Source organism: Triturus cristatus, chromosome 10, assembly GCF_964204655.1.
Source record: "Triturus cristatus chromosome 10, aTriCri1.1, whole genome shotgun sequence".
In the NCBI taxonomy this organism is placed as follows: Eukaryota; Metazoa; Chordata; class Amphibia; order Caudata; family Salamandridae; genus Triturus; species Triturus cristatus.
The window spans coordinates 560,950,461-561,527,176 of NC_140593.1; positions in this window are offsets into that span (position 1 = coordinate 560,950,461).

The window sequence follows — 576,716 nt, forward strand, 5'->3', positions numbered from 1 at the left end:
TTTACATGGCTGAGGACCTCTTTCCAAAAGATTTTCAGAAGTGGGCATGTCCACCAAATATGTATGAAGTCTCCCTGCGCCTGAGTACAGCGCCAGCACAGGGGAGAAGAATTAGGGAACATTTTGTGGAGTCTGGCGGGGGTGTAGTACCATTGGGTCATTACTTTGTAAGCCGATTCTTGTTGGGGAATGCTACGCAGGATTTTGGGGATGTCGCCCCAAAGCCGGGCCCATTGGGCAGGAGTGACGCCCGAGCCAGTAGAGGAATGCCATCTCGTCTGGTACGGGTGGGGGTCAAGCCGGTGCGAGCGCTGCAGCACTTTGTAGATGCGAGATATTAGCCCCTTGTAGTTGCCGAAGTCCCGCGCTAGCTGTTCGAACTGCGTGTAGGGTCGCGTGGCCGCCGGCATCAGGGACGAGCCCTGTATCCAGTGCCGCAGTTGTAGGTATTGGTATTTGTCACCGTCCAGAAGCCCAAACTCCTGCTTGCACTGTGCAAAAGTTTTGAGAGAGTCACCGAGGAACAGGTCCCGTATCGTCCTACAGCCCGACTCCGTCCAGTTCGCGAAGTGAGGCGTCCGACATGCCGGCGGAAATTGCGGGTTTCGCGCGATCGGGGTGTGCGGGGATGGAAAGGTGGTCAAGCCCCTACTCACCGCCACTTTATCCCAGATCTCCAGGACCGTTTTGGTAGGGACGGCCATGTAAGCGCTGCGATGTCGGGCTGCCCGGGGGAGCCAGGCATGGTCCCAAAGCGGCCGACAGGTGACTGCCCTGTCCATGTGGAACCACACCTTCTCACTCTCCCACGCCCCCCACTCCAGGATACAGCGAAGATGCGACGCCCAGTAATATTCGAGGAGGTTAGGGCAGGCCAGACCACCCCTGTCCCGGGGGAGACTCAGGATTTTATTCGAGAACCGTGGCTTTTTCCCCCCCCACACAAACGCGTTGAGCTCGCGTTGGAGCCCCTGTATTTGATGTTCCGGAATCGGAGTTGGCAGTGTTTGAAATAGATAGAGGACCTTCGGCAATATCGACATCTTCACTGTGTTAAGGCGGCCCAACCAGGAAAGCGGCAAGGCCCTCCACGCCCGCAGGTCAGCCAGGACAGAGGTTTTATACTCCTGCCAATTGGCCTGCGTCCAAGTGGCCAGGTCTGGGGTTAAGTTAAGACCCAGGTATCGCACTGACGCGTCCGCCCACTGATACGGAGCCGAAGCTCGGATCGCTGGGAGCTCCTCGGCCGGGATCGAGATATTAAGGGCCCAGGACTTGGCATGGTTAATTTTGAGCCCAGAGGCGCGTTCGTAGGTGCGGAGTAGCGAGTGTACCGCCGGCAGTGAGCGTAGGGGCTCGGAGAGGGTGAGCAGGAGATCATCCGCGAAGAGAGCGATCTTGTGCTGCACTCCGCGAAGGGATATACCACAGATATCAGGGGACCGCCGAATCATAATGGCCAGGGGCTCCACCACCAGGGCGAACAAGAGGGGCGATAGGGGACAGCCCTGTCGAGTGCCTCTGCAGATGGGAAAGGGTTGCGTGAGCTGTCCGTTAACCCGCACCCTGGCAACCGGCGAAATATACGGGGCCATAATGCGCGCCACCATCTTAGGACCCAGGCCTATTTTCCGCAGCACTGCTCGGAGAAAAGTCCAGTCAACCCGGTCGAACGCTTTTTCCGCGTCAAGCGACAACAGGCAGGCCGGGATCTTCCAGTGTTGGGCCTTCCCAACGATATGCGCAATACGCCGTACATTATCCGCGCCCTGGCGTTGCTGGATAAACCCCACCTGGTCGGGCTCGATGAGATTAGGTAGGTGAGGGCTAAGTCGTTTAGCTAGAATTTTGGTGTAGAGTTTTAAATCAGTGTTCAGCAAAGCAATGGGCCGGTAGGAGGAACACAGCGTATGGTCCTTCCCGGGTTTCGGGATGAGAGTTATGTCGGCCATTGCCATATCTGCTGAGGGCCCTGCCGACTCCTCGAAGGAATTAAAGAGGCGCAAAAGGTACGGCTGCAATTGCGGTAAAAAGGCGCGGAAGAACGACACCGGGAGCCCGTCCGGGCCGGGCGCTTTGCCAAGCGGGAGGTCGCGTAGGGCGCCAACCAGCTCTGCCGGGGTGATAGAGTCCTCTAGGAGCCCGGATTGATGCGCACTCAACGGGTCCCAGTGGCAAGAGTCTAAGGCCTCCGCAACCAGCTCCGCCGCAGGGGAGTCGCCAGCATAGAGAGCTGCATAGTAGTCGTGAAACGTTTGGAGCTTCGCCGATTCCGCAACGGCCCAGGACCCGTCCGCCTTCTGTAGTTTCGCGACATGCGCCGTGGCTGCCCGCGTCCGCAAGCGTCGCGCCAGAACAGCGCCCACCTTGTCGCCCCCCGCATAGTAGCGTTGCTTAAGTGCAAGCAGAGCGCGCTCAGCCTTGTTGACCCTGTGTGCGCGGAGCTGCCCACGAAGGACGGCCAACCGGCGCTTGTGCGTCGCCAGCGGGCGCTCTTTGTCCATCTGCTCAAGCACCTGTACTTCCCTCGAAAGTTTTGTCTCATAAAGCTGGGCCTCACGCGCTCGAGCGGCCGCCAGGGCTGTGAGAGTGCCCCGTATAGTGGCCTTGAAGGCGTCCCAAAGAAGGGGGAGAGGGGTCCCCGGCAGGTCGTTATCCTCAAAATATGCCAGGATGGCTGTCTGTATCTCCTCTCTATCCACTGGGTCCCGGAGGACGTGGTCCGGGAAACGCCAGCGGCGCGGCCGCAGCGGTTGAGGAGGACCCACCCGTAGAAGCAGCTCTACATGAGCGTGATCCGAGACCGAGATGGTGGAGTGGGACACCGAGACGGAGTCCTTGAGCAGTGAGTGCGATACGAGGAGGAGGTCAATGCGGGAGTAAGTGCGGTGGACATGGGAGTAGAAGGTGTAGTCGCGCAACCCCGGGGAGTGGTACCTCCAGACATCCACTAGGGTTAGAGCGGTTAGGGAGCGTTTCACCGCTGCAGACATGGCCCCCACCCCGTGGAACGTGCCCCCACATCGGTCAAGCTCCGCGTCCCACACCCAGTTGAAGTCCCCCCCGACTATGAGGTCTGTGGTCACCGGCTCAAGGTGTTCCCTGATGATCCTACGCAGGAAGAGATCTTGACCCTGGTTGGGGACATACAAATTACACAGTGTCAGAGCACGGGAGCCCCGCCTGATCTCCACCCGCAGGAACCGCCCCTCCGCATCCCTATGTACCTTGGCATCCCCCCAGGATATCCCCGCCCTGCACAGGATCGCCACCCCCGCCGTCTTCGAGGGAGCCGAGGACCAGAACTGAAGGGGGAAGCGCGGATGCGCCATCCGGCCCACGTCAGACTTGAGGAGGTGTGTCTCCTGGAGGAGGATGATGTCGGGGTTCTGCAGGAGCAGGTAGCGCCAGATGAGGCGTCGTTTGTTGGGAGAGTTGAGCCCTTTCACATTGAGAGAGAGAATCTTCCAGGGAGAGGTGGTAGTCATTGTCATAAAATCCCCAGTAGGGCACCTCCCGCCTGAGCATCCCACCCATGAACACGTCCCCCCCGCCAAGGGGAATGGATGAAAGAGGGTACTGAGGGAAACAAATAAGAACAAATACAACCATGTAAACCTGTAGTCGGCCAACAGGGCCGGAAGAACCTATTCCAGTCAAGAGAGTAGCCAGGCACCGCGGCACAGGCTGTCTCGGAGATGTCACTCTCCCAGAAATAGGAGGGGGGGTGCGCCATCGTTGAACCGCAGAGTTATGGTGTCGAGGGTCCATCCCGGGCCACCGCCCAAGCCTGGGAGACAGCGCCCCGTAAAGGAGACGGTGATGCGCCTCCGAGGGAGGTGTCCAAGGCGTCGAGCAATGGGGGAGAGATGCAGCCTACAGCCGGCCATACCTCCAGTCGTCTCAGCTGTCTCAGTTGTTAAGTTGCAGTCAGATGAGGTGTTCCACAGTGACGTCGGTCACTTAAGGGCAGAAGCCTGTGAGCCCAGCGGTGGGGATGAGCCCTCCAGGGATTTGATATGTTCGATAATGTCTTGCTTGTCCCGGGAGGTCCTACTGCCCTCCGGCGACGATGGGTGTCTAGAGCGTCGCACTGTGGACCACTGCGGCTTCACCGGGACTCTGACTTTGGGGGGGCGCCGCGCGGGGCTGGCTGGTGGTGAATCGGGAATCTGCAGAAGTTGGGCCGCTTCCCGGTATGAGCGCAGCACTCGCCGCCTGGACTCCCACTGAAACATGAGGGCGAAGGGATGGGCCCATTGGTAGCGGATGTTGAGCTCCCTCAATTTGTCAGTGATGGGTTTGAAGTCCCGACGGCGCCGGAGAGTGGTGGAGGCCAAGTCCTGAAACAGTTGGATGGGCTTTCCCCCGCAGAGAATTTCGGATTTGCCTCTGGCCGCCTTTAGGATGGCTTCCTTTTCAACAAAGAAATGAACCCGTGTCAAGATGTCAGGGACAAGCCCCGGCCTCCCCATCGGCCCCGAAACCCTATGGGCGCGGTCCAGGGTGGGCGGCGAAGTGTCGTCATCCCCTCGGATGTCATGAAGTAAGTCTGCCACAAAGGACATAATATCTGCCCCTTCCGCCCCAGGCGGCACCCCCCGGATGCGTATGTTGTTCCGGCGCCCCCTATTTTCCAAATCCTCCTGTTTAATCTGGAGCTCAACATGTTGTTCTTCCAAGGTCGCCAATCTTTGCCATAGATGTTCTTGGTCTTCCGTGCGTGCATCCAGGGTCTTTTCCAAGTCATCCACTCGGCCGCCCAGCTCTCCCACATCTTTCCGAAGGTCCTTCACGCATGCCTGGACTTCTGTGCGAAGGGACCCAATTTCCGACTTAAGTTCTTGCATGAACGCCGTCATGAAGGATTGCGTGACGGGGGCCGCCGAAACCCCTGCCCCCGATGGCTCTGCGCTCTGTGATGCTGTGGCCGGCTTATTCCACAAGTCCTTGACAGAGGCGTCTTTGGGGGTTGCCAGCGGTTCTTTCCCCGGCTTCGTACGGGTCATGTTGCGGCCGCGCTTAGGATCGGCCTCACAGTGAGTGGGGGTAGTAGCCCCAAGTAGCTCAAGGGCCCGCAGTCCTGTGGCGAGTGTTCAGCCCCAACCTTCCAGGCTCGGAACCTCAGGGGCGCCGGGGCGAGCGCAGACGACAGCGCCGTGGCGCAGGGTGCCGCAGTGCAGAAGGTTCTCAAGGCCCAGCTCTACGAGGCGATGTGGCCGCTAGACTGCCCCCGGCCACGGGATCCACCGCCAACTCCAGGCTCGCACTCCCACGCTGTCTAAGGCCCCGGCGAGGGCCGCGGTGCAACTCTAGAGAGGCCTTCCAGCGCTAGGGAGGGCCGTCGCGCCCGTAGCGAGCGCCACCAGCAGGCTCCCAGGCCAAGGCGCGGTAACAGACCTCACCCAGTCCCACGCCGGTCCACAGACCCCAGGTTTTGCGGGCACAAGCAGTAGGACACAGTCAGCAGGGCGTCGTGCGGGCCAGGCCCCTCCCGCGTGGTTAGTCGAGGTGGCGGCCGGCCTCTCACAGCGCCCGGCGCCCGCCAGGCCACAGCCACACGCACATCCCGCGTCGTTCGCCTTTACCTTCGGGCCCCCGCGTCTGATCCAATCCCCAACGGTCACCCAGGTCATCCGGGAGGTCCCGGCCTACCAGCTCTGGTCGTCGCAGGCGTCGTCCGCCGTGCCGCTCGTGGCTCCCACGCTCTACAGATGGCTGGCGCCCCCAGGCTCAACGTCCTCACGAGCCAGCAGGACGATGCTTCGGTCAAGGCCCGGCCGGGCCAGTCCAGGGGTCCCAGGCACCAGCAGCAGGGCCCGCGGCGCCGCCACGCGACAGCAGCTCCACGTGTGCAGTGGGGTGCAGATTATGGCGCCAGGTGTCCCCAGGGCAGCCCCAGCAGTCCGCTCCAAGTGCCCAGATCAAGGCCAAGGCTTCAGCACGGCCGCCTCCTCCGCGGCGCCACGAGGCGGGCAGCCGCAACCCCGGGCCAGGGCCAGCCGCAGACCACAAGATGGCGGCCGCCACCGCCCCCGAGCCCGATCTTCCTCAAAACCTCCTCGTCGTCAGCCCTGGCCGCCTCGATGCCGCCGCTGCACTGCCACACGGCCGCGCTGCTCCTCCAGCGGCACTCCCCCCGGGTCAGTCAGGCACAGTCCCACCGCAGCGCGGCGGGTCCGGGCGTCCAAGATGGCGGTCGCGGTCTCCTCCGCCGGCGCCCTGCCTCGTACGCTGCTCCTGTTCGCCACAGCCCAAGCCAGGAGTCTCCAAGGCACCCAGCAGCTGCCCGCTCACAATGTCCAGTCGGGCCCCCCCAGCTGAATCGTCTCCGTAGCTGCTGCCCTGCTTTACAGGCTGTTTTCCTCGGCGGCGGCCCGGAGCCTCAGCGATGTGCGACTCACATCGTCCGCGGCAAGACCACGCCCCCCAGCACTGTGTTTTTAAGACCCATCAAGGACTGTGTCCCCATCCTCGGCCCGGAGAGGTAGAAACATAGTAATAATAAGAGAAAACTATGGAAGTGTCTCATTATATATAAGGCGCCCTGTTTTCCCTTTTTACGGATTTTTACAGATAAATACAGACAGAAAACAATGTGCTTTCTGTCTGCATTTATTTTTTAAAGTGGATAAATACAGAAAATGGTGCTTCTTTTAAGGGACTCTTCGAGCTGTCTTTCATGAATTATAGCCCAACAGCTGAGCCAATGGACAGCATGGAAAATTAAAAAACAGGATGAAATTTCTTTAAATAACTGCATGTGTTAACATACATTTGTGGTATAGTGCTAATATTTACCAGTGGATGTGCTGTTATGTAATATTTGACAGCTTAAGTAGCTAAAACACGGCCGAGCTCAAAGTGTGAGTGCCCGTCTATCGGTTAAATAAATATGGAAATTTACAGTTCTACAACTTCATTAATACGCAAAACACAAAACAAATATGGGTAAATACAGATAAAATGGGCAATAAATAAATATGGATAAATACAGCCGGAAAGGTTAAAAAAAAAACAACCATAAAACCGGGAGCCCTAATTATATATAATACATTGCCTGCACACCAGGGGCCTAGCTATCAATAGTGCATCAGATTCAGTTGTACTGGGGCCCAGGGGTAAGAGGGGCCTTCTGGGCCCCAACTACTGGTCCAAAAAGACATGACTGTGTTTTAATGCTAATATGTGGGAAGAGACACTTATTCTCCTAGCTTGCATGGAGGTTCACCGCACGTTGCTGCATCACGGCTGTATGCAGTACCACACGAAATTCCTGCAGTGGATTAAACTGGTCATTTATTTCGAGCTAAATATCAGCAGAATAAGACGCTTTGTGATTATGGAGTCATTACAGTGCATTATGGTAAGGCAATCAAATAATCCCGAGCCGTTATCCTAATCCTTATTTAACACTAACATCTTCCACACGCTAACAGCCACGACTGTCTTTCAGAGAGCAATTACCACTGGGAAGAAAAACGACTGAATATGTCCTTTAGCCAAATTTAATTCTGGCTGTACAAAGAGAAGAACATTGAGAGAAGCAAAAGACAACTGAATGCCGACAGTCAGTAGTCAAAGCAGTATCATGGAGCACAACAAAACGCCCAGCTAAAGAACAGACTTTTTACATATTGCTGGACACAGCAAGTGAAACAAGCATTGACATCCCGTGCTCACTGTGCCACTGGACTCAAGCTAGTCTGGCTGATGAGGGGTGATACCCCGAAACTGGTCCCAGGATGCTTGTTTCTGGTCCATGGAAGACCTGGCCTGACAGTTCATGCTGGACTGTTCCCATGAGGAGCAGGGTCAAGACTGATTCGCGTATGCCTGTGTCCAAACTAGGGTGGCGTGGTGAGCCAAAGAACAATAGATTTAACCAAGATCTTTGTGACTGCAGGTGAATGTTTGTATTGTTGAACATTCCGTCCATCATTTGTTTTTTTGTTTTTTTATTTTGTACAAAGAGAAGAACATTGAGAGAAGCTACTGACAGTGACCACAACCCAGTGTGACTCTGGAGGCCTGTAACACTGCGAGCAGAAAACAAACACAACCGAATGCTGTCAATCAGTAGACAGAACAGCATTATGGAGCACAACAAACCGTGCAGCTAAAGAACAGGCTTTCTACATATTGCTGGACACAGCAAGTGAAAGAAGCATTGAACCTTTTGGACCTATTGGTTTTGATAATGGTCTTTAGCGATGCTATACCGCATCCCTGATGTTGTGCAGCATTCTTGGGGATTCCTCTTTTAAATTGGCAGCCACTGACCCTTCACTGTGACATACTCCTATTAAAATGTCATACTGTTTAATCAAGTTCAATAGAGAAAGCATGTGGCTGAAGAAGTGGTAGGGTGACCAACCGCCCTTTTTACTTTGAAGGTTTGTCCCACAGTGGGTTATTCTGCTTACATGGACGTCGATTCACCAAAATGCAAATGGTAGTGGAAGTGACATCACATACTCTTTAACTTTGATGACGTCACAGGAAAGGACTTCATATGACCTTTGTCCCTGAATCTTCCCAGGAAGGAATGCCACATGACCTTAACCTTGATGATATCACAATAATGTACACCACTGAAGTTCCATATTAACTGCATTTAATAAATAACATAACACAGACAATGTCTGTTTTGGAAATCTATATCATGATGCTGACATGATCTTTGAAGGCGGTGAGGCAAAATACTTGCTATAAACTGTAGTGAGCTCTAATTGGAGTGAGAAAGTGGGCCACTCCATTCCTCTGAGGCCTTGGGTGGGGTCAACAAACAAGAACATTTTGAAAAAAATGGGATTAAATAGTGCATTTTAAAGCACAATGTTTACATACATTTGCTACAAAACCATAGGCCCAGAAAGGACTATGACTTTAATAATCAAGTTCTTTCAAGGTGTGCCAAGCTAATGACACCTGATGCTCCCCAGGAGGCCTCATTGATTTAAAAATATTCTATTTGTGACCCCATATGCTGAATGTTACCTTCATCATGCCAGGGCCAACATTTTGTCATGGGTGCCCCATATATGTTGTAGTTGCCCTTTTCACAACAATTACACACAATATGCCAGGGCGAGAATATTGCAATGAATGCTTCCCATATACCATGGATTTCCCCTATGTCACAAATTACCTTTAGTAAGTCAGATCCAGCATTTTGCCATGGCTGCCTCCACCCATATGACATGGTTGTACAATCTTATGCCAAGAAGTACCTACAGTTTGCTAGTGCCAACATTTCACCATAAATGCTCCATGCAAAGAATTTCCTCAAGTATGCGAACACCAACGTGCTTCAGTGGGTGCCCCGTATGCCAAGAATTACCTCTAGTATGCAAGTGCCATGCTGTATACCATGTATGCTTATTATGCCAAGAATTACTTCCATTATGCCAGTGCCTGTATTTTGTCACAGGTGCCCGTCACACTAAGAATTGCCTCTAAATTATCAGCACCAATTTTGTGCCTCGATAAGCTGTGAATTACTTTCAGTTTGCCAGGGCCGGCTGCAGCGTCACAAGCATAATTTCACAATCCCATTCAGTCTTCATTACATTCAGTCAGTCACACGCATTCGCCATCATGCATGCCCATTCATTCATTTTCACACACTTGCACTCACTCACATTCATTACTATGCACTCACTCATTCTTGTTCACTTGCGCACACTCCCTCCTTACTTTGGCTCACTCATATTTTTTCATTCACTCACACCCATTTGCACTCCCTCTTCCTCTCACTCCCTCATTCTCACTCACTCTCACTTATTCACCCGATTCATTCCCACTTACGTTTACTCACATTCACTCTTACTCTCACTCGCTCATACTTACACTCACATACACTCCCTCTTATCTAACGAACTTAGTCTCATTTGTTCTCACTCTCTATGACTCACTTATACTTACACTCCCTCACTGTCACTTACTTACACACTTTCCACACTCCTTCACACTCATTCATTTTTACTCACTCACTCTGACTCACTTGCAGTGACATTTACGTATTCTCACTTACTCTAACTCACCCATACTTATGGACATTCAATTTCACTCAATATCACTGACATTTGTCACGTTCACTCACTAACATACATGCTCACACACATGTATACATGCTTCCACATCCTCGTGCTCTGTCGCACAAACACACTCCCACCGCAAGCCTACACACAGCATACGTAAAAAACATCTTTGACCTCATCTGCAAATGAAGGTCTGTTCCAGATCCTGTTGCTCCATTTGTATTACTCTATTAATGAATAATAAGGTATTATCCACTATTTGAATACAAAAAAGTGCGGAAAAAAGGAGAGTGTTGGCCTGAAGCCCATAAGGGCGAGTCATCCCTTTGTTTTTGGCACTGATTTTGCTACCTCTGAGTCCACGGGTTGCAAACACAGTGCCAGGGGTCGCAAGGGGCAGGCCAGGGGTTTCAGCTAAGAATTCTGGCGACTTGTATATGATTTCCATGTCTACCCAGTTGCCAGCACTCAGCTCGTGCAGGATACCCAATGTCCCCCTTTTTGATGCTCACAGGACAAGCGAACAGCTCATAAGGAGGAATCAAGCTGCTTGCCGCGACACCTGGACCTGCCTGTTAGGGTGTTCCCCTGTTACTACTGCAGTCCTATACGAAATGTGACAGAGGTGCCTTTCAGTGGCTGGGGGGCAGGAGATGCAGAACAGGAGGGGGCCTGCACAGTACAGCTTGAGGACCACATCCACCTTTTGAAATGCACCTGCTAGTAAACAACCCTGGCATGTGTGGGAGCATGTGCTGGGGATTTGCCTTTGCTGTTTATTTCTTCCTTTAGGCCTCTTTCAAAGTGCACATATGTTGACAAATCAAGAAACAAAGACACAGAGAGTACACTATGCCCAGGATAAAACATTTTGGTAATGTTTGCCACACCAGATTGTTAAGCAGAACTGCTCCAAAGGCCATTACTTTACTACCATATTACATTTTGGTGACTAGATCACAAGGGTGAGCGGTGTCCACCCACCCTGCCACAATGAAATTCCCAGTCCAATTTTTTTTTAATCACAAATTTACTAGAAGTTATTAGACCGATTCTGAATATTCTCAGTCTTGGAAAAACAATGCCAGGAAAGGAATAAGTTAAAAAGGTGATTTCTCAAGGGCACACATTTTTAGTCAAACGGGGAAGCGGGAATTAAAAAAAAACATGCCTCTTGGTTCCAAAGTTTCAAGGTAGACTACTAGAGGGGTGGCAGTGATTCTGAATTTCTGCTTAAAAGATCAAGGGAAGTGTCACTGTATTGTTTACCTTGCCCATGTTCATAATACAGTTTTCATTTCCAGCATATTAAGATAAAGTGGTAAAGTCAACATCAGATGCTAAGTCCAGTGAGGGTGTCTGCTAGCCTCAGTGAACTGCCCACTTTTCAACAGGTGCTGTTGGCCCTGGTTGCAGGTTACTTACTTTATTATACAGTTAATTAAAACCGTAACATGCAAACATATTAGTAAAATTCAAGGATTAAAATATAAAAGTTAATTAAAAGAAAAAATATATATATATATTTACATTTGTAAATCAGGTTGCAGGTTACGTCGAAGAGCAGGAGGAGCCTCCGGCTGCAACAGGGTCATCATAACCATCTCAAACAAGCATTTGCAATGCAATAGGTCTCGCATTTAGGAGAGTTTGAGCTATTGGCATTGTAAAGAACAATGCCTTTTATTTATGTGTTATTTTTAAAACAGATAAAAATAAGGCATGGTCATTTAGAATGCCCATAGCTTAAACTCTTGCAAATGCAAGACCTTTTGCATTGCAAATGCGTGTTATAAAAAAAAGTGTTGGGAGAGAGCGTGTCCTGCAGCAGGCAGGACAAAGCTATTTGAGAAAATAGTGCTCGGAGGCTGTAATTAAAGCCTACTGAGCAGCAACACACGTAACACGGGGTTTCGCTATGGGAGGTTGCAAAATGAGACAAGGCGGTACTAAGGAGGGGCTACTAAACCTTTTGACCAATGAACAGCCACAGTTTACAGTAAACAATGACACAAAGCAATGAAAAATATGGGTGGAGAGTGGGCGGAGCTTCAAGTCCCTACCTGAATACAGTATACATCGCAGAGCAGCGCATGCGCTGCCCAGGCTAGACCTAAAAAGTGTTACAGTTGTTGAAGTGTAACAACTCATGCAGCCATCCCTTTAGTTTCCGAATGGGTCTTTTTAGGTGGGGGCTTGGGGAGCCTTGAAGTGAGGCCAAACTCTTTGCGTCATTTGCATTTGAGCTTGCATGCAACTTTGACAACTTGGCTAGTTCTACTTCATGGCAAATTATTTCCCTCACTCTTTAACCTTCGATGCCAACTCCTCGTAAGAAAGCTAATCACCCTGGATGGCATTTGGTCCTGCTTCAACCTGCATGGAAGGCTCGGTGACATTGCATTGGAGGTTTGCTTTCTTCTGAAGAGAATTTGAAGGGAATTTTCTTCCTGGCTTGAATAAACCGCGGGTACCCTTGCTCCGTCGTCCCTTTCTTTGAAGGCTGTCCCAAAATGTAGTGCCGCCATTGCAGAGAGGCAAAGAAACAAATGGCAGCAGTGGGGCAAACAAAGCAGAAACAGAAGCGGCTCACACCAGACCGCGCCCAGCTATGAGCACCATCTCCACTCACACACATGTGTGCAATCAGTGTGCGCAAGGCCTGGCAGTGTCATTTCCCTCCCCTGCAAAGTGCGCGACCCTCCTCTTGTCTACTCACCTGGACTGGACAGAGTATTTTGCAATTTCCCGCACCTTCCACAACACACTTTCTATCTACACCGGTCAATCAAAACCAACCACAACAATTTTACTCCTTCAGCTACTTTCCCATCGACTCACCTCTGTAGGACTGTCTCATCCTCTCAATGTTGACCTCTGTGTTCCACTGAAATTACAACCCTTGGAAAAACCTAAGCATCATCTGTCTGATACAGCCAGGAAGCTCTCAACTCACAAACAGGCGACAGAAATGGTGCAAAACTCAATTTCAGACTGCTCTAACAGAACTAACAGCCTTAGCCGCTCGTGCACAAACCTCACACAGGAAAGAAACTTGGCAGAGTTTGGCTGTATCCAAAGCTGGGGAACGATCATGCACACATCTGCAGACTTTGATGTGTTTGGCAGATGCAAACTGAAGACAGCATGTTAGTAATGGATGGAAACATTTAAAGGTATGTTAGTTCAAGGGAGTCAATAGTATATGTTTGCTCACGGTTGAAACTGAAGTTGGTGGTAGTTTATGTGTTATACAAGAAACATATATTAAATTGAAAAAAAACCACAAAAAGGTGGGGTGTCAATACTTCTTTAAATAATTCTCTGTTCTATTGCTTTTATAGTGCTTTGTAGCTCCTAAACAAAGCTACTGTCTTAAACAGCGTCTGTCTCCATGAACAAGAGATTAGCTTGGTATGTTACTGATCTGGATAATTTGGTAACTATTGCAATTGGAAGGCTGTGTGGTACAATACTCCACTAAAGTGCCTGAGCACTTTAACAAAGTTGATAACAAAACGACTCTTGTTCCAACAAATCTGGTACTCGTCTACCTTAGAAGGATGAAAGACGGACGTCCTGTTAACATTTGAAACTATAACATTAAGATCACAAAGAGATATCTGAGGCACGTGCCTTAACTTTCTGCAAATTAGTTGAACTAACCACCCTGCTAAAGTTGTTGTGCAGCTGAAATATCTTGACATTGTTAAAAGTTCTCCTAAAGTGTAAATGCTTTCACTACCACGTGCAATGATGTTTTTGAAACCAGCTTCTCTGATCTCCCCAGAGGATATTTCCTAAACTTTTGTGTGCTCTCGTTGTGTGCACAGGAATGGAAAGATTGTATCAAGTTAGAAAAGAGAAGGAGGAATAGAAGAAAGGGATACACTTATGGGCGGGTGGAGAGTGGTGAGTTTTAGACAAGATTATCAAAGACTTGCTGAAGAAGTTGCAGCAAAAATGAGAATGTAACCGAGTTCAACTTTTTGAAAACCACAGATGATTGTTTTAATTCGAGTGCTGGGGTATCGGCAGAAATGTATGCCCTTTTCTTCCATACATTTATGGTGGAACCTAATCATTGCATCATTGTTGAAAAAGCTTGAGCTATATTTATATGGCTCACCACTCTATAGAAAGTTAAGCATGGGCACCAATATTATCTGCTTACAAAATAACATTATTTATATTTATATTAATTATTATCTGACGCGTTTCGGCCAGTCCTGGCCTTGATCACATACACGCTACGTTAGTTAAAGGAACAAATAAATATATATTCAGGCTCCGGCTCGACTCCCCCAAATGTTAACTGTTTGAGCCGGAAATATTTCTATGTGTTAGTTACGAGCCACAGTATGATCATTTGAAATGTCAACTTCAAGTTTCATCTTGATTATAAATATGCATCATCACAGTGGATATATCAATTCATATGCTTACCTTTTGATGTGGACCAAAAATAATAATAGCATTGGTTAAAAAAACGATCAGTCTGTGGAACCCTATCTCAGAGTATATGAGTTTTGGAAATTTAAGGTCAATTTCAGGATCAGAGCAACAGATGGCCGATGAGTGTGACGCTCGTTTGGAAGGTATGGCCAAAAGAGAGAAGGTAGATTGCAAATTGTTCATTCTCACATCTTTTCCGTCAACAGGGGCTGCAGATGAAGGCGCAACACAATTATGTAGTAATTTGTCCAGTGGGATGAGTGTTGTGACCACGCAAAGTGCGACTTTTCATGTTGCTTCTTAATTATAGAATGTGTTTAATTTGTGCCAGTGGTTGCAGTAAGTGGAACCAGCCCTCGGTGCCTGGGATTGACCCGGGACTATTTGTCATCCACAGACTTTTACTCGAAGAGAGGAAAACGCAAAAAAGGGAGAAAGAAAGAGAAAGATAGGAAACAGTGACAAGTGGAGAAAACAAAGAAAATAACCTGCAAGAGTGAGATTAAGAGTCATGAAATGTACAGTGGTTGAAGAATGGAGCATGAGGGGAAATAAAGGCAATGCACCCTTGGTACTCGGTAGCACCAGTTATAGGCAACTCTGGCAGTCGGCAGAGCCAGCGGTGGGATCTTAAGTAAACTTTGCGCCTCTACACTTATTTATTTGTTTACAAATTAAGCACTAGGATTCCCCCCCCCCCCCAATAATGATTGTAGAGGATGTCGGTATACAAATTCTTATTGGAAAACACCCACGTTTTTGCTTCATAATGTAGCATCAGCACATCCTTGATCGAGATTACAATCAACCACATGGGAAAGCACTGTTAATGGTGCCACCTTGGAAATCAAGTGCTGCCATCAGATAGTTGCCATGAACAGGTATTCAGGAGCCATCTTTGTCTAGACCGCCTGGGTAGGCTGACCAGGCATCCCAGATTTGCCAGGACAGTCCCAGTTTTTGATCATTTGTCCCAGGAGATTTCACTAAATCCGGCACTTGTCCCAGTTTATAGAGAGGGGTGAATGAGCACACTTGTATGTGTTTCAGTGCAGGATTAGGTACCAGGACTTTTCAGAAATCAATTTAATTAGCACTTACAATAGTCTGTGTAAAAGTTGTATTTAACTTATTTCCCTTAGTGCTTCAGTATCTGTGTTTCTACATTGGTAAGCGTTGCCTTTTAAGTCATTCTGCGCCTCTTGGTCGATGTGAAATTGTAGTCCTGCTTCTATTTTTGTGAAATGACCTGGTTTTGGTTTTACAAATCTGGTCTCCCTGTGCCTGGGCCCAAATTTGGTGCAGGACCTGTAGGCGTCGGATAGCTTTACAACCTTTGCAGTTTCTAACACACATGCCTTTGTATTTCTCGATCAAACCAAATAGACCCACAGTCCTTGCTAGAATTTGCAAATGTTTCATACTCAAACATCTGCTTTCATTCTGTACTGTAACATCTGGCAATTGTTATATATTTGAATAGCTTATTTGTATTTGACTTTGTGCAGTGCCAATGAGGAAACAATAAATCTGTGGCAGAGTGGTCTGGGGGCCTGGACTAGATAAAGTCAAATAAAAAGGCTTCCATGTTGCTCTGCCTGCATAGATATTGTACTGAACTCGGTGGATACATGCATCTCATTGCATTAGGGGGAATGCCAAACTTAGTCAAAATGTTCAAGTATAATGGTGATGCAAGGGAATGGTTGAATTATTCAAAAGCCCACGTTACTCCTCTGAGTAGCACTCGATTCCATCGTTTTTGAGTCCATTGCTTCATTTTCGCAGGGGATCAAACATATTCAAAACAGGTTGGCCAGGCCCCAAACTGGGCAGTGAATCCTGAGCTGTGAATTTCCTTTCTACAGGATTACAAGCCACCCCAGGTGTTTTATTTTGTTTTATCAGTATTGACCCCTCATCTGTGAGGGGCAACCTGATCACCTGTAGAGCAGTGAACTGGAGAATCAGATCAGGGCTTGCCACTGCAGAGGCAGGTTCAATCCGTAAATGTGGTGTAGACATATGCTTAATATAATCTTAGCCATTCAGAGTAAGTATTACAGACGAGATGGACCAAATGCAAATGAGTCTTGGACACACCCCAAACAGGCATTTGCAAGGCCAAGGGGGCTTGACCGTTTGTTAGCTGTAAATATTTGCTGCAACGTAATCTTAATTTACAAAGTGAGGATTTAGATAAGAGCAAAACCTTATAAAATAATTTAGTTCCCGTTAGACCTGGCATCTTTTGGTGTGGTTTTCCCTGTCTTTTTTTGTTTCTGACCCTCTGTTTTTGAGTGTGTGCTGAACTTCGTTTTTGCTGGATTTAGGACTCTGAGCTCTCTACCACTGCAGACCAGTGCTCAAGTGCATGTGATCTGTGTCTAAAATGTAATGGCATTTGGTTTCTCCAAGATTGGCATGTATGATTCACTAATAGGTCCCTGGTACGGCGCACTACATGTGCCCAGGGCCTGTAAATCAAATGCTACTAGTGGGACTGGAGCACTTATTGTGGCACCTACATGAGTAGCCATTCAAACATCTCAGGCCTGCCACTGCAGAGCCTATGTGTGCACTTTTCAAGGGCCTTGTCGACCTGGCAAGTTCAGCCACTTACCAGAGCCACAGCTAAGGTTGGCCTCGGTAGCCCCATGTGCAGGGTGCAGCGTCTTTAAAAGGTAGGACATGTGCTTTTAAGTTGTATATGTCCTGTTAGCCATCCCATAGATAACGTATGAGATAAATAGGCCTTGCTGTACTGAAAGGCCTATCTATCCCATAGGTTAACATTGGAGATGCCCTGTAACACTTTACAAGTGTAACTTCTAATAGGGGGCAGATAGAAAATTTGAGTTTGCTGTTTCTGGACTCAAAATTTAAAAACACATCTTTTAGTGATGTTGGTTTTTAAATTGCAGGTCTGAAAATGCCAGAAAGTGGGCATTTTCCTACTTCAACCATTCAGTGCATTTGCCTGTTCCTGGAATTCACGCCTGGGTTGGATGACAACTGGGCTTTGTGAATTCAGTAACACCATATACTCAGAACACTTCTGGACTGAGGACATTGTGCCAGGAAGAAGAGCTGTTGTGCTGCCATGAGGGACTGCCACTTTGCTGCTTACTTTAATGTGTTGGCCTGCTGCCAGCTGCTTCTTGCCTGGGAGTTGGAGGACTGAACTTGACTCTCTACATCCTGCTTTCTAAGGTTCTCCAAGGGCTTAACATAGCTTGCCTCCCGTTGGCACAAGTCTCAGGGACATCAAATACTTCACCTGCATCTTGCTGCCAGTACCTGGGCTCCTCTGCTGTGAGCCCTGCGCAGTCAAGTGATGCCAAATCCAGTTGGGGTCCTTGGAGTTGAATTTGGTGCTGCAACCAAGAAATCGACTCATCGACTCCAAAGTGTCAGTCAGGAACTGGCACAACCCTACGAAATCGACACATCACCGCAGCCCACACCGAAGCCGTGGTCTCTGCTCGCTGAGTGCCAGATGAATTGACCGCGACTTACAACGCAGCCCTGAATTTGCCGCTAAGCCTCCGAAGAACCGCCACTGCATGAATTTTGAACACCACCTTACCAAAGTCTGTGATGCCCCATTCCAACTCCGACACAGTCCCGGCCCTGCATGGCTTTCAACCACCACATCGCCTTCAGCCAAGCAGTTCGACATTGACGCTGTAGAATTGACGCATCATCGACGCCACGTTGCCTTCAGGAACTGAGGTCTCACACCAGCAACAAATGCATCACCTGCTCTGCACAACACATCATTGCCGGGTGTAAAAACTTAAATGAACTTGTACTGCCTTCAGCCACTGGCTCATCACCTACATCTGCGTTGCTTCACCTCCTCTGTGCCTCATGTCGTCTTTAATTTCCGACGCATCCAAGGTATTGTAAGGTGGTCTGCATGACTCCTCTATCCCGCCTATGCTCCATCGTGCTCCGCCTGACATTTTTGATTAGTCCCGGTCAAGCACAACCAGATAGCCCCAGTTCGAGCTATTGACGTCTTAGCACTGCATTTCGATTTAATCTTTCAAAATTCTTATCTTGACTTGTGTATTTTGGATTTTTGTCGTTTTGGTCTTGTTTTACTCAGATAAATATTGGCTATTTTTCTAAACTGGTGTGAAGCACTTTTGTGGTGTTATCACTGTGTTACTCTCAATGTGTGTGTGTGCGCACAAATACTTTACACATTGCCTCTGCAGTTTACCCTGACTGCTCTGTGCCAAGCTACCACAGGGATGAGAACAGGTAAACTTTTAGTGTGCACTACACTTACTGTGACTAGAGTGTGGGTCCCTACTTGGACAGGGTACATACCTCCGCCAACAACAGACGCCATTTCTAACAGTTTCCTAAAATCAAATCCGAAGAGTAAGAGAAAATTCGAAATAGTAAATAGGATGCAGTTAATGCTGTCAAATAACTCCTCCCAATTGTGATGTTATTTAATGCCAAGAAGCCATTTATAATGAATACTACTCTTGATTACTTTTCCAGAAATGTTATACCTTATACAGTATTTTATACTTTATTCACATTCCTGAGCAAACACAAGTCAATTCACTATATGCCAAAACATCACCAAATTATACCTTATTTTTAACCTGGCCTATGATTGCATTTTTATTGACAGTTTTATTGTACTAGGCATGCTACATTGTCATGTGTTATATTGTTGTGTTTACGTTGTTGACATGCTTTCACTTCCAACTATTTCTATTTTTTTGTGGTTCACAACTCTAGTTTATTATATGTGTGAATGACTGATTTATGATTCATTGACTATTTTAGTTTTAACTTGTTTTGTCAAGATTGAAATGTTTTCAGTGGCATTCCAGCATGACGTGCACTATATAAAAGCCTCCTCAATCAGTAAATCCATTGAGTAGGTACAGCATATAATGTTACATGATAAGCATTAGGTTTATAGTTGCCTAAAAGTGCAAATGTTTATTAATTAGTTTATGCTCTGTAGTAGGCCATGATTCATGAATGTCTGATTCCAAGTTGGCTTAAATGGTAGATTTTTTCAGGGAATTTACAGTTTTTTAGCTGATTGCTTTATTTAAAGGCATTACATTGCTAACAAGTATTGGCAAAGCCAATAGGTCTGGCATTAGATACCAGCATTTTGGCTTTGTCACTGCTTATTTTATTTGATAATGTTTTTGCAAACCTTTATTTGTGGAAGAAACACTCAAACTCCTCCTTTTGAGGTACTGTGCACCGTATAAATGTCCCATTCGGTCATTAATTTTTGAGGAAGCTGCTGGGACATCACCAATCAAAGCAAATTGGCCGAAAGCAAAACCTTTACTTAGTCTCAATAAGCATACATCGTCATAGTGGTCCCCACCATGTAAGGCAACTACTTTGTAAATGGATGTGTTGCTTGTGAAAGAGAAGAATACCGTCACTCACAGTGAAGTTAACCAATGGCTGAAGTGGACTTACCCATTGCCCTACGGGCTATGCTTTAGAGGGTGTAATTAAAATGTGACTCGCATAACAGACCAATGCATAAAGATAGCTGGATGAAAGCTTCTCAAAGTATATTGTAAGTATTGTTTAAGTTAAATCAAAAAGTCTTGGCTAGCTCAAGACCTAAAAGCAAATAGTGTTACCCTAGTTTGCACTGGTCTGAATTCATTATTAAAAGTCAGTATGTTTCTTGTGTTTAGTATGAGATCAGCATGAGTAGCACCAACGACAAATCTAGTTTTATGTGCTATTTAAAACGTGAGAATACAGAGCTACTCTCTTCACTTTTGGGTTTCTTCCTGAATCAAAGACCCTAATCAAAGACCCTGTTGCGAACCACAGGGATAATTCCTAATCTGCGGAGCATCTGCCCATGCTTTAGTTACACCTGTGTTATTGGTGCAGGTCAATGCTCACTTTGTAATAGAATAAGTGTCAGGGAACACCTAGTAGTTAGGTCTGTCAGAGGCATTGAACCATACCTGTCTTGCATAAACAGTGCACACGACAGATGTTTAATGACTCGTTTCAGGTTGAATCTCTTGCATCATGTGTTGGCGGAACCTACAGGGTTCACAACTTCCATAGAAATGAAGGGGCCCTGTGGCTGCGATCATAGATCTCCTCAAGACACCCTTCATTTCATTGTATTATGCCCTTTTTTCTCTTACCCTAGGAGATTCTTCCTGAAGGGAATTCTAAAGAAAGCCAGATTTAAACAGGCACGGGTGGCACTGTTATTTTTAAAACTGGCCCCAGATACTCTTACACTGTTTTGTATTGTAAACTTTTTAAGGGCTGCATTTAGACTAAGGAACACAAGGGGTAATGGTAACCTGTAGCTTCTCTGTTATAATTACCTATTGTTTTATGAATGATCTTCATAATTAGAGATGAATTGGTTGGATATGTGACAAGGGTTTTTTTTTTAACGTTCAGATGGAAATTGTATCACATGGTTTGGAAAAAGAGGGTATTTATTAATTTTTAACTTGTACCTGTAACCGGCCTTGATAAATTTGGTTGCTTTTATGGTATTTTTATATATCGAATAAAGTTCTATGAATGAAGTGCAGGGGCCTAAAGAGCCGCCCAGAAGCCTTCGATAGGGTCTATTGAATATCAGTGCGCTGAATACCAAGGCTGTGTAGTCTGGATTTCTCTCAAGCTTGTTTAATCCACTACCAGACACTCTTTGCCCCTTTATTTCACTCTTGCAGGTTCTTTTTCATCCCTGATTTCTCCATTTGTCAACTTTTAGCATCTTTCTCTTCCACCTTCTTTCCTCTTTGTGTGTTTTTAATCAGTGCCGGTCCCAAAAATGACTGCACCTGCAACCACCGACTGGAGACAGTGTGAACAAATGACTTGCTCACGTCTTTGGGAGGTAAAACCTAGTGAGAACCTCATAAGCAAGCAGCGTGAAACACCAATTATTGCACCCAGGAACAGGTACCAATGAGGGATGATCACAATGTCTCACCTAGGACTTTATAATGCGTCTCTGAAAGAACAAATCAGAATTTTACTCTTTACCTGCCATAAACGTGGAGGAAAATAGTCTGGGTGCATAGTTTGTTCATGAGCAAATTGCACATGTGCAATTGCGGGATGGCAATTACTGCAAAACTTGGAATTCTTTTTCAGGCACAAACAGCAATGTGGGCCCGACTTCAGCAGGGAGAAATTGGGTGAGATTTAAAGTGTCTATTGTGGGAACCCGCAGGGTATGATAAAGACAGTCTGGAAGCCTCCAGAGTGACAGGTGTTGGGGTGGATTGCTGGCTTGTGACTAGGCGACCCCAACTAGAGAGCGACCACCTATGGCGGCATGCCAGTGCCTGCCATAGGGCCGTGGGCGGTGGCGTATGACGCAGCCGGCACCAGATTGCAAGACACGCAGGCATTGGTCACCAGGTGTGTGGTTACCTGAAGGCGGTTAAACGCTTCCAGGTGGTCTGGGAACCAGTAAGCACTAGACTGCTCCTTTAAATGGGGAGGCAGAGTGGCGAAGCAGTCTCTTTCACCGTGCGCCGTTCCAGGACATAGAAGCTGCCAGCTGCCCTCATAGGGCAGCACTAACCAGATACTAGGTGAACTATGCTGGCCTGTGGCAGGTGAGGTCATGATTGGTGGAGCATTTACGGTCCATAGAAGGCATCCTTTTTACTTGGGATAGGTGGAGACAACGGTCTCTTAGGGCCCTCCAGAAGGTACTTGCAGCAAGTCGGCTAGATGGTGCGGAGGTTTGGGAGTGCACACTGCCAACAGGCCTTTACGTCCAATCCCCGCAAGGGCGCGTGGGCACTAAAACTTGTAGCACAGCCCCTTTGGGGGGTATTGAGGGTGTAGGTGGTACCTGAGGTAGGTAACCTTGCAGGCAGAAGGGCCTCCTGTGCAAGATCTCTCCGGGGTACCTCACAGGTGGCCCAGACATGATTTCACTTGTAGGCTCAATGCAGGATATGCAGGAACAAGACAAGATATAGTTACAAATGTCTATGTATTAGAGACTACGTTAAAGTTAGCCATCCATCAAATTGTAAATAATACTGTATGGGGTGTTATCTGGTTTCTGCATATTAATTTGTAAAAACATTTAGAAAGTTTTTTATATTCTATGTTTTTTGTTGTGTAAAAAATACGGCCAGAGGTTTTACGAACCCTAACCCAAAAATTTCAAAAATAAAGTGTTGTGTGTTGTCTGTGCCAAGAGGGGGTGATGTGGGGCCCCAGGGGGGGAAGGGGACCCTATGGTTAGGGGCGGGCACTCGGCAATACCTGACCATATGTAGACTGCCAGTCTCCACATATTCTCTCTGAGCTAAGGTGAAAGCAGAGGACACAGGGCTCTACGGGGTACCTCATAACCTCACACCATGGCTAAGAAGAGGTTTTGGCCCATGTTGTGATTTGCTATATACTCAAAATTCAAAGGTGTCCTGGCGCTAAACAGACAATCCAATTGTGGGTTAATCAGAGTTGAAATGTTGTCACTTTGTGGATCGAGTTCTTAACAACACTATTCTAACTCTTTTTTTCTATGATAATTAATTGATTTTCAATGTGAGAATTATACAGCACTGTGGTATCCATTTTTTCTAATAAAAAGTGTATTTATCAACTAAATGGTCTGCATTTTCATTTTATCAACCTAGAAAGTTTAAAAGTCTGAGTAGGTCTCCACAAGACCAATTCTTTTTATTTGCTGACTGCACACAGCCTTTGACAGCCTGCGCAGTAGCCAATTGAGAGACTTTACCAGTAGGTTACCTGCAAAATGGATTCAACAATAGTGTCACCCAGCCTGACCTGACCTATTTTGACAGTTGAATTTCTTTTAGGTACTCCAGTCCTTATGCAAGCTTCCCCCGTTGCTTATAAGAAGCCAAAAACGTAACCATTATAACCAAACCAAACACAGGACTTGTAGAGAGCCCCTGTTAGTTTCGAGAGCGTATTTTTTTTATATTTATTTGCCAAACTGATTAGTCCCTTACACGAGTGGTTTGCTGACATATCGAAACTTCTTGTTGCAAAGTAATCAGACTTCACATACGGTTATGAGCAGGTCTTGCCAGAGCTGTCCGTTGGCCCAGTGACAAGTGAGACACCTTCTGTCGTTCCTGAACTTTCAACATTCTAGTTCTCGTGAGCTTCTTTTAAGGTCAAGCCTGAGTCAGTGCGCATGCGCTGCTCTTGCGATCTGCTGTAGTGGAATATGGAAGTGAAGCCCCGCCCACTCTCCTCTTACATTTGTCATTGGCTTCTTTTTTTGTCCTTCGTAAATGCAGGCTTCTGATTCAGTAATCGGTTTGTTAGTCCCTCCTTAGTACCACCTTTTCTTCATTTGTAACCTCTCATGGTGACTGGCCCCTTTACTTCCATTGTTACACGTGTGTGTTTATTAGTCTACACTATTTTCCTTTCTCCTACTGCAGGCAGGATGACATGCGCTGCCAGGACAACAGTGCGTGTGTTTTTCTCGTTCTTTCCCTTGCTCGACACAGCACGGAAGGTGGGTCTGAGGCAGGCGTGTTATTTATGTTTTGGTTTTTTAGACATAAATAAAACGCATTGTCGTGTATAACAAATAATAGATTCAGATTTATATGTTTAATGCACTTATTGAAAGACAAGTTTGAATAAGAAATACGAGGAAGCATTGGGTTATTCTTAATAGCTTTTGTGGCCCTTTTAGTATCACTACGTCAGACATAAATATGCTTCTCATTTCAACGTGGCCACCACGTTTTATATAGTACATCACGACTGGCTTAACTCTTTGGCCCGAAATGGTTTGGTACACAAACCAGTAAACTTTTCAAGACAGTATTGAGGGAGGTGTTTTCATAACTTTGCGACGCTACTGATCATGGCAACGTGCGGTGTTTCCTAGCCCTAAGTGCTAATTGTCTCGTATTGGGGATTAGACTAACACATATAATTAATTAATATTTAGACTGTGGTATATGCTGTTTAAATTACCTCACTTATTCACGCATAACTTAGATATCTGCAGTGCTTTAATAGAAATATAGAAGGACAGATATGTACTATTTAGAGTACCTGTTTGCTGCTTAGACGTGCTGGTTAGTATTGTCCTATTATATCGCAGCAGTACTGAGAGGTGCAGGTACTCTCCCTATCACATTACTGAGTGCAGGTACTCAGTACCAGAGAGTGCCCATTTAAAGTACTGGATGTCTGCAAGTGCTTTACAAATCAGTTAACGGAAGAGCTACCGCCGGGAACACTTGCATTAAAGGAGATTTTGTGATGGGCTTGACAACACTGCTATCTTAGTATGTACTATTTGTGACATATTGAAGGGATTTCACTCTGCCGCAAGCACCACAGATCTTCCTCATTATGTAACACTTGTGCGTTGCTAAACAAGCTTTGCTCCAGGTAAATAGCAGAGCTGCCTCCCAATATCTTTTTAATCCCCTTGCCTGTCAATCTGCACAGCTATTGGCCTGGCAGTCATGATTGACAGCATTTAGAATCACTCAAAAACAACCCAATTTCCGTTTTTATACACATTTAAAAATAAATACAGACAGGAAAATAAAGGGTTTTCTGTCTGTATTTATCTGTAAAAATTAGTAAAAACGGAAAACAGGGAGCCTTAATTACAATACTAACAGCCTAAACTCTCACAAATGCAAGACCTATTGCACTGCAAATGCGTGTTATTTCCTATGTGAAAGGCAAACGTGCATGGATCAGAATGCAAAGAAAAAACATGGCCGGATAAGCTACCCACATCTGATATGGGGCGACTTGAGAATTATTGCTTATGCGGAATGTATCAGTGGTCTGCAATGCCCCAAACACATTAGTGGCCTGCTGGACCAACGATGTGACCGCAATAGCATAGCCAATGTGCCATGGATCCCAGTGTAAGAAAGTAAATCCCTCTCTGCCTGCTGCTTGAACTGTGAAATACACCATTAATCAGGCCTCTGGGTCCCGGTCAATGCTGTCTTAACGCATGGGCATGCTGGGCAGTTGCCCGAGGCCCCAATAGCATAGGGGCCCTATGCAGAGCAGAATTTAACACTAATTTTCTAACATATTTATTCCTGTAGGTGGTTGTGTAGGAAGGGCCCAGTGCACTGCTTTGCCCCAGTGCCTAAAATGCTGTTAAGATAGCCCTAATCCCGGTGGCACTGCACCTGCTGCCCCAATGGAAACTACGCCCCTTCAAGATAGGAGACACTTTGCTGGCCCACCCATGGCCGCCGGGAGCAGAGAGACAGCAGAAGATTTGCTGTGTGCAGTTGCAAGTGGCTGTCACGGTGGGATATCAGCACCTGAATCCCTTTACAGTGACCCTGGAGAGCAGATCACATTAAATCAGGGGTAAAAAGCAAGCCTGGTCCCCTTGGAGGAGGGACGAAGCAACAGAGTTTAATCCCATCAACCAAGACAAAGGCACTCCTGTTTTGGGGCAGTGGGCGGGAGCTACAGGGAAGCATCCCAGGCCTCCATCAGCTCTCAGGGAATGTCCTTGATGAACTTAGAAGTCCAGAATTCTACTGTCAGCGCCAGAAACCCTACCCAAATTTCAATGAAAACTGATACAATGACCCCCAAATTTCTTTCACACGAGTTTAAACATGGAAAATAGGAGCTTCATTTTAGAAATGTTTACTTACTGGAAATGGAGCACTTCTCTCCTGTCTTCTGACATACATCAAATTCTAAATTACATTATTTCTACCACCATTCGTTTTTTTAAAGTTTACTAGTTTGGTTTTCGTTATGCTAGCTGATTTTTGACCCATAGAGAGCACGCTGAATCACGCCAAAAAGGTCTCAAGCCGGAAGACAGTTTGTATTGTATTGTAGAACTTGTATGTTACTTACTACCCCAATGTGGAGCACTGTCCCGGAAAGTTTATCACACAGGACTCGTCACACTTTAAACACCTACCACTAAGTTTGTCAGCTCCTAAGGTAACATGAGTGAGGAGACCCTGCCTGAATGTTAAGATCAAGCATCTGAGCTTGTGTTATCAGTGCACGGTCAAGGTGCATCTCAACTACTTCATACTACCCGTTCTGGCAGACCAGTGCAAGCGCCTCGATGAGTCATTAAGGAAATATGATGCTAATGTTGTCTGTAGTTTTTATTTAACAAAGTGGGATATGTAGTGTCTTGGTATTATACACGTTAGGACCCTTGTGGTTCTGGGTGGATGCTAAACAAGAATTACGTAATCTGATGGGAGGTGTTAAATTGTGGTTATGAAAGTTGTGACGAAATGCATACAGAGTGTAGTTGTGCACTGAAGAATAAAGATGTCTGTTACAGAGTAAACGGCCTTAACAACACGGGCTGGGTCCCGTGTGCCGTTTCCCCGCAAACTGAACCACATGTTCCTTAACCACGCATATACCTTAACCACGCATATTCGTGGTTAAGGCAGTGCGTGGTCTAGATGCTGGAAAAGGCGGGCACACGAAGAGGAAGGCTCAGGAGAGGATATGGTCAGGTAAGTGGGGGTGGGGCTGGGTTTTGGGGGGGTAGTTTTCAGGATGGGGGTAGTTTTTAGGGCTCAGGGGGGTTTGGGTTCTTTATATAGCAGGGGGCAGGGTTTTAGGGGTCAGGGCAGAGAGGGTCGGTGTAGTTTTAAGGGTAGAGGTCAGTTTTTAGTGCTCAGGGCTGGGTCATTTTTAGGGCATGGGGTCAGTTTTTAGGGCTCAGCGCGTGGCAGGAAAGGGACAGTTTTCACGGCTGGGGGCAGTTTTAGGCCTCAGGGCGGTGGTCTGGGTTGGGAGAGTATACAGGAGTATGGTTCTGTTTTTAGGGCTCGGGTTGGGGGGGCTGGGGTCAGAGCAGTTTTTAGGGCATGGGACAGTTTTTAGGGCCCAGGGTGGGCTTTGGAAAATTGACAGTTTTCAGGACTTGGGCAGTTTTTGGTCTCTGGGTGGGGGGCTGGGTTGGGGTAGTTTTCAGGTGTGGGGGACTGTTTTTAGGGCGGTGGCTGGGGTCGGGGTAGTTTTTAGGGCATGGGGTCGATTTTTAGGGCACGGGGCAGGGGAAAAGAGACAGTTTACAGTGCTGGGGTCCGTTTTTAGCGCTTAGGGCAGGGGGGGATGGGTTGGGGTCGTTTTCAGGTGTAGGGGACTGCTTTAGGGCGGCGGCTGGGGTCGGGGTAGTTTTTAGGGCATGGGGTCGATTTTTAGGGCACGGGCAGGGGAAAAGAGACAGTTTACCGTGCCGGGGTCCGTTTTTAGCGCTCAGGGCAGGGGGAGCTGGGGTTGGCGTTGTTTTTAGGGCATGGGCACTGTTTTTAGGGCTCAGGCTGGGGCAGGGGAAAAGGGACAGTTGTCAGGGCTGGGGGCAGTTTTAGGCCTCAGGGCGGGGGGGTTGGGTAGGGGTAGTTTACAGGTGTAGGGGACAGATGTGTGATCTTTACCACACATGTCCCTTTATCAATCATGTCTTTAGCACGAAATTGCGTGGTAAAGGCATGCAAGGACAAAGACGAGGTCGTGGTAAGACCACGTGGTTCAGGCATGCATTGTACCATCATACAACCCTGTTACCGGGCTCCTTTGTGGCGTGTTCACTTGCATGCTCCCGGGCTGGGGAAGACGCTACAGTGGTGACATAAGCAGTACCGAAACAGCATTCAATTTTTTATTTATTTATTTTGTTTCTATAAACAGGGATACTGCCTACCTGCGAATAAATACACTCAATGAGGGAGGAAGGCAGTGGACCAGCAATCGAGGTTGGCAGCCTGAGCAGAAACTATACGAACTTTGAAAGGAATGGATTCCACCTAATCCTGGTAGGCTGAAAAATAACATTATTACATGATTTTATTTTATAAATACATAAAATAAAAAGTAGGTTTGGGCAGAATTTTAATTATGTTGTCATAATTCACATGATTTCAGAAACTTTGTGTTAATCTTGTTATGTGAAATTCCTGAAATTGCACCATTTTGCATAATTATACAAAATTATCGGTAAAAATGTGCTTTAAATTCACCGTTCGCAGTAAAATTTACCTCAGACAGGAGAATGTGAGCAGATGTTGTCGGTAGTGCTTTTGATTTTGCACTGTTTTTTAGCAAAAAGTAGCATCCTCACATCACATATTGACACAAGGACTCATTTCGCACTAAAATTAGCATGAAATGACGGATTTGCATTTTGCATAATTATTCGTAATTTTGCGTATTTATATGAAAGTAATAAAAAGTGCTGTTCTAGATGAAAATGTACACATTCCCACACTGTCTGTTTGAGTTCAATGCACATTATAGGAGATGGATTTACCCTTTTTTTTTTCTTTACCCATTGTTGTAATTGTTCGGTATTAGCAACCTGTCACACTTTTTTTTTATTCTTAGGGTCCATTATAAGTCAGGCGTTTGCCGACAATTGCCAATATTGGGGGCATTGGTAACTCTGAAGGGGGCAGAAATACTCCTCATTACAATAGTTTGGAGATTAACATGTGGCAACCATTGTTTCCACGCAAATTGCTACATGTTTTTCCCTGGTATTTTACCCAGAAATGTGTAAGTCTTTCGGGGAATCACCCTCTGGCTGAGAAGTTACCGAAGCTTTCGTAATTGTGGTGGGGTCGGTTACTCTTGTAGGCGGCGCCATCGGGTTTACTGTCGCACCTATGACAAGACCCTAAAGTGTAACATAGATATCAGATTTATCAGCTCAAAATACAGAGTATGCTTCTGTAACTTCATAAAATCTTTAAGAGATGTCACAATCTGTCTCTGGCTGGCAAAGTCGTGCTTCACTTTCTCAGTGTTTTGCTATTGAAAGCAGAAGTGGCTTATTCCACTGAAAATGGCATTCCCACAGCTAGTTTTGAAATTGGTTCTTTAGGGAAATCCACTGAAAGCCAACCGTCTGCGCTTCTCTTCTAGACACAGTGGTAATCTGCTTCCGCAGAAGCAAGAATGCTCAGGGCCTGCACTGGCCCTCGGGCTGACGCACCGTATGAACGCCATTGTCAGAACGTCACGTAAAATTAGGCTGCGTGCATCAAGTTGGTACCGAAATCTTACTGTGCTTGGGGTTATGTTTGTACATCAATTTCATGAATCTAGATTCCGCGCAGCTGAATTAAGAGCAGTGTTAGAAGTAACTCGTAGCAGACCTGTCAACCTGGCCTTTATGCACTACGGTATTTGATTCTGTGGCAGGCAAATTTTTTCACAGAATTATGGGTTTGCAATCCTTGCCACAGAATCGTCTGCTGCATAATTTGCAAGTTTTATAAAAAAAAGAAGTGTTTCTAACTCTAATGGATCAAATGTTTCTAAAAATGCTGACATACCTGTTGCTGCACTGTGGCAGGCCCTTTGCTGAGATTAACTAGTCACCTTTCATTTGCTGGTTTCTGTAGTTATGTGTTACATTCAGGGGCGGCTCTTCCGCTAAGGTGGATGAGCGTCGCCCCACTAGGTGTAAAAAGAAAAAGAAAAGGGTAATAACGCAATGTTAGTTATGTTACGTTATCATCATTTTCTATTTCTGTAAGCAGCAAGCCAGATTGGGGCGGGGCTGGGCTCGTCACAGGGAGAGGGACTGAGGGAGGAGGAGTGGTGGCTGCTGCAACATAAGTGCGCATGACGGTTTGGCCGGCCGTGTCAGACCAGCCAAACCGTTATGCGGACTTTGCATGTTCTCCACCGGCTGTACTGTACATCCTGGGTGGAGAACATGAACAGCCCCCCAGTCCACGTCAGAGCGCCGAACCACAGTGCTCAGACCAATCACGACGCTGCTGTCATGGTGACAGCAACGTAGTGATTAGCTTAGGGGAACCTGGAAGCCTGGGTGTTGCCGGGAGCCAGAACAGCCAGGATGGAGAAGAGGCTGCCGGCGAGGACAAGGTAACTCTTCTTTTTTTTCCAAACGACCCTCCTCCCCCCCCTCCGCCACCGTTCCTTACCAGCCGCCACTGGTTAAATCGACTCTAATGAGGTGAAATCTATGACCAGACAGTTTTAACATCAAAATAGTGAAGTAATACTGCCACAAAACATGCCACATTGCCCGTAGAAAATGCTTTTAATGTTGCTTTATTTAGTGAAACATGCTGCATATCTGGTCCTCCCCTGCTGTATAATCCAAGTGATCCTGGGTGTGGTGAAGAGTGCTGCGCCTAGGATCTCCATCAAGCCTCTTGCTGCAATCATTGTAACATTGGGATTGGAATGGTAATTTATCACATTTCACATACGAAAACCACCAAAGTATTAACACATGATATCACATAAGCGTATAATATAAGACAAAAGGGAACAAAGTGATGTCCTAAGTATCACCCAATTTCAGGCCCAGGGCTGAATCAAAGATTACAATATCGGCTTCCAGGATGGAAGACACGCAAATGAACCAGTAGACACCAACATTCCACGGCCAGACCTAAAATATCAAATGTATGTGAAAAGCAGTTCTGAACCAAGAAGGAAGTGTGGGCATTGAAAGAAAACTCATAGGACACATGCACTTGCAGCATATGACATTACTGGAAATAAAACAGGGACAGGGCAAACAAGACTGGGATGGCTGTATTTCAGAATATATAATATACGACGAGCACAAACATATTGTGCTGCAAAAATAGAGTAGCCGGAATATCAACTACAAGCATATTGTGAAGGTAAATATATATAGAGAAATTGAGATTTACTAATCTTAATTCCATATCTATGTACAATGATTGCCACTGGGTAGTTATAGCTAGGACCGCGTTTGCATAGGAAAAGCATTTTATGTTGTGCTAATTACTTTGTCTCCATACGACTCACTAAACTTTTTAAAAAGTGTTCATATATAGGGAAGTCTAGTTTTAGTATTCTTAATTCCACATCTATGTACATTGATCGCCACTGGGTAGTTATTCTAGTTAGAACCTCATTTCTATAGGAAAAGTATTTTTGAGTGTGCTAATAATTTTGGCACCTTTGACAAGTTTTTATGAAACTTTCTATAAAGAAGAGGTTTATTCACTTCAGCTCCTTCCTGGCAAGTTTCAGGATAATCCATCAAGCAGGGGCAGAGAAAAGGTGGGGGGGGCATCCAAAGTACATTTTTCACTTGCCATTTTCAATAGGAACATTGAACAGTGATACATTGAACAGTGATACTGCAAAAACAGCTCAAATGAATTACATCAAATGTGTCAGAGGGCTAGATCTTGGCACAGAAAGAATGCTTTTGGAGAATTGGTGTAAATTCATCCACTTGTTTTTTAATTAAAGTTTAAAATGTATGTGCATATTGTGCCACGAAGGATCCGTGGATCAAACAGAAAAAAAGTTAAGATCTGATTGACTACCACCACATCAACAAAGATCTGGCTGCAGCCATTTTAGGACTAGGGGACACAGTCCCCAGTCCTGAAAAAATAAGTAAATATAGGTAAAAAACATATAGTGGGACAGGGTAGGGATAAACTGCCCCCACACCAGGCCTGGTTGGGGAGGTAACTGAGTGACCTCCATGGCACCAAAACGTCTTTTTTAAAACCGAATTAGTGATCTGCGGAGCATCTGCAGATCTGTATTGCTGCTGAAAAAAACATGGGCTCCCACACACTTAAAATACAAGCTGCCCTAGGTGTGCTAAGGCCCTGGGGGAAGGGTCAGTGTAACATTCATTTTTGGGGGTGGGAACGTGTGGATTGGGAATGTTAACTTAATTTCCTGCCCACACTCTCCCGGGCAGGGAATACAACTGCTTTAGCAAAAGAGATTGGAGCCAGTTCCTGCCAGCACCCAGGAACGGGGCTGCCTGGGGAGCCGTCAGGGGCCGTGAAGGCCACGGGGCTCCAACCACGGCACCCAACTTATAAAAAACTGATGTTGGTGCCTCACATTTGCACATATATAAGGCAGCCTCTGTGTGCAAGCAATGCCCCATAATGCCTTGCAAGTGCTTTTTAAAAATATATTTTTTATTTCTGGTGGTGCTCCTAAAAGTTGCAGAAGCACTGCTAATCTTTTTATTAATGTTGTGGAGGGCAACAGAGAGCATTTTAGTCACTCAGGAACATTAAAAAAACACAGTAGGTCTTCTGGGTCATAGGAGAGAGTCCCATATGTTTTTTTAAAGCACTCAGAGCTGGGACTTAATGCTGGGATCACTTGTGGTGGTTCTATGATTTCACTAGGTGACCTAAACAATGTTTTAAAAAAAGACTCAAATGGGAACACGGTTGTACTATGCAGCCAGAACCATACAGTACATTTACAAAAAGGGCACCACAATGAACACGTCGCTACCATGCGTTCCTTTACCACGCAAATCGTTACAAAAACTTGCTTTAGGGAACGCTTTGTTGGACTGGTGTTGGATATTAAGTCCAATGCCTTCCCTACTGTTACACAGAGTGGAGTCGGAATAGTAAATTATACTATTCCTAAGTCGAGCACTTCCCTAAGGCAAGTCACTATAACGACTTGCTTGGCAAAGCAATGCGTGGTAACAATGCGTTCGTTGTGTTGCCCACATTGTAAAGAAATGCATGGTTCCATCATACAACTGACTCAAATACATGTTTAATGTTTTTTTTAATAATGTTTTATTGAAATAATTTTGTTACAATCACTATTTTTTAGCATTGCAATGTGTTAATTTAAGAATTTGATTATTACATTTGATTATAGTCATCAGTGACTTTTTGACAAAGCCACAAGATCTGTTTATATATGTTGATGTGCTGACCCCTTGATATAGCCAAGAGGCCTGACGCTTTTTATATTTTAACTCTTTGACAAAGTCAGTAGCTCTGCCTTATTTAAAATGCCACCCTTAATATTGTTGCGTGACAGTAAGTCAGGCACGCCATGGGGGTGAGCGCCCACAGGGTCTGAGTGCAGCACCTGGGCACTGACCAGGCCCTCTGCTCAACCCAGCACCACGCATGTCCTTCGGCTGTGAGCAGTATGGGGTAGGTGCCTGCGGGGGTGGGGTGAGACCTGGCTGCAGGCCAGGCTCTGCGTTCCACCCTCTGCCGTGCACAGAATAAGACCGTGCATGGCAGGGGGTTGGGCGCCCACAGGGGATTGGGCCTATGGCCTGGCCACAGGCCAAGCCTTGCACCCATCTGCTCACACCAATGGACATCTTACTTTACGTTAAAAAATACATAGAAATTCACGGAAAAAATCCAAAGGATACATTGATGTTATAGTTAAGAAATGTGATAATATCTTACTCTACATTTTTTTTTTAACTTAGAAATTCACTGAAAAAGTACAGTTAAACAGATGTTACAGTTAGGTGAAAATGGCCCTTAAACATACTAAACGCAGGAAGTGGTCATAATGGGGGCGTGGTGACCCCAAGGGTCAGTAGCCCATTGGCTACTACCCTACACTTCCCTAATGCCCCTAAAGTCAGTATTTAGGGGAATCCCTGGCACCAGAGAAGCAGATCCCGGTGACCTACGAAGAAGAAGGACATGAAGAGCCGCAAAAGCAGACGACTGAAGAGAGCACCTGACTCAGCCCCAGACCTAATGTCGTTCTCTTTCGAACCTGTGCCAAAGACAACTTGTCATGCAGCTGCGTGCCTCCCTAAACCCAGGAGGACTTCCTGCCCTCAATAAAGACTACGACCTCTCGAAGAACATCTTGCAGAAACTCCAAAGGAAAAGACTCTGAGTCCTCCGGAACTGCCAAAACCAGACACCCCAAGACACTACTGCACCGGTCACCTCAGGCCTGAGTTGAAGTGGGCCACCTGTGCCAAAAAGGTTCCCAAGCACTCTAGAGCTCAAGGCCAAAGTTGTTTCACCCTCCTGGACTCCCCAGCGTTGCCTACAGCCTCTGTACGCAGTATTCCTCAACTGCAACTACTCCGGTAAGGAAAAACCCAATGCCTAAGGACACCGCTGCACCTCTCATCCCTGGGCCTGAGAGAAGAGGACCCATCCCCAAGCATCTCAAGGCGTGAGCCCACTTGCTGGTTCAGCCCAACTGGCTTTCTAGCCAGAGCCTGTAGCTTCTTTTTACAGAGACCCATCCCCATTGAAACGCATTGGACCGCGACGCTGTTTTGCACCCGGCCGCCCTCGTGCCGCTGATGATGTACTGCTGATACTGCCTTGGACCTTGCCCACCACTCGCCTTAACTCCTGGAGATTGGTCCTGTAAGTCATTGTACAGTACCTATTTGCAGAACTTGTTCTTCCTTCCATAGGATAACATTGCAGGACTCAGAAATTGCAGTGTCCACTTTTTAAAGTGAAAAGAAGGTATATTTAGAAACATACTTACCTGAAAGATTATTCTCTGATGCCTAAACGTATGTAAAGATGTTTGCTATTTCTATAAATTGGTGTTGATCTCCTTCTTGAGTCGTGTTGTAATTTCTTGATCATTGCGTGTATTTGCAAATGTCTTGCACTCCTCTGTGTTAAGACTAAGGCTGCTCAACCACACTACCCCCTAATAGAGCATTTTGGATTGCATAGCAAGCCCCTGTCCTCTCATAAGGGAACCCCTGGACTCTTTACACGGTATATCAACTATTGATATATCACATAAAGAGCCAGCTTCCTACATCAAGTAACTATAATGCATGTCGTAAATTACTATAAGTTACTCCTCCCATGCACTGCTAACTACCACGAGTTATAGTTATTATAGTTATTTGAAAGTATAACTGTTGCATTTCAGTGGATTTATTTATTTAAATTGATGCCACCCTTGTTTGGAGCTCTAACGCTCTTATACACTGTAGAGCGTGTGGCTGGAAGGGTGTTGTCTTTGTTTTGATTGTATGCAGGAAGTGTCTCCATGTCATTCTTGATGACCACCAATGTGCTGTTATAGTGTTATGTGATACAGTGCTTGGCAGTGTGGTTGAGGAGGGAATGTGAGTGATGTGTATTTTATCATTTTGTGGAATGTGGGTAGCTCTGGTTAGCTCTACAGTTCCAGCAAAATCATTTACTATGAGATCTAAAGGATCTAAGGGCGGTAACAGGTGCAGAGAAGGAGTGGAGTGAGTCAGATCTGCCTGAAAGGAGTGTCTATCTATGCTCCTAACATGATTGCGGAAGTAGTTTTTACAGTACCTTGGCAAAATAATCACGGTTCAGAATGCAAGAGCATGATTTTTGTTGCAATTAAAATGGGGGGGTCATATTCACCTGCAATTTACTCTCTACTCTCTTCACGGTCACTACTTGTGCCAACTACAGCTTCTCGTGGCTCATGCAAAGAAGGATACATTGGCCACATTTATTAGTAAATGGGCATGTTGATCATCATGTTTCTCCTACACTCACGCGCACACGCTTGCAGTCTCCAAGATCCAATGAGATTAGACTAGGCTGAAGGGCATTTTCCCAGGAGTCCACACAGCTTTGGAAGCCATTCTGCAGCCTTGTTGAAAGGGGCGACACTAACATAGATTTCTGAAAACTAACACAATCTCCTTGTCTAGTCTATCATCCTCCAGCTGTAGCGTAGCCAAGGCTGCCTATAGAAACCCGAGATGGCCCCAGGGCAAACAAGCAGTAAATCCATATTCCAACATATTCCATAATGATAGTGCATTTCAATAATCACCAAGATTAATTCTGCTAGGGCTGTGCATTGTATAGAAGAAGAAGAACAATAGAATTCTCCAAATAAGATAATGCAAGTGTTCCTTAAATATTGGGTTTTTTTTCTTTTTAAAGTGGATTATGTTAACTTTACCCCAGTAGTGAGATAGATCCAGTCATTCTTTCTGACCCAAAATGTCCTGCTTGAAATTTAGCAGTGCTGGAATGTATGCTTGCCAGCGGATTCAGCTTCAAGTGCTGGAAACTTTAACAACCCTGTGAGGTAGCTGAGTGGCTTGATGAACCTGACGTAACATGCAGGGTTTTGTGGCGCAGCAGTTTTTCTTCAGGTAGCATATCAGCACCCTCAGTGCACACGCTTATTGTATTATAATTGCATGTATATAGAGTTCATTACCCCTGATGAGGCGTTGAATCACTTTATGGTGAGCAGCACGCTACTGTGGAACCCAGTATTAGTGGTTAATTTAGTGGTTTCTTGTTACTAAGATCCTGGAACACAAGGTTAGTGGTTAATTTAGTGTTTTTTTGTTATTAGATCCTGGAACACAAGGTTAGTGGTTAATCTAGTGGTTTCTTGTTATTAGATCCAGGAACACAAGGTTAGTGGTTAATTTAGTGGTTTCTTGTTACTATATCCAGGATACTCAAGGTTAGTGGTTAATTTAGTGGTTTCTTGTTACTAGATCCTGGAACACAAGGTTAGTGGTTAATCTAGTGGTTTCTTGTTATTAGATCCAGGAACACAAGGTTAGTGGTTAATTTAGTGGTTTCTTGTTACTAGATCCAGGAAACTCAAGGTTAGTGGTTAATTTAGTGGTTTCTTGTTACTAGATCCTGGAACACAAGGTTAGTGGTTAATCTAGTGTTTTTTTGTTATTAGATCCAGGAACACAAGGTTAGTGGTTAATCTAGTGGTTTCTTGTTACTAGATCCTGGAACACAAGGTTAGTGGTTAATCTAGTGTTTTTAGGTCTCGGCTAGCGATGGCTGCGCTTGCGCAGTCTCGCTCGCGAGACATAATGACTTGGGTGAAGAGGGGCTTGAACCCGCCCCTCTTTTTCCCTGTTCTCCATTGGCTGGCCTAGTAAATGCTGGCCAGCCATTGGAGAAGAGGTCCCGTCACTCTAATCCTGCCCCGTCCTTTTCGGATCGGGGGGCGTGTTTTTTGCGAGAAGTCTCAGGGAGGAGACAACAGCAAAACACGCCCCCGAATCCGAAAAGGACACTCCCTTTCTCCGAGGCATTTTCTGCTGTGCCTCGGAGAAAGGCGGTGGTGTCCCGGCGTTGCTCCCTCACCTGATCTCCTTCGTGCCAGATACAGTTAGTTGGACAAATAAACCTGCTTATTGTAATGCTGTCAAGAGGAAGATGACAGCTACGAGGGTCGCGTATGCTCAGCACGACTGGGAAGCCTGCTATTATGGCAGCAGAACATGGTCGTCCTCGCCCAGCCACGCAGGAAGCTTTCTTACGAGGGCAGTGGTGGATCACGGAACAGCACTGTGTCCCGATGAGCTGGAAACGGGAGCAGAGAGCGTGTTTACACTGAGGCGCCCTCCCGCCTCCTCCGTTACGCCATAGCCAGGAGTGCCCGTCTCACGTCACAAGCTGCCTCCCGCCTGCTGCACGTGACTACCACTAACCCCGCACCCCCTCCCCCCGGGCTCTAGTAACAACAAAGGGCACACAATACAGCAACACTGGTGTGCTGCTAGCTAAGCTTTACGGCCATGTGCTACGCTCCTTCACAGGCAGCTTTACACGCACGGGGCTGATGAGCACACTGCACGCCCCCTTAAACAGGCAGCGTGGAACGCGGAAGCACTCACGTGCTGCGCTGCCATCCTCCGCCTCACTCTGGTCTCGGGGCTCCGTACCCATCTGCAGTATAGCCTCCCTCTACCCGCGCGAGCAGATATCTGGCTCTTTGTTGCCGCCTCCGCCTCCTGTCATTGCACAAGTCCCTCCCCAAACCCTGCCCCGCTCTGGGTCAAGGTCTCGTCTAGCACATGCTGCACGGAAAGTCCCGGCGGCAGGTCGGTAGGCACATGAAGCCACATCCGGAAGTCAGATATTTGGAAATTGTTGCTTGGTCACCGGTGTCATGTGCCTTCACCGCTAATGCGTATGTATACCACTGTTACAGGGGCCTTTAAGTGGGCTGGGTCCTGCCGGTGCTGTTTTAAAAAGCAGTTGCTAAGAGCTCCCCGTTTACTTTATGCCCTTACCCTCGGGGTGGGAAACATTTTTTAACGGTTTTTAATATAACTTTTTTTTTAATTCTATACTGCGTGAACTTTACATGAATATATTGGAGCGTCTTACATTAGCACCAGTTAAATTGCACAAAGACAACGATCATGTTATTTTTAGTAGGCACGGGGATTGTCCAGAATCACGCCAGCTCCAAGGTCGGTAACTCTAGTCTTACGCCGCAACTTCGCCCACAAGAAATAAACAATTTTCAATGGTATATACAACGAAGCCATATTTGTTGCTTATTTATCTTATGCAATCAACAACCATTAACAAAGTCAACAATACTGTTTGTTGTAGGTGTAATGTTACTTGTTGTCTTGTAGATCTGCATGCAATGACAAGCAGCAAAATACCAGTTGCTAAGCAGCACAGATTTCTAGTTTAAAGTGTATAAGCGACGCCCTTAATTATGTTGGTCACGCCCCTTTGGGAGACACCCCCAACCTCCCCACCCCGTTTTTTCATCCCACTTAAAGCCCTGCCATTACTGTAAATATTTCTCTTCCAAAAACACAATAGAACCCTACAAGATACTTCTCAACCCCTTTTGGTGGTTATTAGCCGCTTTTAATTTTATGGTCTGGCTTGACAGGCAGCTGTCGCCTGACTGAGATAACTACCAAGAGAGGGGCATTGGCTCGGCCCACGTCGGGGTCGGGGGTCGTAGTACATGTTTTGATTGGGCAGAAGTTGCATGCTTCCAGAAAAATCAGTGCATGCCCTCCCCAAAGCTGTAAGCTGTGATACCTTTTAAGGTCTCGGCTAGCGATGGCTGCGCTTGCGCAGTCTCGCTCGCGAGACATAATGACTTGGGTGAAGAGGGGCTTGAACCCGCCCCTCTTCTTCCCTGTTCTCCATTGGCTGGCCTAGTAAATGCTGGCCAGCCATTGGAGAAGAGGTCCCGTCACTCTAATCCTGCCCCGTCCTTTTCGGATCGGGGGGCGTGTTTTTGGCGAGAAGTCTCAGGGAGGAGACAACAGCAAAACACGCCCCCAATCCGAAAAGGACACTCCCTTTCTCCGAGGCATTTTCTGCTGTGCCTCGGAGAAAGGCGGTGGTGTCCCGGCGTTGCTCCCTCACCTGATCTCCTTCGTACTCCCACGCTGGCTCCTGCGTGGTGTCTCCGGTCTTGCTGTTTAGGCCCAGCTCGCCCGTCAGCCTATTGCCTTCCACCGCCATCCTTACCGGAAGTAGATCTCGCCCGCCACCGGCTCCTAAGGCACCGGAAAACAGACAGCACAGACTGAGATGGTGGCCCTTTTCTGAAAACATAGACACCTCCCCATGAGGCCTTATAAGACTTCGGGATTTGCAAAAAAAAAACCTGTATTTTTGTCTCCTTTTCGTTTTTACCGTTATATAGCGCGAACTCAACCCGAAAGTATTTGAGCTCGTTACAAGAGCTCCGTTACACAACACATTTTTGTAGGTAGGAAAATTAAGTGCTTTGCCCAGAATCATAGGATTTTGAGCCCACGCTAAAACTCGAACCCGATTCCTCCGTTACAAAGTCGGCAACTCTGGCCATTACACCACATTATCTCCCGCTCTTACATTTTCCTTTGATTTAATTCAATATGCTTCGTAATGAATAAAAAATAGCATTGTGCATTCGAAAGTTGGGAGGTTTCCCCCCTGCGTAAGCAGGCACCTGGCTCCATTAAGTCATCTCTAAACAGAATTACTATCTCACAAAATCCAACATACTCCCATTCAAAGATGGCCGCCGTAAACCCGTCTGCCGTAAACCCGTCTGCCGTATTCAGCACGCTCATGCATTCGACTGTTTACCAATGCGGCAAACCGAGGGCTGTTCTGACTGCCTCCAGCTTTCCGGGCGGTGGCGGCTACTTGGTCACGTGAGTGGCTCGTCACGCAGGGCGGAGCTCCGCGGGCCCAGCCGCCGCCGAGGTCTCTGCGCTTCCGTCTGAAGCTGGGAAGGAGGAAGCACAGCCTGGACAAGATGGAGTCGGAGTCTGTGATCGAGGACAAGACTATCGAGCTGATGGTGAGTCAGTGGCTCAGACAACAGCTACCACTCAGGTCCTATGATCGCAGTCGGTTGCGTCTGTTAGGAGCTGGACATTAGTGACGCATGCTTTTGCCCGGTTGGAGGTTGACGGCCTTCTCTCTTACAGCTACTGAATCCGTCTCCAAGTCAGGGATCTTAGCCCCACTCCCACTACAGTGTGGATTGTCCTCTCTACTCATCCAGTGGGGTGTTCTTGTCCAGTCTGGGCCTTCCCTTCTTCTGCTGAGGAGTTATTTTTCTTCCCTTAGATGTTGGGTTTTCATTTTCCTCCTCTTCCAATAGAAAGAGGAGTGCAGTGGAGGCATATTTCCTAACTTGATCGAGGCAGCCCCCCCTGCCTCTCCGGTATGAGAGAGTCTTTCCATTTCCCGTTGGGGGATCGATTCCCTTCCTTATTTAGTGTGGGGGTGTCCTGTTATTCCATCTTCCTCTATGTGGAACCTTTCTTTTGCCCACCGGGGAAGGCCTCTTCCACCATAAATCGGTAGGTGTCTACCCATTATTTTAAAATTGTAGTTTCCTTCAAAAGCCAGTCGCTGGTCACACAAAGGTGGTTGTCTCTTTCCTTCAGAGGTGATGTTTGGGGTACGGTTTTGTACCTTGCTCTTTTCACCTTTATGTATTGGCAGCGACATTATATTGTACTACCTTGCCCATCCTTTACTCGGAAAACAAACGTGAGAGAGTGCATGGTGTTTGAAGGGACGGCACCCAAGTATATCCCTTGAACCCTGCATGGGAAATCTGACTGGTGGGGAACGTCTTTGAGAATCTGGGTCCTCTTCTATGACAGGCAAAGAAGCACAGTTTGACGCATGTCCAGCGGTTCTAGAGGGTGAGACAAATAATCTTCATCGTTTTCCTAGTGGCGGCCTAATTTAAGTTCTATTAAATAACAGGTGTTCAAACCCTTATTCAAAAATGTTTGGATTATGGTTTTTGTTTTAGAGCTTAAAAGGGCTCTGAAAAGCAAGCACACATTTAATAGACGGTTCCTTATATCACTATTTGTGTTGACTTATCGTAATCATTCTTCCTATTTGTCGATGCACTTTCTACTTATTATATCATGCGACTAAGTTCATAGGAGCAAACGCATTGACAACATTTACAACTAAATATGATGAACGCTTTACCCATCACTAATATTGTTTTAAACTGCTCTTATATGTATGGTTTCATGTTCATGTGCCTTTGTGTTTTTGTGCGCTGTCAACTGGTATATCTAGAATCCGATGACAAACTACATGTTTGTTGATTGTTAGGCTAATTTTTTTACCCCGCCCATTACGTAGAAAGCCACCTGCCATGCTAAATTTTGTCATTTGTTTGAAAGGCTAGTTACCAGATCGCTTGGAAACATATGTTCCATTGGTACACCTTCAAATGTTTTTGCGTGAAAGTTTTAACACCAACAGTTGGGTAGCTCTAGATGCTGTGGTCACACACCAATTTGTTAATGGGAAAAAAAACAGAGTATGCCGAATTTAGTTTTAAACAAACCGTCTTGTAAATAGATGGCCATTTTGACTCCCGTTTATTCCGAAGATTACACATCACATCAGTGCATGGATTTTTGTGCATCAATTCGGTAATTTCGCGCATGCGTTTTGTAGCCGCATATTTTTCTACTATCCTTCAACTTTATGGTTTGGATTTCTTAATGAAGTTAGTTTCGTTCTTGTGTATGGACGTCCCTGATATGTTCCTTTGAGATGCTAGAAGTCATCTTCTTTTTCGTGTGTTAACTATTACCAATGTGATATGTCCAAAACGCAATTGCAAGGATGAATGTTAAAATTAATGCAACTCTAAAAAGCATGTACCTCTTACCATGCACGGGCTTTCTAAGCACTAGATGTGGCTTATCAACAGCATGTTATAGAAAGTAAAGTTGCTTTGCGCCCTTGGGGTCGCAGCCCTGTAGTGCATGTTTCAGTATTTTGAAAATCAAGTATGATTTTGGGGCCCCGTGTCCATATTTCTTTCAAAGAGGTACAGAAATCAAAACTAAATGATTTTCCAATTTTTGAGAGTGCACATTTATAGTTACTTGTGTTGTTCAAAAACTCCTGTACCTCAAAAATGTTTTGGGTGAATTTACGGTTAATTTATAGAAATGCACAGTTGGTCAGATGTCCAACTATTTTTATCAAACCACTCCCTAACCTTGCCATTGTCCTTTGTTACGGATTGTCTGTTTACGGAATATTGCATCTTTATTTTCTCACAAGGCAGAATATTATCACTTTTAGGTGCTCTTTTGTTGGGTCTCTAGACCCGAAAAGTTGACCAACCCAGAATATATACAGACCAGTGGATTGACAGCAACCCAGCAAGTGTTTTGGTCTTACATGTGACTTTTCAGGATTACCTCTATTTTCTAGTTTAAAACAGTAGGTTTTATGAAATGATCAGTTTTCTAATAGTATTTGTTATGTCTCTTCTTAACCATTTTGTCTGTGTATTTACCCTCCTTTTCCTTTCTCCTCCTTATTCTTTCGTTTGCAGTCTCCCATTCTCTGAGCTTTCACTCCTTATGTCACCCAGACCACCTCTTCCTTTAGCTTGATGAGGTGTACATTCCACCCAACTGTCTGCCTTTTTGGGGAGATAATTAGATTTTTCCATGTATCTGTTATTGAAAGTGCTTATCTTTTTGAGTGATTAAACATTGTTTATGTGTAAGTAACACAAGGTTGTGTTGTATCAAATTTTTCCTGGTTTGGCAGTGCCATACTTGCATGCTTTTTCGGTCTCGGCTGCGAAAGGCTGCGCTTGCGCAGTCTCGCTCCGAGATTTAATGAGTTTGAGTGACTTTGAGAAGAGGGGCTTGCACCCGCCCCTCTTCTCTCCTGTTCTCCATTGGCTGGCCTCTTAAATGCTGGCCAGCCACTGGAGAAGAGGTCCAGTCACTCCGTTGAAGCCCCGTCCTTTTCGGATCGGGGGGCGTGTTTTTTGCGAGAAGTCTCAGGGAGGAGACAACAGCAAAACACGCCCCCAAATCCGAAAAGGACGTGGCGTTTCTCCGAGGCATTTTCTGCTGTGCCTCGGAGAAAGGCGGTGGTGTCCCGGCGTTGCTCCCTCACCTGATCTCCTTCGTACTCCCACGCTGGCTCCTGCGTGGTGTCTCCGGTCTTGCTGTTTAGGCCCAGCTCGCCCGGCAGCCTATTGCCTTCCTCCGCCATCCTTACCGGAAGTAGATCTCGCCCGCCACCGGCTCCTAAGGCACCGGAAAACAGACAGCACAGACTGAGATGGTGGCCCTTTTCTGAAAACATAGACACCTCCCCGTGATTCCTCCTGGTTACAAACGACGCCCATATGCGGGGTTGCACACTGAGGAGAGTGCGCGAGTTCCCGCGAGAACTGGCTGCCTCGCGAGAACTCAACGGTCGTTTCCCAATCGAGGTTCAGCAGCCGAAAGTACGAAGCGTCCGAAGTACCAGTGGAAAGAGACGGAGATACCGAGCCAACTGACGACGGCTGCTAACACGCTAAAAGCAAATCCTGACAGGAATAAATCTCGTTTCCATGGCCATAGAAACAAAAGGACAGTTTTTGTGTCACGCAGTCCTTTCAATGTAACGGGGCCTACCATCTTGGGATAGTGACGTGTTTCTTAATGACTCTCCCATCAATTACAGCATCTTGAATTACAAGTTGGAAGTGCTCCAAACATATGGCATTCTACCAGGCCAAACGAACATTTTTTGTATTTATATTCTTTAAAAATTGTGAAATGATTAACACTCGTGAGGATGATCAAAGTTAGACATGGAGTGTTTAAAAATTATTTGCGTCATGCCTCTCAGATTCACACTCGTTTCTCGTCAAAGTGCTTTTGATTGCCCGGCCTCTCTGGACGAGGCTTACAAGATGGCTGTTGTTCTTGCTATAATGTGCCCGTTTTTTGGGGCAGGTACAGGCAAAGTTCACATTGAGTTTTCTACGCGCATGTTCATCTGCATCTTTGCATGTCGCGTCGCGTAGCCATATTAAGGATGGGCAAAACGACCCTATACGAGTGGACTATTGAGTTGTTTTGTTTGGTCTCGGCATTGGTTAAGTTAGAGCTATTGGCATTGCTCATGACAATGCCGTTTCTTTACATGTTTTAAAAACAAAAACATAAACAAAAATAATGTCATGAGCAATGCCAATAGCTCTAACTTTACCAATGCCGAGACCATTGCATTGTAAATGCTTGTTTTTTTATTAGATCCAGGAACACAAGGTTAGTGGTTAATCTAGTGGTTTCTTGTTACTAGATCCTGGAACACAAGGTTAGTGGTTAATCTAGTGTTTTTTGTTATTAGATCCAGGAACACAAGGTTAGTGGTTAATTTAGTGGTTTCTTGTTACTATATCCAGGAAACTCAAGGTTAGTGGTTAATTTAGTGGTTTCTTCTTCCTAGATCCTGGAACACAAGGTTAGTGGTTAATCTAGTGTTTTTTTGTTATTAGATCCGGGAACACAAGGTTAGTGGTTAATCTAGTGGTTTCTTGTTACTAGATCCTGGAACACAAGGTTAGTGGTTAATCTAGTGTTTTTTTGTTATTAGATCCGGGAACACAAGGTTATTGGTTAATCTAGTGGTTTCTTGTTACTAGATCCTGGAACACAAGGTTAGTGGTTAATCTAGTGTTTTTTTGTTATTAGATCCAGGAACACAAGGTTAGTGGTTAATCTAGTGGTTTCTTGTTACTAGATCCAGGAAACTCAAGGTTAGTGGTTAATTTAGTGGTTTCTTCTTCCTAGATCCTGGAACACAAGGTTAGTGGTTAATCTAGTGTTTTTTTGTTATTAGATCCGGGAACAAAAGGTTAGTGGTTAATCTAGTGGTTTCTTGTTACTAGATCCTGGAACACAAGGTTAGTGGTTAATCTAGTGTTTTTTTGTTATTAGATCCGGGAACACAAGGTTATTGGTAATCTAGTGGTTTCTTGTTACTAGATCCTGGAACACAAGGTTAGTGGTTAATCTAGTGTTTTTTTGTTATTAGATCCAGGAACACAAGGTTAGTGGTTAATCTAGTGGTTTCTTGTTACTAGATCCAGGAAACTCAAGGTTAGTGGTTAATTTAGTGGTTTCTTGTTATTAAGATCCTGGTTAGTGGTCAATTTATTGGTTCCTGGTTAGTGAGCTTAATCTTGTTTTCTCAGAAGAAAATCTTACATGCCTAAATTGTCCATTATTTACTTCATGATTTATGGGGTTTTTTTCATAGTGTAAACATCTTCAAAATGCTTCACATCACTGGAAACGTGCACAAATTATGGAAAACACTGTAAGAATTTGTGGCATCTGAGTGAACTTTGCATGTTGTGTGTTGGTTGCTTCCTGCTCATCTAGAATGTATGCTGTGGGATTTTTAAGCACCCAAGAGGGCTCCGTTGACTGAGGGCTGTTGAAAGGAGTCAGATGGTATGGCCTGACAATGGGGGCACAATGGCACCTAGGTCCTAATGAAGGAACGAAAATGCTCCATGTGCTCTCCTGATGGGTGGCAAAATAAATCTGCAAATGCAGATAGACGGGCTCAGGGCTTTAAGTGGGATGAAAAAACTGGGGGTCTCTCAAAGGGGTGTGGCCAATGCAACTAAGGGCGTGGCTTAAAACACATAAGCTAAAAATCTGTGCTCAGCATAGTGTGCCGCACGACCTGTATTTTGCTGTTTCTGTCATTGCATCCAGATATATGATTCAACAAGTAACATCATACCTATAACACGTCAGGGCTATTGGCTTTGTCAATAGTTGCTAGTTGCATTAGATAAATAAGCAGCAACTATGGCTTGTGTATAATATTGAAAAAGCTTCCACTTAAAGCCCTGGTGACACCACGACAATGTTGCTGCTCCTGAGTTTCAAAAAGAGAAGCGGAATCCAGAGAGAAAATGACTCTCTTTAAAGAATTTCCTTTCCCCTACAACACTCATCTGGCATGACGTCATGCCCTAACTTCTCCATCAGTGAGAAGTGAGCGGGCCCACATCATGTGCCTGCTGTCAGTGCAGTCTGGAAAAAATACGGACACCTGTGCCAGGGCACAAAACAGAGCGGTGAGATCCGGTCCATTTAAAGCCCTGGACGGCCCCCATTATAGGCGTCAAGTTCGCTTCCCTGCTACTTTAGGATTGCTTCACTGCAGGTATAATTTACAGATCCTTCCTATTGGCAACAGGGAGGTTGAAAAGTTTCACAGCTGCCAGCACCTGTGCTGCAGTTACCCACTCTCCAGTGGCGTAGCAAATGCGTATGGGCCCCAGTGCACGCAAGAAAAATGGACATCCTAACCCCATGTTTAGTCCTAAAAAACAGTCATTATTGGGGTGAGTGGGCCCCTCATGTCCATACCTGGTGCAACTGCACCTGCTGCACCATTGTTAGCCACGCCCCTACTTCCCGTAAGCAGCTTCTCATAGCTCCTTCTGCACACGTCATGTCGACAATACACCCAGTTGCGTGAAGGAAATTCTACGCTTGACGCAACAAGCAACCCCTCAGCCCGGGCGCTTGAGTCAAGATAGCCCGCTCCTGTACACATGCACTTGCAACTAGAGTAGAGTAAAGAGTACTTTCCAGCGCGTGGACAGTCATTGGAAAAAAATCACAAAAATAACCGTTTCTTACTTCACAGTCATAGCTCAATGCTGGGACGTGATTTCGGTATTTTGTTTTAAGAAAAGACAGTGTTGCAAATAATTCCCACCGGGTGGGGGGAGGGGCGGCATTTGACAAAAAAAAGGTACATATGATGAAGTTATTGCTAATGATTCTTTTCAAAACCGTCTTCCAGGAAGAGCGTTGAGTAAACCCAGCCAGGCAGCACCCGGAAGTGCTCGGGGTCAGACAGGGTATTCCCAGACAGCGGCAGATGTCACAAGGCAGACATGTCTGAGCAGCGCTGGGTATATTAGGGGTGTCTGCTCTGGCGAAGCGGCGAGAGATATAAGGGCGGGGGCATCGCACGAAAACAAACACCGGTTCACCCAGGACACTTAAACTGTCAATAAGGGCGAGAGGCTGTGGAAGTAAAAGATGGCACTAGAGACTAGGAAAGTGAGAACGTCCGGCATAGCACTAACATTAAACCTAAACTCAGGGGCGTAACACGGGTCCCTGCAGCCTCGACTTCTAAAGGGAGCCTTCAACACATCGGGGGGCCCTCAACCCTTCAGGGGACCCCCATTAAGCTGTGAGATATCATGGGCTCTGCATCCCATTTTGCACGGGAGCCTCGCCATTTTGAGTTACGGCACTGCCATTTTGCGATACACCAGGCTCCATCTCATTACTGGGGTAAAGTTAACAGAATCCACTTTGAAATAAAGAAAGCAATATTTAAGGTACTCTTGCATCATCTGTAGGGGCCCAATTTGTAAATGCACACCTGTGCACATGTTTCTGCAAATAGCTGTACATATGCACGTTTGGGAATTCCCATACATTCCCAGTAGTACTCCTGGTAAGTTCTGACAGTTGTAGGAATGCCATGTGGCATTTTTTGGTGTTGCTATCTCCCCAATACATGGTTATATGCACAGTGCAAATCCTCACTCCTACACCTTTTTCATGTATTTCATTCCCACCCTCCTCGAAAGGGAATTGCTGCAGCATATGTCTACACATTTCCAGCATGGGGTGAGATTGGAGAGGAACATGAGAATGCCCAAAAGCACACAACTTTGCCGTCCTGTACGACTCCTCCCACACGTATCTTGCTATCATGGCAAACTCCCACTTCTCACTCCGTGCTTGAGTTCTACTACAGACTAATTGTCTGCAGTGCCGGCTTATGCCATGGGCGAGCTGGGCCCAGGGTGCCAATCACCAGAGGGGCTAAAAGAATTGTCTGCATAAAGGTGCTGCGAACAATGCCCCCTGCCTTGGCTCCAGTGGCTCTGTTCAAAGTGCTTTTAGTTGTTTTTAACGTTCTGCAGTGGCTGTTTTTTGGTCTCGCCTGACCCAGCGCATGCGCTGGCCTGGCGAGACTTTTTGTGAGGGCTCAAAAAAGTGCTACCATGGCCAGCCTAGAGCTACAGAGCATGTGAGCGGGCGCGTGCGCCGCGCTTGATCGCGATCACTTTCACGGCCGCTTTGATGTTTGATCACGATCACTTTCGCGGCTGCACGTCCGCGATGATGTTCTCTGTGAGCCAATGCTTTTTTTTTATGTTTATTACTTCTATGTAGTAATGGTGGCACCCGTGCTTAGGCTAAAGTCGGGTGCTGAGATTGCTTCAAAAGTAAAGAAATAGACAATTCTTTACTTTGGAAGCAATCTCGGCACCCGACTTTAGCTTAACATATTTAAGCTAAAGCACGGGTGCCGCCATTACTACAGAGCAGTAATAAACAGAAACAAGCATTGGCATAGCAAATAGGTCTCACTTTTGGAACCTTATAAGTATTTAGTTATGCAACTGTTGCATGGCTAAACACTTATAAGGTTCCAAAAGCGAGACCTATTGGCTATGCCAATGCTTGTTTTTTTAGCATCCTATTATCCCTTTATCTTGGTCTCCTAGCCACCTCTCACCCTTTGCCGCCACACATCAACATCCCCTCCCCAACAAACAACTTGGAACCAGTCTGAGAGCTAAGTTGTGGGTGATTCAGGTGAGCTGGTGAGGTGCTGAGATGTGTGTTCAGAGGCAAGTCGTTGATCTGATGTAGCCAGGGACTGGCCTGTAAAAAGGGGCTGCTGCTACATTGTATTCACCAGGAGCAGTAAGGGTGGCATATTTCTTTCCGCCCAGGGCACTATTGGAGCAAGGCCGGCCCTAATCATCGCCGTAGCGTGGGTTGCCAGCGCCTGGGACAAGGCAAGCATCCTTCCACTTTTCCTTTCAAATGTTACGTCCCTAAGATGGCCCTAAGAATTTTGCACCCGTGGCAACCGCCCCTGAGGCCCAGCGCACTCTACGTCACTGGCTCTGATTGTATGTAGTTGTGGTGTACAGTTACTCGTGAGTAAAAGCACTCATGCCTTTTAGGGGACCAGTGGGACTACCAGGCAGGTGTAAGTGAAGCTAAATTTTTATTACCACTGACATGGAAATGACGGTCCAGTTTACCCTTTTGTTTGATATACTTTAGGCAGGATAATTATTTAACAAATACATATATTTCAAGAGTACCGTAACAGAAGCAGGGCTGATGGAGAGCAGCGGGTCCATAGGATAATGGTGCGTGTAGTAGTTTCCCTTTAAGATTGTTCCACATGCTCTGTATTGCTATGATGTCATTGTCATGATAATGGAATGCTGTTGTTTGAATCCCAGGAGGATCAGTTCCTGGAAGCTGTGGAGATGAACAGTCAATAAAGTACGTGCTCTTACACCTACCTGGTCTGGGGTAATCACCACAGTGTGTTTACAAGGGCAGGGGTGATGCAAAGAACGAGCAGAGGAGACACTGGTTCATGGACAGCAAAGAGCCTGTGGCTTTAAAATAGCAGATCTGAAGGAGGGAGCCACGGAAAAGAGACACAGACAGCTGATGGAGGGGAAATACAGACAATTTATGCATTGCTGCCCTATAAATCAATCAAGGAGCTCTGGTGACATCATCATGAATAATACGTTCGAAGGAGTTTTTATATGTCACCAGAACCCAGAAATGGCCTTATTGTCCGGTAATAAGGTACGTCACTTGTTCGGGACTTTTATATTGCAGGTGAGTGTATTTTCAGGGTTCCTCATGATGGATATCACTAATCACTGAAATGATATAAAACGCTTGAACTGCAGGAAACAATTTATGGGCATGTAATAATTCATGTCCGAAGAAGTTATTGAAACCACGGCGGTTAGAGCAATAATAATAATAGCGAAATATGTTTATCATGTTTTATAGAGAGCCAAAGTGTCAATTTCAACATGAAGGACAAATAATTCTTCCTTGTCAGGGCCGACTGTGAACCAAAAGCAGCCCTGGCAATTTTCTCGGACCAGCCCCAGGGAAGCCATGTCAGGCCCCGGGATGCTGGAAATGCTTGCTTGCTGTTTAGGTCTCGCCTGACCCAGCGCAGGCGCTGGTCTGTCGAGACTTATTGAGAGGGCTCCAAAAAGTGCTACCAGGCCAGCCTAGAGCCACAGTGCAGGTGCGCGGGCGCGCGCGCTTTAGCGCGATTACTTTCACTTTCGCGGCCTCACGGCCACTTTGATATTTGATCGTGATCACGATAGCGATCACTTTCACTTTGCATAGACGGCCACTTTGCATAGACAATAGGTCTTGCTTTTGGCACCTTATAGGTATTTAGTTATGCAACTGTTGCATGGCTAAACACTTACAAGGTCCCAAAGGCGAGACCTATTGGCTATGCCAATGCTTGTTTTGTTACTGGAAGCCAATATTGCAGCACCACTACAACCCCCACCCCCCCAACAAAACCGGCCCCCACCTCTGTAAAACTGCCCCCCATCCGTTCAGCCTCCCGGGAAAACACCCGATGTCCGGTACTGCCAGTCCGGCCCTGTTCCTAGCTATGACAGATTAGCTCAAAGAGAAATGCCAGTGTGCTTGTAACGTAGCTCAGTGGATTGACACCCTGCTGCAGAGAAACTTGCTTAAACTATAGGCCACATGCTCTGAGCACAGCTTCCTCATTTTATTCGGTCAAATAGGTATCAATTTAAGTAGCATTAACCCAAGTTATTGAAGCATCGAGAGAATATTGGTAATCTAGAATTCAAAATTGTCCGTATAAATGGCCAGTAACAATATTTAGCGGTTTAGTTTAATCTAAAATGCAAGATGCTCGGGTAAATGCAAATCAGTTTTAATACAGAGAGTGATGTGTTCATGTAACCCCACACCTGTGTTCCAGTTTCAGACTAAAATAACCCAGTTAAATTTAAAATCTCCAAAACATTGCACAAAATACATACAAATAATCGAGTGGGTGTTCAAATTCTGCAGGAAAGTGAGACCCGTGAGCTTGTTGTGGCTACATATGCTCGTACAAAAACGTGGCTCCTTTCATGGTGACCTTCGGCCGTCTAATTCATTGACCTTTTCAGCAAGTTTCCAGAAATTCCACTTTTTCTGGTCAGACCTGTTGGATTTCAGGTCACAGCTGTCACATATTTAAGCCGATGAGCTTAATGGGTCCGGCTGGCCGCTCTCAGCTCAGATTACCATTCGGTTGGCTTCAGTGGGGCAAAAAGAGAAGATTTTAGAATTTTTCATGTAGCGCCCATCTACTGCATTTCCTTCACTTCTGAGCGCATTGAGGCATTGTGTGTATGCCGGAATACAATAAAATGATAGAAGAATTCTAAACTCACAAAGAGGCGATGATAAAAGAAAGGTGTGCAATTAAGGAGGTGCACCACTATGCTAACGCACACATTTAAAATTTCATTTCATATACTGTGACAAAAAAACCCTGTATACTCCCATTCAATCTGCAAGTTTGTGAATTTTACGCGTAGTGCATTGCATTCCACACTTAATACCTGCCTCCATGCCCAGGGGTGATCGATTTAGGTAAAGTTTCCGGGTTTGAGCGCTTCTCATTGTAAACCAGTGGCGCCTCAGGCTGACATTGCAAATTAGTGACAGCAGGCATCAGAGTGCAGCAGCAAGTGCATTTAATGGGGTTTAATAGGGATTGGAGGGTAAGATTTTAAAGGCCTGCAAACAGGAGGGAAATGTTGCTGGTGTATTTTTGTGTGTGTCTTAATTATTTATTAATGTTTTTTTTCAAAATCAAATATACAATGATCAACAATCAAATACCTTCATAAAAACAGAGAAAAAAATCTGAGCCACCAGTTATACAATATTAGATGTGAGCAATGACATTGATAACAAAAAAAACAAAAAAATCGAAAAAAGAAAGAACATAACTGTATAATGCATATTTACTATTCATAAGTTCTGGTGTTTTATTCTTGTTTCCTCAGGGTGGCTAAACAATGCTTCAATGTAGTGGGGGGAGCAAGACTGGGCTGCGTAAGTGGATGCATCCACTCTGAGGGGCCTAGGCTGTGTCAGACTGCACACTTACCACCCACTGTGATACAACCTACAACCACCAGAAGTAAGGAGCGTATGTTTTTCCGATAACTCTTGAATAACGCGCCATTAAGACTTTATCTGGATTATTTGCTCATTTATACAAGTTAAATCTTAAAGTAAGAATATTTAGTATCGTCTGTGACTGAAGGATCCTTCCGCTACTGCTTACAGACCACCAAATTGCCGTTGACCATGCAGTGGCCGATCATGTATCAACTACTGCAACGCATTCAGTGAGAGACTCCACTCTAAGATGATGCTCAAGCTCCAAGGAGTGCAAGGAGTTCGATTAACAAGTGCTGATCGCATCTCGCCTCATCCATAAGGCCCTGCACAGAGGCCCAGCAGGCTACCCGTCCAATAGCGCTCCTCCCATACCACCCCACCAGATGCCAAAGCAGGACTTCCAGAATCGTCTTCCCCTAGTCCTATCGAGACATTCATGGTTATGGGAAGCCCCTGCTCTCTCACGCTTCCACCTAGTGGAGTTTCTTACTTTTGCCTGGAGCCATACTCCAAGCAACCATTAGCAAAGCCAATACTTTTCTCCTTAAGGACATTTTAGCCGTACTGCATAGCATCCCCTATGTTGCGCTGTATAGCTGAAGAATTGAAAAAGAAAAGCTTTCGACGTGTCCGGACGTTCATTTTGTATGTATGCACACCGCAGGAATGCCCACCGCCAAAATGATGCAGCTGCTTTTCAGGTTTCACCTGCACCTGAGAAATCTGTTGTTTTTTTATATAAACTTAAAAGGGATTTCCATTCAGCCTCCTCTGTTTCCTGGCTTCTCATAGGTTCCTGTGCGTGACACTTACCTTTCCTCCATTTCTATTGGCTGTAGCATATTTTCCTGCACTTGCCAATGCTTGTTCCTCATCTGCTTCTCTTATCAGTTTCCTGACGCTGAAATACTGTTAACATCTGCTTTGGTGGAACTATATTTTCATAAACTTTTGCCTTTTACTATTACAGCATATTTATATAACAGTTTATCATCCGGAGGGATTATTAAGTGATTTGCATAGAATCACAGGGTGTTGCGCAGCACTGCAGAGACTCGAACTGGTATCACCAGCTCTCGAGTCAGAGGCTCTGGCCACTGCACCAGATCCTCTCCAATACTGTGTTATCTGTCAGGGAGCTCTTTTCTTCTCCCAGACGATTATTGATGAAAACAGCTCTTTTTGCATTAAACAGGCAAAACCGATGCATTACCAATGCTTGTTTTTCTTTTTATTTGCAATTCTGAGTTGGATCGGTAAAAAAAAAAAACACATTAAAGCGTTTTTTTCAAAAGTGGGTTTCGGGTAGAAGTAACAGTGGAAAGCAAGGCGGCGGAAGCAACATGAGTGGGTGGGTAAAAGCACACTGGGAGTGGAGGTTGGCAGAAGCAACATAGGGGGTGCACTGTAAAGTTTAAGTAATATGACACTGGTGGAGAGCAATGCTGCACTGGGTGATGTTCGGCCACGGGTGAGAAAGAAGTAAGCAAAATGGAGGGCGGTGGAAAGGTAGAGGGCTGAGAAAGACATGCACTCTCATAGATTATTTAACTAAAAAGAAAAAAGTAGTGCTTACAAAGTCAGCAGTGGAAGGATACAAGTAATGTGTCCTAGCTCCAGGAGCTAGTCAAATTTATGAGGAGGAAGTAAAGGCCACACAAGCCACCAAATAAGAAGCAAGTTAATGAGAGTGACAATGAAGCCAACCAATAGCAGTCAATAGGTGGGCTCTAAACCCACTTTAAGATGCCTTGAAACAGTCAGCTGACAAGAAAACCCGCTTCTCATCCATTCCTCTCATCAACCCTATTCCCATAAACATTTTGAAGTGACCTATCTCACTAGCACCATACACAAAATAATAAATAAACTAAGGTGGGTGAAGACAGACTGGAGACATTCCAGAGCCCAGTGACCACACTGATACATGGCTTGAGCTACAAGATGTAAGGAGATGACCAGAAACCTCATGGCTGTAGTTCAGTCCAGCTGTCTGCTAGCTGGTAATCGCTGTTGCAACTGCTGGGCATTTGGTGCATTCTTAATCTAATATTGTGCTAATTGCTTGTAATTTGTAGTTTGCATTCTGTTAGTACTGGATTAGTAAATTTGTATTTGTTTTTGCCCGCTTGTAGCTGTTCGTGCCCTTCTGCCAGCTCACGCTGGTTCCTGCTGTTTTCTGACTTCCGCTTGTTACCCTCCCACCTCCCTCCTAGCTCCTCCCACCTCCCAGTACTACTTATGGAGTCCACTGCAAAGCCTCCAGTGAGTAGCTTCTGACCCCGGGTCACTGCAGCTCTCCCCCACTGTCGCTGCATAGGTCCTTCTGAATGCGGCCAAGCCCACAACACTTGAGGCCGCCAGTTCCCTCCAGTGGTCCCCTAACTGGTAACCTCTGTCATACCTGCTCGGCTTCTGGTGCATTCTTAGTCTATTATTGTGCTATTTGCTTGTATATTGTAGTTGCATTCTGTTAGTACTAGATTAGTATATTTGTTTTTGCCTGTTTGTAGCTATTTGCATCTTTTTGCCCTCTGCCTCCAGCTCCAGCCATTTTCTGACTCCTGCTCACCACCCTCTCACCTCCCTCCCAGCCCCACCCACTTCCTAGGACTACTTACGGAGGCCACTGTGTGGCCACACCATAGATAGGTCCATCTTTGCCCATCCACACCTCGACTGCGGATAGCGCCATAGACCTTAGCCCTTCGCACTCCCACAGATACTCCACCACAGAACTCCATGCCTTGGATCCAGGACACAACAACAACTGCACTTGGGATCACCTCGTTTCACAGATGGACCTTTCACCTGCATTTGCTGCCAGTTCACCTCCACCCCAGTACAGACCACCACCACAGCAACCACACAGCAACCACTGGCATGCCAGCCTCGTCGCCCGAGACCTCCTCGGAACAACTCAGCTGCCTCCTTATCAACGCCAGATCACTCTGCAAACATGACACCAAAGTCTAGGACACCATCTCCTCCCTCGCCCCCGACATGACCTTCATTCCAGAGACTTGGCTGACCTGGACATCAGCCCCTGACATCGCCACCGCAACACCCATCGGCTACCAGATGAAACACCGCAACCTTACCAACAGACACAGAGGTGGCATCGCCATCGTACACAAGGAATCGATCACCTGCACAACCATCGACGATGAAACCACACCAATCATGGAACACATGAACTTTTAGCTCTGCACCGATGACAAAACCACCATCAAAGGCAGCCTCGCTTAGAGACCGCAGGACCACGAACCGGCCTCAGCAATGCCCTCTACGAATTCATCACCCCTCTTGCCTTTGAATCCAAACAATACATCTTCTTGGGAGACTTCAACTTCCACCTGAACAACACCACTAACACAAACTTCACCATCATATTGAAAAAATTAGACAACGTTAGTCTCGAGCAACTGGTCACAGACCCCGTTATGGATCCCATCTTCACGTCCAGCCACAGAATCAGATACAGCCACACCATGGAACTCACTTGGTCAGACCACTCCATTGTACACTTCACTCTAGCTGGACCCCCATGCACCACCCCCAACTGCCACGGTGCCCCACTCCACAGCTGGGCCAAAGTCACTCAGCACAAGTGGGCTGATGCCCTCAGCATTATACAGCCCAGCGACACCACCAACTCGAACCAAACAATAGAGAACTTCAATGCCTGGATCACCAGCTCAGCCAACCAAGTCGCTCCCATAAGAACAGCCAAAACGCACAGATCCAGAGAACTTAGCACGTCAACGCACAGATGCAAGCAACTGGAGGGAAAATGGCGTATAAGCAGGAGCCACACTGACTGAGCCACTTTCAGGTCCGCCCTCAACAACTACCACCGCCAGCTCACAGTCGCAAAAAAAGAGGCCTGACTCACCGGATAGAGACCAGGGCTAACCAAACCAAGGAACTCTTCACCATCGTCAGAAAGTTCACCTGTCTGCCTACCACCGAAAACTCATTCCCCTCCTCACAGCATCTCTGCAATGCCCTCGCCGACCTCTTCCACAACAAGATAGCAGCCATCTACACACACTTCGATCCCAAACCTACTGACCTCCTCAGCATCCCAACGATTACTACTGCCAACCACCTGCTCACCACATAGGAACAACTCAGTACACCGAACACAACTACTCTAATGAACTCCATCCACTAGAAAGCACCCACCGACCTTTTTCCCCACTGACTTTTTAACCTTGGAAGAGACGAGATTAGCCACCAGCTCACCACCATCCTCCATCACCACAGTCATCTTTCCCGATATCTGGAAACACGCAGTGGTGAGACCCCTCCTCAAGAAACCCTCTGCAGAACCCAGCGAGCTCCAGAACTACTGTCTCATCTCACTGCACCTATTTTCCGGCAAAGTCCTGGAGAAGGCCATCAACCGCCAACTCACCGAATACCTGGAAAGAACCTGCTGGACCCATCCCAATCAGGTTTCAGAGCCAATCCCTGAACCGAGCCGCCCTCATCACCACAACAGACGACATCCGCATCATACTCGACAGCCTTTGACACCAGTTTCCACCACACACTCATTGATCGACTGCTCCAGATTGGAATCACAGACAACGTGCTCAGATAGATGGCATCCTTTCTCACGGGTCTCACCCAGAGAAGCCATCTCTCCCCCTTCACCTCACAACCCATGCACACCATCTGCGGCGCCCCTCAAGGCTCATCACTCAGGCCATCCCTCTTCAACATCTACATGACACCACTGACAGACATCGTCAGATCTCACGACATAAGCGTCATCTTGTAAGCTGACGATACCCAATTGGTCCTCTCGCTCTCAGAGAACCACACCTCGACCAAGACCAACTTCCAAAACTGTAAGAAGAACATTGCAGCCTGGATGAAGAACAATTGCCTGAAGCTCAACACAGACAAAGCCTGATCTTCGGCAGGCACACCACACTCTGGAATGACTCCTGGTGGCCATCGGAACTCTGGTCCACCCCGCTCCGAAAGACAATGCCGGTATCTCCAGCATCATCCTGGATAGCAAATTTTCCATGAAACATCAGGGTAACTTTGTCTCCTCACCCTGTTTCCACACTCTCCACATGCTCTCTTTGCAAAGTCTTCAAGTGGCTCCCCAGCAGCACCAGGAAAACGGGGACACAGGCCCTCATCATCAGCGGGCTGGACTACGGCAAGGCACTGTATGAAGGCACCACCATAGAACTCATGAAAAGACTCCGGACAATCCAGAACACAGCAGCCAGACTGTTTGATCACCCAGCACCTGAAGGACCTCCCCAGGCTCCCTAGCCAGAAGAGATGCCAATTCATGCTTCTGGCCCATCCACGACCAAGGACCCACATACATGAACTACTGCCTGAATTTCCACCAACCTCCCAGTAACTGCAGCTCTGCCCACCTCACCCTTGGACAGATACCACGCATCTGCCACTGCCGCTACAGAGGATGCTTCTCTCACCTCTCCGCCAAGTCCTGGAACACCCTCCCTCTCCACCTCCGCACTTCACCCTCATTGACCAACTTCAGGAAGGGACTTAAGACCTGGCTATTTGGCTGAAGCCCGAAACACCACGCCTGGATATCCTCTCGGAGGATAAGCTGCTCTATATCACTACCCGTTGACTGACTGATTGATTTACGAGTTTGGGAATTCACATACATTCCCAGTAGTAGTTCTGGAAAGTTCTGACAGTTCTAGGACTTTCATGTTGCATTTTTTGATGTTGCTATTTCCCCAATACAGAGTTATATGCACAGTGCAAATCCGCACTGCTAAAACATATGTATGTATTTCATTCCCACCCTCCTTGAAAGGGAGTTGCTGCAGCATATGTCTACACATTTCCAGCATGGGGAGTGTTTGGAGAGGAACATGAGAATGCCCACAAGCCCACAACATTGTGTTCCTTTACAACTCCTTGGACGCTTCTCATACTATCAAGGCAAACCATGCCTTGATACTCCCACTTACCACCCTGAGCACGAGTTCCCCAATATAGACTAATTGTGAGCAAGGGCGGCTTTTGGCATTGGCGAGCTGGGCCCAGGGTACCAATCTTCAGAGGGGTGAAAAGAACTGTCTGCATAAAGGTCCTGCGAACAACAACGCCCCCGGACGATCATCCACTCAAAGGTCTTGTGGGGATTGTGTCATCTGTTGGAGGTTACAATGGATTCATTCACACAGGCCCACATCCAGGTATTTTGGCATTGCATACGTGACATACACATCGTAACAGTTCTGTATTCACAATCCTACATGATTTAAATGCTGTGGACGAGGCATGCGTTTTTCAATTGATGAACAATTCTAGAATTGAAGGTGACAAGAAGAGATGGAACCGGTTCGGGTAGCGCACCATAAGGGTTGAGAATTCTAAATTTCTCTCATTAGAAAAGAGAGTTGTAGTATCGAAGACATGGAATGGATCAGGAATGGACTGGCCGTAGCAAGCACCGGGCACTTCCCCAGTGGACCGCTAGGGTGAGGGTCGGTTTTGGGCCCCTGGGGGGCCGTTTTTGTTACAGGGACGATTTGCACCATAGCTGCAAAATTGGCCCCTGTAACAAAATTGGCCGAAACCGGCCCTGGCAAACATCTCGGCCTCACACCGAACCCCTTGGGGGGGCGGCCGAGCACTTTGCCAGGGCCAGTTTTGGTTCCCAGTCCGGCCCTGGAATGGATCAGGAAGGCCATGCAGAAGGTGGTAAGCATATGTAGCACTGCTCACGCTCTAGACATATAGGACATTTCCATCAGGGGTTCTACCCGAGCCAATGAGATAGCTCTGTGACTTAAATATTCACTGCTAGCTGTTACTGTGAACTGCAGGGCACGAGTTGAAATCCTGGCAAGGCCAACTCATCCTTGCATCAGTCTGAATTGAGTACTATTATATTGGGGAATTTTAATTCCTGCTATCTTTGTTTCTTAGAAACAGCAAAGCTGCTGTCTGAAATGCTCTATGAAAAACAAGTTATTAATGTATGCACTAACAAGATCTGCCAACATGTAGATTCCAAACACAAAATGCTACTCATCTTTACCCTGAGGAAAAATGCTCTGCATTCCCAACATGGCATTCAGTAATGAGCGGATCCTCTTCTATTTATGGATTATTTTTTTTGTGGAAAACTTATGATCTTACGGGAAGCATATGATTGCCCGTTAATGCTGACCATTTTGTTATGATGGGCCAACAAAAACACTTTAAGAACTTTTGCCACTGACAAGTTGTGCGGCTATGCTCGTCAGACCAAGCTGGGGAGCACAGACATGTTCTGAGTTATGTATTGTGATCTAGTGTTGTTATGTGACAAATACATTACGTGCAGACTTTAATGTGTCATCAATTCCATCTGAGCATCAAAATCTTCCCTCTGCACGACTTCTTTCCTAGTTTTGCCAGACAAGGGACCTGAAGCAGAGGCAGATACCTTGATTTACTGAGGATCACACCATTGGACTTAATGTTGAAGGTGACAGTATAACCCATGCCACAAAGAGCCTCAGCCCTACAATTTAGTCGCTAAACAAAATCTCATTGCACTTGGATGTTGTGGTGAGCAGCTCAGCTCTAGGCTGTTTTGTGTCTGTGTTCTGACTAATCACTCTGTAGTGCTTTGATCCCCTTAAAATGGGATTTACATGTATTCATCTACAGAGCCTTAGCATGGGTTTGGACCAATCGACTACTGAGGAGCAGAAAATTCTTCCCATTCTTGGTTCCCAGAAATCTGCATGGTCTCCAGTGTTTCGATCAGTATCAGAGCAAAACTGCATTGCTCCGCATGGCCTTCCCATACATCTATTATTCTTCCATAGCCTTTTGGGTGTGTTTTCGTGTATCCACCATGTTCCTACATGTTCTCTCAGCACACTTCTTCCCACCACTGACAATCTGTGTGAGCCATATTGAGGCAGGTCTGGTTGGAAATGTAATGATGCTGGTGTAATTCGACTATTTTGGGAAATTTCATGTTACGCTCGTTACAAATAATTCCTGAAATTATGCCATTACGCTGCTCATGTAATTACGCCACTATTTGTGGTGAAAGTAGCATAGGAACAACAAGACCAAAGATACCGTTGTTGTTTGTTGTAGTTGTATTTTCCATTTTTGCTTCAAGTTTCTATATAGGCAGAGCAATTAAAACAAAATAAGGGCACATTTTTGGTCCTTATGTGTGGCTATTACACTTCCCACATAGACCAATCCCGGACACTCTAATCTGTCTACAACATCCCCATGAAGTAGTGTGCTAGCCATCCTCAAAAGAGCTTTAGCGAGTCATCAGGGGTAGAAAGTGCTACATGAATCTAATTATGAAACAATACAACATTCCCAAATACCTAATCGGCTTGAAACCGTGAGAGAAGAAAATAGCTTCCTATTTCTAACCCGTTTTCCCGCAGTCATCTCAATGGTCATTGAAGCCTTAGCACGTATGTACCATTGCGGTTATGGAGTCTGTCACAAATGTAGCCCAAATGAACACTCTACCATTTCAGGGTTATCCCAGGTTGTCTGCGTCTTATGCAGGGTAACAGAACTTCACTGGCTACCCATAGAAGCATATATCTGAATTAAATGTCTGAATATCATATATTAATCAAATTTTAATTAAATCAAATTTGAGTTTCTCGCTAGGAGAAAGCAGTAGTGCAACGCTCTACTGAAAAAGTCATCGTACCTTATCAGGGGTGAAAAATATTTTTGAACGCAGTGGGAACACCATTGCAGTGTTGAAAAAAGTTTATAAAACATCCTCCTATTTAATGGCCCACAGTCAGTGGAAACCTGCCTTCAACGGCACTTAGCAATTATTCATTAAACACAAGTCTTGAAAGTGAGGTAACTCGCGCAACATGTGTCGGCTGCTTGAGGTGACTCCCGTACGGAGGGATCATCTCCGTGAAGGATCCATCAAAGATAATTTTTGATGATGAAGTGGATGAATAAAATGATTGGACATTCTTGACGATGAACACTGAATAACCAGTACATGGACTTCATGTGGCACGGATAATTTTATATTCTACAAAATTATCTGGATGCTACCTCAAATTTCATTTAAATGTATTTTAACTACTACACCAGAAGGGTAACTGATGCTGAGGGAACTACGCGCTGGGCAATTATTCCTCTATATCCTATAATTAAATCTAGTATGATTTATAAAGTAATCTACCTGGGGCTCCGACTGACATCAGGACTCATTCCGGGTTCACTAGAAAGCTAGTGCACATCGTGGTTTGTTAAATGAAATGAAATAATAGAAAGATTTGTAAAGCGCTACTAATACCCTGGGGTGTCTAGGCACTAGCTTCTGAGGACAGCATTAGAAATCAAAGACTAATAATAATGTGGGCTGCTGATTAAATAGCCAAGTTTTGAAGCCTTTCCTAAAACTAAGCAAATGTGATTCCTTCTTGAGAATTAGAAGAAAGGAGTTCCACAGCCTAACTGTACTTGTGACGGAACTCTTCCCGCCCCATCGAACCTTTATTGAATTTGAGGACGGCAAGGTTTCCACTAGTAGCAGACCGGAGCGCTCTTAAGGGATTGTAGGGTTTGGGATAATGAGTTAACTGAGTAGCAGCAGCGGCCCGTGCAGGTAAGAGCAGTGGGGGGTGGGGCAGGGTGGGGGGCATTTCAACAGACGACAACGAGGGAAAATGAATTATTTATTTAATTTTCCCTCGTGGTCGTCTGTCGAATCCCCCCACCCCAACCAGGCACCACCACTGTCACCAGCACGGGCCGCTGCTGCTGTAGCGCCCTGCCCGTGCAGGGACTTAAATGCTATGTACAAGGCTTTAAACTGAATAGGTTTTACTATGGGTAGCCACAGGGCCGTTTCTAGGTGTTTTGCCGCCCTAGGCGAGAATTGAAAAATGCCGCCCCCTCCCTTTTAATACCATCACTCTCTCCCCCTGTCATCCAGGCTAGAAGAATTAATGCATTAGATATTCCCAAACTCATGTTTTTTGCCGCCCTCCCCCCTTTTGCCGCCCTAGGCGGCCGCCTAATCTTGCCTAATGGTAGAAACAGCCCTGGGTAGCCAATGTAGTTGCACCAGAGCTTGGGATGCTGACTTTACGTAAATACTGCTGAGTCCTGGGGGTTTGTAGACCGAATTTCCTGCAGGTAATAGGTAAAACATGGGGATGGTAAATGAGATATCATGAGAATAAAGGGGATCTAGAGACTGTTTTTGTACATTATTCCTTTTTGCCTGTTGCACAGCAGGGAGTCGAGCACCACAGCTGCCCCGATGCCCTGTGCAAACGGTATTTCCGTGTGAAGTTTTTGTGCCAGTTTCTGCTTCAAAGTTGCATCTGCTGAGTCCCAGACTGTTCAAGGGCCAGCAATAACATGCCAGGGTGGGCGTGTAAGGCCAGACGACACCGCCACCGGCGGCCCGAAGAAGCCCATCTGTTCGCTCTATTTTTGACCTGCGACCTCACGAGGTCTCTGATTCCATGACCTCACTTTGAATGTATTGCTGTCCTCCTGTTGTGCTCTCTTCTCTGACATGGGTGCATACTTTCCCTCGGGTTGGCAAGGTTCCATCTGAAACTGTCATACTGTCTTCTTGTTCAAACCAAACTTTTGAGGCAGTTTGTGGTTCTGTTCTGTGCCCCTGCACAGGGAAAGAACGAGACCATGCATCCATTTTCGTGATTAACTTTTTATTCACTTTTCAAAAATAGAACACATTTAGGTGCATATTTACAAGGGCATTGCGCCACAGGAACGTCACTTTTGCGGACGTTCCTGTGGCACATTGCCACTTAACGTAGCTTAACATCACCTTTTAAATATGCCCCTGACCACAGCAAAGGGGTGGGCAATGGGTGTTGCTTTGGGTGTTCCACCGCAATACCCATTTCTTTTTGACGCCACCCCCTATTTACAAGGGTGCCTTGTAAATAAGCCCCGTAGCGTCAAACTTGTTAAGCCTCAGAAAAGTAGAAGTTCAAATTGGTGCAGTCAATCAGTTTACATCTCTGTGTTCTGCAAGGCACTATATGTGAAGTGCATCACCCCAACTAGTTCCCCCGCTGACCCCAAGCGTACAGTGTACATCAGCTGCTAACAACTGTAGCATCCCAATGTAATTTGACATCTATAAGGACATGTATCCGTTTACGGTGAAAATGTTCAGTCGACAACTCATGCACTTACTTGGGAACTCCTCAAGATTGCGCTTTGAGCTGCAGACAGCATAGCTCGAAAACACGGAGCTATGGCTTGCAGGCTGTGCTATCTGCAGCTCATGCAGTAACGCGCATAGTGTATCTGCTGTAGCATACTTGCCACCCTTTGAAAAACATTTCCAGGGATACTTTGCAGCACAGCTATCAATTACTTACTTGAAAATGTACCACACCCACTGCCCCAAAGCTCTGCCCACTCCGCACAATCCGCATAATTCGCATAATTTAACTCCGCCTACTGAACATAGTGCAGATTATAGGGTCTACTCAATAAAGAGAGAATTACAGGGAATTGAGACGGGAATTTCAGACTTAAAGCCAAAGCCGATGAGTTGGAAAAATTCTCCCATTCAGCTGCATTGGAGACATTTTTCAACTTGGCTACTATGGCCTAAAGTGTGAACTTCCCATTGCAATTCCCTGCAATTCTCGCTTCATTGAGTAGGCCCGTGACTTGGCAGCGCTGGAAGTTCAATTGCAGGGACTGTCACGGGATAGTGAATTACTTGGGACAGTCTCGAACTTGCCTGGACTGTCCCGGCAAAAGCGGGACACTTGGCCGCTATGCTGTAGGCAGTGTGATTTAATTGGAAACAGGCACATACAGCTCTTCATTGCCCCTGCATACCAGGGAAAGGGATAATGATACAGAATCAGCACCCCCTTGGTGCCACAAGCTAGCTCAGTGGACCTCTGCTGTTGTGATCTGCACCTCAGGAGTCTGAATCCAGGATTTGACTAGCCCCATCTTCCTCACCATTACTTAATTTGTGCTGGTGGCTTCAGGTGATAGGCACCGGAACTCATTTCTGTGGACCACAACTTATCTTTGATCATTAAACGTTCATCCAGAGCAATAGGGAGAAAGACAGAAAGGGGAGAAGGAGGGAGGAAAGAACAATAGGAAAACAGTAACAGAGGGCGAAAGCAAGGATGAAAAATAACTTTCAAGAATAATAGCGATAGTAAATGTAGGGTGGTAGAGAAAGAGGCATGGGGCTGAATCAAAGTCAGGCAGACTTGGTATTTGATACCCTTGGCATTCCGCAGTGCCAACGGCGGCCTAATGAGAAAATCATGGGTTCCATGCCCTAATTTTCTTTTTTTTACAAATCAAAGACTGAGCCTCATGAGGCCGGTAAAATGAGGGCTATTAAAGTTGCTGAAGGTGACGCCAGCTATTTACCGCACACATAGAAACCTCAGAAGTGCAGAGCAACACTAGCCAACCTTGGTTTTCTTCAAACCTGTCTTTTGGCAGTGATTGTGGTGGGGTCCTAAGAAAAACTTTGGGGCCTTGGACTTGTGTGTTTTTTTTTACCAAATCCGAATCATAAGCACACGGCTTCCAGGGATACTTCATTTCATGCCTTCAAGACGAAAGTAAGTCACAAGGAAATTCAAGACTTTTTACATACACACAATGGGAAATTCTCCCCTCTTGTGATGTACCCATAACCTTTAACCTCAAGACTGTAGCGTGGTTTAAACTTGCTATTCTCACATCCACTCACTCACCCATACAGCTACTCACACAGCAACTCGCTCACCTGTACAGCTACTCACACATCCACTTATTCACCCTTATACCTACTCACACACCCACTTATTCACCCATACACCCACTCACTCACACACCATTCAGCCACTCACACATCCGCTCACTCACCAATACAGCTATTCACACAGCCACTCACTCACCTATACAACTACATACACACCCACTTATGCACCCATACAGCTACTCACACACACACTTATTCACCCATACAACCACTCACACACCCTTACAGCCACTCACACAATCACTCAACCACAGATACACACAGTTACTCACATAATATATATTTGAAATAATGTCGCTCATTAGTAGTACACAAAGAATACTAATTTAACTTTTGTAGTACCTTACTATATATTTGAACACTCAAAAACTTTTACGAAACACTCACAATCACTGCATGATGTCATCAGTGATTTCATTTGCGATGTCATGGGTAATGTCATCAGTAATGTCACTGAGCATGTCATGTGTGAAGTAATATGTGAGGACATAAGCAGTGCATTGCGGGGGCATAAGTTATAGTTAGCTCAGGTAAGTATAACTGGTAAATTACTATGGTTTTGTACAAGTGAAATCTGAGCCTAACTATGACGTCCCTGTAATCTTTGGTTTTTGCAGTGAATTTCTAAGGTTTTTTTAAATTCTATTTCCTAACTATAACGTCCCTATAAGCTTTGGTTTTTCAGTGAATACATATATGTGTGTGTGTGTATACATGGAAACGTGCGTATACATGCATGCACGCTTTATACAATCAACCTTTGTGTATGACCCCATAATCTGTGGCCCAATGCATGATCCTCACTCCCCCCCAAAATAAACACCCCTAGAGATGTCACTGTCCAAATTCAGATTAGGAGAAACCTTCACACTTATGTGAATAGTGGCTTAGGGAAGAGTGGCAGGGCTTAATAGTCACAACTACTTGTTCAGGAAGTCCGTTGGCTAAAAATAGCGACTGGAACTTAAATATACATTTATTCTATAGCACAAACCTAACCAAAAGGCTGCAGAAGACTATTTGGTGCATATGAAGACCACTATGCCAATCTATTATTTCTGCACTATACATACAGGCTACCCCCATGAGCATTGATTTCATGTTTCCTGCCAAACTACCTTGTCTAAATGAGTAGTAACCTTCCCTGGGCCAAATCTATTATATCAACAGTTAGCCTTCTTTTAGCTGACAATTTCTTCAGAGGTTCAATGAATATCATAATTGTATTTAATCTGACACCCTACCCCCTAAATTCTATAAATCCCTGCTAGTTCTGCAGAGTTTGATAGAGAACAGTTGTGTCAGGTTGAGTCTATGTACGCAGCAGCCATTGTTAGGGCCACTCGGATTAAGGTGCAGGGGAACACCACATTATGCTTCAGGGTTGACTAAATATGTGGTAGAAAAAGGCAAATTATGCAGGATAATGCCGTACATTTTTTGATGGTGTTAATTCATTATTTTGTTATTTTAACACCTAATAATAATACTGTCTGTTCAAAGATTTCACCACTTTAGTATCAGTTTAACAGCCAGATACAGAGCTAAGCAACTGAAAGAGGACCAGTTAACCATTGCAAAGTGAAACATTCGTCACACCCGTCCCTCGCCTCCCAGCTGCTCCTCCCTCCCCACCTCCCCATATCTGGCGGCCGCGCGCAGCGGGCGCGCCACTGGTGCGCCGAAGGCGCGCCTAAGGCAAGCCCGCCTGCTCCCGTCCGCGCCTGGACCGCGCCCTGTGCCAGAACCCCTGGCCCCTGCACCAGCCAGGAAGACCGCCTCCGCTACGACGCCAACAGCATCATCGCTCTCAACCCAGGAAGAACCCACACCTGCTGCAAGGCCGCCCGAGGCGCACACACGGCCCCTTCACCTGCCGGAACTGCAGCTTCTCCTGCCTCGAAAGCGCCAAGATACCTGCCGCGACAGAACCCAACCAGCTTAGTTGCATCCTGCTCAACACCCGCTCCGCACACAAACACGCCGTCGAACTCTGGGACTTACTCGACACCACATCACCGGATGTCCTTTCTGACCAAAACTTGGATGAACGAAACCTCCTCACGAGACATCGCCATAGCCATCCCAGTCGGGTACAAGATCACCCGCAGAGACCGCACCAACAGGGCCGGAGGAGGAATCGCCATCGTCCACAAAAACACCATCAAGGTCTCAACTAACACCAACGACGCCCTCAGCACCGCTGAACACATGCACTTCCAGATCCACACGGACCCCAAGACCACCCTAAGAGGCACCCTCGTCTACAGACCACCAGGACCCCGGCCTCAATTCTGCAACTCCATCGCCGACCTCATCAGCATGCACGCGCTGACCTCCACCGACTACATCCTCCTCGGAGACCTGAACTATCACCTGGAGAACAACGACAGCAACTCCTCCACCCTGATCGACAATCTCGCCAACCTCGGACTGAAACAGCTCGTCACGACGCTGACCCACATCGCCGGCCACACACTAGATGCCATCTTCTCCTCAAGCCCTCACGTCACCTTCAGCCACGCCGCCGAACTCACCTGGACAGACCACCACTGCATCCACTTCTCCTTGTGGAAACCCCTCACACACCAACGCACTCTACAGACCCCCCGCCGCTGCTGGGGCAAAGTCTCCCAAGAACAACTACAGACAAACCTCGCACTCAACCCTCCGACTAACCCCAACAACCCCGATGAAGGTGCACTCACCTTCGAATGCTGGATGGACGACTGCACCAACACCGTCGCCCCGCTGAAAAACCCCATCAGCAGAGACACCAGCAGAAGAGTCAGCTGGTTCACCCCGGAACTCCTCAACTCAAAACGCACCTGCCGGAAACTGGAAAACACATGGCACAGCGACAAGACGCCGGACAGCCGCGCTGCCCACAAAGACGCCATCCGCACCCACCACCACCTCATCAGGACCGCCAAAAGGACCTCCTTCACAGACCGCCTTGACAACAATGCACACAACAGCAAGGAGCTCTTCAACATCGTGAAGGAACTCTCCAACCCCAGCTCCAACGCCAACGACATCCCACCCTCGCAAGCCTTGTGCGACTCCCTCGCCACCTTCTTCCACCGGAAAATCACCGACATCCATGACAGCTCAAGACCCCGGACGGCCCCTGCCGACCACACCGAACCTACCGCACCCCACCGTCCACGACACCCTGACAACCTGGGCCAATGTGAGCATCGAGGACACAATCAAGACCATGGGAACAATCCACTTCGGATCCCCCTCCAACCCTCTCCCGCACCACATTTTCAACAAAGCCAGCAACTCCATCGCACCCCACCTGCACAAAATCATCAACCTCTCCTTCGACAAGCACGCAGAGATCAACGCCCTACTGAAGAAACCCAAGGCGGATCCGAGCGACCTCAAGAACTTTCGGCCCATCTCCCTGCTTCTGTTCCCAGCAAAGGTCATCGAGAAGATAGTAAACACCCAGCTCACCCGTCACCTCGAAGACAACAACATCCTGGACCCGTCCCAATCAGGATTCCGCAGCAACTACAGCACCGAGACCGCCCTCATCGCTGCCACAGACGACATCAGGATCCTGCTAGACAACGGCAGCCCTCATCCTCCTGGACCTCTCCGCCGCCTTCGACACCGTCTGCCACCGCACTATACGCACACGCCTCCACGACGCCGGGATCCAAGAGAAGGCCCTGGACTGGACCTCCTTGTTCCTCTCCGGCAGAACTCAGAGTGTCTGCCTCCCCCCGTTCCGATCCGATGCCTCCAAGATCATCTGCGGCGTCCCTCAAGGATCTTCCCTCAGCCCGACGCTGTTCAACGTCTACATGGCTCCACTAGCAGGCATCGCCCGACAACACGACCTCAACATAATCTCTTACGCCGACGACACTCAGCTGATCCTCTCCGTCACCAAGGACCCCCTCACAGCCAAATCCAACCTCCACCAGGGATCGCAGACTGGATGGAGGACAGCCGCCTCAAACTGAACACAGACAAGACGGAAATCCTCATCCTCGGGTCCAACCCCTCCGCTTAGGATGACTCTTGGTGGCCCATGTCACTGGGGTCCCCCCAGCCCCCACCGACCACGCACGCACGCAACCTGGGAGTCATCCTCGACTCGAAACTCTCCATGGCCAAACAAGTCAACGCAGTCTCCTCCACCTGCTTCAACACACTCCGCATGCTCCGCAAGATCTACAGATGGATCCCGACAAACATGAGGAAAACAGTCACTCAGGCCCTAGTCAGCAGCAGGCTTGACTACAGAAACGCCCTCTACGCCGGAGCCTCGTCCAAGCTCATCAACAGACTACAAAGAATCCAGAACGCCTCTGCACGCTTGATTCTCGACGTCCCGCACCGCGACCACATCACCCCCCACCTGAGGAACCTGCACTGGCTCCCAGTCGACAGAAGAATCTCCTTCAAGCTCCTGCTCCACGCACACAAGGCACTCCACAACACTGGCCCAGCCTATCTCAACAGTCGACTCTCCTTCTACGTACTCAACAGGAGACTCCGCTCCGCTGACCACGCCCTGGCCACGGTCCCACGCATCCGGAGAACTACTTCCGGAGGCAGATCCTTCTCCCACCGCACTCCCAAGACCTGGAACTCCCTCCCCTCTACCTGCGACAAACCGAAGACCTACTGACCTTCAGGAGACAACTCAAGACCTGGCTCTTCGACCAATAGCAGCAGCTCCCCCCCCCCCCCCCCCCCCCCCAGCGCCTTGAAACCCTCACAGGTATGTAGTGCGCTTTACAAATTATTGATTGATTGATTGATTTCACTTTGCGCAAACGTGTGTTGCAACGTTTTTGTAACTTTTGATCCGTTTGACCTAAAACAAAACTTTTGGTTAAAATCTGCATATTATGCAGCAGATGGTGGATTATGTGGCAAATACACCAAAGTCATAATTATGTAAAAAAAAGTAACAGCTTAATTCCAGTGGCACTGATCATTGTATATACACACTCTGGCTACCAAAGCAAGGTAGAAGTGATGCCATTGCCTGAATAAAAGGTACACACATGTTTTCATTAATCAAGTATAAAGTATGAAACAGACGAGATGACTGCAAGAAACCCTTTATCTTTAAACCGTAAGTGGGAAAGAACAAAGAACCACAAAAACACACTCTTTAAAGATGTTTTATAAGTACACAGCTGCTCCCACGTGGTCTTGATTTTAAGACCTGCCAGCAATGCTGTTGATGCAAACTTGTTAGACGCGGTTGCACCGTATCTGCTCTTTTGGTTACCATGTTTCACTCCAAACAACAATATTCAGACTTCGGGCCTTGAAGGTGAACTAAAAATAGATCACATTCGGTGTCTTGCTTTTCGATGTGCTGAGCTTGCAGCTCTGCCTTTTTTTGTGACTCTTTGCTGTAATTGTTGCAGCTTCCTTCCCTGACCTTGGTCAGTTCTTTGATGTCAACTTTATGTGCTTAACACACCGATCCGTTTGGTTGTTAGCATTTATTTATTCATTTAAGAGCACGTGATGCTAATGGAATCTTTTTGTGATTCAGTGGTCTTTGTGCAACAGTCAGTCACTGGGATGTTAAATATGGCCAGTCACTGGGATGTTAAATATGGTCAGTCACTGTGATGTTGAATATGGCACTTAACACCAGCGTAAATTCTGTTGTGAAATTGAACTCTGCACTTTACACTAGTGCTCATGCCCTACGATAGTGAATGTAGTAACTAACACCAGTGTACACGACTCGATGATAGTGATTGTAGCATCCAAAACTAGTGCATATGACTCTAAGATCTTTGACTGTGAATATAGAATCTAACACAAACATACATTCTATTGTGATATTGTACTTTACACCTAAAACTGGTGCACATGCTAGTGTTGCATCTAACAGCAGTGTATATGCTCCTATGACTGCAAATGTAGCATCTAACACCAGTGAATATGCCCCTATGATGGTGAAGGCAGCATCGACTACCAGCATGCGCTCTGCTTTGGTACTGCGCTCACCATTTGGGCAGAGTGGCCCGACTAACTGGGCGTGACATTAGGGCCCGGCTCCCACCCCTCGCTCACGACCAGTGGTGGCTCCTCCGCTATGGCGGAGGAGCATCGCCTCACTGATTTTAAGCAGTGTGAAGAAGAAACATAAAAAGATAACTTTTGTTATGGCGCTCAGACCAATCACAACCCTGCATTGCAGCATTGTGATTTGCTTAGGGGAGGGAGTCTGGCTGCCTGCTTCCTGTTCCTGGAGTCGAAGACAGGAGAGCAGGACCAGAGACGAAGCACCCTGGCCTAAAAGTAAGTTTCAGGTTTTTATTTTTAATTCCCCCCACACGATACACCCCCAATGACCCCCCTGTAACTCCTCTCATCACACCCATGCCCTCCCCCCACCCACGAGCCATTCCGGCCGCCGCTGCTCACAACTATCTGCCCATAGGAGAGAGGGGGTGTAGGTTTGCTTTCAGGTTTGTCTTCGGGCGGCTACCAGTGGATTTGTGGGTTCTGCGATAGCAGAGAGTGGCACTTTCACTCCTGCCGTCACAATAGTTGGGCCTATTTAGGGCGTGACTGCCCTGGACCCCTCCTTTTACTATGGAGGCATCGCAACGGTGATAGTGGATCCGGCTGCAATCCTTGGGGTTCCAGTGCCTTCACTTACCAGCGCTTACCGTGGCACGGACATGGAAGCTGCTGTTAGCGCACAAAGCGGAGTCAGCTGAACAGCGCTTGCTGTGGCATGGATTTCAAAGCCACTGTGAATGCACAGGCGCTGTGTGAGCTCTCCGCTCTGCCCATAGTCGAAGAGGAGCCTCCTTAGCTATTCCACTTGACAGGTGTGAGAAAGTGGCTCTGTATATACTGTTCCCAAATAGGTACAGTGTGTACAGAGTCCACAGTCCCTAGAGGTTTGGCAGAGGCTATAGTTAGATATAACCTTACTCTCTAAAGTGGTAGCTTGGTCGAGCAGTAAGGCAGTATCAGAGGACAGTGTAAAGCATTTCTTGTACACACTCAGTCAGCAAAGGGTCTCACTCACTCAATAACTGAACTCTAGGCCAATGGTTTATGTAAAAAAATATATGTTTGTTTTATTTTAGAACCAACAATAGGTATTAAAATATACTTTCTCAGAATGAGAAGCTTTGGTTGAATACTTTTGCAATTTGCAATTGACTTTTGTAGATAGTTACAGATTGTTGCAATAGGTAACACAATTTCAAACACAATAATGCATTGAGCTCAATGGAAGTTTTAAGTTATTTGCAATAGATTACTTTCAGGATTACTTTTGTAACTCCAGGACTGGATCCTAGATTCAGTCCTGGGACAGTTCTTAGAAACAAGTGATAAAAATCGACTTAGTTACTGTTGTGATTGTTAGGCAACATTTTACTATTTTAAAAGTTGACACAAGTAATTTCATAGAAAAACAGTCAATGATTCCATATGGGAGAAAATTCAAGTTTCAAGTAAAGTAGGTTCACGTTACTTTTGTAATCCAGTACTGGGCTCCTAGACTCAGTACTGGGACCTCTATCCAAAACAAGTAAGTAATTACGTTTTCACAGTTGGTACGACACTTAGAAGAAATTTCACAGAAAAACAGTCAATGATTTCCTATGGAAGAAAATTGGGTTACTGGTAAGTACGGTTGTGAATATTTTTCAGGGTCAGTGCTGGGCACCAAGACCCAGCACTGGGATCTCTCCTAATAGCAGGTGAGTATTTTCGTTTTCGTTACTCGATTGATTTTTGGTGAATATTTTTAAGTTTTAGAAACTCCACACTTCAGAAGAAATTTCAGAAGAAACCAGTCAATGTTACCCTATGGAAGAAAATTGGGTTATCGGCTTTTGGGTAAGTACTCGACTTGTAGAGTTAAGGTTCTGGGCACAGACTCAGGGGTCTCCCAGGGTCAGGTAAGTACAGTTGTTACACCCTCAGCGGCACAGGGGCAGCCGGGTGCAGAGTGAGTTAGGCCCAATGTTATCCTATGGGAGGCAGGGGGGCCTTGGTTGGTGGCTGTTGACTAGCAGGCCACGCGGCTGTGGGAGCTGGGCTCCTGGTCACTTGCTCAGGGCAAATGGGGAAGTAGATAGGTGTAGAGGTTACACTGCCAGGGCCACTCAGGCCGGGTGCAGGGATGCCTTTTGGTGTCGGGAAATCTTACCCTCTGTTGATCGCGGTTGGGGAGGTACCTGGTTCTGAGGCTGCAGGCGTCGTCAGGAGCGTCGAGGTGAGTCCTTGGGTGCCGGAATCGGGGTCACAGTTGCCGGGGGGACGTCCTCGGGGTCTTGTTTACTCCGGCACAGGCCAGGCTTGGCGGGTGCAGAGTGTGCAGGGTTCGCGGTTCCGGGCTGATGCCAGGGGTTAGAAGCTGGTTTTGAGCAGAGCCTCTGCTCATGGGAGTCCCAGGTGCTTAGAGCCAAAAGGTAGCCAGGTCCTCCGGGGTTTATTAGGTTGCTGGCCACAAGAGGTGCCGGGATGTAGCAGAAGCAGGTTCGAGGGTCGACAGGCCTGTAGGGCTGGGGCCAAAGCAGTTGGTGTCTTCCTCTTCTTAGCAGCTGCACGGCAGGTCTTCTTTCTTCTTGATCTTCTTTGTTTTTCAGAATCTAGAATCTGAGGAAGGAAGGTTCAGGGTGCCCCTAAATACTAAATTTAGGGGCGTTACAGGTAGGTAAAGGGCAGGGACCACTGGGTCCCTGCCCTGGGGTGGCTACACCCCCTATCCTGCCACTCTCCTGTGGGAGGGGGGCAGTGGCCTAGTCCTGATTGAGCAGGGCTCTCCATCTTCAAGATGGCGAGAGCCCGGGGACGTGCTTCACCTCGCCTCCCCCACCTGAGGGGTGGGGTTGGCAGAGGCTGGCACACCCCCTGTCCTTCCTTGGGGTTTCCGGCCAGTCTTCCCACCAGAGAGTGGGTTGAGAACCGGTAGGGGTCAGTTGCTGGATACAGCAAGTGGCCTGGAGAAGCTCACAGAGGCGGAATGCCTTTGAAGCTTCCCCTGCCCATCCTGGGGGAGGAGACTTCGTACCTCACCCAGGATGTGCATTGTTGCAGGCCCAGGAGAGCAGATGGCTCTCTACCCAGGGGTCCAGCAACCTGTCTGCTGTTTGGCAGCCTAGGCAGCCCCTCAGACAAGACGTGGATTGTAGGTTAGGTTCAGGGGGCATCTCTAAGATGCCCTCTGTCCTGCATCTTACAGTAAATCCCACACTGGCATCAGTGTGGGTGTACTGTGCTGAGAAGTTTGATACCAAACTTCCCAGTCTTCAGTGTAGCCATCATGGTGCTGTGGAGTTCGTGTTGACAACCTCCCAGCACCATATACTCTTAATGGCAGCACAGCACTTACAGTTCCCAGGAATTGACCTGGCTACTGTAGGAGCACAGGGCTCATACACCTGTGCCCACACCTCTGGCATAGGGCACCCGGCTAGAGGGGTGACTGAGGGATGCCAGGGCAGTGTTTTGTGGGCATGGCACACAGGGATGTGTGCCATGTTGACTCTTTGTTTTGTTCTGCACCCAGACACTCAGCCTGCAAAGGCAGTGGGTGTGTGTCTGGGTACAAGGCCTCTAAGGGTGGCACAATAAGTGCTGCTGCCCTTAGGGGCCTTCTCTGGTCACAAGGACCTGGGCACCTAGGGTACCATTTACCAGGGGCTGACAGGTGACCAGAGATGCCAATTGGGTTTTGGCTGTTAGGCAGTTTTTAGGGAAGCAACACAGGCCCTGGGCACCTGATTGGCAGGAGCCCAGGGCACAACGAGGAAAAGTGCATCAGTTATCAGGCAAGAAAGGGGGGGGGGGTTACTGCATCAGAAACCCACTTTCTTACACAAGGGATTTAATTTAATAATTTGGGCCTCTGGATAACGGTAGCTGCTATTTTCTTTGTTCTCGCTGTGTTACGGCTCGGATTCGGATGCGCTGCAAGCCGCCCGGTCTCCTGCTCTGCCCATTACTTAGTATTGAGCAGTAGCTTTGTGTTGAAGCTGCTTGATAATCAGGAACTGTAGCTCAGAAGCAAGGGCCTCTGCATTTGGCATCACAGGCCCCTTTCAGGCAAGGGTTCAAGTCCCACCAAGGTGTTCGTTTCTTATTCTCTAAAGTCGATCTATTACTCTTGCCTTTATTATAAACCAATCTTTCTATTAGTTGGAGTCTTATGCCTGCTTTAGTCGGTTTTTGGGCTGGTAGTTAACCTCTGCATGGTATAGTGCCTTGTATTTTATCATGCACATATAGGGGTCCATAACTTGGGCTTGTGTTATTCCACATTCTTTCAGTATCTGGGGCCCCTTTTGTCTTATCAGTACGGGTGGTCAATTTTTCCTGCCTGGAAGTGTTTTTTGAGCTGCTGGCCTCGTTGGTGTGGGGAATTACGCTCCCTATTCCCCCTGCAGCGGCATTGGGCCGGGAACACGAACCAGAGGTGAATGGTCAGAAAGATTTCCTTGCTTTTGGTTGCTTTAGTGTGTGCACTATTTGCTGTGACTGGTGAGCCTTTGGGGACATGCCAGCCAAAGGGAGTAAGGTGGGAAAGCAGAAGGGACTTGACTCAGAATTAGCCAAACCATTACAAATGGTGCTCACCAAGTTAGTTGAAGCTGGGAAGCTCGGCAGCTCAGCCTCAGAGTCAGGGCCAGAGCAAGTCACAGCAGAGCACCCAAGGCAGTCTAATGTTCCTCCATGAGAAGCATTCCCTCCTGTCACAAAACAAACAGCAAATTCCTCTCCCCAAGTAGTTTTGGGAGCCGTGGGTCAGGGGGCTTTGGTGGTTGAGGGGCCAGGGTTCAATACTTTGGAAACTATCTGTGCCATCCGCCACCCTACCTCCGCCTACAGCATTTACTTCACTCATCACACCCCTTGAGTCACATCCAGCACCGTCAAGTTCCAGTGAGGTCTTGTCTGGACTGGCTGAAATCAGGCAGTCATTGAGAGCGCTTCCTGAGGGTAAAACTGGGTCCTCGACAGATCAGACTGGGGCAGTTTCTGGCTCGGTTGTTGGCCCGCCTATGGTGTCATTGAAACCCGTAGCGCAGGTTGGTGTTAAGGGACAGCCAAGGGCTCCCTCAGATGGTACGACAGGGGTGCTTTCCTCAGTCACATCTTTACTTTCTCAGTTGTCAGATCCTGCAGCGGGGGTACAAGGGGCACCCTCGCTTATGGCCCCTTGGGCCCCTTCGCCTACAATTTTGCCAGCCATCATGGATTTGCAAATGCAGGTTGAGATCATTGCGTAAGCAGGTGGTGGGTCAGGGACGTACTACGTGGCCTAGAAGGAGGGCACGAAGGCTCATTGGTAAGCAAGGATCCCGCCATGGCTGAATCAGATAGGCTGAAGGTGCTGGAAATGACTCTTCGTCTGCGCACAAAGTGATGCATGAGCAGGATACTTTACTATTCAAACCAGGGAAGTTAGCATCCCATGTCCCTGCTGAGGTAAAGGAAAACATATGTAAGGGTGCATTTGTGGATATCTTCTTGCTGTAGGCCCAAAAGACAGGAGTGTGAGGCAAAAGAAAAGGATGGGAAGGATGCCTCCTTTAAAGAGAAGAAGCTTAAGGCTGAGGAGTCATCACTAATTGGTTGTTTGGATTAAATGTCTTTATAGCTGTTATGCTGGAGAAGAAACCCAAAGTAGCCTCGGCCATGATTTTCTACTCTAACAAGATACTTAAAGCACATCATGTCTGTGGGGGGACAGCATGGTTAGAATATGATAGGGACTTTAGATGGGCTTAGTTGGAGGACCCAGATATTGGTTGGGACCAAACAGAGGTCAATGTATTGTTGGAGAGCATGAACAATAAAACACCTATTAAACAGCCTTTTTGCCACCAACAGAGCGGGGTCATGTTGTGCACTCGGCCCGCGGGTACCTGTAAATTCAAGCATGTCACCCTGAATTGAAATATATCAAGAAATCTAAGGAGAAGGGAAAGGATATCACTGAGGATATCACTAAGACAACCAGCCATCAAGGCCTTACTCACGCCGGTTCAGATTGACAAACTGCTCCCTTGGCCTAATTTATACCCTAATAAGAAGGCGGCTGTTATTATATGAAGGTTTTTGCCTGTGGCTTCTGAATACCTGCACATGGGGTCCTACCTATTCCACATTCAAGAACTTGCTGTTTGTGCATGCACACCCAAGGGTAGTGGCCAAGAAATTGGAAAAAGAGGGCTTGCTGGGCAGGATTTCAGGCCTTTTTTTGAGCCCCCTTTGTCTAACTTTGTTTGTTCTCCACTTGGTGAGATCCCGAAGAAAGAGCCCAACCAGTTCAGGTTAATCCATAACCTCCCAGCTCCTAAGGGCTTATCTGTCAATGATGTGATCAACCCTGATTTGTGCTCAGTAACATACTCATCCGTTGACATCGCATTGGATAAGTTGTACAGGCTGGGCCTTGGGGCACTTTTGGCAAAAACAGACATCGAGCCTGCATTCAGACTTCTTCCTGTACATCCAGATGATGATCACATGCTCGGGTTTCAATTCGGTGATCAGTACTTCTACGACAAATGTATGCCCATGGGTTGTGCCGTTTCTTGTAATTACTTTGAACAGTTCAGCTGGATGTTGCAATGGCTGATACCTTACAAAACCGGTCACCATGATATCATTCATTACCTTGATGATTCTCTGATCATGGGCCTGCCTGCCTCTGGGGTATGTTATTGAGCTCTGGGGGAGCTGTTTTCCTTATTCAGTGATTTAGGGGTTCTGTTTGCCCCAGATAAAACAGTGGGCCCTTCCCCCTGTATTTCCTTTTTGGGTATTGAGACTGACACCATTACCGGGGAATGCAGACTGGCTTGTGACAAGGTTCGGGCCTTTAGCCAGGCTATTGACTCCTCACTCTCAAAAAAGTAACTTTACATCAACTTCAGGTGTTGGTGGGTCAACACAGGGGCCTATTTATGAGATCTTCCCACCGCCATTGCATCACTTTTTGTGACGCTTCGGCGGCGTAAAAAATGTGCCACATTGCACCGTATTTACAAAGTGACGTATCTAGGCAGATGCGTCAATTTGTAAAGCCCTGCTCTACATTACACCTGCGACAGTTATAATTAGGGCTCCCGGTTTTATGGTGTTTATTTTTTTTACATTTCCGTCTGTAATTATCCATATGTATTTTTGGGGCATTTAACCTGTATTTATCCATATTTATTTCACGTTTTGCGTATAAATGTAGTTGTAAAACTGTACATTTCCATATTTATTTAATTGATAGACGCCTACTCATACTCATGTCTGTCGTGTTTTAGCTATTTAAGTTACTAAATATTACATCAGTACATCCTCTGGCTAATATTAGCATTATACCACAAATGTATGTTGATAGATGCAGTTATTTAAATAAATTTCATCCTGTTTTTTAATTTCCCATGCTGTTCATCTGCTCAGCTGTTGAGCCCTAATTCATGAAAGACAGCACGAAGAGTCACTTAAGGAAGCAAACTTTCTGTATTTATCCACTTTTAAAAATAAATGTGAACAGAAAACACTATCACCCTTATGCATCAAGCCAAAATTCAGTCGGTAAAATACCGATTCGTTAATAGCTCCCGGTATTGTGTGAAAAACACCCAATCCCAATGCATCAACCCAAAACCCGAGCAAATAACGAATCGCTAAATAAATAACCTCGGACATACCGAATCGCTAATACCCAAAATGCTAATTTACCGAATCGCTATATACCGAATTCGCAATTACCGAAATCACTATTAGCTCCCGGAAATTGCCAATAGCAAATAACGAATCGCACCCCAATGCAACAAAAATCGCTAATAACGAAAATCCCAAAAATCGCTATTTTGCCAGAGCTAAATAAGGGGAATCAAAACCTGGAGGTAAAGTTACAAAAAAAAAAAAAAAAAAATTGCAATTTTTTTCCCACATGTGCAAATGATTGAGGCAATCACTAATCCCTTAAAGGTGGCCCAGGAGACCCTGTTGGCTCCCACAAAATGGCTGCCCTCTACGTGCTTGCTAGGAGGATGCGGATCAATGCTGCCGGACAGCGCAGGAGAAGGGTCCAGGAGCGAGTGTTCAGACTGCGCATAACCTTGCTCGGCCAGAATGAGGACGAGGTGTACCAGAAGTATCGCCTCAATCGCGCTATGATCATGCGCCTGATTGCAGACCTGGAACCATTACTGCAGCACCAGACACACAGGACAAATGCTATCCCTGCGCACGTTCAGGTCCTATGCAGCCTGCACCTACTGGCCTCTGTGAGTTTCCAGGGGGTAATTGCGGTTGCCGGAGGTGTTTCGCAAAGCGCACTGTCACGCTTCTTCCAGAAATTCCTAGATGCCATGCTGACAATGCTCCACACACACATCAGCTTCCCCACAACCCCACAGCAGTTGGACCGCACCAAACAGGCATTCTACCAGGTGGCACAATTTCCACATGTGATTGGATGCATCGACTGCACGCATATCCCCATATGTCCTCCGTCAGCAAATGAGTACCTTTTCAGGAACCGCAAGTCATACCACTCGATCAACGTGCAGGTTGTGTGCGATGCCAACAACATCATAACGGACCTAGTGGCACAATTCCCAGGGAGCACACACGACTCATACATCTTCCGCAACAGTGGAATGCACAGGCGACTACTCAATGGAGAATTTGGAGAGGGACTCCTGTTAGGTACGTAGACCTACGCTTCCCCACACCAACACCACACATGTATGTACATCACCAATGCTAAGTCTATGCTTCTATCTTCTAGGTGACAGTGCTTACGCCCTGCGGGAATACATACTCACCCCATACCTAAATCCAGCAACCCCGCAGGAACATCGCTACAACGCTGCACACATCAGCACGAGGAATGTGATAGAGCGGACTTTTGGGATTCTCAAGAGCCGCTTCCGTATCCTCCACAAGACTGGCGGCGCCATGCTATACCAACCAGACACATGCTGTCGAATAATTGCTGTATGTGCAATGCTGCACATTGCCACCAGAAGGGGGATACCCATGGAGGTGGACAGGGATGACGACCCCCAGGCTGACCAACCACCCGCCCAACGACGGCCGGCACACATCCCAAACACAGCAGAGGGCCATAGGAGGCGGACAGACATAATGCAAAATCATTTTTGACCCCGGGTAAAATGAGACATTACAAGTTGGTGTTGGGTGCAACTGTTTAATGCACAGTAGCACTGAGGATTGTGCAACAGAACTAGCATTGGGAATCATGCTCCGATTGCATAAATGTAAATAAAAGGTTCCTTAAAGTCAGGCCTGTGCAAACACAATCATTGGATGGCCATGGTTGCTCCACCATGGACCTGCAGCATGTCAAAATTTCTAGTGGCGCTTGCCACGTACACCAAGCCTCCGCTCAGGTGCATCCAAAGCCTCACCACGGCCTGTCCCCGTGGAGGCACGCGAACTTCGGCGCCTGGTGCTGGCCTCTGCCAGTGACACGCTGCTGACACTGGAGGCAGCCTCACTGGTGTCATCCCCTCCCAATGCTGCAGCACTGCATGTGCTGCTCTGAAGTTGTTCCACAGCAGTGGTGATGTGTCCCAGTGACTTGGCCACATCACCGCAGAAGTGCCCAAGGTCCACCTGCAGGGAGACCGTGCGGCGTGCCAACACAGCGGTGCAGTTGCTGTGCCGTTGTATGGCCTTGGTAGCGGCGGCAGAACGCAACATTAGCTGCCGGTTACTCCTCCTCTGGGACTCATGGCCCTCCCTGATGGCACGGGTGAGCTCACGTACCTCCTCCCTGAGCTGAGCATTGCCATCAGCAACCGCAGTGGTCTGGTCCCTGACCGCCGTGCCCATGTCCCTGACCGCGGAGCCCATGTCGGTGACTGCAGCAGTCATGGCGCGCATCTCCCTTGCTAGGCGCACGATATTGCAGCTGATGCTAGCCACATGTCTTCCCTGCAGGTTCTGTGTACGCAGCATCCTCTCCTCAATTGCAGAGGTTGTTGGGACATCCTGGTCTGCTGAGGAGACGGAACTGCGACGGGCCCTGTGACGCCGTGCGTGTCTTGAGCCTCCAGGTGGTGCAGCAGGTGGTGTGGATGTGCGCTGCGTGGGTGCCAATTGCGGGGGGGGGGGGTTGCCATCTCCTGCAAGGGCGCAACTTGGTGCCTGTGCCTCTGCGGTATTGTGGCTGTACTAGCTGCAGCCTGTCTTGCTGGTGCCGTTGCTTGTGGCGCAGGTGCTGGTGCCTTGGCTAGTGGCGCAGGTGCTGGTGCCTTAGCTTGTTGCACTGGTGCTGGTGCCGTTGATTGTGGCGCTGGTGGAGGTGGTGCTGGTGGGGTGGCAGGTGTTGGCGGTGCGTGCGCATCCTGCGCAGTCTCCTGGTCTGACTCCACGGGTGTCTCAGATATGATCAGCTGGTCGCTGTCGTCAGAGTCCCCAGGTGATGCATCTGTGTGTGAAACAGTGCATGATTAGTGGGATGATTACACCTACATAGTGTTGTACCCCTTAATGTCCCTCTGTGGTCCAACAAATGAACAGTCTACAGCCATGTACAAAATATGTGGTGTGTGCTCAGAGGATTTACGCCTGTACCTGCACTCTGGCCTGACTAGACTACAACTCCCAAGATGCAGTAGTGTCATGTGTGGTGCTGTCTGTGCCAGAGCTGCAGACACAGTGAGATTGGGCTGGGGGCATGGGTATGGATTTACGCTATGCTGGGTGTGGCACAGGCATGCATCTTACCTTGGGCACTTGTGGCTGCGCCGGACGTGTCCATCTGGATCACCCCCACGACGGCTTCCCGCTCTATCGTCCCTTCCACAAGGTCCTCCAGCGCTGTGTTGGATGGTGCAGTGGTTGTTCCGCCTCCAGTCCTTCTTGCCTCCCGGAGCCTCTCAGCAATCCTCTCTTTTGCGCGCTTCCGCAGGTCATACCACCGTTTTTTTAGGTTGTCGATGCTGCGGCTAGTGACGCCAACCGCATTGACCCTCTCACGGATGCGCTGCCAGATGCGCCGCTTCTCGGTCTCAGGCACCTTGAGGGACAGCTTGCCAAAGAGGCGGTCGTGTTTGCTGGACACACCTTCGATGAGGTACTCCAGCTCCCTGTCCGAAAACTTCTTCTTGCGCTTGCGTGCAGATTCTGCGCTGGATGGCACTTCCTGCGACATGATGGATGTGTGATGTGAATGGCAGGATCTGTGTGGCCTCACTCTGCACAGCCTGTCCTTCTTTCCAGCTCCTGTCTGCTCCTCTGTCGAGGCTATGTGGGTGGGGCAGCAGTATTTCCTGGTTGGTGATGTCATCAGCCTGTTCCTGGAGCGACGCGGCAATTTGCGATTTCGCTATTACCGATTCGGTAATTGCTAATTCGGTATTACCGAAGTCGCAAATTGCCAAATCGGTATTACCAAAGTCGCTATTTGCTAGTGAGGCCGTTTGCGTGCCCCGCTATTACGGAATCGGTAAATTTAGCGATTTTTAAGGAATCGCTAAATTTCACCGAATCTGTTGATGCATGCCAATTACCGATTCCTTAATGGCGATTCCTTATTTTTCGCTATTAAGGAATCGGTATTAGTTTGGTTGATGCATATGCCCCATTGTTTTCTGTCAGTATTTATCTGTAAAAATCCGTAAAAACGGAAAACAGGGAGCCTTAGTTATAATGTATGCGGGGTGGGTGTTCCACCATAAAAAAGGGTCGTAGAAGTGGCGCAGTGAAATCTATGAGATTTCACAGCGACACTTTTAGGACGCCACTGGGTCAAAATCTTACAACTGCCTCACAGCAGGCATAAAACTGATGCAGGCCCTTTCACATGGGGCTTGCCCCATGTGAAAGGACACATTGCTAGAGTTGCATCTGTTTTCAGACACAACCCCAGCAATGCGTCATTACTGCGCCAATAGATACGTCAGGAATACTGACGTATCTGTTGACTCCTTGTAACATGGAGCGCCGTACAGTAAATACAGTGCATCCATGGTGTCGGAAGGAGGAGGCACTGAAAAGTGTTGCATCGCTGTTTTCACGCAGCTATGTGACACTTTTCATAAATAAGGCCCTCAATTTTGCTCTTCTCATCATTATCCCCATGCGTCGCCCATTTTCCAGGTCTATAGCCAGGACATTGGTGGGTCTCACTCAAAAACACCGTCATACCAGAAGTCAGGGTGAGGTGAAGGAGGACTTAAGGATCTGGTGGACATTTTTGCATAAGTTTAATGGGTATGTAGTTTGGCCTGCCCCGCCTGTGTCTAATCAGACTCTGGGACTTTTTAATGACTCCATTGGCAGTGTGGGTTTTGGGGCCATTCTGGGGCAGGAATGTTGCAGGGTCGACAGGCCATGATAGTGGGGTGACAAAAAACATTGGATTTCTAGAACTGTTCCCTATTGTTGATGGTGTCACCAGATGGTCTGCTGTGTTCCAGAACAGGACTGTGGTTTTCTAATTGACAATACGGCCGTGGTTGAGGCCATTAACAAACAGAGGGCCTCCTGTAGACAGGTTCTGAGGTTATTGAAACACCTTGTCTTACTTTTCCTGAAACTGAATGTTGTGTTTAGAGCCAAACTTCTCCCAGGTGTTCATATTAAGTCAGCTAATGCTTTAGCTCACTCCAAGGTGCAGGATTTGCGAGAGTGTCACCCACAAGCAGCTGAGTGGGTGACGGAGTTCCCGACATATCTGTGGAAGACTGGAGCTCTGCCTTATCGGATTTAGTTGCAACTTCCTTAGCCAAGAGCATGTGGGGGACCTATCAGAAATGCTTTAAGACATTTAGGGCCTTTTTGCAGGGGCAAGGCATGTCTGAGTTATTTTCGCCCGGTGCTGTTTACCTCTTCGTTGAGGTTTTGAGGTTTCAGGGTAAGCCAGTTTTTTCATGCAAGGGCCCATTTGGCACCCATCAGTTTTGTTGAAAAGCTAAAAGGCATGTGTGATGTGGGCAATTGCTTTCTGGTGGAGAAGGTCCAAGCGGTTTGGGCCAGATTGAAGGGCATGGTCAAAGATGGGAGGAGAACACTTGAAACACAGGTGCTGGACACTTTGGCGGCCAATCTCCATGAACCGCGCAGTTCCTCTTATCAGGTGACATTGTTTGCGGCTGCATTCACCTTCGCCTTATATGAGGAATTTTGTCAGGACTACCATTTAACCCGTCCCGATTGGCTTGTCAGCAAAGAAGTACCAAAATGGCGGCTGACGTAGAGCGCCTGCACGGAAGTCGGGCGTATGTTTAAACCCGACCTCCCGTAGCGGCAAGACGCTTCGCGCTCTTCCTGTTCCAGCGCTTCTGCGTCTTGAACAACTACATCCGTGGACTACTTACCTGTGAACTTTGACTCCTGAAGATCCCCTTCGGCGTCGCAGCTTCGTCTCTGGGTGGCCTTCCATTTAGGCGGGTACCTCGTGTTTTTTTGGCGTCTTCACTGGCAGTTTCTTCATCGTGGGGATTCCCTCGGCTCCCGTTGTTTCTCCTCGCGGTGTCTCTGTTGGTGGACTTCCTGGACCATGGAGCGACCATTGGAAGAGGACATGTTGTGAACAGCAGGGGAATTTGCCAAGAATAACACAGAAAAATAGAAAGTTATTACGGTACCAGCGCTTTGGCGCTGTTCTTACTTACATTACTTATTTTTTATTTAATATTTACTTACCTGTGTTGTTCTGCGATTGCGGAATCCGTCCTCCTTTTCTTTTGTTTCTTACTACATTTCTGGAAGACAAGTAAAAGAAGCACAAACCTGAAGTTAAGGTTTCGCCTTTTAGTTTACATTAGAAAAACTACAGACATCAGCAAAACATTCCTTAAGGTGGGTCCCAGTATCTATATATTTATTTTCCAAGATATTTTCCTTCACAGTTGACTAGAGATTTAGTTTTGCCGTTATTCTTGTGTTTCAGAGTACTATTAGAACCCTGAGACTGAACCCTAGAAGAAGGGAAAGCAAGCCTCTCTAATTTTTAGTGTGAGGTAAGAAGGTAGCTCATAAGGAAAGAGTCACATTAGGAAGATATAGGGTACTTGGTGCACTGTTATGTATTTGACCTGTTTTCTGTTTATTTTGTCCTAGCCTATTTTTTATCCTGACGGGTCCTGAGCTATCGAATATTCCAGTGAAGAAACATCCTCTATCCTTTGTTGTGTTTCCCTTCTTCCCCGAACCACCTTTGGCACTTTGACTGTCGTTGGGTGCGATGGATGGTTAAAGGAGGTAGTGGATATTGCTTCATTTCCTTGACGTTCCTGCAGGAAAAATAAAACTAATCTTGACAGAGCGTGAAGCCATACAAAAAGTTGTTCTCTTGCCTGAACGTCATGGAATTGAACCAGGTGACCCTTCAGGATTTCGCACACATGATAGGCAATTTACAGAAGGAAACGCAAGCCCTCTCAGCCAGAGTAGACACAATACAACAAGGATTAAGAGCAGAAGCATCAATGAGTAATCTGGGGGGAACTCTATTCACCCCAACTCAAATGTCAAGTGCAGGTCCTCCGGTAATTCAAGTCACCACCCCACAATCTATTCCATTAGCCTCACCTGAAAGGTTTTTAGGGGACGCAGAGAAGTTTGCAACTTTCATCAGCCAGTGCCAGTTACATTTTATGTGTAAGGCTTCCTGTTTTCCGTCGGATCAAGCTAAGGTGGCTTTTATTGTTTCCTATTTAGGAGGGCCAGCTGCTAACTGGGCCATGCCTTTGATTGAGAGAAATGATCCTTTGTTGCAGAAATATTCTGCCTTTATAACTGAGTTTAGAAAATTATTTGATAAACATTCATTTGTCCGTTCTGTTGATACTGATCTCCTGAATTTAAAACAGGGAAATAAAGACTTAGCTACCTATATTTCGAATTTTAATAGGTTAGTGGCAGAAGCAGGTTGGCCTACGGAGAAACGTAGTACGTTGTTTTATCGTGGGTTGAAAGATGAGTTGAAGGATATGTTAGCCCAGATGGTAGATCCACCTGAGTCCTGCTCCACTCTCATAGATCTCGTAGTTAGATTAGATCACCGACTCTCAGAAAGAAAAAGGGAACGAAGTAGGCCTGAGGGGCGAAGTATCTCTTTTAGGGAAAAGAAAGGAGAACCTGAAAAGAGTTTAGAAGACCCAGAACCTATGCAAATTGGGAGTTTGAGAGGGCCTCTTAGTGAGGAAGAGAAAAGGTGACGAAGAGAAAAGAAGTTATGTTTGTATTGTGGGAAGCAGGGACATTTCCTCAAGGAATGTCCTACAAAACCAAAGCAGACAAGGCAGTCGGAAAACTAAACGGCCCGAGGTCTTGCGAGACAAAGGCTTCGGGTACCTCAGGCATGATTGTCTCATTAATACCTTGTAAACCTAGTCATTTCTTTCTTACCTCACGTCTTATCTGGGGACAACAAGCCACTGATGTGCAAATAATGATTGATTCCGGTGCTTCAGGCAACTTTATGGACTCAGGGTGGGCTCAAGAGAGGAACATTCCGAGAATTTCTAAGGAGTCCTGGGAAGACGTTACCACCATAGATGGGTACGGCACATCTTCTTTCTGAATGCATTGGTACCCAGTCTGCTAATGCCCTTAGTCATAATACGGAATCAGAATTACCTTCGATTTATCAGGATTTAAAGGAAGTATTTGATAGTGAAAAGGCTACTAGTCTTCCACCTCATAGATCCTTTGATTGCAGAATAGACCTTTTACCTGGAGCCCGCATACCCTGTAGTAGGGTGTATACTTTAACAGAAAAAGAAAACATATATCTACGGGATTCTCTGGATGAAATGCTAAGAATAGGTTTTATTCGTCCCTCCAGCTCTCCGGCTTCATCGTCTCTTTTTTTTATACCCAAGAGAGAGGGAGGCCTGACATGCTGTATTAACTATAAAGATATATTTCCTTTGGTTTTGCTTTGTTCGCCATAAGTTGGCAGGGTATGCTCAGGCGTGAGTCCCTCGCTCACTTTGCCACTGGATTCAAGCAAGCCTGGCTGATGACTGCTGAAATGCCAGAAACCGGTCCTAGGAAGCTTGTTTCCGGTCCAGGGAAGACATGGCTTGGCAGTTCGGGCTGGACTGTTCCCATAAGGCACAGGGTCAGACTGATTTGCATATGGCCATGTCTGAACTGGGGTGGCAGAGTGGGCTAAAGAACGGTGATGGATTAAACCCAGATCAGTTGACTGGGGGTGAGTGCTTGCAATGTTCAACACTCCGTCCATCATTTCCTTTGGTTTTGCTTTGTTCACCATAAGTTGGCAGTGTATGCTCAGACGTGAGTCCCTTGCTCACTTTGCCACTGGACTCAAGCAAGCCTGGCTGAAGACGGCTGAAATGCCAGAAACCGGTCCTAGGAAGCTTGTTTCTGGTCCAGGGAAGACATGGCTTGGCAGTTCGGGCTGGACTGTTCCCATGAGGCACAGGGTTAGACTGATTTGCATATTGCCATGTCTGAACTGGGGTGGCAGAGTGGGCTAACGAACAGTGATGGATTAAACCCAGATCAGTTGACTGGGGGTGAGTGCTTGCAATGTTCATCACTCCGTCCATCATTTCCTTTGGTTTTGCTTTGTTCGCCATAAGTTGGCAGGGTATGCTCAGACGTGAGTCCCTTGCTCACTTTGCCACTGGACTCAAGCAAGCCTGGCTGAAGATGGCTGAAATGCCAGAAACTGGTCATAGGAAGCTTGTTTCCGGTCCAGGGAAGACATGGCTTGGCAGTTCGGGCTGGACTGTTCCCATGAGGCACAGGGTCAGACTGATTTGCATATGGCCATGTCTGAACTGGGGTGGCAGAGTGGGCTAAAGAACAGTGATGGATTAAACCTAGATCAGTTGACTGGGGGTGAGTGCTTGCAATGTTCAACACTCCGTCCATCATATTGGTTTTGCTTTGTTCGCCATAAGTTGGCAGGGTATGCTCAGGCGTGAGTCCCTTGCTCACTTTGCCACTGGATTCAAGCAAGCCTGGCTGATGACGGCTGAAATGCCAGAAACCGGTCCTAGGAAGCTTGTTTCCGGTCCAGGGAAGACATGGCTTGGCAGTTCGGGCTGGACTGTTCCCATGAGGCACAGGGTCAGACTGATTTGCATATGGCCATGTCTGAACTGGGGTGGCAGAGTGGGCTAAAGAACGGTGATGGATTAAACCCAGATCAGTTGACTGGGGGTGAGTGCTTGCAATGTTCAACACTCCGTCCATCATTTCCTTTGGTTTTGCTTTGTTCGCTATAAGTTGGCAGGGTATGCTCAGACGTGAGTCCTTTGCTCACTTTGCCACTGGACTCAAGCAAGCCTGGCTGAAGACGGCTGAAATGCCAGAAACCGGTCCTAGGAAGCTTGTTTCCGGTCCAGGGAAGACATGGCTTGGCAGTTCGGGCTGGACTGTTCCCATGAGGCACAGGGTCAGACTGATTTGCATATGGCCATGTCTGAACTGGGGTGGCAGAGTGGGCTAAAGAACGGTGATGGATTAAACCTAGATCAGTTGACTGGGGGTGAGTGCTTGCAATGTTCAACACTCCGTCCATCATTTCCTTTGGTTTTGCTTTGTTCGCCATAAGTTGGCAGGGCATGCTCAGACGTGAGTCCCTTGCTCACTTTGCCACTGGATTCAAGCAAGCCTGGCTGAAGACGGCTGAAATGCCAGAAACCGGTCCTAGGAAACTTGTTTCCGGTCCAGGGAAGACATGGCTTGGCAGTTCGGGCTGGACTGTTCCCATGAGGCACAGGGTCAGACTGATTTGCATATGGCCATGTCTGAACTGGGGTGGCAGAGTGGGCTAAAGAACGGTGATGGATTAAACCCAGATCAGTTGACTGGGGTTGAGTGCTTGCAATGTTCAACACTCCGTCCATCATATTGGTTTTGCTTTGTTCGCCATAAGTTGGCAAGGTATGCTCAGACGTGAGTCCCTTGCTCACTTTGCCACTGGATTCAAGCAAGCCTGGCTGAAGACGGCTGAAACGCCAGAAACCGGACCTAGGAAGCTTGTTTCCGGTCCAGGGAAGACATGGCTTGGCAGTTCGGGCTGGACTGTTCCCATGAGGCACAGGGTCAGACTGATTTGCATATGGCCATGTCTGAACTGGGGTGGCAGAGTGGGCTAAAGAACGGTGATGGATTAAACCCAGATCAGTTGACTGGGGGTGAGTGCTTGCAATGTTCAACACTCCGTCCATCATATCCTTTGGTTTTGCTTTGCTAATGCCCTTAGTCATAATACGGAATCAGAATTACCTTCGATTTATCAGGATTTAAAGGAAGTATTTGATAGTGAAAAGGCTACTAGTCTTCCACCTCATAGATCCTTTGATTGCAGAATAGACATTTCACCTGGAGCCCACATACCCTGTAGTAGGGTGTATACTTTAACAGAAAAAGAAAACGTATATCTACGGGATTATATGAATGAAATGCTAAGAATAGGTTTTATTCGTCCCACCAGATCTCCGGCTTCATCGTCTCTGTTTTTTTATACCCAAGAGAGAGGGAGGCCTGAGATGCTGTATTGACTATAGAGCTTTAAACGCTGTCACTATTAAAAACAGGTATTCTTTGCCATTAATCTCCTCCCTTCTTGATCAGATAAAAAGGGCTCAAATCTTCACCAAATTGGATTTAAGAGGGGCATACTACCTTGTAAGAATTAAGGAAGGAGACGAGTGGAAAACAGCCTTTTGTACCAAATATGGATTGTATGAATATTTGGTAATGCCTTTTGGGTTGTGTAATGCCCCTTCTGCTTTTCAGTTCTTCATAAATGAAGTCCTGAAGGACATGTTGGACTTATTTGTCATTGCTTATGTAGACGACCTGTTCATTTATTCCTCCTCACAGCAAGAACATGAGGTCCACGTTTGAAGAGTTCTTGAACGTCTGCGAGACAACCACCTTTATTGTAAATTAGAGAAGTGTAGTTTCCATACCCAGGAAGTGAGTTTTCTTGGCTTTGCACTAACGCCCCAGGGAATCAGAATGGATCCACAAAAAGTGGAAGCCATTATGCGTTGGCAGGCACCACAAAGTGTGAAAGAGATCCAAAGCTTTCTTGGTTTTGCCAATTTTTATAGGCGTTTTATCAATAACTTTTCCGAGGTGGTAACACCAATAACCAGTTTATTGAAAAAATGAGTGAAGTTTCATTGGACTACTGAGGCAGAAAAGGCTTTTGCGACATTGAAAGAAGCCTTTACTAAGGCACCAATTTTACGTCATCCAGACCCTTCTCGACCTTTTGTAGATGAGGCTGATGCTTCCCAAGTAGCTGTAGGAGGAGTCCTTTCTCAAACTAATCTTGAAACGGGACAACTGCATCCCGTTGTGTATTATTCTCGAAAATTATCACCAGCTGAACTAAATTATACCACGGGTGATAAGGAATTGCTAGCCATAAAAAGGGTGTTTGAGGAATGGAGGCAGTACCTACTAGGAGCAAACCACAGAATACTTGTTCTCACAGATCATCGTAACTTACAGTTTTTGAAATCCGCCAGAGCCTTGTCCATGAGACAACTGCGTTGGACACAATTCTTTAGTGATTACGATTTCTTAATTCAGTTTCCGGCAGGAAAAAGGAATGGCAAAGCAGATGCCTTGTCCCGCCTAGGTTATGACAATGCAGACATATTGAGTGACCCTCCTCTTATTATAGCAAAGGAGAAAATACTTGGAGCCCTAAGTTCCAAAGATGAGTTTTTGACAGCTCTCAGAGAACAACAATGTACCCCCATTATGAAACAAACAATAGAAGACTGTGAAGTCACTAGAAAACAGGGATTCGTGTATGTTCAAGGGGGTTTAGTCCTTCCCACCCAGGCTTTAAGGTCACAGGCCTTAGAGTGGAGCCATGCCCATCCACTAGCGGACATCAGGGTATAAGAAAACACTGGACTTATTAAAGAGACACTTTTGGTGGCCTGGCATGAGGAATGACACAAAACAATATGTTCAAAGTTGTCACATCTGTGCTCAAGGAAAATCTTTGCACCAGAGCCCTGTGGGATTGTTGCAACCGCTACCTACTCCACCTAGTCCCTGGCATACTGTGTCTTTGGATTTTATAGTGGATCTACCCAAAACTACCCTGGGAAATACAACACTTCTAGTAGTAGTAGATTTGCTGACCAAAATGGCACATTTTGTCCCTTTGAAGGCTCTTCCATCATCAAAGGTTTTAGCCTCTGTCTTTGTTCAACACATGGTCCGATTGCATGGCATTCCATCGGTGCTCGTTTCAGATAGGGGGGCCCAGTTCATCTCTAGATTTTGGAAGGGGCTGGGAGCTTTGTTACAGATAGATGTCAGGTTATCTTCTAGTCACCACCCTCAAACTGATGGCCAGACTGAGAGAGTAAACCAATGTTTTGAGCAATACATTAGATGTTACACCTTGTACTCTCCGGTAGATTGGGATGAATTGGTATGGGTAGCGGAGTTTTCTTACATCAATAGTTGTCACTCGTCTACATCCTATTCCCCTTTTTATTGCACTTACGGCTTTCACCCACGCACCTTACTAGCATCACAACCTGCTTCCTGTCCTGCCCCTGCAGCCATAGAGTTCATTAAGGGACTACAAGAAATAGACCAGATAGCTCGAAGTACACTAGAGGAAGCCAAGGCAAGGTATAAAAGAGGGGCGGATTCTCGCAGGCGCACAGAATCCAGGTATCAACAAGGTGATAAAGTTTGGCTGTCTACTAAATATCTTGCTTTGAAACGACATAGCAAATTCAACCCCAAGTTCATCTGTCCATATAAAATTAACAAAGTTGTAAATCCAGTTGCTATGAAGTTAGATCTTCCAGCTTCCTTGAGGATTCACACTGTATTTCATGTATCTCTCTTGAAAGAAGTAGAGCCCGGCACGCGTCTCCCCAAGAATTTACCTCCTATAATAGTGAATGGGGAACCGGATTATGAAGTTGGGGCAATCATAGACTCCCGTAGAATACGACGTCAACTCCAATATTTGATACATTGGAAAGGGTATGGTATTGAGGACCGTACATGGGAGCCAGCCAGCCAAGTACACGCGCCTCGACTAGTTCGTACGTTTCATAGGTTGCACCCCGATAAACCCAAACCGGTTGGAAGGATTGTAGAAGGGGGTGTACTGTTAGGACTACCATTTAGCCCGTCCCGATCGGCTTGTCAGCAAAGAACTACCAAAATGGCGGCTGATGTAGAGCGCCTGCGCGGAGGTCGGGCGTATGTTTAAACCTGACCTCCCGTAGCGGCAAGACGCTTCGCGCTCTTCCTGTTCCAGCGCTTCTGCGTCTTGAACAACTACATCCGTGGACTACTTACCTGTGAACTTTGACTCCTGAAGATCCCCGTTGGCGTCGCAGCTTCTTCTCTGGGTGGCCTTCCATTTAGGCGGGTGCCTCGTGTTTTTTTGGCGTCTTCACTGGCAGTTTTTTCATCGTGGGGATTTACTCGGCTCCCGTCGTTTCTCCTCGCGGTGTCTCTGTTGTTGGACTTCCTGGACCATGGAGCGACTATTGGAAGAGGACATGTTGTGAACAGCAGGAGAATTTGCCAAGAATAACACAAAAAAAGAGAAAGTTATTACGGTACCAGCGCTTTGGCGCTGTTCTTACTTACATTACTTATTTTTTATTTAATATTTACTTACCTGTGTTGTTCTGCGATTGCGTAATCCGTCCTCCTTTTCTTTTGTTTCTTACTACATTTCTGGAAGACAAGTAAAAGAAGCACAAACCTGAAGTTAAGGTTTTGCCTTTTAGTTTACATTAGAAAAACTACAGACATCAGCAAAACATTCCTTAAGGTGGGTCCCAGTATCTATATATTTATTTTCCAAGATATTTTCCTTCACAGTTGACTAGAGATTTAGTTTTGCCGTTATTCTTGTGTTTCAGAGTACTATTAGAACCCTGAGACTGAACCCTAGAAAAAGGGAAAGCAAGCCTCTCTAATTTTTAGCGTGAGTTAAGAAGGTAGCTCATAAGGAAAGAGTCACATTAGGAAGATATACTTGGTGCACTGTTATGTATTTGACCTGTTTTCTGTTTATTTTGTCCTAGCCTATTTTTTATCCTGACGGGTCCTGAGCTATCGAATATTCCAGTGAAGAAACATCCTCTATCCTTTGTTGTGTTTCCCTTCTTCCCCGAACCACCTTTGGCACTTTGACTGTCGTTGGGTGCGATGGATGGTTAAGGGAGGTAGTGGATATTGCTTCATGTCCTTGACGTTCCTGCAGGAAAAATAAAACGAATCTTGACACCTTTAGGGTGAGCAAGCTAGTTGGTGCATCTAAAACTGATTTCTTTGGGCAGCTTACAATGGGTAGATACTGATTTACATCCAGACAGATTTACCCTCAAGTTTAGGAAGTCCAAGACTGATCCATCAGGAAAAGGAGTTATAGTAGAGCTCAGGGCAGTTCAGGGGCCCATTATTTGCCCAGTTGCCTGTATGAGGGCATACATCTTTGTTCGGCCCAAGGTTGAATCCCTTGCACTGTTCATCCATTCTAATGGGGAGTGCCAGTCATGGTATCAGTTTTTGGCTGTGTTACACAGCACTCTGAGCTGTATTGGTATTGACCCGTCTGGTTGCCCATCACATTCTTTTTTGATCGGGATGGCAGATTTTGCCGCAGGAACGGGTTTGTCTTTAAACGAAATCAAGCAGATTGGCTAGTAGTCATCATCTTATTTTAAGCGCTACAAACGCTCTGAGTTGCTTTGAATCTTTGAGTTTCATGCCATAATCACTGTTGAATGCTGTTATCTCACTCTATTGGTTTTTCTTTTTAGTAGTATGACTTCCAAGGTTGTGCGAGTGATTGCTCATTCTTTTGTGCGGCAGGTGGCCTACCGTTTGCCACAGCATCATAAGTCAAAGTCTGCTGGATAACAGGATGTCTAATTCCGATGGTGTGAAGTTGGGGGTCTCTGTATTGCCCAGCTTCGCCAGCTAGTGGAGGAGACAAAGGGTTGCTTGGGACTGTAGTTCCTGCACTTGATCATTGATCACGTCGGCGGTAATGACTTGGTTAAACTGGGGTGCTGGGCAATCAGGGAGGCTCTTTTGTGTAAGTCTACCTGGTTAGGTAAGGCCTTCCCTGAGGCGGCCATAGCTTGGTCACACATGATCCCACATCGCAGGTGGGATCCAAACGTTAGAGCCAGGGCTCTGCATGTGTCAGTCAGGTGTCTCAATGCTGAAATGGGCAAGCTGTGCCCTAGACTGGGACGGCTGTGGAACATACCACCCAAGTTGATCTGGGGTGACCAAATGTTTCACAGAGCTAGCATCCACTTATCTGACTTGAGTACTGACTTGTTTATTGTTTATTGATGGCATCTGGGCTTTTACTCAAAACGTGTTCTTTGGTGGGCCCCCTTACCACACTCAAGACTCTGGCCATGGGGTGCAGGGGGTGTAGGTCTGCTTCCAGGTTGGTCTTGGGGCGGTTTCCGGTGAATTAATTGAGTCAGCAATGTCAAGGAGTGGCGCACGATTTGCGCATCACTTCCGCTCTCATCATCGTTGGGCCTATTTAGAGCGTGACTGCCCCTTCCCCTCCTTTTACTACGAAGGTATTGTGATGGCGGAACAGATTGGGGCTGCGCACCCACCCACCCGTCCCTTTATTGCAATGAAGGGCGAAACCGTGAACCCCAAGATTGCTTTACAACAGTGGGGAAGTACTCCAACTCATTTGATAGGGCAGCACTGAGGGGGGAGAAAGCGATCTGAATGCCGAAGAAAAATGTTCACATCGGCTTGGGGCAAGGGCCCATAGTTTGACACTGTGCAGGGCATGGGGCTCCAGCCCCTGGTCACACTCTAGGAGCTCTGCAGACAGCCATGTGTTGGAGGGGAGGGCTCCTGGGGTTGCAGACAGATGGAGTGGAGACTGCCCCTCAGCGATGCAGGTGGAGTCCACCTGTGTGGTTTTTCTTGGGATGAAGGTTGACTGGACCTTAGTGTAGAATGATTAAGTAATGGGAGCGCCACCAGCACTGTGCAACAACAATGGTGTTAGCATGATGATGCCAGATTGTAACAATTTGCTATACTATGTACATTCAATTGTAAATGTCTTTTTTCTTGACCCTACTGACAATTTTTCTTAGATGTGTGCTGAGTTTAGATTAAAATAATTATAAGAATGTTAGGGTGTCATTTTATTTGTGTTTTTCTGTAATAAACATGACCCTCTTCTTAAAGCCGTTAATTGTCTGTTGCTTCTATCTGTATTTGTTTGTTAAACTGGAACTAATGAGATGCAATATATACCCAGACAGTATTACCACGTGTAAAATCTACAAAATAATATAGTAATGCCATTACAAAATGTGCCGGATTATACTGCATAATTTGCCTTTTCTTGCCGCATAATTTAGTCAACCCTGCCACATAATGTGATGCCCTCCTGCCTCATAATTCCATTAGCCATAATGTAGCCTCTAGCACTGGTGGACAAGTCCCTTATGAATGCAAATGTAGCATCTAACTCCAGTGAGCATCCACAGTGACTTTTACCCTTGGCAGTGAGTAGTTGGTGTCGTGTCATTTATTTGGTTAAACTGAAAGGGGGCGTGGTCCAGACTAGGGGGGTCTGCAGTCACTATAACACTAGTGTACATGCCCCCTGATACTGGATGTGATAGTGCATGTAGTATCTAACCCCGGCGTACATGTCCCTGTGATAATGAATGAGGCGTAGAGCACCTGTGTACTTTCTAAAGTGATTAACACTGACAGGTTTTCTAACACCACTGCACACACCATCGCCATGGAAAACACCAACACCAGTGTATATGCTGCTGTGATGTTAAAAAAAGCGTGCATGCCTCTGTAATAGCAGAGTCAGTGTAAATGTGACGCAGTACACTATTGACAGCGTTCACGCAAGTGTGATGCATTCTAATAGCAGTGCACGTGTCAGTGCGCCACAATACAGCACCTATTGACACCATGCATGTGTGATATTCAGAACACCACCTAGTAGCCGCAGGCGTGTCAGTGTGATGCACTACACCACCTACGAATGGCAAACATGTCAGTTTAATAGTGAGTACAGCGCCGAATATTGTGACATTGAACGCACAATTAGGACGAGGACCTAATGGCAGCGTACTTATCAGTCTTATATTAAATACAGTACACACGCCACACCTAACGTATGTTTGCACTATCGCTTCTTTTATCCGTGTTACCGTATGCAGCTCGCGGACAATCTCAGAACATATTTGCAGGCGGAAGAAGCGCCGATATTTCTGACTACACCTGACGCGCGCGGCCGGAAATGGTCCGGGCAACCCTCGGAAGAAGACTCGCGCACGCTCTAGCAGCACTTGACACCCACCTCCACAGGGCCCTGACCTGATACAAAAAAAAAACGCGAGCATCCCTCGCGCTCAAGAGCAGTCAGTTTACAAGCCCGGGCGCAAGGCAGCTCATTAGTGACACACATAATGACACAGCCTGACAGAGAGACACTCACAAATATCCAGAGGCGCTGAAGGCGCAGACACCTCGTGCAGCGCTGACCTTCCCAGACAGGTTGCTGCACGACCACACCCACTATCCTACATACACACATGCCTAACAATTGCAGCCTTGTGGTTAGTAAATGTTACAAAAAACGGGGTAAGTGGGGCCTCCTCTTCAATAGTCACGGAAAGCTAGGCCTCAGAATGACACTACCAGGCTACAGCACAGCTGAATGCACACACACACACACATGCATACATACAAGCTCATGTGCATGCCAGTGTACTCATACTTACACACACACACGCGCACTCAGACACACCACTCACATTTTTACACAGACACATAGACACACTGGCATTATAATTTTCTGGCCAAGTCACAGATACAGATAACATTAGCAGGCCACCCAAGCACACACATGCGCATGAGCACATACACACACACACCCAGGCTACTACACACACACATCACCACATGTGCGTGCCGTTCGCACACACACACATGCACACAAGCATACCACACACACGTATATGCAGGAACATGCACACATTGGGATCAGAATTGCACTGGTGAAATTAATAGTCCGCCACACAAGCACACTCATGTAGATGAGCACATTCATCCACAAGAGCACATACACAGGGATGCTGCAAGCTAATGCCCACATACCAACACACATGCAAACACACAACATGCATGAACACAAATGTATTCGTTCATGCACACATATACACACAGATGTCATTGGAAAAATGGTTGCGGTGTCATCTCTTAATGCAAATGGAAGTCTGAAATCAACTAAAGCACAAATGATGGAGAGGTGTAGCGACTGTAGAGCCAAGGTTCTGGCAAAAGGCATTGATATGGCTCTGTGGGTAAAAGGATTCTCACTCTACCAGGTGTCTGGTTGATCTTAAGGGCCTCCTGAAAAAGAGCCCTCATGGACTAGGTCTTTAGAGAAACCACATCCAAATGACTGAAGGGTCCTCAAAACAACAGACAAATCCTAAGAGGGGCCATGGATGTGTCGTAGGGTGGGACAACAGTACAACTGTGCAGATTTGCACTCTTCATTGAGCTGGATTTGCTACTTTGGCTTCCTAAATGCTCTCACTCACACCGGTTGGCTGTTAACGTAGTTACTTCTGACCGTGTCGCATATCTCTCTGGCAGAAAATCAAGGAATTGTATTGGCTCACGGGAGGCGGTGGGAGCGTCAACCATACACTGTTTGAATTATGAGGATCACTGGTAGTCATATGACGGAAGTGTTGTATACTCGGCACACCAAATTACCTCAGCTGTCATCTCTGATAGACCCATGTTATTCGGTCTTACCACGTAGAATCTACAACAAACGGCACACACGAGGCGGGGAGAGGGAAGGAAGATCCGGCCAATAAGAAGGGGTGGACGGATCAGGAGAAGTCAATTGGGACCCGGCACTATCTGCAGAAATAGAGAAAACAGTGACTAACATGGGGAAAGAGTGTTTCACCGCTATCACCCGTGCTCACTCCTTGCAGATTTTGCACATGAGAGGTAGAAGACAGAAGGCAAAGAGGAGCACTCTGGACCATGAAATATAGGATCCTTCCACCTAGGGTCGTATCTCGGGACACAGCATCTATGTAGGACGTCAAAGAATCCAAACATGGATTGCCAAATTTACAACAGATTTGAATAACCTTATTTGACAATAAGAACCTCTGGAAAGAAGGAAAAACACAACTGATCTCTGTTCTCTTCCCCTTGTATGTAAGATGCTCTTATCAGCAGATAGTGGTTCTCTTTTCATAGGCCCAAGCTGTATGCTAGATCAGGTGGGGTGATCTACCCTCCCTGTTGATATATGTTTGCACAACCAAGCTGTCAATTTGACTAAGCACTGCTTACCCTGCCAGAACTAGATAGCAAGCTTCGTGGTCCGAGAGATGGTGGCAATTCCAGTTGGATGATGCTCTTCGACACTGTATTGAGAAAGGTTACATGACAGAAGAACACATGTCTGAACCACGAATGCCTCTTCAATGTGGGCCCAATAACGAATGAGTCAAACCACGCTTTCCTTTACCACGCATGCATTTACAATAAATTTCGTTCAGGGATATTGTGTGGTAAATTACCACTACCCTGACCGCTCCTCCCTGCCCTAAAATCCTATCCCCCTACCTCGGCCCCCCACTCTGAGCCCTAAAACTGACCCACTGTGCCCTTAAAACTATCCCTCTCCTCCTCCCGGCCTGTTGTCTAAAACCCTGCCCCCTACCAAAAACGACTAAAAACCCACCCCCACGCCTTGCCCTTAAAACTATCCCACCCCTTCCCCCTCCCTGAGGCCTAAAACACTGCTCACCCTATAAAAAAAATACTCTGCCCCCCCACCCTGAGCCCTAAAACCAACCCCCATCTCTAAACCGCCCCCCCCAAACCTGGCTCCAGCCATTAAAACTACCCTGACCCACTGGCCCTGTACCGTAAAACCCTGTCCTCCTTTAAAAAGACCACCCTGACCTCCCCCCCGCCCTGAACCCTAAAATTGACCCCCACCCCTAAAAACTACCCCCACCAACCTGATGAGAGTCGAACACTAGTCAAATAATATCCCGCCCTACCTGCCCTGAGCCCTAAAACTACCCCACCCACCACGCCCTGAGCCCTAACACTGACCCCCATCTATAAAAACTCCCACTCCAAACCCGGCCCCAACCCTTAAAACTACCCCAAACCCCCATCCTGAGCCCTAAAACCCTGCCCTCCTTTAAAGAGACTACCACAACCCCCCCTGCCTGGAACCCTAAAATCGACCCCACCCCTAAAAGCTACCCCTCCCCCCCCAACTCGATGAGAGTCGAACCAAGTCCGAACAAAGGGCCTGGCTTGGCTCTAAGAGCTGGTACCCAAGCTGAGCCCTAAAAAAATTGCCATATAAATCATGCAGCAAACGCCATGCAAAACTAAGATAAAGTTGCTTTAAATTATTTTTTAAAACGTGTATTTCTTTAACATATGGGAGCGATTCATGTAAGTACATCAGTTTATATCACACTGCATTGATGGGTATTTATTAACAGCAATAGTTTATAAACGTGAACTTAGAAACAATCATGCCCTGTCCCCACCCTGATGAAATTAGTGAGCTAAAATGAAAGAGAAAGAATACATTCACCCATTTGCCATTAATTATAACACATTTAAGTAGAATACACAAGAATTAGAATTAATGTGTATGAATAAGTTACTCTATATTGATCTATTTTTGTTACCTCTCATTACAGATGTGTTAATATTATAGTTTATTATTTCAAAACGCAAGAGGATTTAGTAGAGTATACATGCGGATCTCACATATTTGAAAGTGCTCTCTTATGTGATAATGAAAACATGAGGCTTGGTAAAATAAAATATTTGCCTAGGATCACATAATTTGGTCATGCAGGAAAGCCAGGATGGATCCCTGTTTTTCTAGTTTAACACTGTGTAATTCAGGCACTAGATGACTATCACGCTTTCCTGTTTTAAATCGCAGATTAATACTTTATCTTTTATTCTTGGCGCAGGACTTTACACCATGTTACACTATGGGTAGCAGACAGAAGCCCAATGAAGGCACAGCTCGTTATGGCAGTGGCGGTTGGTTGCAAATCACATTGGGGGACGCATAAAATATACAGATATCACATACACATATAAATACATAGACATATATGCAGGCGCGCAACACCCATTGGACTCAAAGGGCTTCAGCCCCCCCTGTCGTGTGTGTCAGCCCGGGATGAGACAGCTTCCCGGGCACACACACAGCCGCACCTGTGCACTTCACAGGTCTTTAAAAGACCATTTGCATGTTAATGAGGCCTCGCTGTTGTTTCATCCCTTCTAAGAGCCCCTGCAGCTCCACTCTGCCTATTGCTTAAAGATTCAGCCCCCCCCCCCATCGAAATCTTTTCTAAGCCCCCCCCCCCGAAATTTGGCTCTAGTTGCGCCTCTGCATATATGCATATACACATACACCGGGTCTGGTGGCTCAGTGGACTAATGCTTCCACTGCAGGGGCTTGTGTTCGACCTCATGGTCACAGGTTCAAATCCCGGCAGGTCCACTCAGCCTTTCATCCATCTGAGGTTGATAAAATGAGTACCATTGAGTTGGGTAGCACTAGACATCTGTTATTCAGCGCCAAGATACCTACGGGTGAACGTGCGCTTTACAAATACACGTTATTACACATAACAAATACACAATAATATACACATTAACATGAATATACACATTAAAAAAAACACTTACCTTACACTGCCGCTCAATGTTCTGCAGTGTGTCCTGCTTGTTCTGCAGCACGTCCTCCGAGTGCGTAGCCCACCGCCAGCTCTCTCAACCAATCAAGAGGCTGTTCTAAAGCGTCTCGATTGGCTGTAGCGGGCTGGATCCACGCTCTAAAAGGCACTGTAGGCCTGTGCCTGCCCTCCAACCCAGCTGTCCAAGACAGCTGAGTTGGAGAGGTTTGAATTGCGCATGTTGGTTTGGCCGTAGCAAGGTAGCCGGTCAAACCAATATGTGCAATGCAAACTTAAGTGGCCACTCCTCACTGCTGGCAACCATTGGCAACAGAGACGCGCTGGCTCCGCCCTGCCCTCGCACTCCGTTTGCTGGCAGAAAGCGTCAAAAATAAAATGGTAATACTATAATTTTACTACCATTTCATTTTTGACGCTTTCTGCCCAGCAGTGTGGGGGGATGGGGGGGGGACGCGCCTTCGCTCCCACGAAGGATCCGCCGCTGCGTTGTGGGCTCGAGGGTCCAAGTAGACATCGAGCCGAGTCAGAGCCAAGCATTTGACTTGAGCCTGACTGGAGCTTTCAGTGGCCCTCCCACCTCTAGATCTGAGTTTTCTGCCTTTGAACTGAATTCAGCACAAGAGGCCAGAACATGGAGGGGACAGGGAGGCAGGACATATACTCAACAACTTGTTTTCACACCAGTGTTCAGAATTGACTTTGCAGTTACCCAACCCAACTCAACTGTACTATTTCTTTCAACATGGAAGGATGAAAGTCTGTGTTCTCGCACAAAAGATTCAAATCTATGCCATTCTGGTTAGGCGGATTAAGCCTTTGAACTATCCTGGCAGGTTTTTACATGTTACGGTGTACACGGGTGCCTTTCCCATTCATTCTGGGGACACCAACGAGAAAAAACATTGATTTCCACGTCTTTATATAATGATGCAGTAGTGGAAAACTTTGGACCAGTAAGACAATTAGAATCAGAGGTTTGAAAACTTTGCCCAAAAACCTTTTTTTCAAATAGCATGTATAATATCCTGGAAAAAAAGGTTTTGTGGGGAAATTTCTAAAACTTTCTTTTTGTGGAGGATTTTGTTTTTCTTTATTTTCCACCGGAAATTTCACCCTGAGGCAAATTTTTGCAAAGAATACAATCTTTTCAACTTTGTGCCGGCCAAACCATCCTGCGCACTTTGTATGTTCTCCATGCAGGCTGCATTACAGCCTGCGTGGAGAACATGCCCAGGCCCCCAGTCCCCGTCTGAGCACCGAGCCATGGCACTCAGACCAATCAGAACGCTGCATTTCAGCGTTGTGATTGGTCAGGGGAGCCTGGCAGTGCTTCCTGGTTCAGCTGAGTCCAACGGAGAAGAAACGCGGCACCCGGCTATAAGGTATGTGGTTTTATTTATTTATTTTACATCCCCCTCCCCTGCCCTCCCACCACACCCCCACCCCTGCCAGCCGCCGCTGTGAATATAAGCAAAAATAGGTGGTCAAAAAATTCTTTACTTTGTTTCAATAGAATACGTGAACATGTAAGTGTTAAAATACAATTCTAATCCACAAGTTGAAGGAGACACAATAGGGTGCAAATATATATGGCTGTTTGCAGCAACCATGTTTCTCGCCATATCCTAAAACAAGCATTTGCAATGCAATAGGTGTCGCATTTACGCGAGTTTAAGCTATTGGCATTGTAAATAACAATGCTTTTTATTTATGTTTTAAAAACAAAAACAAAAATAAAAGGCATTGTCATTTGCGATGTCAATAGCTCAAACTAGTGTAAATGCAAGACCTATTGCATTGCAAATGCTTGTTTAGGTAAAAGTGCCTGCCTTTTATCACAACAGAACCAAGCCACCTGTGACTTGCCTGGCTCTAGCCCTGCCTATGCCACTCACGCAGAAGAAAACAGCAAGCTAATTAAATAACCAAGCGCGGGCGCTAAAGTGAGTGGACCGCGCTGCAAATTAATGCAATAAACAAGCGCAGCCACAAAAGTGAAAGCGGCCCGCGATGCAAATTAATTAGATAAATAAACAAGCGCGTCCACTAAAGTGAAAGCTGACCGTGCTACAAATAAATAAAAAATAAACAAAATTGTGCTCTTAACCATGATAAAGCAGACTGTGAAGCATGACCAGTAAAAGGTCCAGTCCTTATGGGTGGTAACAAATGGAGACAAGGCAATACCAAGGAGGGATTAAAAAGCCTATTTACCAATCAGAAGGCAGCATTTAAGAAGGACAATGACACACAGCCAATGACAGATAGAGTGGACGAGGCTTCCACAGCATAACCTACTACAGCATGGCTTGCAGAGCGAGCAGTGCATGCGCGCTGCCGCTAGGCTCGACCTAAAAATGTCAATAATGAGCAATTGTTTTTGGAAGTTTGTAGTTCGAGCTGATGCAATAACAATATTGGTCGGTCATCAGTCAGTTTATGGACAATATATTAAAAGGATAGTTGAAATTTTCTGTTCCATGTCTTACTGAGGACCCATGCCCAAATTCAATTCATCCAACGCACTGAACTTGGAACAATTCATGATTACCGGTTCTAACCTTGTTGGGAGTGGGAACTGGAATTTTTTTGCTAAAGAGCGTGTAATGTAGAACCTTTCACCACTGAAAATTCTACAGGCTTGGTTTCTTGAGCTATGTCTCAATAAGATATTCAAAATGTGTGTGTTTCACATATTTAAGACTATTGGCACGCACATGGATTTTATTGTATGACGCTTATCAGAACGTTTGATTTACGGGCTGTGATTTTAATATTTTTCTTATTAATGACTGACGCTGCTTTTTGATATAGCACAACTTGCTGTCTCTGCTTTTTGGAGCGTTGCACGTGTAATAACTTTTAAATGTTGTTTTTACATCTGCAACGAGGATCTAGAACCGGTTTAACTGTGCTGTTTGCATACAAAAATAGACAGGCTGTACACGTAGACTACAGTACAACACTAAGCTACTAAATAAACAATGAACATTTTATGTACACATTTTTGCATACTACAGTGTTCACCTGATTTCAGCTTCGTAAGAGAAAGAGGATTTAGGGGCCTGGATACTGGGTGGCTTGGGTTCACATTTCCTGCTGGTATCCTCACACCCTGATGTGGCTATTCTAAGCCATTGTCCTATGAATGGGGAATAACATGCAGACTTAGAATTTACTCATACAGGTTCTCCCTTCTAGGTACAATACAGCTCACATGTGCCACGTGCTCTGAACATGTGGTAAAGGGGAGCAGGGGTGATGGGTGAAGTGGTGGATATGAAGGGCAGCAGAGGGGGTGGGTAGGGTGACAAGAGGGCGTGTTCCATACTTCCTTCATGCAATAGAACGCGGTTGTGTGGGATTCAGGATGCTCACGACCCTTGCCAAATCCACACCCAATTTAACCGACTGGGTTTCCCTGCTTGTAAAATCGTGCCCGTTGTTCCCAAAACTGGAGAATCTGCATATTGGAACTAGGGGCATCCTGTGATGAGGCGAAGTGGAATACCACCTGGGGATTCAATTTTTTTGTTTTTGCAGTTTTAATATAGCGCGAATTCGACCCGAAGGTATTGTAGCGCTTCACATGATTACCCGTTACGTTACACAAGGACACATTCATTTTTGTTAGGCACGGGGAGATTAAGTGATTTGCCCAGAATCACAAGATGTTGAGCAGACGCTGAGGCTCGAACCTGGTTCCCAAGTCGGCAGCTCTGACAGTTACGCCACATCTGCCTAGCCATACGCCATTCTGCCTGACTCGTAACCATGCCATCAGCAATGCTGCGCTGTCAGCTGAAGAAATCCTTTGCAGTCTGTAGCTTTAATTTGGAACTAGGATCACAACGCAGTATTGGTTCAGCGGTCACAGGATAATAGTATGTCATTGGTGTGTGTGATGCAGGTGATCCCGATGAAGGTTGTTCAAGAAGTTATGGTTGCGCAATTATAACCCTCTACTGAACCAGATCACATGCAACGTTTGCAAGGGTTGAGCTTAGGACATTAGTTGGACTCTCATACGACCCTAGTATAAGAGTTTAGCAACTAATGCATGTTTTGTATAGTACCACTGTAGAAGGTCCAAAGGAGAGTGTGACATTGCAACCTTTCTCCAAGCTCAAGTTGTGGTCTATGAGTAATGTAAAAGTGAGAATATGTGAGGATTTATTGATTTATTTTGAAGTTTGTGTAGAGTTGACCATGATACTTTGCAGCCTCAACAGATTGAAGGCTGTAACATTCCTCCTGGTAAATTTATCAGGGGTGTTAGCTTCATACACATCCTGTTGAGTCACAGGGCCCGGTCTCTGCGTAAGGGGTGAGGGCCCCATTCAAGATATGGTTTGCTGAGGCCCTGTATGAAGGACAGTTTAAAGTCTTGCACATATGTGCATGTGTTCAGGGTCACGGGTGATTTGCTCTTCTGGTCTTCTGGTGTGGTCAGTGAAGCTTGGAAGTCAGTACTTACTTGAGATATCAAAGATACCTGTAGGCAGTGCCACTGGGGAAAAAAGTGTTTCCTGGACCCCAGGTTTTAGTATGAATTTATATAAGAGTTTTATATATAAATACCAATTTTTATTAAAAACAAATACAGCAGCAGCAAAGACAGTCCATAGGTGAGACAGCAGTAGATACAGGCATTCACGTACTAGCGAAAGGCGCATTATCGACATGGAGCATCAACTATGTCCCCAAGCAATAGGCAGGTCAGTACAGAGGACTACATTTCTTTCCACAGTTCTGGGAATCGTCACATCTGCTAATCTTTTGTTGGCGCAGGGAATTATGTCACCCCGTCTGCGTCTGCCCCCTCCAATAGTGCATTTCTCTCCCGTCGAAGTTCCACAGTGGGAGAGATACAGATGTCCTCCTTGTATTTATTCCAACGCCCCCACTTTTGATCCCATTTTCGAGGGCAGCCTCTACCTTTATATACAGTTTTCTCCGCCACCATAGCATGGTCCATATCCTTAGCCCAGTTTTATATAGAGGTGGGGGTCACCTTGTGATTACTTCAGACTGCTATTGGCAGAAGCAGTGGTTAATTTGAGACAGTGGTTGCCAATGGGGCCCACCACTTATTTTTCCTCAGCAGACATTGACCCGCAGTAAGAGAGAGAAAACATACAAGGGGGAAAGAAGGAGGAAAAAAAAGACGAAGAAAACATCACCAAGGGAGAAAGCAGGAACCTGCAAAAGGAAGATAAAGGGGCAGGGAGTGTCTGGCATTGGGTTAAAGTGGCGTGAGGTGGATTGAAGACTAAGCAGCTTTGTTATTTGGTACTTGAACATTTAACAGCACTGGTCTGGGGCTTCTGAGCAGCACATTGGGCACTGATACTTATTATTTTACAAATTAAGCACTAGCCGCAGAGGGTGACTTTAAAGGAGAGTCCAATCATATCGGGTGAGTGTCTTTTAGTTCTTCGGTTATGACCCCTGACCTGTGGAGAGTTCAATTAAAATGATTAAATCGATCAGATTTCAGAAGTCTCTTAGAAAGCTTGAATTCAGGTTCAGATCTCAAGGTGGGGTCGAAGGCATTCTACAGTATTGGGCCTTACATATGTAGAGTTATGCCTCTATGTTTCATTCTCTTTAGAGATCATCTTCCGATCAAGTGGGTGGATGATGACTGTAGGTTGCCTGCAGAAGTACATGGTTGTGTCACTTTCGGCAGGTAATTGTGGCCATTGACCTAATGTGCTATATGGAGTGTATAGAGAACCTCGCATGTGACTCTAGTTTTGAAAGGAAGCAGTGAGGAGCTTTCAACATGGGTTTGGTGTGGTCACATGTGTGAATGTTAAGTGACATTGTGCTTTGCATGTTGCTAAAGTCTTTGACTTGCTGCACTTGCCACAAACTACCCACCACATGCTGCATAATTTGCAGACTTTAGCATAAAAAACTATTTTAAATAGATCAAATGGTAATACAGTGACTGCACATGGAGGGCAATGCTGAGCCTGACATATCAAAAGTTAATGGGATACCTTTCACATGATCCTTAATCTATTCATGCATTTATATGGGTGAATATTTTGTCCACATAGTGTAAACATCCCCAATTGATGGACAGGGTGAAGCTCTTTTGTCTGCAGAAGGAGACAAACAATCATAAGCTTTTGCAGGTAATTCAGAGTGAATAATATGATTCTTTCTTTGACATGAAAGTGTTTATTTTAATGGTTCACAAAAAAATCCTGTATACATTGCATACATTCTTCTCAAAGTAGCAGTTACTTCAGGAGCAAACTGTGACTTTGGAAGAATCCCAAATATGGTTCACCTCTTTTTAAGGTCAAATGTCTTGAACCCTGAACTGTCTCCTAGTGAGAAGCATAATAAATAAGAAAGTTCTATACAATTTCGAAGGACTGTTTTTTTTTAATGGAAAGAGGTGCTTCCGCAAGCCTTACAGCGCGAACAGAAGTGTAAACACAACACTAAAGATACTTTTTAGAACATAACAAGGATGCACTAAATAAACCAGGCACGTCTTTCACAAGTGTTTACATGTCGCATGCTTTCTGTGACATAGTATATGTTTTACACACTCTGTATTACTCTTAGTGGTAGAAAAGACAATGTGACTTAAACAGACTTCTGTGCTTCCTTGCAAGGGAACATTTCATTTTTAAATATTACTGACTAACATTTTGGATAACATCCATTTAACTTTTCAAGCTTGTTTCCTTAACACATCTATCAATGCTTTTAGCGCTGTATCCATGTGTGTGAAAAATAGCACAATAAATGAATAATATATGCCAAAGAATGATTTGCTAAATTGTCTTTAATCACAATGAATGTTGCATAATTTGTATTTCTTTGTCACATCATTTACCTTCTCGTGTCATATAATTTAGTCAGCCCTGCCACATTATTATCCCCCTGCCAGAAAACGTAAGTGGCTAGTCTGGCCCTCAAATCAGATATTTTATGCGGTAATGTTACTGCACTGGGAGCATGCAATATTAATGTAAATGTAGCACTTTCCGTGTCTGACTGTGACTAACATCCTTAAACACTGTTTCTTCAAGTTTTTTTGCATATATTTGTGCAATTTCTGTTAAAAATCAGCCGGAAACAACAACGATTTTTCCATTTTGTGTTGCTGTTTTAACACATTTATAATATGACATAATTCTAGATCAGTTGAATACAATCGATGCGTCTTCGTCCTTTTACCCTACATTTGGCAGATATTTTTTACTGTAAAGTGAAGGTCGATTAATGTAATTGGTGCACAGAGAATTGAATTGTGAATATTATTTGCCACTTACACCCTGGATTTTTTTTTTTTTAAAACAATTGCTGCTAGCGAGCAAATTAAATTGGCTCATTAGGACTTCTTTCTGCCACTAAACAATGGTATTCATTTAATCAACCTCATAATGATGAAAGGCTGAGTCGAACACGTTAGTATATGCAGATCGCACATATCCGTGCACCGGCACTCACCCACTGAGCTACCTTGCAGATTCACACATGGACAAGTTCCTTTAAGAAATACATAATTGTGAGTAGCAGTGAAAGAACACAAATAAAAACCCAAGATTAGAATTGCAGAGGCTTATATGCGCACCTTGCTTGTGCGTTTTGTATAGTTATTTTAAAATAGAGTAATGGTGATCAAACATCACCTCAAGAAGCTTAAATAGCACCAATCAGCTTAAATACGCAGGGCAGGAATCCTTTCCGCAAGGGGTTATTTTCCCCGGCCTAGCATAAAACACATAATCAATCCCTTGATTGCATTTTCCTACAAGTCAAACACGTATTACTTTAAATTAAATCCACTTAGCATCCCATTGCATAGCAATTTCTGACAGCATAAATTGTGGCATGGTTGCTCCCGTGGAAGCTGCACAGGAGGACATTTCATCGGTGGTTGTGACGGCCAGGCCTTGGCGCACTTTGTCTCTAATCAATTAGATTAACAGGCCGTAATTCTCCTGTGGTAGCACTACACTGGCCCGCGTGTTACGAACATGGCCTCCGGCTCGGAGCGCGGGGGCTCGTCATCCCCCGGGGCCGCAATCTGTGAGACCCATTCTAGTGCCCCGCCCCTCCCTGTCCCCCGGGGGCGTCCTGCCCGAGCTCGCTCTGGCGTGGCTACCTACGCCTGCAGTTTCCCAGGCCGAGCAGGGGTGGGTGAAGCAGAGAAGAGAAGGCAGCTGTTCGAGACAGAATCAATACAGCCAGGGAGGCAAGCCATTCATCACCCGGGCCCGCAGACCTGCCGCAGCATCTGCAGCCGTTGCCTGTGCTCCCGGAGAGCCGTGCAGAGGGCATTGCGCTGCTTCTGGGACTGCGGAGCGGTGGTCACGTGAATGGCTGCGATGCCGCGCGCGCGAGTGCGAGGCTATTGCTAAGAGTTACATAGAAGAGGTCTTTGTGAGCCAGGTGCTGAGAGAACCCCAGGCCCTCGCGGGAGGAATGTGTCTGTGTGGGATGGGGGTGGGGATATTTGTTTTTTAAAAACCCTTGTGAAAGGCCAGAAGAGCTGGGACAGTCAGTCGCAAGTAAAATTGATGCCTCAGAGAGGTTGGTAATCAGTGCTTAATTTGTAATATAATAAGTGACTGCCAAGGTGCCAAATACAAAGCTTGCATTGTCTTTTATTCCTCCTCGTGCCTCTATATCCACCAGCAGGCACTCCCTGCCCCTTAATCTCACACTTGCAGGTTCTTTTTAGGTCTTGCGCCTAGTGTTGCAGTGCGCAGCCCTGCTTGCGCAGCGAGAGATCTCTTGTAGGGGGTTTCAAAATCGAGCCAGGAATCACACGCACTCGTGCGTGTGCTTTTACTTTTGGGCCACGCGCCTTTGCGCGCGTCCTTTTATGAAAGACAGCACACAATTGGCCAAAGGCGGCCGCATTGCTTCGCACATGGCCTATTGGTGTCTATTATGCGCACCGCCGGCCATGTGGTTTCAATTAACGTGCCCAGACACGGGCGCGATAATTGAGACCACATGGCCGGCGGTGGCGCGTGCGCACCACTCGCGAGTGAGTTTGTTTTACAATAGCGATCGCTTTCGCGATCGCTTTTACTGCCGCTTTTTATAAGGGTATTTTTTTCTCTGGCACGCGCGCGCACCACTCGCGGGCATGTTTGTTTTATAATAGCGATCGCTTTCGCGATCGCTTTCACTGCCTCTTTTTTGAAGGGTACTTTTTCTCTGGTTTCAAGAATGGCTGCTGCGCCTTTCATTTATCTGGCACGGCTTGCCAAACTCTATTTTTTCAATATTGTGTGCTTTTAGTAAGCAGCGCGGCATGCTGCGCTGCTTACAAAAAACGTACAATATTAAAAGCATAGACTTTAGTTACAGGCTGCAGTACTTCCACTGGTGAAGAGGTGAACCTGTCAGTCCATTCTAATCTGTGCCCCTGCAGATGTTTGCCCCTTGCTGGTGTACCCTGTGCTACATACTTCCCCCTGGTGCCTCTGCCACCATGCTTCCGTACACCCACTTATGTCCCAATTTCACTGTGCCACCATGACACTGCCCATGCCTCCTGTACCCTCAATGCCACCATGGCCCTGCACTCTCTAGCTTCTTCATAGGCCTTCACTACACCTTATTTGATTAATGTTTCCTCTGTGCCACCTTGACATTGCCCTTTCTGGCTGCTGTCCCCTCACAACACTGCCCAGCCTCGCTGCCTGCCACATGTCCACATTGTCACCATGCTCCTCGCTGTCCTGATCCCCGCCCCCTCTGTGTCGCCACCAAGCAATCTGCCTCGTTTCGCCTTCTGTGTCACTGCTGGCAGCCGCTGCCACTCGTCCTGTGCCACTGTGCTTCTACAAATTTCCTTACCTCTGATCCCATTGTGCCAGCTGGGCAGTGCCCACCCTCTCTGACGCCACCCCTCCTATGCTAGTCCCTTTCTACTCTCGTTGCAGTAGAGCACACTCACAACCTCCTGACATCGGCGTCTCATGTGCTGGCATTGACGTTACCCTGGCTGCACCTGGCTGCCCGTGCCATGCGCTCCGCACCTCCGGGGTGAAAAGAGGGAAAGACAGCGGCTATAACCTGCAGCACGCAAATGGTGTGGTACGGCCTACCGCCCCCTCCTCCCCTGACTGTGACACAAAACCAATATAACATTTTGTTTGGAATAGGGGGTCGTTGACCCCCGATCGTATTTATTAACAAACAAAACAAGTTATATTCATAATTACAATACGCAGAAATGACAAGACAGGATTCGGTACATTTGTTTCAATCCTAGCTTTAACAAAACTCTAATACATAAATGTTCCTATCCTAGTCTAAAACATTACTGATCATATTTCTGCGTATTCCGCTAGGCCTACGGCAAGGTCAAAACGCTGGCCCCTCCCTCCTTACACCGAATTGTCTCGCGCACCCCAACCGGGACGCGCATGCGCAGGAGGCCCAACTGACCCGGAAGTACTTACCCCCAGGCAACCCCCAAACGTACAGGACTTACTCCATAAAGGGGCCATGCAGACAGCGCAGCTTACTTACGCCCGCGTGCGGGGTGGCCAACCAGCCAATGGAAAGCGTAACCCCCCCTTTGCCCCCGCACCGTTCCAACCAACCGGTTGTAACTGCCCCTGGAGTCTGGTGAGAGCCAAATGTCCCTCCCCTCTGGGCGCCCCACGTAATAGGACGCCCCAAAAGATGAGTCAATTTAGTCTGTCCAACCTATGACCTTACCGCACAGGCCTGCATAGTAGACCGACTATCAGGCCCCCCCCCAAAACCCCAGATGATACTTACCAGCGAAAACCCTCTAGCCACGCTAAGATGTTACCCAGGAATAACTCATTACCCAAGCGTGACAGGTGCACCCCGTCTTGCACATAGCACGCGTCCCCCTTAATGCATCCATGCGCGATTACCTGCAATCTGGGAGTCCTAAACAGTTTGTCTATGCTGTTATTGATCCTTCGGGTAGAGTGATTGAGAGCCTTCACAGATACCCCCCCACGCCACTGCAGTCTCGGTATCATGTGTGACCACACAATAACCGTCTCAGGGCAGCTCTTGGCCAGCCATGCCGACTCTGACAGCACCGTTTCTAACTGGACCCTCCGATTGAGATGCACCAAGTCATTGCCCCCCAGATGCAAAATAATAGCGTCAGGAGCGGTGTCCAAAGATGAGAGCATGTGGCCTACCCGTTCTCTAAACCTGTCAAAGCGCAGGCCCCCATGGCCAAAAAAGGAAAGCCTCACACCTAATTGCTTTGCGCGCGCTGCCCCATTGCCGGCACTGAAAAACTTGCCTAACCGTGACACATAGGAATGACCAAAAACACATGCATGACGTTCCCGCTGTGCCTTCGGGGAAATCCTCGCCGTCTTGACTGTGCCATGCTCTTGGTGAGGTGTCGCCGTCTCTCTTCCTGCGTGACAGGCCGAGGGAACTGGTAATAGAACGGGAGAAAATTGCCATCAGTACCGTGAACCCAGGGGTCACAACATATCAACACGCACATAACGCTTAAAACAGTTGGAGGCCCATCGCCCAATCCTACGCACAGCCTCCTCCCCAAGACCTTGCGCAACCGCCTCGGTGGCGGCACCAATCCTGAAAGAATGTGTCCCAAAACTACCGTGGTCCAGTCCTGCCCTGACTATTGCCTTGTCTAAAACCCGTTTAAATTGGAATCTTGTCAATGGATCCCCTCCCGTGTGCATCAGTAAAGACCCCCCCCCCACTTGGCCTGTGGGGCAGGAAAGCCTCCACATGAAAAACCGGACAGCAGGGATTGCCCGGTGCCCGTCTGAGAAATACTACCTGGCCTTTCCCCTGCTGATCTGTCTTTGAACGGCGGATTGTGACCTGCAATGCCCCGTTATGAAAGTGAATGTCACCCAACTGTAATCCACCCCCCAGGTCCCTTTTGTTCCTAGCCACCAATTCCCCTATTCGAAAGGCCCCATAGAAAGCCAGAGTAAAGGCTGCCCTGAATAACAGGCATTCAGTGAAATCGTCGCAAGTCTGATCTAACGCCGCCATGACTGATGTCAAGGTAGTCAAGCCTATCGGGCGTCTAGTATCCGGCATAGACCCCTGTAACCGCTGCCAACCCTTCAATGCATTGTGCACAATGAATGACTGCGTAGGGTCCCGCATGCCGCCCATCTGTGCAAAAAATGAAATGGCTGCAACGTGTTTCCTGGCCACCCCTACCGACTTCCCCTCGTCCCGCAGGGCTTGCAAGTACCAGCACACCCCGGCCGAATCAGCCCAATGTGTCCCACCCTGATCTGTTAAGAAATTACAATATGCCCCAAACGCCCCTTCGTATGCTTTTCTTGTTCCTGGCGCTAGACTCGCTGCCACCAAGTCTGGTAAGTGTGGGCACCAATCTGCCAGAGCTGTTCGGGAAAAGGCGTTGGGTATGGCGCTGCTCCGGGGAGATGAGCTCTGAAAACCTGCATCTTGAAACGAGATAGAGCGTCAGCAGCATGGTTTAACACCCCCGGGACATGTTTCGCCCTAAACAACAGATTCAACTGGAGGCATCTCAATACTATCTCCTTGACCAAGCGCAAGATCATTTTACACTTTGCTGATTGTTTGTTGATGCACTCCACCACGGCCATGTTATCCGACCAGAACACTATTGCTTTGTTGCGTAGCTGCTCCGGCCAGACCCACAAAGCCACCCAAATGGGAAACAGTTCCAGAAAACCAATGTTAGCGGTGAGCCCATTGTCCACCCACCATGCTGGCCAACGCTGCGCCACTCACTGAACACCCAGAATGGCGCCAAAACCCTCACTGCCCGCAGAATCTGTCATTAAACCCAACTCCGCGGTAGAAGTGACCGGGCCGGGCCACAGGACAGAGCCATTGAAGTCCCGCAGGAATGCCAACCAAATCCACATGTCCTGCTTGACCTCACTGCTCAATCTGGTGTGGTGGTGCTTCTGATAAAGGCCTGACATCACCTGTGCTATGGACCTTGAAAAGGGGCGTGCCATAGGGATAATGCGTAGTGCAAAATTTAACTGCCCTACCATCTGTTGTAGCTGGTGCAACGTTACCCTTTTAGCTTCCAGACATTGCTTCAGTGTCTCCCCAAACCTAGCCACCTTGTCAGCAGGAAGCCGTGAGCACCCCGCGACTGAGTCCAGTTCAATCCCCAAGAACTCTATAACCGGGGAGGGCCCCACAGTTTTACCTTGCGCTAGGGGTACACCAAAGCTCTTCATCAATGCACAGAACTGCTCCAGCGCCTGCCCACACCCTGCGCCCCCCGGTGGCCCCAGGAAGAGAAAGTCATCAAGGTAATGCAGCACATGCCCATGGCCTGTCACCTGTCTGAAAGCCCACTCTAAGAACGTACTAAACATTTCAAAGTAGGCGCATGACACTGAACACCCCATCGGCATGCACATGTCCATGAAAAACTTGCCCCCAAACTGGAAGCCCAGGAGGTGAAAATCGCTCGGGTGTACGGGCAGGAGCCTGAAGGCAGACTCTATGTCTGATTTCGCCATCAGTGCCCCCGGCCCCAGACCCCTCAACATGTCAATAGCCTGGTCAATATATGCATAACGCACCGAGCAGCAATCATCTTCAATGGAGTCATTCACAGACTGTCCCCGTGGCGCAGATAAATTATGAATCAGCCTAAACTCGCCAGGTTCCTTCTTTGGGACCACCCCCAGGGGGGAAACAAACAAAGTTAGGCACAGGTATGCTGTCAAAGGGCCCTGCCACCCTACCCAGTCTACATTCCTTTCCAATCTTGGCCGCTGCCACCCCAGCATTCTGGGTGACCGATACCTGATTCCTGCAAAACGAGGGACCCACAAAATTCTCCACGGGAATTCTAAAACCGTCTCTGAAACCCCCAATTAAGGTTTTTGCTGAAGTCGCGCACCTATATCTATTTAACCAGGGCATCATGGCGTGGAGGAGGATGTGTGTCCTAGCTCTGATGGAAACCCCTTCCTTCTGGTTTCTTCCCCCCCTATCTTTCTGCTTCTTAAGGCACATTGCCTCGCCATGCCCTGCGTTGCCACAGAAACTGCACGCATGTCTAAATCTGCATGTCCCTGGTGCCCTAACGCAGGAGCGCCTGTTGTAATCCCAGCAACATCCCTTCTTTCCGCCCCCCCCGCCCTGTGCAGCTGGGGGGAACGCCCGAAAGGGCTGAGGTTTCGGCAGGTCACTGGCAGCCTCAGTTGAAAGGCCGCCCACATGATCCAACCATGAGATTCCCTCCACTGATTCCACTTTAACGTAGGATCAGATGCCCTGATGCGCCTAAACTTCTTGTCATACTCCAACCACCCCGAGCCCCCTTTTGTCGCCTGCGCCGTGCTGATCCTAGACATATAGCAAGCCATCGCAGGTGCCTCCTCAGGGAAACGCTCTGTCACCACTGCCATGTAAATGTTGTAGGCCAGCATCCAATGCCTAATGTTCTCCTCAACCCTGTATTTCAACATTTCATTCGCCCACTCACGCGCAGGCATATAATCCTTCTTCCTCTTCATTTCTTCCCTCTCAACCTCATCTATCAAAAGTGAAAAGATATCGATATATGTCCCTTTCCAAATTCTCTCCTTAACCTCCTGCGACAGGTGGCGTGAGAGAGACTCGTAGGATGTGCGTGCCTCACCCATGCCCAACATTGGCAACGTCTGTGGCTTACCCTGTGAAGGTCCCGGGGTTTCCTTGGGGGCCCCGACCGCCGGCGCGTCCTTCGGCTTGGCTAGATCGATCAGCTGCTTTGCCCTTTCCAATGCGTCTGCCCCAACAACACCCGCCGCACTCACGTTCAAACCCATGCCCCCCAGCCAGGGAAGCACAGCTGCTAAACTGGAAACAAAATCGGGAGGCAGCGTTGGCACCCCCCCCGGGTGCGGGGGGAAGAGGTACCGAAAGTGCAGGCACAGCCGGCGCTGGCATTGCTGGTGCGGGGGCAGGATTTGCAGGTGCGAGGGGAATAGGTAGCGAAAGATCAGGTACCGCTGGCACTGGAACAGCAGGTACCGGCACCGCTGGCACGGGGGCAGGGATAGGGTGCGCCGGTGCTGGTTGCGGGATAACGGGCGTCGCGGGGACCAAAGGAACAGGCCCACCCACTGGGTCGACAGGAGAAGGCTCGCCCCCCGGTGCACCAGGGAATGCAGGAAGTACAGGCAAAATTGGGCCCCCACCACTCCCCGGGACAACCTGCGGGACTTTCTTCGCCCTACTCTTCCTTGGCAAGGGGGGAAAAGCCTCCTTTGGTGGCAAAGCGTCCCTGCGCGACCTCCCAGATGGCCCTTCCTGCGCATCCAGCCTCTCTGCCAGCTGCGCCATGGTGCTATCCATCTCCCCAATCTTTCTCATGAGCGCGTCTAAAACAGTCGCTATACCCGGGCGCCGCTCACCACGCTTAGCCTTAGGTGGCATGACTAATTTTCCTGCTACCTGTACCAGCTTTTACCCAAGTTTTTGATGGAGGAAACACGCCGGCCACTTCACCCCCGCTACCGGAGCCTCACTACTGGCTAGCCCAGCAAGGCAGGTGAGCAATAGGCTCCAACCCGCTTGGCTCCCAGCAGCGCCGGGATGCAGACCCTAACCGTGTCCTCAGGCACCCTCTGCGCCGGTCCTCACGTCCTTGAACCGCCGCTAGTCACCGCCGCGTCACACCGGCGAGGAGGCACCTTTAAGCACTTGGAGCTGCTTTCCACGATCAGCGTAGACCCTTTACCAAAGCTGTGATACAGTCACCGCCTTCCTGTTATGAAGAACAACAAAATAGCGATCAATAAATGCTTATTCTGTGCAATCCAAAATATCAGGCGACCTGCAGAGACACCCCGCGCCCCAGCAGCTGAGAAAACCCGGAAGAGCAGTGAAAACAATATGCAAAGTAATCTGATTGGCAAAAATGCTGATAAAATATTGTGTCCCCACACGATGCCCCTACTATAGCCTCTAAAATTCACCCCACGTTGTAATTGAACTGCTTCACCAAACTGCTGGCACCAAACGCTCTCAATTCACACAGTCGCGCTGCCCCTAATGTCCGTTCTAGCCCTACTGCACCAACACGGTCCTCCGCGTTAGAACAAAGTCCTGTTCGGCATGTACGCGCACTCGTACCGCCTCGCTCCGCCCCCCGAAATAACAGAAACGCTGCACTGAGCGCTAAAACCTGTGGGGAAGCTGGGAGCGGCTCGTGGCAGACACCGGGGGCTAAGAACACTGCCCGCCCGAAATCCTGCTAGCGGCCGCACGCGTCGACCCTTGCAGGTCGCTGGAACACCGCCCACGCTCCCAACACCTTACCTCTGCCAAAGGAGAGCGCGAAACGCACAAGCACTGCCCGCGTCCCACACCACGGGTCTGTTCGCTTCACAAACCTGCACGGCAACGGCACGATCCAAAATCCACAACTCCTGCCTCGATGCCCGCAGCGTGACCAGGGAAAAAACCTTGACGTCGCGAGTACGAAAGCAGCAGCCGAAGGTCCCGGGACAAAACCTGCAGACAAGAGAAGAAAAAAGATTAAGGGACCTCCCGAGGGAGGATGTGGCACATACGACGGATGTGCTGCCGAGGGGAGGAAGAGATCGTCTCTTGCGCTCCCCCCGGCTTTAAGGTCTCCAAAGGGTCGCCCACGCCCCCGGGCACGGGGGAGCCTCCCCTGACCCGGAAGTGATGCAATCACTTCCGGGGCAGGTCCCCAACCGCAGGCAGGGACAGTGAAAGGGGCACAGGTTCCGGGGGCACGGCCGACCCCCATAATGGCGGCGGGCCTATGCTGGCCCCGCCTTCCTCTTTTGTGCTCCAATATCAAACCAGCTCCTGGGTTTATCTTCGGGTTTACCAGTTTTCATTAGGTGCACGTGTTTCTTTAAAAAGGAACCTGCGTTTGTTTATTTTCTCGGAGAAGATCGATTTGTTCCTTATGTTGTAATGACAGTAGTCAGCAAAAGCAGGTGGTTTGATTGGGGAGTCTTTCCGGTCAGGCACTCTTTCGTCTTCAGCCAACTCCCCATGTACCTTGTGAGGCCATTTGGCATGTTGACCGTCGTAAATATCGTAGGGTGTTGTCTGGCATTTGTCACGGTCCATTTAGAACGCTGGAGATATCCAGCGGGCCGGGGGCTCCCTCCAGGCTAAGGAACTCTCGGACGCCTGTGTTTGTAGCTGCTAGATGTGTATTTTTATTTTAATTAGGGTTATTATGTGTTTTCCGACCATGTGGGCAGCCTGTCTCTGCCTGCGCGCTCATGCCCACCTCCGTCCTTCCTGCCAGCAGACTTGTAACGTCTGTCCTGAGTCAGATGCGATGTGTGTTGAAGTGGGTGATGTCAGCGCTGCTGAGCTCACCACTGGGGGGAAGGTGGGGGCTGGCAGAGGGCCTGCCCTGCGCACTCCGCTGGGAGACTTCAGGGATCTGTTCAACAGGGCCCGATTGAGTGGTGCACGTTTTCAACTTGTTTCCTTATGAGTTTGAATTGTATTTTGCTGAAATCTAAGTTATGTTATACATGGTGGAATATGTGGCAAATGTGGTAAATCCATAAATATGCAGTTAATACCACAGAATCAGAGGCGCAACTAGAGCCAAATTTCGGGGGGGGGCTGAGCAAAAATTTCGGGGGGGGGGCTGAACTTTAAGCAATAGGCAGAGTGGAGCTGCAGGGGTGAAACAACAGCAAGGCCTCATTAACATGCAAATGGTCTTTTAAAGACCTGTGAAGTGCTCGGGTGCGGCTGCTTTTTTGCCCGGGAAGGTGTCTCATCCCGGGCTGCCACACACGAGGGGGGGGGGTGGGGGGGGGCTGAAGCCCTGTGAGTCCAATGGGTGTTGCGCGCCTGCACAGAATCACATATGTCTAGAGGTTCCGCCTCTAAACAGCCATTGCTTATAAACTCCAAAGCAGGCTAAAGATGCCCTAAAATGCAGAGCATGATTGTGTCTAAGGCAGCATAGAAGCATATCTACGAATTAGTAGCAACATGCGTTGTTTAAAAGAGGAAAGTATAATTAAAATTCTGTGTTTCTGCATCATTCACTAGCCACAACCATCTACTCACAGAGAAAAATCTCCAGAAACAAGGACCTGCAGAAGTCTGTTGAGCTAATATTGTGCTGCAGATTCAGGGCCGCAAATAAAACTCAAACCTTGGGGACAGGCACTTTGCCACACGAGGCCCCAAAGTGTGAAATGTCCTTTCCTCCACATCCAAGTTTCGAAAACCTGATACCTGAAATTCAGGGCCCTCACTGTGTGATGCTTTTTTCCTCCTCCTGGCCACTCCCCATTGCTCCACCCTACTTTCTCCTCCATTGTCCGCCTTCCCTTCACTGCTTTTAAAAAATATATATTTTCATTTTTTTGGGAAAGACAGAGCAAATTGCTGACGGCTGCTCAACCTTAAGAAAAGCACTTTCGCACAAGTGAAATTTCGATTCTTTTAACTTACCATTCTATCTGTAAATAAAAACAAGCATTTGCAATGCAATAGGTCTCTCATTACTAAAAGTTTGAGCTATTGGTGTTGCATTATTATTTGCAACGCCAATAGGTCAAACTTTCAGTAATGCGAGGCCTATTGCATTGCAAATGCTTGTTTCAATTCTTTCCTTCTCCCTTTTGTCACTAATTTCTGTGTTTCTCTACCTTTCGCGTTCCTGTTTTTGTGTATTTCTCTCTCGGTCTGGATCAAAGTCTGCTAAGGAAAAGTAAATGCTGTCCCCAAAAATAAGTGCCAGTGGGCTGCACCTGCAACCACCGGCTCAAATTAAGCAATGGCAGTAATGCTAATGTCGAGTTAGTCGTGGCAGGTCAAGACCTTTAAAAGACCTAGTAGGGCTGGGGAAGAGTCTGTCATATTTCAAATTGATGCCTTTAAAAGCTAAAAGAACAATTGATGGATAGAATGCAGAACAATGTCACACATTCACCCTAGTACAGAGATCTGGGCCTAAATCCATTGTTTCCCTGCACCCATTGGGAACAGTCCAGCCCGAACTGCCAGGCCAGGTCCTCCCTGGACTGGAAACAAGTATCCTAGGACATACCCGTCCCACTCTGGGTGACAAATGCAAAAAGAACAATTGATGGACAGAATGCAGAACAATGTCAAACATCCACCCCAGTACAGAGATCTGGGCCTAAATCCATCATTTTTTTGCTCACCATGCCATTCCAGTTCTCAGTTGTTCTTTTTGCCTTTAAAAGCTGGCAGCTCTGTGAATGAAAGGTCGAGTGAATTGGGATTGAGAAGTCTGGCCAGTGCCTCGGAAAGACAGATAAGGCTTGATCAGTCAGTTATGTGGCAGACACTATCTCATCTGTAACTCTGATAAGGTTGGGTACAGAGTCCCTTGCGAAGCTAATGCTTATGAATGGCTCGTAAGGCTAAAGGGAACTCATTCACATTCCAGACCAATGCATTATGCCTTGGCAAGTGCCCGCCACGGTGCCAAATCCAAAGTTTGCTCAGTCTTTTATTCCACCTCGTGCCTCTTTATCCACCAGCAGGCACTCTCTGCCTCTTTATCTCACTCTTGCAGGTTCTTTTTCATCCCATCTTTCCCCCTTTGTTACTATTTTCTGTCTTTCTCTACCTCCTGATTTCCCCTTTTTGTATGTTTCTCTTTCTGTCTGGATCAAAGTCTGCTGAGGTAAAGTAAATGCTGTCCCCATAAATAAGTGCCAGTGGACCGCACCTGCAACCACCGAAATTAAGCACTAGCGGTAATGCTGTTGTAGAGTAAGTCGTGTCTGGTCAAGGCCTTTAAAAGGCAGATAGGGCAGGGGAAGAGTCAGTCATATTTCAAATTGATTCCTTTTGATTTGATGCAGTGGGTGAAATGTCTAGTGAGTTGGGATTGACAAGTAAGGCCAGTGCCTCGGAAAGACAGATAAGGCTTGATCAGAGTCAGTTATGTGGCAGACACTCACTCATCAAGGTTGGGTACAGAGTCCTTTGCGAAGTTAATGCATATGGATGGCTGGTAAGGCTAAAGGGAACTCAGTCACATTCCAGTCCAATGCACTATGCCTTGGAAAGTGGGCCATGGACATAACGGAGCCAGTTATCTTGCTGGTGTTTCTGAAAGGCCAGTAGGGGCTGGGGCTGCCATACGTTATATAGGTGGTGTCTTGAAAATGCTGCTGTGCAGTGTGAGTCACGCACAGCACCTGGGTGGGGGAAGGAATTATCAAATTTGTAAATGCCACAGTTTATAATTTTAGGCTTGCCAATTGTGGACAGAAAAGAAAAACCCAATGTGGTTTCTAAAAGAGGTGCATGGAGACAGGCAGTGCACGTTGCATGGAGACAGATATATAGAAATATCGTGCCATAATTAACCAACCTTCTAATTAAACTGACCTAGCATAAATAATTTTAAACTAAAAACCAAATTGTAATGCATTGTTTCATGCAAATCTTCTAATGCGCCTGTGAAGCAATTCTGGAAAGCACCCTCTTTCAATAGCTGCTGCAGGTCATTTGTTCACGTTTTTGGATCCAATTTAGGATTTTAAAACATTGGCGGGAAAACCTGCGCAAAGTGCATCGATCAACTAACTTTCAGTTGCAAAAGGAATTTTTCTGCAGAGCGATGACCCCAGTTCATTGCTAAAACGCATTGAACCGAGTAGTGCAAAACACCTGGTAATTCATTCAAATTGGGCATGGCATTGTTGGAACAACAGCGCAAACAACTTTAGGCCTCGTTTATGAAAACTGTTACATTGCTACGTGAAAAGAGTGATGCAACAGTTTTCACTGCGCCCTCCTTCCGACACGAGGAATGCGCCGTATTTAATGTACGGCGCTCCATGTCGCAAGGAGTTACAGATATCGCAGTATTTCTGACGTTTCTGTAGCCCCAAAAGTGGCGCATTGCTGGGGTGTGTCTGAAAACAGATACAACTCCAGCAATGTGTCCTTTCACATGGGGCAAGCCCCATGTGAAAGGGCCTGCGTCAGTCTTATTTCTGCTGTGAGGCAGGTGTAATGTTTTGATGCAGTGGCGTCCTAGTAGTGGAGCAGTGAAATCTGATAGATTTCACTGCGCCACTTCTAGGAGGCCTTTTTGTGGGGGACCGTCTATCCTGCATAAATTAAACCTGATGCAGGTATAATGTAGCGCAGGGATTTACAAAGTGATGCATCTGCTTAGATGCACGTAACGCAACTGCTTAGATGCGTCACTTTGTAAATAGGGCACAACGTGGCACATTTTTTATGCCACCAGTGCATCACAAAAAGTGGAGCAACGGCAGCGCAAAAGTGTCACAAGGCCTCATAAATAGGACCCTATATATTTGGAAAAGCCAAGCAAGTGGCATCTGCGCAGACTGCATGGAAAATTAGTGATGAATGAAAACAGCTTCAACAAATGGCCGACAGTAGGGCAAGTCACTCTACCTAATTTTCCAAAGTGTGAAAGATGCCATGTTTTGGGAAAAATCATACATATGCCATGTGCCCTGAGTAGGTCATATGTGAGCCATTTGTACTCCAGGGCAAAACCCAAGTACTAAAGTTATGCAGTATATCGCTTGGTTTTACACAAAATGCAGTACGGCTACCTGGAGTTTGGTACATCTCCACTATGTATGTTTGGACCACCGTAGATTTTTTTTAATTTGCATTGTTTTATATAGCGCTAACTTGACCCGAATCCAATTAGGTATCAGAGCGCTTTACATAGAACCAGTTGTTACATGAGGACACACGTTCATTTTTTGTTAGGCACGGGGAGATTAAAGTGATTTGCCCAGAATCACAGGAAGTTCTGCGTCCTTGCCGAGACTCGAACCCAGTTCCCGAGGTCCGAGATTTGACACTGCACTGTATTTAGCCCTTCGCTCACACTTTTCGCACAGTGCTGCTTCGTAGGAAGATTAATTAATCTGGGTTTGGGTTTTTAAAGTGCTGTGGCATATGATTTTAACTTTGTCAACTCCACACTGCAAAGGGCCTTGCTGCCCTTCTGTGACCTTTTCTCACTGATGAGAAAAAAATGATAAAAAGCGACTTATGTTTCATGCTACGGCAAAATGCCCTAAGTAAATAAACAAACACCCCTATGATGGGATAAGTGGTAAACCTCACCGTGCTTGCAAACACGCTGACCACAAACCTACACCGCTGACAGAGATATAAATATTGTTTTTCCTTTCGTAAACAGCGAGTCGGGAGCAGAGGTTGTCGTTGGAGCGCACACAAGCTTTCTGGTGTCGCGAACCGGCGCGTCTCATAATGTGTGAGAAGCTATAAATTAGTCACGATATAATCCATGATGTTGCGTTACACGAGGTAATAGCTGTGGGAGCCGGGTTACATTTACCCAAGCAATGGTTTGACCCAGCGGACCGTTGAAATCACGTGACGTGAACTGTCGCTTCTAAGAATCAATCCAGGCTGCACGTGGGACGTGACGTGACGGCGTACAGAAGACAAGGGGCTAGCGTCAGAGCAGGATCCCAAGCAAATGGTCTACGCCGCACGTCAGTGGCAGTTTTAGGGCAGTGCGACCGGTGCAGCGGCACCTGGTGCTGACCTGCGGGGTGAATATGATTGCTGCTTGAAAGGGTGACGCTGCTTTTGTCACAGATACTCTTTTGTTACTTGCAGTTTGTAAGTTACAATACTAATATATCACAGTGACCTCATCAAAGAGCTATAAAGTATAGGTTAAACCTTTATATTTTTCGCCCCAGTTTTTCATTATCCAAATGCTCCTAAAGAGGGTTTGTTTGGGTAGAAATACATTCATGTTAGTAAAGCCAACTTCAACCACAGTGGTATGTTTTAAATTCCGAGTTTCTGTTTCTGCAAACCAAACACTTCTATAGACTGATTTATGCACTTAAAGATTCATTGTCTCTATATCATGTGTGTGCGATGTAAAGTGCTCTGACACCTACAGTAGTATGAGTAGCGCTATAAAACAAATGAAATGCAATTTAAGAGGGGGCAATGGAGGGATGAGAGGCACTGCTGGTGGATGGTAGAGCCAAGTCCCAAAAACAAACACAGAAAAAAACAAAAAGGAGCTGGGTACGAATACACAACCACCCATGGCAAAAATGCATTTTTTACAAATACATGGTAAAATTCGTGAATATTTGCAAATATCGCTACAAATAAAAATAAAAAAACACATGCGGTCTCCTGTGCTTGTTTTTTAAGAAGTCCCCGGGTGAGGCAGGTCCTGGGGGCATGCTACCTTTAATAAATATTGAGGGGTTGTACATGCCACCCCCCCAGGGCTTATTTATTCCTCAGGGACCACCCCCTCCCTTGGCCTAATACTAATATTGAGGGGGGGGGAGCGCATTTATGCTGGGTGTTTTGAAGGTAAACATACATGAAAAACGGACTATAGAGTGCTTACTGAGTGAACCGACATATAAATATCATTGATAACAGGTGCTACACAAAAGCCTGGATGACGTGCAGTGCTCAGGTGAATAAAACAACAAATGGGGTTAATCAAAAGCAGTGATGCAAGAAAGAGAAAAAAAGGGTTTGGCAAAAAAGTCTTTAGTTGTGTGACCAATGCAATCACAGAATGTAAATCAACAATCATTTTTTTTTTTCAGTATTACAGTCTAAACACAGATGTGCCGACATTTAGACACCTGATGTATGAAATGCTTGGATTTTATCAGGATATGAGAGCAAAGATCATTTGTGTAGTAACTGTTTAGCCGCGACCCAATTGTGCAACGCAGTTGAGTGGTATGGTGCCGAAGAACATCAGCGTTAGAAGTATTTCGTACTAACCCATGGTCTGAGTTATGCAGTATTGCACCTAGTTTTGAGCATAGCATTATAACCTGTTACTGAGAACTACTTCAGTACTTACAGGCCCACTACCTCAGTTATAGGCCTGAGTCATAGGCTGGGGCCTATGAGGGGTAGAGCTCCTTTAAATACCATTGCAGCCCTGACAGAAGGACTATAAGGCTATTAGAACATTCCACCCACAGAGAAGTTCTAAATTAAATAGGGAGAAACAAAATGAGAGAGATTGAAAGATGAAAGAGAAAATCTGTACCAGTCATTAATGGCCCTCTGCCGCTCTATTGCCTTAAATGGAGCGCCCAATATTTCAATGTTCTGGGTGCACCTGAATTATCAGGCCACTTGTAAGGGGGCCCTTGTTTTGTCCCGGTGCTATCATACACGGGGAACATAGCAGGAGGGTCTACCAGTGGGTTCACGTGTGAATGGGTCATGTTTTGACTTCTCCTCGAAATCAAAATTGTTACTCAGTTCTTGATATCGGGTGGAGGAATTCCAGAACCAAGGCACTCACACAGAAAGTACCTGGCCACAACTATAGCCTTATTACAGTAGTAGAATCCTAGCAGATTAGTCATTTTCTATATGGTGATGTGTACATGTGCATAGGACCTGCGCTTCACAGTCAAAGTGAAGTCCCTCCCCTGCTTGTGCCTGCAGGATGGATTGATTAGGTACAATGAGGCGGTTATATGTCAGAAAATTGTTCACAAAAATATCTGAGCCAAACTATCAACTAAAGTATGTGTATAGGTAAGTATATACACATAAGTACATATTTACTCTCCTTAACTCCACAACCATGTAACTTGAAGACATATGAATTGTAAAGGTGCATGGATGTAGAATTCAATTTAGTAAATCTATACTTTCCTCTATGTCCACACCAGTGGTGTAACAAAGGCCCCCGCAGCCCCTACGGGGCGCGGGGGCCCTCAGCACAGTACCCTGGTGGGACAGCTCCTGACTGAGTCCGAAGGCGGTGTGGGGGGCTTCTGTGTAGTTTGCAGGGGGTCTTCTCAAGTTTAGTTACACTAGTGGTACATACCTTCGTGATATTTTTGTAGTTACTATTCTGTCTACGATATTTTTGTAGCGCAATAGTTAAACCTCGATACTCTGGTACTATCCCTCGAGGGGCCGCACAAGCAGTTCCCAGCAGGGATACAATTCTTTTCAAGAGTTTGTTATGCTGGTTCTCGGTGGAATTGCTAAAATGGCACTTCTCAGCAGAGTTGCACCACTTTTAATGGGGCAGCAAAGGTACAGCTCAACAGAGGTGCTCTATATTTAATAGGGCAGTACTGGTATGTCTCAGCAGAGCTGACCCTCGTTTAATAGGACTGTACTGGTGATATACAACACACCTGCCCTACAGTTAAGGGGGCAGAATTCGCACTTCTCAGCAGAACTGCTGCACATTTATGAGGCAGTGCTGGCACCTCTCTCCATAGCTGCCATACATTTAAAGGGGCAGTGCTGGCACTTCTCTTCACAGCTGCCATACATTTAAAGGGGCAGTGCTGGCACTTCTCTTCACAGCTGCCATACATTTAAAGGGGCAGTGCTGGCACTTCTCTTCACAGCTGCCATACATTTAAAGGGGCCGTGCTGGCACTTCTCTTCACAGCTGCCATACATTTAAAGGGGCAGTGCTGGCACTTCTCAGCAAGATTGCTTCATGTAATGGGACAGTATCAGCACTTCCCAGCACGGATGCTCCATAGAGCTGCGCCACATTTAAAATGACAGCATGGGCACTTCTTTGCAGCGCCGCTCTACATTTCACAGCTCGAGCGCGCCTCAGCAGAGCTGCTCTATACATTTAATGGAGGAGTTCTGGTACTGTAAATCTACTCCATGTTTAATGGGGCAGCGCTCACACCTCTGGGCAGAGCTGTTCGAAATTTAATGGGGTCGCACTGGCAGCTCTCGGGCTAATTGCTAACCCTGTAAGGGGCTGTACCGGCAGTTTTCAGTGGACGTGATACACGAGTATCGGGGCAGTACTGGCAGGCCTCAGCCTAGCGGCTCAACATTTAATAGAGCAGCGATGGCGCCTCTCAATTGAGCTGCTCGACATTTAAAGTGGCAGTGCGAGCACTTCTCGGCTGATCTGCTCCACATTTAACACGGGTGTACTGGCAGGCATGTCGCAGCAGAACTATTCTCGATTGAACTGGTCAGTGCTGGTGCATCTCCCAGCGCTGTTCCGAGTCTAATGGAGGAGCTGGCGTCCTGGCATGGCTGCTCGAAGTGTAATTCGGCGGTGCTCATAGTTTTCGGTATGATTGCTGCGCTTTTAATGGGACTATACCGGCCCCTGCCAGCACAGCTGCTCCACGACGAACAGGGCAGTAATTCCACTCCTCAGCAGAGGCGCTCCGCATTTATGGCACAGAACTTGCACTTTTTAGCAGAGCTAATCAACATTTAATGGCACAGTGTTGGCCCTTCTCTACAGAGCTGATCAATATTTAATGGCATAGTTGTCACAAGACTGGCACTTCTCGGCAGAGCAGATCAACATTTAATGGCACAGTGTTGGCACTTCTCTGCAGAGCTGATCAACATTTAATCTCACAGTGTTGGCACTTCTCGGCAGAGCAGATCAACATTTAATGGCATAGTGTTGGCACTTCTCTAGAGAGCTGATCAACATTTAATGGCACAGTGTTGGCACTTCTCTAGAGAGCTAATCAACATTTAATGGCACAGTGTTGGCACTTCTCTGCAGAGCTGATCAACATTTAATGGCACAGTGTTGGCACTTCTCTACAGAGCCGATCAATATTTAATGGCATAGTTGTCACAGGACTGGCCCTTCTCGGCAGAGCGCATCAACATTTAATGGCACAGCGTTGGCACTTCTCTGCAGAGCTGATCAACATTTAATGGCATAGTTGTCACAGGACTGGCACTTCTCGGCAGAGCGGATCAACATTTAATGGCACAGTGTTGGCACTTCTCTGCAGAGCTGATCAACATTTAAGGCACAGTGTTGGCACTTCTCTAGAGAGCTGATCAACATTTAATGGCACAGTGTTGGCACTTCTCTGCAGAGCTGATCAACATTTAATGGCACAGTGTTGGCACTTCTCTACAGAGCCGATCAATATTTAATGGCATAGTTGTCACAGGACTGGCCCTTCTCGGCAGAGCGCATCAACATTTAATGGCACAGCGTTGGCACTTCTCTGCAGAGCTGATCAACATTTAATGGCATAGTTGTCACAGGACTGGCACTTCTCGGCAGAGCGGATCAACATTTAATGGCACAGTGTTGGCACTTCTCTGCAGAGCTGATCAACATTTAATGGCACAGTGTTGGCACTTCTCTACAGAGCTGATCAATATTTAATGGCATAGTGTTGGCACTTCTCTGCAGAGCTGATCAACATTTAATGGCACAGTGTTGGCACTTCTCTAGAGAGCTGATCAACATTTAATGGCACAGTGTTGGCACTTCTCTGCAGAGCTGATCAACATTTAATGGCACAGTGTTCGCACTTCTCTACAGAGCTGATCAACATTTAATGGCATAGTTGTCACAGGACTGGCACTTCTCGGCAGAGCGGATCAACATTTAATGGCACAGTGTTGGCACTTCTCTGCAGAGCTGATCAACATTTAATGGCACAGTGTTGGCACTTCTCTACAGAGCTGATCAATATTTAATGGCATAGTTGTCACAGGACTGGCACTTCTCGGCAGAGCGGATCAACATTTAATGGCACAGCGTTGGCACTTCTCTACAGAGCTGATCAACATTTAATGGCACAGTGTTGGCACTTCTCCGCAGAGCTGATCAACATTTAATGGCACAGTGTTGGCACTTCTCCGCAGAGCTGGTCAACATTTAATACCACGGTGTTGGCACTTCTCCGCAGAGCTGATCAACATTTAATGGCACAGTGTTGGCACTTCTCTGCAGAGCTGATCAACATTTAATGGCATGGTTGTCACAGGACTGGCACGTCTCGGCAGAGCGGATCAATATGTAATGGGATAGTACTGGCCCGTCTTGGCTGTGTTGCGCTCCATTGCCGTGGTAGTACCGACACCTCTCTGAAGCATCCGGGGAATGTGTCTACCTGCATGTCCACTTGTCTGCGTGCAGCCGGGAGCCCGATCTATCCGGCCGCGCACCCCGGCTTGTTCCGGTCTGCCTAGCACGAGGCGCCCCCGCACGTGCACGAGTGAATATCACTCCACGGCGGCGGCGCAGGATGAACCTCCGTGTTCTGCTGAGCTAAACAAATATTACAAAGTACAATCAGTGAAGGACGAGTCTGTGCTGGAAGCCCGGGAGCCACGCGCCAGCCAGCCAATTACAGCAGCTTCAGAGTGATGCCGGGCTGCCCGGGGCGTGTGTACACCCTACCTCATCCCGGTGCCTGCTGCGGGCTCTGTGCCAGCACCACGGGCTTTTAGGTAGGGATGGGGGTTGCAAAGCACTTACAGAGCTCCCTTTCCTCTCCCTCCTCATACCCAAAGGCCCACCTCCTCTCATTCCCATATTTCCCGTTTGCATGTCAATGCCCCCTTCTATGCTACTTATTACCCACGTCTTCCCTGCACTCTCCCTCCTGTCACCACCCTTCCCATGAGCCAGCGACCCTGCCTCTTCCTAGATCCCATCCCTGTGTCCCCACATCGCCCGTGCACCATCCCGCAATCACCCTTTCCAATGACCCTTCCCGATTGTACTGCTGAGTATTGAGGCTAAGAATATATAAAATAAGTCTATCCGGACAAAATATATCGAAGATCAAAATATTCAAATGCACGTGCATATAGAGGAAGAATGGGTTTACTTTTCGTAACTCCACATCCTTGTATGCTGAAGATATATGATTCGTGAAGGTACATATATGTGGAGTTTGGTATAGAAAATCTATGCTTACTTCCCTTTCCATATTTTGGATTTTATATTTTGTCCTAGGCATTTGTATACCTCAGTTTCGATATTTAGGGGGCATACCATATATCCCAATTTCCCCTCCAAAGTCCCAACTAACTCCCCCTGACCCTTTGCATGTCTTGTGCCCCTCTCCTTCATAAATTCTACGCCCCATTTTCTTCCATCCTCATTTACACCTCCTTTACTCACCATTCCCATATCCAGTGGTCCATCTGCATTTCTTTCCTTGTGGTCCAAGCCCCCTTAACCTTTCCTCCTATGCACACTCTCTTCCCTCATCTTTCCTCTACCCTATTCCCCCTTCCCTTCCCCTGTGCCCTTCCTTCCCTCACACAATGAACACCAATGCCTTCCCTTTTGGTAATGTTATGCCACATGCTCCTTCAGCACCCGTCCCACGTTCCCGCCCTTTTCCTCATCATGTCCAACGTGTTCTACGTCTGATGCCCTCCTGTGCCCCTCTTCTTCCTCCTTCTCAGGCACCCACCCAATTCTCAACATGACTCTTGCCTTCCAGGGAGAAGCCAGGGGTTTCTAGGAGAGGTTTTTGAGCATCAAAGGTGTGATATGTTTGCGCGATAAAACTTTATGGCCGTGGCCTCTCCAGTGAATGTGCAGATAATTGATGAAATATGGCAACAGAGGTTACAGGCTCAGGGATCCAATAGCTCTTCCTCGCCATGTACCCAGATACACAAGCTCTGACGTCAGACAGCAGAACTCTCCTTCAGGGAACCCAGAATTTACAGGACTCATCATCACACAGCAGAGCGATCGGTCAGATAATAGACTTGGCAGGTCTGGGCTTCACAAAGCAACCTTGGGCAACCAGATCTTATGGGCCTTGGCTTTGTACAGGCAAACTAAGCCATTCACTATATAGATCTTATAGGCGTTCGTTTTAAACAGAAGATCAATGTATCTGGTTTCCCAAACTTTGCAGAAGAGCTATTTCAACGCATCACAGTGTATGTATGTGCTTTGGCTTTAGACATCAGAGCTGCCTCTCATTTTCCAAAAATCTCACAGGTACTTAAATCAAGTCAAGTCAAGTCAAGTCAAAAAGGCTTTATTTCGATAAAAACATATCATAAAAGCTGAACATTAAAAACAATTTGCTTTAGAGAAAAAAAAAAAAACTTAAATAACTTTGTCAGGTCACATTGAACAACTACACATATAAAAACACTATTATTATAGATGTCATTCATAGCATCTCCCCAGACAGAAGCTAAAATCAAACAGAAGAGGCTCAGCACTTTCCTGATCCAACACAACAGATAAATAAATCAATTATAAAAGTAGTCTCCCCGAAATATATTACTAAATGTAATCAATCTGCTCAACCACTAAGGGTTGTAGTCTCACTTCCTCTATTGAGAAATCGGTTCCCAAATAATCTATGTTAAATCAAGGCTTAGCAGTTTTCTGTGTCCTACATCCAGACTCTGGTAACTGCTTCAAAGACGAGCAGAGGGCCTACTTTCATAGACGCAGTTGTAACATCGCTTCTAGCTCAATCTATAAATGTGCGTTTCATCACAAACAGTAATGACTACAACTTATAACATTACCTGGGACTTAAGTCGCCAGAATTATCCAGGTTTGGTTTTTAACAACAACACCCTTGAGGTCTTCAAATGACTTCAATTTGTACTTGGTTGGCATACATTTTTTTGGGAATATCTTGGGGGGGGGGGGGGGGGACAGGTTTCTGATCTTGATGTCAGTAGCCAGAATTATCCAGGTTTGGTTTTTAACAACAATGCCCTTGAGGTCTTCAAATGACTTCAGTTTGCCAAGCGCGACCATCCGGAAGCGCGCCCTTAGGACCCGGCTCCCCCCCGCGCGACACACCCCCTTGGGGGCGTCAGCTTGGCCGGCAGCCTAATTGGTTGCCGGGCAGCGGGTGTCCTTCCGGGTCAGAGCTACGTTGAGCGAACGCGAATTTCCGGTCGAGATGAGTGGAGGTGGGGCGTAGGGGCTATTTAGGCCCGCTTCTCACCTTCACTCATCCTCTCTTCCTGCGGGGACAACGACGACTTCGGAATCTTCGGGATCTATTTACTTGCAGCGGTGTAGGCGTTCGTTGGCGAGACGGTGGGGCTTGGTCTGAAACTTTGCCGGTCGTCGGGACTACTGTTCGTCGGTTGCCGTGCTGCTGGGTGCATGCTGGTTGGGACTCGGAGCTTCGACGGTGTCGGTGTTCGGCGTTCGGTTCGAGGGGCTGTTGCCAGGTAAGGTGCTTGGGGGGGTGAGGACTCGGGCTCGGCCGCTGGGGTTCTGCGGGTGGCAGTGTATATTTGTTTGCTGCTCCCACGGGGCTCTGGGCGTGTTGCGGGCCTGCTCCCCTGAGCATCTGTGTGCGGATCGAGGCGCGTGCGTTTGTTCAGCGTACGAGGAGAGGTTTGGGTTAACTGTGCAGTGAGGGGCAGCGTATCTTCCTGTCTCGATAAACGGCGGTAATTTGGGGCGCGAAGAATTCGCGGGCGATTCGTGTTGCTCATTGTGTGGTTAGGTCGGGAGTAGTGTTGACCGGCTTCCGCTTCTGACCGTGCTGTGGGGTATTACATTATTGCTGGCTGGGCGAGTGGGGGTATAGGTGGTGTTTTACCCGCGCCTGCTGTCTGACCGGGGGGGAGCTGCCTTTTTTAAACGCGTAAGGAAGGGCCTTTGGCGGTGCGTGGGCTGGTCACCTGGTGTGAAGGCAGGGAACGGGATACGTCTTTGGTGGGCGGACTCGTGAACTTGAGGGCCTGGTGATTTTAGACCTTGGTCGGCGTGCGCACGTGGAGCCTGAGGGTGGTATCAGCAAGGGGACTGTGAGATAAAGGGCACTGCGAGCTCGGGTGGCGTAGGCACGACACATTAAATTTGTTACAGGGTGCTGGGGGAGGACGGCTGTTGTGCATCCATATCCTCAGGGTCGTGTGAGGGGGCGAGCGACGTCGAGCTGCCAGGGGTTGAGCCAGCCAGATCCACTTGCTGCAATATGCCTCCCAAAAGGAACCAGAAGAGAAAAGGGGGGGATTCAGAAATAGCACAATTGTTGAAATTGGTGCTAGCGAAGATGAGTAGAGATGAGGACAGCGAGGCGGATGATGAAGGGGGTGTGGCTCCCGAGTCAGATAGCGAAGGGGAGGCAGCGCCGGTAGCGCCCGAGCGCCCACGAAGGGCGATAGTTCCACCGAAGGCGGCCTTTCCGCCATTGGTGAAGAAAGCGAAAGGGGGCAAGAGGAGGAAGGTGGCGAAAGGGAGTGAGGGGGCTGTTCCGGAGAGGATAGATTTGCAGCCAGATGTGCCGCAGCTGCCGGTAGAACCTGCGCCACCCGTGCTCCCTACTCCTTTAGCCCCCCTGCCTGCACCTGCGCCCCCCGCTCCGGTAGTACCCTCCCTGGCTCCTATACTACCACCTGCGCTACCTCCGGTCATTCCTGAGCCCATAGGGGCCACACAAGAGGGGGCAGGGCTAGCTAGGGATGATATTGGTTTGATTTTGGCGGAAATTAGGGGAGCTTTCAAGACCTTGGCGCCGCCCGCGAGTATCCCGGCCCCCCCCGTGCCGGAAGTTCCGGTGGTGTTTTCACCACCAGCAGTGATACCAGTTAGACAAGCTGAGGTAGTGGGGGCGCAAGTGCCTAGTGCGTTAGGGGGAGGCGGTCAGACTGCTCACTCCAGTATTCTGGCAACTGTGGCAACATTGTTGTCACAGCTGGGAGCCCCAGCAACAACCGATACAGCGACTGCGCCATGGGTTCCACAGGCGGGGGGGGCGGTCCTAGCAGAGCTGGGCAAACAGGTGGCGCTATTAAGTAAGGCACAAGAGACAGCGACGAATGCGCCTGGACCAGCGGTGGGTCAAGCGGACCCCGCGCATGCAGTGCCTGAGGTGACCTCTGCAGGTAAGGCAGGGGAAGGCTCAATTAGTGGGGGAGGCAATGACCCTAAAGTGCCAAGGGGTGTTGAAACGGTGCTGTCAAAGAGAGGGAACTTGGCGGCGCATGTGGCACAGGATGTGAAAGAAAAGATTTGGAAGGGTGACTTTGTGGACATATTTTCTCTGATCAGACCAAAGCGAAGGGATGAGGCCTCTGGAGAGAAAGACAAGAAGGAGGGGTCCTTTAAGGATAGAAAGCCAAAGGTGGAGGAATCCATCTCTAACTGGCTGTTTGGTTTTAACGTGTTTTCAATCATACTGCTTGAAAAAAGGCCAGAGTTGGCAGTGCCATTGATTTGTTATGCAAATAAAATCTTGAAGGTACAGGTGACATACGGGGGTGGCGCTTGGTTAGATTACGACAGGGACTTTAGGTGGGCGAAAGTTGAAGATCCGGATATGGGGTGGGACCAGACGGAGGTGAACGTGTGGCTAGAAAGTGTGAACAAATTGCATGTGAGGCAGCCCTTTCGGACTTCCCAAGGAGGCCCGGGTGAAAAGAAGGGCACATGTTGGGCGTTCAACAGGAAAACATGCTCATGGGCTCCAGGGACATGCAAGTTCAGGCATGCATGTGGTTACTGTGGCCACCCCTCCCATCCCGAGTTCAAATGTATCAAAAAGTCCAAGGAAAAAGGGAGAGAAGCTAAGCCCCCACCTGCACAATGAGTTACCGACGCCGGTCAACGTAGGGAAACTGATGCTCTGGCTAAATCGGTACCCTGACAGGAAGGCAGCCAGAATGTTGTTTGAGGGTTTTTCAGTGGGGTTCCGCATTCCTGCCGTTGGGGTCCCACCGGTGGGTTACTGTAAGAATCTAATGTCAGCACTAATGCACTCAGATGTGGTGACAAGTAAGGTGGGCAAGGAATTGGCACTGGGGCGGGTGGCAGGCCCCTTTGGATTGCCTCCTTTGCCCGGGTTTGTGTGCTCTCCCTTGGGGGTAGTACCTAAAAAAGAGCCTGGGCAGTTCAGGATGATTCATAATTTATCAGCCCCACAGGGGGCATCAGTGAACGATGCAATAGACCCAGCATTGTGCTCGGTGACATATGCTTCCTTTGATGCAGCATTACTGAAACTGCGGGCCCTGGGGCCACACACTTTGTTGGCAAAGACTGATATTGAGTCTGCATTCCGGCTCCTGCCGGTGCATCCGGAGGACTATCACCTATTGGGTTTTCAGGTTGACTCCCGCTATTACTTTGATAAATGCATGCCTATGGGGTGCGCTGTGTCTTGCAAATATTTTGAGACGTTCAGCACGATGCTACACTGGCTGTTTGTGGAAAAAACTGGGCATAGGGAGATAGTGCATTACTTAGACGATTTCATGATCATGGGCCCGCCTGGGTCTGAGAGTTGTGGGCGGGCTTTGGGTCAGCTGGTATCTTTGTTGACCGAAATGGGAGTGCCCTTGGCCCCGGGGAAGACTGTAGGTCCTGTGACTAGCCTGTCCTTTCTGGGGATCGAAATAGATACCGTGGTGGGGGAGTGCAGACTGCCATTGGACAAAGTGAGAGCATTCTCTCAGGCCATTGACACCGCCTTGGCAGGCCCCAAGGTAACCCTACATCAACTCCAGGTTTTGGTGGGTCAGTTGAATTTTGCTCTGCGTATTATTCCTATGGGCCGCCCATTCTCAAGGTCCATTGCTCGGGCCATGACTGGGCTCACGCAGAAGCACCATCATGTAAGATTACGGGCGGAGGTCAAGGAGGACCTGAGGGTATGGCGTGATTTCCTGAAGGGATTCAATGGTAAGGTAATATGGCCAGAACCGGCGCGGTCCTGCGCTGAATTGGGCTTAATTACGGACTCAGCGGGCAGCATTGGTTTTGGGGCGATCTTGGGGACCCAGTGGTGCAGAGGCGATTGGCCATTGGCATGGCATGAGAACGGGGTGGCCAGAAATATTGCCTTTTTGGAAATGTTCCCGATTGTGGTGGCGGTGGAGATTTGGGCCCCCTTTTTCAGGAACAAAACTGTGGTCTTCTGGTCTGACAATATGGCGGTGGTGGAAGCTATTAATAGGCAGGGGGCTTCATGTAAGCATGTGTTGCGACTATTGAAGCATCTGGTTTTGGCCTGTTTGAAATTGAATTTGGTGTTCAGGGCCGCACATATTCCTGGTGTACGTAATCAGGCCGCTGATGCTTTGTCTCGCCTCAAGTTGCAGGATTTCAGGAAGTACCATCCGCTGGCGGACGAGCAGATGACGGCTTTTCCAGCTTCGCTATGGAGGATTGGAGTGCCGGATTAGCAGGGCTGGTGGGAGCATCTCTGAGCAGAAACACGAGTCGAACTTATCAGCAGCATTTCAGGGATTACAGGAATTTTGTGGGGCATGCAAGCCCAAATCGCCCCCCCCTTTTTCAGCGGTGACGCTTTGTGAATATTTAATGGTATTGAGGAACCAGGGCAAAGCAGCGTCTTATGCCAGGGCGCGCGTAACAGCGATAGGCTTCTTTGCAAAGTTGGCAGGGATCCAAGACCCTGGGGCTAGCTTCATGGTAAGGAGGGCATTGTCAGGATGGGCCAGACTTGAGGGGTCTAGGAGGGATACACGCAGGCCTCTTAACGTGCAGTTGTTAAGGGACATCCTGGGAGTACTGCCGGCTGTTTGCACATCGCGGTATGAGTGCGCCTTGTTCAGGGCAGCTTTTTCTTTAGCCTTTTATGGGGCCTTCCGCTTAGGGGAGTTGGTGGGAGCCTCTAAGGAGGATCAGACAGGGGGACTGCAATGGCAGGACACAAAATTAGTCTCTGACAGGTTAGAGGTGGTCCTGAGGCGTTCAAAAACTGACCCTCTGGGGAAGGGATCCATTATTTATTTATCTCCAGCCTCAGGGGACGTGGCCTGTCCTGTAGCCAATATGGAAGCTTATCTGTCATTACGCCCCAGCAGGGTTGGGCAGGCGCTGTTTATTCATGAGCAGGGCGCCTGTTTGTCAAAATTTCAGTTCAAGGCAGTTTTTAAGCAGGCGTTGAGCGCTCTGGGGCGGGAACCCACAGGTTATTCATCACATTCTTTCAGGATAGGGGCAGCAACTCTCGCAGCGGGGGCTGGTCTAACGACTGAGGCAGTTAAGAAGGTGGGGCGCTGGTCTTCATCATGCTTCAAACGCTATGTGCGACCTGAGTTGCTGTGACGGACTGTTTTGATTCAGGATTGTCTTATGCTGACATGGCTTTCTTTCCCCTCATTTATTAGTATGTCGACGAAGGTAGTCTGGGTGCTGGGGCATTCATTCGTGCGGCGCGCCACGGTTCGGCTGCGGCAGAGGCGAGTGGTGAAACCAGCCGGTTTGAAGAGGGCATCCTTTTTGTGGCGAGGCGTCGGTGGCTTGAAGATCCGGCAGTTGCGCCAGTTGGTTTTGGAGACTCAAAAAAGCGAGGGACTTCCGTCCCCGGATTTGATCATTTTGCACGTGGGTGGCAACGACATGGTGGATTTGGGTCGCATGGCTGTCAGAGAGGACTTACTGACGGAATTTGCTTGGCTAGGGAGGACATTCCCACAGGCCAGGATTGCTTGGTCGTGCATGATCACCCGACGGGTATGGTCGGGAGGGGTCAGATCCCGTGCCCTGAACGTTTCGGTGAGACGCCTGAATGGGGAGTTGGCTAGGCTGTGCTCAGTATCGGGCCGTCTATGTCACATCCCTCATAGACTGATTTCTGGTGAGCAGATGTTTCACTCTGATGGGGTGCACTTATCGGACATCGGCACAGACTTATGGATCAAAGGGATTTGGTCTTTTGTGCAGAACCTTTTCTTTGGTGGGGAGGGTGAAGGACCTATGGCCCCTGGTCACCCTAGTGGCGGAATAGAGGTCACAGGGTTGTGATTTGAAGACAACGGGAGGCCTGTTGGCATACTCCTGAACCCAGCATTGAGGGGAGAGATGGTAAGCTCTCCGCAGGGAGAACAGGGACACCGGCTGTTGGGGAGGCAAGGGCGACAGGTCACACGGGCCTCCTTGAACAGCCTGGTGGCGAGGGGGTGGGCCCCCGGTAATACACGGACAAGGATCTAGGGCATTGGGGGCTCACCACTCATGGACGCAGGTGGGTTGCGCCTTGCGTGGTTCTCAATCGGCGGAGACGCGAGCCTGGAGGCCCCTTGGTGCTGGAGGGTATTAGTTAGGTTGTGAAATATGAACACTTGGTGTAATTGTGTGATGTTCTTAAACTTCATGACCTAAGAATTGTCAAATGATATTTTGATTGTCATGTTTGTGAAGATTTATTGTATTAAACATGGCCTGTTTTTCCCACATCAGGAGTGAGGTTACTTTGTGGGTACATGGGATGGGGGGGGAGCAGGGGCGAGATGGGGGGTGTCCGGGTTCTATGCCAAGCGCGACCATCCGGAAGCGCGCCCTTAGGACCCGGCTCCCCCCCGCCCCGTGCGACACACCCCCTTGGGGGCGTCAGCTTGGCCGGCAGCCTAATTGGTTGCCGGGCAGCGGGTGTCCTTCCGGGTCAGAGCTACGTTGAGCGAACGCGAATTTCCGGTCGAGATGAGTGGAGGTGGGGCGTAGGGGCTATTTAGGCCCGCTTCTCACCTTCACTCATCCTCTCTTCCTGCGGGGACAACGACGACTTCGGAATCTCCCACCCACCCGTCCCTTGAGTTAGGGCTTCAGCTGGTTGGTTGGGGCAAGTGGGTTGCGGAATAGAGGTCACAGGGTTGTGATTTGAAGACAACGGGAGGCCTGTTGGCATACTCCTGAACCCAGCATTGAGGGGAGAGATGGTAAGCTCTCCGCAGGGAGAACAGGGACACCGGCTGTTGGGGAGGCAAGGGCGACAGGTCACACGGGCCTCCTTGAACAGCCTGGTGGCGAGGGGGTGGGCCCCCGGTAATACACGGACAAGGATCTAGGGCATTGGGGGCTCACCACTCATGGACGCAGGTGGGTTGCGCCTTGCGTGGTTCTCAATCGGCGGAGACGCGAGCCTGGAGGCCCCTTGGTGCTGGAGGGTATTAGTTAGGTTGTGAAATATGAACACTTGGTGTAATTGTGTGATGTTCTTAAACTTCATGACCTAAGAATTGTCAAATGATATTTTGATTGTCATGTTTGTGAAGATTTATTGTATTAAACATGGCCTGTTTTTCCCACATCAGGAGTGAGGTTACTTTGTGGGTACATGGGATGGGGGGGGAGCAGGGGCGAGATGGGGGGTGTCCGGGTTCTATGTACTTGGTTGGCATACATTTTATTTTTGAATATCTTGGGGGGGGGGGCAGGTGTCTGAACTTGGTGTCAGTTTCAGAGATGTAGCCCAGCATCCAAGGACTTTGCCCAGGATCTCAGTAAAGAGCTGCAATCCCAATCATGAGCACAATCAGAGCGCTTTCAATGAGCCCAGAGCTGCCTCCTTTATGCTAAACCAAGTTCCCTCAGCATGAGATTGTTTTAAGAGGCAAATGCTAACTTATCTGCGCCTAAGCAGCGACATTAGAGCGACCGCCTATCATTCCAAACATAGGACATTAAGGCGAGGAGGCCACTGCCCGTAATGGAAGCTGGAATCAAGTTTGCATTGATGATTGTTGGAGTTGGTGGCCAGAAAAAAACATGGCATCTTAGTTGTCTGATTGAAAGCAAATCCAGGAATGTGGCGTTTGAATTTAAGGATCATAAATGCACATCAACGTCCTGGAGGAGTATAATCCGCAAAGATGGTGTCATCTGTGTATTGCAATAAAGCGACCGGTTCTGGAAATGCTTTTGCAGCGGCCTTTCCATGACTCTCGTATAAATACTAAGCCGCAGCGGACGCACCATTGGTTCAGTCCGTGGTTAGTTAGTATCATTTCACAGATAAAGGAGTCGCTTCCCAATTTAATTCATTTAATTTGTCTTTATCTCTAACAAGGTAACTAGGTGGTAACCAGAGGGGGTTGCAGGTGGCCTTTTTGGGAGATTGAATGCTGGATTGATCTCCTTGAATCGAGGGCCATCGATGACTGGAGGCAATGCTTGTATAAGGGACATTACCACTGTGATCATAGCCCTGTATCCCTCTTAATCGCTGAAGATATACAGGTCTTATTTGCTTTGTTGCCCTTTATAGGCATTAACTTCACTGTCCAAAGACCGTGTCCTGGTATTAAAATTAGAGGCTGGCCTCTTATCTCCTGAGCTGTTCCTCAGCAGACAAGGAACCTAATAGCTCAGGCTTCAGGCAGTAGAACCATCTAATAGGATCCGGTAGCAGAGGCATCTGTCATAGTACAAAAGTCTGATAGTCTCAGGCCTTAGACCGCAGAGATACCCCTCAAATTAGATTGCTTCCTTTGCATGATTGACATTAAATGTCTGATTAAACATAACCTAGATCAACACAAAGAGTTTCTGAGGATCACACAGTGAATCAGAACGGAGTTAGAAACTTGTCACTCAACAAAGGACCTATTGTGCACAGTACCAATACGTATAGGGGGCTGTAGGTCAGCCAATTGTTTAGCATTGGCTGACCTTCTTGTCAGTCTCATTCTTGTCAATCTAATTTGCTTACTTCTTATTCAAAGGCTTCACTTCCTCTTCTTCTGTTTGTCCCAACCCTAGAGCATATCTTTGCTACCTGTATTTTGACTGCATGACTTGTATCCTTCCACAGCTGACATTAGGGAACTACTTTTTCAGTTGTCTTTACTCATTCCATGTGAGTGCATGTGTTTTGTGACTATCTCTCCCCTTCATACTGCTTTCCTCTCATATCCTTGCTTCCCCCACTCTCTGTGTTGCTGCCCCCAGCTATAATTATCTTTAGCTTTGCCTGTCCTGGCCTATCCTGCTTGTTTTTTTTTCTAACCACTAGCACCACCGTTGCTCACCCCCATCCTGTTTTTTTTTAATTGTATATATATATTTTTTACTTTTCAGAGGTCCTGACAGCTGCAATCTGCAACCTGGCTGCTCATTTCTCTAATTTTTCTATATATTTTCATGTTTTATATTTTTTAATGTACCGCTCCAAGATGGTCTGGCTGTTTTTGTTTGTTTTGTTTTTGCCAATACTGTTTAGCATTGGCAACAGCCATTTTTAGGTCTCGCCTGCGAACGCAGCGCGAAGCGGTGCTGTCCGCAGCGAGATCTATTGTTGCTGACTTGCCTCGGAAGTGGGACAAGAGATGGGCACGCGCAAGGCTTTTGGCGGATTTGAGTTGGTGTACGCGCTTACAGCCACGCGGCGTGCACATCTCCTGTCCCCCTTCCGTCCTCCGCAGCCTCTCGCACTTTCACTTTCCATTTTCCTGTCGGCTCCACGGAGACAGCTTGTTAAAACTTTTCACCGCTTAGAAAGAATATGCTTACCCAGAATATGAGGCTGAGCAGAATGAGTCCGGTTTTGGAAGTGATCACCCCACAGTCCATATTTGAACTTAAGTTGTCTTCCGAGTCCTGCGTTGCTTGCTGCCTGTATATTTCCGAAACACCTTCCTCTTCTCTATGTAGCTCTTATCGTTTGCCTGATCGGAGATTGAGCTACCAGGCACATGACTCGCATTATCCCGCGGAGGTCACGTGGCTGCTGTCCCTGCACCACCACTCACCCGAGGGGAGGCGGGGGGGGAGCCACAATGATATGCTACTGGAGCCGCCATCTTTAAACGGAGTCCTTTCCACACCACTGCACCAGCTGGAGAGAATATTAGGATGTCATTTGTTAACAATGAATCTGTTTTTTATTAATTTACAAGAAGCATTTGTATATATATGGGAGGAATGTTGTGTACGCATCGTTTTTACTGAGGTATTTAAAGATGTCTCCTTAATTTTCTGCAATTAGACTTTTAGTTTTGCATCTTCCGCAAAGTTCCAACATGTCAGCAAATAGCAGGGTTACCATGTGGCCCATCAAGGTTCATTCTATTTGGTCTGTCCTGAGCTTTTTTCGATCCTATTATGGTCGCTCTAGCAGCATCTTGTTTTTGTTAGGCACGGAGAGATTAAACGATTTACCCAGAATCACAGGATGTCGCGCGTCCTTGCCGAGATTCGAGCCCGGTTCCCCCGACTTGACTTTAGGCCAACTTCTCTCCCCTCGGAGGAGACATTCATAGTCTGTCATCTGGTGACAGTATTTATTGAACTCATGATTGGCACGGAATGTTGTATCCCCTAGGGTGGAGATGGCGTCACTCACTATAGTGTCAGACTGCACATCTCCGATCCCGCCGCTTGCCCGTTCTGCACTGTGCTTTAGGTTTCACCTTGGTGATGTGACGGAAATGATAAATGAATAGGGGCGCGAGCTTTGCCACTTAAGATTTTATTACTGGGTGTTATGTCTGTGCAAGGTAAATTAAACGCATTAGCAGAAGGTAAAATAACACCATGAGTCAATGTACCAGTCGAAATGGCGCCGGCACCAAAGAGCAAGCCAGTGAATGAATGTGCAACATCTGATTGGCTGTTTGTTCACCAAGCTTGAAGTGACATGCAATGAAACTGTGCAACAATCCCCCGTGCTTAATTTTTATGAGAATAAGTGCCGGGGCCCAGCGTTTTCCTCAGAAGCCCGTGGCAGAAGCTATCAAATGTCAAGGGTGCCAAACACAGAGGCTGTGTAGTGTTAAAACCACCGTATGCCTCTTTCATCCACCACCATCCACCCCCTCCATTAGCTCCCTCTTTCAGATTCTTTTTCATCTCTGCTTTCTTTCTTTGTCACTGTTTTTCTGTCATTCATAGCCTACTTCTTCCCCTCTTTTGTGTTTTCTCTCTGCTGCTCTGGGCATATGTCTGATGAGGAAAAATAAGGGCAACTACCAGCTCAAATTAAGCACTGAACTAACCATGATAAAAACAAGCATTTGCAATGCAATAGTTCTCTCATTTAGGCGAGTTTAAGCTACTGGCATTGTAAATGACAATGCCTTTTATTTAGGTTTTAAAAACGAAAATAAAAATAAAAGGCAATGTCATTTACAATGTTAATAGCTCAAACTTGTGTAAATGCGAGACCTATTGCATTGCAAATGCTTGTTTTTTCTTTTTGCAGATGCTGTTCATCATTAGCAGCAAGATTGGCAAAGTTAAAAGGTCGGCTATCGCCTTTTAAAGGCCAGACCTGTATGCTTTGCCAATGCTTGTTCTAATTACTCTTGACTCCCACTTTTTCTGTCATGTTCTTTCTGTCTCTTCACTTTCTCTGTCTCTATTGAAGCCCCTCCCTCTTTGAATGTTTCACTAATGCTAGGATTTCAGTAAAAGGACGTTTCTTTGATACATGACACATTTCCTAAATATATGCCTTCCTTCTACCATCATTACCAGGCGCATCACATTTTATTTTCCCTTTCCAAAGTCCCTTCCGCTTAGCAAGGTGGCAAAGCCAGTAATTTATCAGTTTTTAAGGCTAAGGCCCTCTGAATTTCCTGATTAATCAGATCACCGTGGCCTTTCGATGCCCAAAGATGATCATTCTTAAGATTACCCGTTGTGCAAAATTACCACCCTCAAGCAATTTTTCCCATGCATATTTCACCAGTAAAAAAACACATGTTGAAATTGGCAGTTGAGCAAAAAAAAGTTAGAATGAGGGAAAATCGATGATTCTTATGTGCACAAACTCCAATACCGCAGATTATCCCCCATCCTGACTTGTGGAACTCATAATGGTGAGGTAAAAGCGCACTAGGAAAGTATTTGCCATTTGTCAGTATTTCCCAAGTGGTATTGCTGCAGCCAACAGCTGCACCACTCAAAATGAGTAGTGTGTAAACAATTTTTTTGACCTGGCTCGTGCAGGAGTTCTTAAAATAATGCAAAACTTTAACATACACTGCAGTGGGTTGTAGCATGATTGCTTACGTGTAATGGGTAATACAATTAATAAAGCATCAAGTGGCTTTAGAAAATTATGTTCTAGAGATTTTGGGCCCGATGTACAAAATATTTGTGACTCACAAATGAGTCACAAACTGGTTTGCGAAAGGAAAAAGGGCCGTACATTTGCAAACCAAAAATAGTGATGTGACCAATTTGTCCCTCGCAAATTTTAGCGAACGGAAATAGCGAGTCGGTATCAGGGAATTGCTAATACCGGCTCGCAAACGGGATGTGTGAGTGAGTCACAATTCGCGAATAGTCGCTATTTGGCCTGTTTGCACATGTAATTTACCAGCAATTGAAACCAGGTGGTAAATGGGTGCAAACTATAAAAGCAGGCCCAGAATGCACCAGGTCTGTCCACAATGGCTGCCCTGTACGTAATAGCGAGGAGGATGCGCATACTGGCTGCTCAGCAGAGGAGGTGGAGACAAGAGAGGATATCCAGAGGTAGGCTGACCATTTTTGACCAAACAGAGGAAGAGATATATGAAAAATACAGCCTAGGTAGCACTGTCATTTTGGATTTAATTTCCCTCTTAAAGCCACACCTTGAAAGCCGTACTCTGCGCAGCAATTCCGTCTCCACCCATGTCCAAGTTTTGCGCTCGTTACACCTATGAGCGACTAGTAGTTACCAGGATGTGGTAGCTATTGCAGGTAGAGTGTTGCAGAGTGTAATTTTGAGTTTCTTCCGCTCTTTCCTCGATGCCATGCTTCTCAATATCCACCACCACATAGACATGTCCAGGAATGAGGAGGAAATACAGATTACCAAATTACAATCTTACCCTATTGCTAAATTTCCCCAGGTCATAGGGTGCATAAATGGGACACATGTGCCCACATGTCCCTCATTCCATCAGGAATACCTCTTTAGGAACCATAAAAACAAGCATTCCCTCAACATACAAGTGGTTTGCAATGCCCACAACATAATCCTGCCAATCTGTTAGAACCAGGGCAAATGGGCTGTAGGCCTGCCCATGGAACAGAGACGGCACTGATCTTGGCCTCCATGAAATAAGAACGCAAGTTGATGGCGGTCAAACAACAGTACTGATTCTATTAGACCTATCCGCCGCATTTGACACGGTAAGTCACCAAATCTTGCTTGCACGCCTGAAGGAGATTGGTATGAGAGGCACAATGCTCAATTGGTTTGAGTCCTACCTTTCGGACAGACTACAAGCAATAACCCTCCCACCTTTTACATCAAAATACAAGAAAATCGATCATGAAGTCCCTCAAGGTTCTGCCCTAAGCCCTTTACTGTTCAATGTATACCTAAGGCCACTGATAACTCTGCCAAAATCCTTTGGGATAGCTTTCGTAAATTATGCAGACGACAGTCAATCAATAATATCCCTGAACAAATCTGACCCTAACCAACTAAACAACCTCCACTCCTGTTTGAAAGCGAGGACCCAATGGCTCATTCACTAAAATCCGACGGAGATAAGTCCGAATTCCTGTGCTGCTCACCAGCAAACCTACAACAGCAACGTCCTTCAAACTTCTGGCCATGGGCGAATAACTCGGATTTAGATACCTCAAAGCCAGTACGTAACTTGGGCATCCAAATTGACAATAAACTCTCAATGCAAGCCCACGTGAACAAAACAGTAGCAACCTGTCACGGACTCCTACAAAATTTGAAGAAAATAGTCCCATTGCTCCCTCAGCCCTATAGGAAACTTGTGGTACAGGCTTCAATTCTAAGCAGACTGGACTACTGTTAGTACTGTATCTCTTTGCTACTAGGCAGCCCTGAATATCTCTTAAAACGGCTCCAGAGGATCCAGGTGCTGGTAGCCAAAGTAGCGCTAAACAGGAAGAAGGGACTCAGCATCCAAAACACTACAAAAACTCCACTGGCTACCAATAAAGGAAAGAAGTATCTCCAAGGCACTATGCATTACTCAAATGGCAGGAAAGGGCACAGGACCTAAAGCTCTTCAGCAAATGATTGAGCTATATAAACCTACTCGAAGCTTAAAATCAACCCATGCTGCCTTCTTGTCCATACCCCTCAAAATAGAAGGCTAATAGAAAAGGCACCTTTACCGATAATCTACCAATTGCCAAGATGCCTGTTGGGTGGTAGCCACACTTTACAAATATAATAATAATATAATCTTATCTCAATATCCGGGGAGTACCCATGACTCCTACATGTTCAGGCACAGTGGAATATACAGATGACTGAAAAGTGGGGAGTTTGATGATGGATACATATTAGGCACTGACAAATAATGTAAATGCTGATATGTAAGTGCCTAATCCACACAAAATGTCTTGTGTTTAAGGTGACAGTGCATATGTCCTACGTCCTTGGATCCTCATACCCTACCTCTCTCCCACAACTCAAAATGAAGGGCGATACAACACTGCACATAGTTGGACCAGGACTGTGATCGAGCGAGCATTTGATCTTCTAAAATCTTGTTTTCGCCGCCTCCATAAGCGTCGGGGGGCCTGCAAAACAAACCAGAAACTGCTGGTATGATTGAAGCAACGTGTGCCACCCTACACAATATTGCCAGCAGGAGAGGCCTACACATTGCGGTGTCTGAATCTGAATCAGGGGAGGCGGATACTGGTCCATCTGTACATCAGCCACCAGAGGAGAACAGAGCAGTGGAGGGGAGAAGGCACAGGGATCACATTGCAACACATTTCTTCACAAGGTAAGACATTCTCCAATCCACAATACTATTAAATAATGCTACCACACCTGATTGAATGCTCAAAGTAAAGCTACCTTTAATGGCAGGTGGCACCAAACCATTGACAGACAAGCTGTCATTCTCAATAATTCTGAAACCATGTCGTCAACATGTAGGTTGGTTGCAGCATTGACAACATTAGGAAAACAAATATTTCCTCTGCCTGAGTGGCACACCGCCTTTAATTTCTGGGAGTGTTTTTGTTTTGTGAAGTTCCACCATGCTGTGGTGCAGGAATGCGACTGGTGCTGCATTGTAGCACACATGCCTCTGTGGCAGATATGCTGTTGACACTAAACACCTCACTGCCTCTGCGCCCACACCAGTAGCAATATGTACTGTGGATTGCCTCCACTGCAGCTGTGATCTGACCAAGGCCCCCCGAGACATCCCCACTGAAGTGGCCCATCTCCGCCTGTAGCGTCACAGAGTGCTTGGATAGTGCAGTGGTGCCCTGTGCAAGTCTCCCAATGGCCCTGATCATGGCATCCATTCGCACAGCGCTGCTCCTCTCCCTGCGCCTTTGAGTGCGCCTATCCTCCAACATCTCAGTGCAGAGTTTCTCAATTGCACCTGTTAGTTGGTACATTTTTGTGCCCATACGGGCCTGATTGTCTGCCAACTGCTTGGCCACTGTGCTGAACCCCACTATTATGGACTGTTGCATTACCTGCAATTTGCAGTTAACCATCCTAATTTGTTTGTGCTGCAGGCGCTGAACCTGCAGCATCAATGCCTGACGCCCACCAAACACCACCTATTGTTCGGCAGCCGTCTGAGACCCAGAAGCCTGCAACATGTTACCGTACCTGCGGCCATGCAGTTTGGGGTGCTGCTGTTGGGCCCTAATGACTGGCTGCAGGGTTGGAGCGGGTGGCTGTATGGTATCCTCACCCTCTACTGATGGTGGCTGTGGGGAGAAGGACCCACTTCTGGAGTGGCCATGAGATGTAGTGGGCACACTCTCAAGCACCACAGTTTCTTCTTTCTCCACCCGTGCCTGTTCTTCACCCTCATCTGTCCGGCCTTCAATGTCTTCCCCAGATGCATCTAATTGGATGATAGAGATACCATTAAAGATGTTATGTGTGAAACACATTCTCATTTGTCGTACAAAACGTATTCTACACATTTCGTACACGGATTACACTGTTTCTGTCTATGACTACAATTCCCATAATAAACCATGAGGAATATTTTGTACATGGAATAATCCCATCCAGATATGTCTGTCTGAGTTTGTTTTACATGCAGGTTAGCACAAGATTCAAGCCCAGAAATGTTGGCATAATTAAAGCTTTGCACTTCCTTTGCGAGGGTACAGGCGCAGACGTATCCAGGATGGCGAATCCTATGACAGCCTATGTCTCCAGGGTGGCCTCCACCATTGCCTCCAGTGTCATGAGTGGGGATGCAGTGGAGGGTCCGCCTCCCATGGCACAGGACCTGTTTGGCATGTTGTGACCTTTTCCTTTGTGCGGGAACGGAGGTCGTACCATCTCTTGTGAATCTCTTTGATAGAGCACTGTGCTACCCCCACAGCATTAATCTTCTGCTGAATCCCCTTCCATAGCTTGTCCTTCTGTGACCTCACTTCTGGCAACGGTGTTACTGTAGTGCTGGAATCGCCAGAATGGAACCAGGGGATTTTTATGTCTGGCCAGGGCTGTAATCACAGGAGCATACATGCCGGAGACTCACAAGTTTTCCAGCCAAAATTGTGTTTTTTTTAGCTATCTTCCACCTAAAATTGCCTCTGTTTCTATAAAAGGCAATGGAGCAAATAAATTCCCCCCATTGTTTTTTAAATCTTCCTTTTTGCAGTTTTAAAATGTTGGCATGTATGAAGGAGGAGATAAGTTTTAAAAGGCGAGGGAGAGTTGAACTTGGCCTTTCCTTCCTGTGATGCCACCCAAGCCCAGCGCGTTGTTCTTGGAAAATCCCTACCCTCCCAACCATAAAGCATGTGGAAGTGGAAGTAAAACAGTGCTATTTTGTTATAGGTGAGGGTGGTGAGAACGAACTGTCTTGTTGAAAAACATCCATTACAACGCAGTCATTACAACGCACTACCTTTACAAGGCAACTGTTACAACGCAACTGCCTTTACATTGCATGCCATTACAACGTATGTCACTACAACGCATGTCTCTACAACGCATGCCATTACAGCGCATACCATTATAACGCATGCCATTACAAAGCATTATAAGGTAAGTAATGGTGATTTTTTATTTTTAGGGTGGGTATGGGTTTTGGGGTACATGGGAATAGTAATTTTTACCCCTACACTATCCAACACTTTCCCTCCTGTGGCACTCACTGTAGTGGGAATAGTAATTTTTACACCTACACTATCCAACACTAACCCTACTGTTGCACTCACTGGAGTGGGAATAGTCATTTTTACCCCTACACTATCCAACACTTACCCCACTGTTGCCCTAAAAGTATCATGCGTTGTAATGGTATGCGTTGTAATAGTATGCATTGTAATGGAATGCGTTGTAATGATAGTTTTTTTAAAATGCGTTGTAATGGCATGCGTTGTAAAATCATGCGATGTAATGGTAGTTGCGATGTAGAAACTGCATTGTAAAAGCATGCGTTGTAATTGTTTGTGTTGTAACGTCATATATTCGTCTCGTCACATCGTCGCTTTTTTCTAGTCGCTAATGAAGTAGCATTTGTACGGCACTACACATTTTCATTCAACAACAGTTTAGTCACAGTGGAAGGGAGTGTAATAGATGTGAGTGTCAGTACAGCGGTGGGATACAGGGCTTTTGCCTCATTACTTGGGTAGGACCCTCAATATAGTGGTTGTGGGTGGTGGACCTGGGATCGCATGCCATGAATGTGGCCAGTTTCTCCTATGTGATTTTGAAAAGTGGCAATGCAGAGGCCCAGGACTGTGAAGTCTACCTGATAGTTAATTGGAACTCGAATTGATCTCATAGTTAAAGTAGTGGGATATGTGATGGAGATGTATGCATGACTAAACCTCTTCCGTGTTTTTGATGAGCAATTTTTATTGACTGTACCATGTACAATGTTTTTTTTAAGTGATGAATATTTCTTGTGCTGTGTTGTAATTAATACGACTTATTTTCAAACCAAAGAAGGTTGTAGGAATCTTGTAATTGCCATGTCCTGGTTAAGAGTGTGTGGGCCCATCTGGGCCTAAAAGAAGAATTGCAATAATGTACTACCTTAAATAGATTAGATAGTACCTAATAGGGGTCCACTTTTTTACTGGTTGGTTCGTAGAACACGTTGAATTGGTTTATGGGTGAGCTATTGATAAACGATAGAAGATCCTGGCAGCCATCTAATTTTCCATTTCAAGATTCAGTTGTGTATGAAGGCCACCAGAAGGCACCCAGCATGTTGGAAAAGGAGGTGCCAGACCTGTAAAAATAGACCTTCGCTGTAGAGATTTCAATGTCGTGCCTGATATAAAAATGAATCCGATCAGAGGTCGGCCATTTACTTAGAAATCTACTAGATTGACAAAGGCTCCCCCAACTCGGGAGAGCCGCACATATGTTGGTCTTGTCGGCCCTAGTGATGGGGATCAGTGGTGTAATGCGCCTCCATCTCCCAATAAGGCGGACGGTGACTGGCTATCTTTGGAGTTTGTGGCTCCAGAAGCACACTGGATCGCGGTGGGGTCCAACAATAAAGAGGGACACGAGGCTGTTAGTGGGTATCTGTTTCCTTCTTGCAGCCTTGCTGTGAGGACACCGTCCACTGCCTGGGGACCCCATTTCATATCCAACTGGAATTTTCTTTTCCCACCTACCATCCCTTAGCAGGCAACCCCTCCCCGTTTTAGTTTTCTGTGGTTCTAGCGAGGCTTTCTCTGGGTTGTCCACAAGTAGGGGTGGGGTAGTAGACAATTCTCTTGGCTCCAGAAGTTCTATCTGATGATGTGTCCTGGGGGAAAGTGTATTGTTGTTCATGGTTTGTCATGTTAACTAATTTTTTCTCTTGCAGCTTGGTCGCTATGTTGTATTTATTGTCATTTTGCGTAGCCTTGCTGGGTGAGGTCATGATTGGTGGGACAGTTCGGGTCTCTATAAGGCATCCTTTTCCTTTTAGATAAACATAACAGCCGTGTCCTGGGGCCCCTCCAAGTGGTGTGTGCAGCAAGTTGAATAGAGGTTGTAGGACTGTGGGGGGTTGGGAGTGATCGCTGCCATCAGGTCCTTCTGGCCAACACCCGCACAGGCATAATGAGTGCCAAGCTAGCACAGGCCTTTGGGGGGGATAATGAGGAGTGTAGGGGGTGCCTGAGGTAGGTATCCTGGTGGGCAGATGGGCCCCATGCACAAGTGTATCCCAGGAGGTGATGTAGGGGTGTGGGGTCCTCCCCTAAGGAGGGTGTGGTCCTCCCCTAAGGAGGGACCAATCTAGGTTCCTTTGGCAAGGAAGGGAGGTTTTCGGAGCAAGGTACTCTACTGGGACAGGTCATAATCTCACTCACTGGCCCAATCTGTGGATACGCAGTAACACGTCTAGATAAGGTTAGGAATGTATTGTATTAGCATCACTGTTAGGGCTAGTCATCAAACAAAGGTAAACAAATTGTAAAATATGATGGGTTACTGTGTATAATCATGGAAGTGTTGTGTGTTTTTTAACTGTGAATATTTGTGTTTAAATGAATACAGCCCGGGGTTCACGACCCCTACCCCAAAGAAGAATGGAGTTGTAGTGTCTACCTATGATGGCAAGGTGTTGGGGAGGGTCAGGTGTCCATTTATAGCTGTGTTTCCCAAACTGTCTGTAGTGGCCGACTGGTGAGCCACAAGCCAATTTTTGGTGGGTAGTGACAGTTCAAGCAATAAATAAAGATGTCTTTAAATTCTACACTTACCTTGTCATATTTGCTGTGTTTCAAAGACAGGGGTCAAATGTCAGGCAGTCTTCAACAAATTGCTGCTTAATTTTAAACATGGGGATTTGTATGTACAAACTCATTTCACTTTGCAGTCAGAGAAAGACAAGTGAAGTGAATGATTTGATAATCTTGCTGGGGTAACGGGAGTGTATAAAGAAAAGCTGTAGGAGGTCATTTTTTGTAACAGAATAAAATGTAAATACCTGTAAATTAACTGTAGACATTAAGCAGTTAGGAAAGCAAAAATGAAGCACATTTTTTGCAATTTTGTAGTGTGATGGAAACAAAGATTTTAATACCATCAAAACAAATCAAGACACTTTACTTGGTGATGCACAAATGATAAATATTCACGGAAATCCAATTTCCACACATTATCATTTGTATGCAATATAGTTTTATTAATAAAACTCTGCATATCTGTGCAACTTTAGTGTCCATTTCAATGGATAATGTGGTGTCTATAAAAGACAACGTGCTACCACATGCTGCTTTAGTTACATAAAAAAAATCGCCTGCCTCTTGTCCGTTAAAGCTAGTTAGGTCGCAGAAGTTTGTTGCTCTTAAAAGTGGGTCGTGGTTCTAGAAAGTTTGGGAAGCACTGGTTTATAGGGAGGCTTCGGCAATACCAGGCCATATGAGAGGAAGCCATGTGATGTAGCACAGTGGGGTAAAGCACCCATTACCAGTGGCGGCTCCTCCGCTAAGGCGGAGGAGCGTTGCCCCACTGCGCAAAAAGGAAAACTAAAATGACAATAACGTATCGTTATTTTCATTTTATTTTTCCTATTGCATGCAGCCTGTGTGCAGTGTGGGGCAGGGCGGGGCTGGCCAGGGGAGGAGTGGTTTTCACTCCCAAAGTGCGCATGAACTGTTTGGCCGGCCCTCTTGGGCCGACCAAACAGTTCATGTGCACTTTGCATGTTCCTACCAGGCTGCATTACACAGCCTGGTGAGGAACCTGCAGAGTCTCCCTGTTTGAGTCTGAGCGCCGATCCACAGCGCTCAGACCAATCACCACGCTGCGTTGCAGCGTTGTGATTGGCTCAGGGGAGCCTGTGTGCCGGGTGCTTCCTGCTGCTGGCCGGACTGCAGGGGAAGAAGGAAGAGGACGCCGGGGAGGCGACGGCAGGCCAGACGTTCTAAGGTAAGTGTTTAATTATTTATTAATTAACCTCCCCCGGCCACCACCCCATCCGGTAGCAGCCGCTACTGCCCATTGCAGACATTTATGTTCCCAGTTACCTGGATTATTTTGACATCCTGACAGAATGGTCTGCCTTTAAACAGTGAGAAATACATTCAGACGTATCTCATTGGACACACGTGCTGCTTGTCCTTGAGCAATGAAGCAATGAGCGAGGGGGCCACAAAATCTTATAATGTTCGCAAAGAAAGCAGTCTGGACCACACGAGTGTTCTGAAATTTGTCCATGTACATTTAACCTGTGTGCCCACCTCAGGTTGCTAAAAAAAAAGAGAGTCAACAGAGTAAAAACAAACCACATTCTCTGACCACAGGATGACGGGAAATGTCAGTGCTTGAACAAGACGGCCTTATGTTTCTCAATTAGCTTGTCTCTGCCTTACAGGCCCTCGGTGACAGAAGCACGGGCTCATCTGGGGTCATGGGAGCCTGACCTCGGAGTGCCCGCCTCTGTCCCTGCTGAATCTATCCTGTGCGCTGCCTCAGGGCTGTCAGGGCGGCCTGCGGCCTGCACCAGCCGCCCACAATAGGGCCACAATCTGCTAGAATGCGGCGACAAGTGTGTGGACACAGAAATAAATTCCTCCTACTTCGTAAAACCGTGAAAAGCCACCCCGTGTGCCCTTAAAGCAACGCAAAAGAGTTAGACATCTCTGTTAGGCTGTCAACATGGACACTCACATTGAGATGACTTCAAATGAAAATGGAAAGCCGCTGGTAGCTCAGTCGGTTATTGCTTTGTCTGCAAAAATTCTGCACGTACCTGTAATTTCGTTGGTTACAAGTTCCGCAAGGCCAACATGGGCTTTCCAGGATCGATAAAATGAATACCCTACATAATCAGAAGGTATACATTAATGTCAGCAAATGGTATATTTAAACAAAAACGAATGCATTATTAACACGTCAACCCCCCTGTTTAGGATGGTCTACAAAACAAAGGTGTATTCAGTAAAACCTTAAATGTATACATACATCATGGCAGGGACACAGATGTCAAGGAAAGTGAAATTCCTACAAGGTCTGTGCAAAAATATTTGACAAAGTGCTTGGGGTAGGAGCATGCAGACAAGGCACGTGTCTTGGAAATCAAGATGTTAATACAACAAAGTCTCATCGATAACCACTTCGGCATTGTATGCCCCTTGGATGAGATGAGACAGATTCTTAAATTAAAAGTCGATTCAAAAAGTGCTGATATGAAGCTAACACTAAATATAATATAATATCATTAAAATGCCCCCCGCACATTGTAAGAATATTGCAAGTCACTGTGGAGTTCCTGTATAGAGTCCTCTTTTATAGGTCAGGCCTACCAGCCAGCGGAAGCTAACAACGCATTGTCGGCTTTTCACGAACGTACAGCGGCTTACAGCTCACTGATTACTTATCATTGGTCGGATTTACTGTCACTCGCATGTCCTTGCTTCTTATCCAATGGCTTTCTTTGCCCTTTTGGTGATTGTCCTTCACCTGGAGCATTGCCTCTTTACCAGTGCCCTTCCACTGCTCCCTTTAAGGGAACTACTTTAGTCTTTTTCTTTTTTTTCTTTCATGTCTTTCCAGCTCTCTTCCTCGTCTCCTCACCCCCCAGATGTCTGCACCCGCACTCCATTGTTCTTTATTCTTGGCCGATTTCCTTATCTGACTTTAATTGGTCTGGTCACTGATCTGGAAATTAAATATGACTTATGTCAACCTAAGTGACGGTGTGTGCAGTTGTCATTGACTCGTTTTATTGGGAGGGGGAACCAGAAATGGTTGCAACCCAGCCTGTGATACAAGCACAATTACCCTCAAACTTTGGTGTGATTTTTAACCGTCCATGCATTTATAATCATTCATGACACAGAAGCCAGATAACAAGATTTGAACACATCCACGCACTACTCAAACATCCTCTTCCAGTAGCCTAGGCATGAATCAACTCACGTCTCCTAAGCAGAGGCTTATAAAAGAGCTCACCCTGCTTGGGGGTGAGCGGCAATAGCCCGAGGATCCTTGCCCCATCACCACTCTTGCAACCCTGTGGCCTTCTGGGAGTGAGTTGGTGATGACACAGGTAGCCGCTTACAACCTGCTTCCTGCACTCTGGCTCTCTTGCGCGGGTCTCCCAAGTCCCCTGGGAGCTGCGGGGCAGGAAGTGCATCACGAAAAGGTGACGCCACCTCAGATTGTACGTGGGTAGGATTAGGCTATTTTGGGTAGCGTCGGCCTTTTCCCTTCTGCGATCACAACCGTACAGGACCCTACAAGATCAAAACTCCCCCCCCCACCTGGTGCCGGTTAGTTCATGACTGGTTACTTGTGAGACTGGAGTGGTAGCTATAGACATCTGGTGAGGCTGTAAAGCAGGCCACATCAGCAGATTCTCCAAGTCGTGTCTGTCCTCCCCACAGTGTGGTTTGGGTGGCACTGAGGTGGGCAGATGACAATTATATTACATTCGAAGTCTAACACCAAGTTAGGGGGGAAGGTTAATGGTGTGGGCAACAGTGTAGGGCGCTGATGCATACAAAGATACACTCCCCCTGGACCTGGTTGTGGGCGGGTGCGGAACCATGACAGATGTCCGTGAGGTCAGAGGTCATGGATCACCCCTCAGAATGCAGGTGGTTTAATCTGTGGGGATGAAAGGAATGTGAATGGGTACCTAAGAGTTAAGGGAGCAAGCAGGCCACTAGCATGCCTGGTCTACTGGTATATAGGTAAACTAGAGCGTGTCTGGCATAGAGATAATGTTTGATCTAAAATTTGTGTGATAAAGATGTCAAGATTAATATTGATAGGAACAGTCAGAAATATTGTTTGTTTTGTTATTTTTTAAATAAATATGATCTGTGTGGTACACACTGTCAATTACAAGCCTCGGGTCCAGTCATTGTTTCCTTGGGTTGGGGTGGGCGGGATCCAACCTGGGTGCCTCCCTGGGCCTGGCCTACTGGTTGGTTTCACTCACTACAACTTTTCAACGCTATGCAAAATTACAAACTTTGCACATGGGCGTAGCTTCCATTGGTGCAGCAGGTGCAGTGGCACCGGAGCCCAGAAGTGGGAGGAGCCCACTGAACGCTGATTATTGCCATATTTCACTGTTCAAACAGCAGGCAAGGGCCCATTTCCTTCTTTTGCACTTGGGCCCGTGACACGTTAGCTATGTCACTGACATTGTCACAAGAACCCTGCAGCAACCCCTGCAGCAACTCCTGCAGTGCCCTAGTACCTCATCCCACCACCCAAAAGCAAGATCTGTATATATTGCTGGTCTATATATTTAAAACTATAAGGGCGCCTCCTGCGATCGTTTCTTCCAAGCTGTCTTCCCCTGGCCAGTCAAAACCACCATGATCCACACAAACTTTCAGCCAGTGCTTAATTTGAGCCGGTGCTTTCCGGTGCTGAGCCCCGGCACTAAATTGTCAACACCGGCACTAAGACAAACAGTGCCACCATGTGGCATACTTCCCTAAATTAGAGAACAGCACACCAACATTTGTTTGTTGATTCAATATACATTAAAAAGACTAATACCTGTGGCACAAGCCATTCTTATAGCTATGGGGGGCCTAGAATAGTCTTAATGGTCACACTGCTAAGTGTGTTTTGGATGGTAGCTGTGCTGAAACTGTTATTGGCAGCGTGATTAGGAGATATGAGTGGTGTAAGCTGCAGTGGCCTCCTGACTAGAGCCCTGGCACTTATTATTTTACAAATTAAGCACTGCTTTCAGCACAACATCAGGGTTCCGGGTCCTTCAACCAAACGTAGTATGTCCACTGGAACTCGCTTCTTGCTGAGCTCCAAGAAATCCCCTCCCACAATGAGGTTAAGAGGACACTCTAAACATGCCTCATTCGCAGTGCTGCCGGAACAATTCTCACATTAGGGGTGCTGCCATCAATTTTACATCACTGAAGTCATAGGGATTGTGAAAAATACAAAATTCACATAGAGAAGTGTAGCACATGAACCACACCCAGGGCCGGCTTTAGCGCTGGTGGAGCCCGGTGGGACAATATTTTTTAGCACCTCATCCCCCGCCCATGACCTGCTCCTCAGATTCCCTGACTACCACCTGGAAAAAGGGTCCCTTATTTCTCCATAGCCCCTCTCTCACATACATTTCATTTGTTTTAAAGCGCTGGTAAAGGCTGGCTTTACAAATCCACTCAGCTAACCGCTTCAAATACAGATCTGTTCTTTGCAGCAGGCATATCAACCCTCTGTGCTACTTTATGACCAGTCAAAACTGCTGCTAGACAAAACTCCAATCCCTCTCTTTAGCAGGGAACATTAATCACAAGAGTTATCTTGACATTTTTATTGCTGCCTAAAATCAGGACACAGGAACTCTGCATCAGCTGTTTTTAAATCTTAAGTTATTGGTAAACGAAACGTCCCCACCTAAGGTCAGGGACCCCCTACAGGTCAGCGCCCAGTGCAGCCGCACCAGTCATGCTACCCTGAAGCTGGCTCTGACCACACCAATTCAGCAGGAGAGTGCATTTTGGAGCACAGTGTCGCAGATATATTACCAAAGCATGCTATGGTAGCACACTGTCATTTACAGACAGCATCTTATTCCATTGAAATGACACCTACATTTGCAAAGACATGCAGTTTTACTGATAAAACTATATAGGGCACAAACAATAGCTAATGTCGGGGGTCTCAGTGAATATTTATCATCTGTACATCACAAAGTAAACTATCTTAATTTTAATAAAATCTTTGTTTCCATCACGCTTTGGAATTACAAAAAAAGTGCTTCATTTCTGGTTTCCAAACTGGTGATATATTTTTAAACATGTGTACAGTTAATTTCTAGGTATTTACATTTTGTTGCCTGTTAAATAAAAATAAACATCCTGCAGCCTAACCTTTACTGCTACCTGTATGCCAGCAAGATTGCCACATAGGTCTCTTTACCAAATCCTCTCAATTTGCATTCAGGGTTAGAAAAATAAACACCCACCTTCGTGTTGAAAGACCAAGCAGTAATTTTCAGAAGACAAGTTTTTTATTTTTTGGCATATTTATATAGCGCGAACTCGACCCGAAGGTATTAGAGCGCTTTACATGAGCACCGCATTTACATTACACATTCAGGCACGGGGAGATTAAGTGATTTGCCCAGAATCACAGGATGTGGACGCGACTCCGAGGCTCGAACCCTGGCTTCCAGCACCAAAGTCGTATTTGAACACACGTAAATGTGACAGGATCAACTCAACCTTAAAGGCATATTTACAACTCTTTTACCTTCTGAACTCCAGTCGGTTATTTTGGAGTTGTCGCACCCCCACACCTCTATTTGCAGCGCCTATGCTAATTCGGCTAGAGCGACGCTACGTAACCGTGCGTGCTTTCGGCAATGAAATGCAAAAATGATTCATATGGAAAATATTGGACGGAGAGGCGTTTCCTAGTAAGTAATTCAAGGAAAATTCAGAAGATTTGCTAGTCTCTTAAAATAAACACCATAATTCTCAGCACATTGAAGGAGAGAGCGCCCCCCACCCCTTCTGCGAATCAAGCAGTCACTCTCAGCACCCCTGATGCTGTTCACGTGCACTTAGCGACGAGCACACGTGCAGCCCAAGTGCAGACCGTTCCTTCTGACGCCAAGGTGCCCCTCCCGTGCACCCCCGGGGGATACACTGAGAATCAGGGCCGGTGACCTCCTTGACGGGGCTCCCTTTCGTCTGCCTCATGCTGCCCTGACCTCCCTGACCTCTAAACATCCCCTGAGCGTCGCGTAGGCAACAACATTCCCTGAATTGCGAACAGTGAAGAAGGCACCGGCAGAGGCACAAGAAGACACAAGCAAGGAAGCCCGCCCGCGCAAACACACGCGCGCGCAAAAACCACGCTTCTCACTCCGACCCGCATAAAACAAGCATCATCTCACGCACAACAGTTCATACCGCTATATTCATATGCACGTTGACAACAACACGGGCTCGCGGAGACGGGTATACACAAACAGACACAGGCGGACACATACACTTCAGGCACACACAGTCAAGCTAGCCATCAAAGCAGAGGGCCACGCCGAGACGTATGTGGCCGATTCCAGGCCACAAGGCCGCACGTACACACCACAGACAGTAACTTAACACCAGCCAGGTGCTCAAACACTTCATCACTCAGTGTCAACCGAGGAGTGTGAAAACACCTGTGGAGGAGGACTGGGGCGCAGTCACGTGACCGAGTTCACAGGGCCCCCGCTCTATGGTAAGGCGCGTGCAGGGCGGTGGGAAACCTCCGGCACACAGTTAGTTGCTAGGCCCAGGGCCGGTCCTAGGATATGTGGGGCCCTGGGCACAATAGGAACATGTGAGGCCCCAAAGCAGCGACGATCAGGCTGGCTAAGGAAAGGTTTTTTTGTATAATTAAAATTAAACCAATCCCCCGCGCCCCCCACACGCACGACTCATGCCGGCCGCGACTAGGTTTTGTCAATGGTTGTTAGCTGTTTAAGCTAAATGAGTAACAACAATAAATTATTTTCCTTTCCCCTTGTTGTTTTGACCAATAAGTAGCTCCTTCACACACATTTGCATAGAATCACAACTGGAATGAAGGATCATTTGTCTTTGTGCTCTGCAGAGAGGCCATATTTTGAATGATCATGTAATCTGAACACCTTTTTGACCCACAGACAGGCACAGTGCGAAAGTTGTACTGCCTGCAGCCTCAACTCCAAGGTGCTCAACTGTAGCCTGTTATAAACACCTGGAGGCAACTCAGTACAAAGGGCGCATCATCCAAGAGTAATCTGCTGTGAGATGAAATACAGAAACACACATGCTGGAAAAAGGTACCACTCTAGGGGAATGCAAGATTAAGTAAAGCATGTGAAATATAAACAGGAACAAAATCACTGCCATTGATTACCCTAACATCAGGACCACTGCAATTATGCGGCAGGAGAGGGCTAAATTATGTGGCTGGGTGAGTAAATTATGTGGCAAGAAAAGGCAAATTATGCGGCATAATCTCGCACATTTTGAAATAGTATTACTTCATTTTTTTGCCATTTTTAAACTTGGTAACACTGTTTGGGCACTGGTTGCACCCCATTAGTACCAATTTAACACCCAAATTTAGCAGTGGGAAACAGAAAGTTGACGATTCCAGATTTTCAAAGGGCCTTCCCACATGCAGCCAGACGTGTCGCTGCATTTTTAGTAACTTTTGAACCGTTTGAGATAGAAAGCAATATTTTTCTTAAAATCTGTAGATTATGCAGCAGATGATCGATTATGTGTCAAATGCGTCAAATGCATAATTCTGCAGAAATCACCGCTGCCGCACAATCGCATAATGCCAGTGGCCCTGCCAAACATGCAGCAGCAGACTGGGAAAGAAAATAAGCCCAGTACCAAAATAAAAGGAGCCCCCATTAGTGAGTTAATTAGCTAGAAAAGTGTTCCATGTTTGCAAACTGGGGCAGTTTTAAACTTGTAAGGATATGCTGTGTAAGTTTTTTGTAAGGTATGGAAGACTGCACTGATTTGAGTTTGGTGCAGAGAATATTTGCTTTAATATCATAAAAATCAATAGTAAAAACCGGCTCACCTGACCATAAATCAGGTCAACAACTAGCCAAAACAAGAATTGGCATAGCCAATAGGTCTTGCCTGTGGGACCTTATAAGTGTTTAGCCATGCAACAGTTGCATAACTAAATACTTATAAGGTCCCAAAAGCGAGACCTATTGGCTATGCAAAGCGGCCGTGCGGCCGCGATAGTAAAAGTGATCGCGATCACGATCAAACATCAAAGCGGCCGTGTGGCCGCTAAAGTGAAAGTAATCGCGGTAAAGTGCGGCGCGCGCGCCCGCGTACATACACTGTAGCTCCAGGCTGCATGCGCTGGGTCAGACGAGACCTAAAAATGGCCTATATACTGACCTGACAGCAGGGCTTTAAGTGGGATGAAAAAAACTGGGGGTGTCTTTCAAAGGGGCGTTGCTGATGTAATTAAGGGTGTGGCTTAAAAACATGTAAGCTATATAAATCTGTGCTTAGCATAGTCTGCCGCCTGACTGGTATTTTGCTGTCTGTGTCATTGCCTCCTGAAAAATATTGCAACAAGTAAAATTACACCTACAACAAGCCAGGACTATTGGCTTTGTCAGTGGTTATTAGTTGCATCAGATGAATAAGCACCATCTACGGCTTTCTTGTTTATAGTATTGAAAATGCTCCAGTTCTGACATGAGGAGACTGTGAAAGAATTATAACGAGGCTCTTTGACGGTTCATTGAAGGTAGCGAAGGGGGGCACTGCTGCAGAGGTAAGATTTGTTATTTCACTCTGAGGGTGAGGGGAAAAATGGAGAGCTGGCCCGTCTCATTACCTGCTTTTCAGAACTTTCATTCATTGTGCACATACTGGATCAATGTTTTTGCAGGCAAACTTAAGGACATGAAAATAGGGCTCCTTTTGAATGTCCATTTTAATTCACTACCGGGTCTGAGACTCGAGTGACCCAGCACACTTTAAACTTGCTTCATCCACTTTTACACGCTGATTCTGCTCCCCAACATGGAGATGCAGCTATTAGGCCCACAGAGACAGGCCTGCAGGGGAGATTGTTCAAACAAAGATAAAATATAAACTCTTAGGGGGCCCCCTGGGTTCAATAGTCTGGAATCTTTAAAGGTGCGAGACCCCATGGCTACGAGCAGGCGCGGGGCCCTATGCAGCTGCCCACGCTGCCCATGCCTAGCGCCGGCCCTGGCTAGGTCCTAGGTGGTTCTTTTGATTGCTTAATGAACTTCCCCTCAGCACAATCAATTAAATGCCTGTACGTGCGTGTAGTTTCTTGCCTGGTTTGCAGTTGACCGTCGCCCAGGGAATGGCCGCCCAAGAGCCCCCACCACGGAGGTGTGTTACATTGTCGCTGGTGGTATGCAGTACCCTCTCCGCCAAACTCTAATTCTGTATCCGTATGTTTTTGGGTCCCTATTGCCCTTTGGTGCGCATTATGGAAGTTTTGTAAAATGCATCAAAGGATAATAATTCGAGAACGTGTCTGTCTGTGTGTTCACCGTCCATTTGTGTTAAGTGTACTGGTTCCTTGTGTGTTTGTGCATGAGTGGGTCACTTGAATGCCTTTGCCATCATTGAGACTAGGCTTTCGACGGACAGTGACGTAACACGGAATGATGGGGTCCCCTGCAGAATTGGTGGGGGTCCCTTGAGACTCCCATATCGCAATATGTCAAAGAAATTCATAGGTCTTATGCTAGCCCCTTGAAGGGTATCTTTCCTCTTTGGAGGGTGGTCCCTGGATACCCTGCCCCTGCATGCAGGGGTCTGTGTTACTCCCCTGCCTATGGGTGCAGACAGCTCACCTCAGATTATATGGGGGATGATCTTATACAGGGCTTTAAATGGGATAAAAAAACTGGGGGGTCTCTCAAAGGGGCGTGGCCAATGTAATTAAGGGCGTGGCTTAAAAACACATAAGCCAAAAATCTGTGCTTAGCATAGCGTGCCACTCGACTTGTATTTTGCTGTTTATGTCATTGCATCCAGATATATATTACAACAAGTAACATCATACCTACAACAAGTCAGGACTATTGGCTTTGTCAATGGTTGTTAGTTGCATAAGATAAATAAGCAGTAACTATGGCTTGTATATAATATTAAAAAAGCTTCCACTTAAAGCCCTGGTGACACCAGGGCAATGTTGCTGCTCCTGAGTTTCAAAAAGAGAAGGGAAATCCAGAGAGAACATGACTCTCTTTAAAGGATTTCACTTCCCCTACAACGCTCACCTGGCATGACGTCATGCCCTAACTTCACTAGTGAGAAGTGAGCAGTGTGAGCAGGCGCAGATCAATGGGCCGGCTGTCACTGCAGTCCGGAAAAAAAACGGACCGCCTGTGCCAGGGCACAAAACAGAGCCCAATAGAGACCGGTTTCGAGGCCCCCTTTAAAAAACTGCCGCTGCTCAGCACCGGTGAGACCCGGCCCACTTAAAGCCCTTATCTTATGCACCATGTGGGCTTAAAACTTTAAGATAGTGTAAATCTTTATCTAACTACAGAGACTTTCAGCAGTTAATACTATGAATGATCAGATGCCATGAATGTGAATATTTACATACATCAATTCACCTTAGGAGAGCCACATTGTAGTTGCGCAACCCTAATCAGAATAGCAGAACTGACCACAGTTCCAATGCTTTTTTTTTGTTTTTCTCGGCAGGAGGACAAAATACAAACACAGCAGTCTATCCTGTTTTCTAATTGAAACCTAAACTTTGCCTAATTAGAGTCCTCTAGAGTCAAATTAAGGATTTCAGAGTGCAATAGAAATGTCCTTTCTCTATTGTCACTCAGAAGTCTGTATGCCCCAGTTTCACCCCTATCTTACCCCTAAATACATCGACCGGCAGACTGGGATTCACTTATGAAACTCTGGGACACACTGTCCTGAGTCACATTGGCTTCTAAAGAGTATGAGATTTGGGAGCGATTTGGATGGTATCCGAAGATAAACCGACTAGTCCATAGACTTGGTTTCTAAACATTTTATTGGTAACCAATTTTAAGGGGGCGTGAAAAGTTTTGAACAAGCACAATATAAGTGGGGGTGTACAAAAATATTACCATAGAAAGTCACTCTTGTGAAGCTCCAGATGTTTAGCCTATCTGTGGTTCACAGTTTTCCTACTTTTATTACAGCTATCTAGTTGCATACTTTTCTCTCGTGAGTGTTAGTTGGCACCGGTAACTCACGAGTATTTCTTTTGTGTGTGTGTGTGTGTGCACACCTTGCTTAGATTTTTCTACTGTGTACTCATCAACCATAAAACAGTAACTCACAAGCATTTTGTGTATGAGTGTATATATTTGTTAGCTCACCCACGCACACAAGGCACTCCACAACACCGGACCAGCGTTGTCCGGTTCTGGGTCCGACGACAGAGAATCCAATATCCACGGGAGCGAAGATAATGTCTTTACGCTCTCACAGGGTCCAGACCCCTATAGGTGTATACACACTAGAGGAAGACATGGACCCCCTAGAGGGCGAAGAGACCAGAAAGGACCACCAGGTCTTCTGTCGGGGATGTCAGGCAGGGAAGTAAGGATTCCTACAAGGAGACACAAACAACAAGGTAGCCGTAAGTCTTAATCCCTCGTGAGCTTCCCAGCTACTTTCTGTACATTCTATGCCTTCTCATACTCACACAATCAGACCTGGGGACGTGGCTTTAAGGACTCTTCTTAAAACAGGAAACGGTGCCTCTATACAACACCAGTGGAAAGAAGGCAGGCTTCACATAAGAAGGGGGGTTGTAGTGTATCCACATGTGTAGATGGGTTTCAGCAATAGTCCTTTCTTGATGCCGTTGATTTGACTGTACTGAATGTCGCTGTTAATGAAAGAAGACTGTTTGTCCCAATAAAGATTTGAGCCTTCAATCTCAAGCTCACTGACATTGTGAGGCACCAACGCGTCCCAGCGCTGGGGGGGGGAAGGAACAACTGGCAAGGGATCTAGCGCAATAACCGCACTAACCAAAAGGAGCAGGCAGGGATTACCACAGCGCTTCCTCGCGCTAGCTACACAGGTAATGTTCTCAAAAGTGCGCTTCCAGCGCTAAATAAACAAAAGCAGGCAAAAACCTCCACAGCGCTTCCTCGCGCTAGCGATACAGGTAATATTCTCAAAAGTGCGCTTCCAGCGCGAAATAAACAAAAGCAGGCAAAAACCTCCACAGCGCTTTATCGCACTAGCGATACAGGTAATGTTCTCAGAGCGCGCTTCCAACGCGCGAATCAATACAGAGGCTCGTAGTTAGAGACTTCAGCACACAACCCAACTCACGGTACCGTGGACTTGAAACGTGTTGTTCCGTTGGTTTTGTGGCTCCTCGAATACGCAGGAAACAGGGAAAAGACGAGGAACGGGTCCGGGTAGAATCCAAACAGTCAAAGGGGGCGTGGTCCTAAAACAGGAAGCAAGGCCAAGCACTCGTGGTTGTGAGCTGGCAGCCTATATGCCGGTAGCAGTCATGTGATCTATTGTGGTGCAGCATGGGAAGGCATACAAGATACTCCCTCTAGCAAGGCATTCTGGGAGTTGGAGTTTTCTACTGTAACATCCGCTTTACGGATAAATAGGGTACAGGAAGCACGACCCCTAACAAGCGTACCTCAACAGCCGACTCAGCCTCTACACCCCCACCCGCCAGCTCCGCTCCGCAGACCGCGCCCTCACCACCGTCCCCCGCATCCGAAGAGTCACCGCCGGCGGCAGATCATTCTCTCACCTCGCCGCCAAGACATGGAACACCCTCCCCATCTGCCTGCGGCAGACCCAAGACCTCCTAACCTTCAGGAGACTTCTCAAGACCTGGCTTTTCGAACAGTAGCAGCCTCCCCCCCAGTGCCTTGAGACCCTCACGGGTATGTAGTGCGCTTTATAAATACTATGATTGATTGATTGATAGCTATTTGTGCTGAGTACCCTAATACCGTGTGGCACTGATAACTCTCAGGTATTTCTTTATGTTTATGCATACCTAGCCTAGCTTTTTGTTGTATTTGGGAAAGACACGATTTTCATGTGAAAACTCAAATTGCATTGAACTACCCGACAAAATTCCACAAAAACACTTTGTAAAATTACTGGGCTATTTTACAGATATGTCGCTCTTTTCAATAATCATTTACAATTCTGACCATGTTGATTTGCCGCTTAATTTTAACTCCCACTTTCTGTGTATGTCTTAAATGAGAGGCGCTTCAAATTGAACAATTTGTCAGTAGTTGCTTTTATGACGCCACTAAATTCTGTTTATCTGTTTACGCTGCTTCAAGCACACAGTCCTGCACTCATTTCCTTGCATTAGAGCTGCCCAGACAGTAATGTATATCACCCCAAGACAGAACTAGCAGTGTTAACAAAAGAGCCACAATGAGGATGTAAAAACGAACTAGAGTAAACAGGTGCAGGCTCAGGGGTTCTGGCAGTAAATTCCCTTGGGCAACCTCCTTCCTTTCTTTTTTTAATTTTTTTTTTAAAGAAAATGAACTTGCCCCTAAAGTGTATACTTAGGAGCCAACGGCAAGGGACTGTATTTTTTAAAAACTCTGAAAAAGCGTGTAAGTTTGATCTAGGGAGAGGCTTGCATTTTATATTCAGTTTTTATATAAAATACCCCATTGCTTACATTATAAGGATTTGTAAGTCACCGAGGAGTACTGTGGCCATATAGGGACAGAAAGGCTGAATTCTGAGTTCCTTTTTAATGTGAAGGAATTCTGAGGTCTTTTTCAAAAACTGTATAATATGCAGAAGGGGGTATTTTATTCCATATAATACACGGTCGCACCTCTACCCTATCTTAAATATTTTTTCTCGTGCTTCTTGGCTGTAGTGGCTGTAGTTCAGACTGCTTGATCACATGAAGATATATTCACTCTTTTTTCCTGGTTTCTTGTATTTAACTCCTGCAAATACACTAACACAGACTTAAATTATGAATTAATTTGCAGGCCAGAAGTAGTGTAGAAGAGCTGAAAAGCGAGTACTGTCTTTCATAGTTTAAACACTAGTTGTAATGCTGCTCAGCGATCTTTTCGCAATTTTTTCTGGCTGTGACCGCTAGCATTCTGAAGTGAGAGATCAACTTTAATAACTTATTACACTAGTGTAGGCATGTCTTTTTTTAGGTCTTGTTTGACAGTGCACCTGTCGCCTGACCAGTACAATCAGCTGAAAAAGATCTTTAAAAAACACTGTGTGGCGGGCTTTAGCGCCACTCAAACATTGGTCACCATTAGTAAAGATTTTGATTGGGCAGACGTTGTGGGCGTCTGCTGAAAAAGAGAGCTTATAATGTACATTTTACCTGGAGAAAGCTTAAGCTCAACATAGCAGGACCATGTTGGTTATGATGACAAGCCAGTGATCAAGGCTATTGGCCTAATCTATTTATAATAAAAAGCATGAAAAATGGATTAGGCATGACTTGTCATTTATAGTGAAAAGCATGTTTTAAAGCCAATAGGTGCTTATGAGTGGAATGTAATTGCACTACATTAAACATTGTATGCAGGCCTTTTGTTACAAAAATGACACAGATAACCATTTTAGGCAAGGATTTGGTGTTAGTTACCCCCTCAGATAAAAAATTGGAATTTTAGAATTTGCAGTGTGATATTCCTTGGTAGGCACTTTTTTTCAGAGGACTTGTATATTGTTTTGATAACTATAATTATAGGACTGGGTGCCTGATGGTAGCCAGTTTATGTGAAAAACAGAAGCCTCAGGTGGTTGTGGCAAAAACTCAATGTTGAATGCTATACGTTTGATTGGTTCATTCGGGAATGTAAAGCCGGATGCCATAGGTTTGCTCTGTTTATTCTGAAAAAGTTAAGAGAAAGGTAGAAGATCTGACTTGCTTATTGTGACATGAATTTATTGAAGCCACTATTCAGGTCATGGTAGGTTGGTATTACACTGCGTTAAAGCCTGTAGATTGCTATTTTGTTACATGAACTCTCACAGATTAACTTTGTAAGCAAAGGTTTTGGTGTTGGTTTCCCCTCAGATAAGACCTTATAAGAGTTTCACTGTGATAATCCTTGAAAGACCTTCTTAAGAGGGGTTGGATATTGATTTGCCAAATGTAATTTAAAAATTAGCAATTTTGCTGACGGCTGCTTTGTGAGAAAGCTTATGCTCTCTACGGGAAACCTCGGTTGATGATGGTGACAAGCCAACAATAAAGGCAATAGGCCTGAATAGTTCATTAGAACATTATGTCAGATGTCATAGATCTGCTCTGTTCATTATGAAGAGTTATAACAAAAGCAGTAAGCCTGACTTAGTTGATATAAAAGCATATTTTAATGTCAATAGGGCTTTAAGGGTGGATTGCTATTACACTATCGTAAAGCTTGTAGACAAGTAATGTGGTACATGGATTCTGATAGGTTACTATAATAGGCAAGGGGTCTGGTAGAAGTACATAGTTCTAATTGTGTAACTATATACTGAATGGTTATCCTGTAGGAAAGCTAATGCTCAATTTAGTAGGCCTGAGCTGGTTAGGCTGATGAGGCAATGGTTAAGGGCGTCATTGGTTCATTAAGAAAAGTTCCGTCAGATATAGATTCAATCTGTTTATTCTTAAAATGTCCATCAAAGGCAATAGGCCTAACGCATTTCTTGTAAAAATAATATGCTAAAGCTAACATATCTTTTATTCTGGATTAATATTACTCTTTATTATTGCCTGTTGAAAGGCAATTTGTTACATGGAACCTCACAGGTTACTGTAGTAAGCAATGGTTTTGGCATTGGCTACATCTTTTGACAAACTCTGGGGGGATAGGAGATTTTCACTTTGATAATCCTTGATAGAACCTCATAGGATAGCTGTCAAGAGTTGCTGTTGTCCAGGCCCTAGTAATAAAAAAGTATCTACATAGAGATACATAATAGAGGATCATTAGTTCCGCTCACGTCTGTCTGTCCGAGCATCACCCAGAATCTGCTTCTCCCCATGATAGCCTTTGCAATGGGTTGGTCAATTTTTTATCAATGGCTCTTTTATCCTGTTAGTAACAGCATTTTCCCTGATCACAAATGCACATCCACCTGAAAATAAGTGGAATTCAGCCTTTTAGCTCTCCTTTTTTTCCTTTTCTAGGCTATTCAGGCACTGTAGTTCCAAACACTAAACAAACTACTCAATCTCCAGCCTTGAAATCAGCCACATGGTGCATGTCACCCAGAACACTTTCACCTGTGTTTTTTTATTTTTTCAAATCTAACCACATGTAATGTGGTGGTGAGTTGAAGTGGTGTTTAATGGAAGGAGAACCTGAGACACTAACACTAACAAACTTCATCACCATATTTTTATGTCAAGATTTCCTGCTAGCCTTCTAATGAATGCTGCAGCTACTATGTACCATCCAGCAGTCCACATCTGTATAATCCTACATCATGCAAGACAAGGGCACCATGCTTAAAGGGAGTGATGTCCCCCTACCAGCAGCACCCCAATATTATATTCCTCAGGGCGGTGGCAACATGAATAATGTGAACAGCGGCGGTTGCTCCATTAAGAGCGGAGGAGTGCCGCCCCCGCCACCGCCAGCAAAAAAAAGGATAATAAAACGGGTTTTAACCCTGTTTTATTATTGTTTTATTTTAATCCTCCTGGACCCACCCCCAGGACTCTGACGAGTCTTGGGAGCTGGTCCAGGGGATGACACTGCTGGGGAGGGAGGGAAGGGCACTCACTTCACTGTGCATGAGGGTTTGGTCGGCCATCTCCGACCGGCCAAACCCCTCATGCACAGTGAAGCTCTCTCCAGCCCCAGCTCCTTTGCTGGGGCTGGAGAGAGCAGGCACAGGCTCCCAGTCTGCCTGGGAGCACAAGTTGCCGGCGCTCAGGCCAATCCCAACTCTGCTTTCATGCAGCATCAGGATTGGCCACAGTGCAGCCTGAGCCAATCCCAACTCTGCTTTCATGCAGCGTCAGGATTGGCCGCAGTGCAGCCTGAGCCAATCCCAACTCTGCTTTCATGCAGCGTCAGGATTGGCCGCAGTGCAGCCTGGGAGCCAGTGCCCAGAGGAAGAATTGAAGAGCGCGATGCGGCAGGCGGTGGCGTTGTTCAGGTAAGTCTTTTTTAAATGTATCTTTTCTTTTTTTTGTCCCCTGAATACACCCCTCCGCTTGGTGATGTTTGTTTTCTGCACACTATCAAGGTTGGTAAAGCCTGTTTTCTGCACACTATCTTTGTCAGCTATGCTTATTTCCGCTCTACCCTTCCAAGACAAGCTTGTCTTCTGTGCGCTGTTCTGGTATCTTTGACTTTTCTAAGAGAGTAGAGAGAGATCCCTTGGAAGATCAAGGGAATAGGATACTTTTACAAGTGTCAACTAGCAGTCCCTTGACTGTATATTCAAACCGATGTAATTAAAAACATAATATTCACACTCTCACGTTTTAAAAATAAAATATAGTTACCATTTATTGTTTGTCAAGCATGTTATGCATCACCATTAAAAACTCAATCTATTCTAGTCCCTACTTAACATTGATCAAAGCAGAGGATATAATTCCAGCAATATATTCAATTTGAACAAGAACAAAGATAAAAAAGCTAAGATGTCATTTGATACTACAAATAATCAGAAAATACAAACAGAACAAATTGTTACATTACAAACGCCTCGTTATGAGCCAGCATAACTGAGAAAACACACCAACAAAAGACAATACACTTTGTCATGTATTCACACATCCAAAAACAATACTGGACTTTGACCGCTTGTGGGATGTTTTGGGTTCTTTATCCCTATAAGCATGTATCCGTTTCTGTGGATTGTGTGTTATAATCCACAGAAACGGATACATGCTTATAGGGATAAAGAACCCAAAACATCCCACAAGCGGTCAAAGTCCAGTATTGTTTTTGGATGTGTGAATACATGACAAAGTGTATTGTCTTTTGTTGGTGTGTTTTCTCAGTTATGCTGGCTCATAACGAGGCGTTTGTAATGTAACAATTTGTTCTGTTTGTATTTTCTGATTATTTGTAGTATCAAATGACATCTTAGCTTTTTTATCTTTGTTCTTGTTCAAATTGAATATATTGCTGGAATTATATCCTCTGCTTTGATCAATGTTAAGTAGGGACTAGAATAGATTGAGTTTTTAATGGTGATGCATAACATGCTTGACAAACAATAAATGGTAACTATATATTTTTTTAAAAACGTGAGAGTGTGAATATTATGTTTTTAATTACATCGGTTTGAATATACAGTCAAGGGACTGCTAGTTGACATCTTTGACTTTTCTCCTGCACACCTTCCATGAAGGGTACGTCTGTTTCTTCCACTCTTTTCAGGTCGGATATACCAGTCACATAAACATTATCCTGGTGTGAAATGCCTGCCTCCTTCAAACTATGCAAGTAGGATATGTCTGTCTAATACACACTATGCATTTGGGATATTCCTGGCTCGTACACTACCTGATTATATTGGTCTACTACATACTATCCTAGCAGTACCTGAACACTATCCAGGTGCTATATTCCTGTCTTATGCACTCTATGCAAGTGAGATATATCTGTCTCGTGCATATTACCCTGGTGAATTATGCCTCAGGGTCTCTTCTGCACACTTTCCAATCTGAATACATCTGTTTGCAACACACTCTCTTTCTGGGATATACCAGGACCAGCCTTAAGCGTTTTCTCTATGTGTATATGACTGTTTCCTGCAAATTGTCCTGATGAAACGTGTTTCTCTTGCAGCTGTCCTGACGCGATATGGCATTCTCCAGTGCACCGTTCTGGTCTTTCTCCTGTCCACCATCTTTCATAGATATATCTGCATCCCAGATGACGTCACTTCGTTATAATTACTTGGTGCCCGAATTACAAACACTATAACCAGACTCAATGTCACTCGTCTGCTTGACTGTGGAACAAATAAAGCTGTATTTGCCTTGCAATGGCTGCAACCTGTGACTTTAAGTTCTCTGCAGCACATATACAACCCACCAAGCTAACTTTCCTTATTATCTACCTTTCCCTGTGCCCTGGTTCTCTTGACTGAAAGCTGCAGATGAATCCTCCCAACACTGCCAAGTTGATTTTAGCTTTAAAATGAAATTAAACTGGTACATTGTTTTTGTTTTAATGTGCATGGCTTTGTAGCTTCCTGCAGCATCGTAAAACACAATACACTTTCATAAACAAGACAAATCCATTCAGGGAGTTTTACAATAAATCCACTCTCTGGTGACTCAGAGCCTAACATAACATGAGGTAATCGCATAAATCCTCCTCGCGGCAAAATGCCAGAGGCAGACTGGTCTGTGGGGAAATGTGTAGGTTGTTCCACAGTCATTGAACGGCCTCAGAGGCTGTGGAAAAGGATGTCCTGGAGCCTCGAGCTCAGTGGACTCAAGAATCCACTGGAGGGGCATGTTTGTGTTTGAGTGGCCCAGGTTAAAATCCTACTCAATCCACTCAGCAATTTGTTCTTCAAAATTAGCTCCAATGAGTTGGCTAACCATGAATTATTGTTATAATAATAAGTTTTATATACCACCCAATACAATGCTTCTCCGTTCCTTAAAAACAGATTTACTGTTAATCAGTGTATCGGCAATCACTTTATCTATCTCGTAATGATGGAAGGTTGAATTAGCCTCGATGGTATTTTATCTTGTGAACTGCAGGTGGGCCCATATATCGAAGGAGTGTGCAACTAACTCACTGAGCCATCCTGCCAGCTATCACTGCCAGTCCACCATTTTGATGGCAAAAGTGTGCTTTACAAATGGACGGAGGTGAAAAATATTAGCTACCAACTTGTAGGCTATTGGCTCATGTTTTAGACAGCCAAATTTCTTGTAATTGAAAACAAAAAACCTTAGAAAGGTCTTTGAGCCCACCCATTACTTACCATTACTTAACATTGGTTGGCTCCGACGTCCCTCTCGTTTCATTGCTTCTTATTGGTCAGAGCCTCCTCATTGCCTCTGCTACCTCATGGGGCTTCTCGGTGTCTCTTTTGCCATGGAGCATAGACTAAGTACAGCTTCCTGTCTGCGGCCTCTGTCCGTCCACGGGCCACAGGCTCCTGCAGGTATCTGCATGTACTTTTTAGAATTTTGCACAAAGCACTCTTATAGAGTGAATGTGTCTACAGTCCCACTCCATCCTCCCGCTATCCGTTGTGTCCCCACCCCCACCTTCCTCCCGCTGTTCATTGTCCCACACCCCACCCTTCCCCCTTGTGTTGCTTGCACCATCCTATCCTCCTCCCATGATGTATTTTTTTTTACATGTTGCACAGCAGTGTGGGCTGTTGTGCAACATTGATAAAAGAAAAAAAACGATATGATGTGTTCAACGCTGTTCACGTCGTAGCACTTTTTCTTTGCCAGTGCTGCGAGATATTGGTGGTTCACACCGCCACTGGCTACCGAATCCTTTGACTTTATTGAGGAGTCAGAGACTTGTCCAAGATCACAAGTGGTGTCAGCAAGAGCCACAGCAGAAGCACTCATTCTGAACATCTCAGGCACATGGCAAACAGGCATTGGCAAAGCCAATAGGTCTCACCTTTGGCAATGCCAATTGATTACACTGTACAGCATTGGCAAAGTGGTGTGCAGCATGGCCAGAAAAGAAAAGGGGCGATGACCCACCGGCTGCAGTAGTCATGTAATTTTGAAGGTGTGTGCATGCATGTGAGCATGAGTCTTTAAGCATGAGCACCTATAAAATGACGTGGGCACCATTTGTTCAATTTACCAATCCAAGATCAAGCTATAAAATAAACAAACTTGAAAAAGAAGTAGCACAAAAGCGTTTAAAAAAAAGAAATTATGGTGGAGGGGCTGGCAGCAATTTGCTGCATGGTGCCCCCCCCCCCCACCCCCCTGTAACCCCCCACAAAAAAATTAGATATTTCAAATAGACGGTGGGTGTGGGGGGGGGGCAACAGAGGAAGGGTGAGGGGGGCAAAAGCAGCACATGAGGGAAAGAAACAAGGGGAAACACATGAGCGAGCAAGCAGCATGGATCGCGGGAGAAGGAGGCAGTTTGGCGCGGGAGATGTACACAACTGAGTGCTTGCAACATGAAGCCCGTGGCAGTATTTGGTGTAGCTGTGGGTATTTGGTGGGTGGAGAGAAGCACACGAGGGAGAGAGCTGGATAATACATGTAGTCTCATGGAGTGCTTAAGCAAAATGAAACAAGCATTGGCATAGCCAATAGGTCTCGCTTTTGGGACCTTGAAAGTATTTAGTTATGCAGCACAATATCCTTGGTGCAACAACATCAACTGTTGCATGGCTAAACACTTATAAGGTCCGAAAGGTGAGACCAATTGAATATGCCAATGCTTGTTTTTTCTTTTCAGAGTTTTATTTAATGCAAACTTGACTCAAAGGTATCAGAGCGCTTTACATGATCACCAGCTACGTTACACGCGCAAGGACACATTCATTATTGTTGGGCACAGGGACATTAAGTGATTTGCCCAGAATCACAGGATGTTGAGCGTGATTGATGAGACTCAAATGCATAATGTACATATTTGGCCACCCAGTCTCAACGTGTTCTTTCATTTAGGAATTTCATTTTACGAGTGTTCATTAGAGCATTACATTAAACATCTAACTTTCCTAATTCCATTAGTAACCTAACCAAATATCATCTGGTGCACCGAGGTAGAAAACAACTCTAAAGAACCAGTAGCACAGACTTTTATTCCAGACCTCCACAATGAAAGTGTGTGATCTTGGGCAAATTCCTTTGCTTCCCTTGCCTTAAATTTTAGAGTGACTCCAAAATGACTACATTTTAATTTCTAAGCCTCCTTTTATCAAAGTTGGAATGGCATTCAATGCTTTCGATTGCCTGAGGGAATTACTTCTATTTCTGTGTTGTTGCTGTCCGAAAATAGATATCAGCAAATATATCATTTAAAAAAGAGATTTTAAAAACCTGTGTGAATAAAAGAGAATTGAAACAATTTGGTTAGCTACCTATTGCGTGTATTCATACAACTCCAATGTATTAAATTAGAAGTGTGTAATGCATCAGTTACTCAAAATGGCATGCCATAGTAGTAGTGCTGCAAATTGAATAATCGATTAAAAAAGAACTCTGCTGATACCAGGCTCATGCCAAGGGTATTGATTGATCTCTGCAGACTTCTGTTTACTCTAATCCGCTTAGCCCCATAATATAACAGCAATAACGCTTCTGGTAGTTTTTTTACCAGTACAAAAAAGCATTTGCATAGTCAGTAGGTCTTCCTGGCCTTGGCAGCATTTTGTAATGTTAAATGTATTTTTTGCTGCTGGCTAAGAAAAACATTGGTGATGGAGTACTGAATTAGTATCTGCATGATTTAACAGTGTGATGGTGTTAGAGTACCCAAGAGTTCACTTGTTAGTGTTACCTGCGAGGCCTTGAAGCATGGTGTGCTATTTTCTCTAAGAGCACACAAATGCATTTTGTCAAATAAGCCATGCATTAGTGCCATCAGCATGTAGGTATACTGTAGCTAATCTGTGCATAAACCAAATATACATACATCTGAAGTAACAAGACTTTTTCCTCAGGGAGTGATCAACGAAATCGTATAGACGTGGGTTGAACACCACATAATCTGTAAATATTCTCAACTTGTAACCTGCATTGAGTTATAAACCCACTATAAAACATTAAAGCTAGGGTTAACAAAGCTAAACAAAAGCACAGGGAACTGGCTAAATATGCATGACTCCGAAAAATGTCCTAGTGGAGCATTGTTGTATATTTAAGCAGAGCAGGGCAAACAAAACGTTACCTGAGGCGTATTGGTGCAAAAATTGACTAAGGGATGTTGAAAAAGAGATTCACACATATAGTTGGTATTATAAATACAGTAGAAAACAGTCACTTTGAGAATAACAATTAGCTGGGGGAAAGCATGCACATACATGAATCAGTTTATGTGTGACATATATAAATACATAGAATCTATACTATTTTGGAGCCTGGCTAGTAACAGTGCCAAGTCAATTAAATGCAAAAGGGAAAGACCTTAAAAGCCACCAGTTACGTGAATCCAAGTTAGTTAACATGAAGAAACAAGAAACACGAGTGGTGGGCGCGCGCGCGCGAAAAGTGAAAGTAGGCTGCGCGCGCAAGTTAAAGTGACCGCGGCTGGATGTACACATTGCAAAGCTGCCGGCTGCGCGCGTGCACGCTCACGTGAACGCAAGCGCTAGGCCAGCCAGCAGCACTTTGAAAACTCATCTACAAAAGTCTCTCTGAGCAGCGCATGCGCGCTGACTCAGCGAGACCTAAGAAGAGGTTCCCTAAAAGTGAGCAGTGGAAGGATAAAAAACAGCCAATCAGAGAGGTGGTAAAGAGGCTATGCAGGGGAGGGAGAAATGCAAAGTGGACTGACTGGAACAAGAAAGGACACTGAATGAGAAACAAGCAAATGATAGTGACAATAAAGCCAACCAGTTGGAAGCAATGGGCAGGCTGTACGTCTTTGTAAGTTCTTGGTAAGCCCAAAATAGGTCTTTTGCAACCAGATAGCCTGTGCTGCCTGGTAGGCTCAAACTTAACAGGATATTGTTCTTATTGCTGAGGGCACTCGTTTTGTGATGTTCTGTTATGTACAGTTCCTAGAAACCAAAGAAGTGTAGTTGAAGCGCTATATTAAAACAGGTTATCATTCTTCTGGCTCTTGTGCATCAATGTGTGGACAGTTAGAGGAGGCTGCACTCTGATATCCTGCATTTACAGTGTTTAGACACCACAAAAGCACAGGTGAAGTGCTATATTTATTTACTTGAAAGTTTTATATAGCGGGAACAAGACCCTCCTGGGTATCAGAGCGCTTCACACTTGTTAAAGAACAGTGACGTATACTATCAATATAATTATAATCGAGAAAAACATTATATGACGGAATCTCTGGGATGGCGGGATGAATACTTGTTATTATTATTGCTGAGGGCTGAGTGTGTCGATGTCTGGGCAGTGAGTGAGCTGATGATTTCCAAAATGTGCTGCTCCGAGGTCCATTTTCTGTTGCCTTGTACTGTCACTGTCTTTTCTACTAAGCACTACCCCAGTGAGCTCCTGCAGCTCTGAGTGCAGCGAGAGAGAGTCTACTTACAAGGGGAGGAAAGCACAACTCTCCCTGGAACCAGGAGGAACTGGGGAATGTGAGGTGGGGATTGTGTGAATCAAGGAGAGTAAATGAGTGACAACATGCAACAAACTTCACCAGTAGGCTGCATGCAGCCTGCAGCGGAGCTTCTGAGGGGGCAGTCTGCAATGACAAGCCAGGAGTGGGGCTGATAACCATTTAACTCCTAGTCTTGACCTATGAAGCAATCCATTGTTTAACAATCGCTTTGCTTGTGGACCTACTTTCAAAACTGGTGGCTTTACTTTGCACGTCTAAAAAGCGCGCTGAAACTGCCGTAATTGCTTAGATGAACAATTATGGCAACTCTACAGATTATTAGTGCAGTGAAAGTCGTCAGAGGCAGTGTCAATGTTTTACCGAGTACATAATCATATACCAGACACAATGCTGCCAGGGCCATACTGGTTACATAAGAAGGATCAGAGCAGACCATACACATATAGCAAATTTATCAAACTTTCACTCGGCACAACGCAACAAGCCACCTTGCTGCATGAAAGGGCAGGAATGTACAGTTGTTAACATTATACGGGGCATTCCTGTCCATTATTTGCACTGGCACACAAAATGCTGCCTAGCGCCAATGCAGGCACTCTTGCACCAGGGTGCAAGAGTGCCTGCATTGCAAGCAGGATTGTTTTTGTACAGGAAGGAACACCATCCTGCACAAAAACAATCTTCTGATTCATTTTCCTTTCTATGCAGAATGTAGCACTCATAGAAGGAGGAACAATTGTTATGCCTCACCTAGGGCAGTATACCGTTTTCATGCATTCCCAGGTCTATCACTAATGGTAAATCAGGGAATGCGCCTGCATCTATGGGTGGATTCATGAGAACAGCCACTCTCCCCCCCATGGCACAGTCACGCAACACAGCGATTTGTGCTGTGTTGCGTTACCCTCGATTTCTCAAGCCGTGCAGGGCCACGCAAGTTAGTCTTGCGTGGCTTGATAAATCTGACTTTGTTGTTGCATCACCATTGTGCTCCTTTGTGTGGCGCAAGGGCAATGCGCACAACGATAAATATGCCCCATATTGTTTATCAAAAGACCAGCCGCCCGTGCACTAAATGGGTTTAAAACAAAAAACGAAAAAATGTGCGACTACTTCCACAATGGTAAAACTCCATGGCGGATGACGGGGTTCGAGGGGGTGGAGAGAAGCACATGAGAGCTTGCAACACAGAGAGAAAGCAACATGGAACTCAGGGGGAGGATGCACAACAGAGCAGAAGTTGGAAAAAGCAAGTACTCCTTTGGAGTGCTTAAGCAAGAAGAAAAAAGAAGCAACATTACCTAAATTAAAAAACAAACAAGCATTAGCATACTCAATAGGTCTCGCTTTTGGGACCTTATAAGTATTTAATTATGCAGCTCAATATCCTTGGTGCAACAACAACTGTTGCATGGCAAAACACTTATAAGGTCCCAAAGGTGAGACCTATTGGTTATGCCAATGCTTGTTGCTGTTTTTGTGGTACTGCAATATATAGGGATGTTATTTGTCACATTTTACAGTTTGGATTAGATCATTGATGACACTATTGTTCATAGAATCACAATGTCTCCAGTGAAAACTTCTTGCTGCCCAGGTCGTGCCAAGGGGTTCCTTTTCCGGTGGTTCTGCTGTCCTGATCGAGCCGAAGGTCCTGCTGCAGTTGTCTCCTCCCTTTGTGTGTGTGGTTGTGTGTGTGGTTGTGTGTGTGGTTGTGTGTGTGTGTGTGGTTGTGGGTGTGGGTGTGGTTGTGGGTGTGGTTGGGTGTGGTTGTGTGTGTGGTTGTGTGTGGTTGGTTGTGTGTGTGTTGTGTGTGTGGTTGTGTGTGTATGTATTGTTGTGTGTCTGTGTGAGTGTGTGTGGTTGTGTGTGTGTGTGGTTGTGTGTGTGTGTGGTTGTGTGTGTGTGGTTGAGTGTGTGTGGTTGTGTGTATGTGTGGTTGTGTGTGTTTGTGTGTGTGGTTGTGTGTGTGTGGTTGTGTGTGGTTGTGTGTGTGTGGTTGTATGTGTAGTTGTGTGTGTGGTTGTGTGTGTGGTTTTGTGTGTGGTTGTGTGTGTAGTTGTGTGTGTGTGTGGTTGTGTGTGGTTGTGTGTGTGTGGTTGTGGTTGTGTGTTTGGTTGTGGTTGTGTGTGCTTGGTGTTGTGTGTGTGCTTGTGGTTGTGTATGTGGTTGTGTGTGTGGTTGTGTGTGTGTGTGTGGTTGTGTGTGTGTGGTTGTGTGTGGTTGTGTGTGTGTGGTTGTATGTGTAGTTGTGTGTGTGGTTGTGTGTGTGGTTTTGTGTGTGGTTGTGTGTGTGTGTGTGGTTGTGCGTGTGTGGTTGTGGTTGTGTGTGTGGTTGTGGTTGTGTGTGCTTGGTGTTGAGTGTGTGCTTGTGGTTGTGTATGTGGTTGTGTGTGTGGTTGTGTGTGGTTGTGTGTGTGGTTGTGTGTGGTTGTGTGTGTGGTTGTGTGTGGTTGTGTGTGTGTATGTGGTTGTGTGTGTTGTGTTTGTGGGTGTGTGTGGTTGTGTGTGTGTGGTTGTGTGTGTGTGGTTGTGTGTGTGCGGTTGTGTGTGTGTGGTTGTGTGTGTGGTTGTGTGTGTGGTTGTGGTTGTGTGTGTGGTTGTGGTTGTGTGTGTGACAGTAATACTAAAAACATCTCAAAATAAAGGAACACAAACATCGAGTTTGGAGAAAGAGAAAGCACATTGTAAGTCAAACGGGCGCAGCAAAGCATTGACACAACAACAAAAACAAAACAAGATCACTTAGCGAAGTGCTGATAATGGATACACACAGCCCATCATCTTAAGAGTTTGATTGCAACCAATGTGCACTCAAACCTGCCCCCTCCTTGTGAGTTGCACCCCATATTTCATGAGTTATAACTGCTGCACCCACCATAGCGCTTTGAGATCTAAAGCGCAACATAGGTCTAAACGACTAAGCAGTCGCCAACATGCTGTGCTTTTAAAGAGAATGTGCCAAAAGTTTCCAGCTTCCTCATCATGTCCTCATGCAAGCGCCAACGAAAGGACTCCCTGAATGGTGCAACGGACATGAAGCAGCCGCTGCGATCAGAAATAAACACTGTGAACGTTGTCCAGTTTCACGGTAACATTTCCTTAATGTTCCTTAAGTCACAAAACAGTAATACTGAAAGCATCTCAAAATAAAGGAACACAAACATCGAGTTTGTGGAAAGAGAAAGCACGTTGAGGCAGAGATGGAAGATACATTTAAGGTGGCGTGATATTGCCTGACAGAGATGCACCCACTGGGAGAATCCTTAACGCTTGTAAGTGTGAAGGCGGGGGAGGGGCAGAGGCAGGGAGCAAGCAAGAGGAAAGGCAGATGGCACTGAAGGCTGGCGGTTCGCGCGTGCACGCTCATGTGAACGCAAGCTTGTCGCCAGCCAGCAGCACTTTGAAAACTCACCTACTAAAGTCTCTCTGAGCAGCGCATGCGCGCTGACTCAGCGAGACCGAAAAAAGCACTTTGACACGGCTATGACCATGCCATAGCGCTTTTTTTAAGCCATGTTGCACAGCAGCCCGCGCTGCTGGGCAATAAATAGGCTTAAAAGAAGCAGGTAGTGTGGTTATAGTATAAACAAACTGAGGGATGTGCAGGGGGAGGAAGAAAGAACCAGAAGTGGGTATGGGAGGAGTATAAGAAAAGCCAGGGGAATTTGGGGGGGAGTAGAGGAAATAGTGCCTCAATCACATCCGGAGCAGTGTATGAGCACTGATCGCGTTTGCTCAATCTGTGCTTGGTCTGTGCTTCACAGAGACAAACGGAAATTACGTTTTTCCTGCGCTGGCCAAATAGGAGGCAGCAAAGAAGAGTGAAACTGAAACCAACAAATGGTAAGCAATGGGCTAGCTGCAAGCCCTTTATTGAAAACAATAGCCTCACCTAAGTAAATGCATATGCTAGCGCATGCTTTTGCAGGCTCGACCCTAAAGACACATGATCTCAGCCACTAGTGGTTGTCAACAGTCTACAGAGCAGCACCAAGGTGGCTGCCTGGAGTGGGCACGCGCAGACCCCTTGAATAACATTTGGATTATCTTGCAAAAGGGTTGGTGTGCATGTTTTAAAGAGATTTGTCCCAAGCTCTCAAACCACATTTTCCCAGACACTGTAACACCATCACTATAAAGTTTCCACACCATTTCCTTGACTTTCCCAGTGATATAGCTCAGTGCAGTGTGTGAGTGTGTACATGTGCGTCTATCTGTTTTTGTGTGGTCCTACTAAAGTATTTTTCACTTTTAAGTAGCTAGGATGTGGTGTTACAGCCATAGGGCTGACTTTGGAACTGGGGAACCAGGTTTGAGTCTCAGTGTCAGCTCAACATTAGGTGATTCTGGGCAAATCACCTAATCTCCCCATAACAAAACTGAATATGTCCTTGTGTAATGTAACTGGTGCTCATTTAAAGTGCTAAAATAGCTTCGGGTCGAATTTGCGCTATTTAAAACTTTGAAAAAAGTGTTCGGTACAAAACATCTCGGTATCATAGTGGACATATGTACGTCAGTGCTCTGTATAGCATACCTCAGTGTCACAGTAGACAAGGAGTTACGAATAGAGCAGAATTTGCAAAGAAAATGTATGTCCCCATCTGTTCATGGAGTCATGAATGTGTCATTGTCGGAGGATCTCCATTGGTAATCATATTAAGGATCTGAAAACTTGTGATATATAACTTTCCATAAAATAGGGTTGACTTTACTTTATTGTGAGTGGCTGGAATAAATATATTTTCCATATGTTAGGGAGATAAAATATAAGCCTGCCGGCTGATGTTATGTTTTAGTAAACAAAAGAACAATGTATTCAAACAATCACTGGTAAAACCAATAGGTTTTGCCAATGCGAAAGCTATTGACTTTGTCAATGTTTTTAGACATGTTGCACAGCAGCATGGGCTGCTGTGCAACATGGCTTAAAGTAAAGAAAATAAGCGCTGTGAAGCAGTCAATGCTAATCGCGTCATAGTGCTTTTTTATCATTGAGAGGAATTGGGTGTTACCAACTCAGCTGTGGCATGCCTGCTTTTAATAGACACATCAAAAATGTTTGCACTAGGTACAGTCTGTTCGCATATTGTTAAAAATATATATTAAAAAACCAAAGGATAAGGGTACATTATAGTTAGGCTCAGATTTCACACGCACAAAATCATAGAAATTTGAAAGAAATCATAATGGTGGTCAGAAGTATGATTGCATGGTGACAGCATTAATTGCAGGTGGTTATTTAGCCATTGAAATTGACTATTGATTGTTTGAATGATACCTACAAGTGCCATTGTTTTCTTTCAGCTTGTAAACCCAGGTCTCATTGGTTTATGGGAGCTCTTGTAATGTAGTACGAGACAGAGGATTGAAAGACTGAGATCTTCAGGAAAACAAAAAGGCAACTTCATATGTTTCAGTGTTGGGATCCTACTCCCAGAAACGGCAGATGGAAAACAAGTCGTTTTTTGGATCAATGTGTTTTATGCTATTTCTCACTACTTATATAGCTGTCTTCCTGCGAGCGAGTGTATGCCCTTTTGAGTTAATTTGTTGTTCTTCACCAGACTTTTAACTGGGATGCTGATCCAGGAAATATCCATTGAGATATTCCTGTGTTCAGGAATTTCTTGAGTTTATTAAAGGTGAACGTTTTGCATTCTTTATTCTTACTTTATTAAATAGCAGCAACAAGTATATTTCCAAAGAAAGATTGGGAAGAAAAAATATAACCAAAAGGGGCAAAGTCTCTGACAAAAGAAGCCGTAAGATCCTTCTTTGCAGTCAGCATGCCCCATACTGGTATCAAGGCTGAGTTGTTTTGTTAGTTACTATAGTTCGAAGTAAATTGGATGATGGTGACCTTGTTGGAATTCAAACTGTGGGGACCATTGCTATATTCTGTCATAAAAGTTGTCTTATCCTGATGATTTGCTTTAGTGCCAGTATCGTGACCAGGTAGGGTGCCCATTTACAAAACGGTGCAAAATCTAACTCAGCTGGATATACCAGCGAAACACGTTGTAGTGACACGTTGTAATGGCATACGATTTAAAGGCTGGTGCATTGTAATGACTGCATTGTAAATGTAGTGCGTTGTAATAACTGTGTTGTAATGGTTGTTTCCCATACGTATTCTACTTCACAGTGCAGAAACTTGCCAACTCAAAAGCACAATATGCCAACTAAAAACACATGCGTCCACCATTTAACAGGTTTCTTTCCCTTCAGTGCAACGAGGAAATGCAGTGGCATAGCAAGGAGGGAGGGATGGTTGGTCGGGGACGGCTGTTGCAGAAATCGCCAGCACCCCACCCCCCTGCTCTTACATCGGGCCACCGGTTGGCAAACACAGTGACAGCCACTGGAGGCACAACATCTAGCTACGCCACTGAGGAAATGGGATACAGTAGACTCTTCCCCCTCAGCTTTGTAGGTCTTGCCTAGCCACGTAGCGCATGCGCGTTACACGCCTTGGCGAGACCTATTGTTGTCGGTTTAGTGTGGGAAGGGAGACAAACCATGTGCGTGCACGGACAGGTGATGTGCAGGCGCATGGCGTCTCCTCTCTAGCGATGTAAGCTTTCACACGCTCCCACCTTGATTTAGGTTTCATTTCACTACGCGATGCAACTATATAAGGCAGACACATAAATTTCAGAGCTTCAGCACCTTTGTGCCGCATGGTATTTACTTTGCTTTTTTTCGCTTTTGTTGCCTCAACACACAACAGTACTGTTCTTGCCTCCCGTGCTTTTTATCTGCCCTGCAGTCTATCCTGCCACTTATCCTCAGGTTTTTAACTTGTGAGCGAACCAGGCCAGCAGAGCTGCTCTAGAGGCATAGAACCAGGTCAGCAGAGCTGCTGTAGAGCCAGAGAACCAGGTCATCAGAGCTGCTTTAGAGCCAGAGAACCAGGTCAGCAGAGCCGTTGTAGAGTCAGAGAACCAGGCCAGCAGAGCTTCTCTAGAGTCTAAGAACCAGGTCAGCAGAGCTGCTCTAGAGCCAGAGAACCAGGTCATCAGAGCTGCTTTAGAGCCAGAGAACCAGGTCAGCAGAGCCGTTGTAGAGTCAGAGAACCAGGCCAGCAGAGCTTCTCTAGAGTCTAAGAACCAGGTCAGCAGAGCTGCTCTAGAGCCAGAGAACTAGGTCAGCAGAGCCGTTATAGAGCCAGAGAACCCTGTCAGCAGAGCTGCTTTAGAGCCAGAGAACCAGGTCAGCAGAGCTGCTGAAGAGCCAGAGAACCAGGTCAGCAGAGCTGCTCTAGAGCCAGAGAAATAGGTCAGCAGAGCTGCTCTAGAGCCAGAGAACCAGGTCAGCAGAGCTGCTTTAGAGCCAGAGAACCAGGTCAGCAGAGCTGCTCTAGAGCCAGAGAACCAGGTCAGCAGAGCTGCATCAAAGCCAGAGAACCAGGTCAGCAGAGCTGCTTTAGAGCTATTGAACCAGGTCAGCAGAGCTGCTTCAAAGCCAGAGAACCAGGTCAGCAGAGCTGCTTCAAAGTCATAGAACCAGGTCAGCAGAGCTGCTTTAGAGGGAGAGAACCCGGTCAGCAGAGCTGCTTTAGAGCCAGAGAACCAGGTCAGCAGAGCTGCTTTAGAGCCAGAGAACCAGGTCAATAGAGCTGCTTTAGAGCCAGAGAACCAGATCAGCAGAGCTGCTCTAGAGCCTGAGAACCAGGTCAGCAGAGCTGCTCTAGAGCCTGAGAACCAGGTCAGCAGAGCTGCTCTAGAGCCTGAGAACCAGGTCAGCAGAGCTGCTCTAGAGCCTGAGAACCAGGTCAGCAGAGCTGCTGTAGAGCCAGAGAACCAGGTCAGCAGAGTCGCTCTAGAGCCACAAACCCAGGTCAGCAGAGCTGCTTTAGAGCCAGAGAACCAGGTTAACAGAGCAGTTGTAGAGCCAGAGAACCAGGTCAGCAAAGCCGCTTTAGAGCCAGAGAAACAGGACATTGGGGCTTATTTACAAGCCCCTTGCGCCGCGGCTGCGTCACTTTTTCCCGCACAAAAGTGAAGCACCGGCAGTGCAAGGGACTTGTAAATAAGCCCCAATGTGCCCATTCGAATGCAATAAAACAGTTACGTAACCTTCACACCACAGAAAAGGTGAAATAAAGCACCAGTTTCTAAAGTTATTGCTCTTTCCACAGTTACTGGTAACTCAAGTCTCCTGCCTGAGGTCTACTACATTTATTGTAATTTAAAACTTCAGGTATCAAAATGCAAAGTTGTGTGAGCTATTAGCCTTACACTGGCTGAACAACTGCCTCCTATCCTAGGACTGTTACGTGTGTCTACAAATCTAAGATTGTATTTTGGGAAGTAGATGATGCACCTGATGCCTGCAGCATAAAACAAGCACTTGCAATGCAATAGGGCTGGCATTATTAAAAGTTTGAGCTATTGGCGTTGCAAATGATGTCCGTTCGTTTTTGTATTTTTTTGTTAAAAAATATTACAGCAGTAGCATAAGTAATGAAATAAAATCCACGTAGACCACCAGTACCACCACCACTAACACCACCAGTACCACCACCACCAGTACCAATACCACCACCACTACCACCACTGCTACAACCACCACAAGTACCATAACCACCACTACAATTATTACTATTACTACTCTGTGGTGATAGTAATATTAATAGTACTAGTTATGGTATTGGTGGAAAATTAATATTATAAATTACAATACCTGTTAATTTTTCAAAAGGCATTGCCATTTACAATACCAACAGCTCTAAAACTCACAGTTGCGAGACCTATTGCATTGTAAATGCTTGTTTATATGGTTTGGAACTCTCCCTAAGTCTTATACAATATATAGCATGCCATTGCTTTCTAGCCATGTTTGAACTACATAAGTGCCAAACTATACATAATAATGCATACAACCCTGAAAGTGGGTGAAAAAAGAAAATGAAAGATCATGATTAAGCCAGGAGCAAAAAGAGAAAAGGGAAATGAAAACAAAGTTGAAAAGGTGGGGCACCTTAATTTATGCAAGAGTGGTCTGATAGAGGCAGATCCAAGCTTCCTATCCAAATCACGCTTATGACACGCTGCTGAATCATAGCTACGCACACCAGATTCGTCCAACAGTAAAGGTTGAAATGTTTCAAAATTTTGCAATTTCCCATAATGCAGGAACAGTCAATTACACAGAATTCAGGCTGCAAAGACCATTGCACATCTCAATGTTGTAATATAATCGCTGTCATTCACTAGTCTATTAATTTCATATGGGTTTATTGTTAGACGTTCACTGTATCCAGCCATCCATCTCTGCATTCAATATTCATCACTCGCAACTAAGTCATTCAGTGATCATCTGTTCATCGCATATCCATCACTCATGCAGGTCAGCGGGGAGGAGGGCAACATTACCCTTCAGCCATGAACACATTGCTAAATGAATGTCTGGATCACTAGTGCCCTCCTATCGCATTGTTAGAATAAAGCACAACTCGTCGAACCGCCTAAACGTGTAGCATGCCTTTGATGCAAAAATAGCAAGTGGCAAAGCAAATAATCATGTGACAATTGCAGTGGCGGCCCGTGCAGGTAAGCGGAGTGGGGATGCGGGCCGGGGCGGGGGTGTGTTGGTGGAAGTGACAAACTACGGAATAGTGAAAATAAAATAAATAAATAAAATCTCTTTAAAGTGCGCTCGCGTATCGCCAAATCGGCGATGCGGCGAGTGCAAGGTAGGTGGTTTTATTTATTTTATTTTCACTATTCCGTCGTTTGTCACTTACACCCCATCACCCCCGCCCTGCTGCGCTTAACTGCACGGTCTGCCACTGGACAATTGTAATTTCAACCGACTAGAGCTCTTGCTCAAGCCAGTTGGAGCGTGAAATGCTAAAATCCATGCAATTTTGAACAGTTCTTACACACTTTTCTCTCAGACAGGTCTATGCAGCATAAACATGTGACAGAAACTGTTATTGCGATGAAGCTGCCTAATAAGCAGGAGGCAGGATCTTCTGACAGAGAGACTGCGAGAGGTCCTTGAAATTGAGATAAAGATACAAGATAAAGTTCCTTGAAATTTAGATAAAGATGCATAAGCACAATGCTGATTTCGCTATCTTCCTAAAACACACTTCCGTTTGCCAACATTGAAATTGTGGCGAGGCTTCACTTCGAGAGGCGGGAAATGTGCAGATGTACAACCTAAAAACATCTTTTCTAGACCTACAGGAATCATGAAACCTGGCAAGATTGTGGACACTTCAGGTTAGTATAATAAATAAGAAATTTTCAAATTAGATTATTTTAATATATCAGTGCGCATTGTGATCTACATGTGGAAGGAAGAATTAATATTTAAATCAACAGTCATACATGGTTATGTTTTCTCAGCATCAACAATTATCATGTCGACAGCCATCAAAAAGCTTTTATCAGCGAATCTGCCAGGTTGCGGCCTGGAGGTAACGTCCATGTCGATGTAACAATTGTGTCAATGTGATAGTTGCTGATAGAGAGACAAAGAGCTGAATGAATGAGTTGGATTTGCATAATAGATCACTTTGCAGCTATTTGTGACCACTGTTCATGTGCTAATCTGCACACATTGCAACAACTACCAGTCCACATATGCACACTGCATGGTCCCTAGGATACAAAATTAATGCATCAACGTAGGCTTTTGCGATTCCTTAATTGCGATTATTAAGGAATCGCAATTAAGGAATTGCAAAAGCCTATGCATGTAAGAATCGCTATAAAAATAGCGATTCCTACACATTCCTTAATAGCGACTCGCAAATTGCGAGTCGCAATTAAGGAATGCCGTCCCATTCATTCCTATGGGCCTCCAGGCCCATAGGAATGAATAGGAGATTGCATGAGCGATTTGCGAGTACCAGTAGGTACTCGCAAATTGCTCATGCAATTTCAAGGGTGCAAGGGTGTCAAAATGACACCCTATTGCACCCCTGAAATTGATCTGTGCACATATGTTGCACACACACATGCCCTAAGGGCATGTGTGTGCGCAACATGAAACTTTGAAAAATGCACAAAAGTGCATTTTTCAAAGTTTTTGCAAATTACCATGAAGTTCAACTTCATGGTAATGTGCTCCCCCTATTAGCGAAATCGCTATTTTTTTTACTTTAATGCATTGCATTTAAGGAATCTCAATTTGGGATTCCTTAAATGCAATCGCAATTTAAGTAATCGCAATTTAGAGATTCCTCAAATTGCGATTTTTGCATTTGGGATGATGCATCCCAAATGCAAAAATACCGATCGCAAAGGGGCAGATTCTGAGAATCGGCCCGTTTGCGACCGGTTTTTCATTTGATGCATGTGCCTGTAAGTGTCTCACGAAATTTTAAGAAAAAAAATGAAATTCTTTGACTTTGATATCTTCTTGGCCCAAGTATTATGATAATCACTGATCGCATATGCACGATCTAATGATACCACATAGACCGCCCACGTGTTAGGATCAGTTTCAGGCAACCAAATCCTCAGCAGCCGTCTAGTGCTTCACCCAGCACAGCACCCGCTAATATTTGGTCAACTTACTGCAGGGAAACCATCAAAAAGTGGGATTCCCTACACCCTGTTTGAACAATGCATTTATTCTGGAAACAGAACTCTCCAGATCTCCATCCACTGAGATGCTATTCTGAAAAACATTAACATTTGGCTTGGAGTTACAAAACAGTCAGTAAATCTGGAAAAGCAGGGCGGAAAAATTACATGTATACTGATTGTGATCATTATTCAGAATATCGAGCAAAAAAATGTTGTGTTACCGAAATATCATAATGAGGACAAAACATTAATTTCTCAAGGACTCATTCATAGCTGGAGATTTGAAAATGGACAGTAATCACTTCATTATAAACAATTAACATTATATATGACCCATTATATATGAGCAGGACTTCTTTCTCGTGATCAGATCCCAGAGAAGGAAAAAGATAGAAAATGGAGGTGGCGGGTGGAAGAGAAACGTAGGAAATCAATGAATAAGGGAAAAAACAGAGATGAAAATTAACCTGCAGGTGTAGGATAGAGACACAGGAAGTATAGGATGGGGGACAAAAAAAGGCATGATGTGGAATGAGGACTTGGCGGGCTTGGTATTTGGCAATGCCGGCATTCAGCAGTTCCAGTGTCGGGATTCTAAGGAAAACTTTGGGTCCCTGCATGTATTTCTTTACACATTTAGCACATGTACTTGCTTGTTTCCTACATTTCAATTCCACCTACCATCTCCATTTTCTGTCCTTTTCCTTCTCTGGGATTTGCTGACAAAAATTAAGTCCTGGTTTCCACAAATGAGCACTGGTGCCCACCACCACAACCACCAGCACAAATTAAGCTCTGGGGTAACTTGAGCCCTTGGTTCCCCTCAGAACCTACTACAAAATCCAATAGTTTTGGATAAAACGTTAAGATTGCATTTAATAAGACAGTAAACATCAAGCACATATTCTTTGGGTCTAAACCACATTATATATTTTTTGTCAGAAGATATTTTTATAGTTGATATTCTGACCTACACAGTACACCGAATGGTTGTCAAATTTACTAAGCACACAGTGTAACATGATTTAATTTTGGTGGGCGGGATTAGTGTTTTCCTTTAACTCCTAAATACACTTTTTATCGGTCGGTTCCAGTGTGGTCCTGAGTCTGCGGTTGCACCTGTATCTGTGCCAAGTCAAACTAGGTGGGGGAGGCGGGCTTGGTGGGAAGCTGGAGCCACATTGCCTGGTGGTCTTTTCCTCTCGGGAAGCCTCTTTCGTTGCCAGCAGACGGGCCACCGTACTGACGCAATGGCGTGCATCCTGCAGCCTTGTGTGAAAGGCCCGGCGTTCCGGAAGCTTGAGAGCCAAGAGCATCCACGGCGCCAGTTCCCACAACTCCCGGATGGACGCGTGCCAGGGACGCGCAGCCCTGAATACGTTCACGGAGCGACGCAAAAACTACGTGTGCAACCTGAAAAAAAAGGAAATGGCCGCGTGTCTTTTCTGCTCGGGGTATATGACAGAAAAATCTATCTCATCTGTCACTGTGCATGCCGTTTTGCCCCTAAGGCATTTTTGCTGCCAGCCAGGCATATCATTTCTGAAAGCCCTGTGTCTGTGGAAAGGAAAATGACGGCGTCAAAAGCGCACAGATAGAGAGCCCTGGCCAGGACTTTGTGACGTTAAACTCAAAGGATTCAAGTGCTGTTACCTTAAAATCTTGTGTCCATGATTGAAGCGTGCCAGGTATTATGGCCGCGAATCCACAGTGACGGATTACATCCTATGGAGGCCCTTACGCAGTCAGGATATTTTTATACAAACTGACGGCTGCCAGAAGATGAGCTTTTAGGAGACGAACTGTTATGTGAATCTGATGTCTCTGGTTTATGTACTTTAAGTTGTTAATGGGTACATTACACGAATACAGTATTTTCTCTATAGAGTCTTTAATTTAAAGTTTTTGTTTCTTTGGGTTGATTCATTTTTTACTAACTTTTGCAAACCATATTTAAAAAAGCTTGATTGTAATTTTCTTTCAAGATCAAATCAATATTATTTTGATCCGTTGTTGCGGGGCCCCTAAAAGGAGTGTCACAGGACCCTAAAAGGAGTGGGGCCCATAGGCTGGTGCCTACCATGCCTTCTTGGTAATCTGGAACTGCGAGTCCAGGCACATTTTCTGTCTATGACATTATAGACATATAACTACGGTTTGCCATTACGGTTTGCTGATAATTTAATGGGCACCGTGGGCCGACTTTATTTTGACGTAGAATAGACCTGAGCGTTTTATGCGCTCACAGGTCGTGAAGAGAATTCTTTTAACCCGATATTCGTCACCGTTACATCTTTATTTTTGTTTTTCAGATAGCACGGCTCAGAAACAGAAAGAAGCAAACCTCATCCGCTGTTCCTGAGCCGTATTACCTGGAAATAAAATACTGACTCAGAGAAATAAAGGGTAAAATACATTAACTTTACACTATGCAAGTGTATAGAATAGGTGCTTGGCTCAGAATTGCGCTGCACAAGAAAACCCCATCATGATACATCATCCAGGTCTAATACAACATTGGCTCTGTCCCTGATAGAGCCATGGAGCACCTTTAAACAAGTGTGCCAGGCGCAAACAGAGATAGCGCGAGCCGTATTACACCTAATCTGGCCCACTGGAATTATGCAGCATAAAAAGGCAAATTATGCGGTGTAACGAAGCACATTTTGTGATAGTATTACTTAATTATTTTGTCATTTTTATGCTTGCTAACTCTAGGCATAGGTTGCAACTCATTAGTAGCAATTCAAAACAAATTTAGCAGTAAGCAACAGAAAGGTGACGAGTCAACCTTTGCAAAGGGCCGTCCACTGTGTGGCAACACGTTGCTTCATCTTTAGCAACTTTTGTGCCGTTTGAGCTAGGAACACAGTTTTCAAAATCTGCAAATAATGCAGGAGATGGTGGCTTATGTGGCAAATACGGCAAATCTAAAATTATGTGGAAAACACAGCAGCTGCACAATTGCACAATTGCATTGGCCCTTCACATAATGTGCTGCACCAAGGGCAGCATGGAACTTGCGCTTGCTCTGAGGGCAGAGCATTAGTGAAAGGAGGTACGAAACATCTGCTCCATCTTTCAGTGTGCAGGCTGCACCCATCTATACTTCAAAGGGGAGGCAGAGATCACCCTCCAGGCTGGCGCAGTGAGGGACTGCACCCGCCTGCACGGCCGCCTTACCTCCCTCCAGAGGGGCGACCTCAGGGGATGCATTGACTGTACACTCCCTTTTTGTGGCACACAATCTGTGCACCTCCTGATGGCCTTTGTATTTCTACGTCCACATCCATAAAATGGCGCAGGCACAGAGGCAAGTGTTTCCTTCATTTGCCTAGGACAGTGAACCCCTGTAAATGGGGAATACCCCTTGAGACATTATAAAAAGGGTGCACAAGCATCTGTGGCTCCTTCTGTAGTGCACCAGTGCCCATGGGCGCAGAAAATGGGTGCACACGCCTTTTGTGACCCCCCATGGCATTTTATATAATACAACCCCTGGTAAATGCCATTACTGTGGTGTATTTGTTCACCTTATACATAAATTCACATTTTGGAACCTCAGTGGGGCATAACATACTAATAGCTGCTGTTTTCCCCATCCCATACACAAACTCTTACTTTGGGCTGTTTGCATGCACCATTTGTGCCAATATTTTACCTGTTGCGAATCACGTATACAAACACCTGAGGGGTGTGCAGTTCATGCCCAATTAAAATCCTGATTCGGGCGCCAGTGGGAGTTTGCAGCTGTCTCTGAATTAGCATGGCTAGAATAATGAGCCACTGTGTATTTTACCTTTCAACACAATTCTTTGTCGCCTTGAAACGCAGTTTGTAGTGTTCTATTGCCCATCCAGCTTAATAATAATTATAGCGAAATAGCAGAGAGGGTGCACTGAAGGGCGCATGCTGCTTTGTACCTAAGTATGTTTGTATGTGTTGGTATTTATATAATGCAAGCATAGCTGGATAACAACGGTGCGCTTACATCAATTGAAAATGTGTCATTTCCAATTTCTTTTTTTTACATATGCAATTGCATTACATTTCTTGCATTTTTATCATTTTACGATCAGCTGTGCTGAACATTGTGAGTCAATCTGGGAGGAGTGGAAAACATAATGAAGGATTTAGGAAAACTGAAAAAGTGATCAGGCAGGGGACATACTTCGAATCAGTTCTGGGCAGTACATTTCTGAAAGCTTACCCAAGCCATTTCACCATATCTGACAGTCTGCAATAAAATGGAAGTTACAGCCAACTACTATTGTCATTTGTATAACATTATAATAGTCATCTATTAGTTGACTAGTTATTTAGAACAAAAGCAGCCAAACAGTGAAATTCCAGCAATTTATGTATTTAGACACTTATTTACCCATGTCTTCTTCCATTAATCTTTAGCTATACATATATTACAAATATTTATTTTTCATAAAGACACATATGTTATCAGTGATGTAATATCTGACGTCATCAGCAGAGGATTGCGGTCGCGTGAGTTGTAGTTGCCTGCACTAACTATAACGGGGGAATTTCATTGGTTTTCTACGAGGGAAATGTCCAGCTAACTATAACATGTGTGAAACCTATGGTTTTTTAAGTGAATTTGCAAGGTTTTTTAAATGCTAATTCGTAACTATAACGTGTGTGAAACCTATGGTTTTTTCAGTGAATTTGTACGGTTTTTTAAATGCATTTGGTACACAGCTTACATTTCTGTGCGATAGCACGCCATTTTACCAGCAACATGTTGGTCCTGATTTAGAGTTTGGAATACAGAGGCTAAACCATTGGTATGGCAGAGTACTTTACTCCCTCCCGCCCAGCGGTTAATTTGTAAAATAATAAGTGCCGGGGCTCGCCGCAGGAGGCAGCGCTAGCAGGAGAAATGTACTGGGGCAAACTGCCTTCTGACGAGAGCCCCGGCACTAATTTTTCTGGAGAGGACTTGGCCTAATGGCTACAGCTGCTGATTTCCGAGATGGGGAACCGGGTTCAAGTCTCTGCGTGGATCAACATCCTGTGATTCTGTGGAAGTTCACCTGCCTTCCAAAAGAGTGTTTCCTTAACTGGTGCTATAAGCACCGGTGCTGAGGATTAGCTGCCGGTGCTGAGTACCGGGAAGCACCTGCTCAAATTAAGCACTGCTCCGGCCAAACTGACGGGCCTCCGCTCGACAAAATTAGAGATGTCCGCCAGCCCTACGGACATATCTTAACATTGACACATGGCTTCTGTCAATTTATTAAAAGTTTGATGGACTGCTCCATCAACATGACCTTACTGTATCTCATACATTCAACATATTTTTGTATTTTCAAAAACATAATTCAACAGTGGGATTTTGTTTTTGAAAATAAAAAAAATGAATCACCCCGCACACCACACCATGGGAGCTGTCTTCCATAGTGTGAGGGTCATTTTACAGTTTTCACTCCTCCTAACTAGAGGTTTTACCAGCCATGACAGATAGTGAAAAATGTTCATTTGACCGTCCACTCTAATTTGGGTGGACGGCTGAATGGCCAAACCTCTGATGTCCCTTACTCTGTCGGGCCGGAGGTGGTGTATGTCAGTGACGAGACAAAGTAGTCTCCATCGCTGACATACTTAAAATCTGCTCATCTGTAAATCAGGTGAGCGGGCTTTCAGTTTGGCGTCTTTCAGTTGGCAAACGCTCTCATTTGCTTTTGTTCTGTGGTTGTGTAACGCCCTGAACGTCTCAGGATCGTTTAACAGACACGATAATGAGAACGCAACCACTTGTGAAGGTTTAGTTATTTTAATGAAGGCAAAAATAATACAAGGAATAAACAAAGGTTATAGTCACTGGAATCCTCCAGGCTAAGTACGTTACCAGCCCACAGCACGGATGGTCCTAACCGTCCTCTGCATATACGCCGATCCCGGCGTATGCCAACAGAGGGCAGAAATGAAATGGCCGACAATGCCAATCGGTAGGCTGCGAGGGGCACGAAGAGTGTTGGGGAGAATCGAGGAGTCAGGGAAACACCCAGCCGGGGTCTCTACCTGAAGGGAGCAGCCGCTCAACCTCTTCCTCAGACTGCACCGGGACGCGGAGTCACCTCCTGGTGATGCGTCACCGATACCCCAATCACAAGCAAAGAAGACTGAACCGAGAGCAGCCGCTCGATCGATCCTGTGGACTTCCGAGTCTGTAACACGGCAAACACCTCCTGGTGTGCGTTACAGCTGGCAGTCCCTGTATCTCTGGTCGGGCTGGGAGTTACGACTCCAACCAGCAAAAGCGCACTGCGCTTTGACTCAGCCGAGTCAAAAAGCGAAGCTCAATGGTTATCCGGTAGAGCTTCCGGGTCCTTCACAGGTGACGATGGGGCAAGACACGGCCCAGGGAGTAACGACTCGACCTACCTCCGTTCTTGCCTTACTGGAGCACCACTCCGGAACACTGCTCTTCACTAAGCAGGTACGTCGGTGTAAACACAATATCCGACAGCGTTGTACCTCCCGGTTCCTCCCTTTATAGGGCGTGTTTTCCTTGAGTTATGTAACAGCTCTCCTGTTTACATAAGGGCGTGTTTTCCTTGAGTTATGTAACAGCTCTCCTGTTTACATAAGGGCGTGTTTTCCTTGAGTTATGTAACAGCTCTCCTGTTTACATAAGGGCGTGTTTTCCTCCCCTCGCATGACAGGAATTCTTGACAGTACATCCTCCCTCTCAGCGGCTCCCCACGGGTCCAGCGCTGGCAGGAAAACGCCGATGGAACAAGGAGACCAAGCGCGGAGCATGAACCCCTTCAGCCGGTTCCCATGACTGCTCCTTTGGGCCATAGCCTTTCCACGCAACCAGGTACCACAGCTTCCCCCTGCGCCATTTGGACGCCCGTATGCTCGACACTTCATACTCCACCTCCGACTCCACGCATACCGGCCTAGGTGTCCCAGACGGCTTGGAGGGTGCTGGTTTGAGCAATGATACATGAAAGACAGGGTGTATCCGCAATGACTGGGGCAAGCACACCTTCACGTTCACGGGACCCATACACTTGGTAATTCGATAGGGGCCCATGTACTTGGGATGGAACACACTGTTCTTTCGAAACCTCATGTTTCTTGTGGATATCCAGACGTAGTCTCCAGTGCGGTACAGTGGCCCGGGCCTTCTCTTCCTGTCTGCCGCAGCCTTGTATCTTCTCTTGGCCTCTATTAGGACAGCCCTTGAGCGCATCAACGTGTCTTTTATGTGTGCCACCCTGTCCGCTGTGGCGGGAATCCTGTCCTCTCTGAACGGATGTAGAAATGGCAAGAACCTGGGATGTTGGCCATAGTTGCTATAGAACGGAGATGACTGTGTGGAGCTGTGAGTGGCGTTGTTATAGGCTATCTCTGCAACCCATAGCAAGTCGACCCATTCTTCCCTGCCCTGGTCCACAAAACATCGCAGATACTGTTTGAGCGTTTGGTTCAGGCGCTCGGTTTGGCCGTCCGTTTGAGGGTGGTAGCTGGTGGACAGGGCGGTCTTAACATGCAGCGCAGTGCACCAAGTCTTCCAGAATTGCGCAGTAAACTGCGACCCCCGGTCCGACACGATCACCCCAGGTAATCCATGCAGTCGTACCACATTCTTTAGGAGTAGTGACGCCAATTCCCCGGCCGTAGGGACTCTCTTGCAGGGGATGAAGTGCCCCATTTTCGTCAAGTAATCCACCACCACCAGTATTGCCGTCATCCCCTGGTCTACAGGTAGGCCCACCACGAAGTCCAGTGATATGCTATCCCATGGTCTATCCGGGGTCGGAAGTGGATGTAAGAGCCCTTGGGTTCGGCCATGGTCGGCCTTCATGGTAGCACACGTAGGACACTCCTGTCCCCACCTCCTGACATCCACTCTCATGGTTGGCCACCAGAAATGCCGTCCCATGCTAGCCACCGTTTTTTCAAAGCCCAAATGACCTGCGCATGGAGAGTCATGGCACCAGATGAATGCTTGTTTCCTTAGCCTAGGCGTGGGTATCAATAGGCACCTGCCCTTCAGGGGTATCCCGTCCTTCAGCTGCCATTCTCTGTGACTGAGGAGCCACCTCCGCCATGCGAATGACCTGATCCCTCTCTTTATTCCCCTCAGGAAAGTATCCGGTTGGATAACCCCCAATACCATCCTCGGGGAAATGATGGAATGCTCGGTCGCAGGCAATGGTTCCTTAACTGCAGATTGACGGGACAGGGCGTCCGCCTTACGGTTTTCCGTCCCCGGCCGATATGTGATGCGGAAGTTGAACCCCGCAAAGAAGATCATCCACCGCAGCTGTCTGGGAGAAAGGTGTCTTGTGGCCGTCATGAACTGTAGGTTCCGATGGTCCGTGTACACCGATACCACATGTCTTGCCCCCATCAACCAATGCCTCCATTCGGTGAAGGCGTCCTTGATTGCGAGAAGCTCCTTCTCCGCAATATGGTAGTTGCGTTCGGCGTCGTTGAGTTTGCGGGACATGTACGCAACGGGATGAAGCACCCCTGTGTCATGGTTGCGTTGGGACAAGATAGCCCCCAGCGCCACATCCGATGCGTCCGCTTCCACCACGTAGGGGAGATCCGGATCGGGGTGAGCCAACACCGGCGCCTTACCAAAGGCGCTTTTCAGGGCCTCAAAGGCTTTGTTCGCTTCAGGGGACCAGACAAACTCCTTGGACTTCCTCAGTAGCTGTGTGATTGGGGCCACCAATCCTGAAAATCCATCTATAAACCGCCTGTAAAAGTTGGCGAAGCCAATGAAACTTTGGACGTCCTTCACGCTTTGGGGCACCGGCCATTCTTTCACCGCCTTGATCTTTCGTTCTGCCATCTCCTGTCCCTCTGGACTCAGCATCACTCCGAGGAATTCCACGGATGTGACGTGGAAGTCACACTTGCTGAGTTTACAAAACAGCATGTTTTCCCTCAGCTTTTGGAGCACAGCTTTGACGTGGTGTATGTGCTCCTCCACACTGGACGAATAGATGAGGATGTCGTCGATATATACGACCACGTAGATATCCAACTCCTCTCTGAATACCTCATTCAAAAAGTACTGAAAGGCTGCGGGGGCGTTGCACAGACCGAACGGCATGACGAGGTACTCAAAAAGGCCGAACCTGGTCTTAAAGGCGGTCTTCCACTCGTCTCCGTCCCTCATGCGCACCAGATGGTATGCCCCTTTCAAATCCAACTTGGTGTAGATACGAGCTTTCTTGACCTGTTCCAGAAGTACACTGATGAGAGGCAAGGGGTACCGATTCTTTACGGTTATCGCATTCAATGCCCTAAAGTCCACACAGGCTCTCAGCTCCCCATTAGCCTTCGGGATGAAGAAGAGGGGCGAGGCGGCCGGAGACTTGGACGGGCGGATGAATCCTAGCTTGAGGAGTTTATCCAGGTACCCCCGGAGATGCACGTTTTCAGGCTCCGTCAGGGCATACAGCCTGCCGCTGGGAACGCTGGCCCCTGGTCGATCTGGCAGTCAAACTGTCTATGTGGTGGTGGTAGCACTTCCGCCTTCACCTCATCAAATACATCCTCAAAACTGTGATAAGCCTGGGGGAGAGCCACATCTTTTTCTGCCGCTGTAGCCACCGTCTGACTCCCGCTCTCATCTGCGTCAAGGGATTCCGTTCTTATTCCACAATGCAGGATGCAATACGGTGACGTCAGTTCGATGCGATGTGTTGGCCAATCCACAGAGGGGTTGTGTTTCTGTAGCCACGGCAATCCCAATATGACGCCATATTGGGGCGCTCGGATGATGTTAAAATCGATTTGTTCCAAATGGTTCCTCCCACATCTCATCAGAAGGAACCCCGTGTGCTGCCCGATGGGCCCCGTCACCAATCGCCTTCCGTCTACAGCATAGACGTCTTCGGGTTGGCAGGGCATTCACGTACGTAGTGGCCTTTTTTGCCACAATATAGGCACAATCCTTGTTTACGGCGTGACTCTTTCTCCGTGGCTGTGAGGCTCGCTCGTATTGCGCCGATGTCCATGGGTTCTCCCTTGGATGCGGTGGAAGTTTCAGGACTTCCCACTGTCACATAGGATGGAAGGGAGTTTCCTTTTCTCCCATGATCCCCCTTTCTTTCACTTAGCCTATGTTCCAGCCGTAATACCAGGTTGATAAGGCCCTCACATGTCTCGGGTTGTGGGTCAATATGAGCCACGGCGTCCTTGAGCTCATCGCACAGCCCGTGATGGAAAAGCGCCGTCTGTTTAGCAACAGGCCACTTGGTTTCCGCAACCAGCCTTCGGAACGCGTTGAGATACTGCACCAGGTCGTTGGATCCCTGTCTCAACTCAAGCATTTCACGGTCCGCCGTGTACGAGTCAGCCCTTCTGTCGAAGACTTTCAGGAATTCCTCGCGAAAAGCACCCCAATCACATAAGATGGGGTCGTCCCTGCTCACCAGAGGTACGGCCCATTGTGCCGCGTTTCCAGCCAAATAGGATATAAGGAAAGCCACACGAGCCTGACTCGTGGGGAACGCCCTTGGTTTGCACGATAAATGTAGCGCCACTTGTGTGAGGAATACCTGCACTGTGTTAGGATCCCCACTGTACCTCTCTGGTGTTGCCAAGGGGACGGCTACCGGCATTTCCACTACTACCGCAGGGGTCTGGTTCGTGAGGGAGGTGCTGGGCGTGAGCGGGTCCAATTGGATAGCATCCAGTCTGGCTTTTACATCGGCTGTTTCTTGCCTGGAGGCAGCCAATTCGATTTGCACGGTCGCTAAAGCAGCCAGCACATCATCAAGTGTTGCCATGTCTGTTATCGACCGGGAGACAGTTAGTGTTATTAAGGTCGGATATTTTGTAACGCCCTGAACGTCTCAGGATCGTTTAACAGACACGATAATGAGAACGCAACCACTTGTGAAGGTTTAGTTATTTTAATGAAGGCAAAAATAATACAAGGAATAAACAAAGGTTATAGTCACTGGAATCCTCCAGGCTAAGTACGTTACCAGCCCACAGCACGGATGGTCCTAACCGTCCTCTGCATATACGCCGATCCCGGCGTATGCCAACAGAGGGCAGAAATGAAATGGCCGACAATGCCAATCGGTAGGCTGCGAGGGGCACGAAGAGTGTTGGGGAGAATCGAGGAGTCAGGGAAACACCCAGCCGGGGTCTCTACCTGAAGGGAGCAGCCGCTCAACCTCTTCCTCAGACTGCACCGGGACGCAGAGTCACCTCCTGGTGATGCGTCACCGATACCCCAATCACAAGCAAAGAAGACTGAACCGAGAGCAGCCGCTCGATCGATCCTGTGGACTTCCGAGTCTGTAACGCGGCAAACACCTCCTGGTGTGCGTTACAGCTGGCAGTCCCTGTATCTCTGGTCGGGCTGGGAGTTACGACTCCAACCAGCAAAAGCGCACTGCGCTTTGACTCAGCCGAGTCAAAAAGCGAAGCTCAATGGTTATCCGGTAGAGCTTCCGGGTCCTTCACAGGTGACGATGGGGCAAGACACGGCCCAGGGAGTAACGACTCGACCTACCTCCGTTCTTGCCTTACTGGAGCACCACTCCGGAACACTGCTCTTCACTAAGCAGGTACGTCGGTGTAAACACAATATCCGACAGCGTTGTACCTCCCGGTTCCTCCCTTTATAGGGCGTGTTTTCCTTGAGTTATGTAACAGCTCTCCTGTTTACATAAGGGCGTGTTTTCCTTGAGTTATGTAACAGCTCTCCTGTTTACATAAGGGCGTGTTTTCCTTGAGTTATGTAACAGCTCTCCTGTTTACATAAGGGGGTGTTTTCCTCCCCTCGCATGACAGGAATTCTTGACAGGTTGGTACCCTCTCCAGCAAACTCTTAAAAGGCCCTCTTATAAAAGTAATTTTTTTTCTGGGTTTCATTGGTTCAGGGATGGGTGAAATTGCATATTTAGTTGTTTTTTTGTCACATTCATATACCTGTCCCCAAAACTGATGTTCTGTCTTGTGGCTCAGTGGACTAATGCATCCACTATAAGAGCTTGTATTTGAATTCATAGTCACAGGTTCAAATCCCGGTGGGTCTACTCAGCCTTTCTTTCTTCTGAGGCAGATAAAATGAGTATTATTGAGTTGGGTAACAATAAACGTTCAGCACCAAGACACCTTTCTGGGTGAACGTGTGCTTTACGAATACATGTTATATTAGTCAAAATGTTCCTGGCCAGTAATTGGCACGACAATTAAACACAAGGAAATAACTTGCCTACAAAAATCACACGAAATACCGACAATAGACTGTTTTGTACAGAAAATATTTATTAAATGTGGCAAACATCAGAGTTTCAGTTCCTGTGAGAATTATCTGCTTAAAAGTGTCTCCTGGAGGCAAAATATCTCAACTGAGAAATGGAAAAATGTTTGTGGAATTCAGGTAATGCAAAATAGGTGAATTTCGGGAGATTTCACCCACATGATAACAATTTCACTCAGTGTGGTTGTTAGCTGCAAAGTGATGGAACTTCCATTTTGTACGGAACGCCATTTGGAAACCGAAAACATAAAAATTAACACATGTATGCATTCATGTTAATTTTCTACAGAATACTACTACTGTTTGAAATCTTTTGTACATTCGTTTTAGCAGCCAAATGAGAGACCCACCTCTCTTAGGCCTAGCATGGACCATGTTTGCCCCCTAACTGATATAGTCTATTTATTTATTTATTTTCTGACGCCTACAAAATACTCCAAAGTGCACCAGAGAACTGTACAAAAAGACTAAAACAAATACAAGAAGAACAAAATCAGTGCAAACACTTCCACTCCACTTTATTTTGATAAAATACTTGGTATAAAACAACCCATAATAATAATAATAATAATACAGAAGCTTATAAAGCGCGACATCTACCCCGAGCAGGGGCGTCCCGGCGCTGAAAACATCAGGCAATAGCACAGGCAGAGAGAGATCGAGAGCCCCCCTGGTGTATTACTCTGACTTGAACAGCCAGGTCTTCAGGGCTTTCCGGAAACCAAGTTCTGTGTTAGCCAGGCGAAGGTGGCCTGGCAGGGAGTTCCACAATGTGGCTGCTCTAACCGAGAAGGTTCTACCACCCAGACGGGCTTTCCGAAAGTGGAAAGAGTGGAGCAGATTTTAGGCGTTAGAACGCAGTGCGCGGGACTGTTTGTAGGGGCGTAGCCTGTCTTCCAGATAGCTCAGACACTTGCCACTTAGAGCCCTGTAGATCAAGGTCATAGCCTTAAAAATGATTCTCCTCTCTACTGGCAGCCAGTGAAGTTTCAGAAGATGCGGAGAGACATGGTCTCGAAAAGGCAAGCGGCAGACCAGTCTCGCAGCCGCATTCTGTACTATCTGGAGTCGATGAATCGCATATTTGGGGAGGCCAAGGTACAGGGCATTTGCATAGTCCAACCTCGACCAGAGGAAAACCCGATTACAAAATCATATCAGTTTCTACCATCTTCCCCAATGCACCAAATTCAGGAATAACTTTTGTGAAACAAGGAAATAAATCCCAAATAGATACTGCATGATCTGATGATTAACAATGTAAAGTGGTAGGCTTGTGGAATCTAGGGCCTAGTACTTGTGTTCTGCTACTTGTTCGGATTTTGTAATAAGATTGTAGGACTTCATGTCCCAAAATGCAAAGATAAACACATGGCGGGATGGCTTACTCGCATGCACCTGCAGGGTTAGGGAAATTGATGCTTCAGTTTGGGCTGGAGGTTACTCCCGGCGTCTGTGTTGTGTATTCAAACTGATCTACCTGATGCGCAGTCTACACGTCAGCTGGCGGTTGTACTAAGCTGGATGGTCTTTCCATTGTGGTTACCAGAGCTGTTGTGTGACAGCAGTCAACCAGGCGCGTCCGGCACAGGTAAGAGCAGTGGGGCGGTGGGGCGGGGACATAGTCGAGTCAGCGTGTGCAAGGTAAGTGGTTTTATCCATTTATTTATTTTATTTTACCTATCTCATCATCTGTCGCCTTCCCTCAACTCTTACCTGTGTTGTCCACGCCAGCAGTCAACCCTGCTTAAACACTTGTGTTTGTGTAGAGGTGCTGTCCATCGAGCCCCATGTGATGGAGTTTCGAGTTCTCAGGCAATTGTAACGTGTCTATGGTGTCATCACTGGCCCATGTTAAATTGGGTGCATGCATACGAATAATGCTCAAATGCTGGCATACAAATACAGGCAATCCAATATTTCATTGCATTTAAAACAGAAATATTTTGTTTATGCCTTAAGTGATGTTTCCGTTAGTCTTTTTTCGCTTTTTATTGAAATCGCTGGGACTAAAGCATCATTGTCAATGTGTTGTAAGATTAGGGATGATATGATCTGTGATGGGGGTTACTGTTATAAGCTTAGTAGTAAATTAATGCGGTGGGCATCAATTTAACCCAGAATGCTGCCTTTAAATAAGGATGCCCCCCCCTTTTTTTTTTAAACAGGCTGATCTAGTTTCACTTTTTGTTTAGTATTTATTACCGCTGGCGAGGCACTGAAGTTCTTTCTGTACAGGTAGCATGCTACACCTTGGAAGCCTAATGTTAGTGATTGGACACACATGAAGTTTGTATCAACTGGATAATAGACAATCAGGCCATTTCATGAGCATTTCGCTGTTATTTTTGTGGTACAGATTAATTATATAGTGATATATGGTGCAGTTTGGGCCCAACAGTTCATTTTTTCTCCCCGTAACCCACCGCCCTTGTTTGTTTTTTCTCCAAGCACCCACCCTCTCCCATCCGTTTCTTCTCCCCCACACACCCTCTCCCATCCGTTTCTTCTCCCCCACCCACCCTCTCCCATCCGTTTCTTCTCCCACCCCCACCCTCTCCCATCCGTTTCTTCTCCCCCACCCAGCCTCCCCCATCCGTTTCTTCTCCCCCACCCAGCCTCCCCCATCCGTTTCTTCTCCCCCACTCAGCCTCCCCCATCCGCTTCTTCTCCCCCACCCATCATTTTCTTACATGGGTGGCTGGACAAAACCCAAAGGAACAAGGGTACATGAAAGATTAACAGTAATGGCCATCAAATGACTCCAAACCTAAGTAGAATACCCAACTATGAATCACAATACCACAGAGCCCACACAAAATGGTACTGACCTGCTGTCAGCAGTACAGGAAGAGCCTCTGTATGCTGGTTACTGGGGAGAAGCCTCACCGGTTTGTTACAGGCCATGTGTTTTAGTTTTGATTCCAAGGGATTCTGGGAGTCTAGTCTTTTGGATGATGTGTTTTGGAGCCTGCTGTTAGTAAAATAAAAGGAAGAGAAACATAAGTATTGTCTCTAGTCCCAACATAGAATCTCTGGGGATATCTGTGTGGCCCGCCGGCCCCTACCGCATGCCCCAGTCTCTACGATGCCCACTGGTCTCATCCTACTAAGTACGTATGTGCATCAATGGCTGGGGGCAATATTACCATATGAAGGGGGAGTCCTGTTCTTCCACCACAGAGTCTGGGCAACTCATGGCCTGGTATCCCACAGCCGACCCTGGTGAGTAAGGTATGCAGCTATCTAGCAGACAGCCACTGCCATCGGGCAAACTAATGTAGCATTACAATTTTCCTCTTGAAATGAAGCAGACTGTTTGAAAGGTTTGTCTGTAGTATATATGTTTACTCTTCGATTAGAATAAACCAGTGGTGGAACTGAAGAGACAAATAAGGAGAGTAAATGCCCAACACTTAGGTTGTGAAACCTTATTTAGGAACCAGTGTTGAAAATGTGCAAGAATATATGTCTATTTGGTTGTGTGATTAAGATTTAAAGTGGGTTAGAATTCATAGCGACTTTAAGGGTAAGTCCAGTCCTAACCAGGAGATGTGGGGTGACCAAGTCACTGCAGGTCATTACAGACACTGTCTGCAGTCCTGACATTTTAACGTAAGAATCATTGATTTCGGGTGCGTTGGTCTAAATAGTTCAATGGAAGAAAACCAAGACTACAGTACCCAGAATACTTTAGACTGTCACACTAACGCCCATCAATGGAAACTGCCCATAATGAGCTTGGGGTGGTGGTCACTGTACTGAGATGCATGAGGACCTGACTGAGGCTAACAATCGGTTAGTTACTGAAGTGCTTTGTGTAGACAGAGAACTTCTCAGTGACTTACAATGTCCTTGAAATTAGCCTACATGCATCATTATTCGGTATAATCCCAAAGAGATGATGGACATGTTTCTTTTGAAGCAGTCAATAGCAGCTTTGAAGTTAGGAAAATGTGACACAGCTTTAAAAGGTTATTTGTTATTGGAAACCGGAGATGGCCGCCAGTTAATATACGCTGATATGTCTTCTCTGTCTGGAAGATGGATCCTTGAGGACTGCACCCATCCCTGAGATCTGTACTCCCCATCTAAGCGTTCGCTCATAAATTATAAAATGACCAAGGAGCTGTACAATCATAACCACAGGATTAACAACAAATCCATTGTTAAAAATGATAATCGGTTTAGGATTATGTTGGCAGAATAAAGATACTAATATTAATACGAGTAATGCAAATAACACTATTGTAACTACTAATAATAACGTAATTATAGTATGACGAACATGTTTCAAATTACAAATATCAAATATAACAATATTACTATAATACGTTTATTCGTGCACTGTGGGAAAACCAATAACTGAACATCTGTGAGGAAATTGTACCCTGGTGGGAATGCGAACTCACATTGAGGTAGGATGTGGACTGGAAAACGTTAACTGTGAGATTTTTTGACCTCCCGCTCTGCCTCCTCGGCTTTGTTAAAATTCTGCCAGGATGCCTCCCGCCACCTAATCTCCATGCTGCTAGTCCTCGCACGGCGCAGACCTGCACCTAAATTTGCTCAATGGCTCGAGGATGCATCGCGCTGCCAGACCCTATTGTCTGAATTCTGGGACCTTATGCCAGCTAGATCTCGCCCACTCGACATATGGGGGCTCCTTGTGTCATACCTCCTTGCTCGTTCTCCCCAGCGCATGGCTTCCTCTCCCGCGCTCCCCGCCGGCACCCCGCCCGTGGCGGCCGCCAGTGTAGGATAGCAGTCGGCCTCCCTTCCCCGTCCCTTCTCCTGCCCAGCCGGGCTCGCCCCTCCTCCGAGACTTGTGTGCCTCACGCCACGCCACTGTTTATTGTTCAAAAGTGCCTGTATAACACTCGCTATGCTGTCGATTTATGATGTATCGAGCTATTGGTCCCCTTTGCAATTTCCAATTATGCTCTTGTGCAGGGTGCTTTGATTCAGTGCCTGAATGTAATTTGTCTATGCAACTTTGTCAATAAAGGTTTTTGATGTTTTTTTTTAACTGAGATATTTTTTAATTTTTATGCAAATTAGATGGCTTATGATCATTTGCTGTGTAATGGTAACTAGCAGTTGGTTATTTGAGGATGGTTATGATTTCTTACTTATTGATAAAAGAAGGCATTGCTTTTGAAGAAGGCATTGATCTGAAAAAGCATCGAGCTTCTATTGCCATTGTGTAACCAGTTTCGGCACAAAATTACATAATCAAAATAAACACAAATAATAGCACAAATAACACATTGAAACTTGGTCAGTGTTTCCACTGATAAGAGTAGGCTGGAATATAGTCAATATTACAGCTGAACAAAACAGTCCATGAGAAGTTGCTGCTGATTACATAACCAGGACAGGATTCTCCAACAGGCAATAGCATCCTCGTGTCTACTGCGATACAGTTTCAATAATTAAGTAAGTTTCAATCTACAAAGAAGGCAGATATGGAGCATATTCAGACTTGATTTTTAGTTTCTACTAGATGAACAAAAAGACCACTTAGGGGAAGCCAAACTTGATGCCCTCTTTCAGAATAAAAGAACATGTATATGACTGGAATGCATCTTTAATTGCTTCTGATTATTCCAGCCTCTTTAGTATAGACATACGAAGAAGGTGAAAGAAGGAATCTCAGCCAGAATTCCAGAGTTAGATGGCATTGAGCAGATTTTGGCAACTCTGAGAAATTTGCCTCCTACCAAAGGTGACCGTGAAACCAGGCCCAAATGCCCAAGTCTACAATTGTAACTGTAAGGACTGCTTGTGCCTAACCAGTTTCAGATTTTTTCTACTGTTTTGCAGAAGTTTAACCCTGACACCGCTGACTCCATTAAGGAAAAGCCCTGACAGAATGTGACAGCAATGGTGCCCGATTGTATCCTTCATTAAACAAACATTGGCAAAGTCAGTACGTTTGGCCTTGGCATACCTTCATTTTTTTTTTTTAACAGATGAAATAGGTATCAAAAGTGTAAAAGTAAGAAAACTGTAGTTAAATGGCAGTGTGCAGTCTGCAAAAACAATTAATACATCAAAAAAAATCCCATTGCAAAAGTACATTTTACAAAATTTGATGAAACTGGAGATTGGTTTACCAAACAGTTGATTGTTTACCGTTATCCAAGTATAGCCAACCTGTGTTTCGCCCCTCATTGCTGGTAAACCTGGGGCTTCCTCAAGATTTAGGTAATCCTGATTCTCACTTTTATTATATCTTATGTTGTCCATTGGTAGCCTTAGAATGGTGCGTCCTTAATCATTCAAGAATTGTAAGTTCTTCATGCTAACTGGTATCGGTATCTGAGGTAATGACCGAGCATTAGTTCCTTTTCTTACTGCGGTCCTTGGCTTCCAGTAGCCAGCAGCCATGAAGTGCGAAACGTGTTGGCTGAACCAGGATGATGGTAAACAGTACCACAAAGCCCTGCAGCTTGACATTTCCTTGGGATGTCATAAGGATTGGGCGATCATAGATGGACTGATGAAACACACACCTTAAGGAACTGCTTTTACCAATGTTAAAGTGGTTTATAGAGAGTCCACCTTACTAGGACTCATATGTATTAAATGAGAACGATGGACAGTATTAAATATAAATGGTCTTTTTGATTATTAATAACATTTCAATGGTTAATAGCTACAAAATTGCGCTACTAGTAATTTTACTATTGAGGTAAGGCATGGGAAAGTGATGACACTTCAGGAGAAAAAACTACATGTGGTCAAATTTAGCTCATTAGAAGGAGTAGTTGACCCAACCCTTACACAAGTGTAATCTTTTCCCAACACTACTTATGATACAGAAAGGGGTATTGGTGAATGGAACAGAGTGTGTTGGGCCTGCTAACAGTATTGTGTATTCTCCAACCCTGCTCAAGCACTCAACCAAAAGTATTTCCTTCACACACTCTGCCTGTGACACACACTCACTTATAACCTCATCAGCATTACCAACTACACATTCTTCTTCAGTCCTCACTCTCTTGATTCTCAGAGGCGGCAATTGCTATAAACATTCCGCTGTTGCATTTGGATTTAGCTGAGAAATCTGTAACTAGAGGATTTGTGGACACGCCTGGAGGGACTTTAGCTAGTGGGCACCAGAGAGGGATGTATGCAGAAAAAGATAAGAGAAGGAATGATATTTTGCAATTTCTAATGGGAATGATTGACAAGCACCGGTCAAAGTAAGGATCGTAGGACATTTAGCAGCCGTTTCATTTTGTGGAAAGTGTTTTTGAGGTAATGATCCTGCCGCAGGGGTGTGAGGGTGGGAATTTTGGTAGGATGGACTTGAGAAAGACGCTTTTATGTTATGTGAATCTTGATTTGTAGAGCGCGCGGCTACTCCAAAGAGTTTACTGACACTTGAAGCCCAATGAGTGTCACGCATGGGGATACATAGTAGGACGGCTGGACAAATTGAGTTATTCTGGGTGGGAGATAGCATTGTTGTCCATATATATATAGCATGATTGCTTTTTGGTGCATTCAGAATTTTAGAGTTATTGGGCGCAAAGAGTGTTATAGACGTGGATAAAATGTATGGGCAAGAAAATTGATAAAGATCTGATTGTACAGCTATGAAATAAATCAACTAGTGAATAGCGCCCGCGTGCTTTTATTTGCGAGTTAGTGTCCGGTTAGGCTTAAGCAGTGTTTGTAGAATTGTTTACTTAGGATTACCATCTGAGACGTTTGGGATGCTCTCTGCAAGAGAAGCTGACATGCTGGGGTTTTCAGGTTTTAACTGCTTTTGCCAATGATTTTTTTTACAGATCTGCTCCATTAAAGCAGCCTCTCATTCTGTAGACGAGTGGTCAGCGGTTATTTGCGCTATCTTGCCCGATACATGTAAAACACAAGATTCATGGCCCTCATAAAATCGAGGGAATGCGCGTGCTTCTCTCAAGCCCCCGAGGCATACCATTTTTCTGTACAAAGTCCCTGTGTTTGCTCTGCAGGTTTGAACTTTTGAGAACGTCTCTGCAATTCTTCCAGGCGGAAAATCAGAACAATGTGCTGGCAGCGGGGTCAAACTAGAGGCAGAGGGAAAAACAGACGAGCCTCTTTTCTGCTCCTAGCCAGGCCTCAGAAGAGGCGCTTGTAAGAGCTCACCCCCCAAACCCGAGCCCCAGTGGCGTCACCTGACCGCGCGCGCACCGACGAAGCCTTTCTCAGGAAAAACAAGGTTCGCGAGAGCAAGGGGCCTGCTCCTGACCGCGCGCGCACCGAGGAATCCCTTCTCAAGAAAAACAAGGTTCGCGAGAGCATGGGGCCTGCTCCTGACCGCACGCGCACCGAGGAGTCCCTTCTCAGGAAAAAACAAGGCTCGTGAGAGCAAGGGGGCTGCTCCTCCGAGTCCCGGAATAAGTCACCCACGGCGGAGGTAACAGCGACTTCGACACAAGCTGCTTTTGTTTTACCCAGAAGGGCAGCCTCCTTCTCAGAAGTTCCATTTCTCAGCTGCTCTGAAGTGTTTCATATGGGAACATTACCATGGGTGTTTCCTGGTAGCCCGAAACCGAGAATGCAGGAAACGTGTGATCAACAAGTGCGGCCTGTGTCAGAAGTGTATCACGTTTAGATAATTAATCACAGTAACTCGAGCGTGGCTGAAAAGCCGAAGTCATTAGCAACGGGTTCTCTGCATATATTGTTACATACATAATATTGTGGTTTTCTTTAATGGGGCGGGCATTCCAGTTTACTAAAGTTATTATTTACAAATGACAGGGCCGAGTCATTCGTGTCATAATAATATTATGTTCCGGGCTATTTTTATTTGGATTCTGGCACTTGTAGTTCTGAATTTAAAATAGACAAAACTACAATAGAAGAACCAGGATCAGGGGCGTAGCTTGGTCACTAAGATTTTGGGAGAGGAGGGGTCAGCCACAGATTTCCCAACACTCACGGAGTCACATAATGTTAAAATACATTATACGACAAACAGGGCACACAAGATGGGTTTAAGGGACAGCGGAAATAGAGAGGAAGGCCAGTGGCGTAGCTAGGTGCGGCCCCAGGCGGCACTCTTTTTAGGGGCGGCAGAGGTGAGCAAGTCTGATGGAGGCAGATTGGTATTGGTAGGAGTACCAAGTAAGACAAGCATTGCCATAGCCAATAGGTCTCGCCTTTGGGACCTTATAAGTGTTTAGCCATGCAACAGTTGCATAACTAAATACTTATAAGGTCCCAAAAGCGAGACCTATTGGCTATGCCAATACTTGTTCAGCAGTGGGGGCTGGGTTTGTTACTGGAGGCTGTTTTTGTAGCGGTGCTGTCAGTGGCAGCTCGCAGATGTAACTCTGTGGGGCGGTGAGGTGAGGCAGAGGGGGGGTAGTGGCCCCCCTCTCAGGGGCTGGTCGGATGAAATTGCCAGGACTGCTTTGGGTTCCCAGTCGAACCCTGGGTGGAGGAGTGCGTGCAATGTTACTAGCTGTATTATTTTTATTACATTCACCTTTATCATCCAATCCGCTGTAAATTGTTATAAAAATTGAGTATGCTTGAAAGCCTTCCTTACAAGGCTTTCTGATGCGCGCCCTGCTTCGCGTGCCCGCTGTTTACTGTGTGAGGCAGCGCCGTGCGTTTCGACATAACTAACACAAGAGTGCTGAAGTGTCCTGTGCCTCGGATTTACAGTAAATCAGTGTGAGGGACCCTCAGCCTAATTGCGATTTAGCATCTCCACGAAGTAGCTTTGAAGAGTGAGGAGAATTTCATGAGACTGTCCCACACTGGCTGCGGAAATATTTTGGCTGCACGTTACGACCGACCGACCGCCGCCAGCACTACTAATACGCAGGGTCCGCTGAAGCCGTAATATTATTTTTGCTGCAAACAAGAATTTGTGATTGCTTGGAAACACATAAAGCAACGGAATATTTTCTGGAAACAAGCTTCGAAACTGCAGCTACGTAGCAATATGGTGCAATATACGACATTTGTTCATTACGCAAGAAGAGTTACGATTTAAAGCGGAATGTTTATAAATATGGACATTTGTGCTTAATTCACAAAGTTGTTCCATTAAAGGAAGGATGGTCATTTTTTATTTATTGCAACCGATGCAGATGCAATAAATTCCAACTATTACGAGATTTGCCTTAAGAAGGGGCCGTAACACGCAATTGTGGGGCTTTCTGCACTATATTCTACATGTCCCAATATTTACCAGAACGTTTTTGACCAGTAAATTACAGCAGGCTTGACTTGTCGGTTACACTTGGTAACTACAGCATCCAGTAAACTTTACACCATTTCTAAACGTGTTCTCTGAACAAGCAGGTGTTGATTAATTCAGAGTATACTGTGCCACTCACAGTGCTCCTTATTTGTCAGAGGAGCTGTTGGCAAATGTGCCAGCTTGGTTTAGGGCAAGTGGAGCAGTTAGGGGTGTGACAGCCCCCAAATAAATGCATTCACGGCATGATAGGTGCGTCAGAGGGGCCTGAGTCTGGTTTGCTATATCTGTGACGTTTTCCTTGTCCTGAGCCAAGAATGGAAGACAAAAAAGTCACCTTTGATGTAAGCTGCCAAGTACACACAAGGGAAGGACTGTTTGCCGATTAAAGGCATTCAAGCAAATTTGTGACGCGGCGGAGCGTGGCGCGCGTGCTTGGCGGGGGAGCGCATTACAGGCAGGGGAGCGGAACCTTTGAAGTACGATGCCAAACGGATTGCATGGCGGCACGATGCACGTGATTGTGCGCGTGCTCGCCATGCAATCCGCTTTTGGGAGCACTTTTGGGAGCCCCTTACTAGAGTCTCGCATAGCGAATGCTATCGCAATAGCTAGGCGAGACCTAAAAAAGCACATTATTTTGTGAAATAACCAAAATTTTTAAAGTCTTTACAAACAGAGAGGGAGCGAGTGTGAGTGCGTTTTTGTCTGTGTGTAAAAATTCCTGGTGAAAACTGGCAGATGCTTCTAACCAACTATTTATCCCAAAATACATTTATTACAGGAGTGTAACACCCGAAACACCCACCTGAAGGTACGCCTGACCAGGATGTGAAGAAACAGGAGTAGGCAGGGGCGTAGCTTGGGTAAGATTTTTTTGGGGGGCTAAACCTCAGATTTTCCAACAATCACGCTGGCATATTATGTTAACAATACATTATACGACAAGCAGTGCGCATAAGAGGGGATAAAGAGGCAGTAGAATGGGCGACTAATGCGGAACAGAGATAGAGTGTATGTGTGTTTTTGTCTGTGTGTATGTTAAATTCTTGTGAAATCAGACAGACATTTATCATACCCCACTGAAAGCACCTGTACCCAACTATTTACCAGAAAAGAAATGTATTAAGGGGAGTGTAACACCCAAACACCCACCCCCCCACCCGCGATGCTACACCCCTGTGAGTAGGTGTCCTACTCAAGACTAGCATGGGACAACTTTCGTCCCTTTTAAAAGCAACATGGAGTTCTTTGAAATGGCATCATAATGTTTGTGTTTTAAGCATATCACATAACATATGTATGTCATATAAGTACCACCAGGTTCATTTGATCTTTTCTTCTTTGTGCCCCCTGCAAGGTCTGCGTCACAGCAGACTCCATGTAGCCTCCAGCTCTTGCACTATGAAAAGACCCCCTCTGTTGGTCCCGTGCCATTTTAGTCATAATAGCTCTTAAAATGAAAATAGTGTGCATTATATTTTATTGATGCAAAAACAACAATTGATGGACAGAATGCAGAACAATGTAGTACGTTCACCCCAGTACAGAGATGTGGGCCTAAATCCATTGTTTTTTTGCTCACCATGCCATTCCAGTTTGGACCCAGCCATATGCAAATCAGTCTTGACCCTGCGCCCAATGGGAACAGTGCAGCCCGAACTGCCAGGGCAGGTCCTCCCTGGACTGGAAACAAGCATCCTAGGACCGGTTTCGGGCTTTCAGCCCTCATCAGCCAGGATAGCTTGACTCCAGAGGCATGAAGAGCACGGGACCCACGTCTGAGCATACCCGTCCTACTCAGGGTGACAAATGCAAAAACAACAATTGATGGACAGAATGCAGAACAATGTCGTACATCCACCCCAGTACTGAGATCTGGGCCTAAATCCATCGTTTTTTTGCTCACCATGCCATTTCAGTTTGGACCCAGCCATATGCAAATCCGTCTTGACCCTGCACCCAGTGGGAACAGTCCAGCCCGAACTGCCAGGCCAGGTCCTCCCTGGACTGGAAACAAGCATCCTAGGACCGGATTCGGGCTTTCAGCCATTCATCAGCCAGGATAGCTTGACTCCAGTGGCATGGGGAGCACGAGACCCACGTCTGGGCATACCCGACCCACCCGGGCTGACAAATGCAAAAACAACAATTGATGGACAGATTGCAGAACAATGTCGCACATTCACCCCAGTACAGAGATCTGGGCCTAAATCCATTGTTTTTTTGCTCACCATGCCATTACAGTTTGGACCCAGCAATATGCATCTCTTGACTGGGGGTGATTGTAGGATTTATTCAGCATTCCGTCCATTAATTGTTTGCGTAGCACTTTTCACCCTAAGTGGGATGGGTATGCCCAGACGTGGGTCCCTTGTTCACTGTGCCACTGGATTCAAGCTAGCCTGGCTGATGAAGGGTAATACCAAGAAACCAGTCCTAGGATGCTTGTTTCCGGTCCAGGGAGGACCTGGCTTGGCAGTTCGGTCTGGACTGTTCCCATGAGGCACAGGGTCAAGACAGATTTGCATATGGCTGGGTCTAAACTGGGGTGGCATGGTGAGCAAAATAAGGATGGATTTAGCCCAGATCTCTTGACTGGGGGTGAATGTATGATTTATTCAGTATTCCGTCCATCATTTGTTTGCATCGCACTTATATTTTATTGAGGCACTTTATGATCACCTCAACTCTCCAAATTGTGGACAGTTGTTCACTGATGTCTATAAGCATATTAAGAATTCTTATATTTGCTAATAATTTATTTTTCATTTAGCGCTTACTGTTGGCACCTTGCGTTTCTGTAGCACTGTTAATACTTGTGTTGTTATTCCCCAAGTTACTGTTCTCGTTTTACAGACTCCAGAACGCTTAAAAATGTCACTCTACTTGGATTCAAAGAAGTGAAAGGTTGCACCCAGTTTTCTAGGTCGAGTTTGGGCAGTGCATGCGCTGCCCTGCGAGGCATGCGGTATTCAGGTATGGACTTGAAGTGACGCCCATTTTCCGCCCATCTTTTCAATTGGCTCCTGTTACTGTCCTTTCTACATGGTTCCTTTTGATTCATGAATAGGCGTAGTAGTCCCTCCTTAGTACAGTCTTGTCTGCATTTGTAACCTCCCATGAGGACTAGACTTTTTACTTGTATTGTTACACGGTCTGTTTTCTCTACAGTCTGTGAGAACTATTTTCTTTAATGTCTTTATTCTAGCTGCTGTTGCAGGCACGACAGGCTCTCCCTAACCCACCCTGTTTTTCTTACACCGCCGCGCCCGATCATGGACGCTGCGCTTCATCTCTGAAAAATGCTCCCTGCACAGCGCAGCACTTCTGCATGCGCAATGAAGTTTAACAAATCGTTTTTTTTGTTATTGTAAAAGCACCTCATACCGTGCTTTTACTTTAATGGCAGCCACACACCTTTCTTTAGACAAGCCGCATCGAAAGAAAGGGGCGTGGCCGACATTAAAATGAAAGCTCGACATGTGGCGCTTTTACAAATAAAAAACATTTGTTTGTCAACTTGACGAACAAATGCTTTTAAAAAAAAAAAAAAGCGCCCCATACCACACTTTCACTTTAATGACGGCCGCACACCTTTCTTTAGGCAAGCTGAGTCTAAAGAAAGGGGTGTGGCCGCCATTAAAGTCAAAACAAGGCATGGGGCGCTTTTACAAAAACAATTGTTTGTCAAATTGAAAAAAAATGCTTTTTTTTGGTAAATGCACCCCGTGCTGCACTTTCAATTTAATGGCGTCTGCGTACCTTTCTTTGGATGCGGGTCGTCTAAAGAAGGGGGCGTGGCCAGCATTAAAGTGAAAGCGCAGCATGGGGTGCTTTTTCAAACAAGCATTTGCAATGCAATAGGTCTCGCATTTGCGAGAGTTTAAGATATTGGCTTTCTAAATGACGATGCCTTTTATTTATGTTTTAAAAACCAACTCGTAACTAAAAGGCATTGTCATTTACAATGCCAATAGCTCAAACTCTTGCAAATGAGAGATCTATGGCATTGCAAATGCTTGTTTCATTTTTATTCTCAGTAGGAAAAAGTGACATTGCAGAGTATATTTAATTTATCAGAATAAGTAAGTTTCAGCGTTTTATTAGCACCCCCCCCCCCCTCTTATATCACAATCTGAACAATTCTTTAGACATGGCACTGTTGGGAAGTAACATGGTTGAAGGTTGTTAAGATCAAAGAGCAGCCTTCCTTAATGAAGATGTTTCTCCACATTATAACATACCATTAGTTTGTTCAGCCACTGGGTGAAATGAGGGTAAACCTCTTTAACCCACATTTTGGCTACACTTAAGCAGGGCCACTGGAATTAAGCAGTAGTAGACCATCAAATTATTCTGCAGGTGTGACCAAAGTATGCGTTAAGTAAAGTCAAATTATGTGGCATAATGCAGCACAGTTTGTCACAGTTTTATTTCACTGTTTTGCCATTTTAATACACATTAATTCTACCTGGGCAACTGTTTCACCTCATTGGTACCAGTTAAACATCTGAATACATTGATCAGCAATCTAAGAGGTGATCAGTTAACCTTTTCAAGAAAAGCACCGCGGATGCGGTGCCCAGTCTTTTCCACAGGCTTCCTGGCCACGCTTTATCCCACGCACCTTTGCGGGTTTTTTAAAGCCGTCATCAGCTGCCGGAATCCCAATCAGCCCCAGCCAAACAAGATATGGATCCACCCGGAGGATGCTCAAAGCTCAGGCTCCACCAAGAGGTGAGGTGTTGAGTATGGAAAGGGATTACAGTTGTCCCTTGAAGCCAGCACTCCAGCATCCCTGGAGACGCAGGGGCAAAGGCCACAGAGGAGTATTTTACAACACAGCACTCATAGAGTTGAGGAAACTGCTGGCTGCGATTTAAGTTTCAAAAGTTTGTTGAACTTTACAGGAGTTTCACAGAACCTGTGTGCTCAATGCAGGTTCCAAAGCCATGGGGCATCCTCGCACAGGGTCCTATTCAGCTGCTAGGAAATGTGAAGCACAGCTGGGGGATGCGTTCAATAGCTTCTGTACATATAGGCCACCCCATTGAACTTTTCCAGCCCCCCCCAAAAAAAATCTAAGTTAAATTTCAAGGCCCAGTTGGGGGCAACCACTTTGCACGCAGGGGTTCACTATGATTCCACATTGCACTGATCGCCCCTTAAGCTTTGCAGGCAGGGCAAGAAGATGTTGGTTCAGTTCTCCATCCGGTAAGCTTCTTTTCTTCTAGCAGCTGGGATGGGCTCTCCTTTGGCAGCTTCCTTCTGCTGCAGTATCCCAGGTACTTCCTTTCCTGTAGTACGGGGATGGTCCTCTTCTTAGGGCAGCCCTTAGCATTTTCTATAGGATCTATTCGCCTCTCAGTTATGTCGCCTAACATGGCCAGGAAGGAAGCTATTGGAAACATCAGATTTGAATCACAGGTTTGTTCTCCAGCACCCTGCAGGGTGTCTCCTTGGCACTGGCCAGTGAGAATCCCTCAAACACCGATCTGGAGTCTCAGCTCCGTGCTCATTCTCAGTTTTTTGGACAGAGTTCGTGGATTCTACTGACACAGTTCTGGGACTGGTTTCAGGCGGTTCCTGACATTTTGCATATTCCTCTCAGACTGGTGAAGCCAGTATTCATCCTTTAGTGTCAGCAGAAAGGAGGGGTGTGTCTGGGAGACCTGCCAGAGAAAACCAGAAGAAATTTGCAAACGAGGAAAAGTGCTTTCCACTCTGCTACGTCTCAGTCTGTTGGGGGTAACTCCTTTGGGAAACAACAGAGCTGGACAGCAGCAGAGACTAGCCTTGCACTGATAGGGGTCCCCTATATCCTGTCCTCCTACTCCTCGGAGTCTGGTTCAATACAAAAGCTTCATGAATGTTTAGGAAGATCCCCTACAGCTCATATAGCTGTCCACTAGGATCTCTCCACCCTCCTTTTAATACTCTATGCACACACAGGAGGTCCAAAATGGATTCAGCGGACAACAATCCCTAATAGCACGCACTCTCCATGCTCATCCTGCTAAACCTACACCTTGTAGCCATACATGTAAACTATTCACAGATAGGTGGCGCGAGGGGCCCAATTGATGGGGACTGGCAGCCTAGGTTTAGACGGGATAGGTCTATAGGTAGTTATAAAGGCCTACCCTGCCAACATAATCACTCGTTTCCACCACTGCCCAGACTGCTGACTGTAGTCGCGGTCGGTAAAGGAGGGGGAAAATGTATTAGTGCTCTTCTTTATGCAAATCTAGGGCCCATAAAGCGCTATCTGATAAACTTTAGTTCGCAATTGAGGCTGATCAACAAATCAATACATTCAAATAACATGAAGCACATTAGGCTCCGCACTAAAGACAGGGAATGATTACGTTTTCAAACCATAAAGTTTTATTAAAAGGTAATTATTTACAGAAGGCAAAAATCATTAGTATTGATTAATCAAATATGAATGCATCAGATAATATGTAGTTCGAATCAAAACAAAATGATAAAGAAGGAGGACAAGTCAGCATGGAGTTTCCTCAAAGTGAAGAGTTTAACAAGCATTGGCATAGCCAATAGGTCTCGCTTTTGGGACCTTATAAGTATTTAGTTATGCAACGGTAGTGTGTGTGTTTGTGGTTGTGCTTGTGTGTGATTGTGTGTGTGGTTGTGTGTGTGGCTGTGTGTGTGGTGGTTGTTTTGTGCTTGTGGTTGTGTGAGTGCTTGCGGTTGTGTGTGTAGTTGTGGTTGTGTGTGTGTGGTTGTGTGTGGGTGTGGTTGTGTGTGTGGTTGTGGTTGGGTGTGTGTGTGTGGTTGTGTGTGTGTGTGGTTGTGTGTGTGGTTTGTGTGTGTGTGTATAACTATAGCCAGAAACTGTAAACCCCAGCTGGTAGTACCTGTAAATCCCATCAGTTTCAGAACATGGATGAATGATCTGAAAGGTACAGTTGGGCAGGGAAAAAACAGAACGAGGCAGGGTAGAAAGAAAACATCTGCACCCTGGTTCGATCGAGATCTCAAAGATAAACAAGGGGAGCTTAGAAGAGCTGAACGAAGCTGGCGGAAATACTACTCTAGCCTAGAACGTAGCAAATACAAAAGGATAAAAAATGCCTATCATGCGCTAATTAAACAGGCTAAAAAAAGGTACTTCTCGTTGGCAATAGAAACAGCCAGCAGCAAACAAAAGGAAATATTTAAAATTGTAAACGGCTTTAATAAGCCTAAATGTTTAGCGCAGGATATCCCGCCCTCGCAGGCACTCTGTGACAAGATCGCAGATTTCTTTGAGGGAAAAGTACAGGGGCTGACAAAGGACTTCGATGTCCCTATATTAGAGCCAAGAACAGAGGATGATATAGTGAGGCAAGGAGCCACGCAGTTGACAACTTTCCTTCCAGTTAGCCTGGAGGATACCAAAAGAGGAATTCTGGCAACAAAATCCCGATCCCCCTTCGATCCATGCCCAGTTAGACTTTTACACCTCATTGTGGACATTGCCAATCCAATAATAAATGCCATTGTCAACACCTCACTGTCCACAGCCAAAGTCCCCCCAGAGTGGAAACTGGCAGCGGTGAAACCACTGCAAAAAAAACAACTCCCTGACCCCACCACATTGTCGAACCAACGACCCATCTCACTACTTCCGGCTCTGTGCAAAGTCACAGAGTCAATTGTAAATAAACAACTTACTCGTTTCTTGGAAGATAGTGATGTATGGCACCCCAACCAGGCAGGTTTCAGGGCCCAACATTCCACCGAATCGGCCCTCCTGTTCACTACAGAAACTATCCGCTCAGCCCTAGACCAAGGCAAGAAGGCCGTCCTGATTTTATTAGACCTATCGGCGGCCTTCGACACGGTCTCACATGCCATCCTATTAGACCGGTTAATAACATCTGGTGTCACAGGGACAGTGCTTGAGTGGATAAGAAACTTTTTAAGTGACAGGAGGCAAGTGGTGACCCTGGGAGAATTCTGCTCCAGTGAAAAAGCGCTGTTGACGGGAGTTCCGCAGGGTTCGAGCCTGAGCCCGACCCTGTTTAATGTTTATACTGCACCCCTGATAAAACTGATATCGTCATTTGGCATAGACGCTATAGCCTATGCCGATGACACACAACTTATCCTGGTAATGGATAAGGATAACCAAGCCTGGGAGGAAAAGCTCAAAGGTTGCCTAACGGCCACCTTTGAATGGATGCGCCTAAATCACCTGAAATGCAACACAGGTAAAACAGAGATCATGCCTATATGCCCAAAAAATGAGTTCACCCCACGATTATGGTGGCCAGAAAAAGCTGAAATACCACCTCATACAACCAACTCAGCCCGTAATCTGGGGGTGCATTTTGACTCTGACCTGTCTTTTAGACAACAAGCAGCTAGAGTGGCAGGCATGTGCTTTGGGGTAATAAAGGGACTGAGAAAGTTCTTTGATCTTTTGCCCCTTGAAGCAAGGAAAACAGTTACGGTTGCACTTGTAACATCGCGCATCGATTACTGCAACAGCCTCTATGCTGGTACAAATAAAGTTGTCACACACAAACTTCAGATGGTGCAACATGCAGCAGCGAGGCTGGTTCTAAAATGGCCGAAAAGATCATCTGCAACCAAAGCCCTCAAGGCATTACATTGGCTGCCCATTACAAAAAGGGTTTTGTTTAAAGTACTGTTAATTACTTTTAGAGCTGTTCACAACCTAGGCCCGTCCTATCTGAGGAAAAAATTCAGCAGATACTGTCCAACCAGAGCACTGCGTTCTTCAACGGCCAACCTGCTTACCGTCCCGAGTTTCAGACTCAAAACTCGAGGGGGCAAATCCCTGGCGGTACTGGGAGCAAAAGCATGGAATACTCTTCCCCCCCAGTTGAGATTACTGGATAAAGAAATAGACTTCCGTAAACATCTAAAAACCTGGATCTTTAATCTCCAAGATATAACTGCCAGAAGCCTAGTGTAATTTGGGTTCTCGGTCAAGTAAGCATAGGGACTACCTAACATCTGGTGGTCCTTTCTGGGCGCCTAGATGCTCCTTGGAGCGATTGCCGCGCGATACAAATTGGCACTTACATTACATTACATTGTGTGTGTGTGTGTGGGGGGGGTGGTGTGTGGTTGTGGTTGTGTGTGGTTGTGTGAGTGGTTGTGGTTTTGTGTGTTTGTGGTTGTGTATGTGTGGTTTTGTGTGTGTTTGTAGTTGTGGTTGTGTGTGATTGTGGTTGTGTGTGTGGTTGTGTGTGTGTGCTTGTGGTTGTGTGTGTGTGTGGTTCTGTGTGTGTAGTTGTGTGGTTGTTTGTGTGCTTGTGGTTGTGTGTGTGGTTGTTTGTGTGCTTGTGGTTGTGTGTGTGTGGTTGTGTGTTGTGTTTGTGTGGTTGTTTGGTTGTGTGTTGGTGTGTGTGTTTGAATGTTTGTGTGTTGGTGTGTGTGTGTGGTTGTGTGTGTGGCTGTGGTTGTGTGTGAGTGGTTGTGTTTGATTGTGGTTGTGTGTAGTTGTGTGTGGTTGTGGTTGTGTGTGTGTGGTTGTGGGTGTGGGAGTGTGTTTGTGTGTGTGTGTGTGTGTGTGTGGTTCTGGTTGTGTGTGATTGTAGTTATGTGTGTGTGGTTGTGTATGTGTGATTGTGTGTGTGGATGTGGTTGTGTGTGTGTAGTTGTGGGCGTGTGGGTGTGGTTGTGTGTGTGATTGTGGTTGTGTGTGTGTGGGTGTGGTTGTGTGTGTGGTTGTGTGTGTGTGTCTGTGTGGTTGTGTGTGTGTGGTTGTGGGTGTGGGTGTGGTGGGTGTATATGTGTGGTTGTGGGTGTGAGTGGTTGTGGGTGTGGTTGTGGTGTGTGTGTACGTGTGGTTGTGTGTGTGATTGTGGTTGTGTGTGGTTGTGTGTGTGGTTTGTGTCTGTGTGTGTCTGTGTGGTTGTGTGTGTCTGTGTGGTTGTGTATGTGTGTCTGTGTGGTTGTGTGTGTGTGGTGGTGTGGGTGTAGGTGTGGGTGTGTATGTGTGGGTGTGGTTGTGTGTTTGTGTGTGTGTGGTTGTGTGTGTGTGCTTGTGGTTGTGTGTGTGCTTGTGTGTGATTGTGTGGGGGTGTGGTTGTGTGTGGGTGTGTGCTTGTATGTGTGTGGTTTGTGTCTGTGTGTGTGTCTGTGTGGTTGTGTGTGTGTGTCTGTGTGGGTGTGGGTGTGTATGTGTGGTTGTGTGTTTGTGTGTGTGTTTGCTTGTGGTTGTGTGTGTATGCTTGTGTGTAGTTGTGTGGGGGTGTGGTTGTGTGGGGGTGTGGTTGTGTGTGTGTGGTTGTGTGTATGTGGTTGTGTGTGTGTGCTTGTGGTTGTGTGTTGTGTGTGTGTGTGGTTGTGTGTGTGTGGTTAAAGTTTTAGTCACTACTCAAAATGAAATCCATTTTATCAGCGTTGCCAGTGCTCCTTTATGTTTAATGCCCTAAATAAAACACAATGTTATAAGCATCAAAGGGCTGGCTGAGAAGGGAGGGGGGAATGCGAGGAACAGAGGGGAATGCGAGGAGCAGAGGAGCCAGAATGAAACTGACGAAAAGGAGACCGAATGAAAGTGACGAAAAGGGAGGAGGGAGATGCAAGCAGAGCATCAAAGGGCTGGGCGAAAAGGGAGAGGTGAATGCGGTAGCAGAGGAGCCACAATGAAACTGATGAAAAGGGAGGTGGGATATGCGAGCAGAGCATCAAAGTGCTGGGCGAGAAGGGAGGGGGGAATGCGGGGAGCAGCTGTGCATGTGCACGCCATCGTGCACTCAAGCTTGTAGCCAGCAAAACCATGTGGGTTGCACTTTGAAAACTCACCTACTAAAGTCTCTCGGAGCAGCGCATGCGCGCTGATTCAGCGAGACCTAAAAAGCCAGTTCTCTCCTAAAGAGAGTACCCTTAAATCTCCCGCTCTGCTCTAAGTTGCATCAAAGAGCAGACAAATCATTCTGCAATATACTGAACTAAAATCTACTCCGCACTTGCTTAAATCACACAGGGGCATATCAGCAAGGAACGGCGATGAATAACGCAAAGCGCGCTTAGCACTTTGTTATTCATCGCCGTCTATCTCTGGAATTTATCGCCCTGGTAGCGCGTTATCAACAACGCGTTGCTCTAGGGCGATAAAAATTCCAGAGATAGCGGGGGAAATCGCCGTTTGCAGGGAACATCGCTGGTTTTCCAGCGATGTTCCCTGCAAAAGGGCGATAACCTTTCTGATACGACCCTGTGGTCGTAGCAGCATAATCCACCCCCTATTTTAGGGATGGGTAAGTCAGGATTTTAGCAGACGTTATTTTTTGGAGAAAACAGCGGTTTTCTCCAAAAACTAACATCTGCTAAAATGCTGGGGCAGCCTTGTAAATATCGCAATGTGCACATCAGCGATATTTGTAAGGCTGTACTGCCCAGTGACGCCCACTTTGCATCTCATTAGAGATGCAAAGGGAGGCGTCGGGAAAAAGGGTGCTAACATGCGATTATGCATGTTAGCACCCTCTTGTAAATAGGGCGATAGTTTTATCTCCGCTTTTTTGACTTTGAAAGCCAAAAAAAGCAGAGATAAAGCAGTTGTTAATATGCCCCACAATTCCAAAATTTGCTACACCTGCACACAGTTCTCATGAAAATCTCCAGTCAGGTTGAAGTAAAATAAAATATGGTACGCATGATCTTCTCAAGTGTCATCACAATACAGCTTTTTTCTTTGTCCTCAAACTTACATTATGTGCAATAAAACCAAATACATGGACCAGTCTGTACTCTTCCGGTGCCTCCGTGAGTACTTTCCCTCCATGAATTTCACAGTAGAAAGAAAGCATTTCACATGGGAAAGAAAGCAAAAGAACATTGTGTTTGTTAACTAGAACTTTTGCTTCGCCTAAAAGTAAGATGTTTATGTGTCACAAAGTTAGATGTCGACCATAGTTAACCGTTTTAAAATACAGGCCTACGAGAGCTATTGTCAATCTAAACGTGAATAATGCACAGTTAATGACATTGCATGTTTACATATTAATGTCAATTAATTGCAAAGCATTTAATGGAAAAAAGTTCCCCTCAATCGGTGTGCCCCTCCAGGCCACAGCACTCTGCTCTGGGCCACAATCCTTGCTACAGTGCTCTGAGAATATGCATGATTGACATTTCCTTATACGCTCCAAACCGCACTGTTTAGAGGCATCTGAGCATTCAGGTGGCCACCAGTGGGAGGGCCCATGAAATAAAGTACAGCGGTGAGTATTCGACAGACCGTATGCTGCCTAGTAGTCGTACAAGTAAACAGACAAACCATGCACTCTGTAATAGTTGCACAATAAAATAAACACGGATGTCAAAGCCTTGGATTTGAGATAGTCCATACAGAGACTGGGAGGGGAGAACCTGTCATATTTGCTGAGCCTCAGCTTAGGACAGGGGTGCATGCTCTGTAGAGCGATGCAGGGGATGCTCCCATCCCAAAAACACTGTACGCGTTCATTTGATTTTCTACACAATGAACTGGCTAACTTACTCTATCGCTGGGACTGTCCACCTGCACTATGCTAATCTAGGTAGACCCTTTCCACTGGACATCAAGGTGAAATAGTAGGCATATGTAAAAGAGGAACATTAACCCTTTAAGAAACAGGCCCTCTCTCTTTTGAGGCAAACACTTTTCCAACCACACCCTCAAAAGCATTCCTTAAGACAGCTATGAAAGTAACATGTCAAGGATGCAAAAGGTCCTTAGCACTTTACAGCAGCTAATCCTACCATAGCAAGTACTTTCAGAGAAACAAGCCTCTCCTTAACGCTCCTATGTACTTTCTCCTTCCCGCGTTCTCTCATAATATCAACACCGCCTTTTTTGTTGACTTTTTTTTGTAACACATCTGCCATGCTGTCAAACTATTCCCACACAAAAACAAAGCAAGCTTCCTTCCCACCCCACATGACGTGAAATCCCACACGGCAAACTGCACTCAATGAGCAATCCGAAAAAAACCCCAAGCATTTGCAATGCAGTAGGTCTCGCATTCGTTAAATGCATAGCTATTGGCTTTGCAAATAGAAAAGTAATACAGCCTGCAAACGATTATATATCTTTTTTACTTTATTTTTTATTTATTGACTTTTGTAGTAAGGGCGGCACAGCGCACAGTGTGCCGCCATTGTTACAAAAGCAAATACATAGAACAACAAGTTGTTTGTCCGCCATGTTACTTTTACATTTGCAAAGCTAATAGCTCTACATCCAATTAATGCGAGACCTATTGCATTGCCAATGTGTGTTGTTTCGGTCACTGAATCCAAGTAAAGAACACATGAAAAGCAACCTCCAGGACTGGACGCACACTGATGCATGTTGCAAACCTTGTGCTGCTTTGCTCTGCAGTCTAGCGCCTCCTGACCCCTATCGCGGAAATGGCGCTTTGAGGAAAGGTGTCCAAAATTGGTCACCATACCTTAGCATATGTAAAAGGAGTGGCAACACCATTTGTCCAGTACACTGGAGGTCAAAGGTTATTCCGAATGAGGAAGAGAAAAAACTTCAAGATAAAATAAATGCACTGTGGCTCTAGGCTGGCCTGGTAGCACTTTTTGGAGCCCTCTCAAAAAGTCTCGCCAGACCAGCGCATGCGCTGGGTCAGGCGAGACCTAACAATCCCACTCCGTGACAGACACAGGAGAGCATGAAGGGATGTTCTGTAAGCACTAGCACACAGGAGCTTTGACATCTCTTGTGTAACATAGGAGCTAACACGGATCAGAAAAATCCAGCTTCAGAACATGATCGCCACCATTCTCAGAAAAACATACTGGCCATTTATGCATCGTTTGAGGTTTTAGATCTGCCAGGGGATGGCACTCACATAGCAGCAGTGTGAAAAATTCTGTATTCTTCTTCAACAACTCAGTTCTGCCTGACAGACCCCGTGAGAGGATTGATGCTTCTATAAAAGTGATCAGGAAGTGAGGGCCAAGGGTAAGTGGCGCGGAGAGTAAAGGGAGTCCCCTTTGTGGCCTCCCTGGCCTTGGTATTGTGTTGTTGGAGTCCTGATACAATAGTCAAATGCATGAGGTTTGTTGATTGGAGAACACCCCACGCCCCTCCCCCCCCATACACCATAGCTGGATGAACCACCCAAACTGTACTCAATTCTACTGGCCATGAGATATTTGAGTTAGTGACAAAGATGACACGCCACGATTAATGATTAAGTTGTTTCCTGTTTGACTGATACCTGCAGTAATATCTATTGTCTTTCAATGTACATGGTAACATTGTTGCGAAATAGTAAAATGTAAATAAAAAATAATAACATTCAATTCGCTTCTGGTTTGTTGTTTGTAAAACAACTTTTAGGAATAAACAACAATTAAGTTCGGTTGATGAGCTTTTATCTTGTGTTTTTTGATTTCAGTTTATACTACAAATTGGAACAAATAACAGATTTTGATTACTTTTCAGTTTTTTTTATGCCTATCTTGGCACAAAAAGACTGGCCCGGCCGGTAAAATAATGGTCAAGTGGCAAGCCTGTATTCACCATGACCACAGGAAGCCAGGCAGTGCATCATTTTCTACTATTAGAAGCATAGTATGGGGGAGGAAATTCCACCGGTGGATTCTCCTCCAGATTTACCCTTCTTTCAGAAATCAAAGGCTTTCACATGTATTTTATAGGCTGGTAAAACCATGGACAATAATGGTAGGGCATGATCGCAGTATTTCACAAGGCGGTTTCAGCTCAGGAGTCTGAGGTCTGCAGGTCACAATAGATAATAACCTACAGTTTCTGATTTACCTAATGGTAAAACTGCATATTTTTCCCTGTTCTGACATGTTTTCGAATCGCATTTTCCGCCAGGTAATAAATAGCATGTATACTGCACATGTCATGAACCGAGTTGCATTCTGCCACTGGAACAATGGATGTTACCACATAACTCAATGGTGCTCACTTTATTGACTTGAGAAGGAAATCAAATGTGTGACGTGCAACTCAGAGAGCCCTGCTGCAGGCACCGTCCGTGCACCAGAGGTAGTGGAAGTGGCATCAAGCAACCTTTGACCCTCAAAGACATGACAAGGGTTAATGCCTTGTCCACCCTTTACCCCTCAGCAGCCTTCTGTTTGCTCCTCGGGGGCTGTGGGAGGTCAAGTGGTGCTCTTGCAGCCCTGCTTAGTTCCTGTGTCAAAAGCTGCCTTCATGAACAATGAGACCCAGTGCTTAATTTGTAAAAAAAAAAAAAAGTGCCACGGCCGTTTGGAGGCCCATGTAGCTTGCACCACACATTGCCCCTGCAGCTGATTCCAATGGCAGTACCGACACAATTACTAACCACTACACTCTTAAACGTGTGACAATCCAGTCTACTCTAGAAAGGCTTGGGCGGCAGTCACTAGTCATTTCTATCAGCACCACCATGTGGCAGACTGGTACAAGCCCGGTGTTGACAACTAAGTGCAGGTGCTGAATACCGGAAACCACTGGCTCAAATTAAGCACTGTCATTGGTAGCCGTGGCAGTGCAAGAGGTACCACTGTGAAAACAAACTGCAGCACATGCTATCCGTGCCTATCCCTATTTGACGCCCCCCGACCGACACTCAACTCGCTGTGCTATATTTGTGCTTTATTTTATCACCTGTGGAAGTTTAGAAAACTACCTGGAATGGCTCGTCATTTAGTCATCAATACTTGGAGCAGATCACCATGTGCTTTGATATTTGTGAATCCCTGTGACTCTTTGGGCTTGTTTTTTTCCCCACTGTCTGGCACTAGACTCTCAAAGGCCAAGGAAATCCCCTCTTGATAGCTAAATCTCGCTGCTGTGAGTGAATGCCTGTTTGCAGACTTCTTAACCAGCTCGTGGACATACTTTTTAGTTTTCTGCGGCCCCCTGGGTTTAAGATTTTGATTTGCTACATTTTCTACCGCGAGTTTTTTTTACTCGTGCATATTTGCACTGGAGCCAGTGGTACCTTATTTTCTGTACAATGACTGCCGACATAAGGTGCGCGTTGCATGAGCAATTGTAGAGATTTATTAACTAAATCATAGTCCATATGTAACTCTTTGTTAAAAAAAAGTGGGAAAGACTAATTTTGCGCTTTTGTTGCTGTTTATGTAATAAAAACTGGAGCACCCTGATGTTTACATCGTCCTTAACTTTTGAAACGTGGAGACAATCTACTGTCTCCACTTTTTATATGTAAACTCGGGGACAATGATGCGAAATCAGCTTGCACCATGTTTGCTCTGGTGACAAGCTACACAAACAGAACAAATAGATGGTTGTGTGTCACAACGAGTGACAAAATATCGACCTACCAGAGTATTGTGACCAAAATATCGACTACCATAACAATGCGAAGGTAAGTGTGTGTGTGTATATGTGTGTGTGTATATATATATCTATATATATATACACACACACACACACACACACACATATATATATACTCACACACATGTATATATGTATGTATAGATAGATAGAAAAGCTAGATATCGATTTACTATTCTTAACATATCTGCGTACTTTTAAGATATATATATAAATTTATACATATACATAATATGTTTATGTTGTCAGGGTGGACGTGGAGGCAAGCATAATAAAACTATACTTATCTGTCTTTACTTACCTTCATGATATTCTGATAGTTATTTAGTCTCAATATTCTGACAGGATGCTTATTAAGCTCAATGTTGTGGGACAACACCAAATGGTTTTGCCCTATATTTCTGGCACATTTTCAAATTCCCCGTAAATACCAGCAATAAAGTGCAAAAGCAGGATTTTCTAAGCTAGTTCGAAACAACTTTGACTCCCCCAGGCTTAGTTACAGAGTCAAAGCATCTCCCTGCCAGGCAAGTTCTTCCATGGACATTTACAGTAATCTCCTATGGCTTCACCTGAAACTAACTCGTCTAGCTCCCAACTGCAAAAGGAAACTAGGACAAAGTATTTTTTACTAGATGGAGGCTCAGCTTCCAAGTCTAAGCGAGGGACTTGGAAACAGGAATCTCACTGTCAGGAAGAGCATGCTAAGGTTTGCCAATAAAGTGTCCATTGCTCGTCATACCAAGCTGGACCACGAGGCTCGCGAGAATCTTCTTTTTTTAGTAATACGAAATCCCCAGGGCCACAGATCAGCCAATGAAAACTCTGCAAACTGTTTGGGCTTCTTTGGTTCTTACTGTTTGATACCACATGGACATCCACTGGGGGTAGCTAATGGCAGTTAAGTAGCTGCTATCCCTAACTTCCCCTTAGTACTCTTATCACTCCCTGCCCTTCTCTTGAAGGCGATGAAGGCAGCAGCGAGAACAAAAGTCACCTTCAAGAACCCTACTAACGTTCTGCATTTTTCACTCTGTGCCTCCCCTTATCTCTTCAGCAGGAAACATGAGGTTGCCGAGCGGCTAAGGGTTTCAAGGGGGGTCAACCATTTGATGTTTTTGGTGGGGAGAGGTTGCACAGTTTCACTTCCACTGCTCGATTCATTTTGCTGAATGAACGTTCACCAGCATGGGGAGCTTTCTTACTCATTTTAGGAAGTATTCTGACCGAGTTCTAATTCATACTCTCTCCAAAATGAATCCAACTGCTTCCCTTTCAACAATATGATCATAGATTTCCTGTTATCGTCTAAGGGTGCAAGGTGGTGTCATGTTTCCAGTGACACTCCTCTTTTGTTGTTGTATTTTTTTTACAAATTGTCTTCATGTGTAATAATACACTTGAGTGAAAGGAGGGATCCACTGCTGTAGCCGTTTTCTTATCTTTTAACTGGTGGTGCAACTCTTGCTTATAAACCCGAAAATTACACAGATAACATTATATATGGGTACCTTAAAAGAGATGGTAAAAGCAATGCTCCATGGGAGGGACAAGCACAAGATTGGAAAGCTGAGAAATGAGTAAGAAGGATGCAAATGAGAGTGACAAGAAAGCCAACCAGTGGTAAGTAATGAGCTTGCTCTAAGCCCCTATATGTCCTTGATAAGCCCACAATATGTCTTTTGCAACCACACAGCTCGGCTGTCTGCTGCTCGACATAAAAAGGGTCAACAGTAGGAATTTTTTCTTCAACTCACGGATATCTGTTGTTGAGTTTGTTGTCCCTTTGGCAGGGAAATGCCCTCATTGGTTATCTCTCCTGTGAACATTAGTGAATTATATTTCCAGTTTAGAATCGCAATGTGTATTCTCTCTGCAACATCATTAAAGGTTTTGAAGTAGCAGACAGAGGCTGTAGCTGTTCTTTAGGTCTTCTATAAGTGCCATGATAATCTTTATTGACAAAGTTGCAGCATTTTGCGTGTGTTGGAATATGCTGGATTCTCTTCAATCAGACGGCTCATGGTCCGATGTGGACCATATAAAATTTGTTAATTGTGTTTACTTAATGCATGAAAGAAAAGTATGGGCAACTATCACGTCAGCAACTTAATCCAAATGGAAAATCTTCAAGATACATTTACCTGAGCATCCATGGTCAGGTTGAGCTCATAAAATGAAGCAAGATACAACTACTTCGTAGAGGGGCATCAGTGATCACAAGTACGTTTTCTATTAACAGGGATTCAGCTTCGGAAAGTCTGTTCGCATCACCGTATCAAGGGAACTGGTGGGTGGTGATTATTGAATGGGATCCTCCATCAGGCTCATTAGGATGTGTTGCCATTGATAATCCTAGAGGGAGAAATGGAAGCACCATAGAAAGATTTCAGAAGAATACTCTCACGCGGACATCATGGTGTCCACAAGTCAAAATTACTTACCGCTGTAAGTATGCAATGATATCAACGCACAGATATGTGTTGATTTAATTTCTGCAGGTGCATTCTTTACATCATCAGTGATGTCACTGATGTCATATGATAGCATGTGGATACTTATTAGCAATGCTTCGTAGGTGGATGTAAGTTTGTCTCGCATCCTAGCTGAATCTCACTTCACATTTTCCTTATTGTTACATTGTACCTTCTACTAATCTTTTTAATGTAAACATTGCATTTACTAAAGTTCATTTACTACAGTACGAGTTTTCTTTATTTGTCAGTTATGCACACTGACACTCGGGCATTCAAATTTAATGTCACCTTAAGAAAACTTTCTAGAACACATTTACTTGGGTGTGCCCTAAGAATAGCGGGATGGGAATCTCGATAGCACGAAATATTGTGGCCAGAATATCAAGGCTGAAATATTGAAAGGTAAGTAAGTCTAGATTTTCTATACCTAACTTCACATATAAGTACCTTGACTATATGTATATCTTCAAGGTGCTTAGAAGTGGATATATGCACTTACCATTAGAAATTTTGTCCCTCACTATTCCGTCCATGATATTCTGATACCACAATATCTCTATGCTAGATATTCCATAGTACTATCATTTATTTCGATACCTGCATAATCTTAATTTATAGTAGAACTGAGGCAGCGGAGTTCTCTCTTTGAAATCTTAACTTTCTACAGGTTCAAGCATGAAGAACAAGAGTTGGCAAGAGGAAGAAGCATTATTAGGTTGATTTTCTCCTTTGCAGCCTACCATGAGAAACTTAATTCTAAACATGGCCCTGCCAGGAGTTTCTCGATAACACATCAGGCTAAACTAGGCTAAGTGAGTACTGGGGCAAGCCCGCAGTACCCTTTAGAGGGCTTTTCTTCTAACTGTGATACTTGTCTATGCTATGTCCTTCCAGAAGGAAGTTCAAGCACATAGGGAAGGCAGGAGCCAGCAGGTTACCCCTCCCCCCAACTCCCCTTTCAATGATGGCCACTGGGGTAAATGTGTCAGTTAGGTAGAGTGTTCTGACTGTAGACCAGTGTTTCCCAAAATGTGGGTAATGACTGACTGGTGAGTTACAAGCCTATTTTTGGTGGGTCCCGATAGTTTAAGCAATAAATAAAGTTGTCTTCAAATTCTACATTCACCTTTTCACATTTGCTGTGTTTCAAAGACAGGGGTTAAATGTCAGGCAGCCTTCTAACAAATTGCTGCTCAATTTTTAACATGGGGATTAGTATGTACTCATTTTACTTTGCAGCCAGAGAAAGAAAAGTAAAGTGAATGATTTGATAATCTTGCTGGGTACAGGACGTTTATAAAGAAAAGCTGTAGGAGGTCATTTTTTGTAACAGAATTTAATGTAAATACCTGTAAATTAACTGTTGATATTCAGCAGTTGGGAAAGCAAAAATGAAGCACATTTGTTTGCAATTTTGTAGTGTGATGGAAACGAAGATTTTAATAGGATCAAAACAAATCAAGACACTTTACTTGGTGATGCACAGATGATAAATATTCACGGAAATTTGATTTCCACACATTATCATTTGTATGCAATATAGTTTTAACAATAAAACTCTGCATATCTGTGCGACTTTAGTGCCCATTTCAATGGAAAATATGGTGTCTGTAAATGACAACGTGCTACCACATGCTGCTTTAGTTACATTAAAAAAATCGCCTGCCTCTTGTCCATTAAAGCTAGGTAGGTCGCAGAAGTTTGTTTTTCAAAAAACTGGGTCGTGGTTCTACAAAGTTTGGGAAACCCTGTTGTAGACACTTCGGAGGCAGGGTGGAGACAGTATCCCAATACCCACGGCCTCACTCCTAGCTTGACTTGATATTTCTTGAGTTGCACACTATGATTTCTAATTCTGTGTAATGCCCTTATTCCTCTCAATATTACATACACTAGCACTGCCTCCCATCTGATTTCTACTCTCTTCTGTTTCCCACACCTCGCCACTCCCCACTCCCTAGTACCTCTCTTTCCTACCTGCTGGTCAGACTCATATGGTCTGCTGCTCACCAGGTACTATTGCTCTGTTTAGTGTGATGCTACTTGTTAGATATGGGATTTCCGGTCGGCTAAGGCTTGCGCCAAAGCCAGGCAGAAACCACCACTCTAGTCAGGGCAAGGGAGTTACACGCCAAAGATAACCCCTGCTCACCCCCTTGGTAGCTTGGCACGAGCAGTCAGGCTTATCCCGGAGGCAATGTGTAAAGCGTTTGCGCAACACCCACACAGCAGCAACACACTAGGCACACCACAAAGGGAACACAAGGTTCTATAAAAAATTGCCTTTGTATTGTCATAAACACATTAGAAACATAATCACATAATATACACTGTGCCAACTGGCACTAGGCAATATTCACGGGATTATATACAGGACCGGGCCAGTCGGCCACGGTCAGAACCATCAGAAAAGCACAAGTAGAAAAGAGTAAATGTACAACCAGTAACTACTGGTATAATACTGCACTGAGAACTAGATCCGGTAACATAAAACATGGGATGCACAAATCACCTTGCGCATGAATCACATTAGACAAACTACATTAGGCCCAAACCTCATTAGCATAATACATTATGCGATAGGCATCACAATAGGCATCACCAGCATTAGGACATTATGCCATACATGTAAGCATGAGCACCATCATATAAACACCTTGGGCATCACATTAGCATAAACACAGTGTGCCCCAATCGGGGGCACCACACACTGAAACTGGCCCCAGGCCAACTGGCCTCTCTCAGGGGCTCAAATGCCCTATGTCCAACAATGTCAGGGCCTAGCTTCAAATGCAGCAAAAACCAAAGTGTGCAAAGCGCTGGGGCGTAGGCAGGAGTATATCTCACTCCTGGCTCTCCTTATGAATACAACATGCCCCCAAACGTTGCAGCTACCTGCACTCTCGCAGGGCAGCTGGGAAAGACGCCAGCACCAACAAGGTGCACATTGGAGCCCCCCTCGGGGACTCTGGAGTTACACAATGACCAATAGGTGCAGCTGCCCGCTATCAGGTGGGGCAACTGAAAGAAACAAAATAAGCACTGGCACCGGGGGCGGGCACCGGCAATGTGCCCCAACACCCCCCGAACCACTGGAAGAATGAGCCCCACTCACCGGGCTCTCTGGACTCCTGGTGGCAATCTCCGGGCACCGGCAATGTGCCCCGCTAGGCCCCTTCCTGCTGGGACGTCTCTCCTGCTCCACCGCGACTCCTCTCCTTCTCGCTTCCTCCTGGCAGGCGATGGGGGCGGCTGGAATGGATCACACACTGCTTCAGCTTCTTCGGTGGCTGCAGGGCTCTCTCATCACATGGTGCCCTGCGTGCGTCGCGTTGCCTCCACTCGCGGGCCTCAGAGCTTCCTTACCGACGGCCAGGCACGGGCGAGTCTCCGGGGCTCCCCTTAGCTTCCCAGCAGCTTGCAGACGCGGGGCTTCCCTCACTCACGGGAGCCCCGCTTCACGATGCGCCTCGCTTCCGGGTAAGGCGTAGCTTCTGTCTCGTGGCCCCGCCCCAGGTCAGACTGGCTCTGCCTGGCTTCCGGGTCGGGCCGCGGTGCTTCCTCTCCGATCTCGGCAATGCGGGGTGGGCTCCCGCTTTAAAAATAAAGGCTATTGCGGGGTGGTCACCCACCAGCGGCGCACAGATGTGGGGTGGGCTCCCGCTTTAGAAAAAAGGTAATTGCGGGGTGGGCACCCGCCAGCGGAGCACAGATGCGGGGTGGGCTCCCGTTACAAAGGTGGGCTCCTGCTCTTCCACAAAGCACAGGGGAACCCCTACGCCGTGGATTCCCTCCCAATGAAGTGCAGCTCCACGCTGCAATGCCCCCACACGCTCCGTTTCTTCTGGGAGCAAGGAAATAGAGCGCTCTTCAAAATGAAAAAATAAAGCACTCTTCAAGCACTGGGGCAAAGTCTCCAGCACTCTCCCTAATACAGGAAATGCGCTCCCAGGCGTAAAAGTCAAAAGTCCAGGGGGTCAAAGGCTGGGCCCAGACAGGCCAGCACACAGGGACCTCCAGCAGGGAGGCAGTCCCTCATGGCGGTTCCTCCTGGAGCCCAGCAGCAGCAGCAGGCTCCCCCTAAGTCAGGAACAGCACAACATTTTCATGGGGTCACAGCCCCTACATTTATACCACTTTTTCTCTTTGTTCTGCAGAGCACATGGTTTGGGGAACCAGCAAAAACTGGTTCAGGGGGGAATTGGAGCACTTTGTTTACAAGGCTCCTCTTCCCTTTTGTCAGGTGGGGGCTCTTCATCAGACACACGACAGGGGGGCGGAGCCAGCATTCACTATGGCCGGCACATTCCTATTCAGGGACCAGGGACTTCTCCTCCCACTATTCAAAATGTAGATTTCCCTTTCAGCCTAGCGCTGACTCACCCTGCCCCTCCTGGAGCCACCCTCACCTCACCAGCCCCTGTCACTCAAAAGCCAGACATGCAATTCACATCAGGCAGGCAGACACATAGCACACAGAAATGCCAACTTGTAAAAGTGGAATTTCTAAAATAACCACAATAAATCTGCGCACACCATTGCGCAGCATTTATTAATACCATTTCACACATACCAGACTTGACCACGCTGCGCCTCTCGTATCTGGATTTACCACTAACACACATTCCATCAGGGAATCCCCCATGCATTCCTATGGGAGGGCAGGCCAATCACACTAAATGTAACACAGAGCGCACACACTTTACACTGGGCCACAGTGCTAAAGTGCCCAGAGGCCTAAAAACACTACCACCATGTCACAGTTTAAGGCAAAAAGCTCAGGGGTGAACCTGCCAAAAGGGCCAAATCCAAAACTACTATTTTGGGGAAGAAAACTCCATCCACAAGGATCTTTCTCACTCTCTCTATTGTGCCCCATCATTTCCTCTTGTTGACCCCTCTTTTCCATGTCTGCTGTCTGCTCCAGGCAGCCTTTGGAGGTGTTTGATATACAAATAAAAACACAACACAATGTAATATTAGTGAATGGAAAAACCTTTTGGAAAGGGAAGAGGCTAGTACTTAATTTGTAAAAAATAAAGTGCCAGGACCCTTCTTGGAAGGCCGCTGCAGCCTGTGCCATGCATTGCCTTTGCCAGCGCTTCCAATGACAGCACCAACATAACACCTAACCATCGCACTCCTACAAGTGCGGCAATTCAGACTCTTAAAGGCCACACAAGTCATAGTAATGGCGTGAGAGACTGGCATTATTCATTTTCAATGCAATTTGACTTAGTAAAGACGTGTTGTGCTTATCTCAAAGTTTAACAGACAGCTCTTGGCTGTCACTAGAGCCGGAGCTGACAATTAAGTGCCAGTGCCGAGCACCAGAAACCACCGGCTCAAATTAAGCACCGGATTAGGCTACTGCATGCCATGTGCTCCCTGTTGAGGGAAGTGCCTAGCACAAAACCACGTTTGTTTTCTGTTTGGTACAAAGCAATAGAAAAAATCATTGTCCGGTTTAATTATTGGTAATTCATCATTGCCATTGTTCACGTTGTTGATCTCAATTGCCTATTTTATGAGTCCGTAATTGATTGCAAACACAAAATACAAAGAACCATCTGAATTAAAAAAACACAAAAATTCACAGTAAACCGGTTAATATTTTTCAACAACTTTCTTTTACAAAAAAGGACACCTCAAAATGTTGAAGAAGTTAAGCCACTACCTGCACACCTGATGCATCTACCAAACAAGAAGATATCAAGGGGAATGTACAATTAGTGGAATAGCACTCTATAAAACAAATTAACATTTTATCTCTAGTGAATACCTTTTACTAGCCCCAATGTTGTGGACATAATATCTCACAGCTGCTAGTGGTAAAATATGGCTCTCTGTGTCAAATGTCATGAGAGTATGAGACAATAACTCTTAAAGTCGGCCAATGAATGAATTTATGTAAAGAACTATCAATTATCAAATACACAATTATCACAAATTACCATTATGACAAAAAACCCACTGTCAACCACTTAGGCCATATTTTACAGTTTACAGTGTCCACTCCGCTCTGCCTCTGGCCTTGGAAGGCTGTAATTAGAGAGCTCAGGCAGAGGATTCTTCACACTGAAGTGTCACTTGTTAAAGCTCTAAGAGAATAACCAACATGGGGGCCTGTTCTGTCTCTTACTCTTCATAGTAAACAACAGAATGGAGACTGCTTACATTTCTCTCAAAGGGTTCTTCAGTAGCTGTATTTAGCTGCCAAGTTGAGCAAATAAAAAATTCAAGATTCTCTCCGTCGTTCATTAGATTTCTGGACAAAAATCCCACATTATCTCAAGGAATTAGCCCTGTATTATGATCACACCAAGAACCTCCATTTTAGTTGAGCAGACCTTGCTCGCCTCCAGATGTTTCAATGAAGAAATGTGGAAGAAGGTCCCCTGTGTATTTCGGTAAATGCGCTGAAGCATCCTAGAATTGGTATTGAAACCCCAACCTAATTTTCTCCCATGCAAGATAATTCGGAAAACCTTCTTGTTCATTCTTGTAGCTGCTAAGCTTGATACCATTCTCCAATAACCTCTTAGCAAAGGATTGGCCGACACGCACATTTGCTCGCCTGTCCACGTATAGCAGCCCTCCTAATATGACCATGTCTGCCCGCAACGCAAGACAAATGACCCCAACAACAAGCATTGGCATAGCCAATAGGTCTCGCCTTTGGGACCTTATAAGTGTTTAGCCATGCAACAGTTGCATAACTAAATACTTTTAAGGTCCCAAAAGCGAGACCTATTGGCTATGCCAAGCGGCCGTGCAGCCGCGAAAGTGAAAGTGATCGCGATTGCGATCAAACATCAAAGTGAAAGTAATTGCGGTAAAGCGTGGCGCATGCGCCTGCGCACATGCACTGTAGCTCTAGGCTGGCCTGGTAGCACTTTTTGGAGCCCTCTCAATAAGTCTCGCCAGACCAGCGCATGCGCTGGGTCAGGCGAGACCTAAAAATGGCCACCTCACAGTACTTGAAGAAACTTTGAACACAGGGGACATGGTTCTGTCAATACCCCCTCTGACATTACTCATTAGTGTAAAAGCAAGCCGAAGGAATCGCGATTGCATGCATGTGCTGTACAAACACCCTAAGTAAACAGTACTGTTCTATTTCACAGATGTAGGGTCACACAGTAGCTCATATATTCTACTAGAATTCTTTCTGGGGGAAAAGGAGAAATGCAGTCTATTTTTGCAAGCGGTGATTACATTTTGATACATTGAAACATAACAATTTCACACTCTACTTCTATCTTACAGTGTTTGTTTCCTCTTGAAAATACTTAATAAGTGGCCATGGAGAGCAGCTTTGCAGTGGTCAGTCCAGAAGGAAAAAAGGCAAATTATGCAGCATATTCTCAGGAAGTATTACTTTATGGTGAAATCAGCAAATTATCCGGCAAACTATTTTGCAAATGTCGTAAATGGATAATTATGAGGGAAACTGTTGGAAAGGCGTTCGCCGGAGGGGGGTTCGATACACGTCCTGCCCACCCCTTTGACCCACCTCTCCCAAGTAGGCCGAACCAGGCGCGCACACCCTGAGATACACTACGAACAGAGTGACACCACACGTATTCTTTGTAAGACGATAGGTTCTTTTATCGATGATTTCAAGGGATCTTTATGATCCAAGATGCAAGCAGTACAGCAGTGGCACAACGTACCACCAATTGGTCGGGGGGAATGGGGGTAGCGGGACAGTCTTTCAAGATAGTGTCTCTGCGAAATACCCTGCGGAAAGCTCACAATCCTCGAGCTGGAGGGTGTCGTGTCTCTGGGCGATCTCTTACTGAGTCGTCCTCAAGGGGGAGCGCCGCGAGTCTCTCAGCAGGCACAGGTGGTCGGAGTTCGGGAGCCGCGATTCCGTCAGCAGGCTCAGATGGTTCAATAGCTGGGGGCCGCGAGTCACTCAGCAGGCCTAGGTGGTTCAATGTTCGGGAGCCGCGACCTCGTCCGCTGGGCTCAGATGGTTCAATAGCAAGAGGCCGCGAGTCACTCAGCAGGCCCAGGTAACTTCAGCATTTAGGAGCCGCGACAGCGTCTGCAGGCTCGGATGGTTCCAGGTCTTCTCTGCACTTGCTTCTCCGGCACCCCTTGTTATACTCCGCTGGTTCTTTGAAGTCCGGAGTGCTCGCAGAGGGGGGACTGGGGTGACGGAGGGGGTTCGGCGGGATTTCCTGCCGCTCACTTCTTTGGTCTTTTCAGGTGGGTCTGGGAGGGACCCCAGACGCTCGGCAGGGGAGGCGCCTGCTCCCCAGGGGCCTGGTGGCCGATCAAGTCCTCCCGGGGAAGGCGACCCGAGGTGTGACTGGGCTGGCGCCTCTGGGTCTGGCTCGAGGGTTCCCGCTCCCTCAGTTGGACATGCGTGGTAGGGTGTTGAGTCTGTCAGGCCTCTGGCCGGCCCGCGGATCGGGGGTGGCTGGGGCGGCCGGAGTCGGAGATGTCGTGTCTTGAGGGTGGTTGCAGGTTGGCTGGGTGATGGAGAGGGCAACGCCGTGAGGCTGGTCTCACACGCGTCCCCCCCAGCTGAAAGGCGTGGAGAACTACCCATCCACTGGGGGGTTCTCCTCGCCGAAGCGGAAGAACCGGGACAGGCCGTCGGCGTTGGCATGATCCGTCCCGGGGCGATGCTCGACAGTGAAATCCATCCCTTGGAGAGAGATGGACCATCGTAGTAGTTTGGGGTTCTCCCCCCTCATCTGCATTAGCCACCGCAAGGGCCGGTGGTCCGTCTGTACCCGGAAATGGGTTCCGAACAAGTAGGGCCGTAGTTTCTTGAGGGCCCAGACTACGGCAAAGGTCTCTCGTTCTATAGTACTCCAACGCTGCTCTCGCGGCAGCAGCCTTCGGCTGATGAAGGCTATGGGCTGATCAATGCCCTTGTCGTCGAACTGCGAGAGCACGGCCCCGATGCCGTGTTCGGAGGCGTCGGTCTGGACCACAAACTCTTGGGAGTAGTCGGGGGCCTTGAGTACGGGGGCGGTGCATATGGCGGTTTTCAAGGCGTCGAACGCCTGCTGGCACGGGGTGGTCCACTGCACCTTCTTTGGGAGCTTTTTGGAGGTCAACTCCGTGAGGGGCCCCGCGATACTACCATAATTTTTAATGAACCTCCGGTAGTACCCCGTAAGGCCCAGGAAGGCCCGGACCTCCGTCTGCGTGGTGGGTGGCTCCCAGGACTTGATGGCGTCGATCTTCGGTTGGAGGGGGGCGACCTGGCCGCTGCCCACCTGATGCCCCAGGTAGACCACGGAGCCTTGCCCGAGCTGGCATTTGCTGGCTTTCACTGTTAGGCCTGCTTGGCGCAGGGCCATTAGTACTTGTCGGAGGTGCTGGAGATGCTCGTGCCATTGAGAGCTGAATACGGCGATGTCGTCAAGGTACGCGGCGCTGAACTCCACGAGTCCGGCCAGGACCTTGTTCACCAACCGCTGGAATGTGGCTGGGGCGTTTTTCATCCCGAACGGCATGACCCTGAAGCGGTAGTGGCCATCTGGCGTGGAGAAGGCAGAGCGTTCTTTCGCTCCCTCCGTGAGAGCAATCTGCCAGTATCCGCAGGTCAGGTCGAAAGTGCTGAGGAACCGGGCGGCCCCCAGGCGGTCGATGAGCTCGTCGGCGCAGGGAATAGGGTGAGCGTCTGCTCGGGTGACCGCATTAAGCCCCCGATAGTCCACACAGAATCTTAGTTCGGGGGCGACCCCTGGGGAAGCCGCCTTCAGGACCAGAACCACCGGGCTGGCCCAGGGGCTGTCGGAGGGCTCGATTACTCCCAGGGTGAGCATCTTCTGTACCTCGGTCTTGATGCAGGTGCGGACCCGGTCAGGCACCCGGTAGGCTCGGTGTCTCACAGGCGGGCTGTCGCCGGTGTCCACGTCGTGGACACACCAGTCGGTGACCCTTGGAATGAGGGAGAAGAGGTCTGCGAATTGTCTGAGCAGCTGGCGGCAGTCGTCGGACTGCTGGGGGGTGAGGGTGGTCGAAAGTCTCACTCCCTCCACGGAACCATCCAGGTCTTTAGCGCATAGGGGGTCGGGCAGGGGCTCGGTGTCTTCTTCCGCCCCATCATCGGTGGCCAGTAGCAAACTTAATTCCGTCCTCACAAAGTGGGGCTTGAGACGGTTCACGTGGAGGACCCGGAGGGGGTTCCGTGGGGACTGTACGTCGACCAGATACGTGACCTGGCTCTTCCGCTCGACCACCTTGAAGGGACCAGTCCATTTGTCTTGTAGGGCGCAGGGTTTCACCGGGGCCATGACCCAAACCTGCTGGCCCGGCTGGAACTCGACCAGGGTTGCGTTCTGGTCATACCAGCGCTTCATTTCTTCTTGGCTGGCCTCGAGGTTAGCCTCTGCGAGTTCTCTGAACTTCCTTGTCTGGTTGCGGAGCGCCAGGATGTAGCGGAACACATCAGGGGGTGTCCCCCGGGGGCTTGTCTCCCAGCCCTCTTTGACTAGGCTCAGGGGCCCTCGGACGGGATGTCCGTACAGCAGTTCGAAGGGGCTGAACCCCAGAGACTTTTGGGGGACTTCTCGGTATGCGAACAGGAGGCAAGGGAGGAGGACGTCCCATTTCCGGCGCAGGGGCTCTTCGAGGCCCAGGATCATTCCCTTTAGGGTTCGGTTGAAGCGTTCCACTAGGCCGTTGCCCTGGGGGTGGTAGGGGGTCGTGAACTTATACGTGACTCCGCACTGCTGCCACAGGGACTTCATGTAGCGGGATATAAAGTTAGTGCCGCGATCACTCACAACCTCTCGGGGAAATCCGACACGGGAGAAGATCCCCATGAGAGCCCGGCCCACCACGGGAGCCGTCACGGTGCGGAGGGGGATGGCCTCGGGGTAGCGGGTGGCATGGTCCACCAGGACAAGGATGAATCTGTGGCCCTGGGCGGTCTTCGGATCCAGGGGTCCCACGATGTCGATGCCGACCCACTCGAACGGGGTACTCACAACGGGGAACGGTTGTAAGGGAGCTTTGCGTTTTCCGCCACTCTTCCCACTGCCCTGGCACGTGAGGCAGGATTTGCAGTGTACTTCTACATTCGCTCGCATCTTGGGCCAATAGAAGTGGGTAACCAATCGCTGATATGTCTTGTCTTGGCCTAAGTGTCCTGCCAGGGGTACATCGTGGGCCAGGCCCAGGAGGAGGCTCCGGAACCGCAGGGGTACCACCAGTACCCGTGCTGCGCCTAGCTCGGCGGACTTTTGCTCGCTGTATAAGAGGCCATTGTCCCAATAGATCCAATGGGTTCCGGTTCGGTCACCGGCGGCCTGGGCTTCGGCTTGTTGTCTGAGTCCCCCGAGGGAGGGGCAGGTGGCCTGTTCCTGGCAGAACCCCTCACAGCGCCACTGGGCCATCTCGGGCAGTTCTTCGAGCTCCGTCAGGGCCTCTGGGGCGGAAGGTTCCGGTCCTTCCCCCGGGTTAGTGTCTTCTTCTCCCTCTGAAGGAGGGTTGTCTGCTTCTGGTAGGGTGTCCCGGCTCTCAGGGATAGTGTTCGGTAAGGGGGCTTCACCGCCCTCGGAGAGAGGCAATCGTGCGGTCATGGAGCGCGTGGTGGCGCAGACCCATTCTGGTAGGCCCATCATCTCCAGGTGGGCCCTTCGTTCTACTTGCCCCCACGGGGAACTCTCCAGGTCGTTGCCCAGGAGGCAGTCTACGGGCTGCGATGTCCGGACCGCTACCTTCAGTTCTCCGGAGACCCCTCCCCACTCGAAGGGCACCAGCGCCATCTGGCAGAGGCTCTCAGAATTGTCGGAGGATACAACCGGACAGAGGGCCCCGGTTAGGATCTGGTCTTCTGAAATTAGGCTGCGGTGGACCGCGGTGACACTCGCCCCGGTGTCGCGAAGGCCCTCGACTCGGTGGCCGTTGATGGTCACCTGCTGTCGGTATTTTTCTGTGTTGGCGGGCAAGGGTGTCCCGGGGACCATTTCTCGATCACCAAGGGAGACCAGGGCCATGGCCGCCGGTTCCCATTCCTCGGAGTCTTCCATCTCTTCCCCCAGAGCCACGGAGGCCATCTGCCGGGCCGTGGGGTTGGTCGTTGTGGTTCGCTGATACTGGGGACACTGTGGGTCATTGGCGTAGTGTCCGGGCTGTTGGCAGCGGAAGCAGGTGATCCTAGCTCGTGGACCTGGTCGTCCTGGGGCTCCGGTGCTTGCTGGGGACGGTGCCGAACCCGCCGCTGTTGGGCTGCTGGGGGGGCTGGTTGAGGTCCCCCCCGGGAAGTCTCTTGGTCGGCCGTGGTTCCCTCCGCCCCTCTGGCGGGGGGGGCCTTGACTGTGGCGGCCGTAGTCCCCCACGGGGCCCCGGGTGGCCCAGGTGTTCACCCAACGATCAGCCTCAGCGGCCAGCTTCCGAGGGTCGGTGAGTTTACTGTCCAGGAGATGCTGGCGCAGTTCTATAAAGCAATTGGCCGCTAAATGTTCCCAGGCAATCAGATCGAACAGTTCTTCGAAGGTGGAGACCTTGCTGCCCTTGATCCACCCGTCCAAGGCTCGGCTGTAAAAGTTCACGTATTCTACCCACGTGGTGCCCGGTATCTTCTTGCAATCTCGGAACCGTTGTCGGTACATTTCGGGGGTGAGTCCGTACCGGCCCACGAGGGCTTCCTTCATGTGGCTGTAGGAGTTCATGACCGTGGAGGGCAGATCTAGCAGAGTGTCTCTTCCTTCGCTTAAGAACCGGCCCCATAGGCCAGCCCCCCAATCCTTCTGCGGGACTCGGTGAGAGGTCATGGCGACTTCGTAGGCCTTAAACCACTGCTGGATATCATCGTTCTTGTAATACTCTCTTACCACATCCTTGGGGATGTGAACTTTGGTTTCCCCGGTGGGAGCGGACGGTGGATTCCCGGGTGGCTGTGATTTTTCGTTTCTAGACCGCCACTCAATCTCCTTCAGGCCGCGTTCATTTTCTAGCTGGAGTTTCTTTTCGTCGTGCTCCCTTTGGAGTCTCTTCTCTTCGAGTTCCCCTTGTAGTCGTAGCTGCTCGACGGCCAACTTCTTTTCTGCCAGTTTTATTTCTCCCTCGATTTTTAGTTTTGCCAGTTCAAGTTCGTGGTTGCGGCTTCTCTCTCGGTCCGCTAGTTCCTCGGGGGACAGGTTCCCCTCTGGCCCGTTGTTTCTCGCCGGGATGCTTGGTGGTTCATGGGTCGAGTCTCCTTCCATTTGGGTCGGGGACGCCCCCGTCTCGACCCAGGTTTTCAGTACTTTCTGGAAGTCTTCCTTTGTGCTTAGTCCGGTGGTAGCGATGCCAAGGTCTTTGCAAAACTGTTTTAATTCTCTATGCGTGTAATAGTCCAATTGATCCTCTCGGAACGGTGAGCTTATTTCGGTACCTGCGGCACCCAGGGAGGTTTCTCCTTCCATCTCTGTTTGGTAGTGTGTCAGTCGTTCACTGCACGCTCTCTTTCGGTGTCGGCTCGGATCCCGTCGTCTGCCACCAAATGTTGGAAAGGCGTTCGCCGGAGGGGGGGTTCGATACACGTCCTGCCCACCCCTTTGACCCACCTCTCCCAAGTAGGCCGAACCAGGCGCGCACACCCTGAGATACACTACGAACAGAGTGACACCACACGTATTCTTTGTAAGACGATAGGTTCTTTTATCGATGATTTCAAGGGATCTTTATGATCCAAGATGCAAGCAGTACAGCAGTGGCACAACGTACCACCAAGTGGTCGGGGGGAATGGGGGTAGCGGGACAGTCTTTCAAGATAGTGTCTCTGCGAAATACCCTGCGGAAAGCTCACAATCCTCGAGCTGGAGGGTGTCGTGTCTCTGGGCGATCTCTTACTGAGTCGTCCTCAAGGGGGAGCGCCGCGAGTCTCTCAGCAGGCACAGGTGGTCGGAGTTCGGGAGCCGCGATTCCGTCAGCAGGCTCAGATGGTTCAATAGCTGGGGGCCGCGAGTCACTCAGCAGGCCTAGGTGGTTCAATGTTCGGGAGCCGCGACCTCGTCCGCTGGGCTCAGATGGTTCAATAGCAAGAGGCCGCGAGTCACTCAGCAGGCCCAGGTAACTTCAGCATTTAGGAGCCGCGACAGCGTCTGCAGGCTCGGATGGTTCCAGGTCTTCTTTGCACTTGCTTCTCCGGCACCCCTTGTTATACTCCGCTGGTTCTTTGAAGTCCGGAGTGCTCGCAGAGGGGGGACTGGGGTGACGGAGGGGGTTCGGCGGGATTTCCTGCCGCTCACTTCTTTGGTCTTTTTAGGTGGGTCTGGGAGGGACCCCAGACACTCGGCAGGGGAGGCGCCTGCTCCCCAGGGGCCTGGTGGCCGATCAAGTCCTACCGGGGAAGGCGACCCGAGGTGTGACTGGGCTGGCGCCTCTGGGTCTGGCTCGAGGGTTCCCGCTCCCTCAGTTGGACATGCGTGGTAGGGTGTTGAGTCTGTCAGGCCTCTGGCCGGCCAGCGGATCGGGGGTGGCTGGGGCGGCCGGAGTCGGAGATGTCGTGTCTTGAGGGTGGTTGCAGGTTGGCTGGGTGATGGAAAGGGCAACGCCGTGAGGCCGGTCTCACAGAAACACTGCAGTACCAGAAGTACATATATCACCTTTGTTCATTGTTAAATCAACAATATTCATTGAAAATAAACATGAATATTTTAATCCCAATCAGTGCGCATTACTAGCTGCACTTTAGAGAAAACAGCTTTTTCAACCTAAATACCCCAAAATTAGGCTGTGCATGAAATTCCAAACCATTTGCGGCGTTTTTATCACTCTGCGCTCCGGGTAGTGTTTTCCTCGCACGCCAACATTAAGTTGGTGAGCGAGAGCGTGAAAAATCTTTCTCCAGACCACCTCCCGTCTGGATTTCTCAAAGCGGATGGATGCGGCTGGCCGCGACCGCTCGCGTTGAGAAACAGTTCTTTCTATTTGAGGAAGCTGCCGCTCGAATCGAACTTCTACTAGAGCGGCAGAAAGAAGCAGCGCCCTTTTGTGCTGTGCATTGTGCCGTTAGCACTGATTTTCCAGCACGGGACAAACACCAGGTGCGCAAAATCAGTGTGAACAGCGTGGCCCAATGCACTCCACTGCTTGCGGAACTCTGTGTTGTGCGGCAGAGTTTTTTGGCACTTCACCGAGTTCCGTATAGCGGACCTCCGCAAAGTCTGTCCAGGCCTACCCAAAATAAACATGTAACATCTTCGGGTTCTTGTGACATTTACAAGCCACTCTGCCAAGCCCCATAGCCAACACTCAGCAGGTGGCCACCCACTGCTGCACATAACCTTCAACTGTGCACAATAGGGACTGGCTACAGAGCCTGACCAACAGCCAAGTCCCCAGCCCATCCATCCATATGTGGCCAATCCCTACCAGACACAGTGTTAAGCAAAGTGCAGTAAGAGCTGACTGTAGGGCCTGGCCTTCTACTAGGCCCTTTGCCCAAATCTCAGTAGGCAACGAATGCCCCTTTACACAGACTGGGTTGGCTGCAGGGACAGGCTGTGCACCCAACCCTCTACAAGTGGCCAATCCCTGCTGCGCGCAACCATCGACTGTGTGCAGGGGTGGTTGGCTGCATGATGGAGTCTTCAGCAAGACCGGAGTTGAATGTTTCAGTGCCCACTACACTTTGTCTCCAGCCTTGCAAAGCAGACACAGAGCCTTGTGGAAAGTGAAACCCTACTGCATCTTGCCTTCGGCTGTGTGCAGCAGGTTTTGCCTACAGGACCTAGCAACAGCAAGAAGGGCCCGGCCTGTGTGCCCATTCTTCCTAAGTCCACACCTGCAGAACACAGCCATATGTCCATTTTTTCTATTCTTTAATTTTTGTTTTTGTTTAGAGTCTAATGTCAACAGCACCTGAGATTATGTCATCAGTTATGTCATTTGAGATATTAGTGATGTCATCAAAAATGTTGTTTAACATGTCATGACTCGTGAGTGATATCATATGTAAGGTCATGAGCAGTTTGCCTAATCTTTAATTACAATTTCACTGGTTTTTAGGTTTTGTTTGGTAATCATAACTGCAGTTTAGCTTTTGTTTTTTCAGTGAATATCTTTTTTTTTTTATCACATACTACCAATCGTTCCTTCTGCCTACTTATGGACCTTTGGCTATGCACAGAGCGTTTGTCTGCGGTCCGTTCCACCCAACCCACCACATGCGCTCAACAACTGCTGATGTCTTTCCAGAGATTGCAAGTTGCCCAAAGTACAATAGATAATTAGTTCATCTAGTCCAGTTTTTTTTTTTATTCTTTGCCTTCTGGGACGTAGTGTCATAATTTTATAAAATGATAAATAGGACTACCAAACCCAGTATGCAAAAAGAAGGCAGAGGATGTAGCCTAACGGCTAGAGCAGTCGACCTTGATGCTGGAGAACTGGGTTCAAGTCGCGGCAGGGACGTTCAACATCCTGTGACTCTGGGCAAATCACTTAATCTCCCAATGCCTAACAAAATGAATGTGTCCATCTGTAATGCAACTGGTGCTCATGTAAAGTGCTCTGATACCTTGGGGTTGAGTTTCTGCTTATATAACCCCCCCCCCCCAAAAAAAAATAGAAAGAACCACTAGAACATTGAACTAGGAAGCGTGAGCCCTACATTCACTGGTACAAATTCACACCCTACTCTCCATAACGTTTCTCTTTCTGTGATCTGGCAGCAACCAAAGCTCCCACCAGGGCCAGCTTTTAACATGGGGGAGCTGGGCTGTTCGCATTAGGGTCATCCAAACACTAGCGTCCCTCTCACGTGCCTTCAGTGATATAGTTTAAACTGCTTTTAATCATTAATTAACATGCCGCAGGTTCTGTTTTTATCACTCCATCAGCCCCTTTCCTTGTTCATCCATCTCCCTCTCGCCCCTTGCTGCCACACACCAACAACTCCCCACAAACAAGTTGGCACCAGCATAACCGAGCTGATTTGAGTAAATTAGGTGAGTTCGAGGTAGTGCAGCAATATTTGTGTTCCAAGGCCAGTCAATGCTCAGAAGCAATCAGCCAGGGGCTGACCGGGTACACAAATGTGGCTTGCTGTCGCCTCACTTTACATACCAACAGCAGCAAGGACGCCATTTTTTTTTTGCCAATTGCTCTTGTCAAGGAACTAGGCCGTCTCTGCCTCACACACCATACAGCACACACTAGTTGGTCGAGCTCAAATACATTGACTGGGCGAGCCAAGCCAGAGCTGAGTCAAGGGTCTGGCTTGGCGCCTGTGCACACGCTGAGCCTTGAAGATGTTTGCCCTGTAAATCATACAACAAACATCCTGTAAAATAAGACAAAGTCTCTTTAAAACTCAGAACTGTACTTCTTTAACATGTGGAAGCTTTGGCATTAATATGTTACGTTATAGTACTGCACAGAGACGTATTTATTTTTAAAGTATTTATTAAAAGTAATCGTTTTTTAAACATGAACTTAAAACCATTCCTGCCCTCGCCCCCACGCTGGTAATAGTGCCATTAGTGAAATAAGAGGCACAACAGTAGACCCACGCTGGTAACAGTGCCATTAGTGAACTAAGAGGCACAACAGTAGTCATATGAACCCTGTATGTGGCCCACATTCTTATGAATATAGGAAAATTAGGTGCTTTTAAATCGAACGCAATAGGTTTTTGTACAAATGGTATGCTGCAGTAACCTATTTGAAGGAGAGACGGTGAAAAAAAGCAGGATGGTAAAATAATATTAGCCTAAAATCACCCAATTTGGTTAAACTGAGGAGCCGCAATTAATCCAGGTTTTCTGGTTTTATTTTGTGGAATTCAGCTACTAAATGTTATGTTAAATTAATTTCTAGAGTGCATGAATATCCAGGGGTGTCTTGGAGCTAGCTCATACTGAAACCATTACAACTTCATGCTCATGGACTTAAAAAAGATAAGTTTAAAGAGCTTTCCTGAAGAGGAGAAGATTCTTCATGGATTTTAAGTGCAGAGGTAATGCGTTCCAAGCTTGGGAGGCACTGTTCACAAAATGTCTTCCTCCACAGGAGGCAAGTTTGAATCTTGAGATCGAAAACGTTTTTAGCTGCCGAGGAGCTAAGGTCCTAGATGGAGAAAACCACTTGAAATTCTTCTACAAGTAGTCAGGCCCTATACCATGAGTATCTACGTTACAATCCTTTTTAATTAAAATGTTAATGCGTTGTTTTTACTTCTGTGTATATGGGGGGGGGGGGGGAGAGAGCAAGGGCAGAAGTCATATGAAAGCTCCGCTCGTTATTGTATTGAGGTTCTAACAAGACCTCAAGCTGAGTCAGAGCCGGGTTTGAGGCTCGAGCCTGGTTCGAGCTTTCAGAGGGTCAGTCGCCCCTACCGCACACCGTATAGAACTCTCACGTTTCCCAGGTCCATGCTTGTCCTTTCCAGGTTTTTCTTTTTTGCAGTTTTATAGCGCAAACTCGACCCGAAGGTATTGGAGCGCTTTACATGAGCACCAGTTACATTACACAAGGACACATGATGGAAATTGTAGTCCTGGTGTTATAAAGGGGTTCAGTGAACAAAAAATGCCAGAACGCAGAGGAAAACTGGGACTGAATAAGCTACTCACACACCCAACTGGGAGACTCGAGAGCTCTGACCATACTGATGCTTGCAGTGCAGCTCACGTTCAAGGTGTTCTGACTACACTTGTTCTCTGAGACCTGCTTCACTGCAATTAAATTCCTTTAATCAATAGGACATTGTTCGCTTCCAGATTGGAAATGCACTGAAAACGTTCCGTGAAATATTTCCCATTACATAATGTTTAGTACGCATTCTTGGTAGTAGATGAAATCTGTACCAGGCCGAAAGAGGAAGCTGTGACTGAGTTCGGAATATTCTTTTTTCCCCCTACAGCATGGTATTTACGCAGACGGTCCAGTTTTGGCAGGGTGTTTCCTTAGCAACCTGCATGACTCGCCTGGGTCCCTCCAGGACGTCACCAACTCAGCTTCCCCTCAGCTGACGCCTCTGGCCACGGCGCTTGCATCACACGCCAGTGATGCAAGTCAGCGTTACGCTCGCGGTGTAAGCCGAGCCGCCCGGCAGGCCTTACAAGGCGCACTCTCTCAACATGGGCGCGTCACGGAAACACGTGTCACAACAGCCTGCCCGGGGACGGGCGCCGACGTAGGGAGAGTAGGCGGCACGCTGGGAGGGGCGTGCCAAGGGAGAGGTGGAGGGGGCGGGGAGAGAGGGAAAGAGAAAGCGAGAGAGATGGAAGGATGCACGAGAGAGTAACGAAACCCGAGACCGAACACGAACCGCTCAGAACATGATACCGTTTCATGAGTAGAACCCGTTGAACTGAAAGCGTGAACAGGTGTTTTTGACGTCTCCGGCTCTGAGACGAAACAAAAATGAGTTTCCTGATTTAGTTGAATTGACCAGCGACACAATAAAAAAAACATACTGATGAAATAACTTATAGCAAAGTATTTAACTTATAAAACGATAGGACAAATGTACCATTTTACAGCCCGATGACGTCGTTCTTGGAGACTTCACATTCATAAGTGATGACTCCAATCTCTTCCCCGAAAACGTCAGTAAAGGTCTGTCATAATGTCGTAAACTCTTCCAGTAACTCATAATAGGGGCTCAAGGTGCACCAACAAAAAACAGAATGGAGTCTCGAGGCCGGGCTCATGAATAGCATTTTTTTGTAATCTCGGAAAATGTCAACAAAGGGTGACAGTAAATCTGTTCCAGGTTAATTGGCTGCAAAGGCTGTATTTTCAAATCTCTAGTGGGGTTAAGGCACCTGCTGTAGAGAGCTTTGTGTGCCTGCTGTATCTCTGGTAATAAATATGATAAGATAACTCTAGTGCAGAGGTCTTCAAACTGCGGTACGGCCCCCCTGGGGGGCTTAAGTCATCTCGGGTGGTGGGGGGTGCTAGTCTCTGGCCAAGAGAAGCATCATGCTTTGTTTTAAGTGTTAAAAACATGAGCAGTAGTTAGCCACCTTGTAATGGGCCACATACCCTGGAGTATGTGTAAAAAGGGATTACAGAGCTTAACTGCAATGTTTAAAAATGTTGAGACATATTTAAACATTGCCAATTTACCAGAATAATGTTGAAGAATTTGAGGGGGGGGGGCTTAAAGGGCGAAGTGCAGCATTAAGAAGTTTGAAGGCCACTGCTCTTGTGGTTAATGCACTTGCTGGAGAAGTCTGTCTTTTGTCTAGTCACAGTTTTGACTCATAAAGTAACATAAAGGGTTATTGTGTCTGCTGCGAACACTCTGTAACATGCAGATGACAGATTTTTATTTTATGTAGATAGGTAAGGGGGTTACTTCTTTTGATACAGAGATTCTTTTGTGCGTGCAGTTCATAATTTGCCATCTTTTTAATGTAGAGCAGTGAGCACTGACCCCAAGACCACCCTCAGAGGCACCCTCATCTACAGACCCCCGGGACCACACACACAATTCAGCGAAGACATCGCCGACTTCATCAGCCCGTACGCCCTCCCCTTCGCTGACTACATCCTACTAGGGGACCTCAACTTCCACCTGGAGAACAACAACGACGGCAACACCACCACCCTGCTGGACAACCTCGCCAACCTCGGACTCAAGCAACTGGTGACCACCCCCACCCACTACGCCGGCCACACGCTTGACCCCGTCTTCTCCTTCAGCCACGCCACCGGACTCCACAGGACAGACCACAGCTGCGTCCACTTCAGCTTCAGAAGGCCCACGACCCACCACCACCCGCAACAGGTTCCCCACAGAAGTTGGAACAAGATCACAGCCGAACAGCTCGCCACATCCCTGTGCCATCACCCTTCCGCCAGTTCAGCGAACCCCAACCAAGCCACCAACAACCTCACAAGGTGGATCAGCAACTGCGCAGACGACCTCGCTCCACTGAAGACCCCCCCGTCAGACTCAGCAACAAGAGAGCACCCTGGTTCACCGACGAACTCAAGAGCTCTAAGAAGAACTGCCGAGCCCTCGAGAAAACCTGGCGCAGAGACCCGACACCAGACAACATGACCACCCTCAAGCTCCCCACTCGAAAACACCACCAGCTGATCCACACCACCAAGAAAACCGCTTTGAAGGAACGACTAGACAACAACGCCCACAACAGCAAGGAACTCTTCAACATCGTCAAAGAGCTCTCGAACCCCAGCGCCGGAAGCAACGACATCACCCCATCGCAAGAACTCTGCAACTCGCTCGCCTCGTTCTTCCACAGCAAGATCGCAGACATACACAACGGTTTCAGCACACAGCCGACGCACCCTACTACCACACCAACGCCCCCTACCACCACCATCCGCGCCTGGACCCCGGTCAGCACCGAAGACACCATCCGCACGATGAACACCATTCACTCCGGATCACCAACCGACCCCTGCCCTCACCACGTCTTCAACAAGGCCGACTCCATCATCGCACCCCACTTCCGAGACATCATCAACACCTCCTTCGACACCGCCACCTTCCCAGAGAGCTGGAAGCACGCCGAACTCAGTGCCCTACTGAAGAAACCATCAGCGGACCCCACCGACCTCAAAAACTACCGTCCCATCTCGCTCCTCCCTTTCCCTGCCAAAGTCATCGAGAAGACCGTCAACAGACAGCTGGCCGCCTTCCTCGAGACGAATGGATCCCTCGACCACTCACAGTCCAGTTTCAGAGCCAACCACAGCACCGAGACCGCCCTCATCGCAGCCACTGACAACATCCGAGCCCTGCTCGACAACGGGGAAACAGCGGCACTCATCCTCCTGGACCTCTCCGCAGCATTTGACACTGTCTGCCACCGCACCCTAGTGCAGCGCCTCTTCGACATCGGAATCCAGGAGAAAGCATTGGAGTGGATCACCTCCTCCCTCGCCAGAAGAACACAGAGAGTCCGCCTCCCCCCGTTCAGATCCGAGGCCACCAAAGTCATCTGCAGCGTACCACAAGGATCATCGCTCAGCCCCACCCTCTTTAACGTCTACATGAGCCACCTCGCGGCTATCGCACGCCAACACAACCTCAACATCATCTCCTACGCCGATGACACTCAGCTGATCCTCTCCCTCACCAACGACCCCGCCACCGCCAGAACCAACCTACACGAAGGGATGAAAGACGTAGCCGAGTGGATGACGAACAGCCGCCTGAAACTGAACTCCGATAAGACGGAAGTCCTCATCCTGGGATCATCACCCTCCGCCTGGGACGACTCCTGGTGGCCCCCTGCCCTGGGCAGCGCACCCAAACCGACGGACCACGCACGCAACCTGGGCTTCATCCTAGACTCCTCCCTCTCGATGACCAGACAAGTCAACGCCGTCTCCTCGTCATGCTTCAACATTCTACGCATGCTCCGCAAGATCTTCCGGTGGCTCCCCACAGAAACCAGGAAGACGGTCACCCAGGCACTAGTCACCAGCCGTCTGGAATACGGAAACACCCTCTACGCCGGAACCACCACCAAACTTCAGAAAAGGCTCCAGCGCATTCAGAACGCCTCAGCACGACTCATCCTGGACATCCCCCGACACAGCCACACCTCCGGACACCTAAGAGACCTGCACTGGCTCCCCGTCAACAAGAGAATCACGTTCCGACTCCTCACCCACACACACAAAGCTCTCCACAACCAAGGCCCCAGATACCTCAACGACCGCCTGACCTTCTACACTCCCACCCGCCAGCTACGCTCTACCAGCCTCGCCCTCGCCGCCATTCCCCGCATCCGAAGAGCCACCATGGGAGGAAGATCCTTCTCCTACCTGGCTGCCAAAACATGGAACTCCCTCCCCATCCACCTCCGCCTGACCCAAGACCACCTCTCCTTCAGGAAGCAACTCAAGACCTAGCTGTTCGAACAGTAGCGGACCCCCCTCCCCCAAGCGCCTTGAGACCCTCCGGGTGAGTAGCGCGCTATACAAATGCTTTGATTGATTGATTGATTGAGCTATGAACCGGCATCAAGGACCTGCATGCAAACTGCAAGGCATAGGTTTAGGAAGTATTGTACGTTTTTTTCTCAATCTGTTGCTATTACGCTTCTTAAAAGTTTTTTTAAAGTAGTAATATAGTCATATTCACACAGGCTAGTCTCCCGCCTCCCGATTCCTGCATGCAGAAACTAGATTCCTCGGCTGGCTACAGCTGACAGGGAATGGTCTTGAATGGCTCAGAGTATTCACTGCCAGTAACCTGCTCCTGCAGGCCAGTGCACAACATTTCTGTCACTCTCTCTCTTTGCCTGCCACAGCGCTTTCTCCGTGCTGCTAACAGGTAAGAAAAACAAGTATATTTGCATTTCTAATATCTGATCCTGCAGCAGCACACTTGCAAGCCCCATACATGACAAAAACCTGATTCAAGCCTCAATAGAAGTCAATAGCGGAAATACAGTCTCCCAATTATTATTTAAAAATCTCTCACTTTTCTCTTCGAAAGTCTTGGCATTTATGGTCATATTAGTACAGCCAACTCCAAGCACTGTGTTGCTTTTTAAATCCTAACTGTGTTTCTCCCGGCCATGTATGCTTAAAATATAATGCCTACCAGTAAAGAATAGGTGTGACTCCTACACCTTGAAACTCTCATTGTCTTTATGTACATCGATTTACACAATTGGACGGTTTATTGTCAATATATAATGTGTGCTTTTGATGTAATGCACTTATATTCTACACAGGGATGAGTTGCGCTATACAAGAAAATATATTAGTAATCACTATTTAATTTGATGTTTGTGTAAATACTCCCATAGACCTATACATCTGCCTTTCTTACAGTGCATTCATTGATCTTATGTACAAGGATTGAACAAAGTCAAAATCATGCCTCCACAGCCTAGTTTCTTTTAGGTACAGGGCCGGACTGGCCGTAGCGGGCACCGGGAAATCCCCCGGTGAGCCGCAAGGGTGGGGGCCGGTTTTGGGTCCCTAGGGGCCGCTTTTGTTGCAAAATCGGCCCTGTAACAAAATCGGCTGAAAACCATCCCTGGCAAAGAGCTCGGCCGCCCCTCCCCAACCCTCCGGGGAGCGGGGGGGGGGCGGATGAGCACTTTGCCAGAGCCTGTTTTGGTTCCCTGTCCGGCCCTGTTTAGGTACTTGTGAAGTGCTAAGCTGTGTGCCTTTGTTTCCCCTCCACTGCATTGGCGTCTAGGTGCTAGACTTCAGATACCTTTCACTAAGGAGTATACTTTAAGAAAGGACGGCTGATGGCCATTTAACTTCTACCTTTGATTTCGGCCCAGAAGGAATTAAAAAGACGAAAGCCCCCCTCGCCACCTGAACGTTGCTCCTCTGACCAGAAAGCAGACAATGTGGACGTGCTGCTGAATTTTGTCCCGGTAAATTACACCTGGGCATATTCGCTGGGGCCAGATGGATCCCAGATCTGGATCAATAATGGCTGCCGGATCATGGGTTCGGCTGGTTCCCCCTTCATTCCAGCACTGACGCCCAAACAAAAATGAGTCATTTATAAAGTGGCTGCAGCTTCTGCAGAGTATAGTGCCCCTGATGTTCCATGTCAACAGGGGTGCCATGCTCCAGTTCTTGTCTTTCCTTTTTACACAGCATTGTTTACATGTGTGCCAGTTCACTTGGTTGAATGGAAGTCAACAACACTACAGCACCAGAAGAAGTGTGATATGTTGTCAAACGGAAGCCCATGAGTGGAAAACGGTGTCCTTGGTGATATGGAAACTCGGGTAACACTACTTCTGAAGAACCCTGCAATACTGTTGCCCAAAACCGTCAAACCAATATCAAATATACAAGTAAGCATGGCTTAGTGCAGAGTGTTAACTATGTCGATGCCATCTTTGAAACCGCCCTGAACATTTCAACTGATCATGTCACTTATTTAGTAAACAGTGATAATGCCAAACCCTGTGTTAGTACAAAACACAATGTTCCACTTGAACGTTTTAAGATTACCAGAAATACTATGTTCATCATTTTACACATGTCTTTAAGAGACTCCATTGAGCTCCTCGCATATCAGCAGCCATTGCTTGCTGCCTCGAATCCTGCGTCGCTCCCGTAAACGCCGTGCCCGGCTGGGCACACAGAACGTGATCGTATCCTCCCAGACCACGCTTAACATACCCTAATCCAAGGTGATCCAATACCTCCCTACATGCCATGTTTCCTGGGCTTGTCACACCACGAGCCCACTCATAAGGCGTCTAAATCAAATCAGGCAATTGTTTATTGTTTAGTCCTGATGATGATCCAATTGCATTAGGAGCTAGGGATCGAAACGTCGACTTTTCAAACAGTACCGCAATTTATCCACTGTGTAAATTGTATTGTGGTAACTGCTGGTTAGAGCTTACTTAAGATTGTACTGTATTGTAAGCTACCACTTGCTCCAAAGTTTTTGCCGGCTACTTTGTTTTCTTCTCATTTTTCATTTTTTCTTCTTGTAAGCTCGGTACAGGATTGTGCACGTGTTTCACCCTCTTTGTTGCTTTCACTTTGTTTAATTCCTTTTGCATCTGCTCTAAATAAATGTTCCTCTGTCCATCTGGACATTGGAAGACTATCCATAGTTCTTATTGAAGTCTATGTTGAAATGTTTTCATTATCTATCTTTAAGCTAAGGACCTTTGTTCTTTAAAATAAGTAATTACCAGAGGTCCAAAGCTACCTGATCTGGTCCCCTTGTTATTTATACTGCAGCATGCAAGCTGTCCTACTAAACACAGCTTTTTAAAGACATTTTTGGGTCTCGATAGGTGCAAGCATCTTGCGTATCATACCAAAACATACAGTGGGCTTAGAGCTGTCTATTGCTTCATTGTCACTCTCATTTGCGTCTTTCTTTTTCAATGGCTTATCTTCCTCTTCTTGTACTTGTCCTTCCCCTGGAGCATAGTCTCTTTATAATCCTTTTGATTGACAGACTCGTATCCTTCCTCAACTCACTTTTAGGGGACATTTTTCTTTTTCATTAATCACTCCATGAGAGGGCATGTGCTTTTTTGCTGTCTCTTGTATGCTTCACTTTCTCCACTCAATTACCCCTCCCTGGTTGCTTCCCCTTCCCCTGCCACACCCACTCTTCCATTGTTCCCATGCATTCCTCATGGGTCTTAAAAAATGGATCAGCAAAAAAAATTGGTGAAGCCAATATGTCAACAAGGCAAGACCTAATGGCTTTGCTAGTTTATGCTACCTTTAGAAATGCTGATAATGAGGTATGTGAACACCTACGGTGAAGCAGCGGTAAACCGGCGAGGGAGATACCCTGAACTAGTATGGAATTGCCTCAAAGCTTTAATGCAGCCTGACCCATCTTGTTTAACTTTGCATGAGTTAATGGTCAGTCTGTATCCTGCTTCCAGCCAAAAGCCCTCCCAGGCAGTACCAGCTCAAAAGCCTGCTTACGTGGCATCAATAGCAGTGAAATAAATAATGTATAGTTCAGATGTTGTATCAGGAACAGGAGCTAGCAGGCCACTGGGAGGACTGGACTGGAAAGTATCCTAGTCTGAAGCAGGAAGCGGGAGGTGTCATGGGAAGGAGCTGGCTGCTCTCCATGGCTCTTCAAGCAGGTGGTGCTCATCCTGCTGTCCTCACTGTGATCTGATTCTTGGCTTGCAGGCTCACATGTTTCATTTTTTTCTGGTTCATCCCTGGTAAAATATGCAGCCCCGCCGCGTGTGGGCTTGGAACTACTTTCATACGTTTACACTACAGCGACTCCGTAAGGAATGGCGGCGAACAAGGCGCATCTTACAAGTGATGCCAGTGAACTGAAATGCTTGCATGTCATGAGTAGAGCTGGACACAGCAAGCCACAGTATAGTAAAATCAACGCTGATTTTCAGGATACCCACAATGAATGCACGTGAGTCTCTGGGGGCAATTAATGAGTTTTAGTTGAGTTTTTTTGTTGAGATTTCACAAGTTTGTTGTTTTTTTCCGACAAACTGACCTCATGACTTCATGCCATCAAGGATGCAAAGCTCCAAGGCTGGTCTTTTCATTTACATATAATTGTTTTCAGGTGTGTTATTTCAGTTAAATCCATTGATGTGAACAAAGACAACGTGTCCCAAAAAAATCAATCAATCAATCAATCAATCAATCAATCAATCTATCTATCTATTTTATTTATACTCTTATATAGCGCAGGAACTCGACCCCCGAAGGGGTATCTCCGCGCTTATGGTTACCAAAGAGCACAGATCTTATCTTATGCAGGGAGAGTACCTAACAAGAGCCTAACAGCCGGCAAATAGGAACGTTTTCAAGGATTTTTTAAAGATTGGAAGATTAGTAACGTTTTTAAGAGCAGGGGGCAATGAGTTCCAAATGATTGGTCCTTTGTAGGACAAGGCACGTCCTCCCTGCCTGGTTTTTTTTATCCTAGGAACTATAAGTTGTTGCTGACTGCTGGAACGCAGGGTACGACTAGGCGTGTAAGGTTTGAAAAGTTCTTTTAGGTATTTTGGTCCATGGCAGAATAAACAACTGTGAATAATACAGCAGATTTTAAATTTTACCCGCTGTTTAATTGGTAGCCAGTGAAGTTTTGCCAGAAGGGGGATTGACGGAGATCTTGGCTGGGCGTTGAGAACTAGTCTCGCAGCCGTGTTTTGGACTACCTGTAGTCTTTGAAGCTGTTCTTCATTAGCCGCGACCAGCAAGCCGTTACAATAGTCAAGTCTACTGATAATCAAGGCTTGGACAAGAGTCTTCCTATAGGAGTCTGATAGAAATAGGAAGACTCGCCGGAGCAGCCCAATGGTCTGAAAGCATAAGCCTGCTACTTGATTTGTGTGCTCTTTAAACAGAAGGGATTTGTCTAGACGCACACCATGATTTTTAACAGTCTGTTTAGGAGTTGGAGTAGGTCCTAGATCAAGAGGCCTCCAGTCCGGAGACCACAGGAGTGTGGCATCCCCAAACAGCATTACCTCTGTCTTCCCAACATTACACTGGAGGCGATTGGCGGCCATCCAGTGGGATATTGCCCTCATTCCGTCCGCAAAAGATTTTTGGATTGCGGGCGTCAGGTTTTTAAAGGGGAACAGAAGCTGAGTGTCGTCAGCATACGAAACAGGAGTGAATCCATAAGATCTTACGATATCCGCCAGGGGGGCTACATACACATTAAACAGTGTGGGGCTTAGACATGAGCCTTGTGGTACTCCCTTGGTGAGCTCCCTTGAGATAGAATGGTGGGAGCCCAATCACACCTCTTGTTGGCGTTCTGAAAGAAAGCTTTCCAGCCAGGAGAGAGCCACACCCACTATACCTCTTTCCCTTAGACGATCAAGGAGTATCTCGTGAGACACAGTGTCGAAGGCCGCGGATAGATCTAACAGCACTAGAATCATTGAATTACCTCCATCCAGTGACATTTTGGTGTTGTTAGTCACTGAAAGGAGGGCAGATTCAGTGCTGTGATTGGGCCTGAATCCAGATTGAGAAAAGTCTAGGCCCTCCGTTTCCTCTATGTATTTAGACAAATTAATGTTTACGTGTCCCTCAGTCATCTTGCCGAGAAAGGGTAAGAGGGAGATAGGTCGAAGATTTGAAAGATCGGTCCATGGAGTCGCAGCATTCTTTCGAATAGGATTCACTACTGCTTTTTTCCATTCCGTGGGTACAAATCCTGTCCTAAGGGAGTGGTTAATCAATGATTGAATGTGGGGCCCGAGCAGAGGCTTCAGAGACGCAGTGATTGTAGCGGATAGGAAGTCATCTGGGGAGCCAGATTTAATATGGCTCATAAGGGAGGTGAGATCCGAGTCACTCACTGCTGGAAATGTCATAAATGTGGCTTGATTACGTGTGGGCACGGTAGAGGGGGAAGAGGGGCTAATATTATTTTGAGTGACAGCTGATAAAATTTTATCATATATCAGATTAATTTTGCTTTCGAAGAACAGGGAGATTTCATCACATAGTTGTTGAGAGAATTCATCAGGGCTTTTACATGCAATGGGTTTTACGAAGTCCTGAAGAATTTTAAATAACTCCTTGGAACGGTTTCCCGCTTCTTCCAGTTGTTGGGAGATACTGTTCTTCCGGGCAAGTTTAATGTTTTTATGATATTTAGTCTGTGCCTCCTGATGTGCTTTCTTATTTTCTTCAGTTCGTCTTTTCCTCCATTTTTTTTCCAACCTCCTACATTTTTGTTTTTCTGTTCTGAGCTCCTCAGTGTACCATGAGTCCTGTTTGGTGACAGGGTATTGCTTATGCAATTTTAGAGGTGCTATTTTATCAAAATCACCTGAAAGCCTCTGAGGCGGAAGCCGGAGGTGTTTGTAACTCGCTCGCTTTTTTAAAAATTGTCACTAAATAACTTGTATCACTGCTCTTTAAAAGCACACAAACGCTCTGTCTTACCTACTGGATGCGCTGCTGACACGCGCTAATCCAGCTCATCAGCCTCGGGGAATCGCCATTACCGAGAGCACGCCAAAGGCGAAGCCACGCCCCCTGCGAGGCCACGCCCACCGACCAAGCCTATAAACGCTCTTCTAGCGCATCGTCCCCATTCACCTGAAAGCCTCTGAGGCGGAAGCCGGAGGTGTTTGTAACTCGCTCGCTTTTTTAAAAATTGTCACTAAATAACTTGTATCACTGCTCTTTAAAAGCACACAAACGCTCTGTCTTACCTACTGGATGCGCTGCTGACACGCGCTAATCCAGCTCATCAGCCTCGGGGAATCGCCATTACCGAGAGCACGCCAAAGGCGAAGCCACGCCCCCTGCGAGGCCACGCCCACTAACTTCTAGCACAAATGTGTCGACCCCCCCAGCGCAGCGGACGAGCGCAGCGGGAGCGCCGTTTGCGCGCCGAAGGCGCGCCTAAGGCAAGCCCGTCTGCGCCCGTCCGCGCACGACCGGGCCTAGGGCCAGACCCCCTGGCTTGCAGAGCCTCCGCTAAAACCACATATTCCCGCCGTGACCTCTTAAGCCTCAGGTCTTCTCCCGCCCCCTCATGCAGATATATCCATGATATGGATGGACCCTTTGTCAGCTGCACGAACTGCCAGCCAGCCCAGCTCCAAATCCCGACACGAGTACTGAAGCCTGCAACCCTCAAACTTGCCTCACTGAACTGCCGCTCTCTCCCTAAACATACGACACCAATCCACCACCTTATAGAAGACTACGAGATTGATATTCTCTTCCTAACGGAAACATGGCTCACCCCACACTCTGACTCGGACATAGTGTTAGCCACACCTCAGGGATTCCTCATCCAGTCCCTCCCTCGACCACTAGGCAGAGGGGGAGGCATCGCTATTATTTACCGTGACTCCTTCACCTGCAACGCCAGCGACGCACAAATCCCAGACTCGGAAAGTCTTCAATTCTCAATTAAACTTGACCCTACGAACTCCCTTTCAGGGATTCTAGTCTACCGTCCCCCCGGCCACCCCGGCTCCTTTCCCAATGCCCTCCTAGACATGGTAGCAACACAGGCTCACTCCGTCACGAACTTCATCTTAGTGGGAGACCTGAACATCCACTTTGAAGACACTTCAGATTCTGGAGTAGTCGACCTGATCTCTGAACTAGCGGCCTCGGACCTCCGTCTCATTAACTCAGGAGCCACTCACATCAAAGGCCACCTGCTGGACCCAGTGTTCACCAGCACCCCCGCGATGCAAGAAATAGACTCCATTCCCCTTCCCTGGACGGACCACTTCTTGGTCCTATTCCAACTTCCAGGACCCCTCAAGAAACCTCAGAAACCTCCCTCCTTCACTAAAGGCAGGACTTGGTCCAAACTACCTATTGAAGAATGGGCCAACACCCTGATATCTACCACCCCGATTCACGACGATATCCCGGACAACGCCGATAGTAACTTCAGAAATTGGATCACGACCTCCCTTGACTCTGTGCTCCCACTCAGAATGCGCGAAGATAAGACCAACAACATCGGCTCTGCTCCGTGGTACACCCCAGAACTTCGCCAGCTCCGCAAAAACTGTAAAAGAGCTGAACGGCTTTGGAGAAAAGACTGGCACAACGCCAGCAAAGAGGCATACCACTCCTCAGTCAAAACCTATAAAACCGCAATCAAGCTCTCCAAAGCCTCTCACTATGACACCCGGATAAAGGAAGCCTCTAATTCCTCTAGGGAATCCTTTCTCATTGTGAAGGAGCTTCTGAAAGTTCCCATCTCTTCCTCGCCCATCACCCCTCAAGTAGATAGAAGTAATGACTTAGCCTCACACTTCAACAACAAAATCGCCTGCATCCTCACATCCCTCCCTCCCCCCAGCTCCCCTTCCCGCAGAAACACTATTCAGCCCCCCGATGAGACGGGAATACGTCCCCAACTCGAGACATTCGAGCCGGTAACGCCCAACGAGGTGGAAACGACACTGAATAAAATAAAAAGTGGATCTCCTTTAGACCCTGCACCTCTGAGATTCCTCAAAAACGTGGCCCCCGCTATCACCCCTACAATCACGGAGCTTATCAACTGCTCACTTGCTCAGGGATCAGTCCCCCACAGCTGGAAAAGTGCAGTGGTGAAGGCACTCCTTAAAAAACCTCAGCTCGACCCAACTGATATGGCAAACTACCGGCCCATATCACTCCTCCCGGGGATTAGCAAGATCACCGAGAAACTGGTGAATAGTCAACTTTCCCGATTTCTCGAGACTAATAACATCCTACGGCAATCCCAAACCGGGTTCCGTCCGGGACACGGCACAGACACCGCCCTGCTTGCCGTCATCGAGGAAGCAAGGCGCATTCTAGACTCAGGGGGATCAGTGGCAGTGATCCTCCTGGATCTGAGTGCCGCCTTCGACACGGTCAATCACCGTGTCCTTCTTCATCGATTGGCGACAGCAGGGCTCACCGGGATGGCACTCAGATGGATAGAGTCCTTTCTCACTGGACGCACGTTCCAGGTTTGGGACGGCGAATTCCACTCGTCCACACTCCCACTCACCAGCGGGGTTCCTCAGGGCTCCTCCCTGAGCCCCACACTTTTTAATGTGTACATGGCCCCCTTGGAAGATGTGGTAACACCATTCGGGATAAAAATCGTGAGCTACGCTGACGACACACAATTGGTCGTCTCCCTCTCCCAACTTGACGACCACCCAGACAAATTACCAAACTGTCTCACCGAAATTCACGGGTGGATGTGTGAATCGTCATTGAAACTCAACGGTTCCAAAACCGAGGTGATGCTCATGGGCAAACAATGGGCGACCATCCCCCCGGCAATTTGGCCAGACGTGTTCGGGGAAATCCCCACCCCGAAACACGAAATCAAGACCCTCGGAGTCTGGCTAGAACCCGCCCTCTCAATGAAGACCCAAGCGGCTAAAACCGCCGGAACCTGTCTTGGGCTTCTGCGAACTATTCGCAAAATTCTCCCCCTCCTACCGCCCGTGTCCAGGAAACTACTAGTACAGGGCCTCATATTGTCACGGCTAGACTACAGCAACTTGGTCTACCTAGGTGCGCCGGAAGCCACCTTAGCGAGACTGCAAAGAACCCAGAACGCTGCAGCCCGCCTAATCATGAGCGTACCTCCTAGAGTATCCGCCAAACCCGCCATTAAGGCGCTGCACTGGCTGCCAGTCCGCCAAAGGGTGGAGTTTAAGGCCATGTGCACGGCCCATAAACTAATCAACGGATCGGGACCTGCGATCCTTAGTGGTCTGGTCACCCCCTACATTGCACCAAGGGCCCTACGGTCGGAGAACGAGCACCTGGCCAACATCCCTAAATTCAAGAGAACACGCACTGGAGGCCGACGTTTCTCTGTCAAAGCATCCACTGGTTGGAACTCTCTCCCACGCTCCCTCAGACTGGAGCCCAACCACCTGACATTCAGGAAAAAACTTAAAACCCTCTTGTTCCCTAAATAAACCCTCCACCTCTCTCCCCCTCAGTAGGACTCAATGTTAACAGCGCGGGGATGCCCTCGGGTCACCAGGCGCTATACAAATTGCTAAATAAATAAATAAATAAATAAATAGCTTCTCTAAGAGAATTATTAAATTTAGTTAACATGGTTTCTGTACTGTCTGTCTCTGTGGGAATGGGCTGCCTCCATTCCTTTTGTAGTTCCTCTACGGTGACTTTATGCCATTGTCGGCGCCAAATGGGTGGAAGAGGGTTTTTATTGGAGGGTTTATCCGCCTTAGGTATTAAAAATTCCACCACAAAATGGTCGGACCAAGTTATTTGAGCCGGGGAGAGGCATTGTGTATTGGGAAAGTTGGTGAACACTAAATCAAGAAGGTGGCCACCTATATGGGTGAGCTCATGATTTTGCAGAGTCAAGCCAAGGGAGGATAGTTCAGAGACCAAGGAGATTGTTTCAGGGAGTGTGGGATTGTCAGCATGGACATTAAAGTCACCAAGAAGAAGGAAATCTTCTTTTGCTTTGAAATGTGGGGCCAGCATTTCTAATAAAGCCAGGGATAAGCCAGTAGAGGGCCCCGGGGGGACGATATTCTAGGGCACCTTTCCAGAATCTATTTGAGGCATATTGCATTTTAAAGATCAATATTTCAAAGAGGGGGCTATGCCTCTGCTCTAGTGTGGTAATTTTCAAATGTTCTTTATGCACAATGCTAGGCCACCACCTGTTTTTACTGGCCGATCGAAATGCACAAGCTTATAGCCAGAGGGAATCCCCACAGCAATAGCAGGAACAGTGTGGGGTTTCAGCCAAGTTTCCGTTAGGAAGCAGAGGTCGGGTTGGGCAGAATGTATTAAATCCCATACCTCTAATTGATGCTTAGGTAGGGAACGAACGTTTAAGAGGAGGCATTTAGTTCCCTCAGTCCCGATGGATGGACTATGTTCCCTATTGTTTGACTTCTCAGAACCGGGTGTTGTAAAAGAAGTTTGAAATTTGCAATTAACGCAGGAAAAAGGGGCCTCGGGGCAAGTCCAGGAGTTTCTGGAACAGTTCGGGGGAGGAATGGGTCTGAGTTGTAGTAGCATTTGCGCCGTGTACCTGACATGGGGAATATTTACAGATACGAATGGCGAAGGTATCCGGGTCAGGGTCCCTGGTCCCGTCCTGTCGCGGACGGGCGCAGACGGGCAGGACTCTGGCACGACTCCGGCGCTAATCCGGCGCGTCCGCTGTTCGCATCCGCTGCGCGGAGTCATGGCCGTACCTTTTTAAAGCGCTGCTAGAGCGCGTCACCCGCCTGACCCACACCCAATATGGCCGCCAAGAAACCGGGAAGCCAGCCTTTGGCGTCAATACTCGGCCGAGGGTGGTCCGGAGGCAGGGAAGGGGGAAAGGAGCACACAGCGCCTAGGAGCGCAAGGAAGTAACTAAATGCACAGCGCTATGTAAATACACACGATATGCAATATGAGAGATGCAAATACAGTCAAAATGTTAAAAAAGCGCTAGAGACACAAAGTAAAATGATACACCTCCCGGCTTCCGCCTCAGGAGTGGCAAGGTTGCTGCTGTTAGTAACCGCCGGAACAGATGCACAATTCCCTTTTTAAAGCGCTGCTAGAGCGTGTCACCCGCCTGACCCACACCCAATATGGCCGCCAAGAAACCGGGAAGCCAGCCCTCGGCGTCAATACTCGGCCGTGGGTGGTCCGGAGGCAGGGAAGGGGGAAAGGAGCACACAGCGCCTAGGAGCGCAAGGAAGTAACTAAATGCACACCGCTATGTAAATACACACGATATGCAATATGAGAGATGCAAATACAGTCAAAATGTTAAAAAAGCGCTAGAGACACAAAGTAAAATGATACACCTCCCGGCTTCCGCCTCAGGAGTGGCAAGGTTGCTATCTATCTATCTATCTATCTATCTATCTATCTATCTATCTATCTATCTATCTATCTATCTATCTATCTATCTATCTATCTATCTATCTATCTATCTATCTATCTATCTATCTATCTATCTATCTATCTATCTATCTATCTATCTATCTATCCCTATCATGCCCCCACCATGTTATGCTCTTCGTACACAGCCTTTTTTAACATGCCGTAGGATAAGGAGTGTACTTAGCATGATTAAGCAATTTTTAAATCTGTACATCCTGGTCACATGGATCACTTCATAGTGGCTAGACATAATTTACTCCTCGTTTTAAGAGCTCCAGTGTGAGGAGTTGCCTGGTGATTAGGAATTTGTTTTCGGCGAGTGAGGGTCTTTGTTCTTTTTTAGAAAAGGAATCAGTTGGTGTATCTCACCACCTCACCTTCCTTTGGATGAAGTGTCCCAGTATTCTTGTCACTTTTCTGCCAGGTACTTTATCCATGTGAAGCAGGGGTTGGTTGTAGGGCATGACCTATGACCATATCATGTGCCTACTCCTCTACTGGTGGCCAGCCTCTGATGTGCAGGGCCTTTGGGAGTTCCAAGACAGGACCAGCACCTATTGCCACAGGTTTGCGGACATGTGGCTAGGTTCTGCGGACCTTAGAGGCTGCTTGGGCCTGTGAATTTTGCTGCAGGCTCTGCAAACTGCATGAAAAAGTATACTTAAAAAATCTTTGTGGGGGCTTATTTCGTGACTTTCTCATATAAGCCATGGTGTCAGTGACATTTTTCAGGACTCCGGGTCCAAAGTAAAGCTTCAGCAGCCCGGCGGTACGCAACCTCGTCCTCCCTATGTACACACCACCCAGACAATAATACTTAACTGGTCTCAACCAATGTCGCCTTCCTGGGCCAGCCAAAAGGGGGGAGCCCCACCAACACCAGCCTACATGGGTGCCAACATACCCACAGAATGTCATATGTAATTGATAAGAAATGTAACTCTCCTTGCCTGTCTCCTACCTCTTCTTTCCCCCCTTGTTTCTAGGCCTTTTGTCTACTTGTCTCTTTCTCTTTTTCTCTAACTATCGTCAGGTGGGGTTAGCTAAACAAACGGGACAGAACGTCTCAATATACTGATGTACAAGCTGCACTTGATACCTTCTATGCTTACCCTGTAACAGAACTGCCAATATGTTCTTGTATAAAATTTAATAAAACATGTTGAAATAAAAAAAATAAAAAAATAGCGTCAGCAGCAGATTTGTCTCTGTGCAGCCACCAAGCAGAGACCTTCACGTCTGTAAACCTGGCATTGGATTTTACAGAACCAACATGGCCGTTGGGAAAAAACCTACCTCGCCCAATCAGGTTTGAACAGGTTTGTAGTTTTGGACTCATAGCAGGATGGAAACCGAGATCCGTGGAGCTTCCCAGATTAATGGTCCAGATATATTTATAATTTAACTTTTTCATGCCCAGTCTGAAACACTTTTTAAATGCTAATTTCGTGAAAAATACCGAAAGTATTTACAACAAACCAGGCAAAGGTGCTTCGATGAGTAAAGTTCTTCTGTGTTGTGTTTTTCGCATTTACGAGCAAAGTATCCTATTGGAAGTAAAAATGTTATTAGCTCCCCTATTTCCCTCCACCTGGCTTGACCACAAGTTCCACTTACACCCTCCATATGTTTATCAATCAATCTGCATATGTAGAGCACGGCACTGGCACCCCTGGAGGTATCTGGGCACTGGGGTGCGAGGTCTCCATCAAAAAGTCAGGTGTTGAGGAAATGGCTGAAAGAGGGAAGAAACAAGCTAAAAAGGCAAAACAATGGGCAGAAAACTAAGCAAGCAGAAAAGGCAGAACAGAGGGCAGAAAAACGAGCAGAGAAAGGCAAAACAAAAGGCAGAAAAACAATCAGAAAAAGGCAAAACAGAGGGTAGAAAAATGATCAGAAATAGCAAAATGGAGGAGAGAAAAAAACGAGCAGAAAAGGCAAAACAGAGAACAGAAAACGAGTAGAAAAGGCAAAACAGAGGGAAGAAAATCTAGCAGGAAAGGCAAAACAAATTGCAGAAAAGCGAGTAGTAAAGGCAAAACAGACAGCAGAAAAATGAGCAGAAAAGGCAGAGCAGAAGAGGGCAAAAAAGAGGGCAGAAAAACAAGCGGTGAAGGCAAAATGGAGGGCAGAAAAACGAGCTGAAAAGGCAAAACAGAGGTCAGAAAAACTAGCAGAAAAAGGCAAAACAGAGCAGTATTGGCCTGTCCCCGACCAAAGTGGCATGGCGGGCCGGAGGGGGGGTTGTTTGGGGACAAAAAAAAAAATCAAAAAAATAATTTACCTGAACGCCACCCGCCGCGTTGCGCTCTTTCAGTCTTCTTCTGGGCACAGGCCGCGCTGCGGCAATCCTGACGCTGCATGAAAGCAGTGTCAGGATTGGACTGAGCACCAGCAACTTGCACTCCCATGCAGACCAGGAGTTAGTGCCTGCTCTCCCCAGCCCCAGCAATGCAGCTGGGGCTGGAGAGAGCTTCAGTGCGCATAATGGTTTGGCTGGTCTGAGACGTCAAGCCAAACCGTCATACACACTGTAACAGTGCCCACCACTCCCCCACCAGCAGTGTCATCCCCCTGAACCTGCCCCCAAGACTCGCAGAGTCCTGGGGGCGGGTCCAGGGGTGATTAAAATAAAACGATAATATTACAGGTTTAAAACCTGTTTTAATATCGTTTTATTTAAGGGTGGTGGCAGGGGGGACTGCGCTCCTCCACCCTAATGGAGGGGCTGTCCCTGAAACAGACGACAGAACAAAAGGCAAAAATGGCAAAACAGAGCAAGAAACGAGCAGGGGAGGCACAAACAGAGGGAAGCAGGTAAACAGGCAGCAGAGGGTAGCGGACTGTGGGCAAGCTGGACAGGAGAACTGTCGAAGCAGGAGCTGGCACGAGGGCCTGCTCTCTGTTTACAGCTTCTAGTGGAACCTATCTTGTCTAAGACCCTAAAATCCAGTCCCCAACATTCAAAACGTGTTGATGTTATTTACAAGGAAGGCCAGAGACAGGAAACTCACATATTGTCATAGTTGTCGGGTCACATACCTGCAACCCGCTGTGGCTTCCCCCCGTCATTCCGACAACCGGTGAGCGAGTCCCGTTTGGCGCGCATGCGCAGGGTTAGGCAGATCAGTTAAAACACTGCATCTCCCGAAAGAGAACGCTTCGCGTTCTAGTGTTTTTGGATTGTTTCGTCACTTCCGGTGCGTCGCGGTCCTGCACTTCTGCGTCGTCGGCGTCCGGAGTTCTCGGTGGGGCGTTTGTTCCTGTTCTTCACCTCGCATCGGAGGGATCTGCACCCAGAAAGTGGTGAGGGTGCATAAGCAGCAAATAAACCGCAGTTACGGTATTCAGCGCGTTGCGCTGTCTTTGTATTTCGGGGCAAGCAACCAGTGCACTCGAAAGACTGTGAGGGTGCAGAAGCCGCATTCAAGCCACAGTTACGATACTCAGCGCTTTACGCTGCCTTTATGTTATGTGTGTTTTGGGTGCAAGCATTCATTGGTCATTTTAACCACGGTTACCAGTACCTTGATTGAGCACATTGGACTTCTACCTAGAGTGCTAACTTTGGCCTGCCATGATATTTCGTTTTAAGTAAAGAGGGTGCAAGCCGTATTGCAGGTAGGCATTTGACAAAAGGGGGCATATGGAAAACGTCTAATATTATATGTTACTAACAGATGGTACTTGCATTTACAGCCTAGTCAAGAATTGTTCTCCCTTTACACCTCCTCGGTAATGCTGGTCCACAAGGGGTACCTAGGTATATATCTTTCTATTGAGTGAGTTGCACACAGTAAGGAAGTTGATAAACTGTTGCCCCTTAATATATTTATTTTGCCTTTAGACTGTTTTCGCCTAGTGGATTACAGAACTTTCCTGATACTGAAGTTTCGTCGCAGCACCTGGGTTCACCGAGGAGTGTCTCCCCATCCTTCCCTTGTTTTGTTTCCCCTCTTCCCTAGATTACCTTGTGTGGCCTGTTCTCATACAGGCGCAGGAGGTGATTGGGGGAAGTGGCGGAGTTTATCTGCAGTTCCATGGCGTTCCTGTAGAAACACAGGTGAGATCGTGACACATATGGCGCGTTCAGTAGAAGAGTACTTTAGAGAAGTACCATATTATTATACAGCAGTAGCCTGACGTGACCTCCTTAACTGCACTGACATTCTAAAGTTCTCTTCTCGTTAACCAGACAGGACACAGGCCCCAAAATATATACGATCGCCTTGCTTCCTGCTGTATTTTATTGGTCCCTGATACATTTTAACACCCTCACTACGGCCTCACAAATGCACACTGTTCACGGTGAGGGAGTGTGAAGCACTACTTATACGTGTTTATTCAATGTTGTCTTGTCTAAACACAAATCTTCTCATCTATTGTTATTTTGTGACACAATATCTACATTTGTTGTCACCGTAGATTAGTGTGCTAGGTTGCAGTTGTGTATAAGAGAGAATTGTACATTAACCATTTTATTGAAAATATGACCGGGCCTTCGCAGACCACTACTGAACAGTATTGTGTTTCTCACTTTTTCAATAATATGCTTTGTTTTGTAGTCATTGAGGTGTTTGTAGGTTGTTACAGTAGGATCGATAGTAGGGTGCCTTGATGTTCAGCAACCCCCGGCATTTGACAGCACCTGGGGTAGGCTCATAAAATAAAAAACGTTGTTTCCCTGCAATTCTATTTTTTTTTAATAACTTAAGCACAGTCTTACAGTATCTTTCCATTCAGATAACATTCCTCGGTTGTATATCATTACAACGTATTCTGTTGCATCGCATGCCTTTACTATGCATGCGTTACAACGCGAATGCCGTTACCACGAATAACATTTACACGAAAATGCATTTACCACGCATATCAGTAAAGGCATTTTCGTGGTAAATGTTCATTTTTTTTTTTTAATAATACCCCTGTGCGACCCCCCCGCCCCTTTTTCTTCTAATAAATTCCCTTCCCCTCAACATTAAAAATGTTTCCCTGTGCGATTCCCCCACCCACAAACCCTTATATTACCCCTTCGCTACACGTCCCCCTCATTAATTCCTTAAACTAAATTCCCCCTTACCTCGCTACGTTCTCTCCTCTGGAAGCTCTTCTGATCTGCGTCGCACGTCGTAAAGAGGAGGCGGAAGTGTCTTTCCGTTTCCTCTAACGACGGTACGACGGTGATTGCCTCCACATCGATGGAATCAGGTTTGGGTTTTTTTGAGGGGGGAGACCCCCCCAACCCCCCCAACCCCACTTTATTAATACTACTTTTAGCACACATGCCTTTACTACGTATCTCGTAGTAAAGGTATGCGTGGTAAAGCCAATCGTGGTAACCACGCATGCGTTGTAATGCATGCGTGGTTACTGTTATGCGTGGAAACGGCCGCGTTGTAGTGGCCGTTTCCCACATTCCTCTGGCAAACCTGACCTGTGAAATGATCAGTGTACATCAAAATGTTTTTGTACCATGTGTTTTCAAAGGATCAGTTGTAGGTGAAAGGTTGCACGAGTGATTACTGTGACTCATTGTTTTTATGATAAGAATAAAATGTGGGGTAATGAATGATCGTATATAACGCAATGCAGTGTGTGACATTTTTTCGAGTTGAGAAATAAAACGGAGCAGGTCAGGTGACTCCCTATGGCAACAGTATTTTGAAATATGTAGTTCTCATTCAACTCTATTCAAAGTGTTACGTTTGCAAATAGATGTTACCCAATTTTAATGGCTCAGAACTGCCTTTGCTTTGCTTAGCTGTCACTAGTACATAATTTTCATTTGATTTTTGTGCATTATTTCCAAAATTCGACACTTGTAGTTATCTTTAAATTCACGTCATTGCCGGTTTGAATTATAGATATGTTGCAGAGATTGCTTACTTTGATTCATTGTCAGATTGTGTTTTCATGATTTTAGGAAGAGGTTGCTGACGTGGTGGTAAATGTCTTTCAACAGTGAGTGACCAGGGGGCATATGTATCAAGCGAATTTTTAATCGCAAACGCTGCGATTCGCAAAATACAGCGTTTGCGATTAAAAATTCGCAAAACGGGATGTATTAGGCAAATTCCCAACGCAAAATTAAGGAATTGCTAATTTAGCGATTTCTTAATTTTGCGTAAGCATTTAAGAAATCGCAAATTGCGATTTCTTAAATGACATGTAAAAAGCACCCAAGTTGTGCGAATTATCCTTAAGAAATCGCAAATTACCACCAACTTCCAGTTGGTGGTAATTTGCGATTTCCTTTCAAAAAGCACTTTTTTGAATTTTACAAAGTGCCACGTGGCGCTCATACATGCCCTTAGGGCATGTATGTGCGCCATATGCACACACATGCTAATTTCAGGGGTGCATCAGGGTGTCATCATGACACCCTTGCACCTTTGAAATTATTCTCAAATAGCGATTAGCAAATTGCGATTCGCTATTTGAGAATTACTTCCCATTCATTCCTATGGGTCTCCTGGCCCATAGAAATGAATGGGCAGGTATTCCTTAATTGCAATTTCGCAATTTGCTAATCGCAATTAAGGAATTTTAAGAAATCGCTAAAGTTTTGCGATTTTTTAAATACATCCCGTTTTGCAATTCTCAAATAGCGATTCTTTAAAAATCGCTATTTGAGAATCGCAAATGGTGATGTTGATACATATGCCCCAAGGAGGTCGAAATGACATATGTAAACACATTTCTACGTTTTTAATACTGTGTGGATAAGTGTGCTTTATTAAGAATCAGAGAGAAAGCTGAAAGAGTTGAAAATGTTCTTCTAGAAAATAAACAGCGAAGGGCAGGTCATAAGTGTGAATTCTGACAAAGTGGATTCAGCCATCCACCCTCCCGAAGTCTGGTCAATGGAGTAATCGTGACCAGGAGCGGCCCGTGCATGCTAGAGCGGTGAGGCGGGGTGGGAAGGGAGTCGACAGCCGACGACAAGGGAAAATAAAATTTAAAAAAGGAAAACGACTTACCTTGCTCTCGGGAATGAAGCGAGCACAAGATAGGTGTTTTTTTTTTTTTTAACAACAAATTTTATTTGGTAATTTTTCAATATATCGGGCTGAAGCCCCACATTGGCATAAACGGATAATTGGACGACGTTTGCAGCAAAATCTATTACCACTGATATAAACAGCTCCTGCCAAACATGCAGGTATACAAAAAATAAGAACATTATGCAGATGGTTTTCTTTTTTTTTTTAATTTGATTTTCCCTCATTGTCGTCTGTCGACTCCCCCCTCCACCCCGTCCCACCACCTCACCACTCTTACCTGCACGGGCTGCTCTTGATTGTAACACTTGTTCATTACAGTGCTTAGAAATGGCAAAAGTGTGGTATGAAGCTGCCCATAAAAGAAGCCACTGTTTTCCACCATGGACAGCTGCAGTTCGATAACACAAACTGCACTTGCAGTACAGTTTGCAAATGTGCCCATTCGTTGGTGAAATAGCACATCTGCGGTTGGAAGTATGTGTAGGGTGATTGCTGTTTGTCACGTGCTGGGGTGCCCATGTGTTGTGTTGTGTGTGTGTTATGCTCTGTAAGGGCACGAGTACTGCATCCGAAGTTGGAGGCTGTCCTCCATGTTACCTTTGTGGGATAACTCCTTTTATGTAGTTTCCACTGCAAAGCCCAGTTGTGTTTCTGGCTGAGTTGTATTTACCACCGGTCAGTCTATAGCTTTACAAAAGAGCAAAACATTTGGCGAACAGGGACTACTGTCCAATTTATAATAAATAGATAAGTAAATAAATAATAACAATAACGGAGACCCAGCTGGCCACCGACGCAACCTCAAATACTGAGGTTGGTGAACACCAAGGCTGCCTAGTCTTGATTCTATCTCATGCCTGTTTCTTTCGCCGCCATAAGTTTTATGTCTCTTTATGTATTTCTTACACTTTGTTTTAATCCCTGTATGCTCCCTTTGTCACTATTTTCCCAAGATTCTCTTCCCCCTCTCTGCCATTTTGCGCCCTGCATCGCAAAATGCGATGCAGCACGCCCTACGAAATTCGTTTTATTTATTTTATTGTTTTCTTACCTGCAATTATCCATATTCCGGTTTTTTGAACCCCCCACCCTGCCCCTCCCCCGCCCCACCTTTCCGCCCCACGGAACTCCCTCCACGGGCCGCGGCTGGTGCTAAATTTACATAATTCTGTCCCTGTGTCCCAGCTTTCCTTTGTAAAATCCAGTGCTGGGGAAAAGTTCCTTTAATAAAATATCAATTGAAAAAAATATGAGGATATGGGACTAGGCATGAGTTTTAAATCGGTCAGTAGAATGGAACTGTTATGTTTGTTAAATCAGGTTAACGTATCTTACGCTTGGAATGTCACTCTGTCATGTACCTATGGACATCATTGGTGCATCTCGTCATTCATGTGACACATGGTTCTCTCCTTCTTCCTCGAGTGTGATTTTCAGCTATTTGTCCACGTTGCGGCAATTGTGTATTATGCCCATTGTCTTAGGCAATTAAAAATGGAGTTCACACATGCTGCTTCCGTACACACAACCAAGATATAGCAATTGTGTAAATGCGCTGAATTACATAAATGCATAATAGACAAAAATCTAGCTGCATCTCTCCCTTCCCAACCCCATCCAACGGAATATTCATCGCCATCTTCTGAATTTTATTACAAGAGAGAAGTCTCTCCTTTGTCTTTAATAAAATCAGGACTCTCCTTCACCAACTGGCTAGGAAAAGGTGCAATTTGTGTGACTTCCATAGAATAAAAATGGAATGTTTTAGGCTAAGTAGGACAAGATCTCTCCAGAATGCACAGATAAACCAAGCAATCTGATTCATCAATGTCAAGTTAACAAGATGAGATCTGAGTTTCTCTTGGATCACAGACCCACTTAAAACAAATATATATATATATTTATTTTGTGCCAAGGGAGGCCAGTATATTGGCGGGAGCGGGCTGAAAAGTGGCACCGAAAGTTCATGCACCTACTGTACAGAATCAAGTGCAACTTGTTGTACACAGGTCCAAATTGCAGAGTTGCTGGACCAGCCTGTCATTCTTCTGACGTTGATCTGATTTGTACTTCTAAGCGGAGTAATACCAATGTCAGTTATTAGCTGGCTTGGGTAGCTCATAGGACTAATGATCAATTATCTTTGATGTCCTGGGCACACATTTGTTTCCTGGAGGTTGTCCTCAGCCTTTCATCCTTCCAAAGTCAATAAAAAGAGTATGGTTGGTAACTATAAACATCTGATGTCTATCATTAGCTATAAGACACCAGTTCTGGGCGGAACATGTGCACCAAATGCCCCAGTTATGTTAGCAGTGCTTTGTAACTATGATGATTTAGGGTCTGAATTACAGTTTGGCAGACAGTTTACTTCGTCACAAACGTAACAGGTATCCTTTCTGTCTTATTACAAGTGCATTATATCCTGTACCTATATCCTAAGGCTTGTAATAAGTTCAGGGAAGACCTGGCTTGGCAGTTCAGGCTGGACTGTTCCCATGAGGCACAGGGTCAAGACTGACTTGCATAGAGCTGGGTCTGAACTGAGGTGGCGAAGTGAGCTAAAGAATGATGATGGATTCAACCCAGATCTGTGACTGGGGGTGAGTGTCTGAAAAGTTATGCGCTCCGTCTATCATCTCCATGTGTTTGCTTTGTTCGCCCTAAGTTGGCAGGGTATGCCAAGACGTGGATCTCTTGCTCACTTTGCCACTGGATTCACGCCAGCCTGGCTGATGAAGGGTGTTACCCAGAAACCGGTGCCAGGATGCTTGTTTCCAGTTCAGGGAAGACCTGGCTTGGCAGTTTGCACTGGACTGTTCCCATGAGGCACAGGGTCAAGACTGATTTGCATATAGCTGGGTCTGAACTGAGGTGGCAAAGTGAGCTAAAGACTGATGATGGATTCAACCCAGATCTGTGACTGAGGGCGAGTGTCTGAAAAGTTTGGCGCTCCGTCCATCATCTCCTTGTGTTTGCTTTGTTATAAGATGTAGCTGTCCACCAAAACTAATTCAGGCACTTTGTGATATGTCAAAGATCTGATTACAAAAGACAATGCAATTTTGCACGACAAACCAGTGCAAAGACAACACTTCCCCTGACTGACTGTTGAAATAAAAATCACATTTACACTGGCCAGCAGGTACCACTGTCTTCTTGCACTACCGCTTAGTGCAAAATCGCACTGCTGCACCACGAATGTATGCTATATGTGCAATCTGTCCTATTTTCTCTTCCGAAGACAGTCTCTAGTAAGAGTACCTGATGGTTTAGTACAATAAAAAAGTTATATTAATTTTCTCTCTGGAACATTCTGCTGCAATTGTCCCTGTTCTGGAGGTCATGAGAGGAATACCAGTAAGGCAGACTCAGCCCTCCGTATAGCTGCCAAGGACTATGTGTGATATACTGCTTCAGTCCAGGGTTATTTTTTAATCTGAATTCTGGGAATTGTAGTTCTGTTTTATAATGGAAAAAACTACAAGTCACAGATTTTAAAATAAAAAAATCCGAATAGGAGGAGCACATCACACACGGGTTTGGGATCTTGGCATCTAAGTCCTTCAGAAGTGGGTAAATTGAGTACCATTAAAATGAGTCATAGTAAATTTGTTATTTCGAAGCTCGGAACTTAGTGCTGTACAAACAAGCATTTGCAATGCAAAAGGTTTTGCATTTGTGAGAGTTTAAGCTATTGGGATTGTAATTGACAATGCCTGTTATGTATCTGTTTTGATAATTAACACTTAAATAAAAGGCATTGTCATTTACAATGCCAATAGCTCATACTCTTAAATGCGAGACCTATTTCATTTCATATAAGCGGCCGCCATTGTCCCGGGCTACTTGGAAAGTGAAAGCACGCATGGCTCGCTGAATGTTGCAGGAAAGCATGTCCTGCCTGCAGTAGGAGAAACTGATTAAGGAAAATAGTGCACACAGACCAAATAAGAAACACTGTGTAATAACGGAAGTAAAAGGGCCAGTCCTCAAGGGAGGTTACAAACGAAGACAGGGCGGTACTAAGGAGGGACTACCAAGCCTATTAACGAATCAGAATCCAGCATTTACAACGGTCAATGTCACAAGCCAATGAAAGATATGGGCGGAGAGTGGGCGGAGCTTCAAGTCCATACTTGAATACAGCGTGCCTCGCACAGCAGCGCATACGCTGCCCAGGCTCGACCTAAAAAAAACAAGATACTACTTGTAGGCGTCTGTAGTGAAAAGTGAGCCATTCCATGCAGAAATCGTTCTTATTGTTTGCACCCTTTTCCAGAAGCCCGCGCAGCCCTGTCCATGAAGCCCCGGGTCTCCACGTGCCTTTCAGCCTACAGAGTGCATTCCTTCTGCAAGTGAAATGGATCAGTGAAGCAATGGAATAACCTGAAAGGAATGCACGCCTCGTGCCAGTGACATGCTGAACACATTAATAGCTGGAATGTAAAAACTCAAATTCGCAGCACTGCTGCTGCTCGGCCCACCCCGGAAAACATGCCTCATTGTCAAAAACTCCTTAAAAAGTCAGCCCTCCACAAGGAAGACTTGATTTTCGACTCTCGGATCAAATAGGGTTCAAAGGTCAGATGATTGTTAAACAAACAGGGATTGTTTGTTCAGCAGCTGAAGAGTGAAAAATAAGGTTATACTTAATTTTCATTTGGAAAAACACATTAATGCGGCAGTAAACAAGCACAGCAAAAGACAAGTAACACAGACAACGCCAAACTTCGACTGCCCCAAAAATCACCCCTGCGTCAACACCCAGCCCAAATTGAACTGTGGCACAATCCCTATTTAAATAAACAACCAAAAACAGACACAGTGTGCAAAAATACCAAGAAGACCATAGCTACGAATTTTGGTAGACACTAGAGGGAGAGACTATAGATATATGTCACCTACACATATATTTGAGTGAGCTAAGTTGGGGGGAGTGATAGGTTGTGACAGTCATAATAAAACAAGCATTGGAAAAACCAGTAGGTTAAACTTTGTTACGTCGAATGCTGACAAAAGCAATTTAAAACATCCTGATGTAGTACATGTGCAAGGCATAGATTAGATAAACAATCAAATGTTTGTCGACAGAGTCTACTTTTCAGATGTAAAGTAGTCCCTTGCTGTGGCTGCTGGTCCAATTTTGGGGCGGTGGGGCACGGCGAATGTGGGAATGGGGATGGGGGCATGTGTGAGGGGAAAATAATCAATAAAATATAAACTTACCAGCTCCTTTGTCCGCCGCCTATGTGCTCCTCTTCCGACACTGGTCACACTGCACAGGCTCCCAGGGGGCTATCACGACGCTGCTCTCATGCTGGTAATGCCAGCATGAGAGCAGCGCCGGGATTGGCCTAAGCGGGCTGACTTGATGCTCGCTCAGGCCCAGGGAACCTGGGGCTTTCTCCTACCCGGCAGTAGCAACAGACCTGGGTTGGAGAAACATGAGTGCGCATGTCTGTTTGGCTGGCATGAGACGGCCGGCAAAACAGACATGCGCACTCACTAGTGGGGGAGAGGAATTGGCCTAACGGCTAGGGCAGTCAACCTCAAATCTGGGGAATCGGGCTCGCGTCCCAGCAAGGACGCGCAACATCCTGTGATTCTGGGCAAATCACTTAATCTCCCTGTGCCTAATAAAAAGAAATGTGTCCTCATGTAACGCAACTGGTGCTCGTGTAAAGCGCTCTGATACCCGATACCTTCGGGTCAAGTTTGAACTATATAAAACTCGGTAAAAAAAAAATGCCCAACACTGTAGCGTGACACTCGCCAGGATGGCCCCGCCCTAACCTCAGCTGTGAGTAATGAAAAATAAAATGATAATAAAGTGGTTTTATTATCATTTTACTTTTTAGTGGGGCAACGCTCCTACACCATAACAGAGGCACCACCCCTGGTCCCTTGTGCCTTCCAGTGCGGGTAGAAGTATAGAGCCATGCAGGCAATACGTGAGACTGAACTTCTGGGGTTAATCAAGCTTGAGTGACAATATTGCAAGACAATGACTAAAGGTTTGTGAGCCGAAAAAGCAAATCCTTGAGAAGGCTGAACCAAAGCCACTCATAGCATTTCAGGATTGTGATGATTTACACAATGTGCACACACAACACAAAGAAGTGATCGCCGGCCATTTTTGATCACACCTGAAATTGACCTGTCTCAATAGGACCATCTGTCCTCATCGGGCTGCAAATTGGCAATATGAAGAGGCATTTAACGACCCCTCACTCTGGGCCAGGCACACACACAGGCGAATTAAAGCAAACACCCAGCCAATATGGATCAATCCTGCAATTGACCTGTATCTCAATAGATCTGTCTGTCTCAGTGCTTAACATGAGTTGGAGGTTTACTTTATTGTCAACACATGCACTTACAACAGCTGCCACACTGTGGCGCGGTGTGTGTAATTAAAAGATGAACAGAACAACAGTTGTTTATTAATTCAATATACATGAAAACAAACTAATACCAGCTGCCCAAGCCATTCTTATAGCTTTGGGGGCTTCGAACTGTCTGAAATGTCACACTTGTAGCAGTGTGATGGTCAGTAGTTGTGTAGGTACTGGCAGTGGCAATGGGTGGTGCAAGCTGTGGTGGCCTCCTGACAAGGGGCCCTGGCACTTATGTTTTTACAAATTAAGCACTGATGTCTATGCCGTGCATCCTATTGGACAGCATGCGCGTCACTGGAAGCAGAACAACAGCCAGGGAACAGGAATTCCCAGTGTCCCACAGTGTGGACACAGATGCAAGGCAGGCCTACCAAACCCTTCCCAGAAGAGTCACGGTGTGCCTCCTGATCAAACAAACATCAACTGTACCTCGATCCAGGGTGCACATTTGGAGGCAGGGGCGTCTCTGTTCAAGCCCCAGGAATGGCATCTTCCTATGCGCTGCTGAGCGCCCTGAAGCAGTCTAGCGCTGCATTTGGGGTGGTGCAATATTAGGACAATACTAGTAAAACTGCCATGAATGCTACTGTTTCTGCCATTAATAATCATAATAATAGGAGTATCATAAGTGTAAGTAATTGGATGCTTGTTGAGAAGAAAAGCAAAGGTATGGACTAAAATGCAAAGCCATAATTATGCTGCTCATGGGTGTCGCACTTTACTTTTTGCATGTGAAAGAATATTCTAGAACACAACCATGTTTGTTTAACAGCTCTCCAGAAAATAAGACAAAAGTAGCATCAAACAGCAAGGGACTGGTTAACAGGGGCACTGGTAGGCGCTGCACTATGCCACGGTATAACAGGTAACATTACACCAAACCGGAAGTCCTCGGATGTAGTAAAGGGTGTTGGGCCTTGCAATTGGTAGGGAAGCGCTGTACACATACTACCTCGGTGCAATACGAAGAAAGTCATTGGAGTGCCTGTGTGTCTGCATGTAAAAAGTGTTTTTGGTCAGGGCTACCCTGGTGCACTTTGAACATTGCTCCGCTTGGAAAGGGTTGTGATACTGTGGTGACAAGCGCGTGTACTATTCCCCTGGCCATACCTGTGCTGTCTGTAATTACATAGATGCCTTTATTTAACAGCCCTAATTCAACAGTTTCCCTCAAATTTCCAGATGTATAACACATGTAATACAAAATAATTATTACATGTGATAAATAATATATTTATAATAAAATAATAATAAAATAATATTATTCCAAATCAGCAAAAACTCTGGAATAAAAGTAGTTTTGAAAGTGTACTGTTGGGTAGCTGTCTGGTTGCCAATGTCATGCAATGGGCTTACCAAAAGCATAAAGGGACTTAGAGCTTGCCAATTGCTTACCTTTGGTGGGCTTTCCAGTCGTTCTCATTTGCTTGCTTCTTATTCATGTTCCAGCTTGTCAATTTTGTGTTTGTCCCTTCCATGGGGGTATGGCCTCTCTTTGATTGGCTGGCTTCTATGCCTCCACTGCTTTCTTTTAAATAACTGTTTTTTTCTTTTTGGTTAAGCATTTGACCAATGTGCATGTGTTTTCCAGCATCCTCACTTATGTACTTATCTCCCCTTGCACTCGTGTTGCTCTCTGTCACCAGTCTCACCAGTGTGTTTCTCCTCGCCCCCCCACATTGTGTTCACTCTCTTTTCCTCCCTGTTGCTTTGTTGCTCATGTGCTTCTCCCCCCACCTGCTTCACATGGCTCTCTCGTCCAATGCTTCTCCTCTCCAACCCCACTTTCTGTGTTGCTTCAGTCCTCCCTATGCCCATTTTGTTGCTTCGTCCAACCCACTCCCTCTTTTTCTGTTGCCCGCGTCTTCTCCTTCTCCTGAAGTCACAGCTGTCAGCTTTCATAACTGCCTGAAGAATATTATGAGCTGTATGAACCAAAACTTCCTCAAACTCAATACTGATAAAACTGAGGTTATGGAGTTTGGTAAGGGTCCAAGCATGGTGGCCAATCGAGGCAAGCGACTGTCCGCCTCTGGCAACCAAGGAGAGAAACTTGAGAGTGATTTTTGATAATCAGCGAAACTTTGCAGGTCAGATTAATTGCTTGACGTCCTCCAAGTTTCTTTTTATTAAAGATTCTACGTAAGATCATGCCTTTTATCCCAAAGGATCTCAGGAAAACAGCCATGGGTGCATTGATCCTCTCAAACATACACTACTGCAATGCACTATTTCTGGGCATTGACAAGGCTCAGATGGCCAAACTACAATCACTACAAAATTTAATTCCACCTCCGCTAGCATTAGGCTACTTCATTGGCTTCCAACACAACAGCGGGTGGAATTTAAGGCACTTTATCTGGTTCATAAGGTATAGCATGGAGGGGGTGCCTTGGACATGCAGAAACTGTTTCCCTGCTACTCCCCATCACGGAATCTTAGATCATCCAACACTGGGCTGCTTCAGATTCACAACATTGACAGGGCAAGATGGGGAGGCAGGAGCCTATCCCACCTTTGCTGCTAGACTGTGGAACAAGCTTCCGGCCACAATTAGGCTGCAGCCAAACAGGCTCCAGTTCAGGAAAATGATTAAGACCTGGCTGTTTCCCCCAAATAAGTTTTATGACCGGCCTGAACGGCACGCCTCACACTCCCTCAGCGCCAAGATGCCTCGTCATTCGAACGCTTTATAAAACACTTACTTACACTTACTTACTTACTTACTTCCCATCCCTGCCCTCTGTGTTGCTTCCAACCTCCAGCTTCACTGTTGCTTCTCAAAACCTGTGTCCTCCTTCTCTGTTGCCCATTGCTTCTCCTCCTCAACCCCCTGCACCACTCCCCTAACCCATGCCCTCTGTGTAGTTCACCCCACCTACGTCCTCTGTGTTTCTGCACCACATTCTAACTTCAAAAAGGTGCTTTCACTAATTTTTTCTTTTATTTGCCTATACAATTTGCATAGGCAAATAACAAGAAATAAATTGCCCAGGCCATTTCGTAAGTGCGCATGCGTGGTGCACAAACCTGCAAAATGATACAGCTATTCGCATAGACTGTTTTCTTATTTTCTTATTTAGCCATGCTGAACAGCATCAAGGAAGCTGTATAGCATGGCTGAAAACCATTAACAAAGTCAATCGTTCTCAAAAATAAAACCTATCGACTCTGGCAATGCTTGTTGGTGAAGAACTTCAAGGACCCTATTCCAGGGTGACAGAGTGCTTTACAGAGTAAGTGGATAAGTGGGTAGCAAGGAAATTGTGACTATCAGCTAGGGAACAGCAGACATATGTTTAATAACCAGTTTGAAGCAGAACAATTTGGTGACAGGGTATAAATTCAGCGTGCAAGCATATCTTATAGGTTGGAAAGTCAGAAAGGATTGAGAAGTCTTGTTTCGACTGTGGAGGACGGTATGAAGAGCAGAAGGAGCAGAAAAGCAGTCAAGAGAGAAGGGAGAGGCTGGAGATTCTTTAAAAAAGGTACTCCTAATGTCCCTCTTGAAGAAACTGGAACCTCTTGAAGAGGTCCTTCTTAGGTCCTTGTTGAATATTTGTGAGGATGTGAACTGGAAGTGCTTTTCCAATTTTTGGGGCTCTGCCCAAAAAGGACCTTATGAGGTCTTCATGGAATGTTTGGAAAAGTAGGGATGGGACATCCCTGAGATAACATACACTGTGGCGATGGCTACAAATGAAGATCATAAAATCTGGTTCTTCCTTCCCCAACCCACTCTGGTGCATGGTTTAATGGATCTAATTTCGTATTATGTGTAGAGTGATTGTACAGGAATCTCAGGCCCCATCCCAAGTTCCTTTTCGGTGTGATGCAGGAGCATGCTTTTTACAACCATTTTGCTAATTTCATAATTGTTGGACTCGGCCTTCTCTGCAGGGTCACCACCAAATGTTTTGTCTTTACCCTCCTGTTTTCCGAACGCATTTTTTGACCTTTAGGACTCTGCACACTTTTCCACTGCTAACTAGTGCTAAAGTGCTTGCGCTCGATCCTTTAAACATGGTAAAATTGGCTTACACCATTTGGCACACTTAAATTACTTGTAAGTCTCTTGTAAAGTCATACTACATGTTCCTAGGGCCTGTAAATGAAATGCAACAAGCGGTGCCACCCACTTCAGTAGCTCTTTAAACATGTCTCAGTCCTGCCTTTTTCCAGGCCTAAACCTTCCTTTTTAATACACATAAGACACCCCTTAGGTAGTCCCTGAACACCCCAGAGGACAGAGTGCATTGTATTCTAAAACGTTGGACATGTACTTTTAAGTTTTACATGTCCTGGTAGTGAAAAACTCTTAAATTCGTTTTTCACTATTGCAAGGCCTGCCACTCCCAGAGAATAACATTGAGTCACCTTCTTACATTTAATAAGTGCTAACTTTCAATTGGGGGCAGGCAGGATGTTGAGTTTGGTGTAGGATAAGGATTGTAATTTAACAATCTCCTTAATAAAAAGGTTGGATTTTACTCACACTTCTGAAAAGGCAGCTTTTAGAAAGTTGGCATTTTCTTGTCCTTACCATTTAGTGCCTGCATACTGTATCCAAGTCGTGTAGCTGTAGTTCGCCTTTGTGTATTGCGCCCAGACAGTGAGAAAAAGGAGGAATAGGTGTTGGCAGTATGGGCCATCTCTGACTTGATAGGAGGCAAAGCTGTCACCTACCACACTTGCACATCACAAACCTCTGCCTGAGCACACGCACAAAGGGTTTAACATTAGTCTTTTGTGACCCCACACAAGCTGGGTCCTGGGCAGGGAGGCAGTTAATTACAAGCACCCCTGGGGGTGGAAGCCTCTAGAAACTTCTCCTACTTCAAAGTGAGCACCAAGTATAAATAATGGACCCTCAGACCCATCTCTTCAGTACACCTCTGGACCTATTGAGGACTCAGAAAAACTGCTGAGCTACTCTGCAGGAAGAACTGCTACTCTGCTGCCTGAGCAAGAAGGACTGGACTAGGAGTGGGTGCAATTCGCAGAGTTTCATTCCACGGAAGTCTGTGAAATTCCATTAAAATTTAACGAGATTCAGCGGAATTCCGCAAAGAGGCAGAGTGAGCACTGTGCAGTGCATACTCCTCAGTGCCCTTACATAAGAATGTAAGGGCACCGAGGGATATCACTCCAGCGTCTACCGCTCAGAGCCCTTACATACTTATGTAAGGGTGCTGTGCAGTACAGTACAGCGCATATCCCTTGGTGCCCTTACATAAGTATGTAAGGGCACTCAGGGGGTATCTACTCCAGTGCGTTCATACCCCTCAGTGGACTTACATAATTATGTAAGGACAATGAGGGGTATGCACTGCAGTGCAGTGCTTACACCTCGATGGCCCTACATAAGTATGTAAGGGCACAGAGGTGTATCTACTCCAGTGCAGTATATACCCCTCAGTGCCGTTACCTACTTATGTAAGCGCACCGAGGGGTATGCACTGCAGTGGTTGAAACAGGGCTGGAAAAGAGAGCAGTCTCTGTATGTTTAAATCAATTCAGATTAAAGTTTAATCTGCAGTGGTTTTAAACATAGAAGGACTGCTCCCTATTCCTGTCCTGTTTAAAAAACAATTACAGTGCTGAAAGGAATTTATTAGTAATTCCACGTTACATGAGCAATGCAGAATTAGTAAATTCCTCCAATTCCAATGGCAGAATTAAAAATGTCATCCAACCCTAGACTGGACCTGCATCTTGAACCCAAGACTACCAGAGTCACTTCAAAGGCTAGATGGCTGGCCTCTTGTTCAGAACCTCAGGGACAGAAAAGGCTCCAATCACCTTGAACCCAGCACCAGGACTCTGGCTGCTGTGAATCCTACCTCTCAAGTGGTGCCACCCAAGTCTTGGACCCTTGGAAGTGAGCCTGAAGGTGCTCTACCCACTTAGCTGTGTTCCTGTGAGGAGAACTGACGCACCGTGACACATCTCTTCAGAGCCGCATCAGAACCGTCGCTGGGCAATGCATCCCCGACACAGGACCTTGCATCACATCCCCTGCCAGTTCGCTGCATCCTTAACACAGGCCTCTGCATCACAAGCCCCTTGTTGATGGCATTCTCTATGATGACGTAGGACTTGTCATCGTAGCACCGCATCTTCCTTGGAACTGGCGCTGCATGACACATTCTTGATGTGGGATCATGCACTGCTCCACAAACCAGGATGTAAGGTATTTTGTTTTTGTTCAGTGGCCTAACTTGGTCCCTGCATATGGCCCACAATCCATCGTGGTCATCCTGAGCTTGTGACTTTGTCCCGGTCCGGCGTGTCCAGGTGGCCACAGGTGGCACTTTGTGCTTCTATGCGCTATTTTTTCTTAAAAATGTGAAATTGCATACCATTGGTTCTTCTGATGGGATTGATGTCGTTTTGGTCTCAAATCATTTATTTAACTCTACCCTGTTTTATAATATGGGTGTGGGATTTTTCTTGTGTTGTGTTTTGGGATGTGGTTTCTGCTTGAGTAGGATTTCACCCCCTTCAACCATTAACCTAATTTCCTACAATAATATATCCATGAACGGAAACACTGTACAGTGTAAACATGTCATTTGAGTTGGTACACATCCAACTTAGTGAAACCAGCTTTCTTTATTTAAAACGTCCTAAATAATCACCATCATATCAGTCAAAACAACATACATGTAAGAAAACATAACATGATTACTGTAAAATAAAACAGATTTATTCAAGCATTCCAATCAATCAATTTTTGTATACTTCAATATGTCACCCTAACCTATACCCAGCTGGCGAGCCTAATAAAAGGGTGAAACCGGTCCTGGGTTGCTTGTGTTCTGGTTCAGGGAGGACCTGGCTTGGCAGTTCAGGCTGGGCCGCTCCCATTGGAGCAGGGTCAACACTGATTTGCATATAGCTGGGTTCAAACTGAGTTTGTATGGTGTGCAAAATAACAATGGATTGGGATATGGCTCGAGTAATTACCAATGGCTGAGATTAATTCAAGCATTCCATCCATCACTTTGTGAATTCTTCAGTATATTGCCTAAGTGTTATGGGTATGCCCAGATGTGGGTCCCTTTCACACTGTGTCTGTGGAACCAAGCTACAACCAGCTGATGAGCACATAAAAAGAGCAAAACTCGTCCTGGGTTGCTTGTGTTCCGGGTCAGGGAGGACCTGGCTTGGCAATTCGGGCTGGACTGTTCCCATTGGAGCAGGGTCAAGACTGACTTGCATATAGCTGGTCCCAAACTGAGGTGGCCTGGCGTGCAAAATAACGATGAATTGGGATGTGGCCTCGAGTAATTTCCAGTGGCTGAGATTAATTCAAGCATTCCAATCCATCACTTTTCGTATTCTTCAGGATGTCACCCTAAGTGGGACAAGTATGCCCAGATTTGGGTCCCGTGCACAATGTGTGACTGGATTCAAACTATTCCTGGCTGATGAGCCCATAAAAAGGGCAAAACTGGTCCTGGGTTGCATTTGTTTTGGTTCAGGACGGACCTGGCTTGGCAGTTCGGGCAGGACTGTTCCCATTGGAGTGACGCTATGACTGATGTGCATATAGCTGAATCCAAACTTAGGTGGCATGGTTTGGAAAATAAAGATGGATTGGGATACAGCCTGAGTAATTACCAGTGGCTGAGATTTATTCAAACATTCAATTCCATCACTTTTTTGTATACTTCAGTATGTCGCCCTGAGTGGGTATGCCCAAGGGGGAGCCTGAAAGCCCCCTCAGTCCCTGCCGGCTCCCCACATCCTGAAGGAGCAGGTATTGCTTTCAGACATATGTGTCGCCCTGTGTCTGAAAACAATTCTGCTCCACTTTCAGCAAGCGAGAGCATTTCTGAGCTCTCGCTTGCTGCAAGCAGAGTGTTTGCTGTGTCTCGGCGGGAGCGATAAAGCTGACCTACCCGGGTGGGCGATTACTAAGGAAGCGCGGGTCCAATGTGGCACCCGCCGAAAACTCAAGAAAAAAAGATTTTTTTTGCCTCCCCAAAAGACCTAGGGGTTCAGGGTATTCCTACCCTGCCCCCTTTTCTTTTTGTTTTAACGTTTTTTCAGGGACCCGGCTCAAGCCAGATCCCAAGATGGCTGCCAACATTCCCTGGTTTGAAGTGTTGGTATACAATCAGATTGCTGTGTCCCTATATATACAAATTTGAATTTCTTTAATAACTCCACACCTATTGAGCAGATTCACACCTAATCACAAAAAGGCACTTCCCTGGATCTACCGTTCTGCCAAATATGGTGTAATTCTGGTCAACAGTTTGGACTGTAGCTGTGTCTAAAGTTCCTATGAAAATTAACATGGGGAAAATGCTTTTTGCCCCCCCCCTTTTTCTCTGCTCCCACTTGATGGATCACACCGAAACTTTCAAGACAGCAGCTGATGTGAGTGCCAAACTAGTTTTGAAAATTTCATGAGAATTTGTCAAACGACGTCAAAGTTATTTGCTAAACAAAAAACACTTTTCCAATGGAAACTAGGTCCTAACTATAACTACCTACTGGCAACCGCCAGTTGGTAATCTATACACACACACACACACATTTACAAGGCTATGTTTACATAATATTATATATGACAAGATCTCCACCATGTGCCCCCTGCCCTTCTCCCTACTCTGTCTCTCTGCTGCTGGGAGCAGACAGCAGACCGCCTCCTGTGCTTCCGGGCAGAAACCAATAAAATACTTCAATTGCTTAAGACTTTAGATGTGCATACGAAAGGAGAGCATATCTATCACTACTGATTCGCAGGTTGACCTGACCTGTGTCCCAAAAACCAGGACATTTATTTAAAATGATCTATCAGAAGTGTCGGGACACCAGGAAAGTCCTCTGAAAACCAGAACTGTCCGGGGAAATGCGGGATCTCTGGTCACCCTACCAATGAATAATTCCTGACCTACTGCCCTCCATTACATTGTGTGTCATGGCGAACTGGTGCTGGGTCAGACTTGTTTTTCTGCCTGCTCGCCAGTCACGTTTTGGAACCATAATCCAGCAATGACACCGGAAGTCGTAACTGACAAGCGGTGCTATCAGTAGGGCAGTTGCTGATGTTTCCAATGATTGGGGATGTGGTGAACTCCTCTCCCCCGGTTGCAGCAACTGTTTACTTTTGTTGAAACATTTGATCAACACGAATTACAGGATTAAATCTAGTGTTCAATTTTCATTGCTGTTTAGAAAGAAATATTCTGAGTTAATATTCACAAACTATGCTGCAGGGAATTACCTCAAGGCAATTCAGAATGGAAAAAAGCATCATGCACTCTGTTTTTGAGTGTAAATCAGCCCCCAGGGTTCTCATATAAATGCAGATTTATGACACGTTGGGATTCACAAAGGTTTTCAAAAGTAGGTGCTCCTGGAAAATTCGATATCTGCTTTTGAATCAAATACACACATTTATATTTGCACATGCAAATATATGAACATTTTATTTAGTTTTTTTCATTTTCTCCTCAGACAAAATACCTTTCCCGCTGGGGAGCCCCTTCTCTTATATCACTACCAATTTTGGTGATGCTCTGATCCATTTCTGACTACTGAAAGGGATTTACTTCTGCCCTTGTCAGGAGTAAATTTCCACTTTTTGCAATGTGGGAGAAGAGAGGAATTTCTGATGCTGGGAAACTTCCAGGTTTGTGGGAGTGCACAAACTCACAGGCTTCTGCTGTCCTGGATGGCCACACCCAACCACTCTTCCACTGTGAGTAGATTTACAAGTACACAACAAACGTTTGTGAATTCATAAATTGGTTGTGCATCGGCAAAAGGCTTTTTATGCGTGTAAGCTAAATTTAATAGGTTGTAAATGAGACCCTTTGTTTCTAATATTAGGAGCAGAAACCGTGACAACTATGAACTGACTTCTTGATATTTACAGCTGTAAGTACAGCCTCTTCAAAATCAATTCCTGACAAATAAACCCTCAGGTTCACTCTCTGACATAAATATCCCTCCCTATAACATCCTAAGGCTCACTGCATGAGCCTAGCACCATTTTCTGGTAGTTTGTTGTCTTACACTGAACGTATGCCTACACAGTGTCCAGTTTTACCCACCGCCTGATATTAGAACATCTACTCTACAAGCTGACTACCTGCCATGGAAACCCGCATCTGTTACAGCTGTAAGCGGGGTATGGAGCATTGCCACTACAGCCACTTCAAAATGGCTGCCTGACCGTTCAAGGATTAATTGTAGCTGCTGCAGATTTGCTGCCTGTCACTTAGGGCAGCTTGAAGCTGGCTGTCTGACAGACACCAGTAATTGAAGCCTTTATTAGTGTCTTAAAAGTAGAGTAGGAACAGCCGCCTCTTATGGTTCACTGACTCCAAACACACAGAAGATTAACTACAGCCACTTTCAAGATAGTGGCCTCACAACTGAAGCAGTAACCTCATTCTCTAAAGCCCACTGCCTGATACCTTTTTTGTTTTTAGTAGTTTTATATAGCGCAAACTTGACCCGAACATATCAGGTATCAGAGCGCTTTACATGAGCACCAGTTGCGTTACACAAGGATACATTCATTTTTGTTAGGCACGGAGAGATTAAGTGATTTGCCCAGAATCACAGGATGTTGAACATCATTTCCGAGACTCCCCAGATTTGAGATCCACCACCCTAGCCGTTAGGCCACATCCTCTCCCCAATTGAAGCTGTAACTCTAGTACCTTGATCATGACTGGCAGACACTTGAAACTATAACCCCATTCTCTTGAAGGTGTCTGCCTCATGTCTACAGCAGTAATTCTGGAGTGGGAGGTGTTTTCGTGTTGTGTGTGTGTGAGGAGATAGTTTAGCCCATGTAGCAACAATAATTACTGTATACTCATCCTCACTGTGTGGCTGTCTGCAGCATGGACAGTCCTGTCATTAATACTGCGTGACCCTCTGCAATATGAGCCACCTCCTCATCTCACTGCATGACTCTACTCCCCATTATCTCTACAGTATGAATTGCCTCCTCATTCTCCCTTTATTAGTCTCTGCAGTATGGACAACGCCCACATTCTCACTCCATTAGTCTCTGCGGCGTGGACTGCCTCCTCATTCTCGCTGCATTACACTCTGCAGTATGCACTGCCTCCTCATTCTCACTGCATTGCACTCTGCAGTATGGATTGCCTCCTCATTCTCACTGCATTACACTCTGCAGTATGCACTGCCTCCTCATTCTCACTGCATTTCACTCTGCAGTATCTCACTGCCTCACACTCTGCAGTATGGACTGCCTCCTCCTTCTCACTGGCTTGGACTCTGAAGTATCTCACTGCATTTTACTCTGCAGTGTGGACTGTCTCCTTATTTCACTGCATTACACTCTGCATTATCTCACTGCACTACTCTTTGCAGTATGGACAACGCCCACATTCTCACTCCATTAGTCTCTGCGGTATGGACTGCCTCCTCATTCTCACTGCATTACACTCTGCAGTATGGACTGCCTCCTCATTCTCACTGCATTACACTCTGCAGTATGGACTGCCTCCTCATTCTCACTGCATTACTCTCTGCAGTATGGACTGCCTCCTCATTCTCACTGCATTGCTCTCTGCGGTATGGACTGCCTCCTCATTCTCACTGCATTGCTCTCTGCAGAATGAACTGCCTCCTCATTCTCACTGCATTACACTCTGCGGTGTGAACTGTCTCCTCACCCTCACTGCATACAGTGCGCATTACCATGGAACGAAACTGACCAGATCCTTACACTGGATCTGAGGCCGACCCATCAGGATTGCCTCAGCCCTCTTTAGAACTACAGGTCTCACTTGCAGAATTTCTCAGTCCTCCTTGTGCCCCGCCCTATTAATCAATGCCTTCAGATGTCTCCCCAGTCCTGGTCATGGAGTCACACGTACCCGCTGTGGGTGTTGTTCAGTGGCATAGCTAGGCCTTATTCCGCCCATGGCAGCCCCTGTGTTTTGCCACCCGCGGCGGCCGAATGTAAGAGGAGCGTGCTGTCGATTGCTGACTTTTCTGCCCCGCGACTCCCACTGGTGTTGTTTATTCCACACCCTCAGAGTTACTGATACCGGGAGTCCTTCTAACTCCAGAGGTGCAAAATTAGTGGTGGCTACAAGCTGAGCCCTCTTCATGCCCTGAGTAATGTGGAATTACTGTGGCCATTGGCAATTCCAGCTCCGATTCCCTTGGTAATTCCTCATTCTTCTCAGTAGATTCCCCTGGTAATTCCTCATTCTTCTCAGCAGATTCCCCTGGAGATTTTGGCTGCTAAAGGCTGCCCTGCCTGATAATGCTTTCAGCAGCTGAAATATTTGAGAGAAACGTGATAGGTCGAGGTATTTCTGCAGACCATATAATTCCTAATGGGACTCTTACTAGAACTACTACTAGTGGCCAGCCTATCGGAAATGAGAGGCCTCAGTTAATGAGTCTCCTACAGGTCCTGAGGTATACACTGCAGAGTAGGGGAGAGATTGGGACACATTTACATACCTGGGGCCCTATTACACATACGGTGCATTTTCCATGATTGCGTCGAGCATGCCTTTGAAAACGTGCACCCGGCGCAATCAAGGAAAATGTGCTGTATTAGGGTGAATGAGCTGCCCGCAGGGCAGCTGCAAACTCGCACTGCCCTGGGGGCAGCGCATTCCTGTGAAATACAGAGCAGCTGCTTTAAAGCAGCTCTGTTATTTCACAGTGCAGGCTGCAACCCACCTGCACTGTCAAAGGGGATGTCTGGGGGGGGCTCATGGGACCCCCCTCCAGAGGGCTACTATCTGGGGCGCACTGACAGTGCGCCTCCTGAGAACTTCTTTGCATCTGCGCCCTTATCTGTAATACGGCACGGGTGCAGAGGCAAAGGGATTCCCTCATTTGCATGGGGCACACCTCCATGCAAATGAGGGAATGCCCTCTTGAGCAAGCGCTGGTGCACATGTATGTGCATCAGAGCTTTCAGAATTACAGAAGGGAATGCACAAGCATCTGCTGCCCCATCTGTAATACCAAAGTGCCCCGAAGGTGTGCAAATCAGGTGAGAAAGTCAGTTGTTCCCCTGGAGCCCTTCTATAATACAGTCCCTGGAGCATAACACATCCACCAGTGGGTGAGGGAGAGCTGTCTGGTTCTCAGTGGTGCTCATACAGAAGATAAGGGGAAGCAATATCAGCATCTGCTTTACCTGCCAAGAGTTGATGGCAACACAGCCTGGAGCTATTCTGCTATTCTCAGAACAACCTGGTGGTTAAGGGCGCCAATCACCAACGGAACATGTTAACAGAAATGATTCTGTAATTGGGTCCAGCCACAGGTTGGAACTGGTCATTTCGCTGATCCCTTTTAGAGCGGACCATTGTAGCACCGCAGTGATGTAGCTTGCCCTTGTGCCGCCCATGGCGGTCTCTGCTTCTGCCGCCCGTGATGGCCGAATGTAAGAAGGGGGGCTGCTGGCGCTTCCCGCCTGACAGCCACAGGTAAGAGTGGGGCGGAGTCCGCCATCCCCAAAACTCGTGACGCCCCCACGTGCTACGCCACTGTAGCACTGTGCATCGGCATTTACACAACTCAAGGGAATAACAGCATCCTCGTGCGTGACCAAAAAAAGTCAAGTCCAAGATAAATAAGCACATATCATATTTCTCATTGCATTGCTCGATACTCAGAAGAGTAAGTATCGTCTGACTGTGCAGTAAGTACAGTCTCTTTGTCTGCAGTCTTGCTGTCTGACAGTGTGGTAAGTGCAGCCTTTTCATTCTCACTGTCTGACCATGCGGTGAGTAAAGCCTCTTAACTCTTCTGAATTAAGTCTCTTCACACTCACTGTCTGACTGTTTGGAAACTGCAACCACTTCTATCCTAATTAGGGCTCCCGGTTTTATGGTATTTATTTTGTTAACATTTCCGTCTGTATTTATCCATATTTATTTTTTGTCAACTTTATCTGTATTTATCCATATTTATTATGGGTTTTGTGAAACAAAAAAAGCTGAAACTGGTATATTTCCACATTTATTTAACTAATAAATATGCAGTCATGCTTCAGTGCCTGCCAGGTTTCAGTAATATGAGCAATAAGAAGATAAATCAATGCACTTATATGAAAATATACACATTTCAGTATCAGCCTTGTGCATATCTACTGCTGTTTAAGCTTCTTTACTAAAATTAATTTCTTTTTTAAACCCCTTACTTATCAATCCACAGAGACATTCCCTGGCAGTCATGGCAAAGTGTATTTAGAATCACTCAAAAAGCACCCAATTTCCATTTTTTCCCACAATTAAAAATAAATACAGACAGGAAAATAAATGGTTTCTGTCTGTATTTATCTGTAAAAATCAGTAAAACCGGAAAACAGGGAGCCTTAATCATATTGTCTGGAAGTGTGTAAGTAAAGCCTCTCCATTCTCGCTGTCTGCAGTGCAGTAAGCGCAACTTAGTCACTCGCTGTCTGATGGTGCCGTAAGTGCAGCCTCATCACTTGCTGTTTGACAGTGCCGTAAGCGCAGCCTCGTCACTTGCTGTTTGAGAGTGCCGTAAGTGCAGTCTCGTCATTTGCTGTTTGACAGTGCCTTAAGTGCTGCCTCATTACTCGCTGTTTGACAGTGCTGTAAGTGCAGCCTCATCACTTGCTGTCTGACAGTGCCGTAAGTGCAGCCTCGTCGCTAGCTGTCTGACAGTGCCTTAAGTGCAGCCTCATCACTCGCTGTTTGACAGTGCGGTAAGTGCAGCCTCCTCACTTGCTGTCTGACAGTGCCATAAGTGCAGCCTCGTCACCTGCTGTCTGACAGTGCCATAAGTGCAGCCTCTTCATTCTCGCTGTCTGACAGTGCGGAATTGCCGCCTCTTCATTCTCACTGTCTGAAAGTGCGGTAAGTGCAACTTCATTTTTGCTCTATGACAGTGCCATAAGTGCAGCCTCTTCATTTTAGCTGTGTGAAAGTGGGATATCTATAGCCTCTTCATTCTCGCTGTCTGACAGTGTGGTAGGTAAAGCAGTTTGATCCTTGCTGTCTGACAGTGTCATAGGTGCACTCTCCTCTTTTTTTCTGTCTGACAATGTGACAGGGGCGTAACACAGGCCCCCGCAGGCCCCACGGTGCAGGGGGCCCCAGGCTCCAGGGGGCCCCCTCCGCACTGCACTCTGGCCGGAGAGCTCCTGATTGAGCCTGGAGGGGGCCCCTCTTCATACCGTGCAGGGAGGCCCCCTCAATTTTCGTTACGCCAGTGCAATGTGGTAAGTGCAGCCACTTCATTCCCACTGACTGACAGTGGTAAATGATGTCCACTAATTAAAGTGGGCACCTTGCACCAGTCCAAACAACCCTTATAGTGATTTAAGAGGTCAAAGATAACCTTAGAAAGCTATCCAAGTGGTAGCTGTGGAGAGCAGCCTTCAGGCTAAGTCTTGAAGGAATGTTAAGCAGTTTGTTTTACCAGAATACAACCTCATTGTATTGGTTAAATGAAAGGAGAACCAGACAGTATTTATACAAATATTTATTTATTATTAAAACACACTCTAAATACCTTACAGTATCTGCTACACTCAGATAAACACAAAGCACACAATACTACAGCACAGAAACAGTCGTAAGTAGCACTAGTACACAGTGGGCTCCCGGGGGAGACCAAACCATATACTAAAATAGTGGTATAAGAACCATGACTCGAGTCAAGACAGTGTCTAGAGGATGTAGAATTGTTGGGACCCCAAGGAACCACCCAAGGTGAGTAAGTAGGGACCCCACGGCGGATGGGTACAGTGTGAGAACATGACTGTGTACTACGTACAATTCAATGGGAGAGTCGCGGTTGCAATTTTACAGTTTAAGGACCCTTTCCAGTGGATTACGAAGAAACCCTTTGGAAGCTAGAAGGTTGGAGAGTCACCCCACCCCTGGATACTGAAGTACCAGAGTTACCTATCCCAGGGAAGCCGAGTGCATAGGGTCGAAGTAGCGTCGGAAACCGCAGTCGATCTCAATGGGAGTCTTCAAAGAAATGCCACTGCTGGAAAGAAGAAAAGTGTCCGGTGGAACCCACAGGTGGATTCTTGCTGTAAGGAATCTGAAAGCAGAGGGGACAGAGTCTGGGCCACTCAGGAGTGACCAGGGGCTCGGTAGACAAATGTCCACCGGTGTCGGGTGCCTCAGGTGTGTTGATGGAGACATTGACTCTACAGCTGCAGGGGCCAGGAGACTTCGAGGACAACCAGGAGCTGTATACGAGCTGTCCCGGGGGAGGGTCAGGACAGTGGGGAGGTTACTCCCATGTCCTTTGCCCAGTTGCGTGCCAGAGCAGGAGTCAACGGCTCCCAGGACTGATTAGAACTGGACTATGCACAGGGGCACCAAATGTGCCCCTCGTGCAGACTTTCAGGCACTTTGGAAGTGCACCCACCCAGCCCCAATAAACTAAATCCTGTCTGGGAGGTGGTCACACCTCCCTGTGACAGGATACCTATTGTGCTGCCTTCCCCTGCTTGAGCTTGGCTCAGCAGCAGGAGGGCAGAAATGTGTCTCTGGTCGGCAGCAACCATTTTGTGCTGCCCGGGTCAAGAAGCCTGGTACAGGGAAGACCAGGGACCCCACAAAGCTCACTTCAGAAGGGTGGAATCATACATCCCACATCGGTTACCGGTGTGGAGGAATGATTCCAAGGTGTTTGATACCAAACACGATATGGTTTGTTGCAGAGATAGCATTTTACGCAAGCATATAATGCACCTCTACCTATATTTCTGGCTGCCTCACCGACAACCAGGGAGAATGGACTCCTACGGCTGCATGGGCACTCTGCTCATGCAGGGGCACCCTCTCACGTAAATCCCAGCACCCTGCCTTCAGGATTGTCAAGGCCTGCTCGAGGGGTGACTGATAGGTTTTAAGTGTAGTGACCTATAGATATAGTAAACCGATATCTATGGTAAGTGGTGCATGCACCATCTTACACAGGCTGCAATGGCAGGCCTGTAGTTCCATTTTGCATGGCCTCTCATGGGTGGCATAATACATGCTTCAGCCCATGGGAGGCCTCTGGGCTACCTATGCCCTGGGTACATGTGTGCCATATAATAGAGACTGACAAGGGTACCCCAGTATCCAATCTGGATTGTACCTAAGTACATGGCATAACCTTTTTAGGGCAAAAGCAGGACTGGGGTCCTGATTAGCAGGATCCCAGTCAGACTAGTCAAAAATAGTGTAACATCAAGCAAAAAGTGGGGGTAACCATAAGAAGCAGATCCTACTTTCCTACATGCTCTAAGTGCAGCCTCTTCAGCTTCTCAGTGTCTCACAGTGCAGTAATTATTTTAACTGTCTGACAGTGCACTAGGGACAGATTATATTTGCAATGTCTGAAAGTGCTGTAAGTGCACTCTTGTCACTTACTGAAAATGCTGTAAGTGCAGCCCCTTCAGTCTCACTGTCTGACTGTGCATTAGGTACAGATTATATTCACAATACCTGACAATGCCGTAAATTCAGCCTAGTACCTTACTCTCTGACAGTGCAGTAAGTGCAGCTACGTCGTTTGCTGTCTGGCAGTGCAGTAAATGCAACCAGGTCACTCGCTGTCTGACAGTGTGGTACGTGCAGCCTCCTAATACTTGCTGTCTGACAGTGCAGTAAGTGCAGCCTCGTCACTCCTTGACAGTGCGGTAAGTGTAGCCTCTTCATTCCCACTGTCTGACAGTGCCGTAAGTGTAGCCTCGTTGCGTGCTGTCTGACAGTGCCTTAAGTGCAGCCTCGTCGCTTGCTGTCTTACAGGGCCATAATTGCAGACTTGTCACTTGCTGTCTGACAGTGCCGTAAGTGCAAGCTCGTCACTCGCGTTCTGACGGTGCCGTATGTGCAGCCTCTTAATTCTCACTGTCTGACAGTGCCGTAAGTGCAGCCTCATCGCTTGCTGTCTGGCAGTGTGGTACGTGCAGCCTCTTAATTCTTGCTGTCTAACAGTGTTGTAAGTGCAGCCTCGTCATCCGCTGTCTAACAGTGCGGTAAGTGCAGCCTCTTAATTCTCACTGTCTGACAGTGCCGTAAGTGCAGACTCGTTGCGTGCTGTCTGACAGTGCTGTAAGTGCAGCCTCGTTGCGTTCTGTCTGACAGTGCCTTAAGTGCAGCCTCGTCTCTTGCTGTCTGACAGTGCCTTAAGTGCAGCCTCGTCGCTTGCTGTCTGACAGTGCCATAAGTACAGACTCGTCACTCGCTGTCTGACAGTGTCGTAAGTGCATCCTCGCCACTCACTGTCTGGCAGTGCTGTAAGAGTAGCCTCTTCTCACTCGCTGTTGGACTGGGTGGTAAGTTTAGCCCTTCCACTTTCAGTGTAAGTATAGCATCATTAGTTTTGATCTCTGACAGTGCAGTAAGTACAGTCTCCTCCCTCTCTGTCTTCTCAGTGTCTCACATTGCAGTATTTATTGTAAAATAAAGATTGTATTCACAGTGCCTCAGTGTGGTAGGTGTGTCTTCTGTAGTTTAAGTGGCTGTCAGTGCATTAAGCACACCCTCTTCGTTCTCACTGTCTGACCATGCGGTAAGGACAGTCTCTTCATTATTACCATGCTCTGTTACTTAGATCAAGAAGCTCTTATGTTCAGTCTAATTACGTGACAGTCAGATCAGTAGCTACAACTTCATCACATTTAATGGTTGACTTATGAGCAGGGATTTTAGACTTGTCTAACTCACTGCCTATAATTAATGATAAACAGAGCTGAATAGTCAGGAAAGACAATGCTGTCTCTTTTCAAACCCCAAACAGTACTAGTATGTGGGATTAGCTTAACCTGGAGATTTACAAGTCTTGCCGGATCTATAAGTATTGCACCACTTGTATTGTTATTATTACATGTTTGTGATTTTTGTGTTTTCCACAAAGAGCTGCTCCTAGTGTGATAACCCAAACGAGTTACAAGAACGTCGTGAGTGTGGGCATCTCACAAAAAGTTACGGACTGGTCTCACACACCACCTGGTGTCATGCTTCATCATTGACCAGTCCTCGCCCTCTAAAACCTTCGTTTGATAGAGGGCGGGCATACACTTGACGACAAGGATGCACTTCTAAATGACTAAGTGGGGGCCCGTGAGATTGTGAGTGAGGTTAAAAATCATTATAGTAATCAGAAGTGTATTTTAATGTGACTGAAAACTATATGATATTAAAATGTATGTGACGGTGATTGGGGTAATTAATGTCCCCTAACCGTCTTGTGAATGGTCCCCTAACCGTCTTGTGATTTTTGTGTCTCTGGCTCATAGGTTGACCAGCACTCAGCTCTCGGTTCCCTCACCTCTGGGATTTCACTTGACCCAGCAGTATGCAAATCATGTGCAGCGAGTTGTGCTCATCCTGAAGTCCTATGCTCTTTCTGGTGAGGTCCTCTCAGTAACATTACTTTGTCGCCTCATTTCTAGTGCAGAGTACAGCAACCCAGGCAATACTTAATTTGTAGGCATAAAACAGCTCAAAGGTAAGTGCAGGGGCCCAAATATTTTGGTGGTCGCCCACTGCAGATGCCAAATGCAGTAGTTACAGACTAGCAAGTCTGCCCAGTTTTGGTTCTGCCTCATGGCTCTTTGCTCAGTCACCCTACACTTCCTGTTAGTTGTATGTCAGAATATCAAAAACAAAGGTTTTGTCTGAGATAAATATTGTGGCCTAAGTATCAATTATAAAATTATCACTCTGTCTATAGATTGTCTACTATTTACATCAAGTGGGTAATATTTTTCTATACAATACTTAGGAAACAGTATTTTTGTCAGACGATAGTTGGGGCATGATATTCTGGTACAACACCCTTCCTGTCTCTTTATCTTACTCATGCGAGTTCTTTTCGATCTCGCCTTTCTCCTTAAATCACTTTTTGGGTCTTGCTTCCTAAACAGCGCATGTGCTGTCTTTTGCGAGATGTATGTTGGCTTACAGTGGGCATAGAGCCCGTCCTTTGCTTACCAGTGTTTTGCTTTATTGTCAATCTTATTTACTTAATTCTTATTCATTAGGTTGTGTGGGCATTCCTTCCTCTTTTTCTGTTTGTCCCTCCCCTGGAGCATGGGTGCATTACTTTCTTCCACCTCGCACTTTTCAGACACTACTTTTTTCTTTTTGGTTCCTTTTACTTAAACACTCCATAAAATTGCATGTGTTTTCCAGCTATATCCCTCGCATACCTCTCTCTTCCCCACTCGTTGGTATTCCTTCCTCTCTCACTCATGTGCTTCTCTCCCACTCTCTCTGTGTTGCTTTCTCGTCCCTATGCTTCTCACTGCCAGCTCCACATTGCTCTTTTTTGCCTGGTTCCTCCCCTTTTAGCGCTCCACTATGCTATCTCCGTCGTTTGATTTCCCCCCACCCATGCCTCTGTGTTGGTTCCACCCACTCGTGTCCCCTTGTTGCCCTCAGTCTGGTTGCTAAAGAGAAAAAGAAAAATCATTGTTTTGTAGGTGCATGCACCACACAAACTACTACTAAATGTCAAAGGCTTTTTTTCTTTATTATTTAGCCATGTTACATGGCATCATGGATGTTGTGCAGAATGGCTAAAAAACATTGGCAAATCAAATAGGTCCCGAAGGCAAAAACGATTGACTTTGCCAATGCCTGTTTCCTTCTACTTCTTCCTCCCATTTCCCTTCTCTACCTTTATCTCTCTTGAGCTGGATCAAGGTCTGATGAGGGAAATATGTCCTGGTCCCCAAAATGAGTGCTGGTGCCCACCACCTGTAACCACTGGCACAAAACAAGCATTTGCAATGCAATAGTTCTTGCATTTGCGAGAATTTGAGCTATTGGCATTGACAAGGCCTTTTATTTATGTGTTGGTTTTTATAACAGATAAATAAAAGGCATTGTCATTTACAATGCTAATAGTTTAAACTCTCGGAATGCGTGCCTTATTGCATTGCAAATTCTTATTTTTAATGTGCTGGAGATTGTTGAAGAGTGTTGGAGAAAATGCTGCAAGGCGGAAAGAGATCCAAACAGTGGCGTAACGAAAGTTTAAGGGCCCCCCCTGCAATGTACACGGAGGGGCCCTCTCTCCAGATTTAAAACGGAGCTCTCAGGTTTAAGTACTGTGCTGAGGGGGCCCCCTGCAGCTCGGGAGGCCCCCCGCACCGTGGGGAATGCGGTGGCCTGTGTTACGCCCCTGGATCCAAAAATTAGAAGTCAACCCGAAGGCCTCACGTAAGTGACAGCAGTTCCACCGTGGCCTCTTGCTTGATGAATCTGGCAACAGGTCGCATACTGTTCCAAATTCATTGACCATATCTTACATGGATTGGCGACATCAAGCGTGAGTTAGTCGTTTATAATGCTATGCATTTGTTGACAATTCCATGACACAGCATTCGCACCGCCATTTTTCGATCCTTAGTCACCGCTTCACTCGTATAGTATCACGCTCGTGGATAACACAAACTTTGATCTCTGTTAATAACCCACTACTTTTTCATTTCAAGTCACTTTTCGCAAGTCTCACCTCTGTGCTTTTCCTTGAATTTTGTATCACATCCTGTTTGCATTTACTGCATCTTTTTCACCCTACACCATATAATTTTCATAATTTGAGAAGCACTGCAAAAAGATAAAGCAAACTGGGTCTAAAGGTATTTTCTAATCAATGATGAATCAATATATCCACGTCATTGGCACATGAAACGATTGATTAATTAATCAATGCTGTGTGTTTATCTACAGAATATAATCCCCTGAAGAAGGGTGCGGCCCGAAATGCATTGGGTGAATCTTTTGAAACAATTGATGAATAAGAATCATTGTTGAAAATACTGCAATAAATGGAATTAATTAATTTCAAGATACATTTGTTCTGAACTTTATTGAAAATATTCATTCCAAGTGCATCCTGGGGACGTTTTCCACTAGACGGGACAACGCAAATCTAGTATTATTGATGAATCTGGCGCCATGTTACAGCCATGTAACCACTGCAGCCATCTGGCATCTATGTCACCAAACTTTAAATGAGGTCCTTAAACGGGTGTGTATATACTATAGCTGACATGATGGCTCACTGTACTCTCAGCACACATGTTCAAACAAACTCTGTGTAAAAAATCATTAAAATAAGCCTTTGCGTACAATTGTTTTCCAAATTAATTCATAAACCAGCATTTTTCTCTTTCAAAAACCCAAGTGTTGGTGCAAGCATGATTCGGATACATGTACGATATTTGACGGAAAAAGGTGTTTTGAGTCATTTATCTGTAAGGAATCTGAAGGCCGGCTCGGCTTCCGGCCCCAGAATCCTAATCTTGCTGAAGATGGGAAAGGTGGCCGTGTAGGTCACGGAGGCAAAAGCTGCGATCTGCTGGATCGAGGCTGGCTCTGACTTTCCAAAGGGATTGCAGGGAAAGGTCAGGATTGTAAAGAGCTCTCTGTGCAACTCTTGCAGTTCCCTGTAGTTCCTTTCTGTGCGCTGACATTTACTAGCCACGTTTACAACCAGGGCGGCCTGGAGGCAAAGAACAGGGTTAGTAACTCTAGGGAAGCACATGAACATACACCATCCCGGGCTGTGCAGCGAACAACATACACAGCTAAGCATAACTCAAAATGGACTTATAATGCCACCTTCAAAAATACGCTTAACGCTATGGGGGCAAAATGTTCTAATGAAGCGCTTTAATTTCTTGTCGGGAGTAGGGAAGCACTATATGAATGCGATTACAATACGATTCAGTCTTCACCGAGACAATGTCACCAGCGAGACATTATTTTTATTTGCATATACAGCCAGGCTAACTTTATAAAACCTACTGATATGACAGCATTGAAGAAAAGGTTTTTCAGCATTGTCCTAAGTGCATTTAATTAATTCCCTTTTGTTATTTGCGTTTAAAAGATGTTTAAGTATAAAAGGAATCACACATAGCCCCTGTCAGATGCAACCCTGTTTTCTCCCTCTCTGAAAGTGCTACGTGTCACATTTTTTGGGGAAGTAAACAACAACCACAGGAGAAATGTTTGCAGGGTCCACTTCATACATCTGATATTTATAACAAGAGGACTGCGAACAGCATGGAGCTTTGATGTCACTCATCCGCCACACCACATGATGCCGCTCTCTTCACACCTCAAATTAGCATTACCTGCCACCACCTCCTGGACGGTTTTGCCGCAGTCCTGGGCTCAACGCACCGTTGGGGCTCCCGGGCGGGAGTATCTCTGCTCCAGGCATGACTGGTTTTCGCCCGGGCAGGGCCTGCTGTGAGGGCGGCTTCATCATCATTATATCACTAGCGGAAATGGAAAGAAGACACACGAGACACCGTTCCAAGAATGGAGAGGGTTCGGCACTGAGAGCTTCGCGTAGAGGCGCTAAACCCAGTAATACACCACTGATACCTAGCGCACGCCCGCACCAGACAGAGGGTATAAACTACCGGAGAACAGGTAGGGGGGTTCCGTGCGCGCACACACTCTCTACAAGGGAAAGTAGAGCAATCAGCATACGGCAGCCGCAAAAAGTGCAACGCGCGTGCGTCCTCCCTTGAACAGTCCAGTGAGGCTGGCGGACAGCGGGAGGAAGGAAAACACGAACAACAGGAGGGGGGTGGGTACAAACTAAAGCGGAGGAAGGAGAACAGAACAACGGGAGGGGGGTGGGTACAAACTAAAGCGGAGGAAGGAGAACAGGAACAACGGAAGGGGGGTGGATACAAAGTAAAGACGAGAGGGAGGAAGAGTCCCGAGCGAGCAGGAGCTGTGATAACGGGCCGCAAGCCGTACGCGTGCATATCTCCTGTCCTCCGAGTTGTGCTAACGCCGCCGTATGCGTGCACAACTCCTGTACTTTCTACGCGTGCACATGTCCTTTCCCCCTTCGGCAACCAAGTCGACGACAATAGATCTCGCCAAGACGAGCAGCGCATGCGCTGCATCACTAGGCGGGACCTAAAAAACACTCATTCCAGGTCTATGGGGATATTAGTTTGTGGCTGCTGAGCCTGCACGCATACCTGTGTATGTGTGTGATTCTTCACTCTGGTTATGCATTCTACTGGCATTCTGTTGCTTTTCATTTTACTTTGTGTCAATCGTTATGTTGCCAAATGAGATGTTATTTTGTTTAGCTTTTTTTTCCTAGGTGGAATGTGTGATTCTCAGTTTCTATTGTTTGAGGGAGAAATGTGCATCTCAAACTGTGTGTTCAGGTGTTTTTCGACTGCAAAGGTTGTTTGATATTTATGTTTTTGCAAAGTTTGTGGAGATTTAAAATAAAGCAATGTGCTTCTTTTCTGGAGGTGTACCTGTAGTTTTGAAATCCATTTTTAGGTCTCGCCTGACCCAGCACATGCGCTGGTCTGGCGAGACTTATTGAGAGGGCTCCAAAAAGTGCTACCAGGCCAGCCTAGAGCTACAGTGCATGTGCGCGGGCACGCGCGCTGCGCTTGACAGCGATTACTGTCACTTTCGCGGCCGCACGGCCGCTCTGATGCTTGATCACGATCACTTTCGCGGCCGCATGGCCGCTTGGCATAGCCAATAGGTCTCGCTTTTGGGACCTATAAGTATTTAGTTATGCAACTGTTGCATGGCTAAGCACTTATAAGGTCCCAAAGGCGAGACCTACTGGCTATGCCAATGCTTGTTTATGTCTACTAGTGGGCGCCATCTTAGTTGTACCTGTTAGCAGACCAGCAGTTGCATACTTTTTCTTAGGCTAATGTACCAACTTCACTGTCTTCACCGAGGCACTTTTAGACACACTACCTCACGATTTGTAGGGTACATAAAGCTCCCCATGAACTAAAAGCAGTAAGTGTAGCCTTCTGATTCTATATTTCTCCTCTATTTAATACTAAATTCAGCATCTTCATCCCTAGCTCCTAAAGCTAGAAGGTTAAATGGCTTGAGCGCTCGCTGCTGACATCGGCTTTGAACTTCAGTTCACAGGCTGAATTCCTGTGAGGCCTGCTCAGCTTACCATCCTTCTGGGGTCAGCAAATTAGAACTACTAAATTGGGTACTTGAAACATCTGTTAGTTATACTGCTTAGAAACTGAAAATAATATAGAGAGTTTTATAAAAGCTATTATTATTATTATGGCCTGATAATCAGGGCATTCACTGCAAGCAACTCATTCTCACTGCCTACCACTAACTGTGCTGTACTGTGGAATTAATTTCTTATAATATGATTTTTATTTTTATTAATCGTTGCACTCGATGCTGTCAATTTTTGCGTATATAGACATTTGTGTGTGAATAAACTTACATTTAAATATATAGGTTGCCTGACGCTCAGACCTGTGAAAAATTGTACAGAAAAACACTTTTGAACCTATTAAGGTAGTGGACCGTCGAATATTCCTGGGAAAGTTATAAATGCAATCCAGATGATTTTTTTATCTTCAAAAACATGTATTAATACATAATTATTACAAATTGGTACTCAGGCACCTGTGAATACAGGTTCTCAGTCTCTCTGCCTGGCCCTCAGTGCATCCTGTACAGCTTCCCGATTCTCACAGCCTGACTCTCAGAGCTGTGACTGCAGCATTTATCTCTATTGCCTGACGCCCAGAACATAAACTGCAGCCCAGTGCCTGCTCGGAAAGAGTTCAGGATTTCACACACCCTTCTCTGTAATTGTTGCCAGCGCCCCCCCCCCCCCTCCCCCTCCCGTGCGTTCCGCCCGGGCCGCGCGCAGCATTTGTGAAGCTTTCTCCAGTGTGCTCCCAGAGGTCAGAAATAGACCTGAGCAGGAAATGCCATATACATTTCCATTCGCAGCCCCCGGTGGGGGCGGGGCAGAGGGGAAGGGCGGGCTTGTGAAAGGGAGAGGTGAGGAGGAGGGAGGGGTGGGCAGGAGGCGGTGAGCTGGGTCACAAAACATTTTTGAGTGGCGCTTTTTTCATATCCCTGGTAGTAACTTGAGTTAGAGCTTGCACCAAACACCCTTTACCACCCTATTACAAAAACAGTTTTCTGGAGGTGATAATGTGTGCCAATGAACGTCTGTGGTCTGTGCATATTTGTTGTGTAGTATTTTGTTGTTATGGTGATGTATCCTGTTGTTTTTTATACTTCTGGTTTTCAGATGGATTATTTCAGTGTGATTTTGTTGTATTTTACTGCAGTAGTTGTGTTGTGCTCTTATTTGATGGTTTTGTTATGAAGTGCCTGTTATGTTTTCAATGTGTTATGTTGCTTTGTGTATGTTATTGAGCTCTGTTCTATTGTTTAATTTATACCAGTGGCGTAGCTAGGAGCCACTGGGGGGCAGGGCGGTCCGCCAAAGGTGGCACTATTTTTGGGGGTGGCGTGAGTTGTGTCTGTCGGCTACCACCATACCCCCTGGCCCGGAGAAGAAGTCGTCCATCGACTGCCCCCCCCCGCTCTTACCTGCACCCGGGTGGCAAATTTAGGGGCCGCCCCGGGTGGCAGTACCTCTACCTACGCCACTGATTTATATGTCAAGAAGTGCTGCTTCATGTCCAGACAAAAGTGACACATTACTCTCAATTTCCCTTGGCAAGCAACAGCATATCAAATGTTACGAAGCAGGGCATTACCCTCCATGCCTCCCCCCCCCCCCCCCCCGTGGTCAATGCAACACATTGACCTTTGCGTACCATGCAGTGTTTTACAACGCATGCCTTATCCCCACAAAACTGTTGTAAAGTCTGATATTCATATATGTGTGCTTATGTATATAGGTGTATAGGTACATCTTTTTTTTCCCTACTTTTAATTTTTGTGAGTAACTTGCAACACCCCCTTGTTTAATCAACTAATCTTCTTTTACCTCTACCCTCCCCTGAACCCCCAAAAACCGTATCTCCCTTTACCTCTACCTGTCCTTGAACCCATAAAAACACTTACCTCCCTTTGATCTCTACCCACATCTAAACACTAATACATTACCTTCCTGTAACTCTGTCCTCCACATTATCAATCCCTTAACCCTTCAAATCTTTTTTTAAAAACTTTTAAATTACATTTATGTAATTAAAAAATATACTTATCTGCCTGTTAAAGTTCTGCAGTAGTTGCATTTAATTGAAATTTTTTCATTTCAATAATGCATTAAAAAGATGCTGAGGGGTCCTTCAGTTTACCCGACTGAGCATTGACTTCCTGCAGCCCTGTTCTAGGCCACAACCTCTGGAACGCACGGATCATAGCTATTTCACTTAACCGAACAAAGGAAGGAGTGCTGTAGAGAACTCCCGACTGGTGTAAATGAAAAGAAAAAAGAACTTTTCCGCAAACCGCTACAAAATATTTGTTAGTACTAAAAAACCCATTTAGCCAAGGTGACCGAATTGAGGACACTGTGAAAAGGGGTATTCTATTCAAGATACTTTGTGACTTCAGTAATGCACCTGCTCTGGGACAACCAAGGAACTACAACAGGCTTTAAGATACTCTAAAGGCCTTCTTAGGTACCCGTGATAAAAGTGTTAAAATGTTGATTTCCAAACATTGAATTCTTCTTTTCTAATTTCAAGAGAAATTTTAAGATTTACTTATTGTCAAATGATCAATTGGTCACAATTTCCTAATGAACAAACCTCTAACTGGGCGAACATAGAACTTTCGACTCAGCCAACACCTGGACAGAACTATGGAACTGATTAAGAGTTTGGCCAATGAGAGCTCCGTGACAAACATGACTGTGATCCTGTCTGCCTTTTTACAAGTGCATTTTACCCTCATGCAGTTGTTGCACTTGTAGTAAGATGACCACAGCATGTCCATCTCACGTATGATGGAATACCTGTCTGCCAAAATCTAAATCAGGCCCCAAATCTGATGCTCTCTGAAGAGGTACAAGGTCAACCCGTCAATCCTATTCATCTACTCTAGGCCCCATTAATGCCCCGGTTATTTACTGGTAATCTTCATTACTCGGAGTATAGTCTTCCTCGCCACATGAGTTCCCATCCCTCCCTCCCTGTCTGGCTATCGGCTTGATGGTTATGCTTGGTAGTTTCAGGCTGAAGGGTTGGACCGGCCCGCCTCTTAAAGAGGTCATGGGTGTAATGGGTCGGCCATATTGGGAAGGGATGGGAGGCATGGGAGGCTGACTTTTTGCTTTGGGGGGTTATAGTGTGGAGTTGAAGTTCACTTTGTTAGTCATGTGGCGAGGAAGACTTATGAGGAGGTAATGGCTAATCACTCTATCAGGGCAAACTGCAAATCCTTGTCATGAAAATCATGGCCAGGCAAAATATTTTATCCGTTTTGTCAGGTGTGAGATAATGGTAAAGCAAAAATTCTCAATTTCTTGACCTATGAATACAATCTAATAATTGATGTGGAAGATTAGTACAAGGAGCCTGTGACAATTCTATAAGGTCCAAATTTACCAGATTGATAGTAGAGGTAATTGGTAATTAGGCAACAGTGAGCCTGGGAGCTTCTTCAATCTCACAGAAGATGGCCTCAGTATTTTGCATGGAAATTATTTCATGTTTTGTAGGTTACTTTGATACAAGTCTCAATAGCTTGAAAATTAGTTTGTGATATTTATATTGAAAAATATTCTTGTGCACTGTTCTAGTCCCAGTTTACTCACATAGCTAAATTACTAATGACAAAGAATCACCCATCTGCTTGATCCCACCCAGCTCATCAAACCCGGTTCGCAAAGCTTTCCTTCATGACTCAGTGCAACTTAGTGGTAGAAAACTAAGGAGTTGTTCTAGAGAATTGGTACTCACAAACCTTCTCTCGGGGGCCAAATTTACAGTATGGTTTGTGGCGAGGCTGGCACCGGTGAGGGCGGGGCCAGTGGGGGGGGGCGGGGCTAGAGCAACAAAAAACAAACTGTGACCATGAGGTTGAACACAGGCCCCTGCAGCAGACACATTCATCCACTGACCCACCAGACCCGCATACACACGTCTGTCTGTCTGTCTGTCTGTCTGTCTGTCTGTCTGTCTGTCTGTCTGTCTGTCCGTCCGTCCGTCCGTCCGTCCGTCCGTCCGTCCGTCCGTCCTATCTATCTATCTATCTATCTATCTATCTATCTATCTATCTATCTATCTATCTATCTATCTATCTATCTATCTATCTATCTATCTATCTATCTATCTATCTATCTATCTATCTATCTATCTATCTATCTATCTATCTATCTATCTATCTATCTATCTGTCTGTCTGTCTGTCTGTCTGTCTCTCTCTATATATATATATCTCTTGCTCTCTCGCTATCTCTCTCTCTCTATCTATCTCTCTCTCTCTCTCTCTCTCTATCTCTCTCTCTATTTCTCTCTCTCTATTTCTCTCTCTCTCTCTCTGTCTCTATCTGTCTCTGTCCCTATCTGTCTCTATCCCACTCTCTGTCTCTGTATGTTTCTATCTCTCTCTCTCTGTCTGTCCCTGTCTCTATCTGTCTCTGTCTGTCTGTCTGTCTGTCTGTCTCTGTCTCTCTCTATTTCTATCTGTCTCTCTCCATCTCTATCTGCTTCTGTCTCTATCTGTCTCTGTCACTATCTGCATCTCTGTCTCTATCTGTCCCTGCCTCTATCTGTCTCTGCCTCTATCTTTCTCTGTCCAAACAGGAAGCTTCCCAAAAGGCCCTTTAAAAGTCAGCTGTGAAAGCGCTTACAGCTGACTTTTAAAGTGCCTTTTGAGAAGGAGGCCGGCAGTAAACACAGAAGATGGCTGCAGGAGCATACATAGTGAATACCCATTTAATACGTAATCACTACGTATGCTCCTGCGGTCATCTTCTGTGTTTACTGCTGGCCTCACTAGAAACGTAGTCACGGCAAGGCAAGTTCCGCGGTCGCCATTGAAGGCCTGCCGGGCCGTACTATGAGTGCCACGGTTCTAGAGTAAGTCACATTTACTCATTTAAGAATCAAAATGGAATCACATTAACTCAAAGTAAAGGTACACTATATCTAAATTATATGTCTATTATTTCAGGTACTGTTGTAAATGTGAAGCAGTCTATGTCATGTTCATTAGATGTGTCAAGATGTGGGACAGATGTGAGAGACATAATTTTTTTATTCACATACACCTTTAAATCTTCTTGATGCCAGACTTGTTTACGCTATTAGTAAGCCGGTTGGTAAAGAAACAAAATCCCTGGTGGATTGATGGATATTAGTGGCTAAGGAAGTCATTCTGCAGTTTAGTAAATTCCTAAGATTTCAAAAATCGAAGAATTCTTTTTTTATTGAGTATTATATAGCGCGAACTAGACCCAAAGGTATCAGAGCACTTTACATGAGCACCAGTTGTGTTACAGATGCACACATTCATTTTTGTTAGGCACGGGGAGATTACGTGATTTTCCCTGAATCACAGGATGTTGAGCGTACCTGCCGAGACTCGAACCCAGTTCCCCTGCTCCGAGGTCGACCGATCTAGCCGAAGATGGAAGATTGGATAAATATAATACGTCCATTACCAGCCTTTGGCCATAGGGTTTTCCATATAGGTGAGGAAGTAGAGCGGTGAGCACCTAAGAGAATCCCCGATAGTATTTTAGCAGTACTCTGCTTGAGCGATGCCTACAAGGAATGACTCCAGGGCTGGATCATTAGTGCAATTACCTTAATTTCAGTATAGACCCTTTGTCTTCCAACATTTTTATTTTCGTCTCCCATGCAATGCTGACTAAGGCTTGAGATGCCTTATAATTAAGCCTGGGCAAAGTGCTACGCTACGCTCGCGTAGTTTGCGAAGTTTGCGCTACTTCGCACTACGCGAATTGCACGTAGCACAGTGCAAACACGCGTAGCGTAGTGCAGCGGTCATTTTTTGCTAGCTCCAGGTCCTCAACGTCAAGTTGGCGACCGCGAGCAAGCAAAATGACATCCCGGCGAGACTTTTTCCTCGTTCACGATCAGCAACATCAAGTTGCCGATCGCGAGCGTGGAAAATAAACCTCCCGGCGAGATTCTCAACGTGGGGAGGTCAGGTTTTTCATTGCGAGTGGTGGCGTATGCTCGCGACCGCTCGCGATGAGAAACTACCAGTCCGCGTTGAGAAAGCTGCCGCTCGAGTAAAAATCTACTCGAGCGGCATAACAAATACAGCTCGCACTTTACAAGATGCCGTTTTCAATGATTGCACAGTGCCGGATGCTTGTCCGCACTGTGCAATCATTGAAAACGCCATCATGCACAGTGCGAACAGGGTACTACGCAGTTCGCGAAGTGCTACGCGTAGCTCGCGTAGTGCGAAGTGCACTTTGCGTAGCTACGCGTAGCGCTACTTCGCGAACTACGCCCAGGGTTACTTATAATCATGCTCACCTTTCATGATGAACCTCACCACAGTGTATTGTGTCTCCTTGACTTCCATAAAGTGCTTCTCTACCCACACTACCTGACATTTTATTTTTGGAGGAATGCCTATGTAGACCACAGTCGTCAGCCTGTTAGGGAATCTGTGGATCAGCTGTGCTGCAATAATTGTCCTACTGGGGCGCTCACCTGACTACACCCCAACCAGAACCCCCGTTCAGCGCTTGGTATCTAACTTTCCAGCAAACTCACAGAGGCAAAATCATGGATGCAGATTGTTGAGTGTACAAGGCACCAGATCATGGAACACCCTTCATCCAATCACAAGTAGTTTAGAAATTATCTATTTAGACGTCCTTTAAAATTTACACTGTGCAGAACCGAGGTTGTGAAGACAAATGTCAAACTCGATTACTCACCCTGGTTAATTATATACTAATTTCCCCTTCCGGTTAGGCTGTATTTTTGTCATCAGTGTCAGTACCCCAAAGAAACTAAAAGGCGAAGCTTATAAATGAATAAATGCCTCTCACTGTTAACTTAATTAAATGTATCTATCATATGCATATAATTGCAATCAATTAACTCCTGTACACCTACATGGACAACCACCTATATATTTCATAGGTCCACTGTTATACTATTCACTTAATTTTCTTGTCAAGTATACAATGTATTAGTCTCCCTTTTCACTGTCATTTGTGCATTTTCATGAAAATACTTCTATAATTATTTACTCTTATTTTATAGAAAGACTTGCATGCTCACCTGTACACCTGCCCTTCTTGACAACCTGGTGCAGTGCTCTGGTGCCCATTGAGACCTTGGTTGTGCTCTATAAAACCCTAAAATAAATACAGGAAATGCCTGGCAGTCCCATCTAGCACTATAGAGACTAAACCTCGAGCCGGAAGCTCTGGGAGAGCTTGGAGTAAGCATGATGTACTCTTGAAGTACTCCTGGAATACTCCTGGAATTCAGCTCTGAGCCAGCGGTGCGACAAGAGCAAGTTACAACACATTCTGTGTGAGTCAGACCCAGTGTATTTTAGCAGATATAATTATGTATGTGTGTTGGAATGACCAAATTCAGTGTTAATATCGATTGATAGCCACAGTGGGCTTTGGTAAACCAGTAAAGTGGCTCCTCCCTATAGTTTTTAAACCTTCACTTTCACCTGCATTTTCTTTCCTTTGTAGTTTTTTGTTCTATTGCAAACATTAGAAAAGTTATCAGCACAGTATATATTTAGCATCTGCTTTAGAAGCTATTTCATTAGGAAAAGTGTACTTCTTTGCTGGGGATTATGCTACATGGAGGGCCTCATTTATGAGGCCCTACCGGCACTTTTGTGCCGCTGGAACGTCCCTTTTTCTGACGTTCCAGTGGCGCAATATGCCACTAGCATATTTTTAAGGCCACGTAGAGCCACGTGGCTTTTCATGGCCTTATAAATATGTGCCCCTTTCACGCAGAAAACTGTGTGAAAGGGGTGTTACAAGAACTCATAAGTCTGAGGCAGCGCCAAAAATGTACGGAGGCACACCGAGGAGAAATATCTTTATTTCTCCTCATTTTTCCTATTTCTATGTGTGCTGCTTTCTGCAGGCCACAAAGAAAGAGAAAAAAACATCTTGTGATTGTTTATGTGGAGGAAGGTGAACCTTCCCTGCAACGCAGGCACCCTTCCACAATGGTGCAAAGGGGCCTGCGATGGCGCACGGCAGCCCATTGTGCGCCAGCACAGGGTAAAAGGACAGGAATACATCATATCTAATAGATACAGCGCAGTCCTGCCCTTTTTTTGCCGCAGGCCTTGTTGCTGCGCTGCCCTATGGCAAAAAATCCATTAATGAGGCCCACGGTGTTTAAAAAGGCATAAATCACAGTCTGAAAAAACAATGTCAGTTCCAAAACAAAGTGACCACATGCATAAAAAAACATCCTGGGAAGACAAGCACAATACTTTTATACATATTTGCATACACCATTGGTTAAACATCAAGGCTCTCTGAGAAAATGACTTGTGGGCCACCCACGGCACATAAAACTCGGTTGCCGTTGTAATAAACACTGTTGCACTGGAATGCAGCGACCTTGGTGTGTCTACGTAGTCGTAGTCGGTGAGTCAGCCTGAACTTAGTCAAGTAGGTCTCTCAGCTTCCAGACCTGGAGGAATGCAGGTGCAGCTAATGACTCACAGTGTCTGCTCTTCCCTTAAATTGACTCCTGCCAGTTGTGTGGCCAATAACATGTTGAATTGTTGCGGGATTGTACCAATAATGCGAGCTATTTTTTACCTCCGGGTTCCTTCTGAGTGACATAAGAGAGCAGGCTTAACGGCTAGAGCAGCTAACTTTGAAGCTATGGAGCCAGGTATGAGTCGAGCGGGAGGCTCAAACATCCTGTGATTCCGGGCAAATCACTTAATCTCCCCGTGCCTAGAAATGAATGTGTCCATCTGTAATGCAACTGGTGCTCATGTACAGAGCCATGATACCTTCGGGTCGAGTTTGCGCTATATGAAACATGCAAAAAAACAAAAACAAATGCAAAGTTTGTTTGGAACCAGATAGTATAAAAGATCTACTTTGCTGAACTCACTCATTCACCAATGGCGGGGGTCTCCAGGAGCGGCCCGTGCAGGTAAGAGTGGTAGGGCCGTGTGGGTGGAGGGATTCGACAGACGACCACAAGGGAAAATTAAATAAATAATTCATTTTCCCTCGTCGTTGTCTGTCAAAATCCCCCCCACCAGGCCCCACCGCCTCACCGCTCTTACCTGCATGAGCCGCGGCTGGGAGTCTCAGCAGAAACCCTTGGCCTGGTGGCTGGTCCGCCTCGGGGCATCACGTCACACTGATGGTCATCTTTCCCTGTTTAGGGTGGGACGACTGCCACAATATTCCCCTGCCACGGACCACCATGTGGGCATGGACAGGGGAAACAAGCAATTTATTTCAACCACAGGGAGAAAACTCCCAGTATGTTAGGGCCATTGATTTGTGGTTCAGCTTTGGGATTTTGTTTCCGCTTTTACTCAGTGAAATTTTCGGCTGGGGAAAATCGTGAATGAAGATTTCATGCATTTCTTGTATTTCCCGATTTACCCAGAAACACCTTTTATGGCTCAATCAGAAACGACACCTGATCGTGATGGAGCACTAGTGCTTGTCCCATGCTCTTGGCGGCCTCCCATGTGAGTTGGGTGAGAGAATGTTGCAGTATTAGAGTGGGTGCTTTAATGCCTTTGCTGATTTAACATGATCCCTGGTTGTTTTAATTAGAGTGGGTCACTGCTTCAACTTATTAGGTCTCGCATAGACAGCGCATGCACTGTCTCTTCGAGACATGCTGTTTTTCAATCAGTGGGTTTAAAGGCCGTCCATTACTTACCTATGGTTGGCTTTATTTTCACTCTTATTTTATGGATTCTTGTTGGTCAGCTGCCATTTTACTTCCTTCCTCTTCATGGATTCACCCCTCACCTGGAGAATGGACACATTACTTATGTCCTTCCACTGCTCACATTTTTAGGCGACACTTTTTTCTTTTGCTATAAGCAACCTATTAAAGTATGCCTTTTTCAGTAGGCCCCTTTGTGTACTTCTTGTTCCTCCATGCCATACTCTCGTTCGTACTGCGTGCTTCACCCACATCCTTCTGTTGATGTTCATGTTGTTGTTTGCCACTGCCCACCCTACGATGTTTGTCTCTATGCTTGCTTCAAGCATCTCCACCCACTGGCGGCTGTCAGAAGGAAAAAGTGATGGGGCAGCGTAGGGGACAATAAATAATAAAAATGAAAGCTTACCTGCCACCTCGCCTCCTTAGTGCTCTTCCGCTCCTGCACTATCAGAGGCGCTAATGTGCTGCATGAAAGGTTTCACCCGGCAATGGACAATGGTATGAAATGCAAACTGCCAGATTAGGGAGACTGGGCAGGAACAGGGCTAGTGAAGTCTTTCCCTAAAGGTCAAGCATGTGTTTATCACAATCACACAGTGGAACAGAAATCTGTGTGCCCAGAGACACAGTCATATGTCATTTATTTACATGTCTCGTAACAGAGCTGGTGTTTGCAGGCCATCCCTAGCCCCAGCTCAATCGTACATGTATAAACAATGAGCGGTCAGGAAGTCTCACAGCAATTCAGTTTGACAACGCATGGATGGGCATTTGACATAAAACATTTTTTGTGTCTGATGTGGAGAGGTGTGGCTCACTGGTTAGAGGCGGCAGATCCGCAAGCAGAGAATCGGCCAGGGACCAGGGTTCAATTCCCGACGCGGCAGGGTCGTGGACCAGGGTCAAAACTGACTCGATAATTCTCGCCTCGGTACCTACTCTAACCAGGAACACACTCGGCAACTCTGGGCATTAGCTTGCCTCATCTCCACAACGGCCCCCCACATTCGCCGGGGATGCCTGGTTTCACCTTGGAGACACCCAGGAGGGACCATCTCACAGGGATAGCCAGGACGGGTTCCCCAGCGGTCTACAGCGCCACGAGGCCTCAGGGTAGCAGTGCGCTTTACAAGACACATTTACATGCACCGGCACCTGTTCCCACAGCATTCCACCCAACAGCCAGGAGGCAAGATTAGCAGAGTCCCTTCCGCGACCTGGGGGTGGGAAGCACACCGCTGGTGCAGTGGGCCTCTCTGCTGAGAGCGGGGAGCATGCATGGTGATGGCCTCCAGATATGGCATTTCTCACTGGCTCCCAGACTCCCCTGTGCCAAACCAGATGCTGCTCTCATGGTGATAATACTAAAACCCAGCATGAGAGAAGCACTAGTATTTGGCAGAGCGGGCTGGTTTTACACTCTGTGACGGAGTCCTGACGAAGGCCATGCCGAAACGTGCGTAGTCTTTCAACATACCGCCAGTCTCTACACATCATTTGATCACTGTCATCTTGAATTATGGATCATATAATGTCTTTTGTGATTAATTTTTAGCAATACGTTTATGTATGTATTTTCTTATTTATCCAATGTGAAGTATGACAACAAAGACAGATGTGAAAAATGTAAATAGATGAATTATTCATCATATGTATCAAGTATATACACTTATTTATATAAAGTATCATTGACAAAAATTGATAAAATACAAAAAAAATGTTTTACCACTTCATGAAAAATAAACAAATGTAATTTTGATATTAGTTATGATAATCATTGTTTTCATTAATGTCTCAGTTCTAGCGTTTCTTTGCCCGCACCCACTGCATTTCATTGTGCCCAGGTGTGCCCTTACATGTTATTGTTTATTCCCTGTCAGGGTTAAGATATCCTATATACAGGGGCCCCAGTTCTTTTCCAGATTATGTTCTTGCAGCCTGTCTACGAGGGGTGTTTGCGTTTCATCTTGTTATCATATTCATGAACAGGTAACCTTATTATTCATTTCACATATTGTGTTCTCTCGTTGATGTGTTTTTTGCTCTATATTTATTTATAAAGTTTTATATAGCGCAAACTTGACCCAAGAGGCTATCAGAGCGCTTTACATTTAGGATCATTGCGTTATAAGTTACATCAGCTACAAGAGCATAGTAAGGTACAGTACACATCAACAATGTTGCAAGAATTCATAGGAGGGAGGGGAGGAAGGAGTAATAGCGGTGAGACGAGGAGGAACTGTGCCCAATGTCCGGCTGGGTAGGTGATGGCCAAGGGGGAAACCAGGGCCAATCTCCTCACTTACTATCTAGCAGCTCCACCGGGCATCAGCCATGTTGCTCAGGTCTCAACGTTCAGGAAAACCAGTTTTTAGGTTATTTGATTTGAGAAGTTTATATAGCGCTGGCTAGACCTATATATCACTTCACCTTCCTTTCTCTGTTGTCACTTTATTATTTCATGTATTCACTAATTAGAGTGGTTATTGCTTTTATTTCTTATCTAAGATTTAATCTCTGAGGAGACTTTTGTCATAATGGCCCATTTACAGACCTTCGGGTTTACAGATGAGGAGTTTGCCACCATGGTGGGGAGTACAGCTGGCTTTGGCCAGCAGATGGCCTCGCACCCAGATAAAAATGACGACACCACTGCCCTGCTATTACTCAGAAAATAGAAACCTAGTATTTACATATGTCACTTTAATACAAGAGATGGTCATGTGTGCTATTGAACTGGTTCCACGCGCGCTCCGTTTTAACCCCACATATTAGCAGAAACGGTCACACAAATTGATAATCTCTCAGCATCATGCTTTCGACATCAGTACCCTTGATGCTTATGCCTGTGTTCAGTCAGTCCACTTGGGGCCAGGCTCTATTGGACAGCATCCTTGGTACCCTTAATGATCATTATGCATTAAGAGCAGTGATAAACTTACAACCAGTTGTCTCAAAAGGCAAATAAAACAAATTTCAAAAGGTGTACATGTTCTCCAAATCAGCCGACCAACTTAAGACGCAGTATGACAAGGATAGAAAAGGCGATAAAGTAAAAGTAATACTTGTGCGTTTCTTTATTTCTGTGGGTGATGGGAGATCTTTATTGAGACAGTTGTTTAGACCAACGCCTTATCCAAATTTTGCCACGCATGCCACCTTACATTACATTCAAATTAATAAGCCTTGGGAAAGCCAAAAGGTGTCATCTACGCAACAGCTGTTGGCATTTTGAATGCCGTTAGCCATGTGGTACAGCAGGGCAGCTGTTTGGCAGCATGGCTGAAAGTAAAGAAAAAGGAGATGACACAGTCAGCACTGGCTGCATCATACCGCTTCCTTCTCTTTACTTTTAGCCATGCTGCAGTACTACATCGGTAGACATTGAAAAAGCCAATAACTTGTGCATAGGTGGTTCCCATTGGCTTTGCCAATGCTTGTTCATTTTTTCCTCAGTTCCTTAGATGGACCAAACAGCACTGAACGTTCTGGTGAGGAATTGTGTTTTAATAAGGGCAGGAATTGTACAATACCATCAGAAGCTCACCATGGGCCATAGCGCATTCATGTGGTACATGGTAATGGGGTGTTTCAGGGGCACCCTCATTACGTGCACAAGCCCTGGCCTAGACCATGACCATGTGGTGGGTTAAAAAATACAAAGCACTGCCCAGTGCAGATGTGAACTTGCTCCCTTACTCGGGACAGGGCAGCTGTGAATGGCTATCCAGCGGTTTCCAGTGCCGGACTGGGAACCGAAACTGGCCCTGGCAAACTGCTCAGCTGGGCCCAGGGGGGTGCAGGGGGTGCAGCCGAGCTGTTTGTTATAGGCCGGTTTAACAAAAACGCCCCCGAAGGGCTCAAAACCGGCCCCCACCCTGGCGGCCCAACGGGGAAATACCCGGTTCCCGCAACGGCCAGTATGGCCCTGGTGGTTTCCAACTGCCACCCTTTCCTTAACTTCTGGAAGCCTAGCCTGATTTTGAGGGGTGCAGGCTTCCCCCTACATATGGGTGCAGTGTATGACTCCACCTTCTTGCAGGCAAACACATATGGAGTCTATCTGTGTGACCTGAGTTCTCGTATCCATAAGGCACCCTCAGAGTAAATTCATTATGCACAATGACTGCACCTCATGAAAGTATGTTTGCTCATCCTCCTCACTAGTAATACAGTGTGGCAGAGCGGCAATGGAATCCACTCATCTGCATGGGGTTAGACCCTTATCCAAAAGAGTGCATCAAAAAACAAAGTGATGGATGGAATGCTTGACTTCATCTCAGCCACTGGCAATTGCTTGGGCTGCATCCAAATCCATCGGTTTTTGCAGACCATACCGCTACAGTTTGGACCCAGCCATATGCAAAGCAGCCTTGACCCTTCTCCTCGTGAGAACAGTCCAGCCCGAACTGCCAGGCAACATCCTCCCTGAACTGGAATACAAGTAGCCCAGGATGAGGGGGAAACCAATCCTGGGTTGCTTGTGTTCTGGTTCAGGGAGGAGCTGGCTCGGAAGTTCGGGCTGGACTGTTCCCATTGGAGCAGGGTTAAGACTGATTTGCATATAGCTAGGTCCAAACTGAGGTGGCCCGGTGTGAAAAATTATAATAAACTGGGATGCAGCCCAAGTAATTACCAGTGGCTGAGATTAATTCAAGCATTCCATCCATCACTTTTTGTATAGTCTAGTGTGCCATCATAAGTGGGAAGGTAATGACCAAATGTGGGTCCCATCACACTATGTCACTGGAACCAAGCTATACCCAGCTGAGGAGCCCATAACAAGGGGGAAACTAGTCCTGGTTTACTAGTGTTTCGGTTCAGGGAGGACCTGGCTTAATAGTTTGGGCTGGATTGTTCCCATTGGAGCAGGGTCAAGACTGAGTTGCATATAGCTGGGTCCAAACTGAGGTAGCACGATGGGCAAAATACAGTTGATTGGGATGCGGCCCGAGTAATTTTCAGAGGCTGAGATTAATTCAAGCTTTCCATCCATCAATTCTTCTGTACTTTAACCTATCCAAAAGAGGGGTTGTCCCCTTGAAATGTGTGTGCGCTAATTGTGCGCCTGCATGATCTGTATTACAGAAGGAGCTGGGCAAACATCTGTGGTACGGAAGTGCTTTAGGCGTGCAAAAAGATGACACAATTGGCCGTTGCTCCTATTGGGCACTTGCACTATGTGCCAAGTGTCTCTTTAACCCTTTCGATGCGTATGACGGAGCGGTTCCGTCATGCGCATTGGTCGCGCTGTGCGGATGATGGAACCGCTCCGTCATGGCCCCGCCCACGCACGAACCCTTCAGCATAGCGCGGTAATCCGCGCCGCGCTGAAGGGGTTAATTGAGAATGAAGTTTTGAAATGGAGTGCTTTCTGTGTGAGCAGGGGATGGCACGACAGCGGAACTACCTTACTACATTACAATCAGACAGTTGTTATGTCACAACTATGTTCTTATGGACAATTGAGATGACAAAGGGAAACAACTTGAAGGGTAAAATGATCAATACTTAACAGAATAATTTAACAATTGAGATTTCAGAACAATAAGCTGCTTCACTCATGCCTGGACTTTAAAGAGTGGCAAACAGCACCTACAAAGCTTGTCCTCAACAAACTTCGTTAACTTTTGCCAAACTTGCATGCTTGGTAAAGTTCAGTAAAAATTGCAAAAGTTACAAAGAATTATGGGGAAACATCAACAAAAAGTTTGATTTGTGGTAAAAAAAAAAACAACAGGACTATCTCATTATCTCGTTCTTGCAACATAAGTGTCCTGCAAAAGCAGTTTTTGTGGGAAAGTTTTGAAAAGGTTACAAAATTCGCATCTTTGTAAAATTGCAAATGTTGCCAACTTTGCAAAAGTTCACATGCAAATGTTTACTTTGGCACACCCTTGAAATGTCATTCAAGTGAATGAAGGAAGTTCTGTGCAAGAAAACATATCAAGAAAGCATTTTAAAGTGTTGTTTATTTTATTTTGCTTTAGGGAAAAGAAGTAAAAACACCTTGTTTTCAATGCCTGTATGAAACTCTTTTCAGCAAAGCCCTTTTAAGGCTGAGTTTCCGGGCAGGGGTAGATGCTGTGGGCACAGGCTGGTGACTTCATGTTTGGTTAGGAACATGTGATGCCAAGTCGGGGGCAGATGGTATTGGTGAGTTATGTCTGCCTGGCCCATTCCGGGTCATCTATATGCCAGGTCCAAATTACTCAGATTTTTGAACTCTGAAGAGACCAATGACATTTCCACAGCGTTCAGATAAAAGGGTGTTACAACCGCACAGCATCTGAGTGTGAGTCACCGCAATTCTTGTAAGTAAAAGAGTACATCTTAGCTCTGCTAGCGTGAAGAAGAAACTGTTTTTAAACAGATAAAGGTCTGTTGAAGACAGTAAGTGAAATGTTGGGTTTTACTCAACTGTATTTGATAGAAGAGAGTTTTTTTTAAATTTGTATTGTTTAGGATTTGTGTTTTCAATAAAAACATGTTTTGCTCTTCTAAGAAGCACATTATGTCGATAGATATGAGACATAAAGTTCTGTTCTGGCACATCGAACTGCTAGTTTTTTTTTTACTCTTGATAAAGAGGATTTAGAGTAAATAAAAAGCAATAGTGAAGCTTACCAGAGGGTTTAGTGTTTTCATTATCTACATACATTATCATGATTAGGGACTGGTTAGACCTTCCTAGAGATAAAATCAGCAATTCCCGGAAATTATGTCAGATCCGGAATTATGGAAAATAATTCATATGAAAGTTGAAAGAATTTGAAAGTTAGGTGGGACTTTACCACATACATACAATAAACAAGCATTGGCATAGCCAATAGGTCTCGCCTTTGGGACCTTATAAGTAAGCCTGGGCAAAGCACTACGCTACGCTCGCAGAGTTTGCGAAGTTCGCGCTACTTCGCACTACGCGAATTGCACGTAGCACAGTGCGAACACTCGTAGCGTAGTGTTGCGTAGTGCTGTGGTCATTTTTCGCTTGCTCGCGGTCCTTAACGTCAAGTTGGCGACCGCGAGCAAGCAAAATGACATCCCGGCGAGACTTTTTCCTTGTTCGCGATCAGCAACATCAAGTTGGCGATCGCAAGCATGGAAAATAAACCTCCTGGCGAGATTCCCAACGCGAGGAGGTCAGGTTTCTCATTGCGAGTGGTCGCGTATGCTCGCGACCGCTCGCGATGGGAAACTACCAGTTCGCGTTGAGAAAGCTGCCGCTCGACTAAAAATCTACTCGAGCAGCAGAAAACTACAGCTCGCACTGCACAAGATGCCATTTTCAATGATTGCACAGTGCCGGTTGCTTGTCCGCACTGTGCAATCATTGAAAACGACATCTGGCACAGTGCGAACACGGTGCTACGCAGTTCGCGAAGTGCTACGCGCAGCTCGTGTAGTGCGAAGTGCACTTTGCGTAGCTTCGCGAAGTGCTACTTCGAGAACTACGCCCAGGGTTACTTATAAGTGTTTAGCCATGCAACAGTTGCATAACTAAATACTTATAAGGTCCCAAAAGCGAGACCTATTGGCTATGCAAAGCGGCCGTGCGGCCGCGAAAGTGATCGCGATCACGATCACACATTAAAGCGGAAAGTGAAAGTAATTGCGGTAAAGCGAGGCGCGTGCGCCCGAGCACATGCACTGTAGCTCTAGGCTGGCCTGGTAGCACTTTTTGGAGCCCTCTCAATAAGTCTCGCCAGACCAGCGCATGCGCTGGGTCAGGCGAGACCTAAAAAAGGAACAAAATGGACCAGGGCTCAATGAATCAGCCCTGGTAAAGCAGCACACAAACATAATGTCATATCAGATACCAGGTTACACGTACTTTCTATATGTTTTATGTTTTCACCCGCTTATGCTCCGGGTGTCATTTTTGCTTGCAGGAGATTCATTCATGCAGTAATGATCTAGTGGGAATCTGTGAAACTGGATGTGTGCCCTAGATGCAAGCACTATGCCAGCGATGTCCTCCAGATGACTTTAGAAACTGTTGGGAAAATACACCGAGGACCTTATTACGATCTTGGCAGACAGGTTTACTCCATCACAAACGTGACGGATATCCCGTCCGCCGTATTACAATTCCATTATATCCTATCGAACTTGTAATATGGCGGACAGGACGTTTGTGACGGAGTATTCCATCCACCAAGATCGTAATCAGACTCTTCGTGACTATCCTGTCTGAATTTTGTTCAGGACGGCATTGCTCACATAAAATATTCCTGCAGACGCCTACCAAGTGGAATTAGCCTAATACGTGTAATTTTCACAGAACGTACGTGCATTACCCTTTAAATATTTTGTGTACTGAGTATGGAAAAAATTAAGGGATTTTGCCTTCTGCTAATACAAACTATTAGCAAAAGCTCAGATCATAGATTAATCCAAGGGGAGGGATGTAATGAAAGTTAAATCTACGTCATCATGTATAATATATGACGTACACTATTCCACATAGTATAGAACAACACTCGATGACTCTATCTTCTTGTGAAGCAAAACGTAAATACAAACTGCCCTGGTTCTGGCATCTGCTGAACCATAATGTAGAGGAAGCCTGGATAGACAATACTTAGGGACATATTATCAAGACACAGCGTTAAAATTATCGCCGCTTTAGCGGCAGAAAACTGCCGCTAAAGCGGCGATAATGGGCTTGATAATATGCCCGCGAGAATTCCCATAGAAGCCCATGTTCTGGTGTCAACATGGGCTTCTATTGGAATTCTCTGCGGCATATTATCAATCCCATTCTGCCGCTAAAGCGGCGATAATTTTAACACCGGGCTTGATAATATGCCCCTTCATTTGTGGAAGAATAAGTGATAGGGCCCAAAGTTTTGACCAGAAGACCGTAACCGGTGCCAGAGTCTGCCATTGCTTGGTAGCATCCTGGGTGGAAAGAAAAGAAATTTGAGGCACTTGTTGCTGCTGGTAAATAAAATTAGGAAGCAGGGCAACCATTTTGTGTGCACAGGTCAGTCATTGGGAATTTACAGCAGAGCAGTGACAGCCTCTGAGCATAAACCTCCCGGGACCTCCCCAACTGTCCTGGTTTACTCACAGCTTAGCTCCATCACTCTGGTGCCAAGGTGTTGGTGTGGCGGATGGGGTTGTTGGCGCATGTTGGCAGTGATAGGAGGGAGATGCAAGGAAAAAGAAGTGGGTTGATGGGGTGTATAAATGCACCTGCAGCAAATAAAAAAGTGATTAAAAGCAGTTTGATCTGAATCATTTGAGGCAAATAAGAGGGACGTTGATGTGTGCAGGACTTTTATGCCGGCATCTCAGTGCGCCCCTGTAAAGATTGGCACCCTTGCCCAGCTAGCCCATGCCATAAGTCGGCCCTGGCCTACAGGTTCGGACTGCGCCAGAAAATAGGCCCGAGCACCAAAATACAAGTAGCCCTATCAGTGAATAACCTAAAATAGTGGCCAATGTTTGCAAACTGAGGCAGTTTTGAAGTCAAGACACGCCGTTAAATACATGTTTTGCAAAATGGGGAGGACTGGATAGATTTGAGCTTGCTGTAGCCAATGGTTGTTTTAATATCAGGGAAACCAACAATAAAAAATGGCCCAGAAAATCGAAAACAGGACCACAAACAGGCAAAACAATGGCCCACACACTGACCTTTCAGACCAGCGGGTCAGGCATTGCCTGATGCCCCACAGGCCAGTCTGGCCCTGCTGGCCGGCGCCATTGAAGGTTGGGGTGCCAGTTACCCGAAATTAGTAGCCTTGATTCCACCTCATGTCTGCTTATTCCACCACCAGACACACTTACCTCTTTATCTCAGTCTTGCTGGTTCTTTTCATCCCAGCTTTCATCCTTTGGCATTATTTTTACGTCTTTTCATTCCTCCTCCGTTTCCCTTTCGCGTTTCTGTCACTCTTGCTCTGGATCGAAGTCTGTTGAGGAAAAATAAGTGCCAGTCCCCAAAAATGAGTGCCAGTGGGCCCCACCTGCAGCCGCCGGCTCAAATTAAGCACAGTGGATTTTCTATAGTCCTGCTCGTCCGAAGACCAGTGCATGGATAAAAAATCCGGGCTTTGCTAAGCTCTCGGGCCTTGATCAGTGAAGAAGACGTGATGAATTTGCAAAATTGTTTTATATTAGAAAATGTAAAGGATTTACCCAAATCACCTTAACACGTACAAATACTAAAGAAAACGTGAAGTAATTATTTCTTGTGCATTTTTTATGCACCTATTTTTGTGCATGTGATTTTGATTGAAATGGCACCTATTTAATGTTACTATTAACTGTATATTTTTTATATATGTTTGTTTACTACTGCCACGTTTTTTCTTCAACACGAATAACACATCTTTTAATGAGATTGCCAACTGCAGTGAGGTCAGAGCAATTCACAACAGGAGTCTGAGACGTGTACTTTGTACAATATACAAAGTTAGCCTCAGAACAATGCTAAGGGTGTGGCGTAACGGCCAGAGCGGCCAACTTTGGCTATGGGGAACCAGGTTCCAGTCTTGGCGTCTGCTCTACATCCTGTGATTCTGGGCAAATCACTTAATCTCCCCGTGCCTACTAAAAACGGATGTGTCCTTGTGAAACGTAACTTGTGCTCATGCAAAGCGCTTTGATACCTTAGGTTGGAGTTCGCGCTATATAAACATGCAAAAAGAAAAATACATAATTCCCACTGTGTATGTCGGAAATCAAATAAACACATGACGTTAGTGTTCCACGGCAGACGCAATGTGATGTGGGCTGGACACAGACCTAATTGCCATCGGGAAGGAACCTCGGTTGAAACGTTTCGCGTTGGCTGTCACGTTGTTAATGTTATTAATGTGCTTAATAATGTTTGGCGCGAGCACAGCGCGCGCGGCATCTGCTGAACAGAGATAACGGCGCGGACAACCGCCTGCGCCCCGGTGCGCCGTCAGAGTCCAGGGGCCGGAAGGAAATGGCAGAGCAGCACATTCCTGAAAAGCAATTTCAGATTTTCTCAGCGGAGCTGCAGCTTCTTTTTGTGTAGAGGTTGGTGGGCTTCGCACAGGTGGCTGGTGTGGTATGCATGCTTATGCCTTAGAGGGCCGCCTTCTCGCAAATACACTATGCATACGTCACTTCCCGAAAATGCACTGCCTGCCGTCTCACATCATGGTGCCGCTGTGTGACACAGCTTCGTGCCGGATCACGCGGGCACACCACGAAGAGGCCCGAGTTGCAAGTCTTTGCACTGAAGGGGTTTCCAGATCAGATGTGAATGCTTGAGAGCAGAACTCGTATTGAAATCTCCTCAGAAGAGGCGTCAGATGAGTTCCGTATTGCCAGGGCCACTGGAATTATGCGGCAGGAGAGGGTCAAATTATGTGGCAGGGTTGACTAGTTTATGTGGCAAGAAAATGCAAATTATGTGCCATAATGCGGCACCTTTTGTAATTGTGTTACTTCATTATTTCGCCATTTTTAAATTTGTAGCACTGTATGGTTAATCAGGTGCACCGCACTAGTACCAGTTTAACACCTAAATACAGCAATAAGTAACAGAAAGGTGACGAGTCCAGCTTTGCGAAGGGCCTTCAACTGCGCGGAAACACATGCTGCTGCTTTTTTAGTAAATTTTGAACCGTTTGTGCTAGGGACAATTTTTTTGCTAAAATCTGCAGATTATGCGTCAGATGATGGATTATATGGCAAATGCGGCAAATCTATAACTGGGCGAAAATCGCCATGGCCGCACAATCGCATAATTCCAGTGGCCCTGCTTTTTGCTGTGGGTGAGTGTAGCTGTTTAGAAAGAGCTGGGGGTCCAAAGCTGGCCATGGCCCTGCCTCCCCAGGGCCACACCCCCTTCTCCATGTACACTAATTCAGTGAAAAATATTCTTCGGTTGGCAGTTGTGACAATGTATGGTCTAATATTTCACTGTGGAGGCTGGGAGATACAAGGGCTGGTAGAGTTAAAATATAAATACTCGCCCCTCGTAAAGGGGTCCATCCAATCTATGGAAGGGCAGGATCGAGCCAATGGACTCTCAAGAATAAAAGCTGGAAGTTAAAACATCTCTCACCTGATCATACACTTCAGGTTTAGGCAGGATGACTTGAGTCTCAAGACCAGTTACTCTAGCAGCCGGAACAAGGGTGTAGGCAAGTAACTCCCGCTTTGAAATTAAAGCGCTGATGGCACAAAGCAAGTGAGACGATCGTTTCCTAGAAGACCTCCCCTGTCTCTTCCATCCAGACATCTATTTATTCATCCTTTCACCCTTCCATCCACCTGCTGATCTCCATTATTTTACATTTACATTCTTACATCCATTCATTTTTTTCATGCATCATTCCATCTTTTTCCATTCCATCAATCCATTCACTCTGCCATCCCCTGATCCATCATCCGCTCTGCCATCCATCCATCCATGATCCATCCATTTATTCAGTCTGCCACCAATCCATCCATCCATCCTTTCTCTCATTCGTCTACTCTGCCACCCATTTGCTCATTCTTCCATCCATCCATCCATCCATCCTTCCATCCATCCATCCATCCATCCATCCATCCATCCATCCATCCATCCATCCATCCATCCATCCATCCATCCATCCATCCATCCATCCATCCATCCATCCTTTCACATGTCCATCCACCTATCCATTCATTCACCCATCCATCCATTTACTGGAGCATCCTTTCACCTGTCTATCCCCCATCCATTCACTAATTCTTTCCCTTATTCGTCCATCTATGCACACATTCATCCACCCACTCAACCCTCATGCCTTTCACCCTTCTTTTAGTCAATATTCCGTCCTTCCCTTTTCATTTACCAATGTTTTGTCTCTCCTTGCGCCTGCGTGCTCTTCTATTGACGCTGTAATCCTTCATAGTGTTATTTATGAGTCTTTGCCTGCCGAGTTGTAGACCGAAGAGGCCCATAAAGAGCCCCTCCCCTGCCAAAGCGGGGGGTTCACTACGCCCCTAAGTTGGAATGAAGGAATCGATGAGGATGATATTAATACACCAAAACTTCACTAGCGTTCCCATAGAGGTCACCTGAGGCCATCAACATTGTTAGGTGTTGAGCTGTTTCATAAACGCGTTGGGGGTCTGAGGGCGTTCCCAGACACAAGCATTGCTACCCACCCGGGCCGCATACCAGACGAAACTCATACGCGGTTAAGACATTGATGTCGGGCCTATAGACCTGAGCCCCACCATGGAACTACTCCATAGTTGATTGTATCAACGTTGGTTCTCATATATGGAACCTTGGGGAGATAAAGCGAATCAGTTGTGCTATGACTCACTTTCATTTACGCTACGCCGTAATTGGCCTATTGATTCATTTAATATTTAAGCCCTGATGAAGTTCAATGTAAATTAAACAAAACGCGTTGACTGGAGCTTGTGCACTGATACCATTTGAATAAAGGAGAATATAAAATAAAGGAACTTCTGTCCATACATTATATCCTTTGGAAAAGAAAGCTCAGGGGTGCACCATTCCTAAATAATTCTTTGCTACTCAGAAACAGCTGTGGCACTGAGTAAGTTGTTATAGGCCCTGATCTATTTGCACTCCGCAACCCACTTCCTCCTCACAACCACTGAACTCCTCACTCGTTGTCAAGGGTGATCTCTTAACTTCATCAGGTGACTCACACGGAGAAGGTCACCCTCTATGAAGGTAGCCATGCCATTACAGCAAGCTGGTCCCCTAGAAACACACCCCGACAATGAATGAGTGTTGTCCTCTACTTAGGATAGACATTTGGAGCTAGGCCACTTGTAGACCATAACTCAACAAATAAAACAGAGTTCAAGGGATAGTTTGCTCTTTTTCTGACTTACTAGATGTAATTAGCCCAGCCTGAAAGGTATAAACACAAGAGAGGGGCCAAGGGTCTTAGTACACCAGTTAGTGTAAATAATGGACACCGGCTTCAAGTACCATTCAAGGAATGTTCCTTTTGTGTGCTACATAAAACACTAAAACACACAAGATGACGGACGGAATGTTGCACATTGGCAAAACATTCGCCCCCAGTCACAGATCTGGGTTTAATCCATCGTTATTTTGCTCACCACGCCACCCCAGTTCCGACATGGCCATATGCAAATCAGTCTTGACCCTGTGCCTCATGGGAACAGTCCAGCCCGAACTGCCAAGCCATGTCTTCCCTGGACCGGAATCAAGCATCCTAGGACCGGTTTCGGGGTTTCACCCCTCTTCAGCCAGAATAGCTTGACTCCAGTGGCGTACTGAGCACGGGACCCACGTCAGGGCATACCCTTCCCACATAGGGTGAACAGCAAAACACACAAGATGATGGACGGAATGTTGCACATTGGCAAAACATTCACCCCCAGTCACAGATCTGGGTTTAATCCATCATTATTTTGCTCCCACGCCACCCCAGTTCAGACATGGCCATATGCAAATCAGTCTTGACCCTGTGCCTCATGGGAAAAGTCCAGCCCGAACTGCCAAGCCATGTCTTCCCTGGACCGGAATCAAGCATCCTAGAACCGGTTTCGGGGTTTCACCCCTCTTCAGCCAGGATAGCTTGACTCCAGTGGCGTACTGAGCACGGGACCCACGTCTGGGCATGCCCTTCCCACATAGGGCGAACAGCAAAACACACAAGATGACGGACGGAATGTTGCACATTGGCAAAACATTCACCCCCAGTCACAGATCTGGGTTTAATCCATCGTTATTTTGCTCACCACACCACCCCAGTTCAGACATGGCCATATGCAAATCAGTCTTGACCCTGTGCCTCATGGGAACAGTCCAGCCCGAACTGCCAAGCCATGTCTTCCCTGGACCGGAATCAAGCATCCTAGGACCGGTTTCGGGGTTTCACCCCTCTTCAGCCAGGAAAGATTGACTCCAGTGGCATACTGAGCACGGGACCCACGTCTGGGCATGCCCTTCCCACATAGGGCGAACAGCAAAACACACAAGATGACGGACAGAATGTTGCACATTGGCAAAACATTCACCCCCAGTCACAGATCTGGGTTTAATCCATCGTTATTTTGCTCACCACGCCACCCCAGTTCAGACATGGCCATATGCAAATCAGTCTTGACCCTGTGCCTCATGGGAACAGTCCAGCCCGAACTGCCAAGCCATGTCTTCCCTGGACTGGAATCAAGCATCCTAGGACCGGTTTCGGGGTTTCACCCCTCTTCAGCCAGGATAGCATGACTCCAGTGGCGTACTGAGCACGGGACCCACGTCTGGGCATACCCTTCCCACATAGGGCGAACAGCAAAACACACAAGATGACGGACGGAATGTTGCACATTGGCAAAACATTCACCCCCAGTCACAGATCTGGGTTTAATCCATCGTTATTTTGCTCACCACTCCACCCCAGTTCAGACATGGCCATATGCAAATCAGTCTTGACCCTGTGCCTCATGGGAACAGTCCAGCCCGAACTACCAAGCCATGTCTTCCCTGGACCGGAATCAAGCATCCTAGGACCGGTTTCAGGGTTTCACACCTCTTCAGCCAGGATAGCTTGACTCCAGTGGCGTACTGAGCACGGGACCCACGTCTGGGCATACACTTCCCACATAGGGCGAACAGCAAAACACACAAGATGAGGGACGGAATGTTGCACATTGGCAAAACATTCACCCCCAGTCACCGCTTTGTTCGCCATAAGTTGGCAGGGTATGCTCAGACGTGAGTCCCTTGCTCACTTTGCCACTGGATTCAAGCAAGCCTGGCTGAAGACGGCTGAAGTGCCAGAAACCGGTCCTAGGAAGCTTGTTTCCGGTCCAGGGAAGGCATGGCTTGGCAGTTCGGGCTGGACTGTTCCCATGAGGTACAGGGTCAGACTGATTTGCATATGGCCATGTCTGAACTGGGGTGGCAGAGTGGGCTAAAGAATGGTGATGGATCAAACCCAGGTCTGTTGACTGGGTGTGAGTGTTTGATTGGTTCTGATGCTCCGTCCATCACCACCCCCTTTTGTACCGCTTTGTTCGCCATAAGTTGGCAGGGTATGCTCAGACGTGAGTCCCTTGCTCACTTTGCCACTGGATTCAAGTAAGCCTGGCTGAAGACGGCTGAAATGCCAGAAACCGGTCCTAGGAAGCTTGTTTCCGGTCCAGGGAAGGCATGGCTTGGCAGTTCGGGCTGGACTGTTCCCATGAGGCACAGGGTCAGACTGATTTGCATATGGCCATGTCTGAACTGGGGTGGCAGAGTGGGCTAAAGAACGGTGATGGATCAAACCCAGATCTGTTGACTGGGTGTGAGTGTTTTATTGGTTCTGATGTTCCGTCCATCACCACCCCCTTTTGTACCGCTTTGTTCGCCATAAGTTGGCAGGGTATGCTCAGACGTGAGTCCCTTGCTCACTTTGCCACTGGATTCAAGCAAGCCTGGCTGAAGACGGCTGAAATGCCAGAAACCGGTCCTAAGAAGCTTGTTTCCGGTCCAGGGAAGGCATGGCTTGGCAGTTCGGGCTGGACTGTTCCCATGAGTCACAGGGTCAGACTGATTTGCATATGGTCATGTCTGAACTGGGGTGGCCGAGTGGGCTAAAGAACGGTGATGGATCAAACCCAGATCTGTTGACTGGGTGTGAGTGTTTGATTGGTTCTGATGCTCCATCCATCACCACCCCCTTTTGTACCGCTTTGTTCGCCATAAGTTGGCAGGGTATGCTCAGACGTGAGTCCCTTGCTCACTTTGCCACTGGATTCAAGCAAGCCTGGCTGAAGACGGCTGAAATGCCAGAAACCGGTCCTAGGAAGCTTGTTTCCGGTCCAGGGAAGGCATGGCTTGGCAGTTCGGGCTGGACTGTTCCCATGAGTCACAGGGTCAGACTGATTTGCATATGGTCATGTCTGAACTGGGGTGGCCGAGTGGGCTAAAGAATGGTGATGGATCAAACCCAGATCTGTTGACTGGGTGCGAGTGTTTGATTGGTTCTGATGCTCCGTCCATCACCACCCCCTTTTGTACCGCTTTGTTCGCCATAAGTTGGCAGGGTATGCTCAGACGTGAGTCCCTTGCTCACTTTGCCACTGGATTCAAGCAAGCCTGGCTGAAGACGGCTGAAATGCCAGAAACCGGTCCTAGGAAGCTTGTTTCCGGTCCAGGGAAGGCATGGCTTGGCAGTTCGGGCTGGGCTGTTCCCATGAGGCACAGGGTCAGACTGATTTGCATATGGCCATGTCTGAACTGGGGTGGCAGAGTGGGCTAAAGAACGGTGATGGATCAAACCCAGATTTGTTGACTGGGTGTGAGTGTTTGATTGGTTCTGATGCTCCGTCCATCACCACCCCCTTTTGTACTACATAAAACACTCACAGGGTTACAGTAGTCAAATCCTACTCAGTCTAGTCCCAAAGGCCTTCTGACTCCCTGAAATTCCTCAAGGGAACAGAGGCCATCCCTCCGCTGTCCCAGTGGGTGGACGGACTGCCTGCCAAAACTCTAAAGTAGCCCTAAGGTCACAACTTCTATGGCGTGCACAGCTTCGAGAAGGCCTACTCCTTGAGACAGAGGAAAGGATGGGTCCGTGCAGCATACAAGATATGAAGCAGCCCGACCCCTTGTACAATGGAGTGCTGCCCAATCTAAGCCATTCTCACCCACTCAGTATGACCAGCCATGCAAGCCACACTCATTGCTTTCCCAGGAATCCAATCCATTTGTGCTGCAACTGTTCATTTCCATCTTCAGAAATGACTTCAACTACAAAGATTACAAGCAATCCATTTATCCTCTGGCAATCTTCCCACAGGGGCTGGAGTCAGCCGAAAGCTGCATTGAAAAGCTCTGCTCTGGTTCCTAGAATCATGGCAAGAGGACCAACAGAACCTGCCACCCATCTCCTTCACTTTCCAAGGTGCTGAGTCAGTTCCTCTAATACATGAGCCAGCTGCCACCCAGCAGGACCTCATCAATCAGTCACCAGCATTCACCATCAGGGACACCAGGCACCCCCCATGAAGAAAACAAGCCTTCCCTGTGACTCGGTTGTATACTGCAGCGACTCCTCCGCTATGGCGGAGGAGCGTCGCCCCCCTGCCCGCAGACCAGCTAATCGGAAAATATACTTAGCTTTGTCCTGAAATCTGCGAACGCTCCTCGAAAGGGGACGCCCATTTTCACGTCACCACCCTGTAGCCAAATCTTGGGGGTGGGGTCACAGCACTGCAGCTGCAGGAGGAGTGGTGGGCACTGCTGTCAATGGTCATGACGGTTTGGCCGGCCGTCTTAGGACGGCCAAACGGTCATGCGCAGTGACATCTCTTCAATCCAGCTGTGCTGTTGGGTGGAGAGAACAGCAGGCACAGGCTCCCAGCTCCCGATGGAGTGCAAAACAAGCCTGCTCTGCCCAATCTTGACTCTGCTCTCATGGGTATGAGAGTAGCATCTGGCTTGGCGTAGGGGAGTCTGGGAGCTTCAGCATGCGCCCAGAGGAGCAGAAGAGCGGTGAGCAGAGCGGCAACCAGAAGACCGGCAGGTATGTTTCTTTTATTGTTGTTTGTTCCGTTACAGCCCCTCCACCCCGCTCTGCTTCGCCACATTTTCCTGACACCAGCCGCTACTGGTTGAGTAATGTAAAGGATGTGGTAACTTATACTCAAAGGAGAAGGTGCCCACTTGGGACATCTACCTCTTTAAGAATGGTTTTGGCAACCTTGGGTGCTGCTCTCCCCAATGTTTCCCCAGATGGGAATCTTTTTTGTTTATAAATCAGCACCGGTTACTTCAAGGGTCACCTGCTGCCTTAAAAAACATTTCCCATTTCGGAATGTAAACACAAGGAAGGTGGGCTGCAGATCTTTGCAGGCCACGTCCAGTAGCGGCTCCTGGAGGGAGTGCTGCGGGCGGGGAAGGGGCAGGGGGGGGGGTAGTAAAATCCGGCATACGGCCGAACGGAGGTAAGTACATAAATAAATAAATAAAACGAATTACATTGCGCACGCTGCAATGCCAAATGGCGATGCAGCGTGCACAATGTAATTCATTTTATTTATTTATTTATGTATTTACCTCCGTTCGGCCGTCTGCCGGAGTTTACTACCCCCCACCCTACCCCTCCCCCTCCCCCACCCACCGCCCCGCAGCACTCCCTCTGGGATCCGCTACTGGCCACGTCACTGTGTTTATAGCGAATCACAGAGAGCAGCATGTTATCGACCTGCCTTATTGATATTCATTGGGCAAGCAGTTCTGCAACCCCCTGCCATTTGAGTTTGTGTGACTAGACATATTAGTACATAAACCACATTGAAAAGAGTTGTGCACTTTTTGCAACCTACGTTTTAGAACATCTGTCCCCAAGTTTTTTTTAAACAATACATTCATTTTTGCTGTTTCCTTGGAAATCACTTTTACTTAAGAATTGGGTTGATTTGCAACATTTGCGCCAAAATTAGTCCAAGTCCCTTTTAGGTTCATTTGATTAGTTCAGTCTGAAGATCTTCCCACGTCTTCCCAGATACTTCCAAGGTGCTTTGATGAATCAGATTGGGTAAATAAAAAGCAAGAGAAGCGACTCCATTTTACCAATGACAAAGTAGTGAATATCATCTGCCCATTAGGCTCCATCAGCTTGGCCTTTTAAGCTAATAAAAGAAACAAATCTAAGCCCTGCACATTTTCAGCCCAGTTTTCGGTGCCGTTTCTAGCGCCTTGACACCCTTGGGCTAAGTTAGCGCTCTATAAATCTTATATTCATTCATTCATTCATTCATTCATTCATTTCTATCGATGGTTCTGCAAGCAGAAGTAGCATACCTGCCAGCTTGAAGAACAATCTCACCATGTGAGAAGGGGGTGGGGCCTTGAAGGGGGCAGGTACTCATGCTGAGAAGCACCTATAAGCACTTTTAAACCCCACCTAGCCCCCCTTCAAAACAAAAGCTTGCTGAGGCCGGTGCCGATGTCCTTAGGTGTTTTTACGTCCCTTAATGGACGTGGAAAGATCAAAGCCTCGGAAAACAAACTGGAAAACCACGATTTGAAGTGGTTTTCAGCTTGTTTTCCTGCCACTGTGTGATATTGTCTCCTCACCGGGAGACCGTGTGATGGGAGCCGATATTGGGTGTCACACGGTGACAGGTATGAAGTAGTTGAGCAACTCCAGAATTATGTGGAAGCAGGCATTTTCCACCCTGATGCGCAGTCTCGCTTCTGCCCCATTAGAGATTCAGAAAGAAAGGTCCTGTGAAACTAGTCATATTTGATCTCTTGGTGGCACTTGATACAATGACCCACAAAACAGTTATAAAATTCATGAAAATGGTTTTACATCTCTGGTAAAGCATGGTATGGGATTGGTTTATTGCCTTTACCAAATGGTAGAGGGCAGCATCTCAAATTAAACCAATACACTTCAAGCCATATTATGACCCACTTTGCGTCGCTCTTGCACCATGCAACATGGTGCCAGAGCGATGCAAACCATAAGTCATATTTTTGGAGATTCGGCGGGTGCTGGACTGGATGTAGCCGGCACCACACATTTTACCGGTAGGCCGGAAGGGTGGGGCCTGTTTTGTTACTAGGGGCCTGTTTTGCCACAGTGCTGCAATTTCAGCCCCCTGTAAGGTGCCCCTTCCTGCACAAAAACAATCCTGTCTACAACACAGGCACCCTTGCACCCTGCATTGGTATTTGGCTGCCAAAACGGCGCAAGGGAAAAGGACAGTAATGCACTGTATTGGATAAATAAAGTGCATTCCTGGCCTTTCCCTAGGATGCGGGGCAGCGCAGCAAGGTGACTTGCTGCGCTGCCCTGTGCCACAAAAGTCATAAATATGCCCCTTCATGTTTTGCCACATGACTGAGGGTCCCCCAAGGGATCAAACTGTCTGGTCTCTTTTTGAACCTATTTATGTTACCCCTGCACCAGATACTAGATTCCGGGGCCCCCCAAGGAATTAAATTATATTATCTCTTATTGAACCTACATATGTTACACCAACACACCAGATTAACCCCTTCGCTGCTGGGGACATTCCGCTGCAGCCCTGGGGGGGGCAGGGGGGCAGCACGGTGGGCCGGTGCTCATGACGGAGCCGCTCCGTCATGAGCCACAGTTGAGCTGTGCTCATGACGGAACGGTTCCGTCATGACTCCGCCCAGTTGCGTTGTCCCCCCGCACAGGCGGGGAAACAGCGCCGCGTAGGCGGAGCGGCCGCCAACGGGCGTGTCATGACGGAACCGTTCCGTCATGAGCACACGGCAACCGTGGCTCATGACGGAACGGTTCCGTCATGAGCGGGGAAGGGGTTAAACCAGATTAAAGAGTCAGGAATCCATTGTGAGACATAGGCTGACAGTGCCTAGTTTCTGTATCTAAACATCAACACTCATAGATTACCACAATGAATAATTGACTTTAGCTATTAGAAACCGGATGGGAATGAATGCTCTATTCTTAAACAGTGACTAAACTGGGATATGTTTAGTGTATTTGAAAATAATAACTAGTAAAAGCCATATTAATAATGGGAATGGCTGATAAGTGATTGCTCTGGCAGGGTTCTGTGAGGACAGGAAGGAATGATTACCATCCAGTCTTTTTTGCATGACTAGAAAAGGTTGTATTCATCCTTTCATTCTTTTTTTCTTTTGGATAATTCACTTCACAAATATGCAGAAGGTGGGAGAAAATAAAACTTAAGGGACTCTTTGTTTTCGTTCAACATTACTGATGCTGTAAGTCTAGCACTAACTAGGGGGGTCTTTGGGATGGCGGGTGGATCACCACCGCCGGCTCGGCGGTGACGATCCTCCCGCCATCCCAACTACATCTACCCCCCGCCATATTACCATGGCGGGGGCTACCGCGGCAGATGGAAAGTCTGTCCGTCGCTTTTTCGCCGGTCGGCAATCATTTCGATTGCTGGCCGGGCGGACTCGGGCAACCATATTATGATGTTTGATTTTCAAGGCCTTTCCATGGCGGCAATGCCGCCATGGAATGGCCGGCGGGAATTGCTTTGGGGGCCCGTTGCGGGCCCCAGGGCGGGTGGGGGACTGCACTTGGGGGGTACCTATGGTAACCCCCTACATTGACATGCACAAAGTGGCAGGCACCGCGTGGTGCCTGCCACGTTGTGCATGGCAAAGTACAACATGCCATTTTGGCATTGCGGCGGGTGCTGCTGTAAGCAGCACCCTCCACAATGTTAAATATACAGAATGCAACCGCCAGGGTGGCGGTCGCATCCTAATCAGTAGTACGGGACCGCCGCACCGCTGGCGGTCGGTCCCAGAACCGCTAGGGTATCCGCCCGCCATGCTAATGGGGCCCTAGGTTATCCGGGCTCATATCATAACGTCTAGGGACTTATTCATGTAAAAGTAACTCAGTGCTGCCAGTCACCTTGCTGCGCTGCACTGCGTTACAGGGAAAGGGCAGGAATGTGCCGTATTCATTCCTTCCTGCACAAGAACAATCTTGAGAGGCTTATTCCTCTTTCTATGTGTGCTGCAGAATGCAACGAGGAATACTTTTAGCTTTTATGCAGATTTCAAGAGGCATTTTCCTGTGAGATTTGGAGTGCACACCCGGCTGGTGAGCTGGACACACCATTGGCTTGAAAGAGTGGACGTCACCTAAGGAAGTACAGCAATTTCTGAGCTACGATTCTTGTCTAATTTCCCAAACCCAAAAGAACCTGCGCTCGACTATGCATGTAGGCAGCGGCATATCAATGATAGCAAAGCACTGACTGAAACAATTCTTTACATTTAAACATTCAATTGTGGAGTAGTGTCAAGCTTTCAAAAGGAGCATCCATTGGATCGATTATGGCTAGGTGTCAAAGTTCAAGCAACCCGTAATGATTTTGCTGTGAGTATTTAATGAGAATATGCGGCAAATCATCGATGCGCTTCAAGAGATTGCTTCTCCAATATCCCATTAGATTCAACTATATCGCGAGGTACATCTGAACCTTCCAAGAAGGAAAAAAGAACCGCATATGTGGCTGTGATGGGAATGCTATGAGAAACATTCAATATTTCATCATCAGATACTAATAACTGCAAGACTCACCGAGGAACACAGCACTGTCTTTTATTGATTTATACACATATATATATATTTGTTCTTACTTTCGCTGCTTCCAGCCAGAGGCCTCCAGCAGTAAATTGACCAATATATTTGGCACCTATGTGATTTTGATAGCAAACAATGCAGCATGGACATGATTTAAGAGTAGAAAGGGGTGGCAATGACTTATCCAGGCTTCTCTCTCTCCTCTCTTCGCTCTGGTATAGCTCCCATTGCCTATTCCCTTAGTAACAGTTAGAAAAACATTGAGGGTTGTTGGGCGGGTCATTGTGTCAACTGCGGGAATCCATTGCACACTGTAGCGAGTGTGATGTCATTTTCTCTTCTGCAGGCATTTTGGTAAATCGAGATCATGCTTTGCGGGTGTGAGCAACATGAGGACATGGCCGAGTTCGTATGGCGGGCATACATCATCAGAAGGCAGAGTAGAGCAGGCAAGCCTTGTGCGTCTTTCTAAAGGTGAAGTGATCTAAGGTGGGACATAAGGAGAATTTTTTAGAGTTGCGCCAAGGAAATCGGGATCCCGCATTTTGTGAACATTCGTGGGTCAGCATCGAAGAGCTAGTAAAGGTACTCACCTTGGGAGCTGTGCCCATGTTTTCTAGAGGGTGCGTCGGGTTCTCTGAAGCACCAGGCATCGAGGCCAACCGCAACCAGGAATGCTTTTAACGCTTATGCAGATTTCAGGAGGCATTACATCTTTGATGAGCTTACTACCATGTAACATTGTGTATCACCTGCATAAGGTGGTATTCAAGACAGGGCTATGAATGACAGAAGAATTGGAGGATAAGCGTTTGTTATGGGTGTGTACAGACTCAGACTGACATTTCTTGACAAACAAAAGATCCCACAGCCGACTAGTGTTGAGCACATCAATTTCATAGTCTCATTTCTCCCTGTGCTTGGGAGCCATTGTTTCTGTTCCCAGCCGTGGCTTACTAAGTTGGCCAGTGGATCCATGCAGGTAAAATAAGCATTGGGAGTATTGTCCTAAATAGGCTGGGTGTTCCAGTGCATGAAAGACAGTAACACCGTGGCAGACAGCGGTCAATCAGCGATTCTCCTGCTCAAAATGTGGAAACAATATCTTTGGTGTGGTGGGCGAACTGCTCTTCCTCACAATTTAATTTTCTCTCTCTTCTGTGAGCATGTCTGATGTCTCACCCTGTTTTACATGATGCAGAACCTGTGAATGGAAGAGACCAATGTATATTCACCGCCAGCCCTGGAGGAGCAATCGAGTTGTTTAGATATGTAAGAGACAAAGGCCTCCAATGTGACTGCTCTTTTATTTACAGGGAGATTCAGAAGATGGAATAATTGATTCTGGCCAGTGTCTCCCCATGAGGCACTGGGATTACAGGTTAAAGTCCCCGGATTGGTTCTAACCTGCCGGGCCTAACATTCTCAGGCTCTTTTGTTGCAATTTTGGGGGATATTCACTACTTGCAATGAGTAGGTGGTAAATAACTGGCCAAGACTGATTTGCATATGGCCATGTCTGAACTGGGGTGGTGTGGTGAGCAAAATAACGATGGATTAAACCCAGATCTGTGACTGGGGGTGAATGTTTTGCCAATGTGCATCATTCCGTCCATCATCTTGTCTGTTTTGCTGTTCGCCCTATGTGGGAAGGGTATGCCCAGACGTGGGTCCCGTGCTCACTACGCCACTGGAGTCAAGCTATCCTGGCTGAAGAGGGGTGAAACCCCGAAACCGGTCCTAGGATGCTTGATTCCGGTCCAGGGAAGACATGGCTTGGCAGTTCGGGCTCAACTGATCCCATGAGGCACAGGGTCAAGACTGATTTGCATATGGCCATGTCTGAACTGGGGTGGTGTGGTGAGCAAAATAACGATGGATTAAACCCAGCTCTGTGACTGGGGGTGAATGTTTTGCCAATGTGCAACATTCCGTCCATCATTTTGTGTGTTTTGGTAAATAACTGTAAGCACAGCGATGAGGATTGGGGGTTTGGAGAAGGAGGCAGGGGTGTCTTGGGATGGGGTGGCTGTAATCTTTTGGGGGGGGAATTGCATGCTTCCTTGGGGTCATAGAAGGTGAGTAGGGGCCGGGCTGTACCTCTGCCCTACAGACCCAACCCCATTGTAACTGGCTGCGGGTTCGCACCTAGTAAATCCGTTCCAGTGCTTCCAGAATCCAACAAGCATTTACAATGCAACGGTCTCGGCATTGTTAAAGTTAGAGCTATTGGCATTGCTCATGACAATGCCGTTTCTTTAAATGTTTTAAAAACAAAAACATAAACAAAAATAATGTCATGAGCAATGCCAATAGCTCTAATTTTACCAATGCCGAGACCATTGCATTGTAAATGCTTGTTTTCTGTTTGACTGCTTCCGTTCACTAAATGCTGGCACTAGTCTGACCTTTCATCACACATTGGTTACAGATGGACTGCCCTTTGCACGCAGCCCTCGCCCTCAAGCGCGTCTTACAGGACCTATTCTGCAGGGGAGCAGGAGGGGCCGGTATGTGGCCCCGCTACATGCCCTGTAATCTTGGGGCGCCCCCACTCCAATGCAGCTCAGGGCTCGGCGGGGATACAAGGCCTGTGTGCGCACCCGCAGCCAAGAAACGGAGATCGCTTCAACAAAGCAGCATTACAAATCAAGCAGTCACGGCATTCACTCGGCGAAACTTTAATACTCAATTCTCCCAGCCAGTACCAAACCCCTTAAAATAAACGTCCTGATCCCCTGAAATCTACATTTTTAATCGGTAATCCACCGTGATGCCCAGTGTACACTGCTGTACCCCCCCCACACAGTTCACTAACTCAAGCCAATGTATAAGCGTAATACCATTCAACCTCTTTAACCGCTCCTTCACCTCCATAGAGGACTAACCCCAACTACCCCACTCTCCCTGTGCACCACCGCATAACTCGCGGTTCAACCGCCGGGCTAAAAGAAAAGTATCCAATGCAGGTTAAACGCTTTGTGTTATAAGAAATTCCCGGTCCGTGTATGCAACATCTCAGGGTGTCGGTCAAGTCTCCCTGGCCTTCATGCAGTGCATCAATCTTTTGGATAAAACAATAAGCCAGTTTACACCGACAGTTGTTCAGAGAGCGCCCCCACGACAACTTTTCCTCTCACTAGGAGGCACAACTTGCCCCGTTAAAGTAAGGAGTAAAGCAGTAACAAGTTACTTGTACTCAAAGAAAATAAACTTGGCGAGTCAGGCCCAACGTATTAATGTCCCGCTGACTCTCCGGCCTTAAGCACTATGTGGAAAAGTCCCGGTTAAACCGCAGTCAGTCCTTCATGCAACCCATCAAATCCGAGAATAACCCGCTCAGGCCCCAAGGCTAGTGCATCCGACCCCCGATCATACTGCAGAGTTCTCAGACCGACATACCCAAACCCCCACGGAAGGCGGGGTCCTTATCACAGTACATTAAAATGAGCGTTTAATCCGCTCAGTTCCAAACAGTTCGAAAAAAGGCAGTTAAACAACCCACTCCTACTTCCAATCTGGCAAAAGCATGCATGCATTACTATTTTCCCATAATTTGAGTACAAACTTAAGTTGCTCGCACAATCATGTGCACCCCAAACAAGACAGCACTTACCGGGGTGTCCGTGCAGGTTGAGCCCGGGGGAGAGGTACTTGTTGGGGGCCAGCTGTGCCGGCAGCCCCCCGGACAGGTGGGTGGAGGTGGGGGCCATCCTGCCGGCCCCCACCTGATGTCTGTCCATGGCCAGGAGCAGAGGGGGGGCCTTTCACGCACAGCACACCTACTTTTGGGGATATTATTATAACCGCTAATCGGCCACACAGACAGCCACGTTGTGTTTTTTTTTTTTTTATCTTTGGAAAGTAAAGAGGTTGAAACAGGATATAGGTGTTTATCGGTAACATGAGATCTTTCCTCCACCCCCCCCCCCCTGAAGTTCCAGGGGGAAGAGTCTCTACGTAGCCCCCCACCACCACAACATTAGTTCACGCATATTTGCCACGCCAGGGTCACAAAAGAGAGGGAGGGCAGGGGCGAGACACATGATTGAAAGCAGAGGCCGGCTTGAGTACCCTCCCTGCCGGCTCTTTCCCGGCTCCGCCGAGGCAGGGAAGAGGCCGAATTCCTGATTTTAATTGAAAGCAGGCCAGGGAGGGAGGGCCCTGCGTGGCTCTGACCCCCCTGTCAACCCCCTCCAGTTCCAGGCAGCAGCAAGAGCTTTTCAGGGAGGATGGAAAATTATTCTCAAAACAAACAAGGCAGAGCAAAAGGCAAGCACACCACTGCCTTTCTCCGAGGCAGAGCAGAAATGCCTCGGAGAAATGCAGCGGCGTTTTCGGATTCGGGGGCGTGTTTTGCTGTTATCTCCTCTTGCCATTGGCTGGAGGAGATAATTAGACTTTCTGCAAAAAACACGCCCCCCGATCCGAAAAGGACGGGGCCTGATCGGAGTGACGGGACCTCTTCTCCAATGGCTGGCCAGCATTGAAGAGGCCAGCCAATGGAGAACAGGGGAGAAGAGGGGCGGGTTCAAGCCCCTCTTCTCCAAGTCATTAAATCTCGGATCGAGACTGCGCAAGCGCAGCCTTCGAACCGAGACCTAAAAATGTTAGGTCTCGGATCGAGACTGCGCAAGCGCAGCCTTCGAGCCGAGACCTAAAAATGTTAGGTCTTGTAACACTGGACCACTCTGAGTTGCCTGGAGCAGTTACTCTCCAGAATCTGCTCCAGGCCACTTGTAAGGGAGGAAGTAGACTCTTTTAGAGTGACTAAAAAATGTGATAAATTTGCGGTAACTTGGCTTTTCGAAGTAGTCACACTCTCGGCGGCGCAAATGGTACAATATTACAGGGGCGGAGGAGTGTCGCCCCAGAGACGAAAAATAAAATGGTAATGAAGTTAATATATTACCATTTTATTTTCAACAACAGAGCGTCAGGATGGGGCAAGGCCTGTTGAGGCGCCGCAGTGGTGGGCTGCCTCACTGTGCACTGGTTTACAGTGCTCATGTCCCTTAGGCCAGCCGTCCTAGGCAGCCAGCCTCACATGTACACTATAAACATTTCAACCTGGTTGTCTAAGACAGCTGGGTTGAGAGCCTACACAAGCCTCTACTGTCCTTGCGAGCGGCTGGAGAAGCCGCTCTCTCCAATCCTGGCACTGCTCTAATGCAGCGCCAGGATTGGTTCAGCCCGGCTGAACGTGACGTCGGTGACGTCCGGAGAAGAAGACGACCGGAGCGAGGTGGACATGTGTCTGGAAAATGGTAAGAAAATTTTAATTTCTTTACTGTATTTAATTGTATTTATGTACTTTTTTTTAAATATATCAAATCCCTCCAATCCTGGCACTGTTCTCATGCAGGGTCAGGATTGGTTAAGCCCAGCTGGACATGAAGTGACATCGGTGATGTCAGAAGAAAACGGCGACCGGAGTGAGGTGGACGTGTGTCTGGAAAATGGTAAGTACACTTTTATTTCTTTGATGTATTTAATTGTACTTATGTACTTTTTTATGTATTAAATCTTTATTTTTGCCCCTCAAATCATTGGTATTTCCAGCCGCCACTGCAATATAACCCAATGCCAGCAAGAAAAATGTCCTCCTTGCATCCTTATTGGGCAGTAAAACCACCACAGGGTGAATAAACAGTTACCATAATGAGTGCAAGTGACCGCATCTATTGAGCGTTTCTTTTAAAGCGCTGCGCTAATCACATAGTGAACTTCTCGCTATATAAATACTTCAATAAATAATAAATAAATACAGCTATCTTCTTTTTATGTCAGATAAAGCCTAAATCAAGGGTACTAATGCAGTTATTAATCTTGATTTAGCACTCGTCACTTGGCAGAGAGTCTCTCTCAAACACAGAAGTTCACTAGATGAAAAAACTATAACCGGGAAAACAAATAGTACATTCATGCGACAGTGATCTAATTCCTATATAATTTTCCTAGCAAACTCAACCAAAGACAAGGAGGCAATCAGAGTGCAGCTGTGCATGAGAGATTTCATTTTCTTTCTTTCCAGTCCCCTTTTCTTGTAAGAAGGGCACAATGTTCAGAGCTTAATTTGTGCCAGTGGTTGCAGGTGATGGGCACCAGCACTCATATTTGGAGACCGAGACTCAGGGGCGGCTCCTCCTTTGGAGCAAAGGAGAGTCACCCGACTTAAAATCCCTTTAAAACCCCCAGAGATGAAAAATGCAATGGTAATTTATTACTATTTTATTTTTCATCCTCTATCCCGAAGAGAGCGTCAGGATGGGGGCGGGGCTGCCTCTGAGTGACAGCAGCAGGAAGGAGGGTGGGCTGGCTATTCACTGTTTAAAATGTGCATGTCTTTACAGCCAGTCATCTTGCGATGGCCAGCCAGACATGCACTCTTTAAACATCTCTAACCCAGCTGTCTTGAGACATCTGAGTTAGAGCAAGTGCAGGCCTCCAGAGAGATGTGGAGTGCTGAGTGAGGCTGCTCCCTCCAATCAGGGCACTGCCCTAACCAGCTTGAGAGCAGTACCAGGATTGGTCAAGGGAGGTGCTGCATCCAGTTCCTGTGGAAAGAAGAGGACCAGGGTGGAGGATGTAGCATTCAGGTAAGTTTCTACTTATTTTTATTTTAGTTTGCGTGTCCGTCCCACCCCTCATAGAGGCCAGCCACCGCTGCAGAGTCTTACTTTTCCTCATCTGACTTTGATCCGAAGCCAGAGAGATAATGGCATTAAACGAAGAAAGGCGAAAGCAGAGAAATTAAAACAATAACAAGGATGAAAGCATGGGTGAATAAAAGTCTGCAAGAGTTAGATAAAGAGACAGAAAGTGTAGAGTGGTGGAAGAAAACGACATGAAGGCCTTGATATCTAGCAACCCTGTTATTCGGCTGCAAAGTTGGTGGGCCCCTGAGAGAACATTTAGGGTACTGCAAGAAATATTTTTTCAAACTAAGCACTCATTTTTCAAATAAATATTGAGTCATACTTTTCTTTGCAAGTTCAGTAAACTGGTTCCATGTAATAGTTGATTAACATACGTTGGGTGACATGGATGAGGCATGGAAACAAGAAACATTACTTTGAATCATGTATGTTCCATGTGTGTTTTTCCACTTCTTATCAATACATATTGTTCTCTTTAGGAGTTACAGGGTTGAGGCAAGGCATATTAAGGTTATTAAAGAACTTCCATTAACTCCTTTAAAGGCACCCATGCCATAAGAGAAGAGTGTCTGTTTGCTTCTACGACATTGGCTGGACCCATGTTCCAGCATGGTGGCCTTGCAAACACATCTTGTCATAATCTGAAGGGGGACTGCTGACATAGCTAAGACGTTGCGGTACAAAAGGGGGTGGTGATGGACGGAGCATCAGAACCAATCAAACACTCACACCCAGTCAACAGATCTGGGTTTGATCCATCACCGTTCTTTAGCCCACTCTGCCACCCCAGTTCAGACATGGCCATGTGCAAATCAGTCTGACCCTGTGCCTCATGGGAACAGTCCAGCCCGAACTGCCAAGCCATGCCTTCCCTGGACCGGAAACAAGCTTCCTAGGACCGGTTTCTGGCTAGCTAAGACGTTGTCATACTTTTACCCACTATTGTGGAACGTCCTTTCCCTGCCTGGTTCTATGGCAGCCGTGAACATCTAAAGTTGAGGAAGCAACTCAACAAGTGGGAACTTCCTGTGGTTGGCAGGAACCATGTGGCTTTCTGGTATTGAAACCAGAGGCAGCTCCTTCTCAGGAGTGGATGGGCATTACCCCGCCTGCTGCGAGTGCAGCAAGTAAACACAAATAAATAAAATGCCATTTCAAGGCCATTTTATCTATTTGCCTTTGCACCGCTTGTGTCGTGTACAACTTGATGGTGGGGGCGGGGTTGAATCCTGCAAATGCTTGATTACAGCAAAGGGTCTACAGTGCGCATGACAGATTGGACGACTATCTACAGCTGTCCTATCAGACATGCACAGTGTAGACCCAGCAAACCAAAGGCTGTGAAACACCCCGAGGTTGCTAGCACAGGCCCCTAGCCTCACAATGAGCACTGGGTGAGCCTGCTCCTACCAATCCTGGAGCTGCTTTCACAGCATGAAAGCAGCTTCAGGATTGGTTGGAGGTCCCTGCTACAAGCAGGGGAGAAGTCCTTCCTTTTCCTGCTTGTGGAAGGGAGAAGTGCAATAGCCGTCGTGCTCCAGCTGGAATTTATGGTGTGTAGCGCCTCCGCACCCTACCTTTTTGTTTATTGAAGGCAGCCGCCACTGCTTGGAACAAGTTAGATGCTCTGAAGTGGCGTGGTGTGGAATGGGTGTGCCACAGAAACACTCCCATCCTTTGATTCTTGCCGTCGAGCTATGTCAGCCAGGAAGGATACATGCTGGGCTTGGTGACTCCATATGCAGTCCTCCCACCAGCTGCACCCTGAGCAGTCTTCCTTAGACTGAGTCCCTCCGGAAGGGGTGCTGGGCAGGGAAAGTATGGGAGTGGTGCAGTGAAACTGGATTTAATCAACCAGCTAGTCACCCCTGGAATCTGGATAGTCTACATTCCATCCAGGCAGTGGTAATAATGAGGGCAAGCACATGCCAGTGGGAGACTTTCAGTCGCTCTGGGCACAGGCAATAGAAGTAGTGGCGTAGCAAGGTCAGGTGGTACCCGGTGCGGAAAACTTCTTGTCACCTCAGGCTTGACAAAATTGCAAAAATATGTGTTTAAAGCACATATTTTTGCCATTTTGTCACCCCCCTCAGTGATGACACCAGGGGCGGCCCGCACCCACCGCACCCCCCTTTCCTACGCCACTGAATAGAAGTAAGGACCAAAGGGCCATGAGCATGATCTCTTTTCAAAGTAGGCGTCTGCCTTCGCACACTACCACACCTGAACATTCTCACAGATGTTGGCGCTTGATGTGACCTAGAAAGTGCATGCTGGGGCATATAGCCTTCAAAGTTGAGTTTTAGTTTTTCATAACAGTCATTGTGAGCAGTATATACATACCTTATCTCCTGACACGTGTTTCACAGTCTTTATACTCACAGATGCTGAAATTGACCTTTTTACTGTGTGTGGTCACGCTGTATCATAAGAAGTTTCAATACAACTAAGAAAAATAAAGCGAGTCAATCACCCCTGGGACAGCCAGTATTAGCAGCAAAGCCCTTTGGGTGTATACAGTTGAGTTCCACCCACTGTTTCTGAGTACAAGTAGTTCACAAAAGGAGATCTTGGAGCCAGAAACAGTTTTATTTCTGTGCAGTATGAGCTCATGATGGTGTAAATGCTACAAAGGAGTGCATCCCATGCAGGGGGTGGGGAGTGCTCTTTTCAAGCCATGGTTGGCTGCAAACATGTGAACAACATTCATTCCATGGAGTAAAAAATGTGTGCATTGCACAAAAGTGCTGTCTTTCCACTGGTTTTCTACACTATGGGCCATATGTAGGTAGCATCACATTTACCGATTCATAAATACCGAATTTTACCGATTCGGTATTTATGAATCAGTAAATGTGATGTAGGTAATGATTCGGTAAATTTTACTGAATCGGAAAAATTCGGTAAATATGAATCGGTATTTACCGATTCGGTAATGGGGCATACCTTCCCATTGATTCCTATGGGCCTGGAGGCCCATAGGAATCAATGGGAAGCCAGTCACCATTACCGATTCGGTAAATACCGATTCGGTAATGGGGGGAGCATATACAAGGGTGGCAGGGTGTCACATTGACACCCTGTTGCACCCCTGATTCTTGCATGTGTGCACATGTGGCGCACATACATGCCCTAAGGGCATGTATGTCTGCCACATGGCACTCTTACATCTGCAAAATATTGAGTTTTGCAAGGTATTCGTTATTTATCACGACCTGTATTTGGTGGTAAATAACAAATTCTTAATAGTAATTTGCACTCTTTAGAGTGCTCCCTACATTCAGGATTCGGTATTTACAGATTCGGTATTTTACCGATTCGGTAATTTACCGAATCCTGAATTATGCCTCCTACATCCCAAATAGCTAAATACCGGTCGGTAACGGGATATTTACCGAATTTCGGCCGTTACCGACCGGTATTTAGCTACCTACATGAGGCCCTCTATAACTACACAATGTGCACAGTTCCACAATGTGGAAACGCCACTACTCCCCACCAAAAATAAGCCTGTCCGTTTTTTCTTGTAGATGTAGCACCTTTCGAAAAGGAATATGACTCATTACATTGCAATGCAATACCACGCGTGCCATTACAAAGCAGGAATTACTACGCGATGTCAATTACAATGACATGCCATTACATCGCAAAATTTTACCACGACTATGCTTTTACCACGCATGCCATTACAACGCAAAGGCATGCGTGGTAAAGGTATACTCATGGTTAGCGTTTGCAAGGTAAGTGACTCTACCCTACCCTAAACCCTAATGTAGTACCCCTGCACGACCCTCCTCCGACCCCCAGTCCTCTCCCTACAATAACACTACACTACCCAGCACGACCCCCGATACTACCCTAAATCCTAAAACACTACCCTACACTACACAAACACTGCAACACTACCCTAAACCCTAAAACACTACCCCCAGCACGACTCTTCCCCTAGTACGGTCCCTACACCCAAATACTACCCTGCATGACCCCCCAACTTTACCCTAAATCCTAAAACACTACCCTACTCTACACAAACACCACAGCACTGCCCTTAACCCTAAAATACTACCCCCCAGCACGACCCTCCCCCTACCCCCAGTCCGGTCCCTACACTCAAACACTACCCTGCACGACCCCCCGACACTACCCTAAATCCTAAAACACAACCCTACAACACTACCCTAAACCCTAAAAAAGTAACCCCCACCCCTAGCCCAAACCCCCTTACCTCTCGCTCCTCGTGGTTCCTCTCTCGTGGTTCCTGCTTCACGTCGTCTGCACTCTGCATGTCGTTGTGAGGAAACGGAACAGCCTCAGTTTCCTCACAACGATGTGTGATATAAAAGCGCATGTGATGTAATGGCATGCGTAGTAATGGCTACGCGTTGTTTCCCTTCGAAAAGTTACATTTAACATGTAGATTTACTTACAAGTAAACTCAGTACTGCTCCTTGTGGTAAGTGTAGACTTTTTTGCTATTCACAATTTCAGAGTGTAAATTTACTACTGGATGTGGGCTTACATATCTCTACCAAATCAAAACAAAGGGTAGAGCCTGCTAGGATAGGATTTATGAGTGTAAAGTTGCTACTAGCAACTATTCACACATTTGCGGAAGGTCTCCCTATGGTAAAGTATAGGGAAAAATGTTAAAGTTTAAAAAGCATTAATTATTACTAACCTAGAACTAATAAACAAATGTAACATTACTGCATGTTAACTCATTAAATTAAATCTTTTATAAATAATTAAGAACAATATCTTAATCTATTTTAAAATTATTATTTTAAATGATTTTTTAAGTCCCAAACTCACTATTGTTTTTATATTACATTTTTATTTAGTAATTGTTTAAGACTTGTAAATTGTTTGACTTACTTTTGATTTTTAATTAAAATGCAAAGTTGTATTTATTAATGTATTTATTTATTCTAAAAAAATAAGTAATTTAATTTGAAATAAAATAATTGTAAGCTGTATACATTTACAATTCAAACATATCAAAATTAATATTCAAAATACATTATTTTATTTAACATTTTTTGTTATGGTGTGTTCTTTTAAGACCCTGGTTCTGTTATTTTCTATAGGAATATGTTGTAGGACATGTGAGTGGGCTTGTGTGGTGCTGGGCTTATTTTAGGGATGCGTTGGAGTACATTTACGACTGTTTTTGGTCTTTTTTTTAACTGTAAGCTTTAGAAGTGCATTCTGTAAAGAGCAATTGGCTTACTCTTTTGTGGGCGGGTGTTAGTATTTGCATGTCCCTACCGAACCCCTCCTTATCCCCACCCACGTAGTAATAAGTATCGCCCACACCCTCAAGTTCCTCCCACATTCACTACTAAAACTTAACCCTACCTGTGCGTAGATCGCAGCGGGTGCATCAGAGGACTCAGCGTGGAAAGCATAGGAGAAGCAGTGACAGGGGTCTCCGCACATAGGTCTGTGAAGAGCATTTTGTAGTAAATGTATTATAGTAGTATTACTAAGCGTATTACAATGTGGAGTGTGTGACTAGGCACCATAGTCTTAGATTGACTTTGAACACATGATGCTACATTAACCGCTGGAGGGGAAAATGGAGCATCAGAAAAACCTGCCTTTTCTTAGCTTCTCTGAGCTGGAAAAAGCCTCTTATTTTCATGACATTAGTATTTAATCTGTTTTATGGTAACTCAGTTGAACATGCATTTGTACTACAGGGAAAGTAACCTTTTTTGTAAGGACGAGAGCATGGCCCTTGCTCCTCGAATGTGTTTGGCCGGCTGGACCACAAGCTGTGTGACCACAGGATGCGGCGCGCTGTGCTCTCTTTTAGCGAAATGAAATGCTGCCTTCTAATTAGCTCCATGAAGCCCCGGGCGCCGTGATTGGAGTGACTCGCGCTTCCGACACACGGTGGCCCCACACACGCCGTGTGACAGAGGCGAAGACACCGAAAGCCAACGTGCTGCAGAGGCAGGCAGACACGTGATGGGCACCGGAGGGAAACCCGGCCCGTGCACATGGGAATTCTTGGCTTCCACTGGGCCTGCGTCACTCTGAAGGCACGTGTTCACGCGCAGGACACACCTGACAAACTAACTCAGCACGTGCACGTGACTATTGGATTTTACATAGCTATCTATAAAAGAATAACGCAGGTTATAGAGCGTTTGCGTTTTTTTTTTTAAGACTGAAGCATTTTAACCAAAAACAGTGCGGGTAAAACCACGGTCATGAACACAAAAGACGGAGAAGTGGTAATTTACATACGTGAAGATAACTGATGAGGGGTGTGGTGGTAAAGTCACAGCATGTGACCATACGTGCCAATAGTTCCAATTCCCGATTTTTCAAATGAAAAATGGCTATATTTTGGCTGCCTCCGTCTGATATTTCTCTCCTTCAATAGCGGTCAATGGGAGAACCACACTCTCCCGATGATGCTTTTTAAATCTTCCACTTTCTTCTTCTAACATGTTGCCATTTATGTGTAACATATAATCTTACAGATATATCTATAAACTTATATGCAACTTGCTGAAGACAGAAGTTGTGACAGTCCATTACATAGCAAAGCGGAAAAAGAGAGGCATAAAGTGAGTGAGCAGATAGAGGAAAAAAGAGATAATGTATGGGCAGAAAAGGAGCGACAAATGTATTTATATTTTTATATTTTTAGGCCTACCATAGAGGCAGCTTCAGCTGTCTTGCCAGACTCATGCAATTAAAAAAGGTTAAAAGTGGCATTATAGCTAGTCCTTAAAATAATAAAAACTATTATCTTAAAGCTAAAAACACTGAAAATGTCCAGTTATAATTTGCTGAGCTAACTATAATTTGTGGCCTCTATATGCACTGCTTATGAGCTCACGTATTACATCACTCATGATAGCCTCATTGATGACATCATTGATGACATCACTGATAACATTGTAAATTACATCACTGATAACACCATAGTCATATGCAATAAAGAGTATACATGTGTGGATCCATAATCATTGGAGCTGTCATGAGTTTTTGAAAGTTTCATGAAGATTTGTCAAACGGCGCCAAAGTTAATAGCAAAACAAAAACGCTCTTCCTATGGAACCTCTGGTCCAACTATAACTGTACAGCCACTGTCAATATATTATCAACTGCCCCCTATTGCAGAAGAAAGGGTGTCACTCCACTGTTTTCCATTGGTGAATGTTAATGAATTCACGAAAGTCAGAAAATGTCTCCAAGGTAGAGCTCTTTAATCTTCTGAGTTTCTTATGAATCTGGCCCTATGTTTTCAGATTACAGTAATTCAAAGCGAATATCTCTTTTCTTGTGCCAATTAGAAACTTATTTTCCTGTGATGTGCATTAAAACTAAATACGCTTTTATTATATGTTATATATTTTTGTAATACCCGTGTTAAATACACCTGCCTGCTGTGAAGCACCTGTACTGCTTTATTACAATTTGTATAACAAACATTTGGCCGCTACGTTCAGGCTGCAGCATGTTTTCTGTTTTTCCTTTTATATTTTTATTGCATTGCTTGCAATAATAAAATAGACTGTAATTGTTGCACCAGCTTGCAGTACCAGACCTATCAGCTTTGCAACTAGCATTTGTTTGAGATGAGTGACCTGACATTTCTAGGAGACAAGGCGTACGACAGGACACAAGTAGGGTGTAACATGAGAGGAATAACAACAGCCTGACTGGATAATTGAAATATGGTACAAAGATTCAGTTTTGTGGTTGGTAGTCACCCAACATGAAGAAACATATAGACAAAATATATGATGTATATAAAAGTATATTCTCTCTCTCTCTCAAATATATGATGTAGCATCACATTAGACCTAGTTACATTTTTGGTAAAATTAGCTCCTTTAGTTGTTATTTACATCCGACTGCATAAAATGAGTCTTCAGGCTGGATTTAAACTAGTTCAGTTTGGGGCAGGCTTAGATCTCAAGAGAAAGAGAGTTGCAGTAATGGAACCTAGAGGATGGCGTAGCAGGCATCAGGCATTTCCCCAGGAGGCTGGAAGGGTGGGGGCCAGATTTGTAGCAATGGGGGCTTTTTGTTGTTGCTGGGGGTTGGTTCTGCATCCTTTAGAAGTTCCATGAGCCCTTTTGTTAGCATGGGGCTGCTGATACGTCTTCCTTTAGCACTGTCATTTGGTTGAAGGTATGAGTGCGACTATGGTTCTGATGAGTAATGTGAGCACGTTTTTAGGCGAAACCTGCCCTTTCGTCTAACCCCGATTACTACGTCAGTTGTACAGATGACAGCTAGTTGCAGACACTTGACATAACATTAAGACTACGTTGTAAGTGCTCCAGTTTGAGACAACCCTGGTGTTACCTGCTGTGAGAAGCATCACTCTCTGCAGAGGTTGTGTCTTGAGAGCAGCCTGAAGAGTGCGCTTGAAAGAAGAATCACCCCGAACCGGGTCTGCAGTTTGAGGCGGGAGATCCACATCCCCTGTCTGGCAATGCTGTATAAAAGTAGGACCCAAATGACTCCTCTTGGTTCCAGTTCCAAGCCTTTCATTTCCAGAGAGGGGAGTGCTCTGCATCGTACTTGAAGCACTGCTGTGCAACCAGCACTGGTGTCTGCTTGAAAGCCAGTCTTCTAAGGGTGAGGGGGCATCACCTGAAGTCTGCACTTTCAGTTGGAGGCGCGAGGATCTGCCTGACAGGTCTGGAAACCAGTCTGGCTGCTGAGAGAGGGAAGGAGTCCGACTGGCCTTGAGCAGGAGAGACTGTCCAGTTGGAGAGAGAAGAGGCGTGTCCCTGTGGTCTGAGATTCATCCAGAGAGAGATGATTACCAAACAGCAAGCTAGGAGTGCTCTGCACTAAACAAAGTGTCCCTCGTTTCTCACCCCTGTTTCCTGGTGGGAACCGCATAAAGTTGCTGTGACTTTGGCCAAGTCAGGAGTGAATCTGCCATGATCATTGCTTTGGCCTGAGTCAGGCTGTCACTGTAGTTGGCCCATTCGAGGCTGCCCCTGCGTGCTCATGGCTTTTGCCCAATCAGGTCTGCAGCTGTTTTAGAACCTGTCAGGGTTTCGTCTTCTGTGATCTTCACTTGGGATCGATTTGTGCTGCAGCTGCATTTGGCCTGATTTGGACTGCAACTGCCCTTGGAATCATCGGTGCTGCATCTGTCTTTGGCCTGATTGAGGTCTCTTCCGCATTTGGCCTGATTGGAACCGCACCTGCCATGATCAGGCTGCACCTTTCGACGTTGGCCCAAGAGGGGCCTGCCTCATAGTCACTGTCCGAAAAAGTTGCAGCAGCTAGGACCATACCTGCACCATAGCTGAATCCCCACAAGATGAGGCCGGGTGAATGTGCCTCACAAGACGCAGACGTCACCTGACCTAACCATCAACCTTGGGACTGTCTTCTTTCAGAAAGGCCCCCGCCTATCTAAGTGTGGAGGAGCAGTCCAACATATTTGAAAGGAGCGAGATAAGACTAACACCCACCTGCTGGACAGCAAGGGGGGTAAGAATTGTGAGAAACTGTGAAGTGACTGCATCTTTGGCTAGTGGGGAAAACTAAAGGCAGCACCTGAGGCCTGATTTGTGTTTTACATCTATCTAAAGACCGGGACCGATAGAATGCATCACTCGGGTGCGACTCGCATGGGCACTGAGTGTGTGTATTGCCATAAGGAAAGATCATACCCAGGGTCACTTTCCTGGATACTGAGTTGAATTGTGTATTGTTTAAGGGTCCGATTAGGGTGGCGGAAGGCCCGCCACTGCCGAGCCGGCGGTGGTGGTCCTTCCGCCATCACTATGCAATGTACACACCGCCCACTTAGGATGGCGGTGGGTACCGTGGCAAACGTAAGGTCAGTCTGCCACTATACCGTCAAAGACAATTGTACCGATTGCCTGGCGGATGGTGCAGGGTGCCTAAAATGGTGGCAGTGCCTAGCAGGCACCCTCCACCAAATTAGGATGTTGTGAAGAAACAGCCTTTATGGAAAGGCTGGCGGGGAAGGGAATTGGGGGCCCGTTGCGGGTCCCCCTTGTTCTGGGGGGAGGTGTTGCTGCACTGGGGGGGGGGGCGGTACCCATGGTACCCCCTGCATTTCCTTGCACTGCTATACTTTTTTTAAAGAATGAATAAATGCTATTAATTTGCCTTATATTTTCCAAAAGGAGTTGACTGCCTTGGTGGTGGAGATCTCCACCTATTTGTGAACAGTTACAAGTAGTAACTTTACACTTGTAAATTGTTCCTTAGATGTCTCCACCCTTTGTTACAGAGATTTACACTTGTAAGTCTGTACTTAGGTGTAAATCTATACTTGGAAATGGTGAATAGAGAAAAAGTGCAGGCTTACATATGGGTGCAAGAGTAAATTTACATGTGAGTAAATTTACAAATGTAAATTTACCTTTGTAAATATGGTATCCCACTGTTTATCGATGCATATATAATGGAGGTATTTCTCACAATTTGTTGGTTCTAGCCACAGACATATTGCAAGACCCTCTATTCCACTCCATTGGACAACTGGAAACAGCCTTTACAACGTGGGTTGAGCCACCCATGATGTTTCTCCACAAGCGAAACCACGCGTGCCCTAACTTCATATATGCTTTAACCACGCATATGCGTGGTTAAGGCAGTGCATGTTCTAAATGCGTGGATGGGTGGGCACAGGAAGCGGAAGGATCGGGAGCTGGAAGGATCTGGTAAGTGGGGCTAGGGCTGGGGTTTGGGGGGTTAGTTTTTAGAGGTGTAGTAGTTTTTAGGGCTCAGGGGGGCCAGGGTTGTTTTTAGGACTTGGGGGTGGTTTGTATTCAGGGCTGGGGGGTCAAGGTTGTTTTCAGGGCTGGGGGGATCAAAGTTGTATTTAGGGCTGGGGGGTCCGGTTGTTTTAGGTCTCAGAGGGGTTCGGTTGTTTTTAGGGCTCGGGGTGTCGGGTTGTTGTTAGGGCTTGGATAGTTGTTAGGGCTCGGCGCGGGGTCAGGCATTTTTTATGGCTCAGGGCGTGGGGGCTGGGCTGTGATCTTTACCACACATATCCTTTTACCAGTCATGCCTTTACCACGAAACTGTATGGTAAAGGCATGCGCTGTAAAGGAATGCGTTGTTTAAACACATCCGTTGTTCGGGCAGCATTGTAGAGGCACGCGTGGTTTAGCCATGCATGCCTCTATCATACCAACTTAGAGAACCCTCTATTGGGACTACCCACAGAGTGATGGTTCACCCTAACATGAGTAAGGTGGAAAGTCGCAAGACATTCTGCCATTTAAAGGGTGCCCGCTCAAATTTTAAAACACCATATTCTAAATTTCACCATTCCGTAACTTCAAAAGTCTAGATTTTTTTTTTTTTGCATATTTATATAGTGCGAACTCGACCCGAAGGTATTGGAGCGCTTTACATAGCACCGTATTTACATTACACATTCAGGCACGGGGAGATTAAGTGATTTGCCCAGAATCACAGGATGTGGACGCGTCCTCGAGGCTCGAACCCTGGTTTCCTGCACCAGAGGCGGCAGCGCAGCCGACGGACCACATCCTCTCCCCTGACACTGAGCGGGTGGGAAATTGCGCTGATTGTTAGTCATATCTGATTGGTGCAACCTGGTCCCTCTCAGAGAGGGACAATGTGCACATATATGTCACGTAGATGGGTAAGGTTGTGTCTCTGGTCTGCCTTAAATCCTGGGAGGGCTTTAGAAGCAGGATATAAGCGGCCTTCAAGAAACCAGTCTATGTCCTACTTTCAGCAGCCATATTGGAGCAATGCCAGCCCTTGACTCCACAAGCCCTCAGTCAAGCCTGTTCTGGTGGGTGATTTTGATGTCAACTCACATCTTGTAATAAATTTGCTTTCTTTGTGCCACTTTGACTAAATGTCTTAATGTGCTTAGACAATGAAAACTTCAGGCCACATGGTGCACTACATCACATCATCTCATGTTTTGTGATACCATATCATGTTATGTCATAGTTTTACCGCACTCTGTAATATAGCGCCAAACACCAGTTCAGTGCGCTCTTGTGGATGTTTGCGGTTATTTGTGGGTGGGCGAGGAAGAGAGAGAGGGACTATAAGCTGCCTTCTGTAGGGTCCTGCTGGAATACTGTGGGGCAGATTTACAAGCCCCTTGCGCCACTTTTGCGTCACTTTTAACATGGGAAAAATGATGCAAAAGTGGTGCAAGGGGCTTGTAAATCTGCCCCTGTAATTGTGGCGGTGAGGACCCCTCATCTCCGAAACCACCCCGAAAATGCAGCAGCTGGCCGATATCTCTTTTCTCGTACGCACTTCCAACTGAGTGTAGGCGCTCAGCTTTAGTGCCTTTGAAATGATAGTGCGCATTAATTTCAGGTAATTACTGTCAGGAACATTACATTTGCCATTGGCAGAAGATCAGACCAGCTTGGAACAGGTTTGGTCGCCTTCCTGAGGAGGCTGCGTGTCTGCCAAGAAACGTGTCCGGATAGAAAGCTGCAGCTTGTGCTAACTCCACCTCAGGTGAAGTGACTTCTTGCAAACTGCTCCACCCGTCATCAATAAATATCACAGTTCTGTAGAATCGTTCTCAGAAAGCAAAGGATTATGCTGCATCCCACTAGGGAAGACAACTGAGTTGGTTGAGGTCGTGCAGTGATGCGACCCACTTTTCCCCAGTGGATAGTAAACAAGCATCTGCAATGCAATAGGTCTCGCATTTACACGTGTTTGAGCTATTGGCATTGTAAATGACAATGCCTTTTATTTATGTTTTGGTTTTTAAAACATAAATAAAAGGCATTCTCATTTACAATGCCAATAGCTGAAACCCTCGCAAATGCGAGACCCTCCTGCCCTCCTGCAGTAAGTGAGAAACTCATTAAAGAAAATAGTGCTTACAGAGTAAAAAAAGACGTACGTGTAACAACCGAAGTAAAAGGGCCAGTCCTCATGGGAGGTTACAAATGAAGACAAGGCGGTACTAAGAAGGGCCTAACAAGCCTAATATTGAATCAGAAGCCATCATTTACGAAGGACAATGACACAAGCCAATGATAAATATGGGTGCATAGTGGGCGGGGCTTCAAGTACATATTCAAATACAGCATGCCTTTCAGAGCAGCTCATGCGCTGCCCAGGCTCGACCTAAAAATAGCCATCAGCGGAATGCATCGGGTCCCTCACACCACTGGACTCTTTGACATCTGAATCTGCTGCACAAATGGTAGTCAGGCCTGTGGTGGGTTAATGCGTGTGCAACTGTGATTTCTCGTTCAGGTTTGCCCCCAGGTGGATTGAATCTAACTTTGCTTTCTTCTTTCGTCTATGGATGATACAATAGGCACTGCGTGTTCTGGAAGATAGTTGTATAAATGTCAGACTTGTGCATGGGCCTATTACAAGATGGCCGCAAATTAGACCCGTATTCTGCCTGGAGTTATTGATGTCAGATTTATAAGTAACTCCTGGGTGGGCGGTTGTTTCCAAATTCCACAGGACTATGAGTTGATCTCTGAGGGTCCCCTGAGGAATTGGGATTTACCAGAGGAATTGGGAATACTGCACCTGATTCTTGTGCTTATTTTCCGTTTTCACTTGAGTTTCACTGGGACATTTTGACTTTTCCAAGCAGCTGAAGTGCCCAGGTGAAAGACACTGGACACGCAGTATTCCAGCAGAATTTTTAATTCCATGTCTGGCCTCATCAGGAATACTGGCACTCTTATAAAGAGGCCACAAGGGAGTGTTGTAGATAGTAAAGTGATTTTTTGCTGATGTTGCCACCTTCACCACAATCTTCCCTAGCCATTCTATTTAGAGATATGGGGGCAGATTTACAAGTCCCTTGCAACACTTTTGCACGTCGTTGCGTCACTTTTTGTGATGCGTAAACAATCAACCACATTGTTGCCCATTTACAACGTGACGCATCTAGGGAGAGTGTCATGTTGTAAAACCCGGCACCACATTACACCTGCGTCAGGTATATTGTATGCAGGGGCGTTCCCATGCATAAAGCCATGTAGAACTGATGCAGTGAAATTTACAACACTGCACTGCGTCACTCTACGCCTTATCTGCGTCAAAATCCCTACGCTTGCTAAGACCAGGTGTAAGAAACAACGTAGGGCTTTTTGAATGGGACTCACCTAACAGTGCTGAAGCTGTGTCACTTTCATGAGCAACTCCAGCAATGCGTCACTTTTGTGCCAATAGATGCGTCAGAATTTCTGACACATCTGTCAATCCCTGCGCCATGGAGCACTGTATTGTAAACACAGCGCATCCATGGTCGCGCAAGGACATTTGGCGCTGGCGCATGAAAACTGACACATCTATGCAGATGCGTCAGTTCCTTGTAAATGAGGCCCTGAGAACCGAAGAAATGGTAAAACTGTCATTGTCTCTCATAAGGAAAGAGAAAGTTGGTACCTCACTGTAAATTAGTATCTGGGTCAACGCTACGGTTAATGAAGTATGCCTCTGCTGGCACGTGGAAAGTTCTACGGTTGGGTGACTGGATATCATGGATGTTTGTCTGAGAAGAGCAGCTCTTTAGGGTCACAAGAGCACACCTTGCCCTTGGGCCATCCTACACTAAGGGAAGAAGCATGAATAACCACGCCTTGGCCTGGAAACAGAACCACAAAACAACTGTTTATTTACAGAGCTAGGGAAATAAAGGCTTAGGAGGCAAAATATGGACACAAGTTACGAACCCTGGTTGGAAATAACCTGCACTCTTTTATTATTGACTAGGTTCACTCAGAAAAGAGGTAGAGTCACCATTTTACTAGTCACATCTCTCATTCATCTGCATATTTTACACTCACCTGTAAGCACTGCTTTTCTTTACTTTCACCTTGTCAATATTTTGACAACTGTGTACCTCCTTCACACACATCTGCACAGAATCACATTTGCAAATGGAATACGTGACCATTCCTGTGTGCACTCTGCAAAGAGGCCAATGATTGGATGTACATGTATTCAGAACACCTTTTTAATCCACTGACAGGCACAGTGATAAACTAGCACTCAACTCCAGAGTCCTCAATCGTGACTCCTTATGAGCACCTGGAGGCGACTCAGATCAAAGTATGCACTTACATTACAAGAGTGATATGCCGCACGAAAAAATGAACACACTCAATATCCTGGAAATAACTAATACTCTTAGGGAATGCAGGATTAACTAAAACATGTGGAACAAAAATTTGGGCAAAAGTGGATTTTCCTTAACATTTTTATTTTACATTTATGGTTCAGAAATCGATCAGTGTTTCTGCCAGTGCAGTTAAGGAAAAACAAATAGTACTGTTTCAATGTCCGTTTTTATTTACTACCGGGTCTGAGCCCTGGAGGGACCCGGCCCAGTTAAAGTCCTGTGTTTATCCGAAGCTCTGTGGAGCATGGTGTCCCGCGTAATTGGCCCTCGTCCTCCTCTGGCGCTCACCCTTGGCGGCCTATCCTTCTCTGGTACTCGAGACTCGAGTAAAGCAGTGGAGAAAAGCGCCAAGAGAACTGAATGAGACGTGAAAGCGACATAAAAAGGAACTGATGTGACTGAGAGCCAACTGGTGGGAGGGGGGGGGGGAGAGGGAGGATAGGGGAGAGAGGAGGAAGCATGTTAGCTTGTTAGGAGTGTGGCAGATAGATGAGAGGTGAGGAGGAAGAGATGTGGACAGCGGCGGGTGTTCCAATTTTGTGGTGGTGAGCAACGCAGGGGGACGAGCGGAGGGGCAAATCATTTTTTTTTTTATTACGTGCTTCTGCGCCCGACTTCTCGGTGCTCCTCTTCCAACGCTGGTCACGCTGCATGTGCTCCCAGGCAGTAATAACGGCGCTGCTCTCATGCTGGCAATAGCCGCATGAGAGCAGCGCAGTGATTGGGCTGGGCGGGCTGACTTAACGCTGGCTGAGGCCCATGGAACCTTGGGCTTTTCTCTAACCAGGCTGTTGCAACACAGCTGGGTTGGAAAAACATGAGTACCCATGTCTGTTTGCCCAGTCTGAGACGGCCAGCCAAACAGACATGCGCACTTACAAGTTCCCCAACACTCCTCCTGTAGAGCGACGCTCGACAGGATTGCCCCGCGCCCCTCCCTAACCCTGACTGAGAGTAATGAAAATTAAAAGAATAATAAAGTGGTTTTATTTTAATTTTGTCAGTGGGGTGAGGAGCCTCTGGAAGTGGACTAGGGTTATTAGCAGAAGTGGGGTCACTATTCATTGCAATGTGCACTCCTGACAGGCTTGTCTACCTTTTCAACTCCTGCTAGTGCAGTCATATTGGAGAGGGGTGGGGGAGAAGGGAGAGAAGTGAATAGGTAAACTGGGCAAGCAGGGGACAACAGGCGAGAAAGAAGGGAATGCATATAATAAGACCAGGAGGCGGATGGAGGAAAGGGGAGAATGTAGTAAAGTCCATGGGGAAAGGAGAAGGAGGGAAAGAAAGGGGGAGAGGAAGAATAAATGCATGTGCTCATGAATTATGCTGAAACAGCTTAATTCAGATTAAATATACCACACACATTATTTCTATTTTATAGAAAGTAACATTTGCTGGTTAGGTAGATTAGTGAGGGGGCAGGTGATGCTGTGATCTGGGCCTACCCTTCAAGTACCTGGATCCCTCTGCAGGGGTCAATGTTGTTATAAATTAATTCCCAAACACCCATTTCAGTTTGTTCAGTAGGACAAAAGAGAAAAAAAGTTCAAATTGCAAGCTGAAAAGAGTTGTCCAGAGTGGATTTTTAGATGTGAAAGAGGTAACATTGACAACAATATGCCAGCGGTAGGGTTACATTCTTACAGAAATATATGTCGTTACTACGCATTCCGTTGCAACGCATGCCTTTACCACGCATGCGTTAAAACGAAATGTTTTTTCTTTGCATTGCCCTTACCTCGATCTTGCCTTTACCCCGCTTTTTCGTTCTTGGGGGGGAGACCCCCCCAAGCCCCCTTTCTTCTTTTTTTTTCCTTTTTCTTAGGTCTTCGCTGACTCTAACGAAGGACTGACGCTTTTTTTCCGACCAGGAAGACGTTTTTCCGTGATGATGTTGCTTGCGTGCTAAAGACGTCGCTGAAGCAATACGCGTTGTGAAGACGTTTACGAGGTAAGTGTACCATTGTAAACGTAACGCGTAGAAAATGCTTCGTGGTAAAGGCTGTTTCCCTTCTTACAGTTGTCAGTGTAGTGAATGGTCGAAGGTGAAGAAGTTCACAGGGTTGACAGGGGCTACCAGGCCTCCACTGTGGCTTGCTACTGGCGTCCTGGGGCCCATCCTTTTATGGCTCTGTAAACTGGGCAGAGTACACCCTTCCCTATTTGACTCTGAGGGTAGAAAGGGTAATCAGTCCAAGGTGTCTCAGGGAGGTAGAGTGAAGGTAGAGACCAAACCTCAGTCACACTAAGGTGCAGTAACGCAATGCCCAGCTGAATCCTTGTCTTTTTGAGAAAGATAAGTATTTTAATCACAACAGAACTTAAAACATTACATACTGAATACGCAAATCTACACGGATGCACCCAGGAGTCTAAGGAGGTCTCTCCAGAATGGAAACCTGGAAGCAATCATGATTACAGCTCATGTGCAGGCTTATTATTTTACAGCAAGCAGCTTCTTAGTTTGCTGTGACCTGTAGATTCCTCTCCAGGGATAGCAAGGTTTGATAAAGTGTCCTGCCACATTTTGTCAGTATCTCTGAAGTGCATGGAACTACCAGATGTGATGTGCACTCAGAATTACCAAACGCGGATGTGGTGGTGGACGGGCAAAGGGGCGAGCTGTTGTGCTCACTGGGGCTCTGTCGTCAACCCCACCTCCTTCACTCTGCGGTGAGCTGGCTGGCACAACAGCAGCTCTCAGAAGATACTACTAGCAGGGATACTGTGGAAGAAATCTCCGTCCTTCAGTACGGGGCACTGGTATAGTCAAGGAAGTGCAAAAAAGATAAAGTCAGTACAGGACGTCTGTGTCTTTCTCTGCAGTGGTCTTCAAATTGGGCAGTCTTTATTTTTCTTTTGCCATTGGCAATTTAGACATGACCTTTAATCAGTTGGACTTGACAGTTGGGTAGGGAGACCAGGGGTCCTTGGAAACTTCACGTCTTCTCGGTAGTCTCCCACATTCACTCTGCTCCTTCTGGGGTTTTCCTCATAGCGGGCTCAACACCTGGGTTCTCCTTCACATGCATGCCGACGTCTGCGGGATAAGGCTCTCTCCCATAGGTGGTGAAAGCAGGGGTTTGGGGGGGTGCTGAAGAACCCAAAAATGATCATGTTGGAGTTCAGAAGATGAAAAAGCAATAAGGACCCCTTTAAATGTTGTCTCATTTTCTGTGCATCAAAGACAGAGGTAAGGTTACGTCTTCTGACAAATTGAAGCTTATTCTTTTAACATGGAGATTGGTGTTTACCTTCTCTGACTGCAAAGTAAGAGGATTTTGTAAAGTTAACTATGTGACTAAATTGCTGGGATACAGGGAGTATGAAAGGAAAGGCTGTAGGAAGTCATTTATTTCTAACACACAACAAGATTTGAATACCTGTAAATGAACCTCTACAAATATTTCAGAATAGATCAGCAGTTAAGAAAGCATAAATGAAGATTTGTTTTTGTAATTCTGAAGATAGATGGAAACAAATATTTTAATAGGGTCAAAACAAATCAAGATAATTTACTTGATGATGGGCAAATTGTAGAAATTTGCTGAACCACGATTTCTGTACATCACTGTTTATGGGCAGTATCATCTAATCAGTAAAACTGTACATCTGTGCAAATGTAGAGCCATTTCATTGGAAAGTGTGCTAACATTGTGCTCCAATTTGCACTACCAGCTACATACTGCACCCTTACCACTATGTTGCTGAATGCATTTGATACACTTGTTCTTTGTGTAACCTTTGAATTTTTCGCTGTTCATATAAAATCATTGATCCTAACAACCCCGCTCTGAAAATTGTTCCAGCACCACTGCTCTCTCCGCTCACATCTCAACAGACAGGTAGCCCTCGTGGCCACTAGCAGATTCTCAGCCCTCCCCTGGATTATCAGCAATACCAGTATGGGAATGCAAAGGCTCTTCTTTTCAGACAGTGAAGCAGCTCGAACTGGAACAAAGTGGGGATGTTTGGCGCCCCTATTTGCAGACAGGGGATGTGGATTCACTATCTGTGTTTAGAGACCAGTTTCGGCCTGGTTTCCGTACTTAGTTTTTTTCCCTCTGAAGCGCAGACAGGTTCTTTGTGCAAGGTGAAAGGCGATAGCAAGGTGAGGATGCAGGCTCCAACCAGGATTACCCACAACAGGAGCACAATAAGTTTGAAGATCTGGATCTCATCAGCCTTCCAGGATGGACCATTCAAAGGAAAACAAAGGACTCAGGCTCTTTACCAAGCAATTTCTCTTTCACTAGCAACTGTTTCTACTGACTGACATCAGTCCCCCACTATTAACCAAATGGCACTGCTCAGGCAGGACTTATCAGCAATCTCATGCAAAAAATGCTACATAGAGTTTTTAATGGCGGTCCGGTCTCCATCGCTCCACACGTCTGTGTCTAGAATAGCACCCTCCTCCTCAGGAATGCCCACAGTACACTCTTCCAAGGTTCTGGAGTCTGTTTCACAGCCTCCATCTTGTAATAGGTCAGACCATGGGTATTCCAGAAAGTATCCTGCTTGTAACAGCATACATACACACTTATAAACAATACAGACTCCTGCTACCATACATCAGGGCCACTGGGTTATGCAATTCTGCCGCTGAGGCATTTTCTGCATAATTATAGATTTACAGCCTTTGATAAATAATCCATCATCTGCTGTCTAATTTGCAGATTTTAATAAAAATTATTTGTTTCTAGCCCAAATTGATCAAAAGTTACTAAAAAGACATTGACGTGTTGCCACATAGTGGAATGCCCTTTGTAAAGGTTAACATCTCCCTTTCAGTTGCTTACTTCTATATTTGGGTGTTAAACTAGTGCTAATGAGGTAAAACCTTTGCCTAACGTTTATTAACATGTGTAAAAATGACAAAATGATGAAGTAATACTAACACAAAATGTTCTGCATAATTCTCCTTTTCTTACCGCATAATTTTGTCAACCTTGCTGCATAAGTTGGTCCTCCCTCATTGCATTAATTACACTGGCCATGCCATACATCACCTGAGTGGTCCTTTGGCTATTGTGCTCATCCTTGAACAGGTACAGAGGCTTGTTCAGCTACAGGTCTCTAAAACATGGTACATTCCCACTAACACTTACTGGAAGTGGCCAGGAACAGAGACTGTAGTCCCATGCCTAGCCAATGGTACTCATTTCACATCCCTCCATTTACAGTAAGAGACAGGATTTCATGTGTGCTGTGACAAAAATAAAGTCCCTATACTAAATTCACTTGCAGTTGGGTTGCTCAGTACAGAAGTACATGTCCTTTACCATGCAGGGGGACATTGTCATCCAAACATGAACACTTTGCCTATTCTAGGACTTCCTACTCATATTGTACCTCTGTGTGTCCCACAATACTGTCTCTCTTTGCACAGTTTCCGGGTGAAGATTAAATATCGCACAATGTGTACGAGGAGAGCTGAAACCACTGCACTGGTGATGTGTAGATTCTCTGCAGTACTGATGTCCATTAAGGGTTTTGTTACCTTGCCAGGATATCTGCCACAGCCTTAGAAACTTTTATGTTTTTGGGAGAAATCTGGAGGGCCTTGTTAAGCCATGCAATGCTCTAAACCCCAGCCCCTCTCCTTGACCCACCCTTCCATCACTGGAAGAGCAGTGATGGGCTCAAGGCGTGCACCCTGCAAGGTCCCTTGTCCTCCTTTAACAAACTGAAAATATTTTTATGGTAGGCAAATCTGTTATTCACAGACCGAAATGAGATCCGCACCTTGGAAGAAGAGCCCTGGGGAGCAAGAGCAGCGGTGTCTGACATCCAACCTCACCATCGTGGACACCCTGATGTGTCATCTTCATAAAGGCTAGGGGTGGGTAGAAAGTTCCGCTCCGCGGGCGGAGTTCGTAAAATTTTGCCAGCTTTGCTCGGAGTTCCACATAACTCCGTGAAGTGACGCGGAGCACAGGGCTTTCTCTCGAGCGGCTCACCAAAGTCAAATTGGCATGCTCTCGTGAGAAACAATTGTGTGCTGGACTTCCTCCTGGTGAGATTTATCAACGTAGGTGGTTGCGGCAGGTCTCCTTTCGCCAAAACCCAATACCCAGTCTCTGCCAGCTCTTCTGCTCTTCCCACCAATCGCTTTTATGATGCCATAAAGCCCCTACTAATGATGCCATCTAACTCTTTTTCATTCATTTTAATTTACCACAAAGATAGCCAAGTAAATGCATTGAATGTTTTCCTTGAATGCAGAAGAATAAACCTAATAACAAATAATTCTCTGGACTAACCACTAATCTTGGGTTTCGGAGTTGTAAATTTCCCACCGTAAAGCGCTTCAATGTCATGCCATAGGTAGTAAGCACTATACTAACCATGGCAAGAGATTGAAGCACTTTACTGTGCATATATATACACACACACACACACACACACACACACATATATATATATATATATACAATTATAATACAATACACATTAGAGATTATCCTGTCAGTGGCACGAGGATCCACCCTGCACCTTACACATTATTACTACCTCTGAGGAACTGTGAGTGCTGTGCCTGCTCAACAATAATAGACAGGAGCCCCACCTTGCATCGCACACACCCATCATTACAGGCCTTTCTCGGTGCGATATCACCCACGCTGCATGGCGTATGTTGTAGAACACTCTGCCACACCGGGACTGTGGGGTGTGCACAGATACTAGTTCAGGATATATATCTCTAATATTAATAACTCATTTTATGTAACACCTGGTGCTGCTTTGAACCACACAAGTGTTATTTAACTCAGATGCTTTTAGTGACACCCCAGCAAGAAAGCCTGAAACTGCCTTCCTGGGAAGGGGACCTGTGACCGCAGATCTTAGCATTAACTCACTGATTTAGTTTTGTGGATTGATCTCACACAAAAGCATATATTCAGGGCTTACCTTCAATAGAGGTGTTTGGGGCGAAAGACCCCAGAATATTTTTTTGAGTTGGGTCATGGTCTACAGGCACAGGTGAATCTGATCCTGACTGTCACGTTGCTGCCTGGAGACGGAGAATATTTACTGCTGTGCAGGCTGGGCCTGGAATGTGACTGAGATTTCAAATTGTGTGCCAGCACTGAGGGCCCCTGACTCACTCACACTGCATACCAGGCTCGATGCAGGGGAGGCTCCTTCGTTTTTTGATTACCATTTTATTTTTTATCCCCTGACCCGAGCCAAGTGTCAGGATGGGGGTGGGTCGCTGCTAATTGACAGCAGGAGGGAGGAAGATGGGCTGGTATTCCACTGTTTAAAATGTATTTTTGGCCGGCCACACATGCGCACTTTAAACATCTCTAACCCAGATGTTAAGTCAGCTGGGTTAGAGCAAACCAAAAGCCTCATGAGCGATGTGGAGCGCCGAGACCGCCCCCACCAATCCTAGCACTGCTTGCATGCTGGTGAGAGTAGCGTCAGAATTGGCCAAAGGAGTTCCAGAATCCGGTTCCTGAGTAAGTGAAAGAAGAGGTCTGGAGCGAGGACATTACCGAGTTCGGTACGTTTTATTCTATTTTTTATATTATTTTACACACACTCGTGCGCCCGCCCCCTTATAGAAGCCGCTCTCCACTGGCTTGATGACCCCAATAACATGAAATGCATAGTAGGCGTACACATGCCAGCGCTGCACATAGCACTCTAGACCAGTCTTCGCTGTGAAAGACTCACCCAGCCAGACGTGGAGGCTTCTAAATACATATTTTCTCCGGCATAGCAGCACCAACTTCCTGCAATCCCCTCCCATGTGTTTAATGGAGAGCGCGTCAAAGCTACGCCCCATTAACTGATTTTTGATGATACACAGGTCGAGGCACAAATGAATCCTTCACCTTTAGAAATGTTATGGGTGGTGTTAGATCCTCCTCTTGCTAAGACTAGATATTCTGACTCACTGAAGCAACACACCGCCCACCTATCCCCAGGCCTTCCCTTGGCATGGCAGTGTCATCAATTCCCTCATGCACTGTGTGACAGTGAGCCCTGGGCCCAGTGTGGTGGTAACATGGTTGTGAGAAGTTGGCCTGGTATATGCTGACCACTAATTATAGTGGGCACCTTGTACCAGTCCAAACAACCCTTATTGATGATTAGGTTAAAGACAACTTTTATTGAAAGCTATCCTAGTGGTGGCTATGGAGAGCAGCCTCCAGGCTAAGTCTCGAAGGAATGTAAAGCAGCTTGGTTTACAAGATTATAATCTCCTGAATGACCAAACGAAAGGAGAACCACACAAGGTATATATAAAATATATGTATTTATTACTAAACACTCTCTACTAACCTCTTTATGAGATTAGAGAACAAAGCACACAATATTAAATCACTAGAACGACAGTAAATAGCACAATACACAGTGGGCTCCAGGGGGAGACCAAACCATATACTAACAAAGTGGTATAACAACCCCTACTTGACTAGACACAGTGCTTAGAGCACGCAGAATTGCTGTGACCCCAAGGAACCACCCAAGGTAGTGACACAGGCGACCCACGGAGGATGGGTGCAGTGTGAGAACACAGACGCGAGCTCCGTACAAATCTATGGGAAAGTTGCGGTTGGAATTCTAAAGATTACGGACACTTAGGAGAGGACTCCAAGCAAACCCTTTGGAACATAGAAGGTGCTAAGGCCAGCACCCTTGAGAGCACTGAGGTACCCGTGTTACCTATCCCAGAGGAGCCGGGTGCATAGGGGTCAAGTGGTGTCGGAAACGCTCGTTGAATTCAATGGCGTGATGCGAAGAAGTGCTGCTGCTGGGAAGATGAAAGTGTCCGGTGTGATCCAAGCCTGGATCGGAGCTGAGAAGAACCTAATAGCAGAGGGGACAGAGTCTGGGTCACTTCACAGTGACCAGGGGTACGGTGGACAAATGCCCACTGATGTCGGGTGTTTCAGGACAGAAGAGGTGAAGCTTGACTCTGCAGCCACGGGACCAGGAGTCATCGACGATGACCAAAGTCTGGAGGTGAGTTGTCCCACAAAGGATGTCGAGTGCTGGGAGGTCAGTGTACGGATTGAATACCAACAAGCCTTGGCAACTGCAACCCACGCGAGCAGAGGAAAGATGCTTCAATGAGGACCAGCAAGGTCCTGGGGACTCTCCAAGCTATGGAGAGTCAGGGCACGTCTGGAGCAACCAGAAAAGACCACGGAAAGTCAAAACCTTCACAGGGACCCACAGGTCGACAGACCAGGGATCGCGAAGGGACCTCGAGCTGAATCACAAAATACCAGCCCACGGAACACTGCCGGAAATCTTCAGTGGAATTACTGCTCGGAGTCAGGTCTACAAGTAGTCCAAAGCACAGCCTCAGGGGTTGTCAAAAAGCATATGCTGCTGCAAATGTACACAGTGCACAGGGGTTCGGGTTGCAAGGTCCCAACGAGGGATACGGGCCTCAGAATAGAGGAGAGTGCAGATCAACCTCAGAGACCACGGGAACCCACCTCCTGTGTTGCAGAAATCTTCGGAGTGCTCAGGAGCTCTGGAGATGCAAACCGGTCAGATGCGTTTAGGTGCCTGCCTTGCAGGGGAGTAACTCCTTTACTCCAAGGGAGATTTTTCAGTCATCCAGCGTCGTGCAGATCGTCGAAGTACTTGATTTCTGTAGCAGAGTTTAGTCCAGGTAAAATCTAAAGTCATGTAGTCAGGGGTTCCTACTTTATACCCAAGGAAGTGGTGGGACAAACTCTGGGGACCCACCTATGGGAGGGCCAGGACAGAGGGGTGGCTACACCCATGTCCTTTGTCAAGTTTCGCGCCAGAGCAGGAGCAAATGGCTCCTGCAACCCGTTTGAGCTGGACTATGCACAGGGACACCAAATGTGCCCACAGTAAAGCTATCAAAGACCTGTGAAGTACTCGGGTGCGGCTGTGTGTGTGCCCGGGAAGCTGTTTCAGCCCGAGGCAAACTACAGCTGACAATATATTATCTTAAAGAACATTTATTTGGCATATAGTTTAAGGTGTATTAAAATGTGACAGTAGTGTTAAAACTAATACATCCCTTATGCATTGTATTTTTAAGGATTACTGGAAAAGTTATTTTCATCCTCAGACATGCAGATAAGAATGGTCAATTTTACTTTTATTCCAGGAATCGAGCAACACAAGCAGATTGATACAAGTTCAGAGAAGAAAACACACGTGTTCTGCTTTAACAGAACCGATGACAGTCACCTTTAAATCTAGCACCGCTGGCAATTTTAACAAGGTCATATCAGCCCAAACTACTATTAATACGAAGCTCAGATTAACAAATTAGAAGCTGATTTAGAGTCAGGTGTGACTTCACCGAGGTTCATCAACCACGTTCTGGGTTGTGATTTCTTTTAAATTACAGAATAAAAGGACAATCTAATAAGTTAAGTGGTAGGGGGCCCCATTTACAAGAAGAAGATGCGAGATAATTCAAGTAAAACACCTTGCGTCGATCAGTGCCATAGATTTAAACTGTCTCCAGTCCGCCATCTTCTTCAGAGGCAGCACGTGTTCTATTGGGCTGAGTTCTGTTGTGGCTGGCGGAAGTGGCGCATTTTTAGGTCTCGCCTGAGACAGCGCTTTAGCGCTGCACTCGCGAGAGCTTTTGTAAATGGGGGATCTGGAAGTGCAAACGAGTGCTTTCAGGCCTCCAAATACAGTGCATGTGCGCCGTGCGCGCGCACCATTTGGCAGCCTGCACACCGTTTGCTTTCACTTTCGCGGCTGCACGGCCGCTTTGATGTGTGATCGCGATCACTTTCACACAGTGCATGTGCGCCGGGCGCGCGCACCATTTGGCAGCCTGCGTGTACATTTCGCGGGCGTTTTGATGTTCTCAGTGAGCCGCGCGGCCACTGCAAACATTAAAGCGCCCGCGAAATGTACACGCCATTTGCCACCCCCTCCCTTATCCCACTTCCTGCTTGTCTTGTTTTTTTTCTTTCCACTGCTTGTCTTGGGGCCACTTGCAGATCTGTAATTGAGCGAGTACTTTAAAGTTAACTTCTGACACCAAAAAAACGCTTTAAAAATAATATGATTTTGGCAATGTATGCTGCCACTGTGAGGTCTCACTGTACTCCATGCTTTCCGCACTCCCTGTCCCCCCCGGCGCTCGCACGCTTCTGCTTCGCTGCTCTCCCCTCCTCTACCCAGCCCACCCTTGGTTTCAAGCGCAGCGCCCGTGTTTATCAGGAAAAGCACGAACGTCAGTGGCTGCGCAGGCGCTCTCCTCCAATATTTTCACAACACCACTAAGGCACTATGGGACATGTAGTCCCGGCCTGCAGAACTGGAGACTGTTAGTAGTATCAATATGACCCAAATTGCTTATGTAGGGCGTTGTCAATATGCGAGCCCTGTCACGTTTATTTGCTGCAGCTCAAATGCGGCGCGCAATTAGTCTTGTTTGCTGTTCCAGGTATGTTGCTAATCCCGACAGTGCATATGAGCACATTATACTTTTGCCCTCTAACATGAGCCATACGTGATTTCACAAGTATTCCCCATGGTGCTTTCAAAGGAGATATATTAACAACGTAACACAGCGTGTCTCCTTTGCCTTTCATTTTTTCAAGCAGCACGTTTCCAATAGATGTTTTTTACCACTGTTCTGTGCTGCCTGGCTGCCGTGCACACCACACGTGAGGCACTGTTCTCATAGCCATAGGATGACAGCACTGCACTCGCTGCAACACATGCCTGCACAACTCACAATGACTGGCCTCTCTGAGATCCAGTGACATCTACACCACCCTGTACATATGGAGGAAGGTGCCACTCGCAGGTCCAGCTAAGATTTCATGACTGCATGCACTCCACTGTACACCCGAAGTAGCACTGGTCTCACCATGTCACGTAAAAGGCAAGCCCTAATCTTAAACAGAAACACACTGACACATACTTTGGGGCATGCACTTCGATCACCAGCACATCGAATTAATGGTTGCTGGCTATACCACTACCATGCAGACTCTGGAGGGACGGCTTTTGAACAACAAGCATTTGCAATGCAATAGGTCTCACATTTACGCTTGTTTGAGCTATTGACATTGCAAATAATAATGCCTTTTATTTTAGTTTTAAAAACATAAATACAAGGCATTGCTATTTACAATGCCAATAGCTGTAACTCTCGTAACTGCGAGACCTATTGCATTGCAAATGCTTGTTAGAGTGGTTCTGAAAACAGGAAACATAGCCAAAGAATAACCTCATCCAACTTCGCTGATGCAGAGATCTCTCCGAAGGTTTCATATAGCTACTGTTTAATGGAAACAGCAAACATGAAAAAGCTATTTTGCCTGTGTCAATGTAAGAGATAATGGACTTTATTAATTACATCTGCAAGAAGTCTCCAGGCATATACCGGGCTACAGGTTTATTATGTGTTTCAAACATACACAACGCGATAAATGTGGAGTGGTTGTAAACGAAAATTGTGTTATATTTCAAACACATCAAATGAAGATTATTCCATTTAATATGTGACAGAATGAAAAAAATCTAAAGAGTACAAGTTAAGGAATGGGAATTCAAGGAACTGAAAAAGGGCATTGCAAATATGTTTTATATACAGAATGACTGTCAGACCATGAACAGGAGCAGGCGCGCAACACCCATTGGACTCAAAGGGTTTCAGCCCCCCCCCCCGTCGTGTGTGGCAGCCCGGGTTGAGACAGCTTCCCGGGCACACACACAACCGCACCCGAGCACTTCACAGGTCTTTAAAAGACCTTTTGCATGTTAATGAGGCCTTGCTGTTGTTTCATCCCTTCTAAGAGCCCCTGCAGCTCCACTCTGCCTATTGCTTAAAGATTCAGCCCCCCCCGAAATTTTTTCTTAGCCCCCCCCCGAAATTTGGGTCTAGTTGCGCCTCTTAACAGGAGCAAGAAGCTAGCATCCATAACCTTTAGAAACATATTGTTGAAAAATGTTTATTTTTTGGGTGTAATAGATAGAATGAACGAAAAAGGAACTTGTGTTGTGTGCAGGAGGGCTTGGAAATCAACGGAGTGTTGACCTTGCGATCAGCGAAATGCTATACACAGTTAAAGACCATGCATGCGAGGGATTGGGCGGTTCGTGATGTGGGTGGAGGGCGGGTTGGGCAGTGGGGGGATTGAGCTCAGTGCTTGGCCAGAGGTCAGGTCCAGTGGCCAAATCCACAGTGCACTCAGCCTTTGACTATTTGAAGTAGGGGTTTGGCACCCAAACGTGGTGGGGGTGCCTGTACGCCTGCCAACAAGCTAGGCCCTGCGGTCAAACCCCTGCTGCATGGAGCTTCTGGCTATGGGCACACTGTGGTGTTGGGAGGAGGCCTTGCGCCCAACCCCCTACTGCACACGGCCAAAGGCAATGAAATCAGGGGGAATTGGCTTTAGGTTACCCTTGTGAATTGTGCATATGTGCAACTTTGAATTTGATTTTTTTACACACGCATTCACTGAAAGAAACAAAGGAAAAAGTAAGGTTAAAGTAAGGTTTGCTTTTAAAGATATTAGCTTAAATAAAAAACAATACATTCACTGAAAGAACCAAAGATTAAAGTGAAGTTATAGTTAGGCGTTGAAGTGTTATTAGTACTAATGTTTAAAAACTGTAAAGGCACTAATATTAGCCAGTTATACTTTAAAGAACTAGCCATAACTTGCACACCAGTCATGCACTGCTTTTGACCATTATTCCCAGTAAGCTGTGCGGACGCGCACATGGTCTTTTTCAAGCACGCAGACAGTCTTCCAAATCACGCACGTCTCTGCTTAGCAAGAGATTTAGACCATTCACTAGCCACGGCATTTTAATTGGGAACGCCGTGAAAAGTACGGTCTTCTAGCAATGTGGAGATGCAGGTGCTCTAAGATGGGGTGAAACAACAACAAAGTCTCATTAACAAGCAAATGGTCTTTTAAAGACCTGTGAAGTACTCGGGTGCGGCCGTGTGTGTGCCCGGGAAGCTGTCTCAGCCTGAGCTGACACACATGACAGGGGGGTGGGGGGTGAGGGTTGGGGTTGGGGGCTGAAGCCCTTTGAGCCCAACGGGCGTTGCGCACCTGACGTACATGTTCCAAGTAAGAATAATTTGTTGTTTCTTATCAAACTACAGCTGTTCGCACTGTAGAATCAAAACTGCTTTGCACTAGCATTTTTATAGCATGCACTGTAAACATGCCGGTCCCTATAGTGCAGGCCATGTTTTCTCTCTCCCCGTGACCCCCTCCCCACCTTCCACACCCGCTATACATTCAGGTATGGAACGTCCACTGTTCGAGGTTGCTATAATTAAATACTGAAACTGCAGGGTTTTAGGATCAGACTTGAATTTAGGTTAAATAATGCTGTTTTTTACTGCTTTTTAAAAAAAATGTGTTTCAAATGATGACTTATGGTGCATATGTAGGATTTTTTTATGGTATTGCTCTGCTGCTGTGCGGCTTTAGCACTTGGTGCAGTCATTCCTGGCAATGACCTTGTGGGGTGGGGGGGTGCTGTGCTCAAAATAACTTTTCGTTGTATAGCAGGCGCTACAGATTTCCTTGGGTGTCCAGCAGTGTCATGCAACAATAAAAGTATCAATATAACTCTGGTTATTAATGCTCTTGCTGGACAGAGAGTGGAGTTTTGTCTAGTGGCAGTTTCAGCTCACCCTAAAGTAGAGCAAAGGGTTAATGTGCCTGCTACAAAGACGTGTAACACTCAGATCACAGAACTGAGTGTGAGTGAACAATGAGGAGGGTAGAGTTAGTTTCCTTCCAAACTTCTCTGTCAGTTTTAAAATGACCATTACAAAAGCCTGCCCCAGTTTAGGTGGGTGTCAACAGTTACTGTTGGAAAATCTAAAATGTATTCAACTAACATCAAGTAGCATATCACCACAAATAGTGTAATTCCCTTAAAATAGTTTTCCATTTTATTAGACAAATGCAGGAATTAAGACCTGCTTTACTTTGAAAGGCCTACTGAATGCTATGAATGTGGATCTAACATTGGGCCAGGGGCAGGCTAACGACATGTAAGCAATGGACCAACCCTTGAGTAGGTGATGTGTGCTCCCTGCTTGAATCAGAAGGGGTGCATTCTGCGCCTGCTGCAGGAGTCTGGATTTTAACAGAAGCATGCACAGATAGCAACTATGCAAGTCTGACTTTAACACTACAAGTCTCAATGTAGCTCTTTCAATTTGTGTCGCTTTCGCAGAGTCTAAGATCGAAGAGACAGCGGCTGCTAACACATTCGAGCACCAAGATGACTGACCTTAGATACTTTGCTAGGATCCACAAACTGATGGAGGCTTCAGACCATCACTCAAAGAACAGGAACCTCCACTAAACTACTGGAAATAGTTGACCTGTTTTCACCAGGATACTTTGAACAAGATGAGTAATGGGTAGCTTGAACATGATAAATAGACTAATATATAATACATCCCAGAGATTTTTGAAGCAGCCACAAGACAAAGTAAATAAAAACATATAAGGATGTCCTAGAGTAAGGGATCGTGCAAGGCCCCTTCTAAAGAGACATGCATCCGTATCCAAATGACATGGTGCTCTACTTGCCTGGTGGTAACTCTTGATGCTAATATCACAAATTCAGAGAGAGGGGCCCTATACCACAAACGGGGTAGAGCACCAAACGGACAGTAGTCAAACCAAAATTCCCCCTTTCTGCAAATATTCAATACCACATAGTGGCTTTCATCAAACACAATCAGTCACCAGAGCAAGACACCAATACCTAAACAAGATCAAGTGTACTCAAAATTAGATATTTATTTCAATGAAACAGGAATTTCATCACAATTACAGTGAATAATCACATACACTTACAAAGATAAAAATGTAAAAAAATAAAAAGTTAAAAACCAAAATTTCATTATGTGTACAAATTACAAGCTGGGGAGAACATGTAAGAAAGTTGCTTTCTTATCAACAAAGGAAGACAAAAGGACATTAGATCCGGATCAATTGTTTTCCTTGAACTTTAAGTTCAGATACTTCATTATTCGGAAAACAAATGTCTCCACAATCTATAGTCTGCCTTCTAAATCATGCGTCGACGCGTTTCGGTGGAAGTCACGAATAAAATACCACCTTCCTCAGGACAAATGTTAAAATCTCCCATGGAATGTACCTTCAATCTAAATCAGATAATAAGACATCAACATACAAAAGAAGAAAGCAGTTAACCTGTAGGTAATATACAAATCCCAAGACAAAATAGTACAGCCCATATTACATAATTATTTATCTTTGTAAATACAATTCTACCCAAATGTTATCAATTCCACATGACAGTTGATAAATGAGAGGCATTGCCCCATACTGGGGAACATTTAATTTATTAACAGTGTTGTTGTCCTGGTGAACTTTCAAACAGCGCATTCATACCCATTGGATCATTTATACAAAGTAATGGCCCTTGAAGATATTCAATCCTGCAGCCATGCTTCTCTTATCGTTTATCCACCATTCGATGTTTCTATTCGTAAAGTTTTGAAATACGGCCTTACGGAGTGATCCCCGCCCTGTGATACAATTGTGCAAAGGTTTTATAGCCTCTACAGAAGTGTGTGTGCTCCTCAATAATACAGATATTGATATAGATATAACGAATAGAAACATCGAATGGTGGATAAACGATAAGAGAAGCATGGCTGCATGATTGAATATCTTCAAGGGCCATTAATTTGTATAAATGATCCAATGGGTATGAATGCGCTGTTTGAAAGTTCACCAGGACAACAACACTGTTAATAAATGAAATTTTCCCCAGTATGGGGCAATGCCTCTCATTTATCAACTGTCATGTGGAATTGATAAAATTTGGGTAGAATTGTATTTACAAAGATAAATAATTATTTAATATAGGCTGTAGTATTTTGTCTTGGGATTTGTATATTACCTACATGTTAACTGCTTTCTTCTTTTGTATGTTGATGTCTTATTATCTGATTTAGATGAAAGGTACATTCCATGGGAGATTTTAACATTTGTCCTGAGGAAGGTGGTCTTTTATTCGTAACTTCCACAGAAACGCGTTGTCGCATGATTTAGAAGGCAGACTATAGATTGTGGAGACTTTTGTTTTCCGAATAATGAAGTATGTGAACATAAATTTCAAGGAGAACAATTGATCCGGATCTAATGTCCTTTTGTCTTTCTTTGTTGATAAGAAAGCAACTTTCTTACATGTTCTCCCCAGCTTGTAATTTGTACACATAATGAAAATTTGGTTTTTAACTTTTTATTTTTTTACATTTTTATCTTTGTACGTGGATATGATTTTTCACTGTAATTATGATGAAATTCCTGTTTAATTGAAATAAATATCAAATTTTGAGTACACTTGATCTTGTTTAGGTATTGGTGTATTGCTCTGGTGACTGATTGTGTTTGATGAAAGCCACTATGTGGTATTGAATATTTGCCGAAAGGGGGAATTTTGGTTTGACTACTCTTGATGCTAAAACAAAGACAGGATGTTATGGTAGAGATTGAAATTACACCTCTCACAACTAACATCAGCAAGCACACAAATTGCTCATTAATGTTTGTTCAGTATGCAACTCAGCAGTAATCATTAGTTTTCTACAGCACTATACGTCATCTTTCTGTCTTCTTAGAGGGTGGCAGCAGGGACATCATACAAATTCTGAGGGCCCTGGCCCAAACGTATTTTGTGGGCCGCTGTCCAGAATAACTTTGAATTTATGATCCATTTTCAGCACTTTCATGCCCTCTTTGGCCAGGCCACTGACAGTGGACAGACTCACTGGTCCATATTCTAAATGTGTTTACATCTAATATTTAGGGATAGTGAGGTGCGTTTTCAATATTGTAACACAGCAGCAGTTCACTAATAGTACTGCAAATAATATCTGTGACATATGAATATGTGAGGTTCTGCTTTGATCTGAAAGAATTAAACGTAAACGCATAATTTCTCTGCAAAATGTCTGTTTCAAATACCTTTTTCCTGTCATTTATTTTGAATAGGGGTGATGTGTGAAGAGTCCATTTCACTCTGTTTAAGAATTATTCAGGGTCACTAGAGCAAGACTCTCTGCAGAACCAAGATGGCTCTCTCAGGGGGCCCCCTGAAAAGCTGGGGTCCTGGGCAAGAGTCCACTTTGCCTATGGGTTAAAACGTCTCTGAGTAGATCTATATAAAATGAAATGGATGTGAGATAATGCTCAATATTTTTTCACTGGGGATCCTGATAAATGTATACAAGAACTACATTTTATCTTTCCTTTCTCAGGTTTGCTGAGTGATATTGACACATACCACCTGCCTTTCTTGAATGCCCAACCAATAGCATGCTTTGCATTATGTGGCTTGTCAGCCATGTTCCAACATTTCAGTCATCAAGTGCAGACTGTGAACCAGGATTCAGTACTTGAACTCTATCAAGTCTAAATCAAGAACTAGACTGGAGGAGAATCACTTGGTTATGCTGATAATGACAAAGGCCTATTTCCTAAATAGCAAAGTTGACCTTGATATAATTTATCAGCACTAGAAGAATGGCATGGATCAACAAAAGAAGCAAATGTGTCACACATCTAGCGATGGCACTTGACTTGTCTGAGCCACCCTTTCCCACAGTCTATGTTTGGCCTATATGGGCACATTTCACACACTTCCTCTTAGCAAAGACATTAATCATTACGTTGTACATCAAAATGTAACTGTGTTATGTAATTGTCAACTTGCTAAATATATATTCTCTTGTATAGTCTTCCAGCAAACCCCACCAAATGATCAGTGCCCCAATCAAGAATATTCAGTAAAATCTTATATGGGGCTCCCTTCTGAGTCTTGTCCTTTTCTAAGCCTGGGGTATAGGTGCAATTAGAATAAACAATTAATGTCATGATGATCTGTCTCCACAGTGCAAAACTGTCACAAGACCCTGTTAATTAGAGCTATATGTGTGAAATGCACTTGTTCTTTATCTCATTGCAAACAAAAGTTCTGAGTGGTAATTGTCATGGATTTATATACTCGCAGGCTGCACTCACATACTTGGCGCACACAGCCTTGGCTGCAGCGCACAGAGATCTTGCACTACTGCACACAGAGGAAAAAAATTAGAGGGAACATTGGTCCCGATTAGCAGGGTCCCAGTCAGACTAAGTCAAAAACCAGCAAAACACCAGGAAAAAAGTGGGGGTAACCATGCAGTCAGATTCAACCTTCCTACAATGGGGATGATACATTCAGTGCAGATTTGATGTACCTTTTCCAGAGCACTGCATGTAAGCTCATAGTTTCTAAGCAAGATTGCTCTGTTGGTTAATTCTTTTGTTGCAGAGATCCTTGTGTAAAGTGTGGGTCACAAGTTACATTTAGGGGTGTGCAAAATTCACTTAAATTGTTTTTGCATAAGTTTGTGAAATTACATGAAATGCAAAACTGACATTTATTGTGAAATGACGTGAGGAAGCGTTTCATACTAAAAAATAGGGTAAAAAACACAAATGTCGCAAACAACAGCCACGCGAGTTCTGGCCATTTCCGCGCTCCCACGCTGAAATTTTGCAGTAAAACAGCGAAATTATGCCACATGACGTAAAGGCATAGGTTCAGGTATTTCAAGGATAAATTGAAATTTGCATCCTTACGCCAGCATAACAGAGATTTCACCCAGACCTAGTTACAATCCTGGTAAACTATTTATTTTGGTATGCATCCACTGCAAACAGATGCTTGAAACGAGTAAGTCATATGTTTGGGATCCAAATATAAGTATACATTATATAAACGTATGCTGAGCTTTAAGGCTCTATGCATATTTTTATGCTGATTTATAGACGTAGGAGGTGCCCGGTTGGATCCCCACTCCACCCCATTTCGGCAGAGACGAAGAAAACATACTCGCCCCTGCTTGGGTTACACACTGGTTGAATTTAATTAAAAAAATACAGAATAAAAATCAAACACTTCTCAAGAATAACAGATTACAAACAATATGCATATAGTTGTTTGATTGATTCAAACTAAGGTATCACAATTCCAACTAACCTACAACATTAGGCAAACCAGGTACACACCTCCTATGTCTCTGAAAAGTCTATAAATACATGTATAAGAATTTGCCTTTGGAAAGTGCATGTAAAATCTGTGTAACATAAATAATAAAAAGAGTGAAAATGAGCAGAATCTTTAGTGGTGCCCAGGTCTCTTTTTGATCCAAGAATAAAATGAATTCTCCCTGCTTAATGACAACACTTGACATCCGGCAGAACATCTCCTGGCTTGAAGCTCGTGAATGGGAGGGTGGGTGTTTGCTGGGGCTGGCTGCTGGCATGAAGTCCAAGACACATTGCTGAAGAAACATGGAAAAAACTTCAGTCAGACAATTTGAAATTTACCATCTCAACAATCACATCTGGACCTGACCTCATCTTCACATGAAGAAATTCCATTGCATCTCTTCCCCGAGGCCGGAACCGGAAGAGGCGCCCGACCAGGAGGGAGAGACATCCCGGTGCTGCAAAAGCGCATGGTAACTGTGGGGGGGGGGGGGGGGGGGGGGGGGGTGTCTCTATTTCCAGTTTACACTACATTGTTCCAAATAACTCCAAACTAATACCCCTAACCCTGCTGACTGCCTCATTCTCACCGCCCCGGTCATTTTATTTAGGGAATCTCAAACTCACACCACCCCTCACTCCCCTACATTATTGACTAATCTATGCCCCAGCATGTTTCAGCCACAGTCAAGGCTGGGATTAACACATGTTTTCACGGGACATGTTTACATTCCATGCTTGCTTGGACTTTGCAATTTCCGTAGAAATAACGTGTGTGTTGACAGGAAGAAGCTGGCCGGTCACGGACTCGCGCCCACTTACTCATAGTGCCCACCTTCTGAGTCCCAGAAGCTTGAGTCATACTGACGTCAGACAGGAAACCAGCCGCACGCTGTCCTCCAGCTGCAGCACTGCTGCTACCAGCCCCGTGGCACAGCACTCACCTGCCCACCTCACCGCAGAGACCTTTGGTATGTCACGTCAGGCAGACGAGTCTTTGTCGCAGTGCTGTTTTTGTCTGTGCATTCCGGCACACGTAGTTTTACATTTGCCATCATAAACAGTACAGGAAAGCAGTACAAGCAAAACAAGCATTGGCATGGCCAATAATAGGTCTCGCCTTAGGAACTTTATAAGTGTTTAGCCAGAGCTATGGGCTTTGCCAATGTCTTTAAGCTATGTTGTAGAGCAGCGTGGCTTCTGTGTAGCATGTTGAAAAGGTATAATAATAAAGAGTTATAAGCATTTGTGTTACCCTTTATATAACCAAGAAGACATTATGTACAAATGAACCACCCTGTAAAAAACAGAATTAACATAAAAATGTGTTCTAGTTTTTTTGTCCTTGCAATGCTGGCAACGTCTTCCTGCCTGTTCTAATGCTTGTTTGTTATAGCTATTTGTTGTTATGGGGGAGGGACATAAACAAGTGGAGTGAAGAGGTTAAGAAATATTACCTGGATTCCAACACAAGCAGCTAATGCACACTAGGGGAAAACAACAGATGCCAGATTCCGAGGGCAAACTGAGGTGAGGTGGTGGCGTGCTGGTGCGGAGGTGATGCTCAGGTGATGCTGAATGATACTCAGATGGTGCTGAGTGATGCTCAGTTGGTGCTGAGGTGGTGATGTGCTGGTGTGGAGGTGATGCTCAGGTGATGCTGAATAATACTCAGATGGTGCTGATTGACGCTGAGGTGGTGTTGAGATGGTGGTGTGCTGGTGCAGAGGTGATTCTCAGGTGAAGTTGAGTGATACTGAGGTAGTGCTGAGTGAGGCTGAGGTGATGTTGAGGTTGTGGTGTGCTGGTGCGGAGGTGATTCTCAGGCGATGCTGAATGATACTCAGATGGTGCTGAGTGATGCTGAGGTGGTGCTGAGGTTGTGGTGTGCTGGTGCAGAGGTGATTCTCAGGTGCTGTTGAGTGATACTGAGGTGGTGCTGAGTCATGCTGAGTTGGTGGTGCTGCAATGGTGCTCAGGTGGTGCTGCTGAGCTAGTGCTCAAGTGGTGCTGAGTGATGCTGAGGTGGTGCTGTGCTGAGGTGATGCTGCACTGATGCTGACGTGGTGCTGTGCTGATGCTGAAGTGGTGCTGTGTTGGTGCTTATTTGCTGATGAGGTTGGGCTACGCTGGTGCTGAAGTAGGGCTGCGCTGATGCAGAGGTGGGGATGTGCTGGTAGTGGTGAGCTGATATGGAGGTGTTGCTGCGCTGGTGCTGAGGTGCTGCTGTGCTGATGCTGAGTTGGTGTTGCACTGGTAGTGGCTCACTGATGAGGAGGTGATGCTGTGCTGATGCTGAGATGGTGCTGTGCGGTGATGGTGCTGAGGTGATGCTGAGTGATACTGAGGTGTTGCTGAGTCATGCTGAGTTGGTGGTGCTGCGCTGGTGCTCAGGTGGTGCTGAGCTGGTTCTCAGGTGGTGCTGAGTGATGCTGTGTTGGTGCTGTGCAGGTGATGCTGCACTGATGCTGAGGGGGATTTGAAGTGATGCATTGGTGCTGAGTTGCTGCTGAGGTGGGGCTGCACTGGTACTAAAGCGGGGCTACGCTGGTGGTGCACTGATGTGGAAGTGGTGCTGTGCTGATGCTGAGATAGTGCAGTGCTGATGTTGAGGTGCTGGTGTGCTAGTGGTGGAGTGCTAGTACTCAAGTGATGCTGCACAGATGCTGATTTAGTACTGCACTGGTGGTGGTGCACTGAAGGGGAGGTGGTGCTGTGCTGATGCTGAGGTGGTGCTCAGGTGGTGCTGTGCTTATGCTGAGATGGTGCTGCACTGATCCTGTGCTGGTGCTGAGGTGGTGCTGTGCTGGGTGATACTGAGGTGGTGCTGAGGTACTGGTGTGCTTGTGCGAAGGTGGTGCTCATATGGTGCTGAGTGATACTGAGGTGATGCTGAGTGATGCTTTGGTGGTGCTCAGGTAATGACATGCTGGTGTGCAGGTGGTCCAGAGTGATGCTGAGTTGGTGATGTGCTGGTGCTGAGGTGATGCTGCACTGGTGCTTAGGTGGTGTTGTGTTAATGCTGAAGTGGTGCTGTGTTGGTGCTGAGTTGCTGCTGAGATGGTGCTGAGGTGGTGCTGCTGTGATGCTGTTGTGAGGCTGTGCTGGTACTGAGTTGGTGCTGCGCTGGGGGTGGTGCACTGATGCGGAGGTGGTGCTGTGCTGATGTTGAGGTGGTGCTGTGGTGGTGTTGAGTGATGCTGAGGAGATGCTGCCCTAATGCTGAGCTGGTGGTGCTGCACTAATGCTGAGATAGTGCTGCACTGGTAGTGGTATAGAGGTGGTGGTGTGCTGGTGCTGAGGTCATGCTGTGCTGGTGCTGAAGTGGTGCTGCACTGAGGCTAAGGTGGTGCTGCGCAGGGACTCAGTGATGCTGAGGTGGTGCTGTGCTCGTGCTGTGGTGGTGTCCAGGTTCTGCTGAATGATGCTCAGGTGGTGCTGCGGGAGTGCTGAGGTGATGCTGAGTAGTATTGCACTGCCTACTTGCAGGATATATTGTTAAGTAACCTCACGTTTTGGGGGAGCTCAAGGAGACATCTCTTGATATTGGTTTTATTTCACCAACTGTTGAAGCCTAAAAGAAAGCATCAAAGGTTAAAAGCACGCAACTTAAAGCTCCTTCCATTTTCATAAAAAGGAGCAAAAACAGCATGTTTACCTCTTTAATCATATCCAAATAATCATGATGTCAAAAGCACAATGTAAAGAGGTTGATACTAAAGTCAGCCGTCTTCTTAAACTACACTTCCATTAAATAAGTATATTATATAAGGTTTGGAAATCTGAGCTAATGAAACCAAAAATGTTATAGGATGAAAAACAAGATAGCCTCCAGCTGAAAAAGTGCTTGTGAAACTAAAGACAGTAGAAAACAAGATAAGGAAATGATTTGCAGCCCTCAGATGAGTGCGTTTGGAAAGCCAAACAAGCTGAGGCAAAAGAAAAACTAGTGCACCAACACTAACATATATGGTCAATAGTGAAGTGATCCATGTAACAGGGCCTGTCTCCAGGGCATAACCAAAACAGCAAAAGGAGGGACAAATGTAAACCATTCACTAACGAAAACAAAGGAATTTTGAAAGGTACATGTAGGAACGAATGAAAACGGATGGGCGTGCTCAAAGCCCACACAGTAGATACAGTATGTCTCAAAAGACAGAGCATGCGCTGCCTAGGTGAGACCTAAAAACTCCGGATGAGCTGTTTACACTAACATGGAAATCTTAAAATGAACTCTTCTGGTTGGTGACCAAGGTTGGCACATAATTTAGTCCTAATTTACTGCATAACTCCACTGGCCCTTGGAATAAATAGGCACCCACTTTTTGATTGTAACTGATTGTAACTCTTACATAGAGACCGAAAACAATGTATTTCCTTTTCAGTATACATTTCTTCAAATAAAAAAATACTGAAATTCTATATTGTATTGACTGTCTCACCATGCTGTCTTACATTATCAATTCTCCAATAACTGTGCATATTGACAGCATAAGTAATTTAAAAAGCAGAAGCTTAATTGGCTACATACCTGCTTAATTGGCTGCATACATACTAGACTGACAATGTTTCCCTATGAATGTATTTTTTTTACTCGATGACAGTTTTGGGCCCTAAAACTATCGAAGTGTAAGTGTGCAGTTATCAGTTAAACAAATGTGCAAAAGTACTAGTTGCAATTTCATTTTTCATCCACTAAAAATAAATATGGATAAAATTAAATAAGAATAAATACATATGGAAACCAAGAGCCCTAATAATTCAGACTGGACTAATGTGCCCAAGGGAAATTTCTCAATGGACACATGCAACAGTTGAACTATCTGCACAAATGACCTTTCACTCTCCACACTGTAGATCAGTTCAAATACATAGCTGACAATGGTCACCATATCATGAGTAGGTCAGTCCACATTTGTGATGCGTCTTTACAGACAACCTTTAGCCTCATTTAGGCCTGGGCAGTGGACCTACCAGTGGGGCGAAGGTCATGACCTCAGCCACTCTGGAGGAGGATCTCAGACTATATTTAGAGATCACTGCCTGTTTGGTAGAGATCATTCTGCCCTTCACAGAAGTGAAGTTTGCTGAGTGGGTGCCATATTTAAAGCACCCGCTCTGCAGTCGGTTTTTGCTCAGAGAAAACAGACGCCTGATTTATTTTTTTTATATATATTTTTTATTAGTTTTAAAACAAACGTATTCTGGCATGTTCAGGATACAAAGTCTAACAGGTGCCTGATGCAGATGTTTTTTTTCCTGACTAAAAGGTAAATGACCCAACATGCATGGAGATTTCTCCTGAATGTGGGAGCAATATAATATTTTCCCTGATAATGTATGTCCTTTCTCACATGGCTGAGACAGACAGAAAAAAATTGTGATGGTAACCCTGCCCTCAGTGAGTTGGGATGACTTTCACTGAGGCCCAGTGGTCCGGTGACAGACAGACCCCTGAGACAGGGGGAACTGCTGATGGAGCCAGTAGAGGCTCCACCAATGGTAACTCAGAGACTATAAATACAATAGGTAATCCATGGGTTTGGCAGGGCCTTACGACTGTATCTTCCCCTCGCCCAAACCTCAAACAAAGCCGTGAAAGCCTGTAGATTTTGGTCATCTTAGACATTTCCTGCACATTTTTCATCTTCAGGGGGTCCTGAAGAATTTCACATAGACTACTCTATCCCAGGAAGTAGCATAGTGCCAGGGGATTTTGTGTGGACAGTACAAGTTGGTGGCTGCAGCCTTAGCACACAAGCGTAAATGCAGGCATCAAGGAATTAGCAGCAGCAGATCAAAGAGGTGGCAAAGATGCCTGATTGAATAAGATCAAGAAGCAAGGATAGAGTGCTAGTTTTCAACATAGGCTGACAGCACTGCTGGCACAGACTGAGTATTGATTGTTTAGTGATAGATCAGAAAATTGTAGCCTGGGGTTAGCAGAGATACCAGCATAGTCAGTCTTTGCAGGGAAGTTGCAGTGGCCGGCATGGCTCGCGGGTGGGGAGGCGGGCACGGGGCTGTGCCGGGAGGGGTCAAAAATAATAAAAAACCTCCCTTTTTGCCGGCCCGGGTCCCGCATCTTCACTGCTCCTGCTCTCCTGTCTCCGACAGGAACAGGAAGCAGGCAGCCTCCCTCCCCTCCCCTGAGCCAATCACAATGCTCCAGTGGAGCACTGTGATTGGTCAGGATGCCGCCTAGCCAGGGGATGTAGGGGATGGCATGCAGTCCATGTAGGCTGCATGGAGAAGTGCAGACTTTGTGCACTCAGGAGTGGGCAAACCACTCCTGCCCTGCCCTGCCCGGGCAGCTCCACCTACCCGCCCGCCCGCAATGCACAAAGAAACATAAAATGGTGATACCCAAAACCTTTATGTTTTGGCTTTCTCGCAGTGGGGCGACGCTCCTCCACCCTAGTGGAGGAGCCGCCAGAGACTCTCTCACTAAACGGAGGATCTGACGATCTGTTCTGCCACCTAGAATTGAATGTGGCAAGTGCATATGTGCCCTTAGAGGCATAAAGAATCAAAGAGTGCTAAGACAAGTTATGTGTGAGGGCAGAGAACCTGTTAACATGAGACAGGGAGGCAGAGAAGAGATGTTTGCACAATGAAGAGCTAAGCAGAGCTGAGTACAAGGAAGACAGAGTTCAATTTGTTTGTTATCTCAACATTCAGGAATTATGAAGATAAAGATAGTAAGTGCCTCTTAATTTACCTTTCTCATTGTTTTATGGCGTTAAATTGAAAAACATTATCAACCATTTTAATTGTATTCTCAAGATCTTTCACGTTTTACCTGACTTTGTTCCCCCCCCCACAGCATTTTTACAATATGTCTGCATCATTTCACATATTTTCACAAACATGTGGGCTGTTCCTGCCAGAGTATGACTTGGGCTAACCCTCTTTTTCCAGCCACAAAAGCCATCGTCCTGGCACATGTAGATCCACTTCCCCATTCTAAGAATGGGCCTACCATTGCCGGCATATTCCGGGCACCATTTAAGAGTCCTCAGGGGCTTCCGTAAATCATTTGTGTAAAGTTAACCGGGGATTTTATGCAGAACCCTTAAGTTCTCCTTAGAAATGAGAGTAATAGGAGAACCTTTCAAGCGAACCCTATGGTAATTCCTCATTTTGCCCTGGCATTTCACCCTGAGACTCCACTTGCCCTCACCTTAGGGCTGTATAGTTAGTCTGGAGCTTGTAATCCTGATTCATGTCATATGCGGATCAGGATCACTGGGAACCTTGGCAGGAGGCCCTTAGTGCTACTGGCTAAAAAACACAGAAATGGCTGAAAATGACATAGAACAAGTTGACATTTTATAGGAGCTAGGGGTTCTATCAATTCTGATGCAAATAGAATGCATTTCTTCCTGTGCCTACATGTGCATCTTTTGGACTTGCTTTGGGTATTTATGTCTTCTCTTGCCAAATGCTTAATTGATGGAAAAATGCGCCTTTGATTTGAGGGTGAATGGTGAGGGTAGTTTATTTGGGCCTACACCAATTGTTTATAAATAGGGCTCCCGGTTTCATGGTATTTATTTTTTTGTCATTTCTGTTTGTATTTATCCACATTTATTTTTTGACACCTTTATCTGTATTTATCCAGATTTATTATGGGCATTGAGAAAAAAATAGAGCTGAAACTGGTATATTTCCACATTTATTTACCCAATAAATATGCAGTCATGCTTGAATGCCTGCCAGGTTTTAGTGATATAAACACCCACAGAAAATAAATTAATGCACTTATATGAAAATATGCACATTTCAGTATCAGCCTTGTGCATATCTCCTGCTGCTTAAGCTTCTTTACTAAAAGTGATGGAACATGAGTGTGATGATAGCAGTTTGTTAAGAAGAAAACATTCAATACCTCTATAGCCTTCACATTGAAGTAGAAACAACAGTAACGGCTGGCTTGTACTGAGGGTGGTGAAGGTGCGCAAAACATTTTTTTTTTTTTAAATTAACTTACCTTTTTTTCTAGCAGCGCGACGTCCTCCTCCCTTGGGTGTGTTCTCTCCTCATGGAAGCTCCTGATGCAGGAAACTGCACTACCCAATCCTGGTGCTGCTTTAACAGGATGAAAGCAGCACCAGGATTGGATAGAGCAGGCTCTCTCGGTGCTCCTAAGAGCATTGGAGGCCTGTGCTTTCTCAAGCCTAGCTGTCTAATACAGCTAGATTAGAGAACTTTAAAATGTGCATTTCTGGCTGGCCGGCCCGCCCAAGACAGCCAGTCAAAAAGACATGCGCATTTTTAAGCGCACGCCTCCCTGCTGCTGCCACTCGGCAGCGCTGACCTTGGCCCATCCTGACACTTAGTTCAGGACGGGTCGCTGAAAAATAAAATGGTAATAAACTAACTTTATTACCGTTTTATTTTTAAGCTGCGGGGCTAGTGGGGCGACGCTCTTACGTTCAAATGGAGGAGCCGCCCCTGAGAAACAATCTCATACTTGGCACGTATCAACCGATCAATTAAGTATAAGACTGTAGTGCTAGTTCTGCCTGTGCTGTTATAGTCAACAACCTGCTTCATTTGCTTCACCCATTGCTCATGGTACAGTGACAGAGAAATTATTGCAGTATAGGAAGGAATGTTCATGCAATTGGGGCAAAATTGCCACCATCTTGGATGTCTCTGCAGAGAGGACACACATTACAGATATGTGCACTAGCCTTAGTTCAAATTCACATTCCTTGGAGGACCTTCTGCTCCAGAGCTCTGAGTCTGAACCATTTCTGATCACTAGCACTGCACCCTAAGCCTCGGACAACACAAAAATGCCTCACTCGCGACGTCACATTTGTGTGGGCGAGAAGTTGGGTCCGGGTTAGACAGGTGAGGGATCAGGTTAAGTGTTATTTACATTTTTAGAATTTATGCAACTTCATAGTTTTAAGGAAGATGCTAGTGCAAATAATGAATTATACACTTCTTTCAGAAAACAGTAGATGTTAAATTGATTCTAAAGCATCACAAATGGAAAAATCACTGTTTGAACCTTTTCCAAAGGAACACATATTAGCTAATCACAAACTCTTGTGACACCCTCTCTAGAGCTGTGCCTGCCACAGCAATTCACTTCTAAGACCTTGGGGCATATTTTTAAGAAAGTCATGCAGTGCAGCCTAGCGCCAATGCAGGCACCCTTGCACCATGGTGTAAGGGTGCCTGCGTAGTAAAAGTGGTTGTTTTTGTGCAGGAAGGGGAATCTGCATAGACAAAAACAATCCCCTGAGGCAGTTTACCCTGACGTAGTATCATGGAGACATAAAGATATTTCTTCACGTTACACCTCATCTGGGAAGGAGTAGCATTTTGGCGCATTCCCAGGTCTACCACTTTTGGTAAATCTGGAATTGTGTCAAAATCCATGGCTGTTGCGTAGAAACACCCACGCAACACCCATGGAACACCTACCAGGCGCAGAGTAAGGCAACGCAGCGATTTGCACTGTGTCGTGTTACTCTAGATCTATGAAGCCACTCAGGACCATGCAAGTTGGCCTTGCGTGGCTTCATAAATTGCATTTTGGGTTTGTATTGCGCATGCACCACATTGCAGAATGCAAGCGCTACGCAACCCCACTCATAAATACGCCCCCAAACCTTCAACTAATCCCATTAAAAAATTCAACTAAATAACTGATTTACACTACAAAGCCAAGTGTAACCCTACCAATACCCCTGCCACCCCACTAAAACCTCACCTAGAGGTATCTCTACCTGGGGCTTGTACGCCTAATAACTTGCATTGAGGAATCCTCCCTCATGCATCTTGAACTATCGATACCAATGCCATGTTTCTCTATGAAGTAACCAAACTATGTTTACCAACGACTTGCACTAATAAAGACTCATTTTGAGCTAACCCTACCAATGTCAGGCGCAACGAATTTACCTTGAATTATCCTTACCAATGGCATGCATTTTAAAAAAGGCTTCCGAGGTATCAGATTATTTTAGCACATTTAAGAAATTCTATTGCGCAGCAAAAAAGAAGTTGGGCAAGGCCCACTTGCCCCGCCTACAAAAGACTTAACATAGCAGGTGATTGAGTGACAACAACTGAACAAATATATGCAGTATCATGCCAACCTACATGGTGATATTCAACTCCAGCCAAACAAACAGTGACAAACCTTAAATACGCCCAAGTACAGCACTAATGATCCACTGATTGATTGTCCTGACTCATTTGTGCCCTGGAGAATATCTCAGTGAATTTATGTCCCAGATATAGGAGATCGAAACGTGTAGGCATGCTTGAGGAGTGAAGAAGTGCCGCATGGACACTAGGGTACTCTGTACCTAACTAAATAAGGAGACTTGCATTACATCTAGGCACCATGCTATGGCCTTCATACCAGATTGTGCTGCATGATGTATAGGTGTTATCAATTAATGCGATGATTAAGCAACCCAAACAGCCTACATACAACTCAGGAGTCTGATGCTTGTCAAATCTAGAGTATGAATCTGTACGTGTTTTGTGTTATCATGTGTCTGAATACACAAATGTTACATGTTGTACGTTTTAGTGATGGTAATTATGAGGCTCATCTTGATGCTGCTAGAATAGGAATGATTATTTTTTTTGCTAAAGTAATTACATATCAACATGGAGAATAAAGTCCCATTGTTTAGAGCACAAATAATTTTGGAGTATAACGTGGAGTTGGGACATCTTTATGTAATGTCATTTCTACCGCAAACATGACTGCAACTGCCATTATGGAGACACATCATTACTGTTAGCCCTGGCATCTTTTGGTGTGATTTCTGCTGTCTTTTTGCTTCTGACCTCCTGTTTTTGGCTGTGTGCTGCATTTAGTTTTTGCAGGTTTGAAGGCTCTTTGCACTTTACCACTGTTGACCAGTGCTAAGGTGCAAGTGCTCCCTATGAAAATGTAGAGGTGACTGGTTTGTCCACGATTGTTATATTTGATTTACTAGTAAGTCCCAGCAAAGTGCACGAGGTGTGCCCAGGGCCTGAAAATCAAATACTACTAGTGGGCCTGCAGCACTGATTGTGCCCCCACATGAGTAGCCCTGCACACATGCCTCAGACCTGCCACTGCAGCGTCTGGGTGTGCAGGTTTAAACTGGTATTTCGACCTGGCATGTGACCCACTTGCCAGGCCCAAACCTTCCGTTTTACTACATGTAAGTCACCCCTAAGGTAGGCACAAGGTAGCCCAATGGGCAGGGTGCAGTGTATTTAAAAGGCAGGACATGTACTGGAGTGTTTTACATGTCCTAATAGTGAAATACCGCTAATTTCCTTTTTCACAAATACACGGACTATCTCACACATAGAGTAACATGGGTTTTACCTTGAAATATCCTTTAAGTGTAATTTCCCATTGGGAGCAGATAGAGATTTGGAGTTTGGGGTCTCTGAGCTCACAATTAAAAAATACATCTTTTGGTGAAGTTGGTTTTTAAATTGTGCGTTTGAAAAGGCATCTTTTAGAAAGTGGGCATTTTCTTGTTTAACCATTCTGTGTCTCTGCCTGTCTGTAGAATACACGTCTGGATTGGCTGACATTTGGGCTGTCATGCATTCATTCTAGATAGTCAAACAAAGGGAGCTGAGGTGTGCCTTTCATATCCTGGTGGCCCATCACCAGGCTGATGGGCCTTCCTGAACTAAAGTGGTGGGAGGAATTGTCATTGACACCTGAATATGGCTGTGCCTGTCCTTTCACAAAGCTGTCTCCAACCCCCTGTAGTATGTCTGGAGCCAGGTCAGGGAAAGGCAGGGTCTTGTGCACTACAAAAACTTTCCTTTGAGGTTTGCCTACTTCAAAGGCAGAAAGGGATATAAGAAAGTATAAGTATAAGTATTGGTGCTCTGACACCCCAAAATTAGAACACTTCTGGACTGAGGACATTCTGCCAGGAAAAAGAGCTGGATGCTGTAGCAGGGACTGCCACTCTGCCTGTTGCTTTGTTGTGCTGGCCTGCTGCTTGCTGCATCTGTCCTGGGAGTGAAAGGACTGGACTTTGCTTTTTACATCCTGCTTCCAAGGTTCTCCAAGGGCTTGTGCATGCTTGCCTCCTGTTACGAAGTCTCAGGGATATCAAAGACTTCACCTGCCCTTGCCTGGGCTCTTTTGCTAAGAGTCCCGACTTGCAAAGTGGTGCTACATCCAGTTCCTGGGCCCTTGGAAGTGTAACCTTGTGAACTTAAGGAGAAAATCCACGCATTGACTCCCAGTGCCTGTTTTCTCGACACAACGCTGTAAAAGTTCAACACATTGCTGCTGCCTGACCCGAAGTGTTGTGCCTGCTCTACAAATTGACCACGGCTTTCACCAAAGGCCCCAGCTTGCCATCACAGCGCATCAGAAAAATCACCACAGTGTGAGTTTCGAACACTGTGTCGTCGACGTCCGTGGCACTTGCTCCGACTCAGACGTAGCCCCTTCTTTACAGCTGAGGAATTTATACAGCGCCTGTTTCACAGCTGTGAAATTGACTCAGCGCCTGCTTCACAGCTATCGCATCGACACAGCGTGTTTGGATTTTAGACGCATCTTCCCTAGGCGCTGATTCATAATCGACACTGCTCCTTAGTAAGGAACCATGGCTGCGTGTCCAGAAACAGACATATTACCTCCCCTCCGAGTAAGGAATCGACGCATCACCTCCCCTGCCAGTAAGGAAGCGATGCATAGCCTCCCCTGTATAGAAATAAGGAACCGGCGAATCACCTCCCTTGCCAGTAAGGTACCAACACATCACCTTCCCTGTGTAGTAAGGAACCGACACATGGCTTTGCTTTTCTGGTGCCTCACCTTCCTTGCCCCATACACTGTCTTTCATTTTTGTTGCATCTAAGTTACTTTGTAGTAAAACGAACGCATCCATTGATGTCTATAGTCTAAACTTGCTTAATCTTTTAAAAGTGATATTTTGACTTCTGTATGGTGGATGTTTGTTGTTTAGGTCTTCTTTATTCAAATAAATATTGTCTATTCTTCTAAACTGGTGTGGACTCATTTTGTAGTATTTTCACTGTCTTACTGTGTGTGTGTGTACAAATACTTTACACATTGCCTCTGAGATAAGTCTGCTTACTCATGCCAAGCTACCAAGGTGGTGAGCAGGGGTTATCTTAGCTGTGTGCCTCCCTTACCCCGACTAGAGAGAGGGTCCCTACTTAGGATGCAAACCACTGCCAACTAGAGACCCCATTGCTTTGACCACTGCATCTTGACTTTGACCTTAAAGATAAGTACTTTAAAATGAACTAATGATTTCAATTAATTTACAGTGATGGTACACAAATTTCCATTAATTTAAATGCATGCTGTTAATTTATATAATATTAATGTAATTAAATATTTAACTTTTGCTTGGTGTAGAGTTAGGCCTAGGATTAATGTTCCTTCTTTTATTTGAATTTAATTCATATTAATATAATGTATTATTTTAAATTGTTAAATACTGGGGCTTTCTACTGGGGCTTTCTACTTTTCCCTTACAGTTGTATTTTCATTACATTGATTACTATTTATGTTATAGAATTTTTAATGAGGTTCCTTATTTTAATGTAGTTATAATTAATGTAAGTCAATGTGTTTACTTTAATTAACAAAGTGGCAAAGGTCTTTCACATTCACAAATTCTACCGTTGGAGATCCAGGATATTCAGACGGTCTCCACGACATACTGGATATGCGCAAGATGTGACGATTGTTAGGTGGTGGTCCTCTCTATTTGGACTCCCTTCCCCTTCGAGACAAACCATGGCTCCCGCTGACACTTGGGCGATACTCTCTGTCCACCATGGGCGGCTTGTTCCCCAACGGCCATGTTTTACACTTGACAGATTTTACGCCAGCATGTGATATCCCTTATATGGACCTTTTTATCTTTAAGAGATTACAGAACACTCTATGATCCCTTTTGCCCTCCTAACCCCTCTCACCCGACCACTTCCCACCCTTGACAATGGTGGCTACCGACATAGATGGAAGTCACATGACATCCAGACTTTACCATTTATGCACGACCCTGAGACAGGACACAACTACACGGGTGCGGGAACGCAGGAGGAAGAGTTGGGGATACCACTTACAGACCAGATATGGAGCTACTGCTGTGCACAAATAAAAAGCATCTCTATTAATCAGAGACACAAGCTCTTACACTTCAAATATTTACAGCAACATTATCTTTCCCCAGTAGATATTGCCAAATTTGATCATACCAGATCAGATCATTGTTTAAAATTCCATGCCCCTCTTCCGGGATATGATGGGTACCGCCATCACTAATTATTGTACAGAGAATGCCAACTCTGCAAACTCCTGTTTAATTGAATGGGATGCCTTCAAATCTATTATTAGGGGAATGGCCATCGGGGCTGCTGTGGGAGCTCGTCAAGAAACACATAAGAATCTCACTGTATTGGAGGCTTCTCTTAATGAGCTCGAAAACGCAGCTATCACCCACCCGTCTCAGCAATTACAGCTCCAGGAGGCCCGAATCAAGCATGCTTAATTGCTCGAAAAACTTTGCCTATTAGATTACAATGCCTACACTCAATATAATCACAAAAATGCAGATAAATCCGGGACCCTGTTAGCACGTCTTATACGTGATACTCCCTCCCGTCCCGATAACAGAAATAGTTCTTCCAGATGGTTCTGTTGTTTCTACTCAAGCTGACATTCACCATGCATTCTGTACCTACTATCAAACCCTGTATAATTCTCCAGATACTGCTTCACCTGACCACATAACAGCCTTCTTCCGTGACCTCACATTCCCTAAGTTCACAGCGGATGCTCAGTCTGAACTAGATGCCCCTATAACTAAAACTGACATTAAAGAAGCCATCCATGATTTGCCTAGAAACAAGACCCCAGGCCTTGATGGTTTACCGTCTGAATTCTACTCGCTCTACGCAGAGAAATTATCCCCGCGTCTGGAGAGCCTTTCCAGGGATGCCCTGGAGAAGCGCACTCTCCCATTGACGACCATGCAGGCGCTTGTTACTTCTCTCCCCAAACCTAATCGAGACCCCCGTGATATGTCAGGGTACCGGCCCCTCTCACTGTTGTCTACCGAATATAAAATACTCAGTAAAATATTAGCCAAACGTCTTCAACCCTACCTCCCGAAGTTGATCCATATAGACCAGAGGTCTTCAAACTTTTGGGTGCCGAGACCCCCTGTCAACATTTTCGGTCGTAAGGACCCCCTCCTGACAAACATTTCTAAACCTGTAGGCAGGGCTTCTGGAATTACGAGGCAGGTGAGGACCAAATTACACCACAGGCTTGACTAAATTGTGTGGGAAGAAAATTTAAATAATGTTATGTGATGCAGCGTTATTTTGGGATAGAATTGCTTCATTATTTTGACATTTTTTGCACACAGTAACACTGAGGAAAGATTCCACCTCATCAGTACCAGTTTATAACCAAATACAGCAATTAACATCAGAAAGATGTCTAGTCAACCTTTGTGATGGGCCTTCCACTCCGCAGGAATACGTGCTGCCACATTAGAAGCTCACCTGGCCCTGGCCTGGAGCAGTAGGGGTCCCTTAAAACCCTGGCGGTCTTGTGCAGAGTTAAGCAATTTACCCATGCCGCTTTCCTCTCACCCCTCCCTTCCATCCCTCTCTCCTCTCCTCTCCCAATCCCGGATCCCTCTCTCACTTTGCATGCCATTTTCTTTCACCCCTTTTTCCAACTTCTGAACTCTCCCCATTCAACTTCTCACTTCACCCTTAATCACCTCTTGCCATTCTGTTTTTTCACTGCCCTCATCTCTAACAGTTTCTCGCATTTATCTCATGGCCTCTCTGGCTCCGTCACCTCCCGTGCCCATCTGCACTTCTCCTTCACCTCAAGTCTCTCCATTCAAATTGTTGTCTATTTGTATCTTACACCTCTCCAGTCCCCCCATTCATCTTTCACATCTCTCCTTTGTTTTTTCACACCTTCTTGAACCAATGTCCCTCTCCCCTGTTACCTCAGCACCAGTGCTTAATTTGAGCAGGTGGTTTCCGGTGCTCCGCACTGGCACCTAATTGTGCACACTGGCACTATGACCGTCTGCCATATGGTGGCTCTGTCTGTGTAATTTAGAGATGAGCAGAACAGCTGTTTATTAATTCAATATACTTTAAAAACGATAAATTCCTGACATCCATGCCATTCTTATAGCTTTGGGGGCTTGAAATAGTCACACTTGTGCAGTGTTATGGTTGGTAGTTGCATAGGTATGGTCATTGGCCGCACAGGCAAGGCAATGGGTGGCTGGTTAAAGTTGCAGTGGCCTACTGGTGAGGTCCCTGGCACATGTTTTATTACAAATTAATCACTGCTCAGCACCCACCCCAGTACTCCCTCTCTTCCCCTATCGCTGCTATCCCTCACCACTGTCGCATCAAATTACTTTTTAGGTCACAGATCATCTCTCAGCTATCTTCTCTCACAGTTTGACAACAGCCCTCCTCTGTGCCCTCAACTTTCCCTCACACTCACTTCTTGCGTGTCCGCACTTCCCTTCGGCACTTCACATTTCTCCTCATCCCTGACCTCTTCAATCAAATTCTCTCACTCCCTTGCTGTCCTTTCTCATCCTCTCATCTCTCCACACCGAGCATACGGGTTGGACCCGTATGCTCCTCTTGGCCTGTGCCACTTTGCTTATTGTTTCCTAATTCAGGAAGGCATGAATTGTCTGTCTTGCTGTTTAGGTGCAGGCCACACAGTTATGGAACGTGCACCCTCCTTTGCATCGCTCCACCAAGAAACTATTATCCTTTAGGAAGATATAAAAACCTGGCTCTATGCTCTGTAGGTCACCCCATTTTGCTGGTTCTCCTTCCCCTTCTGTATGTTTCTCATTTGCCTTCAGGCAGCAGATGGCTATTAGCCCCAGCACACCTTTTGGTAACAGTAGCGCACTACAAATGTAAATAATAGTATTAATAGGCAGAAGCATGGGAGCCACTAGACCCAACCTTCGCGCGGGGGCCTACACTTCCAGGCAGGGCTGGCCATAGCACTGGTCACACATGGCGCAACAGTCTTTTTTGGTGCCCCATCCCCGTTTCCTCCTTCTCCATAAATTCCCTCACTACCACTCACCAACAAAGCACCTCATCTCTCTGTAGCACCTTTCTGACAAACATTTCATTTTATTATAGCGCTACTCATAGGTTACTCACACTCATTTCTGTGATCTGCATGGTACATATTCTTTGTAGCAGGCACATTAACCCTCTGCACTCTGTGGATGAGAAGAGTGCCCATGTGAGTGCACGGTGAGCGATGCAACAGTGTGAGAGTAGGGAAAGAGGAGTGACTGCAGGGTGAGTGAGGTGACCATATGAATTTGGGTGCGGATGTAAGTGCAGAGTGGGACTAATGAATGCATGGTTAATTATGGGCTTGTTTGAGCGAGTTGCAGAGTGAGCAGTGAGGGGGCAGGTGAATGAGGTGTCAGATGCAGAGGAGTAGTGTGACTGCAGGCTGAGGTACAGGGTGAACAACGCAAGTGCATTGTGATTGCAGAGTGATCACTGTGAGTGCAGGGTGAGAGGGTGAATGATGTGAGTGCATGGGTGAGCATGAAAGTGAAGTGTGAGAATGTGAAGTGAGTTCTCTGAATGCACGGTGCATTCCCAGATACTTGAAGTAACTCAGCATATTATTGACGGCAGCGTAGGGTTTAAAGATATAAGTTAAACTATTGCTATTATTACATTAATCAGGGATCGAGGGTGGAGGAAATAAATTATATGCCTATCCTGCAACACACTTCCAGTCCTATGGTTAGGGTTGCCTGCTCATTATTTTGATGTCCCAGACGGTACAAAAATAAGCAGTCACCTAAAGCTGTATATTTCAGCACTCATCTGTGCGTACTTGGAACAGCAAATATAAATAGAAAGCACTTTTAATTGTGTTCTAGGGCTGCCTCAATGATCCATGACTGATAATTAAAGGGAACAAAGACAGAAAAGTCACATTACGAATGAATGCATATGATTTTATTTACAATCCCATTTAGTGTCTAAAGGAGGCCTTTGCAGGCTCTTTAAACATCAAATGGCTGGTATTTTCTTTCTTGCAATCCTACTTTATATTTCTTTTCATGAAATGCATTCTAACACACTACTGCAGTAAATGTAAAATAAAAATGTAAGGAAAAGGCAGAGTTGGGTCCAGGGGACACTGGAACTAGAAAACAAAACTAAGCCTCAGTAACCAGTTTACAAAAGTTATGTAAACATGCAAATGGTCTTTAACGACCTGTGAAAAACTCAGGCGTGCCGGGCTGTGCTGGAGATAAGACTGCAGACACAGCCCAGCGGAGCCGACAGCAGCTCGAGATGAGACACACTACAGGGGAGGAGGGGGGCTGAATCCCTTGTTGTCCGATGGGCCTGGGCAGAAGTGTGATTGGGAATGCGCGACCCCCTTTCCATCACTTCACGGCCCCCCTGGGGGTCGCGCCCCACACTTTGAAGACCCCTGATATAGACCAATGTGGTTTTATACCGGGTCGTAATACCTCCTTAAACATTAGACGGTTTCATTACATTTTGGAGATGGCAGCGACTCTTTCCCGTACAACTGGGTGTATCTCTCTTGATATGCAGCAGGCGTTTGACACCCTTGACTGGAATTACATGCTGGCCTCTATGTAGAAATTTGGCGTTCCTAAGGGCTACCTACAGTGGGTTAAGTTATTGTATACTGCCCCTACGGCACGGGCCAGAACTGGATCACATAGCTCCGCGGCTTATTCCATAACCAGGGGCACCCGCCAGGGATGCCCCCTGTCACCTCTGTTGTTTGTTCTGGCGCTAGAGCCCTTACTTATTAAACTATGAAAGGAAGCTATGGATTTGGGTATAGTGATCAACCATATAACGCATATAGTGTCCGCTTCTGCGGATGACCTTATTCTCTTTTTTAATGACCTAACTATGAATCTTGAACCGATTCCGTCTATTTTTAAACAATTCAAGCGGATATCGGGTCTGGCTATTAATGCTACTAAATCCTATGCTTTTTACATGCAACGCAATGATACCCTAGACCTCGTGCTGTTCTGTGACCTGATCATTAAGATGGCTCCTGACACGTTTAAATATTTAAGTATACAAATTTATAGAACCCCTCAAGATCTCATAGACGGCAACTTAATGAAGGCCATAGGATCGCTCCATATGCATGTCTCCTTTTGGACTTCGCTGCCACTATCTGTGATGGGCAGAGTTGCCCTCTCTAAAATGGTGATGCTCCCCGACTCCTCTATTTTTTTTACCAATATCCCTGTTTTGATTCCGGCTAAAATTTTCAACGCGCTTAACGCCCTTCTAACGGAACTTATCTGGGGTAAAGGGTGAAGGAGGGTGAGCCTTGCAAAACTACAGCTAAGACCTGGCGCTCCAGACTTTCGAACTTACTGCATGTCCAGTCAATTACAATGGCTGTGTTATTGGCTCGTGGGACGACATACCCAGGAAATAGACTACACACCCCAGCTTCTTAACCATGCACCCTACATAATCTACTTCTACCAACTGTTAAGATCCCCCCTGCGGTTCCCCCGCTGCTTAGAACTGCACTGCTATATTGGAGAATATATACTAGGCGGGTACCCCCATACTCTCCCAACATTCCCTTACTTGGCATCCCTACAGCATCTAGCTTAATCTCCAGAAGAATGATAGCCTCATGGACACGGAAGGGGGTGTCAACTCTTGGGGCACTGTTTGTAGAGGGCACACTAGCTGATCATGATAACTTTCTCCGGGCACAGGGGGTTCCAATGACGTTATTTCTTCTCCACGCAACTCTCACTCATTACATTAAGCTTCATTGGGCTCCGGATGGGATTGAACCCCCCGTACATGAATTAGTCCATGCTATGCATTTAATGGGAGAGGGACGTCACCTTTTTTGTTGGCTATATAAGGGTATTCGGGCACATGCTGGCATACAATTAGCTTCACTTTGAACTAAGTGGTCATTGGAGATGGAAAGGGAGCTTACTGATAAAGAGTGGGCCACGATTTTAGAATTTCCCAAAAATGTTTCCCGCAGTGCCAAATTCAAATACATACAATACATGATTTTACACAGAGTCTATCTCACACCCCATCGTCTTAACAACATATACCCTGATGCGCGGCTCACTTGTCCCAGATGTCGGGAGGTGGATGCGGACCTACTCCATGCTGTGGGGCTGCCCGCGTCTCTGAGTGTTCTGGCAAACAGTTGGCTACATTGTGCAGAAGGTCACCAACACGTCTGGGTGGTCAGTTCCAGACAGCTGCTTGCTGGGTTTGTACAGACCCCCGAAGACACAGAAGGTCCAATACAGATTTGCTGACCTGGCTATGGTCATAGCTGAGCATGCAATTACAATAAGGTGGAAATCCACTTCCCCCCTACACCACTTACATGGCAGACAGAGACGATTAGATGGGGCACTGGGGAGAGTGTAATAATTAGACAAGAGGAACTCTGGGGTCTGCGCAGAATTCCTATTTCAATGGAATGGGATCAATTGTTAGAGGCCTTTAAAGCCCTGGAGTCCTTGACTCCCCCGACATCTCAAGCTGGGCCTGAGCTACCCATTTCTCCTATACCTTTGCGGATCCACCCGACCGTAACTGTATAGTATTATATTATTACACCTGTTTTAATGTCAAAGGGAAACATAACTATAAATATGTACCATTATACATGTATATATGGATGCATATGCTTGATACTTTTTCCTGTTGCTTATGGGACTGCATTCTCTTCATCAGTTATTGTGTACACAATGGACCAACGACCAGGGGGGTGGGAGGGAGTTTTTAGTTGAGTTATAAAATAGTAATTAGAAGTAAAATAAATAATCAGGAGTTTTACTGTTGTTTGTACTTTACGACTGTATGCCTATGTCACTTAACCAATTTGTTATCATTATTATTGTTGCTATCACTTTTGGCTCCTGTTACAGGCCAGTCATTATATGCAATATATGTACATGTACAGATCTCTGTACTTCGATACCGGTTGAGATGTTACTTTGGCAAGAATACTATTTTGATCCTTTATGTTCTCATGCTAATATACACATTGAAATATGTACAATGTCAATGTAATAACTCAATAAAAGTATGTTTAAAAATAAAAATTCCATGCCCCCGGAGCGGACTTTGTGCATCTAACCTGCACTAGCCCAGCAGCGGCTTCTTACTGGGTGGCCATATATACACACTTATCTGCCATGGCTGAACACGCTATGACCCCAGACCCTCTAGTGGCCCTGTTGGGCTACACACGAAATGTGCCTCACGCTTCTCGTCGCCTGGGGTCTATGGCTCTGCTGTTGTGCAAGAGGGAGATAGCATCGTGCTGGGGAAGTGCTAGATAACCCACTCCTTCCGATTGGCTGGAGAGTATGGGCCACTGCAAGAGTATGGGTGGAGATTACGCTAACCTACAACCCCCTACATCCCACCCCAGGGATGTTTGGGCGCCCTTCCGCACATATCTTCATACCCTAACACATGATTCCACAATCCCCGACCTCTGGGTCATCCACAGTTGGCCAGCCCCCCTCCATTTAATTTGTCTGTGGTGTCAGACTCATACCCACTGGTCCAGCTATATTGATAATGTGTGGAATGGCTCGAATACCATGTATTGATAATAAGTTTATGAAGCTTAGTGTTGTCAATAATTTGCAACTGTCTAATGTCTCTTTGTTTGCATTTAAAAACTCAATAAAGACAATTCATCATCATAGTATCTTTATTTCGACAATACATATGTCATAAAAGAATTGAATACAGTCTAACACAAATCACTAACAAATTCATAGTATAATATACATTAAATAGCAGAATTAACCACAATAGTAAGATCATCGTCGTTGCCTGTGGAGAATACTACTCCATCATTTGTTATCATGTACAATGGAAATAATGTCATTACGAAATAAAACTTCTTCTAATGTTCCACATTGCAACTAAAAATTTGCTGACAGCAAAAACAGTTAATGGAGATAAGTCAGATTTTAGAATACGATATGCATCCAAGTATTTCCTAAACCCCCATTTTTGCATATGGGAACAATCCATTTTTTCCTATGCTTCGTCTAAGAGGGACAGAAAAACATTACATGAATGTCGTTCTCCAACTTTTCTGAACAGGCAGGACAATTTATAGTAGTTGGTGGGTGCCATCTACTCGTAAGAGCTCTGATTGGTAGGGAGTTATGTCTCCATTGTCTCCATTGAAGAAACAATTTGCTGAGACCAATGGGATTGATGTCATCTAACACTGTCTCCAACTTGTAGTAATCTTTCATCAATAAGAATGAGCTTGTCATTGAGCCCACTTTGACGCTTAATAGGTGAGCAGACAGATTACATTCATAATAGATGGTGGCCAGGTGTTTGCGAGATATATTCATACAGGCCTCTTCGGGATTAGACCATAGAAGAGGACACCCCAATCTCTGAAACTCATTCTTTATGTAATTTAGCCATGGGAGTTTCTGAATAATTGGATATTTTAATAATTCCGCAAATTCTTGCCTGTAGATAGTAAGTTCTGGGGTTACCCATAAACGCCTCCAAAAAGTTAGAGGCTTTAAACCTAGTACCTCCTTTATCGATCTAATTCTCAAGTCGAGCCTGAGAGGGAGAAGTGCGGAACTAGTGGGAAGGGACAGTAAATTCCTAAGGAACTTATTTTCCGTTGCAACAATTGCAGGAGCACAATCGTGTCCCCACAACTCGCCGCCATAGGTTACTGCCCCACAAGCCTGGATTTTATAAATCTCAAGTGGGGGTCCAATAGGTTTTATCTGGGATTGATTCCAGAGTTTAATAATCCCCCCTGCCTTTTGCGATAACTTTAAATGAGATTTAATCTGATATTGGGTCCAGGCCAGATTTTCATTTAGGGTCAATCCTAGATACTCAAACATCTGGACTCTTTCCAGGCTTACACCGTTTATAATCGGGTTTGGGCGAGAGGTCTTGGGAGGATTAAAGATCATAAACTTTGTTTTGGCTGTATTTATTTCCAGCCCCCTATCATGACAGAATGAGACAAAGCCATCCAAGACTCGCTGTATACCCATTGGTGACTTAGCAAGTAACAGGGTATCGTCAGCAAACATAATCGCTGAGATCCCTGTACCAGCGAGCCTTGGTGCATCTCTGTTGGTGACCTTATTCAAGTGGAAGATGACTCCATTTACATAGAGACAAAACAGGGTTGGCACCAGGACACAACCCTGTCTGACCCCCCTTTCAACGGGGAAACTAGATGATAAATTGCCTTCTCTTCCGCATCTGACCCCTGCAAAATTATTAGTATGAAGTCGTATTATAATATCCAAGAGTTGGGGTGGGATTCCTAGGTCCCGTAATACGATCCAGAGCTTCGTGCGTGGGACCAAGTCAAAGGCCGCACGGATATCTACAAAGACGGTATATAGGGAACCACTCTCCACCTTAACCGTCTTCCAAAAAAGCATCATTAGTCTGAAGATTTGATCAGTGGTTGAGACACTCTTTCTAAAACCCGCCTGATAGTGGCTCAGAATCTCAAATTCCTCCACCCAATCCAAGAGACGATCTAAAATCAGCCTTGCAAAAAGATTCTGGCCGACATCTATTAGACTTATAGGCCTATAATTGGCCGGGAGCAGAGGTGACCCCTTCTTAAAGATAGGGACTACCTCCGCTCCGAGCCAGGTAGAGGGGACCGACATACCCGCAGTAATTGCGTTGAATATTGTTAAAAGATAGGGCGCCCATACCCTGGGCTGATGCTTATATAGGTCTCCAGGTACCCTATCGAACCCAGGAGCTTTGCCCGCAGGAAGCCTAGATATAGCAGTCAGAACCTCACCCAAGGTAAAACTAATCACTGGAGTGTCGGCAACATCACTCGTCAACAATCGGGCCGATGAAACCTCCCTACAGGAGCAGTCCACCCTATACAGCATGCTAAAATGGTCTTCCCATACTTCTGGAGCAATATTCGGGTTAGTTGCTGGATCCGGTTCAACTGAGCCAGTAGTCACGATCTGCCAAAACCTCCTCGAGTCCCTGTCAACTAAGGCATTTGTTAGAGTAGCCCAATTCTCATTGCCCCATTCAAGCTTAGCGTGGTGAATTAGGTGTCGGTAGGCACGTCTCTTAAGTTGGATGACATCCTTATTTAAGTTCTCTTTTAGTGCATCCAACAATTCACTCTTCGCTAGTCTACATGCCTGGTTATACCAGGAATGCTTTCTTCGTACAATTCTTCTACTAGGAGCTACGGGGTTTAGAATCTCTATTAGGCTAAGAAATAATGCCTCATTAAGTTCACCCATTTTTCCATAGGAATCAGACTGGGGTTGTTCCTCAATAAGAGCAGCCATATCTTCCAGAGCTAAACTAACCCTAGCATATATTTTTGCCAATTCATCTTGGTTGCTCTCCAATTTTTCCCATCTTACCCTACGTCTATTATTAGAAAGAGTAAGGCTGTTAGTTTTATTAGGTTGGAATGGGGCTTCACCCTTACACAAGCCTGGTAGTAGAAAGTCCAGGATTAGGGGATTATGGTTGCTCTCTCCCCTAGGGAGCACCCTGAAGTCCTGGACTCGTTTCCATTCCTTACATTGGACAAAAATGTAATCAAGGCGAGCCTCCCTGCCAAATTTATTAAATGTAGGCCTAGAGGGATTGTCAGATTTTGTTCGTCCATTGCATGCTCTGATCGAATGAGCCAATACTAGGGAAGTAACTTGGACAGCCAAAGGTGCCCAAGATCTTACTATAGGCCCTGACACAGGTGGGATTTTCCATAAGTCATCTTCCTCCTGGTTTATGGCGTCCAGCAACCCTTCGAGTGGTTCAAAGTGAGAATTAAAATCTCCACCCACCACTATCAGAGTATAATCAGGAATTTTGATCAATACCGCATATAGCTCTTCAATAGTCCTTGATTCAGCGGAGAGACTGACCGGTCTTGAATAAACATTAATCAAGGCCATTCGTAAGCCGGACCGCAAGTCCAAGAGTACACACTGGACGTCCTCAGACCCTGTAATTGAAACAGTAACACTACAGCCCAAATGGATAGCGACCCAGATTGTTAGACCCCCGGATGGTCGACCCCTTCCTCCCTACCTAGCGGGGACTGAAAATGAGGCAAACCCCGAACGATGATGCTCTTCCCTGGCCCATGTTTCCTGGAAACAGCATATATCTTGAAGGTCTATAAATGAGCCCCAATCGGGACAATTAAGCTTGTTAGAGAGACCAGCTATATTCCAGGAAAGGATTTTAAGTAAAGGTGGGCAACTATGGACAACAGGGGACTTTTCAGAAAGAACTTCAATAATTGGGTACGGGGTTGGTCTGTAATCCCTCGTATCAAGAGGAGAGACCACCAGATGCGATTGTACACAATCAGGCTCAACTCTCCCACTCCCGTTGAATTGAAGTCAATCAACCTCCTCAAGGCAACTAAACCTGTTATAACCAGAGAGGTCATCCCAAGTAGGGGCGTTGTACCTAATATGCCTATGCCTTCTACTTTGGGATGTGGATCCCACCCTTATCCATTCTTCAGTATTCCCTGAGTGGGCATCTATATTTCGTAGTGGGTAAAAGAAGGATAGCGGGAGTGGTTGGATAACTGAGGCTCCTGTGTTCCCCACCAGTTAGAAATATATGACACAATCTGAGGATTTCTGAAATTCACCAAAACACAGTCCCCCTTAATTTTCTTCGGGGTATTTCCCAACCAGGTAATCCTCCTAACCATCAGGACATCAGCTCTCATGGTCGGAGGGAGTGGCCTGTGAATATTCAGCCAACTGGTCACTTTATTTTTAAGGGAATCATGGGTATCAAGATCCGGTTTGGCAATCTCAGGAACTCCACTCAGGACTATCACATAGGGAGCTGCCTCAGGGGAAAGGTTCACAACATTTTTCCAAATTGGTCTACCTAAGTCTTGGTTGGTGATGCCGCAATTCTCATTAGAGACTTTCCCTGGTTCAATTAAATTTAATTTGGATAAAGAAATAGAAGACCTTGCAGTGGATATTAATTGGTTGTGTGGGGGTGGCGGCATAACAACAGTAGAAGATGGTTTGTTTAGGGAGGATGGGGGTATATCTATTGGAGTCATTTGGGTAGCTATTGTAGGTTTTAACAGCCCCGCTGAGTTGGTAGGAATAGGGAATGGAGGTTCAGCCATATTCACTCGTGGGACGCTATGTGTACCATTGTTCCTTGAACAATTATCAATAACCCCAAAAGCCATTGCAACTTCTTTCAATCTAGCCTCAATAGTGTCTAATCTAGACATCAGAGGGTCAAAGAAGGGTTTCAGGGCATTTATGAGAGCATTAATTATACGATCCTCAGCTACGCCAGTTCCCATGCCCGATAAGAGGGAGGGAGATTGCAATCGAGGAAGGATATGAGTAGGAGTTGGGGTAGGTATTACATTAGAATTACCAGTCGGTCTTGCATCCACTAAGGATGCAATTTGCGTTGTAGCGTCAGAAGTGCAATCTATTCTAGGCTTTTTCCCACCCTTAAACTTCCTTACACATTTCATTTTAGGTACAGCTCCCTCCCGATTCCCTCGTACACATACTGAATTAGGTTCACTCTCCACACTTGGAACAACTTCAGGTAAGGGGACAGATGGACACTCGAGTATCGGTTGGAGTGACTCTCGTCGTGAAGTTGTACTGGTCCTAAGTTCCTGCAAGACCGATTCAATCGTTTGGTCAATACTGTCCATTAAGGCAGTGTGTGAATCAACAAAGCCACCCGGCGATCTAACAGTTGCAAGTAAACCCAGGGAGGATCTTCTAGTACTTTCAATGCCCTCTGAAAGACGTCTTTCTAAGATATTTAACTCATTATTCATTACTGAGTTAGCCCTTATGAGAAAACTATCCAGAGTGCCTGGTACCAATGGTGTTAGGGGCACGGTTTTCTTCCGCATACTTTTGGTTGTCATTAGCACGTACCTGCACCGGTGTGCCGCAGACAACCAAGAGGGGGGGCCCGGTCCGGTGTTGACCGTGCTTGAACGGGCTTAAACGGGCCCGCCCTTTGCCCGGGCTTCGCCCCAGTCTGCGCCCCGCACGCGTCCCGCTCACGCGAGACTGGGTGTGGCTAAAATAGGCAGAGGGAGGAGTCGGGAAGAGGAACCAGGTGCAACAGGTGAGTAATGCGCAAGGCGCCCTGGTCCTTGCAGTCCCAAATATAAAAAGTTCAAACTAAAAGCGACGTTTCCTCTAAAAACGACGTTTCCTCCTCAGCAGCCGATCAGGTCCTCCATAGCAAGCCCAGTAGGTGAAGAACAATGTCGCAGCCTGCGAGCGGCTCCCGCAAAGCGGGGGCCGCGAGGCGTTAAGTAGTTGACAGGGGAGGAGTCGGGAAGAGGAACCAGGTGCAACAGGTGAGTAATGCGCAAGGCGCCCTGGTCCTCGCAGTTCCAAATATAAAAAGTTCAAACTAAAAACGACGTTTCCTCTAAAAGCGACGTTTCCTCCTCAGCAGCCGATCAGGTCCTCCGTAGCAAGCCCAGTAGGTGAAGAACAATGTCGCAGCCTGCGAGCGGCACCCTCTCTGCTTTCAACTCAGTCAAGTTTGACACCCTTTTCAAATCCCGACAGCCCCTCCCCGTCTGTGGCTACTTTCAACTACCAAGACAATTAAAAAAATATGAAAGTGGCAAATGACCCATAAATGTCACCTTTTCTTCCATCTCATACTCCCATAACAAGATGTATCCACTTTGGTAAGCCAGTGAAATATTGTTTTAAAAATATTGATTGACACAAATATTGTGTTAAAAAAATATTGAGATTTCAAAAATATTGTGGGACAGAATATTTATGGTAAGATTATAATTTTGTCAGTATTTTTACCATTTTTTAAATAGTTGTACATAGTTAGTTTTAGATGTATTTTCTTAGTTGTATTTGTTTTTTTGTTGTAAGTTGTTATTATTTTAATGTTAGCCATTAATTATGTTACTGTAGTTTTGTTTTTTGTGATTTGGTTTTATGTTTTTAAAAAAATGTATTTTATTTTATTAGTTTATTTCAAAGTTTTTTGGCTGACTGCAAGGCCTTTAGGGGGCTAGGATGAGACAGTTTTAAATATTTATTTTTTAATTGATTAGGCATTTTCCAAGTTTTAATTTCTTGATTTCATTATTGGTAATGTATTTTTTAAATATATTTAATATATCATTTTAAACATATGTAACTATTTTTTGTGTTTATTTCTTAATTTGATACCTGATTTTGCTAAATGATGTTAATAGTTTGGATATTAATTTCATTATGTTTTATTCTTTTTTGTGTATAATTAATTTTATAGTGGTGTAATGTTTTCAAAAAATGTGTATTGTATTTTTTTCTATTATCAATTTAATTAGTATTTGTGTTATTTTATATTTCAGGGTAATAGGGTAGGGAGTGAACTATTTTTAATTGATATCATTTTTTAATATATTTATAAATATATTATTTTATATGTTAATTGAGTCTTATTACCTTGTAATTATTTACAGAATTTATATAATCTTAAAAATTGCCAGAATCTTCAGTGGACAGACTTATTTTCCTGGTCTTGGTGCCAAGGGGAGGTTCATGATTCCGGGTCTTGATGGTTCTTGTCTTCCAAGGTAGGGGTGACCCTTTCTGGTAGCCAGGGTGCTGGCCAGGGTGCAGCTGACAATGGAATGCCTAAGAGGACAGTGCCCTCCAGAAGGATTCCCCAAGAGGAAAAAAACCCCGAAAGGAAAAAACCTCTGATGGCAACCGGAGACTCCCAGGAGGCGGAAGAAGATTGGAACCGATGAGGAATCCAAGGCTTGTAGCAGAGCTCAGGTGTTGCAGACAAGGAAAATATCCAGAAGGTAAAAAGAAGGATCGGGACAGAATAACAGGAGCCAGAATCACCAGCTGAAGAAAACACCAACAGGAACGAAGAATCTGCGATGAATCAGCAATAGGAGTGAAGACATAACAGTAGGAGCGGAGAGTGTTGCAACCTCAAAGAGAAAGACAGTTCTCTTCTGACCCTTAAATACCCAAGGACAGGAAGTGATGAAAGAGGAAGTAGAAAGCCACCATATTAGATAGAGAAAGATTAACAGAAAAAGCATGGCAGTGTCTCCATGATGGATAGGTGTAACAAAACGCTTCCTGAGGAATTCTGGGAGATAGAACTACAGAGGCCAAGAATATGGCCGCCAATGAGAAGAATGCCTCTAGCCCACCTGACCAACAAAACTAAGAATGACCATCTGTGGCCATCTGTAAGATTCTCCAGGTTTCAGATGAGTGTTAAGGGCGTCCCGCCGTACAACACGGGACACTAAGGTGGTAATGGCGGCTCGCCGAGGGGTTCGTGGACCACCAGGGAGGTAGAGGGTCAACCGTGGATCGATAAGCGACATAACAAAAAATATTATTTTGTATAGGTTTGTGGAAATATATTTTAGGTTACTTTATTTTACTTATTTTTATTTTATTTGTTATTCTTTTAGGAGTGGGAATAGTTAATCTGAGTTTTGCAAAGTTCAACATTTTCCCTAGTTACTTACACTGGAGTGAGAATAGGAGTTCTTACTCCTCCAAGGTGCAACACATTGCCTACTGTTGCTTATGTTGGAGTAGGATAGTAAATCTAACCCCTTCAAAGTCCAGTCCCTTACTGTTGCTTGCATTTGAGTTGGAATAGTAAATCTGACCTCTCCAAAGTCCAATACTTTATCTGTGGTGCTTAGGATGGAGTGGGAATAGTAAATCTGGCCCCACCAAAGTCCAGCACTTTCCCTATTTTTGCTTACGTTGGAGTGAGAAAGAAGAGATAGTAAATCTGACCCCTCCAAAGTCCAACACATGGATTTCGTTATGTGTTATATGATGTGTTATAGTGTGATGTGGTATGATGTGGTATGATGTAAGGCAGAGTAGCATTAAAACGTTTAGTATAGAGTTGTTGGATGCAATGTCATGCAGTGCTATATCATCTGGTAGTGTCTATTCTGTTTTAGCATGGTACAATATGGTGTAATGTGTTGTAGTTTGGTGTCTGGTGGTCCTTTGTGGCATGTGTGATGTAGTGAAGTATGATGCCTTATGGGACTGTAGATGATGATCCTGTGCGGTGTGGTGTAAAGTGGCTTGGCATGACTTATTATCAGAGGTTAAATATGGCTTGATGTAATGTGGTTTAGTATGGAGTGGTGGAGTATTGGAAGGTGTGGAGTAGAAACATATGAGAAGTACTGATTTTGTGTTTGTGCTGCTGTATTGTGTCATATAATCTGGTAGGGTGTCATGTGGCATGATATGGTAAAGGTATGCTATTGAGCAGTGTAGTATGCAGTGGTGCAATACTGAGTGGTCTGATCTGGTGCTATGTGGTATTGTGTGGTGTGGTGATGTGATGTGGTACTGTGTGATGAGTTATATGCTAGCCTAGTATGTTGCAGTATAGACAGGTGTGGTGTCCCTCGTTGTAATGCAATGTAATGTAATGTAATGTAAGGTGGCTCTTGTATTGCGCGGTCTGTCACTCCGTAAGGAGCATCCTGGCGCTGGGTGATTGGAGGTAAGGAGGTAGGAGGGTCCCTAGGGTTCCTAAATAAGGGAGAGACACAGCTCATCAGGGGCCGCGAATACCCAAGACTTCAGAGCTTTCCTGAATAGTGTCTCTGTGTCCAGCGATCGCAAGTGGAGTGGTAGTAGGTTCCAGGCTTTGGATCCTAAAACAGCCACTCTGCTACCTCCCCTAATTCTGTATTTGAAGGTGGGTGGCTTGAGGAGGTTGGCAGCGGAGGACCTGAGCGTTCTAGTGGTGGTATAGGGAGTGAATCTCGCAGAGAGATACTTGGGACCAAGTTTATGTTTGGCTCTAAAGGTAATTAGAAGGATTTTAAAAATAATTATTTTGTGCACGGAGAGCCAATGAAGGGCTTGTAAGGCTGCGGATGCTGAGAATCTTCTCGGGAGTTTGAGAACAAGTCGAGCCGTGGCGTGTTGGACAACTTGCAGCTTCTTTAAGGTAGATTTGTTGGATCCTGCCAATAAATGGTATAGTGAGATGTACTGTGGTCTGGAGGTAAGTGCAATGATATTGATTTTTGTGGAACAGTGATGTGTATGATGTGGTAGGTTGTGATGTCATGTAGAATTGTGTGTTGTGACGCCATGCCACCATACGGGTAGCACAGTCTGGTACGTTATTTATTTATTTATTTAATTGAGAGGGTATATATGGGATTGGTTTTTAGGGATGTGGTATGTTGTGTTTCGAAGAAGTCTAATGTGGTGGTGTGTTGTGGTCTAGAGTTAAGGGGGATGAAGTGATGTTTTGAGTTGTAGTGCAGGATGGCAAACCTGATATGGTGTGTCTGTAACTTCTTGGCAGGTCACCAAATGGAGAAGTTCCTCCTATGTGTCTTCAGCAGGCGCGCAACGACCATTGGGCTAAAAAAGCTTCAGCCCCCCCCCCCCCAATCCCCCCCCCCCCCGTCGTTAGTCATAGCTCGGGCTAGTATCTTCGAGGGTACTTGCCTCCGGTAAAGCCCGGCAGCGCAGAGCACTGCTTGGGAAGCCGCATCAGAGAAGGCACTTAATTTCTTTAAAACGACAGTTTCAGTGTCTCCTGCTGCCTCAGGTTGTTTTCTCAGGAAGGGGTGGAGGTAACTGGTGATTCACAACATCCTACTGTTCAGACTTTATGGTGGGGGCTCTCGCTGTGCAGGGCAATGTTTTTGAGCCTTCATTATTGTTTTAAAGGAGAGCTAATGATTGCCCGCCAGCACTGGGCTGAGGGAGAGACAATCTGCACTTAAAATGTGATCTCAGCCCCCTCCCCATCTTAAATGATAGATTCCCTTTGAATGTCTAAGAAAACAAGGCAGAAAATAACAAATTGTATTGCAAGCAATTGCATTTACTTACAGTGCTTATGAGGAGCGGTAGCCAGCATTATATGAATGCAATAAAGGGGAGAATGTGTTTTTTCTTTTTAAATAGGTTTGCAGACAATGACAAATTGGCACAAATGGGCAGCCAATGCAGATGTCATTGTATGCAATGGAATTTATATATAGCGATTATTCCCCATAAGGAGCGATAGCAAGCACTATATAAACGCAATAAAGGGGAGAGTTTGTTTTCTTTTTTTCTTTTTAAATGGGTTTGCAGTGGTTCAGTGTCCACCAGACAGTCCAGACTTTTCTATCAATGGCATCACATCTTCCATTCTGATGGGGTGGTGGGGGATTACGGTTTTTCTTCTAAAAAATCTAAGTTGTGGCAAAAAAAAATAATAACCTGAAAAGTGGTTTTGGCAAATAGGGTTATGGGCAGTACTTTGTTTTGGTGGTTGCTGGTGGATGGCAGCAGCTCTCATAAACAGGGTGTTGTACTCTCACATGAAGTAGACGCTGTTAGCCATGTAAGATCTTTTAGTACCTTTATTCCAGTTGTACAGCAAGTAGGTTCACAGGTACATCAACCAGGTAAATCAGGTAACAGGATAAGGTAATGTAGGTTAGCCCAGTGGTCAGTCCTTGGTACTATGTCACAGCAAACACCTTTGTAGTATCAAACTCCCTTGGTAGTATCTAACCCCACCAGGAGCAGCCTGCCTGCTGCTCAGCCCATCTGTAACTGTCATCTCTCACCCAGTCAGACTCCCAACGTTCTATGCATCACAGCATTCTCAACATTCTACTCCAAACACACACTGTGGCTGAACAGCAGGAGAACTGGGAAACTGCAAGATATGAAATTACTATGCAGGGCATAACATATCCCCCTTCTTTTAAAATGAAAAACAAAAGTGACATTTGTACTATGGAAATGCAACAATGCAATATGAGCAAGCCATACACAAAAGAAAATACACTTGTAATTAAATAAATACAATAGATTGAGACAATAGGTAGCGTATAGCAAAAGGGGAACAAACCCGCATAAAGCACATATTGCCAAGTCTCAAAGATAGCAAAATTACCCAAGAAAAGAATGAATCAAAACCAGGGATGTGCAAATAAGAACATCACGAGAGATAATGAACCATTCAAAGTAGAGAACGGATAAAATACAACAATTCTGGAAATTGAGTACAACAACCCATCCTCTCCCAAAAACAAAAATGAGAAAGTGTCATCGCGTTAGACAAAAGGTAACCACCTTTCCACTGTATTCGAGTCTAACTCCCATGCATGCACATCCTGAGTAGGATTGACCTAGAAAAACATGGGACCCATCCGACACATACCAACTCTATAGTACAATCCCAAAAGAAAGGGAACAAAAGAAAAACACAGTTCCTAGAATAAGGAAACTCACCTATGTTGTGAAGATGACAAAAAGCAAACCTTCACTCCTCTTGTGAGGTACAAAAACTCGGGATTATAACCCTAAAAACCACCCTAATGAAAGCGTCTCAGACTATAACAATGAATATGGGACCACATAACTAAAAGATACACCCTGTGTAGGGGAACCGTACCCATAAATCTAAACCAACCCAGAGAGGGTAAAATGTTATGTTAACTGGTGGAAACCAAGAAAACATGACCCGCGTCCGGGTTACCATAAGAAACTAATCTCTAAACCTTTAATGGGAACAACACCCATAACTCACCTTAGTAAAGGCTGCGTGTTACGCACTATGGAAAGGGGCTCGTACCCAGACCATGACCATCCCTATAAAAAGGGACCTGTGAGTAGAAATCTCACTCACCAACTCGCCTCAATAAACAGGCCGCGTGTACCGCTTAATGTGTAACATGACCACATACCCACCCCAGAGCAGGGGTTCCAATAACTCTAAATGGGAAGGAACTAGAACCAAACCCATACCCATCCCTAAAATAGGGAACGTGTAAACACAGCCCCATAAAGACACTAAGAGGGCAACCTGTGGAATTAGAACCACTGAGGAGTAGGAGTAGACACCTCAACTTTACACTTACAAACAAAATCAGGCATACGTGTAGCCTCTGCCCAACAACACTAATAGGGCATCCCTTGCCTAAGGGTACCGTAACTATACGATGAGCGTTAACTGAACCACACCCCTGAAACTAGAGATGAACCTGTGATTACCACCCCGACATTATATGTCCTACCCATATGAAGGGAAACAAATACTGTGGAAAATCACACTCCAAAAACACTTTACATAAAAAATTTGCAAACATTTTACATGCAAAACATCTTAAAACTGTATGCACCGGTGAGCGATTTCTCACCCGAAAACATTTCCACCGTTAGAGTAGAAAAATCACCAACGCTCCAAATAGTCATTGCATAATGTTCAGCCCCGATGTTCAGAAACAGGAACATTCTCTGAATTTAACATTCCAGAAGTCCAGCGCCAAAAAGTAGATCCAAGAACTTTTTTTTTTGCCACCGGATACTCTTAAAACTGAAGGAACCATAAACTTCCACTCACCGCTGGTGTAGCAATCAAACACCTGGACCATCAGCAGCCCGCTCAGACACCAGTTGAGAAGACCTTCTCGATCATCTTCGTGCTTCAGAAAAAGATTATAGAGGACACAGCGCAAAATGTTACAGTTACGTGGTTGGCCGAATCTGCTGAACAACAAAACTTATGGGCGATCGCCAACCTCAAAATGGCGCCACGCTTCATCACGCCGTGTCGAGTGGCTCACGGCACGCTCTGAGCGCCAAGCGTCGCATAACAATCAGTGCAGACTCCGGAGGACGTCATAGAGGACCACACGAAGCCACGAGCGTCTTCATGGAGGTAAGATTTCACGAGCCATACAGAGCTCGTGCCACGTTTGAATTTGAAAAACAAATAGGCGGTTGAGAAACACCGCGACTCTAAGGTCTCAGAATGGACTAAAAACCCAAGACAAACACAAAAATAAGTCTAACCTGCCACTCCGAAGAGAGGCTCGTACTCATCCACAACTTGCCAGTGTCACTGCACATCACACACTTTCCTTCGTGTGAATTCTCCACGCTGAGAATGGCCCACAATGCTCATATTTCTTTAAAACCACATCGTTGTGAGAAGAAACAACCAACAGATCCATCAAAAACATTGTAGATCCTTGTACCAAAACCACGTAAAATCATGAGGTAAAATCGTTTTTTCAAGCACATGAAAACCACCTCCAGATGTCAGACTTGACGTGTGCTGTAACCCTCATGCACCTCCAAAGTAACGCCAACACCAGGCATCATCAAAATATGTGTCAAGAATTCCTGTCATACAAGGGAAACACGCCCTTATGTAAACAGGAGAGCTGTTACATAACTCAAGGGAAACACGCCCTTATGTAAACAGGAGAGCTGTTACATAACTCAAGGGAAACACGCCCTTATGTAAACAGGAGAGCTGTTACATAACTCAAGGAAAATACGCCCTATAAAGGGAGGAACCGGGAGGTACAAGGCTGTCGGATATTGTGTTTACACCGACGTACCTGCTTCATGAAGAGCAGTGTTCCGGAGTGGTGCTCCAGTAAGGCAAGAACGGAGGTAGGTCGAGTCGTTACTCCCTGGGCCGTGTCTTGCCCCATCGTCACCTGTGAAGGACCCGGAAGCTCTACCGGTCAACCATTGAGCTTCGCTTTTTGACTCGGCTGAGTCCAAGCGCAGTGGCGCTTTTGCTGGTTGGAGTCGTAACTCCCAGCCCGACCAGAGACACAGGGACTGCCAGCTGTAACGCACACCAGGAGGTGTTTGCCGCGTTACAGACTCGGAAGTCCACAGGATCGATCGAGCGGCTGCTCTCGGTTCAGTCTTCTTGCTTGTGATTGGGGTATCGGTGACGCATCACCAGGAGGTGACTCCGCGTCCCGGTGCAGTCTGAGGAAGAGGTTGAGCGGCTGCTCCCTTCAGGTAGAGACCCCGGCTGGGTGTTTCCCTGACTCCTCGATTCTCCCCAACACTCTTCGTGCCCCTCACAGCCTACCGATTGGCATTGTCGGCCATTTCATTTCTGCCCTCTGTTGGCATACGCCGGGATCGGCGTATATGCAGAGGACGGTTAGGACCATCCGTGCTGTGGGCTGGTAACGTACTTAGCCTGGAGGATTCCAGTGACTATAACTTTTGTTTGTTCTTTGTATTTTATTTGCCTTCATTAAAAGAACTAACCCTTCACAAGTGGTTGCGTCCTCATTGTCGTGTCTGTTAAACGATCCTGAGACGTTCAGGGCGTTACAAAATATCCGACCTTAATAACACTAACTGTCTCCCGGTCGATAACAGACATGGCAACACTTGATGATGTGCTGGCTGCTTTAGCGGCCATGCAAGTTGAAGTGGCTGCCTCTAGGCAAGAAACAGCCGATGTAAAAGCCAGACTGGATGCTATCCAATTGGACCCGCTCACGCCCAGCACCTCCCTCACGAACCAGACCCCTGCGGTAGTAGTGGAAATGCCGGTAGCCATCCCCTTGGCAACACCAGAGAGGTACAGTGGGGATCCTAACACAGTGCAGGTATTCCTCACACAAGTGGCGCTACATTTATCGTGCAAACCAAAGGCGTTCCCCACGAGTCAGGCTCGTGTGGCTTTCCTTATATCCTATTTGGCTGGAAACGCAGCACAATGGGCCGTACCTCTGGTGAGCAGGGACGACCCCCTCTTATGTGATTGGGGTGCTTTTCGCGAGGAATTCCTGAAGGTATTCGACAGAAGGGCTGACTCGTACACGGCGGACCGTGAAATGCTTGAGTTGAGACAGGGATCCAACGACCTGGTGCAGTATCTCAACGCGTTCCGAAGGCTGGTTGCGGAAACCAAGTGGCCTGTTGCTAAACAGACGGCGCTCTTCCATCACGGGCTGTGCGATGAGCTCAAGGACGCCGTGGCTCATATTGACCCTCAACCCAAGACATGTGAGGGCCTTATCAACCTGGTATTACGGCTGGAACATAAGCTCAGTGAAAGAAAGGGGGATCATGGGAGAAAAGGAAAATCCCTTCCATCCTATGTGACGGTGGGAAGTCCTGAAACTTCCACCGCATCCAAGGGAGAACCCATGGACATCAGCGCAATACGAGCGAGCCTCACAGCCACGGAGAAAGAGTCACGCCGTAAACAAGGATTGTGCCTATATTGTGGCAAAAAAGGCCACTACGTACGTGAATGCCCTGCCAAACCGAAGACGTCACGTTATCGGGCCAACCGGTCGGTAACAGCCGTGGTGGACATACCGGCGGAAAACTAGAGGACTCCAAGACCAGAGAAGGGGCATCTCGGAGTCACTCATCCATCCCTTCACTTTCCAACTCGGTCACTAAGGGACAACGACACCTGTTTATCACGGTGCACGTGGGAGTGCATGACCAGTGGATACCCGTTGTGGCCATGGTGGATTCAGGGGCCACTGGCATGTTTATGGACCACAACGAGGCATGCAGGCTAGGGCTAGTGCTTCTTCCCAAAGCAGTACCCGAAGACGTCTATGCGGTAGACGGAAGGCGATTGGTGACGGGGCCCATCGGACAGCACACGGGGGTCCTTCCGATGAGATATGGGAGGAACCATTTGGAACAAATCGATTTTAACATCATCCGAGCGCCCCAATATGGCGTCATATTGGGATTGCCGTGGCTACAGAAACACAACCCCTTTGTGGATTGGCCAACACATCGCATCGAAATGACGTCACCGTATTGCATCCTGCATTGTGGAATAAGAACGGAATCCCTTGACGCAGATGAGAGCGGGAGTCAGACGGTGGCTACAGCGGCAGAAAAAGATGTGGCTCTCCCCCAGGCTTATCACAGTTTTGAGGATGTATTTGATGAGGTGAAGGCGGAAGTGCTACCACCACATAGACAGTTTGACTGCCAGATCGACCTGGTGCCAGGGGCCAGCGTTCCCAGCGGCAGGCTGTATGCCCTGACGGAGCCTGAAAACGTGCATCTCCGGGGGTACCTGGATAAACTCCTCAAGCTAGGATTCATCCGCCCGTCCAAGTCTCCGGCCGCCTCGCCACTCTTCTTCATCCCGAAGGCTAATGGGGAGCTGAGAGCCTGTGTGGACTTTAGGGCATTGAATGCGATAACCATAAAAAATCGGTACCCCTTGCCTCTCATCAGTGTACTTCTGGAACAGGTCAAGAAACCTCGTATCTACACCAAGTTGGATTTGAAAGGGGCATACCATCTGGTGCGCATGAGGGACGGAGACGAGTGGAAGACCGCCTTTAAGACCAGGTTCGGCCTTTTTGAGTACCTCGTCATGCCGTTCGGTCTGTGCAACGCCCCGGCAGCCTTTCAGTACTTTTTGAATGAGGTATTCAGAGAGGAGTTGGATATCTACGTGGTCGTATATATCGACGACATCCTCATCTATTCGTCCAGTGTGGAGGAGCACTTACACCACGTCAAAGCTGTGCTCCAAAAGCTGAGGGAAAACATGCTGTTTTGTAAACTCAGCAAGTGTGACTTCCACGTCACATCCGTGGAATTCCTCGGAGTGATGCTGAGTCCAGAGGGACAGGAGATGGCAGAACGAAAGATCAAGGCGGTGAAAGAATGGCCGGTGCCCCAAAGCGTGAAGGACGTCCAAAGTTTCATTGGCTTCGCCAACTTTTACAGGCGGTTTATAGATGGATTTTCAGGAGTGGTGGCCCCAATCACACAGCTACTGAGGAAGTCCAAGGAGTTTGTCTGGTCCCCTGAAGCGAACAAAGCCTTTGAGGCCCTGAAAAGCGCCTTTGGTAAGGCGCCGGTGTTGGCTCACCCCGATCCGGATCTCCCCTACGTGGTGGAAGCGGACGCGTCGGATGTGGCGCTGGGGGCTATCTTGTCCCAACGCAACCACGACACAGGGGTGCTTCATCCCGTTGCGTACATGTCCCGCAAACTCAACGACGCCGAAAGCAACTACCATATTGCGGAGAAGGAGCTTCTCGCAATCAAGGACTCCTTCACCGAATGGAGGCATTGGTTGATGGGGGCAAGACATGTGGTATCGGTGTACACGGACCATCGGAACCTACAGTTCATGACGGCCACTAGACACCTTTCTCCCAGGCAGCTGCGGTGGATGATCTTCTTTGCGGGGTTCAACTTCCGCATCACATATCGGCCGGGGACGGAAAACCGGAAGGCGGACGCCCTGTCCCGTCAATCTGCAGTTAAGGAACCATTGCCTGCAACCGAGCGTTCCATCATTTCCCCGAGGATGGTATTGGGGGTTATCCAACCGGATACTTTCCTGAGGGGAATAAAGAGAGGGATCAGGTCATTCGCATGGCGGAGGTGGCTCCTCAGTCACAGAGAATGGCAGCTGAAGGACGGGATACCCCTGAAGGGCAGGTGCCTATTGATACCCACGCCTAGGCTAAGGAAACAAGCATTCATCTGGTGCCATGACTCTCCATGCGCAGGTCATTTGGGCTTTGAAAAAACGGTGGCTAGCATGGGACGGCATTTCTGGTGGCCAACCATGAGAGTGGATGTCAGGAGGTGGGGACAGGAGTGTCCTACGTGTGCTACCATGAAGGCCGACCATGGCCGAACCCAAGGGCTCTTACATCCACTTCCGACCCCGGATAGACCATGGGATAGCATATCACTGGACTTCGTGGTGGGCCTACCGGTAGACCAGGGGATGACGGCAATACTGGTGGTGGTGGATTACTTGACGAAAATGGGGCACTTCATCCCCTGCAAGAGAGTCCCTACGGCTGGGGAATTGGCGTCACTACTCCTAAAGAATGTGGTACGACTGCATGGATTACCTGGGGTGATCGTGTCGGACCGGGGGTCGCAGTTTACTGCGCAATTCTGGAAGACTTGGTGCACTGCGCTGCATGTTAAGACCGCCCTGTCCACCAGCTACCACCCTCAAACGGACGGCCAAACCGAGCGCCTGAACCAAACGCTCAAACAGTATCTGCGATGTTTTGTGGACCAGGGCAGGGAAGAATGGGTCGACTTGCTATGGGTTGCAGAGATAGCCTATAACAACGCCACTCACAGCTCCACACAGTCATCTCCGTTCTATAGCAACTATGGCCAACATCCCAGGTTCTTGCCATTTCTACATCCGTTCAGAGAGGACAGGATTCCCGCCACAGCGGACAGGGTGGCACACATAAAAGACACGTTGATGTGTTCAAGGGCTGTCCTAATAGAGGCCAAGAGAAGATACAAGGCTGCGGCAGATAGGAAGAGAAGGCCCGGGCCACTGTACCGCACTGGAGACTACGTCCGGATATCCACAAGAAACATGAGGTTTCGAAAGAACAGTGTGTTCCATCCCAAGTACATGGGCCCCTATCGAATTACCAAGTGTATGGGTCCCGTGAACGTGAAGGTGTGCTTGCCCCAGTCATTGCGGATACACCCTGTCTTTCATGTATCATTGCTCAAACCAGCACCCTCCAAGCCGTCTGGGACACCTAGGCCGGTATGCGTGGAGTCGGAGGTGGAGTATGAAGTGTCGGGCATACGGGCGTCCAAATGGCGCAGGGGGAAGCTGTGGTACCTGGTTGCGTGGAAAGGCTATGGCCCGGAGGAGCATTCATGGGAACCGGCTGAAGGGGTTCATGCTCCGCGCTTGGTCTCCTTGTTCCATCGGCGTTTTCCTGCCAGCGCTGGACCCGTGGGGCGCCGCTGAGAGGGAGGATGTACTGTCAAGAATTCCTGTCATACAAGGGAAACACGCCCTTATGTAAACAGGAGAGCTGTTACATAACTCAAGGGAAACACGCCCTTATGTAAACAGGAGAGCTGTTACATAACTCAAGGGAAACACGCCCTTATGTAAACAGGAGAGCTGTTACATAACTCAAGGAAAACACGCCCTATAAAGGGAGGAACCGGGAGGTACAAGGCTGTCGGATATTGTGTTTACACCGACGTACCTGCTTCGTGAAGAGCAGTGTTCCGGAGTGGTGCTCCAGTAAGGCAAGAACGGAGGTAGGTCGAGTCGTTACTCCCTGGGCCGTGTCTTGCCCCATCGTCACCTGTGAAGGACCCGGAAGCTCTACCGGTCAACCATTGAGCTTCGCTTTTTGACTCGGCTGAGTCCAAGCGCAGTGGCGCTTTTGCTGGTTGGAGTCGTAACTCCCAGCCCGACCAGAGACACAGGGACTGCCAGCTGTAACGCACACCAGGAGGTGTTTGCCGCGTTACAGACTCGGAAGTCCACAGGATCGATCGAGCGGCTGCTCTCGGTTCAGTCTTCTTGCTTGTGATTGGGGTATCGGTGACGCATCACCAGGAGGTGACTCCGCGTCCCGGTGCAGTCTGAGGAAGAGGTTGAGCAGCTGCTCCCTTCAGGTAGAGACCCCGGCTGGGTGTTTCCCTGACTCCTCGATTCTCCCCAACACTCTTCGTGCCCCTCACAGCCTACCGATTGGCATTGTCGGCCATTTCATTTCTGCCCTCTGTTGGCATACGCCGGGATCGGCGTATATGCAGAGGACGGTTAGGACCATCCGTGCTGTGGGCTGGTAACGTACTTAGCCTGGAGGATTCCAGTGACTATAACTTTTGTTTGTTCTTTGTATTTTATTTGCCTTCATTAAAAGAACTAACCCTTCACAAGTGGTTGCGTCCTCATTGTCGTGTCTGTTAAACGATCCTGAGACGTTCAGGGCGTTACAATATGGCGTTAAACAGCAGTCCACGTTTGTCTTGATCTTTGCTGCGCCAAAGTACTTGTAGACATATACTTCCAAGCCATTAACTTTCCCTTTAGGCGCAGAACTTGTGGGTGTACGCACAACCACACTGTACAGCACTCTGTTGCTTGGGCTGTCGGATGTACAGGACACTGGTGGGGTTGCGAAGAGTGCTGTGCCACTTTCTTCTGTTGCTAGTGACATCTTAAGTTACTTCTTTAGTTGTGTTGTATGAAATTTCTTCTTCTTTCTTCTTCTTGTTACTGTACCATCTTCCAGGGCAGTGAGTACGTCTCCAACTCTCGCTCGTCGCCAAAATATGTTGTACTCTCACATGAAGTAGACGCTGTTAGCCATGTAAGATCTTTTAGTACCTTTATTCCAGTTGTACAGCAAGTAGGTTCACAGGTACATCAAACAGGTAAAACAAGTAACAGGATAAGGTAATGTAGGTTAGCCCAGTGGTCAGTCCTTGGTACTATGTCACAGCAAACACCTTTGTAGTATCAAACTCCATTGGTAGTATCTAACCCCACCAGGAGCAGCCTGCCTGCTGCTCAGCCCATCTGTAACTGTCATCTCTCACCCAGTCAGACTCCCAACGTTCTATGCATCACAGCATTCTCAACATTCTACTCCAAACACACACTGTGGCTGAACAGCAGGAGAACTGGGAAACTGCAAGATATGAAATTACTATGCAGGGCATAACACAGGGCCAAAGAAATTATGTGACATGGGGTGACCAAATTATGTGGCAGGAATGACTAAATTATTTGCGGGGAATAGGGATACTATGCAGCATAATGTGGCACATTTTATGATAGTATTACTTCATTGTTCGTGATTTTTATGCATCTGGGTCAAAGTTTGATTTCACTAGTGCTGATTTAACACCCAAATACAAGAAAAAGCAACTAATGGTGGGCAGTCAACCTTTTGCTTAAACCCTTCTACTGTGCATCAACACATGTTGCTGCATTTTCAGTATCTTTTGATCCATTCGAGCTGGAAACATATTTTTCTGATAAAATCTGCAATATGTGGCAAATGTAGATCCATAATTTGATCCATTCGAGCTGGAGACATGTTTTTCTGATAAAATCTGCAATATGTGGCAAATGTAGATCCATAATGATGCAAAAAAGGCTGTGGCCGCACACTTACGTAATTCCAGTTGCAGTACTCATTATTGGAGACAGGGTCTTTTAAAAAACGGTCCAGCAGGCACCAGCCCAGATCCTCTGAGTGAAGTATCCCCGGCTTCCTGACCTGTCTCAGAAGGAAGGTGAGCTAAGGCCCAAGCGCTGATGTTACTTGTGAGCCTGTCATTCAGTATTGGCTTCAGGGTGATGGCTTGACGATAACATCATGTCACACAGTTACTCAAACAGTCAATAGTCAGGTAGTGGTGCAGAGCAGCCTGTCATTGTGCACCTCTACCTCATACTTGCTCTGTGGCTAAGTTAGGCTAGAGCAGGATATGCATGCTACAAATCGGACACAAATGAGGTGCAATATTCCCTATGCATTTGTCGCGGACTGCTGGGTGCTAACCTCTCATAGTCTACTTCACAGAAGGCCCTTTTGTGCCTGTCGCCTACTATTTTTAGTGGACAGGCACATAATAGACCAAAGAGGTGGATCAGATTGGCACTGTGCATGGGCAGAACCTGGCACTGCACCTACTGAAGCTTTCTGCCTCAGCAGCATGGTATGCCCCAGACAGCTCAGCAATTTGTAGGGTCTACCTCGTGGTTATCTTTCCCATCTCTGTGAGTGACAGATTGTGCTTGGAAATCCTTGAAATGGAGGGAGAAAGAGGACTGACACACATACATTTCACATGGTCATTTGAAATGCAGCTTGGGTTCTCAGCCTTGCCGCTGTTCATCAAGCTGATCCATTTTTGCAATCAGGTGCTGTCCGCTTCACCTTCTACAACTCTATGCCAATTTCAAATCAGCAAGTGCTGTCCTGTGGGTTAACACACCTGCTGCTCTGACACAGTCCCGGTACCCTGCATTTTTAGGTCTCGCCTGACCCAGCGCATGCGCTGGTCTGGCGAGACTTATTGAGAGGGCTCCAAAAATTGCTACCAGGCCAGCCTAGAGATACAGTGCATGTGCGCGGGGGCGCGCGCCGCGCTTTACCGCGATTACTTTCACTTTCGCGGCCGCACGGCTGCTTTGATGTTTGATCGCGCTCACTTTCGCGGCCTCACGGCCGCTTTGCATACCCAATAGGTCTCGCTTTTGGGACCTTTTAAGTATTTAGTTATGCAACTGTTGCATAGCTAAACACTTATAGGGTCCCAAAGGCGAGACCTATTGGCTATGCCAATGCTTGTTTAATGTCGGCATGAAGAGTGGATTTTAAAGTTCAAGCTTGGTGCCAAGAAATAAACACTTGAAAGGTAACACATTTAAAAGTAGCCTTTTGCTTTTCTTCCCATGTGCTGCAGTGTATTTTGACTACTATTGCATCATCTATAGGCCATCACCTCAGCCCTAGCAATGTTCATCCTACCCTTTATCCTGCCCTCTATCCTATCCCACTAGCCACTCTTCTCTGTCCCTGTGCCATGCCCTCCTCTCCCGCTTCGTCTTCTCCCTTTTAATTTTTACAGCATCTGCCACTTCCCACTCCTCACATTTCACTTTTGTCTTCATTTTTATTTACCGTTGTCTCCATCTCACTACCTCTAATTTCCTGCTCTTTCTAAATGTCCTCACTACAAATACAGGCCCAAATGAACATCAAATTGACCTAAAAGCAATTACTGTCAAGACGGCACTCACAGCAACGCCTGGATGGTAAAGAAGGTGGAGTAAGAAGAGAGTGTGCAGTAGAGAGTGGAATAAAAGATGAGGTAAATATAGCTGAGAAGCTCAACTTCAACGCAACCCTTCACATGTCTAGTGTGTTGCTGCACAGTGTACCTACCATTCGAAGGGTTAGAACTGTTTGGGTTTGAGAAGCACATTTTAGGGCCTGTTTTATTAAGGAGAGGAACCTAACACTAAAGTTGATTACACATCTCAAAATAGGGATGAACATCTAGTAGGCATAAATGAGTTTGTGCACTGATAAAACTAGTTTCTGCTCACCCGGAAAGAGTAAGACTTGATCATAAACAGGTCCCATTTTCTTGTAGAGCTGATCTGGAACACAGGTACAGCGGAGTCCCCGCATAGATAGTGATGAACCCCTGTCTAGATAGAGCAAAGTCCAAGCACAGATGGAGCAGTGGTCAGATAGATATCTTGATCTCACTTACAGACAGTTGATTTCTTGCACAGAACTAGAGCTGATTCCCTGGCAGACACAGAGATTCAGTTCACAGGCCGAGTTGACTCTATGATAGGAAGGGAGGAGAGGGTGGGAATGAGGATGAGAGTGAGAGAGAAAGGATTGATGGAAAAATTGTGAAACAAGAAAGAGAGAAGAGATACAGAACAGTGAAAAAGAAGAAAGTGAATATTTGAAAGAATATGGAGGGAAGAGAGAAGAAAGAAATGAGAGGAGAATGTGACTGAGACATCAAAGAAACGAGGAGTGTGAAATGGAATAAGGCAGAGTGAGTGATGTGTGAACAAGCAGCATGACAATTGACGCTAAGGCAAATTATACAGCGCATTTCACCAATGCCTTTTGCTCCCTTCTTTACCAGACGTCTGGATGTCACCTTGTCCGTGGCTGATGCCAGTGCTGGCAGTGGGTGCCGCAGGAACCAATCTCCAAATTAACATTTTGAACACCAGTACCTTGACACCTGGGGATATGGGTCTGAATCCAGATTGACACTTGACTGAAAATTGTGCAGTTCTGGGAAAATCACTTAATTTCACTGTGCCTAAACATTAAATGTATTTATTTATTTGAGCGTTTTATATAGTGCTGACTAGACCCGAGGATATCAGAGCACTTTACAAGATTTAGGATTAAAAGAAGGATTCACCGCTGACATAGTATCACAATGGTATAATAAGAACAGTGCAACATAAAATACATATCATAATAATAATAATCCACATTTGTAAAGCGCAAACAATCACCCGTAAGGCTCTCTAGGCGCTGGGGGCCGTCGGGAAAATTAAGCAAGCTATTGCCCAGAGTCGCATCGTGCTGGGCTAATCTGCCGCCGGCGATCGAACCGTGATCCCCAGATTCCGGAGTCAGTCACCCTGGCCGCGGTGCCACACCTCTTCCGATCACAAGGGTCACAAATAATCCAGCATTGTCCGCCCAAGGCATATACGCTGAATTGGGTCAGATGACCGTATTGGAGGGTCCTATTGGTTTTGAAATTCTGGTTGAAGCAGGTATGGGATGGGTTGCAGCAAAGGTTTTTAGGAAGTGAGATGCAAATTGATGGGGCTTTACCTGAGAAAGAGCGCACTGGGATGATTTTGTTTTCAATTTGGGCGGAATGAGAAGGAGTGAGTCAGAGCTTCTTAGAGCCCGAGTTTTTCCTGATCTAAATAGTTTGTTTTCTAACTATTTAGTGTTTGCGGTTTGAAGGGCTTAGTGGGTGATACAGGCTGACTTGAAGATGCATCTTCCTTCTATTGGGAGCCAATTGAGATTCTTGAGAGCCAGTGAGATGTGGTCAAATCTTTTGGTACCTGTGAGGTGTCTAGTGGCTGCATTAAGTGTTGTTCTAAGAGGTACAACATGGCTTTTGGGGGTCCCAGTGATCATAGCATTGCCATAATCAAGTTTTGAGAGGACATGTGATTGTACTACGGTCTTTAGTTCTTCCAGTGGGATAAACGGTGTGAGTTTCTTGAGATGTTTTTGGCTGAATTGTTGATGGGTTTTTTCATTGACATACTTTTGTCTAGGGTGATTCCTAGGGGCTCCACAGAGTTGGAGAGTGTGAAAGAACAGTTTAGAGCCTCCATGCTCTTGAGCCATTTATGGCTTCACAGTTCACAATGTCTTGTCATTTGGGGAAAAGTTTGGTTTTATTGAGGTTTGGTTTTAGATGATTGCTGTTTAGTCAGTTTTGTATCTTGTTTAGTGTGGTATTCAGATGATGGATGGTGCTGTGGGAAGATATTTCACCCCTACTTGTTTTAGGGCAATGGTGACGAGTCTCATGAAGAGGTTGAAAAGAGCTGGGGAGAGGATGGAGCCTTGCAGAACTCTTTGTGGAAATGGTGTAGGTTGAGAGAGACAACTGCCGATTTTTATTTGTTATGAGCAATGTTGAAGATAGGACGTAAACCATCTTATGATTGTGCCATTGATACCAGTGTGATTTTTGAGGGTCACAAGTAAAGCTTGGTGGTAGACTCTATCAAATGCTGCTGATAGGTTGAGTAGGATTCGGAGGCAAGAGTTGTCTTCATCGAAAGTTCTGAGAAGGTCATCCTCTATATTGAGCATATCAGTTTCCATGCTACACCCTTTTCTGAATCCTCATTGGAAGGTGTCATGTAGGTTGAATTTCTCGATGTGTTGGTTGAGTTGGATCAGGATGCATTTTGTGAGTGATTTTGCGGGTCAAGGAAGGTTAGTGACAGGTCTAAAGTTGTTGAGGTGATTAGGATCCGCTTAAGGTTTTTTGAGAATGGGAGTGACTTGGTCTATTTGGAGGGAGTCAGGCACACAGTCTGACGAGAGGGAAGCATTGATGATGTTGGTCCAGAATGGCGAGATGATGTGATTCAGGTTCTGTACTAAGGAGGATAGGAAGGTATTAGTGGTATGAGATGTGGGTTTCAAGTTTGCAATTATCTTGTGGACTTCGCCCTCTGTCAACAATTTGCACTCTGACCCACTGGCATTGTTCTTTAGTGAGTAAAGCTGCTCAATGATGTTAGATGTTTGTGTGTTCCTCAGGTCCGAGGTGGGGCCTGTAGAGGGAGTTACCGTGGAGAAGGATATGTAATCTGAGCAGGGGAGCTGAGTTGTAATTTGTGAGATGCTAGTGCAAATGTGTACAACTCAAAGATATAAGCCCCCACTTGAGATCACTTCCCATAATGTATAGTGCTCCGGTGCTAACCAGCTAGGTCTGTGCAATTTAAATATCAACAAATACTTGTTTTTACAATTGTGAACAGGTATTCCATTCATTCAAGTTTGTGAATGTCCTACCATTTGAGCTCTTGGTGACCCATCCTGATTTTGTGACAGGCAGATATAAGCCCCCCTATCATTTTATTAATCACAGTACATGCTCCACATCATTAACAGGATTTATATAAATTTGCCGCAGTGCTCATTGGGAAATTCTCCCACCAAAATCGTGTTCCTTAGAAGTATTTGTTTATTATGTGGCTTATGTTGCTTTTAGTAAGAAAAGGTAAATTTCCAAAAAGGCTGCAGTGTTTTAATTTCTGTGTGTCAGACATGAAGACCAGACACAGGACTCACTTGGTACCATCTTGCAGACATCTGATGATTGCAGGTCTGGTGGACACTCTTGAAGATCCAGTGGTGCTAAATGTCTCAGTGGAAAGCACAGGCAAAGCCAATAGATCTGGTTATAAAGAAAAAGCAGGCATGCATAAATTCTGTTTGCATGCGTTAGCACATGAAAGGCAAACCTGTTGACTTTGCTAATGTGTGTTCTCATACTGGCTCTGAGGATGCCTCCGCCCCTGTTGCGTGAAGCGGTAGCCCCACCATCGTGGCTTGAACTATTAACCCCCCTCCCGAAGTTCAAGTCTAATTGCGCCCCTGGTCTTCAGTATTTTCTGTAGGTGTTAGTAAAGGTCTAGTTGCGTTTGGTTTCTCCTTATCCCAACGTTCCCCTCTGATGGTATATGCAAAGCAACCCATGAATGTGAAAAACCCTTGGTCATTCAGGTATGTCAATGCCCTAGTGCTTCTAGGGATATATTTACAAGCCCCTATTGCCAATGGAGCATCACTTATTTTGATGCTCTGGTGGCGAAGCGCCATTTTCTATATTTCCAAGGTGGCGCTAAGCCACTTAGCATGGCTTAACGCCGCCTTGTAAATATGCCCCTTTCCACCTCAGTACTCTGTGGCAAAGCGGCATGCAATGGTTGTTGCTGTGGGAGTTCCCATTGCTTTTTGACGCTGCCCCAGATTTACACGGCTGAGGCAGCGCCAAAAACTAACGCCATGGAATACCAGGCATTAGAATGGCGATATGAGGAGGAATTATTAATTTCTCCTCGTTTTTTACTCTTTCAATATGTGTTGCATTCTGCAGTACACATAGAAAGAGCCAATCACCATTATAAATCGTTTATGTGCAGGAAGGTGCCCCTTCCTACACATAAACAATTGTCCCTACAGAGTTGGCATTCTTGCAACATCGCAGCAGGGTGCCTGCACTGGCGCTAGGCAGATTGTTTTGCTCCAGCACTAGGGGAAACACAGGGGTGCGCCGTATTCTTGTGAATTCGGTGCATCCCTGCATTTTCAAAATGTTGGCGGGTGGCGCTGCCAAATTTGGCACAGCTCCTCGCTTTAACATTTTTTTTTGTAAATATGCCCCCTAGTCTCTTGACACAATTAATTTGGCATGCATAGAGATCTTAGGGTTGCAGATAGGGTAGAGGTGGATTTGTTAGGGGTCTGAAGAACAAGAGTTCGGATCCAGGACCGCAGACGGCAAACCGGTGGCATGTTTTTTGCTTATTTGATACACTGCTTAAAGCCCAGGATGAGGAGGCCTTGTGGTTACTGGTTAATTAAATGTAGGGCGATGGAAGACTTAGGTCATGTGACTGTTCATCCAATCAGGAAGCCAGGGCAGAAGGTGCTTGCAATCACCTTCCCAGCCTCAGAGAGAGGAGGGCACTGAGGCATCCAGATGGGCAGGGGGTGTCAGCAGGAGGGTCGGAGGCATGCAGGACCCTTAAGGTTTTAGCACTGAAACAAAATAAACAAATACATATATAGACGTGATTTAGAAACCCAGAGGAAGTTAAACATTCACTTGAGGAGTTTTTGGAATTCACACACTGTGTGTCTCGTCTGCTAGGCAATGTCTTGGGGAAAGCAAGGTGCACTTTCTGTCAATATTTGCTTCAGTCTCCCCGCTGAATATATTTGTCAGAGATATTTTTAGCTGCAATTTCTGCCTGTGCATAAATTATGTGTTTTTCTAAAGTTTGACTCCTTCATTACCCGAGTTTATGCGTGTATTTGACTCGATTGCCAGGCCCAGGCCTGTGGCAGTAAATGCATGCATCACTGGCGGACAGAGTGGTGGAAACGTGTTGAAAAGAGAAGTAAATGACGTCTTCCAAGGACACAGTTAAGCCATCATAAATGTTAAATTGTAGAAGCCTGGACACAGTGTTCTGCTGTTACAGGGCTTTGTTGTCCCCTGAACTTGCCCCTCCCTCTTTAGAGTTTCCTCCAGTGAGTGAAGGATTTTCAGTTCCCTCCAAACGGTAAGTGAGGCCCAGAATTCTTGGAATAGTGACCTAGTATGGCCGCGGAGGGGCTGGGGTTTGGTAGGGGGGAGGGGGGTCGTGCTGGAGCCAGGAAGGTGGGGGGGGGAGGGGGTTCCCAGCCTTGGCGTTTAAAGGCGGCTGGTCGCACAAAGAGAAGATGTGTGCTCACATTTTACTGCAGATTGTCTAAAGTCTTTAAATAAAAATACAGACTTCATTTCCAAGAACCAGTAAAAGTAGGACACTCTCTTTGCTCACACGGTGTTCCTTCCCTGTCTGCCGCCGCGGTCCCCCCGGGGGATGCTGGGAAGTTTGTGGGCATCCCAGCCTTCAGCAAGACAAACAAACCAGCTCTGTGTTCTGCTGTCCGAGTTTATACATGTTCTTATTACAAAGACTGTAGTCAAACTTCAGGGGTGGAATATTCTTCCAAAGACTTCATGGGAGGTTGTGACGTGTACTTACTTCAGCACACCTTGGCAGGACTCATTTTTCACAGGCGGCTTCACTATCAACCAACAGAGCCATATATTTTTATTTCCGTAAGTGCCCGGAGGCAGGCAGAGCGGGGAGGGTTTTGGAACCCGCTGTATGGATATTGACTAATCTTTTAGAACCCACCGTTATTACATGGGGCAAATAACATTTTTGGCAAGTGTTTTTTTTTATTGATTTGAAGTTAACGAATGTCCAGTGATGGTTTTGTACACATTTTGCTTGTTTTATTACTAGTCCTGGGGAAAATGATGCGTCTTTTCCATGAGAAATACACGTAATTTTGTAGAAAATGATGAGCAATATGCATGAAAATTGTACGCCAAGTATGCCTTTGCAAATAAAAGTCATGACAACCCAGGCGGCTGCATTGACTTTTGTTTGCAAATGTTTTTCCTCCTTACAGCTTTCTAAAGTAACATGGGAATATTGTTCTCGCAGGGTACACGTCCATTTTCAGTTTGTAAAAGACATTTCCGGCTCGACCCAGCCTTCGAAGGATGAAAATTATGTGAAAAGGCATAAGAGCGAGGAAACACGGAATTATACAAAATATGGGAAACAACAAATAATCGTGACAACAAATAATGCATTAATCAATAAATCATCAATATAATTATTTGTTGACTCCAATTATTATGATTGAATTCAGCGGTGCACAAAGCTTCCTTGACACTTCCATGCGTGGTGCCCAGTACGGCTTTGGATGTTTAATCACTTTACAGGAACCTTGGATCAAAGCCTTCTTTGACCTCATGTCCCTTGCCTGGGAGGTGCCTTGATTCAATGAGTGTGCCTTGGGTCACAGAAGGATACGAACCACTGCCCTCACTTGTGTTTCATACAGCACTGCCGGGGGTCATAGGAATGGTCCCGCGTCACTGACGTCAGTTATTGCACCAGTCACAGCAGCGTTTTTACTTCCGTTTCCCACTGCTTTCCTAATTTGTCTTGTCTGGGGCTTAAGTAACTGACCTTCTGCCCAGCCAGTGTCTCCTTCCTCCCACACGGTTAAGGTTAGCTTCTTCCTGAAATAAAACCACAGCGACTGTGTAAACATGGGGCACTGGGTGACTCAACGGTGTGTTACTAAGCCTTACACTTTGAAGCTGGCGATTTACATTTGACTGGGCCTTTGTCGAGCGGCATGAACATTCTTTACATCTGCCTGTTTTGTCGGTAACATCTGTGAAATGAACTTGTGAGCCAAGTTCAGTTCCCTTTTGGTAACTGTCTACATCTGTCCACTTCAAATTGGCGCCATTGTTGGCACTGTTTTATGATACCCTACATTATCTGGGTAGCACTTTATGCCACTTTTAGATTGCATCAACATGCCAAGAGGCGAACAGGAAGGAGAAAAACGATGGACCAAGAGAGAGGAAAGGAGGGGGAAGAGTGAGTGTTAATCTGTAAAAAGAATATGTACAGGGGTCCAAAGTTTTTCTTAGGTCCTATGAAATGCTGGGGTTGTCGAATATGTGATACCTGTCTCTTTCATCACTTTTCATTTCCTGCCTCTTAATCTCTTGCAAGTTCTTTCTCATCCCTGCTTTCTTCCTTTGTCATGATTTTCCTGTTTTTATTCTCCTTTTCCCCTTTCTTTTTTACCCTGGGCCAAAGTAAGATAATTAAAAAGAACTGGTGCCACCACCTGCAACAGCAGCTGCAAATTAAGCACTGAGAGATAATAAGGAAGGAACTATGTGGATGGAATGTTGAAATAGAAGAAGAGCCACCCTATAAACCACGAAGAACCTTCTGTAATCATTATGTTTAATTAATGGTGGTACACTTAGGTATATTTTCTAGAGTAATCAAAGATTTGTGAGCCAAATCGCTTATATTTGCATCGCAACCATACATCAAATATAATACATTTATGAGTAAACAAAATTCCAGCAGAAGCTCTATAGAGAAGACGAAAACTAAATTATTGTTTAAAATTGAGTTCAGCGTTTCATTTGCAAGGCAGTGCTTTTGTGATCACCCAGTGGCAAAGTGAAATAATAAAATGATGTGTATATATAAAAAGGGCAAAAGACCAATCTTTTGCAATCAATATTGTTGGAGCCACACATTCCGCAGTTCTAATTTAAACACAAATTCTTCTGGTCTAAGTGCATGTTGTGTCAACGGCGTTTCGACCCATTTGTGGATGGTCGGTCATCATCAGGACATTGGTAGTTATTAGATCAAGGACAAGCAGTATTGTAATTTATTTATGGGACTCCGGAGGACCGATATTGGACCCTGTATCCTTGCTAGCATGAAACTCTGTTCACTAATAGAGTTGGTGCATGTGGTATGGAGGTCTGATAGTGTTTTGGAACTAGAGAATAGAGCTATTGATGTTTTGTTTTTACTCACATTGAATTTTAGAATGTGTTAGAAATTTGCCATCACAACCATCAGTGTCCATGTTGTCTGTCTAGATGACACTGAAATGAGGCCATCATTCTATATGACTTCCGTCTTAAGTATAGTAACTCTATGAACTGAGACCAGGAGAATTTTTGCCTAAATGAGCGCACCTGGATGCATATCATTTGTTTGACTCCAACACTATTTTTCATCAAAGACAAATCTTTCGACCGTTCTGCACATGTGCATACCCTTTGATTTCTTCATTTTGTCACGGCGTGATGACAAGACCAAGCACCATCTTGCACAAAAAAAATGAACAATCTATGGGGCATATTATCAAGGACGGGATTAAAATTATCGCCGCTTTAGTGGCAGAAAACTGCCGCTATAAGCGGCGATAATGGGCTTGATAATATGCCGCAGAGAATTCCAATAGAAGCCCAATATCTGGTGCTAAAGCGGCGATAATTTCAATGCCGCCCTTGATAATATGCCCCCAAGAAACAATAATTCATTTTCTCATCTCATGTCTAGAGTTTCTGTGTGGCATTTTTGCTTATTTATTAATGTATTACATTTGATATAGGGTTACAATGTGAATGTAACAGATTTAAATCTCAAATCCTTGTTGTTCAAGTGGGCATCACTGGCACCTCACTTGGTATACAACATCGCGCATGACAGGTTATGAGTATGAAAGATTAGAATGCCAGAATGGAAAAGGAGCGAAGAGAAGCATGAAGCCATAGGTAAAGGTGATGGTGAGAAGAACCACACCATGTCTAGAAGCAAACATGCATTGGCAAAGCCAACAGGTAGGGATTTGGCTAGTGACTTTTTGGCTTTGCCAATGCTTATTTTCTTTGTCAATGTTTTTGTATAAAGGTACACATTGTATGAAGATATGCATTGTCTAAAAGCCACCATGTATATACTTTTTCACTGTGAAAGCACACGTTGCCCTAATAACCCCCAGCTTTGAATCGGACTACTTATTGTGCAGATGTGCACATTGTGCAAGAGCGGTATGCTGTCTCTCACAGTCTGGTAAGCCAATGGTTCAAGTGGGCTGACCCTGCACCCCATGCTGTGTGCTGTGGTGAGCAGAAGCAAAGTATGAATGGCACTCCAGCAGACCAATCGATGAAGAGGGCTGACTGTCAGACCCTCTAAGTAAGTATTTATAACGTATATATTGTTATTAAAAACATAGAGTCTTTGCTAATGCCAAACCTAAAAATTAGGGTTCACTTTTTCATGACAGTGTACATTATTCTGTGTGCTCGGAGTTGAAGAAGGAGTTTTAAGGAGGGTGAGCTGAGGGCTTCTCATATTCATACTTCTGGAGTACCAGAGCGTGAATGTGAGAGTCAAAGAGCGCTGAGAATGGGACTCAATAGCAAACCCGGCAAATACGTTTTCTAATTGGCCTGGGAAATGGAAATTAGTGGCTTTAGGAAAAGCTAAGGCCAAATGATATATTTCACAGCACAGTTTGTAGGTCTCGCCTAGCGAATGCAGCGCATGCGCTGCTTCGTCTTGGCGAGACTATTGTTGTCGGTTTGGTGCGAGAAGCGAGACAAAACATGTGCGCGCCCTCACAGCCGATATGCACGTGCACGCTGTCTCTTCTCTGGTGCATGCGCACCGCACGGCGTCTCTTTTGCTCGCGGGCTTGTTATTTTACTATTCCCAGATGAGAAGGCAGTTGTGTCCAGGCACTAAGCCGGGGCACGTAAAAAAAAACAATGCAATGGGAAATAGATGAGGTCTTTAAAAACCATCCAAGCCTTTGCCAAGATGGCAGTGTTGTGTAAGAAAGAATATTAAATAAACATAAAGGCCGTCAAGCAGACAATGGCCAGGTGCAGCATGGTACATGTGTATCTCTGCTTTATTGCATTATGATGGTGACTCATTGGTGCGGATCCAAGTGTACATGTTAGTCGTACTATAGGAAGAACATCCCGTTGGAAATAAATACCGCCTCTACCCACGACGCGTGATGTCACGTGTTCTATTACTACTTGGCAAACAAGGAGATCAACTTAAGACGCGTTCAGCAGCAAATCTTTTCTTTGAGAATGTGTGTCCGAATATCTGCAGCTTGTTAAACTTTGGGCCGTGGCCCGCAACTTCAATAATAAGCTTTGCTAACCCAAATCCAGAAACATATGATGCAAGGTGATGTTCTGTTCACATACCTCCTGGCATCCAACAGTCCCATCATCTTGCATCTCCTCAGCTTTCCTAGCATTCCAACATGCGCCACCAAACTATCCAAAGTACAACAGCACTCCAAAAAGTCCAATCTGTTTGAGATAGGCCAGCGTTTCTTGTTTCTTTAATATATATGTCAGTTCCACAAGTCCGACTCTAAATAACGACTCTGAAAGGGTTTTAACAGCAGTGGAACTGATCTCCAGTTATTCAGATAAAAACAGCGCTATAGTGGTTGATAAATAAGAGTATATCCGTTTATGTTTGTCCACTTGAGCGTCAAACTACACACCTCTTTGTTCATTTTAGAGGCTAAAAGTGGTATTAGAGTGTTCAACAAAGCTTTTACTTGTAAAAAGATTAATATTTTAACGACACGACAACCAATAAAGTTTACTTGAAGGTCTAACAGTACTTCATAGAAGACAGCAAATCACCCTAGGCAAAGCCAAGCAAAGTCTTCTTGCCATCTACCAAGTCTACATTAGCCCATGTAGAGGTATGAGTAACCCAACGAGAGCTCTTTCAATGCTGAAATGCTAACGTTACCTATTGTTAGCCATCAGAGTACCAGTAATTGTCCAATCAGTGTTCTCACAAAAGTTCTGCACTTGCAGTCCTAATAGGCCCTCACAGCATCAATACAACCCCCTTCATTGCCCACCTAGTGACTCTGCACAGTTACTTGTAGTTATGGTAGCTGAACTCGAATGCGATGCTATTTCTGGTGAACCAAATACAGAATTCCAACTACACTAAGCAGCCACTGGGGTTAAGCTGTCTTTAGGTTACCAGCTTTTAGAACCAACAGTGAAACGGACAAGGACCAACCCCAAGAGCCAGCATGACCTGCTGATCCCTGAATAGCTACTGGTCATCTGGCCCGTCCAACTTGTGTTGATTCACTGGCAACTGCATGATGGTCACTTTTGTGAAATCAGTGTGGCTTATGGAGCGAGGAAGTGTGTTATAAGTGCAAGACCGTGTGAACACTATGCACAAACTACCGCTAAAAGTATCTGACTTAAGGAGCTCTACGCAGCCATTAGCGAGTTTGCAAGAAATACTACACAGCTGTTTAACAAAAGCCTGCGGTGAGAATGGAAAAATGACAGTACTAGTAAGCCTCGATTTACTTATACAGTTTTCTTTCATGCTAGGCCTGCAAAAAAATCTGCAATATCTCTGTAAATGCTCGTGCCTTTGAAGAGCCTTTTACTTTCTCTGTGAAAGCAAGTAGCTGAGAGGAGGGCAACAGTTGGGGGAATGTGCCCTCAGGGTCGCCCTTGTATCTTAGGTGAAGATTCTCATGTTCACAGTGGGATTAAGGGGTTGCAGTCTGTAGAACCTTGTAGCACTTGCCCTGCACTAGCAGTTTGCATGGCCTTCTTTGCCCACAAAAAACAGGATGCAACATCCGCACAGAGGCTTCCCCAGAATGGGGAACTGCACAGTCTCTTGGAACTATTTTGTTCAGCACATATAGTGCAATGTGCATGTTATTTAGAATAGCAAGCACAACAAGATGATGGACGGAGTGCTAAAACTTTTCAACCACTCACTCCCAATCACAAATCTGGGTTTAATACATCATTCTTTTGCTCACTATGCCACCCCAGTTTGGACCCGGCCATATGCAAATCAGTCTTGACCCTGTGCCTTATGGGAACAGTCCACCCCAAACTGCCAGGCCAGGTCTTCCCTAGACCGGAAACAAGCATCCTGGGACAAGTTTCAGGGTTTCATCAGTCAGGCTAGCTTGAATCGAGTGGCACAGTGAGCAACTGACCCACGTCTCGGTTTACCCTTGGCCACAAGGGCAAACATAGAATAGGCTGTGCTGTTCAAAACATTGCTTAAATAAGCAGTCAATTAGCATGTGGGTAGTGAAGAATTATGAAATATAATGCATTTGTTTTTTACTTCACTGCAGGCCTGGCCTCTACTATACCGTTTTATGGATGATATATTTAGGTCGAGCCTGGGCAGCGCATGCGCTGCTCTGCGAGGCATGCTGTATTCAGGTATAACTTGAAGCTCCACCCACTCTGCTCATATTTTTCATTGGCTTGTGTCAATTTCCACTGTAAACCGTGGCTTTTCATTGGTCAATAGGCTCATTAGTCCCTCCTTAGTACTGCCTTGTCTCATTTTGTAACCTCCCATGAGGAAACCCCGTTACATGTGTTGTTACTCAGTAGGCTTTAATTACATGCTCCGAGCATTATTTTTTTAAATAGCTTTGTCCAGCCTGCTGTTCCAGGCAGGACACACTCTCCAACACTTTTCAAATCTTTATAGCACAGGCGCTGAACGCATCTGCTAGAGTTTATGCTATTGGCATTGTAAATGACAATGCCTTTTATTTAGCTGTTTTGAAAACACACAAATAAAAGGCATTGTCATTTACAATGCCAATAGCTCAAACTCTCGTAAATGCGAGACCTATTGCATTGCAAATGCTTGTTCAAATATGTTGGCTAAAATGTCACAGGTAATACAGACACTTCTGATGGGGAACTAATCAAGTATTCCAGTCGTCCCTGGTTTACCACTGTTCTCAGTAGCACTATTTCCACATAATAGCAAATCATTGACAAGAGTGCTGTCTGATTGTCCAGCACGTCCACCCAGGCTTGGGAGCTCTCTACATTCTGCTCAGTGCTGTGGTACTTTTTTGCTGAAGATCATACTCCGGGTTATAAAACCAGCTTCTTCATGAAGCCCTCATGCTTTTAACCTTGTCATGGCTTGATTTTGGCAAAGACTGGAGCCTGCATTTATGACTTGCTAAGATGCAAAGCCTTTTACATTTTTTTTGCCATGATCTGCGGGTTAGCATTGGGGAGAAGGCAGGTTTGTGGAACCTCAGCCTTATTACTTGTGGCCGGCTAGCAAAATACTGGGATGCAGCTTAGCTTTGCAATACAGTGCAATATAATACAAAATACTTTATCAGCATGAAGTGTCAAACATGTTCTGTGAATGTGGGTACATGGGGTAACAGAAATGTGGCACAAATTGTGTGTGTTAGTTACATTTGCATAATTAATTTCTGCAAAATTGTTCTTCTGGTGTAGTCAAAAAATATATAATGCCACGCTATCCTTACAATTTCAAGTTTTTGAGTTTTATTTTATTTATGATTACGGAACTCCGAAGACGTCCACATAAAATCTCAAAATTACATGTATATAAATGAGATCAGATTCTAATTTACAATTAAATACTCATAGTAAAATATTCTACCCCAACACGAGATCTGAAAATCACAGAAGCTATCCAATTCTAAAAAAAACTATCATTTAACAAAATTCCAACACGTAGCAGCATGTTGTACAGAACAAAGTATAAAATGTCTTTCATGCCAGCAGTGCAAGAATGTAAGAAATATATATTAAATTGAAAAAAAAAATGTACATGCTTACCTTACAGGCATAAAGTCTTCCATGACCAGCACAGCACGCTAAGGAACTTGTAAATGAGTGCCCCGCTGTGGTGTATGGTGGGTCAGCAACCCTGGAGTTTATAAAACAGAGGAAACTTTTAACTCAGGGAGTTCAGAATTAACCAGGCTTATGGGTTGAAGCCAAAGCTATTGTGGTGCATGTAAAGTATTACTACTTTACGGATTCCAAAATGCAATTAGTAAATCTCCCGCTGGAGATCACCACCTCCATCTCCTTTCATTTCTGTATGGAGATCTCCACCCAGGTGGCGAAGATCTCACCACCCGCAGCCACAGGGGTGGTGGTGGGGGGAAAAAGTCAAAAAATTTCTACAAAATGAGTGAGGTTAAGGCAAGTTGGAGGGGGGGCCAAGGGAGGGACCTAAGACAATTGCAATTCACCAAAATTTGCAATTAAATTTACTACAGTAGTCCTAATGACACAACTTAAATGTACTCCAGCTCAACCTTGGAGCCAGTCAAGTACCCCACATGACCAAGCATTAATACTGCATCACACTCCCATAGAAATCAACGGAGAAGGGCAATAACACTAACAGGTAGAGAAACTTATACATTCAATTAAATCACAGTTTACATAAAATTGTATTTAAATTAATTTAATTTTTATTATTAAATAATATTTTCAAATGAAAAATCTCCGAATGTTTTTTTCAAGATATATAAAAACATTTTAAAACAATGATTGCAAATTATAATTTATATTTTAAAGAAATCATATCACAATTAAAATTGTACATAACTTGCACCCACACTTGTGGCAGATTCAATACACATGATACAGTAATGGGAGGAACAACCAACATTTTAATAAATTTTATTTATTAAAAAATAATGAAATAAAAAAAAAGTTTTAATATATGACATTTTAATGGAGGCGTGTTTTCCCTTGTTACTGTGATAGTCCTAGGTGAATTAGAATAGACTCAAATAGTCTTATTGTGTTCAACTTGATGCTCCCAAAAAGTGTGAATCGTTCAAGAGAGATTATTGGGGCTTGAGTCTATAATACAAAATATTTAGTCTTAGCAGCCATAGGGCGCAATGTTACATGTGGCACCTTCAGCTGGTTTGGTTGAAGATCAGCAGTGGCCACCATAATCGAAGGGTGGTGGGCGGGTGGGGTCGCGAGCGAGGCATTGTGCAGGGGGAGGGTGGAAATACAATAATAAAAAATACTTTTTGCGGCCAGCTGCTCAAGCATCGCGTCTCGTCGCGCCTTCTGTCCTTTTCCTGCCTGCTGGTCCCAGCAGCCTCTGCGGCAGACTCCCTGTCCGATCCCCACCCTACAGAGCAGCGCAGTGATTGGTCTGAGCAGGCAGGAAAAGTGCCGTGCTCAGACCAGGGAGTCTGTGGGGGTTTTCAGCCATCAGCTCAATGCAGCTGGGCTGGAGAAAACCTAAGTGCGCATGTGTGTTTTGGTTGGCCTGAGATAGCCGGCCAAACACACATGAGCTGTGTTTCCAGCTACTGCGGCCAATGAGCATCTAGCTCTGACATTTTAAGCCATCACACCCACTTATGTCCGTTGATGCACACGCGAGCTGGAAGAAGGCGGAATGCCGAAACGCGTCCTCGCGATTGTTGGTGTGCCAGAATAAAGGGATTCAATACACCCCGTGAGTGCAGTGTGTTTTTGCACCCGAGCCAGATATTCAAGAATGGACCCACCTCCATCTTTACGTGCACCCGTCAGAAGAGTGCAGTAGGCGAAAATGGTGGGAGAAGAGCCAGAATTTATAGCGTCTTGCACCACCCCTGGGCGTCGGAAACACAGCGTTGCGAAAGCGCCAGTCATACAGACCGGAGGACATCGGATATACGCTGATCCCTGCGCTGCTTTGTGACATAACCCGGAGGTTGACGAGGGGTGCCCTGGAGACCATGATTGACATTTGGGGATGAAGCCAGCGGTAATGGGGAGATGTACGAACAGAGGGGCCCACGACATTGGCTATTGAGCGGCCAATCCCCATCTCCCTACCAGCTACTGCGGCCAATGAGCATCTAGCTCTGACATTTTAAGCCATCACACCCACTTATGTCCGTTGATGCACACGCGAGCTGGAAGAAGGCGGAATGCCGAAACGCGTCCTCGCGATTGTTGGTGTGCCAGAATAAAGGGATTCAATACACCCCGTGAGTGCAGTGTGTTTTTGCACCCGAGCCAGATATTCAAGAATGGACCCACCTCCATCTTTACGTGCACCCGTCAGAAGAGTGCAGTAGGCGAAAATGGTGGGAGAAGAGCCAGAATTTATAGCGTCTTGCACCACCCCTGGGCGTCGGAAACACAGCGTTGCGAAAGCGCCAGTCATACAGACCGGAGGACATCGGATATACGCTGATCCCTGCGCTGCTTTGTGACATAACCCGGAGGTTGACGAGGGGTGCCCTGGAGACCATGATTGACATTTGGGGATGAAGCCAGCGGTAATGGGGAGATGTACGAACAGAGGGGCCCACGACATTGGCTATTGAGCGGCCAATCCCCATCTCCCTACCAGCTACTGCGGCCAATGAGCATCTAGCTCTGACATTTTAAGCCATCACACCCACTTATGTCCGTTGATGCACACGCGAGCTGGAAGAAGGCGGAATGCCGAAACGCGTCCTCGCGATTGTTGGTGTGCCAGAATAAAGGGATTCAATACACCCCGTGAGTGCAGTGTGTTTTTGCACCCGAGCCAGATATTCAAGAATGGACCCACCTCCATCTTTACGTGCACCCGTCAGAAGAGTGCAGTAGGCGAAAATGGTGGGAGAAGAGCCAGAATTTATAGCGTCTTGCACCACCCCTGGGCGTCGGAAACACAGCGTTGCGAAAGCGCCAGTCATACAGACCGGAGGACATCGGATATACGCTGATCCCTGCGCTGCTTTGTGACATAACCCGGAGGTTGACGAGGGGTGCCCTGGAGACCATGATTGACATTTGGGGATGAAGCCAGCGGTAATGGGGAGATGTACGAACAGAGGGGCCCACGACATTGGCTATTGAGCGGCCAATCCCCATCTCCCTACCAGCTACTGCGGCCAATGAGCATCTAGCTCTGACATTTTAAGCCATCACACCCACTTATGTCCGTTGATGCACACGCGAGCTGGAAGAAGGCGGAATGCCGAAACGCGTCCTCGCGATTGTTGGTGTGCCAGAATAAAGGGATTCAATACACCCCGTGAGTGCAGTGTGTTTTTGCACCCGAGCCAGATATTCAAGAATGGACCCACCTCCATCTTTACGTGCACCCGTCAGAAGAGTGCAGTAGGCGAAAATGGTGGGAGAAGAGCCAGAATATATATATATATATATATATATATATATATATATATATATATATATATATATATATATATATAACCCTGGGACTCGGGGTGAAGCCTGAGAGAAGTTTTGTTCCATATATATATGTATATATATATGTATATATATCAGTCACTTTTCATAAATTGTTACCCTTATAGGTATCTTCATTTACTGCAACTCACTCATTCACTTATACTTTATGTAAAGTATTAAAATGCATTTATTATGTACTATAACATACACATATGTATATATGTAAGACAAAAAACATGAATGATTATATAGATTCATTTTTAAAATTAATTGTAGTCGAATTCTTGTTTTTATTTTTATCCATTTTTATTATAACTGAATAAAAAACATATATACATTTGTATGGGCATATGCACACATCTAGATTTAACTGTGCATACAAATATGGGCATGCTCATTAGGCCTGTCCTTGCTATTATGCTGTTTCCATGTACTGTCGAGCACGAATGACAGAATCCTTTTCTTAAATATGCTCAGATGAGTGAATTCACCTCAAAGGGCCTCCTCGCTCACCGCAGGCACCATTCCCAAAATAGTGTGTGATCATTTGCATTTTATAATTTACTTATCAGGCTGCTTCTTTTGCATCGCTGAGGAGCCTGTTCAGGTATATAAATACACGTGTTTTCCCCCAGCATTTTGAGGCGGCCGTTACTAATAGGTTTCAAGTGGTTTTTCTGCTCCATTTTGTGGTGCTGTACACGTGTCTACCGTGTTCACAGTGGCAATTCAAAAAAATGTTTAGGTCTCGGCTAGGCAGCACTTGCGCTGTCTCTTCAAGGCATGCTGTATTCAGGATATGGGCATAATGCTCCAACCACTTTCCCCCCATATTTTCAATTGGCTCCTGTCCCTGTCCTTTGTAAATGGTGTTTTTTTATTGGTCAATGGGCTTAACAGTCCCTCCTTAATACCGCCTTGTCTCTTCTTGTAACCTCCCATGAGAACAACCCTTGTTACATGTGTTGTTACTCCCCTGGTTTTAATTACAGCCTCAAAGCACTATTTTCTTCAGGTAGGACACATGCTTGGTTCTAAGCAAGACTGGCAGTAGTTACTTTACTCACTAGCACATCTCACAGTTATATGAGACCTTCTATAAATTTCCCTTCATCAGCTCCACACAGAGTACAACCTAATCCAGAATGTATATAATAATTCTTTTGTCACATTTCAAAGCTACTAATTTTAAATATGGAAATAGCTATTTGAATGTACTTGTGATACTTTCGTGCTTGCAGTGCATTATGGGTGTGGTCTGTGCTTAATTTGTAAAATATTAAGTGCAGGCCTCTGACCAGGAGGCCACTGCAGCTTGCACCACCCATCGCCCTTGTCATCACTGGCAAAACAACTACAAATCATCTCTCTCGCATGTAAATGAGACAGCTCTGATTATTCCAGGTCCCCAAAGCTAAAGAAATGGCAGGGGAGTCAGGTATTAGCACTATTGTATTGTGTATTGTATTCGTAAACAACCGTTCTGCTCATCTCTAAATTAGATGAGCAGAGCCACCATGTGGTAGGCTGTTTTACATATAGTGTTGACGATTAGGTGTCGGTGCCGAGCACCGGAAACCAATTAAGTGCCGGTGCTGAGCACCAGAAAGCACCGGCTCAAATTAAGCAATGGGTAGGGTGGATTTACCATATCTTCTACAGGTTGCAGTACCATATGTACATGGACCTCTTTTGGCCACACCAATAACTCCAAATTTGCAGGGTGGAGTACTATATGTGGCCAAAAAAAGTCCCATGGCACCTCTTTTGGATACATATGGTACTGCACCCTGCAACATGGCTAGGTAACAAATATTGCCATTTATAATGCCAATAACTCCAACTTTGCAGGGTGCAGTACTATATGTGGCCAAAAGAGGTCTCATGGGCCTCTTTTGGCCAGATAGGGTACTGCACCCTGCAACATTGCTAGGTAAAAAACATTGACATTTATAATGCCAACAACTCCAACTCCAACAAATGCGAGACCGATTGCATATCCAATGTAATAGGTCTCGCATTACTTAAAGTTAGAGCTTTTGACATTGAAATTGACAATGTTTTTTACTTTTGCTTTTTTATATTATTGGCAATAGTGCCATGCAAATATAATAACTCCACTGCAAATAAAAAAACAAAAGTAAAAAACATTGTTATTTTCAACGCCAGCAGCCCTAACTCTAAAAAATGCTAGACCTATTGCATTGCAAATGCTTGTTTTAATTTGTGACTGAGTTTGTTTGGAGGTCAAAAATCACATTTCCCCTTGTGGGCCCCAATAGGTTGATCTTTTAACATTAAATTAATTGAATTGACCCTTTGGATAATCGTCTTGGGCGTTTCTGTAAAATGGGTCTTGTTAAGCTACTTCCTACTTTACATTCTGATACCTGTAGTTTAGCTTCTCCAATTATAACATCATGACTCCACTCCCAGATGTAAAAAAAGTTTGGGACTTCATCATAGAGTGCAATTCACTAAGGTGCCAGGAGGGTGGCAGAAGTGACATCATGCATTACAAGGGACCACAAACCTGCATCTAGCATTCCCAAATCGAAAACAATTTTTCAGCAGCCGGTGTTCCTTAAGGGCATAAGAGCTGCTTTTAAAAACATGTTTATGATTTGGGAAGACATCCCTTGGACCTCTGCCTGCTCCTCAAAGGTCCCACTACGGAATTCCCAAAGAGGAGGCTGCCATTTTGAGACAGCTTCCCATTTACGACACAGTTACCGCCCTGTTTGAGGTGTCGGTAATTTTTCAGTGGTTTGCACCACTATTGCAGTCACAAACTATTGACTCATACTATCACCATTAGAAGGTGATGTTTCCTCCATACCCCCTACTAGTTGCCGTAATGAGTCTCAAAAACCTGTTTTGTGAATTGGAAAGGATTTTTTGGCTCGCAAAAGGATTTTAGTACATGGCCAAACACCATTCTGCAATCACAAAGCGTGTGGCTTTGCTAATGGCATGGTTTGCGGCCCCAAAATGGTTTCACACATCTGATCCTAAATAGACTTTTTGTTCTTTTTACTCCAAACCTGGCTCCTGAGACTGGGGGCACAAAGTGAGCTGTCAGAGGTCCTGAAAGGAAGGCATAGATAGCAGCTGCGGTTCCAGTGTTCCCTTGTTGTCCAGGGACTTAAAAGGATACTCACATCGTGTATATAGGACAACGCAAGAGCGCTGTAACACATCAAAAATGACTACAAATGGAGCATGACGCATCATTGCTTCTCATTAACTGTAGGCCATAGTAGAGTTGCAAGTTAATCCCAAGGGAAGATGGGAATGTAGGCTAACCCATCCATCCATGTAATTTTTCTTGGGCCCCACTAAGGAGGTGTGGGATCCGGGATTGCCACTAGTAGAAGCGGGTTATGGGTATCTGACTGGCGGGTACCTGAATCCAGCAGATCTGGTGCCTGAAGAGGTAATTCTGTCAGAACAGATGGAGCATCCTCTTCAGGCCATGTGGCAGATCTTTAAAGGACCAGGACCAGGTAAGGGCTGAAGGCATTTTGATTAGGTTTGTTCCTGGTACCACGGCTGATCGTGGGCTCCCAAGCCACTGTCTAATGTGTTAGCGTCCCATTATGGTTCTTGGCCTTCGTCTGGTGCTCCTCAGAATAAGGTATAAAAATCCAGTAGTTCTTTAATTTCCTGCAACATTTCTGTGAAGGTGACAACATCAGGGGAATCTCCAAGTAAAAGCCCTACAACTGACTGCCCTTTAGCAAGGCGTGATTGCCCACAATGGAAACCAAATTTTATCAAACAGAATGAGGCTTCATGGTTCAGCGGACTATTCGCCAGTGTTATAGTTTTGGTGCCACCATCACTACACATGGCACTTACACTCTTGTTTCCGTATGTTGTAAATGGTACTCTGCCCAGGGGCGCAGCTTCCATTGGAGCAGCAGGCGCTGTGCCACTGTGGTCCAGAGCCCAGAGGGACCCACTAAACCCTGATTATTGCTGCATTTCACAGTTCAAGCATGGGCGAAGGGGCTTATTTCCTTCCTTGCACTTGGGCCCAAGACACACCGCCTGCACCACTGACACTGTCCTGGTCCGCGCCAGGTGCTCTCGTGTTAGGTACACTCGGCACGACTTGGGACAACGGGCCCTATTACATCTCAAAAGCCCTTTTCCAGTGCAGGTGCAGAATGTTGGCTGCACTGTTGAGACGGAAGCATTGAAAGACAGACCCAACTGTTGCTTTGTCTTTCCCCACACAAGATCTGGGCAAAGTGGTTAATTTGTAAAACAATAAGTGCTAGGGCTGTCTTAGGAGGCAACTTGCACATGCCCATTTCTTCCGGTTAGCGCCTCCTAAAACAGAACCAACTAAGTTGGGAGAGGTTGTGGCGTAATGGCCAGAGCTGCTGACTTGAAAGCTGGGGAACGAGGTTCGAGTCTCCGCGTCAGCTCAACATCCTCCCAACATTCTAGGCAAATCATTTAATCTCCCCGTAAATGAATGTGTCCTTGACTGATACTCATGAAAAGCGCTGGTGTCGATGATTAAGTGCTGGTGCTGAGCACAGGAAAACACAGACCTCAAATTAAGCACTGTCTGGGCACGACTTTAAAGAGGGGACATGCATGCCCTGGAAGCAGGTACAGTGTATGGCTACACTAGCCAGTGTAGAGGCTCCTGGGTGGGTCATTGGTGCCCCTATCTCCCATCACAAGTGAAACCCTTGTGAGTGTGAGGGGTGTGCAAAATCTGTATCACTTTCTATATTGTGCACATATAGTTCACTTCCTGCCTCCCTGCTTGCTGGTAACACATGCAGGAGCAGGAACATAGGCGTTAGAGTTGCTGAATGTTCACACTCACAATGCAAATTACAGGCTGCGCCTCACAAGAATCTGCTGTCTGTTCTGTAATATGGAAGCACACCCGTTGCATCCTGGGTCACTTCCATAACACAACCGGTGCAGTCCAAATAGATGTCATTGCTAGGCTGTCACTCTGTGTGAAGTTTAACTACACTGTACCATACCATACTATACTATACTATACTATACTATACTATACTATACTATACTATACTATACTATACTATACTATACTATACTATACTATACTATTCAACAGAGTCAATGAATATTCTGAAAAAATTAAGGTCATTTATTTATCCCTCTTTAAAACTTACTTGTATTTCTGGGAGTGAGAACGATCGTGTCCCACTGTATTTTGGAATCAGTTGGTGGAAATGTAGCTGCTCTGGTGGAAAAGTGGTTGATCTTCTCTTCGCTGCTGTGAGTTGGTGTTTGCGCACTTTGAGCTGATATACCCCCAGGCGACGGTATGAATTTCCAAATACGATTATAATGGTGAGCATGTGCATAGGACACCCTGTTGGTGCTGGTAACAAGTGCCAGAAATATATCAAATCAGTGTCTTATTTTATCACCTGGCTTCAGCTTAGCCCTGCAGCAGGTGGGTTGACTGATCCACTTCTAGTTTTATTCTTATTCTGGTATTTGTAGTTTTGATTTTCAGCCATTAATCCAAGCCTTCAATTCTCATTGTACAGAAATAAACTAGGCAACTTGAGATCTTTGCAAACCACTGATCTAACTCGCAAGCTCTGAGCTGCAATGATATAGTCTGTAGTTGCAAGTGATGGACTTATTGGGATATGTGCGAATTTGAGCACTTTTATAGAAATGGGCAGAATCATAATTGCTGCATACCTTTATCCCACCCATGACTTTTAAACTGTGGAAGTACAAGATGTAGTAGAGTGCAGTAAATCCTGCCAATTTTAAGGCCCTCTGGAAATCCTGAAACAACCACTGCGCTTATAAATGCTGCCACCACAAACAATAGTATAGAAAAAAAGTGATGGATGTAATGCTCAAATTAATCTCAGCCACTGGTTACTCGGTCCACAACCCGATCCATTGTTATTGTGCACACCATGTCACCTCAGTGTGGACCCAGCTATATGCAAATCAGTTTTGACCCAGCTCCAATTGGAACAGTTCAGCCCGAACTACCAATCCAGGTCCTCTCTGAACCGAAATACAGGCAACCCAGGACCGGTTTTGCCCTTTTTGTGAGCTCATCAGCTGGGTATGGCTTGGTTCTAGTAATACAGTGTGCATGAAAACTACATCTAGGCATACCCATCCCCCTTGGGGTGCCCCAATAAAGTATACAAAAAAGTGATGGATGGAATGCTTGAATTAATCGCAGCCACCGGTAATAACTCGGGCCTCATCCCAATCCCTCCTTATTTTGCACACCATGTCAGTTCAGTTCCGTTCACAAACTTTATTCGGATAAACATAGTATCCATAAAAGTGCAACAATGGTTAAAAATGACAAAAAAAAGTAGTAATACATAATAGTAGGAATTACAGTTGTATAAGCACAATATCGTAAAATTTAGATTACAAAATAAGACAAAAATCATCAATAATAAATATATCACTAATATATAAAACCAATCATTTCGATGGCTATGAACTGTCATTGCGTGAATAAAACTCAGTGATTAGACATTGTCTTACGTGCCCTGGTGGCAATTCTCAAAAATGTGCTTAGGCGGAAAACCAGCTCTTCATCAGCCAAGGCAAGCATACATGAATAAGCAGAAACCAAACTCATAGGCCTGCTCTTATTGAAAAATGGGAGAAGAAGCCACTTGATATATTTCATGTAATATTTGCAGAAAAACAAAAAGTGTTGAATTGATTGGCCACTCACCCCGTCACATGGGCAGGGTAGTGAATCAAGTTTCGGGTGATAACCCAGAGGAAAACACAATGCAAATCTAACTGTCCCAGCCCTCAGGCGGAATAAGAGGCTCCTTTCCCACCGACTCATGGGTAGAGTGAGATAATTTGGTAGGGGGTGTCAGTGCCGTTCATAAGCCGTATAGCTAGAAACAGTAGGTTTATTTGATTCCAACACAGTTCTTACGGTGCTATATGACAAATAATGAGCGCTTCTAAGTTCTCTTTTATTTACAGTTTCGGCTTCGCTAGGATTTAAGAAAATGCAGCCCTTATTGACGCTGCATAAGCTTTGATACACTCCAGATAACCAGGGAATGTCCATCCCCTTCTCACACTTCAAACAGTCTGTTATAATGTTTTTTGTTAAGGTAGCTGCCTGATTCTTCCACACCATGTCAACTCACGTATGAAAAAAACACAAAGTCATGGCATCTTGCTTGATTTCATTCTCTCTTCATGTTCTTCAATCTCCCATTCACTGCATATTGCAACCATTGCTATGATTTCTGCATTTGATCTCTATCTCTCGGTGGCAATCACAATATCCTCTCTTCTTGAACACACATAACCTGCAGATAGTTTACTCGTATACACTTGAGAGTATGTGGAGGAACAGGTCAAGTCCTGTGGACAAGCATCTTCAACTGCAAAGTGTGAATGGTATACAGATTAGCCATAGAGAGAGGAAGGATGTTACCACAACTAAGCAGCGGCTTGGGTGCACTCTATTCAAGTCACTACAATGTCTCCTAGAATATTAAGGATATATACTGATATTTTTTACAAAAGTATTTGGTAAAAAACCCAAATTCTTTAAAGAACAAAGAATAAAACTATTTTCATTTTGCAAAATACTTGAAAATCGAAATTAGGTTATCGTGATAATTGTCATCACATCCAACATGTTTGTTTTTAGGTCATGGCCCTGGTTTGCTAAATACATCTTGGGGGCATTCAGAAAGCTTCCATGGGAATACATTCCACCCGTTGCTTACTATTGGCTTTGTGGTTTATAACTAGGGCTCCCGGTTTTATGGTATTTATTTTTTGAACATTTCCGTCTTTATTTATCCATCTTTATTTTAGGCCATTTTTTCTGTATTTATCCATATTTCTTTTGAGTTTTGCATAGAAATGTGTTGTAAAACTGTTCATTTCCATATTTATTTAAATGATAGACACGCACTCATACTTTGAGGTCTGTCGTGTTTTAGCTATTTAAGTTGCCAAATACTGTATGGCAGTACATCCACTGGCAAATATTAGCATTATACAACAAATGTGTGTTGACACATGCAGTTATTTAAAGAAAATTCATTCCGATTTTTAAGTTTCCATGCTGTCCATCTGCTCAGTTGTTGGGCTATAATTCATGAAAAACAGCACGAAGAGTCACTTAAAAGAAGCACATTTTCTGTACTTATCCACTTTTAAAAATAAATGCAGACAGAAAACCCATTGTTTTCTGTCTGTATTTATCTGTAAAGATCCGTAAAAACGGAAAACAGGGAGCCTTATTTATAACTCACATTTCCTGGCCTTCTATTTGCTGACATTATTTCTTTTAGGCTGTCCAAAATGAGTTTGTCCCTCCCAAGGGGCAAAGCCTTTGCACACCAACTCCCCTCGTATTCTTCCAGGAGTGCGCCTTTCTGTAAACAGGCCTGTAAATCTTGTTCTTATCTTGTCACATTTGCTGTGCATTCAAACACTGAGGTCACATGTCAGCCTCTGTGTACCGAGGGAGTTTGGTGTGTACTTTTCTTTCTCTGACTTAAAGTAAGAGAATTTATGTGACAATCTTGCAGCATTCTGGTGGTAGGAAAGGGTTTGGTTTTTTTCTTGCACACAACACTTAAATTAACTATGCAAGTATTTCAGAATATATCAGAATTAGGAATACAAATGAAGCACATTTTAGTTATTTCTGTAGTGTGTTCGTTCGAATCAAATATTTTAATATGACCAAAACAAATCATTACATTAGGTGATGCAATTTCCACACATTATCGTTTGTGCGCTCTATAGTTTTATTAGTAAAACTGTAAGTCTGTACAAATGTAATTGTCATTTCAATTAAAATTGTATGATCTGTAATGACAGTGTGCTACCACACCATGCATACTCCATTCTAAACTATCCACTATCCATGCCACTGCACGTCAATCTGTACCACTCCACTTAACACAACTCCACACCACTGCACTCAGTGCCATGGCCTTCTGATCCACTCTGCACCACTGCACTCTACGCCACTTCCCTCTATGCCTCTCTACTCTACTCTGAACCACTGTACTCTATGCCAATGCACTCTACGCCACTCTACTGTAAACCACTGCACTCTCTGCCACTGCACTCTACAGCACACCAGTTTAAGTCACTCCAATCTACTCTGCACAACTCAACTGTACACCATTCTACTGTACACTACTCTGCAGCACTGCACTCTGAGCCGCTGCACCCTATGCCAATACACTCTATGCCAAAGCACTTTTCTCTGTATCACTCAGCGCTATGATCCTGCAGTCTATGTGAATCCACTGTACGTCATTCTATTCTACTTAGCACCACTGAACTCTATGCCACTTTACCCTAAGCCACTCTCCTGTACACCTCTGACCTCTACCCTGCTCCACTCCACTCTACAGCACTTAACTCTAATCTGAAACAATCTACTTTACGCCACTGCACTCTACGCCACTCTACTCCACTCTGCGACACTCCACTCTATCCCACTGACCTGTATGCCACTCTACTGTAAACCACTGCACTCCACGCCAATGCTCTCTACGCAACTGCACTCTACTATGAACTACTGTACTCTATGCCACTGCTCTCTATGCCACTCTACTGTATGCCACTGCACTTTATGCCACGCTACACTACTTCACTCAATGACACTCTACTCTGCAACACTACACTCTACACCACTGAACTCTATGCCACTCTACTCTGCACTACTGCACTCTATGCTCCTGCACTCTTTGCCACTCCACTCTGCACCACTGTACACAAATGCATTCTACACAACTGCACTGTATGTCACTGCACTCTACTCTTCACCATTATACTCTATGCCACTGCTCTCAATCCACTTTACTCTACTGGTACTGTACTTTCTGCCACCCTACAAAACTGCACTCTATAACACTCTACTCTGCAACACGGCAGTCCAAGCCACTGCGCTCTGCATTTCTCCACTCTATGCCACTGCACTTTACGCTGCTCCACTCTGCACCACTACACTCTTTGTGACTCCACTCTGCACCACTCTACACCAATGCACTCTACACAACTACACTGTATGTCATTGCACTTTACTCTGCACCAATGTACTCTGTGCCACTGCTCTCTATGCCACTCTACTCTGTGCCACTGCACTTTACACCATTCTACACCACTGCACTCTATGACACTTTACTCTGCAAAACTGCACCCTCGGCCACTGAACTCTACACCACTCTACTCTGCACTTCTACACTTTATGGCAATGCACTCTACGTCACTCTACTCTGTATCACTGCACTCTATGCCACTGCACTCTGCATCACTCCACTATACACTATTGCAGTCTACATCACTCCACTCTGCACCACTCAATGCTACTGCACTTTCTGTCATTCTACTCTATATCACTCTACTCTACACCACTGCACTCTACGCCACTGTATTCTACGCCACTTTACTCTATGCCACTGCACTCTATGCCTCTCTACTCTGCACAACTGCACTCTCCTATGCATCATGCTAATCTAGGCCACTGCATTCTACAACGCTGCATTGTACGCTGCTAAATTCTATGCTGCAGCACTTTACTACACTGCACTCTATGTCACTATACTCTGCAACACCCTACATCAATACACTTCGTCTTAGTCCACCCTACTCTACACCACTCAAAACCAATGCATTCTACTCTGCAGCCCTCTTCTCTGTGCCACTGCACATTACACCTCTCTACTCTCCACCACTGCACTCTGTCACTCTATTCTTCACTTTTTTTTAAAACACATTTTATTGGTTTTGTCAAATTTATTTGAGCTTTGTATGAACATGAGCACATTTGTTACACTATTGCATTGGAATGCAGTTTGTCATATATTTTACAATTGCCAATGTTTTACAGCAAGCAAGATAGCGTAACTTGCAGTGTATTACACAGTTCATAAGTGTTCTATTAATATTGGCAGGAAGATAACTAGGTATGATTGCAAGTGCATTAACTTAACTCCTAAACTTTCCCACCCCCCACCGGCATCTACTGGCTCTTCCCTGGCTTGTAGTGTTGCAACGTGGTTTTGCCTCGGTTACCCTGCTATTGCGCGTAAGGGCATGATTGGTATGTACGATGGTGTTATGCGTCTAGTCTGTTCCTGGGTCGGGCCTTGTTGTGCAGGGACTGGTTAACAGGTCTTCACTATGGGTCACTTACTACAGGGACGGGTGGAGGTTCGAGGGCCTTGAAGGCCTCCAATAAGAGGCCCCAATCCATCAATATCAGGTTCTTACGCAAACCTCAGGCCTCCTCTCGTCTGATGGCATCGCTCTCTGCACTCCCCCATCGCACCACCTCCCCGTGCCAAATATAAACTCTTGGGGGTCTGATTTCCACCGCATTGTTATGGAGCGTTTAGCTATAAGTAATGCTAGGTCTGTGAAAGGTAGTTGCACTTTTTGTGATTGTGAGCGCCGGTGCAGATGTTTCTCCTACAGTTGTCATTTTATTCTTCACTGCTGCACTCTGTCACTCTACTCTGCACCACTGCACTCTACACCACTGTACTCTACTCTGTACCACAACACTCTGCACCATCACACTCTATGCCTCTGCACTCTATTATGCAACACTCTAATCTGCGTCACTTCATTCTATGATGCTGTATTGTGTGCCACTAATTTCTATGCTGCTGCCCTCTACCATACTGCACTCTATGCCACTGCACTCTATGCACTATACTCTGCAACACTCAACACTAATGCACTTTATGCTAGTCCACTCTACTCTACTCTATGCCACTCCATTGCATGTCACTCTACATGATTACCCTCTAGGCAACTTCATTCTACGCCACTCCACTCTAGGCCACTCCAATGCACAATGCTCTCTGCCACTCCACTCTACAATACTTTACTCCACTCTTCGCCATTCCACTCTACGAAACGCCCTGCCACTCTTCTCTACGTCATTAACTTTAAGCCATGCTGAACTGCAGCCACGCTGGTGTAAAACATGGCTCAAACACATTGGCAAAGCCAATAGCTCTTGCAGAGGCAAGATCTATTGGTTTGCCAATGCTTGTTACTCATCTATGAACAAGTCCCACCATAATATCAGGTGCAAGTGGAGCAGCGAAGGAGTGGGTTTGCCTGTGGAACTATGGTTTACAGAACAAAACATTTATTAAACAAACTTGATGATTTACTTAAATATGTACATTTCATATCCATAGTGGATCCTGCAATAAGTTCTATGCTAATTTAGTGAGTGTTTGTTTATTGTGTGTATCTGTTCTAAGCAATACATTGTTTATACTTTATTATTTTAATTAAATATAGAGTTTTAAATGAATGCTTGTACATGTATGTATTCCTTAATAATATTTATGTTATTCATGACTATTTATTTTAAGTGGTTTTATTTACATTTTATGTATTACAATAAGTTAGTGTTGATATATAGCGATATACTTAAATTAATCTCTCAAATACAGGATACAAGAACTCAGGTTGATTTGCCCTTCGGAAACTAATCATTTTATTCCACTCACAGAACTATATTGTTGTTGATGTAAAGGACAAAAGGGAAAAGCTTAGGCCAATCACTCACAGTGAGTGGGTGTGGGAGCGCCTGTGTGTGTCTGTGAGTGGGTGTGTGAGTGGTGCTATGGGTCTCTGAGTGGGTTTGTGAATGCCTATGTGGGTCTAGGAGTGGGTGTGTGAGTGGTGCTATGGGTCTCTGAGTGGGTTTGTGAGTGCCTATGTGGGTCTAGGAGTGGGTGTATGAGTGCCTGTGTGGGTCTGTGACTGGGTGTGTAAGTGCCTGTATTGGTCTGTGACCGGGTCTGTGAGTGGTGTTATTGGTCTGTGAGTGGGTGTGGGAGTGGGAGTGGCTGTGTGGCTCTGTGAGTGCCTGTGTGTGTCTGTGAAAGGGTGAGTCAGTGGTGTTATCGGTCTGTTAGTGGGTGAGTGAGTGCATGTGTGGGTCCTAAAGCATCTTCATTCATAAATCTGTGATAACTCGAACTCTCGGCACGAGAAGATGACAAGACTACAGAGGTGAAGCTTCACCAAACAGGGGTACCTCCTCTAGACTAAATGAATTAGGTGTTTCTTTATTTGGTGGAGATGTCCACGTATTCCTCTGCATCAACAAGGTGTCACCGAAATCGGCTGGAAAAATGCTTGGGTGCCTTTTGTTAAGCTGTCCATTAACGTGGGAAAAGGTGGGAAGACCATTGCATACTACTAAGTAAAAAACATGGAGAGGGGCCACATATCCCCTCTCCCTTGGCCTTTTTAGGCCCAGGGACCTGATCACCTGGGGCCTTGCCAAGTCTCCCTGGGTGACCTGGTTCCACGCATGGCACCCATTGTGCGTGCTGGGGACCGCGGTTGAAGCCTCAAGGCCCCGCAGTCGCAGCTGGCTCCCCGTCTACTGCGGGAGCTAGCATTGCTCTCACACACAGGAAGCTGCTGGAAATGCAGCTCCATGCGTGAAAGAGCAATAATTGTGTCTCTTTCCCTGCCTGCATGTCTGCAGGCAGGAAAACAGATAAGAAGTCAGCTTCCAGCAAGGGGGAACATTTTAACAGCTCTCGTTTGATTTTGATCGGCGGGAGCTGTCATAGCTCCTGTTGAGCAAAAGCAAATAGCTATCTCCTGAGGGTGGGTACCTCAGGAGATAGCAGGAGCAGGTCCTGTGGGGTGGCAGTCCCCAGGGCCATATATGGCTCCAGGAGAGTGAAAGTGCCCCCCCTCCTTTGTTCTACACAGGCCGTAGAGACAACCAGGTCGTATATGGCACAGGAGGGTGGCTGTATGGCCCCCTTCCTCTGTTTAAAAATGTAATTAGCCCAAGGGAGGTCGCAGTCCCCGGGGCCTACACGGACACCCTCTTTAATGTTCATTTTAGGTGGTGGTCCTTGCGGCCGGGGAGGTGTCCACGTGGCCCTCCCTTATCATTTTTATAGCCCCGGGGAGGTGGTGATCCCCAGGGCATAAATAAGCCCTTGGAGGGGGGCCCCTTGCACCCCCTCCATTTTATTTATTAAAATCTGCATGCTCCCGGAACCTGGCCTACCAGGGGGCTTGATTGAAAACAAGCACGGGAGACTGCGCTTATTTTGTTTTCAATTCACAGCGATATTTGTGAATATTCGAAAATTTTGCAGTGAATAAAAAAAAATGATTTTTGCCTTGCTGGGGTCTTTGTGAGACCCAGGGACCAAGGCTAGGGAGTTAGGATATTCATACCCTGCCCTCTTTTCTATTTTTGTGTGTCTTTTGGAACGCCACTGAAACTGAGACCCATGGTGACTGCGAACACTTCCTGGTTGAAATGTTGGCAGGCAATCAGACCTCTGCAGATCTCTGCAGAAGCTCCTCATTATTTGTGAAGGCAAATTTGGATTTACTTTAATTTCTCGAAAACTACTGAGGGGATTTACACCAAATAACAAAAAGTATGATCTCTGAAAAAAATCTACCTTTCTGCCAAATTTGGTATCATTCCGTCCAGTGGTTTAGGCGGTAGGCATGTCTAAAAACTCTATTGAAATTACTGTGGGAAATGCACCTTTTCTGACCACCCTTTTTCTTAAACTTTCCATGCACAACAAGACCCAATGTGACACTTTCTTTGAAAGATTTCATGAAGATTCATCAAATTGTGCCAAAGTTATAGGCAGGTCAACAAATGCTTTTCCTATAGAAACATGGTCCTAACTATAAATACCTACTGGGGACCGCCAATAGGATATATATTATCCTTCAATATTGTTGTAACAAGATTCTGTACCCTTGGTATTCAGTATCCGATATTCCTAGCCTACACCGGATTTACTATGTGTGATTAACACCCACTAGATTACCTGTACCTCATAGATCAACATGACCCAGTCCATAAAGTATGTCCAGTGGTATATTCCTTTTACTAAGACTCTTTTTGTTGTGTTTTAAAGCATAAGGTGAATGTACCATGCTCAAAAGTCTCCTGTTCAAGATAGGTGGATAACAATGACTAGCAAAAAAAATATTAAACGTGTTTGTGAAATCAGAAACAAAAGTCTTTTATGCCCTGAAGCATCATACAGGTGGTGTGTATCTCTTTCATACATGACAAACAAATAAGCATATCATCCTACCATCTCGATTAGGCCGTCTCTCTCAAACAATATGGACCATTACTGGACTAGAAGTATTTTATCCTTACCATCTTCAAATGTGGAGCCAACATTCAAAAGGTAGGAACAGCAAATAATGAACTCCAATAGGGGAATATTGGATCCAGCTTCATAGGTTTAGAGCTAAATATGGTGATTGGTGGAACTATGATGGGAATTAGGTGGGAAAAGGTGAAATTTGTGGTGAGAGGGAACACTACCCTTTCAATCCTTCATCCTGGCTAGTGAGACCTCTAACCTGGTTCAGGAGGGGAGAGTGAGTATAAACAGAAACTTAGTTTAGCTGTAGCCAACATCTCTGTGCCCAAAAGAGGCAGCAGGTGAAAAATATGAGTGGTTGGATCAGGATTGGTCTGGGAAACGAGAGCTTAAAGAAACCTGCAAATAAAAAAAAAAGCCCAGACTGGCAACACTGTCCGTGTTGGAGTGGGAGGGCTGCATGCTGGCACTTCAGAGGGCATGAAAGTGTGGGGTGCTGCTTTGAGGTGCTAGAGGCCAATGTTTGTCAGAATAAGCAGTGAAATGAGAAAAGAATATGAGGTCATATGTCTGAAGAAATGTTCCCATCGCAAATGGGTCAAATCACAAAATCGGTCCGTTTGCAACCGGAAAAATGCATTTGTAAATGTACAAAGCCCAAATTGCAATTCGGTAAATTTAGAAGGAGCGTGTTTAAGGCATACATTCCAAATGGCGAATTGCATTAGCATGTGCAAATGTTTTGTTACCGGAATGTGGTTGCAAAACATTTGCGCTTTACCACCAACTCAAAGTTATTATTTTTTCTAGTATCATCGGAGGGGTCAGTATGATGCGCATGACACATCACTTTTTTATCTACCATCTAAATACACTGTGTTCTTGGTCTTTTTAAGGGCAGAACTTTAGTAGATTGGTTGATTATTTTATAAAACTTTATGTATATGACTAAATTTTTTATATTTTTTATATCTACAGCCCTGAGGAAACCTTTTTAGACAAAACACGTGTAGGCTGTGCTTATCTCTTCCAAATACACTATTGCTTCTATATTGAATACATCTTGTGGATGAATAGTAACCTTAAAGGCCTGTGTTATCAATCAGGTTTTTGTCGAATATATAGCTTTAAGCATAATCGTGACATTGCTAGAAGCCAATCTATTCTATTAGTATTACGAATAAATGTATTTTTCATTGTCTTAAACTATAATTGACTACATCTCTTTTTAAATGTTTCTGTGCTCCAGATGTCAATAATATGATTCAATGTGCTCTTTAGAAGTCAAAAGGTTACACACCACTAGACTAGATCTTTATATATATTTTTTAATTATAGAGTCTCTAGACCCTGATGCTCATTAGTTTACCTAACCCATCGATCATCGTTAAACACCTTTAAACACAGCGGATGCCATTGTCACACGCAGTATTGATTGCTTCAGGTGCAATAGAATCCAATGTGTTTGCTCTAATGCCAGTGGGTCGCTGTTGTCAACTGGGTGGTTAAACTTTGGGAGAGCAAAGCTTAGGGCTTGATCAGAGCTATGGCTGAGCTCAAACAAAGTCAAAAGCAATCTAGTCCCTATTAAGAAAACCCGTTTGTGGGAGGAACCCTTAGTTTCCCCTTGACAGCTTGGAACAAGCAACAAAGCCTACCTCTGAGAAAACTGCAATATGGTGCCCAAACTACAACATACAAAATAACAGCACTGTTAAGAAATAAACATCTGATTCAGGCGATCACAAGGTAATTAAAACCAAATTAGAATATTTTTTAAATCCAAAAGCAGAAGTGAAAATGTAAACACAGCGGTGTGGAATCAATCCCGTGTTCTCAGAAATGGATTAGGGCATTAGTCCATTTGTGTTGGCACTGAAACAAAGCAACGTGCCCCTGTTCAAAATAGTGTTTGAAAGATGCTGTCCTAAAACCACAGTTTTGCACACCGCAGCAGCCAATATTATCCTTTTCAAGTAGTCTACATCTTCATAAGTGGTTCGACACCTCTTTGCTGATGTCTCAAAAATTCACAAATTGCCAAAGAAGGCTTCTTGAAAATCTGGGCTCATGTTATACATTGTGCCCCGGGGGGCGTAACAGGTGTGTGTGCCCGCTTTGAGTACCCCTGGGACTCAATGGAATTACAGAAGGTGTTGCTGGCACTTGTGCATCCTCTTCTGTAATGCAGATAGTGCTGGTGCACGTATTGCGCCTGCTCTATCATGAATGGGCGTTCCCTCATTTGAATGGGGGCATGGCCCCATGCAAATGAGGGAATTACTTTGTCTCTGCTCCAGCTCCGTACTACCTACATGGGTGCAGAGGCAAACACGCCTTTAAGAGGAGTAGTGAAAGTGCACCACAAAAAACTCGATGTTTATGTTCCTTTATTTTGAGATGCTTTTAGTATTACTGTTTTGGGACTTAAAGAACATTAAGGAAATGTTACTGTGAAACTGGACAACGTTCACAGTGTTTATTTCTGATCGCAGCGGCTGCTTCATGTCCGTTGCACCATTCAGGGAGTCCTTTCGTTGGCGCTCTCATGAGGACATGATGAGGAAGGTGGAAACTTTTGGCACATTCTCTTTAAAAGCACAGCATGGTGGCGACTGGTTAATCGATTAGACCTATGTAGCGCTTTAGATCTCAAAGCGCTATGGTGGGTGCAGCAGTTACAACTCATGAAATATGGGGTGCAATCCACAAGGAGGGGGCAGGTTTGAGTGCACATTGGCTGCAATTGAACTCTTAAGATGATGGGCTGTGTGTATCCATTATCAGCACTCAGTCTTCGCTAAGTGATCTTGTTTGTTTTGTTGTTGTATTAATGCTTTGCTGCGCCCGTTTGACTTACAAAGTGCTTTCTCTTTCCACAAACTCGATGTTTGTGTTCCTTTATTTTGAGATGCTTTTAGTATTACTGTCACACACACAACCACAACCACGCACACAACCACAACCACATGCACAACCACACACAAAACCACATAACCACACACACACACACAGAAAACGACAACCACACACACAACCACAACCACACATACAACCACACACACATACAACCACACACACACACACAACCACACACACACACACAACAACCACACACACAACCACACACACACAACCCCAAACACAACCACACACACACACAACCACACACACACACACAACCACATGTACAACCACACAACCACACACACAACCACACATACAACCACACACACAACCACACACACACAACCACACACACACACACACAGCCACACACACAACCACACAACCACACCCACCACACACACAACACACACAACCACACACACACACAACCACACACACAACCACAACCACACACACAACCACACACACACACAACCACACACACAACCACAACCACACACACAACCACACAAACAACCACCCACACACACCCACAACCACAACCACACACACACAACCACAACCACACCCAACCACACCCACAACCACACACACACACAACCACAACCACACACACACACACACACACACACAACCACACACACACAACCACAGCCACACACACACACAACCACACACACAACCACACACAACCACACACACAACCACACACACAACCACACACACACAACCACACACACACAACCACACACACACAACCACACACACAACCACACACATACAACCACAACCACACACACAACCACAACCACACACACAACCACACACACAACCACACACACACAACCACACACACAACCACACACACACACAACCACACACACAACCACACACACACAACCACACACACACAATCACACACAAAACCACACACACAACCACACACACAACCACCCACATAACCACACACACACAACCACACAACCACACACACAACCACACACACCACACAAAACCACACACACACACATAACCACACACACACATAACCCCACACACACACACAACCACACACACACACACACAACCACAAACACACAACCACACACACACACACAACTACACACGACCACACCAAGCATTGGCATAGCCAATAGGTCTCGCCTTTGGGACCTTATAAGTATTTAGCCATGCAACATTTGATGTGGTTGCACCAAGGATATTGTGCTGCATAACTAAATACTTAGAAGGTCCCAAAAGCGAGACCTATTGGCTATGCCAATGCTTTTTCTAAATAGATGTGGTATTTTTTGTGTATGATGTTTTCACTGTTTTATTGTTTGAAGTGTTGCACAAATACATTACAAATTGCCTCTTATCTTAAGCCTGACTGCTCTGTGCCAAGCTACCAAAAGGGGAGCACAGGTTAATTTAGAGTGTGTATCTGACTTACCCTGACTAGAATTGTGGTTCCTGCTTAGACAGGCTGCAAACTTCTGCCAACCAGAAACCCAACCTCTAACACCCTGGGTCACACAGTTTGGTCTAGCTGGGAGGTTTTGATTGGAACCAGGGTCTCTGGGTTAGGACCCTGCAATTAATTTTGCCCAGGGTCCAACAAAAGTTTCTGACTGGTCTGGGTATAATAAGGACAGGTCCAGCTAGGGTAAAGTCAACATAAGCAAGTACAAATTGGGCAACAGCAGTGCAAGCTTTAGTTCATCAAGGAACAGGGACAGCATGGCTATAGCAAAGCAAGCTTCCCTCTCTCATAGAAGGCAACAAATGCAACCTTTAATTTCTTTAGAAAAGGTCCACCATTGCAGATTTATACAAACTTTCATCGCTGACAGAACATGAACGGTTAAGACATGAGTGATATGTAAATTACAGTCGTATGTCTGGAAAAGATGCTTCATGCACTGAGAGTAATATATAGGTTAATGAGTGAGCGAATAGGTGATTTCGGACACCATTCTTACTTAGGTGATATTCAATGTTGGCACTATGAAAATCCTGCTGCTGTCACTCTGAGGCCTGTTTTTATTAATTATTTTTTTTTCCATGTATTGAGAAATTGCAGCAACTCAGCTTTTTGTAAAAACCTCATCACAGCCTAAGTAACTATACTATAGACAGATACACAGATGTTGACCTCTTCCAAAAGGTTTTGAATGTGTATGCATCAGGCTGTGTGCAATCCAGAGTCTGGTGCTGCACCTGTTCAAAATGTTGCATAGAGCTGCTTTCACAGTGTAAAGGTTGAATACAAAGAAAACAATGCCTTGCTTCTCCAGTGCACAGATGTGATTTTCACAACACAAAGGGGCATATGTAAAAGCCCCTATCGCCACCACAACGTCACCTATATTTATGTTGTGGTGGCGATAGGGGCTGCGACTTTAACGCTGCCTTGTACATAAGGCCCCATTTGTCTCTATGGTTAGCATGAAAGAGGTGGGCAGTGGGTGTTGCGGTGGGCGTTCCACTGCAACACCCATTCATTTTGACGCTGCCCCCTAAGTACAAGGGTGGCGTACATAGGAGGCAGCGCCAAGATTAAGACCAGGTAAAAACTGGTCTTAAGTTGGCGAAACAAGGGGAGATGCATTATTTCGCCTCGTTTTTGCTTTTTCCATATGTGTTGCCTTGTGCAGCACACATGGAAAAAGCAAAATGCCATGGTTTGCTTATGTACAGGAATGTGTCCCTTCCTGTACATAAATACACTTTTTTTTAAATGCAATTTTGTCACTTTCATGTATGCTGCATGAAGCAGCACACATGAAAGTGACAGAATGGCATTTCTAGGATTGTTTATGTGCAGGAAGGGACACCTTCCTACCCATAAACAATCCTCCCCTGCACGCGGATACCCTTTTAGTCTGGTACAAGGTTGCCTGCGTTGGCGCTAAGTTGCTAAACTTAGCACCATCGCAGAGGGAAACGCAAGGCTGCACCACTTTCTTGTAAATATGGTGCAGCCTTGCGTTTCAAAAGTGGGGGAGAGAGGCGTTAAGCCAGGAAGGCTAACACCTCTCTCCTTCACTTCCTTGTACATATCCCCCAAAGTATTGCTTTCACTGCGCGCCGTAGAAAGCACAGAGGGAAAACCTCTGGTAAGGCACAGGATAGAAAGACTTCCTTCTAGGGTGAAAGACTTGAATACGCAGCAAACGATGCCCTGCTTCCACAGTGCACACATGTGATATTCAAACACGAATGATTGCTTTCACAGTGCACAGTAGTAGAATGCACACGTTACAAATCACTATTTCTCGGCACAGCTAGCCGGCGCAGGATACAAAGACCTGCTTCCACAATGGAAGTGCTGAATACGCACGAAACGATGCCCGGCTTCCACACTGCACAGAGGCGATAGTCACAAATTACCAAGCATGGCTTTCACAGTGCCCTGGAGACTGCCCGGGACACAAACCTCTGCTTTCTCTGCGCACGGGCACACTGTTCAGAAAATAAGCCTTGGCTTCGACAGTGCAATGATAAGCGCGTGAAGCGCTGCCGTCAGCGCACGCAGGTGGCGCGTGCAGTGCCCGACGTACGTCAGTCCCTGACGGGCTGACTCACGCGCTCTGTTGCCGTTGTTTAAAAGAGCTCCGCCGAGGATTCTCTTCCTGGAAATGTGCGCTTTAAACGACAATTGCTGCATTAAGACTCGCGTGTGTGCCGAGCCGGCTTTTGGTCCTTTCTTTCGTTTTTTCCAAACCGTGGTAGTAGTTTAGTTTATGATTTAGTGTTTGTGTGACTTTGAGTCGATGCATTCATGGGGCTCGCGCTTGGAACCAATAATCACCACCAGAAGCTGTGCCATGCTGTTCTTTTACACTAGTGGCAGAATTCTGTCTGTGGTGGTCTCGAAAAGTCGTCTAAATAATACAGATGTGTAGTGGGAATGGGTAGGCCAACCCAGCAAAGCCCTGTCCTCTACCATTCCTTGCCTTCCTAATTTAAAGGGGAAGTGCCTCCCAACAACCGCTTTTAGGAACTCATCCTCCCACAACATTAAATGCTAGAACCACCTATGTTTGTTTACAATGCAATTTCTATCACCATTATCCCAACTATAAAAGCTGAATATTAACACTTGGCAGGCATCATCTTTCTTCCCGAGTCTGTTCTGTTCTTTGTCAATTGACTTTGGTGTGGAGAGGGGCACGTGTGACGTTGGTACTTTATGTGACTGCGCTGCCCGAGTTTCCACGTGAAGAAAGAAAGTATCGCGTTTCTCTCTTCCACCTCTAGTGTGTCAGAGAATGAGAAAGATGATAGCTACTAAGTGTTTCCTTTCACCTGTTGTCGGAAAAAGTTGACAAAAGTTTCATTGGAAAAAAAAACATTAAATCACTGGGTGATTCTAGGATTTTGCATTATGGCTATTCAGTGCCCAAAAAACATATTGAGTTGAACGTCCTCTTTAATAACTTTCGTCTTTCAGTGCATACACTCCCTTGTTGTTTCTTGGAGGGTAAAATTAATGTATGCCAGACATTGTGGTAACAAAGTTCTCCTGCGGTGCCTGGGAGAAGAGCGGTACATAAGTACATAGCCCCACGAGAAGCTAACAGCTTCACCCCGGTAGGATCTGAGCACCATTTAACTGACACATGTAGAATGCAGATATCAAACATAGACAACATAACAGAGTACACAGCCACAGGACAACACTTTCACATGGAAATGGAACCGACAAGAAATAAAAAAATCAACATACAATATTTCAACAAAATCTACCTGCACATAATACAGACAGAAAAGGTGACCTATTTTGTCATAAAATCCATGATCAAAACCTCACTATACCAAAAAACCATCAACAGTAACAATCACATGCAAGCCATAATGTAATAACACCCGCATAAAACCTCAACTGTCCATTAGAATTAGACTCTAGTAAAGGACAGCAAACTACTCCACAGGTAACCACTGCTGCACTGAAGGAACAGTACCACCATAGTGTGCAAGGTACCCTCATCTGTCATGGCCCATGACCTGGCCTCACGATGGAAGCGTCACTCAGTGGAACTGCTTGCGTGCATGCACACCTATGTGTCAAATAAACTCACACCAGGGGTGCAAATAGACCCGAACTCCTGGAGGGGGCTAACAGGCCAACCAACTGAGGTGGGGCTAACACTTCAAAAATGGGGTGAAGCTATTCATACAGCAAATACAAAAAATAGAGTGATAAATTGTGCATTTTAAACATATTGGTCAAATCTGATATGATTACACCAAAACATTTTAGTGAATTTGACAATGTTTTAAAGCTACTGACAGAGATATTTAAGAAGTGAGTGATTTGATAACTAAAAAGCAGCTTCTACTGATTTCAATACAACAAACTGTAGAACTAATTTTCAGTAAGTTAGTTAGAGATGCCAACCCTTTTTGACAATTCTCCGAAAATTCCTTTTATAAAATGAAAATGAGTTAATGAAATATTTTTAATTAAATCTCCAGAAAGACGCTCCTTCTTGACTGTTAACCAAAGGGTTGTTTTCAGTCTGCTCATCAGGATGCTGTAGCATATGCTTGTTTGAGGCCGCAGACACAAACTTGTCTCAGAATAATGAGCTTACTGATTTTGGAATGTGTGATTGCCAAGTCTCGAGTTTGATTCCTAATGTATCTTCCAATCCTCCGGAGAATGAATGAGTGAGTACCAATCTGTTGGCACTATTACTATCTGTTAATTACGGAGCCAGGAATCTGGGCTATTCTAAAACAAAATAAAATAGTTGTTAGCATCCGACATTAAGCAGTTCTCATATGAGATGAGTGAGCTACATACATGAAGGAAACCGCCAGACCTGAACTGATAAAAAAGGTAGATGCTTTGATATAACTTTGTTCTAGCGTGCAAAGAATACAAGTATTTCTTCAAGCTCTTGAACGCATATCATGTGTGGCTGATTGGCAATGCCCTGCAAAGAGATCCCTGCAACAGAAACAGAAATAGTGTCTTATAATAGAATATGTTGTGAATACAGCTGCGCTTTCAATTCTGTTTTGAAGCCACCAGCATAAGGTGTCAAATTCACTAAGATATCAATGTTGTTTTTAAATCCTGCAAGGCAATGTGCATTATAAAAAACAATGTTTGTAATTAAGTTTTTTCAACATTCCTTCCTTTGAGAAGAAAGGCCATATACTTCATAATGGTTGTTCCTAATTGTATGTACTGATTATAGCAATTTACCTGGCCTGGATAGAGAATGGGGCAACCTTAAATGGGGCACAAGAGGGACACTAGGCATACAACATTGATACCAGTTTGTCATTGTCACCCTGGATAAGGAGTCACAAAGTAGTGTTTTCATTGTGCAATTATTTTACATTGGTAAACTATTATATGCAATGTAAGTGTATTGCTGCTTTTGAGAGCCCCAGGCTTAGCTTGGCAGCAGAATAAGGTTTCACAAGCATTTTGATGCCAAGCTTCACTAGTTCAAAGGGGTAGCACACAGCCATTCAATGCTTACACAATAGGAGTGCAGGTGTGCTGCCTCTCTACAGACACCATTCTGAGAAAAGCCACATAAGGCATGTGTTAAAGCAAATTCTACATCCGCCTCGCTATGCATTCTGAGAAACTGATCTTAAGGATGATTGTGTGTGGTGGAAGAGGAATGACACTGGTTAAAAATAAATTATATGTTTAGGCTTCACATAGCTGATCTACATACAGCTCAGTCTGCCTTTAGGTCAGGCATCAGACATCTGGGCTATCCCTCAGCTGACAATTCTGCATCATCAAAGGAGAGAAGTCAAAACCTATCCTTTCTGTTCGATTTCTTCTAAAAGTCCCAGTGATTTGTCCCTTAGAACATTCACAAAATATATTAAAAACCTGTACATGCAAGATATGAGATGAGTAGTTACTTATAAAGTACAATGAACATCCTAAGGCATCTTGATGGTGAACTAACAACATGAGAAAAGATATTGTAAGAAAATGGAAGATTACTTGAAGGAGGTAAGTAATGGTCTCAAGTAATAATCACAGTCCTTGTCACGGTGAACCCTGGTGGTAAATGTGTGCAGGGGTCTGTGGTAAAAGTGTGCAGGGGGTTCTTGAAAGGCAGGGACAGCGAAGGGGGTGGAAAGGTTGAAAGAAGGAGTGGACAGTGTTGGCTAGAAGTAATTAAAAAGGGCAGGAGCAGTGGGCAAACGCCAGTAGCAGTAGCACTGCCAGCAGCACTGGGGTGAGAGCCAGGGCCAGACTGACTACCGGGCGTTTTGGAATTCTGCCAAGCAGGGGGCTGATTTCACTGTGGTGGGGGCTGATTTCGTTCATGGAGACCTACGTGTACTTCAAAATAACTAAAGCAAAACGAATATCGTTCAGTACACGCAGGTCCCCATCAACTAAATCAGCCCCCAGCTCAGCAGCATTCCAAAACGCCCAGTAGTCAGTCCGGCCCTGGTGAGAGCCACGTGCAGCGGGTCCGCAGGACTCCAATCCCCAGGCTCCCCCGCACCGCATTGTCACACCGGCAGCGCCCTGAGGTGCATTAATGCACCAGCGGGCTCCCGCAGTGCGGGACCGCACAGGCGTGCACGGGCAAAGGGCGGGCCCGTCTGCGCCCGTCCGAGACCGGTCGAGGCTGGGCTGAGCCACCCGTCTAACATCTGACACTTGTTATCTGTAATCCGGCTGATAGTGCACAAGTTCAAGAACAGCGCCCGATTTCCTGCTCTCGCTTCCATGAATCAAAGCAGAATTGCGTTTGGGCAAGGGGAGTTGCTGGGAGCTGCATGTTAGCAGCTCCACTTGTCCAAAAGCAATGCCGTCTCCCGCAGGATGCAGGGAGCCAGCTGGGACTGTGGGGGCATTGGGGCTCACCCCGGGGTCCCAAACGTGAGGTCTGTCCCCGGGGGATGGGGTCCCTGGGGTCAAAAGTGACCCGGGAGGGGAGCCACTCGGCCCCCTCCCATAAAATTTCTTTTAAAAAAGAAGACTGGCCAGGCCCCGGGGGATGGGGTCTCCAGGGCCATAATTAGCCTCAGGAGGGGGGCTACACGGCCCTTCTCCAAAAAAAACCAACAAGGCTGGCCAGGCCCTGGGGGATGGGATCCCCGGGGCCATAAGTGGCCCAGAGAAGGGAGGGCACGCGGCCCCCCTCCCAGAAGTCAGTCACGCACCTACTAAATCATCCATTCAGACACTTATACACCCACTCATTCTTCAATACACCTTGGCGCTTATATATATATATATATATATATATATATATATATATATATATATATATATATATATATATATATATATATATATAAAACATATTTCAACTTTACAGAAACACACAGTCACTGTATGATGTCATCAGTGCTGTCATTTAAGATGTCATCAGTGATGTCGTCGGTGATGTCACTGACCATGTCATGAAAGTTGTAATATGTGACATCATCAGCAGTGCATTGCGGGGTCGCGAGTAATAGTTAGCTCAACTAACTATAACGGCCGAATTTCTCTGGTTTTGTATGAGTGAAATGTCCAACTAACTGTAACGTTCCTGAAACCTGTGTTTTTTTCAGTGAATTTCTAAGGTTTTTTAAAATTCTAATTTCTAACTTTAATGTCCCTGAAACCTATGTTTTTTTCAGTGAATATATATATATATATATATATATATATATATATATATAGGCACAATATTTTGGAATGTATATATGTATAGGTATGCAAGTCTGTACTTTGTAGAGGTATTGCACTGTTCTCTAGATTTAGATGAAAATACATACTACATATGTATGTATATAAAATATAAACACATCATGAACTCATAATAATAAAAAACAGGATATTATATAAATATATATATATTTACGTTTATATGTAGGTAGACAGATCTAGATTAAATATATTTAGATGTAGACTTATATATAGATATATAGATGTTGTAACATGCATGTGTGAATCAATATGGATATGTATTAATGATATAAATATGTTAATCTATATTCAATCAATCAACAGTCTATATTTGATTGTTTAAGAAAAATCATAAAATAACAATAAATAACTACCAAAACCTACCAGTCTACTCAATAAATATAATCTCATGTTACATTAAAATAGAATTAAAATCACATATGGAAAACGTATTAAAAGCTTTATAAAGAAAAATTCCCTCTGACTTTGGACATGTTTCTGAGAAGATTTAAAAACATTTATCATTGTAAATTGATAACACGTGAAGATGAGTGTCTGCATATAGATGTGTGCACATTTCTTTGATAATGCATATATGTCTGAGTAAGTGAATATGATCATAGGTAAGGTAACTGTAAGGATTTAACAGCACATTTGAGATATTTACAAAAATAATAAATACATACATTTAAAACATACACATAAATAAATGGTGTCTATGTATAATTATGCACACCATACATGTGCTGTATGACAAAGAAAATATCATTACATGTTTGTACATATAGCTGTACATATATATGGACCAATTCAATGTATCAACAAATGCATATATGTATACATATTATATGTATATATATTTAGATATGCGGATTGTCTGTATACATGCATACACTTATTTGTTATACATATGTATATATGATAAAAGGCAGTACTTTAGATATATGTTTCTACTTAAAATATTTATGCTTTGTGGGGAAAGGATGTGGTACGGAGTCAGAGTTGCTGACTTTGAAATGGGGGAACCAGGTTCAACTTTTGGATTCGGCTCAACATCCTGCGTTTCTGAGCAAATCACTTAATTTTCCAGCACCTACAAATTAATGTGACCTTGAATAACATAACTGGTGCTCACTCATCTAAAGCACTCCAATACCTTTGAGTTGAGTTCACACTATATAACAAATGCAAATATGTATGCATATTATATTGATAAGATGTACATAGATGAATGTGTGCTTATGGGTTTTTTGTTTTCTATGATAATACATATAAACCACAGTATGTAAATATGAAAACATGATTATAGGGATGGCACGTGTAAGTGTTTAACAATTTATTTAGATTTAAAAAATGTATATTTATGCACAATACACACGGGAATGTCTGTGCATGCAAATATTGCTAGATGTATAAACTTATCGGTGTTTAACTAGTGGGATTTCTGCCTGCTACATAAAATTGCATAATTATATGTGTGTATGTATGTTTACGTATTGCTGTATATTTAGATGTGTGGGTATGTCTCTATATGTGAATATATTCATTTTTACGCACAGTGGGAAGGGAATCTCCATCACCCTCTGCCCATACCTCCACTCTCGGACTCATCCCAAGCCTCTCTGACTACTCTGAACTCTCAAACACCCTTTCCAAACCCCTTCCTCCTTTATCCAATTCATCCAGCTAACAGGCATACTTGTCCGGCACTCCCAGTAACAACTCACATCTTCCCTTTACCAATCCACTCCACTTAATCCATCCTTTTCAAAACAATACAGTACATGCATGAGATCTCAGTGAGTACTAACGTATCACATTTACCACAATTAAATCAGCAAGGAAACAAAAAAAATACTTGTGTCCTAACTTCTTATCTCTAACTTTGGGTTCAGAGTAACATTTTACTCACAGCAAATCGCTTAAATGCCTCCTGAGGGGTAGTAAGTGCTACATGAAGGCAATTTACAATTGCAAAACTGGCACCTTGCTGCAAAGCTGAAACAGATACACTAATGCAGTCAACACAGCATATGCTCATCAGCTATGCAAATACAAGTAACCACAATAAGACATGTTATGTTTCAAACTGGCAGCATGCACAGACCTACAACACTGAACAGAAAGATTAAAAAAACCTTTAAACAATATGTTAGGATCCCTTCACAGGAGCAAATGCAGAACAGGCCGCACATCACTACAACATAATGAGGGAACATGTTACACATGAATGAAGGAAGTGACTGTTACATCTACATCTTCGAAATGCTCTTGTCACAAAAGCATGCACAACATCATCCATTTTTCTCTGGAAAACACATCAAAATTTAATGTAGAGCTGAGAAACTTCAGTCTGGTTTAACAATCAGACCGGAAAACCCTGAGAAACAAATAGTGAGCACATGAAACACAGAAGCTGGTATGTAAATCGTATTTAATGGAGCATTTTTTACAAACAAGTTAGAAAATACACCATTCGAACTATTGATAAATATCCCCTGCATGCAGCATCGTACATTCTTCAAATTCAATTATTTTTTTCCAGGTGTAGGAAGCTGACTCTCTATATAGTGTACCAAAAGGAGGTACACTGTGCAGAGAGTACAGGCGGCCCTTACTGGTTTACAGAGGCACAAGTAAGAAACCCAAATGCTATCTTTTGTGGTAGCGCCGGCGAGCAGTTTAGGCTTATCAGAGGGTAGTGCTAAGCAATTGTTGTACTCATAGAGGCAATAAATGAGACACACACTCAAGAAAAAATCTGAGACCAATTTAGAAAAATAACACACATTTTTATATAACTTCCAACACCAAGAATGTCAGTATGAAGTAAGTACTTTTTGAGATATACATTTTTACAGGTAACTAAAATGCTCGCTTAAATGTGTCTTTATGCTCTAATGCTTTCCTATGGGAAAAAAGTCATATACTGCATTAAGATACTTGCAATAGGTTTACAGGGGTCCCTTTCAGGACATAAGGTGGTAGGGGCCCAAGGTCCAAAGAAACACCAGCAGCTAGTCTTTACCTGCACAGAGGTGCTGGTTGGGTTGGCAGCTTTGCTTTCCACACCAAAAGATGGTGGCGGGGGCACCTAGAAACAGGCTGCAGAAGAGGACTTAGGGACAAGTCTGGGAGCTCCCAAAGGGGGGAGATTGTTTGTGAGGGCCTTGGACACAAGGAATCACAGTTGGTTCTTGGGAACCTGGGCTGGGGCATTTAGGTGCAGAGTGGTTGGGTCGGCTGGGCATGTGCGTCACAGACGCTCACAGTTGTGAGTCTCGCCGGTTGCGGGGACAAAAAAAGGACAGCCGAGCCACTCTTGAAGTGGGTTTCTGTGGTGCTGATGTCCCTCGACAATTGCTCAGTCTTGGAGTCTGGATTGAAATTAAACAGGCTTTGGTTGCTGCAAGGGGTCCGTTACCCCGGTTATTGGTATTGTGCTGCTCCAGTTGGTCCTGGCGTCTTCTTACTTAGTGGGGAGACGGATCTGACCTCCTGGAGCATGGCTACCTCTTCCTGGGTGGCTTCTGCATTGGTGAGACTGGGAATGAAGCAGAATGGTGCACCAGACCTTGCTGTTTGGTGTCTACAAACTGCAGGTGAGTAGCTGCTGTGCTCCAAGGGAAATTGCTGGCAATTTACAAAGAGCAGGCAGTCCACTGGCCTTCTTGGCAGATGCACAGCAGTAGGACGAGTTGGTTTGTCGCAGTGGTCGGGCCAGGTGCAGGCATTCAGGGTTTGGCACCAAAAAGTTCACAGCTGATCCTCTGGTCTTGCTTCTTCACCCTTCTTTGTCCTCTTCTTCTTGTGTCCAGCAAATCTGAGTTCCTGGTATCAGAGGTGCCACCTAAATACCCAATTTACCGATGTTAAAGGGAGTGTAAGGTATTAGTCAATGGGCTACTTTCCTTTGGGGTACCTACACCCCCTATATGGCCACTTCCTGTGGGAAGTGCTCATAACCCTGACCCAGTGTATCTAATTTCACCAAAAACCAAGATGGTGGAATTGTACTTTTCGTGTTCACTCCAGGTAGCCCAGAATAGGGGTGTAACTAGTCTGATAGTGAACATGCCTCCTGAGTAGCTAATATTCCTGCCTGTCCTGGTGCCAAAGGGGCCTTGGGCAGGGGGTGGCATTTCACCTGACCCGGGGAAGCCAGGGTTCCATATAGAAGGTGGCAGAGACCTTGGAAGCCTCCTGCCTTGATATGCTGATTACTAGCTATCCTGCTTGGAGGAGATGACAGGACCTCCAGCCAAAGCAGGCATTGTTTCTGACCTCAGACAGCATGGGCTCTCACCTCCGGGGGGTCAGAAATGTGTCTATGGTGGCAGACTGATCAATACCAGTCAGCCAGCAGACTAGAGGTTGGTAGGTTTTCAGATGGCACCTCTAAGGTGCCCTCTGAGTGCATGTCTTAATACATTTACTACTGCCTTCAGTATGAATTTATTAAGACAAGGTATTTGATATCAAACACCATAGGTTTCAGTGAAGTCATCATGTATCTGGGGAACTCATAGTGACCAGTGCCCATTACATATACTTAAGATGGTTTTCCTGTTCACTTGTGCTATCTAGCAATTGCATTAGACAGCACCTGGGCATATTGGCTCATGTAGATATGTCCTCACATGTAATATAATTAGGGCTCCCGGTTTTCCGTTTTTACGGATTTATACATATAAATACAGACGGAAATCTATATTTCCTTTGTCTGTATTTATATTTATAAACGGTAAAATACTAGCAAATTTGGCCACGGTGCCGTCGGGTATTTTGCTACCGACGGGGCACTTCGAATGCCATCCACCAAACAACGAGCATGCCTCTGATGTATGCACAAAAGTCAGCAACTGACTGCACAAACGTGAAGGTCAGTCAGCCATTGTGCCTCGTACTTTTTGAAGAGATTTCTTTAAAGACGACAAGGTGATAGTGCACTTATAGATCCAGGAAATCGACAGTTCGTTTTATAAAATTCTGGAGATTGTATGTGTTTGTAGCGTTTCTTCCTCTATTGGAGAAAGCAATTGTTTGTGGATTTCGCTCCTCAAAAGTTCAAGGCGCCATTATTTGTATAACAAATCGTGTAAACTCTTATTTAATGTTACGCATGGATATTGTTGCCCTGTAGTATTTTCTCTTTCAAGTTTTGATTTTAAACGGAAATTACATTTAACTGGTGCTGATAACACCGTAGAGTATTAGAAATGGCCTTCAAATAGGCTGCCGCCCATTCTAACGTTCACATTATTTTAACTTGTTCGTGATTTTGCGCTCCCTCTCGGTAATTATCATCAGTGCGACTGGTGCAAAACACATCTCTAGAATTGTAGGGGTTTCATGAGCGTGCTTGCTTTTCTTCATTCGTAGCTACAAAGTTATTCACATTAACGTCTAAAAATATGGTGATAGCAGCTCAAACTGTTGCAATTTTGACTTTAAATTTAATACTATGTTTTATTATATTGCACTTGCATTTATTTAGCTCGTCATACCCTTTCTGTGGTCGTGTAGCATGCTACTTATTATGGGCATGTAGCTCCCACTTGTGTCCCATGTAAAAGGCAACTCTCACAGGGGGTAGACACTGCCCGCAGTCTGGTAAAAAGGGGTGAAATAAACAACAAAGCCTCGTTAACATGTGAATGGTCTTTTTAAAGACCTGTGAAGTACTCGGGTGCGGCTTGTCAGCTTTGTTATCTCGCACAGCAAGAAACTCCATCTGATTTGAAGCACAATCTTTAGGAGCTGTTGCATCGCCTTTAGGAGTAAGGGATACATAGTCAAGCAGGAAGGAGAGCGAGAACGACAAAGCAGCACAGCCCACTAATTAGCCATCCAAGATCTATCATTTTTTTGTCCTACATTTTTTATTTGTTTTCTAGTACAATATAGACTATATTGTACTAGAAAACAAATAAAATTGTCAATTTAAATAAATGTGAAAATACTAGCTGTAGCGTCGTCTTTTGCTTGTGGCAAAAATAAATGTGGATAAATACAGAAAAAATGCCCCAAAAATAAATATGGATAAATACAGACGGAAATGGCAAAAAAATAAATACCATAAAACCGGGAGCCCTAAATATAATGCACCCTGCCTAAAGGCTGGAAGGCCTGCTGTAGGGGTGACTTTTAAATATAGCATGCAGTGTCAGTGGGCTTGGCACACAGGGTGTGTGCCATGTTATGTTTTCACTTTTGTCTGCACGATTTCATGCAGCCTGCAATGGCAGTCTGCATGAGTTTGGTGGTGGGTCCCTTAGAGTGGTACAATACATGCTTCAGCCCTTAGGGACCCTAAATAGTACCCAAACCCTAGGTACAAGGTCTACCATTTACTAGGGATTAACAGGGGTCATAAAGGACTTGCCAAGTGAGGAACATTTGCACAGTTACTTGTTTTTGGGAAAGAACACTAGCATTGGGGACCTGGTTAGCAAGAACCCAGTGCACTTCCGTCAAATTGCATCAAATATCAAAAGAAAATGGGGATGACCATCTCCAAAAGGGGCACTTTCCTACACAAGGTACATGAATCATCAGAATAGTCAGTCAATTATTCAGCGTATTATGACAATCTTTATTTGTTTTTTGCACAAACATCAGAAAATACTGTGTTCTATCCCTACTTCAAGCAGCTGAAAAACGGTCCAGCTAGTCTTCCCATTCTTGGTACTTCTGAGTTGGCAATGTGTGAGCGACAAGTGATCTCAGGCTATGTGTCTTGGGGATAGGGAGACAAGATGTCCCAGCTTTGCCTGGACAGACCTGGTTTTTGGACTTATCATGTCCCAGTGTCCCGAAAACCTGCTCCAAATAAAACGCATGTCCCAGTTCTAAGAGGGGGATCATATGAGCCAGTACTCAGTACCCTGTGGTGCGGGGGGCCCAAGCTCCAGGGGGCCCCCACAGCCCAGTACCCTGGCTGGAGAGCTCCTGCTTGAGTCCAGAGGGGACCCCTTCATGTACCTTGCAGGGGAACCCCCTCAAGTTTCCTTATGCCACTGCCAGCACTCTGTACTTGAAATTGTCCTGAAGCATCTGACACCCTTTTGTAATTATGCTTTCAGTGCCTTCGACAGATGGGCATCTCTTTACCAAAAACACCTGATCCATTTTCTCACCTTCCTTTGGAGAAAGGGTGGCAGCTGTGCTAGATTTGTACCTGTGAAAACCAAGTGCGATGATAGAAACAAACGCTTGAAGGAGTTTGCACGGAGCACTTCAGATCACTGGCACCACCGTTTCAGCAGTTCCCAATGGCCATGGTTCAAAATCTTAGCCCTGACTTGGCTTGGTCAGTCATAGCCATATGTTAAAGCATTTATATGGAAATGTAATACATATATCAGAATATTTGCATTTAATATCCTCTATGATTGCCACAAAAAATACATGTATAATATTGTGCAATGGGTGTCATGTCAGATGTTTATAACAATGCCTTTGCCTTTTTGGGTTATTTTAGTCTAAATCGTAGAGGGCTATGATTATAGTCCTACTTTTATGTTGGTGGAATGCCCCTGTTTTCGGTCTTGAAAATCTGGTCACCCTACCTGAGGAGCAAAGCAGGAAGGCATATTCAGAATTTGTTTGCAACTCAGGGTACAACTCAGCCTTATACTCAGGAAGTGCACTGGGTCAGAGAAAAAGGGAGACCTGGTGAGAGAAAACAGCAGTCACAGCTGTGGAGGAGATGGGCAGTAAAAAGCTCAAATGAATATGATAGTAGGAAGAGTGACAGGAGGAAAAGAAGAGAGAGAAAAGCTGAGATGGTGATAAGTGAGAGGCAATGAAGTAAGAAAAAGAATAGAAAAAAGTCTAGCAAAAGTAGCTATTTTTCTATATTGCAATTTTAACACAAATTTTACCGAAAGTTAATACATACCTTTCAAAGTGTGAAACCCTTTTTTTTTAAAAGCGTTTCAGTCTTCTAAATTTAGAGGGAAAGCTGACTCTCAAGTGATGAAGATTGATGCAGTTAAATACATTCAAGTGAGATCTCAGTACTAATCTGTTTAAACATTAAAACATTAAATCTCCTAGTTTGGGGATTGCCCAACCATCAAGATTGTATTTATACATTTTTTTTTTCTCTTGCTTATTTGTCGGTTCTTCCTGCCCAAATAAATGCACCCATCACGTGATTCAATTTCTGAAACCAGACAGGAGGTCAGTAAACTGGAAGTGTCTGAAAAAAAGAATAAGCATTGTGGCAGAACGGGAATCTTGAGATAAATTTGTGGAGAGGATGTAGCCTAACGGTTCGGGTGGTGGACATCAAATCTAGGGAACCGGGTTCAAGTCTCGGCAACGACGCCCAACATCCTGTGATTCTGGGCAAATGACTTAATGTCCCTGTGCCAAACAACAATGAATGTGTCCTCATGTAACGCAACTGGTGCTCATGTGAAGCACTCTGATACCTGATTTCGGGTCAAGTTTGCGCTATAGAAAAACTTAGAGAATCCAATGGATGAAGGACAAAGTGATGAGTCATCACTTCTCAAACTCTTTCTTATACTAAACCAGCAATGTTTCAAAACCGAGGTTATAGAGATCACTACCTATTATTTACCCAAACCCCCTAAGTACCTAATCAGTCCTGTATTGTCACAGCCCTGAAGAAGCTCTGGGAGTGCTGAGTCTTCTGAGTTAAGCAGGATAAATTCATTTTTCTTTTGTGAATTCATCAGTTCCCTGTTTGTCCTGACAACTCATCTAGAACAATGAATACTTGAATAATATTTTCTCTAGAAAGAAGTGACATCTAAAGCTGAACAAGGCTTCTTGTCAGGATGCCTGGTCCTAATCGTTCATGGAACATAACCAATTTACCGAAAACATTTTCACGGTTTGCCCCCACCCCCCAAAATGCCAAACATATTGTTCACACCTATTGTATGAGATGGTAATACTACAAACTGAGCTAATGAATTTTAGTGGCCATTAGAACACGCCTTGCACTGATACTGGCAAAATGGATATTAAATGGTGCTTTTCATGGTACCACAAAAAATATATGCAGTATAAAACATTGCAAGTAAGCCAAACTGTTCAAGTGTTATTGTGAGGTAGAGTGGTATCTATAAAGAATAGTTTTACAATAGTCCCATATGTGACATTAAAAATATATTGTAAGCAAAGGGCGTGTGAGGAATTTTAGAGGTCAAAAATTGCTGTTTATGTTCAACGTTCAATTTTTCACAATACTATGTCTAGATGACAATTTGCCCCATGTCATGTGTGACACTTTCAGCCAGGCTTGACTTTTATAAAAAAAACACTTTGCATGCTGGGTTGCTGTGCCCATATATCCAATGTTTGAAGTGAAACTTCAAGTCTCAAAGTCCTGTGTACCATGACCGACTGGCAGTGGCGGGCTTCTAAGAGACACTTTGGGCCGTGTCCTACACAAGTTACCAGATGCATTGCAGCACATGCCTCTGCCACTCTTTGTCTTTATTTACTGGCAAATGAGAGGTGGAGTTCCGCATATGTAGGAAATTTCTAACTATGGTTGTATGTGACTTGAGTAGTGTAAAGCTACCAAACAGGTCTCTAAACAACATTAGAGGTTTTACAGTGGATGTAATAGAAGGAGGGGGAATGAGTAGACGCAGCAAGGCTGGTGTATTATACCCAAATGGAAGGAGCAAAGGCTGCGCTTATGGAGAGGTGAGCCAGGAACGAGAGCCTAAGATCGTACGGGAGCTCTGGGATGTGTGGGTGATGGAACTCCACGGGAATAGTCCAGAAACCCCCTCGTTACACAGTGTTTAAATGTTGTTCGAAGAAGTGGGGACGGGATGCATTCTGGCGGATCTGGACTGGGGTGGTGTTAGTGGTCCTGGAACTTGGGGTGCAATAGGGCCTTTAGCATCTACAGATTACCTTATAGTATCTAAGATTGAAAATCAGCAACTAAAAGTCCTGTGCATTTGTGTCTTCCAATTTTTACACTATTGCAAAGATGGACCATCAAATGTCAGACTACTTCTTCCTATTGTTGATGTCTTTTAACATATATGCCCATGCTAGCTTTCTCTTTCTCTGGATACAAAGTGAGGATATTTTGTAAGCTGACTACAGAAATACTCTTGCATGGGTACATGATTGTGTGAAAGTAGAATATCACAGGATGTGAAAGCTTTTTATAATATACTTTTTGACTTTTGCCCAGTCTACCCCGCCATTGTATTTTCTTTGAAGCTTAGAAGGTTAAGCATGCAAGGACATGTATCCTCCATCTTACATATTGGCTCCTGAAAACATGAATTCATATTTATTTGGGTTGTTTAATTTTTTGTGTGTAAAACCTGAGATAGTGATGTTTCCTGCATACGTGTCTTAATGTTTTTGTGTTTACTATGAACATACTAATACCAATGTGTACTTTAACATGTACTGTTACATTTTATTAATCAATTCCAATGTTGTTTTGTACCTATGTGAAGACCACTAAAGCCTTAGTATTGTCGCACATTCGCAGGCATTTTAAATTAACTTCAGTTCTGGGAATCCTTGTTGTACATTGTACATTTCTTCTGAAACGTGTTAGCAAAATGTAGCCTTATTCTGAGGTTGGCACAACAAAGCAAGGACTTCTGAAAGGAATAGAGTCAGCTCCTATCAGTGTTAAATGTTTCACTTTTTCTAAGACTTATACATTTCTTCCCACAAGATGTTATTAGCACCTGCTCATTAGTACTTATCTACACATTTCTATCTTATCACATGTTCCTGCCTTCATTTACTTGCACAAAAGAAACTGTATAAAAATAATCAGAATATGTATGGATTTTAGCATTATATACACCAACTGTTCAAGGACAAAGCACTGGTCAGTTCAATGTGCAGTTGCCTTGCTTTATTTTGGGCTATTTTGTTTTAATCAAATGTTAGATTTATATGCTATCTCAGATGTTGTGTTTTTCATTTACAAACAGCTTATTTGATACATATTTACAGCACCAATTACAAGGCACAATACCTTCAAAGCGCACAGACTTATTACCAACAGCCAGGTGCTGGTGTTAAATGTACAGACAAAGCAAGCGCATGGACACAGTAACTCTGTTGGTCCACGACCACGACTTACATAATTTTTGAGGAAAACACAGCATAAATACTATTTCTACTCTTGGGTTTTACCTTCTGACTTGACCCTGTGCTCTATATGAATGCTGCTGTGCTTTTTTTTAACTGGGTGATATTGAATGTTTAAAAAAAAACAAATCAGTGTCAAATGTTATATTCGCAATGTACTGTTATTCCAAAATGTGCTTTACCATATCGAGCTCTGAAATCATTAAGTGGCATGGTAATTGTTTTATATTTGGTTGTAGATGTGAATATTTTCCACTGGTGAAGTTAAGTGACTCTAGAGTGGGAAGGCGTAGGTGACTAGGAATTGAGAGGGAGAGTTGGTATGTAAATGTAAATTGATACTTGTATAGCGCACTACTCACCCGCAAGGGTCTCAAGGCGCTTGTACGAATACCGCTGTGGAACCCATCCTGGCTTTCCCTGTGAGGCATCTACTCCTGGGCACCCCCAAGGTGGAGGCCAGGCATCCTTAGCGTTGTGGGGGCCGTTGTGGAGATTAAGCAAGCTATTGCCCAGAGTTGCAGAGTGGGACTCCATGATTGGAATGGCACCGAGGCGAGAATTATCAGGTCCGTGGAATTTTTTGAGCCCAAGACCCGCCGAGGCGGGGAATTGAACCCTGGTCCCGGGCTAGATCTCTGCATCAGGGTCTGCCGCTCTAATCATTGAGCCACACTTCTCCACCATCTGCTGTCTCTCAAGTGCATTTGACCGTTATCTTAGGCTTTAAGAGGACACACATAGGAATGCATACCCATCTTCTATTCTGACAATCTGGGGCTTTGAAGTGGTGGTACTTCTTCCTGTAAAGTGCTTCTCTGCACTAGTTCTACAGACACTCCTGCCTACATTTTTTGTCCCTACGATACCCACATTCACAGACAAACTGCACTTCACATATTTGTTTATTTAGGTCTCTCGTTTCTCCAATCATAGAGGAGCTCAAGAGGGTGGAGAAACGTCTCGAAACCATTGAGAGTGCTATTAGGAGCAAGGATGTTGCAACAAGGGACGTTGCGAATATGGTGCTGCCCTCTTCACATCTGGGCGTACAATCGACTAGTCAAGCCCCCAAAGCTGCATCAGTACCTTCTAATCTAGGAGAACCCAATCAACTGAGGCTACCTCCCCCTGCAGTGGCAAACAAACCATCAGTAATATCTGCTAATGAATCGAAGAGAGGAATGGATAATGTATTTGCAAGAAATCTACAGGAGGGGGTGGGGAGCTCCAGATATAATAGGATACCATTGAACAAAGGTCCAATGGTTGAACTTCCCCCTGAAGCCGTGCCTTATGTGGTCGTTTTGACGGGGGTTCCCATATTGACAGATAACAAAAGGGAAGGGTTCGTCCAATTAAAAAATAAAATCATGCACTGGCTTAGCATTTTTAGACCTATCACAAGTAATATTAACGGAGAAATAGTGCATGTTAGACGACTCTCATGGCTGGGTGGTAGAAGCAAAGATCTCGAGGGTGATGTAGTTGTAGTAAACTTTAGAGACCCTCGAGTGGTGGACCATATTCTTAACTGGCCTTCGGGCAATGGAATGAATTCCATCATACCCCGTGCACTGACATACTTCTATCCAAGATCATTGGTGTTCCCTACAACCCATGTAAGTGGCCAAGGACCTATTTATCAGAATTATTTAGCTTCTCTTGATATGGGACGCCCCGCACAGTTACAACATCTAGCATCTGTTGCCGATCCCTCAGGGTGGAATATTGTTCCCCCTAGATTCAATCTAAATATTAAAAGGGGAATGGAGTATCTAAGACAATTTACACCCTTGGAGTCTGTAAATAGGTTCGATGTGTTAACAGACATGGAAGGGTGCGACTGAAGTTTACAGCAGTTGAGGGGTTCGAGGTCTTTCCAGGCTGGGGGTGTGTTCAGTGTGAAGCCACAATGTATTGACTCTTCTAGCAAACAAGTAGTTGGGTTTGCTCCTCCTATTGAACGAGATACCTTCACTGCTCATGATAATGTTGATGCTAAGAGAGATCAAGGTGAATTGCTGGTGATGCCTATCGAAGGTCTAGCTTCCTTGGAAGTAGAAGCCAATCACGTTAATTTTAATGGTTCTATGCGGGATGCTTGCACTGAACCCTTAGCTCTGAGGGGTGTTTTTGAGACACAACCAATTTTTACAGCCCCCCCACCTGTCTACCCTAATCTTGTAGAGACTGTTCCAAATATCGAAAATCATTTGAAAGTTCTTAGTTGGAACATTGCGGGTCTAGCTACTAACATTGGTAACCCAGAATGGTGCTCCTTTATTGACCCCTTTGGAATCTGTCTCTTCCAGGAAACTTGGTCAACTGAACCTATCCATCGATTAGGTTATATTACATATATGCTTCCTGCTATAAAGGGACATCGAGGGAGGCCCTCGGGGGGCCTATGTGTCTGGGTAGGCACCCATCTTGGCTTTAATATCAAGAGGGTTGATACGATAAGCACCGATATACTTATTAATATCTATTCGCGATGTACTCAAGGAGGTGGTCGTTCCACCACCCTAGATTCTCTATCATTACTTCTGGAATCACTCCGAGACGAGGTAATGTTGATGATAGGCGGGGATTTTAATTGTCACTTTGAGCCTTTGTCTGGACTGACTACACTCACTTACGAAGAAGATGAGGCTAGATTCATACCTCCTATTAATATGTATCCAGTCAAAAACTGGACTCCGAAGGCTCTTCAGCTAACCTCCCTTACCTATGCCTTCTCTATGAGAGCATGTAACGGTCGATTTAGCGGTGATACTCCAGGACAACCAACCTATAGGGGAATGGGACATGAATCTGTGATTGATTATGTCTTGGTGAGCTTAGATTTATGGCCCAATATCCTGGATTTTAAAATAACTAGACGCACTGAGAGTGATCATGATCCCCTGACAGTTGTTTTAAACTTCTATTTACTGAACACAGGGTTAGATACAGCTACTTCTCCAGTGGGTAATTTAAAAATTATACAAGGGGGGAAGAGGATTCGCTGGCAAACTATAAAACAGTCCGAAACAGCAATAGCCAGCTTGTACTCTAATATTCTCCCCCTACTTGATAAGGTGTTTAAGGCAGAGACCAATAGCAGTGCAGTGGATGAAATCTTAGACATGGACATAATTCATAAAGATCTAGTAGCTATATTGGGCGGTTCCTTTTACATCTTAGGTCCGCACAATATAAAGACGTCAGGCAAGTCTAACTCCTGGTTTACCAAGAAATGTAGGCTAGCCAAACAGGAACTTCTTCAGGCCATTAGAGGAGGTAACCCCCTACTTATTAGGGAAGCCAGGCGAGCTTATAAAAAGCTAATTCTTGCAGCTAAGTCTGAGTGGGAAGAGCAAAGATGGGTCGCTATGAGACAAGCCCTCGTGGCAAAAGATCCAAGAACATTCTGGAATCTTGTCCACTCTGGAAGCTCTGAGGGCAATATCACGATCGACCCAAATGTTTCCGAAGACGCTTGGGCTTCTCATTTCGAAAAACTATATTCGATTAACACCAGTAGGTGCATCGATCCCCCAGCTATCATAATGTCCAAGGATTCTTCCTGGCTGGCACCCCCCTGGACCTTATCAGAAGTGGACTTGGCCTTGGACCAGCTTCAAGCCAATAAAGCCCCGGGGTTGGATCACATTCCAGGGGACCTTTACAAAGATGAACCAAAGGTTTGGGCCCCTTATTTCCAAATTCTCTTCAATACCATCCTACAAGGCTCACCGGTTCCATCTACCTGGATGGGTGCGGAAATTATCCCTATTTATAAAAAGGGATCCCCCCTTGATCCAGGTAATTATAGGCCTATAAGCCTTATAGATGTGAGCCAAAAAATCTATTCGAGGCTTCTTCTCCATCGCCTACAGAGTTGGATAGAAGAGAATAATATACTAACCACACTTCAAGCTGGATTCAGGGCCAAAACGTCCACTATGGACCAACTATTCAGGCTCCAGTTGCTCCATTGGAAACATGTTATACTGGACGGGGGTAGCCTATATATGACCTTCGTGGACTTGAAATCCGCCTTTGATATGGTGGATCGTAACCAGCTATGGCACCTACTGCTGGATATGGGTGTCCCGCCCTATTTATGTCATCAATTGAAGATTCTCCATGACGGGACCTACGCTAGAGTCCGCTACGGAAAAGATGGCAATTTGACCGGCCCTTTCCCTGTTGCTAAGGGAGTTCGACAGGGCTGTGTACTTGCCCCAACTTTGTTTTCCCTCTTCCTTAATGGCCTTATTGCCGATCTTTTAGATGCCATTGACATTGATGCACCGAAATTGGCCTCCAGAAAATTCCCTGCCCTTATGTTTGCTGACGACACCCTGCTGCTGTCCAAATCCCCAATGGGCATGCAGCGGGTGTTGGATCAGTTTACAAGTTTTTGTAATAAAAGGAATTTGGTGGTCAACATTGGTAAAACAAAGTATATGGCCTTCAATGTAAAATCCTCTAATTATCAACATCCTAAAATGGAAGGAGTCGCTTTGGATCGGGTTTCTATCTTTGAGTATTTAGGCTTGACCCTAAATGACAAGATGGGTTGGACCCCACAAATTTCTAAAGCTAATTTAAAACTCAACCAGGCTGTGGGGGGCATCCTTAAAGTCCATAAGAACTGTTGCTCAAAAATTATAAGTGCCCCTCTAGAAATCTACTGTGTTCAATCTAGATCCTCTACACTGTACGGGGCTGAGCTATGGGGTTTCAGTAACACAAATGACCTGACCATTACTGAAAATAATTTTTTGCGGAAACTTTTATCACTTCCAATTAATACTCCGCTTATGCCATTGAGGATGGATCTTAATATTCGTCCCATTTCTGAGGTCATTGTCATGCGTCCGGTGATGTACTGGAAAAGGCTTTGGAGTACACCAGAGTTGGCTTGTTACAGAGACGAATTGAAAGTAATCTTGGGTTTACTTGGGGCTGACAAGATTCCTTGGCTCCAGTATGTTAGGCAGACATTATTCAACATTGGCCTTGCCCATCTCTGGACTAATCCAGAGAATTCTATCTTAGGCACTTCCAAAAAAAGTCTTGCCCTTACACTCAAAGACTACTTTCTCACAAAAGCTTACCGCTTAGTTAGGCCTTCTAGCCTGACTGATCAGTTTTTGGACGTTAAGTGTTATTACGCCTTTGTACCTGACCTCGATGTTATTCAGCCCACTCTAGCAAAGAAGCTGTTTCTACAGTTCAGATATGGGACACTCCCTTTATATTCTTTCACTGATAAATGGGTGGGTGTCCTTGAGCACAATTGTCCGGGGTGCTCATCTGAACAGGAAACTATGATACATGTTGTGCTTTTTTGCCCAGCATACGCCAGTATTCGGAAGAAATGGATTATTCAGCTTTGCTTGAATCTGGGTATTAGGAGCTACCTTGACTTTTTTAGGGTTCTGCGAAGTGATTTAAATCCACTTGTCGTGGTAACAGTTTCTAGGTTTTTACTTGCAATGTGGTTAATCCGTAGGAAATTGGTATGCAACAATACAGATTGATTGATTGTTATAAATAAAATGGGGGGCCTTATTTGTTGATAAAACAGTATGTCACTTTTATTCCTATTATGGTTATTGTATCGATTGAATACATCATTATGAATTGTTTTATTTATGTACTTTTATGATTTTAAACAATCGAAATAAAGGTTTTTTTGATTTTTTTTTGATTTGTTTATTCATTCACTCAAGTCACACTCAGTCACTCAGCCACAAGCATGCTCTAAAAGGCTAATGTGCCCATACCTGCACACATTCATGTAATCCTGTCCTCTCTCTCAGACAATCTATACTGCACTGCACAGCTGTCACTTGAAAACATGGAAGAACCTTGGTTTCAATGATTACAGTCTATCTTCCCACCTTAAAATCACCCGGGCCCTCAGATCAAGGAACACATTCCTTATGACATAAACCAGCAACAATTCTAGAACCATGGCAGGAGTTCAATCAGGGTGTTTTGCTCTGATCTCTGGAACTCGCTGAGTCACTACTATCCAACCTCAGGCAGTGTCCTAAACTGATCTTGTTTAAAATAAAATGGCCCTGAAGAGTGCATATCAACCACATAGGAAGACCGCAACTGAGTAACTGGACAGGGATTTCACACACACTTCCTTATGGCGCAAAGTCACAAAAAAACACTTTTCCTCTCAAGGCTGTGTTTTTAAAGAACGTTTACCTAACTAATTAACTAAAATCATTGTTCTCTTGCAGTACAAGATTCTGAAGTTCTAGTTCCCCTTGCCTTATGTCCCTTTTCAGGCCATTACCTTCATTGGACCAAGAACATAGAGTCTTCGCTAGATCACGCCCTAGACAATGTAGGGTGAGGCACTATACCATCAGTTATTAATTATCTAAGCTAGTACTAACACAGTGGATCAGAGACAACATCCTCCCCTTCCGTCTAGGCAAAGCTATGGCCATATTCTTCTGAAGATACTTGCTCGACCTTTCCTGACAACTCACTTCTCCCACACATCCTATTGAAGACACTCATACCCCTCATCAAGCAGCTTGTGCTAATCTCAGCTTTGACTCACAATTAAAAAATGCAGAGTTTTCTGCCAGGTGAGAATTCAAGAAATCCCCAGCACCTTCCTCTATTACATGCTTCATCCACCCTCACCTTCCATGCCTCACCTTCTTACCTTACTAAAGTCATTATCAATCGTAAGCCAACGACATTTGTTGCAATACAAATGAGCCGAGACATTGACCCACAATGGATCTCCACAACATGAACAGGTTAGGCAAACACTTGATTAAAAAAAATGACCATAAACCACCAAATTCTCCTATTCACCCAATTTTCTGAAAATTGACACAAAAACATTCAGACACAAGATTATGAAAGAATTCCCAGTGAAAGTCCCTGAGACCAAGGATATTCCACATGGAAAAATATTGATCATTAACGTCTCACCAAATCCACATAGAAATCTGACAAGCTCAACCCACACCAATGGGAATATGAGGATTCAAGACTCAGACAATGTACTATCTCAGTTCAATGAACACTTCACGAACGTCCTACAAGCACAGAAGTGGACTCTCAACACAACAATTCCCTATCATTACAACCACATCTCACCCCTACCATTAATTAGAACCCAACCACTGTCTTTCCCGTGTTTTCTCCAAGCATACATTCAAACTCCCTCTATCACATCTCAACCCTCCCAATCATCCTCATGGTCCTTGCTACTCCTAGGAAATATGAAAACTCTGTCTTCCTGCCTTCCCCCACACATATAAACTATTGACCCACACAAACCTCAACTATTCTATCAGTCTGAAGTTAGACCACACTCCACCCACAACTCCATGCTATCCTTTTTGTTGTGATTTTCTCCTTATGACAACACACCAGTCTTCATGCTAGCCACCAAGGTTCACTCTGCTCTGAAATCATGCATGAGTATAACCCCATCCCGGTGGTATCCACTAAACTCTCAACTAAGCAAGGGACACCATACTCTAAAGTCACACATATCTATATACCCCTCCTGGAACATTGCTGCCCAATCAAAATCTGTGACTCAAACCTCAGACCTCACACAAACCTTCCTTCCGCTCCCCACTTGATGAACTCCTAATACCTGATGGAAAAACTTGACTCTCCCCATACTGAACTCAGCTCCCTCTCCAACACTAGCTAAACGGCTGGTGAACAACTTCTCTTCCTTTGAACTAGTAATATTTTCTCTCCTCGAAACCAGAGCACAGTCCCACATAGAAAGCCATAATCCTAGTCAAATTCCCCCTCATGCTAACTACATTCCCCACAACAATAATGATCTTCACCCCAATAAAGCCACACCAGATCTCTCAATGGAATCCACTGTTGATCTGATACTCTCCTACAACACAGACTCTCACTTCCCCTTACCTTTAGCCAAGATCCACTCCATCTTAAGAAACAGACACTATTTTCATCGATCCCTTCCCAACTCTGTGAATCACAAAAAACAATTTCAATCCCAATACAAATTACTACTGTGTACAAGATTGAGAACTATTATCTCTAATGCCTATTCCTCAACTGCAGACCAGCATCCAAACACATCCATGAAATTGTGAAAATGATCATAGCAGAAAACCTAAATCCATTATTTCTTACAGAAACTTGGTTCATGCCATCATCTCAATCCGACCACATCCTTCTCATCCTTCCCTGTATCCATTGCTAGCTTAGATCGAGAAGGAAAACCTGAAAGAGGTATGGCCACCATTCACAAAACCTGTATTTAGGAGAATACTCTAAAAACAATCCAACCATCAACCTACTAATGCCTGTCCATAGAAATTAAATCTTCAGCATCAAAGCCACAGTAATGCGGAGCATACTATCCCCCAAGTGATGATACACTCTTCATAGAAGAACTGATTGAATGTAGCACAGAAAATTCCAGCTCTTCATCCCACATTGTTGCACTTTAATATCCACTGGAGAAACAGTATAGATCCTGCGTAACTAAACTTGAACCCTTCCTACCAGTGCTTAATTTGTAAAAGAATAAATGCTAATGCTCAATGTTTTAGTCAGAATGTTGTGAGTGCCGAATACTATAACTGCATAGTCTTGATTCCATTTCATTCATCTTTCATCCACCACAAACCCTCCCTAACCCTATATTTCACTCTGTCAGATTCTTTCTCATGCTTGTTTTCTTTATTTGTCTCTTTTTTCATCTTTCTCTTCCTCCTTCGTTCCCCCTGTGGTGTTTTGCTCAAATTCTGATGAGGGACAATAAGTGCTTGTTTAAAATAAATGAGTGCCAGTGGGCCATATCTGCAACCCCTCATTCATATTAAGCATTGCTTGCTACGCAACTATGACCCCGAACAATAATGCCCTTGCCTTCTTAATTAAAATGGAAACATCCCGACGTAATCATTTCAAAAGAGGAATAGTTGAAACCAAATCTCCCATTACCGTTAATTGTCCGACCACTTCTTGATGCCCTTCAAGTTATTCATGCACTTCATTCAGAATCCTAGCGTCATCCTAAAAATCCAATTGGCTGGATCAGAAACTTTAATGACATTGACGTGCCACCGCTGAAATAAGATTGCCATGAAGCGGACAACAATCTGGCCAACAATAAGCTATACTCCTCCCTATACTTAGTCATGCTAAAGGTGGCAGATAAAATGGCCCTTCTGAAATAAAAAAAAGTTGAAAACAAGTAAAGCCAAAAACTGTTTCTTTATAGATCACTTGAAAGAGAGAAAAACCCTCAAACTAACGGAGAACGTATGGAGCAATCAGAAAACAAACTACTGACTCTATGAACAAACACCAACTATACAAAAAACATATCATCAACACCAAAGCCATCTATATCAAATCAAAACCAGATGCCTCAAAAAATCGTTCAAGAAAACTGTTTGACTGCATCAAGAATCTTACGAGCCCTTACGTTGACCAGAGCATCCAAATTATCAAAGAGGACAGCAATACATTCTCCAAAATAAAATACATTGTGCACTCTCTGGATCCCACAGCTGCTCCATTCCCAACAGAGCAACTGACCTGCAAACCCCCAAAGAGATGATTGACATTCTAAGAAACTCTGATGTTATATCAACAATAGCCAAACTGAAGCCCTCCAACCATTTTCTAGTCCTTAAAAAGCCTAATGATGACTCTGAGCATTTGAGCAAATACTGTCCAGTTTCAAACCTCACATTCAAAGTCTTGGAAAGCTGTGTGGGGACACAACTGTGAATCATCATCAAAGAAAAATACCTACTCAATCCCCACCAATCTGAATTCAAATCAGGATGTACAGAATCAGCAATGCTGCATCTGATTTATGATGCAGGTACATTCTTAGACAGAGGTGAATCCTGTCTGCTTGTTCTCCTGGACGTCTCTGCAGTATTTGATATCATCCACCACATCTCGCTGCTTACAATTCTGAAGGAATGAATAGCTTCGATGACTCTGTTATATCCTGGCTTAAATCACACCTCTCAAACTGTCCCCAACATGTATAATTGGCAAACATCATCTCTATCCCTTCCCCCAACGAATAAGGAGTTCACCATAGCTCTATCGTCTCATTCACCCTTTTCAACGTATACATGGAACCCCTGACCACTCTCTTAAGCACATCTAACATATTATTCTACGTATATGCAGGAAGCGCTCAAACTAAACCTGGCGATCTCTTCCCCTGGTGACATAGGGACACTGAGAAGAATGATGAAGAAGTTCCAATCTTGGATAGACTTAAAACACCTCAAATAGAACCCCATAAAATGTATTTACTTCTGATCTCTTGGTCATACTGCTATACACACTTTTTTAGATGCTTCAAACAACCTCAACTGTAAACCAACCTTTGTTAAAACAACCAAGTCCCTAGGTTTCACCCTGGACCTGCATGCACACATCAATGCCTTTTGCAAGGAGCACACAACATCAAATCAACATCAATCGCCTCATTCTTGTCGCAGATTTCAAGACTATAGTCCAATCCATAGTCCCCACATAACCTGACAATGGAAATGCACTTCAGACCATCATCTCCAAAATTCACCTAACACCACTAAGGGCAGCATTCAATTCGGCCACATGCCTGGTATAATTCTTAAGAAAGTTTAACCACATCTCACCCATGCTGAACTCCCTCAATTGGCTTCCCATTGAAGAAAGAAGCCAATTCAAAAAGGCTTGCATCATCCACAAGGCTCTTCACAGTGAGACGCCAAGCTACCTAGCTCACATACTAACAGTCTCGGTGGATTCAGAAAACTCAGAAATTCAGACACTCTTTGGGCCTCATTTACAAGCTCATTGCGCCACCGGTGTGTCACTTTTTTCAATGCGCCGATGGCCCAGTGGGCTTGCCTATGTTTACAAGGCCATGTAAAGTCACCCTGTGTGATTTTTCATGGCCTTGTAAATATAGGTCCCTTTCATGTATTACTCTGCATGAAAGGGACGTTCTATGGGTGTTGCTGTGGGTGTTCCCATGCAACAACCATGGAACTTGACACATTCCCAGATTCACAACATTTTGTAGAGCCACAAATGTGACAGAATCCTATGCCTCCCTGGGCGAGTCATTGGAGAGGAGAAATACTTTTATTTCCCCTCGTTTTTTCCTCTTTCTATGTGTGCTGCATTCCGGCAGAAAGCGTATTTCGACACCAGGTTACAGAAAAAGCAGAATAGACTTTGTTCGCCGTGCTGCCTGAGTGATGGCAACACAAAATGGCGGCGGAGCACAAAATAGCGGGTCGATCGCGATCAGAAATCGAAGTTCCTCAGACCCTCTTTTTGCCAGAACTCAGGCAAGATAGACTCATGCTAATCTGAGTCAATATCTATAGTCATGAGGTCATCAAGTTGTTGCTGTAACATCATCCTTATGTTTTCTGTTACTTGTGGTTTGGGTTTTGGGATGCACATAGTAGCACAGAGGTCACAGATAGCGGGACCACAGTGCATACAAAGGCAGCAGGAGAAAATAATGGTCAGAATTATTCCTAGAAACGTCAATGCTTTCCAACCCCATTTGGACAGTAGTCCCCAAAACCATTCTGTAAAAGACCAATCTCCTTCGTCCTGGTGAATAGACTCAGAGATTATGTGCAACTTGGAGATAGCTTGGTATACTGTCGGAGCGTCATTAGGTATGAAAATACAGCAACTTGACCCGATCAGTTTGCACACTCCACCACGATCGGCAAGAACAAAATCTAAGGCAACTCGATTTTGTAATGTCATAAGACGATCCGCCTGTAGTTCTGCCGTGATGTTATTTAAGGCTCCTACAGTGATGTCTATTGTAGTCTCTACGACATTCTACTAAACCTGCTGACTGTGGGTGATTTGCCGCATGGAACTTTTGCTTGATACCAAGACCTGCACAAACTTTCTGCATGACTTGGCCAACAAATTCACTCCCATTGTCACTCCAAACAATGCGCGGCAAACCAAACCTGGGGAAGAATTCTTTCAGTAGAATTTTAGCTGTGGATAAGGCTGTGTTATCTTTTAAAGGGTATGCTTCTATCCATCTTGAGAAGGCGCATACTACCACCAGAACATATTTGAGGTTGTTGCATCGTTCCATATGAATATAATCGATTTGCAACACCTCAAATGGATATGTTGGGGGAGCAAAGTGACCTGTTGGAGTTGGGGTTCCTTTTCCCGGGTTGTACATTAAACAAATAATACAATGCTTCACTACATTGTCTGCGCATTTTGGGATTTGTTCGTTTCTCCACACTGGAGCCAGAAGTTTGCATATACCTTTTGCACTTAAGTGGGCTGGACCATGTGCCATAGTAACCACTGGGAGTACATAGGCATCTGGCAACAGCCAACGTTGATATTCAGATAGTTCTATCCAGCAACCCATCTCATCTAACATTCCGGTACTTTCTTTCCATTTATTTAACTCCCTCTCTGAAGCCTCCTTCTGAATCGCTTTCACACTTTCCACTGTATCCTCATACATTCCTCTCTCTCTAACCCAATTCGCAGGACCCGCCACATACATTCGACTTGTTGCATCTCTTGCTGTCTTTTTCGCTATTCCATCTGCAAATGCATTTCCTCGACCAACATCATCTGTAATCTTTTTGTGTGCACTACACTTCACGATTGCTATTTGGGTGGGTAAGGCAAGTGATTCGAGAAGATCAGTCACTAACTGACCATGTTGTATTTTGGTGCCATGTGAAGTGAGAAAACCCCTTTCCTTCCAGAGACGCCCAAAGTTGAACGCTACACCAAAAGCATATTGGCTGTCGGTGTATACGTTCACTCTCTTTCCCTTTGACAATGCACAAGCTCTCGTTAATGCTAACAATTCTGCTGCTTGCGCTGAGTTATGTCTAATGCGTGCAGCTTCCACAACTGTATGTAGAGTAGTTACAGCATAGGCTGAAACTGTATCTCCATTAGGTATTTTAAAACAAGAACCGTCTACCCATAGAGTTCCATCCGGATTCTCTAGCGGTGTGTCTTTCAAATCAATTCTTCCCTTTGTCTCTTCCTCGGTACGGAAGAAACAATCATGTTGCTCCTCAACACTTTTCTCATCCGGAAGGGGCAACAGAGTAGCTGGATTTAGGGTATTACATCGTTTAATGTGTACGTGACTGGCCAAAAGTGTCAGCTCATATCCAGTTAGACGAGCACTCGTGAGATGCTGAGTTTTTGTTCTGTTTAATAAAGTATCCACTGCATGTGGCACCATGACAATGAGATTGTTATCCAACACCACTCCAGCAGACTGTCGAATAGAAATTGCTGCTGCTGCTGTCGCTTTGAGACAACTGGGCAATGCTTTAGCTACAGGATCTAACGTAGCTGAAAAATAGGCACATGGCCGCTGTTTGTCTCCGAACTGTTGTGTTAGGACTGAGAATGCACAACCTTCTCTCTCATGAACATAGAGCGTAAAAGGCTTAGTGTAATCAGGGGTGCCTAGTACAGGAGCAGAACACAGAGCGGTCCGTAAGTCAGAAAAGCTCTTTTGGCACTCATCAGTCCAAGGAAGGGGGTGAGGCGTTTCTTTTAAAGTGAGTGCCAATAAAGGTTTGGCTATTAGAGAGAAGTTAGGGATCCACTGTCTACAATAAGAAGTAATACCCAGAAAGGCACGTACCTCTCTTTGTGTGGATGGCACAGACATATGCGTAATCGCCTGAATTCGTTCTGGTGTTAATCGTCGTCCCTCCTTTGATAGGAGATGGCCCAAGTAGGTAACCTCTCGACAAACATATTGTAGTTTGGAAGGTGAAACCTTGTGATTCAGATTAAACAAATGGCGTAATAATGCAACAGTGACATCTTTGCAGATATCTTCTGAATCAGCGGCGACTAACAAGTCATCCATGTACTGTATAAGAGCAGCACCAGACGGCAAATGAAAAGTATCAAGATGACATTTTAAAGCTTGGCTGTAAATGGTGGGACTTTCAAAATAGCCCTGAGGTGCACGTTTAAACCGGAAGCTTCGGCCTCCAAGAGAGAAGCCAAAAATGTCCCTACTCTCTTCTGCAATGGGAATACTAAAGAAGGCATTCTTTAGATCGATAACAGAGAACCAAGTCGCTGTGGAAGGTATCATTGTCAACAGAGCAGTGATATCTGGAACAACAGGAAATTGTGGGACAACAATTTTGTTTACCTCCCGCAGATCAATTACAAAACAATATACAGGTGGTTGAGAAGGGTCAATGCGTTTGAGAACAGGAAGAATTGGACTATTGCATGTGTTACCTCTTGTTTCTTCAACCACACCCTTCTGGATCAAGTCATGAATGATTTCCAAAAGCGCTTTTTCACCCTCAGTAGAGATTCTATACTTCGGGATACGCGGTAATTCAACATTGGGCTTGAGAGTGACAACATAAGGTGGAATCTCTAGACAACCCACGTCATTTGGACCCGTGGCCCAAAGTGCTGCTGGAAGAGAAAGCAATTCAGGTGGAAACTGATCTTTGGTCAAATACATTGGGGAAATCAATTTCTGTCCTAAAGTAAGACGTACACCAGAAGGAGAACAATATATTGTAGCATGCATTCTTTTCAATAGGTCTAGACCCAAAAGATTTTCACCGCAACCATTCGTCAACAGAAGTGGAGCTTCCAAATCATAAGGACCAACTGAAATGGGAAAGGGGCAAGAAACTGGATTACGAACAGGGGTGCCAGAAAATCCTACAGAAACGTTTGTTAAGCCAGACAAAGGTGCCCCAGGGAGTTTAGAATGAATGATAGAACTTCTCATTGCCCCAGTATCTAGAAGAAATGGCTCTGAAACACCCATTGTAGTGACGTTAACATAAGGTCCATTCTGATCTACTGGGATCGACACAACTCCCTTACTTTGTCCATGGCTGTCCTAGTTAGCATGAAGACTTTCATTCTCGCCTTCAATGTAATGGTCTTCATTGTAATACTGTGCAGACCTCACATTCTGCCGATCAAAGTAGTTCACGGAATTGGGAGAAGGAAGGGCACGCTGTTCTTGAGTCAACACACCCCGACCTCTACCTCTGTTTGCTGACTGAAGGCCAGCACGACCTCGTGGAGCAGATAATGCTCCGTTGCGTTGCAATAAAACCGGACAACTATTCTTAAAATGACCTTCCTCTCTACAATAGGCACATTGATTAGGTCCTAAAAAAGGTTGCGGAATATATGGCTCAGGTTTTTGATACAACCTCTGAAGCTGCGGAGGCTGTTGGAATTGAGGCTGAACATAACGCGGAGGATAGGATTGTTGCAAGAGAACCTTAGTTTTTAATTCTTTCGTCTTTTTCTCTTGCTTTTCTTTTTCTTCTTTGTCCCCGTTTTCATAATATTGTGCAGTAGCTAATATCTGAGCAGAAGAAGAAACAGCCCATGAACTTTCTGAATTTTTTAATTTGTGTGACAGCTCAGGAAGCAAATTAAATACGAATTTGTCCACAAATAATCGCTGTCCACCTTCTGTAGCCATGTCTTGACCACTGTGATCAATAAAGGTTTCTTTGAATCGAGTAAAGAAATCAGAAACACTCTCATCTTTCTTTTGTTTGCATGCTGCTAGTTTATCCCAATTTACTCTCAATGCAGGCATCATAGTCTTCATTAATGTAATGATTCTACCAGGGAGTTCCGAGATCAGAGCGTCAGGCTTTGCACCACCCACTTGATCACTATCTGTGGTAGTTATAACATCCCAAGTAGCACCTAATTCCTGCGTGTGATCCTCTCTACGGATCTTAGCCCATATTGTCTGTGGGACTACATTTCCCATCAACATGTCAATATCTGCTAGGTTCATAATGCAAGCATCAACTGTCTGTGATAATTCTTTATAATAACCTGCAGGGTTTTTACGAGGATCCGGTAGAGTCTGCTTAAGGGCCAAAACTTCAGATCTCTTCCAAGGGACATGTACCCATATACGTTGGAAATGAGCAGGGATAGGTGCATTACCACTTACTCCCGCAACCTCTTCCTTCCATACTGGAGGAACCTCTCTCATAGGATAATTTTTCAACGTCAGTCTAACCGACGGATCAGAATCAGGGAAAGCCTGAGAGGACAATAAGGATCTATAAGAAATAAGTGTCCTTACAGCTTTCTCAACTTTAGAACCCACAACAAGTCCTTTATCAAAATCTGTCTGAACATCTAGTAGATCTTGTGGGATCGGACTCGAACTCACATCTTCCCATTCTTTAATAAGTGTATTGCACATTATATTAAAAACATATCTTTGCGTAGGCGCGTTCCATTGTAAAAAGGTAGACATAATATCAAGCACACTGTATTTTGGACCCTTTTTGATCCATCTACGTGCAAGAGAGTCCAACCTTTCTCGTTCTTCGAAATCTGGGAACTGACTACGAGACTGTCTTCGAGCAAAAGCCGGAGACACATTTAAAGCTCCAAAGAAAGGAGATAGAATACCAGTGACTGTGTCTGTAAGACGCTTACGCACAGACGGAGAATTAGACATAAGAATTGGAGACAAAGTATTAGGAGGACTGACAGGAGAAGAACCGATAATTGCAAGAGGAGCAGAAGGCAAAGGAGATCTAAGATCAGGTGATGAGGGCAAAGAAGTCGAGGTTAACGGTAAAACCGGCAAGGGCGGTAATACTGGAGGAGGCAAATGCGGAAGAGCCGGAACAGGCGGAGCTACCGCTGGCGGCTGGACAGGCTGTAACGTCTGAGGTGCATTGGCACTTTGTGCATAGGGCGGAGGCAACCTTAATAAATGGGACATTAGGGGATCTTCTTCCAGATCTTTCTTATTATCGGAAGGAGAAACAGGCAACACCGGATAGCATTTATCTATCGCCATACGATGCTGTCTCTCTAAAATTTCAGTCGCATTATCAATTTCATCATCCTTAAACTGTTGGGCAGCCTGTATAATTGTCATACCCTGTGCTTTCCTATCTCGTTTTGCTTGTTTAATTTCTTTCTCTTTGGCTTCCTTACGCCAAAGGCGGAAAGAGTCAAACATTGCCGGCCGGGCTTTTCTTTTAAATAAAACTGCTTCTAAATTGTCTAGCACATCAGGATCAAAACTACCGTTTACTGACAATTTAAGAACACCATCTTACTTTGTGTATCGGGTCCATGTCTCGTTAAAGGCAATGGGGCCAATATCATGTTGAATAGAGCTCATATGTGGGAGTTCCAACCGAAGGAATCGGACAAGAGTCCTCAAGTCGGGAATCCCTATTACAACCAAAGCAACAAATTCTACCAAACTTAGTCAGACCAGGCATCTCGTGATATTACCAGGCTGTTCACAAACTTCAAGGGAGTAAAACTCAGTTTACGCACCACAAATGCACTTACCCTCGGCTTTGTTTATTGCAATAGACAAATCTAAGGACCAAAGAAAAACAAAGAACCAAAATTGTGGGCGCGACCCACGAAAATACTTAACTAAGGACGTCTTCTCCCACCAACAGAGGCCCGTCTATCGTCTCGCCTTACCATACATCATCAAAGGAAGGGCCAAAGCAGGGCGGCAGTCAGGGCAGCGGTTGTCAGTAGCCGTCAGGAAGGAGTAACCGCGCTGCAAAAGAACTTCGGACCACTTTCGACATACAGGGGTCGCTTAATGTGGCTTGCGAACCCTCCAGAATTTTCTTGCGGGGTTCCTCACAACCTTCGGGCAGAACCGGTACCACTGAAGCCGCCCCACGTGGGGCACCAGTTGAAGAACCAGAACCTTTTGGGCCTGGCGGCGCAGGGTACGCCCAAGTCTCCGGAGTTCTCCTGCTCAGCTACACAGAGACACGGGACACTCTGTCGGCGTTAGAAGATCAGGTTTATTTAGCTGCAGCTAGTACAGTTATCCTAGAAGTACACAAAGTAGGTTCTCAGGAGACTGCCACTTCACTCTGTGGCGCACAACCTTATATATCATATGGAAACATATACTTTAACGAAATACACTCCCAGAGTATGCAAAAAAAGAGCCAATAAGGAAAGTTGGAAAACAGGACAGAACCAATAGGAGAGTTTGGAAAACAAAGTATCAGATGACTCAAAAAGACCTCTCCTCCAACTCTGTTTGTCACCCCTCCCTCAAGCTAATTCATTAACAGATTCATAACTAACTTGCAGGAGGCGAGATGTGTTTGTGTGTGTTGGAGGACAGTTGTGAAACGAGAGAATGCTAGCAGAAGACAGTGAAGGCCAGACGATAAGATAAGGTCAGGAAAGAATAGTGTGAACCAACAGATAGTTGAGACGGGGATTAGAAAAGCCAGACAGGGATTAGTGTACTCGGCTAGTCCTAACACCAATTTTGCAAACAGAGGCAGAAAGCGTATTTCGACACCAGGTTACAGAAAAAGCAGAATAGACTTTGTTCGCCATGCTGCCTGAGTGATGGCAACACAAAATGGCGGCGGAGCACAAAATGGCGGGTCGATTCGATCGCGATCAGAAATCGAAGTTCCTCATCCCGACTGGACAACAGGAACTGCCTACACATTGGTTCCCCTAAATATGTGACCAAAAGACACCAGGCCATCCAAAATGCAGCAGCAAGGACTCTACTTGATGTCCCAAAACATGCCTTGGCTAAAAATGCCTTGACCTCTCACCATTGGCTCCCCGTCGAAGAAAGGATAACATTCAATACACTGCCTAGCATTTAGAGGGCTTAGCTCCAAAGGACTCTCCTTGATTAGGGCACCTATGACACCATATACTCATAGTAGGCCATTAAGAACTTCTACTGCCCAACTCCTGAAATAATTAAGAAGCCTAGACAATGAGGCACAGTTTAGGACACAACTTAAATCCTGGCTCTATCCCTATTTATCAAGCCTTCTTCAAATGGACCCCTGTAAGCTCATATGCAATGCTATGGTTCATCCAGAGCTGGGAAGCCTTTGGGTAGCCACACACTTTAGAAGTCTGCATAGAATAGAATAGTATTGCATTGTGTGCTCGTAGTAAATATTTTCATACAAGCAAAAGCCCTGGCTGGACTTTTATTTATTGACTAATATTTTATATTTCATAATGTTCTCTCTCTCTCTAACCTACACCACCTCCTGGGTAAGCCTTGGATTGCTTGACTACTCTACCCTTAGTGTAAGAATGCCACTTGACCAATATTTTATCAAACTGGCTGGTATTTTCATGCCTAGACAGAAAATAGTTCAAATGTAGGACTTTTCCTTTTGATATATACCCTTAAAGCAGAAAATGCAAGATCAAAACACTTCAAAGGAATTGTAATGCTATCTACTGTCTATACTAAATGATTTCTAAAGGAAATAAAGGTAGCATTGTTGTATTAAAAAGAATAAAAAGGATTTAACACAAAGTGCAATCTCAGAATTTTCAAGTTTATTTATTTGAGAGCGTAGTTAATTAAAACCATAGCACTAAAAATATTAAAACAAATACATTCATTTAGAAATGTTAAAATACTGAAAGAGCTGATTATTCAAAATAGAGATCATTTAAATGTATAGTACTCTGTGGATAAATCTAATGGCCTGTCAGAAATCAGAACATGCTCAAAAGGCTAGAAAGTTTCTCTGGGGATGGTGGCAAGCTTCTCTGATAGTCAAGTGCTAAAGGAGTACATATGGTGATCAGTTTTGGGCTCAGTAGTGATACAAAGCCCATGATAGCAGTGGTACAAGGCCCTGATTGTTACACTCCGAGTCCAACAACTCCTGTCTGCCCTGGGTCTCCTGAAAAGGTGCCCACAGAATCTATAAGCAAATCTAACTGGCAACTGTGCCCTGTATTCAATATCTAAACAGTGCATCAATCTCCCACATAGCTCACATGACAGGCACAAGGTAATCCATCCTTAGCGCCTCTAAGAAGTAGCCTGTTACCTGTCCACATTACACACTTTGGCACCTCATCAAGGCAACAAAGTACTATATGAATTCAAATAAAATACAATACAGGTAAATGTATTTACTCCAGCATAGCCGTCTGTAAGAAATCAGATTATTATTTGGAGGTGGGTGACCTGCAACCTCAAGGAAACATCACAACCCTTAACAGGGTGAACCCTCAAAGTCACTAAATTAATTTGAGATCAACCCCCTGGCAGCTATGGCACATAATCTTAACAAATCTATCACAGGCTGTACATCTTGGTGGGTTCTCAACTCCCATGATTAAAAATACCTGTGGAGTCCCCCAGGGATCCTCTCGATCTCCTCATGTATTCAATCTATACCTTCTTCCCTTGATCCATGCACTAAAAGAAAGAAATATCCAAACCTTTAACTACGCAGAAGATTTCCAACTGATATTCCCTATAAAAAATTTGCCGGCCTGCATTTTCGAATGTCAATCCACAATGCTGTTCATCCGCGACTGGATGAACAGCAACCAACTGAAACTAAACCCGGATAAAACAGAACTGATCCTCACGGGAGGCTCACTGAACCCCTGGAGTACCCAATTCTGGCCAAATGAACTGGGACAACCTCTGATTCCTTCCAAGCATGCCAAAACCTTGGGAGTTACAGTCAGTAACGATCTATCCATGAAAACCCAAATAGGATCGGTATCTTCTACATGCTTGTTCCAACTAAGAAAAATAAAGAAAATCAACCGGTTCCTGACTCAGGAAGCAAAATTACAAGCTATCCTCGCCATGGTGATCTCGCACATTGATTATGCTAACTCCTTATACTTTGGTATCCCGGCCTATCTTACTTACCGTCTCCAACTGATACAGAACCAGGCGGCTAGGCTGATCCTGCAGGAAAACAAACGCCAACACGTCTCCCCCCTTCTGAGGAGACTGCACTGGCTCCCTATTTCACAAAGATGCGCCTTTAAGATGGGCTGCATCATCTTTAAATCTTTGAACGGCAAAAACACCAAATTTATCAACAGCTTGATTAATAGATATATTCCAAACCGGAATCTGAGATCCACCCACATGCACCTCCTGGCAACACCCTCTTTTAAACAGAAACGATTCGGCGGCACTAGGTTCGCCACATTGGGTCCTAGGTCCTGGAATTCTCTGCCCCTAGAGATCAAATCTTGCACAGTTCTCACGACCTTCCGCAAACTGCAAAAAACATGGCTCTTCAAACAGGCGTTCGAATAACCACTTGATTCTTCTCCCCACCCATCACCTACCCAACAGCGCCAAGAAACCAACCCGGTGTACGTGCGCTATATAAATCTAAATAACATAATATAACACATAACATAGGGGACAATCTTAATTTAGGGCAAGGTGTACAGTATTTATGCAGTATCAAAACTGTATTAAAGTCATAATGCAAAACAATTTTAAAAACTCACCAAATTTGGAAAATAAACTACAATTTAATAAGCAAAGTGCCACCAAATGACAAAAATCAAATAAGTGGAACCTGAGATATGATTTTTTAAAGGTTTTACGTAGAAAGAGCACCAAAGAGTTGGGTACTTCCAGGAGAAGATCTATTGAAGCTTGTTTTATGTCTGACCCAGGAGAACAGCCCACTGACCTTTGGAGTCCACTTCTTTGCATTGGGAGCAGGAGGGAGCGGGCCCAGTCCCTCAAGGCTCCTCTCAAGTCACAGACTGCAGGTTCAATCCTTTATGATCTTCTAAAGGTCCAAAGAGTGTTTGGAATGGGTGCCCAGAGGTGCCATATTTATGCCTGGCATTGGCTAGTGGGTGGGGGGGGGGTGACTCTTGGCCCCTCCTTAACCAATGGGGTAAAGGTTCCCAGGGCCAACGCTATCCACTTTTTCAGTAGTTCCTCTTTGCCTTACTGTGAACAGGGCACAAAGTGACATGTTTCAGCGTATTTCTAAGATAGAGAAAGTCTGCAGCTACTTTAAACTTGGGGTCTTATGGCTGTGGGTGAGGGGTTTTGTACTGTTACAGTCAGGCTACAGTGGTAGGCCTGAAGCTATGTTTGCACTGCCACTATAGTGGATGGCACAATAGCAGCTGCAGTCCACTAGTAGCATTTAACTTCCATTCTCTTGGGTACATTATGTACCATATACTGGGGACATATAGGCAAGATAAAAGTACTAATTAATAGTAAGCTTATTCAACTATGTTTAAATGGGGAACACATGCACTTTACTACTGGTTAGCAGGGGTAAAAGCACAGATTTCTAAAGCCAGGAAAAATATGGGGACTAGAAAAAGGCCTACAATCCCGGATGACCATGCAGGAAAGGCTGATGTTCTACGCTGCCACTACCCGATATGATTCACATCAGTATAAAAAACAGGACCAACTACAAAGGCAGAGTTACTAAGATTTCACGCAAATTAGCGCAACAGTGAAAGTTGCTGTATTGCGCTGCATGAAAGGGAGACTGTAAAACTGCAGCATATTTACAAAGATATAAAGCGTTTCAGCTCTGTCCTTGCTCTGGCTCAGTTAGAGCCGACTAACGCCAACCCAGTCACCCTAGTGCTATGGCGCAAAGGTGCCATTGTTAAGGTCAGGATACTTTTTGTGCAGGAAGGCGTACCTTCCAACAAGCAAACTATTATTTGAGACCTATTCCTCTCCGCGTGTGTGATGATGAATGCACACTTGCAAAGAGTAAATAACAAGGAGAAATAAATGTACTTCCCCTCCTCACGCTAGCCTTAGGTATGTGCACCATTTTGGCCTATGTTTACAGTTTTTGTAAGTATGGGTCAAAATACAGGTGTGGATGCATGGACACACCAATGCCCCAGCCATGTAATGCCTATCAGAGGAAAACTAACGCAAGACAACACTATGCACTGCCTTGAGTTAACTTTTTTTTGAGAAACAAATGCGAGCTTTAGGGTCGACCAATAGTTGAAATCTACACAAGACTTCACTTGCGTGATAAAAGACTTTGCAAACCGCTACCTGTGAGCTGGCTTGTCTGCTGTTGGGTTGTCCAGGAACAGGAGAAATAATCATTATTGTTTCCCATATTAATCTTAAACGCAGGAGGGTGTGGCCAAGATGAGGGACGGATAGGTCACGCCTACTCATCCCTCCATGACCACCGCTACCTAGGCCCGGTCGCCCATCCTCCACACTGCACAGCAAAAGCTTCACTGTGCTCCCATCTACACTGGGGCCAGCCTAGCACTGGGGAGCACCATCAAAAGCAGCAAGCCTGGTCTCCTGGGTCAGAGTGGAGAGGCGAGGTGGCAGCCTCTGGAGAAGCAATGTGGTGGCGGCTCCAGCACGATACCGCCTACAGCGGCTCAGCTTCCTGATTCCTAACGCCACTGGTGGCATCAGCGCTGCAAGCCATACCCTTGGCTGATCGACCCTGGGAAGAAATCGGGCCACCACATGTTGATCGGGTGCTCACTGGCCCTGGGGACCGACCCGGCATCATAGAGACTGCCATGTGCAATGGTGGCAACCCCAGTTCCGTAAGCATGAAATAAATTGCAGCACGCACCGAGTAGCTGCCATTGGCGCCAGTGCTCCTGAGTAGGTGCTGAGATGCACACTAGAGGAAGCAAAGCCTCTTGAGCTTGAATACCTGCCCCAGAGACGCGATCTGCCATCGACGGCACGCTGCATGCCTCAGGATCCAGGAGGATCTTGCATGAACCTTAGGATTGTGCCCAAGTTCTGAATTTGCATGCCCAAAAGGAGCTTATTCTTTACATCATCCTTTAAAGCTCCTAATTATTTGGCCACATAACTAAACAGTGCCAATCTGGTTATCCCCAGGGGTGTAGCTGTTCAGTCATTTAGTCAATTTCATCCCTGAAAACCAGCAACCAATATTTTTAATGCACTTGTTAGTTCAAAAAACTGTTGCCGAGTTCCAAATCCTCTTCCATTTCTGGGTTCTGCTCAGGACTCAGAACTGTAGTAGAGAGACAGCTGCAAAAGGAAGCACATGTTATTTTACATTTCAATACTGTAGCAGAAGGGTTAAACAAGATGACTGAGCCTCACAATTTATAGTTTTGGACACTCTTTCTGTCCCAGTTCACCTTTAGAAATGCTGTGCAAGTGTTTTGAGCATTTATATATGTATCCAACAAAATTATGGGAAGACATGGAAGACATATTTCTATTGTGAACTACAAATCCCAGAATGCTTCAAGTGGGCACTTTACACAGTGTATAGGATTCCGCATGCTGCGATTCCGTTTTCTGGTCATTGACCAATCACAATGTAGAGCCCTGAAAAGGGCGGGTTTTAAACTCTGTTTTAAAAATTCTGTGATCGGAGCAACTGTAGAGGTTGTTGGCATTCTAAATTTAAGGCTTGGAGCTTTCAGAGGAATTGTTTCAGGGGAGAGAAGTTAGGGCCTCATTTACAAGCCTGTTGCGCTGCAGATGCGTCACTTTTTTAGATGCACAGGCGGCGCAATGGCCTTGTCCCTATTTAAGAGGCTGTGTAAAGTCACCCTGTGTGAGTTTTCATGGCCTTGTAAACATGGGCCACTTTCGTACATTACTTGCATGAAAGGGGCGTTCTATGGGCGTTTCTCAGGGTGTTCCCACGCAAGATCCATGGAACCAGACACATTCCCAGATTTACAACGTTTGGTAAAGTTGGGAATGTGTCAGAATAGGAGTGATGCAATGAGGATAAATACTCTTATTTCTCCTTGTTCGTTCCTCTTTCATTGCGGGCTGCATTCTGAAGCACGCTAAGAAAGAGGAAAATGCAATCAATTATTGTTTTGTGCTGGAAGGTGTTCCTTCCTGCACAAAACAATCCTCCCTGCAACGCAGGCACCCTTGCACCAGGTGCAAGGGTGTCTGCTTTGGTGCACAGCAGCTGTTTGTGCACCGGCGCAGAGGAGGAGGACAGGAATGTGCCATTTCTTGTATATATGGGTCATTCTTGCCCTTTTATTTTGATGCCCAGTCGCGCAGCAGGAGGCCTTGCTGTGCTGCCCTGCGTCAAAATATAGTAAATGATGCCCTTTTTGAAACACATTAGAATCTCCAAGTGTTTTTCCAGTCCTACATAAAACTACAGCCGACTGTGCGAACATGAAACAATATTGCAAGTTTGTTCAACAACGTTACAGTGGCATGCTAAAAATCAAGAGTGTCTGTGCAACCTTGAGCTTTGCTGAGGCATTGTAAAACGACTGTTCCTTCCATAAGCTACAAAACAAATTGATTTCTTTTCCACAGAGCTTGTGTTGGGTTGCAAATGTAAGACTGACCTCATTACAAAACAATACAGGTGATGTAGTTCTTGTCCTAAAAAGTATGTGTTCTTGCATAGGATTTTTTTTTATAGTAATTACCCCTTGTATGAGTCTTTCCAGATGCAATAAACAGTGTGGAAGGAATTGTTGTTTTGATGCTTCACGAAATTTGGTTGTAAAAAATGTTTGATTTCGTGTTGATGTTTTGTAGGTGATATGTATCAAACAAAGTATGTCCATTAAATTTTATGTATCTTTTGTGTAAGACTATTCGAAACAAAGGCTATGAGGGTTTGATCAATGAAAAAGAAAGAATAAATACAATCACAATAATTGAGTTGTGTGGTCACAGAATGAATTATTACTGTTTGAATGTGTAGTCAGTACTGGCATTTGTTTTGTTTTGTTATTGAATTGATAGTGGCCTAACCTTGTTGACCATTGAATTGACCCAAACCCCTTTTGTTTGTTATTTATCCCTCAAGAAGGCAGCGGCCATGGCCTTGTGAGCGTGAGGCAGGCTGTTGCCCTGCAAGACCAATTAAGTGCAGACCCTGTGACACAGTGAGATTCCTGCTGGGAGATGGGGCCTGCCCCACCCTGTGGAGACTGACTGAGGGACAGTGGGAGAGAGATAGTTGGAGAGCACTTCACTGCGATGCAGGGAGAAGACCACAGAGCGTAGAGGTAAGCGAAACACCAGCAGAGGGCGCCTGCTAAGCACTGCAAACCCTGGAGTTGCGGTGGGGCCCAGGGGGCCGAACTGGGACGTGACTGGTGTGGGCTAGTAAGGAGCGGGCCACAGCCCCTTCTGCTGAGACTGTGATAGTGAGCCTGGGGGAAACCTGCGGGAGAGGGACGGTTAAACACAATGTGTCCCTCAACAGTGATTTCCTGCAGATAGCGACAATATCCGATGACACTTAGCTCCATCAAACTTAGTGAATTCACACCTGAGGTGTTAAACTCAGACCCTTCTTCCTTTCACTGCCTGTCTCCATGGAGACCACGAGGACGAGTATGAATCTCATAGACGATGACACCGAGGGCCTCTGGAGATCATGACTTCTACACTACCAGCCGACCGTGGGCCTGTCCAGGAAGTGCCTGCCACTCCCACACCAGGAACAGCCGCCAGACTGGAAGGAAACTGAGAGGCCGGTGACTCAATCGTTTCTGGAGCCCCTGTTTGCTTCCCTTCGAGATGACCTCCAGATGGTTAAAGGAGATCTCTTACAGGCCATAGAAGGGATTCGCAAGGACATGACAGAAGTGGGAGACAGGGTCTCTACCCTTGAGGATCATGAGGCCAACCGAGATGAAGAAATTGAGCAACTTCAGCAGGAAGTGATCCACTTCAGAGACCAACAGATCAATTTGCAGACCCACGCAGAAGACCTATAAAACACGTCGAGACAGAATAACATTCACATCAGAAGGGTGCCAACTAAAACAGAGGGCGCAGAGAGTGGAGTGTATGTCAGGGCCCAATCCTTCAGATCCTGGAAACACTAACCGACAAGGAAATACAGATCATACTTCGTAAAGTCAGAGACCTCCATCCCTTGCAATTCTGAGGTCACCCGCTGACACTCTACCAGGACCTGTTGGCCCTCATTTTACAGAAACGTCAAGACTTTTGCCGAGTGACCACCGTCTTCCGAGACAAGGGCGTCACCTTCTCCTGGAGTCACCCATTCCACATAGTGTTTTGCTGGAAGGGGAAGCTCCATCAGCTCCGATCCCTGGCTGAGACATGCCGAGTGCTGAACACTGAAGAGTCCGCTGAAGAACGACAGTGGGCTAGCCCATGAGAGCGGAAAGTCCAGAAATGCCTCAGGAGGCGGGGGCTTGGCCTCATCCACAGGACTGCACTCTGATCCTGAAACTATAGAAATGGAAAGGCGAGTGGTGCTGGACACACTGTCTAGCACACAAGACAGGCAGGAGATGACCTGAGCACCAACCAGGCCACCAGATTTCATACAACAGTAATGGGGGTTGAGGGGGATGATGGGGCGGGAAAGCATGAGGGACCGGACGATACAGAGTGGGGTATGAGATACTCTAATGAGCCCCTGGACTCCCATGGGAGAATTCCTGGCCACGGCCAGTGCCTTAGGTTTCGATGGGACTATGCTTCTGTTTCTGTTACATGTTGTGTTCCTGTTGGGGGATACTCGCATTATACCCAAGGGCGCTACACTTTAGATTCTCACAACCATGGGGTCAGCCAGGGATCACACAGTCAACACTTGGTTATAGCCGAGAGCAGTCGTTACTGAGCTTTCCTTCCTTCCCCTCCCACGAAATAAACCAAAGATTATCACCCTCTATGTGAAGGTGCTCAACCACCCAACTAAGTGCAGAGCAATTCCATCTTACTTAGAACAGTATGGGGCTAACCTGTGTCTTTTACCGGCGATTGGCACAGGCTTAGCTCTCACACTTTCCTGCAACAGTTCTTCTCATCCACCACCTCTACGACAGCTTGGGTGGCCATTCTGGTCTCTCGCTCCTTCCGAGGTTGAGTGGAATCTAAACATGCAGTGATCATGGAAGGCTATTGGCATATACTGTGAGTATGGGAGACTGCACCTTTACCTCGGCTTCCTTATATGCCACCAAAGAAGCGAAAAACGACTGCTCAGACGGGCTGTAGCGGAGGTGATATCTTCCCAAGACCGGATGGTGCTATTAGGGGGAGATCCTAACCTAGTGTTCAATGATGACTTAGATCAATCAGCTGATTGCTATGGTTACACCGGAGCCGTTACAAGAGGGGGGTGCCAATAGTTACTCGAGAGCAGCACCCACAGGCCCAGGACTCTACATTCTACTCACATGCCTTTAATACATATGCACGCCTTAATCATTTTCTAGGGACAAGAGAGATCCAGACCCCGATCATGATGACAGAGCTAGAGCCAAGCTCACTATCAGACCATGCTGCAGTGATTCTCACCCTGGCCCTTTCCCCTATGCAACCCGCTCCCCAGTCATGGAGAATGCAGGAGACCTTACTCTACAGGCCCGAGGTGGTGTTGAGTGTTACTCAGGTGAGAACAGACTTCCTCGCCATTAACAATACTACTGACATCGATCACTACCCTTTGGAAGATTCTACAGGCTGTTGTTATATGGGGGAAGTAATTGCTATATCAGCAGAGGACAACAAAATCCGCCATGACAAAAGGAAGGAGATACACAAACAAATGCAATAATCAGAACGTATACACAAATGCACCAGAGCCCCATGGGTCTGGAAGCAGCTGGAAGTGCTGAGAGCACAGTTAGCATCGAGATCAGGACAAACCTGTGTATGCCCTGCTTTGACTCCAACACTCTTTGTATGTAGGGGGAGATAGATGTGACCGACTCGTGGTCAACAAGCTTGGGGCGCAACAGCAAGTCATGGGAGTGGATTCCCTGATGGCGCAGGACAGTACCGATATTGTAGGAGACGGCCTCATTGTGTCCGCCTTCTGGGACTTTAATGAGAAGCTATATTCGGAGCAGACACTCTCCAGAGGAGCTGGGCCTTTATCTTCAGGATGCGAATACCCAGAGACTGACACCGGACCAAGCAGGGATGCTGGATCGTCTGATTCAGATCTAGGAGGTCAATTCAGCCACTGTCTGCCAGAAGCCCCTCAAATCGTTGGGACCGGGCAGCTTTCCAGCCCTCTTTTAGAAGACTTTCTGCACCGCTCTTGCCCCAATTCTAACCCGGCTCTTTAACTTGATTACTGGCCCCGGGACGGTGTCACCCTTGATGCTACAAGCCTCCATCATGGTGCTTCCCCAACTCTTACTGCCCAATATCCCTTCTCAATGTGGATATTAAATTGTTCACTAGCATAATAGTGGCACTGTGGAGTGCACTTATGCTGGGTCTGATAAATACGGCACAGGCAGGATTTGTCAGGCACCAACAGTTCAGCGACACCCCCAAAGGATCATTCACTTGATTGGCAAAGTCAAACGCTCTAAGAGGGAAATAATGCTCCTAGCCATAGATGACAAGAACGGATTTGATCAGGTGCATTGGCCTACCTGGATGTGACGCTCAACCACTTTGACTTTGGAATGTGTTTCCTCGCATGGATCCTCAGTAACTATGGGCACCCACGAGTGACAGTTCGCGTAAATGGTCAGACTTTAGCGCCCTTCACCATCAGCCAGGGTATTTAGCAGAGGTACCCGCTATTGCCCTTCTTTGTGCTCTCTACATGGAGCCTTTGGGTCAATGTATATGGGACAATCGAAAATCACCGGAGTCTGCTTTGGCGGGGAGGAGCACACTGTTAGCCTCTATATGGACGGCGTAATAGTGGCACTGGACGACCCTGCTACGGCCCTCCCGGCATTTCTAGCAGAAACTGAGGCCTTTGGCAAAGCTGCAGGCTTCCGCATTAATATTCAGAAGTCGCAAGTCCTCAACCTCTCGATCTCTAAGATGAAGGAGGTGTTGTTAGCCAGCCAATATCAAATACAGTGATCGAATATATCCATCCGCTACTTAGGGTATCAGCTAGCCCCAATGGTGTAGGTGACAATGGCCCTCAATTACTTTACTTCGGCAGCTCAGGAGGCACCTGGCCCAATGGAAACACTATTACACTATTGGTTATCCTGGCTCAGCTGAGTGGCAGCATTAAAGATGACTGCCCTCCCAAAGTTCCTGTTTTTGTTTTAGGCCCTCCTGAAAGATCCCCCCTGTAGGGGTGATTCAATCTCTGCAAGGAAGAATAGCTGGACCACTTTGTTTGGGCAGGGGCGCGACCTCCCATGAATCGGGAACAGAGTTACAGATCCACAAAAGAAGGGGGTTTAGGAGTTCCCAATCTCCTCCACTATTAACAGGCAGTGCAACTCCGCTATGTAGTGGAATGGAATAGGGTGGAATCCAAGAAACACTGGCTATTTATGGACCAGGTGATTACAGGGCCACACCTGTGGTGGGTCCTGTTTCTTAGACGATCACAGAGAGCGGGGGCCTTTACTCTTCACCAGTCACTAAAGCCACTCTTAAGGTCTGAGACTTAGTGGCGCTACCGAGGGGCCTATCATTGTTTCCCTCTCTGCTCACCCCAATAGTGGGCAACAATGACTTCACATCAGGTCTTATGGGAGGCCGCGTTCCAGCCGCGGCAGCTCGCAGGGTTCTGATCTATTGGTCACTTCTTTGATTAAGAGGACCCTAGCCCCTTTGAGCAGCTGCGCAAAGACTATGTTCTACCAGAATCGGAGAATGATCTACATACAGGTCCCACATTGGCTTACACACCCGACTATACAAGCCGGGGCGCAGCGCACAATTATTTCCTTTGAGAAGCGGTTAGTGACAAAGACCTCAGATAGCCACATCATCACAGAACTATAGGGTATACTGCAGTGGGTTGGCCCGATAACTAAGACATCAGGGCAGAAGAGATGTGAATCTGAACTGGGGAGGCCACTGATGGACCAAGAATGGGAGTATGTGTACTACAGAGCATGCCACATAGCACGTAACACTGTCAGCATAGCCACGGCTAGTAAAATAGGCACATATTGGTATCTTACACCGGTGCACCTCCACAGAGGTAAACCTGCCCGTAGTGAGGACTGCTAGAGAAGTTGTGGAGCACCTGGGACTTTTCTTCACCTGTTCTGGGACGGCCCCAAATGTACATGGTACTGGGACCTGATACTTACTGAGATAGAAACCCATTTTGACACTCAGCTACCACGTTTTCCCACATATACTATTTTAGGGCTCACAAATTCCCTCACCTTTCCATTTAAATCCCGCAGAGGGTGCAATACAGGTCTGGTGCTGGGAGCGGCCCTCCAAAACATCCTCACCGGGCACTGACGAACTACCGATGCAGCCACGGTACATATTGGGATTGGACAAACTAACCCTTACGCTATCCACTCAAAATGACTTGTACAGGAAACTTTGGAGCCCATACATTACTCTCCTGTCCACAGAATTTTGAGAATTGACTTACCACAGATATCTGCACCTACTGCGTTTGGCAGTAACTGACACCCCGGCACAGACTGAATAAACCGTCCGGGGGAACCCTTGGACTCTACATAGTGCGTTATTAAGTGACTGACATTGGCTTCGAGTACTTCAGGGGAAGGGTGAAGGTGGGGGTTTGTGGAATTGTTGAATTTGTGTTGAATTATGCTTTGATTTGTTTCCTATGGAACAATGTGACTCTCACTGTTCGTTGGTTTGTCTTTATTGAAATGCAATTAAAAGATTTGAACCATAAAACTTAAACACTAAACAGCAAACTCATAAAGTAACCAGCTCAAACGTATTTGAGAGCTGACTGAATCATTTCGGAATGCTTTTTGCAAACAGAGAGTTAACTGTCATATTACAAAAGAATCCTGACCGTTTTGCAAGAATAATGTTCACCTACCACCTGTTTACTGTTCCAATACAGCAAAACGTAAACAACTGGCCAGTATTTTCTTTTTAGAAAGGTGGCAACGCTAGGAGTTGGCACTGGAATGTCACTATGGTAATGACTGCAATATTCTCTGTACCGGCTCTGCCTATGCCTTTGTCACCGTATTATCAAGGGTTTACTTGACCTATATTAAGGACTACTGGAAATATGCAACTAGAGAGGACCAAACGATTCTGCGGGCTTAACTAAATTATGTGGCAAGAAAAAGCTAATTATTCTGCATAATGTGGCATATGTTGTGATAGTGTTACCTCAATCTTTTTTCATTTTTACACATGAGCACTATCTAGGGAAAGGTGTCACCTTTTAAGTACTAGTTTGACACCCAAATGCAGCAATAACTAACAGAAAGGGGACCAGTCAACCTTTGCAAAGGAGCTTTCAATGCGCAGCAAAACGCTTCACCACATTATAAATAACTTTTGACCCATTTGAGCTCAAAACAGTTTTTTTGTTAAAATCATCAGATTAAGCAGTAGATGATGCATTATATGGCAAATCCGGCAATTCCATATTTAAACGAATACACCGTGGCCTCAAAACCGCATAACTCCAATGGGTATAATGCAAGGAAAACGGGTCCTCGAGACCATAGTTGGGTAATATGAAAAGACTATCTTAACTCTGTGCTGCACGACTATTAGCTAACTCCATGGGCCGGTTGCCATTTGTCTACAGTTAATTGTTCCTCCATAGAATTACAACACCCTCCAACCTCGGTAGACAGGAAAGTGGCAGCGAAATTGAGGTTTCGAAGTCCAGCCGTATCCCTGAAATGTTCTTTCTTGCAACACGCGCCTTTGGGCGCCTACAGCTTATCACGACGCGAGGGACCTGCGCGGTGCTCGTGTTCTGTGTAAACAGAGCCCGCAGCTCTTCTCTTCTGCACGACGCTCACGGCGTGCAGTGTGTCTCGGCTAAACAGCAGGTATTGTTGTCAAAAATATCCATAAGCCGCTAACCACACTCGGAAAATCCAACGCAAGCTATATAGGGACTTTAGGTTTACTTGTTACGCATCACTTCCGTGTGGTGCGTAAGAGCGTGCCGTGCGTGCTGCGGCGTGTTTAGAGGTCCATTTATCGCCTGCTTGTCACGAGCAGCACTGGCTAGCTCGTTTTATTTGCTCATGTGTCACCGGAGGCACTTCTGGGAGCCGCGAACAAGAGCGTTGGTACAAAGGGCATTGTATTAAAAACAAGCATTGGCATAGCCAATAGGTCTCGCATTTGGGACCTTATAAGTGTTTAGCCATGCAACAGTTGATGTTGTTGCACCAAGGATATTGTGCTGGATAACTAAACACTTATAAGGTCCCAAAGGCAAGATCTATTGGCTATGCCAATGCTTGTTTCAAATGAGATTAACCCATGATTATAAATTATAATTAGGACTGATGCACAAGAGCCAAAAAACGAAAATCAATTTAAAATAGTCTAGTATGTAATGAGATTACCACAGGTTGCCTTTTGACAGAAGATTACACATGACCTCGTCAAGGGAAAAGACAGTGACCTTATCTTTGCAGGCATGACCAATGCAGCGTATTGTCTGAAGAGGTGAGATGGTGCCTGCGCTGCACTTTTACGCACCGGATCCGACGGGAGAGGAGTTGTGTGTGTTTTTTTTCACCTGCTCTATTTTCAAGCTATGTTCAGTTCCCGAGGACAGGGCGATTGTAGGGTTTAAACTCCCCGTGATGACACTGCCAGGGGTGCAAGGCATGTGTTGTGTGCAGGAGCACACTGGAACTTTCTCCTCCACATGGATAAAAAGTACAGTCACCCAGACTCTCCTGCAAACAAATAAAAGGTGCAGTCAGTCATCCTCCTGACTCTCCTCCACACAGCTGAAAGGCGGTGTCACCCTGGCTCTCTTCTTCAAGTGGATCTCTTTGGCAACTTACTTAACTATGTCTCCTTTCCAGCCATAGTTTGAAGTAAGGCTAGGGCAATAGGTGAGGTATATAGGGGCTCCAGGGGTTAAAGTCCAAGGGTAATGGGACAGAAGAGGGGCATATGTCCAAGTGGTCCCACGTCACAAACTCGCCCCCTCAGCTGGCCCTGGCTTTAGATAAATCTCTGTCAGGGCGGGCGCGTCCGGTCCGCGGGTCTTACGGACAGAAACTACAAGCCCAGAATGCAACGGGGTTATAGTGACAAAAAAGAGTTAATCCTGGTGACGGCAAGGGGTGCTTCATGGGCGCCTCATCCCCCTAACTCCTAATGGAAACTACAGAAACAGAGAGCAGAGGAGGGACCAAGGGTTGAGGGTGGGGAGAGGGGAGGAGAGACAGGAGGGCTGGGTCCAGAGGGTGAGGAGGGCTGGGGTGTGTGTGGGGAGGGAGGGAGGTGACAGGAGGGCTGGGTCCAGAGAGTAGGAGGGCTGGGTGTGTTTGTGGTGAGAGAGGGAGGTGACAGGAGGGCTGGGGCCGGAGGGTAGGAAGGCTGGGTGTGTGTGTGGTGAGAGGGAAGGGACAGGAATAAGGAAGTGCTCTCACTGCCCAGGTGTCAGCGGCAGGAGGAAGGTAGGAGGGCCTGTGAGTTACCATGAGCTTCTTGACTTAGGACTGTGCTGCAAAGTTTTGGCAAGGAAGAACCAGGCTTCACCTGTAGTAACTCAAATAAAAATATACAATATGCTAAGAGTGTTGGACAGAAAGGGAGCAGAACTCAAACAAGCGCTGTCTAGCCAGGCTGGTGTCAAATGCACATCCCATGAATATGGACAAGACACACAAAGCACCAAGAGAGAAGCTACTCACTAATCAATGTGTACACATATGGAGATAGTTATCCTCGGCCAGGTAACTGGCCATTAGATGACTTCATGTCTTTAAAAACACAAATACAGCCAGTGCCTCTGGGTGGCGCGAGCATCTGGATTAGGAGTTACACCCCGAGTTTATAAAGTTGCTTGCGTTACTTCTACACATAAGTTTGTAGAGGTCCCACCCTCCGAGCAACCACTCTTCTATCACAGGTAGACAAAGAGCAGTTCAGCTGTTTACAGTAAAGTCAGATCTATGCAGCTTGGCTGTGAGTTCTTTCTTTGATGGTGAACTCCACAGCAGCACGGCGTTTCTGTACCTTCCCAAAATCAGGCAGTTCAGAGGTGGGTTGTGCTGTCGCCAGTTGTGCACATCCACCAAGACCCGGGAAAAGGAGGGGGGTAAACGAAGACTTACCCGCAGCTCCCCTCTTCTGCCTCGCTGGGCGAGTCCATAGTTGCCGCCCGCCGCGCTACCACGGGGTGCTACGGGGGAGGATCTGACCAGCCTTCCTTCAGCAGAAAGAACAGTCCTGGAGGAATCCCCAGCCCATCCGGTCTCCCTTCCAGGAACTCGTACAATCCAGTGAATGGCGAGCCTCGCGGACAAGCTTTCACAACCCTCACTTTCCACTCCAGGGCACCCCGGGACCTCTCAGGCACAGGGGCTCGCGACGGGAGCCTCCCTCGCAGAGGACAGAGTGTGTCTTGCAAGGGACAGTGTTTTGTGTGCATTCAGCGCTCAGGGCTTTTCTCACTTCTGTAGCCGACTTCCTGTGCGAGAAGGGACTACGGCTCACGAAGAAGCCAGAAGACCAGCCCCTCTCTCTCCCCGGCCCCTCTCTTTCCCCCGGTCAAACATTCTAACTGACTTTTTCTTCATCTCCTAGAAGCATCGTGTGTCTGCAGAGAGAGGGTAGCAGCAGCCGAACTATGAAAGCAAGATTTCTGCCCGGAGAAAGGAGGGCCAGAAGTTGATCCCTTCTCGTTGGCAGGATAAAAACAAGGGAGGTCGGCGGACTGTTCACTGTCCTTACATGCAAAAGGTCCTCTCCATGGCGAGCGCACCGCATGCGCTTCTTTTGCCAGGCGAGACCTAAAAAAGAAAGAAAAACACAACAAAACGTTATTTATACTTGCTTAACGGTCTTGTGCAGAACAAATGAGCATTCTTCAGCACTGCGTGCCCCCTTGATGACTAATTAAGGTTCGTCAAATTTGCTTTTACAAGCAAAAAATCAAACAAAATGTAAAGTTCCCATTACCTCCTCATCCTGTCTTCCCGTCCCTTTCCTGAGCAGTGAGCAGCTCACTGTTCAGGAACGGGACGGGAAGACCAGGACTCGGAGTAATGAATATTACCGGTGAGTAACCGGGCGTTCCAATCCCTATATGCAGATTTATATATTTAATAATTGTGTCAAGGAATAATGGTGACAATGTTTTTCAAGGAAGGCATAAATGATTTGTCAAAAGTAACTTCTGGATCTATAGCTGAGAAGAAATGGATTATGCAGTGTCTAACATAACTCAGGTTTAGATGTTAAAAATCAAAGATGAACCTGTATGTTAAGGAATAGATTTCTCAAATGATTATTCCAGCCTCTTTTGAAAGAGCTATATAAAGGATCAATGACATGGAAGGTGAATTCAAGGTGATCTGGTTTTCATGCTTAAATGGCTGACAAATTCATGTACCGCATATTAATGATAAGTTAATTGTGTTGCAGAAGATCTAAGCAATATGTACATAACACTGATAACACTTTTTCCGTTCATGTGTGTCAGGATTTCAGCTCAGGCGCAAGCTGGGAAGGGGTCACAGAGACCTGCTCAGACCCTGGTACGCAATTACAACAGCGTTGGCTCACTCCTCACTTCTGTCATAGAATCACACAATTCAGACAACAAAGAGTGTTGAGACCGTGGAGGAGTGGGCAGTGGTATCTAATTAATACTGGTTCACTAACTACCATGGGGGTGGGAACTTCCTGTGGTAGAGGTTCACATGTGAGTCAACAGAGTAGAGTCAGTGCTTAGCTGCACTGCACACATGCCTCCTTGCGTGGTAAAATGTTGTGGTTGGATTGGTCTCTGCTTTCATTCAGTTGTATGCTCAACCTTTCATCCAATTACCTTTGTTGTTTTCATCCATCCTGGTTTCCCTTCATGTAATCTCTGCCCTTTCCCTTTGAGGCTTGTTACCTTATCTTGTTTATGTGTTGTTTATCTTACGACTCATGGGTTATTGTGTTGGAGTCTACTGCACCTTGGCCTCCGGTGGAGCAGCGCTGCTATCCTGGTTGTCGTCTGATTCCACTACCTCCAGCTCCAACCTGGATCAGAGTAAGATACTCCCTCTGATTGTGGGTTACTGTTAATTGCACCAGCTCATATCTGGTAATCCTTGTGCAGTGATTTTGTTTTTTTTATTTTTTATATTGATCTGTTGGCTAATACCCTACTTATTTAAAGCTCTGTCCCTTTGCTGCTTGAGGTCACCGATGCACAACAGACCACTAACAACATCAGTCCGTGCTTGATATTCCTGATAACACAGGAGGACACAAGCACTCCTGTGTCTTCTTTTCCCCATTGCCCATTTTCAATTTTTTCTCTATGAGACATTTGATTTCCCCATACCTTTACAGAGTCTTAACACTCCTCTATTTTGTTGACTCATAATGATCACACAAACACTATGGTTTTTCCAGCTTGTGGTTAATGTCTCCTCATTCTTCTAACTTTATATCATCAAGAAACTGTCACGGTGAAGATGGACTTTAGATAAAGAGCATAGCAAAGCATGACATTTTTCTTCATGTTTGAATGTAATTCACTGTTATCTTATCTTTACTCTTAAAAATGTTAAATACATAAAAAAGAGAGTGTTAAAGATTCAGCCTTTAGCCTTAAAGTTCTTCCCATCTGTAAGTTTTCTGGGCATTTTAGGACAATCTATATGTTAATGAAGAACTAAAAGTCCAATACAAAGATGCACTAATAGATCAGCCTCTGGAACACAACATAAAGAAGCGTATAGAGCAGGACTATAAACAACATTGTAAATCCACGACAGTGATCGCCTTTCACCACAATCACAGGGATAGCAGGACCTGATTGGCCTTTTAAACGACTGGGCATTTCCCGGGTGGGCTGGGGTCCTTGGAGGCTGATTTTGAAAGCCCAGGATTTACACTCGTATCTTTGTCACTTTCCCCTGCAACAGGCACAGGGAGGTTTCAAGACAGAGAGAAGGGGAGGGAGCAGGAAGTTAGAGATAAAACAATCACGGAGAGGGAGAAGAGAAGAGGATAAAACAATCAAGGAGAGAGAGAAGAGAAGGGAAGAAAGGAGAAGAGAAGAGAATAGAATAGAAGAGAAGAGAAGAGAAGAGAAGAGAAGAGAAGAGAAGAGAAGAGAAGAGAAGAGAAGAGAAGAGAAGAGAAGAGAAGAGAAGAGAAGAGAAGAGAGAAGAGAAGAGAAGAGAAGATGGATGGAAAGAGAGAGACTGCAAAGAGATGAAAGGAGAGGGGCAGCTTTAAGCAATTTTCCTAGGGCTGTATTTTGTTCCCCTGATCTGGGCCTGAGTACTGGTGCAAGTGGCTTCCCATGACCATTAATAATAACTTCAAAGAAGTGACATCACACAACATTAGACTCAGATGATGGATGAGAACATGCTCACAGACACGACCCTTTCTAAGTCTCCTTTGTGCGCGTTCGGGACGAAACAAGAGCAGTGCCGTGTCTAGACGGACTTTGGTGCTCCCCACTGGACTTGTCTCAATTTTAGGAAATCAAACATGACAATTTCAAGTTACAAAAATGCAGAACACATTAGGTCCAACAAGAATGACAGACACTAAAGGCTCAATCTTAAATGTTTTATTTTAAAGAGTTTAGGCATAAAGAAGTTAATTCAATCTTGTCAAAATCATTTAGTCAATGAATCAGAGTACAAGCTCAATTACGTACAGAATCAGCCAAGAGCTCGTTCAAGTTCAGATCAGTAAAATGCAGAGCATATGTGAGAACGACATCCGCTATAGACTCACCTTCTAAGGTATGGGAAAGGGTCGCATGCTCACAGCACGAAATCACAATCTTTATAGGGTTCGATACAAAAAATGTCATACATTCAATGCAGTAGTACATGTTTTCCAGGTTCTCAACCAATTAGAATAAGGCAAACGAGACATATTACAGCTAAATACATTGAATCCATTACTCAGAATTCTACTTCATGGAGTTTCTTACAAGCAAGTGTTGAACAAAATGGATACATAGTATGTAGTTCCTCTGGGACAGTTAAGGTCAACCTTGAATAAGTATAATTTGCTCAGAGCAATCTGTGAAAATCTTTCTCTGTCTCAGCAAGGTAGGTTGGATTTTTATTCTAGTGGGACATGAAAATACAAGCCTATTCATGTGATACATTATTTATTTATGTATTTGGGTCATTTATGAAGCGTACTGTCACCCCATGGGTATCCTGGCACTGTATTACGCATCCCGATACCAACTGTATTACGCATCTACAAGCACATAGTGCTGGAAAAGAAGTGTGTCTGTGATATTCAGCAGTGAGGGCAGTAAAGTGCTTTAGGCATGTTCTACTCTTTTGGGAAGAGCCATGTTTTAAGTCTCTTCCTGAAATGTAATAGTTCCCGACAGTCTCAGGGTTATTAGGAGCTTGTTCCATAATCAAGCTGCCTCAGTCATGAATGCTCTTCCTCTGAATCTGGTTTTGTTACACCTGGACATGCTTGCCAGACTGGCTGATGAGCAGGGCCGGACTGGGAACCAAAACCGTCCCTGGCAAAGTGCTCGGCCGCCCCCCACGTTGGGGGTGCGGCCGAGCTCTTTGCCAGGCCCGGTTTTCGGCCGACTTTGTTACAGGGCCGATTTTGCAGCTATGCTGCAAAAACGGCCCTGTAACAAAAGCGGCCCCCAGGGGCCCAAAACCGGCTCCCACGCTTGCGGCGCACCGGGGAATTGCCCGGTGCCCGCTACGGCCAGTCTGGCCCTGCTGATGAGGAACGTAGATTCTTTTGAGGACATGCCAGTTAAATGTATTTTGTAGGGAAGCTGGCCGAGGCCGTGGAGTGCCTTAAACACAATACAGAGCGATTTAAACCTTATTCTCTGTACCAAAGGGAGCCAATGGAGTTCCTTCAGGGATCGGGATGCAGAGGACCTGCCTTGTCTATTTAGGGCCAACTTGGCTGCCACCATTTGTATTCTCTGTAATCTCTTGATTAGAAAGTTCAGAACTCCCAATAGCAAGGCAGGCATTGCAATAATCCAGCCGACTCAGGATTACAGTTTGAACCACTAGAGCTCTGTGCGAGATGGGGAGCATTGGGAGTATTTTACGCTATGCTCTGATGAGGGAAAAACAGATTTCAGCTGTTTTATTCACTTGAGTTTCCAGGCTGAGCTTGTTATCAAAGATTACGCCCAGATTCCGAATTGTCTCAGAGGGTACAATGAAACATCACAGAAAAAGATGGCTTCCTTGGCCTAGTTTGTCTAAAGTTAGCTCGAGTATATGAGTTTCTATTACAGTAAAGCATCAAATTCCGAAAAAATAAAATTTTATCACAGGCTGCAGTGCTAATTTTCAATAAACTTTATTCAAAAATGCAGTCTGCAGCATGTTGATAAACTGTGATTGATAGCGGACACAAATAGCCTCTTCCTTGATTAAGATCAATAACAAGTTTGGTTGAATTGATGGGGCTGCAATGCAATCCAAAGGTATTGAAAGCAGCAGCAAATGGGCAACAGGGAATTGCCACAGTCAAACTAAGGGGTCAAAATGGTGCATACTTATTACCTTTTAGAATTCAAAATCACTTCCAGTAGGGTATCTGGAAAGCTACATTAGATGCAGGTCTTCAGGCATACTACTGATAATTTCATATGTCATATTCATTGGACTTCCATTTCCCCTACGCTTAATAGGGGACAATTATGCACTTGGAAAATGGAGTTCGATATGCAAATACACATTTTTATTTTATTTTGGTGTTTTTCTCCAAAGAGAAAACATTTTTGCCTGTTGTGAAGCCCATCTCCCTGCATCTTCTCAAGGATTGGAGGTGATCTGCTGGGTTGGACAGGCCTTTTATTCCACCAGGTAGTTCTCTGGTGGATTGGAGACCCTGGAGGCCACTTTTGAAAGTAGAGGGCCACTGCTGGTGTCTCAGTCACTTTCTCAGGTTCCACAAGGTTAATTACATCAGGCATGAGGAGGTTTCACAAGAGAATAAAAAAGTGAGGGAGGGTTGGGAAAGGTCAAGAGAAAGTGATCAGAGAGGGACAAAGGAGAGAAGAAAGGAGAGAGAGAGAGAATAGATGGATGGAAAGAGAGATTGCACGAGGAGATCAAAGGAGCTGTGCTGGTTGAACATTTCTGCTGCAGCTGGGTTTAGCTTGTTTGCTGATCTATACCACTTCTCATTCTGGAAGGAGAGTTACTTTAGTCCTTTTCTGGAGTAAATCTCTTACCATTTATATAGCTCTAAGGGAGCTAATGCTACACATTCCTCTGCATTTGTGTTGGTGTACTAGCCAGCAGTAAATCAATAGACTACAGCAGAGGGACCCTGAATATATCAATAAGTGAGGAAGGAATCAGGGAAAGAAACTATTCAGAAAACAAAAACTTCCTACACTAATCTATTTAAGTGGAAGGCAATATGTCCATGAAATAAAGTAGAACCCACAGTCAACGGTGTATAAAACTATGTAAACCCATTTACACCTGCTGGGCATCCTTTTGTTAATTCCTGGCAGGCGTAATTAAAGGCATTTTCGGCAATAAATGTATGTTTATGGTTGAAAATGTCTTCAAGAATGGGGTAGAATAGCTTTTTTGTAACTTCTTCATGATGTTTTGTAAAGTGGTGGATGCCACATTTCAAACTCTCAGGGCATATTTGATGAGAAGTGCATAACAAAGGGGGCAGAGAGCAACATAAATCAGGGCGGTTTGAGCAGTTCTGTTGCAACACTGGTGCAGTCGGTGTGTTCAGCTAGGATCCTCGCATGTCTCCTTGTAATTGCAGGTTTGGATGAAAAACTTTTCAGGGTGAGCACCCAAGATGGCATGGGCCGGTCTTAGACATGTAACTGGCAGATAGGAGACGGCAACTGGTGAGATCTATGCTTGAGTCAACGACTGAGATTTCTTTACCTTGTTCAGTGTGATCAGGTTGTAGACCGAGCTGTAGAGGTGCCTTTTGGCCCGATTTGGAACCTTAGAAAGCACTTCTTGAGTCTCAAGGGACCATGAATAGTGTTCCAGAGGTTAAATCCCAATATGTGAAGTTTGCCATGGAAACCTTTCACTCAAGGATTGCTGGTGGGCAGTAGCTTAAGGGAGGCCGATTTTACGCACCTGGATGGTAGGCACCATATAGGGCCAGCTTGTATTTCTCTATATGACCGCTGGATTGCTGTTCAGAATCCTACCCGAAGGCTGCGGAAGGACTTGTGGATCTTGTAAAAGGTATTGAAGAGCTCCCCTTGACTGGCAGCTAGTCAGAGCTGTCTTAACGCATGGGCCCGCTTGGCGGTTGCCCTGGGGCTCAGGAGCAAGGGGGCCCCATGCAGACCAGAATTTGACACAAATTATTCCTGTGAGTGGTTGTGTAGGCAGGGTCCAGTGCACTGCTTTGCCCGGGGGCCTATAATGCTGTTACAACGGCCCTGGAGCTGGTAAAGCGATCTGAGGGCAGACATGATATGTTGAATGTTCAGTGCTGGAAACGCGTGCTCCGCTCTCTGAGAAAGGCCTTTGTGTTCCACAGAGAAGGCTCTGAGCAGCACAGAGGACATGGTGTGATCTGCAAACAACTTGTTATTAATGATGCAGATATTATCACTCCCCCCAAGCATTAGAGCTCCTTCTCAGCGTGTTCCGTAATCGCACAGTAAGGCGCTATAAAGAAACACTATCTTTGGCACTGGAAGAAAGTGGAGTCCATTTTTTCGTAATAGCTTATCCATTGCTTTCATAGAACTGTTGCTATCGTGCTGAAAACATGCATTCTGGCTGAATGCCAGAAAGAGTTTAAGCGCCATTCTCATATCTAGTGCCTCGCGCCACATAGAAACAGCGGCTTTGTTTTCAAGTTGGGAAGCAGCTGCAGGAGCCCTTTGGCGGAGTAAGTTGTGGAAAAAGTAAAATTAGGCGCCGGATTGTCAGCATCACTTGTTTACGTTGCTTTTGGGCTTTTACGTCGGTTTGATGCTGTGTAAACTCCACCAGACACTGTTACTCAGTCCTATTTGTGGTACTCATGCGCCACAGCAATTGTGTCTGAGTCTGGCAGAGATCTGTGTAATTGTCTGCTTCCTCTAGGCGTCTCTTGCCTGGCTGTGTTAAATATAGCCAGATAGGCTACAGAAGTTTGATAAAACAGCATGTTTTGTTTTTATTTCTTAGTGATGAGGCAGCATGAATCACCAGCTGTGATTCATTTGTGGTTAGCCTACTTGTAAGCAGCAACAGTCATACACAACTCCTCCAAAATAGAAACCTCGCACCCCATGCTAGTAAAGTTTCTAAATATAGGCCGCTGGTCAGGCGGGGCTGTGACCCTGGAGGCATTGAGCTATCACGTGAGGTCAGATCCCATTATTAGGGTCTAGTGTCAGCAGACAATACACCATAAAAAGACTGTATAATGTAGGTACAGAGGGGCAGGATCCGTGCCAGATTTTTAGGACGTCCACATAAAATACAATGGGCCTCATCCACAAGAAAATGATGCAGCGCGGCGCCGCAAGCCGTTCGGCTGCGCCATGCTGTGTAATTTTCAAAGAACAGGGAAGCGTAGTATTAACAACAATACAACACATTCCTGTGCTTTCCCCTGCGCTGGCGCGCAGTTGGCTGACATGCGCCAGCGCAGGCACCCTTGCGTCATTTTGCAAGGGTGCCTGCACTGCGGGGATCATTGTTATGTGCAGGAAGGCACACCTTGTTAAGATAAGTGATATGGGATTCACAGCTTGAAAAAGAGGTAGGATTTATCAGTTAATGAGTAAGCCGATTTCTTGTGCAGAAGGAGACTCCAAAGTTTATGGGGTCATTGTTTATAGGTCAGGGTTACAGTCTTGCCCCAAAGGGAGAGAATAGTGGAAGTGGGAGATTTATTTACCTGAAAGGTAAGAAAGGGGGTAAAACGCAATCTGGTAGGGTCAATGGCGTGGAGTCTGGCGGGCGTTAGATGCCAACAATACAGCAGTTTATATAAAATCTCCCTGCCTTGGGCATGACGGGCAAAGTGTAGATTTCACTTTACTGTTTAGGGTTGAGTGTAATGTTCAAGTCTTTTTCCCATTGCTTCTGGAAGGGAGCTTTGCGCATAGGGAGGGGAGAGTCAAGAATGCTATAAATCTGTGAGACCAGGTGTTTAGTAGTAGTAAGCCTCTGGTGAATGTTTTCAAATGGTGTTAGGGCCCTGGTAGTGCCTGCCCTAATGGTGTGATGTGTAATACAGTGACGGATTTGCAGGTGACAAAACCACTCAGACTCCAAGGATGCGTAGTCGCCCTTAAGGTCTTCAAAGGAACTTGGAGCCTCCTCGGCGTAGAAGTCCCGAAGGCAGAAGCTGCCATTGAACCGCCATATCTGGTAGTCTGGGGTGAAGTCTGCATTGTCAACTATAGGCTTGAATGTGGATGGGAAGGAGGTAAGGCCCTCCCAAAATGCGATTGAGTACCACAAGGATTGTGTGGTCTGTGTGACAAGAGAGACATAAAGCAGTCTACCTCTCATGCTTTTGAGGACCCACAGGACCTCACCTATAGGTGACACTACTGTTTGTCAGAATCCCCCGAGCCATTCAATCACATTGTAGTTGTGAGGTCTGATAGTATAGGGCAACATTTTGGACCCCCAATCCACCATCGCCCAGACATATTGCATACAAATTGCCTGCAAGTGTGAGTAGTCGTTCTTCGGAATGTGGAGTTGCATGGCCTGAAACAGGTAGAGGTTATGCAGTAGCAATGTCATTTTGAGTGCAGATATGTGTCCCACCCAGAAGAGGGAATGGTTCCTCCAATCAGTCAGAGCAGGTCCTTGGTGAACTGCTATGGCTCGCTGTCTGGCTGGCTTCCGTGCCCTACACACAAGATGATGGATGGAATGTTGCACATTGGCAAAACATTCACCCCCAGTCACAGATCTGGGTTTAATCCATTGTTATTTTTCTCACCACGCCACCCCAGTTCAGACATGGCCAAATGCAAATCAGTCTTGACCCTGTGCCTCATGGGAACAGTCCAGCCCGAACTGCCAAGCCATGTCTTCCCTGGCCTGGAATCAAGCATCCTAGGACCGGTTTCGGGGTTTCACCCCTCTTCAGCCAGGATAGCTTGACTCCAGTGGCGTAGTGAGCACGGGACCCACGTCTGGGCATACCCTTCCCACATAGGGCGAACAGCAATACACACAAGATGATGGACGGAATGTTGCACATTGGCCAAACATTCACCCCCAGTCACAGATATGGGTTTAATCCATCGTTATTTTGCTCACCACGCCACCCCAGTTCAGACATGGCCATATGCAAATCAGTCTTGACCCTGTGCCTCATGGGAACAGTCCAGCCCGAACTGCCAAGCCATGTCTTCCCTGAACCGGAATCAAGCATCCTAGGACCGTTTTCGGGGTTTCACCCCTCTTCAGCCAGGATAGCTTGACTCCAGTGGCGTAGTGAGCACGGGACCCACATCTGGGCATACCATTCCCACATAGGGCGAACAGCAATACACACAAGATGATGGACGGAATGTTGCACATTGGCAAAACATTCACCCCCAGGCTTCCATGCCCACCTGCTCTGGTTGGGAGTAGTGCATCCTCTCGTGAGGGGTGCTGGAATGACAATTGGAGGAATGTTTTAATAGTGGGTTCTCTCCTGCTCCTGTGCACGGCCATGGTCCAAGTGGCGGTGGATGAGAATGGCAAAATTTGAGGGTGTTCGGGTAGCCGGATCTCACTGTCGTCAGGTTGTGGGGCCCACCGGAGAGTCGCCAAGTGGAGGTATAATAAACAGTTCAGGCACGTGGGGCCCCGCGAGGTCAAGACCCAAAATCACTACAGGGTGCAGGTCGATGGGCCCCAAAGTCACCTGCTGTAGGAGGGCATTCCATGGGGCAACCACGTAGGGAAATGACCTCACCACCAGCATAGGGTTGTCAAAGGCAGTGTGCAGAAGTCTTGGGGGTGGTGTGGCACTTTCGTACTATCCTGCGGCACCGTGAGGAAGCCCGCAGCAGGCCCCCGCACCATAGACTTCCTGGTACATAGTCTCCAAGCTATATGCAGCCACTGGAAGGTGTGATGGTCACCGGCTGGTGGGACACAGGTACCTACTCCTCACTGGGCCCTTGTTGGTTGGCAGTGCTTTATGCTGTGAGGGGTCTGGGAGGGAGCCTCATGGCCAACCGTCACCTCTGAGCTGATGCACCACGTGTGGGATCTGTTGCTAGAGGGCAACACCAAGGCTCATCACTGGTGCAAGGGACGTCCCCAATCACAGCAGAACCAGTGACAGTTCCTTGTTGGTCTGTTCCGGTAAACCCCACGTCACGGTGCATCTCTTCGTGCCCGCTGTTCCGGGGGTGGGCATGCTCACAGATGGGTGCAGAAAGTATGTCAGGGTGGGCATAGGTCCCAGTCCCCCGCAGCACCGTGAGGAAGCCCACAGCAGGCCCCCGCGCCATACACCTCCTGGCCCATAGCCTACAAGCTATATGCAGCCACTGGAAGGTGTGATGGTCATCGGCTGGTGGGACACGGGCACCTACTCCTCAGCGGGCCCTTGTTGGTTGGTAGTGCTTTATGCTGTGAGGGGGCTGGGAGGGAGCCTCATGGCCAACCGTCACCACTGAGCTGATGCGCCACGTGTGGGATCCGTTGCTAGAAGGCAACACCAAGGCCGTCTTCAAATAGGCACAGGCGGCAGCATGCTTTCTCCGTGCCTAGCTCTGGACCACACGGCCTTGCCTGATCGCCGAAGCAGAGACACTGTGTAGCGGTGTTGCTGCTCCCAGGGCTGCAGTGACCCCCCCCCCCCCCGCAGTGCCAGGAGCAGACCCCCAGTTGCAGAAGGGGTATGTGAGACGGGAATCCACTATTAGCGGCTGGGGGCTGAGCAAAAGGCTGCCGACTCGAGGAGCTCAAGCTCTCTGAGTCTGCCACAGGCCCGGACTGGCAATGCCGGGCACCGGGCAATCCCCCGGTAGGCTGCCAGGGGTGGGGGCCGGTTTTTGGGCCGGGGGCCGGTTTTTGGGCCGGGGGCCGGTTTTGTTGCTCACTGTTTGCTCTGTACTGTCTCTGCTGCGTGACTGCGTCTCCCTCGCTCGGTGCGGAAAAAAGCAAAATTTATGAACACAATTAATGAATTTAGTGCTGACTGTAGGTCAGTGCTGGATAAATAGCGCGGTGCGCTGAAGTCTCCACCGCCGCGTCTGCGCTGCCTGCTCTTAGTCGCAGACTCGCAGTTCACCCACCTTAGGGGGGTGGGGCGGGTGCGGCTGTTGGTGGTGAGTTGACACATGCGCATTGGAGCTCACGCAATAAAAAGTGCGCGTGATCCCCAGGTTCCAGAACGCAGGCTGCAGCAGAGACTGAGACCTTGACGAGTCGACCAGAGGCCCTCTCTCGCCACCCCATAATTTAATTTATTTATAGCCCCCTAGCCCCTGCCTGTCCCAGTGTGTCCCAGTGCCGCCCGCCGCCAAGTGAGTGTTGTTTTTGCATTTTTGCTAATTGCATTTTCAATCAGATAATGCACAGCAGTAGGAGCGCGGGGTCAACGGGTAGGGATCGACCTGGTATTCTCTGATTGTCGTGTTCACCGAGCTCAGGTTTGTGTATGTAAGTTACGTAACAGAGCAACAGGAGAATCCAGATCAGAGTCTGATCTGGATTTTCCTTTTGCTCTGTTACATAACTTACATACACAAACCTGAGCTCGGTGAACACGACATATGGGCAACTGCGTGCATTGTTCCGTCCTATGGTGTGGTGGCACTGTAGTGTCAGGGCAGTGTTCCTGGTGCGGGGGAGTCGCGACTCAAGACCGGGCTGGAGCGGGCCAGAAATTTCAAAAGCAAAAGGGGCCTAAGGAAGTAAGGGGCAAGGGGGCTACTACTAGGCACAGGGAGCGAGGTGGTGGCTGGCCTCAGGCCTGGCACTGCAGCCAGCACGGGTTTAGGATTATCGCCTACTGCCTGACACGCGACGCTGCTCCCTGACACTAAAAGCCGCAGGACTGGGTGACTGTCCAGCGCTGATTGACAGTCTAGTTCACGGTGCGATGTGCGTCCCCTGTCTCATTCCTCTCCTTTCTTTTATTTGCTCCCCTGTGAAATGGATCCAAAAAAAAAAACACTTTTGTTGGAAATGTCGTATTTTTCTGTTATTTTATTTCCAAGGTGCAGCTTCGGGAATAAAAGGTTAAAATATGATAAAATAACTAAATAAAGTAAGACAGAGTGGTAGCAAGCTGGCCAGATTGATTTTATTAACACCCAAACACATTAGCGTCACTTTTACAGAGTTTGCCAGTGAAGCGCTATTTTTGTTTTCTTGTCTTTGTTTTTCCTGGGCTTGCACCTAGTGCACCAATCCTGGAGGTGCTGCAATGTGTGGATTGGAGAAAAGAAATGTGTACTGCGGCTCTGCGTCCAGGGATGTGGTCTTTTTTACCCTACTACTGCTTACATTTTGTAAGGATATAAGCAATGGACGTTAAAATGGGTCCATTCAGGGCCTTGTTGTCATGTCCTCAACTTTTCAGGCAAAAGCACTCACTGATTTCTGAATAGTGAGTGTAAAAGCGCTAAGCTAACCATGTTGTTCCTGCTTACATTTCACATGGTTTGCTAATTTTGCATTCCCTTTGAGTGTTTGCTTTTCCAGGATGTTGTTACTATTTTTTGTAGGCCACATATTGCTCTTGTCTAGTGCGTCATTTAAATTGAGCCACATCCAGGTGTTTATAGCCGGCAACAATTGGGTTGTAATTGAAGGTAGTGTGAGTTTTTCTCAGTGGGGCAGTATGGTTTTCAGTGGGGGAGAGGATGTGGCACTATGGCCAGAGCTGCTGAATTTGGAACTGGTGAACCAGGTTCAGCCTTAATAACCAGTCCATTAGACCACTCTCCTGAGTGAGCACAACCCATGCTAGACCTTAGAAGGCTTCGCAAGACCTTAGAAACTCTGGTGTCTTAGCACCAGCAGGCGGATCCTAGCAGTGGCAAGTGTGGTTTAACCTTCAAGGCTTGTCCACCACAATCCATACTGAAGTTCACCTCCAGTCTTGCGGGCAGGCCTATGAAGCAGCACACCCTAGAACAGTGACTGTCATTGAGGTCACAGGACCCTTGAAGGGCCAGCTCTAGGGCAGTGCAACCGGTGTGACCGCACCGGGTGCTGACTTTGGGTGGAGGCATTATGTTTGCAAGTATATTAAGATTTTAAAAGCGCTTGCTGCCTCCTTCCTGGCCTCCAGCAATTTTCGGCATCAATAAAAATGGCATGATGAATCTGGTGTTGAATGTTCTTCCTAGAGAGAGATCTGCATATTGTTTAGTGGAAGTTTTGACTTATGGAAAGGTAGCTCAGAGTGTTAATGTGCCTGCTGCAAAGAACATGTACCATGCAGATCACAAAGTGCACATAATGTAAATAGGTCAGTGGGCTACTGCTTTTGTCAGAGAGATCCTATTGTTACTTGCAGTTAATAAGTTAAAATCCTAACATAGAACAGTGAGCTATTAATGCAAAGGGCACCACCAGTGCTAAGGCCGTCCCTGGCCTTGAGGGCAGTCTTCCTCACTGATCTGCCTGTGCCTGAGGCTGCGAGCAAGACTCCGGCTATGCTAGCAGGCTGCACCACTACCTACCAGGCCCGGTTCTAGAGGGTGGGCCAGGCCCACCAAACATGAGCCTCCTTAGCCCTCGCAGTCGCAGTGAATCTGCCACCGATGTACAACAACAATAAAAACTGTTAACTTGTGATTTACGATCCTGCTGCAGAGCAACCATTTGTCGGTTGGTAGTTCGTAAATGCAGATAAACTGAATTTTATGGGAATAGCTCAGTGGGTTACTACCTCTGTCACAGATATCCTTGTGTTACTTGCAGTTCAGAAGTTAACATAAGACAGTGACCAATGAACTGTCATAAAAAAACTGCATACAAACTTCGCTTTTTTGTGTTGTGATGTAGTTAGAACTTCTCCATTCTTTCATTATTCTAATGTTACTAATAAGAGTTTGTTTGGGCAGTTATACATTTTTATCAGTAAAGCCAACCCTGACCACTGGAGTACTCTTTAAATCCTGACTTTGTGCTTCTCCGAGTCCCGACCAAACCCCTGTAAAATATACTGCCCACCAGAATGGATGAAGTGATTTCTACACCTTGTAATCCTCATTAGCTTATGTGACATTTCGCGTAAACTGATTTTGATTTATTGTCTCTGTATAATGTGTGCTGCTGTTATGTAAAGTACTGTGACACCTTACACTGATATGAGTAGTGCTATACAACGAATGGAATGGGTATGAGAGGGGCAACGGAGAGATAAGGGGCACTAGTGGAGGGTGGCAGTGAGGGAATACCAGGAAGAGGTCATGGGGTGGGGGGAGCTACAGAGAGATGAAGGGTGTGGGTGGCAGACAGTGAGGGAGGGTGGCAGTGAGGGAGTCAGAGGAGGAGGTCCCGGGGTGGGGGGGAACTACAGAGAGCTGAGGGGCACTAGTGGAGAGTGGGAGTGAGGGAAACCGAGGTGGAGGTCATGAGGTGGGGGAACTACAGGAGAGATGAGGGGTACTAATGGAGGGTGGCAGTGAGGGAAGCCAACGAGGATGTCATGGGGCAGGGGGAACTACAGAGCGATGAGGGGCAATAGTGGAGGGTGGCAGTGAGGGAATCTTATGAGGAGGTGGGTCACAGGCTGGAAGGGAACTACAGAGAGATGAGGGGCACTGGTGGGGGTGGCAGTGAGGGAATCCGAGGAGGAGGTCACGGGGTAGGGGGGAACTACAGACAGATGAGGGGCGCTGGTGGAGGGAGCGGTGAGGGAATCTGAGTAGGTCATGGGGTGGGGGGCTACAGAGAAATGAGGGGCACTAGTGGAGGATGGAAGTGAGGGAATCTGAGGAGGAGGTCATGGGGTGGGGGGGCTACAGAGAAATGAGGGGCACTAGTGGAGGATGGCAGTGAGGGAATCCGATGAGGGGGTCATGGGGTGGGGGGAAACTACGGAGTGATGAGGGGTGCTGGTGAAGGTTGGCAGTGAGGGAATCTGAGGAGGAGGTCATGGGGTGTGGGAGCTACGGAGAGATGAGGGGCACTGGTGGAGGGTGGTAGTTAGGGTGTCTGAGGAGGAGGCCATGAGGGGGAGTGGCTACGGAGAGATGCTTTATTTTAGCACTATTTACAAAACTCAGGATATAAAAATCATTTAATGTTTGCACATTGTCTTGTACACTTTTTACTCTGAACCTTTGCACAATTGTTTGAAGTTAAGTGCGTTTTTAAATGTCTTTATGCTATTTTATATGAAGAATAAATTGTTTATATTTATATTCATGTTTTGTGCTCGACATTTCATTTTTTAGTGTTCTCTGTAGGAATGTCTATGTTTTATGACTGTGTATCTTGGTGCTCCTTAAGGTAATCATTTACTATGCTTTAAAAGTTAATACAATCCAATATAATATGTAATGAAAAATGTGTTGAAAAATACTTTTTTTTTTTGGCCTTTCTGTCTCCCAAATTTCTTGTGTGGGGGGGACAAGTTCAACCCCCCCAAACTCCCCCTAATAGTGGTTGCTCACTGCGCTTGCTCGTTACACACCATGTGGGGGCTGGTCTCACTTTTATTTCTCTCTGATTTACTACTCGTGCCTATTTTTGGTGCTCTCTGAAAGAATGTCTATGGGTACATATGACTGGGTGGGTAACCTGGTGCTCTTGAAGGTCATCATCTACTATTTACTGTGGTTTGAAAGTTGATACAATTGAATATGTAATGAAAAATGTGCTGTAAAATTCACCATTTTGGTCGGTTGTTTTCCAAAATTTTCTTGGGGGGAGAACCCCCCCAAACCCCCCTAGTAGCGGTCGGGCTCGCTCGCTGCGCTCGCTCGCTACGCGCTGGACGGAGGCTGGTCTGCAAAATTTGACGGGGGCTGGTCTGCCAAATTTTGCCAGGGCTGATTTCAGTTCCCAGTCCGGCCCTGGTCTGCCATGTTGTTCTGTTTGGATTGGCCGCTAAAGGATTTTACTTAAAGCTGCATGCATTTCCTATTCCACAAATTCACCAAATACCAACTCTCCCGCATGCTCCATTGCTGCTGTTTGTAGTTCCTTCCTCCAGACTTGGCCACAGGGACGACTGCTCTTTTACCCTCTTTGGTCCCAAGCTTTGGAACTTTACTCTTCTAGACATGCATGCCATTTCTTTCTTCCATTTCAAGAGGGCCCTCAAAACGTGGCTGTTCTCCTATTTCCTATCTTCCTTTCTGTCCAAAGAGTGACACAAGTGTCATCCAACTCTATTTGGAGGATTTGTGCTCTAGACAAATCCTCCATAAAAAAATGAATAAGTATGTTGATGAGCGAATATATCATGTGGGTGGGCACCCAAATGGCCCCAAAGTTGTAAAGGGGAAACTGGTGCACTAAGTTCTGACTCAATCTCTGCCAAGGCCTAGCACCGCAATGTGGAGATGCTTGCGATGGACAATAACGCAGCACCAACACCATCTCAAACTTTGAAACTGCTCACTACAAGCTTTGGGGCATATTATCAAGGGGCGACGATAATATTATCGCCGCTTTAGAGACCGTTTTCGGGCGCAAAGCGGCGATAATATTATCGCATTATCATCAAGGGCACGCTGGCGCGTGATTCCTTGACGTATACCCCTTTTTTACACGCCTCGCCTCGCATCAATAATGAGATGCAAAAGAGGCGTGGCTGTGAAAAGCAACATAGGATAATATAGCGAAGGCAGCTTCGTGATATTATCAAGGAGGGTTAGCGATAAATAAAATCGCGTTAAGTATGCCTTAACGCAGGAATTTAACGTCTGTTAAATTCCTGACTAAGGCATACCTAACATGGGGGGTGGATTGTGTGGCTAAGACCACAGGCCCTATCATCTAGGATATCGCCGTTTTCCACCATGGAAAACGGCGATTTCACAACTATCTCTGGAATTTTTATCGCCTCGGCGATGCGCGTTGTTGATAACTCGCTAACTGGGCGATAAATTCCAGATATAGCTGGCGATAAATATGCAAGCGCTAAGCGCGCTTTGCGATATTTATCGCCGGCCCTTGTTAATATGCCCCTTTGTTTGTTTTACTGGCGATAGCATGAAGGTAAGCGCCGTCCCATGGACATAGAAAAAAGACTCTGATGGTCTGCTGAGAAATCTGGGACCTCTCCTATTAACAATATCACAACCCTACTAAGGAGGGTCGTTACTGTCCTATTAAAAAAATGGCAGTCCTGCTAAGAATCCCCTGTAGCATGTTTATAAAACCCCCGCTTTGAAGTGTAAGTGCTTTTCCATTTATCTTTACAGTGCTGTTTAAAGTATCAGTATTGTCTTGAGACATGCAGAGAAATGCAAGTCCTTACCAGTTCAGAGGAGCGAAGCCCTCTTAAGATGTGCATTCACTTTCTCTATAAAAGTATAGTAAACTTCTGCTTAGAACAGCAGCACCGTAGACCCTAGATCTGCTGAGAAATAAGGGTGCTTTAATGGGACACTACTTCAAGAGCGCCTGGCCGTCAAAAGTATGATATTCTCGCTGTGAAATATTGTGGTTCCTAAGAGATTCAAACCAGAGGCCAAATGCGGTTTTACAGATACACACAAATGTGCAAGTGTGCGCGCACATCTCTCTCGCTCTCTCTGTATCTCCAGATACATCAACCCTATTTTGCTAGTTGTTTTTGCCTGGAACATTCAGGTTAAACACAATCTCGAGAGCAGGTGCATCAAACCAATGAGCTATCTTTCAAGATTTGAAAACGAACGGCCTGCAGATTTGACAGTGATCTCTGCAGGAGCATTAACCAACTGAGACTTCATACCAGACTCGATCTAGGAGTTGAAATGTAACCCTGATCAGTGTAGCGTGCACATGAACTCACTGAACTATGCTTCATGAAGACATATGGGTTGGGACCATGTGAGTCACATGTAAGGCGTATTTAATTTCTAATCGTCACTCCAGAATACTTCCTCAAAAAAGACCGTTCTATATGAGAACTGGTATTTTTTTTTGTGTCAGACCCGTACCTCAAAAAGTCCGATAAGGCTTGTAGTGTATGTGTCACGGTGAAGGAAAAGGCGTAAATGATGCCAGTTTGAAAGGAATAGGGCGTGGATCGTTGGGCAACATTTCCTTACTTTCAAGAGGGTTACATGGTAGTGTAGACACTACCCATTCAATCTTTGGGCTCCCTGCTGGGCCTCCAAAATGTGCCAGCACCCTCTTGACGCACAACGTCTGACAAATCTTTACACAAAACCCATCTTCATGCAGACATGGCATCTTTGGCGTGATTTCCCCTGTCTTTTTGCTTCTGACCTACTGTGTTTTTTGACTGTGTGATGCATTTTGTTTTTTGCTGGTTTTAGAACTCTGGGCACTTTACCGCTGCTGAGCAGTGCCAAGTGCAAGTGCTCCCTGTGTAAATTGTTTTGGTGATTGGTTTATCCTTGATTGCCAGATTTGCTTTACTAGCAAGTTCCTAGTAAAGTGCACCAGGTGTGCACAATCCTGTAAATCAAATGCTACTAGTGGGCCTGCAGCACTGAATGTCCACCCACATGAGTAGCCCTGCAAACATGTCTCAGAACTGCCACTGAAGTGTCTGTGAGTGCAGTTTTAAACTGTAATTTTGACCTGGCAAGTGCACTCACTTGCCAGGCCCAACCTTCCTTTTTACTACAATTAAATCACCCCTAAGGTAGACCCAAGGCAACCCCATAGACAGGGTTTCATGTATTTAAAAGGCAGGACATGTACTGTTGTGTTTTACAAGTCCTAATAGTGAAATACTACTTATTTCGGTTTTCACTATTGCAAGGGCTATCTCTCCCATAGGTTAATATGGAGATTGCCTTGAAATATCTTTTAAGTGTAATTTCACATTGGGAGCAGATAGAGAATTGAAGTTTGGGGTCTCTGAACTCACAATTTAAAAATATATCTTTTGGTGAAGTTGGTTTTTAAATTGTATGTTTGAAAACGTCACTTTTTGAAAATGAGAAAGGAACAAGGGCGAATGTCCTAGACATCAGGTGCACTACGAGGAAATCACTCACAGAGTGTAAGCCAGGTACAGTCAAGATTAATCAAGCATTCAATTCAATATACAAAATACAGCGTAGTGACAACATTCCATTGCACAGGAGTCCATCTTGAAATGGTAGACAAAACGCTGGTAGTGGCTCATTCACATGTTTATTGAGCAAAAGGAAAACTTGATATTCATGCGCTGAATGAGATTGCATAAATCCCATAGATGTTATTCCCAATGCATTTCGGGCTTAAGCAGGCAGGAAAATCAATGTCATAATGCATACTACTTCAGAAGATTTAGCAACAAACAAAGCATAAACAGCCATGAGGAGAGCTTTCAAGGGATAGAACATGAGAGACATACTCTTTGCTAGGGCCCTGAAAAACACAGACTCATAATGAAGGAAAAGCCAAAGCATATACACTAGAGCTATACGTGAACCGACAAAGATACAGATGCGTGACCAAAACTATAAAGTGTGAATACTCAGGAATAAACAGAATCCTGCCTGAACATGCAAAAATCACCCGTTACCTCGCAAGTACTAATAATTAGTAAACTAGTCCAGCAATAGCATGAGTGTTCAAAACTAGTGTGACATGCAGTTAGACTCCAGGTGCAAGAGTCCGTAGTAATGAACCTGATTAAAAACGTAGTACAAACATGTACTTCCATACGGAGATGCAGTCATTCAAAGTGAGCAGCTGGAACTGGTCGATATCTGTCACAGCAAGATCCCTGTGCTGCACGGAAAAACAAATCCTAAACGAAAGTCATAATCAAAAGAATACTGAAGAGATTATCATGCTAGGCATAAGATTACCAGCACAACGTGATGAGAAGTCGACCCAACTGTGATCGTGGTATCCACAAATGGGACAAACAGCCTCCCGATACGAGTGAGCCAACAGAAAAGCGGTCGGAAGTGCCGCACGTGTAGAGACAAGTGAACGTGCACCAGACTAACCCGGAAGTTAAAGCTGTAGGAGAGGACGCTCCTCCCTATGGTAACGTAAAAAACGACGTAAACAGGGAGCAAATCTAGTGAGGTAGGAATACTAAATAAAACCCTTGTAGTGCTAACTGCCAGTTAGTTGTTAGTGTGACGACATAGGGTAAATAGTTGAATAAAAACCACGCAAGTGAAAAGATGCGGAGCGAGCCCGTGATTAGTGAAAAAGTAGATACCATAAAAAATACTAGATGTGATCGATTAAATCAGTTTTGAAGGACTAGCGATCTGTATAAATAACCTCATTGCGTGCAAACAAAAAATAATACAACAAAATATGCCAATGTAGGAAAAAACAAAACAATGTGTATGAACAAACTCTTTACGTAGAGACAGGAAATAGTACAATGACAATCCCCGGTAGAACATAAAACAAACATTAAAAAACTGATAAAAATCAACAGAACCCTGGAAAGGCCGATGTAGGAAAAGAATCAATCCTGAATGATATGAAGAAATCTAAGTAAATAGCTATCATTGCATGGGCATTTTTTTGCTTCTGTGCCTCTGCCTGTCTGTCGATTCACGTCTGGGCTGGCTGACAGTTGGACCTTGCATATCCTTATGGGCCATCACGAGGCTGATGATCCTTCCTGAACTAGAGTGGTGGGAAGAGTTGCCAGTGACACCTTAATAGGGCTGTGCCAGTCCTCACACAAAGCTGTCTCCACACCCTTGTAGTGTGTCTGGACCCAGGTCAGGGATAGGCCGGGTCTTGTGCACTAGAAAGACTTTGTTTTGAAGTTTGCCTACTTCAAAGGCAGAAAGGGGTTTAAGTATTGGACCCCTGACACCCCAAAATCAGAACACTTTTGGACTGAGGAAATTCTGCCAGGATGAAGAGGTGAATGCTGTAGGGGGGCTGCCACTCTACATGTTGCTTTGTTGTGCTGGCCTACTGATTGCTGCTTCTGTCCTGGGAGTGAAAGGACTGGACTTTGCTTTCTACATCCTGCTTCCAAGGTTCTCCAAGGGCTAGTGTGTGCTTGCCTCCTGTTAATAACTTAACCTACCAGTGCCTAGGCTCTACTGCTGAGAGTCCTGACTTGCCAAGTGGTACCAAATCCAGATACTGGGCCCTTGGAAGTAGAATCTTGTGATCTAGGGAGAAAGTCCGCGCATTGGCTCCCAGCGCCTGTTTTATCGATGCATCAATGCAGAAGATCAACGCATTGCCGCTGCCTGCCCCCAAGCGTGGTTTCCGATCAGTGCATCGACCACAGCTTTCCCTGTAGGCCCCATGGCTTGCCATTGCAGTGCGTCAGACACACCGCTGCATTGTGAGTTTCGAGCACTGTGTCACGGACGTCCATGACACCCACTCTGACTCCAACACAGCAGCTGTTTGGCGGCTGTGGAATTCACTCGGCACCTGCTAGACGGCTGTGAAATTGACACAGCACCTACATCGCTGCTGTCAAATCGACGCACGAACCTGGATTTTTGACGCATTGCCCCTGGGTGCCGAAACTTCATCAACCCCGTTGGACAGTAAGGAACCGAGGCTGCGTGTCCGGACACTGATGCTTCACCTCCCCTTCCAGTAAGGAACCGACACATCACCCTCCCTGACAGTAAGAAACCAACGCATCACCTCCCCTGGCAGTAAGGAACCAACGCATCCTCTCCCCTGGGAGTAAGAAACCAGTGTAATGCTTTTCTTTTCCGACGCCTAACCTCCCCTGTGCCTGTTTCGGCTTTGAATTTTGACGCATCCACTGTACTTTGTGCTAAAAGAAACACATCCATAGATGTCTATGAAGTTAACTTATTTAACTTTTGAAAAGTGATATCTTTACTTCCGTATCTTGGATTTTTGTTGTTTTGGTCAGATAAATATGGCTTTTTTCTAAACTGGTGTGGACTCATTTAGTAGTGTTTTTACTGTGTTAGTGATCACAAATGCTTTACACATTGCCTCTGAGATAAGCCTGACTGCTCACGCCAACCTACCAAGGGGCTGAGCTGCGTGACTCCCTTACCCTGACTAGAGTGATGGTTACTTGGACAGGGTGTAAACCACTGCCAACTATAGACGCCATTTCTAACACACATCATGTAAACGCTTTTCTCTTCAAAAGTAAGAGTCAGCCATCTTAGTTTTATCAGTGAGTGTTTTCTGCTGGTGTTCCCAACAGTGACAATGTGGAAAACTCCGAAATGTAGATGACAAAATTATTATTGGAAGATGAATCCAAGCGTCAGTTCCTAAGTTGGGATAAACGATATCCCAGGTTCCTTTTTAGATCTCACCTGCGTGAGCATGTGGTAGGATATGCACTCTTGCTTACGTGACTCTTGTTTTCTGTAATGGGCTTGGAACCAGCCCATTACTTAACACTCGCTTGCAGCGTTGTCACTCTTCTTTGCTGCCTTCAGATGGGACAGCACTGCCCATGTGTCACTTCCTTTTTTTTTTGGCAGTACATAAACTAAGCACTGATTGAATATATTTAATTGGTGTCCCTCCGCTGCTCATGCAGGTACTATATATTTAAGGAAAAAAAATGTCATGATGCTATCAACACTGGCTGCGCAATAGCGTTTTGTTTTTCATTTGCCTTCCACTTCCAACCACCTCATCCTGGTTCTTCTACCAACACTTCACAGTTTCTTCCTCCCCCTAACTCTCTCCCTCCCAGGGTTTCGTTTTATTTTTTATTTGCCCATGTTTGCAGTGTTGCTTCTTTGCTCCTGCTGTGCAGTAAAAGATTGCACCACACTTTTATTTTTTCATTATTAGATATGAAAAAAATACAAAGCAATGTTTTGTTTAGTGACTTCATACAAAAGAAGTGCAGCTTAAACATAAACAAAATGTGAAATTATGTTGTTGGAAACGCTCCGAATATCACATGGGTCTCAAAATGGTAGGAGTAGGGCAAAATGACTGCACAGGGAAGAAAGACACAACTCTCCCGTCTTTACTGAGTTTATATTCCATACAAAATAGTAAGATTTCTCCTGCACACAGGCCTATTTCTTACATTTAACCTTCAACGTACTGTATCTACTCTCAAGTGCTTGGTTTATATAGCATACAATGGAATCTTCTTTATGGCAATTAGTCTTTGTTGCAAAATGGCCCTCTCTGAAGGGTCACCCCAAACCTTTAGCCTTCCTCCTCTTTTTCTGACCTTCTTTTTAATGGCTTAAGGAGTCTGGGCACTTTACCACTGCTGACTAATGCTAAAATGCATGCGTTTTCTCTAAACATGATATAATTGGTTTAAACCAGTTTGGCATATTTGATTTACGTTTAAGTCCCTTCTAAAGTGGAATACCATATACCCAGGGCTTTCCTTCACATGCTACTAGTGGGCTGCAGCACTGATTGCGCCACCCACAGAAGTAGCCTTTTAGAGCTGTCTCATGCCTTCCATTGCATTGTCTCTGGGGCAGTTTACTGCCACTGTCACTTGTCATTTAACACTACTTGCCCAGCCTTAAACTCCCCTTTTATTACATGTAATTCGCCCCTAAGGTAGGCGCTACATAGCCCTAAGGGCAGGGTGCAGTGTAAGTGAAAGATAGGACATATACCTTTATGTTTTTCATGTCCTGGTAGTGACAAACTGCCTATTTCATTTTTCACTACGGTGAGGCCTACCCCTTTTCATAGGCCAGCATTGGGAATTCCTTAATATACTTTAAAGCTATAATTCCTTATCAAAGAGGCGTAGCTTTTTCATGTTTCATATGTTTGGAATGGTAGTGGTAAATCCCACTTACTGGTGAGGTTGGATTTAACTTTACTATTTTAGAAATGCCACGTTTAGAAAGTGGAAATTTCTCTTCACTTACTGCTCTGTGTGCCTAACAGGCTGTATCCAATACACGTCTGGACAGGGCTGGGCTGGGTGACAGCTACATTTGTGCATTCCCTCTAAAATGCTACAACACAAGATACTCAACTTCATCTGCATTCATCTGCATACTGATAGGTCTTCCTGGCAAGCGGAAAGGGAGGAGCTAACACTTATGTGAATAGGTAGTGTCCTGTCCCCACACAAAGGGCTGATTTACCCCCCATTGCTTGGCTGTCAGACAGGACTGGGCTGAAAGGGGATCCTGTGCACTTCAGAGAATTCTTTTAAAGTCACACAGGCACTTTTGGGTATAAGTACTTGGTCTCTGACTTCGTCTAAGTAGACACTTCATTTGAACTGTAACCAGACACTACTAGCTCTACATCTGCACATTGCCAGAAGGTCTGTTGTGCAGCCAGGAGGGACTGCCACTTTGCTAACTGCTCCACTGTGTTGGCCTGTTGCTTGCTGAGCTGCAGGAGGGACTGCCACTTTCCATTTTGCATTGCTGTGCTGGCCTGCTGCCTGCTACCTTTGTGCTGTGCTGAACTGCAAGTGTTCTCCAAAGGCTTGCCCCCTGTTCAAGAGGTCTCAGGATCATCAAAGTCCTAACCCCCTTCCACTGCTGTGGGACTCCGTAATTGGTGAGTCTGGTAAGTTTTTACATGGATCAACTGGTGAGCCGATCACCACCTTGATATTAGCACAAAGACCAGTGCTTCTTGTTGGAATGAAAAATGTTTATGATCGACTTCCCCTTGCATTGTACGATTTAAGTTAGCATTTGCAGCACCATTTTGCATTCAGCCGCCATGTTCCCACTCTTAAGAGACGGGCACAGGCAGAGTAACCTTGAAACTGAGATAGCCTGTCCCTGGTCTCCTTTGTTCATTAGCTACTAACTGGATGATTCCAGTCTGGGCGTGCCTTTGGGGGTATTGGAAATGTATATCTGGTATTACCATGTTGGCGAGTGTCAGACCCTCTGCAGCAATCCAAGGAGGCTGGTCAGATTGGACTTCGCTCGAGTGAATGTGAATAAATAACTTGGTTTGTATTCTCTACTGTCTGACCGACTGTTCATTTGTTTGGAAAGCTAAGAGGTGGTCGCGAGTGACCCAGGTGGCCCGATTCAAGCCACTTCCTTCATTCCCCTTTGCCAAGGACTCAGTGCTCCCTTTTTCTACAACCGGCATTGTCTACGAGGCTCAAGTTGTTCCTGGTGTGCCTGTGCCGATCTAAGTCACTGCTGCACTTGCAGCAGCTGCATCACCTTCCAGCGTGGCTCGTTCCCTGGGGGACTAGGGGCGTATCCAACGGCATGAGGTATGTCATCCGTCGATGCTGTCGCTGTTGTCACCCAGATCAGCCAACCACATGGACGCCCGCTCATGAGGTCCGCCAACAACTCAATTGAAAGGTAGTGTACTGAGGAGCCGGACCCCTGAGGTTCTAGTCACCAACCCACATGTTCATGGGCGTTGTGCCTTTTGATTAATTTTCCCAGTCCTGAGGGGCCCGCAAAACAACGAACCTGTGGTGCTGTTATGCGCACTACTTTGCCCCGCCACGATGAGGAGGTAATACTTCTCAGTAACCACACGCTCATATGTGCAGGTGTTGTACCTTAAGGTCTGCAGAATGTGTTTTGTTTAGCACTGGGATTACTGAGGGCATTTATTGTGATAACTTGAAAAGTATACTTTGTATTTTTGTTGTTTTAGTATTGTTTTGTTTGTAATACAATAACCTAGGTTTATAAACCTGTGTGGGTCTTTTTGTGGTGTGTTCATTGTGTTACTGTGTGTGTGTGTTTTGCACAAATAGTTTACACATTGCCTCTTTAGATCAGCCTGACTGCTCTGTGCCAAGATACCAGAGGTGAGCACAGGTTATCTTAGTTGTGTATCTAGCTTACCTTGACTAGAGTGGTGGGTTCTGTCTGGCCTGCGTGTATAGACTAGCCAACCAGAAACCCCATTTTTAAGAGTCCTGCTGTGTTTAAACTAATAAATGAGAGTTCAGGTATTTTTGAAGCGCCAAGTTGAGGGGTTTATCGAGTCTTTAATAAGTCAATGTTGGACCCTGCAAACACTGATTGGTCTTCTGTACCGGTACATGGCATGAGTTATCAAAGATGCTTCTTTGCTTGTACTGTGATTCGAGTACTATTTATTTAAGAAAAAGAAACGCTAGGACGCTGTCAAAACTAGCCGCGTCATATCGCTTTTATTTTCTTTTGCCTTCCTCTCCCCACCTAATCCTGGATCTTCTCCCAAACTGCTTCTGTTTCTTCTTTTCCCCTAACTCCCTCCCTCCTGTGTTTTTGTCCACGTTCATGCATAGCAGCTGGTCACCTAAACTGGCGCAGTGACCAGGTGATGTAACAAGCATTGGCAAAGTCAGTATGTCTCGCCTGTGAGAGCTATTGGCTTTCACAGTGTTTTGTAGCCCTGCTGTACAGAAGTGGGGATGCTTTGCAGTGTGTCTAAAAGTCATTTGAAAAGGCACTATGACCCATCCAGAGCTAATGCGTTTTTTTTTAACGTGCATTAGCACTGGATGCATCATAGTGCTTTTTTATTATTTTTTTAGCCATGCTGCTACAAATCATTGTTAAAGTCCACAATGCTGATGCTGTACAGCATGAACAAAAGGCAATGCAAGAGCCAACAGTCTCAAAGGAGAGACCTATTGGCTTTGCCAATGCTTGTTGGAGCTTTCTACTGTTTTAGCCTAGAAGACAGAGTGCCTTCCAATTTAGCCTCAGTTGGATGGTGCCCCTTACGCACTTCTCTTTCCCCTTCAAACTAAGGACACGCATGCTATAATCTTCAACTAGAACATCCGCCCTCAGCAACTTTATTTTTATTTTTGCGGTTTTATGTAGTGCAAACTTGGCCCCAGGACATTAGAGCGCTTGACATTAGCACCAGATTACATATTACGTTTCTTTTGGATAACTGTGTCACCCTACCACTTTTTGCATCTTAGTTTATGAGACTCAAAAAGTTAACGCCACAAACACGTACGTAAAAGTGTAGAACAGGAGGCAATCGCCAACAACAACTTTTTCTGGCCATTGGCACTTAAACCCCAAACATTTCCAGTCTCTTGCTCGGTAAAATAAAAACATATCTTCTCCAGAGCTTGCACGGCGCGCTTCCTCGTTACCAGAGCATTGCTAGAGCCTATCTGTCTGGCTCTCTGCGGGCTCCTCCGTGCCCTCGGGTGTTCAGCACAAATCCTCTTCAAAAACGCTTAATCTTGCCGCTTGTGTCAATAGCAACATTGTGTGGAGAGCGCCCGCGCCCCCGCTCACCCTTTCCTGCCATAGAATTCCCTTCAAAGCTGAGCGAGCGGCACAGCAGGTCGCAGTCCACCCTCTGTTTCTACGGTGGACTTTGATCTATCTGCGTTCCTCTGTTCAGCAAAAAACGTGCCTATTAACTTAAGTAGGAGTAAAACTGCCCAGCGCGAGCCCCAATTCATCACCAGCTCATTTCATAATGTGCCGGTTTGTTGTGCTAATTGGGAAATTTGCAAACTCCATTTAAACGTCCTAAAATCAAAAGCACGATCAAGTTTCTTATTTATCACATCGAAAATTCAAAAGAATTGGAAATTGTGTGTAATGGCACCGAACGACTCACGAATGTTCTCGTTCATACACGACTGAGGCACGTGAACAGCCTAAAAATTCGCTTTTTCCAGTGGCCTCAACAGAGAGAGAAATATATGTACTAATATTGCTGTTCAAAGCAAAAACCTAGCAATACCTTGGCGCACTGGCTTTAAGGCTATGCAGAACCCTTACAAGCCTAGGCGCGCGCTCGCCCGCCCTCTTATGCACGCGCACGCTCTCACGCGCACAGACATACACATACAAACACTTCAGCTCACAACTCTATGTGCAAATATATCTAAAAATAGTCATGCCCTCTTGTTGGAACATTTTTTTTTATTGTTATGACCCATTTCGTTACCTACCAATAACCATTTTTATAGGGAATACAATGTGAGAGGTTTATTGAGAGTGTTTGACTAGTCTCACATGACAGTCTGATTGCAGGAATTTTGCCGGGCCTGGAATAGACTGTGGTTTTGGGGAAAAAGAAGACCTGCACAGCTAAAATCATTTTTTTTAAGTATTAAAAAAGGCATGCGTGGGCTTGCTCGCAGAGCAAAAAGGCCACGCTGTTGAGTACTTTATTATCTATTCATTTTCACACAGAAAATCAATGGTGATACCTCATCATCACCCCCTTCCTCTTTGTTCTTACTTTCTGAAGTGAGCCCACCTCACAGGTGAGACACTATGTTACCAAACACCCTTAAAATTCAAACTTTAATCTCTTTACCCTGCTCTAGAATGAGTCATTGAAGGAACAAACACACACACGCTCTATTATCTTTTGTCTCTCTCTCGAAGCACACATAATGGGCCTGACTGGACATGGTCTTGCTGTCATTTGTGAGCCTGCGGGCCAGTGTTGTGTGCTTTTATCCCATTTAGGTTGGTGCACAGTATCTGAGTAGGTATGACCTTAGCCAAGACCCCTTGGTTTTTACTAATATATATATATATATATATATATATATATATATATATATATATATATATATATATATATATATATATATATATATTACCTACTGGCGGTCGCCAGTAGGTAGTTATAGTTAGGACCCTGTTTCCATAGGAAAACCGCAACATTCTATTTGGAATAACTTTGGCGCCGGTCGACGAATCCTCGCGAAATTTTCAAAACTAATGGGGCGCTACGCTCCTCTCCTACCCTGAAAGTCTCGGGGGGATTCGTCGAGCGGGGGCTGAGATAAAAGGGGGGTCCCAAAACGCGTTTTCCCCATGCATTTTTCCATAGGACCTTTAGTCCAAGCTACAGCCCGAACGGCTGAACAGAATTACTTGAAATTTGGCAGAGAGGTAGTCCTCAGGTCAAGGAAGTGCCTTTTGTAGGTTTGGTGCAAATCTGTTCAGTAGATTCTGAGAAAATAGCCTTTAAATCAATATATATATCTGAGCCAGCTTACGGTGCGCTTACGGTGCGCTTACCGTACGCGTACGGTGACGTGCGCGAGCGCGATTCTGATTGGCTGTTAGATCTTAGTAAACATTTGAATCGGTCGAAACCAGGAAGCGGCGGCCGCCATTTTCTCTCTCGCAGTCTGAGAGGGGCTTAAAAAACAAAGGCCAAAAACATGTAAAGGGGCTGTTTAGACAGCTCCTAAGCACCCAGCCATGTTGACGGAGTCCTCAAAGACCCCACAAGGCCAAAAACGGAATTTTAATCTTTTCGATAATTTCGCCGATTACGCTTACCGTACGCGTACGGTAAAATTTAATAAAAAAAAAAAAATTATCCATACTCTCCCCACCCCGTGTGCAAATGGTGGCCGAAGGGCACCATTTGTGAATGGCATATTATTTTTGTGAAAAATTAAAATATTACCTTTCACAACGAAGCGCAAAAATTATCCATACTCTCCCCACCCCGTGTGCAAATGGTGCCCGAAGGGCACCATTTGTGCAAGGCATATTACCGATGTGAAAAATTAAAATATTACCTTTCACAACGAAGCACATCATATGTCCTCCATGTGCGCACGGTGCGCGAAGCGCATCGTGCGTACATGGCCCATCTAGCGTAACGTGGGCACGCGGTGCGCGTAGCGCACCCCGTGCCCACCGTGCGTGTACGGCACTAACTGCGTAAAGTGGGCGCGCGGTGCGCGAAGCGCACCGCGTGCTCACTGTGTGCGCACGGTGCGCGAAGCGCACCGTGCGCGCACGGACCGAACTGCGTTAAGTGGGCGCGCACACCACGAATGGCGTAAAGTAACTTAACATTTAAAAAACCGTACAAATTCACTGAAAAAACCATAGGTTTCACACACGTTATAGTTAGGAATTAGCATTTAAAAAACCTTGCAAATTCAGTGAAAAAACCATAGGTTTCACACATGTTATAGTTAGCTGGAAATTTTACTGATAAAAAACCAATGAAATTCCCCCGTTCTAGTTAGTGCAGGCAACTATAACTCACGCGACCGCAATCCTCTGCTGATGCTAATACTGTATTTAGACACTTATTTGCCCATGTCTTCTTCCATTAAATTTTAGCTATACATATATTACAAATATTTTTTTTTCATAAAGACATATATGTCATCAGCAGAGGATTGCGGTCGCGTGAGTTAGAGTTGCCTGCACTAACTAGAACGGGGGAATTTCATTGGTTTTTTATCAGTAAAATTTCCAGCTAACTATAACATGTGTGAAACCTATGGTTTTTTCACTGAATTTGCAAGGTTTTTTAAATGCTAATTCCTAACTATAACGTGTGTGAAACCTATGGTTTTTTCAGTGAATATATATATATATATTACCTACTGGCGGTCGCCAGTAGGTAGTTATATAGGACCTATTATCCATAGGAAATCCGCAACATTATATTTGGAATAACTTTGGAGTAACCGGTTGACGAATCTTCACAAAATTTTCAAAATTCCTGGCCCGCTCCGGTCCGCTCCTCTCCTGAAAGTCTTGGGGTGATTCGTCAAGCGGGGGCCGAGAAAAAAGGGGGGTCCCAAAACACGTTTTCCCAATGCAATTTTCCATAGGGACCGTTAGTCGCAGCTACAGCCCGAACTGCTGAACGGAATTACACCAAATTTGGCAAAGAGGTAGCCCTTGGTTCACACTCATGCCTTTTGGTTAAATGGTGTAAATCCGTTCAGTAGTTCCTGAGATGTTCAAAAGTAAAAAGATAGATATATCTAGGACCGCGGATCCTCCCGAGCACGAGCTTTATGCTAATTGGCTCTCAACACTTCAAACCAGGAAGTGTTTGCAGCCATCTTGCGCCTCGGTAGCCGAGGCACAAGAAAGCAGTGAAAAAAAACGCAAAAAGGGGGCAGGGTAGAAACACACTTATCCCCTAGGCCAGGATGCCGCAGTCCCTGCATCCCGCAGTGAAAAAAAAAAACGAAGCGCGGGCTTCCGCGCTTCGTTTTTAATTAGCCCCCGGGGGCCAAGTCCCGGGGGCAATATTTATATTTAAATATGGGGCCCAGAGGGGCCCCCCAGCCCCGGGGACTGCCACCACCGGGGCTTTACTGAATTATGGGGGGGCTCAGCTCCCACCCAGCCCCGGGGACTGCCACCCCCTGGGGCTTTAATATACATAGGTGGGGGGCTCAAAGACCCCCCCAAGCCCCGGGGACCGCCACCCCGGGGCTTTGTGATAATATATGAAGTTGGCTGGGACCGTGGGGGTAATGGGGACCCCCCACGGCCCCCAACGGAGGTGGAAAGGCCCCGGGGGATGGGGTCCCCGGGGCCAGAAGTGACCCGGGAGGGGGGCCATGCGGCCCCCCTCCCCATTAAAAAAAAAAGACCCCAAAAAAAAAGAGGCAGGCCGGCCCGAGGGATGGGGTCTCCTGGGTCATAAATAGCCTGAGGCAGCCCCCCTCCATAAAAGTATTAAAAAAAATTGGCCATGCCCTGGGGATGGGTTCCCCGGGGCCCGGAATTGGCCACGGGAGGGGGGTCACGCGGCCCCCTTCCCATAAATAAATTATTTTTAATTTAAATAGGGGGTCAGGCCCTGGGGGTTGGGTACCCAGGGCCCCAAAAAAGTAAAAGGAAGGGGGGCCACACAGCCCCCCTTTCAAAATAATTCAACAAAAAAAAGACACGCGATCGTCCCTAGGCCCCGCCCCCTCACAAAAACACCAGGTATCTCGAGTATGCGCCAGGGAGCTGCGTTGCAGACAGGTGTTCAGAGACCATGCCCCTTTTTACACCTCTCTACAACGCAGCTCTGTGGTGCTTACTGGAGGTACCTAGTGGGCTAGTTTGACCCTAGGGACCCTTAGAATTCAAGGGGACTTAATTTCCCAACTTAGAACGGACACAGGGCGTGTTTACACAGTGGTGAAGGGAGGGAACGGGGCCTGAGGTGACGTGTGCAAACACGCCCTGTGGCGTGTTTTAAGTTGGGGAATTAATTCCCCTTCAATCCTGAGGGCCCCTGGGGCCAACTAGCCCACCAGGTGCTTCCAGTAAGCGCCACTGCGCTGCGTTGCAGAGAGGTGGTCCAGGCTGTGCCACTTTTTACACCTCTCTGCAACGCAGCTCTGTGGCGCTAACTGGAGATACCTGGTGAGCTAGTTGGACCCAAGGGACACTCAGGATTCAAGGGGACTTTATCCCCCAAATTAAAACGGCCACGTTAGCTCAGCCCCCCCTCCCTTCTCCAGTGTGCAAACGCGCCCTGTGGCGCGTTTTAGGAGGTAGTTTTAATCCCCCTGCCCTATTATGTACTAGGGATTTACAGAGGTACCCCAACGCATAGTGTTCCCTAGTGTATGTAGGTGTTTTAACTGTATTCTAAGTGTCTTTTAGCATAGCACTGGCTCTAGGACTGGTTAGTCAGAGTCAGTTAACACCAGTACCCATATGAAAAAGTTGAGGGTACTGGATGATTTTGCAACAAGGCCTCTTTCTGCTCCTCTGTTTGTTCTTTCTGCAAGTCTTCCTTCTTCCTGCACTTTTCTTCGTCTTTGTGGACTTCTTTTGCTTCTTTCTGCATTTCTTTTTCTTCTTTCTGTGTGTTTTTTCTTCTTTCTTCACATGTCCTACCTCTGTAGGCATAGTTAGAAACTAGCATTTAAAACACCTTAGAAATTAACTGAAAAAAACATAGATTTCAGGCACGTTATAGTTTCAAATTAGCATTTAAAAAACCATTGAAATTCACTGAAAAATCCATAGGTTTCAGGTACGTTATAGTTAGGAATAAGCATTTAAAAAACCTTAGAAATTCACTGAAAAAACCATGGGTTTCAGGGGTGTTATAGTTAGCTGGACATTTCAGTCATACAAAACCATAGAAATTCCCCCGTTATAGTTAATTCAGTTAAGTGAGAGTGTGTGATTGTGAGAGTGGCTGTATGGATGAGTGTGTGTTTGTATCATTGATTGTATAAGAGCGTAAGAATGTGCTAGTATTTGCATGAGTAATTGAGCTGGTGTGTGTGTAACTGTATAGGTGAGTAAATGGCAGTGTGATTAATTATTTACACGACTGACTAGGTGTGTGAGTACCTCTCTGGATGAGTGGTAGTGTGTGAGTGTTTAAATAGGTGTATGAGTGCATATGATAGTCCTGTACTGAGTGACCATAAGTATGAGTGACTGTACGGGTGAGTGAGTGGATGGGTGTGTAGACCTAAGAATCAGTAAGTGGGTATGTAGTTATTGGTGTTGGAGTGTCTATGGTTTTGAAAATGGCAGTCTGTAATTTAGAGTGGGTGTATCAAAGGTTATATTAGGGTGTGAGAAGATGAATCAAATTATCACATGGATGATGTCATCAGTGATGTCATCAGTGATGTCATTTGAGATGTCATCAGTGATGTAGTGATGTCATCAGTGATGTCACTGACCATGTCATGAGTGATGTAATATGTGACGTCATCAGCAGTGCATTGCGGGGGCGCGAGTTATAGTTAACTGAATTAACTATAACGGGGGAATTTCTATGGTTTTGTACGAGTGAAATGTCCAGCTAACTATAACACCCCTGAAACCTATGGTTTTTTCAGTGAATATATATATATATATATATATATATATATATATATATATATATATATATATATATATATATATATATACATACAGGCCGTCACCAGTAGGTAGTTATGGTTACAACCTACTTACCATAGGAAAAGTGTTTTTAAATTTTCCCAAAAACTTTGATGCTGTTTGACGGATCCTCACAAAATCCTGGAAACTTATTTGCCACTCACTTCAGCTGCTGTCTTGAAAGTTTTGAGGTGATCAGTCAAGCGGGGGCAGAGAAAAAAGGGTGTTCCAAAACGTGTTTTCCCCATGCAATTTTCCATAAGGATGTTAGACCATAACCACGTCATGAGTGATGTAATATGTGAGTTCATAAGCAGGGCATTGCAGGACATAAGTTATAGATAGCTCAGGTAACTATAACTGCTGAATTTCTATCTGAGCATATCTAGACTGTATCTGTCAGCCGCGGCCCGTGCAGGTAAGAGTGGTGGGGCCAGGTTAAGGGGGATTTCAACAGACGACCAGGAGGGAAAATTAAATAAATAATACATTTTCCCTAATGGTCGTCTGTCGAAATCCCTCCCCCCCAACCGGCCCCACCGCCCCACCTCTCTTACGTGCACGAGTCGCGGCTGGTATCTCTAATCTTTGTTTTTTTCTGTGAATTTCTGTTTTTAAAAAAATTCAATTTCGGAACTATTACGTCCCTGTAAACTTCAGTGAATATATATATCTATATATATTTTTTCGGGCTTTCAGCCAGCCCTCTTCACTGATTGGTCCGTTGTTGTGTCATTCACATTTTGCCCACCTCAGCATTATCTATCTTCCCTGTGAGTGATGGCATTCTGCACTTTGACATGGTGCAAATACTCACATAAAGTAGTTCTCTTCAGGGCCAGGTACTACTATGACAATAAGTGCTTTTTGAAACACCAAAAATATCTTTGCTTTTAGTCAATTTGTTCTTTGAATTGGCGAGTAGCTTCCTCAAGCATACAATTTTACAAAAACCATGACAAAACAAAACACGCCTTGGCAAAGTGAAAACGTTGGCAGCCAACACAGTCCTATTAGTTTTGCCAATGTTTACTTTTTACCTAATGTGAACCACTGTCAGGTTCAGTGATCCGAGGAAGAAACTATGGAAACCGTGCAAAGGGCAGACTTGGGCATCCTTACACACAGGGGCCTGGCCAAACCTATGGATGTGATGAAGGGCAATTTGCTGCTTGTCATATGTTCATTTACATCCTTAATCTGTTTCCCTATCATTTGCTCTTTCTCTTATCCCAACACAAACATTAAAGTCCGCTTTCACCCTTAATGTTAATGTAACATTTAATGTTATATTTGCCTGAACCCTTCCTGAAAATTTATGCCATTACGTTTGTTGTTCTGTATTTTTAGTTCTCTCCTAAATGGTGTCTGTAACAAATTGAAATATACACATATCTAGGGCTTTGCGTCAGCACCTTGCTGTTGATTGGATTTCTTGTTATTATTATTATTAAGGGGCATTTATAGAGCGCCTGGTTAAAATATACACACATATCTAGGGCTTTGCGTCAGCACCTTGCTGTTGATTGGATTTCTTGTTATTATTATTATTAAGGGGCATTTATAGAGCGCCTGGTTACGCAGAATGCGTGTCCATTCCCTGCTGTGAGAAGTTGGTCTGGTATATGCTGTCCACTAGTTATAGTGGGCACCTTCCACCAGTCCAAACAACCTTTACTGATGATTAGGTTTAAGACAACCTTTATTGAAAGCTATCCTAGTGGTAGCTATGGAGAGCAGCCTTCAGGCTGTCTTGAAGGAGTGTAAAGCAGCTTGGTTTACCAAATTATAACCTCTTGAATAACTAAATGAAAGGAGAACCACACAAGGTATATATATAAAATATATGTATTTATTTCTAAACACTCTCTACCAACCTCTTTATGAAGTTAGAGAGCAAGGCACACAATAACACAGTTATTAAACGACAGTAAATAGCACAATATACAATGGGCCCCGGGGGAGACCAAACCATATATTAAGAAAGTGGTATAAAAAACACGACTTGACTACACATAGAGCCTAGAGCACGTAGAATCGCTGGGACCCCAAGGAACCACCCAAGGCAGTGACACAGGAGACCCACGGGGGACTTGTGCAGTGTGAGAACACAGCCGCGAGCCCGGTACAATTCAATAGGAAAGTCGCAGTTGGAATTTGAAGGAATAAGGACACTTGGGAGAGGACTTTGAGCAAACTCTTTTAGACTTAGAGGGTTCTAGGGCCAGCACCCACGGGAGCACAGGAGTACTCGTGTTACCTCACCCAGGGAAGCCGGGTGCATAGGTGTCAAATGGTGTTGGGAATCGACGTTGATTTCAATGGCGATGTGCTGCAAAGTGCTGCTGCCGTGGAAAGGAGAAGTGTCCGGGGTGATCCAAGCCTGGATCGAAGATATGAAGAACCTGAAAGCAGAGGGGACAGAGTCTGGGTCACTTGCCAGTGACCAGGGGCACGATAGACGAATGCTCACCGAGGTCGGGTGTTTCAGGTACGAAGAAGTGAAGCTTGACTCCACTGCCACGGGGACCAGGAGGCGTCGAAGATGACCACAGTCCGCAGGTGAGCTGTCCTATGAAGGATGTAGAGTGCTGGGGGGTTAGTTTCCGGATTGAAGACCAACAAACCTTGGCAATGGCAACCCACGCGGTGAGAGAAAAATGGCTTTGGTGTGGACCAGCAAGATCCTGTGGACTCCCCAAGCTATGGAGAGTCAGGGCACGTCTGGAGCAACCAGCTAAGCCTGTTGAAAGTCAAAGTACCCTTCTCAGGGACCCACAAGTCGACGGACAAGGGAACACGAAGGGACCTCAAGAGGAATCACTAGATACCAGCCCACGGGTCACTCGAGGAGTGTAGGCCAGCAATCTTCGGTGGAATCACTGCTCGGGGTCTGGACTACAAGTAGCCCAAAGCACAGCCTCAGGGATCGCAAAGAAGCATATGCTGCTGCAAATGGTCGCGGTGTCCAGGGGTTCGGATTGCACGTCCCCACGAGGGCTTTGGATCTCAGGTTTGCTGAGAGCACTGACCCAGCTCCTGTGTTGCACAATCGTTGGTGTCCTTTGGGAGCAGCGTAGATGCAAACCGGACAGATGCATCTTTAGTGCCTGCCTTGCAGGGGAGTAACTCCTTTACTCCAAGGGAGATTCTTCGGTCATCCAACGTTGTGTAGCTAGTAGAAGGTCCGGAATTCTGTAGCAGCGTTTCATTCAGGTAAATCTAAAGTCCTGTAGTCAGGGGTTCCTACTTTATACCCAAGGAAGGGGTGGGACAAACTATGGAGACCCACCTATGGGAGGGTCAGGACAGAGGAGTGGCTACACCCATGTCCTTTGTCCAGTTTTGCGCCAGAGCAGGGGCTGAGTACCCCTGCAACCGGTTTGAGCTGGACTCTGCACAGGGACACTAAATGTGCCCCCAGTGCAGACATCAAAGCACTCATGGAGTGCACCCACCCAGCCCCAATACACTAAAGCCTGTCTGGGAGGTGGTTACACCTCCCTGTGACAGGAAACCTATTGTCCAGGCCTCCCCTTCCGGAGTTTTGTCCAGCAGCAGGAGGGCAGACTCGTGTCTGTGGCTGCAGCATCCATTTTGTGATGCCTGGGCTTGCAAAGCTGGTACCGGGTATACTGGTGCTCTCATATTTCTCCCTCTAGTAGGGTGGAATCACACCTCCTACACCAGTTACTGGTGTGGGGGTATGATTCCAAGGTGTTTGACACCAAACACAACATGTTTCCATGCAGCCATTCCAAAGTTCGCATTTACTGCGAGGTTATAATGCACTTAAGAGTATATGGTCTGGCTGCATCACAAACAACCCCAGAATTAAGGTTCCGAAGGCTGCAGAGGGGCTCTGCTCATGCATGGGCACCCTCTCACATAAAACCCAGCACCCTACCTTCAGGATTGATAAGGCCTGCCAGAGGGGTGACTGATAGGTTTATATGTGCAGTGATATGGAGAGATATAGGGAACCTATATCTCAGTAAGGGGTGCATACACCACCTTACACAGGCTACCAGTAGCAGACCTGTTGTGTCATTTTGAATGACTTCCCAGGGGTGGCATAATACATGCTGCAGCCCCTGGTAGGCCTCTGGGGTACCTATTCCCTGGGTACATAGTATACCATATACTATGGACTTATAAGGGTACCCCAGAATCCAATATGGAGAGTACCTAAAGTACTTGGAATCCATTTAGAGAGGAAGCAGCCAGGCTGGGGCCCTGAATAGCAGGGTCCCAGCCAGACTAAAGTCGAAAAACAGTGAAACATCAGCAAAAAGTGGGGGTAACCATAAGATGCAGATCCTACTCTCCTACATCTGCTTGTTTAAAAAAAAATCTTTTTATGAAATATTCTTCAGTTGCAGAATATAGCATCACAATAACAGGCTTTGTGGTGGTAAGCACAATGCATTGCAATTCAACGCTTACATTTGACTTAACCAACATCAGACTAGAGGGGTATCGTACGAGTTGACAGTAATTTACAGATAATACCTTGGGTTCACCAGAGAGGGTTTTCCCTGCTCCCTCCCATTCCTTCCCCAGTGCCTTGAACTTTCAGAGTCCCCTATACTCAACCCAGTGACCCCACACCGTTCCCCATTTCAGAAGACAGTCTCTACTCGCATAATTTACTCTTTCTGTGGCAAGGCACCAATCCAAGTCGGATTCCCGTTGCCCCACACTTGGATCCCTACTTCTTATTTGATGGCTTTCCTCCCTCTTCTTTTCCTGCCTCTGAAACATTTCTTCTTTATTGCCTCCTGACTGGGTGACATGTGTCTTTCCACTGTTTGTATTCAGTAAATTACTTTTTTGATTTTATTCTCTAGCAGTTGTCTCACTCTCTCCCATATTCATTACTTCCCCCATCAAATCCTCCTCTCTGCTCACTCTTAATGACAGTCCCGTCCTCCCCGACAGCTATGCCACTGATTGCCCTGCCGGCTTTTTTTTTTTTTTTTTTTCATTTTTAGGCCCCTCTGCTCTTCCTTTTCTCCTCCGTTCCTGCCCCCCTCCACTGCTTTTACATCTTGGTGGAGCTGACTTCATACTCCCAGCACCCACCTGCTGCTCCACTGCTTCCTCCACCTTCTTTTTTTTTTTAAGTGTATATTTTACATTCACATCCCATCAGCTACAATGTGCAACTGAGACCCTCCTTTCCTATTTATGCTTTTTGGCACATATGTGTTTAATTTACCCAATATGGAATTCTTTCAATATAGGTGTCTGCCAACCACATGCCAAGGTAATGACATGAATAATATTTGTTTGGGGGAGGTTACGCATTGTCAGTGGCGTAGCAGGGGGTAGCGGTCAGCACCGGGTGACAAGCGTTTTGGGGCTCGTGTTGGGGCTCGTCCGAGCCAGTGAAGAACCAAAATGGATTTGGAGGTGCAGCTTTACATGTCAGGCCTAGTAACGAGTAATCTGGTCAAGAGAGAGTACCAAATACCGCGCAGTGTACCCTTGGTGAATGCAATGTGGTCCCTCCAATTGCTACATCGGAGTTACACTGGTGCTGTTTGATGACTGGATCACAATGGAGAAGCAGTAAGAACTAGTGAGGGAGAAAGCAGCGGAATAAAGGACACCTATCCATGACAAAAAGACTTTTATGCTGGAAAGTAAACACCAATACAAGCGTTTTGCCACTTTGCGTCTCTTTGCATAATGCAAAATGGTGCAAACTCCTTAATATATCTGGCTCTGAGACTGCTTCCTTCCTCTGCTTAATCATTAGAACCCGGACACCCCCAATCTCGCCCCCGCTCCCCCCATGTAACCACAAAGTAACCTCACTCCTGATGTGGGAAAAAACAGGCCATGTTTAATACAATAAATCTTCACAAACATGACAATCAAATATCATTTGACAATTCTTAGGTCATGAATTTTAAGAACATCACACAATTAAACCAAGTGTTCATATTTCACAACCTAACTATCCTTCTAGACCATAATACCCTCCAGCACCAAGGGGCCTCCAGGCTCGCGTCTCCGCCGTTTGAGAACCACGCAAGGCGCAACCCACCTGCGTCCATGAGTGGTGAGCCCCCAATGCCCTTGATCCTTGTCCGTGTATTACCGGGGGCCCACCCCTCGCCACCAGGCTGTTCAAGGAGGCTCGTGTGACCTGTCGCCCTTGCCTCCCCAACAGCCGGTGTCCCCGTTCTCCCTGCGGAGAGCTTACCATCTCTCCCCTCAATGCTTCCGGAGTCGTCGTTGTCCCCGCAGGAAGAGAGGATGAGTGAAGGTGAGAAGCGGGCCTAAATAGCCCCTACGCCCCACCTCCACTCATCTTGACCGGAAATGTGCGTTCGCCCAACGTTGCTATAACCCGGAAGGACAACCGCTGACCGGCAACCAATCAGGCTGCCGGCCAAGCTGACGCCCCCAAGGGGGTGTGTCGCACGGGGCGGGGGGGAGCCGGGTCCTAAGGGCGCGCTTCCGGATGGTCGCGCTTGGCAGGCGGGTCCCTGAGCTCTGTGCTGGCAATGGTTTCGTGCCCAGCTGGGCCTTGGCGTGTGCCAGGGAGCATCTGGCAAAATGTGCATTTACACTTATGTGTGCTGCTTTCTCAGGCTTCCACTCTGTCTTATACCTTTTCTGAAGCACTTTGTGACCTGAATAAACAGCTGCTACAGTTTAATACACCGTAGGCAGGCGGCATTCAAAGCTGCTAGACATATTGTCCCTTCCCATTTCAAAACTAGCAGCGGCTGCTTGAAAAATGTCAATTTAATTGCTTTAATATGTGCCAGTTTTGAGGGAATAGCGGGTGGGCTGTGCTTGGACTCGGGGCTTTGGGAAGGTAGGTGGAGGGGGGCTACTGTGTCCATATCTGCCTAGTGCAGTGATACTCAAAGTATGGCCCAGGGGGCGCATGCGGCCCTCCTGACCTTTACATACGGCCCTCTGGTCAACAGCAGCACTTGGTTGCTGATTCTCGACTCAGCACCAACATTGCGAAAAAAAGTTAAATAAACAGGCATGCCTTCATTCAAAGGTTAATTGAAGTAAAGGAAGAAAGTCACTAGGTTATCCTGCACCGCTTAACTTTAGAAACACCCTAATTTTTAAAGACATCTTGCAGTAAAAGTAAGATAAGGCCTCTTCAAACTTTTTAAAAAAATGCATATTTATGGTTTGGGTTGGTGGCTCAGTGGACTAATGCATCCACTGCAGTGGGCCTGTGTTCAACCTCATGGTCACAGGTTCAAATCCTGGTGGGTCCACTCAGCCTTTCATCCATCTGAGGTCAATAAAATGAGTACCATTGAGTTGGGTAACAATAAACATCGTTATTCAGCGCCAAGAGACCTGGGGGTGAACGTGCGCTTTACAAATACACGTTATGTTATTTCATTAATATGCGGAACCATTTCAACTTAGTACATCACATTATATAAGTGCATTGAGAAATATATTTTTTTTAAAGCAATAGTTTTCAAACATGAAATTACAAACATTCATTCTCCCCCTCCACCCTGAAAACGATGTCAATAGTGAACTAAGATGCAAGTCAGTTGTTAAGTGAACTATTTGGGATTGGTTCTTACTACAGCATTATAGTTTATTGACTCAAACACAGGAGATAGATTTGTACACAGCGCATCCTGATGTCATGTATTACAACATCCTTTTAAATGTGATAATGAATAAAAAGGAAGGAAAGTGAAATAGCGCAATTGCCTAGGATCACACAATTATGTAAAGTGGGGAAGTCGGGAATAATCCTTAGTTTTCTGGTTTCACATTGTGCAATTCAGCCACTAGATGTATATGCTTCACTTCCCCTACACCCACTTTAACGGCACCACCCCCAGAACACAAGCCACCCCCCACGCCCCCTCGCTCTCCTGACTGCCACACTGCTGGCATCAATGTGGCCCTCAGTCACATCACAGACAAAACTTTTTGGCCCCTGGGAAAATGTTTGTGAGTACCCATGGCCTAGTGGCTGTTGATTCAACAGCACCTTAAAGGCCTTACGCAGGGCTTTAAGTGGAGTGAAAAAACTAGGGTGTTCTCAAAAGGGCGTGGCCGATGTAATTAAGGGCGTCGCTTACAAATACACAAGATTAAAATCTATGGTTAGCATAGTGTGCTGTTTCTGTCATTGCCTACAGATATATAAAACAAGTAGTAAACAACACCTCCAACAAGTCAGGGCTATTGGCTTTGCCAATGGTTGTTAGTTGTGTAAGAAAACTAAGCAACATCTATGGCTTCATTGTAAAGAATATTGAAAATGCTTCAGTTCTGAAATGACGGGACTGTGTAAGAACTATAACGAGTCTCTTTGAAGTTACATCAAAGGCAGTGAAGGGTGGTACTGCTGCAGAGTTAAGATTTATTTTTCACCCCAGGGCAAAAATGGAGAGTCCGATAGAGACCTGTCTCACCACCTGCTTTTTAGAACTGCAGGTGCTGAGCACCGGAAAGACCCGTCCCACTTAAAGCCCTGGGCCTTACCTATGATAGCAAAAGTAGAAAAACCCTGGTGCCGAAACGCACTTTTTTTATGTGTCGTCCGGGAAGCGGGGCCACTTTGTGTAACTCTGAGTGGTTGCATTTTAGAACTAGAGTTCTTCTACTCTACCAAACTGTGTGATCCTGGTGAAACGTATCTCCCTCTACCTCCGCTCCCTTATTAGTCAAAAAGGGAAAGGCACAGACATATTTTAAACCTTCTTATATGGAATACTGGGCATAAATAAACATTTCAAGTGCACGTCGTTTCCTTTTCACCTCCAGCCTCCATGTCTGTCAAGATTCCCGGACTGACGGAAAGATGAGAAGGCGAGGCCCAGGGCCGGCGTTTAACCCTAGAAAGAGACGCTTTGTGATTAATAATTAACCTTGCTGCGCGACAAGCCGGCTGCATTTACCGGCTTACAATGCCTGCCCTATGATTACTTTCCCGAATACTTAGCGCGTGCAGTCTCTCACTTAGGAATGCCAATCAGGCCGCGCGCTACTTAAACACACAAAGAGAACATCTAAAGGGCTGTGATAAGATCTGCCCAGAAGACGGCACAATTTCTCTTGGCACCGGCGCGGCTGAGGTCTGTGCCACGACGATGAAAGGGCCTCGGAGGGAGTTGAGCGGGCGTTTATTGTACGGAAGTCGAAGCAGGACAACTATGTGCCAAGTAGGACAGCCTCCTCTCAGTAGAACACCAGTGCCCGGAACAAGATTAACCCTTTCTGCGTTCTGGGTGTGAGTGAAAAACTGGATGATATAAAGGGCCTTGGGGTTTACTTACAAGCCCCTTGCGCCGCCGGAGCGTCACTTGTAATGTGGGAAAAAGTGACGCACGGGCATCGCAAGGCACTTGTAAATGAGCTCCCTTATTTATGAGAAGTGTTGCATCGCTGTGACAAAGCACCGATGCGACACTTCTCAGTGTGCCCTCCTTGCGACACCATAGATGCGCCGTATTTACAGTACGGCGCATCATGTCGCAAGGAGTTACAGATATGTCAGTATTACTGACATATCTGTAGGTGCAAAAGTGACGCATTGCTGGGTGTGTCTGAAAACAGATGCAACTCCAGCAATGTGTCCTTTAACATGGGGCAAGCCCCATGTGAAAGGGCTTATGTCACCCTTATGCCTGCCCTGAGGCAGGCGTAAGGTTTTGATGCATTGGCATTCTAGAAGTGGCAAAGGCAAATCTCGCAGATTTCACTGCGCCACTACTACGACTCTTTCCTGCGTTGGAACGCCCACCCTGCGTACATTATACCTGACGCAGGTATAATGTAGCGCAGGGGTTTACGAAGTGATCCATCTGCCCAGATGAGTCACTTCGTAAATATGGCGCAATGTGGTGCATTATTTACGCCGCCACAGCATCGCAAAAAGTGACGCAGCGGCTGTGTAAATGTGATGCAAGGGCTCATAAATAAGCCCCATAGTGCTTTTAACAGGTATTCGTCCACGACGAAGATGCTTTTTTGTTTGCCTAGTAGTAGTTAAATAACGTGAGAGCAAGACGTCTTTATCAGTAAACGCAATCGCTATCCATCATAAACCTAGACGGCATAACTCCTCAGCTGACAGATAATGAAAAATCACTAGGAATCACCCTAGACACAGACCTCTCCTTAAAGACTACATCGCCAGAGATATCAAGAGAGCTTGAATCCAGCTTTCCCTCCTGAAGAAAAGCGAAAACCTTCTTTCCAGATACTATCTTCAGAACTGCCGTGCCAGCTCTGATCCACTCACTTGTGTTCTCAGGTTTTTTTCACTGCTTAACCAATGCCACTCTGGCATGCCTCAAAGGTATCTACATCCGATCGGATGGCGGAAAACTGCTTACAGTTAAATGCCAGTAAATCGCAGATTCTGCTGTTTGGGAAGGACCGTGAGTTATGGTCTGAGCAGTGTTGGACGGACCGTCTCAAACCCGCCCCACTCCCTAAGGAGGCTGTGAAGAACCTGGGCGTGTGGTTTGATAATGGCCTGACTTTCGATAAACAAACTAAAGCTGTCGCTGGGGTCTGTTTCGGGCTCCTGCGCGGCCTGAAACCTTTGCTCGGTTTCTTCCCTCCCAAGGTGCGCCAGACCATTGTCCAGGCGTCCATTTTGTCCAGATTGGACTACGGAAATTCCCTCTACTTGGGCGCTAATAAGGCTAGCATTAAGCGCCTGCAGAGGGTTCAGAACGCTGCAGCACGGATTCTGGTTGCACTGCCTAGATCCTGCTCAATGGCGCACGTGCTCCCCAAACTCCACTGGCTGCCGGTCGACAAGCGGATTCAGTTCAAGGCGCTGTGCATTTCACATAAGATCTTGACACGCCAGGCTCCATTAGGGTTATCCCATTTGCTGGAGCCCTATGAGTCCAGGCGTTCGTTGAGATCTGCTGACCTTGCGCTGGTCTGCGCTCCTCGAGTTCGGAGAGCAAGGGCCGGGGGGGTGCTCTCTCCGCTGTATTGCGGCAAAACTTTGGAACTTGCTCCTGTCTCAAATTAGAGTTACTCCGAATCATCTGGCATTTCGTAAGGCCTTGAAGACATGGCTTTTTCCTACCTTTGCTGTTTAATCATTCTGTCGCTGTCCTAGGCTCTCGTCTTTGGTCCTTGGTTGCGCTGGGACGTCTCGTTGCTGCGGCAGCCGTGCGCATTACAAATCCGAAATAAATAAATAAATAAATACCACATTGAGGGCTTGAAGAAATTCAACCATAGTACCCCAACGCAGAAGTAACTTCATTGACCTCCCCTCCAGTGCTGCATAATCTTTAAGACCAGTTGCATTGCCGGAAATGCATCAGAAACTGTCCCTGCACATATATTTTCCAAGACGATAATCAGCTCAGATAGACAGCGACATAAGAGAAGCATAGTATAAAGGGTGAGCAAATTTGCGTCATTCCTGCCCACCAAATTTCATGAAATTCCATGAAATTTGTAGGAAATAATGCTTTTGCTGTAAAATGTGGTTAAGCGGAATGTCACGTGATTTTTTTTACGCAAGCGCAGGCTTTGGATAAAAAAGTCTCCCTAAATACCAGCAGGAGTCTGCTTCTTTGAGAGATATTTTCTGCATGAACAGGCCACTCTTGTGCAAAACGTGCACAAAATTGCATAATGAGATATTTAAAGTAATTTTGCTGAATTTTATGCAATTCAAAATTTGGGAACTACACATATTTTGCCAGATGAATTAAAATTTCTCTGAGGTCCAAGAAAACTGTGATTAGAAGAAGGACCATTGTTACAGTTGAGAGTTCAATGGAAATGATATGCAAGGTCTGAAGAGCACCAATTTAGGCCCCAAGAGAGGATTCTGGCAGTTAGGAGTTGACAGGTTACAAGGTCAACATTTTCTGAGGTGAAGTAAAGGGCATCGGCCGGCCCTCCCCTAATCACTTCCTGAATGCCATTGCCTGGGAATAAATACATGGACGTACAAAAGCATTGGGAGTTATTTTCCTAAGGGGCTGGTAACTGTCCATCAACTGTTGTTTTTGCATTTGTCACCCCGAGTGGGAAGGGTATGCCCAGACGTGAGTCTCGTGCTCTCCATGCCACTGGATTCAAGCTATCCTGGCTGACGAGGGCTGAAAGCCCGAAACCGGTCCTAGGATGCTTGGTTCCAGTCCAGGGAGGACCTGGCTTGGCAGTTCGGGCTGGACTGTTCCCATTGGGCGCAGGGTCAAGACTGATTTGCATATGGTTGGGTTCAAACTGGAATGGCATGGTGAGCAAAAAAACGATGGATTTAGGCCCAGATCTTTGTACTGGGGTGAATGTATGACATTGGTCTGCATTCTCTGCATCAACTGTTGTTTTTGCATCGGCCGGCCCTCCCCATATCACTTCCTGAATGCCATTGCCTGGGAATAAATACATGGACGTACAAAAGCACTCCTAACCCGGTCTCCAGCGCCCGTCCTTGGCCATCGAACTGTCACCATTCCCAAGCAGGCTGCTGATAGTAACAGGGTCTTCGTCTAGCTTCATGAATAGCAAGAGCCTTCTACTCACACAGCGGTCAGGAGCAGGGCCTTCTCTTAATCGCAGCATGGGACCTCAACCCGCCTCCTAAATAACAAGAGGTGTGAAGATGAGGGGCCAGCCTTCTCATGCTCTCTCCATTTGCCTCCCAGCAGACTATATCATCGAGTGGTTGAAGAAAGCCACCCTTCTATCAGAGACATTGCTAGGTATTGTTCACACAACAGCCAATCGGGAGTTAGCATTCAAATGTGCCACCGTAAAAAATGCTCCACATACAAATTTGTTTTTGAGTCAGAGAGATGATTTCCTTACAAGCACTTCATGCCCAATTAAAACCAAATAGGCTGGATTTATGAACTAATTTTACTAAGTCTTTTATAATGACCTGCGGCCCAAAGTGCATGCCACCAGTAACTATTATGGTGGGTAAGGAAGTGTTGTTAAGCACTAACTCCTTCTCGTACCTGGGGGTCACTTTCCGGTCGTCTGGGACATGTTCTGCGCACAACGCACAAAGTAGGATCAAGTTCTCCAGGGCTGTTGGCTCTCTGCGAACTCTTCCATCACCCAAGGGAGAGAGGATTCTCACACTCCTCTTGCAAATATATTCAGCACAATGTGTCCCTATAGCAACTTATGGGGCAGGCATATGGGGCCTGGGTGACTCAACTACCCTCCAATGGGAGAAAATCGATTCTGTCGGAGAGTATTGTCAGCCCCCTTGTCAACCGCTAGCCTTATTTGCCACAATGAACTAGGAATAGATTCTAGCATAGGAAGCTATTGGATAGGATGATATGTTTTTAGATAGAACTCCGTGGGCAGCCCCCATCAGAAAGCAAGTGCAAGTCTTGTTGCTAGAGTGAGCCAAAGAAGAGAGGATGAGGACTGAAAGACAAAAATCAAGTGTTAAGCGTTATTTATATCTTAACCCCAGGCCTTTTCAACCAACTATATGCAGACTACTAAGAAGAGCTGGGAAAGGCTTTTATTGTTCAGCTTTTGGGCCAGTATAGTGAAATATTTTCTTTGTTTTCGTGCTGGACACCAACCCCAGCTCGACTCTAGAGAATGCCCATGAAGTAAGTTGCACAAACAAACTATGGTACATTTTCTCTTCTTTTGTGAATATTATAAAATGTTTACCACAAAGTTCCTCATACCATTTTTGTGGTTTAGGAATCTACAGCTTTGTATGCAAGCATATCATTTTTACTGGCAATTCCAGATGACAACACTTGGGAATATGTGACTCTATTTCTTAAAGTCGCAACCCACTCCAGGAGGGCGATGTTTTTATATTAATTTTAGTAAAGTGATGAATTAGTACTCAACTCTGTCTTAATCTTGGTTTTGCTCATCTCAGCCTGTTTTTATTCAGAATGTTGGTCATTAATATCCAAAACCTGATGGTTTTATGTATTTTATTTGCATGCTTTAAATAATTTGTGTGTATTCTATTGCTGTTTTGCACATATTTTGCACCATTTTATGGCTGTTTGCAGCCGAATAAAGAGAATTCTGATTCTGACTCTCTCAGTGACATGGTAGGGTTGAAACATCAATATCACACAGGTGGCACTCAATCATGAGCAAACTAGGATTACAGGAATGATAATTTCCATTGACAGCAAACAACCTGACTGTCGTTTATTATGAATCTTCCCTCTAGCTTTTAGAAAGGGCAGACTTCTTGTTTGTTGAACCTTGAACCCTTATCACTTAAGTGTTGCCGCTTTGCAGTGAGCGCCGAATCACCCACATGAAGTCTCAGTCGTATGGATGTATAACAACTCGACTCATGCTTAAAATGGTTTGTTACATACAGTAGATGACTTAGTTGACTGTATAAAATGTATATGTAAATTTCATTAAAGAGCTACACCCAGGGCTTTAAGTGGGATGAAAAAACTGGGGGGTGTCGCAAAGTGGCGTGGCCACTGTAATTATGGGCATGGCTTAAAAACACGTAAGTTAAAAAATATGTGCTTAGCATTGTGTGCTGCCCGACTTATATTTTGCTTTTTCTGTCATTGCATCCAGATATATGGTACAACAAGTAACATCGTACCTACAACAAGTCAGGACTATTGGCTTTGTCAATGGTTGTTAGTTGCATAAGATAAATAAGCAGTAACTTTGGCTTGTACATAATATTGAAAAAGCTTAAACTTCAAGCCCTGGTGACACCACGACAATGTTGCTGCTTGTGAGTTTCAAAATGAGAAGGGAAATCCAGAGAAAAAATGACTATCTTTAGGGGATTTCACTTTCCCTACAACGCTCCCCTGGCATGACGTCATGCCGTAACTTCTCCACTAGTGAGAAGTGAACAGTGTGAGCACGCGCACATCGATGGGCCGACTGTCACTGCAGTCCGGAAAAAAACAGACCGCCTGTGCCAGGTCACAAAACAGAGCCTGATAGAGACCTGTTTCGAGGCCTCCTTTAAACAAGCATTGGCATAGCCAATAGGTCTAGCCTTTGGGACCTTATTAGTGTTTAGACATGCAACAGTTGATGTTGTTGCACCAAGGATATTGTACTGCATAACTAAATACTTACAAGGTTCCAAAGGCAAGACCTATTGGCTATGCCAATGCTTGTTTAAACAAAGTCTCAGAATAATGTCATGTTCTAAATGCAGCGTATACACATGGCTTTATCCGTCAACCATAAACATATCTCAAAGTGGACCAGCAATCTCAGACATGGTTCACCCTAAGTACAACTAGCTTGAAGAGGGTAGAAGTGGGCAGGGGCCTATGAACCCTCCTACCACAGCGAGGATTTAAAAAAACTGGAGACAAGGGCTTTGCGTAAAGCAACAAATTTCCAAGTTGGATGCTTCATATCCCAACACAGTATGCAAGAGCAGAATTCCTTTAAAGCAGTAAGACATGCGCCTGCACGAAAACTGAGTGCTGTTCCCTTGCAGGTTTCTCAGAAATGGATGGTTGGCGATCTCTAATCCTATCCAGCCTTGAAAACAGGCCCCTGCCATCCAACTGGAGTGCGAGTCCTTAATACAGAGCACAAAGAGCGTCCTTCCCTCCTGCAGAATGTGGCAACAAGTCTCTGAGATATAGATATCTCACAAAAATGTATAAGCAGAAGGGGGGGGTCCCAAGCTGCAGAGGCTGCGTCACATCCTGTTTGAAGGTCAATCTAGCTTTAGTATCATCGGTGTGGCAGACACAATGTGCTTGGAGAACATTGAGCTGACAGGATGGTTAATTGTGAGCAATGTCAGAAAACATGAGAGGCTTTAACTCTCCTGGGCCGTTCAATGCCTAGATTGCGTCTATGAGAGGCAGCTCACTATGCTTGGGCATGGAATATATTGTATGTATGTTTTTGTAACTTTTATTGTCTTATGACTGAAATAAAGTTCATGCTACTAATACTAGGACAACTCACTATGCTTTATATGCCTCTCTGTCAGATCTAAACATGTCTTTTATATCTTAACCCCTTCGCCGCGGCGGGAATTCCGCCGCGGCGCTGAGGGGGGGTTTGGGGGCACTGCGGTGGCGCCGTGCTCATGACAGAACCACTCCGTTATGAGTCACGGTTGAGCTGTGCTCATGACGGAGTGGTTCCGTCATGATTCCGCCCACGGCGCTAATCGCCCGCACAGGCGGGGAATTAGCGCCGCGTGGGCGGAGCGGCCGCCAACGGCCGCAGCATGACGGAACCACTCCGTCATGAGCACACGGCACCCGTGGCTCATGACGGAGTGGTTCCGTCATGAGCAGGGAAGGGGTTAAAGAAGTGGTAACATGAGGGAACAGAACTGCACTGTCAAACCAGACCTAAAAGGACAATGCGCCATGAGTTATATGCCTCTGTGTCGGATGTAAACATGTCTTTCTTCCACTTCAGTGAATAAAATGTGCATTCTGTTCTTGTCCTCAAGAGGGCACCATAACCCACAGAGTAGGCATTAGCTCTAAAACACCACTCCAAGAAATAACAATAACAAAAAGATTGACCAGGTAATGTTTCGGAGCTCTCGCGGTGTCAGCACAAATATTTGAAAAACACTGTTCTCTAAATACTTGTTTATGTACCTGAACTCTTGAACTTACCACCGGAAGCTATTAGACCTGTGTTCCAAACACTGTGGAAGAAAACAGCTTTCTGCGCGCGCAAGATTGACCAGGCAATGTTTCGGAGCTCTCGCGGTGTCACCACAAATATTTGAAAAACACCGTTCTCGAAATACTTGTTTATGTACCTGAACTCTTGAAGTTACCACCGGAAGCTATTAGACCTGTGTTCCAAACATTGTGGAAGAAAACAGCTTTTTGCGCACGCACAGGGAGAGCGAGAGGAAAGCCAGATGGCGCCTCTGCGCTGAGAAAGTGAAAGTGATCGCGATGCACTTAATGACCCGTGAAAGACAAATGGCGGCTGCGCGAGTGCACGCTCGCGTGAACGCAAGCGCTAGGCCAGCCATAACGTGGGTCAGCACTTTGAAAACCCACCTACTAAATGTCTCGCAGGGCAGCGCATGTGCTGGCTCAGGCGAGACCTAAAAACTGTCGGTGCTCAGCACTGGTGAGACTCGGCCCACTTAAAGCCTCGGCCACACCTATATTTGTCCTGACTCTTTTGGCAGGCAATACATGTAGTGCAGCTCAGGAGTAAGCGGTCTGAAAGCAGACTGCCCAGTAAAGACATAGCAGGATTGTCCTGCTAGCTATCCTCTTGCAGCTGTACCAAATGGCAACAGAGTACTCAAGCAGCTGCATCTTGAAGAGGTATGCAGGCATGCAAGAGTCAATATCATACAGGAAATCAGTCTGTTGTGTTTCACCACACAAAGAGCATGTCTGCAGACAAAGCACAGTACTATAAAGTTGTGATATGCTAATTTCAGGTCTAGAAGAGCATATAGTGATGACTTTCCATTGTAACAGTTAAAAGCTTCCTCCAACGCCCCATGCAGAAACACTGACCCAACAAAGTGCAATATATTTGTTGTATTTACGACTCCGCCTATGCACCCAGATATTATTCATCACTGCCACACGAGTCAAGTGCTTTCACTCAGTGAGTCACTTGCACACTCACTGCAGCGAACAATTTTGAGATCTTGAGAAATGCGCTTCTGCTTATAATAATTATTTCATTCAGGGTTTAAGCGGGGTGAAAAAAGGTGAAGGAACTTTAAAAGAGGTGTGGCTAAAGATGTGTATCAAAGAAGCCTCTATGAGAGGCGTGGCCTTTGTAACTAAGGGTGTGGCCCAACACATGGGAAACAGAATCCTGTGCTCAACAAATTCATATGGCACACTGTGAGCTCTGAGCGCCCAGGCACTTACCCTGTGCCAGCTCCGTCACAAGAAACGTCATAGAGGGCATTCTACCCCCTGGCTCACACAATTGCAGGGCCAATCACTCCTGCTTCATAATCTAAATACAGATTTATAAAGGTAGGTTGACACTTTTTTATTATCAAAGTTGATGCAACGTACATGGAAATGGTGACATCAGATGCTGCCTAAAGGACTAGGAGGACAACTTCTAAATACTTTGATCAGGCGCTGGTGCCCTGTCATAAATGGAAGACGTGTGCCCCTCATGTAGGGTTTTTTTCGACCCAACAAAAAACTTCCATGAAACCCACACTGCACTCTCAGGGACAAAGAGGTATCATTGATAAACCCAGAGACTTAGAGTCCAGCGAGGCCCTGTTTCAATGCCCATTATCCTTTTCCAGGGTTCAGCCCTCACCCACTGAAAACACAAATTGAATGTCATTGTTATAAACTGTACTATTAAAAATAAGGCCATTAATTCCCCTTTCTCACTCACTGCTCCAACGTCACAGATGCTAAAAATACTAAGGGGCAGATTTACAAGCCCCTTGCGACTCCTTGTGCTGCCATTGCGTCACTTGTTTAGACGCAACGGCGGCGCAAACAGTGCGGCAAATTTACAACGTGACGCATCTAGGGAGATGTGTCACTTTGTAAAGCCCTGCATCACATAAACTTGTGCCAGGTATAATGGGGCAGATTTACAAGCCCCGTGTTTCACTTTTATGCTACCGACGCAACGACGGCGTAAAAAATCTATACAGGTGCGTCAGTTTCTTGTAAATCTGCCCCAATGTATGCAGGGTGGCCATTGCCAGGCAAAAAGCCATGTAGAACTGACATTACAAAATTTACATTTCACTGCGTCACTCTACGCCTTCACCACGTCAAAATCCCTACGCCTGCTCAGACCAGGTGTAAGGAATGATGCAGGGCTTTTTGTAGGTGACTCACCTATCTGTTGTGGCACATTGCTGGAGTTGCGTCACTTTCATGAGCAACTCCAGCAATGCGTCACTTTTGTGTCAACAGTTGCATCAGTATTTCTGACGCATCTGTTAATCCTTGCGCCATGGGGCACTATATTGTAAATACAGCGCATCCGTGGTGGCACAAGGACATTTGGCACTGGCGCGTGAAAACTGACGCATCTGTGCAGATGCGTCAGTTCCTTTTAAATCTGCCCCTAACGATTGAGTCTGGCCCTAATGGAAATGTTGCTTTGGTTTGTCCAGCAGCTTCTGCTGCCCTGGTCAAAGTTCCTGCTGCCAGTATTCCCGCCAACCACTGCTTAGGGGCAGATAGGACTGGATGTGGGTAATATTTAACATCCATGGATGGCTCTCTGCTCTGTAAGGGAGGCCGGATCGGGCCTGCAGTCCCCCTCCCTGTTACAAACCGTAGTGGACGAGAATACAGTACAACATCCTGCATGTGGGGATTTAAGACAAAAATGACCATTTCTGCTGCGGGATCCCCATAAATGTTGAGTAATAGACAAGGTGAATTTCTTTAGGGAAATGTTACTATGTGGAGCAAATGCCAACTTTTTTTTATCAAAACCCCCCAGGACTTGGCTGGCGTGGGACCTTTGGTAAACAAGTAGTGAAAGGGTGTGTGAAGTTTCAAAGGTCATTCTGCAGCCTTCTACAAAATCTACGGAAAACTTGGCAATTGTTTTAAAGTTTTGTCATTTGCTACTTAAGTACGGAAATTGTAACTTTTGAAACATAATGTCACACAAATTCGTGCTGGACACTAACAAAACAGGTTTGCATAGGATATACACAGAAGAAAACAGACAGGCCTTCATTAAGAGTTGGCAGCACATTCTGTCTGGTAACAGCAAAATAATTTTACGTTTTATCGGTTTCGTAAAGCAACTTTGTCTCCTGGAAGGGAGAAAATGTGAGAATTGGTGCACAAAAGGAGTCACACTCGTTATTACACAAAATCGGGTAATTCCTGTTATTTATCCTCATCTAGAGAATTATCGGGACCCCCGGTATCTGCAATCCCATGGTGGGGAAATAATGGGGTTTGTGAATGGCCACTCATAATTAAGCAATTGCAGTTCTAATCTTGTTTAACACATTTGTTCACAGAAAGGTGTGCGCCCAGAATATCCAATCTAGAAAATCGAGGCATGCAAATATTCTGGACAAAAAACAGAACACAGTTTTCGAAAGGTAAATAAGTATAGATTTTCTATTCCTAACTACACATGGATGGTCCTTGGTGAAATATCCATTTTCAAGGTACGAAGATGTGTAGTTAGGAATAATACATATACACTTCCCTGTATGCACTTAATGTTCGATATTCTGTCCACGATATTCTTGTAAATCGATATTCATGGGCTTGATATTCAATAGACTTGGCAGGAATTAATCTACATCAGTGCTTAATTTGAGAGGGTGATTTTCGGTGCTGGGCACCGGCACTTAATTGACAGCACCAGGGCCTGTGAAAGTCTGCCACAAGGTGGCGCTGCCTGACTAATTTGGAGATGAAAACAACAACAGTTAATTATTAACTCAATATATATTAAAAATAAATATTACTTGCCACCTAAGCCTTTCTTATAGCTTTGGGGGCCTGAAATAGTCCAGACTGTCAACTTGTAGGAGTGTGACTGTTAGTACTTATGTTGCTACGATCATTGGTGGCGGTGGCAGGGTCAATGTGAGGTGCAAGGCGCAGTGGCCTCCTGACAAGAGCTATGGCATTTTTTTTTTGCACAGTAAGCACTGATCTACATACCTTTTCCAGTTTGACTGGGTTTGTTTAAGGGCTTAGATTGTTTAGCTATGCAGCGAAAATGGTTTCTTTAGGTGGAATAAAGCTTTGCTTGTGTGAAGGTAACCTGGGAAACTTTACAATCTTCACCAGGGGCATAAATTGGGCATTTCACAAAAATTAGCTTTCTGAAAAGCACAATCTAGGAGGGTAAGAGAGGTTGCTTTCTACTTTCACAGGATATATTCCAACAGTTTTACATTCGTATGATAGCTCAAATTATTCACAATTGGTACAGTCACGTGCTGCTCCAGTGAAATGTACCTTCTGGGAATGTAAAATCTTGACCACTCATATGCCATTGGAGTTGGAAGATCACAGCTATGTTACATGTCACCTACAGAAGACGACTAGAACAATATTGAATGTATTCATTTTTCATCATATCAAGGCAATTGTATGTTGTATGCTTGTTACATTGACATTGGGTGTTTGTGCTTTTATGGGTGTTTACTGGACCGAGAATGGCCACTGTCCAAAGCAACTTCAAAAGTTTATCAAAACTGTTTGATCTATATTTTTTAACTCTGTGCCATCCGAAAATCTTACAAATAAAGTTGATAAAAAAGTAACGTTTTAGTGTGTTTGTTTCTGTTGGCTGAGATCTGTGTGTAACCTGCAGGTCCGAGTTTAAAACGCAGTGGGACGCCAAATTGTCTCATAGTGCTAGTAACCGTGCATTGGTATTGTCCAGCGCAGTGTACTCATTTTATCCACCTTTGAAGGATGGCACTCCAAATTACCCTGCCAGGAAATATACACCCGGCTCTATGTTCAAGAATAAGGTGTTAATAAATCGGTGGCACTCATTTTATTAACTTGTAAAGCATGAACAGTTAAATCACCCCTGACTGGTTTCAAAGTTTCAAAACTGGCCTATCCAACGCTTTAAGAGATGCAGATCCCAGCGAACTTCGGGCATATTATCAAGGACGGCGTTAAAATTATCGCCGCTTTAGCGGCAGGAAACTGCAGCTAAAAGCGGTGATAATGGGCTTGATAATATGCCGCAGACAATTCCAATAGAAGCCCATGTTCTGGTGTGAACCTGGGCTTCTATTAGAATTCTCCAGGGCATATTATCAAGCCCATTATCGCCGCTTTAGCGGCAGGAAAGCGGCGATAATTTTAACGCCGTCCTTGATAATATGCCCCTGCATTTTATCCACTGTGAAAGATTAAAAGCTGAATAATTTCTACTAGGAGTAAACCCCGTGAAAAGGCAGGGTAATAACAGCAACTGTCTTTACCGAACTCGGGGGCATATTATCAAGACAGGCGATAAAATTATCACGGCTTTAGCGGCAGAAAACTGCAGCTAAAACGGCGATAATGGGCTTGATAATATGCTCTATGGAGTTCCAATTGAAGCCCATGTTAGATGGGAAGGACATCTAACAAGGGCTTCAATTGGAATTCCATAGAGCATATTATCAAGCCCATTATCGCCGTTTTAGCGGCAGTTTTCTGCCGCTAAAGCGGCGATAATTTTATCGCCTGTCTTGATAATATGCCCCTCAGTATAGCTCACTTCCTCAACTTCAGACGGACGAAAGTCTGAGTTGTCACTACAGCATACCATAAACAATAAAGGTTTGAGATGTGCTTATAAAAAAGCTACATATATTTATTACTCAATGTACATTTTACACACAGGCTTTTCGAGTCTGTGTGAAACACATTCGCCTTTAGGTCGAAGGATTGCTGAGCATTTATTTTCCATGACTTCCTTGCGCAATTTGCCTTACTTGTGCAGTTTGTCACTAGGAATACTGCAATTTTTCTCACCCTGTGTGAAAAGTGACCCAATAAAATGTCTCTTTAGTGAACATCTTTTGTATTCCCCCCCCCCCCCTCTAAATTGAAATGTGAAATGTCAATGCACCGTTGATAGCAGTAATCTTTCCTAACCTCAAGCCTTCAAGTGGGATGACAAATCTTGGGGGTCTCTCATAGGGGCGTGGCCCATGTAATTAAGGGCATGACGTAAAACACTTAAGCTAAAAATCTATATTTAGCATTGTGTGCTGCCCAACTGGTAACTTGCTGCTTCTGTCCATTTATCCAGATATATAACACAACAGGTAACATTACACCTACAAGCCAGGGCTACTGGCTTTGTCAATGGTTGTAAACTGTATAAGATAAATAAGAAACAACTATGACTTCGTTGTATATAATATTGAAAATGTTTCCATTCTTGTGGGCGAGGTGGTGGTTAAGGCTAGAGCTGACGACTTTCCAGCTGAGAGAGCAGGTTTGAGCGTCACATCAGCTCAGCATCCTGTGATTCCAAACATGAATAGGTCCTTGTGTAATGTAACTGGTGCTCATGTTTGCGCTCTATAAAACTGAAAAATTAGTCGCTTTGAAGTTACATCAAAAGCAGTGACAGATGGTAGTATTGTAGAGATAAGCTTTTTTCCCTCCACCCTGAAGCAGGGCACAAGTCCTAAAAAAAGAAGTGGGGGGACGCTGTCACCGGAAGTGACGTCACAACAGGAATCTCATGAAAATAAGTGGGGGGACGCTGTCACCGGAAGTGACGTCACAACAGGAATCTCATGAGTATTCATATGCCTTTAGATGACGGGGCATTTCACAGCACTGCTACCCCTGGTCTGTTCCTCGATGTCCTTTGCAACCCCCCCCCTCCCCCCCACTCCCCCGAGGGGGTGCCCCAGTTGCACAACGAAGTGCTCGCTCCGCCTCCCAATCACTCCAGCCTGCACACACCACCGGTGCCTCTTAAAGTCTCCAATTACAAATATTAGCATATCTTTGGTAATTTACGGGAAACTTCCCTCCCACCCGGGCTCTCTGCTCACACGATGCTGTCCAGCTTTTGGGCAGGGGGGACGGCGTCCACCCGGAAAAACCTGGTAAAATAAGTGGGGGGACGCCGTCCACCCGCGTGGTACCCCGACTCGAGCCCTGCCCTGAAGGTAAAAATGGAGAGCCCGATAGGGACCCGTTTTGGCACCTGCTTTTAAGAACTGCCGGTATTAAGCTCCCACAGGTCCCGGCCCACTTAAAGCCCTGCCAAACCTTACTACAGAGGTGTAGCTATCAATGGTGCAGCGGGAGCAGTGGCGCCGGGGCCTAGAAGCCCTCGGGGCTCAGTGAGCCTTGATTATTAGTGTATTTCACTACCCATACAGCAGCCAGGGGTACATTTCTCCTGCTTGCCCCGTGGTTCACGGCGCTCGCGCTGCTCTAGTCACGTGAGCTCTCTGTGTAAACATCAGCTGCGGACAGTCAGCAGTTGCACGCGCTCTTATTAGTGGAACGGATGTGGCCTCATGGGTAAACTGCTAATCTTGAAGCTTTGAGGCCTGGATTCTAATACCAGACTTACTTGGCAATGGACCGAAATAATTGTATGTTTTTTTATTCAAATCTCCTCGCTTCCTTTCGAATTGTAAAAAAATAATAATGTAAAAGACAAATAAAAGCACAGTCTTCTGCCTTCGATTGTCCTAATTTTTAACCGATTACTAAAGCTACTTACGTATGCGACACTTAGGTGCTCCATCATTTATGAGTGAAAATCCTTTTCATTGATTCACAGAATGTGAATCTGCACTTGTAATTGGATTTAGCGGCACGAAAAACTCTGTCCGTTTGGTGGAATTTTCTGGGTGAGCAAATCCACTCACAGAGGCAGCATTGTTGGTGTTGCACAGTGGGCACACCACCAAAAGGTGGTTAACACCTTCCAACTCGCAAGACACCCCACCCTTTCTCAAGGGTTGGAGGTTTACTCCTCTCTCGTGCAGGAGTAAATCAATGTTCAGGTGAAGGGGGATCCCACAATTGGTGGGGGTGAAGAGGAAGTTGTTTCTGTGGTAGGAAAGATTTATTACCCATGAAGCATAAACAAAGTGAACAAACAACAATGCCCTTCAGTGTGATATTTGCCTATGCGCCAATGTAGCAATTTGAAAATATTTGTGTTTTTGAGCACTCCTGGGCATCTGCAGTTGCCCAGGTGTCCAAGAAAATGTGGAATTATTTGAAAACCGAAAATAAAATCAGGAGCGTGGTCAGAAGATAGACATATGCATATGGAAGGCTTTATTTATTGTGTTGTGTTATTTAAAATCAATCCAATAATTAAAAAAAAACACTCATAATAAAATGTTTGAGGGCATGGACACACAAGTTTACAATGTCATTATGAATAATAAATTAGAATATTGGAATGTTGAGAGCTCCATTGAAAACAATGGAGTGCTCCGGGCTTCTAATGGCTGGTAGAAGCCCGGGGCATCAACATTCCATTGTTTAACAAAGGCCTCATGGAGCCTGAAGGTATTTTATCCCCATTTGCCTCCGTCAGGCCTTTGTTTTTATAAATTAGAACATTAGGGGTAGAATGTTCTAATAGCCTTGGAGCCCTCCTTTGCGGGCTCTACTGGCCCATAAAGGCCCGCTCCCTTGTTAAAGGCCCTTGCCTTTGGCTTGGGCCTTTAACACCGGAGCAGGTCTTTAATGGCCGGTAGAGCACGCTATGGAAGGCTCTAAGGCTATATTATAGAACACACATAACTGATGGAAGACTGGGCCTAAGTGGCCTACAGGTTTGTGGCTCTTCGGCAAATGTCTCTATGTATAATGTACCACTAGCGATAAAAAAGTCCTGCTTGTCTCGACGATTAAGGTTCTATGTCAAATAGGCAAAAATAAGACAAAGTGCTGATGCAAAAACCAAATAGCAGCAATATTGCAAGTAGAAGAGCTATACAGCAGAAATAGGTAAGCAACCTGATGTGCTGAAACAACAATAGTGGTATAAATGCATTGCAAACAGGAAGACAATCAATGGATAACAAGGTGACAAATGACAAGAAAACACCTGGGTCTCCAGTAAAGTGCAGTAAAGTGCAAAACCAAATGGTAGCAGCAATTCATCATGTTAAAAAGGTGCAGTCCAAAGGGTATACCTAACACTCGAATTATTGACACATATTGGGGAACCCACAAAATTCAATGGTTGATAAAATGTCTTCGAATGAGAGAATCCATCTCGCAGCATTCGACAACAAATGAGTGAGTTCCTTATGTTGATAAAAAATAGACAGATGATACCAAGAGGGCAAAGAAAAAGGTTGTTCTCACACAGATCTAAGCACAGGGGCATACACTCGTGTAAGTGAATATACTGAAAACTGAAAAGGCTACTGTTCATCAAACAAAAAGCACAGTGTTACAATGATCGGGAAAAAAAGATAGTCAGGATACCAGTTGGGGACACTCCAGACAAACAGGAAAGTGCAGATAACTCTACGTTTCAGGAGGACCTCCTGGCTTAACCAAGACTAACCGATCAGTGTCGTGGGGGGTGGGGGGAGGCAGAGCTCCCAAGTGACACCCTTGGGCGACTAAGCCTGTTGCTAGCAAGGGAAACAAATTTGGTCAAAGCAAAGTTTAACAATGTGCAGTGGCGTAGTTAGCCCTTTGGTCGCCTGTGGCGGGCCCTTTGTTTGCCGCCCAGTCGACTGGTACTGGGCCTTCTGTTTTGGTCGAGAGGGAGGTTTAAGTGTCTACTGAGGGCCATGTTCTTCTCCGTTGATCAAGGCAGAACATGTTCTACTCTTGCGAACAGCGGGAACTGGTTGCGAGTGGCAGTGAAGGGGTTGCTAATGGTCTTGTTTCACTGTTTCCGAAGTCACTTCCATTCCCTGTTACTAAGCGGGCCCGATGGCTGAGATTCATCTGAAACTATGTTACCGGAGTGAGATTGAATCGCTATGGAAGACGTTGTTACCGAGGGGCGCGGGGGTGATGCCCCTGCCTGCTCAGGGCTTGAGCTTATTGACTAAATCTGGGCATTCATTAAAGGGTGGTCGGGCCCTCACAAAGCCATGGACTGGTTGCGTTGATTATCAAAAGGGACTAGTCACAAGCGAGGGAGCTACAGATTCAGGACTGGAGCTGGTGGCCACGATGTGTGTATTTGGGATCTGAGTGTTGTGAGTTGCAAGGGCTTGTTGAGGAATCGCAGTGATGTACATGATAAGGCTATTGCACGCCATCTTAGAGTTCCACAGCCTTATAAAGAAACCATCCTGAGATGACTTGCCATATCCTTATAATGTACGTCAGGGTACACTTTATCCCTTATATCAGTATTAAAAAATAGAAATTCCACCTTCCAAAAAAACATGAAATGAGTGCAGAAATCAATGCAGGGTTGGTCTTACCATCCCTTACACTTCAGTGAACTACTTACCATGCAGAAATGCACCTCTGCAAGAGCAAAGTCAAGAAAACCAATGGCAGAAGTGGGCTGACTCAAAGGGGCGCATGCATCAAGCCCACATTTTGCGATTTCTAAATAGCGAATTTTACCGATTCGCTATTTAGAAATCGCATAATGCAATGCATGAAGGATTCGCAAAAAAAAATGTGATTCCTTAAAATTCCTTAATTGAGACTCGCAAGTTGTGAGTCGCAATCAAGAAATTGATTCCCATTAATTCCTATGGGCCTAGAGGCCCATAGGAATCAATGGGAATTGCATGCACAATTTGCGAGTACCCAATAGGTACTCGCAAATTGTGCATGCTATTTCAAGGGTGCCAAAAGGACACCCTGTTGCTCCCCTGAAATTGTTATGTACACCCATGGTGCGCACACACATGTCCCAAGGGCATGTGTGTGTGTAACATGTAACTTTGAAAAATGCACTTTTGTGCATTTTTGCAAAGTTTTCGCAAATTACCATCAACTTAAAGTTGATGGTAATATGCAATTCTTAATAGCAAAATCACACTTTTTTTGTTGCATTGCATTTAGGGAACCGCAATTTGCGATTCCCTAAATGCAATTGCAATTTAAGTAATCGCAAATTTTGCGATTACTTAAATAGCGATTTTTGCATTTGGGATGATGCATCCCAAATGCAAAAATTGCGGTCCCAAAGGTGCAGATTCTGCGAATCTGCCTCTTTGCGATCACAAAAAGCAATGATGCATGTGCTCCATAGTTCCATGGTTCAGGCTTCAGTTAGCAGCAGCAAAATGTGAATATTATTTGAACAGACCCATGGTTGAAGAGGCTGATCGAAAACCCCTCTGCGTATACACACATGCATATATTTTTATCATGATATTTTTAAAACATGAAGCTGGTGAGACAGCTATAGCTGTTTTTATGTTAGACTTACAAATGAGTGTGTCTAATGACTCTTTGACTGATCTCTTATGACAGGATTTCATTGACCAGCAGCCACACACAAAGATTCTGATTGTAACTCTAAAACTATCTAACATAGATATGTAATCTACCAGTGAGAATGCCCTACAACAATATAAGCTTGCTGCTATAAGTTTGGAGATGCTGTTGTCACAAAGCTATCTGTACCAAGTGCTTACCCACATTTCACTTATCCTAGGTGTGATGCTGCATATAGCACCCCCATTGGCTATTCATACCCTCAAGCATCCATCTTTGATCAACATCAATTTACTTCTCTCCATTCATGTTACTGAATTAGTTTCACTGTAGTTCATTCACAACGCAGACAGGGAAATTAATGGGTACTTTGAAGAACTACTTTTCCCTAAATTGATGAGTTAAAAATCCCTTAATGGATGAGTTAAAAAATAAGCAACAGTTTTGATTTTCAGGGACCTTGCCAGCTGCCCTCTTGATGCTGTGTAATGTAATCATCACAACAGAGCAGTGAGTGCAGACATGTTTGCTTTGAGGAGCTGAGTAAATTAGTTTACTTAATGTGACTATCCCCGAGCAACCCTCACACACCCCTTCCACTCCTTTTCTCTGGAGCAAACAAGACAGTCTCATGAATCTCCTGTGGCAGTCCATACATTTTATTCCTGGGCCTCTCCTTCTTCTGTTCCCCTCCTGCACCATTGTCACTTCGGGCGCCCTCAATTCCAGAACTTGCCACCTTCTAGTGTGGAGACAGGAGAATAGGCCTCCTTGTCAGCAATATAAGCGAGGGCCTACTTTTTCGAGTACTTCTTCTCTAAGCAGTTCTTAATTTGTTTTTAAAAAAAGTATGTGCAGGGGCACAAAGTTTTCCATGTGAGCATGCACTAGTGCTGCAAGGCATGGGCTGATAAATACTAAGGCTGCCTAGTCTTGAATCAAACTATTGCCTCTTCCTTCCACCACTCTACACTTCCTGACTCTAAACTACTCTGTTGCAGGTTCTTTTTCTTCAGTTTTCTCCAGTTGTCCCTTTATCCTCTTTTCTTTTCCTCCTTCTTGCTCCCTTTTCTGCCTTTGTCTCTCTTGCTCTGAGTCAAAGTCTGATGATAAAAAAAAAGTTGCGGTCCCACAATTGCTGGGTCTGACCACCTTCAGCCACCAGCAGAAAATACAGCAGTGTCTGCAAGAAGCATTTGTAACCGGGAACTCAATGTGTGAACACTTCTTGTGTGCATGTGTATACAGTGATATAAACAGTGATTTATATATCCCTGGCCTGGTTGCAGTGGCGTAGCGTGTGGGGGGGGGGGGGGGGGGGGGCGTAGGGGCAGTTGCCTGGAACACAAAATTCTTAGGAGCTTTCTTAGGGGATCAAAATTTAAAAAAGGGGCAAAACAATTGAAAGGATACTTGCCTTGCCCGGGCGCTGGCAACCCACGCTCATCCGCTGCATTGCACAGCTTTGGAGTGGTATACATGGGGAGGCTTGAGTAGTTATGATTTAATACACCAGACGTGGGTGCGGAAGATAATCCTGTGGCGGCAAGGCGAAAAGTGAATTATTGTGCAAGGGTTTCAGTTAAGAGAAACTAGTTAGATTTTCCCTGAGAGCCAATAGGATCCTTGGCCTGAGGTCGAGAGGAAAAGTAGTGCTCCCCAACAAACATTTACTAGCTGCACCCAACTGTTCTTCCCGTAGCCTGTTGAGGGTTAGTAGTCAGCCTTGGCAAGTGGTGAGGGTACAATTTTGGCGAAGCCACAGAGTAGAAAAGCCTGAAACTGCTAAAGGGAGTAAATGGTCCCTACCTCGCACAGGGTACCAGAGATCTTAGTCCTATGGACATGAAAGACATCAGGTTCAACAGAACGCATGAAAAGAAGGAATGATGGAGGAAGATCAAGAGGGACTTTCAATCAAAATCTCCCCAGCCCAAAACCCTGAATTGTTGTACTCTATTGTGGTTGTATGTGTATATGGTTGCACACCCCATGGCAAGGTGCTGACGTGCATTAGTGTACATGTAGAATGCTTCGCTGTAGGATAGGCTTCGTTGAATGGCTATTTAATTACAGTGTAGATTTTGTGGGAAGTGTCTGTGATTGTTGTTTCGGACGAGGCATATTCTTATCTTGTCATCTGTCGTTGCACCTAAGCACGTTGAGAAACACCTGAGCTTTTTTTTATGTTTGTGCCTTTTGTCAAGTTTTGCATCAAACAAATGATGGACGGAATGCTGACAATGCAGACATTCTCCCCCAGTCAAGAGATCTGGGTTAAATCCATCGTTCTTTTGCCCACTACACCACCCCAGTTTAGACATGGCCATATGCAAATCAGCCTTGACCCTGTGCCTCATGGGAACAGTCCAGCCCGAACTGCCAAGCCATGTCTTCCCTGGACCGGAATCAAGCATCCTAGGACCGGTTTCTGGCTATCAGCCGTCATCAGCCAGGATAGCTTGACTCCAGTGGCGTAGTGAGCACGGGTCCCACGTCTGGGAATACCCATCCCACTTAGGGCGAAAAGCATTACATCAAACAAATGATGGACGGAATGCTGACAATGCAGACATTCTCCCCCAGTCAAGAGATCTGGGTTAAATCCATCGTTCTTTTGCCCACTACACCACCCCAGTTTAGACATGGCCATATGCAAATCAGTCTTGACCCTGTGCCTCATGGGAACAGTCCAGCCCGAACTGCCAAGCCATGTCTTCCCTGGACCGGAATCAAGCATCCTAGGACCGGTTTCTGGCTATCAGCCGTCATCAGCCAGGATAGCTTGACTCCAGTGGCGTAGTGAGCACGGGTCCCACGTCTGGGAATACCCATCCCACTTAGGGCGAAAAGCATTACATCAAACAAATGATGGACGGAATGCTGACAATGCAGACATTCTCCCCCAGTCAAGAGATCTGGGTTAAATCCATCGTTCTTTTGCCCACTACACCACCCCAGTTTAGACATGGCCATATGCAAATCAGTCTTGACCCTGTGCCTCATGGGAACAGTCCAGCCCGAACTGCCAAGCCATGTCTTCCCTGGACCGGAATCAAGCATCCTAGGACCGGTTTCTGGCTATCAGCCGTCATCAGCCAGGATAGCTTGACTCCAGTGGCGTAGTGAGCACGGGTCCCACGTCTGGGAATACCCAT